Source organism: Anopheles maculipalpis, chromosome 2RL (assembly GCF_943734695.1).
Source record: "Anopheles maculipalpis chromosome 2RL, idAnoMacuDA_375_x, whole genome shotgun sequence".
Taxonomy (NCBI): Eukaryota; Metazoa; Arthropoda; class Insecta; order Diptera; family Culicidae; genus Anopheles; species Anopheles maculipalpis.
This window is the reverse complement of record NC_064871.1, coordinates 68,492,169-69,068,884: the sequence shown is the minus strand read 5'-3', so window position 1 is coordinate 69,068,884 and position 576,716 is coordinate 68,492,169. Positions and strand designations below refer to the sequence as shown.

General features: G+C 42.3%; 23 protein-coding genes and 2 pseudogenes across 29 annotated transcripts; 10 read left to right on the top strand and 15 right to left on the bottom strand.

The window, feature by feature from the left end:
* Positions 1-93,227: 93,227 nt before the first annotated feature.
* Positions 93,228-117,242, top strand: LOC126568769 (proteoglycan 4). The gene is made up of 5 exons (XM_050225380.1): positions 93,228-93,301; positions 111,766-111,987; positions 112,326-114,093; positions 115,307-115,946; positions 116,019-117,242. The coding sequence occupies exons 1-5, from the start codon at positions 93,253-93,255 to the stop codon at positions 117,240-117,242; spliced, it is 3,903 nt and encodes a 1,300-aa protein (XP_050081337.1). The 5' UTR covers positions 93,228-93,252.
* Positions 100,337-186,700, top strand: LOC126556287 (tetraspanin-2A). Its single transcript, XM_050211524.1, has 6 exons — positions 100,337-100,342; positions 129,558-129,659; positions 169,801-169,998; positions 183,895-184,071; positions 186,345-186,530; positions 186,616-186,700. Exons 2-6 carry the CDS (start codon positions 129,561-129,563, stop codon positions 186,688-186,690), a joined length of 735 nt encoding a protein of 244 aa, XP_050067481.1. The 5' UTR covers positions 100,337-100,342; positions 129,558-129,560; the 3' UTR covers positions 186,691-186,700.
* LOC126556291 (clathrin light chain) lies at positions 112,446-471,107 on the bottom strand. 7 transcript variants are annotated; one of them, XM_050211528.1, is made up of 7 exons: positions 470,945-471,107; positions 469,731-469,835; positions 468,969-469,001; positions 468,302-468,491; positions 467,951-467,962; positions 467,307-467,484; positions 112,446-112,496 (listed from the first exon to the last, which is right to left on the bottom strand). In XM_050211528.1, exons 1-7 carry the CDS (start codon positions 471,105-471,107, stop codon positions 112,461-112,463), a joined length of 717 nt encoding a protein of 238 aa, XP_050067485.1. In that variant the 3' UTR covers positions 112,446-112,460. The 7 variants fall into 7 exon arrangements, with proteins under 7 accessions (XP_050067485.1, XP_050067486.1, XP_050067488.1 ...); XM_050211529.1 differs by having other exon boundaries at positions 468,969-468,998; XM_050211531.1 differs by lacking the exon at positions 467,951-467,962.
* On the top strand, positions 244,964-413,416 carry LOC126568795 (protein O-mannosyl-transferase Tmtc3). Its single transcript, XM_050225428.1, has 11 exons — positions 244,964-245,277; positions 305,590-305,726; positions 312,304-312,385; positions 330,006-330,105; positions 347,472-347,587; positions 383,766-383,947; positions 393,609-393,864; positions 411,118-411,870; positions 411,942-412,128; positions 412,206-412,486; positions 412,561-413,416. The coding sequence occupies exons 1-11, from the start codon at positions 245,092-245,094 to the stop codon at positions 413,365-413,367; spliced, it is 3,087 nt and encodes a 1,028-aa protein (XP_050081385.1). The 5' UTR covers positions 244,964-245,091; the 3' UTR covers positions 413,368-413,416.
* LOC126556383 (bombyxin F-1-like) lies at positions 433,218-442,173 on the top strand. The gene is made up of 3 exons (XM_050211649.1): positions 433,218-433,404; positions 441,690-441,900; positions 441,979-442,173. Exons 2-3 carry the CDS (start codon positions 441,690-441,692, stop codon positions 442,161-442,163), a joined length of 396 nt encoding a protein of 131 aa, XP_050067606.1. The 5' UTR covers positions 433,218-433,404; the 3' UTR covers positions 442,164-442,173.
* On the bottom strand, positions 450,293-450,861 carry LOC126556359 (LIRP-like). Its single transcript, XM_050211625.1, has 2 exons — positions 450,690-450,861; positions 450,293-450,603 (listed from the first exon to the last, which is right to left on the bottom strand). Exons 1-2 carry the CDS (start codon positions 450,859-450,861, stop codon positions 450,293-450,295), a joined length of 483 nt encoding a protein of 160 aa, XP_050067582.1.
* On the bottom strand, positions 454,194-454,784 carry LOC126556533 (probable insulin-like peptide 2). The gene is made up of 2 exons (XM_050211795.1): positions 454,600-454,784; positions 454,194-454,528 (listed from the first exon to the last, which is right to left on the bottom strand). Exons 1-2 carry the CDS (start codon positions 454,775-454,777, stop codon positions 454,206-454,208), a joined length of 501 nt encoding a protein of 166 aa, XP_050067752.1. The 5' UTR covers positions 454,778-454,784; the 3' UTR covers positions 454,194-454,205.
* On the bottom strand, positions 455,151-456,085 carry LOC126556361 (probable insulin-like peptide 3). Its single transcript, XM_050211627.1, has 3 exons — positions 456,074-456,085; positions 455,461-455,680; positions 455,151-455,386 (listed from the first exon to the last, which is right to left on the bottom strand). Exons 2-3 carry the CDS (start codon positions 455,678-455,680, stop codon positions 455,151-455,153), a joined length of 456 nt encoding a protein of 151 aa, XP_050067584.1. The 5' UTR covers positions 456,074-456,085.
* On the bottom strand, positions 458,701-459,177 carry LOC126556459 (mitochondrial import inner membrane translocase subunit Tim8). The gene is made up of 3 exons (XM_050211724.1): positions 459,146-459,177; positions 458,967-459,070; positions 458,701-458,885 (listed from the first exon to the last, which is right to left on the bottom strand). Exons 2-3 carry the CDS (start codon positions 459,066-459,068, stop codon positions 458,715-458,717), a joined length of 273 nt encoding a protein of 90 aa, XP_050067681.1. The 5' UTR covers positions 459,069-459,070; positions 459,146-459,177; the 3' UTR covers positions 458,701-458,714.
* Positions 459,681-460,756, top strand: LOC126556279 (protein AMN1 homolog). Its single transcript, XM_050211516.1, has 3 exons — positions 459,681-459,736; positions 459,898-460,550; positions 460,612-460,756. Exons 1-3 carry the CDS (start codon positions 459,693-459,695, stop codon positions 460,671-460,673), a joined length of 759 nt encoding a protein of 252 aa, XP_050067473.1. The 5' UTR covers positions 459,681-459,692; the 3' UTR covers positions 460,674-460,756.
* A 348-nt stretch (positions 471,108-471,455) lies between the features above and the next one.
* Positions 471,456-471,905, bottom strand: LOC126556369 (DPH4 homolog). The gene has a single exon (XM_050211634.1). It carries the CDS (start codon positions 471,903-471,905, stop codon positions 471,456-471,458), a length of 450 nt encoding a protein of 149 aa, XP_050067591.1.
* A 177-nt stretch (positions 471,906-472,082) lies between these two features.
* On the top strand, positions 472,083-474,807 carry LOC126568834 (NHL repeat-containing protein 2). Its single transcript, XM_050225486.1, has 2 exons — positions 472,083-473,653; positions 473,974-474,807. The coding sequence occupies exons 1-2, from the start codon at positions 472,229-472,231 to the stop codon at positions 474,805-474,807; spliced, it is 2,259 nt and encodes a 752-aa protein (XP_050081443.1). The 5' UTR covers positions 472,083-472,228.
* Positions 474,808-480,528: 5,721 nt separating this feature from the next.
* LOC126568785 (macoilin) lies at positions 480,529-487,384 on the bottom strand. Its single transcript, XM_050225413.1, has 8 exons — positions 487,242-487,384; positions 484,584-484,728; positions 484,377-484,503; positions 484,174-484,300; positions 482,316-484,106; positions 481,564-481,855; positions 481,303-481,492; positions 480,529-481,206 (listed from the first exon to the last, which is right to left on the bottom strand). Exons 1-8 carry the CDS (start codon positions 487,316-487,318, stop codon positions 480,614-480,616), a joined length of 3,342 nt encoding a protein of 1,113 aa, XP_050081370.1. The 5' UTR covers positions 487,319-487,384; the 3' UTR covers positions 480,529-480,613.
* Positions 487,385-490,138: 2,754 nt separating this feature from the next.
* On the bottom strand, positions 490,139-491,083 carry LOC126556307 (probable elongation factor 1-beta). The gene is made up of 2 exons (XM_050211551.1): positions 490,910-491,083; positions 490,139-490,827 (listed from the first exon to the last, which is right to left on the bottom strand). The coding sequence occupies exons 1-2, from the start codon at positions 490,987-490,989 to the stop codon at positions 490,239-490,241; spliced, it is 669 nt and encodes a 222-aa protein (XP_050067508.1). The 5' UTR covers positions 490,990-491,083; the 3' UTR covers positions 490,139-490,238.
* A 1,145-nt stretch (positions 491,084-492,228) lies between these two features.
* Positions 492,229-494,133, bottom strand: LOC126567429 (polyserase-2-like; annotated as a pseudogene).
* Positions 494,134-500,456: 6,323 nt separating this feature from the next.
* LOC126555960 (sodium-dependent serotonin transporter) lies at positions 500,457-517,222 on the bottom strand. The gene is made up of 7 exons (XM_050211104.1): positions 516,668-517,222; positions 507,704-508,151; positions 507,237-507,510; positions 506,696-507,169; positions 502,091-502,291; positions 501,849-502,016; positions 500,457-500,594 (listed from the first exon to the last, which is right to left on the bottom strand). The coding sequence occupies exons 1-7, from the start codon at positions 517,215-517,217 to the stop codon at positions 500,514-500,516; spliced, it is 2,196 nt and encodes a 731-aa protein (XP_050067061.1). The 5' UTR covers positions 517,218-517,222; the 3' UTR covers positions 500,457-500,513.
* Positions 517,223-536,971: 19,749 nt separating this feature from the next.
* Positions 536,972-538,208, bottom strand: LOC126556150 (GTPase Era, mitochondrial). The gene is made up of 2 exons (XM_050211371.1): positions 537,960-538,208; positions 536,972-537,889 (listed from the first exon to the last, which is right to left on the bottom strand). The coding sequence occupies exons 1-2, from the start codon at positions 538,206-538,208 to the stop codon at positions 536,972-536,974; spliced, it is 1,167 nt and encodes a 388-aa protein (XP_050067328.1).
* Positions 538,209-539,134: 926 nt separating this feature from the next.
* LOC126556273 (X-box-binding protein 1) lies at positions 539,135-540,216 on the top strand. The gene is made up of 2 exons (XM_050211509.1): positions 539,135-539,388; positions 539,465-540,216. Exons 1-2 carry the CDS (start codon positions 539,135-539,137, stop codon positions 540,123-540,125), a joined length of 915 nt encoding a protein of 304 aa, XP_050067466.1. The 3' UTR covers positions 540,126-540,216.
* Positions 540,217-542,737: 2,521 nt separating this feature from the next.
* LOC126567428 (salivary glue protein Sgs-3-like) lies at positions 542,738-543,268 on the top strand. The gene has a single exon (XM_050223651.1). It carries the CDS (start codon positions 542,738-542,740, stop codon positions 543,266-543,268), a length of 531 nt encoding a protein of 176 aa, XP_050079608.1.
* Positions 543,269-543,672: 404 nt separating this feature from the next.
* On the bottom strand, positions 543,673-545,595 carry LOC126556173 (GTP-binding protein 128up). The gene is made up of 4 exons (XM_050211395.1): positions 545,420-545,595; positions 544,459-545,294; positions 543,867-543,989; positions 543,673-543,784 (listed from the first exon to the last, which is right to left on the bottom strand). The coding sequence occupies exons 1-4, from the start codon at positions 545,459-545,461 to the stop codon at positions 543,682-543,684; spliced, it is 1,104 nt and encodes a 367-aa protein (XP_050067352.1). The 5' UTR covers positions 545,462-545,595; the 3' UTR covers positions 543,673-543,681.
* A 470-nt stretch (positions 545,596-546,065) lies between these two features.
* On the bottom strand, positions 546,066-549,093 carry LOC126555962 (WD repeat-containing protein 48 homolog). The gene is made up of 7 exons (XM_050211106.1): positions 548,817-549,093; positions 548,529-548,741; positions 548,268-548,458; positions 547,247-547,942; positions 546,695-547,162; positions 546,414-546,614; positions 546,066-546,336 (listed from the first exon to the last, which is right to left on the bottom strand). The coding sequence occupies exons 1-7, from the start codon at positions 549,082-549,084 to the stop codon at positions 546,241-546,243; spliced, it is 2,133 nt and encodes a 710-aa protein (XP_050067063.1). The 5' UTR covers positions 549,085-549,093; the 3' UTR covers positions 546,066-546,240.
* Positions 549,094-550,359: 1,266 nt separating this feature from the next.
* LOC126567427 (uncharacterized) lies at positions 550,360-551,436 on the top strand. The gene is made up of 2 exons (XM_050223649.1): positions 550,360-550,375; positions 550,439-551,436. Exons 1-2 carry the CDS (start codon positions 550,360-550,362, stop codon positions 551,434-551,436), a joined length of 1,014 nt encoding a protein of 337 aa, XP_050079606.1.
* Positions 551,437-551,942: 506 nt separating this feature from the next.
* Positions 551,943-553,146, bottom strand: LOC126556532 (uncharacterized). The gene is made up of 3 exons (XM_050211793.1): positions 552,837-553,146; positions 552,123-552,396; positions 551,943-552,056 (listed from the first exon to the last, which is right to left on the bottom strand). Exons 1-3 carry the CDS (start codon positions 553,144-553,146, stop codon positions 551,945-551,947), a joined length of 696 nt encoding a protein of 231 aa, XP_050067750.1. The 3' UTR covers positions 551,943-551,944.
* A 1,794-nt stretch (positions 553,147-554,940) lies between these two features.
* On the top strand, positions 554,941-556,252 carry LOC126567426 (uncharacterized; annotated as a pseudogene).
* Positions 556,253-558,140: 1,888 nt separating this feature from the next.
* LOC126556497 (PAN2-PAN3 deadenylation complex catalytic subunit PAN2) lies at positions 558,141-563,785 on the bottom strand. Its single transcript, XM_050211760.1, has 4 exons — positions 563,684-563,785; positions 561,100-563,611; positions 560,788-561,026; positions 558,141-559,300 (listed from the first exon to the last, which is right to left on the bottom strand). The coding sequence occupies exons 1-4, from the start codon at positions 563,751-563,753 to the stop codon at positions 558,141-558,143; spliced, it is 3,981 nt and encodes a 1,326-aa protein (XP_050067717.1). The 5' UTR covers positions 563,754-563,785.
* Positions 563,786-576,716: the final 12,931 nt, after the last annotated feature.

The window sequence follows — 576,716 nt, the reverse complement described above, 5'->3', positions numbered from 1 at the left end:
AGTCAGCCGGTAGACGGATGACATGCATGTCAACTCATCCACTCTATTGATACGGGGGGGTTTGATGGCGGGGTGAGGCAATGCGGATGGTCGCGACACACACGCGCATGAAATATTTTCCATCGCACTCAATCGATGATGAGCTTCCCGGATAACGTTTCAGCCGATTGTTTGAATGCGCGCAATGGACTCGACCCTGTGGCAGGCGTCGAAAGATGGCACAGAGAAAAACCGTTCCTTTGATTTTCGCTATTCTCCGAATCGTGGACCAAAAGTTCACTGTTCCTGCTGGCATGCCGTTTTGTGTGGCAATGCCATTCGATCTAGCGTTGTCTTTTATCGCTTCCTAGTCCACTGCCCATTTGTCCCGCGTTGGCATTCTGTTCGCGTGCAGTTTGGCAATCGAAAGATCCTGCTCAATATTTGTAATCCTAACATTTACTCTGTCATATTTGATCCGAAGCTCGAGCCGAGTCAAGAGTGAAGCTGACGACCGACCGGCTCCATTCGCCGTGTAATCGTTGGACAGGTTTTCGTTTTCGACGGGCTTTTTCTTTTATTGAACCATCGTTTCCGTTGGAAGGATGTGCTTTATTCTTCGCAACGTGTTGCTCTTATTGCCCGAACGACTTTCGTTCAAGCAACACAAAAGGGTGAACAGCTTAGCAGCAACATTCAGGTTCGGCTTTGAATCAACAAAGAGTGGAGCTAAGCTGCCGGAAGAATGATATTTATAGTTTTCATAATTTCTGTCAAAACGTTTTTTTTAATCATTGATGCGCTTCGTTTAGAATGCTTGCATAAGCTAACTTAAAGTGCAAATCTTCATCTTACGCTGTTTTAATATCATTGTCCACGCTAATTGGACCCACTATCTACAGTCACTCCGATTCCCAATTGACAGCTGTTTCTCCGACCACGTGCTAACCATCCCGTTTCGGTGGCATAATTCGTCGTTCTCGGATGACACCGATACCGATCCGACACTAATTGAGAGCTCAAATAGACGCTAATGTAGTGTATCGGGCGCCTTCGTACCAGAAATCGAAAGGCAGCCGCAAAAACGGACGCCATTTGCCTGAAGAAAACAGAAGATCCATCAGCAGCAGCGTCTGGACGTCAGGTTTTCTCGGGATATCGCGTCACACGGCGTGTATTGACATCGATCGAGCATTGCCGGAAGTTCATTAGTCACGTTTGCGATTTCAGCCAGGCACGAGACACGGGGGCAGAAAATTCCAACGCAAGAGAGGGCAAACGGAAACCAAAAGAAAAGGAAAGTTTCGCTAACAATAGTTGACTGTGAGCATCGATTGAATCTTGACTGTTTTTTTTTTTTTTGGGAGAGTGTCTATTGGATTTGGCATCTGTCAATGAGAGGCGTCTGACGTTGACGGTTGAATACGCTTAGATAACGTAAGGTTTGCTGGAAGTAAATATTAGTAGCCAGAGTGGTTGTTGTTTTGTGGTCAGTGTAAAAGTTGAAAAAGCGAAAGCTATTTTTGAATGCTGTTTGAATATTGGGTAAATACTGGAATTTAATATTTTGCTTTTTTTCTTGTCTATTTACACGTGAGCTTTCAAGGGTGTTTCTATCGTGGCTTGTCGAGTGTGGCATATTGGAAGAGATAAGGCGGCATCATAATCCTTGACTAACTGCACGTTTCTAAGTTCCTGCTTTCAACTGCATTATGAAATATTTCATTTGGAGTTGGATGATTAAAAGCTACAATACTCAAATTCAACAAATCGTTCAATTTTGCATCAAGAGTTGGATTATCAACAGCCGTAGCATTCAAATTAGCCTGTCACTGCGGTTATTGGTAGCATCCTTCCCGTTTTTGCTTTGCGCAAAAATGGTTTTTCTAATAAGAAAAAGAATATTTAAATTGTGTAAAATTTCTTTTAAAAGCTAGGGATATACAAAATATCTTGCTATATAATTTTAATAGTTTTTAATAGATTTTAGATCTCTTAGAGAACCCTTTTTCACTCGCGTTATGCCGCCATTTTCACGTGTTCCATATAATGGTATTTTCACACACCATGTTTAAACCCGGCTTCAAGCGTAGTGAAGCAAACTGAATTTAAACAATTTGAGAAATTTTTGGTTATTTCAACGAACACGGATTGCGATATGTTTTTTTCCCTCTCTCTTAATGAACATTCTATACGGATCGGCAAATCCGACACGGGGTGTGACATCAGCTCGGTATGTATAAACTAGAAATCGGCAAACGCATCCCAACGGCAGGAGTTTACCGGGTCTTGTCTATGCCCCTCTGGATCCTTTTCCACCGGGTAATGTGAACATTTATACATACTTTGTGGATTTTTCTCTCTCTCTCTCTCCCTCTCTCTCGCCAGAATGTTAAGGGAAAACAATCCTGGGGTCGGGGAAATGCATCGAACAGTTTGTGCCAATTATGGCACCACTAAACCCATAACCTAAACACCGAAATGCACAACTGCATTTCGTGTATGTTTGTGCATGTGATCATGTGTGTGAATGTGCCGCGAAAGAATTATAATTAACGCTAGTTTTGCATCACATAGCAATCGCTTATGGTGGGGAATTAAAATTAAGCGTTAATTAATAAATAGTTTAGCACGTGAATCTGTTTCAGCAAAGCGTCGTTTAATTTGCTGAAGTGAAATAAAAATCAATTTAAACTGAAAAGTCAAACCCAAACCGGGTTTATTGCAAATTGGATTAGAGTTTAATCAGTTTATGCTGGCCGATTGACTTGTTTTCCGTTTTCAAATTCACTCAATAATGTACACCAGACATGTGGTTCGAAATGCAGTTCACAATAATTAAGGCATTGGCAGGAGCTTTTGGAGAGTTGTGTAGCTACTGTTGCTGCTTCCTTATCTTTGATCCGAAACTGTCTTCAACTCTGCGGTTCGGCGTGGCTGCAATGCCACTGAACCAGTCAGCATCGCTATCATATGCGACATGTGTCGCCTGGGACCAGGATCAAAAGGACGTGTTGTCAGCGACTTGTCGTGAGCTGCTCTCCCTGTCAACTTCACAAACATCTTACTTCATCGTCCGCATGCACACAAACACACCGCTACCGTGTGCAGATCGATAATTGTTTGGTCAGCTCCGCGGAAGTGAGTAACCACGTCACGGGGAAGGTATGTCCAGGGGCAATGTTCACCACGATTGACATTTTAACTCACATGCCGCCAAAGCCGACGCACTTCTGGCACGCTTTCGCAACGTAATCGTTTGACGTTCCTTTGCGCGGCGGTGACACTTCAATTGACTGGAGTATTAACAGACCGTCTGAACTTCCGCATGAGCCACATATCTGTGCAGATATGTATGTGAAGTGAATTGCTTAATTTCGTGGGAAAGTGTTCTGTGAAATGTTTTTTTGTTCACGCAAAATTTTGGAACAGCAAACAGCATCTCAAAGCCGAATGGGGAACGCCGTACCAAAAAAGGAACTGCACGAATTCGTCACAGTGACCGAGTGGACTAGTGTACAGATTGTGGACCGTTAGGCAGTAGCGTGATTGAATCGTTTCTACTAGTAAGTGGTCCAATTGGTCCCAGACCCGGTAGCGATTGCAACAGCAGCCGGTATTCGTGCGTAGCACAACCCCGTTACCGGTTGCCACGCGTTCAAAACGGTGAGACAATTTGTTAAATTGTTGTCCGAAGCGTGATGCTCATGCCGTATGCAAGCACGCGGTGTGGAATGTGAACAATCTGGTGCAGTGGGAAAATAGAGCATCGTGTTTGGCGGCAACGCAATGTTCACATGCGTCAGTTGCTATAAGTAACAAGCCCGGACATAGCGTTTACTGTTGAAGTTGTATTGTCATAGAGCGAGTTAAATGGTTAAATGTAGTTAAAGTATATATTAATAAAAGAAGATAATTGTATATTTTTTAAAGAATAATATACATAATAATTCAGGGCGTCCTAACCACCATCGAGCGCTCGTGGGAGCTTCTTCTGTGGCTAGTCTAATAAATATTCACCTAATAGCACACGTTTCAACACACTCACTTTATTAAAGTACACAGAATCCCACACAACACCGATTTGATTTGCCCACGTACTTGCACTCAGTGTGCAAAATTGTCATACACACCCTTCGGGGCACGATTTCCATGCAAAATGCCTGCCAAGTGGCCTTAGCATTGAATAGCATTAATTAGTCATGTATTATTTCAGTCCCAGTGAGTGGCGTGCAAAAAAAAAAAAAAAGGCGCAACAGTAACCATCCACCAGTGCGGTATCAAATCATCCATCCGATTCATTTCAAAGGAGGAATCTTTTAACTCTCCTACAGACATTGCTCATACAAGTGTCGCACTAACCTCAATCTGCCCTGTGGGAAGGGTGTGATGGGTTTCTGGGAAGTAAAATAGCAAATATCATAATGTTTATGGCGACTGCTTTTGCACACCGTTCTACTTGTCTGGCCAGAAGGATTCACTTGCCGTCCACAGACATTGCAGGAAGCATAAATTCTCGAACGCGGAGAAGCATTGAGCGACAGTGATTCAATGAATACCGTTGCTAATTTGCTGCAGTCACCATCATTCCACCCCGGTTTGCATGGTTCGCCGGAGAACAGTCAGCAAAGCGTTAGCAGGCGTTAGCAAAAACCCCCACCGAGCACTCACCATTTCCGGTTCCACTTTCGGCCGGTCACGGTCGCATGTCTCGGGTGTCGGGTGGACGCAATAATTCCAGTTCATTACAGCGAGAGATTTGATCCCTGTCGATGGATGACGCGTTAGTCTGGGATGGATGCCAGAAGGGAAGTGGGATTATTAGCAAAAGAAGCTCATAAACAAGAAATCCTCGTTAGTGACAACAAGGCAAGCAGCGGGATGGGAGGCATCACTATTCTCCCGAGTGACGCTGGAAATGCTGACACTGACACGTCTCGGATCGTTCCGATTCCGGCAGTTGGCTCCTTAGCACGTCATTACAGACCTGTCGGAGGAGTCTGGTACGTTGGTGAAGATACGGAGAGAGTGAATCAGCTTTTCCGCCAACCACCACAGATTCCATGGGGGTTATCAGTTAGGGACCCGGAGCCGGAGCAGTCACCCGTTTATGGTCCGATGGATGGATTTATCATTCCATCCTCGGGCAGTGTTGGATCGTTAGGGCGAGCACTAAAAGGATGCGTCAGTTAGTGTCTGAAGGACTGTGTGTGATATCTTATCCTTCGCTGCCACCACCGCTCGACCAGAGTCCTCGAAGCATCCATTCAACGGGGGGTTTCGCCTAACGAAGCCACACGATCCGGACACGGGTTCTTGGGCGTTGCACAGTCAACTTTGCGGGTGCGTCCTGTATACTGTATATTGGGCATGCTATGGTGTGAGGTTGGAAAGCGAATAAAATGCAACTATTTATGGACTCGTCCCAGGTCTAACGACCCAACTGGTTGCGCACTCGGATCCAGCCAGGAGTATATGTTTAGTGCCAGTAGTTTCGCCCGGAAGTAGCACCAGACGTATGAAAGGTACTCTGTACCACCAGGATCCAAGAGTATCCGATTGAAAACTATAGCAATGGGCGTAGATTTAAGTTCGCTATTTGAACTTTAAGGTAAGGCTTTTCTAAGCATCTTTGTTTGTGTCCCTGCAGCAGACGGCAGTTGGCGTTAAATCATAATGCTGTTGCTTATTTTTATGATACAGATAATTGGACGATTCTCTGGGACGTATTGCAATAACCTGCCAATGAAAGGTTGAAGATGCTCTAGGTGAAGATGAGTATATGTTGTAGTGTTCATTTACCTTTAGAATAAATTCCCGCCACAAAAGAATCGAATTAAATTCAAATCTCCAGCGGCGTCAAATCAGTAAGCTCAACGGTCAATGAAATATTTTACTTTTAATGGACCCATTACCATCGGGTTCGTACTTTGTGTGCTAAATCGATTCTGGGTGTACAGCAATTTGAGGGTGAAACGTTAAATCTTCACCGATTCGCAATAAACCATCGTCCATCGAAACGTGAAGCAATAAAGCAAAACTAAAACGACATCATTCAAACGGGGCAGTTCAAGTCATTCCTTTTGTTTTTTGTTTCTTATGGCACTTTCTTTAGCATTTCTGTAATGTGTGTTTTGTTGTTTCTTGAGCTTATAGGTGGAGTTGGAAGTGTCTCACCGCTCGTTGATTTGTTTTTTTTATTTCCTTACTGCACGACAGTGCCCGGTTGCGAAGCAATTTCGCCGTTAAAAGTCTCGCATCCGTTTTGATTTCTTCACGAGGTCCACTGTTTGGGATTGGGTCCATTGTGTCTCCCTGGAGGGGGAGGGAGGAGGGTGTGGATTTGTCCCTTTTGGTCTCCGCTCCTTCCTTCCTGAATGGTCCATTTCGTGCGTGGCTCATCGTGGCCGGATTTACGCACGTTACCAGTATTGGGTGCGTTCTTCTGTTAATGCCCGTACCGTACGGCTGTTTTATTGCAAAACTTCCGCGTTAAAAGAGAGTGAGGCAGCGTGACACACGGTCCGGAACGGCCGTTTCGAGCATAAATTGAATGAGTTTCCCGCATAAATCTCTCGAAGGCACATTAATTTAAGGGCACAGGAACGGGACCTTTTGATTAGCCTGAGGCAGTGGAAAATGTTCTTACTTTGGGGCCCAACCGAAACGATCATGAAACGGTCAGACAGAAGTCGTTTTGAACAATTGCGAGGAGCGTTTTTTTTGTTGTTGTTGCTACTGTTACTTTGCAGAATGGGTGTTGATCATTGCACCTTAATCTTCTTCCCGTTCTGCACGGTTGTATTGAAGTGGCTCAGGTGGCTTATCCGCAGGGTCAAGGCGTCGAGATGAATTTATTGACCAATTTAGACTTGAGAAGTTTGCAACTTCACTCTCACTTTCTCGATGGTGAAAACCCGGAAAGCAAATCTTAATTTGTCCAACGTAGGGAGTGGTAAAAAAACTTTCTGCTTCTGTACTGGGGTGGTACAAGAAAACGAGGGAAAAGAATCATAATGGCCCTCTTTATGTATGAAAAAAGGTTCGAGAATGCTAAGGTTTTTCTTCTTTTTGCAAAGGAAACAGAAAGGGCCTCTAGCTCAAGGATTCTTTTATTCCACTGTGTCTAGTTTTCGAAAACTCTCCACCTCCAAAAGAAACATTGTAACAGCTGAATGGAAGTGATAAAAATAGAGAATATACTGCAAATAGAATTTTCATTCGAGCGTAAATAATATTCCTATGCCTAACACGTGCGTTTCCTAACACGACTCCCAAAAATCGGCCCCTTGTGCGCGAATTTCTTCCCACCGTTGCAGATTAGTGTGTGGGAAAACAAAATCAGTACCCTTCTGCAAATGCTCGGTGCCAGTTGTTGCGTCCAGGGCTGTAGGCACAAGGACAATGCATTGGAGAGCTTTCTTCTGGGGGCCAACTCCAACCTGTAGCAAAAAAAATTCCTACACCTTTGCACGAGCATGGGAATCGGCCAATTTTCCAATTTTCACCAAATTTGCTCCCTTCACCGCTAGACGGGCGGGGGTAGGAAAAATGTTTTAAAAAATCTCTCCTCGTAACAATCGTATGTTTAGCCCCACAGTTGGAATGCTTTGCCTAGGGCATCTTTGGGGTTTTTGGGTGAATCTGGGCATTGGGTATTCAGTTTTTGAACCAAGTTTCAGCTGAGTGCTGGGTTCGCGTGGAACGTTCGCGTGGAATGAATTTTTCAAAAGTAAAAAAGCCCTCAGATCGTCGGCTTATGTGTGCTGGATAGAGGAATAAAAAAGGTGAGCCCAGACAGTGGATCGCATATGCTTTTGCCGATAGCGATGATAACCGACTAGCCAATCGTTTTCAGTGCATCGTAAACATGTGTTATTATGATTATGATTGTATCGAGCTCTTTACACGGTGGAAGATGCTAATGTTTTGGATCGCGTAAATTTTGAATGCCAAATTTGAAAACAAAGTATACTAATGAATACTAAGAAATGGGATTGGATGATTTGAAATGAAATTAGATGATGATTATTTCACGGCGCGGCTTTAAGCTTATTTTTCACGAAAAAGATTTTACAGCAGAGTTCAATTTATTTAAGAATTATCCTTTTCTTTGTAGCTAAGAATTCCTTGAGGGAATTTCACAAAATGAGCATTTATAAAACAATCAACAATTCTTCCTGCCGTTTAATGAAAATTTAATATTTTTGTACTTTACTTTCTCATGTAACTACAGTTGTTTCTAGACGAACTGTCTTTTGATTTATGTAAAATATTATTGGAACGGTCTGGTGGTGAATAAATAAACAAATATACTTGTTTCTAATTGGATATAATATAAATAATCAGTTAACGTATTTCAGTAAATCAGATCAGTTAATATTTTTAAGGTGAATCACAAAACATATTAAACTTTCCCCCTTTTTCTGGACGGCCCGGTGGTACAGGCGATAACGGTGCTGGTCTGCAAACGGCCGGACTGGGGTTCAAATCCCAGCTGGGAACCGTCGCCCGGAGTGAGGACTGACTATCCAACTAGGTGGTTAGATTAGATGTCGTTTAGCCAAGAAGAAGAAGATTTTTTTGCCAAGAAATTTCTAATCATTTTACTCATGAATATTAGTAACATTCTATATAAAAATTGAATAGCTGGAAAAGCTGCGCTGCTCAATTATTCAAGGAATTAATCAGGTGTGAGCACTAGAACTACCGTGGTTTTGGCGCGTGCAACTCTACCGTGGCCGTGGCACAATGACAGGATATTTATGTTATTTTTTATGATCTGACTAACGTTTTCATATTTCTTCAAGTGTTTATATTTATCTAAATGGTGATTCTTATGGTAGTTTCACACATCAGCATTAAAACATTTTTCCTGTTGTGTTGCAACTTTGAAAATTCAAATCATGTACAGAAAAAATGACTAAATTACTGACACAAAAATAACTAAATGACGAGAAAAATGACTGACTGAAAAATGATGATTTTACTGCAGCCTTGATAATACGTAAAATAATAACGTCGCTTGGTTATATATAATCAAATGCTTTGTGAGAATTTCGCATTAAAATACAATGTTCATTCCGTGTTCATAAACTACCAGTTCAAATGACTGGTTAAAGGACAATAGCAAATAACGTAACTTTGTATCAATTTTAAATTAAATTTTTAATTTTAAAATTTATGGAAATGAACATCCTGTTGAAAAATTATTTTACAGTGAAAAATAAATTTAAAATTTGAAATTAATCTGAAAGATATGAAACCAGTAAAAGTAACTGGTCCGGTAGTTCTAGTGTTAAAAATGACTTCTTTTTGTTCTGCTTTTCTTTGGAGCATAACAAAATGCTAGGTAATGCAGGCTATGTATTGGTTTGTTAGACTTATTGATACAATGTGCTCGAATAGTCTGCCTTAGCATAACTACTAAAAAGTAAATCAATTTAAGACAGTTTGGTCAGAGCTTGCTTCAAGAACAACTTAAATCCATCGTGTTATTTTGAAAGAAAGTGTTGAAATAATTTAAAGTTAACATATTCCTTCTGTGCGTTATGTAACCTTGTAGATGAAATGCAAATCTCAAAATTCTTTCGAATCGTCAGCAAAATACCTAAACAGAGATACGTTGATCACCATTATTTCGATAACGCATCAAATGAACTTTCCTAGCAATGATTCGTTTCACAGCAGTTGATGAATATTCACCTCCCAGGCGAAGATTGACTCTTATCATGAGAAAATATATCTTTCCTTCTGGTGAGCAAAACAGAAACGAAAATCCGAATTCATTACCTACCGTTGATTAAGATTCCTTCCATGGCCACCAGCGCCAGGTACGCTGAATGTGTACACGTGCCGAAGAAAGAAACTGGAAAACCGCTACCCAGGGCGAAGATTTTCATCGCGTTGATTACGTCTTATCGGATGGAATGGCAGAAGCGTTGAGCGTCACCAACGCCAAGACAAGACAAGGGACGATGATAATGGAGCAGCTGGTGAAGCATTTCTGTTACGAACGGATACTAACAGGATGCGTCGGATGGGTGACCGTGTTGCTAGTTGTGCTGATGTTTCACCGCTTCGACACTCATTCGACCTGCTGCTGATGGGTGCAGAGGTGTTTCTGTCAGTGGTGGTGGTGGTGGCTGCTAGTCGGATGGATTTGTTATTAGTTGCACAGTGATTTAACCGGCTGCAAGCTAACGGTATTCTCCGTCGTATGGTAAAGTCACTCGCAGCTGGTTCGTGTGGCAGGCAGGCGGTGCAAGGCGCACAAGTTACACCAAAGAAGAGTGAACGAAGCGTGGTGTGTTTTTCTTGCAAGATCATCGTACGGCGAGAAAGGTTACTGGTTGAAAAAACCATCCCCTCCGCAGCCGGAAGGTGCAAGGAAGTGAATATAAAGAAAACACATCCCAACCGACGAAGGCAACGAAGCTGAGCAAACATATTTACATAAAAGGCAATATAGTGGTACAAATAGTGTGTCCCATCCCGTCCCGTACCAGGCACATACACACACACAGACTGGGAGCCGCCAAGGTGGCCAAGCAGGTGATGGCATTTCGGGTGTGTTGGGATAAGTTTCGCAGGGACTGCGAGACCGTGTTTATTCCGACGATGAAGATGAGGTCCGGCGATAAGACACTGTGCGAGAAGCTAGGATCTGACGCGTGGACTGAGATTTATTACGTTATCCATCAAAGGGAACGCGGACGCGCATTTTGCCGCCCTCGGCGAACGCGTGCGTTACGTTGGAGCGATGTTTTGTAACCGCAATGTGATCCCTTCGGGACCTTCGCATTGGAACTAGCGAGAGCTGAGAACAGACACACACACACGCACACACAGAGCGAGATCGGGGACTGTGGGTGTTGGTGGTAATAAAGTCTTACCGTGCCTGTGCCTGTCTACACCGGGCGCTGTCATGTGGAGCTGTGTTCATTAAGCGTGTGTCTGTTAGTTTACGCTTCCGTAAGTCAAAGTCGAAGCCACCCAACGTGCAGAAGAGGATGAATCTGCGCCACCGTGCTGCAGAGGACGGACTGCCTTTTTGGTGCGGGAAACTTTCCCTGTCTCTGCCAAGACGCGCAAAGGCGTCGAAGATGAAGCTGTTGGTGAACGCTCAATTTTACGCACGGGGAAACTTTCGGTCCTTGCCGTGTTCTGGGGTCGGGAGTAATTATTGTCTGAAATGTTTCGCTTTCGGTCGTGCAAAGTGTAGGAATTTTGACAACAAGTACGAGTCGTTCCCTTGGGGGATGCGTCACAACGGAGAACAATATAACGAAAGGAAGGAAATTGGGAAAATTTATTCTTCGTTGCCTTCAGGAACTGCAAATGCATTTGTTTGTGGTTCGTTTGGGAAGGTGTTTAGCAAAAATAGCAAAAACTGTGCAACTTTGGAGGTTGGGAAAGTAAATGTCATGATTCACTCAGTTTACAATGGGTAACAAGCAGATGCAAATGTGTTACAGGGATGTGTACACTGGCATGATACGTTATCAGTTCACAAAATGTGATCGATAGAAATATGTTCCGTTGCACCATACGTTATAGGAGTTTAAATTGTGAACAAGTGATGTGTACAGAACGAAATATTTGTTTCTGTTTTATTTTGATGTATACTGATTAATTATTCTTTTTAAAAATTACTTTTAATACGCTGCTTTCTGAGATTTTGTCTGTCTAAGATTTTCGAAACCTCTAATTATTGCATCTAGTTTTGAACGAATGAAAAAAATGCGAGAGTTGTTTGAGTTCATTTTTTGGTTTATAGAAGCGATATTTTCACTTCTGTCAGATATATGTATAACCCCTGGAGTTCTAATTGCCAAAAAATGTAAAAGAATAAGTAATATTTAATTCATAAGCAAACAACAATGATCGGAAAGGAAGTCGTGTTCAGTTTGATTTGGATGGAAAAATATGCAAAACAAATAGCGGAGGCTGAGGGGCGCCATGTGGCCACTGTATACCGCCTGAAACTTATTTTCCTCGAAGGTTCAACATACCATGACGCTAGGAAATCTTTAAGGGTGAATAAATTCGCGAAAGAAAAACTGAAAGCGAAATCTACTGCGATTCAGTCAAAAATGGGAAAAAATGGCCAATATTTACAAAATTTCAATGTAATGGTCGGTCAAATTCGACTTAAATTCAAAGTCCAGGGCAAGAGTAAAACGCCACTTAATAACGGACCGGATCAAAGCTTTGCGGCTGGAATGATCGAAGATTATGTTGAACATGCTCAATAAGAATCATCCGATCGTCGTGCTCTCGGATGAGAAACTTTTCACAAGCGATCCTGTGTCAAATTCACGCACCGATTGGTTTATTTCGTCACAGAAGCTTGAGGATGTTCCAGAGACGGTAAAGTACTAAATATAACGTTATGGTCATGGTTTTCGGAGCAGTTGCCTCTTTTGGATTGAACATGCCTGCGGTTTTCATCAACGCTGCTGGTTTGAAGGTGAATACGGCTATTTAGTTGGGCATTTATAAGGAGAAGCTTTTTCCTTGAATCAAGGAAAACTTCGATGCGTACCAACTGATTTTTTTTATAACACGACGGAGCACCTTGTCAGACATCTAAAAGAACTCAAGAGTGGTTGAAGGTGGATTTTTGATCAAAATAAATTTGGTCTTCTTAGGGGCGGCCCGGTGGTACAGGCGACAGCGGCACCGGTTTTCAAACGACAGGATCAAGGTTCAAATATCACCCGGACCGTCCCTCCGTAGTGAGGACTGACTAATCAACTACGTGGTATCGGCAGTCTAGTAAGCCATTTCGATGGCCGGCATGACCTTAGAGGTCGTTGAGTCAAGAAGAAAAAGATGTTTGGCCTCCTATCTGCATAGATTTGAACTCTTGTGGCTGCTCCGAACGGGCGAATGCTAAGGTCAGGAAAAGTCTGTGCTGAATCTCACCACAGTCGCCCTGAGAGCTTTCATTACAAAATCATGGAACTCATTGTCTGATTCATACATTCGAAAGGTATGCTCTCGGTTGTGATCACGCCTGAAGAAAGTGATAGAAAACAGTGATGGCCACATCGAATAATTTGAAGTATAAATGTTGAGTAAACATTTCTATAAACTTCATTTTTAATGCTCTTCATTAATCCAACCGAAAATGTGCTTATGAAGTAGTATATAGATTAGTATATAGATGCATTCATTTGTACCAATGATTTTTACTTCTAGCGCCGCTTCTATTTGCAAAGATGGCCAAATAAGAAGTATTTGTTTTGACTATAAAAAATCCTATTCTTTTTCTTATAAGAATAGGATTTTTTAGGATTAATAATAATAATAACTTGATTATTATTAATTTATTTCATCAGGCATACAAGTGTCTTAATATGTCTAACAGAGTGATAACGTAACGAGACGTATTGAACAATGTTGGACGCATACGTAGACGCTCACGAAACGCAGATTGAGACATACCAAATTCATACATTTTGAAATTTACATTAAGTACGGTACACATTGCGTTCACTGGGTCCGATTGACCAAAAGTAGTCCTGAAGCGAACAGCCCGGACTATGTCTCGCTGCATTAGACTCCTTGAGGGCGCAAAAAAGTTAACGGAGCTAAGGAGAGCTGGAGTATCTATTTCGTTGCCTATCAAGTCAGTTACAAAACATACACTGAGCTGTCGAACGACGAACTGCCAGTGGTTGGAGTCCCGAGAGAATACATCGAGTGGGATAGTTTGGGCGTCGATCGTAGGGTCTTCATGGAAAGAGTCTAATGATAAATCGCGTAGCTTTTCGTTGTATTGTTTCTATGCGCTGGCTCCAGATGTGTGCTGCGGGGCACCAAACAACACTTGCGTACTCTAAGCCTGATCGGACAAGGGATTAGAAGAGCGTTTTAATAGTAGTAGGGTCGCGAAACTCCTATGTCGTACGAAATAAAATGCCTAACATCTGATAACCACGGTTAATTATATTTGTCATATGAGGTCTAAAGCTCAGTTGCTTGTCAAGAAGAATCCCTAAGCCTCTAACACATTCAGGACGTTGAGGTAAACTATTGTCAATGTTTTAGTCAAATAGGATAATAGAGCTTCATCTCGAAAAGGACATTACTTGACATTTATTGACGGACAGTGACAATGCATTTCAACGGCACCATAAACTAAAAACATCAATCTTTAACAGATTCAGGTCCAGATTTTCCTATCGAGCGCAGATAAGTCTGTATAAAATCTTCAGTTGTAGCAAATTATGTATGCAAGTGCAGTGTGTGAACCAATTACTAGTTTACATAGTTGTAAATCTGAAATTTTTTACTTCTTACCGTATTTGTCATCTACTCAATTGCGATTTAGATTCTATTACAATGAGCATGAGAAGTGGTCTTTTACAGTAAAACACGTTTCCATCCAACAAATCAGAACGGGTTTTGAACACGCAAATCCGCTCCAGTTTAAATGAATAGCATGAATCACGGCTTTGTGCGTGTTGCACTGGATTCTTATGGACATATACGTTTTATATTCGTACCGTTGTTGCAAACTTACCCATACCGAAAACGAAAATTAATCATCCTAATTTTAGCATAACTCACAACCGCGTCCTGCATACCAACGCCAAAGCAAACTAAAACTGGGTAGCCTCAATGTTGTCCGCGAATGACATCATTCGGCACCGGGCACTGGCAGCTGATGTACGATCATGATGTGCACATTCGCCGTCACTGGGGCAAGGTAATACGTCGCAAGTCGAGCAGTTTAACCGCAAGAAGCAACCCTTGAATACTTGGTATTCCTGGCAGCGCTCCTGACGAAAGCCTCGCATCCACCGGTAAAGACTCGACTGGCGTCGGCAAAAACGCAACCACAACGTAAAACAGCCTTTTCTTAGTCGCTCCAGCTACACCGGCTAGTCCATTTTTTGTAACACCAAAGCCCTTGCTGATGGTTAAAACCGAAAAAGCTCCCGCACATTATCATTCCACTCACGGTGGCCAACGGTTTTCAAGGCAGAAGGAGTAGTAGAAAAAAAAAGGACAAAACCAATGGCTAATCTATACCGGCGGCCTCATCGATTTCGTGCGCGAATGATCGCAGCAAGAGAACGCTTCGAAAGGGAATCTCTACGGGACGGAAAGTGTATTTGGATGTAAATTCAAGTTCCATTACACCACGTGTTTTGGACGCGTATTTACGCAATGCATCTACACGCGCGTCGCATTACGCAACACTGGGAGGAGTTGATGAAGTGGACGGCCCGGGTACTTGCGCTTGACACAAAACGTACAATCGATCGGTTAAGTTGGGGAAGCTGCACGATGATTAGAGCATTCCATCGGGACTGGGATTTCGAATTTTTCTTGCTTAATTTTAGGTTTAAAATTTCGTGATAAAATGATGGAATTGCCGAACTGTGCCGGTAGACTTTAAAGAGGTTCGTTAAAGTTTTACAGTCCACTGCCAATCAATCACCCACAATGACTGATGGGACTTTACATCACGCAGTGACCCAATTAAAACTAGGTTTCATATTATCCGTTTAAAGAGCTGGTTGAAAGATGAGCATGCTAATCCTGTCACTTGGTTTGAAATAATATCAATTTTCCGATGTTTTTATGTACAATTCAAGTAGCAGTAGAATACGACAAAGAGACAGCTTCGGAATTGTTTAAATCGTTCAAGTTGCTTTCTTAAAGCACACCAAACACTCAAGAATCGATCAAAGCATCTTCCTCTTTGTGAATGCGTGAGTAAAAAGGTGGGGAAATCCTTCGCCGTAGTCTTCGTACTGAGCTTCACAGCATTCATAACAAGAACAACATTCAATACTTATTTTTCATTTCAAACACTCCGACGAAGGGCAAAGCCAACACAGCACCAAGAAAACTCTTAATCCCACCCAAACACCTCCGTGGCGGCTGAAGGTTCGGTGGGGACGCTATGTTTTCCTTTCGTTGTACTCGGCCGAGAGTGTCTTGACCTCGCCGGACGTGCTCGTCCTTTAGATTGTGTTTATTCAAACGATTAAACAAGGATTTTGCTACCGTATCTTCTTCGGAACACGGCACCCGATGGGTTTTCGGGGGAGGAGGCAAATGAAGATGGCGAAAAATTTAATTGAATCCAGTCAAACACGTCTCCAACTTAATATCCCTCGTTGATGTGGGCAGCTTATCGTTTTGCTTCTGTGCTGAGTGCTGTGCTATTTTAAGCGCCAGGACAGCCATCGCACGTTCCGATTAGGCTTAGTACGCTTTTAACGAACTTTATAGATGCTGAAGGAATCTCGGTACGAACTAGAGTTAATATTTTTGTGATTTTCTTTTTTTTTTCTTTTGCTTGCAGATTTTCTGATAAGATCAAGGGACTGGTGGGGCTGCTTGAACGAATCTACAAGGTAAGGCAATCGCATCTTTGCGCTTTGAAGGATATCCTTCCCACTCGGGTGATGTGATCTTGAAGATGCGTCAGGAGCAATTAATACAAGATTCACTCGAAAACAATGCCTCCCCCAAGGGCCCAGACAGATGCATCAAGATGAGCATCAACATCTCTCATTTCCAGCGAGGTCACCGCGATAGGTATCCGCCATCTCACGGATCTCAATCTCAATTCGTGTGTGCGTATGGTGGAAAGAAATAAAATCACACCACACGCAAATAAGTGAATCTCACGCGATTTAATCTTGTCAGCGAAATTCCCAAACATCAGTGACGTAGCACGCGCTACGCGATGGAGCCCGTTCGCCATCCAGCCTGTAGTCACTCGGTTCGGGCTTGGTGTGCGATAATTTGCCATAATCTTTTGCACGTAATTAATTGAACGCACGCGAGTTGAGCTTTTTGAGCTTTGGTACTGTTTGGTACGGCACCGCGCTGGCCTTGTGCCATATTTTAGAGGGTTGTAGCAGAGCAACTGCCGGCATGTCAAGCCGCGGCACTGAAGTTGCACTGCAAGCCTAAATTATGGTGCATTTTAGTGGCTGAATTGCGGGAGGTACACTTTGGACGGCGAACTATCACGGAAAGGATAATTGATTTTAACGGCTGTCGAGAGCAATCAATTAGCAAGTCGTTGCGACCTAATCGTTGCAGATCAGCTTCTTTCAAGGAATCGTTTCTAGGAAGAACAGGAACCAATATCACGATCACTGACAGCTTGAAGGTTTTATAAGTAAAGGAGGTTTTAAACATTTCAACAAGCTCACTCGAATAGATTATAAATTAAAGTAAATCGCTTTTTATATAATTTAAAGAAAAAAGTTTCCGTTCTTCAAAGAAGGAAAAAAGGAAAGAAAATAAGAGTTCGAAATGCTTTAATATTGCAAAACAAAACCGTTGAATAGCAATTTTTTCTGATAACCTTTGCCATCATGTTCAACTTTGCCGGAATGGGCTAATATTCTAATACCTCTTCAGCTCTGCATATGCATTGTTTTTGTAAAACTGTAGCCAGCATCACCCGTCTCCCTTTTAAGCCATCGGGAGAAAAGCTTCGAATCGAGCAAAATAATAAAAAAAAAACCAGTTGAAAGACCGGGCAAAGAAAATCCTAACCATATGGCAGCTGTGCAAACAGCGATAAATTGTCAGCTCAAGCTCTTCTTCGGAGAGTTTTCCCAACCTTCGCATGAAACAAACACACACACACACAAGCACACCAAACAAAAACAACGTCTAGTAAAAATAAACAAACTGGTGGTAACAAATAAATACGAAAAAATAGAAAAGTGACGGCTAGCAGCATACGAGTGTGGAAAGAAAATTGTCGTGAAGCGATTGAAAAATCAAACAGTGTGCGTTTTGCTTCGGGTGCAGTTTTTGAAAGTGGCGGGATTTTTCTATGACATTCTGGCGGAAAAGCAGGAGTCAAGGGGTGGTTTTGTTTCTCTCTCTCTTTCTCTGTCCCCTGCTGCAACCATCCATCCGTTGGATGTGTCCATGTTAGGTGAAATGATTTTTCTATCCCCAAAGAATCGGGCACCGAGAATGGCTTCTAAGCTGTTCTGCGTCAACTTTGCCCGGGGAACAAACATACAACATGCTCGAGGTCGGTAGAACGATCGGCAAACAGATAAACCCGCGCGCTAAGTAGGAGCTTGAGCTGTCTTAAATGCATGCTACATTTAATGGCGAGCACGACCGTATACCGTATTCCCGGCCCGGTTGACTTTGATGGCAGTGACATTGATTATCCCGAGACGGTTGGAAACCCGTGGAACGGACTGGTACGGTTGTCCTAGGTCACGGAAGCTCCACGTACAGTGCGCTGCACACGGAATGGACGGACTGTGTGTTGCGTGTGCATGTAAGCGAGTGTGTTTATCTTGCTGCACCGAGAAGTGCATTTGGTATCAGCGAGAGCAAAACTAAGTACTTCCTTCGGCAGGGTGCAGAGTACACAAACAAAAAAAAAGAATAAACTCGCGTAATACGAGTCAAAATCGACCGCGAACGGAGATGGCGGAGAATGAGGTGCGGTTCAAACAGAAAATAAAATTTAAAAAACTCACTCACGATGGTTAGCGCACTGGGAAGAAACAAAATGGCAATGTCAATGTTTGAACAAAATATATGTTTTAATGGATTACCACTCTTGCAGTGAAGTGGAAGACTCCCGGACGATGTGTGATGCTGGGAGGTTCGAGCTAACGGTGCCATTCGTGCTATTTTATTTTTTGGAGAAGCTCCATGCATTCATTCTGAGTGCCGGTTTTGGTATAATTTTGTGTGACGCTTGCCCGAAGGAACGAACCACATCCAACGTTTTTTTTTGTTTGGTTTTTAGTTGTTGTTACACTTCGTAAGCGAATGAATACATGTGTTTTAAAGCTGTCGCCTGTTTTTTGCACACATTTTACCACTTTAGTCCCTCGAACAACATTGGCTCACCGGAGGTAAAAGCATTTTTTTAGCATTATATGAAAATGAAAGGTTTTTTTTAGGTGTATAGCTTGTATTTTATTTTTTTCCCCCTTTTCACAGAGAAGAAGTGAATTTGCAACATCGAACGATGAGTATGCGAAGTGTGTACATTAACCGTGTACGGGAGTGTAGTACTGTTTTTCGGCATCCCGGGGGGTTTTTTTTTGGGTTGCAGTTGTTCTGGCAGTAAGCAAACAGTGCCTGTGCTTGCTAAGTAATCGGACGTTAGACCTCCGGCGAGATTTGATGATCATTCCATGTTTGCTTTCGTGTTCGGCGTTGGCATAATGGAAGATTAAAACACTTTCGGTCGTGCGAAACATTCTCTAGTTTTTCGCGGCTGCATTCTATTGCCCCATATTTAAATGGACGATGGAGTAATGCAAAGATGGCGGATTGCATGGTGTAAATTCAATTGAAAAGCTCAGTTGACACAGATAACACAAAGCGCTGAGCCTCTAGCCGAGCAAAAAGGATTTCGCAAAAGACATGAATGCTGAGAGGATTGCATACTTTTGGGCGTAATTTGTACTGATAGAAGGAGAGATATTTCTTAATCAGATTAACATTTTAGTATCGTAACAATCGCAAAATGCGACACAGCTAGAGTTAACACCCGTGATATCATTTAGATGCCATGCAATGTCACCTGTTTGCCAAATGCATCCAAAGGGACCAGCACAGCCCACGGAAATCGTTCGCGTGACTTTCGCTTTCATGCTATCGTGGTACAGCAGCACTCAACGCGCTTGTCTCTCTGGCACGCCATCGGCTCGGCATATCCTTCTTACCGTCTCATCAATGGTCGTAAACACATCGCCACCACGGTGTCGGCATCGTTGATTTGTCGATGCGCACCGAAACAAAGTAACTGCCAAGCAAGCCTGACCTGTCAAAGACCGTTACGACCGTGCTGTAACCGTATTTCGTCACGCAAATAGGCGTATTCTAGGAGATGGGTAGCTGCGCCGATCAGCGAAAGTGATGCATTAAATCGTGTGATGGTCATACAAGTACAGCCTTCCGCTTCACGAGATTATCGCTAAAGTTTCCGTGTGTGCAGGGCCACTGCCTGCGGTGCGATAAATAAATGATCATCAATTAATTTACATTCATTACGGCGTTGGGCGATGCGCCGTTTGCCGTAAGTCTTTGGTGTGTTCGGTGCGTTGGGTTGGTGACGCATAAGGCGAATGGAGCTTAATGAGCCATTGCTAAATCGTATTCGGAGAATCGTAACTTCCCGGGCGGTCTTAAGGAGTTTAAAACGCATCGCAGGAGGGACAAGAATGAAAGAGAACTTATGTAGCGTGTCTTGGTTGGAATGATGCTGCTGTGCAGTGCGAATTACTAGTACCAGTTGCGTATTGTGAGCTCACTCCAGGAAATGGCACCTCAGTTGCGTCTCTGCTTACAAGATGCCGGACGAGGAAGAAGCTTTTTCTTGTAACATGAAGCCTAGGATTTATAAATGCATTCAGGAAAATAGTTTTAATTGTTGAAGGTTATGATGTGTTTTAACCTCTGGTACCTTAAAGATTCAACTGCAATGACATCTGTCTGGGTGTAAGGAAAAGGAAATAAACGCAAACATTCATGAATGGTGAGCAATCGAACAATTTGTTGCACCATCTTGTTCATGCTGTTTTACGACGTGAAATTCTTAAGCACCGCGAACCTCCCGAATAGTACAGCTAGTACAGATGCCATCGTTGCATCCATTTCTTCCAACAACTCGCCCACACCTTCCCCCATACTTATCTTTGCTAACGCAATAACTTCCGACCGGCGGGTAGGCGCATCTTCAAATGCATCCTGCAGCCAAAAGAGTCGCCAAAGCACCGTACCCGTGCCCCGGACGATGACGACGACGAAATATTTACGACCCGACCTGGCACGGGTGCATATAAATATCGAGTGCCCCGCTTCAAGAGACTCCACGAGCGGTAAATAATAACTCTCAACGTGAGATTACGTGTAATTCGAGAAACGGAACGACACTACAAATGCAAAGACACGGGTTTTGTGCTTCGTGACGGCGTCGGTGTTGGCGACACTGGCCAAGGACGTCCTATGCGCTCATCCCTACATCCCCACTGCCGGGTATGGTTGAGTGGGAGGAATTGGAGTGTGCACAGCTAGTAGCACAGGAATTAAACACTGTCGGCCGCAACCTACCAACCTACCCTACCGGTAGCGAACTCCCGGTGGAAGCGGAACTTCAGACTCCTGGCTCGCAAAATAACAAGCACATTTATCAAACGGAATGCAGAGGTTGACTTGCTAAATGATGCGGCTATGAATTATTGACTCAACGGGGCAGAATGGGCAAGCATGGGATGACTGGAATGATCGGATTTTGGTGGGATCCCGCCCGAACCGGTGTCGGACGTCCGGTGGGTGGGGCGGATAGTCGTGTTTAGAGATTGGAACTAGTGGGATGATTATTGCAGCAAATGGGATTGGGTTGCACTTTGACACCGTACCCGAGATGGGCTAAGCCGCTTGCTTGGTCGACGTCATCGTCGTCACTATCGTACTAGTTAAGGGCGATAGAATTGTGGTCAGGTTTTAAATGGAAAACATGTTTACTGCATAAGGAATGTGGGAGAAAATATTTCTTTCTGGACTGGTACTGTTTGTAGGGATGATGTTTTGATTGTGGTTTGTATTGAGACAGGTTTTGTGACAAGGTTTTACTGTCCATTGAAGAAAAACGAGGCTTAACTAGTTCGAAGTTCGAAGAGTTTATTGGTAAAGTGTATCCTAAGGGCTCTGTGAAGTCTTTAGCATGTAAAAGCTTGGTGTTAGTGATTAATTAATTATTGAATGTCTCCAGAAAGACAGAAATGTAATAGAGGAATCAGCAAAGAGAGTAAAAATACCCATAGCTTGTTAGCAATTAGCAATCATAAATTCATCTCAATTTGCACCATTCTCTCCCACCTCTATCTCAAACGTCTCAAAAAGGTTTTCACCTCAAAAAACCTGTCGCGACGGTCGAAGCAGGGACTTTATCGTACCTTTATAGTCCCAGTACTCACTTACTCCTCTGAGACATGGCGGCCCTGTCGAAAACAGAGGAAACCCTCTTAGCCGCGTTCGTGAGGAAGATGCTCAGAATGATCTTTGGCCCCGTTTGTGTGGAAGGACAATGGAGGAGCCGCTACTACGACGAGCTGTACGAACTGTATGACGTCCTCACCGTCGTGCAACGAATTAGGCTCGCCAGGTTCCGATGAGTAGGCCATGCTATATGCATGGCACCGGACTACAAAGCTCAGAAAGCCCTTTTAGGCCCTCCACAGGGACAGAAGAGGCCCAGATTGAGGTGGGAGGATGGCGTGGAATCATTAGCCATCATGGCCGGGATAACGGATTGACGGTGGACGGCGCGGGACCGTGAGCGGTAACGGACTCTGCTGCGGCAGAACAAGGCCGCAAAGCGGTTGTAGCGCCTGATAAGTAAGTAAGTAAGGTCAAAAAAGTCTGGGTCGTCCGGTGCCATTCTAATGACATTACCGACCTTTCGCATCCTGGCGAGTCTAATTCGTAGCTTAGTTCGATCATAGAGAGAGTTGAGCGTGGCATTGTAGCGGCTTCTCTAGTGTATTTCTAATTATACGGCTCCAACAATTCATCTGAACATTTGGCTCATAAAAGCAGCTAGAAGGATTCCATCTTTTTTCGACAGAGTCCGTATCTCAGGGACATTCTTCTTGTGGAGACACTTCCTCAGGCTGTGGTATGACTGTTTGGCAGTCATTATTCTTGGGCGCATCTCTACATCTATGCAGTTATCGGTGCCAACTTTGGACCAGTCCAGTGACTGGTGAAAAATTATAATAATAACGCTAAAACTTAAACTATGGGGCAGAAATTTTATTTCAAATCGCTATAAAAAAGTGTAGTTTTATTAAAAAAATACTAAGAAACAATCTCCCGAAAGAAGTTCCAAATTTGCGGGTTTTATGCTACAGCTATAGCAGGCTCTTCCTTTACGCTTCGTGGAACCTAACATTACAAATGAAAATGTGGAAATCTGCATTACAAAAAAGCACAAAACCCCAGACAGTGTGTTATCATTACGAGCCAAACAGTAGCTTAAAACAAACTTGATGCTCGTTGGCTGGCACCTTTTGTTGTTCCATGCCTTTTTTTCAACTGTCATAATTGTAGAGTTGAAAGAATTTTTGGGATTTTTTTACGCACAAAGTACAATGAACAGCTTGCATCCATAGAAGCACATAATTTACAGAAAATTACAGAGAATTCATTTGTGTAATTATTAAATCGCATTTGGAAATTATGACCCATCGCTCGTTTGTGGAGAATGACGGGTCACACGTGGTGCGTGAGTTCGATGATATTATCTTTTATGGGTTGACAGATAGCCACCAATTGACCGCCAATTGCAATGCACTTAAAACCCGAATGAATGATTTTTGTAATGCATCCCAAACCCCGTTCCGATTCGTTTGAGGTCGACTGATGTGGTGTGTGTTTTTTTTTGTTGCTATTTTGTATAATTTTTTTGCGGTGATTTTGCGGGACGACATTAAAAAAAGGGTCTGTATGTTATAATTTCGCAGTTGAAGCGTGGTGCGCTGGGGGAAGAAAATAAACCACTAAAAAAACAAAACGTGAGCCTTCATTATTACTTTCCCTGCCGTGATGCTGACGCACTTCCTTCCCGGTTCTCGTTTATACCCTCAGGGGATGTCGCCGTCGCCCGGCGTGTTTCTCTTCTTATGGTTCACGTTGAGGAAGCATCGCGGTGAGAGAAAGTGGTTCAACCGGAGCAGCCCGTCGTACATAATCGCTGTCCGCATGACTTTTACTGGAGCCGACCTGCCGGCTCGGTTCCTCCACGTCATGTACGTGTGTATACGGGTATGTGTGTGTGTGCGTTTGCAAATTGTACCATGTTTCCCGGTACATGTCGCGGGTCAGGAAGTTTCCATTACCAGGCTTTCCAGGGTTGGGTATGAGGCCAGTTTCGTTAGCAATTTTTTTTTTCCTGCATATGCTTTGCTTTGCATATTTAGTGCATAAACGCGACACACCCAATAGCCTTCGTATGCGTGCGTATTTCGATCGAAAGAGAAAGTTTCGCACAGTGCAAAATGGGATCGCGAACAAGAGGTTGGAACCTTTTGAACCAAAATTTTTGGACCTCAAAAAAGTAAAGTTGACATTTTCTAGAGGGTAGCTTGTTTGCAAAAAAAAAAGATAGCGAGTGTGACATTTCGTGAAGACAAGAGGGCAGCAGTTGAATAATCGGGGGAGAAATTAGCACGGAGTGGCTTTCGGGACCGGTTCCGGAGGATGATGAATTGCACAACCCTGAACAGTAACGAGCTGGTACAATATTTGGAAGCCGAAGTACCAGGATCGATATGCATCTGTTGTCCTTGTCGCTACGTGAATGACACATGGAGTTTGTGCCATTGTTTGCTCATTTTTGTCCCAATTTTAATGTCAATATTGCGCAAGATAAGCTTATGCTTTATTTGCTATTATTCAATCAATTGTTGAAGGAAAATTGTTTTGCAGCTTTGCTTAAAAGAAATTGATATTCAATTTATCGATGGACAAAGGTGAGATGCCGGCCATTTGGAAGACGTCATGAGTGATTCCTCTGTATAAAAAGGGCGATAGGCAGCTTGCTACCAGCTAAAGAGGCATCACATCATTGTGCGAGAGTGTCAAAGTAATAGTGGCGTCTCTAGGCCACTTGAAGCAGGAACAGCACGGTTTCATGCCCAAACGTTCCACCTCTACAAAATTTAGTACGATTTGTCACTGAGTGTGAGCACCGCATGGACCAGGGTTTTCAAGTCGATTGCATCATTCAAGTCGATCTGAGAGCCGCCTTCGATAGCATATCGCACGATATACTATTGAATAAACTTCAAAGGTTGGGCCTCTCAGAGTCAATCCTAGCTTGGCTGAACTCCTACCTTCGTAACCAAACGTATCGTGTAAATTTTAGGAATCACACCTCTCGTCCTTTCATAAGCACCTCAGGAGTTCCTCAGGGCAGCAATCTGAACCTGAAAACTGCTATTTGTTTTACGCTGACGATGTCAAACTGTTTATGCCTGTAAAATCGACCAAAGATAGTGCTAATCTACAGCAAGCGTTCTCGGTGTTCAACAACTGGTGCGTCCTCAACTGTTTGTCTCGATGTACCGAAAAGAGTTTCGTTTTGTCGTTTACGAGTGCGGAATCAATGGTTAATTATGATTATTTTATAAACGGCGCATGCGTTTGAAGAACTGCACAAATGCGCGACCTAGGTGTTTTACTTGACCAAAAATTGTCCCTCGGATTTCATTACGACAACATTATCAACCGCGTCAATAGAACTCTAGGATTAATATTCAAACTGACTCGTGACTTTGACGACTCCCAGTGTTTAAAAGCTCTGTATTGCCTGCTGGTTAGATCGCTCCTTGAATACTTCTCACCTGTGTGCTGTTCATACACTAACGAATGGATAAACGGATTTGAGGCTGTCCAAAGAAAATTCACACGTTTCGCGATTGACAGTACTCGGACAATAAGCTAGTGAGCTAGAGCATTTTGTGTGACGCAACTTTTGTGTTTTGAGTAAACATGGACAAGAAGGAATTTCGCGTGTTGATAAAATATTGTTTTTTGAAGGGGAAAAATACAGTTGAAGCCAAAAATTGGCTTGAAAAGGAGTTTTTGGACTCTGCTCCACCAAAATCAACTATAAAATATTGGTATGCTAAAAATAAGCGTGGTGAAATGAGCACTGAAGACGATGAACACAATGGACGCCCAAAAGAAGTTGTTACAGAGGAAAACGTTAATAAAATCTACAAAATTATGGGGTACTGGGTGCCTCACATTTGACCAAAAACAACAACGAGTTGATGATTCGGAGCAGTGTTTGGAACTGTTTGAGCGAAATTCTAGCAAGTTTTTGCGTCGGTATGTTACCCTGGATGAGACTTGGCTTCATCACTAAACTCCAAAGTCAAATAGACAATCATCTGAGTGGACTGGACGCGATGAACCTGCTCCAAAGCGAGGAAAAACGCAACAATCAGTTGACAAGGTTATGGCGTCAGTTTTTTTGGGATTTCGCAAGGAATAATCTTCATCGACTATTTTGAGAAAGGAAAGACCATTAAAAGCGACTACTATATCAAGTTATTGGAGCGTTTAAAGGACGAAATCGCTAAAAAACGGCCACATTTGAAGAAAAAAAAAGTGTTGTTTCATCAAGACAACGCACCGTGCCACAAATTAGTGAAAACAATGGCAAAAATTCGCGAATAAGGCTACGAATTGCTTCCCCACCCACCGTATTCCCCAGATCTGGCCCCCAGCAACTTTTTTCTTTTCTCAAATCTCAAAAGGATGCTCGCTGGGAAGACATTTTCGTCAGATGAAGAGGTGATCGCCGAAACTGAGGCCATTTATGACGAAAAAGAAAAATCCTTTTTTAAAAATGGCATAGAAAAATTGAAAGACCGCTATTATCGGTGTATCACACTTGAAGTGTGATACACCGGTATGGTATGGTATGGTAGGGAGGTATGTTGAATAAAAAAACATTTTTACTATTGTAGGCCAAATAATTATCAGATACGCTAAAATTCATGATACGCCGATTCAACACGCATTCGCACATGTTTGACTTTAATATGCCTCTTTCCACGTTTAAAAATCTGTTACGTATCCGTCTAACTACGAACTGATGATCTGTACGTTATATGCGTTTTAACTTATAAGTCTTGTAAAACTTTAATCCTCCTGCTTCGTTAAGCCGTAAACGGCGGACGATCAATAAACAATAATAATTTTAATATTGAAAATAGATGAACAAAATGTTTTGATAGGAAAACGTTGATGAATCAAAGCGACATTCCTCTTTCCATTTAATTCCTCTTTCCATATCAGATAACTGTGTTATTCAAGATCAAATTGTCTCACATGTAGCATGAAAATGGTTGCGTTTTATAAAATAACTAAGGAAGAAAATAAGTAATATTCAAAGCTTCAAAGATACAAACCATGGAAAGGAATGAAATAGTTTTACAGCAAGGTAAACAAGAACGAACGCTGTAATCAAAGGTGAGCGAAAATTTTCCCGCCCGTGCCGTTGGCCAATACGGGAATGATTTTCATTTCCGTATTGCGTTATTTACTCTGCACTGTAGCATCCCAGTCGTGCAAAAACATGAATGCATTCTGGCATGTAATGTGGCAACATCTTGCCACTTCTACCCGCGTTGTACGAAAATTTGGCCGTTACATTCCACTTTAATCTATCTAACCATGTAACCGGAGACGTGCATCTGCCAACCGCAAGCCTATGGTGGTAGGATAAATGCGCTCGGTAAAGTAAAGGTGAGCACCCTTGAAGCTGTAAGGAGGATTCTTTTAATGGTATAAAATATTGCCACCGAAAGACAACGGAAAACCTCAGGACAAACATTGCGGAAAACGGATTGAAATCGTGGGTTCGTTTGAAGTGCCATTAACCTAGCGTACCACCAGTGCTGAGAATTTGTTCGAGCAACATTTTCTTGCTTGTTTTTTCTTCTCGATATCACCGTTTTTGCCGTTTCCTCTGTATCAACACTATCAACAAGTGCGAAATCGTTCAAGAGTTTCCATTTTCATCGCTGGCAGCATCACGGTGGAGCTCGTCAATATTTGCCATCGTGAAAGGATTGTGCACTCGACCGTTCCAGGGGACGCGTTTCCTCGAGCTGCATCGAAAGTGCAGCAGTAAGCAGCGCGGGAAACGATCGCTTTTACGGCATCCTGACAGCTTGACCAAACAATTAACGAAGCAGATCGCAAGCAGCCGAAGCGGTTTCGCAGGTTTCGGCGGGGGTTCCGTTGGCTCAAATGTCTTACAATTGAGCAAATATGTTCTTCCAGTTAGTGTCGATCCTGTCGCGTATGGTCACGTGTGCTTTATGTGTGCCGGGACACTTCCGCCCGGACACTAAAAGGACAAACGTAAACGTCATCGTTCGCGCGACTATTACCGGGCATCGGTGGCTCGATTAGCCGTAACCTGGACGCGTTTGGTGATAGCAGCGTTCATTATGTTCTGAGCACCTTTTCGATGTGCATGAGCAATGTGAACGTGCTTTAATGGGGACGCTAATAAAACATAATGTTCTATTACAGCGGTCCTATTATTGTGGACAGGGAAGGAACAGGGAATCGACTAGCGAGAGATTTGAGTTTATGTTCATAGCTTTGACGGGTCGTTTAGTATGGGCCATGTGCACTGAGAATTGCATCGTTATGGGAGCTTTCACCCATTCCCGGCATACGGTGGCAAAAGCGACGCACAATGAAGACTTACGGGGAAATCCGTGAGCACAAGGATATACGGCGATTGAGCTTTTGAGTGGGTAAAGTTAATTATTAGGACAATTGTTATCATAAACAGCTATAGAGTTACTAACGTATTTCCTATGCCGCTCTCGAATTCCACAGTAATAAACAAATGACACACACACACACACTGGTCTCAATGAACTGATTTCAAATTAATTCAATCAGCGCATCGTTTGTGGTCGGCAAGGCAAGGCTGTAACCTCTGAAGCTCATTAGCCATTTGCCAAGAAATCCCCTGGGATAATGAACCACTTGCGGCGTGCGGATAGACTCTGTGTAGCGCGCTTAATCCTTGACGTCTGTTTTGCTAAAGCAAACGGATAAGCGATGTCGAATTGATTCGCCTTATGAACAGGATGCTTCATCTCAATGACACTAAGTACGTGATTTATGGGAGGTTAATTATAATTTGCTTAAGCACACTCGAACACACTGAACTACTTCCGCGTATGGGCGCTATTGGTCGTGTAAACCATGTGCCGATGAAAACAAAGCATCAACGGTCACAAGAATGGTGTTTGTGTTTTAACGCACCATTTCGGGGCTGGAAGAAACGTGTTGCACAAGTCACTACTTCCCGGCAAGAATTTTAGAAAATGGTTTGTTGACGATCCGGCCGTATTCGGCGATGCATTTCAATATTAATATTACCCTCAGTTTGACCTCTGCCGGTAGCTGAAAATGACACGATGCACATTTTAAGTTGAACATAGAATCGATTGGATGGAAATTACCCAATAATGACCGCGGACCGACTGCACCGGCGGATGCATGGAATGTAAATGCAGGGTAGCGATGATGGATGAATGGGTCTGTCCATAAGTGATGTGAAAATGAGCAACGAAAAGAAGCAAGTTTGTAACAAGTCTGTCAAGATTGTAAGTGAAGAAAAATAGGAAGGAATTGTGAAGAAATGTAAACTATAAGCACAAGCAGAAGATTAAATGTAAGGACAACATAAAATAGACTAAACTTTAAAAAACAAAATACATGAAATGCTAATAAAGACAAAAAAACCATAGATTACCGTCTTGAAAGAACAACAGTGGGACATGGAGTTAATTATGTTAATGTTCTCAAGGCAAAAAAGGTTTTCCATCATTTAATGATCGTCTGCAAATAACAATGATGAGTTCATTTGCTGATAAAGGATTTGGCAAGAAATAACATCATTTCGTGGATGAATAAGTCACGTTTTGCTGCTCTGCTCCTCTGTTACTTGTGTGAACTCTGGTCAAATTAATGCTGGTTTATATTATTCACGAGTCAACCTTTTTCACTGAGTTATAGCTTTCCTGGAAGTCGTTGCAAGATCGCTCCAAAAGGAAAGGATTCCGAATCCTAACTAAATTAAAAGAAGTAAACTAATAACCGGCTGCTATTGGGGTCAGATCAAATAATCTTCCCAGCACAGTCGTCTCGCACAGAAAAAAATGGAAAAGATAATGAAAGTAAAATTATTAATGTGCTTGCACAACCCGACGAAACGTTTCATGTCCAAACGACGACCCTTCGCCCGGTACGCATTTTGTTTCCATTGCACCGACTAATGTCTCATGCCGAAAACGTTCGGGTGTAGGGTGAGGTTCGCTTGGTATGCTAATAAAAACCCGTAGCTAACTGACGCAAATTGAAACCGCATCACATCGCTTAACTGACAGGTTAACTTAACTGTAAGCTCACGAAAAGATTAACGACGCTACCACCATGTACCATGGGGCAGCAAATTTTCGCTCACCCCCCCGAGACCGAAATGAAGTTCGGGAATCGCGCTGGAAAATAAATAAGACACAGTATCAGACCGTGCTTTTTTATGTCTTCATTAGCTTGCTGTGCATTATTCAGCTAAACGGAGTATGTCTGGTCAGCAGAATTTCTTCTTCCTTTAAGTTTACGGAACACAAATTAATAGCGTACGGTGCTGCTGCAGCTGCTGGGGTTGGACTTAACTTGTTAGGAAAGAAAGACGCAAAAGGGGTTTTATAGGAGCTTGTCTTATCACTGAATTCGGTGCAATTTCTTGCGGATTTGCAGCGTTCGGGGAAGGATTCAATTAACTTCTTGCTGAAAATTGAACGGTCTTATCTTTGAGAACACAGCCACATTGCATTGCGCATTTCGATACGATATATTTGTTGAACGGAATGTTTGTTTTTTCGTTAAAATTTAAACACTTCGAATATTTTAGTATCGAATCTGGCAGATTCTAATAACAAACCATTCTTTCCTTCCGCAAGAAACTCCGTTCAAAAGCCAATGCTTTCCTATTTCGCCCACGTAACCACGAGTAACATTCCGCCTGGCATACATTTCCTTAAAAGGAACCTCCGTGTCTGTGGTCTCGTGCCAGCAGTACCATGCAGCAAGGTTAGACAACTTCGATTTACTGCACACCGTGCACCGTGCCCATGTCCGGCCGGACCCAGGGCGCATGAACTTGATACTGATCGCTCATAAATCTCCCGTTACTCTTTTAACCGGATCGCGCGGAACCGTTCGCGACCGTCGCTGGTTTCTCGAAATGCGAAACGTTCAAGTTCAATGCACCTGAAGCTGGTGGAACCGACGGGAAGGACGCTGGACCGTGCGAGTGAAGACATTCCTTTCAGCTTGAACGGGTTTTTTTTTCTGGCGTGGTGCAGCAACGAAAGTGGTATCGATGTATCGTTCATTTAAGACTGAATAGTTCTTTGAATGAGTTTCTAATATATTTGAGGTAATTGAGATATTGGAATGGTAAAAGGACTGTCATAATAGGTTTTCTTTTAGGTTAAGTGATGTGAAATGTGTATTTTTTAGTAAATTAAAAATCTGAAGGCTTCAATTTTTGGCTAATAATCATTGAGGTAATTGAGATATTGGAATGGTAAAAGGACTGTCATAATAGGTTTTCTTTTAGGTTAAGTGATGTGAAATGTGTATTTTTTAGTAAATTAAAAATCTGAAGGCTTCAATTTTTGGCTAATAATCATGATAATTTTATTCTTGGCATTTTTTTTGTTTTAAATCCTGAAGAAAACCATTTACAAACGAAATTTTGTTTCATTTTATGATAATTTTAGATATTCACAAATTACTACTTTAGAAGATTGGATTATGTTTAACAAACTAATTACAAATTGTCTGAAATGTAGTTAAATAGAACAGGATTGATCACAGCACAATATTTTTTAAATAAGTAACTGATTAATTTTAAATGACTCGTTCAGAAAACATTAAATTAAACAATTAATAAAATAAGTCTGCCTGACTTGAAAATGATCTTTAAAATTGATTTTTATTGTAACTTAAACAAATGTCACACACTGTAGACACTCACCAGGCACCCGCAAACTGGTTTCCAACTGCTCCAAAGCGACTCTAACCAAGGACCATCAACAAACGAGCCGATCAGCACCGAGCACGCTCGCGCACTATTACGTCAAGTTTAAGGTCGATAATTCTGGTTCTGATCCGGTCCACGTCGCATGCACTGTATGGGCGGCATTTGCCACTAGGTCGCACGAGCTTTTCGATAAACGGTGCTATTTTATTTATCTTCAGCCCTCCTTTATTTGGAATGCCACGCGACTCAGCCACGCGAGATGACGTTTGGTGTTTTGGTGCTATGGCGCTTAGTTGCGGGCGGCAGAATTGGGGCAGAAACAGTTGCTTCAGATTCAATTTTAGGTCAGTAAAAGGGCCACAAAACGGATCAACTGGCTTGGAGCGTGAATGTATCACAGTTTCGTTTTTTTTCCCACCTCTGTTTCAAGTGCCCAACCGGCCTGATAGGCTTTTCCAATGGCTGGTTGTATTTGGCGTTTCCTATTCGATTAACTTTGACGGGTATGTTTGATGGTAGAACGTGGTGGATGGGAGTGTGTGTGGGCGGCTCGATAACGCCTGCACAAACGATGAAACGACGTGAAAGGAATTGGAGGATAGAAAACTGAGTTTTGGGACAAAGTCTGAAACCAGATCAACCGCAATGCAGATTGCAATTTTCATTTTGCAAGCGGCTGCTACTATTCACCAAACTGTGTAGGGTAGTGTACTATGTGTGTGTGTGTGTATCAGCGTGGTTGCAGCTGGAACCACAATTGGGAAGCAAAAATGAAAACAAAATTAAAAAAAAACAGCATAAAAAGACTGCTATTGAAGGCAAACAAAAGCGTGAAGCTTGCGTGGTATTTTTTTCTCGTTGCTCCACGTGTGCTTTGCTGACCCATACACACACACGTGCTGGAACATAAAAACATTGTCCAATGTGATCGATTTGATGTATCCGTTTTGAGGGCGTTTTTCATCAGCCAGTTTCAGCCCCTTGCGAACCCCCCAATGTGTTGTGGGGTTGCTCTTTCATCCGGCTTTCTCTGACCACCGTGACCGATATTCCTGGTGTCCTTGCGCAGTGGTAAAGGGCTCTGGAATCGGAACAAAAATGGCTTCGAAAGGCACACGAAATGATTCCCCTGGGTGCTCGGGATGGTGGTTTCTGCTGGCGGTTACGGGAAGGGTTCCCGGCCAAAGTCCACAGGAATGCACTTCAATTCAACGAAACAGTTGCTGACGAATCTGTCGTGCGGTGTGATGCATTTGATGCAGTTCGTCAGCTCGTGCCAGCAGTAAAATGTGACGCCAAATGTGGTTATTTTGATGCACATTTGCTCGGACTGGTCGGATGTTGAGTTTCCGGCAGCGAATATATGGTTATGTTGCCGTTTTCGAGTCCCCGCGGTACACGAACGAATAATGTCATTTTCCGGTTTTCCGATTCGAGGCCACGATAGGTACGGTTGATCCTTTTGTGCCTTTTTGACGCTCGACATCTGGACGCCAGATAGGATGCAAATTATTTTTGCCATCGAAACTCAACGGGGGCAAACAGGGTTGTTCGTTCTGGTTGGGATGGTGTTGACGGGATCCTTGGGGCTGAAAGAATATCCATTATAGATACTCTTATGGATCATTTGTAAAAGATGCTTTTCAAAGCCGTCCATAGACTTTAAAATATATGCATGTATTATATTAATCTTTTCCGAATACATCCGGAGCAACTAATATTGCTGACAGATTGTTTCTAAAGAGCATAAGAACTTCTGCAAGTTTGACCAACGTATTCCAAATTTTTAAGCTTTATAACACTTAGATACTTCATAATGTATTTTAAATAATATAATGTAAACCATTAAAAATTGAAGCTTAGTGAAAAATTCACACACTACGCAATTTGCCTTTGAACAATTTGAAAAATTTGCCTAGCGAATTCAACGTCCTCGTGGCCCCATGAGCTTCACCATTATAATCAACCGTAAATTACAATTAAACGCAAATTGATACAGTAGAAATACGTGGCCAGGAAAAAAAATCCAAAGCGGAAGCACGAAAACAAAGCCCTCATTCCGGTAGAATAAAAATCGAAAAACACGCGCGTGGTAAGCGAGTCTTATTTTATTCATTCTTAACTCACCGATTCTGCTGATGAGCTGACACACTTAAAAAAGAACGAATGGTTAAAGGCGCATTAACGATCGCCGGCGGGGGTTTCGTTTGCTTGTTTGCTTTCCTCGTTTTAATCGAAATCATTCCACCGCTCGGTAATCGACATCGTATTACGGTATGGAGGGTTATTGATGCGTTCGCAGGATCCGTTTGGATGAACCGGAAAATATGCTTCTTGGTTGGATCCCCCCGCGCTTTTTTGTGTCTGCACAAACCAAAGGCGGTTAGCAGTAAACGATCCTCATTGGCATATAAATAAGTTATTACGAGCGGCTTATCGAATTATTGAGCGTAGGCAACTGAACCACGAACCGGGGATGGCAGGTCGCTTGGTTCTTGAGTGTTTTTTTTTTCCACTTCGAGCGTCAGAATTTTGACATAAACGCACACAATTATTTTGAACCCCTCAACGGAAAGGATTCAGAACTTATTAGAGCGGCCCATAGTGTGGACTTACATTAACAACGCCGGGGCTTGAGGATTAAGGCAAACAAATCGGTTCGTTGGAGCCTTATCGAACACTCTGATGCACGAAGGTGAGGTGCGCCAAACGGTAATGCCATTACTTTAAATTAAGAGCCATTTTCATCGCGGTGTCAGGCGGAGGTCAAATGGTGAAGGTCCGAATGGGTTTTAAGCACCTTTTAACGTGAGTTTAATTAAGAGTTGAAGGTTACAGGAAGCATGGTTGAGAACATTTGGCTGGTTGTCAAGGCAGATTGAACGATTGAAGTTTATAGAATTATTTGTGAGATGAAATTTACAAAAGCTTTAAGGCGTTTTAAGCCCTTCTGATATCCAAGTTTCAACGATAATTTTTGTAGAAAATAAGTGTAGAAAGTTCAATTTAAAAGATGTCTTGTTGATGTACTCAGAATTTGACTTTAAAATGATGTTTTTTTTTTATTGAACAGCAAATATTTGAGAGAACATTTAATGTCACTTTTCCAGTATTCACAGCTTGCATATCATTTCAACGAATTCTTCTCTACCGTTCCGCGTGGAGAAACTTCATAAAAAGTTCATGCAAACGCTTTTAACTGACTGACATTCAAAATCAAATCAGTAAATAATTTAAACGATTCGAGTCTATAACGATTTCGTTAACACCGTCACACCTCATCAGATCGCTCGTTTCGGGCCAACATCGGCATCAACATTTGCACAAACACGTTTGCCAAAATCGGGCACCACAGGGGAAACCCAAATCCCCCCCCCCCCCCCCCCCACAACCACCCGAATGCCCCTTGGCCAAGGGCAAAGAAAAGTATGCGCCTGCAGGGTATGCGGGGCGATACTGATGAGATAACGAAATGAACTGGAAAATCCTCATCATTCAGCTCTCGGCCCACCAACATCAACATCATTATCATCGACATCAGCATCCGACGTTATCGCTGGCCTTGTGCGTGTTGGTGGTAATGCCAGTGTACGGCTCGGCCATTTGCGGTTCGGAACAAACAGGCCCTGCTATAGCTTTGCTACCTTTGGCATGTGGTTACATGGTTTGAGGCTTACGGTGGTATCGAGAACGCGCGCACCCGAACATCGTTCATTCTGCACTGACTGACCCTAACCTCACTGGGGCAACACATTAAGGGCCCATGTCGTGTCCATCCATTCATCCGTCTGCCTCCACCCGACAGACACACACACACACACACACACACACACACACACACACACACACACACACACACACACACACACACACACACACACACACACACACACACACACACACACACACACACACACACACACACACACACACTCACACACACACACACACACATAATGCATATAATTATGTAAGCCTTCGCGCTGCTCAGCAAATTAAAGAGCCGCAAGTCGACCTAAAAGGCTTCCACACTCGCTCTTGGACGAACGGTGCCCTCTTGACAGCCGGTGACCAGACCTTCTGCCCGAACGATCGACTGTCCGGTGCGAAGTGAGCAGAAGTTCAATGTTGAAATTAAATCCACACAATTTGCCTTCCCAGTGGACACGTGTGGAGTTTCCCTTACATAGTTACATACAGTAACCAGAGCTTACCGGGAAAGAGCTTAGCGAAGGATACAAATAATGCAGGGAAAAAAGAAGCTTGTGTGTCATTTTCACGCCCGACGTGGGCATCTCGCGTGTCACCGGTGAGTCTAGTGTCGTGAAAAAAGGGACGTGACGAAGCAGTTCGGTGCGTTCGGTGGTGTTCGAAAACAAAAACGCACGCACACGCTAAACGATCGGGCTTCGATCATTATGTGGTGGTAATTATTTTTACTGCCAACCAGTAATGTCTTCATCATTTCGATCATTATCTGCGCCGGTGTGAGTACAGCTTCCGTTGACCGTGGGGCCAGGTTCGGTGTGGGCTTAATTTTCGGTGCACCAAATTACGTGCCGCCTCACAAATTGTGGGGTATCAGTGTTTTAAAAAGCAGCTTTAACTGCTTTATCCTTTAAACGATGATCATTTAGCGATGTTTAAGTTATTCTGCGTGAGGTTGGTAACGCGCTGTGTTTAAACGGGACATGGAAGGGCAGGTTCTTTAAATGAGGGCTCATAATGATGCGTTTATGTTGCTGAGTATGGCATTGAAAACAAATGGCATTTTTTGAGCACGTGAGCGAGGCTTTGAATAATAAATTCAATTGCTTGTACTTGAAGGGTGGTTAAGGACATAATTGCTATGATTTCATGGGAGAACAGTTCTTTTTTTAGATAGCAAGACGATAATCGTAAGAATGTGGAGGCGAAAAGAAAAACTGTCAATATGTGAATTTTCTTGTAAAACATATACGAGAATGAACAGGAGGGATGGGAAGTAATACGATATTTTTTTTGAAAGCTTAGGAATGCAGAGTTTCAAACTGGACTAGTTCATCAAGCAACTCCACCCAATACTTTGTGCGTTTTTTCGATGAAACCTGTCACACTGACGTTACAAAGTTTTTACTTCACGTCCAACTGTCATCGGCATTGACAGGGCCCGTCCTAAGCTATACTACCAAGCCTCCCAGCAAACAGCTTGATAAGGCAATCGTGCGAATTTGATCGGAGAAATCTCAGCCGAAAAAAAACCATGGCTGCAAATTGTGTAGCGCTACCCTGTGTGCCACGGATGTCAATCACGAACGGTGGTATCAAACAGGCGTCCATGGACAAAAATCAATTACCATTGCGTTTGGTTATCCAACATCCAACAACTTCTCGCCTACCCAACCACCGCATCCACCTTTTCCATTGGTCAGCTAGTGAAAAAACGTTGCTGATATTGATGCTGTGGAATTTGTTCGTGAGGGCAGATGCCAGCAAAGCTCCGGTTCGTTTGAATCGATCGCTTTAGACGCGTCAAAACCTGTAGGAGAAATATTCCGAAAAGAAAAGTTTACTTTCGGATCGAACCGCGCCCGACCACTTGGGGTGCGGGCCCGTTCGTTTCACTTTCGTTCGACGGCTGAATTTGGGATCGGGAAGATCGAGTGAAAACGATATGCAAAATTATTCCAGCAGCAGTTGATTATCCGAACGCAAAGTTTGTGGCAGTGACGTACCTGACGGGGACGGGAGAGGGTTGATGGAAAATGAATGAAAATATGGGGGGGATATGGAGAAAAAATCTTAGCTCTCGGTATTGGTCTAAGACGATTTATGGTCCCGTGAACGATTAAAATTCTTTCAGAAGTGACCAAGATTTCATTCTTCTTTGCGTTCATTTCTTTTTAATGGAATCGTGTTAATCGACAACTGACAGACAAAACACAAAGATTGGAAGGCGGCAAATGAAAAATCTTGTTCTTCTGTGCGCTTAAGTGTTGGAAAACTTATGGACAGGATGGAAATCAAGATCCCTACTAGAAGTCTGTGACTTGCGTCAGTTTTAATTTGTTTGGGACTATTATTTTTACGACTTCTACGAAATAGTTGAAGAAAATAAATCAAGTTTATGTTCCTTTCGCATGAAGTATCTTCTTCTTCTACTTCTTGACTTAACACGACCTCTAAGGTTATGCCAACCATCAAAACGGCTTACTAGACTGTCGATATCACGTAGTTGGTTAGCCAGTCTTCATTACGGGAGGGAAGGTCCGGTTGGGATTTGAACCCCGGTCCTGCCGTTTAAAGACCGGCGCCGCTGTCGCCTACACCACCGAGCCGCCCAAATGAAGTAACATTAAAGGGTTAAATAGATCATTGGTGAAATTACAGGGACCTAAGACCGGTTTAAGTATTTTTTTTTAAATTACGCAAATGTTTAATGCACAAATGTGCCATATCATATCAAATGAAAAGCGATTTTGAATTTTTTGAACCTGAAAGAAACATTTGGGAAAACTGTGACGCATTTTCTATTGAAAAGACATAACCTATAACTTCTGCTCGCTTTATTATCAATGCACTGATTAATCGTCACTGATCGTTTCCGGAGGTTTTCATTTATCTGCTTTTACCAGGAGCATCCGAAACAGATTATCTACTACCGATTCGCAACATTATTCACCCGTCTCATTTTGCAACCGCTGGCGAATGGCGAATCATAATCGAAACCCATCCGGCGATAGTGCCCACCCATATACATCCAGCGTGGTGTGGTAAGGTAAAATGTGACCAATGTGGAATTGTATGCCTTTTTTCGTCACTGCCACCATCCTGCCACCACCAGCCGTGCGGTGCACAGCGGCAACATTTCGATCGAGACAGAGCCTGCCAGTGACAGCTAAATTATTCGCTCGAATGCACCCATAACCGCATTAGCACCACCGGACACGCTGGTGAAAAACTCGAGGAAGCTTCAAAATCAATTTTGACTCCATGGGGGCTGCACGGGTTTAAGCATTTGGTCTGTTGTTGCTGTGCGGTGGAGTTGAGGGTGCGAGTGAGCGATTTATGGAGCAAACAATAATTTGTTGTGAAAATATGGTAAGCCAAAACAAATTATGCCGGAAGGGCATAATTTGTGCGAAAGCGCAGAATAAAGCAGGAAAAACCTTTTCCGTCATTATGCGGTACGCAGAAGTCCATTTTTAAATCAGATTAAAGTAAAAGCAATAATCAATGTACAGTTTATCAAATGGTGTTGTGTAGTTGATGACTTAACCACAAAACTATTTACAATCGAAAGCACAAACTTCTACCAATAAAACTACCCACCCAACAAAAGAAACAAATAAAGGCACGATCCCATCTACGAAATACGTCATCCGATAATCGTTGCAACTTATTAAGTTTTATCGAGTTTAAGTTTGTTGCATCAGTTGGCTGCATTTTCTTCGTCTGCACTGTTCAAGACACTCGCCCAACCATTCTGGACGCACGGGGAAAAACTTTTACCCCGCCCCGGTGAAAAAGGATATTATCTCCGCCCTCGCCCGCCCCACGCTTGATGTTAATCACTTTGGAAAACATTCTGACAGGTGCCGAGATGTAAAACCCTTGCGCTCGAACGGCAACTGCTGGCTGGCTTCACTGTGGGTGCTAAGCCCACAGGGAGGGGAAGCGCACCGAACGGGTTTGGTCATTAGTGGGAAAATTTGATCTCAACAGTCTGTGACGCCAGTTGGTGGGTGCATTGCGCTGCCGGTTGGTGCCGATGAAGGATGCATGCTAATTAGTTTTTGATACTGCACTTTCGCTCGCTCGAATCGCTTATCGAATGGGGCAGGGCGGTGCCTGCAGCCATCAAGACGAAGATCAGGGAATCCTTGAAGCCATTGCACGGTGCATTGCGGTTGCATTGCGGAGGCGAAAGTCATCGAGCGGGGCGGGCAGATGCAGCTGGGCGGTTGGCGACAGCTGGGATAAGGCGGTTAAGTTTAAGATAAATAATGTACAAACTCATCGTGCGGTATCGATGGTGTTGTTTGCTTGTGTCGCGCTCACTGCCGTCTCTTGATGGAAGAGGCTTCGCTTTTCGTTTTTCCTTCTAGAGCAGTTTGCCTGTGTGCTAAGTACTGAAGTTTAGTGAGGGTAAAGTAAATACTGCACCCATGTAGGGTGCAGCATCTTCATGGATTTCTCGTGAGAAAATGGCTAGCTAAGCTACGTGCAAGACATGTTGTTTCCTACCAGCCTTCGTTCTTCTGTGCATTCCTTAGCAGCTTCATGAAATTAAGGCCGCAAATAGAAACGACTTTGGCATTCAACTGTCATGTTCGATTATCGCTACAATTTAGTGTCATTCTTAGTCGTTTCTTTTTACGAAAAACGTACGGTACAACGAAACAAAGTATACGTACAAAGCGAGGATGCATATTGGGATGGAAGTGGCGGTGTTAGAAATCGTTTGCCCCTGTTATAAATATACAGTAGAACGTCGGCGAAACGATCGAAGTGGATCGTCATTCTTTACATGAACATTTAGATCGTTGCTAGCCGATTTCAATGACCATTCTCTCCGGTTTTTCTTCTCTCTTTGCAGGTACGTGTACTGTGTAACGGTTCGCAAGATGCATCCAACTAATTTGATCCAATAAACCCTCGTGGAAGGGATCAGAACAGCAGTTACGACAAGACGGTTATTTCATATTCAGGACAAGGTATGCAAATTATGCATTGTTAGTGCTCAATTACAACGAACGTGTGCGCACAGCCGTCGAGACGAATGGCAATAATAGCATGGCGGTACGGTGCCCTTAAAGTACCGTCCGTCTGGCTGCCCGCCGAGCAGCGTTTGAGAAAATTCCAGCAAATCAATTTTAGATCGGTCGATTGGTCAATCGCTACGGAAGGATCTTTACGCTTGATTAGTCGATGCGTTAGCTTCGATGTGTGCGGTTTGTGAAGTGGGAGTTGAAGTTCTTTCTTGCCCACACGGAATATACCTGCTGACTGTTTTGTTATCCTTCATGTTATGCCGTATTGAATACGACTTGCATTCCACGTGAATGATTTGAGGGATTGTAGGAGGAGGGATTAAGTATTTTGACTTGACAGTGAATGAGTCTCTGATGTGGTTTAAATTCTTACAATGACTGGTTAGTGTTTAATTGAGCGATTGATGTCAGTGTGGGATTCGATCGGTGCAGAATGTAACTTGTTGGGAGAGCTCATTCTAGATGATCAGCTTGATTGTTTTTGAACGATTGAAGATTTCAATATACTTCTTTATATGTAGTACAATGTTGTTAGAGAAAGGCATTATGGCTTATCTGACCGGAACAAGTCTACAAATATTTATATTTTAAAGGTTTAATAAAAGCTTGCACTGCGTTCTGTATTTTTAGGTAATTTGAAATCTAGTTTCGTTTCATTAGAATCTTTCTTTTAAAAATTTGACAAATTCGTTTGGTCACCCAAAATATTATAAAATAAAAGAATTATTTGCTAACAATTACGAATATGACGAATTCTTCACGTTCTTGTACCATTATTGCTTTCGTTTTCTTCCAATTTTAATGACGGCTTAAAAAAACCTCAATTGTCTCTCGATTTGAAGATTATCATCATCCATGGACATTTGTAAAGATCCTCTTAAAATCACATATGGTCTAGTTTAATACACTTGAAATAGCAATATGATCATCATTGCCTTCTATTACCCTTTCATCTGCGTTTTGAGTACGCTACATTCTAACTGGGGTGTCCTCAACAGCACCCTCATTATCATTAAACTGTCGCAGGTGGTGCTGAACAAACTTCCGCATTGATTCGAGTGAATGTTTGTCGCGGACCGCTGTGCATTTGCCACCCACCGTGGTGGAAAACACTCATCTCGACAGCTAAAACAAGCATATGTGTGTGTGCGCGCGCGTTTGTGTGTGCAGTACGTTTATGTCCTGTAACTAACAAATCCACCCATGGACTGTCCAATCTATCACGAACGAGCGGCAAGGTCAGTAGCGCTCCGGCGTTTGGCCATAAATCAAACCGTTCGCTATGTCTCCGAGTCCAGTCAACACCGAGGACAAGATACGGCATGTTTAGCGTTCATGAACCGGGAAACAAGGAGTCCCCCCGGGGACCGGAGGGGTTGGTGGGTTTTTTTGTTCAGGGATAGGGGTAACAGTGCGTGTGGTAGGGTTAATCACTGTAATCCATCATCGGTGGCTGGTGGCGCCGACAACAGGGGGTCGACGAGTATGGTTCCTGCTTTCTTTGTGGTATTAACAAGCATGCAGTTATTCCACAGACTTACGCACACAAACACACACGCGTACAAGGATGTCATACTTTGACTTTCTCTCGTTTACATCACTCGATGTTCAGCCGACCCGCGCCAAGGGTACCGGTTGAACCAAGGGGCGACCAAAGTCCCTGCTGCAAAAGAGGAGCACCGGAACGCGTCGAAAGTCCGAGTCACTCCGGCGCCAACCGTGTGTGAACGTGATCCAGCGGATAAGGGCAGTAGGGTTTTTTTCCGGATTCTACACTACCGCCTTCAGGGTAAAGCACACCCCGTTCGGCATTCTGTGTGCGCGCGTGGTAAATGATTTAATTCTGAAAGTTAATTAACTCCACTGCAACCAGGCTTCATTTGCATAATCAAGACGTGTCATTTGCTGGGCCGATAGTGACCGGCCGCCAGACGGGATGGGAAGGTATTGTTGAATGTACACTTTATCCAGCCAGTGTATCACGCAACGTCACACCAAGCGCGGTTAAATGGTGGATAAGCGGTCGGCTAGAATTCTTTTTCAATTGCTGCTTTCATCCAGTGCTGCACGCGGTGATTAACCGCGAGATGTATGATTCTGCAATGCATGGATAAGGAGGAGATGGCTAGGGAGGAGACAGTCAAGAGCAACGCTTCATTGATCAGCAAATGCAATTTAATCGACTGCACTGTAAGCAGTTTTCCACACGAGCACCTTCTCATCAAAGAAGTCTGGGTATACTGTGTCGCACAAAGCATCACTCGGGCACTAAGAGCCAGTGCCCTCTGGTGAGGAAATCAGTGCAACTTCACCATTCCCATGCTACGTGAGTCACTTATCGTCGTGTCAGTAATGTGATAATTTGCATTTCCGCGTATTCAGCACATTTTGTGTCCGCATGTGCATGTGTATTGCTAGAGTGACGAGTAAAAAGAAGGACATTAAAGAGTGAAAGAGATCGGTTTTGGGGGAATGTTTTGAATGACTGGGCAGCTTAGTAGCTTTGGGAACATTGGAAACGGGGCGGTTGTTGCCCGAGGTACGACCACACCCCAAGACCTGGCCAGCGACTGCGACTGTGAACCAACAATTTCCCACCGCCACCTTCTAAAACCGTCGCTTGCTGCTGCACGACAATAAATGACGATTAACTGCAGCCCTGTCCTGGGCTGCGACTGTTGGGCGCGCGTTGAAGTTTTACCGTGGCGCTGTGTCTACGGCAGAATAATTAGATTGCTGTTTGCGTGTTATTTGGATAATTGAATTATGGTAATTTTTGTCAATCATACGCACTCGAATTGACAGTAATTACGCATGAACACGCACGCCACACGCCCCTTTTTCGTGAATGGGCAGGCTTGCGTGAGAAGTAACGTGAAATAGTGCGTTTTAAGCAATTCATATGGGTTTTGATGCCAGTGAGTTGCAGTTAGGAGCTCCTATTGAGCTCTGCCATTGAACCGTTGCATTTGATTATTGTTTAAAATGCATCTTCTATTAGGAAAGCAAGCACAAAAGATCTTTTACTTTACAGCATAACAATAATCGCCATTAAATGTGTTCTTTTATAGCAGCTTTGCTGTTAATCATTGGTAAAAGGAATTAATAAAATATTGTGTTGGAATTTTGTAGGTGGTTTTTTGAGCCATCCTGTGACAGTGATCTCACTAAGTAACTTGTTGATCCAAGTCCATAATCATGATTTTAGATTATTTTAAACAATTGAGAAGTTTTAATGATCATAACAAACGCTTTTCAAGAAGAGGTGTTTTTTACAATAATTACTCCTACAATAAATTCAAACGCTATCTCTAAGCAGCTGTCTTTCGTAGCCTTTCGAATCAAGCCCATCTATCATATTGGTGTAACTAACCAACGCTACCAGTCTCACTTTCACCTGCATTCATTTGACAGCGTGTCACCGTGCTTATCGAGCGACAGGTAACGTCAGATCAGCGGTGCTCCAGAAAACAAATATCCCCAAACCCAGTGTGGGAATAGCTTCTACTGCCGTTCGCTGTGCCATATTTCCCATCGGCCACAACCAGTGTCGTTGTGAAGCGGTGATAATTATCACGGATCGCGTTTCCACGCGCATTGCTCGTGACGTTGACGAGGGTTGTTGCTTCATGGGGAGGCGAGCTTCTAACCTTGTCCTAACCGGGCAAACTTATCGCCAACGCTACTGTAAACTTGTGGAGATCTGGTAGATCGCACGTTTCCCTACCATTTGGTTGGTTATTCGCGCGCAGGCCTAAACCGTGCCTCGCTACGTTCGTGACAGTTAGAAAGACACCCCACAGACATGCCACTCCCTGGACAGTTGAACTTCCGAACTGTTGCAAGTTGCAGCTAGGAAAGATTTTAACTGGATCGCTCATTCGTTCGTGGCCGCCCGTTTTCAAAGTAAATAGCTGTAACTGTGGATGTCCAAAATGTATCCCAACTGCATTTGTTGCCACGCACACGAACGGTCGCTGAGGACATTTTTGTTTACGTTGGATGGAACGTTTGAGGGATTTTATTTCCTGCAAACAAAAACCACCCTCCACAGTGGGTTCATTTCACAGCCTGCAAAACGGATCGTAGCGTAAAAGTATCCAACCCGAAATTGGTACCAACTCGAACGCATCACGTACGCACAAATTGTAACGAATCAATCTTATCGAGATGTATCGAGCAGTTTTTCCTTCCTGCCGAAAAACCGCACAAATGAAATGAGGCTTCGCTTTTCCTTTTTTTTTGCGCGCACTACCTGCACACAGAAAGGCACTTCGGCATGAGTGCACACACACATTCGTGCAGATCCAGGACATTCGTTTTGGTCGTGATGGTATGCAGCAATCCGCTCCTGCCACAGTTGCACGATCCCATCGCATTTGATTGATAGATTTATGGCGGTGATGATTGGATTTATGGTTACGAATCGCCAAGTGTCAATCGATCAGCATGGGAATCGAAAGCTCCATCTGACAGCTGGAGAGTCCGGTCTTAGGAGTGTGCGGGGCTCGCTGCTGAACGCGTGTTACCGTGGTCGTTAGATTTTTGTGGGATTACTTAAATACGATATGAGTAAATCAGGCAATTGTGTACAACGTGGCATTATAAAAACTTAAATTTGTAAGTAAGGGCTGACGTTAAAGTTCTAAGATTGCAGCAAATAATTGGGATATTAATATAGATATTTCAGCTTTGCCAAGATATGCTTGTAAGATGTGTATTTTGATTTTTATACGAATATTCTACATTCTGAAGCGCGTTTTTTAAAATTCAAGAGAGTCTTTATGAAATTTTCGATTCAAAAACCTTTAATATTGCTCTTCAATGCACGATCCATTTGGTGATTCGGTTCTTTATTAAAATTATGCATCGCGAACAGTCCAAAGCTTGACGACTTGTCACGTATGAATGCTCTGTTTTTCACCAATAGCGGGAGCAAAACAAAGTTCGGCACCTACAATCAGATCGATATGTGGAAACGCCGAACATCGGGTAGCAAACGTCGGCTAGCAATTTTTGCAAGATCGCATCGTCAAATTATTGTGCATGGCTGAACTTTTCTAACTGCTTCCCCGTACCTTCGAGTCACCTTCACCAGCGAACGCCTGGAAGCGAAAGTACCATTTTGAATGGGGCTTGCCTGCCAGAATTCTAGTGACCCAGAACGAGTTCTAGTGAAAGGATTAAAATAGAAGCATGGCATCGGTGGAATGAAAACACACATTTTATTTCACTTTACAATACCTGCTTTAATTGAACGGTGCCGGGGAGGGAAAATTTTCGACATGCATCTAACAAGAGCTCGTGTCCTTGAGCTGCGCACATAGAGCGGGAGAGAGTGAGTTCCGTCGTTCTATTTTATTCTTGCTTCCTATCTTAATCTAGAAACTCACGGGGAACCGGGTGCATGACTTTTGTATTAACCGTTCCTTTCCGTTTTCCGATTGCACGGGTGTTGCCTTGCGAGCCTTTTGTTCCACTGACCCGGGAGGGAAACGAGAAAAATGTGTTAGGCGTGCCATCGTACTCGAGAACGGCGTTGTAATTAAGCAACAAGGGTAGACTTTTGTTCGGGTCGAGAATTAAAGACCCAGAATGAGGGAAGGCGCGAAAAGGGGGGTGCACAAAATCACAGCCGCACTAGGCAACGGAGGAACTTGGCTAAAATCACCCACAGCATTAAGTGCGGCTGTGTGGTAAAGTTCATGCCGGTACCTTACCACTCAAACCGGGGACTCGGAGTTCAGACCGGTGTCAGCACAACTTCACGAGGGTCTCCTGCTGCGTTCGGTGGCAGTTGCATGTGTTGCTTTTGCGACAAATTACACCATCCACAGGGCGTACTGCCGCACCCAGTGATCTCCCAAACTTGGCCCAAGCGGGATCCAACAACGGAACCGTGTCGTGCAGCATGAAAACCGTGCGCGATGAAAAGGTACTGCTCTTTTTTCTTCTCACGGATAAACAGGCAGGCTGGATCATAAATTTAAAGCTAGCAAAGGAAAACATTGTGCTTAAGGCACGGCGGGACGGTTTTGTTATCTGACTTTTACTCTAGCGAGTAGCACAGGATGGCGTTCGCCAGTTCAATTGCATCGTTTTCTGCTTGAACACGCTCCGACGAAAGATTGGAAGGAATTGGTTTACTGTTGTGTGTGTGTTAGATCGAACCCAAAAATGACGCTCGTAATAATAAACCCGGAAAAATCGCGAAAATAAGCGAAAGGAAAGGAATGAAGCAATCTTGATTGTAAAATTATTCTCAATCAACGGCAGAATGGATCGCTTCACATCCGGCATGCTATGTGGCTTGATAGCTCAGAGCTCACACTATTTTATGCATGCTGAAGAAGCCGCTAGTGATTAACGCTCTCTTCAAACTAATCCGAAAACTGATCGTCTTTCGATTGGTAGCAGCACGAGGTTAGACTTTACGATGAGATTCGCATACGATCTGCATTGGCCTGAATCAGTTATCGAAAAAAATGTTGAGGGCAATATTTCAGCGTTCTTCTAGGATGACTTTAAACATTTTGAAGCTTTCACATTTGGTGTAAGACAGACAAAAAATCCAAAGAGATGAAACGAGCACATTTCATGCTGTAATGAAATTACGGAACACTGAATTGATAGAAAGGTTTTTGAAGAAATTTTATGCTGCCGTGAGTGAAGTAATAAATTTAGCTGGCTCAGAATATATTATTTTCCAGCAGAAGCAGAATTATTTAAAAGCAGAAGAAAAAATACAGAATAGTTTTCTCCAAGCGTTTGTGAATAAGACCTTTAACGCTTATTGTAGATGTAAAACTAATTGTTTAAAATTTTAGTTTTGAATTTAAACCACTATAGTTAGTTTGACAATGTTTCTTATGAATAAGAATTTCTTACAACGTGTGTTGTGTTTGGTGTTATGCTTTTCAACATTAAACATGTAGTTTTGCATTCTCTCGGTGATGCGCCAGAGTAAACTATGCTAAATGTAGAAGATCTGCCTTAAAAATCCTCCTGACTAACTTACTAACCCAACTCCTAAGTTGGTTAGTTAGCTAGTTAATGATTGTTTATTGCTTGAGTTTTCGAATACATGTTAGAAATTTCATTGATACTATTTTCTTATCTTCACAAGCGGTGTTGACAATACGGCACTGGACCGTCATAAATAATTAAAAATAAAAGTAATATTTTCTTATCTTAATCTTAACAAAATATTTATGAACTTAATATATTGTGGACATTACTTTCATTCTTCCTAAAGCAAATTTATGAAGTATACCGTAAGGAAAAATATACAATAAAAATCTCTGGAATATGTTTTGCGTAACTATTTTATTTCATTTCATTTCGTGTATCTGATCTGTATGTAATATCTTATTTTAAACTAATCTAAACCTAAAACTGTACGCTGAATAAGTTGCAGCATTAGTAATAAAAAAGAAGAGAACAAAACAGAAAATAGGGAAGTGAAGGAAAGATTAGGATGTGGATAACAACCGGGAACTGTAAGAAGGCAGGGATTTGTTAAAATAAAGTGATGAGACGAGGAATTAAACATTTTTATGGCATTAAGGAGGCCGCAGTGCGACGTAAGGCAACAAAAATTGGGGGAATATTTCCAAGGGCGCGAGAGGGAACATACAGGGCGTTCGATAATTTTGACATTCACCTACGGAGAAAGAAAAAAAAAGTAAGGCAAAATTCATCATCGGGGAATTTTTGTTTTGTTTGAGAAATAGTAGCTTACCATGTATTTTATTCATTTTATTCAAAATATCCGCCCTCGGCTTCTATTACGGCCCTCACCCGTCTCAGGAACCAGGAACAAGCCCTGGCGACAGTTTCGCAGGGTAGGGCTGCGAAAACGGACCTAAAATCCGCCTTGGTGTTGATGGAGGTTCTGTTTGTGTCCCGTTCCACCGCGCCCCACACGAAATAATCCATTGAATTAAGATCCGGGGAGCTGGGAGGCCACACATTCGGCGCGGTGAAGTCGTTGAAATTGGTCGCCAACCACTTTATCGTTTTGGAGGCTGTATGGCACGGAGCGGAATCCTGCTGGAACACGTACGGTCTGCCGTTGGCCACTCTCGTGATCCAAGGATTTACGACGGTGTCCAGCATGGAAATGTACCCGTACGCGTTCAGCCTCAGCCCCTGCTCGAAAAAGTAGGGCGGCATCACCGTTTGGGCGAACTTGGTTTGCGGCATCCGTGGCACGTCCCGCCGGGCAGTAAGCCAGCATCCGGTTGTTCTGGGTGTTAACCGTGTCGGCGGTTGTCGCGTCCGGCGCGGATCATCATGATGCTTGTGATCCGCTTCCACAATGTACTCTTTTTTGGCATTTTTTTTTATCACGGGATGTTTTCGCTGCTTGTTCCGTACACTTTTAGCTGTCAAATGACGTATTGCTTGTTTTCCTATGCCAACTCCATCACGAGTTATAAACAAAAATGGAAGTGTCAAAATTATCCCGAAGGCTGTATATAGGGATTTGCATGAGCAAAGCTGGGGCATCGATGCAATCAAGGAGAAGTCCGGCAACAAATGAGGATTGGGAAATAGACCGGCGATCTTCAAGCGACGTACCATCTGTCCTCGTAACAGGGCAGAGCAGAGGATCGAACGTCAAGAATTTTCCGGAGAGCAAACCTGGTGAAGGACCTCTGCACCCGCTCTATTCGATCAATGTGGATTTTTGCCGACGGAAACCAGATAAAGACCAGATTCAGTGTTATGTATTTATTCCTATCTAATGCGAATCTTATCCAATTTAATCGTATTTTTAGTTTGCTGCCTAATCCTTATCCTCACATAAGTTTACCAAGTTTATTTATATGTTTCGTTTGTGTTCAAAGAGTCTTTTTACTACATTAACTGGACTTAGAGGTCTATTTCCACATTTTCTTTTTTTTTCTTTATATTTTTGAAGAGTGTTTGATAGCATTAGTTAAATTTTTGGTAACTTTGTTATTTCGTGTACATTTTTTGTGCTGTGCCATGGAGGGAAGTTCAGAATTTGTTTGATGTACTTATAGTGAAGCGGCCCAGTGGTGTAGGCGACAGTGGCGCCGGTCTTCAAACGGCAGTGCCAGGGTTCAAATCCCACCCGGACCGTCCCTCCGTAGTGAAGCCTGATTACCCAACTACGTGGTATCGCGGCAGTCTAGAAAGCTATTTCGATGGCCGGCATGACCTTAGAGGTCGTCAAGCCAATAAGAAGAAGAAGAAAGCTTATTTTGAAATAAATGTAATAGTTAAATGCTCAAGTGATACATACATATAATTACGTTGTGAACGATAACTAATAATAATAATTATTATAAAACACTACAGCAGCGATTCTGGCAACACGGCCAGAATCTTTCACAGCCTTCGAGGTCGACAGAACGGGCGAGCTCGCTCTCTTTGCTCTCAACTCTCGTGCGGTACACTTCGTGAGGAATATTTTGCATTAATTAGGTTTCTTTTAGGTTAGGTTTAGGTTAGTTTAGATGTAAAACAATTTAGTTAATAAATAAATTGTAATTGGCGCTGTAGACAGTTGAGGAAGTGCTTAAATACAGTGGAAAAGATTTGGATTAATAATCCATTCTTAAGTGGTTCCCGCATTTTGCACCGGCAGCTAAAGGATTACATCCGTTGTTTGGTTCGAGGACCCCCCGGCACAACCTTAAACTATTACCACACGTAAGTAAAACTTTTTTTATATTAAGTTTTACGTTCGCTAAATTGACACTACCAGATAGGCCGATTTTAGCAAAAGTGCGTAGCAGTGTTTTTACTTTCACTGAGAGCACGTGGTGTGAGACCTTGTATCGAGTCACGCATCACACATACATCCAATCAACACTACCAGATAGGTTGATAGGACGTTGATACTGTTATCAAATTTGAGAGTTACTGCCAAGCGAGAGTGTAAAAGAGAAAGAGAATTTGGATCAACGCAGCACCTAGCGTTCGAATACAACTTTTTCATACAGATTCGGCTTCGGAGAGTTTAGTAAACGCAGATACAATGGAATCGCAAATTTTGGATCAACTCAAACAGTTAAGCACTGGTTTGTTGGCCATAAACGAAAGATTAAATGTGCAAGAACAAGCAATTAAGTTTACACAAGAACAAATAATTGTTCAAAGTGACATCAAAGAAAACGTGGAATCTAAGACGGGTATCAAGGTAGAAGATTTATTTAAGATACCCGACCCGATAAAATCGCTACCAAAATACGATGGTAATAAAAAACAATTATCAGCGTGGCTTGAAACAGCTGATAGTACTTTGAACCTATTTAAAGGGAGAGTAGACAGAGAACTTTACGATGTATACGTAACCGCAGTTTTAAACAAAATAGAAGGAAAGGCCAAGGACGTTCTTTGTGTTGCTGGCAATCCAAAAACTTTTGATGAAGTAAAGGAAATTTTGATCGACGCCATAGGCGATAGAAGAGAACTTTCCACCTTTAAATGCCAATTGTGGCAAAATACAATGACGGAAGGTATGACCATACATAAATATTATAAAAAATCTAAGGAAATAATTCAAAATATAAAATCTATTGCAAAACAAGATCAGGATTACAGGGATAGTTGGACAGCAATCAGTAAGTTTATAGATGAGGATGGATTAGCCGCTTTTATAGCTGGTTTGAAAAAACCATATTTCGGTTATGTGCAAGCAGCACGGCCAAAAGATATTGAGGATGCTTATAATTTCCTATGCAAAATTAAAGCACAAGAGTTTAATTCACATAAAATGAATGGTCAACCACCTATTAATCATAACCCATCTTATAGTAAAAATGAACAGAGTAAAACAAATTTTGGAAACTCCTCACGAATACGTAATACGAATGTGGATAAATCTGATAAACAATATCCTACGCCGATGGAAGTTGATTCTTCACAAAGAAGTAAATTCACTTCAAATAACAGAACTATCAATAACACCGAAATCACTGCATGTAAAGAGAACAATACAAATTTTCGTCTGGGCAATTCAACCGAAAACCCGACATGATCAATTCGTTAGACTTCTTGCCATACTTAATCGTGTATGATAGCTCCAAAGACAAATCAATACGTTTGTTGATTGACAGTGGAGCAAATAAAAACATACTTAAGCCAGGCATTATTTCAAATAACGAAATGTGTTGTAATGCGAACATTGAAAATATTTTTGGTAAACAAACAACTAATAAAAAAATTAAATGTAACCTATTAGGACCTACATTTAAGGAGCAAGTTTATTACATTTTTGATTTCCATAACTTTTTCGACGGCCTTATAGGATCAAAATTTATGGCTGAAACCGACACCATTATAAATTATGCTGCTAATACTATCACTATTCAGGGTGTTGAAACACAATTCCACAAATACTACACTGGAAAATATTTTTGTCATACTGTCACAGTTATAACTGATCGTTGTGGAGATTGGTTTGTCCCAACCTACCAGCGCCTAAGTAATGATACGCTAATTGAACCAGGTGTTTACTCATCACAAAATAATAGATCAGCTATAAACGTATTAACAACAAGTAAAATTACTCCTAAAATCCCCAAATTAAATATAATTGTCAATAATTTTGAAATTCTGGCACCAATTCCAGCTGATTCTAATACTGTGCCAAACAAAGAATTAATTCAACAACTTATACGAACTGAGCATTTATCAGCTTATGAAAAGGAAAAATTAATTGAAACTCTTATTGACCATCATAACGTACTACTGAAGAACAACGAAAAACTTACTAGCACAACAATTATAAAACACAGAATTAACACAAAAGATAATGAGCCAGTATTTACTAAGAGCTATAGATATCCACACATCTTCAAACAAGACGTCGAAGATCAAATAAAAGAAATGCTGGAAGCAAATATTATAAAACCATCAAAAAGCCCTTACGCTTCTCCAATTTGGGTAGTGCCAAAACGAAAAGATGCATCTGGCTTACAAAAGGTTAGAGTAGTTATTGATTTCCGTAAATTGAACGAGAAAACGGTAGGTGATAAATATCCCATACCAGAAATTGAAGACATTTTGGATAGCCTCGGAAAATCAAGTTATTTCACTACGTTGGATCTGAAATCTGGATTCCACCAGATCGAAATGCATCCGGAAGATCAGGAAAAAACTGCATTTTCAACTAATCAAGGCCACTTTGAATTCACAAGAATGCCATTCGGGCTCAAAAATGCACCGGCCACTTTCCAACGGGCTATGAACAATATCTTATCAGAATACATCGGCAATATCTGTTACGTTTATCTTGATGATATCATAATTGTTGGGAATAATCTCGAAAATCATTTAGATAATCTTTCCAAAATACTGAAACGACTTTCTGACTTTAACCTGAAAATACAAGTAGATAAATGTGAATTTCTAAAACGCGAAACGGAATTTTTAGGACACGTAATTTCTCCTGAAGGTATAAAACCAAATCCAGACAAAGTTAAAAAGATTTTGGATTGGAAATTACCAGAAAACGAAAAACAAATAAGACAATTCCTAGGACTATCTGGCTATTACCGTCGTTTCATTAGAGATTATTCAAGAATCACTAAACCTTTCACAAAATATCTGAAAAAAGGACAAAAAGTAAACCCAAACGACGCAGAGTATGTTGAAGCATTTTCTAAATTGAAACAGATTATAGCATCTGATCAAGTATTAGCTTACCCTGACTTTACTATCCCCTTCATATTAACAACCGATGCTAGCGACTATGCAATCGGAGCGGTTCTCTCGCAAATCCAAAATAATGTAGAGCGTCCTATTGCGTTTGGAAGCAGAACACTCAACAAAGCAGAGGAAAATTATTCTACCATTGAAAAGGAGGCACTAGCAATCATTTGGGCTATCAGAAAATACAAGCCATATTTATTTGGTAGAGAATTTAAGCTTTATACTGATCATAAACCTCTCACGTTTATTAAAACATCTCTCAAAAATAATAGAATATTACATTGGAGATTAGAACTCGAAAACTTTCAATACACAGTAGATTACAAACAAGGCAAGGCAAATGTAGTAGCAGATGCGCTAAGTCGAAAAACTAATGATACGGCTGACATTAACATCCACGACACCACAAACTTAGAAACAACACACTCAGCAGACACTTCAGATAGCTTCTATATCAAATCAACCGAAAGACCTATAAATTATTATAAAAACCAAATTATTTTCCGAGTGTCACAATCAGAAAACGATATCGAAGAATTGCCGTTTAAAAACTATAAAAGAACAGTAGTCACTAGGCAATATTATAACGAAAAAATAATAGAACATACAATCAGAAAATATCACAATGGAAAACAGACAGCTATTTTAGCCCCAGAAGAAATATTAGGTTTGATACAAGAATCTTACAGAAAGTATTTCACTAGTAGCGGATATTTCATAATTACACACTTACAAGTAAAAGATGTACCGAGCGAGGAACAGCAAGACTCATTGATTACGAAAGAACACGAAAGAGCTCATAGAGGCGTGGCCGAAGTAGAAAATCAACTAAAAAGGGCATATTTCTTCCCGAAAATGTACAACAAGATCGCAGCAGCAGTTAGAACTTGCACAATTTGCAACACTCACAAGTACGATCGCAAACCCTACAATATCAAAATATCTCCTAGACCTGTAACAGATCGACCAATGGAACGCGTCCACATGGATATTTTCTCCATAAACTCGAATAGTTTTCTGTCATTAGTGGATGCATTTTCAAAATTCGCACAAATGGTCCCAATAGAATCCAAAAGCCTCATTGACGTCAAAAATGCGTTAGCGAAATATTTTAGTAATTTCGGAACACCGACAGAAATAATTACCGATCATGAAACTACGTTCCGATCTATTCAACTGAAACAATTCCTAAGCAACTTAGGCACGTCGCTTAAATACGCATCGTCTTCCGAGAGCAACGGACAAGTGGAAAAGACACATTCTACTGTAATAGAAATGTATAACACGAATAAGCACAAATTTCCCGATACGAACACGGTTAATATGATACCAATATGCATCGCGTTATACAACAATACGGTACATTCCTCGACAGGCTATACGCCAAATGAGATCGTGTTTAACCAATGCAATATAACGAATCCGGAAGAGATAAATAGGCAAGCACAGGACATTTTCAACAACGTCAAAGTAAATCTGAACAGATCACTTCAAGCACAGACCAGAAGTAATCATAAGAAAGAGGATCCTCCAATAATAAATGATGGGGAAGAGGTTTACGTTAAACCCAATATTCGAAAGAAGTTGGACCCACGTGCTATCAGAACAACTGCTCATAACATAAAAGACAGAACATTCGAAAACACACGAAAAGTCAAACGTCACAAAAATAAGATCAACAGAAGGAGAATTTCGTAAACTGTATAGACAAACTCGAAAACAATCATACGGCCGGGGACGACCTTCCTTTACCCCCGGGAGGAATTACGTTGTGAACGATAACTAATAATAATAATTATTATAAAACACTACAGCAGCGATTCTGGCAACACGGCCAGAATCTTTCACAGCCTTCGAGGTCGACAGAACGGGCGAGCTCGCTCTCTTTGCTCTCAACTCTCGTGCGGTACACTTCGTGAGGAATATTTTGCATTAATTAGGTTTCTTTTAGGTTAGGTTTAGGTTAGTTTAGATGTAAAACAATTTAGTTAATAAATAAATTGTAATTATATATAAGAAAAATAATCCTTGAAAAATCAAGTTTACTTACTGCTTAGCAATCAGATCTTGCGAAATACGCAAAACAAATCCTTGCTCAATTGATCTGATCGAATCTGGGATAATTGAAGGGACGAAACAAATGTAAACGATTAAAAACCCTTTTGCAGGACTGCAACAGTATCTAAAACAGTCACAAACTGTACATCAATGCACAGTGTGAAAGGACACAGTGCATAAACTACGGAGCGTGCTAAGAAGCACGGGATTAACGCACACAAAACTGTCAGAAATAACTCGACTAACTGGAGTTAATGAAACTCTTTCCCATGGAAATGTGTGTTAATGAAGATCGTTAAAACTGCGGAGACTACTCGCTTGCCGTCGTCGTTACACACCGCTGACAGGCTCATAAAACGCTTGTTCTTATCGTTCTGCATGTGCAATCTCACCCAGTGACTCATTTGCTGGCAAACATGCTTTTTAAGTGTGAAATATAACCATCGTATAAGCCTATTTTGAGTCGACGATTCTAATTGCATTTCACACGAGCAATTAACTGTTTTGAAGATTATAATTAAACGGATACAGGAACGCACCCACGGAGCATCAAGACGCTCGGTGCCGGTTGACGGTAATAGGACGTCTTCTTTACACGCAGATAAGTTGCGCCGTTTTGCGGCGACGACTATAACATAATGAAGTTCCTGTTACGCCTGAATGCAGCCACATTTCTGCGTTTTCTGGCAGGATGGAAAAGTGGCAAACTACTTGCTAACGTTTAATTAGTTGCTCGCGTTGATATGTGTGTTTGCGAGTGTAGCCTGGGTGTGTGCAGTAAGAGTGTCCTTGCGAGTGTTACTATGTTCGCTTGAGGAAGCGTTCTGCTAGATGGAGTCTATTTAATGAAGTGGTAAAAATTATCCATACGTGATAAGTGGCTTCAGACCCAGCGCAAGTCATAAGCAAGTCGTTTGTACAGAGAAAACTGTGTTTAATTGAAGCATTAATCAGCTCAATGTCATGTCAGCTTGTTGAAAAGCAATATGGCAAATATATTTCTAGGTCCTTTTAAGTATAAAAGATATAAACAAAAAAGATCTCCAAATTAAGACATTTCGTATAATGTATGTGGTAACAAGTTGCCCTCAATTTATCATTTTCAATCGTTTTAAATCAATCATTGACACGAAGGATAAAAAAGCCCTTCGAATCTACCACACCCAATCATCCCGTTCTTCTGGGAACTCGGTTTGATTTCTGACCCACAACTAAGGTCGACATGTGAGGGAACTGTTAATGAATTTTTGATGAGCAGTTCAAGATGTATTGAAGGTTCACGGTCCTTTTTCTGCGTCTGCAAAAGAAATATGGAACAAGATATTGAAATCGCTGGAAGGGAGAATGTGTGAGTGATTTTGACTATGATTCATAAGTTCCTTTTCCATCCGAATCCGGATGGCTTTCTTTCAATTTCATCCCAATAACGATTTTGTGTGAACAAGAAATAAAACACAAACCCCAGCGCAAAAAATCATTTTTAGAGTGCTTTTGCCCAATTTTTGTTCTCCCCCTCTAAACGACCCACAAAACAAACGGAATGAGAAGCCAGAGTCGAGGCGAACGTCCCTTTGGCAGATTGAACTCCCGCCCATTGCGAGCTGGTATGTGATGAAACTGTCCGGAAAGCAAATCAATCTCTTTTTCCAAACCCCCTGGAGTGTTTCCGTTGTTCCGTTGCGAGTGAAAAATCGTTCGAGCACGTTGTTGATAGTTTTATGATGTAAACCCCTTGATAACATGGTTCACCGGGAGTACGCCGAGTCCGCTGGCGCTGCGTGATGGATAAATCTTCCCGCAATAACCATTCCGCTCGAACCGACTCGCGATTTCTGAGTCGACTCACGTACACACGTACGCCGATAGTGTAATAAAACAATTACCCAACCAAATCCAAACGGCAAGCAGACATCACGGAAAATCATACGCTCAGCGTGTGGACTGTGGAATCAGCGTGGCGTTTGGTGAAGGGATTTCTCCCATAATCCGGACTCAGAAGAGGCCTGCTGGTGGTGGTGCAACATAAAGAAACAAATTCATCCATAAATGCATGGTAATGCACATAAATTTCCCAACCACACTCACTGGCAGCGGCTGAGCGGCAGAACGAAGATTGACAATTCAGCAGAGCAGTTATTGACTGTAATTGACTCACGTTTGACGACTTACGTCCTTCGCCATTGGTTTGCCCCTTCAGACCCCCATCGGAACGGCATATAGACACCTGTCATCAGGCTTTCCGCACAGGTAAAAGTGAGCGAGGAAAACAGTAGTTTTCCTCTTGATGGACGAGACCGTAGGCCTTCTGCAAAAGGTTTGGTTATAATGTTGCCACTGAAGCGAGCCAGGAAAACAGAGGCTGCTAATTGTTCGGGGCTGCAAAGAGAATGGGTGAATGTGTGTAAAGCAACATTTATGGCTTTAAGTAGGTATGGATTGCTTAGAATGGCTTTTTTCCCCCTTCCATTAGCATACTCGTGCAGCGTCTAGCAACGTGTCCTGATAGCGGGCACCACAAGCAACACTCACTAACCGTACTCGTGTTTCCCTTTCGGATGGGTAGCTGTCGTGCATAATTGCACGGCGAAGACGAGCCCCGATACAGGTGGTTCAGGCAGGCTGAAGTGATGGATTTCTAAAGACATTTTTCACCCCATGCAGTCGATGGTTTCATTCGAAATCATGTGGCTTACGGCTTGTACGACCGTCGAAGCAACGGTCTATAGTTGCAAGCCTCCCACGGTAAAAGGATTAGCCGGGGCTGGCACCATTGCTGAATGATGACTTTGAACGGATTGACAACACGGAAAGGATGATTTGTACCGTTCACTTCCCAGGTGAGCATAGGACACACTCCTGTACATACCCACGATTGCCGACGACTGATGGATGGTGTCAATCGGTTGATGAGTTGATCAGGGGGTGATTTGTTCTGCTGCTCGTACCAACTGAGGGATGGCTCTTTTTCCACCGGGTGTCGAGCGATAATTATTCTGGTGAAGAAGAGCATCGTTATTGTGCTTTTTTGAATGTGAGATTTTTTTTTCTTTCACATTGCTGGGAAGCGTCAAAATGACGCTTGTTAGTAGAGACGTACCGTGTCACGATGATGATGTTTCGCTTCACTTTGGCATGGTGTAATGAAGTTGATGTCGTTGATGATGGCTAATGATTATGGTTCTGCTGCATGAAATGGGAACTACTGTGATGTAATGGGACGGAGCGTATTTAAATGAACTAATGAGAAAAATCTGCTTAATCGAATGACTGCCAAAGAATGGTTCATTGTAGATTTTTGGTAATTATTTAGAACGATTGACAATTGACCAAAAAATATTTCGGATGACTGAATGAATTAAATTTTACATTTGCAATATAAATAACTGGTAGTTTGACGTGTTCTATTTTGGAACGACAGTTTTCTCGAGAGTCATCAGCTCTTCATTCTAAGTCTGATTGTCTTCTCTTCATTTTATCTAGTATCTTCATGGATATTTGGAAGGATGCTGATATCTCTTGAATTCAAAGCATAAAATGTTACAGTTGGCAAAGGCTCTGGATTTTTTTTTTATATCAAGTTCTACCAAGTTTTAAAATTCAGGTTCCATCCAAGTGTATTGGATAGACCTTTATCCTTATTGCACGTTCTCGTTTTACATCCACTAGTGAGAAATTGTCGTTAGAGCCCAATCGGAGATTAACGCAAAAGTTCCATTTCTTCGTGCGACGATTATGCTACGATATCGAACGGGACACTGTTCAACAGCAGTTTCTAAATTGTTATTTCACTTAAAACTCATCAACAAACAACGTCAAGATAGATGATTCGACGGTTCGTTAGGACACAGGATACTAATAAAACTCTTGGACCGAAGCAAAAAAGCTCAAATTTGTCGATCGTTTAGTGAACTACCTTTGCTAGCACGGGTCAAATGTGTCGGCCCCGTGATGGGCAATCCAACGTCAAGCGTCTTCAACGCTTGCATACACCTTTTTCACTTGCACTCGGTATGCAGTTGCGGTATGGAGAATGAAGCAGCCCTGAGGCAACAAAACGGTAATACGGCACTATCTTGTCATTTCTTCGTGTCTGCTAGAAAACCGGTAGTGCATCGCAAAATCCTGTTCAACCTAACCTTCGATCGGGGTAAACTGTCTGTGGCATGTCGCATATCAAATGGTGACACGATGCTCTCTGTCTTCGTAACCATCTGCCGCACGTAGTTGTTGGATGTAGGTAGGTGGTGTTGGGTTGCTTAGTTTTGCTCCATTCTTGGTCATCAATTTTTTGCTGTTTTAAAGGCAGGAGTTTCATGACTGACAACTTTAGATTTTGAGAAATTCATTTTATGTATTTTATGTAACGAAAATAATGAATGAGGATTTTAAGAAAAATCTGTTGCAAAAAATCTTGTGGCCGTTGTTTTTTAAATATCATGGGTCTAACCTCGCAAATCGCAAAGCTTTGTTCTGCTAGTCACTTACGTCTCTGAGAGAACTTCAATCTGGCACGACCAGCTAATAAAACTACTGATAGAAATAAAGAAAAGTCTAGCTTGATTGTACCACAATGTATCTAACAACCACTCCATGTGTTCTGAAGATGAATGACGTCGGGACCACTTTCACTCACTGAGACAAAATGTCAATGAATCGTGAAATTGTTGCTCTGGCTCTGATATGTCGCCGTCGTGGGCACACATATCCTCGCAGTGCTTACCACGACCCACTCTCACGAGCGAGTAAAATGACGTTTGAATAGGACAAACCCGTATCCCAAAATCGAATCGAACAGATTCGGTCGGAAAAACGACCACAAGCACGCCAAATTCTAAGGAAACCATTTACGTTTCGCGAGGAGATTTTGCTGGAAATGAGCCTAATTTGTCATGCGAAAGACATTTGCTCGATGGGAATGTCAACGTTTTGCTTTCCGTATCGGTTGGATGTGTAGGTAAATAAATAATCAATTTCACAAATTTTGATACGTACGATTGGCGCAAGTGTCAGGGGTAAAAATGATGTGTTTATTGTTTATGTGTTCTCTCGGTCTCGTTCACAGATTGTCTGTATCGTTTGTGAGGAAATAAACGACAATCGGTAAGTGCAAATATTAATACTGCTATTGTCTTAAGTCCGCCTTCAAAAAGATGCATTCAATGAATCACCGTCATGGAAAAAAGTCTTTAGCACAAGGTCATTGTGATTTAAGAAATGCATGAGACGTCATATAAATTGAGTCATGCTGTGACGTTCAAGAGTCACACAACCACCAACCTTCCAAAGCGGAACTTGATGAGAATTCCCAGCAGCTCGGGGATGATTCTTTCCTATGGCACTCTACTTAAGTTGGACTTCTACCCAATCTGTGATCAGTATCGTTTTGTTGTTCGATTTCTTAACATCGTTTTTGTATTTTAGCTGTCGATCGTTCGTGAAGAAGCGTTGGATTTAAGTTTTTAAAAGGTTTTATATGTTACGATAAGCTTCTATTTTGAGAATGTTCCTTAAGTTATTTAAAAACTAGTGAATATGTGAAAACGGCAGTACAGCTTAAATATTTGCGTGTATGTTTATCTAAAGATTTATTACCACTTCAATGGAATGGAATCGTGTCTTTGATGGGTTTCTTGACAAAGAAGCTGAAACATTTAATTATTCGCCCAGAAGCTATCCAAACGGTAGCTTCATCACCAACCATACAGAAGCATCTTAAATATGATACCCTTCGTAACTATCGGTTTAACGTTTCTGATAAAGAAACACGCCCCGGAACCGGTGAATAGGAAGAAAGTGAGCTAAATTTACAATTGTAATTCACCACAAGGAAATACTCCCCTCCCTAAGCAGGCCCTCGCTGTCACTGCGGACAGGTTGTTACCGAGGATTTGTGTCGGATTTGTCGGATGTTGTTTACGCTTGTATTCGGCACGCACGGGAACCATCGATAACGCCCAAATTAATGCTGATGGATGCTGTTCCCGTAAGCCATAATTGATGGTAAACATTTTATATTCCACCACTTCCACACGCGCAATGGCATCGCCCCGTCTTGGGTATTTAATGAATGTACATGGGAAGATTTACGATATGATTGATATATTTCCCGAAGAAAGATGGTACTGGCAAGGTGATTGCTATGGGCATAATTAAGCACACATTGATTGTCGTGAAAAGTGCGTGAATTGTATTCCATGCTGGCATTCTGTTTGTTCCTCATTCAGATCAACGATTGGTCCGAGTTTTGAAGCTTTTCAAACAGTTTTTCTAGAGGATGGTTTAAGAGTTTTTCTTTTTCAAAACATTTTGTTACTGGAAAGTGAAATGTATTTATGATTATTTTGTACAACTTTAAGTAAATTTGATCTTAAAAATTGAGATCTCTTTATTTTGAAATTGACTATTTGAAAGCGTTAATCGAGGGCGGCCAGGTGGTGCAGGCGACAGCGTCGCCGGGCTTCAAACGACAGGACCGCGGTTCAAATCCTATCCGGACCGTCGTCCTTCCTTAGTGAAAGCTGAATAACCAACTTACGTGGGTAGTTAAGCCAAAGCCATTCGATGGACGGCATGAATTTTAGAGGTCGTTAAACCAACAAAAAGAGGAAAGTAAAGCGTTGATCGAGGGAAATCAGATTGAATGTTTTAACCTCAAAGATAGCCTGTCTAAAACGTATTACGCATTACTGTCTCGGTACATTTTTTTGTAATTTAATCTGTTTCAATTATTTCTACCAGTAATAAAAAACACTGATTCTCGTGGCTTCTCATCAACCCAGCGAAATTTTGGTCAGAAAAATCAAATGGTTAAACGGTGTCGCGCGATCTTTATGCCACATCAAATTCTCCCCGGGATTCTCGGACTAAGTTAAGCTAAAGATTCAAATAATTGGATTCCAGCTAGTAGAAGAGGGCAAGACCAAGATACGGGTAAGCTTTATACGGCGTAAAAAGGTTTAATTGGAATTTTCTTCCTCTTCCGCAGCACCTACCCTCTTTTGCGAGGGGGGGACGTGCACTATAAACGGTTTAGCAGATATTCGCATTAATGCGCCGCTCTTAGTGAGCGAAGTGAGAAGATGCCCTCCGACTTATCCAGCTCACCCTTGCGCTTGGGAGTTGTATGTGTGTGTGTGTGTACGCTACTAGCCGCTCGGAGGACAAACCAAACCCTTCGCAATTTATGACTGACTTTAACGAAGAAACACGTGTGCACGTACACATGCTCAGGTGCTAATGACGAAGGCAGGTCGGGTAGAATCCTTCAGGAGCTCCCAAGCCGTAAGGGTGAATTGGCCCGGCGAAGCATCTTTTAATCCTACCCCGAGGCTTAGTGCACACTTTATGAGTTTTAATTTAATTTTTGCTTTCCATGTGCTTTTAGTGTGGGTGGTTTTTCGGGGATGGGTTCGAGCGAACGATACTGGCAGTGGGTGTGGGTGGTCGATGGATCGTATTTTTGCGAGGGTAGTTGGAAAGGGGTGGCCGAGAAAGCTAACTTACGGGCTTACTGGGTTAGAAAGGTTGAAGTTTCTCCACTTGAAAATGGTTGTTTGGAAATCGGTGAAGACTGTATTGTGTTTAGAAGGGATGCAACAGAGGCCCGCAAAAACACACTTAGTGCATTAATTTTGATCTCTTATTAGACCAAGGAGTGCAAAGTGAGTGGTGAGTTTTTACTTATTCATATTAATAGCGGCCCCAAATGCTGTTTTTAAGCAGGATCCTGTCGTAACGACGGCCAAGAAAGATGGTTAAGGTACTAAACTTGTGCTTATAATGGTGTAGATTATGGGAAATATGTATGCACATAATTAAGTTCCCTTCCCGGGTGTTTAGGTGGTGGGACTGTTTAAGAACTTCTGGAACTTAAAGTAAAAAAAGGATAATGTTTAATTCGGTTCGTGTTGACTTTTGCGATGAAGAAAGTGTTTTGGAAGGTTTGATGTTTATGAGCATAATTTATTAAGTGCTATAAGATGCGCGAAAAGGGTTATTGTCCGAAAATTCGTTAAAACAGGAAAAAAAGGTTGAATGAACAATCTGTTGATCAACACTTTTTAATCGCTTTATTCTACCGAGTTACATTTTGCAGGCAATTTACTTTTTTCATGATTAGAAAATGAAATGATTTAGTGAAATTAATTCATTTTGTTAGTTGATTGTCAATTGAAGTTTTATTTATTTATTTATTTATAATTAATTATTACACTCCAGTGCCTTATTGTCATCAATAAGGCCGCTTTTGTTGAACAAATTTTATAATCATGTTGATAAGGCATTTCCTCTGCATTCTTTGCCTTTTCCCGGGCATACTCGGTTGCAATTTAAGTATTATGTTTAGTGCTTTTTTAAACAAAACGTCAATCAAAAAGTTTGAAAAACTAGAACGAACCCACTTTGTTAACGTTTAACAAATTCAATTTCTATGAAAAGAGATGTTTGAAGCACACAAAGCGCCCTTAGAATAGGCTGTCACGTTTTGCTGCGTACAATGTTTGGGTAGTTTGATGTGTGCACATTCAATAGAAATGCAAAATACCCAGTTGGAAAGAAGATAGGATGGTAACGGCGCAAAAAATCCATCAACGCATGCGTATATTTGCATTTTAAAAAAACTTAATCAAATTGTTGGAATTGATTTCTATCCTGAATGTTTTTATCGATACCATCTAATTAGAACCTTCCTTTTTTCTATTGGAATTTGAGAGTTAGAAGAGTTGTTTTCATTTTTGTTTGAGTTGCTTCTGCCTTCTATTTGCTTTGTATCTATTCGATAAAAAAAATGTTTATACAAAAACACACGGAATAAAATTAACTCCTCACTAACGTACTCGTAGCAACGCTACTCATTCACTGTTCTATCCGGACTCGATGAATTGCAATAGCGCTTTAAGGGGGAAAAAAAACTAATCCATTTGCCCATGGAACCAATAACTAGCAGTGTCTGGTAATAAAAAACTCATCATCGGCATTGACGGCACAATTTATGGCGCCGTATGTCACCGTCAAGTGTGTCCTCGTAACGGAAGGATGCTTTCTTTTTTCCGATATTATTCCTACAAGCAAGCGTGATGGATGCATTCTTGAGTGAATGATAGGAAAATAAGCGAAGAGACGTGAATGGGGAGGGTTTTCCATCCATCTGCCCCATCTAGAACGGATGAGACTGGACCGAGGATAATCCATCGTTGTAAAATGATCTCATTTCCGAAACTGCCTGCATGAGCTCATGCACGAGATAGTGCCGAAGAAAGAGAGATTTTTAGCTTACTTTATGAACAACTCAGTTTCTTTTGTTAGTAAACCGTGTCATTGTAGAAAATATAATACTATTTTTACATAGTATAGAAATCATTAATGAATGAAAAGGTTAAGTGACGGAGCTTCTAATTCATATCAAATTTTAGGGCCTAGCAACTACCTTGATATGTTCCTATACTTAGGAGCTTCTAACAGACGATCTTCGTATCCAATTCATGTTTGACACTATTCCTGACATTAACTGTAAAGTATTCAACAAAAAATCAAATAAATATATTCATTAATCCATGCATAAAAAAGGAGAATTTGCACAGATAAATATGATGGTACTGCAGATAACAATAACTAAGCGCAAAATGACTTTGAACGGAGTTCAAAATTTGTCTTCAAGACTCTTTAGATTTTTGCTATGGCTGTGCTTGGTGCTTGGGAGAGCTCTTTGCCCCATCTTAGATTCCTTCTTTAGCGCCATTCAGCCGACAAAGATTTGTAGAAGCGTTTTCCACCGAAATAGCGCTGTCATTAATGCATGAGTCATCTCAGAAATTCCTACACAGCAAACTTCTATTGCTTTGCCCTTTTTGCGGCACCAACAGTTTGTCGAGGTGCTGAAGATAGACGGACGCACTTTGCACGGGAAAAAAACAATAAGGATCGCCTTCTAAAACCACCATCGAGCGCATGTGCCTGTCGCTGTGCTGTTGAGATTGTAATAACACACTTCCCCTGACTGGTTGCAAGGTTGCAGACGCACGATCCAATCATACTGCGACCCAGTTTACGCTGTATCCCCCTTCGATCCGTTGTCGGTGTGTGGCTTTGATTGTCGAATTGGTTGTTGCTGTGGCTCGTCGTCTCCCACATGCCGAGTGCCACTCGACGCAGGCATAGCGCACGTGCGGATGTTCCAATTATTATCGATGGCCACCGAAATCGAAATCGCATCGCCACAAACGGCACCTGGCGGGTACGGGTGCGCACAAATGGCAACCGCACTGGGATCAATTTACTTTCGCCCACCGACACCGAGATGCTGCACCGTGAGATGCAGTGGCACCGGTATTTACCTTGGCATTGCTCAGGTCTGAGTACACTTTGCCGTACTGGCCGCGAGTTTCTATGCCGAGGTCTTGTGCGCGTGTTGTTGCTTTTCTAATGAAGTGTCGATCAGCCGGCGGATGGCGGATGGGTCCGAAGCGGGTTTGGTTGGAGGTTTTCCGAGTAACCGAGTACCGCGCACTTGATATTTGTACTGAAAACTGAACCCACCGGTGGTGGTGGTTTCGTAGTGTTTCTCCATATCCGTACAAAGAAAAATATAAAGCCTTGCTTTAGTGACATGGTTCTTCATTTCTAAAAGCTGCAATGTGCAAATTGAGGTGATTTTGCCATGGAAAAGTTAAAAATCGAATTTTTAATTGAACCCATACAAGGCGTATTAAAGGTTTTATTTTTCGTTTTGTTGAGTAAAGTTTACATCGTGTGGTAATTATGATTTCTTTTGCTTTATCTTTATCGTATAAAATGCATACCTTTTACTTAAACGTTATAATATTAGCCATATTGAATGAATTCAAAATTTGGTTGATTAACTATGATATTTAAAGTTTACTACAAATAAATTTAAGCAATAGTGTTTCCTAATTTTTTTTAACAATAGCTAAGCTACAAATACAACAGTTTGTTTTTAGGCTTAAGCCTTTTTGTATACAGTAGAGAGGCGAACGTACTTTAGGAAAGTCCAAAGCCTTTACTAGCAGATTGAAAAAACAATTAATTTATTTATTGATGTTTTTTATTTTTCTGAGTATTTTTGATAATTATTGTAATGTAGAATAGTTCAAACAACAAGAAAAAAGTTCATAAATTTATTTTTTATTATTTTATATCAAGCTTTAATATGAAAGGTTTATGTAACCAAAATTCGATTCGAATGCAAGATAATTTTCTATTTTTATTTAGCAACAAAGAAGCTTTCGAAAACTTTCGATATTTAATAAGTGTGTTTAATGAACATCAAATTCATAAAGTTAGCTACTGATTCCTTCTTTTATAACTTAAAAACCTGAATTGAGTCAACGTCTTGAGGTATAAACATGTTTGTGCTCTAAAAAGTACATAACAAAACGATTCTTTTACTCTAAAAATGTAAACAGACAATTTGCATTGAAATTTGACTAAATTTTAAACAGTTTCCTTGCTTTGTGTCAGTCTTATTGTGAAACTGTCTTTTCATCTTTTTACTGAAGTCACTACAAGCCCAAACGGTTGTTTGAGATTTTGCAATGAAAGCTTAATCGATAAATTTATTTTACCAGATTGACATTTATTGTTTGATTTACATAATTTAGAAATGCTTCAATTTGCGACTCAAATCTCTTGAGCTGGCGGTGAATGATTTGCGTAGAGCACTTCGTTCGATAGCATCGCTTCAGTCAGCAAGAATGTTCAACTCCTTGACATCTGTTTGCCAGCCCCTCTCCCACAGCGCAATACGTATGTACGGTTGGTTGCACATTTAACCGAGATTAGACAGCTTCACCGTCTAGAAGTGTCTGCCACAAGATGCAATCATGCGACGACCGCCATCCGTTCGACGGTAAAGCTCCAAAAAGCTCGTACCGTGAGTGACAAACGAGATGATGATTTACGTGATTCGAATCATATCGCACAATTCGGAAAGCCGGCTGCAGACTGACGCTCCGCACTCAAGTGTTTGGAATAAATCCCGGAAACTGCTACTACCCCGGCTGTTTGTGCTTTCTCGGTACCGGTTCGGGCTGCACGGGGTTACAAACGCAAAGAGCAAACAAAACCCGCTGCCCCGTTTGCGATTGCACGCAAACGCATCCCCGCAAACATCCAAACACACGCTGCCGGTGTACATTAGCGGAAGCGAAGGACGGCTAGATGACAGGAGACATGGCAAAGTGTGCCGCCACATTCCCGCGGTTTGGTGCTGAAATTGCTCAACGTGATAGTCTGCGTTGGTTGGGAATGTGGCACACTCGGTGGGTATGAAGGCCAGGCGTGGCGTGTTTGCATTCCTGGTGGCATTCGTCGCCTGGTCGTTCTCCTGCACGCAGCCATCCAAGGGAGCACGGGTGCCCGGGCGCGGTAGTAATATCATTTGCATATTGATTGAAATCGAAATTCGAAATTCAATCAATTTCCGCATGATATGAATTTTTAGTCGATTTCATTACACATTATACAATTTGTCTCGGGCAAGAATATTTTATTGTGCGCGTAGAAAATGCACCCGGAGGGATGATGAATGGGCAAGGTTCAGACATGGTAAATTTTTTCCTGCTCAAAGAATGTTTTCACACAGGAAGAAATAAAAAATCCATCGCTACCGAACGAGATATTTGAAATAGTTTCCATTTGTTTGAGAATAGAGTCATTTGTTTGGAACAGTAAGATTTAACTGTTCAAAACAACTCTGTTATGTAAAAAATGCACATATGTTCTACGTTCTACACTGGAAAAGTAGTTAACAACATGTTTGTTTTTATAATGAATACTTCGCGGGAAGGCCCGATGGTACAGGTGAAAGTGGCGCCTGTCTTCAAACGGCAGGACCTGGATTCAAGTCCCATCCGGACCGTCCCCCCGTAGTGAGGACTGACTAACCAACTACGTGGTATCGTCAGTCTAGTAAGCCAATGCGATGGCCGGTGTGACCTATAAGATTGTTGTGTCAAGAAAAAGAATACTTCGAGGGTAAAGCAATATTTTTTTTTAAAAAAATAACAGGAGTTTCTGGTGGTGGTTCAATATTTACTTTGTTAGACTTGCTTATGTCGAATAAAATCATAAATTTATGGTGAAATTATGGAAGAGAACTTTCAGAATTATTTTTATAAAATCTGATAGTGTTTTATAAAGAAATGTAATTTTTAATCATGAAGATTCACTTCCCGTTTATAAACTTAAATTAGCGCCAGAATATCTCTTTAGGAAAAAATATCTCAATAAATTGTGCTCAACTTCTAGTTGAAAACGTTAAATAATGAATTTTTTCCCCAAGATATAACAAAAATACTGACACATAAAGCAAATTATGATTTTCATGGAAATGTTGACTTCTCAATATCATCATAAGTCATTCGAAAAAAGCTTCTTTTAAAACCCTTTTATTAATGATCTCCGTGGGCGAAAGCCACCTGGCGTCTCCATCGACATGTGACACGTAAGCATTCTCTTTATCTCTACACTCTTCCTTCATTAAAAAAGCATCATTTAACGATGCCAACCCAATATCAAGTGAAAAACTGAAAAGAATGTGATAATTAACGATCTCTTGAAATTCGCTTTCAAAATAAAGAGGAAAAAAAAACAAAAACATCCAAATGTGGGAAACATAAGCAACTCCTTTTTCATGAAGCATTTTGTTGGCCTCCACGCTTTTTTGATGGAAAGGATTGCACAAGAGATGGTTCATTAAATGGCAAACGGTAGCCATATGCTCCTGCTAATTGGTGATTAATTAAAATCAAATCCCACGCGAAAGGAAGATGAGCTATGGGCGTAGTACCTTATACCGCAAGAAAGGTATGTTTGGAAAAACCATACGAAGAACCTTTTGTTTAAAGGTTTTTAAATTTGGTTTCAATTTCTTATTCATCAAACGATGCGAAACAAATGCGTCTATTGGAACAGGATTTGACTTCCGACGTATCACTAAATGGTAATGTTTACCTTACAAATGCAAGCGACTATGGGGCGGATTGTTGAGTTTCATTTCTTTGCCTACCGAGAAAGTGAAATTAATTATACGAAACTGGGGGAATGGTTAATTACCGCTTCGTTGGTTAATTAATGCCCTCCAAAATGACTCCACACACCCACCTTTCACCGTCTTATTGAATTTTAATTTACAAATGTTTTCAAATAGACAGCACCAGACAAAGCGCAGCTTCGTTCACATTCTGTTAATGATGTAAAATTTATATTTCACTCAAAATAGGGAACTCGGCTCTTCCGTTCGCTCTTGTCAAACTGAAGATTGATCGCTTCAAGCGAAATCAATTTATTATTTATCACGGTGATGTGTTTTATGTAATTTTCCTCTTCAACCGAAGAAACCAACCTACCCAGAAAAGAATCGTTTGTGACAGATTTATGTATTTTCCAAGTGGAAGTGGAACGTATTCCGGTTGCACAGTTTCCCCCCCTGCAAACGCTTTTCTTGACGTCTAACGGTGGCAGTGGAGCTTGGGCAGTGGATGTGCGCAAAACGTTCTCATGTCGGGACAAATTACTTTACCCAAACAATGATTTCGCCGGGTGCGCCATGTAGCAGAACCAATTGTGTGTTCACCGAGCGGGCAAAATTGCTAGCTCACAGTAACGCGCCATAGTCGGACGAGCTGCAAAACCATTGTGCTGGCAGTTGGACGATGATTGGACCGTGGTGAGTGTGGAGCGGGTTCCGGGCAGGAACGATTCCCGTCTGTCGTAAGGATAGTCGAGCTTTCTTCACGTTTTTGCTGCCCGCTGGAGAAAACAATTGTTCCGATGTGAGACGTTCACGGTTCCCTGGCAGACGAGAACTGTCAAGCATTGCCAGCTCACGGGGGCTGACATGTTTCCGGTGTGGTGGGTGCGCTTGCGAGTCTGATTTCATGCGACACAACAACTACTACTGCTGCGCTACTACTGTTGCCGTTCTTACTGCCTTGGTCGTTATTTTTGCCGGATTTTTTCTCCAGTTGCTCTCTAAAACACAAAACGATTCTTGAATAAAAAAAAGTTACCTTTCATACCCGCGACACAAGTACGGCAATGAGATTTTTGTGACAGAAAGAAGCTACTCTTCCCTGTGTTTCTGCTCGTTTCTCAGCTTCTTTGGCTGCTAACCGCAGTACCACATTTTTTGTAACTTGGGTGAAAAAAAAAAAGCAGACTGATGAGCAAGATTGAATTCCATTTTCGGTGTACTTCTTGCACACGTGTTTCAGGCCGCTTGGGAATGATCGTAACAGAAACACGAATGTATCGTCCAATGTATGGCCTACGAAAACCAAGAGGAAAGCTGTCTTAAAATAAGGCAAACAAAGCTAGACGCCTCTCTCTTTCTTGGCCTCGCACACACACATGCTTTGCTGTAGCGTTCCACAGGCAACCGATAAGAACACAACAATGTAGGAAAATAATGTCATTGCCAGCGGTAGAATGTGGGAAATGTGTGGCGGTTTGCTTCCGGGCGTACCCGGCAGACCGGAAGACATCATCATCATCATCATCTTCTTCTTCGGGAAAACGGTTTCGGACCACCACCACGGAATGGGGTGAGGGATCTTGAAGGGAACAAAAACTGCGTCGTAGACACTTGTAAAAGGAAACCGTTTCTTACCAACGCTGGCCGGAACGCAACCGCGCTTGGCCGCAATTGTCCGCACGACTGTTGTCGTCCACCATAGCATATTTGGTTGGGGCAAGATCTTTTTATTAGTGAAATTCCAATGATCGTTAGCGTTTTTTATCATTTATTTGCTTCAGAGTGTACTGAAAGTATGTGTCACTTCCTGGAACGTTCAATGATGGCGTACGTAATCAGGTGAATATTAGAGCAAAAGACGACATTGTTTGTCTGGTTCACATCCTGTAGACAATTGATAAATCAATTTAGCATAATTTAGAGCTAGTTGTTTTCAAAATAATGCTTAAAATAAAGGTAGAAAAATATCAATTAATATTTAAGTGTTTGTAAAACACCAGGAAGCTTAAATTATGTGAAATACATTGCAAACACAACCCATACCCATGGGATATTTTTATTTCTCGCTATGAAGCGATAGATAATCCTGAATGTTTGTATATTCTTTGAGGAAAATTTCAACCGTGATAGCCATGGCATATAAACCTGAAACGTTATTTATTTTTGCCATAGCTTAGAATTCTTGTAGATGGATTCGACTTCGATGTGAAGGATTTAATCAATTAAAAAAAGTAGAAAAAACCCAGAAGTTTTGTATTACAACTCAACATTGTTCATTACAATCATTGCAATACATTACATTCATAATTTTTGTGACCATTTCTGCTGAAAGTGAGCAATTTCGAGCATCATTGTGGCTAGATTACAAGGAAATGCAATTGGTAGCGTGCGGTGGACCAACTTTAGCGAATATCGCAAGCGCTTAATCCTCGAACACTGATATAAAATACCCCAAAACTTTAGCGAATCAGCAATAAATAGGCACAAAATCCTACCAAATAGATATGGAAGTCGTTGCGATTGATATGTAAAATGTATGTTAGCCGGTTGAAGAGTTGAAAATGTAAACAAACTTTTTACATTGCTATTTTATGAAATTACTTAGTTTCTGCGCGAGAAAACCAAATGAAAATTATATTTTTATAGTGGTTGAACATAAATTACTTGGTTTTTACCATCAAACAAAAAAAAATACCATCAAAAATAAAAAATCGTATCCCAAAAACATATCTAAATTTGAATTCAAGATTTGAGTCGGTACGTATATACAAATGCGTTCAAACATCGTTCTGTCATGTTAGGTTAAATCCGTTTGCGCTTGCGATATTCGCTAAAGTTGGTCCGCCGGATGCTATCATTTGCATTTCCTTGTTACTTACATTTAACGTGTGTGTAATATGATTTATCCTAAAAAGCTTTCACAAGCAAATATTTATATTTTGATGGCCTAGTAAACAATCATACGTCATGAATTCTTCAGCGGATCGTTCAACCAAGTAGAGACATCTAAAGGATGAAGTTAATTTATGAAATGATTTTTTTTGTTTCTCAAAACTTCGTAGCAATTTAACAGATTCAAAAAAGTGACTTTATTATAAATAACGGGTTTGGGGAACAAACTCATACACGCTTTTAGATTGATATGTACTGTTTATCGAAGTTATTTAAAAAAATTGCATTTTCTTGCCTGTGTCAATACAAAATCAATTACATTGTCGTCTTAGTTTTTCATGCGCAACAGTGTTGTTTATCAGCATGTTGACAATGTTTGTTATTTGCGTTTCTTTCGACACACACACACCCCTCTACCCGGGCTCTTATGGCTCACGCTCGGTAATGAGGGCTAATGAGCTGCATGTAGTTTGTAGTACGTCAGAAAGCATCAGATGTGGCAAGCGACAAAACAACGCCCGCTTCCTGGAGCATTGCTGTGGCAAAAGGGAAGCATAAAATTTCCAAAAATATCGCTTCAAGCGAAGGACAATAAACTGTCCTTTATCGTTGGCTGTTTCCGGCCAGGTTTGGACCGGATGCTTCCTTACTGGTTTAGAGGGTGGGTAGCATTGATGAGAAGGGACGTGAAAATGTGCTTTGGTGCGTTTGGGTTCCGAACCATCCTTCCCGAGAAATAATCACATCACACGCTCGTGCTCGTGGGTCGCACGCAAGACCGGAAGCGGTAAACATTTTATCGAAGACGTCCTTTACGTCTCGTGTGTGTATGTGTGTTTTTTTTTTGCTTTCGTCTAGCTTTGCTACACTCAAGATAGAACGACTGACCAGTGGTTTTCCCGAGGAAGCCCAGCAAAGACACGAACCGGAAGCAAAGTCGAAGAATGCTAATTAAAGACTGGTACACCACAGCGTAATGTCCGGTCGGACATTTGAGGGAGGGTTTGTAATTCACCCTTAGAGGTGTGTCCTAAAGCAAGTTAGTGCTGTAGATGATTGTTGAGGGAAACAAATTGAAGAAACGCAAAAGAAGCATCCCTCTGCTGTAGGTTTCGTTTTTACAAAAAAAAGGCCCCAGCCAGTTGCTTTGGCAGGGACCGATGTGTGTTTGTGTGTCATTAAGATCATGAATATTTGTGTGGGGTCCTGTGGTGTTTTCACCCGAAGGGAAACAAATTAAATAAGCAAAAGGCAAGAAAAAAAAAAACTTCATGTTCAGAATAATGTCTCCGGTACGGGCTTTATCGTCGTACATTGGCAAACGCCTCCGATAGGTGGCATTCGTTTTCCATGCTAATAAAGTTTTCCTATCTTTACTGTTATCGTTTCAGGTTGAGTTAATCGCTAGAGAGCATACATTTTCGCGGGTAAGTACGATTGTGCGTTGTTGCGTGTCTGACGTTGTGTGCGGATATTAGATGTATCAGAAATAAATACTTGAAATTGTTTCTATAGGGCAGATTTCGAAGTACGATACAATTTGCTTAATATTCATCATCTAAATACAGTATGTTTATGAGGCTTCATCAACCACGTTACTGACAGGCGATAGCGCGATCTGATTTGTGTTTCTATTTCATGGAAAATGAAATCAGCTATTAAATTTAACTGGTTTTTGAGAAAACATTTATCCTATTTTAAGGGTAGACATTTCCTTCTCCCTCAATTCAAGTGCACCTTATCCCGGGTGAGCTCGGTTGTGTTTGTAGTATGGCACTAAAGCTGTCCTCTCTATGTCTGCTAGGGGGTTTGCGCCTTTTTGGAGCATCGTCCCGTGGAGACTAACAATTGCTCTCTAAAAAAAACAACCGTTTGTTGTGGGTACTTCTTGATGTTCGCCACACCATATCGTTGCCAACATTTGGATGTTATGGCCGGCGGCCCCACCATCGGCAGAACGCATTAGTCCGAAAGCCACTACAACTTTGTGAGGCTACAGTATCATCCAACTCACGCATTCCGCCAACAGTAAAGCCGCCAGTCACAGCTACACGATGTCCAAACCGAATTCAATTGATTCAGTGATCCAAAGATGTCGCTGGCGATCCTGACGCTTGCAGAGCGCATGGAGCCGACAGCCACAATAACCTGGCAAGGTTACTGCAACATCCGATCCAGACATTCCACCAACGACAAGGTCGCCATTTACGACCTTAGATCTCCTAAACCAATTTTTATTGACACTGGGGTCGAAATAGCAACAGGCGCATGTCGTGGTATCCGTTGCTACAGCTACAAACCTTGGAGTCGGCGCTACCTATACGTTGAAGATGTGCAGTCATCGCATAACGGTTCGACATAAGTCTCGACATGATCCAGGGAGGCAGGGAAACTTGTGGTGAGATGGAGTGCTGGAACCTCCCGAGTTCGACCTCATCCCCCATGCTCTGCCAGGGGGCCATGCACAGCTCTTGTGGGGTGCGCATAAACTCGCGAGGAGGAATCCTCGAGACCTCGATGAGCAGACAGCCATATAAGCGATATTCGGAATGCTTTATTGAACAAAGTGTTTAGAATATGCAGTATTTTTTGTATTGTCAGAGCTGTTTAATGCCTCGACGGATTTCAGTGCTTTGACAGAGCTGAGCCTATCAGTATATAAAAAAAAAACTAGTTCGGGGGATTCGTGCTTATAATGAGCAGTGCGTAAAAAATAGCAGCCAGCTCAGCTACATATGTATGTAGATCATTGCTGTCTAAGCTAGTGGAAAGCTTCGATGCGTGTGTGAAATACACCGAAGCCCGTGCCGGCCTCCGAAGAGAATCCGTCTGAATAGTACCTATTCATTTGTAGTACTTACCCACAAAAATGCTGGGAACTGTCCTCCAACGAAGATCGTTTGTAATGTTCTTCGTGTCCTCTCGCATGGAGGTGTCGACTACCAAAAGGGAATTGTAGGACTCTGGTAAAGTCTCTTGGTTTATTGCTCTAGTCGTACTAGAGACCTTTCTTGATATTTGACATTGAAATTTGTTAGTTAGAACGTATGAAAATCTAATACTCCTTCTAGTCCATTTTCAAAAAAATCTCAAAAAATCCATGTAAAATTGCACAAAGAACATCTCGGTATTATGACCGAGAACACCAGTATTTTAACGTATTACAAAATTTTACTTTCAATGCTTCGCAACAACACAAACAGTCGAGCTTGATAATATGGGTTATTGTGTTTAAATGTTTGCTCGTATTATTTGCTACTTTAGACATTAAAATTACTCAATGTCACCACTTTTCATCGATAACCTGGCTCGTGCAACAATTTTCAATCAACCAACAAATCAACCTCCAAATTACCCATTCACAATCAATATTGTATCGAACGTTTCCTAGCTTCAACAGCAGCAACCAATAAATTCGACACTTTACTTTACGTCCCAAGCATGTTTCGATCGAACGGGTAGCGTAGTTGCTGTCAACAGCCTCTCTAGCGATCGTCCACTGCTCATCGTGTGAGATGTGCAATCCGCAATGACAACCGGCACCGTACCGATGGAACCATCTTCTTGACGCTTGGTTTATGTTTATGGTGAGCGGTTGCATAAGTGACCTTAATTGCTTGGCTTAGCCGGTGCAAACATTCAAACAGTACATGCTTCTTTTTCGCTTTTTGGCGTAACGCATCTTTATCAAGCAATCAGTTGCGAACGATCTGAGCAAAACTCCTACACACCGGTCTGCCTCATGAATAACCGTCTTCCGTTATAGCACAAGCATATTCGTCGATTTTCCTCAAGGAGTAAAGATTAATGATTGCGCTGCGTTCGCCGCTGTGTAGGAGTGTGTCGGTGTGATGGGTACCTGTTTGATTGCTTGCGGTTTATTTTCGGTAAATATCTCATAAATAAAACATGTCCCTATCACTTCACTTAGCCCCACTGGCTCAGCTACTGGCAGAAAAAAAAAATGGGAAAGGAAGGTAAGCGCTCGGAAGTCCCTCAATCTTTCTCATAGTGGTTGATTTTTCTCTGCTCGCGAAAAGCACGTCCTTCATGTTATCGAGGGGGCTTTTTCCCGGAATGCTAGACTAGGCAGTTTTGTGGTCTGTCGGGCGAGTAGTTTGAACGACGCCACAAGTGGAATAAACATCAATCTCAAGTGCTTTAGCACATCCTTCAGCTGTCTCCTTAGCTTGCAATGAAGCTAAAAGCTCTCGTGATCAAGGCTTTGGGCCACTGCAGCCGCCAACAGCGTCGTTGAAATTCATTGAACTTTACCGATGAGTTCATCCACCCGATAGGAAAACGGTTCCACAAGGTTTCGTTCTGAAGGCCGCATAATAATTCATCCCATTTCGACTGCTCGGGCTGGCAGCTGAACCTGATGATGCCTTGAAAAAGCGAACCACAAGAGCGACTTCTTCTGTGTGGGTGTTGGAGTGGAAAATGTAAAACAAACAGCTGCAAACTCACCTCCACCGACATATCCTTGGGAGCGACCAGGTTCTGCGAAGCGGGCTGTTTAATTGACGCTTATTAGTGTAGCTGTCATCTGCGCCACGCGCTGCTAATACGCTTGGTTTCGGGTAAAAGTTTGTTGGAAATGTCAAACCGTGTGTTAGCTGAAGAGGAAATTTATTAGCAATCCAATGCGAAGTACATCTGCTAATTATTTCGCCCGAAGTTATGGATTGATGTATTGCTGTACGGAGTGCCGGAGATGTTTATGAACATGATGTACATAAATTGATTTTGACATTAAATTCGCCCTGGTTCAGGATCAACGGTTTGGATGTTTGTGGTTGACGTGATGGATTGAATTCATAATTGATTTTCAAGAATTTCAACAATGAAACGAATCAGTCAATTTACGATTTGAAATAAATTAATTAACTTTTGAAATGGATCATATATTTCACATAAAATGTAATTATATCGAACCCTTAAAGATAAACATCGCCAACACATAATGAAATAGGCTGCTTACGAAACCCCACGCACCAAACAAAGTAATCGCGACGTTTGGTTTGTTTTTGCCGTGAAAAGGTTCTCCCCGGGCGATATGTCAAATCTGCCTGTCAAGCAGCAAACAGACGCTGTTGGTTGGTTTACTTTCGCTTTAACGCAGCAAAGAAACAAAGCTAGCGCAAACATCTCCAGCTTAATGCTTGAAAACTCATTTTATTCCCCGGAGTTCGGGGATAATCTGTAGGTCTTAAAGTTTGCGCGAAAAACACAAACAAACACAAATGGCTTTTCCGTCGATTGCTCGCCATCAGCTCAGGTTATCCACCACCGCCAGTGTACATCGTTGGTTACTGGCTGTTGGCAAATGAAATGGGACACCATAGCGACCGAGATGGGCTGACTAGCTGCGTCCAGCAAGTGTATCACTTACACTTAACGGGAGCGAGAGAGACACACACAAAATAAACGCAAAAAGGCTAGATGAACTTCCCCAATGGCACATCGCAACAGCTGGTGGGAAATCTGGTAAAATTTGCGGCCTCTATAGAAACAAGAGTCGGATGCGATGTTTTGTTTGGTTTTTTTTTTATATATTTTTGTTTCAAAAACAAAATACGCGAAGAAGCTTGCCGTTTGTTTTTATTCCGGGCGCGGATTGCGTTCGGATTTTATTTTCCTTCAACTGCTCGAACAATTTTGGCATTAAACTCCTAATCAGATAATTGACTGTTGTTTACGATCTTGGTAGGAGCTGCTGCTGTTGTGGCTTAAAATGAGTTTGAGCGAGCTTTTTGTAGCCTGTCATCGGATTGGTGGTGTTTAGGAAATTTATTGAACTCGACATCCCTTATGCGCGGGGGACTGAGGAACTCATGCATCGGTCAATAAATTACAGATTAGCGCTTCGTGTTAATGTGATTACGACGTGGTTTTGTGTGGCTGTATGTACCACATGTGTGAGCCAGGGAAATTGCAAAGTAGGAAAACGGGTTCGAGTGTGTTTTGGTATTGATGATGGTGTAAATTTTCACATTTAGTACGATTGGGGTGTTTGAAAGGATTATTTTCGAGCCATTAGTGTTGACCAGGGAGGTGGTGCAGATCAAAATGGATGGTTATTTTTTCATCGTATCGGTATTATTGTACTATTTCTCATGATTCATGTCAATAGTTGGTTCATAGAGTTCGAAAACTGCTTTAAGTGCCAAACGATTTTATGCATGCGACTTAATATAACGAAAAGGAAATATTATCCGTGTGCAGATTGTATACTTTTAGGCGTATGAATTAATAACAGAAGAAATTCAATTCTATCTACACCACAAATTAAAATAAAAAACGATTCTAAAATTATTCATTTAATAAAATATGTAGCTGATTCAATATGCCATCTAAAACTTTGCTTAAATCTACCTATTGTTAACCTCCTACCTGCTGCTAGTTTTGCTTTTTAATATATCTAACATTCATTGTCTTCCCGCAAGTGGTTATTAACGGGGCTGCATGCAGTTTACTGTAAACAATTTTCAATTTAAAACTTTACTCATAACAAATGGCTAGAACAGCACGGAAAGCTTTCGCAAAAAAAAAAAAACAAAATAAAACAAAAAAAAAAAAAAGCTGCATCAAAAGCACAAAACCACTCGTTCATACATCGTGCTGGAAAGTAATCACAATTTAGCTGCTGTTGCAGGACCGTGTGCCCTGCTTGCCCGAGTGCAAGGAAACGCGTCGAGTTTGAGCGTGGAAAAGGCGCACTTGTACTCTCACCCTAGACGACGCAAACGCGACGCCATCATGACGCGCGATGGTGCTTCTGACGTGCGTTTTTCACCCGAGCGGTTTTGCTCGAGTGGATGACAAAGTTGTCACGGAGAATTAGGCGCGCTCGTATACAGTTTACAAAACAACAGTTTGGTGGTTTCTCCTGGTGTTTGTGTGTGTGTGTTTTTATGTGTTCCTATGCACTATCATCTACCCACGGTTATCTCTTTTGCGTGTTCGTTTGGGCCTGTTGTGAGCGCATGGAAAGGAGCCAACCATCCTTTACGATCTAACGAAGCATCCAAAATACCAAACCTGGGAAAATAGGATGCACTGTTTGTGATAAGTTATCTCAACAGCAGTAGCGGAGGCAGGCGACGGTGGCTCGACTCAACTCGACGCAAATGCAATCAGTGACTCTTTCTCCTTCAAACTACTACAGATCTCTACTCGATGATGATGATGATGATGCACTTGCTGGCGGCACACTTTACCACTTTGCCTTGCAACCCACCGACTACAACCCTAGGACGCATTTCTGAGCACGTTCCCTTTCTACTTTCCCTCCCAACATGCATGGTGATGCATTTTTCTGCATACATATCTAAGCTCTCCGTCTCCTTTCGAAGCCACGTTCAGCACTCACGGCATCATTTCGCTAAACGGTGGACCACACGAAGACGGTGTGCGTAACATTTGTCTTATGTCTGCACCGGCTGGCACGCTTTAGCCGGTTGGCTGTGGCTTTTAACGGACGGTAGACGGCCCCCATCGTCTAATATTTTGTAGTGATTTTTAACCACCACTACCATTCTCATCCCCATCGCACAATTGAGGGAACCATCCCGATAAAACTCTTGCGATGATTTACGATGACATAATGTCCACTTATTGCAACAAAACTGCAGATGAGCCAATGGACCGGAGCGGTGGTGGAACGAATGTGTATGCATTTTGTGCCACTGATGGACATCCCCGCTTACTCTCATCGTGTCTGGCTGTGCAAAGTCTTCTTCGCCTTTCTAAACGACGTTGCATCGTGTTGCAGTTGGGTTATGCTCCCTTTGGGGAACACGATCGAGGCAAGCGATTAGGTTGATGGACTTTCAACAGAACTAGCTACTTGGTGATTTTGGGGAGATGGCGTCGGTTTTGCAGAGGATGGTACGACAAGCCGAGAGCCTTAACACCCGGAAATGCAAATGCGTTTTGCATACAATGGATGATGGTTTATCACATTACTTGCATCTGAGGCGTGTTGTGCAGGAAAAGTGCTTTCGAACGTCTCAGAATGTGTGCTCTTGGATGGATTATGCTGTCAGGAGGTTACTTCTATTTAAGGGAAGATATTGATGCTGACTAAGTTTATTTTTAGTTTTTTTATACGGCTCTCTTTTCTTGCTTCTTGTGTGATTTCTAATACTAAATTGTATTCTGAGTACTTTTTTTTTAGGATAAGGGACGGCAAGGCCGTATTGCTTACAATAACTTAAAAGTAAGATACTCCTTTCATCTTTGTTGGGAGACATTTCCTTCTCCGAGCCTTGAGAGGGTCATATCCCGGGTGGGCTCGGTTGTTCCGTTGCGTATATTCCGTCATCCAAATCCTGTTCGTGTTCATAGCGAGAGTCTTATCGTGTGAGGGCACCTTATTCCGGGGTGTGTTTGGTCGTTTCCATGCTCGTAGTTCCCGTCACTTGTTTTTCCATCCATAGCATCGGTCGAAGCAACTTTTCCATATGGTACCCAACCCTTCACGCATACATTGATTCATTCACTCATCCATTCATCTATCATTTTTGAGTACATTATTAACTGTCCCAAAAAACTTAGTACGATGAAAAAATGGTTGATGAACTCAGTCTACTACTAAGTCTGCTAAATTTGAATCCTTCTCTGCAAATATGCTCTGGGCAAGGCTCACATTAAGACTAAAATTACATTTACACATGTACTATTACACTGCAGTATTATGATTTCAGGATTTTTGTATTACAAACAATCATATTCTTAAACATCTTCTCATCCAGCAAAGCATACTGTCTCACTCAGGATCGCTTGTCCGTATTGTTATTAATACGCATTCTGCTATTTATATTTCTGGTCTAATAATGAAAATGCAAATATTTATCATAAAAAAAGTTTATTTCCTTTTTCAAAGTGTTCTCCACACATATTTTTCTTAATCTACGCGAATAAAAAGAAGTCATTGTGTGCCAAGTCAGGGCTATAGGGCAGGATGACCCATCAATTCGATGTTTTGGCCAGTCAAATAAGCGATGTTTTGAGCAGAAGAATGAACCGTCTGGTGTTGTTCGTTTTTCGAATTTCTCCGAAGACTTCACCTTTTTTAACGGCCAGGTGTTTGTGCAAAATAGTGTTTTTTGCTGGTGGAAGAAATGCCCAAAGATGCCTCTATTTCGCAGTATGTCACTTGACGATCTTGTGCAATTAGATCACGAACGGCAGCAATGTTCTCAAGCACAACGGCCGTTTTTTGGACGACCTTCTCGAAATTCTTCATTGAGCTAGCGTCGGCCACGATTGAATTCATTACACCATTTTTTTGGACAGTGTTATAGGATAGTGCTTCATCGCCATACAAAGATTTGAGTTATTCAAAGCAGTCTTGTCTTGATAGTCCACGTCGGAAGTTGTGAAAAATGTTCCCGGGTCAATTCCAATTTTTTTGGCAAAACTGATTTATAAAAGGCAATGTAAACATCACAAATGATTGTCGTACGTCAAAACGTTGTGAGTGTGATTATGCCCAGAAATGTCAAACTTCCGATTAAATATATCAGATTTCATCTGGCCACACTTCTTGTGGCCTAGGCCAGAAATATATGTAGCAGCCTACGTACGTATTATTCGTAAAAAATATAGGGAATTGTATTCGTTTCATATTTTTTATTGGACTAACATTGCGTAAAGCTTCATTTAAATCGTATAATAATTGATCCCACTGCAGGCATTGCAACCCTCTCGAAGTGTATTCCATCATCACAGTTTTTTTTTTTTACTGCTAGTTTAATGCATCAGCGTATAGCGTATCCTTATGATTAAAATCTCATCCCATCTCATGGTTCGCGAGTCAAACACAACGCGTTACCCACATCATTCCCAACCGTAACTACGAACATCCTGGATACGCGGATCTATTGGCTGTACTGCGTCACTCGCTCGGCGAGCGGAAGAAGCACATTATCAAATGAGATTTTTTAATTTCATTAAAAGCATTTCCCATTACTGAGAAACTGGCTTGGAAAACGCGGCGTGCTGGGGCAGCCAGTATGCGGACAGTAACATTTTTCCAGGATGTTTATTCATGTTCTGCATGTTTGGGTTCGCTGCAATGTGTGTTCTGGGCGCTAGACACACGTGATGATAGTTGTATCCCATTTATGATGAGTTCCGTGCTGTTCTGGTGTGTCGTATATGGGTGGCAATATGCACCACACGACAGCTGGGAGCGTTTGTATGGCGAAACTGCATGTTAGCCGATCACATCAGTCTTGAGTATAACATACGGTGTGGTAACCAGGTATCACCTGGTGGGTTGTAATGTGATGTGATTAAATGTAAAATTTTAAGAAGAAATACCAAAATGGCATTCGGAAGATCACTTAGGTCACTTAGGTCCTAGGCCGCACAGCGAAAGGAATGGCTTATTGAACTCATCGATACCATGCAGTTGGATAGTTTGTTCTCACTAAGGAACCCCGATCTTTCATTGTGACCAGTGTCACTGTCGCCCTTAAAGGTTTTAGTTCATTACTTACTTTGCCATTTTAACCTATCGAATGTTTACTGAAACGAAAACATTAAATTTTGATTGAAAAAAGCCCCAAACATACTAAATAATCTCTTAACAAATTTGGATACTTTTGAAAATGAATCAACATTGCCGCTATCATCAGCACGTAAAATGCAATTCATCACACAACTCTTTCGCACTCTTCCTGTGTTTGGATGGATGCTTAATTCACCGCTAATCTGACAATCATTGCCCTCTAATTTGCGCTGTAATTAATTTCACCAACTCTTGCACTTCTCCACTCTGGGGTTCCTGGGGCAGAACGATCGTGCCAGTGCGTTTGTGCGCGGCAGGTTTGACTTCGGTAGACATTTTTTTTTGGTTTTCCTCTCGGAGATTCCCTTTCCCCGTGAAATCGCCACACTCCTCCACTAAGCAGATCAACCGTAAATCCCCAGTCCCAAATCCCATTCCTAGCCGGTAAAAGACAATTACAATTTCCCATAAAACCTAATTAACCTCTTTTGTTAACTTTGGCGTTGCGGCTCGAGCTTACTTGTGGCCACATTCGCTTTCTTGGAATAAATCTAATGGCAAGTGATTTGCTCTGGCTCTTCGTCGGGATTGGTTTTGTTGCGAGTATGGCGATTCCCGTGCGATTTGCCGGATGATTCAGGAAAAGAACGACTGAGAGTCATTTTTCAAGCACAACTTTGCACATCAAAAGTTGCTCTGTGTATAGGTTTGTTGATGCATTGGTGTTCGGATTTTTGGATAAGAGTTCATTACGCAACGAAAACTGCTGTGTTTTATCAAAAAAGAAACATTTTTTAAACACATAAACCTGCCAATGATAAAATAGATCCAAACTTAGAAAAAGCTTCACTTCAGCACAGAATAAGCCTGTGCAGAAATTCCCTCACCGGTGCACGCTACTTGAAACAGCAAAGGCGTAAGCAAACAGGCTTTCCTTGAACTGCATCGACCAGAATCAAATTAAAAGTAATCTTGAAGGGAAAACTTTTTAATTTCTTTTTAATTATATCAATATCAACAGCGAAACGGTGCAAAAAAAGGTAAAGCAACGCACGTGGCATGAAATTCCCCGAGGTGGCTTCTCTTCGGCCGAAACAGTGAGCTGAGGGCGGCAGCAGCAGAAGAAACAAAACTTTTCCCTCCAATTGCCGGACCGGATTGGTGCTTGGGTTTGAGAATCGGGTTGAGAGGACCAATAAAGTAGCAGTAAAGAAAGTGTACAAAAGCGTAGAAAGGTGTAGCAAATATCTCGTGGTGCGTTTTTGCAAGTAAAGGCCCCATGCCTCATTCGGACCTTTTCAGGCAGACATTTGACTTAGGCCACTTTCTGCGAAGGTGGCCTATCCGGCACGATTTTCTTCACGCAAACTTTCGGACAGCGCACCAACGTCGACAGGGCTACTGACATTTAATTTCCGCCGGGAGAATGAGGTTTTCCACCAGCTCTGTAACGATTCATTTGCTCAGGCAGGCGTAAGGGCGTGCCAAAAATGGTGTGGAAAGTTTTATGATTACCGGCGTGGAAAAATGGTTGGCGAGATGCCAGTCCGTTTGAAACCAATACTCCACGGTACATACGCATAATGCACCGGCTTAAGGTTGATTCGATCTTTCTGCAGTACGAATCCTGGTGGTGAAGTAAATGGTAAAGAAATTTCGTTTTTCAGAGAGTCAGTAAAGCTTGTTCTTTTGCATTTGATGAACAAAAACACCACTCTAAGATAAACTCAAATGGTTTACCATGAAGTAAACAATTTTTTTGCACCACCTTTTGAGTGTATTTACTTGCATTTATTGCATAGAAAAGTTATTTTCACATGCTATTTGATGCTGCAGTTAGGAAAATTTGGACTTGCTTTCATTTGCGGTGAAAAATGCAAGTAAATTAATTTTCAATTCCAAATAACATTTTGTCCCAAAACTTAAAACGAATAGACACCAACGAAGCAGTATTCATTTCGCTGCAAGAACCTTGCCTTTCCAAAGCCATTTTCCATTCGTGCCAAACGCTGCCCCCGAAGTGAGCTGCAATTAGAAGCTGGCAAAGTTTCAAATCCGGCCGCGGATTACCCAAAACACCATCGAGTATTTTGATTTGTTTGTGTTTTTGCTTCGTAAAATCCCACGGTGCACTTGCTAATGCGTTCAGCACAAACTTTGCTCGGGCGAACGAGTGTGCGTGTGTTTTTATTTTTCAAAAGCATAAGATAAAAAAGTTTAATGATGAAGGAAAATAGAAAAGATTGGGAGTACCGTTGGATTAAGAAGTAAAAATTTCTCGTGGTGCTTTATTCCATGGCTAGAGGGATTCGCTAATGAAAACACAAGCCATGTAAACATGTCCTGGGGAGATTTTACAAGTGGGTTTCGTATTAGGGTAATTTGTATTTTTGTGACCTTTTAAAGCGAAACACTCATTACAAATGTATCTTTCTTAATTATGTTTTTGAAATAAATTATTGATGCACAGGTTTGCTAAATTAATTTTGAATAAAACACGGTTGCAAGAATTATTTTGAAAATAATAAAATTGGCATCAATCTCTATCCGGTAGTCTCCTTCGTAATTAATACTGATTTTCCAACTAGAGGTAAATAAAGGCAAAAAATATGAAGTTATGTTGATTTAAAATGCAAAGAAGGAGTCGATGATGAAGATCCAAAGAGGCGGAACACGTTGCATCGCGTAAGGCTACAATTTGCACTAGGCAATTCTGTCAACGATCAAATCTGCTTGTCTTCGGCACTGATCGGCAATATCGATGATCAGTGCCGAAGTTCATACGAGTAGAGGCGAACGAAAACTATTTGTATTGTTATGTCCTGGTCTTTCAGTTCTATTCTTTTCAGACTTTAGCCACTCTCAGAATATTTCTATCGCCATACAGTTTAACCAGTGTCACCACTGTCCTCCGTCAGGATACTTCAGAACTTGTGTCTGTGAAGGACTTATGAGCGTACACGGTGTCTCTCCACGGTGTCTCTCTAGGTACGATTTGGCTGAACAATGCGCCTCCTGATTTCGCTGCTGACGGTTTAATCCGAAGTAGCGATGATCCAGAGGAACTTTTCTACTACCTCGCGGTGTTCTATGTCAACTGACGTTCTCATTCTCAGTTGGACACTATCACCATTCTTCTTGGCTTAAGGATCTACTAGTTCACAGGCATTCATCACTTTGCAGAAATTGCCCTGATAGGATTCGAACGCCGGTGTCGCTGTCACTTCACCTCCGATCCACTAACCAAAAGAACCAACATATCACATTTCATTAAGATGCACATGCCTGTCAGATGATAGCAATGGCATCCGCGCATCCAAGAAATTTTGGAATTCGAATGATCGACACCTGAATCAACTTTCTAGGGAAGCCATACTGCTTCATGATTTTCTATCATTTGCTTCGATCTATGATGTCCAAATATATGTTTTAATGTAATATGAAAGTTGTCTTTCTCTAAATTATCACTAAATATGTCAGTATTAGTATTGAAGTATAATAATTTCAGTTTAGCAACATTAGCAGGTGGTAGGATGAGCGTTCCGGTAGCATCTACGATAGCGACGCCGATCTTTACACGCCAAAACCGAGATTCAAATTCCAATCTACTTACTTACTTACTTATCAGGCGCTACAACCGTTTTGTGGTCTTGGCCTGTCGCAGCAGAATCCGGAACCGCTCACGGTCCCGCGCCGTCGTCCGACAATCCGTTATCCCGGCCTAGATGGCGGATGATTCCACGCCATTCTTCCACCTCAATCTGGGCCTACCACGGCTCCTCTGTCCGTGTGGACGGCTTAAAAGGACCCGCTGAGGTGGGTCTTCCGGTACCATGCGTATAACATGGCCAAGCCTTCGGAGCCTGGCGAACCTAATTTGCTGCACGACGGTGCACGAGGTTGTCATGTAGTTCGTACAGCTCGTCGTTGTAGCGGCTCCTCCATTGTCCTTCCACACATAAGGGGCCAACGTTCCTTCTGAGCTTCTTCCTCACGAACGCGGCTAAGAGGGCTTCGTCTGTTTTGGACAGGGCTGCCATGTCTCTGAGGTGAGGTACTCACATCTGGAACTATAAAGGTACGATACAGTCCCAGCTTGTCTATATCATTAGCGTATGCCAGGATCTAGGTTGACTTGTAGAAGATGGTTCCTGAAGTCTCCACCACCGAGTGTCGGATGGCCCTCTCTAGAGCCAAGTTGAATAGGAAACAGGCGAGCCCAACTCCCTGACGCAGGCTTTTGTTGGTAGAAAAGGACCCTGAGAGTTTTCCATCCACCTTCACCTGGCATGCGACGTTGGTCATGGTCATTCTAACAAGACTGATCAGGTTATAAGCTCGTAGAGTTTTACCCTGGCTATGCTATCATGTGCGGCCTTGAAATCTATGAAGAGATGGTACGTGTTTAACTGCTGTTCAGCCATCTTCTCCAAGATTTGCCGAGAATTAGAGAGAATATTTTGTAGGCGGTATTCAGCACCGTAATACCCCTTTAGTTGCAGTCCAACATATCTTCCTTTTAGCCGAGATTCCAATCACCAGGCAATGATGCGCTATCCCATACCTCAGTAACAAGTTGATGAACCTCATTTTCTAGTGAGGCACTCCCGGTTTTGACCAGTTCGGCTACGATTCCGCCGGTTCCGGGTTCCTTATTGTTCTTTAAACGACGGATAGCTTTTCGTGTGTCCTCGATGTCAGGTAGCTACGGTACATAGAGACCGTCTGCTAGTGGAGCCTTTAACTGTTCGTTGAACTGGTCATAAAGTAGTTAATCAAAATACTGAGCCCATCGCGAAAGGACCTCTTGCTGGTTACTGACCATCTTTGTTGCGACAGCAGGCCGCCTCAGGTATGAAGTTGTTTTGGCGGCCTGCTATCGCTTGATAAAACTTTCGAGTGGGACCGTACGTCTCTCTGATCTGTTCGAGTTCTCGCAATCCCTGCTCTTCCCAGGCATGTCTTTTGGTGCGGTGAATTCGTTTTTCTACCCGTCTGAGCCGTTTGTATTCCTTTGCGCATGCCCGCGTTCGGTGCCGTTCAAATTCCTATCGGAATCCCTTTAATCCATATTTCCGAAACGACCTAATAGATCACTGGGCCAAGAAAAAGATGAAAAAGAAGAAATGGGAGAATGGTTTGGTTTTCCATCAATCCTGTTTGCTTATTATTATTCTCTTGCTTAATGTTTAAATGATTGACAAAAAGCGTAACAAAAAAACAATCGTCTATAATTACTTTCATCAATGCGACCCTATCATTACATGCCACTTACGAAAAACTGCATTTTTCGTTAATTAAATTAACAACTTTTCTTATACACAGCTGTTCGAAACGTGTAAAACCACGCTGCCACGCCTAGACATACGCACTAGGAGCGCCACAATGGCTTAATTGTCACGGTTGTAGCAATTAGAGCCGTGCACGGAATGACGATCGCCAAACGGGTGCGAATATTAATAATCCATTTTATAATTCCAACGCATCCCCCCCTGCAAAACGGGTGGGCTGCCCACTTAAAGCAATTAAGGCTAAACATGGGTTTACCATGTCGAACTATGGAAGCGAAGAATGTGTGAATGGAGCCCCACTGAAAACTGCCCCGAAAGAAATAGGACACGATCGAAAAAGGGAGCATGAAATCGATTGTTTTACGCTTTTTTTCACACCCATTTGCTCCACCTTTTTTGCACTTGCACCGATGGGAAGGGCAACCGGGTGGTTCTGGGGGCTGTCACGGTAACATGATCTCTTACTTCATTCATAACTTGATATGGAGCTGTCATGTAGGGCGTTGTTCGTTCGCCTATCATGTGCGATCTTTTCTTTTCCACACGCACACATACCGGCTGTTGATGTGATCGATGGGTGGCAAATCATTCCTATGGGGAATGGGTTTAGGTTTTTTTTCCCCCACGCCGCTTACATGGGATGGAGCGTGAATGATGAATTGATACATTTCACGCCAATGCTGCCGTTTATGCAATGGAGTGCGAACTATGTGCTACAGCTCTGCTATGTTGTGACCGTTCGATACGATTGCATACGCCGCATAAAACCGCCGGCACGGAACACAAATCGAATGACCACACATCATCATTCGGGAACTAATTGAGCTCAACTAACTCACTCGTATCCTTTAGTTCGCCTGCAAGTTGAACCCATGTACCAATTTTCTGAAAAAAAAAGGATTAACTCGCACAGAACTTCCGGAAACCATCCTCGGTACCATAAAATCATAACTTATGCGCTGCACATCCACACAAACACAACGCGCCGGGCTTTCCAGACAGTTTATTATCCAATTACTGGTCGAAGTGTGTGGCGCTGAAAAGTTGCACACTTACTAGTAGTAGCTTTAGCTCGATCGGATGCTCGAATGGAATTTCCTTTTTTCTCGCTTTTTTGCGTACCAAAGGGAAAGTGAGACCAATTTAGTAGAATCGAGTGCACAACTGACCCACTGAGTCTGTGGGTAGTTTTTTGTTGTTGTAGAGTTAGTCTCGTACCCAATACTCGAACCATCCTTGCGCGTTCGCCTTGCCACCAGCACAAGCGGTCTCTGGTCTTATGAATTATTATTACGTAAGCTTTGGTAAGGCCACTATTAAATTTTCATCTCATTCCAATTTTTGTTTTCTCCACCCGTTCTGTTCGGAGCTTCGTTGTGCATATTTGCTTACCTGAAGCTCGGCACACGCTCTAAACGCGTCTGTAACTCTGTTGTTCGTACGAAAAAAAAAGGGTACGAGCGTACGAAATCATAAAACTAAAGTAATTAAAACTATTTACCCACACCGGTCGATTTGCTGTGCCGGTGCTAAACGCTCCTGTTCGGTCCTTTGTTTCGCAGGTGTTGGTGGTTAAAATATATGGCACATAACACAGTTTGCCGTTTCGTTTTATCTACTTCAAATCGTTCCCCTACATTTACTGCGTGCGGCAGATGCGATTTGCTGTAGCATCGAACGGAGGGCGTAGTTCGATTATGGATGTGAAAATTACTTCAATAAATTAGACGCTGAATTGTGTGGGAATGACTTCTCGGAGTTGAAGTTTTGCTTCATCATATCAGTTCGCAAGCGTACATCTGTTTGGAGAATAAACAGGGGAAAAGTTTGTGTAACTGATACTGACGTATGAAACAACGTGGTATTCATTTAAAACTTTTAAAAAGATTGTTAATCTTGGTTTGATTTCAGAGCAAATCACAAATGAATATGTCAACGTAGATAAGTTAACATATAGTTCAGTATTTTTAGTTTTGGTTTTTGTATACAGTTATTGTACCGAGTTTTGTTTCTTAAATTTGAATGTTTTGAAAATATTTTTTAGTTATTTTTCTGTAAGACAAGCGAAAAGGCCTGATATAAATGCCATGAACAACATAGATACAAAATTGTGCATATTGAAATAATGCTCTAATGTATTTTTTCAATGCTATAAGTATTGATTGAAATGTTTTATAATTTATCTCTTGCGTACATCATTACCTAAAATGTAATAACACAAAAAATTATAATAAAAACAATAAAGTCATGTCACTACACGTATTTATAATACATTTATAATACATGTATTTAGTATTTGAAAGGATAAATTGATCAAAAACACATACATAATTGCAAAAATCAGTTAAAACATAACATAAGAACCCAAAAAAACAACATGTTAATAACAAAAAAAAAAATCAAAAACAATATTGAAAAACATAAATTGATCAAAACCTGATACATAATTGCAAAAATCAATTAATACACAACATAAAAACCTAAACATACGACAAAAAGAAAAAGAAAAGAAAATGCATTTTTACAACTACATTCTTAATATAATCAGCACACATTTGTCTGCTGCATGAGCCGGCATGCGGCTGTTCTGTTGTATTCCATTGAAGTAAAGTGAATTTCTAGATGAAGCCTTTCTGTCAAATTATTTGGGAGCATTCCGTATACATTTTTCGTAAACAAAAAACATGGTCGTGTAAGTTTTTCGTCACTTTAGTACATTTGTTGCGTCCAGTAACAGAGCCTCTCCTGGTACGCGTTTCGAATATTATAGTTTTTGATAATAATTTGATAAAGTAATGCGTTGATAACTATTCAAAACCTATGTTCAAATTTTACTGTAGAGTTATACGGTGCGTGATGAAGAAGGGCTAAATCATCGCACGTACCTTACTTTCATCCGCTAACGCTGCGATCGATAGCCCTACAACACCAACACGATCTCGTGCGACAGCGTATTTTTCGCTGTTTTTTTTTTTTGCATTCGCCCTGATTTTGCCTTACTGTTGGTTTCGACTAATCCGATCCGACGATGTGGACCGTTTCGTACGCGACAATACCCTACATGGCAATAGCTAAAGTAATGACTCCCCAAGATTACACACAGACCTCAGTTTTGCAGTATTTGCATGCCGCGCAAAAATGGCTCTGATGCTTCTAAGTATGAGGGGTGATCAACGATAGTTTCATCCTACGTAATAAATTTAGCTTAAACTGCTGATAATTTTACATTTATTGGATATTTTTAATGATGTATACTATGTAACAGGTGGGCTGATTATTGTTTGGCCTACAATAGTAAATTTTTTTTTTTTGCAAAAATTTTTTTTTCAATATACCTCCCTTGAAGCGTGATACACCGATAATAGCGGTCTTTCAATTTTTCTATGCCATTTTTGAAAAAGGATTTTTCCTTTTCGTCATAAATGGCCTCAGTTTCGGCGATCACCTCTTCATCAGACGAAAATTTTTTTCCCAGCGAGCATCCTTTTGAGATCTGAGAAGAGAAAAAAGTTGCTGGGGGCTAGATCTGGGGAATACGGTGGGTGGGGAAGCAATTCGTAGCCTAATTTGCGAATTTTTGCCATTGTTTTCATTGATTTGTGGCACGTTGCGTTGTCTTGATGAAACAACACTTTTTTCTTCTTCAAATGTGGCCGGTTTTTAGCGATTTCGTCCTTTAAACGCTCCAATAACTTGATATAGTAGTCGCTGTTAATGGTCTTTCCTTTCTCAAAATAGTCGATGAAGATTATTCCTTGCAAATCCCAAAAAACTGACGCCATAACCTTGCCAGCTGATTGTTGCGTTTTTCCTCGCTTTGGAGCAGGTTCATCGCGTCCAGTCCACTCAGATGATTGTCTATTTGACTTTGAAGTGTAGTGATGAAGCCAAGTCTCATCCATGGTAACATACCGACGCAAAAACTCGCTAGAATTTCGCTCAAACAGCTCCAAACACTGCTCCGAATCATCAACTCGTTGTTGTTTTTGGTCAAATGTGAGGCAACCATTTTGCACAGAGCTTTCTCATACCCAAAAATTCAAGAACGATATGTCCAACACGTTCCTTAGATATCTTTATTGTGTCAGCTATCTCGATCAACTTTATGGTTCGGTTGCTTTTGATAATTTTGTGGATTTTTTTAACGTTTTCCTTTGTAACAACTTCTTTTGGGCGTCCATTGTGTTCATCGTCTTCAGTGCTCATTTCACCACGATTAAATTTAGCATACCAATATTTTATAGTTGATAATGGTGGATCAGAGTCCAAAAACTCCTTATCAAGCCAATTTTTGGCTTCAACTGTATTTTTCCCCTTCAAAAAACAATATTTTATCAACACGCGAAATTCCTTCTTGTCCATGTTTACTCAAAACACAAAAGTTGCGACACACAAAATGCTCTAGCTCACTAGGTTATTGTCCGAGTGCTGTCAAATTTTGACAGAACTCGTTTCAAAGTTAATACAAACAAAACAAAATATGGATTTTAATTTACAAGCGCCCTCTATGTGTCAGGCCAGACAATTATCAGCCGACCTGTTATTTGTCTATGTGTGTTTGGATTTTTTTTTTCTACAAACACTCCTAGGTTTTTTCTTTCTGTTGTAATTTGTATAGTTTCATGATCAATGCTGGCATCAGATTCGAGTTTTAAGTTACGACTACAAGGCTTCGTTTTATTTTCCCACTGGTTAAAAAAAATGCAATAAAAACGAGTCAAAATAGTTATAGTTTTGTGTTCAGTGGCTGATACTCAGGTTCTGATATTTGTCATTGAATGCTTTTAGTTTGATCCTTTGTTGTTCAGGCGTAAACTTACCCCAGAACAGAAGAATATATCTGATTTTGTGTAGAGTTATTTTAAATGGCATCTGTGTTTCATCCCAATCATTCTTACAAACTACTTAGAAAGGGAATTGATAACCAAAATACTCTTCAGAACCAACCCATTCGGACTGTCTCCCCGTAGTGAGGACTGACTATCCAACCAAGTAGTATCAGTAAGCCTGGTAAGCCATTCGATGGCTGGTATGACCTAATAAGCCAGTAGTCGAGCCAAGAAATGAAATGCATCTATGATGGATGATGATGTGAAAGATATTCTCTTGATCTCATTAGATGTAACGAAGTGTGTACGAAAACTTAATTATTTTTCTTTATTTTTTACGTTCTACGGCTCGGCCATTCTTAGGTTATAAAAATAATACTGATTAAAAACATTCAACTTCTCTAATAATGTAGTATTTTATTTATATTTTATTTTTCTTGCCTTTTCGTTTCAGAAACTCTCTTGAACCATCCTTAGCTTGATTGCACAAATAATGCAAACACCAAAATCTTAACTTCCACTGCACGAATCACACATCTTGAAGGACTTTTACCTTTTCTCAACTTACTTAAAAGAACACAACAAGGCTTCCAGTAACAGTAAAGGGTTACTACAATGGGAAGCTTGCCAACATTGCTGCTACTGTGCCTTTGCCTAGCAAAAGGTAAGTGAACAACCCATTTTTCACATCTTATTTTTCATTGTAAGCGTTTTTACCTTCAAAAAATAGGTCACACGATACGTTTAAAGGGTCGTTTAAGTGGGTATTTTTGTTACACTGGTTCAATTTTGTTTTCACCCCGATTCAATCAATACAATCCCGGGTCGTGAGTGTGAACTGACCTGTGAAAAGCCGCCCCGTAAATTAAGCTTCCACTCAGCAGCAGAGGCTCACGCAGAATCACTTTTGTTTTCGTCACGCCATTAAATACCGCAAATTAACGCCCTAATCAGTGATTAATTATTGTCAAACTCATGAAGCACGAAGCAGCACAGGCTGCGGTAGTCATTTGTAAATGCCACCAAATTCAAACTACCCTTGCGTGAACAGGGGGGCTTTTACTGTACAGTTTGTGAGAATCGTGATGTTTTTGGTGCTTGCGTGACACATTCCGTGAATAAACTTCACCGTTGGGTTGGAAGTTTTTCCTGCCCGAACGCCAACGGTAGACTTTTCCTTCGCGAACGGTGCAGCGACACACATTGTTGGTTGTGTCGCGCTAGTCAACTTTGTGTCCCCGAGGAAGGGACGACCGACCAACAGCAACAACAGCAAAAAGTCTTCTTTTAAATGGTCGAACAATTACAGGCACGCAAATATTTCGGAGGCATAAAGTAAGGCAATGCTTGTCACGCCACCGGCAAACTGCATCAAGATGGTCGTGATCGTTCACTTTGCTTCCCGTGCTCGTGAGTGGGGTTGTGTGTGTGTGTTTGTTGTGCTACACACATACACAAAACATGTCTCAATGGTTTGCATTTTCTCTCCCATTTTTCATGCCTACCGTATGGCAGGAGCCGGTCAGGATGGGAAGGCACAAGCGTGCTGTAAAAGTTGTTTTAGGTCAGCGTTGGGCCTGCTGCTTGAGCTGCCCAAGAAATGGTTATGTTTATGCAAATGTCATTACACCACCGGAAGCCGCCTGAGCAAGTGGAGTGGCAGGGATGGCACGGGTGGCAAAGGAAACAGGAAAACCCATGCTGGAAAAGTGTGGAAGGAGGAAAACTTTAATGAAAAGTGCCATCTAACCTACAAAATAATTTTCTTCGCTTCACTTTGCGGTTTGCTTTGGGCATATTTCTTTGTCCTTTTGGTAAGGAAACTGGCGAGTCTTCTTCTTAGGACGCTCTCTCTCTACATCAAGAAAGCCAAACTATGCATGCAAGACATCGTGGAGGAAATGGGCATGGGCATCGATGAGGAGGAGCTGGACCCCAAGAGTGGTAACTTTATGACCTCCAGAGGTTAACAGCGCTATAAGTGGCATTCGATTCGAGTAGTGCAGCACACTATCTGAGGGAAAACAGACAAAAACTGGTCGTCAAGAGGCGTCCGAGGCAGGGGTGGGGTGATTTGGGGCAATTTACCACCACAATAAACGCAACCAGCGTCGAAAATGAACGACATACTGCATTCGCTCGTATGCGTCGAGACCGAGGGAGTTATGTATGGGCTAGCCGTTGAGTAAATAATCACTCCACAGTACGATGGCGGTATGGCCGACCTCGCCCTCGAGGTTAGCGTTACAAGGGAAAAGGCAAAGGGAAGCGTATAAAATAATGTCACGGACGTGCTGTGCTGGAGATAACGGAATAGTTGAGTAGTCTTAAGGGAAGTTCGAAAGATTAATGCATTTCTTTGCGATCGTTTTGCTTCTTTTTTGTACCTGTTTTATGAAACGCTTTTTATTGAAACATTTGTTGAAGCCACGCTTGACGTGTCTTTGTACATTCATCGATGAAAAAGGATGTTATATTTTACTATTGTACTTTAAATTGCCCAAAATAACTCTCTTCGCTTTGATTGGTTTCCTACCGAACGGAAGAGTGAATTCTCGAAGGTCGTAGAAATTTTTACGATCCTCTTAGAAGCAATCCACTTTGTGTGACGTTGTTTGTCTACCAGAATGACCTGGGAGAAGGAGCATTGAGGCTGAACGTTGGCTCGATAATAGGATAGTAATGGTTGGACCGGTATCCGGTAGCAGGTGTATCTACTTTGTAGCCAATTTCCGATAACAGCATTAGAGCTTCGGGTTACAATCCAATCCTACTCTAGTCGACGTTCGATCGATGGGAGATACCTCGGTACCCTCTTGTTGTGACAAAGGCTTGCAAGTAAGGTTTGATTTTTTTTTTTTGCTGCTACTGGCTGAACACTTCCGTCACCAAGGGAAATACTGACATACACGCATCCAACACACCGGAAACTAGGGTGTGTTTGTAGTTGTCTTGTATTTTCTTTTTTTTTTGTTGCATACTTTATCCACATCTCATGGTGTAGTGCGCCTTACCTTAAGGGTGCAACTCAGGAAAAGGGATGGTTCCATTCGCACCCCGAAACCGACGTCCGGTAATAAAATACCTGTGTATGTTCCATTGATAGAAATTTACATAAATTCCCATTTTCCAAACGGCACGCCTACCGTATGCTACCGGTATTCAGGTGAACGTGGTGGTGGTATCAATGGTAAGATCGGTTGGGCTTGCGGTTGTTGATTATACTGGGCATCAGGAGTGCTCCTTCCTTTCAGATTTTCAGCTGCAGCGTGGAACGAGTGTCGAGACGGAGGATTCACAGTCGAAGAAGACACACTCTACGAAGCCTGCACGTATGTGCCCTTAGACGAAGTACCGTCAATTATCGACTTTTGCCAGCTTTGTCTGTCGGTCGGAAGCGAAAAGTCTCACCCGGGGAATGCTTTTCCCGGTAAGGAAAAGTTTTGTTTACCATCATTCGTTTCTAGCTTTTGGTTTTTGTTACTTTTTCTACTCCTTCCTTGTCTGTTTTGGACTGCACAGAACAGTAGCTGGAGGTTGTTTTGCTCGAACGGTTTTTTTTGTTGTTGTTGCTGCTTTCGTACCAAAATTTGATCATTCTTATCTTGCCTGTTACACTGTGTTTTTCCAGCCCCGAACAGAACCAGCGCGACAACGGGTCGTGTAAGCCCGTGGGGAAGTAATTTCGCATGAATGTCGGCAAACGACGATCTGTGCGAGGCAGCCGTGTGTATATACACGGCTGCCGATCATTACCGTGCCAAGCGGGTTGCCTACAATTAGGGGCCATCTCGTCCGGTGGTCGGTATCGATTTCCTCGAACACTTTCTACGGCGTGGTCGGTCGTTCGAGTGTGATGCGTTTTCTTTTCTCCCACCGGAACTGGACCGGAACCCGGAACTGAAACGGATATGGGTTGCTCCGGCTCCCGCTGGGCGTTGGTACTGTCGGAGAGGCTTCTTTGTTCATGTGCTCAGCTCAGTCCATGTGGTGCTGCTTCTGCTAGCGGGCGTTCATTATTCTGTCTTATGGGGAAAGGTTCCGCAAAAAGGGGGTCATTATCTTGATTAGTTAAAAGGAAACCATGGGTACATCACCATTTGTTATTTAATGTTAGTAAGAAAATCAAATTTGTTTACTTTGGCAACATTTTGGTTCAAATCTTCGTTTAAACGTAATTATGCAGAGTTTTACTCTGCATATCCCTTAGGTTATGCATTGAGAAAAGGCAACTTAAATGCAGCGATTGCATAGTTTACGTTTAAACAAACCAAAACACAAACTTAAACACCTTTCATCTTCACTATTCTGAGCTTCTCGACCAACTAGATGACACAGAATAGGGAAGGAAAAAAAACAGTTACGGTTAATTTGCAGTTAGTCAAAGTTTCTCCATTTCCTCGTTCCACACCTCGAATGACCAATTTGCCCGGCCACCCCGGTTATCAGTTCAGTCCGGCCATTGCCAGGTGCTCGAACCACACACTACACGTAACACCTTCGGGACACGAAAGCTTATTGCCACTAATAGGTGGAAGTTGTGCGAAAAATGGACCCAATGAGCCAGCAGAACAAAACTTTCGCAACAGAATGCGGAAAATACAACCTGTCCCGGTGTGGCCGAGGCAACCTGTGGGGGGCTGTGGAACCGGCACGAGATGGATACAGTCCAATTAAATGCAAATTAAGTTGGAGAAAAGTCTAATTAAAGTTAAATTTCAAACCATTTGCTATTTGTGCCCAGTGTCGGTAGGCGGCACCAGAACATTGGGATGTTGTTTCAAAGAAGTGGGGCTGGTCATGCCACTTTCGATCATGTTCCTTATCCGGAACCGGGTACGGTGCTGGCGTGAATCCCGAAGGTATGTACCAACTATTGTGCCACTGTATCATTCCGTTTTTCACACGTTCCGGTGGAATTGTTGGCGGGAGGGTGGAAGCAAAACATCACCGCCTCCAATGACAATGGCAGTGTGAAGTTCATTTTTCTTCATTTCACTATCGTGAAGCATCCTGAACAGGAGAAACACGGGACACGGATTTGACCGTTCAGACCTGCTCCATCCCTGCCAGTTTGCTGTTTGGTTCGCTTGAATCGACACTCGAACGTCGAACGAGTGCATCAGGAAAGGTACGAGGTACGCTTACCATTCACGATTGTGTGGCGAGCTGGCATTCCAGTTCAGTGTGTTTTAAGTTTTCCCATTAGTTCTTCATTTCGACGCCACAATTAAAGCTCCATTTTGCAGCAACCCCACACGTGCGTGGCGGAGATAGGATCGAGCATTAGACCAGCATGTACGATGCGAAATTGAGTGTTGCTGCTATAAACCTACGCACTGGAGAGCTGCTGCTTTTTAGTGGAAATATGAAATTGATATGCTCACTTGTGGCCAAACAAGATTCTGCTCAAGAAAATCAACAAAAGTTTGCCGAAGGGAATTATTATTAGTTGCAGGGAAAGTTTTCTTCGGCTAGTTGTCTTACCAGCTTTTCATTTGAAATTTTGCCTTTGTTGGATTTAGTATTCATTCTTCAGAACATAAATATTGCAATATGAATTTTAATTAATTGTTGATTGAATTTTATGATATTTCAATGTATATGAGTTTTGTCTCCTAACATAAAAATTGTTTTTTAAAAGTTGATTGTTTTCTGAAGTTCACACCAAACAGGAACATCTTGTGAAAAAGATGCAAACGTTTGCTCTATTTTTTCTCCGATATCAGTATTTAATATTGTGTTTGCCTTCATTTTTCAGTGTTTTATCAATCTGTTAGAAGAACAATAACTAAAAAGGAAAACAAAACTCCTGCTTGGTTTGGTTTTAATTTTTAATAAATTCTCCGATCCCTCCTCTACGACATTCTTCGTGAATTAACAGCAGCAGTCCGGAAGAGCCTAGTGTTTTTATTGTTTTTTTGTGGTCTCACCTTATGTTGCTTTAAAATCTTTAAACATAGGTAGTTAAGGCAACATCGCAAGCTTGATTGGGGTCTGTCACAGTATCACGGAAAGTGTATTCACGTCTGCGTGGAAGTTTCAGCTGCCTCATCTTTCTTTCCGGAGTATCCTTTCGATTAGAGATGTGATTTAGCCTATGCCCAATGTTTGGACTCTGCAGATCGATGCACTTTAACAGGGCGTCGGAAGCTAATATTCCAGCTTGTGTCTGTGTCTGAAAAGTAAGATGACATTGAATGTCAAATTTCGCGCGCCAAAAAAAGCCCCTTGTTTTTATTTATCGTTTGTCAATCTGTATGTTTTTGACAGTTCTGCTACGTTTCAAGTCACTGTGCCAAGTGCTTTTGTCCATACTGATCATGTCCAATGTTTGTCCATGTTTGTGGAGCAACGCGCATGTATCACATTTTGTTTGCGCAATAAAATAAACGCTGCGGAAACATTGCGGATGTAACTAGAAGCCTTCGGGTAAGACCCAGAAAAACGGACCAGCCCAGCAAGGACCGTTCCCCGAACGAGCCGAGGCCCAATAAGTCGCCCTAAAGACGGTCCAAAATCAAGGTGATGCTGACGGTATTCTTTGATTACCGAGGAGTGGCTCACAAGAAATATCTTCCGAAGGGCCAACGGTGAACAAAGAGTACTATCTAAGCGTAATGCGGTCCCCAAACAGCGAAAGTGACCAAATTTGTGGAAAAACAAGAGCTGGTTTTTGCACCACGATATGTCCTTTCTTATCCGGCACCACAATGACTTGGTTGCCTAGGCCCATGGCAAAATTCTCCTATAAAACTCACTGTCAAGCGCCATTGTCTATCATCTAGCATCATCTATCTAATATCCGGGTCTTTCTTTCCATCCATATGGAAAAGCCTGTAAAACGACTCTAAATTTCAATTGATTCCCAACGATGTCAGTGTTCTTCAAGGGTGCAATTTTAACGCCCCGTTCTCAAAAAGCTATATCAAAGCGAGAAAACTTCCCCAACACTCATGGCCAGAGCAAGAATGGCCTATAAACTTATAAATCATATATTTATAAGAAATCAGTACAAGATCTTCAATTAAAAAATATTTTTAAACATGTGACAATACGGTGGAGAGCCGTAATGCCTAAATAAAAATAAAAAACTACCTTTCACTACCTTTCAAAGGGTGTAATGCTCATAATCCACCGGATGTTATTCTATTCAGGGTAATGCAGTGCCTTGATTTTTCTTTGTCATAATAGGCCAAAGCCATGTTTATTGTACAACTACTTAAGAATGATTGGAAAATTATTCCTCACTACAGGAGAACAGTCAAAATGGGATTTGAAACCCCGACGTACCGTGTGAAGACTGGCACCGTTGCTACCTCTTCCACCAGCTGTTCTTTCCACTTGACAGCCTTTGTACTGAAACATATTTATCATCTGATATTTCTTTCGTTTCACACAAGGCGATACTTTTCAAGCATATTAAACTCATCTTTTTCAAACCCAAACACATCTAAACGTCACAATTTTAATGAGCTATTTCCTCTTTACATACTCCGGATACGCCAAGTGTGGCTCGAGCACAAAAGATGCTCCGTAGTATTGTTTACTGGCACATAAGAAAAATCACAGCTGTAGGTTATGGGCGTCAAAAACCAACAACAGGAAACTCACTAAAAGTTCCCTTCAACACAACAACATTTTATTTTGAATTTGCTACGAAAAACTTCTCCCACACCGTGTGCTGTAAAAGGATTGAACCGAACGAGAAAAACGGGACACCCAAATTCGAGGGAACAGATTTTATCTTGTTAGGTTGGTCCTTCCCGGAATGTCAAATTTGAAGCATGATAAGAAATAAACCGCGTCAACATTTTAAACAGCAAACGGTGCAAAAACATTCAATTTCCATTGAAAATTTACACTCCAAGTAGGGGGAGGAAGACAGTGAGAATCGAAACGCGACCACCGTTTTGTTAAGGAAAATGACAAACGCGCAGTGAAAGTGGTGGCCCAGTGAAGCAAAATTACCTTGAAAAAAGAAAACGAACTTGCCAACACACCTGCAGCTCGGTTCATCCATTTTACATTTTTCATTCTTCGTCTCGCTTCTGTCAATGATTTTCATGTTTGTGGATCTTGCATACTCTTGTCACATGGGCTCGCAGAAAAAAAGGAAAAAAGCACCAACACTAGAGATAGGCCATTTAGAGACGGCTGCCTTGGGGACGATCGTCCATTAAATTTATGTCAAGGCATAAAAGTGAAACGCTCTCCACTTGCCTTGCGGGAAAACGAGCGACATTCGACACATGACGGAATGCAAAAATAAAATAAAAAACGAGCCACCAAAACGTTCTACAAGAACGCTGTTTCCGTCTGGTCTGGATCCAGCTGCAAAAGACAATAATGCTCCGTTCCGGGAAAATCCTTTTCATATTTTAGCAAAACAGAGAGAGAGAGAGAAAAAAACAACCAAACGGAAAATGGAAAAGCGCAATGACTCGTGGGAAAAATCAAGCCCACACTAACATCGTGTAATACGTCGGCGCTCGGTGTGCTTGGTGGGATGCAATCAAACATGAATGAAACTGGGATTTAGGGTGGAAAGTATAGCTGGGTTTCGTAGGCCAAGAAAATGACACAATTTGCTCGCCTTCCTTTTGTTTATCCGTTTGTTTTGCATTTGCTTGGATGAATCCTTAGAATTTCTTAATCTTTGCTTGAGGAAGAAAAAATCCAAAAACACAAGAGCTGCACACATATACACAGGCACCGCATGTAACGTCGTACGTGTGGTTGTATCTCATCAAATGAAGCACGGTGAAATGGCGTGGAAAATGTATGCTTCTGGAATGTTGCACGTGGAGCACAATTTTCAGCACCTATTTAGATCCCACCTAAGCAAAGGCACAGCCGTGAAGAAGTGTAGTAGAACGCGTAGAAATCATTTTTGGAGCATCACTTTCATCCCGTTTCAAGTAAGGAAAAACAAGCATCCACACGGATACTTTTTTTTTGGGTTGAACATAAAAAAATTACATAAAAAAGCAACATCATCCTGAAATAAAACTGTCACCAAGCGGTAGAGTTTGCGAATGTACGAGAGACAGGATAAACATTTCACTACGCTAATAAAAAACCACTCTCGGTGAAGCATTCGCCTAATTGAGATGTTTACATGCGTGGCTTTAGAAGTTAGAAGCGAGTAGGGAAAAGCCGTTGGCGATTCGCGCGAGATGGAGCTACCTGGTGGCCAAAAATAAGGACAGAATGGTGCACCCAGGCCGCCCTGCCAGCGTTCGCCGCATCGTGTGCCTTTGATCTTCCGCTGAAAGGTTACGACGAACGCACACAAAATCTGTGAGCATTAGACGAAAAATATATCACGCAAGAGCACTGACACCGGCGACATCATGGGCCCATCGTACGTCTAGGGCAACACATCGTTCGAAGACTGAAATTCCCATTTATATTCGCATGTCTTTGTGTGTCGGTTTTTTATTTATATTTTGTATTCTTTTTTTCCTATGTTGACGTTTCATTGCTTTTTTTTATTTGGTAAATGTTTTGATATTCTTTTTTCCATACTTTGTAATGAATCCATGGAAGGTAGACGGCTCTTCGCGTCTTGAAAACGAAGTCTTTGATGATTTGTTCTTGTTCGTTTATCAAACGCTCGGTAGAACATTTTATCATTTTGCAAAGGTGATTAGAGAAGATTAAAGTTGTGGTATGGCTTATGAGATTTTATTAAATAGGTTGGTTTATGCTAAATGCAGACACTGGGATGACATAATCGCGCTTCAGCCATTTTCATCAATTAAAGCATGGTGGATGGATTGGAAAAATTATGAAACATGAATCGAATTAAACTACATTTATCAGGTGAAAAAAAATCGTCAAACCAGCTTCACTTATCAGCATGATTGAAATAATTAACGATGGGGCAGCCCGGTGGTATAGGCGACAGTGACGCCGATCTTCAAATGGCAGGACCGGGGTTCAAATCCCATTTGGACCGTCATCCTGCCCAAAACATCCTCTGGTTGGTCCTAAAAAGTTTATAAAGTTTCACTTGACTACAAAGTAGATTTAACTACTATGAATAACTTGAAAACATCTGGATTACTCAAGATAAACCATAAAATTTTTATTTTTCCTAAAATTCCTTCATATTTTTGGATGAATACTGCAACGCCTTAGTTCATGGTTCAGATTGAACATTTAGGCATACCTTTTTTTTCGTTTATTTATAGAGGACTTGAGTCTCTGAGACTACATTCGCTTCTTTATTATGAGCAAAATGTGATGAATGTATGGCTTTTCTGTTGTTTAAAACTATTGTAATAATAGCTAGTATAAATTAAAACTATTACTCTAATTTCTCTTTTTTAATTCTGATGCATAAAAATCTAATACAGTGGTTCTGATGAAGTTTGTCGGGTGATAGAATCGATGTCTAGTTGACAGGTGGCTCGATGTGTCGTGTATCCATTGCAATCGGTGAGGATGTGGCGGACGGTGATGTCAATGCCTCAGAAACTGCAGAGTGTAGGACTGGATTTGTAGAGGATGTAGCAGAGTGTCAGGCGTGAATGTCCTATTCGAAGGTGGGATAAGACTCGCTGGTGGTGCCTGGATTCGGTATCTTCTCATGAAGTGGTGTTATGCTTGCTGAGGTGGAGTTTGTTGCTGAGGTCTACGTTGTGCCATGTGGAGTTCCAGTGTTGGGAGATGATGGTGTTGATGAAGCGGATGGCATCTCGGCAGAGAAGGTCGTGATATCCCTCTGTCGGACAAAGAGGACCTGTGTTGTCCAGATGATCGGAATTTTTTTCTGTTGATTCCGGAATGACCCGGAATTCAGAAGAAAACGATCGTCGAAGACGCAGGTATGGAGTCAAGGAGCTGAATGTGGAGGTTTTTGGAGCTGCTGTGTTCCAGTGCGGCCAGAACACTGGCACTGTCGGTGATGTGATTAGGAAGTTTGTATTCCCAGGGCAGGATCATCCTGCCATTTTCTGATCCTTCTTTTCATTCCTTTTCTTCTCGGCGCCTACTAACTGACAGGGCGTTGGGAACCTTATAAAGTTTCCAACAATTATGAGTCAGGACATTTTATGAAAGGATAAAAGAGAAATTGATATTATCATCATCATCGCTGTGCTCCCCGACGCCTCGTGCCGAACTGGGGGTCGCTGACGAATACCTTCTTGGCGAGGCATGAGTCCGGCACCCATATGAAATGCCCCAGCCATCGTATCCTTTCGGTCTTTGCCACCGTCAGGATGTCCGGTATTCCGTATAGCTCAGCAAACTCGTGGTTCATCCTTCTCCTCAACACTCCATACTCGAACACTCCACCAAAGATGATCTGGAGGATGCGCCGCTCAAACACGACAAGTGCGTTTGCAACCTCCGCTCGGTTCATCCTTGACTTGTGGCCATAGAGGACCACCGGGCGAATCAGTGTGCGATATATCTCACATTTCGTGCGGTCTCGAAGCCTTCTTGATCTTAGCAGACGATGAAGGCCGCATTGTCTAGCCCGCGCTTCGTATGACACCTTCCAAGGCTATATAGAACAGTAGACAGGAGAGTCCTTCTCTCCTTCGGTTACAGTTTGGTAGCTTCCGACGAAATCTGTACCAACGGGGACTAGTCTACAGAACAAGATCTGGGACAGGGTCTTATAGTCGGCATTGAGATCGCCCTTTTCGTAGACTGGGTGAATGACGTCCAGTTTCCACTCCTCCGGCAATTTTTCCTATTCCCAAATTCTAGTGATCTCGTCTTGAAGAGCTCGGCCGCTAGTCCATCACTACCAGCAGCCTTGTTGCTTTTAAGCTGCTAAGTAATTGATATCTGCTAAGGAATCGATTCATGTAAAACGTTTTCGTTAAGTCTGCTTCTGATTTATTTTATAATAATAATAATAATGATGAAGCTACGCGGTCCGTGGTTGTCCTCATTACAGGGTTAAGACGTTTCTGTGTAGAATAATTCCATTGGTTGGCCTTTTTTTAACGCCTTACTCTGGATCTACTTGAATTGGTAAAATTTGTTTTATCCTTTATAAGGATAAAGAGTGTGGATCGTCAACTTCTTCATTTCTATTTAAGTTGATTCTTTTATTTCCTTTTGAGTTGTTATGTAAAATCAATTTTTCCACACCTAGTGATCATTCTTATCTTGCTGTACTCTTAAAGTATTTCGTAAATAATTGCCACTCTCCTTATCACACCATTAATTTTCAAACGTGTAAATTACATCAGCCTTTTTCAATTTCTTTCATTCCCGCACAAATCGTTCAATCAAGTCTACGCGTGGCACACTGTTGCAAATGGATCGTATTAATACCATTCTTCACGTGCTGCATCAGTTACATCGTTGAATGGGGTAGGTGAAATACAGACTTTCTTTTTGACCCTCTGCACGAGAAGATCAAAAGCGAAAATGGAGGCAAGGAACGTCGTTTCGTCGAGCTAATCGTTAGGTATGCAAATCGTGGCCGGTTACTTATCGTTTGATCTAGACCACTTTGTTACCGTTGCCGATGGGACGGTGAAGAATGCCGGAAGGAGGGCGAGCTTGATATATTGTTAAAGTTAGCCAGCAGGCGAAACACTTGCATTGGTTTTCTCGGAAGTTCGGCAATGAAGCGAAAGAACAGGATGATAGCAAGGGAGCAGCATCTACCGATGTCCCAAATGTCAACTAGAAAAGTGCCAAACGTGAGAAAATTGTAGCTCCTTTCCCATTCACTCACTTCTATTAAGAAGCGTGCAGAGTGTGTCTTGTACTAAACGTGGAGGCCTTACCTCTCTACCGGCCGCCTTCCTGTTGTCGGTGGCTAGAATCTTCAGGTTTAGAATAGTGAAAGAATTTAATATGTGTGCTGGCATGTAAATGGTAGGTAAAAGTTGGTAAAAGCTCGTTAACAATCGCAGCTTTCCACTCTCTTTTTTTTTTTTAGTTGCCTTCGATGTGACTGCTAGTCAAAGGACATGCGGCATACATTCGCGTTCACGTGTTACGCGGCCAAATGGTCCATGTTGTACCTTTTGGGAGTGAAACTTTCTGCACATGTACTGCTTTTTTCCTCTACCGACGGCGACGCAAGGGACAGTAACGACATAACACAGCCACACAATCCTTTCGCAAGCGAGTCCTTGAGCGAGCGCGTGGAGGCAAGCAGATGGAAAAGCGATCGCTATACCTTCTAGTTACATTTCGTTCGGACGATTGCTTTTTCGTTCCGTTTCGGTTCCTACACCCTCGGGGAAATCGGTCCAACCTTCCGGCGGTTGGAAATCGCGAACAGAACAAGTTTGTCCCCCAAAAGGTTGAAGAGTTTTGCGTTAGAGGGCGTCCTTTTTTTCACATTCAAATGCATAAGTTTTGTACTTTTTGTTCCTGTTTCTTGTTCGTCTCGTACGATGCTATCACATGACCACGGGAGAGCACGTGCGTATATGTGTGTTTGTGCGTTACGAATTTGGGTTTTCACCATTTTAAACTTTACCACCAGCAACCAGCCTTTGAATCATGATGAAATCTGAACGCATGCTTCAATCAGTTTACTTCACATGTTTCTCGACTGCTCCGTGTTATGTACGCCGTTTTACCAGAGTAAATCGTTTGGAGAAAAACTTCCACCGTGCAGTACATGGAAGCAGACAGTCCCGAAGACGAAGCCAAAAAAAAAAAAACTGTTGGAAAACTCTCGATCTAACTACCTCAACTTTACTGCTTTCGTTGGCTAGTTTCTACCTCCAATCATCAAACCTTCACGGCACACCATTATCGTCGTCTCACTTCCCTTGTGCTGGTCGAGTTTCCTAACTGCTATTCAACTTAGTTGCAAACATCAGCAATACAGACATACAAACACACGCACGCACACACACACACACACACACACACACACACACACACACACACACGTGAAGAGTTACATGCAGGCGGGAACCGAAACGCACGGTAAAAACTTTTCCCAACAGCTGAATTCAATATTTGCCTCCGTAAGGAGTCCCTATCTGGTATGCCCCAGGCGAAGAAGTTGTCCTCCCCCTTGCTGAACCTCCACCTTCACTTACTGTCCGCTTCCGGCCCGAGGAAATGTCTACCAAGTACCACCCGGTAAAAGCAAAAAAAAAAAGTGCATCATATGGGCCCGCTGGTGCATTCGCTCGCAGTGCAAACATTTGCCTCATGCTCGTACGAATAATTCTATTTAAAATTGGCTCGTCACGCAAAGTGGTAATTTGCAAATATCCTTTCGAGTGCTTGGTGTGAGTGATTGTTTTCTTTTTCTTCTTTCTCCACATGTCCTGCTCTGTACTCACGGTCACTTTTCCTCACACCGTTCCTCCAAAAATTCTGCCCTGATTAATCGTGCCTGAAAAGGATCCATTTGGATCCCGCACTGCTGCAACAAACGCCATGTTACATGGCATAAATTTTCAACTTTTTCAACCTCCACCCATAATGACCATGGGGTCCGTACCGAGTTACTCCATCCACCCAGAGGGGCGAGCTATTTTGAAGAGTGATTACTTTCTCCGCAAGCATAAAGCAAAAAGGGGAGCATAACACACACTGTACGGCCCCCATCGCAGTCGTTCAGGCCGTAAGCTTCATTACGTTTTTCGGATAATTTGCTGTCGTTTCAATTTTACTTCTCTTCGTACACAGCCCCTGTACTACTGCTGCAGTAGTAGAAGGCTTTTGAGGGTTCCCGCTTGGGAAACCTTAGCATTAAACAGAGCACCGAACGATTTATTGGATTCGATTTGGTTTTTGTGCAGCAGGACCATGCTCATTGCTTGCTGACCATCCGAGGCACAATTGCACCGCGTCACAAACAGTTCTTAAACACGCGCCTTTATCCTTCATTTGAGGAGCATAGAAAAAGAAATGGCTTAGACTCGTCTAGACTGCGTTGATCGATTTCGGAAGCGTCGAGGGATGGAATAAATTTGAATCTTTCTCTCCCTGCCGTTGCTTACCTTTGCATGTGGACTGAAATCCGTCTTCCAGACCAGAGTACCTGGAAAATTTATTCATTCCCATTCAGCAGTCGGATTGATGGGGAAATATTACACACCGGGCATCGGCAGGGGGGAGCGGTGACGAAGAAAAAGCTCATTTTAATCCTACAACAAGAAAACTGCTTTGGCGTAGAATAATTTTGCAGCGGGGAAAACCTCTAGAGGAAATCTTTTTTTTTCGATTTTGCTTCTTATTCTGAGGTTCTATTTTAAAATCACCTCAACACCGTTTGAAGGTAGTGAATTTCAAATTTGGTAAGTCAAGCAATAATGAAAGGCAATGCTTGCATTGTGAAGAGATTGATTTTTCCACCAAAGTGCATATCGCTTTTCAATTGGGAACGTTTTCTGTTCAAGTAGATGATGGGAATATTAAAAATATTTTCATTCAAACGTGTAATGATCTACCAATTCCTTGATTACGAAGCGGCTCTAGACCTGTTGAACTTTAGTAGTATTGCAATGAATATAGATACCAAGAAAAATAATCGAGCCACATTGAAACCCAACTCCAGCTTTTGGAACTCCAAAAAGTTTAATGATGAATCCGAAATTAAATTGCTTTTATTTTTCCATTACTCGGTTTATTTTATGAAAAGAGTCTTTTGTGTCGCTGTAGAACTGCCAACCGACTGATAATATTTATCAATTGTGTTGATTCTTTGATCTGTTCGATCCTTTCAACCACGCACAATGTCTATTTGGGCGCAAAAAGCTCAGAATTAAATATTTGCTTCGTTTTTATTTCCACATGCAGTGTTTCAGATACAGAAATAAAATAAGACTCAAGATCAAGCAATGTGAAGAGTGTTTTAATTACGAACGATAACGATTTTCTCCGCACCAGCATGGCTTTATGCCTAAACGTTCTACTTCGACAAAACTTATGTGTTTTGTGTGTGTTATTATGCTCAACATTGTCTGTAAACGTCAAGTAGACACTATATATACTGATTTCAAAGCAGCTTTTGATAGTTTGCCACATGACCTAATGCTTGCAAAATTGAAGAAACTTGGGTTTGGAGGACCAATCTTTTCCTGGATCGGGTCCTTTCTTTCGAATCGATGTTATTCAGGTAGATTGGAACACTCGTTTTCATTGTCATTTGTGGGCTTGTCTGGCGTGCCTCAGGGAAGTGCACTTAGTTCTATCCTATTTTTACACTATTCATCAATGACTGCATCAATGTTCTTCCAATTGATGGACACCTTCTTTTTGTCTTCGTCTTCCGACTGTCGATCTCTTCAAGGCTCTCTTAGTGACTTTTCTGTTTGGTGTTTGAACAATGGGTTGGTGCCCTACCCCCTCTAAATGTTGTGTCGTCTCTTTTGGGAGGCCTTCTGCTGGTCGACAGTTATGGGACTACTCCTTATGTGGCACTCAAATAAGTAGAGTTACCACCGTGAAAGATCTTGGGGTCTGTTTGGACGAGGGACTCTCGTTCGATGAACACATTAACCATGTAGTTGATAAATCTAATAGAGCACTAGGCCTAATTTTCCGCATGGCTTCTGAGATCAGAGATCCTTTATGCTTAAAGGCACTGTACTGTTGCTGGGTTCGCTCCGTTCTGGATTATGCAAGCGTAGTGTTGACCCCAGCCGGAGAAATCGCTATGCAGAGAATAGAAAGGGTTCAGAGGAAGTGTACGCGCATCGCTGTCCGTAGATTTCTACACGGTTACACCGTTCCTGTGGCCTTATATTCTCTCCCCTGCCGTATGTTGGGTTTAATAGATATTAGTCCTACTTCATAGCATGTATCCTTTCCTCTGAACTCGAAGTTCCTTCACTTTTATCTTCTATTCCCCTGTATGTCCTTCTCGTCGACTTTGTTATAGACCATCCATATTTATCCCTTCCCGCCGTTCGGTTTTTGGCCAGAATGATCCTTGATTAAGATGTTGCATCTCTATCAACAGAGATCACGAGCTGTTCGACTTCAACTTTCCTATTTCCCACCTCCGAGCCCGCCTTCTAGAGTCCACCACCTTTACTCCATAAAAATCCTTTACCTCTAATGACTCCTTATCACAATTACCCCCCCCCCCCCCCCCCTACCCTAGTTTAAGCATATACATTGTGTAGCTCGCAGAGGCAGATCATTTGAATTTAATAAATAAATAAAAAAATAAATAAAGAAATGGCTAAAGAGTAATAAAGGCCCTCAAGTTGTAAGGGATTCACATCATGCAAGCTTGTGTGAAAAATCACGGTAGATAGTGACCATTATGCGTAGGACATAAAAATATTATTTAAATAAATCATTTTTAAAATAATGAAAGTAATTTGAAATTTTTGATAAATTTCGCAAAAGCTAGCTTATGTATAAGACTAATTTATAAAAAAAAACATTTTACTAACTTATTATTTAAACGAGACACTTCATACTGTAATTGAAATAATTCTTCAGTGAGTCATATTTTTTAATTTAAATGGTTTAATATATGGAAAAAATCATATTTTAACATGATTTGAGTAGAAAGTTGATTGAATTACAAAAATTAAACTAGTTAAAATCAGATTTTTTTTTTGATTTTATAAACCAATAGTTTAAATATTGGGTTTAAATATTACTCTTTAGCCCCGATACCACGTAGTTGGTTAGTAAGGCCTCTCTACGGAGGGAAGTTCCGGATGGGTTTTGAACCCCGGTCCTGTTGTTTGAAGACCGGCGCCGCTGTCGCAAATACCACCGGGCTACCCCTAGTTGTAGTTGAACATATCAGATTGTTTAAATAAGTCAAGAAACACCATACAATGGCAAAAGATATTTCCGTTTGATGACAATAAATATGTAAAGCTTTTGCTTAGCAACAAAAATGAATTGGGCAAAGTTTTGTTATTTACGTCTAAATAATTTAAACGTATTTTATTATAATTGTTATGATAATCTTCCAATTCTTGAATTCGCGTTCGCCAAGGAAATTTCGGATTACAAGGGTTTTATGATCTTATTTCAACCACGAGAAAGATTATGACTCGTTTATTCATTTATTGTGCGTAGTGCGTTATTCATTTTTGTTCACCGTATTGTCTGACACATACTGAACGAACAAGAAAACAATTTAAATAGATAGAAAGTGTTATCAGAAGAGCCATCATATACTTTGGTGAAATTGGTTCTAATATGCGTTGTGCTTGTAATATGCGTTGTGCTTCTAAAAAGTGTTTTTAACAGTTGCTTAGGTATTAAAATTACGCCTGGAGCCTTGGCATGCCAACCTTTTATATGTGCAGAGATAAAAAAATTAGTTTTGCAGCAGTTTTGCAAGTTTCTATTTAATTTTTATCGCTTCTTTCTTTCCCAAGATGGTTGATAAGTGTGGTCATGAGCGGATATTTTAATATTCATTTATTAGTTACAGCAAGCTCACCTTCCATTCCTTGAAACGGTTAAGTGGTTCTGTTCTCTATCAATTTCGACATCAGCATCAAAATGATCTTGTCTAGCTTGTAACTCTCTGTTTGATATGAGCTAGCACCATGTAAGCAGGCTTAAGATATTACACCGAGAGATATTGTCATAATTTCACTCTCAAAGAAACTTCATAAAATTTGAATTATTTATTTCATCCACCCCAAGGCGTTACCTCTCTGTTTCTACGGATCACGGATACAGCAGGTTACAAAATTTTAATAAAACCTCCCACGAAAACCGAACGAAGCGTTTCGGAGGATGTCGCAACCTTTAGGCACCGCTCTGATGAATCGATCGGTTGACTGTTTGTTTATTGTTAGTAAAGCGGCAAAACTTCTCGGAGGAAAGCTGCAAACAACCCGTCCCCGGCTACCCACCAGCTCCGGCTGTTGAGCTGATGAGAAACGTCGAAAATTCCCAGCGTCAATATTTGAGCAAATTATTACGCCAAACTCAGCGCGCTGTCGGTTGTCGGTTGGACGCCAATTTATAATAAACGATCGTACATGCCACGCGCTACGCTATCGATATGCCTCCAATCGTTAGAGGACGAACCCGGTGAGCGCTTGCTGGAAAATTAGTGGCATTATTTAAGTTTCCCATTTTATCTTCCCCCGCCCGTCTATCCGTACCGTCACGATTACAACGATTGATAATTTGAACAACTATGCTCACTGCTCGTTTTACATTTTTCTCCTACTTTTTCAGCAGCACACGGTGCCGTTTATTCACCCGGAGGTGGTGGCGTTTACGGAGGCGACTCGTCACCGAAAGATGCCGGCGGGGATCCAGTGTTTGCTGTGCTGCCGAGCCAGGACGTCAATCCGGACTACTATACGACCCAGACGGTGTATGGATTTCTCGATTTTACCACCACCATCGGCAACACGGTGATGATCTTTTCACCACAAAGTGCCGCACCGGTTGTGACAGGTAATCACGGGAGCTGAATCTGAAAAGTCGCATTCGGAACGTTGCAAGATTTCTACTCTTGGTTTACTCGGCTGATTGATTGAGCAGACAGTTTTGTCGTTCAATTAGCTGATTGCCTATGGCAGAAAATGTATGGATAAAAGTTTAGAATTATTTACCATTTACAAAAACTTTCCTGAAAGTAGTTTAATTTAGACATTCGTACAAAATGTTATATTTTCCTGTTGGGCGTTTAAATCTATCAAAAATACCTTCTAGTCAGCGTTTATTTGTTGTTTTATACTAACCGTCCGTGTATTGCATATGTTTCACCCAAAACAAACACCATTTTCTGTTAGAACCACCTAAAACGACGGCTCCACCTCCACCGGTCATCGAAACGACTCCCACCACCACCACTACCACGGAAGAAGTGGTCAGGGAGATTAGGCCAAGCAAAACGGTCGTACTACCGGTACAGCCCAAAGAGAAGGTCAGCATCGTGCAGGTACTGCCGGAAACTCCAAAACCTCCAACAACGAAGCCAATCGGTCCACTGAAGTTCGTCCCCAAAGCCGTACCGAAGGTAGCCATCAAACCGATCCTTAAGCCGAAACCAAAAATCGTCGAGGTGGCTCCAGTCAAGGTGGAACCCGTACCACAGCAGGAACAACCTCAGCAGGATCGTTTCATCGTCAAGCCAGTGCCGAAATCGGTTATTATTAAGCCAGTGGCACCGGTTGTGAAGGTAGTGGCAACGAAGGTTGAACCAACGACAACGACGACCGAATCAGCTCCGGAAATTGAATCAGAGGAAGAACAGGAGGAGGAAATCGAGCCAGAACAGGAACAACAGGAGGCAGAGCAACAGGAGGAGCACGATCAAGAGGAGGTAGATGATGAAGAAGAAGAAGAGGAGGAAATTGAACCAAAGGAACAACCACAGCACGAAGAAACCTCGAGCGAGAAGGAAGAAGGAAATGATGAAACGGTTGAACCGGTTCAGGTGACAGAGAAATCGAAGATGCTCGTTGTGGAGGCAGTCAAACCGGTGACTACTACCACAACGACAGAAGAGCCTGAAGCAGTGGTAGCTACTTCTGAGGATCAGCACGAAGAACACTCGCCGATAATGTTCTCCAACATTTCGGAAGATGAAGTGAAACCTGCTGCTGAAGTGAAGGAAGGCCAGAGTCAGAGTGCTTCCGTTGACGGAGCTGCGGAACAGCAGCAGAACGCAGAAACTCCAGAAGAGGAAACTAACGCAGAAGAGGACGAAGACGATGAGGAAGAGGAGGACGATGAACCAGTACCGGTGCTGCAGATTGGCAACAACATCGGTGAGCCAGAGTACGACTTTCTTTCACGCCAACCGTCCGAGTTCGTGGAGGAAACGTTCCGCGTCGTCAATCTGCGACCGACGGCAGCCGCATCACAGCCGGCAGCCGCTACTGTCCCTGCGTCAGCACCGCGCGAGAAGGCGGCCAAACCGAAGCGAGGTAATAAGGGCAGAACCCATCCGACCGGCCTGGTGACGACGCTCGGTGGCACCGTGGTTAAGGAGGGCGTTACCACCGTCCACGAGACCAGCGTGATCGGCACCTACATTTCAGGAAAGTATGCGCAGGTCCTACAAAGCACATCTCATGTCATTCAAGGTAACCAAGGAGGAGCGGCAGCGAACGGCAACGGTGCAGCGGGGGCCAGCCCGGCCACCGATGGCCGACGGCCCAAGCTAAACCCGAGCTCAACGCTACGCATCCTGAAGACGGCAGCACCGGCACTCAACAAGACGCCACGGTACAGCCCGGAGGCGGCCTCGATCATTACGCCGTCGCCAGCAACGCACGCACTCGAGGACACTGGGCTGCCGCTGGAGAACCTGTTCGCCAGCCAGCCCAGCTCGAGTCTGGTGCGACCGTCGCGTCGTCTGCCCGGTAGCGCTAGCGGTAACTTCAAGAACCGTCTGAAGAACCGCATCAGCAAGGACGAGAATGATCTGCAGGAGCAGGCCGTTGAGAGCGAACTCGTCACACCGCAATCCACCGTGACGCCACAGCCGACCTACGGCAAGAAGCCGGGCAACCGGTACCGCAACACGCAAATCGTTAAGCCCGTCGGCAAGAAGTAAGTAGTAGCGTTGGTTACGGGAGTCTTAACCTGGACCCCGGCCACAGCGTATGTATTGCTTGCAAGGACTTTGCCCGATGCGAAGCGTGCACGACCTGTGTGTGGGTCCACAGTTTTCGCATCGGAAGTCAAAATTTAAAGCGAACACTAACGTCCGACACTGCCGAGTCGGTTGGACAATTCATTTCGTTTCATTTCGTTCTCATATAGCCTGTGTAAGTGAATGTTATGCATGAGTGTGACAGTTGAATATTGATTACTTTTTCGTTTTGATTTACCTCTTGAGTGATGTTAAATTTATCAATGATTTTTCAATAATGTCTTTTATTCAGTGTCTTCAATCAATTGTTTAAACTTTTCAAACGCGGGCCGAAAGTTTTCTCTTTTATTTTTTTTCTTTTTACTATATTTTTCTTTCTGTTATTTTTATTTACACAATTTTTTGGACTTCTGTAGCGCGTTTGGAAAAAATAAACAAAAAATGTAAATCTGTAAAATTTTCCAAATTTACATGTCTGGTTTTGTACATTAAATTCATAAAAATTTGTAAAAAAATCAATCTCATTAATTTGCTGTGTGCGTGCGTGTGAAGTTGTGTGTAAAAGCTGTATGATTGTGCTTTGAATTTGTTTCGTTTTCATACATTCATCGTCCTCATCATCATTTTCATTTTCTCATCATCAACATTTATCTTATACTGATTTTCGTTTCCATCAAACTCAAAAAACCATCATTACTTTTACACCAGTTTGAATGTGTGTGTTTGTGTGTGAGAGTTTTTTCATCAGCATGTGTGTTTTATCGGTTTTTTGGTTTTATTATTTTTGTTTAATTGTTTTGTTTGATTATGCACGTTTGATTTGTTCTTTTGTTATTTCCTTTTTTAATTTTCTTATTTTTATTTTATTTTTATGCATGAGAGCACATCAAGATTACTCAACACATTTCACATCTCATTACACATTTGTTTCAATACGACACAATCACTCGCCCATCATACAACATCACGATATCACTACTAAAGTCACCCACCATCACCGAGCGTTACGTTTTGGGTTTTGTTTTCTTCTGGGGCAAAGTGCTGCATGCAAACAAACGGCCAAAGAAAAACACACATACACACAATGTGTACATACTTGGTACAAAGACACCCTCCCGGTGATTGTAAACACATCCCTTCCTTTCTCTTCCGCTAACCGTGTTTTTGCAGTACAAGATATAACCGTTATTCTACATCTAGCGTGGAGGTGGCCACAGTATCCGTTTATAGCGAGCCGAATCCGACGCCCGGCTCGGGCTATCAGAACCGGCGCAATAAATCCTCACGTAACGGTTTTAAACCAACATCATCCCACAGTGTGTCGACCGTACAGCAGCAGCAACCAGACTCGGCGACCAGGCGATCGTTCAAACCGAAACCACAGCCGTCCGGTCTGCAGGATCAGGAACCGGGCCAGACCACCAGTCTGTACAAGTTTAAGCTGAACCGGTCGCCGGGCCGCTGGCAGTACAAGTCGCCCGCCAAGCCGACGGTCGCGATCCGGAAGCAGAGTGCGGTTAAGCCCAAGGATCAGGTACTGGAAAATCTCACGACCGCACCGATTTCCGACACATCCGTACAGTCTAATGATATTGCGCAGTCACCCGAACATGCGGAAAAGGTGGACACTGATGCGGACCTGGACCAGTCCGGCTCGGTACATGGGAATGTGCTGAATGACGCGGAGAACGACAACCAGATCGAGCGCCGCTACCCGATCGAGACGCTGAAGGTGGAGATATCGACGCCAGCCGATTTCCGGGACACGTACTACGAGATTGCGACCATCAAGTCACCCTACACCTTCCAGGTAAGTAGACCAGAATCTGTTCACATGTGGAGATGCTCATTCAAAAATGCTCATGATATTACTCTCTTCCAGGTGGGAACAGTGAAGAACACACGCTACATCACAGTCACCTCGACTATTGAGAAGGTACTGGAGCAGGAGACAGCTACCATTACACCATCGCTGACGGAACCACTGACCGAGAACATTTTGGCCACAACGACTCACATCGACAAGGAGAGCAATCTGCTCGACTCGAGCATTGCCACGCTGCCACCAATTTCGCTCGGCTTAGACACGGAAACGCCTCCGCTTGAGACGCTTACGGAAACGTTCAGCACCACCCAGGCTATGCTCAAGACGCACATTCTGCCTGTGATCCGAGACGGTGACACTACGAGCTACACACTCATTCAGACGTACCATGTGACGCGCTTGGTAACCGCCACCAAGACACTGCCGCCGATGGAGTTGTACCACTTCGTACCTTCACGTACACTGAACGAGTTCAACAGCCGATTGGATGAGGCAGGATCGGAGCTGCATCTGGAGCTCGAGTTCGGAGACGACAACGAAAACGATGATGAAGATAAGCCTAAGCGCGAACGACTACCCTCGGATCTGGATCTGTCGAGCATTGGATCCGACTTTGATCTGTCCGAGGTGGACAAGACTAACATCCCGGAGAACATTCGCCCGAAGAAGAAGATCACGGGAAGCAACAAGGACAACCGTGTTACCACTGAAGCACCGGTAACTACGCCAGCTCTTACGCCCGAACAGCTACAGCAGCTTGCGCTTCTTCGTCTGCTCAATCCGGCTGCGGCTGCCCAGATTCCATCGGTAATTACCTCCTCCAAGCCAGTGATCAAGCTTGAAACGGTGTACGAATCGCACGTACTTCCCATCATCAATGGAGCAAACACGATCCTCAGCACGATTTCTCGCCCCATCGGCACAATCACCAAGACTAGCTACGAGGTGGTCACGACCACACTGCCCACCCTTCCGATTCCACCAATTCCACAGCTTAACCCACTGCTGCTCCAACAGCAGCAACAGCAGCAGCAGCAACAGCAGCTTCAGATTCAATCGACCCCTGTCGTCACGCAGACCATCGTCACCGAGACGAACAGTAAGGTGTTGAAGCTAACGTTCGGTGCCAAGACAGCCTACACTACGCTCTACTCGACGACAGTTGTCCCGACGGTGTTGACAACCTACCTTACACAGTCGGTATCCGTGCAGCCAACGGCGGCCGCCGCATTCCCGGGATTTTTCCCGAATCCTTACGCACCGTTCCCGTTCGTCGGCTAAGACGAGATGCTAGCGTCCATGCTTGCCTAGTTGGTAGTTTAGGATAACGAATTGACAGAGCGATGGAGTGGATGGCGTGAGTGAGAAGAGGTAAGTACAAAAAGTTGTCTTGAATCGAGGTTTGTTGTGCTACTTCAGCTGCTTACTTGTTTTAGCAAGTTCCATTCAGAGCTGTTGATTGCAAAAATTACCCTTCCAAAGTACTGCAACTTGGAAATCATTTTTCAACTGCACTTGCTTAAACCCTAGCAATTCATTTTCTCGCATTTCACTCCAGCCAATTACCCAGCAGAGCAGGCGTAAACAAAGTAAACAGAATGCCTGATTTAATTTCCTCGCGCAAAACTAATCGAATGGACAGATTGTCGTACTTCCGAAAACTTTCATCGCCTATTTGGGTCGCTGCTTTGCACGCAATTATCGTGCCAAACATCCGGGCTTGTTTTCCCGCTCAACGGCAGGGTGATGCTTAAGTTTTACCGAAATTTTGTTTTCTTTCGCTCCTTCACGTCCAACAACACAAAAGGAACACAGCGCATTGCGTTGCGATGGTGGGCGAGGTCTTTTCGTGCCTGCATCGCGTTCAAGAACAGCGTAAGATTAAACTTTTCACCAGACAAGATCGAAATGTTTTCCTTTGGATCTGGTTGCTGTTTGTGCAGCCGATGCAACAAGTTTGTACTTCAGTTTAGAAGCAAGTTATACGTTGTTTGTGGACGCAACAATAGTGTTAATTAGATTGAAGCGATGGTAACGTTTTTTTTTCTCCAATTTTTATTACAATTCCCAGATAACGAAAACCTTATATTTAAACTATCTGTTAATATTACAAACTACACTACACTTACTCGACAAAGGCAAAACAAAAAGCAAGCAAACAAAATCCATTGTTTTGTCAGTATATTTTCAGCTGATTTGGTTTGTACAAAAAAAAATTGCAAAAGTGCACCAACTCCTATCATCGAAGCGTAATCATTCAATGGGCCCTCGCTCCACGGTGGACAAAATTCTCCTAGACAATGACTTCAGTTCGGCTGATTGAAATCCACACAATTCCACCTTTCTTCCACTTGTCCGAGGGAAAAGGACACAACCAATCTCAGACATCACAGCAGATGTCTTCCTGAAGGGCAAGAGAAGAAGCAGAAGAAAAACCCGTGGACAGAAAACCTGCTAATAACAGTCCATCCCATTGCGAATGTACTACCGATTGGTTTCATGAGCTAGTTTGGCAAGGGGTTTGAGTAAAAGAGGGCAGCAAGAAAAATAGTCGGAAAAAAGTCATCTTAATTCTCTTGTTGAATGGAAGTTTATTTCGCTTCGCAAACTTTCACTCCGTCCAGGCTTACAATGCACCGCGAGAATGGGGCAACTTTACTCGTCAAAAGGGAAGGGATGTAAGGACGATTTTTCCTCATTTACTATTTGTCCTGCTAGTTTTGCGGACGGCAATGACAACGGCGACGGGTGACTCTGTCTATTCGCCAGCATCATCAACATCACCATCATCATCATCCTGATCATTAAAACCCGTAAAGCCAAACCGAACGTCCGGCTGGCGACGTACGTACAGTGCGACTTTGTCATTGTCCTGGAAGGATTGTTCCTGTTAGTCCAGCGCAAGAGTTCGTTGGAGGGATTTTGAGGCTGATGAGCACAGGGAAAGTTTTGCACTTCTATCCCCTTTCCTGGATAGGGATTTTTTTCATCCCCCCATTACCCATTTTCTAGATGCGCGTGAAATCCGTCGAAGATCAACTTCCGCCAGCCGGTGGTATGTGTGTGTGTGTACAATAAGGCAAGCGCAAAGTATGGCAGCCATGGCTCATTTCGCTTTTATTTTACGACTTTTGTCGTCAGTTCAGTCGGACGCACTGTAGGTTCTTTTTTGTTCGCGTCCAGAGTGTGTGTGTGTGTTGATACATTTTTCCGTTTACATTATACCTTCTTTTAGCGTAAGACTCCCTCTATTCGAACTTATTTTATTACTTCACTTCGGTTTAGTTGTTGAAGCAGTTTTACTTAGGGCTTTTGGAAGCCCTGAATCTTGTCCATTGCGTACTAGCTACGCTCAATTGTTCCGTTGTCATTGTTACATCCTTTCCCGATTCAGATTGTTTTTTTCTTAAGATCGCACGTTACTGTATTTTACATGAATATATGGCGATTTCATACTTAAAGGATTTCTTTTTTTATGCTTAGGAAAACGAGAGCATGCTTTGTACGCTTATTTCACTTCTACAACTGTTACCAAAACACGGGTTGAATAAAGCCGCCTGTAAGACTTACAACCCAATCCGGTACAAACCGAACCTACCCAATGGGACTCTTGTATTCCGGTTATTTTTATTGCACCCGTTTGGGTTGTTTCAAAGCGGAGTGGTTTTTTGAAAATCCTTAAACGGATTAGTCTTTTTTTTTACTCAGATGGTCTAGCGCTTCCTTGCCGCCTCGATGTATCCCACGGGATGGAACAAAAAAGGATGTGGATGCCTTTTATGGTACAGAAAAAGAAGACGAAAAATTGAGTTGATGTGTACAGGAAACGATCGGGCCGATTGATTGGATTAGAAATGGCGTCCTTTCGGGTTCAGACGAGGCTTGTGCAAGCAAATAAACAAAGACAGCAAGCTCATAACATTTAGAGACCCAAGCCTAGTACAGCTTCTGACCGATTATTCTCTTTCAACTCCGCTCACACAAACACACGCAGGGGTATGAAGTGAGAATCGAAGCTTTAAGCTCGGGTCGTTTGAATAAGAGGTAGAGTAGTTCCACGCAGGCCACATAATGTATAGTAGTGCCATCAACTGTAGTGTTGTTGAAATGATGCTCACAGATCGAGATGCGACATAAAATGGGTAACGGTCCGTGTCCTGCTAGCCAATTGGTGTTTCAATCAGTTTCCGATTCAATAAAGTGGTAGGCAATTTCAAAAGGACAGCATCAATATTTGATTCAAGGGAAAGAATACTCCTTAGGGATTTTCAGTGGTAGGGAATATGTTTGAGGAGAAATAGGAGCAGGGGAAAAATTCAGTCGAAGCTAGTTCTAGTGAAATATCAAAAAATAGTCTTTGTCTGTTACCATGTAGAATCCTGAGTACCTCCGTTACCGACATGTTGAAGTGGTGAAATCAATACTTCCGTTATAATTAATTCACCACTCAAACGGGTACACGACAAGATCATTGGTTAGAAATCGCTTGTACACAAACTATTCTCCGGGCCTGATAAATGATTTAATAAGGATTTTAAGAACTATTTTAATGTTCTTATAAATGTTGTTCTTTGAAACAATTTTTTTTTCTACATTTTACACTTGATTCAGCTCAATTCTCATCCGAGGTACTTGTAACTAAATGGTTGTACAAGAGAAGAGAATAAATGTTCTGCATTACAGTGTAAATAAACAGAAATTCATGAAAAATCTTTTTTAAAAGATTATATATTTTTTCCATCAATTCGGCCTGCAAGTCCTTTTAGTGTCCAGAAAAAAGCATCTTTTCATTATTTGAGGTGTTTTTTTTAGAAGTAATATTAACAGTAATTATTTTTCAATACCGTTTGGGCATAACATACGTTTTTATTTAATCCTTAACTTGATCTAAGTCCAGGCGCTAAGTTCTAAATTTTCCGATTCGCTCAACCCCTGCATCGTCCGGTGCTAGATGTAGCTCCAACGGTGCTGCATGTGGTTCTGGCGTGTCTACGCATTGCCGATATCGTCTTTTGTTTGCCCTTAGCCAAAGCGTTTGCGAATGTTACTAGATGGAGCGGTGTTCTAATTGAACATTTACTACTGTGTCTGAAAAGTAAGATGACATTGAATGTCAAATTCCCAACGCGCCAAAAGAAGCCCCTTGTTTTTATTCATCGTTTGTCAATATCTGTGTTTTTGACAGTTCTGCCAAGTTTCAAGTCACAATATCAACCCGGCTAGGATTGACGATCTGTTTCGGAGCTGCGCCAAGTGATTTCATCCATATTGGCCATGTCCAAGTTTGTGGAGCAGCGCGCATGTATCAAATTTTGTTCGCGCAATGAAATAAACGCTGCGGAAAAATTGCGGATCTTACAAAAAGCCTTCGGGGAAGAATCTATGTCGAAATAAATGTGTACAAATGGTACAGTGATTTCAAGAATGTCCGTGAAAAGGTCGAAGACGAGGACCGTCCGTTGAGATTATCCAACTCGACCGACGACGTCCACGTCGTCCAAATCGAGGATTTGATGGTCAACAATTGTCATTTGACGATACGAGACCTTTCGGAAAATGATGGAAAAACAACAGCTGGTTTTTGCACCACAATAATGCAAGCTCCTATACGGCCATCATTTTGAGGGAGTTCTTCGCAACAACTGTGGCACCCATATTGTTCCGCAACCGCCGTATTCGCCAGATTTGGCACCAGCCGACTTCTAGCTGTTCTACAAGCTAAAACGGCCGCTTCGGGGACACCGTTCTGACACTATCGAGGAGATAGAAGCCGCAGCAACGGCGGGACTAAAGGACATCCCAGCATTCGCGTTTTCCACCTGCTTCGAGGAATGGGAGAAGAGATGGAAGAGACGCATTGCATCGGAAGGGGATTACTTCGAAGGTGGCTTAATAAAAATAACCATTGAAGAAAAAAACTCAAAGTCACTTTATTTTTCGGGCATACTAGTAAATCAAACGTTTGCTGTTGAAAAATCGCTTGAAGCAAACATTTTTGTATGCTACATTAAGTTATGATAATATTATCAGGACACAGTTGAAGATCGAACTGTGAGGAAGTCTCAGTGTAACATCGGTGTTGCGTCCAGAAACAGAGCCTCTTCTGAGCGTGTTGGATATCTCGGTTTTTGATAATACAGAATGTAACGCGTTGGTAACACTTCAACGCAGTATTCAAAGTTTACTGCCGTTATCCGCTGCGTGGTAAAGAAGGGCTAAATCATCGTACGCGCCTTCTTTTTGCCCGTTAATGCCGTGGTCAATAACCCATCGAAATCCAACACGATCTCGACCGACAGCGTATCCTCTGGTTTACATCGTTTCGCCCTGATTTCGCCCTGTTGTCGACTCCGACTAACCCACTCCAACTGGCTGTCAGATGACGTGGACCGTTTCGTACACAACACTCTGTGTTTATTAGAGAATTAACTGGGCTCTAACGCTCTGGGTTTCTTTAACGATGAAAGCTTTTAAATATTTCTTAATTGGTCCACGCATCTTAATGTTTTTAAAAAATTTAAGCCAAATTGCTTTTTCACCTTAAGGGAACAATGGACTTTAAAATCTTCTGAGACGTGTCTAGAGTTTTTCATCGAAACCACATCAAACGTTCGACAGTATGGTTTGGGTTGCTTTTTGCTTGACACGCAAAAAAAAAAAACGAGTGCTAAAGAAGTACATGGTTCGCTAGCATAGGCTGTTAACGCACTGTCACCCAACAAACCACCGCATAGGGAGCTAAAGTGACACTAATTAGTGTGAAAATATTTCACCACAACGGGTATGGAACAGGTACGCCAGAGCAGATATCCAGGATGTCTGGATCACCCTGGTAACGAACTGATCGTGTCGTACATTAGGGACATTTTCCTTTTCCGGTGTTGTTGCTGGAACTGGGTCCAATATTAGAACGGTAAAAACCACAACACAATGTGGTGTGAATTGTTGCGTGAATTTGTTGAAGCTTTCGTACAACCGGTACAGTCCCAGGCCAGCTGGCAGGAAGTGTTTGTGCTTCTTTCCGTAACCTTGTGAACCACAACAAACGCTTCTGCACTCGGGTTGCATTCGGGCGTATTGAAAGATGCACTTGGTTGGAACTCTTGCACAGGGAGAGAGAGAGAGAGAGAGAGAGAGAGAGAGAGAGAGAAAGAGAGCAAAATTTGGTAGGACGATCCGGTAGCTCAAATGTACGAGTCTTCTATAAATAGTGTGTTTGTCTCCTTTATGCTGACTTTTTAACCACACCGAGGAGTTTCCTTTCCAATTGTGAGCAGCTATTAAGAGTCTCGCCAGTATGTGACCCAACACCTTCTGTGAGTAATATGCAATTTATCCTCGAGCTGTGGCATGCTCATTTTGACCACTTCACAGCAAAACCACCAAAGCAAACAATTGCAGGGAAGAGAGCAAAAAACCCAGCAAAATAAACCAAAGTCTTCTCACTTTTATATTCCCTTTAACCTCGAAAAAGAAATCCATCGTGCACGGCTGTTGGAAAGATGGTGCTGAAAACGCTTTTGAAGTTTTTCGTGTGCCCGTTAAGATGATGGTTCTTTGATTTACGGTCGAATCTAAAGTTGCAGCACTCAAACCAAAAAAAAAAAATGCCAAGAAACTGGCAGACAACACCCCGACCGACCGACTTGACGGTCAGGAGATTTATGTGTTCTGGTTGGGTTCGTCGCTGCGGCTTCGTTGCGTGGCTCGAAAGTTTGTTCGACCTTTTCCCGTTGTTCCGATTTTGCGATGCAAAATTCTTTTCCAACGGGTTGGAAAATTTGCAAACTTACCCATATCCGGGTTGTCCGGGATGCCGGGCTACAATGGGCACCGGGAAGTAGGGTTTAAATGAGGGAATAAATTGGACCAAGAATTTGGAGGACTCTTGGCATAGTTTGGGTAGCATTACTTTCGGGGCAAAAGGGGACTCTTCAGGCTGCTCCATTCTCCACTCTCGGCACAATGTTTTAATGAATGCAATTTTATGCACCTTTTAAACGTGCATCAAAGGACTAAGAAGGAAAGAGACATGCGTAAAAAGTACTTATTGTGAGTTATGGTAGAATTCCGATTCGATTTAATATTTGCACGAGCATTCAGATTCTTTGAAATTTTGTAGAAAAAAATGCATTTGTGTTAGAAAAGTATTTTATCCCTTTTCACAACCCTACAATCGCTTAATTCGACCAGTTTTACTTCGCCTCTTTTTAGCTTATCTATTGTTTTGTTTCGCCCAAACACACGGATCCTTAATCCTTTTCTTTTTGCATTGATTTATAGACGATCGTGAGAAGGGAAAAACACTGATGCCCACATCGGAACGTGAACACAACGCCTGTCACTCCCCATCCCCCCCCCCCCTCCCAGGTCAAGAAGTAAAGCAAGCCGCGCGACCCGGATAAGCTTCTTCACCATGATAAATTCCAAACGATACCTAAACCCTTCCCGGACCGTGGAAAGGAAATTATTCACCGGTGTAACGAAGCTAGAGAAGATAGAGATAAAAGCCGTCGAGAAGGATGTGAAAGGTTAAATGTCCGTGCACAGGAATCTTGCCACAGCCACAGCGAGACGTGACCTCACCCCCACCCCACGCACCGAACCGTCGAAAGCTGTGTCTCTCATGGCGGAAACGATGTTTTAGTGTTATTTGCATGTTTGGTTTTTCTTGCCGGACGATCCAACGGATCCAACGAACCAACTGACTGACGAACCCGAAACCGCGTGGCCGGACATAAAATATTCCATTCCGTTTAGTGGACGATACAAACGTTTCAATGATTTTTTTTTTTTACTTTCCGTTTTCCTTGCGATGCTCTACCGTTGTCCTCAACCGCTTACCGCGCGTGTAAGCGACTGGAAGAAACATTTGCGTTAAGAATAGCATTAAATTTAATTCAAACTAGAGCTCCATAATACGGTGAAAATGTTGTTGAAGAGAAAACGAGCGAGAGAGTGGAAAAGAAAATGCGCACGAAGGGACTGAAAGTGGGACTGATTTTTGAGAGGGTAAGTAAAGGGGGTAAAAAGGGGTTCTTTGTCGCCCAAGGAAAGATCTTCGAGAGAGAGAGAGAGAGAGAGAGAGAGAGAGAGAGAGAGAGAGAAACGAAGAAAGGATACAAGGAGGTTTTATTTTATGCTGCGAAGGATAAAACGGTTTATGACGAAACAAGTGCGCCTCAGTGCCCGAACGAACGCTGCAAACGCGACGAGAAAAATATTCAAGTGAAAAGTGCAATCGTTAAAGTTGAAAAGAAAAGTTGAAAAGTTGGATTAGGGAGAAACGAGCGCCCGAAAGCGCGTACCCGTTAGCCTCACTTGGCGGGCAACTGTTAGCCGAGCCGCGCCGTATTCATAAACGGATGATTTTGTAAATATTTTATACGATTATCGAACCCATCGCCAATTCACGCGCTGCTCCTGTCTGGGGAGAACTTTGTCTACAATCCTCTCGCCTAGGAGGAAAATGTGCTGCTGTTCGCTCACCTGCAGTATTTAGCGTACCAAAACGCTTTGCCCCTTAACGTTTAATCATGCAAAGTGGTTTCGGTTTTGTTTGGTATTCTATTGTAAATAGTAATCTTTTTTTCATGTTCAACTTGCAGTATGAATTTTAAGAACTTTCCTTGAATACTGCAATGCTCCGTTTTTGGTTAACTTGCCTTTACAGGCGAACATCAATCATTCTGGTGCAAAAAAAGGAGAATTTCTGCCACTTAAATGTTTTACAACCTCAACTCTTGATGCGTATTTTACAGCTTACCTCCCTCCCGGGCAATCGGGTCAGAAATAATAGCATAAACAGAGATCGCCCTTCATGGCCACTGCAATTTTGCTCCACATAAAATTAGAACTGCGTAAACTATTAAGCAATGAAAAATACTCAACCCCATGCATCGTGACGGCGCGGTACGTTAGGTTTAATGTTTATTGATATTACTTTTTAAACTGGCTTTACGCGCACTGACAAACGTTCTTTCTTGCTGTTCTTAATTGTTTCATTAGTTATTGTGTTTTATTTCTATCTATTGTAAATAAGTTATATCTTTCCTTGCCTTCATTATTTTACGTGCATACTGTCAATCTCACGATTGATTTTCTAGATAATCAAGACGAATTGTATTGATCGAAACAATTTTTAATAAAATACACTTATTGATAGTTGAAGGTTTTATATCTGATATCCGATTAATTTGTGTTGTGAAGATTATGAAAAAAGGTACGTTTTAACAGCTTATGTTTTGTCTGGTTTTATCGTCGAGATGATGATGGTAAGTTGATTCATTCTTCACTACCTCCAACTTCCAATAAATTTGTATTTTTTGTTAATTTTTCGGTTGACTCTGGTGAAGTAATTTTTGTTTATTTTAAAATAAATCGCTTCATGAAAAAACATAATACCTTAATCCCTTAATCTGCACGTATACAATTTACGACACTGCCCTTGTCCGCAAAACTGAGCTGAGTCAGAGATCTAGAAGTGCTCCTTAACAATAAGTTGAGCTTCCATGACCGGCTAGAGCACATCGTCGCTAAGGGTAATCAACTAGTTGGCATTCTGAAGAAGCTTGCGCGCGATCTTACCGACCCGATTGCCGTTAAGATGCTGTACTGCTCCTTAGTTCGGTCTGTGGTGGAATATTCATCCGTGGTGTGATGACGTGGTGTGTGTCACGCTCGTTGGCTCGCCTGGAATCCATCCTGGAGTGTCCAGGTGGACTACAATGGACATTGCACGTAACTTGGCCTGAAGTCGCTGAAACAGCGGAATTGTAACGCGCAGAGTCTTTTTGTCGCAGGTCTACTTGACAATCGCATCGACTCGCTGGCGCTTCTCTCTGCTATCAACATTTACGCCCCGGCAAGATCGCTCGTCAAGTCAAGTAAGGCCTCGTCAAGTGCCGCGAATTCAGCGCCGTGTGTGATCGTTTCGAACTGGACCTGTCGCGTGCGGTGCGGTCAATTACTTGTTGAATGTAAATGTTAACTATAAATGTAAAATGTAAAAAAAAGACTTCAAGGGGGTCATATTTGGTCCGTTGAATTCAACACATAAAACAACAAATAAAAAACAAAATTATTCTCCTTGTAAAGCTCTGTTTGACTTAAGTAATGGTATCCATTTATTTGGTAGATAAAATAGGATCATTAGAACCTCACACACAAACATCTCCTGAAGAAGTATACCCATCATACTAATTAGCCTCTCATGTATGAAGATCACAGTACAGCATCTTCAAATCGAGGATAAAAGCATGCCTCAACTGATTTTGGGATTTGGAGCTTATTATGGTTTGGTAAAAATGTCGGCTCTGTTCAATCTGATCACTCAAATAGCTGAGAGCATGGAGATTCTCGTAAGATCGACATTAAATAAAGCATTAATAGAGTTACTGTTTCGATACAAGTCTTTTTTTCCTTTTACAGCAATGTTGAAAACTTTGTTGTAGAATTCGTCGTAGAAAAGGAAAAACATTGTACACTTTAATCACTTTATAACTTGATTTCACAACTAAATTGAGCGAACAGAAAATTATCTGTCAAGTTGACAGCATGACAATACAAAAGAGAGTCGTCATACTGAAATAAAAATAGTTCATTCACCATGATTAGAAAGAAAAGGGTCCTCTGATCGTAGTTTGTCTAAAACCCGTATTAATCCAGCTTTACTGACTTTTTACATCAATAACGTACTGATTTTGAGAATGAATCTGCAGAGAGGACCTTTCTGATGTGCCCTATTAGTCTCTGATGTTCATTTTTTCATCTTCTTCTTGACTTAACGAACTTCTTGGTGACGCCGGCCATCGAATGGCTTACTAGACTTGCAGATACTACGTTATAATAAGCCATTCGATGACCGGCGTGATCAGTCAGTCCTCACTATGGGGGGATTCAGATGGGATTCAAACTCTGGTCTTGCCGTGCAAAGACCCGAGCTGCTGTTGCCCATACCACTGAGCCGCCACTTATAACCAACATATTTTCCATCATAACCAATATATTTTCCATTATAAAGACAGTTTGTTCAGGGGAACCGTGGGAACCTACTACGGACTCCACAAACTCCTGCGATCCAGAAGACTCCAACAACACACGAAATGTACGATATATCGCTCCTTGAAACTTCCAGTAGTCCTTTACGGGAGGGAGTTCTGGACTAAACTGACGGAGGACGCCAATGCACTCACCATTTTCGAACTGCGGGTGCTAAAGACTATCTTTGGCGGTGTGTGCGAGCAGGGCGTGTGGCCAAGGAGAATGAACCACGAGCTAGCTGAGCTGTTTGGTGGTGCTATTATCGTGACAGCAGCCAAAGTCGGAAGGATACGTTGTCTGAGATACGTGATGAGGATGCCACGAGGATTTCACGCGGCGTAGAGGAGCACAGCGAGTTCGTTGGCTGAATCAAGTGGAGTCAAACCAGTCGGAAATCGGATGCAGCCGTCAGTGGAGAAATGCAACCTTAGATCGAGGTTTCTGGAAACGGATCGGCAACCTGGCCATGCCTTCGCAACGAGCTCAACCCTGAGCAGAGAAAGAAAAAGAAAAAGAAGACAGATATAGTAATGTCAAAGCTCACAGTGGGGAACAAGGTACTGTGGTTCTTGGAATTTCAGACCAGCTGATGGTGCATTTTATTGTCTTGGGTAAGAATAAGAATAATATTTTGCAGGTAGATTTGCTAATTGTTCAAAAAAGTATCAAAAGATAATAATATTTTTAAATTATTACAAAAAAATACATTTTAAAATATAAATCATGTTACATCCTATGATACGTAAATTAAGAGAACCACTGTTCTGAGTTGATTTGGAATGCTTTGCAAAGATATTTCTTTTATGTAATAAAATAAAGCTATAAATCGTTGTTGCATAAATAAATGGACTTCTCATATATTAAAACAACGATTTGCATCAACGAACATGTGAATGATTTGATGCACAGCTCTTGTGACATTTGTGTAGGTTGAAAACAAATATATTTTTTACATATACAAAGCCTGGGCTATATTGCTTTTAAGGTAACAAATTACAGTTGACATAATTTTTTAAATCGAGATTTAATACCGAAATTAATTCGAAAAGAAAACATCGCATACTAAAACATCGCCCCGAAGCTTCCATCGTTCCAGGCTAGCCATCAGCTCAACCCTGTTTAGCAATCGAAACAATCGTTCCTGTCCACCGTTAAATCTCTACTCAATGCATGTGCTTTTTTTCCCGGGCACCAACACACCCAACAGCATGTATGTTTTACAACAGTTCGCATGAACAAACATACATAAAAAAGCTGACCCCCATATCGACCCGTACTCATTGGGGTGTTCCGTCTTTATCATCTTATCTTATCTCGATGTTGCTAAGAATTGGCCCGAAACCGAGCGTAACTTAGCCCTTCGCTTCGAGGACAGGTGCCATTACAGTCGCAAACGCGGTGTGGACAATTTTCATCAGTCATTTTTACGCGGTTCCACAATCTACAAGTGAAATAGTGTAAAGTTCTTTCCGTTTTCGAACATTTGTGCTGTGAGTAAAGTTTGTGTCGTTTGAAAACGTTTCGTTGGTTGAACGTTATTTGAAGCGATAAAACAAAATGGCACGCGGTGAAGGCAAAGGTGAAAGTGTGGCCAGATTGTCGAACCAAATCGCCTGCATCAAGTACACGCTGTTCTGCTTCAACATAGTAGCATGGGTAAGTGAGCATAAAATGCAATGTTATCTGACCGCAATGAGATGTTGAAAGAAGTGCTAAGAATCCGATGAAGATGGTGCATTCCCGTGTGTTCAGATGTCGTGACACGGTGAGATCATTGGAATTTGTGGAAACGGAAACATGCCAAGCAAAAGAATTCGCCCAGTTTATCGAGTGAATCACGCTTTGCAACGGCAACATATCAATTCACGTCATGTGTGAGTGTGAGTGATAGTGGTGCTAGTGGTGAGGTTAGTGTTAGTGTACCAAGTCGTTATCAGCATGCGTGGTTATCGCAATGAGTGAGTCTTCCGTGATAAGCGCGATGGCGAAATGGAGACACCTCCCAAGGGTTGCGTTTGTGGGATATGAACGACAACTTTAAATGAATGGATCAATTGACTGCGTTTATTTGGATTTCGATGTTGTTTCATGTGGTTGAGCAACATTTTTATGATAGACAGCAGCTGCAGTTCTCTTGTTGGCAGGATTTAAGCGAGCTTTAATAAGCTGAACACAACTTTAAAAATTATCGTTTGAATCTACAGACCAACTCGCCTTCCGAAGCGTTCCAATCATGTCCAGATCTTGTTGTACACCTGTTAAAATCAATCGCTATGCAATGCTCTCATTCTGATGTGTTTTACTTCAATCAAGTGCACTTCAATTTGCTGCAGTAGAATAGTTTTTGCTCGTTACCTTCGTTACTCAGCCAACCATACGCTCTGTCTGAGTTTTACGATGAAAATCGATCTCCGCACTGTACCCAGCACATACTTCATGAATCACCTTTTCTCTTAAGTTACCGGCGCCAATCTTTACCATCGTGATTGCATTGGGACTGTGATGGTCCATCAAGCAGGGCTGAAGTTTGTTTAGCATTTTGGAATTTTTTTTTCTCATTGTGCTTCAAATATTCAGGCTCCCCCCTTTTGTTTCTATCGAAACTATGACGAAGAAAGAGCAGTGTAAAGATAATACTGGCTAAATGTAAGCCTTCAGCTCGGTTCAATACGAACTGAAGGGTGTAATTGAGCAGCCAGTACCCACGAATGTTCCTTATGGCGTTGTGGCGCTCGACTCGAGGGAAATGCTCGACCAAAATGATTTCCTCGTGCAGGAAAGATTCGTGCACATAGGGTCTTTTCTGTTCTGATTTTATGTGGAATGATTTGCATGCTATTTTGGTGCAGTTTATTGCCAAAGGAAGGTAATAACGCCTGAGAAGGGAAGAAAAATGTCATATTTTACATGAAAATGATATCACAATGGTTTACAGTGTTTGTTTCTTGTAAACTCAACAGAAAACTGTATCCATTTACAACGTGCTTCATTAATTTTCAATTTCTGCAAACTTTCTGTTTTGATTTATGAACTTTTCCTCCAAATGATACAAATTCTTTAACTCATTATTACTCAATATAATACAATGATGAAAATATGAATTAGAAATGGCAATCCGATCGTGCCAGATTTTACAAATTTATTGACATTTAAGCCATTCGAATGTAGATCCCTTTATTGAACTTCAACTCCCAAAAAAATAGCTCTCAACTTTTAAGCATATGGTTGAATGCTTAAGAGTACCTCAAAGAAATGCAAAACAATGAAAATCCCTTGTGCAGTAGCCAAAAACCTTCCCGAACGATTCCCGAATGTCGAAGGCTTCCTAAACGTCAGTTCACCAAACCACCGCCTCATTCTTATAACCTTCTCCAGGCTCACTTTGAGAGGATTAAAAAACCAGCAACTCACAGCACCGGATATAAAATTGCCGAATTTATGATGAAAACCATAAAAATGCTTTCCTTTTTCTTTGCGTATCCAAACATGAACGCAAAGAAACACACACGCAATTTCCCACAGTAAAACGGGGATATAAATATTTTTTTCCACCCTCTTCCGGGGAGGGTTGGGTGCGGTGGGGGTTCTCCTCGAAATGATGGGAAGCTAACCAATGGCAACAGAAAACAGGAGGATAATTCATCCATTTCACCAGACTCACCATGGCCCGGGCATTCGGCATGGGCGCATGGGTGCTTGCCGGAGTCGTTGGTAAATTTCGACAATCCGCAGAAAAGACAGACAAATCGTTCAACAACAACTCAACCGTTGAGGCAAAGGACGCTCGAGAGGATGGTTCGTGCGGGGTAAGGATTTTTTGGAATCCCAAATATGTTGGTTCAAAATGATGGAGTGTGGCACTTGAAGCGTACGGGGTGGGTGGGGAGGTTTGGAGGTTTGGAGCGTTGGAAGTCTCGATTTTATTGCGTGTCGGAAGCAGAGCAGTAAACATAAAATTTACCATACCTTCATGCCTCAGCTTCTTGGTGGTGGTGTGTTTTTGTGTGAAGATTGTATACTATTACGCGTGTGGTTCACGGAACGATCCTTAGTTTTGAAAGAAAAAGAAAATTCATTAGTTAATTGTCTTCTTGGGAATGTTATGGCTGCCCGTTTTTGGTGTAAAATTCCAAATAGTGTTTTTATAATGTATAACTAATTATGTTAAGAGATGACTGCTGTGAGGATTCAATCATGATTTTTGCAGTTCCACGTCTCTGAATACATCATCGTTTTGAATCCTTCAAAAGAATTAAAGACACGTTATGCTTCCCAATTTTTGCTACTTACAGGCTACGTACCGAACCGTTTTCAATGTGATTGGCAAGAAGTCTGTGTCTTTCTTCTTCAATTTCCCTCTTTGCTCAGCGTATCGATTTCGCATTTACAATTCCTTTCTCCCTAGCAGTAGTTAGGTTGCTTTCAGCATAATTAAAGAACAAAATCTGCATCTAGAACCGGGGGGGACAAAGGCAGGATCTCTGAAGAAGCTGGACGTTTCCGGACAAATTGATTTCTCTTTGTGCTCCGGAGGTCAACGATTGCTGGCCAGCGTTCCAATCCGTTCCGTTTGCTTTCGAGTGATGATGGTAATGAGCAAAGTGTAGAAAGAACCAGCAACCAACGCTCTTTGCCAACATACCACCGCTTGCCATCGCTTTGTTTGCCGGCGATCGGTGATGATTTTCATTTCAAACGAATCGAAAGAAAACCGAAACCCTGCTCCGGTACATTACCAGCAAGGGTGGCCAACATAGGGCCACCGCCAACCAGAACAGAAGTAAAGTTAAGTGAACGATGCAATAACTCGAAGCCACCAAAGAGCGGGGAGAAAAGAATTTTGCAAAAGAAAACTTTAACTCCACTTGTGTCCGGCCGAAGCCAACGTGAATTCCTGCCCGGGTTCTGGCACAAAGAGAGAACAAATTAATATTAATTAGAGTGAACAAGTGAAGTGACAGTACTGGCGGGATGGTGTCCCCGATGGTGTGCGGGTTTCTCGAACGGAAACGGATGGGTTTGGTTCCGAGGAAACTTTCGCCTTCTTTCATCTTCCCTAAGCACGCCGCTGCCATAAATTACAAAGGCATGCAAGGCAGTTGGGTGATAGGATAATTTTCGTTCATTAAACGAAGAGTTGAGCGAGATTTCAAGTACTGTCTGTCTGTTGTTTTTTTTTTCTTTTAATTGCAAGCAATGTAACCACCAGTAGCAAGCAATTATTCGAGGAATAAATTAATCTTGAAGCTAATGTTTGATCAAACGTATGCAAAACGGGAAGCTGGGATGCAGGGAATTCTTTTGTTTTCAGAAGCTAATTATTTACAATTTTTTCAAATGTTTTACCGTTCTTTGTCCATAATTTTATCATTGAAATCGGTATGAGCTTTTATAATTATTTATTATTTTTGACTTTCTCTTTATTGTGTGACATTTATAGATTCCAAATCAGTTTTCATTTAATTCACACTTTTCTGTAATTGATGTTTGAAAAATTATTTTTTAAAGGAATCAGTTAGTTTATTTTGCATTATACAGAATGCTTGTTTTCGGAATTTGAAAATAATTGGAAGAATAAATTTCTATTCTTTTGCTTGTTAATAATACATCAACATATTAGGTGCGCATATAAATAACGGCCGATTTTTCATAAGTTTATTTTTCGTCATTGCATTTTTATTTGTGAAAATAAGGTGAATCAAAGTATTGGCCATTATTATTTATTACTTTCTTCCACCTTTCGGGGAAATTGCGGATTCCTTTTGAGGAAAAAATATACGTTTTTTGACGCAATCCAGGTATTCAACCAATTCTGGATCTATCCGTAAGAGGGAAACTGCTGGTTAGCCAATCCACCATCCCTGGATCGGAACAGGTGGAAATCCGATGGTGTCAGATCCTGTGAATGCGGCCGATGCGGTAAAACATCCCATTTGAGGGCATCAACGTAGTTTTCCAACATGTGGCCGAGCATGTTTCTCCCGATTTCAGAAGTTCGTAGTATATGACGTCGAGCTGGTCCCACCAAATACTCAGCATAACTTTCGAGTTGATTGTGTTGGGGTATGACCGGGGGATCCGCATGTTATTTTGCGCTTAGGATTGCTGAACGAAATCCACTCCTCGTCTCGCGTCACGATTCTATGCAGGAACCCCTTTCTGTTGTGCCGCTGGACCAGCAATGAAGAGTCTGCGTTCAATATCCCGCGGCTTCAACTCGTGTGGTATCCATTTGCCCTCCTTCTGTATCATGCCTAACGCGTTCAGCCGTGATGATATGGCCCGACGAGTTACACCAAGCACGGCTGCAAGCTTTTCTTGCGTTTGGCAGTGATTTTCTTCCAGTAAAGCCGTCGATTCTACGTCGGCGAACGTTTTGGGCCTTCCTTCACGTTGAGCATCTTCCACGGCGTAATCACCGCTTCGGAAGCGTCGAAACCAATCCCGACACCTTGTTTCGCTTAGAGCAGCATCGCCGTAAACACTCGAAAGCTCTCGATTGCGCTTCGGCTGCCGTTTTCTTCGCTCGAAACAAAAACAGCAACACCTCCCGCTATGGCCCTTAACCTGTTCAAAATCAGACATTATCAAAAACTAGGAACTTTTACTCGCACGAAATAATCACTCATCTGTTTACACAGTTTGATTATGGCATTCCCGAACTTGATCTAAGATGTTTCTTCTTCTTCTTGGCTTAATGACCTATAAGGTCATGCTGGCCATCGAAATGGCTTACTGGAGTGTCGATACCACGTAGTTGGTTAGTCAGTCCTCACTACGGGGGGATGGTCCGGATGGGATTTGAACCCCGGCCCTGCCCTTTGAAGACTGGTGCCGCTGTCGTCTACATCACCGGGACGCCCCAATAACGTAAACGTCAAATTCGCGCCACATTCGAAACAGCTGTTATTTATTTGCGCACCTAATAGTATTGATCCATTTTGAGAACACAATTACTCTTTTATAAAAGAAAATATAATGTAATAATTAACAGTAGACTCCTCTTCTTAAACACATGTGAAAATTAATAAAAATTTTGTTAAAAATTTATAGTAAGAAACTCCCTTCTTTTAGAAAGATTCATTTTTAATCATATTACATTTTTAATTATTGTTATTCATTTCCTCGAAGCTTTTATCATAATAAATAAAATACTGCTTTGTATCAATTCGATTGATCATTCGATTTAGAAATTTTAGAGACCAACAATAAACTCCATATGATTAATTCCATATGAACAATTAATCCATATGATAAAGAACGTAATAGCTCTCAATTATTACAATACTGTAATAGCAGAAGATTAACGAAAAAATTTCTATAATTGAAAACGCTTGGTGTCGAGATGTGTCCATTTGTTTTTGTTGTGTGAACAAGATTTATACCTTTTTATATGAGTATGACGGCTCTCAGTCGTATTATCAGTTGTAAGCAAGATGTTTCTCAAAATATAATACAACAATTTAAGTTTTAAACAAAAATTACCTTAAGGATATTTCTCCCATTTATCCGGCCATTTAACCAATTTTACAGACACTTGCCAAGTAAAACATTACTTCAAGCGAAAGTGTGAAAATGATCTACTGAGGAAAGTGTCACGTGCTAAAAAGTGTAGAAATTCACACACCAACAAAAAATTACTCCATTCCGATTGAAACATTAAGATCATCTTCACGGATGATCGAATCGTTACGCTTTGGCTCATCACAGCACCAAACTGGCAATGGGTTTCAGGCATTTTTTTTTCGTTTCGTTTCGTTTCATCATCAGTCCAGTTGCCAACTCGAATGGACTTCCTTGAACAATTCGCAACAACACACGGGTATGGTTTCGCTGACACAGGCCCGCTCCACCGCCCCGCTTTGCTAGCGCTTCATTCACGCAAACATAAGCCGAGGGCCGAGGTCAGACAACAGAAACAAAGAGCGTAGTGGTTTCGTGTTTCCATGCCACCGAACGCCGGTCAATCCAACCCGGTTGCTGCTTGTTTCGTGTTTTTATCTGTCTATTTTACGACCCGTACAACTGTGTGTTCCCTGTTCGGGCGAGGGCACGAGGTTTCGAAATAAAGTGCAAAGTGTACAGCCGATTTTTCCACCACCGTCCCGGTTGGTGGTGGGAAGATGATGCGAAAAGAAATAAAAATGGAGGCTGGAGCAAAGACAAAAAAAAAAGGAAGCGCGAGAAAAACACCACTACAAAAGTTCTGGCAAAGTTTCTGCTACAAGCCGGGAAAGCTTGAATGTGTGTGTCCGTGTGTAAAGTCAAGGAAAGGAAGGAAAAACCGAAACAGAAACTAGCATGAACTGAAATCACAACTCAGGCAGGCAAGTGCAAACTGAAGCAAGTAACTTATCCTTCCTCGTTTTTTTTTTTTTGTTGTGGTTTCTCTGTTTTTCCATTGTTCCGCCGTTTCTTTCGTCCTATTTCGCTCACTAAATTTAGCTGTGCTCAATTTTGGACCTGGTTTTTGTTATATTACATTTATAGCTTCATGTTCTTTCGCTGGCCCCTGTTTTCATACACTTCTCGCTCATACACTCTTCCGCTGCTGAAGTCTTGGCCAAAGTTGAGGTTATCTTTTTTTTTCTTCGCTTGCTAGCTACCATCTTCCCTACCATGGGGCTCGATTTCAGAATCGGAAAGTTTTTGATTTTTTCACACCTCCACCTCGCGTCTCATGACCCAGTTTTCCCCGCAAAGGAGTCTGGTCCTTCTGGTACGTTCCGATGTACAGACCGATCTCCGAGAGACCGACAGTTTATATGGTGTGAAAATTTATCATTTCTACGTGATCTTCGCCCGTTTTTCGAATGGTGGTTTGAAGGATTTTTTGTTGTGTTGTGTCTATATTTGCCATGCTAGGCGGCCTAGGTGCAGTTAACAGTTTGCGCGCCCCCAAACTTGAAACACGGAAATGAAGCAAAACTGATGCTCCCGTGCAGCATAGTGCACTTGGGCGGTCGCGGTGTGGTGTTTATTTTATATCTTTGCCGGTGTTCCTCAACCCGGGACTTGACTCGTGGCAGCCAAAGGGCAATCGGTAATGGAGCGCTCGCTACATAAACTTGTGGCCGTCACGGTTTCGGTGTTATGTTTCCTAGCGGTGGCTGGTGAAGTTTTAATTCAATAAACTTTAAAGTCAATCTTTTTTTGCCCACCATGCACCGTGTTGTGTTTTTGTTTCTGCCAGAATAAACCGTAAGGCATGGAAAGAAGTTGCGCTGCAAAGATGGCGCTCATGTCAGAAATAATCCGATACGATAGACACATTTTGCGCGTGCGGAATAGTAGAAAAGGGCCGTTTGAAACCGTCGCAGCGCAAAAAGAAAGATAATATACTCCTTTTAGTTTGCCATTTTTCATTTTAAATACTTTTCCCCTAACTCGTAAACAGGCTATTTTTCATCATTCTTCTAGCCGATATATCTTAGCCCAGCTTAGCCAAGTTTGCTGGTGGGAAAGGAAAATCCAATTACAACCAGTCGAAAGCAATTAATTTGAAGCAAAGCTCCCGAGTAAAGCGTGCTGTAACTGCACCAAGAGACAAAGCTCATCATTCAGCCAGTCAGCGTAGGAATCCCTGCACGCTTGTGTGAAAACGTTTGTGTGGATGGATGGGGTGAGTGTGCGAGAAGGGCTGACATATTAACGAAAACTCGACACAAATATGAATATTTGTGTGAGAAAATTTGTCAAAAGCATCCCATTCCTTCGCTCTTTCGCAAACGGTCGTGCCAAAAGGGGGGAGAGTTAAAATATTTAATAAATGTCTCCCAAGCGTCCCGGGGAATGATGACGTCCCTGCTGCTGTCGGTTGGTTCATTCCTGTCGTATTAACATGGAAGTAAACTAAATTGTGAAAGCTGTAGGGTTATTTCCACACTGGGGCAGTAGAAGGAAATGTGAAATGTCCCTTGCTGTGGCTGACCGTTCACCAGTTTTGGTATGTGTGATTACTCGCAGCATACATTCTCCTGTTCGCTGGGACAGGGATCCTTATTGCCGATCTCAAATGGTAAAGTCTCGAGTAAATCGTGAGTAGGACAAATTGATTTTGAGACTTTTTTTCGCGACTAATCCAGCTAACACAGTGACAATTTCTATTGCTTTTTCAATGGTTAAAATGTTAATAAAAGTCATTGTTCAACAGTCAGTTTAATTGAAGTTGTACATAATAAGATAATTTAAATACCAAGTTGGTTAGTATTCTTCTTTGAACAACACAAACTCGAAAGGTGTCGGTACAAATACTCAATTTTGCGTTTGGAGAGACGGTTCTGACGGAATTCTACTAAAAATCCTTTTTGCTCCTAGCGAATTGAATCAGGGATAGCAATCAGAACAGCATTATTAAAATTGCTGCGGCCCGCAAAAAACACAAAATATAATCTAAATTTATATATTTTGTGAAATTATTATTGAATCACCGTCTTGATCTTTTTGAAAAAGACCTGTAATTATTTTTGAAGATAAAGGTAAATAAACAAATACAGGCCGGCGTGACCTTAGAGGTCGTTAAGTCAATAAGAAACTACAGGAAGAGAGAATGCTAGCTGTTGCAAAAAGGTTCATCGTTCTGTCTAATAAGGTGTTGAAATCTAGGATAAACAATACTTGAAATTTCTGGGAAGTTTCGGTAAATATGAATACCCACATCCCGGATAATCTGGATGGATATTTTTTCAGTGACGATCCTTGACTAGTACTGTGCGATTAAAAGACCACATTGGAATTGTCATAAGTTGAAAATGGAGTTTAAGCCAATAATTTTTCGACGATTTTTCTCTAACATTCAGGTTTGACAATAGGTCCCATGGTTAGCGTGTTCCTGGTATAGTCGCTTTTTTTCTCTCCGGGAAGGATTGAAAATATTTCATAAGGCAGAAATTCCTTTCTTGTACCATTTTCCTTCGGTGAATGAAGACAAATAGCATTTAAAATAGATTTCACCAGAAAGCGGTATGCGTTTTTATGAAAACTGCCACTCAAAACATTACATCCAGAAGAGTCTAAATGTTGAGCGGTAAGCTTCAAATTAGGAATTAATATTCTTTGACGAGTTCGACGGTTCTATTTTAAGAATCTAGTTGATGTATGAGCTCAACATTCCAACTGCTTTACGACCGGTTGTTTCTCACAAAGCTGCTTAAAATGTAACCTTTAACAAGTTGTTCACTGTCAATTCGATACTGCCTGCCAGTGGGATATTCTATTTTTACTACCACGTCACCTCACCCCCATCAGAAGGTTTCGGTTCCAAGGCAGTAAAATACCGACACACATACACACACAAGTCAGTCACACAGAACGCGTAACGGCAACATCGGTATCCCACCGAAAACCCTCTCCCTTAGCGACAGTGGATGGAAAAGGGATACTAATGAGATTATTCCATTAGTAAGTTGCTGAAATTGTGCGCCCGTTGACGTTGAAGGGAATTTAATGAGTGAACGAGCGCGGAGCGCATTTTTACTAACCATTATCCGGCAGAAGAAGAAGAAGAAGAAGAAGAAGAAGAAGAAGAAGAAGAAGAAGAAGAAGAAGAAGAAGAAGAGGGGAAAAACCTTCCAGAGCGTTGGGGATTTAAGGAAAGATCAGACGTGGGGAGGTTTGCTTTTCGTTTAACAGTCTTTCGGGTGGGAACCGTGGGAGATTTTGTGGTAGTCATTTTCTACCATCGCCCAGCTGCCGACGCCGGAACACCAAACGGCGACCGGAGAAAGTGTGAGAGTTTGAAAGAATTTTAATTTCCCATCAAGTCGCGTACGCCGGGCAGGGAAAACGCGGGCTCGCAAATCGTTGCGTGCCCGCCATTTGCTTATCGGTTTCGTCGGCAGTGTGACAGTTTCAACAATCAAGCCTTAAAAGCTCTGCCAGCCGGAAGAGTGTGTGTGTGTGTTCTGTATGCGGCTCACGTCGCAAACATGTGTCTCGTGCTGTATGTAGCACACACACACACGATCGTTGTTGGTGGGTAGAAGCGGCCGAGAACAGGGCAGGACGTATTTATGATTTATAATTCATACGCAAATGAGTGTCCCCGGCGTGTCCTGATTTGTCCTCCACTTCACCTTCGTTCAAGCACCATTTGTTGCTTCGTTACTTCGTAGTTTGGTGGCGCTGTTAAATGGTGCCCCACGAAGTGGATCGTGTGAACATTCGCCCACGACGGCATCAGGCCGTCGGTTCCGGCGGGATTGAATTAACAGCGCTTAAAACGAGACTCATGTCGTAACGGTCGAGCAAACCCGAAAAAGAAAAAAAAACAACAGTAGTTCTTGCTGCTTGGCGAGACAACTTTTTCTGCTTTCCCTCAGCATTGTCACTCAGCTCTTGACCGCAGTGTTAGACCAAGTGTTGGCAGATTTTCACATGCTTGGGGTTTGCTTTTATTTTCCCATTTACGACACCTCCTCCGCTCGGGGTCGGCGAAAGGAGGCGGTCATTTCAATAGCAATGGAAAAAAGAAGAATGAAAAAGGTACGTTACGTAAATCCAGTCATTCTAAAAAGCTTCATTGTGTGGCCGATTTAAAGAGAATATTTTCGCTTAACTTAACCGATGGGAAGCTTGCGACAAACGGCATGAAGGCGGCCGGGAATGCTACAGAGTAATTGAAAGCCATTCTATATAGTTTCGATGGGCAAATTAGGAAAACTTTGGGACTGGTGTTTCGATTGGAAGGAAAGCAAAATTTTGGGAGAGTTTATGGTGCACTTAGGCAGATTAAACCGCAATCGGATTGCCTGGTACCATCGTATTTGATGGCAAAAGGAATTGCTCAAAAATGAGCTTTTTAGATGATATTGATCGATTTTCTAAGTAGTTTTGGAGCTGTTAAGCAAGCCTTATTTGAACTTATCTAATCAAAATCTAAACAAATATCGACCGAATCTCCTCTATACCACAAACTAAATGAAACTGTTGACATCAGCAAGAAAACTCAATTCAATTAAAAGCGCTGTTTGCACAATACTAATTTGACAGGGTCAGGAGAACGATCGTTTCGTTAAGTTGTCAAATGTGAGTGCCAGGGGCACTCAAGCGAAAAGGCTCTAAATACATGTAAAAAACATTGATTAAACTCTCTCTGCTACAAAACGCTTCACCAAAAGGTAACAATTTCGATCGTCTACAAACCGAAAGAAAACCATCCAAAATCCGCGAGTCTGTTTAAGCCCTTTCTTTTTGCATAACTTAGCATACGTTACGCAATTAAGTTCCCGTTGTACTAAAGTAACACAAAAGCAACTGTGAATGATTGTGAATGAATTTTCCCCATAAGAACCAGCACATACCGTACCCAGACAAATTACCGGGAAACAGAAACTAATTCCGTTCCTTACATCATTAACATTCGAAGGCTTCATTCGCGTAACGCATTCAATAGTTTGAATGTACTGGGAATTGGTTCCTTTCACTGTAGAAGAATAGGATGCTTGATAAATACACTCGAGCTTGATAGAAAATTCATTGAAACTCACACACACACATAGTGTATCAATTTAGCGATAAGGATGCTGACGGTGCTTTTGGAGTTGAGCAAACGTAATAATGGTGGTGGTGCATTTTGCGATGTTGGCATTATGAGGCTTCAATTTTCCAACGAACATATATTGTTCCTACTCGAAAGCTCATTGAATGATTCGTGGAGTTCAGCATTCTTACAGCGTTACCGGAATTGATTCATTATTAGTTAGCAATCGGCCACTGGAGAACAAACAATTTTTGAGAAAATATGTTTGGCATAAAATTAGATAATTACGGTTTTAGTTAATAGAATAAATTGTATTTTTTTACTTGAATTCTTACGAAAAACTCTCCTACCGAACAGAGAATAGCTGCAGCTCCAGTTATCTGGGTAATGTACTGTAAGATAAATACACTGTTACTTACTGTAGCTCATGATACAGATACATTACATTAAATTACATTCTTATTATACATTAATAAGAATCCAGGAGATAAGTCTTAGTGCGGTTTTGTACAAAACGCATAAAAATTCTATCGCTTTATATGTTAACTTCAAAAAAAATTTGCTTCACATTAAAACATTTGAGGCGGTTTTGATGGCTGATAGTCATTACATGGTAGGACCGTACGTAAAATCCCGCTCGGACCGTTCCCCGTAGTGAGGACAGGTTACTTGGCATCGATAAGTCTAGTAAACAATTCGATGGCCGGCGTGACTTGGTAGGCTGTAGAGCCATGGACAAGAAAAATATGTAAAGAAAGAAATTATGAGACTTTAGGTGTTGCTGACGGGATCAAAACCGGATGCGAAGCATCCGCTGTTGGGTGGACCGATCACGCAAAGGACTGACCGAATTCGAAACTCTCGCACAGTTTCTTGGCGTTATCAGATTTACTTGGATCAGACAGATTCCTGGGTCGACCAGGCCAGTTCCTACCAGTGGATGCGCGTATCTGCTGGTAACGCGTTAGGACAACGGGAGTCACTGGCTTTCCTAAGGCGAAGCTGGCTAGCCTGTTTTTCTGGACTTGCAACGAGAAGTATCTTACCGTGTCACCAAGCTCGGCTAGCGACGATTTCCCAGATCTCAGGCCGTATCGGCGACACTAGCTCTGCCAAGACTTGCCAGGAGAAGTTTTTAAACGCGAACGAAGGCACAGCCGATGATATCTTCTACTAATTCTTCCGACGGAGTGGGGAGGCATTACTGGAGTGTGGAACCCACATCCGGAGGGAAGGCAAAGGGGAAACTTACTCGAACCTGAAAATATCTCCCAAAGACCTACAAGTTCTGTGGATTGAGTTTTCAGAAAATAAGTCTCTAATACTAATTTCGATCCCTTGATCGATTCTACAAGCGAGAAGGCAAGATTTATCTTCCTTCTTTCTTTCGCAGCGCTCTAGCGATCGCGCATCGCTTTCTTTAGATTCGTCGGGAATTCTTTCGATTAGCTACGTATAAGCGATCACATATAACATTGTTTCTTTTCACCAATATTGATGAGGTCGCGCCTTACGCTGCGGTGACGTTATGCTATAATTTAAACATTAGCCGCAGGAGCGATCGCGCATCGCTTATACTGGAGCGTATTAGTTCGTCTGATTGTTCCCGTTCTTGTTCATGTTTGTCGTCGCGCCGATCGGCGAGTGAAGAGCTAGAATGTTATAAATCAGATTTGTCGATGCGGCACTTAAGCGGTATGATTCCTTTCGTTTCCCGTTGTATTACGCTCTTCTATGATGTAAACGGATTCGTTGTGCCTACCTTTCTATGAAGGGCCTTTCTTTATATCCCATACAATGTAGGCGAGTTTGTTGCAACTGCATTTATGTTCATTTTCTGTTACACTTATTTCAATTTTTCTATAAAATCGTTCTTTTTTTTTTATTTATTTTAAAATGTGGTTTTTAAGGTCCAAGGATATTCAGTTAGTTTAAATGCAGTGGTAAATTCGGATAGTTAAATAGACTTTATACTTTAAGCTAGGAATTTCATTTCATTTTAGGTATTTCATATGTTTTCCCTTGGCTATATACAAGCAGCATTGGAAAAAAAGAAAACAGAAAATAGGGAAGCGGAGGAAAGATTGTGAAGTGGATAACAACAGGGAACGGAAAGCAGGAAGGGATATGTTGAAATCAAAGTGATGGGACGAGGAATTTTGGACGAGGAAACATTTTGATGGCATTAAGGAGGCGATCTTTACGGCCCCCCGCAGAGCGACGTAAGGCAACAAAAATTGGGGGATGATTAAGAAAGGCGCAGGAGGGAACATATAGAGGGATTTTCATGAGCAAAGCTGGGGCATCGATGCAATCAAGGAGAAGTGCGACAATAAATGAAGATTGGGAAATAGACCGGCGATCTTCAAGCTACGTAGCATCTGTCCTCGTAACAGGGCAGAGGAGAGTATCGATCGTCAAGAATTTTCCGGAGAGCAAACCTGGTAAAGGACCTCTGCACCCGCTCTATTCGATCAATGTGGATTCTTGCCGTCGGGGACCAGATAACCGAGCCATACTCCAGAATTGATCTGACCAGTGAACAAAACAAAGTCTTCAAACAACAAGCATCGGAGAAATCACGGGCCACACGTTTAAGTACACCAAGAGTCCTCCTGTTGTGTTGTCCTGTTTATGTCTTGTGCTTTTGGTGTAAATATTGCAGCGATGGAAGTAGAATGCTGCTGTGTTTCCTATTGCAGCTTGAAAGCCACTTTGCATCTCTCAAGGCGTTGAACTGTAACAAAGAAAAACATTGTTACGACAACACAAACAACTATTTGACTGCGTACAGAATTCCCCAAACACTCCTACAGTGACAGTTCAAGCTGTACCTGGTCAAAATCGGGTCCAAGAATGATCGGCAAGTTCTCAAGTTCGACATTGAACGCGCCAAACACCCTCGAACCTAACTCCAACGCAGCCGAACAAATTGTGTCAAGGCTGGACTGATTTGGAGAACACTTTGATTAATTGTGGAAATCGCCTGCCTCTCTTTTAAGGCAGTGTTGAAATTACCCCCGAATGCTGCTGTCCTGTTACATGATCATCCGTGACACTACAAAAATAAACACTTAAGATGTAGACAACACAACAAATAACAAAAAAGGAATGGTGTAAAAAAAGGATTGGAAGGATTTAGTGTTTTTAGGTCTCAGAACAACTGTAGGAACCAATTGGTATTTTGAATTTTGTTTTTATTCGTATGGGGTTTGAATTGCTGAGGAAGTATAAGTTCAGAAATTTTTTAAATTTGTTAATTATATGGACTATCTGACACTGCTGTTGTCATTCCCAGAGAACCTCATTAAACTGTGCTCTTACACAGCGTATTAGGAAAGATATTGGGATTCCTTTTTAATCCTATCGGAATATCGACACGTATCACGGGAGTTTGATATGCTAGCGAGAAAAGCAAAATGGAAGACGCACACAGCAACAAAAATGTCAGCTGTTATTTTCTCAACCCTTTTCTTTCCTCCGACCCGGCACGGAGAGAAAAAAGGAAGAAAACTTGAAAAAAAAAATGGAGCTAGGGATTTTTCTATTTCACTTCCAGCGCAGCTCACTTTTACGACCGACGACGACTATTAATGCTAAACCGAGAAACCAACGCACCTTGAGGAAAAAAACAGCAAGAAAATGTGAGGGGAGACGAATGCTCCTCCAGTTTCGCAACCCGGGCAGCTGTTGAACGCATCTTCCCGGTCGGCAGACGAATTGCCTGATGGTTGAGATCCATCAAGTCGATTGGTGCCTCGCAACAAGTCGCATAAATGGTCGATCGAAGAATATTTTCAAGGATAAAATGTGCGAAACACCCCCGGTCCGGACTACGCTCGATCCGACGTCCTGATGATTGGCAGGGGACGCTTCCGGGCGGCACGCGGCATGTAACGACGCAAGCAGAACAAAAAAAAGAAAATCAACCACCGGACGGATCGCATTCCGTTTTTGGAAGGCATTTTTCTTAAGAGCCTTTTTGGGACCGAAAAATTTTACGACCAAAAACGGCCCACATCTCGGGGTGTATTTTTTTTTTTTGGGAGTCATGCAGCAGTACGGGGAGAGCCTTTCGGTTCGGAACCCCATTGAGTCAAGTAGATGTGTAAACAGAGGAATGTTTTACGGGTAAAACTGTGCAAAAAGATAGTCGATGGTTGTTTTCTTCCCGTTCGTGTTACGCCTGGTTGATGCTTTATTTTTCCCAGATGGTCGTTGATGTCGTCCTTTTTTTTTTATTATTTTACGTTAAAAGCTGGACCATGCCCTTTTGTGTCGATGCAATGCAATGCGGAGGGGAGGGTTCCAGGGTATGGAGAGGACGAGCAGAAAAATTCAATTAGTGTAAAAGCCGTCAAAAGGATTGAAAAGTTTGCCCAAAAACTTTATCCACTTGCTCTGCTGGTAGGGGTTTGCATAAGCGGGCCGGTGAGCATTTATGATGATGCCGATGATGGACGCTGTCCTTACTGGCACAAACCTTTTGACGCCGGTTTTCATTTTGTTTTCCCCAGAGTGGTTGAATGGTAAAGTCTACAATAACATACAATATAAATTTAAGGTTTAAATGTCATAGAAATGTATGTCCGAGCCATTGGCTCCTGTGCACTTAATTTAGTTAGTGTTTACAGTGTAGTAATCATTGTGTAAATAATTGCTTGTTCACTGTTTGTTGCATAACTTTACGTTATATCTGGAAGGAAAGAGACAAAGTTGATTAAAAGCAGGATTAATTAAGCGCTAAGTAACGTAATGTCTCCAACTCTCCACCGATAACAAAGAACCCGTTAAGACTCTTGAATGACTATTGCCGAGAAAATATGTCTTATCATTGCATCGGGTGTAGCACGAAACGGACAATACTGTGCAACTCAAATAAAATAAATACAGCAAAAAAAAAAAACTTCACCAACGCTTCCATGTGACAGCTGCAGCAGTCACCGATCTCTTTGAACTGAACTGTCCCCAACAAACGCGAGCGCCTTCGTTCCGAACGAGGGCTGTGCTTTGTTGGTCGACCGAAGGTTTAGCAAACAAAATTAGCGAAAAAGTTTCGCCTGAATGCTGACACAAACCCACAGAGTGTTGGTTGAGGCGCTTTTTTCCTTTGCTCCTTCGCATTTTCTTTACTTCACAGTTAGTCGATGACCAGACTCAGTTTTCTTCTGTTTTACTGCTTGGTACTCCGGTGGCCGGTGACAGCGGGAAAGTATTGTGGGAGGTCCAACAATAGCATCCGAAGTAAAAAAAAGCATTGGAAAAAATTATCTGTAAAAAGTGAACTGGAAAGCTTCGTCTTCAGCACCCATCCAAGGGGACAGTACTTGATGGTAGTTTTGTCTGGATTGTGGTCGCTTTTTTTTTTGTCGTTGCCTATTGTATTTTAGCTACGAACTGTGCACAGTCCTCACAGTCTAACCACAGTCTTAGTTTCGCCAATAGTGCTTCCGTTGTTTCAAGTTACCACTCGAGGCCACACTAACTGCACAAAACAATAATTTGATTTGGTTTGGCATGGTGTCCTTTTCCCAGATCCGTCGTGTTCCTAGTGTTCCGTTTTATGGTTGTGGTTTTACTTTGGAAAAGATTTTTTGCTCTCGCTTTCTTTTACACGAGTGCATTTCACTTGCTCTTCAACACGGATGATTGCTGGTTCAGTTTGAAGTTTTGTTTTTGCCTACGATCTCGAAGATAGCTTGCTGTTCTTATTTCGTAAACTTGTGGGACTGTAGTCAGATTTTACTTTTTAGAAACACCATAACTGCTTTGCAATTGGTTTGAGGTACAAAAAAAAAAAGATAAAGATATTCAATTTGTGTAAAAACTATGAGCCATTAGTTGGGAACGTTCAAATATATTTCAAACCAACCATCCTAAAATATAACTTAAAAAAATAGGACTTTCATCGTTCAATTAGGGAATGATTGAGGTCTTAATATTGCATATTGTTGTATCTCGTAAATTTTCTATAGTCAGTCCGATAAAAACTATTTGACTTCATGTTTCACTTTTTAAATAGTGATTGGTAAATGTTCATTTTTTCCAAAGTCTGATTAATCCAACGTCGAGGCATACTGGAGTTTACTCCAGAATTACTCCGGAGTAATTAATCCCGATCATTCCGAAGTAACTCCGGATTAATTCGGAATTAAATACGCATCAATCCGAAGAAAAAGCCGATAATAACTTCGGATTCAACTCCGGTATGCACTGCGAAATCATTTGCAAAGATTTGATTTTTTCGTTTATTTATAGAGGCATTGAGTCGTAGAGACTACATTCGCCTCTCTACTGTATATAAAGATGGTTTAATCTAATACAAAACTATCGTATACGTGGCTTAAATATTATAGAAAACTAATGCGATTTTGGCATATGGTATCGGATAAGTTTGAACTATGGCTTAAATTTATTTGTATAAATGACTGATGCGTAAAAATCTAATGAGGCGGTTCTGCTGGAGTTTGTCGGGTGATAGGATTGTCGTTAAATCAGTTTCTAGTTAGCAGGTGGCTCGGTGTGTCGTGTATCCATGACAATCGGTGAGGATGATCGGTGAAGCTGAGAATGACGTTTGCTCCAAACGTTCAGTGGAAGAAAACCCATTGATTTGGTGGAAAAGTAAAATATAAATGTACCCTTTATTTGGATTGTAAACCCAAAAATGTATAAATTGACCAGGTACCTGCGTCTCATGCGGAATGTTGTTTTTAAATATACGAAACGGATTTATTAACAATAAATAAACAAATTAGTGATACGAAACAAATACTCTTTAACACAGCAGTGCACGCCGGAGTTGAATCCGTAGTTAATATTGGAGATTTCTTACGAATTCTCCGGAGCTAAATCCTTATTACTCAGGGGTAAACTCTGCATTACTCCAGAGTAAATTGGGAATCATTCGGGAGTTATTACTCCGGAGCATCTTCGAAGTTACTTCGGAGTATACTCCGGTTTTTATACGTCGGAATCGGAGTCGGAGTTCCCATCACTACTCTAAAGGTCTTCGAAATGAAGCTCTTCGTTATGATAAATATTCCGGAAACTGACTCAGTGATACCTTAACCTAAATCGCAAAGCGTAATTAATTCCATTAAAATCATATCAACCATTCTCGTCTGCCCTGATCATAATAGAACATGCCATAATGACACGGCTAGCTCACCAAACCGTATGCTGTCAGGTGCAAAATTTCAAATGAATATTACGAATGCGTTCTTTTTCCACTAAAATAACTTTATTTAGGCAAATCTACTACTTCATATTCCATCCAGCTTTCGCTACTATCAGTGCATCGCATTTGACGATGACGCATTTGACTGAAAACATCTGCTCAATAGCAAAAATGCTAGGATCAAACGGATTGTTTTCTCTGGTATGTAAGCACGATAAGAAACACAATTTCCGGTGCCTGAACAAACAGAGACTGGTCGTTTCCGTACTACTGCTGCTACCAACGGAAGCAACAGCAGCACAGTGGGCGTAAGAAAGCGAAACGTTTGTACGCTGTACATACTACTGCTGGAACCACATCGGCATTTGTCTGCATGAATAGAAACCAATAAAATGAAATTAATCGTAAAACACGTCGTTTCTTTTATTGCAAACTGCGGTACGCTCGGGATCTCATTTGTCTGTTTATGACATTTTTTTTTCTTCGTCCGCAAACAAACGTCTCGGTCGCCATCAGTCATCAGCCGAGTCAAGGCCCAAAGTCTAACGGCAATGTTCGTTTGGTTCATGATCGATGGGATGATGAACTTTAAAAGATTTGTACACTAAAGCTTTCCTGAAATTTGCCATTAAAGGCGGAATTGATTGCCTAATCGATTTGTAACATAAATTGTTACAAATAGCTTGAACGTGTCTTGAAAATCGATTCGTTGGTATTGGAGCAAATTTAAAGGCTTCAAATTGTACACAAATAAATCTTTTTCTGATCCGACTTTTCCTTTTTTTTATAAATTTCGAACGCAGGAATTGAGAAATCCTCAACCACCTTACTGTGGCTACTATTGTGAAGAATGTTTACCATGCTTTTATCAGTCAAATCAGTAAAATGTTACATTCATTACACAATCCAAAGAATTGCATTCCATTGTACCGCAGCCTGCAATGTTTATGTTTGGAATGCATTTTGCCTGGAAGGAACGATTTTGACGGCAGTATCCCAATATCCTGTCTCATCGTCTGCATTTCCATTTCCCAACAACTGGTAGACACGAACCTTGCACAATCGTACACTAGTTGAACAAAAGCTCACCATTAACTTCGAATTTCCCAACGCCAGTCGGCCGGCAGTAGCTTGTGACACTGACAAGTGGAACTCAAATTGACGCTTTAAATGGAAATTCCGCGTGGTTTTAGTCGCTGCTCCGGATACTACCGTCACATCACGATAGGCGCCCATTTGTTACACGAAAGCCTACCTATCTGGTGGCAATTTCTGCGCTCTGTATCACCAGCTCTTGCGAATTAACTAGTATCAGTCCGCTCGAAAGGGTCGTTTATCTCCTTGAGAAGGTTTGCTTCCATGCGGACGCGTGTGTACGCGGGTACGGGTTGTAAATGGTGTCGCTACGCGACGGCAATAATTTTTGGACACCGGCTTCGTACTCACCGGTTGCCTCGAGAGATTGACTCAGTTGTCAAAGATATAAGTTGACCACGAAAACCCGGGGGCGAGGGTGCGGGATGCATTAATCTTAGTTCATTTCCTTCGTTCGGTGGTTAGTTGCTATCGCGATGGTATCATCCTGCACGCAATTTCCGTGAATTGGCATGGCAATATCAAGCCGGAGAAACTAATGCGAGTTCGGAGTAGAAACGACTGTATCTGTTTTCGGTGATGTATCATGTAGAATGGGTTCTGAATAATTTACTGATAACCCAAGCTATTTTTAGTGTAAGTGATGTAAAGAATAACGCATAGGCTAGGTAAAGAGGCAGTATTCTGAGGATTCTTCTTGTTTGGAGCAAAATGCATTAGGCAATCGAAGGGAGGAGTGTAAAATATGAACAATAAAATAATATCCAAGAAACGATTTACAGATTGGATCGAATATCAATTACGATACCAATTAACAGAGCTGTCCTTAAATTATTTGACAAGTCTCCATCTAGATTATTTTGGGTGCAGTACTAAGACAATTAAATTAAATTGCAAAGTGTACTTCCAGTATGATCAAAGCTTCGTTCGAATATTTTTCAAGAGTTTCTTCTTCTTTATGGCTTCACGACCGTAAAGGTCATGCTGGGCACCGAATGGGTTTCTAGACTTGCCGATACCACGTAGTTGGATAGCCAAGTCCTCAGTACGGGGGAACGGACCGAATGGAATTTGAATCCCGGGGATTTGAACTCCTGCCGTTTGAAGTCCGGCGCTGATGTCGCCTACACCGCTGAACCGCTTCCAGAGAATGAGTAGAAACATCTTGTTGTTAACACGATTTTTTATTCAATTTTTAGCCTTATCTTCTTAAATTCGGTAAATCTTTAACCACACTCAAAACACACTGGTGACATGTGCTGCGTATTGCATACATTTAAGCGTTTTTAGCAAGGAAACGAACAAATTTTGTTCTCTCTCTCTCTCTCTCTCTCTCTCTCTCTATCTCTCTTCTTCTCCCTCTAAGTGTCTCCATTTCTCTCTGTTTTCTTCATCTCTCTCGTTCTATTATTCGTGTACTTTGAACAAAAGTTGATTACACATTTGGTTGTTTCTTCTTCTGACCTACAAAATTTCATCAACCATAAGACAATCCATTTTAACAAACTAATTACAACAGTAGCACCATTAAAAATCTAAAAATGCTCATCGCACTCTTAAGCAAAAACCTGCAACAGAATCAACGCTTTTCGAAGACATTCAAAGAAATCTCCTTGGAAAACGTTAATTAATGTCACCAAAGACGGACGTTCACGAGCGCTTGCTTCACATTTCATTCGCTCGTTGGAAAAGTAGCCACTTTCTGTTCCGTTCATTTCTTCATTTCCTGCACGCACCCGTGTACAAAAGCATTGTCTCATGTTGCAGAAATCGGGAACTTAATTTCTCTTTAACAATCACCGAGAGAGTGCGCGTTTAGCAGGAGCGAATGATAAGGATAAAATTTTCATTCAATTGCAGAAGAAAAATCAAGTCATTTTACTTCTGGGAAAATGGCCACGGACGCAGCGGACGTCCGTGTTCAGCCAAGCACTTAAATGGTAACGGTTTGCGGTATGTTGTTCCACCGGTTAACTTTTCTGTAGCTCCCATTTGGTGGCGGTAGTGGACACAACAGACAGTAAAAGAAAAAACCGAAAACCCCCTTTCCAAACACTGCAACGCCGACTTTAAACGGGCTTGCGTTAGAATCTTCCACTTTTTACAATGTTCATCAACGGCTATCTTGCTCGCAGAAACTCTTAAGCCATTATTGGTCAGCTAAAATGCTGAGTGTGCTTCTACGGGAAAATCTACTCGTAAATGGAGTGGACAAGAAAACCTCAGCTCAAACAAACCCCCGCACCAAAGGTCCAAAGCACAGATTGAATCTCCCTGAAAGGGGTTCCAAATTCCCTGAAAAAATAATCCCTTTCCATACCAAACTTCATTTGCTTCCGATTTGCAAGGTGACCAAATACAATAGCAGAAAGAAAATGGCTCCCCAAAGCAGTGCTTTTCCGCGATCGTTATTGTCTGTCTATCGAGGTGGAAAAATAAACGCGACAAAGGAGAAGAAACGCACCCTCTAACGCTGGACACCAATTATAAAGTCTCGTTAAATTTTACAACTGCGTCAAGTCCATTAGTATGGATTTGGAGCTTGCTTTTAATGATAGTTTTCCCTCGCTGTTTAAGCAGCTGAAAAGTAGATTCTTCCGAATAAACGATTTACATTCTGTAAAGACAATTATGGTTGAATCATTTGGCGTAGAATAGTTTTTTTTTTAGCTTAAACAGTAAGACTAAGCTAACCTTGTTTAAACTCTTTTTTTTTTGCAATATCAGAAACAAGATTTTATATACAACAAAGTTTTATTGCGATTACGGCAGTGGCCTTTGAGATTTTAAAGAAAACGCGTCTAACAGCTTCTATGATTCAACGAATTCTTAACTCAACAAAAGCTGATTCGCAAACATTCGATAAATTCAATCTCGATCGGTTTGCGTGGAGAAGATGATGTTTAATAGCATACAAGAAATACATTGTCAGCCGCTTGATCCATTGTTGATTTATTGCTGTCTTCGTGATGTGCAATGTAAGCAACATTTTTAACGTTTTCTACGAATTGAATATTCATTCGTCTAGCAATCTGTCTAGCTAAAAAACATATTCCTATAAATCATTCCAAGCAAATTCGAAACGGCAATAACAATTGCAAAATATGCTGACAATGCGCAATAAAAGGAATTACTGAAGGAATAAGCATGCAGTGAAGTTAACACCGCACATGTGCTCGCAAGGTTTTTATTTGTTATCGAATTCCCCTTGACAAAATAATAAAGGCATGGTTATTGTTGTCTTTCCCATTAAACACGTCTACTGATGTACTGCAACAACGTTTTTAACTTATGGGTATTTGTAAGGCCATTTGATATTGCCATTTGTTTTTAAAAACAAAAACACTTTGATGCTTCTTTCTATCTTTTTTTAACGTTTTGACCGACATGCTAGAATTGAACTATAAAATTAATGTATTTCTTACGAAACCACAGAAAAAAAAGTTGATAATTACAACAGCCTTTTATCCACATGCGACCCTCGTTTTAATCATGGTCTATTTTAAATCTTTAAAACAAAAAAAAAAACATTTTAAAGTAAAATTTATGAATTTCTTATATTCATTAATTTCCATGGCTATGAATTGATGCAGAAAATGAGCAGATTTATCTTCGACTGAATGAATCTTCAATTAGTTGTTGAAATTATTCTCAAATAGCCTTTTACTGGGTTTTTTTTATGTATTTACAACCACAAGAAAGTAAAACACACTTACACGCTTCATTCCACTCCTAACGGTTATTATTGTTTTGAAGACAATAGTACCTCGTTCCTCAATATCTCTAAGTCGATAGCATTATTTTTGTTTCTAAATATATTTATGCCACAGTTTTCAAATAATTTTAAGCAATTTAGTCCACTTATCTGGTACCGTTTAACTCAGGAAGACGAAAACATGCTTAGACAAATTCTGTCCTGCAAATTTTTATTTTGAGTGTCCCTGAAACAGCTACTATGCTGCGGCTTCTCTCGGTTAATCAACTTATTTATGCTCGATTCTCGCTTTAGCTGAGCAGCTTGGGCAATTAGAATTGAGTTTCATTCTTTCTAACGATTCCCGAGTGCCAATCGTTGTTATGAGCTGAGTTTTGAATTATGTAAATAATTCAATTTTTTCTAGTTTTTTACGTTTGATTATATTACAAATTTTGCCTTTGGTAATCATTTTAGCTATTTAATAGCTACAGGGTGAGAGAGCGGTAATGATGTGATCACGGGTGGGTTGTTGGCATGCTGACTATAAGAGGAACTAACTTTCAGCTGATGTTGCTCCATCAAATATCTGTTTGCCAGCAGAGCATGGATTCTTGTGGATGGTGCATGTAAATTTAGCCCACCTCTTTATATAGATAATTGTTCAGGACTGTACGTCTATAAACATGAGAATAATTCATTATACAGCCCAATTTAGTAAGAAAAAGCCAAGACAAGAAAGTATTTTTCAAATAATTAAATGAACGGGATCGATCTCGTCTTTCCCCGTTATTGTTAAATTATTTTTAACCTTGTCGATTTTGAACGATAAATTTACCGATCTGTTTCTGGCGTTGAAAATACTTCGTGGGGAAAAAATTATTTGCAAAAACCCAGATGAATAAACACATTATAATTATATAAATCTATGCTTAATCTAGTTTATATCCTAGTTTTTCCGTATTTATCTTAGCTTACTCTATTTTTATTCTTACTTTTTTAAGAATAAAATTGTTAAAGTAAGTTGTTAATTGCATTATGTACTGTTCGATGGTATTTATGTTACACCTTCTGTGTACTGAGTATGTCCTGTACCATGGAGGAACATTTAATATAGTTTTCAGATATTTGTACTGACAGATTTGAAGCTTATTTTTGTGTGTTTTAGCGTACATTACCCAAACAGGAGGGGCGTATGTTATTGGTCTGATGAAAGCAGTATAGAGCAATAATTTGTTTGTAAACCTAAGCTGTGATCTTCTGTTTAGAGAGGAGAACAGTGCACGAAAGATTTTTTCACATTTTATAATTGTGTTTTCTGTATGATTTCTAAACGTTAAACTTTTGTCTAGTAATAAGCAAAGATACATGACATTTTCCTTCCAGTTACCGCATCTGGTGAATGACTTTATTCTTTTTAATTAATTTAATTCTTTTTAGTTATTACTGATACTACAACCACGTTGTTGCGTCCTTTAGCCGTTTTTCTTTCGATCACTTTCACGAATAGCTCTTCTCAACGAGCCACACACCATACATTTTATCACATTTGTTACAGATTTACGGTCGCGTTAACACATGAGTAAACAAATACATGCCAGTTGAACAAACACTGAATCGTAACGACAAAGCGTTACAGGAAAAATACGTTACAGCCCTATTGAAAATAAATCCTTAATAACCACGACTAAGGTTCTTTTCAATACAAATTTCCCATAGTAGTCCCTTAGTCGGGGGATTTATATCGATTTTGTCAATAGGGAAAAGAATAATTTTAAAATGTTATCTTAAAATTATTTCGGAGATTAATAAGCAACCTTGATTCGAATTAAGGGGGTTGTTACGAAGATAGCAGAAAAAGGGGCAATTAACGTTAGGAAGCGGGGATTGATCCTCGGCAGAGTAAACGAAAATGATAGAAGGAGCGTGCCAGAAGCGAACTTGTACTTTTTAATACCAAGACCAAGAATTGTTCACGTGTCATAGATTTCTGCGCAAGTGTTAAACGTCTAAATAAAGTGGACAATTTTGAACCAGAGTTGTGCAAAACAGTGTTCGATCGCTTGTTTGTTTTTTTTTCAATGTAATCGTTGAAAAAAAAACCATTTAAAAAACCATTCTTTATTTCAACAAAGTTGTTTACCTGTCTCCCTCCCCCAGGTATTTCCACACGGGCTTTCCCTATGGGGGGTTGTTCCCACGCTGCATGGTTTTTCACCAAAGAACTAATTAAACTAACTAAGTATAAATAATTAAAAACCAAGTGTAATTGCGACACCGCCAGTTGTCTTTCGATGCATACATCGCTTCTGTTATCTTCGTCCTTCACTGACGCCTGCAAGTGATGTGCTCTAAAAGCGAGGCTTCTTCCGCTGGGGTAAGCGACCGCCTCATCTCGGTATTAGCTTGAGAAAACTCGCGGACTCTGTGAGTTTCTCCAACTCTCCGACTGCTCCTGCTCCCTCGAGCATTAGCCCTACGATTCTTTCTGGACCGAATCAAATCCGCCGCTGATGGAGGCTCTCAACGGCGGCGTCTTCTTCCGGGAGGAACAGGTGGTAGTGTTCCCTCCCTGACCCTAGCTTTCCATACCCTCCGCATGTGTTCGCCTACAGCTACGTCTGGGAATGGGAGGTGGAGCTGTTCCTGCACGCTATGCCTCCGCTGCTGCCCGCAGAATATCATCTTCCCTGGCCGTCGATGCTGCTGCGACATCAGCTGCTAGCCTTTGCCGTGCACGTTCCTTCGCCCTGGTCCGTCCACGTCTGCTGCGAGCTGACAGTTGCCGTGCTGCTCGTGCCTCGTAGACCCGTCTTGTGATGTCTAGCAAGACCTCCTCTTCGCGATCGCTTATTGATCGTCGTCGAGGAGCCGATGAAATTGCGTTGGCAACAATATTTATACACATAAGTCATAATAATTTTTACGTTCGTTTCTTTATTCACCATGATCCTTCGCGTATTAAAAATACGTACATCCTCTTTCCTAACTTGTGATTGGATCTGGTCGATATCCCTCTTTCCTTAAGCTTTCGTGCATTTTTCTCGATTTCTAAATGGTACCAAGCGACGACAGTCTCTTGAACCGTTCTTAACACACGCTTAAAGTTGACTTCCTTTATTGGTTTTTATATAAGTGAGTTAGCCCGTTACAAATTAATTACAATTACAATTCTATTTTAAAAACTTTGAAACTCCTGTCAAAATCCTCAAAAGACTTACAAAATTCAATCTGCAAAACCTTCCCAAACCAATGTTTTTAATTTAATTGATTATCTCGTTACTTCGTATTTTAATTTAAATGAACACGTTCCCCAAATGCCCTGTTATTTTAAAGCTCATACCTAAACACAAACAAATCATCACGCATGGCAGAACATCATAGCCACAACCCGGCCACCCTTAAAAAGCACCGGCAAAACCACACAATCAAGTGCGATATTTAATGGCTTCATTTTGCCTTCGTGCGACACTTTCAAGTAGAACTCATGGGTATGTTTTTATTATCATCGTGACATGGTAAACTAAAAAGCACATAAAAAATCCTTCCCTGTCACCGAATGGACGGGGGAAACGTGTTTTTTGCCCTGCCGCAATGTGGCTATGATATTCACTAATTTAGAACCACCCTTCCGAGGGACAAGCGATCCTTTCCGTATTGGCAAGCACACGTACATATAGCACAGCCACGTTGAAAAAAATAAAACACCCTCACCAAGCTCACACAGTACAACGAAATGCTAGCCTTGTTTTGCTCGGTCATCGTTAGGCATAATATTTCCAGCATTTTAATCATCTGCCAGCGTTTACTTTACGATTCTTTTGGCGGACAAGTGAGCCTTCCCTCTCATCGCCCACCAACACACCACATTACCGGGGCTGACTTGCTGGTGTAAATGAAATTAGCAAAACATTCGCTCTATGTGTGACTTTCGTTGCCCCAGAGCCGGAGGAAAAACAGTCCGGATCCGGATGCTCGAGGGCAAACCGTAACTTGTTGAGTTTTACAGGTTGCTTCCTGAATATTTCATCACCGTCGCTACAGTGTGTCCTCCTTTTTTTTTGGGTTTTCCAGTGGGTTCGGCGGAGGCTTTCGACAAGCAGCAAGGCGGGCTAAAGTTCATGGCTGGCTGGTGTTGTGGTTGATGTATGATTGCAAATATTTTTTGTTGGTTTTTGATGTCATATAATTGACTGCAATGAAATAGCCACAGGATGTGAAACCGGAATCGACACTGTTTTAGAATAATTGATTTCATACCCCCGCCGGTGTTAGGAAAGCGTGTTGGCTTGTGGGAGGATTTTTTAACTGTGGTTTGAGTTGTGTGATGGTGAGATTTTTATTGCATCCATAATGCTTCTGAGGTGGAGTTTGCCTATAATTTTGGATTGGTTTAGACAAACGAATGAACCATTTAAATCTAGTCTGATTCACAATTAGCTAGTCCCATGTCAGGAAAGTGCGGTGGTAGAGAGGACAAGGACGTCGGTTTTCACACGGTAGTACCGGGGTTCAAATTTCATCTGGACCGTTTCTTCGTAGTAAGGACTGGCGAACCAACAACGATTCGATGAGCTGCATGAGCAAATCGCAAATTATATAGGAAGCAGCAAATAAATCCTTCGCACTGTTAAAAGTACTAAAGCATATTTTGCTTCTTCATAAGCCTGTGTCTGCATAAGCGTCCCTGCCAGTTAATCACAGCACCAATAAAAAGAACCATTAGCTGCTTCGAACAAACACCATTAATCTTAAGTAAAAGTGGAGCGAGAGGAAAACACAACACTCGTTGTAAAGTTTAGGATAGGACAAACCATTTTCTGTCGACAGTTTTTTAGCATTGGTTTATGTCCGATTTAAATAATATTTGGAGTTTGTTTTCTGCATCTGATTGCAGGATTGACTGAGAGAAGAATTTTTGTGTTATTTATATTTGAAGGTTTCTCTTTCATTAAAGCCTACAATTAAATTTCCAATTAATACCTATACTTTATCTTAACTTATAAACATAAAAAATATGTGTTCTCAGTACCGAAAGAATTATTGATTAGATAGAGAGTAGACGCTCCTTTCAAAAAAAATTGTATAAAATTTAGATTAAAAATACATCCACACATTGGTTGAATCTTGAACAAATATCTTGCAAAACTAACTTTTCGAGCTGTTAGTTCACAAATTTATTGATGTATTATTTGTGTATAGTTTTTATTATTTATTTATTATTTATTTATTATGCATTTATCATTTGACAAAACGGCGCAAGCCGTCATACTTAAAATAAATAAAATAAAAATTTATTTATTTTTACAATGAATCATTAAGCATTTTTTTGGCTTGCAAAACTATCTTAATTTAACGTAATTGACAAGAAGAACATTAACGAAACGAAAAAACATATTCCAAAATACTTTTACAGAGAACAATAAAAACCATAAATGAAAGACAGAAAAACAAGGATTCAATTTGAACAGGAGTTGGTTACGAAACTGAAATTGAAGCCGTTGATTTCGTGTTAAATTACGCTTATGTTTTTATGTTAACATTTATCTTATGTTGGAAACTATCCGACTCTAGAATGTCAACTGTATGGTATGAGATTTGAATAACAACTGTTCGGGTTGAGCCGCTAATTCCCTTTTTATACACCTTTTTGCATATATTTTGTTGGGTGAAAAGAGACCGCAATGCAAGGAATCTTTGCGCCTACAACGATGCGTAAACAGCCTAATACTTGCGAATTGTTTGCGATCGGCACCGGTACGCTTTTATCTTCCTTACATCCGGTTACATCTTTCTACAAGTGGTTTGTTATGTACATTATGTGTTATGGAAATGTCCAGCACGTACGGGAAAAATAAGATATAAAAGGGAAATAGAGTGGAAGTGGAACCTAGGCTATGTTTGGGACAGTGTGACATAGCTTAGGCCTAAACAGCCTAGTGTTGCGATCAGGCTAATGCTAGTGTTGAGGTCAACTGCGTTAGATAGAGTAAGGTATGAAGTTATAATATTTGATAGAGGATCGTTTGAACCGAATTTGGTCAATCTACATACGGAGCTCAATAGTGGCCGTGGTCCCTGAATTCTACTAGGAACCGCTGATGAGCATATGAAAAAAAACGCACTGTGCCATCATTCGCCTATGTTGAACGGATTTCACACATACACCTGAGCCTGTATCCTGAAACACCTAAAGTGTTGTATTTTACGATAGAGTATTTGAAGCCAAATCATCTACATCTTAAATTGTTCCAGAAGCGTTGAAGTCAATCCTTCAAAGAAGAAACGAAACGTAAACTTGGCCTCAACTGAACCATCAATAATTTATGCTGTCGCGGCTTCTAGTCCATTTTTTTTGCGATAGGAAAGACAGCCGATCGTATTAGATCAAGAAAGCACAATTTTACATAATATTGTATGGTAGTTCCGGAGGTTCAGGCACCAGCGCCGGGCTTTTAGGTGCAAGTTCGTGGTTCAAATCTCTTCCAGACTGTTTCCCCGTAGTGAGGATTGACTATCCATCTACGAGGTATCGGGACAAGTCTAGTAAGCCCTTCATTGACCGGCGTGACCTTTGAGTTCGTAGAGCTAAGTAGTAGAAGAAGAAGAAGAAGACAAAAGAGTGTAAGCTATTTTGCGGAAGGGAAGACAATCGTTTTTTGTCAGACCACGAAAAACATCAACGCATAACGTCTTTAAGGCAAGACGCGTGCTAAATAAACTATAAAATGTATTACTATTTATGAGCTAGAACGGGAGCACTTCAAAAATAAAGGATTATGCAATTAAAGTAATGCAAACCTGTGATCCTTTATTGAAAAACCTTTTCTGTTTCACATTTTCCATAATTTAGTTGTTACCTGATCCAACGAATCACCTGAACCCTCATCGCCTTCCTGTGCACGATCGCACTAATGGCCGATGAGTTCGAAAAGTTCTTCTTCATTCGCTCCATTATAAAGCACCAGAAGGCGTGTTCTGCAGAGCAATGAACCTTGGCCACGTGTATGATACGTATTTTATTTCATGATTCAAAACCCATCTCTTCTCAAGGGATCGCGCACTCTCTCCCAAAAGTAAAAAAAAAAAAGCGAACGTTACGTCCAGTTTTGCACACGGTACGATGAATGATTTATAGGCGTTATTGCAAAAAGTAAACCCCATCAAGCATTTATCAAGCATACGCGCGCACAGCTACTGGTAGAAGCGGGTTCACTTGGGTAGAGGATAAATTCGGGATCAATAATTTTCATCTCACCATTGACGGACGGTTCTGGGTTGACCCGAAACCCCACCATATCATGGTCCTGTGCGCTGCGAGTCAAACATTTTCTCAATCATTTTCGAGCGTTATTCGATTCTGAAGGGTTTTCTCGTTTTTCATGATGCGCTGCTACTTGTACGGTGGTTCAGTTTTGGGGAGAGCAAAGAAATGGTTTATGCGATGGTAGAATATTTTCAATACTTGCAAACGAGTGGAATGTAAACGATAGGCAAACAATTTTACCCAAAAGCACACGCACGCACAGAACGTTCTCAACGATACGGTGTGGACGAGTGTTTCGTCGTGGGGTATTCATACTAGAAAATCTACCGAGTTTGAAGGAAGCAATTTCATTTTTCACCGATCGAATATTGGTAGTTTCCGCTTGTGGAAAAAATGATATTTTTGTTGGGGTTTTCATCGCGTTTTTTTACACGCCGTTGAGCTGTACGTTAACGCTTCAAGTGTTTGATTTCGGCTACCATATTTGGTGGTCATTTTGGCTGGCCGTCTGTAGGTCAGTTCGCATGCTCATCGCCCGATTGCATCCGCTGCAAACCGATGCATTCGTGGCATTTAGTAATGGATTCAGCGCTGGTCGGTTGGTGTGCCAGAAATGGCAAAAAAAACATGAGAAAAGAATTACATCCAACCAGAACAAAACTGTCAACCGCTCGCGCGAAAACCGGCAAACACACAAACACATACACCAAAAAATGTTATTTATGAGCTACAATATGACATCGGAAACCGAGCGCAGTAAAACATGCAGCGCGAGCCGAAACCTGCTACCCCCTACTCGGTAGGTCACAAAATCAAACCATTTGCCACTGTGCTATGGGCCTCGGCAGGATGCTGCTGATGGTGGATATTCTGCCGTTTTTTTCCCCCCTATTTTCTGATGTAAAAAAGAAACAAGCTAGCTGAAAGGGATGCGCCGCCTGGTATGTGGTGACGCGTTTGGTGAGGTTGGTGAGAAAAAAGAATGTGAATCTCTTCCGGCTCACAGTTACCGCCATCACACGTTTGCTTCCCGGTACCATTGGATGATTGGAAAAGTAATAAAATTTTAATCGAATTTCATTGTTCCGGCATCGGAGCCTGGGAAGTTGTGCGAGCACAGAGCAACAAAAAAAAAAGTAAAAACGGCTAGGCGGTTGCAGCGTTATCACTATTGACCACTAAGTGACACTAAAACGGTTGGGTTGCTTCAGTGACCGATGTTGTCTGTGGTTTTGCACGATGGTATGCAGAATTTTGTAGCGGCAGGCAGGCGCACCAGAGAGACAGAAAAAAACGGTACAGCTAGAGATATGATTTAATTTGTCATGCCGATTTAATGTTGCCGCATAGTGGAGTGTACCGAAAAGTTCTACCAACTGATGGGTGATCGGCGTGTAAAAATGGTTTGATTTATGACGGAAGGAAAAATGTGATACTGCGAATTGGAGAATTTTAATAACAAATACGACAATTCTAACATTAAAATGCAGATAAGCAATACAACTTGACAACTATTTATTAAAAGTTAATTACAAAAAATAATCGTTAGAAAACAATGATCGAGAAGACGAGAAAGTTGATAAATGGAGCATGGATTGGAGGGAAAAAAAGCCAATATAGTTAGTAAAAGATGGACGAATGATGGAAAAACAGAAGAGGTCTGGCGTGAATACGATCTTTAGAAGGATGAGTGATAAGCGTGAAAGATAGAACATCAATATCATTTAAGAGGAGGTCTGTGATACAACGTGCTCAGATGTGATAATTTCTTAATACCTTTTTTTGCTGAGTGTCTTCATTCAACGTTCTCCGTTTGCGTTTCGTGTGCACGGGCTAAGAGGTCCCTCGTTTGGGAGGATAACAATCTCAAGCGGCTGAAAAGAACGAAATCCGCGATGCTCCGCATTCATCGATGTGCAAGAACGACCCATCTTCTTCTTCTTGGCCTGATCAAGATTGAGCACGTCGCGTCGACATGGCCAGGTCTCCAATTAGTTTTCAGGAAACTCGGTCTAGGGCTGACGCCAGTTCTATTCACGGCTGCATCCGATCTCCGACAGGTTAGACTCCACTTGATCCAGCCAACGAGCTCGCTGTGCTCCTCTACGCCTTGTGCCGAACGGGTCGCTGACGAGCACCTTCTTGGTGGGACATGAGTCCGGCATCCTCATCACGTGCTCCAGCCAACGTAACCTTCCGCCTTTGACTACCGTCAGGATATCAGCACCGCCAAACAGCTCAGCTAGCTCGTGTTTCATTATCCTCAGGACTCAGGACAGAATTACAACCAGCCGACCCTAACATGGAGAACAGACGTTAGTTAATGCTCAGTGTATGTTTTGTAGCTGACTTGATCGGCAACGAAATAGATGCTCCAGCTCTCCTTAGCTCCGTTAACTATTTTGCGCCCTCTAGGAGTCTAATGCAGCGAGACATAGTCCGGGCTGTTCGCTTCAGGACTACTTTTGGTCAATCGGACCCAGTGAACGCAATGTGTATCGTACTTAATGTAAACTTCAACATGTTTGAATTTGACATGTCTTAATCTGCGTTTCGTGAGCGTCTACGTATGCGCCCAACATTGTTCAATTCGTCTCTTTAGATTATCACTCTGTTAGTTAAAAAGACACTTTTCATAAAGACACTTGTATGTCCGATGAAATCAATAAATAATAATAATATTAATAATTAATTCAATGGACTCTAATCGAAGAAGGTAACTGTAACGAACGAGTTGTTGACGAATACCTTTCTGATCTGATCTGACCACAGCTATCTCCTGGTTCTCAACTAGCAGCGTACTTTTACCTGCGTTCCGTGTGTTGCTTAAGTCTTCTGTACAAAAATACCGGATTTCGCTTTCTACGTTGTTGTTCAAAATTACGATCGAACCGAGTTACTCCTTGCGAGTCTCCTTGCAGTGAATTCACAGCCTCATGCAAGCAGGTATTTTGTCTTTAAGACCTCAATTATCCATTAAATTCTATAAGCCTCGTGTTTCAATCGGCTTTAAGTTCACTGCAGATGACAGTCCAACGACAGTGAGAATAGACGTACAACGTTCCTCTCTGCTCTGGAGGTTCAATTATTCAATTAATGGGTTCCCGATGAGCCGTGTCTCTCAAGAACCTGACGTAGGAGTGACACTTGACACTTTGCGAGCTTGGTCAATTCGGCTTATCGGACACTTGGACTTATCCGAAAACTATCCTCGGTGTTCTCCGACCCTCAATGCTTAAGAACGCTATTTTGTGGCCTTGTTCGACCTAGACTTGATTATGCGACTGTTGCATTGCATGCATTCCTTTAAGTACTTTCACGACCGCCTGATTTGAGAGGATGTAAAAACTTCTGACTCGCGTTGCGATTAGGATCATTTTTAGTCGATCTCTCGTTGAACTACCACCCTACTCAACTCGGTGTCAGATTTTGGACCATCCCTAATTGAAATCGAAGAGTTTCCAGGCCCAAGCTGGATTTATTGCTGAATGATTCTTGGAGTGCGTCATCTCTCATTTCTGTGTCCCATCACAGTCTCTTCGTTCTCGTCCACCATTAATGATTCCTGCGCGCCGCATAGTATTTGGCTAAAACGATCCACAGTTTTGTTGTTTACATCATTTCAAAGATTTTGCTGACCATTTTTACTTTGGCTTCGCTCTGTTTTCTTTCCGTTCTAGATTTTCTTCCTCTTTTAGTTCTTCATGTCCCTCCTATTCTAATTCTTTACTCTTTTCATCGATCCTGGCTCAGTTCTTACTCTGGCTGCTTTAGTTTACCATCGTTTTTAATTTTAAAATTAGCTTAAATTTATGATGGTATAGCCCGGTAGACAAACAGTTTTATTTATAAAACAGTAGCAATGACATTAAGGACAGAGCAAGGATTGGCCAAGTTCTCACAACATCACATTAAAACATAAAGCTTGTTTGAATAGAGCAATTGTGATTAGCGGATGTATGAGGAAGCAACATTTTGAGACCTTCTGGAAAAAGCAGAACACATTACGAAACCTTAAATTAGCTTTTTTTCACTAGTAATACATGCATCAAAACAGCGTTTGGCGTTCAGTAGAGCAAGAGGTAATTCCGTCAAAGGCAACGTTAATATCTGTTACATTTTGAAATGGTTGTCACAATTTTCGGAAAACATATTTCACTCAATTTTTAAAACATACTCAATCACCGAGCTGTAACCAACAAACTCCACTCAAACATTCACCCATTACGAGAAACCATAACTAAGCACATTTATTTCACCACAACCGAATCGTACGTACGATCCATTCATCTTTTAAAATATGCTAATGATTGCATAAATTCGACACAATCTTCATATCTGCCAGATCTGTCCAATCATAATCATTTCGCTTCCCGCATTTCTCTTCGGCTATTCTGGAGTTCCGGCATTGGAAAGGTCTACCGAGGGACAGCAAATGAATGCTACGGCTCAGTAACTCGACTGAAATACGTTTTACGGGGATCCAAATCTCCGTAAAGAAAAGGGGAAGCCAATGTTAATAATTCACCAGTCCAAAAATGGGGCCAATATAGTGGCTTCCTTCAAAAACTTAACAACCCTTCCCACGCTGATGGTAGCTCGTTCGTCTGACAGATTGTGAACATGAAACTAACCGGACGCTGGCAGGATTTGTAGATTTGCGTTGACGGATAAAGGCAACAGTGAGGACCGCAATGGAATGGAGCGAGAGAGGGTGCAATTTCTCTATTACTGTTCACCATTCCAAGGCCATTTCTGAGGGTGAAATGGAATGGTTTGAAATAAATCTCATTTCGTGATTTTAGAGACAATCGCATGAATAATAGAAGGACAGCCCCAATTGTGCCCCACTCTACGTTTTGCATGTTTCGATCGACCGATACAGAGGTCACACCGGGTAGCATGAGGTCGGATAGTGTTTGGGGGCCCTCTTTCTCCCTTTTCACTCTTTCCATCCACGAAAAAGTCAATTCCCGGGGAAGGCATTATCCTTTCCATCAACCGGCATTATACATCACCACTCCAGCTAGGGATGTCCTTTTCCTTTGCGAATCCCTTTTCTGCCCTCTCAATACCTCACACAAACCACACACTCAATTCGTAACTAGAACCTAGGTTTGTGAATAAGTTGAGAAGTATGTGGCGAAATTGCCTTTGCCGTTAAGCTTTAGATATCTTATCCCATTCATCGCTTCGCATGCCTACCGGAAAAAGCAGAGAAGCTCATTTCCATTTCTGGTTTTTGGAAGTGAAAATATTCTCCTAATGTTGATTACGTTCACCCCCTTCGGGTAGGGTTGATTGTAATGTGAAGAGTTTCTCATTTCACTTTTTCCACCCGAAGGCTTCCATCCTAGTGTTTCAATCAATGGTCGGCAAATTGCAAAGAATAAAAAAATGTGACTAACACAATATGGCTCGCTTTTTACCAGCTTATCCAAAGGAGTTGCTGCCAAGGGATAGTATTTGCTGTGAACAACCACCGAATCGAAAGCCAATCTTTTGCGAGTGATGAGTGGGAACGCTTTCTGATTTTATTTACACTACTCCTTCTATTTTCTGCATTATTCAAGATGACCTACCAATAGAGTAGTTTTCCCTGGAGGGCTTAATATTGCGTCCGATTCGTCAAGTGTCCGCCCAGCATGGCTTCGGACACGCGACAAGCAGCAAGATGAGTACGGGATGTAGATGAGTTCCGTCGCACTACAGGCCTTTTTTCCGGGCAAAAGCAAAAGATGCCTTTCATTTATCAGCCGCCCCACGCATGCAGCGCTTAATGGTCAAAGCCTTGAAGCCGTTCATTCGGTCGTAGGAAGAGGGTTGAACTATAATACACGCCACCGAAATACGAGTATGTGAATCGTTTTTGGCGATGGCGATGTGACCGGAATGTATTAAGCCGCGTGAGCACGACCCTCACGTTTCGAAGGGAAATTTTTAGTCGGGCACACCCAACCCACGGTGTACGTAAGGGTCGGTTCTATTAAATAAAATAACTTTTCACCATTTCCTCACCCAACACCCGGAAGGTTTCGCTCGAGAAGTCACGTCCATCGTCGAGGTCATCGGGATGGTGTTGGGCCCTACCAAACTCCCTTGAGGGAATCGGGCCTGATCTGTGCTGTTCCTTTTTTTCTTTCGATGGTGTTATGTGAAAATTATATTTTCCACATTGCACTCACTCTCTCGCTCATTCGCATTGCTTGTCGAAAAACAGAAAATGACCAAAGGATCGTACGGGTGGCTCGAAGGGATGGCATGGACACGCACCGCATTCATGTTCGGGTGACTCGAGGGCTTGTCTTGAGAGTAAACCGAATCCCCAAAGGGGTTTCATGGGCATAGGAGTATATCTACATTAGAAAGGCAATTTTTTTACGCAAAAAAATCAATGGTCGAAGATAATTTGACGAGTAACTGTGTTCTCGAAAGATTGTTATGCTTATCGATGGAACGATTTTTCTCAGCAGGATTGAAATGAGCAAAACAAACCATTCCTCTGCCAACTCGAACAATAACACGTGTAAACCGAGCTAAAATCATTCGAATAACCGTGTGTGTTTTTATATGGACAGGTTAATGTGCTTGGAGGGTATAATAAATGTACCAGTGATCCATACGGACAAGTATGTGTGATGAATGTAGATGAGCTGTTCCTGTTTTAATGTCAGTTGGGACTTCAGGGAGTTTTCCATCAGCAGATTTGGAACGGGACTCTAGGCTGAATTGTCCAATGGCGTGGAATTGACTGATTTTCTGTGGTAGTAAAAACATCGAAGCACCAGAATGATGCTCTTTCACGAAGCTGCTATAGCTGAATTCAGAAAACAAGGTGCATTCAGGCATCTTCCATATTTTCATTATGGCTTTTGTCCGTTAGAATGATAATTTGAAAGTTGATTAAACATTCGACATAACTTTCCATTTTAATGCATATGAAATTAGGCACAATAGACGCGAGTTTTTTTTATTTTCTGGACCCTGATCTATGCCGTACCTGACCAAATGTGTGAATAAAACTAAGAGTGAGAGAGAGAGAGAGCGAGTGATATAGAGAGACGGTGCTAGCTACCGTGCTAAAACACACCTCTGATTGTCGTCTGCTGATAAGGAAACCCCGACGGAATGTATTGTCTGCGGGGCCATAGTTTGCCGTATGTAGCTGAGATAAAATCAGTAGAAATTGGTCGCCTTTAGTTTGCTACGTTTTATGCGACTAGGAAGGTGTTTGCAAATCGTTCGCATTTGAATTTCATCAACGGTTTGTGAGTTCACGCTGTTTAGTTAAAGGATTCTTTTCACGAACTGTGTTTGTTGGAAGCTCTGGGAGGTATGATTTTGAACTAGGTACTTGGCTCTTTCGAAGTTAATTTAAATTCAAACTATTCTAATTGAAACCATTCGCGTTGATTAAATACGCTTCAACAATTTTGGAGAAACAATGAAAGTATTTTAAAACTATTGAAACCAAAACTGACTGGTGCTTGAATGTTTAAATTGATATTATACCTGATTTCATGATCCATAGTCCAAAAGCACATGATAAAACAATTTAAGACTTTAAATTGACATAACTGGAACAAACCACGACTGTTTTAAACTGAACGTAAAAACATTTTTTGAGTGTTTACCAAATGACTTGAATTTATTCTATAGAAAAAATATATTTTTCGAAACATCAGAGATTAGTTTTAATCATCGAATAATCAAACTAATTTTTAACTATAGATGATAATCAACAAAACATAATTCAAACACAAAAAAAAAAACGAAACATGGCGTGCCATAGTGCTACAAACCCTCAAACATTCCCAAACACGTTCTAATAATAATAAAATCCAATGTAAAATTAAACGTACAACTGTAACGAAATGCTTTCTGAATACACATTTTTCCATTGTCACTAGCAAATAGTGGTTTCTTTGCATTGCACAACATAAGCATAATCGTTCAACCAAGGCACGTAAACAAAAGTAAAAAAGAACATTACTTCTTGGTGTCGGTTCCGAGCATGAAAATGTAAATCGCAACCCCCGTAAGGAATCGATGACCATAGCAGAACAAAAAAAAAAGCAATCATCCATGCATAAAACCAGAGCGCCCCTGAGGGTGTACGGGCTGGGCAAAGGAAACCCAAACACCAAACGGATAAGAGATGCACAACGTGCACACCGACTATTCCCACACGACTTATTGGCAGAACCACCCAGGCTGGACACCAACCGTTGCTTTCTATTTCCACTCGCAGCTAATGGAAACTATCATTTGTTTAAGAGGCAGCTCGAAAATGTTCACTTCATGCTGATTTACATATTGTTTTTCCCCCGTATCACACGCGCTGTGAGGTGTACTGTTCAATCGTATTTACACCAGTAGGAGCACAAAGCAAAGGAAAGGAGATAGCAAAAGCAGAAAACCCCAAACACCAACACTTTCTCTACTGCAATGGCTTATTGCAGCAAACGTTCACTTCCGTGCTGGTTTGACAGTGGAACAGAGATAAATTGTATCGTTGTTTAACGCTTGCCTGCTTGTGGTTGCTGGCACGGGGTGCGTCAACGGATGGAGACGCCTGGTACCTCATGGAAACGGTTGATCATGGAGACGCCTGGTACTCCACGGTCGATCGAGCTGGAGCCACAAAACGAATGCCGGGTAGAGTTTGTCTTTTTTTTGCCTTTGCTCCCGCACTCGTCTTTCTTTGCCGGAGGAATGCCGATCGAGGATGGCAATAGTAGTCACAGTGCGCAGTTGTAAAATATATCCTCCTAAGAATGGACGAAAGACGACCATATAGAAAGCACAAAAAAGGAGCTCGTTGCTGAACTGAAACCCAGGAAACAGACGTCGAGAGTAAGCACAGAGAAATGCAAATTATTTCCTGTTTTCCACTACACATTCCTATTCGTATGCTTTCCGTTCGGCTTTGGCATGGTATTTTTATCAGCCTGGACCACCAGAAGTGGTCAGTTTTAGCTTATCTCCATCGAAATCATGTTCGTAAAGTTGTAAGTTCGGTATTCTTCACTGTAGACATGCTCTAATCGTATGCTTTCTTTCGGTTGGTTTGTATTTCAGATCGTTGGTGCAGGACTCTTTGCATTTACCATCTTTATTCGAGCTGAGCCTGGGTTCGACGAGTGGATCGCCATATTGGAGGTGTATGAGTACTACATCGGAGTTTACATTTTGATTGCTGCTGGAGCATTGGTTATGATATTCTCATTCCTTGGCTGCTGTTCAGCACTGATGGAACATTCATCTGCACTGTATCTGGTAAGTATAACTAAAGCAAAGCTTATATTTCCTACTCTATATTGTATGAAGAGACCTGTCACGTTCATTATTGCGCTGTTAAGCTAATTTATCATCTATGAAACGGATTCAATGAACACCTTTAGATATATCATTGTAATTCAACAACCTACCCCCTTTGTGACTGCATCCCCCCCAACACTAAGGTCTGATATTCTGAACGTTCACGCCATGACGTCTTCACGACAAAGGCACTCCAATGATGGGGCAAAAACATTACCCGGCATAATGCGGATTGGCGACAGGACTTTGTCCTGTTACTGACAGCTCTAATGAAACTTGGCCAGCGCTGGATGCGCTCAATCATCCCACGCCTGTCTTCGATTCCTGTGAATAATGGATACCCGCGAACGACTGCACGCCATCGGTCCGGGACTGTCACACTGGATTGTCCAGAGTTCCAGCTGCTTTTCTTTTCCTGTCGGTTAGATCGTTCGTTCCCAAGTTTCCTTCCCCGATTATTTGCGGTCAATGTAAGCGTCCTCGTGATTTCTCGGGAAACTTTGATCGAGGTTTTGGTTTGTATGTGTGTCCCTTCGACGAAGGGACAAACAACTAATCCGGCTCGGACGGTCAACAAAACGTGACCGTGACATGTGCTGGAACTCGGATCGGTTTGTCAGTTGCAGGTGAAATGCGGGGAAAAGAAAGCGATTGAAAGTTTCATGCCACGCAACCGTACAAGATTTCTCGAGACCTCTGCCTTCTTGCAAAGGGGTTTACCACAAATCCTCAGTGCAGGGAAATTATAACTTACACAACATGACACTTCGGTGTCAATTAAAGCATGAATAATGTAGCGCCATTCAAACTGGCGTCAACTTCTTCGTTCATGAATACTGCAAAAACCCGTCGTGACTTTTCTACTGGAACAAAGAAAACCTATCCCCGCTCCATTTCAGGTCTTGTTTCCCAGGAAGGCACGCTTGCAGCTGACAGTTTTCGGGCAGCGTTCCTGCCGGACCGGTTCACGGGGCAAAACCAATTTCAATAATCATCCAACCGAACTAACCGGCGATGGCGATGCGTCTCTATAGAGTGTTGCGTTCACCAGAATTTTCTTGGCACCCTGTGTTTTGTTATGACAATGGACACTCCTTCTCCTCTTCCTCCTCCCTCCGGCAAACCTCCCGTTTCCCCTCCATGCCTTCGATTGTTGGTTCGTAAGCGTTCCGTTTTTATTTTCGTCCCTTTCCTGTATTATTAAAACCTTTTGCCGTATTTCTAGTAGAACCAAACTCCCAATCCAGTAAAGATTACAATCTCAACTGCAGCGAAATCGGACGCGGCCAAACGTATAACTTTAATTGCTTTCAGTAGTGCGCACTTGCTATCTCGGGTGTAGCGTACTGGCCGGGCACCGGAAGTGCAGAACTATAATGAACCTCACTGACAGTGGTAATGGGCGTGTTTGTACGTGCGTGCAGATGTCATTTCCGGTCATTGTTTTATTTAAGTTGGCGTGCGTTTTTTTTTTTTGTTCCTTCTTATCTATACAGCTCCTTGTATCCCATCGTTATCCTTGGCGTCAGTTCAAACAAACTGTGACGCAATTGTCGTTAGAGTAAAGAGCTCTTGACTTTATGATTGTTCTGTCATGATTGCATTTTTCTTTGGAAGTATTCGTTCCGATTGTCTTGCAGATGTAAAACTGGTCCATTGTCATTACATTGTATGTGAATCGATTTACATATTCTTTGATTCTTTGATGTGTGGATGAAGACAACAAGTGGAACAGCGATTAATAGTCCGTTTCACTAAAATGCTTGCATGTTATCATCTGGATGATGACTATAATCGATCCATTTCGATGTTCAGATTGACAAAATCGTTCGTTTTTTTTCGTCTGTGAAACGCCCAAACAAACCTTCTATTGAACTTGCACTCCTTCAGTTGAATCCATCTACTAATTAAATTAAGCTCCATTCTCCTCAGTCTCAACCACAACCTTTCCTGAACTTTGGTGCTCAAATTAATTTAACCACATCTAGTGTCAATCAACCTTGATATGCCCGAACACGCTATGGCTCTTAATCAATTATCATTAATTAAATGACTCCAGGAAACGGCTCGCGCATCGTTGCTACTGTGCAACGCATGTGCCTTCGAGTTTTATTTACATAAATCGTAAATTGTATTCCGGTAATTTTCTAACAACAGTTTGAAGGGTTTTTACTTTTTGTTTTGAACACACATTGGCACCGAACTTTGTCTGATCAAAACAGCAAAGCACAACACATCCATTCTACGATGGTATCGATCGAATCGAAGGTAAAATAGTTGATAAAATCGACCAAATTTGTCATCCGGATATGCTTTCGATGCATTTACATTGTCTGTACTGTATTTGCATTGGTATTTAATCAAAGATGCATGTTGGAATAATGCAAGGAGCAACCGATCCAATTCCTTTTTCCCAGATCCCTACAATAATCCTTGCGCTGGAAGTGCTTCTTCGCTCCTGCTTACGTTTTGCAAATGTGCTTTTGTTTTCAATTCCAATCCTGGCAGACAATCCGCAGACAAAAAACACCCACAAAACAGAGTTGTTGCCATTGCACGTTGTCAGTATTCGTTTCCCGAAATCGTTTCATTTCGAACAGGGATTTTGTGTTTGTCGTTTCGTTGACATCGCTTCCTTCGTCCTGCGCTCAGTGAATCGGATTTGTGTGTGTGTATTGCTTTTGGGGAGCTCCTTTTGAAGGAACGTTTCCTCCAACATGGAATTTGTCTCTCAAAGCTTTTGCTTTCATTTTTTCCTACCCACACGTGCCTGCCCGCATCGACAGATTTTGTGTGAGATTTGAGGCAAAATTTTGGTATGCAAAATGTTTTGTCTCGGCAAAAACTTTTACCAACCGATTTCGGAGTTACATTCAGCGTTTGATGTGATAGAAGCCACAGAACAAGCAGTATTAGAGATGAAGTGTTTTAAATTTATGTTCGTGTGTTGTTGGTTTATGAGTGTGTGTGAGAGAGATTGAAGCTGCTTGGGTTTGGAGTTAACCTGAGCCTATTGTAATTCTAATGTAAAAGTTCATCTACCAGCCTTATGTATATCTGCTTTGTGTGGTGTAGCGTGATGACCTCCCCCCCCCCCCACCCCCCCTTTAGTTCGGCCATCCCGTTCTGTTATATTATTTTTTCGAGCAAGTAAGCAGCTTCAATGTTTATCAATATCTCTTCCACTTGAGGGATGTTTTGCTTGGCTGCAACCAAACCCCAAAATGTAATGGGTTTGTCGATTAAACAGTTCAAGCTCAAGTGAAAGGATTTTATGCATGCATTTTGCATATCTGCAATGCATAACATTCATTCCATCAATGTAATGCAAACTTTCTCATTTGAATGGCCGCACCACAAGTGTGTAAAACATATTGTAGAGAAATTTAAGGACGTGCACAATTCAAAGAGAAACTTTAAAAGTCTTCAATAATAAACAACTACCGAAAATTTCAAGTTAACTTTAACATAAGTACTTCAATAGAGAATTCAAAAAAAAAATCTTTAAGATCGATTTTTTTTTTCAGATGATCCCTTTCAATTAAAAATATAATTTCTGAAGCCAAAAATTACGAAGTCCTCACGTTAAATGGATTAGGTTCAAGTCTAAACATCTACTTTAATAACGTCCCTTTAAATTTAACCACCTCTCCTTCTTGATGTGTTCGCTTAATGAGGAATAGAAACCCTTTGAACGGCTTCCTGCTGCAGCTGCATGTTGCGCCCAAACCCAAACCTGTCATTCGTTGGGTGTCATCTGTGCAAACACACGCAAACATTACCCGCACGCAATAGATGTAGAACGCCCCACTCTAAAACAAGAAGTATCGTCTGACCGGACGAAGCATCGGTTTTGAAGAAAATAAACACTACATGCCCTTTCACCTTCGCCAACGCTTCAACCCTAATCTTAACCACAGCGGGAAGTTTTCGACCAAAGAAAGTCAAACTTGCTTTCCCGCAGCCAGATAGAATGTAAGCCAAAGGACCATTGGTTGTTGCGTCTGCAAAAAGGATAAACAAGCTGATTATATCATAAACTCCAACTGCGTCTCCCCTACCATGCCCGAACTGTCAACTCTGTGCCCGAATGCCCCCTGAGTTAGCCTGTGGTTTCCACAATTTACACCGGCCGACCATCGGTCAACCATTGTTCGGCTGTTTGTCGGTTGGTTCATTTGTTTGTTTGCCTTGTTATTTGATTATTTGCCATTGGGGAAATATTTCGCAGGCACCGCAAACGTCAAAGTTGAACTGACTTTTCCCTGTGCAACACGGTTCGTGGTATCGTTTTGTCCGGTGATGTTAAGATTTTTCCTCAATTGTGCTTCTTCCAAGGGAAAGCCTGCGGGAAAGATCATGGAAACTGAACATAGCTTTAAGCTTTTGTCGTCTTTAAAGGAATTCAAATGCAATGGACAATTTTTGACAAACAATTTATTGGGTTCTACCTTTCCATTTCAAATATGAGCACTCGAAAACTGTTATATGAGTTTAAAAAGTAATATATAAGTTTGTAAAATCTTCACATAGCTAGTGAAAGTTGCCATATATCAAATGCTAGATGAATATTTGAAAACGTCCCGGTTCGCACGGCACATCGATGCAAGAAACCAACATTCGACTACGCTCTGTCCTCATAAAACGTCTTCCACGAAAAACGAACAAAACATAACCCAACAATCGGATTGCAAATCGCTTCAGTGATTCCCTTCGATAGCGGTGTAGTTCAAGTGCTTCTTTCCAATTCGATGCATGAATTTACAATTGATTGCAAAGATCAAATGGATGTTTGTTTGGACAGTCTTCCAGCACGTACCAGATGCTATAATATTTCGAGAAACCAACAAAATAAGAACGAAAGACATGCTAGCACTCCACCCCAAAACTTCACTTTCTCAGATGAATAAAAGTTTTCTGTTTAGCCAAGCTTCCTAGACCTCGGGCAGCATAGGAGAACATAAGATTGCGCAAGTATGCTATTTTTTGAAGCTCACCAGACATTACATTGACTTCATTGTATAAATAAATTTTCATATTCAATTTTCTTTGCTCTCGCCAAGAATGGTGCGCAATTGTCGCATCAAACTCTTTTTATCAGTAAATAGGGCAATGCTTTTAAATGATGAAGGCTTTTTAAAAGGCAAAGAGACAGTTATGTAAGCATTCTATAAAAAAAATGCAACGACGCAATATGAACCGAATCAAATTCCGAAATTTGCCTCGAAATAAGATTTTTTTTCTTTGCATGCTGACGGAACTCTTTTTAATTTTTTTTCATTTATACTTACTTTTTCTAACAATAAATAAAAAAATAAATAAACTAAAGGTAAAATTGTTAAAGGTAGTGATTAAAATCTTCCTACTCAATAAAATTTGACAGTGAAACTTTGGCGGGTAATTTTTTCTTGGCTTAACGACCTCTTAGGCCACGCCGGCCATCGAAAAAAAAGTAAAAAGTTGGCAGGTAACAATATTGTTATATTTGATTTGATGAATCATCAATAAAGATCATCAAAATATTATTTTTATTAAATTAACAAAATCTAATATTTTCCTAAAATATCCTCAAAACGACATTAAAATTAGTGCTTTAATATTGAAGCTAATGACGCACATACGAAGATTTACCTCCTTTGCAAGTACTATTCATCATATCCAAATTCCAACACAAATGTTCCTCACGAGTACGCAAAAACACAATTCCAACAAATACGAGAGTTCCTTCACCTTTCTTTGCATACGTTCCCGGTCTGGTCGCATTTAGTTCCGGAAACATGAAAACACATGGACCTCTGGCACTTTTCGACTGCCTTTGAACAATACATACGGGCGATTGATACTGAAATGCATCCGGCACTGCACATGGCGATGATTAATTAATTAAGTTTTCCAAATGGATTTATGAATAATGAGCAGTTGTCAGTCGAGCTATCTCTGCTGGCAGAATCCGAATGCAGGATGCAGAATCGTATAGCTAGCCTTTAAGGGAACATTTTGCTCAATGATCTTACAGGTTGAAACGATGGGAAGCAAACGAGTGCAGGCAGACGATCGGTCTCCTCTTTTACCAGCGTCCAGAGATATTCTTGGCATTTTGTACGTCGCTTTCTTCTTTACACTCAATCAATTTTCACAGGATTAAAGCAACGAAAAAAAAAAACACCACCAATCCAACGTGTTTCCTGTGAAACATATAGAAGCGAATAGTCTGGACCAACAGCTTCCCAATCCCACACTAAATGTGAACGTTAAAGGGCTGGATGATTGGTAAAAAAAGCTCACCCTTCCCGCATGGTTAAAAAAAAAAGTCCACCGGATAAGAGTGCGATGCTGGACCGGTCGAAAATGGGAAAGGCAAAGAAACCTGTTGTCGGTGGGCTGCAGATGATGAAAAATGACAAAAATTTCCAATCACATCACGGAAATTGGTTTTCATAACATCCGGTTCGTGTACGCGCGACTGGACCGAGCCGTTTGGGCGAGAGGCAAAAATCAAGTGGCAGCAAATCAGGACACACTCCTTCCTTGGTGCCTTGCGCTTCCTTGACCGCTTCACTCTTGGTTTTTGAGTTGAAATGATCACTTTCCTGTCTGCAGCTTTTGCCACAATCGTTGTGGAGCAAGGAGCAGAAAGCAAAACAAAAAAAAACCTCAGAACACAAGAATGCCTTCCGTCAGATACGGGGCTGAGAGTTGGCTACATGGAACGTTCATAGAACAAGAGAAAAAAAAAGTCCAACTCCAGATAAAAACAATACAAAACATCCCACAGGCAAGTACGCGCAAGAGAAACGAGCAGACGGAAAGCATTTTTTTATCATTCTTTGGTGGTTCCAGTCGGCGTTTTCTTCCTCAAGCAGGAGTCTTTAGAGCCTGCGGTCGTGCGGTAGTGTGGTTTTTTGTTCTTCTCTTCCGGCCTCTTCCAGCAAAAAAAAAACCTATCAAATGCTGCATCGAAGCGTCGCATAGCCTTCGGCTATTGAGGTTTCTTTTCCGTGATGGGTGGCTGACGGTTTTCTTTCCACCCGGCTATGTCACACGGTAGACTGAAAAATGGACGACAATACCCAGTAGTCTGTGGGTCTACTTTATGTTGGGCCTTTCCTAATCATTCGTCAAATCTGATGGCAAAGAAAAAGCAACAGTAAAATTAGCCAAATCAATAACAAAAGTTGAAAAATCAAAAGATTTGAAATTTGGTGCCCTTGCAATTAAAGAAAGCTTTCAAAACAGAGCATTACAATCTTTAAGTCCTGTAGGAAGTAAACGACATGAACAAAAAATCCGTGAAAATTTGTAATCCGCAATATTTGTTTGACAAAATAAAAACACTACTAACTTACTTATCAGGCTCTGCAACCGCTTTGGGATCTTGGCCTGCCGCAGCCGAATCCGGAACCGCTCACGGTCCCGCGCCTTCATCCGCGAATCCGTTATCCCGACCTTGATGGCGGATGATTCCACGCCACCCTCCCACCTCAATTTGGGCCTAAAACGCCTCCTCTGTCCCTGTGGACGGCCTAAAAGGACTTTCTGAGCTGGGTCGTCCGGTGCCATGCGTATAACATCGGAGCCTGGCGAGCCTAATTCGCTGCACCTTCTGAGCATCTTCCTCTCGCGGCTAAGAGGCTAAGAGGGCTTCGCCTACTTTGGACAGGGCCATCATGTCTCAGAGGCGTATGTGAGTACTGGGACTATAAAGGTACGATAAAGTCCCAGCTTCGAAGTCAGCATGCTAGCGCGCAACTCCTTCTCTCTGCTGTTTGCGATGCTGACTTTTGACCCGAGACAGGTGAAGTTTTAAACGACTTCAAATTTGCGATAACCTCTCCGTACATCACCCCCACGTAGTTCCGGATTTCTTAGTAGGGCCGCTGATGGTAGGCCTCTGTCACCTGGGAGAGCCGCAGACCAATGACGTCTATATCATCAGCGTATGCCAGGATCTGGGTTGACTTCTTGAAGATGGTTCCCGAAGTCTCCACCTCCGACTCTCGGATGGCCCTTTCTAGCGCCAAGTTGAATAAGAAATAGGCGAGCCCGTCTCCATGACGCAGGCCTTTGGTGGTAGCAAAGGACGCTGAGAGTTTTACATCAACCTTCACCTGGCATGTGACGTTGGTCATAGTCATTCTAACAAGCCCGAAAAGTTTGTCCGGAATTCCAAAAGAGCTCATGGCCTCGTAGAGTTTTACCTTGGCTATGCTATCATTTGCGGCCTTGCAATCTATGAAGAGATGGTACGTGTTCAACTGCTGTTCAGCCATCTTCTCCAAGATGTTCTGCATGGTTAAGATCTGTTCAGTGGTAGATTTAACAAGGTAACAATCAGTGAACATACACAATTAAGAAACACAATATATCGTCCTAACTGATAATTATAGTTGATTTGACAAAATCATCTAATCTTATGAGCAAGGAAACAATATTTTCATCAAAACAATCAACATACATGCCAAAGCAGTGTTGTGTACTTACCCCGAACACATACTTAAGTACACATTGCTGTCTTAAACTGCTTGAGAAGTCTTCGAAGTCGCTCACGATCCAACGTAACAGACGTTCACTTAATCTATAGATTAGGGTTTCAGATGAACGCATCAACACTATAACTCCATCTACGTTTTCGCCTTCAACGCCTCCGCTGTCCAAGTGGACGGTTTAAAATGACTTTACAGGATGAGCCGTCCGGCGCCATTCACAGGACATGAGCCTGCCCTCTGAAGCTTATCGATTCTAGTTCGGTGTATTTAAGTGAAATCTTCATAATTCTTTTGGGCCCTGTTCGCGTCCAAAGTAAAGGTTTTGGTGAACACTTTGATTAGGCTAGGCGCATCTGGACAGTATTTTATTGGACATAAAATTTCTCAACTCCACTTATGTTTGAGCGGTTTGCTGGACTGTTTAGGCTCAAAGGTGTTCTGATACAAAAGGGCTTTTAATGTTCCTTACAGTCCTAGCATCACCCTTAGTGACAGGTATTACGGGTTGGAGAGTTTCCTTAAGTAGCAGTACTATTGGCTAGAAGTCTGCCTTTACGGTTTAGTCTCGTTATCTGTTCCGAAATTTTGTACCACCAGTAGTATGATCGTTTAGTTGTTTAGTTTTGCCACAAAGGAAAGCCGAAAATAAAACAGAATAGATAATTTCCATGTGGTCAGAATAAAGCTTCATCTGGTTTGATTTCCATCTTCGAGACTCCTCTCTTCCTGATACAGATAGGTGGTAGCAATAGACCCTGAGAGTTTCCATTCATGTGACGTTGGTCATTGTCATTCTTACAAACCTGGTAAGCTGGATCGGGACTCCATGCGAGTATGTACTTATCTGCTGCTCCATCATCTTCCCTAAGATTTGCCCTAAGAATATAAACAACTGGTTATTTGTTGGGCCTTCAGTTTCAGGAATCTCCCTGACAGTTTCCATCTATTCGTAAATTTTAACATTACCAAAATGTTCAGCCCATAAAAAATATAGAAATCGAATGTTCGAAAGTATAATTACTACGTTAAAAGTTGATACAATTTCGCTCCACGAAACACCCTCAAATACTTATCGAATTAGAAGAGCTTCTACCGAAGAATTGTAAGAGATAATGTTGTTTACTACATTTTGTTTTCTAGTCTTCAACTAAGTTTGTCATACCCAAGCAAATTTGAAGAGTTAGTTAAAGTGATTTATAATTTGCTACCAAAATCATACATGGTGAAGTTATTGCCTTTTACATTTAACACGTTCGGTACCAAGGAATATTCTGTCGATTCTTTCTCACGAAACGTAAACGTGACAGTGAATAAAATTCGCGCAATAGAGGTTTCTATGGCCATGTAAAAGAGAGCAATTATTCATATGAAAGAAACTCTCTACAGGTGAGAGTGTCACCTAAATTTGGGTGACATGGTATGGAGCGTATTAGAAACACGTTTTAAGTGAAATACCTTATATCAAAACATAATAAAGCACTAATGCATTGATATTAGCTCCATTCAGCTGATTGTGTACTGTATTATGGCACTAGTTTTCAATTTTGACTACCTTATCCTTATCTAGATGACACCATAATCACGTTCTTCGCCATATTGTGCCAATCATGCACACTATCTTGCACAACACTATCTTCCGCACACAATGTATTCAACATGTGCTATGGAAGTAAATTTCCCATTCTGTTTCTCATCCTCTGCTTCTTTCAATCACCTTACCACACCATTTACTTATTGTTACCCGGATCGTAAATGCACTTTCATCTCGCTTGTTACACGTTATCCATTATTTAAACCGAACGAAAGGACACCGATAAGACGCCACGACCACGTCACAAGCCCCGAAGGCTTTTTCCCAAATGGAACGACAGCCCTGATGGCCATTGACATCGGTATGAATTTTCTACCTAGATCACTACAAGATTGGAAAATGATCATAAGGTTCTTTGGCGCTAGGCTTGGGGAAAGCATATTTACTCATTGCTCAAGAAAATATTCTTTCATTCCTTTTGATAGTCCTACGTTTCTCGTCCTGCCGATCTGCGCCATCTAGCTGGGATGGAGGAAGGTTCAATCCACTAGCCTTATGTCAAACTTCATAACAGAAGAGTTCCATAACCTGCCCTGTACTGAAGTGTCCTCTGGTGGGTTTGCGTTCCGAAGGCTTTTTTTCAATATGCATGATCCTGCCAACCTGCCTGGTGGCAGGTTCCGTGAACGGACCACCGAGCTTGCTAGAGGCTTCCAGTTTGTCTTCGTTTCGTAACCGATGGCTTGTGTAACGATGAACTAGCAATAAAAGAAAACCCACCTTCCCATCCATTTCACAACGCAAGCACACACCGGAGCGCATGAAAGGAATACCCTCGCACCACACCTTCAGCACACCCTCACACCTGGCCCACTGTAACAAGCCTCCAAGAGGGCGTACACTTTGATGTTGTAACATAATTTGTAAGAATAATATTCCTTTCCGCCGGTTCGTTGGAACTTCATTTCTGGAACTTCCCGAAGTCTCGAGTAGTTGGTCCGCTTAATTCACTCGTTTGTCGTTCCGGTTGACATGGTTGCACAAGGTAGCGAAGGCAGGAGATGTAGTCTTGAAGGTGGGAAAATATTGGAAACCCATTCGGTTTGCATGATGATGATGATGAAGTCAAACCCACACTTGTGCCCATTAATCGATTGAAACGTGGTGCGAGTCAAGCGTGTTTTGTCACGTGCAAGATGTGAAACACTTTCCAGGTAACAGGCCTTATTCAGAATTCAAATGACTCAATCTAAAGGGTGTACGATTAAAAATTGAGAGCAAGAAAATTACTTCCCTGAAAAGAATATGTCGCTCTGCGATAAGGAGCGTGAAGGTTTTGCAAAAAATACATTGTAGCTTGTAGCTGTAAATGTGAATCAATATAATTCTTATGATAAGTTTCATGAACCTCAATGAATAATTGTAATAAACTTTGAAATGTTGATCAACCTTGATCAACATTTGAAAAACACTTTAAACCATTGGAAGGTATGTCCTGAAAAAACTTTCCTGTAGTAAGGCATTCATTTCAATCCTCTTTTCAAACATCGTCAAATGGATTCATAGTGGTAACGAAATAATCATTTTCAATAGAATATTCTTTCATTCCCTTCTGCAATTTGCAGTTGGAACGAGTTCAGGTACCTATTGCCGATATTAAATTTATTTACTAACCCCTCTTATTCATTCAACAAGGTGGCTGAATTGCTAGCCCATCGCAACCATGGTCAGCGTTGAGTTCGCGATACTCTCCACTCGTCACACTCACAGCCACTCGACCACCGATCTGCTGTAAGGGCAAACATAGAATGGCCATAGTTGATTGAATTTTTCATTGAGACTTCGTTCGATGGATAGCCATTGCAAAGGGTGCTTGAACGGGTGCACCTGCGTGAAGATCGTGTAATATTATTGAATTCCTTCCCATCAGCTACACGCAGCCCATTCAATTATGGCGAGCGATGGTTGGTAAGTTTAAAAGCTGCTTGGCTCGCTCGAGCACAATTGGGTCCGTGGCTGGTGCTCATTTCGTTCGCAAGGAAGGACTGTACACAAAGCACCCTTCATGATCCGTTTTGCCCTGGCACATCGTTAGCCAATCATCAACGAATCCGGACTGATTTATTCATGGTGTAACATTATTATTCGCACGCAGCAGACCAGAGAGCAATAAGGGTGCGGTAGAAATTTCACATTTTAAAAAGAGTTTTTGAAATCGGATTTTTGAAACCGGAAAAAGAAATATTGAACACATTTTCAAACCGGGAAATGAAACTATTACGAGGTACTAAGAAACAAAACATTTAATCGTCAAGCAGATATTCGTTTTCGTCACAAAATGTGGCGTAAAATCCATTACCGCGACGAATATTTGCCCATTGAAACGATCATTATCAATAATTTGTCAACATTATACGATTCAATTATGACACATTTACTCAACAAAGCAAACGAAACGAGCTGCCGCCAGGATTGTGTGCTGGACGCTTTCGTTTACCGATTTCACCGTCCCATTATCCAATAGCCGATTCCGTTAATAATGTTTTCACAGTAATTTATTCCCAATCTCTTTCGGAAGCCTCTTGCCAGACTCACAATCCATCGTAATCGAGGGCAGAACGGGCAAATGCTTCAACCACTCCACCACACTCATTCACTCTCTTCCCCCAAGCGGCGGAAGAAGCCTACGATATCTGGACGATTGTACTTCCAAAGGGAAGGGGAGGGGGGGGGGGGAGAGATATTTGACGGGCGGCAGGATAATCGGTCCCGGTTACATGGCTTAATCATGTTCGTAATTGTGCAATTTTCATCGCATCGATTTTCACGTCAATCGGTTGACTTCGGAGCGGCAGTTGGGACGCGGCATGGGTTTACGTGTTTTTCGGTGATTGGAAGTGATTTTCCCGGCGGGCTAGCGGGATGTTTAATTTTTCCTTCCCTTCCCTATTTTCGTTTCGCTGATCGAAGGCTTGAAATTGATAAGCTGTTGCTAATTAATTTTCGGCAGCAATACATTTGCTTTGTCAAGGCGTGAGTGATGCTGGGAGTTTGTGCAATCAGTCGTGAAATGACGGGCTAATCTAATGCGAAAAGCTGCATCGTAATAATGGGGAAGAAAATATGACATTCTTTATGATAAGAAAGCTTGTATTATAATTAACTTGTTTACGGAAAATGTTCCACGGAACTCGCAAAAAATCACAGTTTTAAAATTGAAATCGAAATTCGAATAATAGCTGTCCAAATAACCTTTTTTCGATCATCACCACACACGTGATGATGTTTATAACTATTATTTTTCTTCTTGGCTTAACGACCTGCTAAGTCAAGCCACCGTCAATCGAATGGCTCTCTGGACTTTTTAATACCACGTAGCTGGATAATCAATCCTAACCACGGATGAACGATCCGGATGGGATTTGAACCCCGGTCTTGCCTTTTGAAAACTGGCGCTGCTGTTGTCTCTTGTACCGGACCATTCAAAGTCATTTGCATTGGGAACTTTACACTTTTTGATCATGTATTTATCGAAATGAGTTCGAACGCCCACTAGTGCTGCATACTAACAACAGTTTTCTCTTCAATCATTTGCACCCTTGATGAGTAGCCGATCAAGCCCTTTGAAGTCCTCAAAGTAAATGAATGTTGAACGAATGAGGCCAGATCATAAGAGTCGGGGATGATATATCTGCCTTCGATAGAGCATATAATTTCCACTTTCCAGGAAAATTGAGAGGCTTCCTCTCAACTATGTCCAGATAAGATCCACCTATGGAGGGGTCCTTGTAAAAATTTATTGTAAGTTTTCTCACTCTTCCTCTTATTTCGTTACAGTTCATTGGAACGCAAGTGTTCCTGTTCCTGCTTACCGTCATCGGATCAGCCATCCTGCTCGATTATTCGACGATGAACTCAAGCATTCAGCCGCTAATTCGTCAGACGATGCTACGCTTTATCGTCACTTCCGAACATCCGCACTCCTCAGCCGCTCTGAAACTGATCCAAGAAAGTGTAAGTATTGCGCTGCTTTTTCATAGACCATATCAAGCCACAATCATTAAAGCATCGGCTGATGGCACACAATTTACGAATGAATGGCCATATTGCCGAAACGGTACCAATTTGCACTGCAATGGAAAAAAAAACGTTGAGGAAGGAGAGTTTTCCAACGTCTCGCATCTTGTGCTGGCACAGTTCATTAATCCATTATTGAAATCAAACACCATCTGCCCACTATGTCCCCGTTTGGGACAGTCGATCTTCGGCCTCTTTTCGGTGTCCTCTTTGTGTGTTTCGTACTATCCGATGGAGGACCCCAACCATCTCCAGAGGATTCATTGTAATTAATACTGAAATACGAGTCTTTAATGGATATTTGTTTAGCTCACCCAAAACACTCTTCCCAATCCGCGTTGCCAGGGCAAACTCATTCACTCATTGATGCTACTGGATGCGCCTGTTCTCTTGGTCTCGATAGATCGATAGTTGATAGTTCGATTTCTTGCGTGTTGATAACTAAAACATGGAATGTAAATGATCCGTTTGCTTTGCGTTGACTTAAATAGAGATTAAATGTTAAAGAGGAGTGCCATATGAGCTTGCCATGTGGTCATACAAGTTATAATATTATACTAAATAAAAATAACTTCTTTGACATTGAAAAATCAACAAGACTGGAATAGACTGGCAACCGAGCTCTTGAAGATGAGACCGGAGAGGCTTACCGTCAAAATGCACAAGCTGGTCACGAGAATCTGGGAACAGGAAGAATTATCAGAGGAGTGGAAACTGGGCGTTATTCACCCAGTCTACAAAAAGGGCGACCGACTGGAATGCTGGAACTGTCGTGCCATTTCGGTCCTTAATACCGCCTATAAGACCCTGTCCCAGATCTTGTTCTGCAGACTTGCCCCCCTTGCTACTGATTTCATCGGCAGTTATCAAGCTCGATTTTTTGGATGTAAATCCACTACGAGTGGGAAGCAGCGTGTTAGTCGACGGCGATAACCTCGAGGTAGTAGAGGAGTTCTGCTATCTTGGGACTGTCGTAACTTCGGATGTGCAGGGGAATCGTGTCTACTACGGATTCCACCATCTGCTGAGATCCAGAAGACTTTGAGACCGCACTAAATGTGAGATATGTCGCACACTGATTCGGTTGGTGGTCCTATATGGCCACGAGTCTTGGACCATCCAAGCGGAGGATTCAAACGCTCTTGGCGTGTTTGAGCGGCGCATCCTCCAGATCATCTTTGACGGTGTGTTCGAGCATGGAGTGTGGAGGAGAAGGATGAACCACGAATACAGAGAACCGGACATCCTGACGGCAGCAAAGACCGGCAGGATACGATGGCTGGGGCATGTTATGAGGATGCCGGACTCATGCCCCACCAAGAAAGTATTCGTCAGCGACCTCCACTTCGGCACGAGGCGTCGGAGAGCACAGCAAGTTCGTTGGCTGGATCAGGTAAAGGAAGACCTGTCGGAGATCGGGTGCTTGCACGGATGGGAAGCTGCAGCCAGGGATCGATTATCCTGGAGATCTATTGCTGACCGAGCCATATCACGACGACGTGCTCTTAAAAAGAGCAGACCAACATGATGATGATGACATTGAAAAATGCCTTCAGAAAACAATTCGGACATGCAATATTCAGTTCAAATTGATTTGAAAAACTAATTAAAAAACTTTCTGTTCGGCAGTAGTGCAATGTTGTAACAGATCTTGCTAAAGGACACTGTAATTTCCATCGTCTCAAATTAATCACTTTCTCACCGGACTTTACAGTTAATCATTCATTCGTCGATTTTGCGCGACCAGTATTTCGATTACACTCCCTCTGTATCTTCTATGATACACAGGTATCCTGTTTTAATGAGTAGGTGTATCGTCCTTTTTTTTCTTCGTAACGTCAATCTCTGTAAGAATCTCATTTCTTCCTTATTGCTTCTCGTTTTCAGCAAACTTTTTTCCATTTCTCTCTCTCCAATTCCTCACGCGATACATAATTAAACGCCTGCAAGACCATTACAGTGTTCACACCGTCGTCCTATCAGGATTGGCACTTTGCTTCGATGCTATGAATTGACACCATTTCCCTATCGATTTTACTAATGAAACCTAGCCGAGAAACGGATCGAATCTGTACTCTGTAAAAAAAATCAGTCTCCATTGCTACATTTCGGCAGCAATCTGTTTGGTGTTCTTTTTTTTTTTTGCAATTACCGAATACCTAAATAATTCTTCACCATCCTCCATTTTGCTTTCTCTTCGATCGGTACAGATTGGGTGCTGTGGTGCGGACGGACCGAACGACTACATGGTGATGCGTCAACCGTTGCCGCTCGAGTGTCGCGATACCGTAACCGGTAATGCATTCTTCAACGGGTGCGTCAACGAGCTGACATGGTTCCTGGAGGACAAATCCATCTGGGCCGCCATCATGGCAATGATACTGGCTGCCGTTCATGTAAGCTTCCCTCACCACACGGGCTCGATAAATGCTGGTCCACTCACTGCGCACTCCTTTTTTTCTTTCCTTCTCTAAAATACAGACATGCAATGCCGTCCTCGGCATTGTGCTCGTCCAGGCTCTTCGTCGTGAGGAAGAAGCCATGAACCGGCGTTAAGCAGAACAGCCTATGCATCGCATAATGACAGCATGCACAAAAAGATGTCATAAACAAACATCCCAAATCCCAGTCCTAGGAGCATAGAGCTATGACAAGCTAGCAGCGGATTGTTTTATTTTTCTAGTATTCGAAGGCCAGAGCTATCTTTTCAACGTTTTACACTTACTTTACATCGTCTGTACGGACACCTAGTGGTTAATAGAAACAATGTCAGCAATGTCACGCTAACTAAGCATGTTTGGTGTATCGATAATAAATAAAGGATAGGCTTAGATAAAAACAGATGTTTGTTTGTTTTTTTTTTTCAATTGACTTGAACCGATTCTTCCCAAACGCTTCCACCTTCATTCAGTCCCGCGATCCAGACATTAATTTTCAAGCTCAATTTATGCAGCTTGTTATTCCTTGCTTTCCATACATTAGCATTTTGTCGAGGGATAACACTGATAAACAAAGGAATAAAACATTGCATCCGTAAATAGCTTTCTTTAGCAAGTCTTCAACCCATGCCACAAATCTTGTAGGACAAAAAATTCAACAACAAAGCAGAGCAAAAAAAATCACTCACCTCTCAGAAGAAAAGTTAAACAACTACATGGAGCAGCATGCAACAACATGAACAAAAACAACGAAAAACGCAAACCTATTGTTGTTCCTACGGTGAAACACTTGTAGGAGGAAAAAAATTAAAATAAACCTTACCTTCTAATGCGATTCGTTTGCCGGGGTCCGGGAATCGAGTGTAAATCCTTTACACCGAAGAGACCTTTCCGAGCGAGACCTTTCCCCGTGTCTGGTGAAACGAAAGCTAATATTGTAGGTAATAATTTGCATAATTTTTCCCTACACACAATCGGTTCGCACCACCTTTCGGCTGTGGCTTTTTTTTTTATCCAACCGCTGTTTGGTGCCAGATGTTACCCGTTTGTTGAAGTTGCCTCTCTCTTATTTGCATCTCTTGAGACTGTGAGCGGTGAAGTAGATTTTCTTTCACTGCACGAGCGATATGCCTGCCGTCCTTATGTTCGAACGCAAACTTTCGCTCCTCAAGCTGCTGCGTTCGTTCGAAGGTCACACAATCACATGGCGACAACTTAAAACCTTGTTTCTTTGTTTTTTTTTGTTGTGGTAAATAGAAGCAAGTCCTTAACGTGGGCTTCTTGGGGTGCAGAAGATGGTTCGATTCCCAGGCACATTGTTCGCATAATACTGAAGGTGGAAGTATATGGTGTACAAACGTTTTAAAGCTCATTTTTCTTCATTTCCTTGTATCCTTTAATATAACTCAAAGAAACCCTTATCAATATTCATCCACGCAGTGGATTTACGGTATCAATTGTATTGTTGAAATTTAATATGAACCAAACCCGACATGGAAATATGGTTTTGAAATTAAATGTTTGAATTTGAGAGGAAAGGGAATTGCAATCTTCAGTTTTCATATTTCAATAAACACCTTCAAGCAAAAATATTTCATTAAACCTCATGTGATCAAACACAACATAGAAATTCATATAAAGACTGTAGAGGTAAAAAACGTCGTTGAAGTGCAGATAAAACAAGCGTGCAGACTCCTTACATAAAACTACAAACTAAACGTTTGACACGATAATTAACTTTCAGTCGAAATTCTTCTCCAATGACACCCTAAACTTCTGTGACCCGAACACAAACAACGAGACGAGAGAAGTATGCTAGACGGACCCGTTCGTTGCCATCGGTTGTGCTATTAAAACCACCATCACCAGACATAGTTATTAACTTCTATTCATGTAACAGCCCCAACCTCTCCACAAAAGACGATCGACTTATCGTCCTGTTTGTGTGTGCGGTGTGTATTCCCGAGAAGGATGAGACGTTTTAACAATCTTCTATTTATTGCCCCCGCATTCATTTTCACCATACCTCGCATGTTCGAATAGAAGAAAGGTGAAGAACCTCATTAAAAGCTTGTACTTTCCACGCGCTATTCAGCACCATCGTCAGACGGCGCCGTGTACGGTTGCTTTCCATTCGGTTTCTATACGAAAGTGAATGGAAGTGAAAATTCTTCACATGCGAAGCGTCTTACACGACGCTTCGTGTTCTCACTCCACAAATCAGTCCCCATCAGTCCCCACCCGCCACCTCGCCGGACTGACCTACTTCAAACGTGCAAGTCTTGGACGATGAACGTCATTCAAAAAGCTGGCGTCGATAAAAGTGGAGTGCTCGGTGGCCCGGGATGCCCAGGATCTGGCGGGCTGATAAAAGAAAATATCACACGAAATGATCCTTTTTCCCAGCATTTGGGTTCGGTGTACCCTTCGGTGCACATACACGGGTCGTATCGGCTATGAATATCAGGGGACGATGTAAACAGCGATTTCATTTCGCTTGGTAAGTATCGCCATAACTACCACTATAAGAAACACTATGGGAACTTGAAGAAATGCGATAGTTCCATAAGGGCAACGATGCTTATAATAAAATTAAATTATGCTATAAAAGGCCAAGCTCGTGTACTTTTCACTATTTATGTGAAAACTTTGCCTAAAAAACTAAATTGATGGAATTTTGGAATGATGCTTAAAGCAGAATGATTAAAATTATAAACATTAAACCATCAGTACAGGAGTTAAAGTGAAGCCAAATTTACTGAGAATTTTATTTTCTGTAACAGAATTATCTTAGTGTTCAATCAAGAACGCGAATCAACAAAACAATTTCTTAACTGACTCTACAAACTGACCGTCAGTTTTGACTGAAATCGCTCATAATCTGCATATTCACTCCTACATCTAGAGATGTAGTCCCGAATTAGCAACTGGTGCCGCTGCTAGCTATAATACCGGCAACCCCCAGTATCAAAAACCACTTGGTAAAAATATTTGAGGAAACTGTGACTATCATGCTTAAGATGAAATTCTTGGCTAAGATTTATAAAAGTATGGATATTATTGTTTCTGTTATAATCGGTAATTGAGAACGCTTTTTTAAGAGACGAAAGACTTCCTTAGATTACAAAGTCTCCATTAGCCCTATAAACAAACATGGTGAATACTTTTTAAAATTTGTTCTTAAAATGCAATATTGCAACTCGAAGCCACAATGTCATTAAATGAAGAGATATTCATGGTTTTGCTCTATTACGGTAAAGCTTAGAAAAATCTTTCTCTATCATAACTGGCTTAATGCCTTGATCTGTTCCAGTTTTGAGTATTATTTTAACACGTTTGATACACTTTTCTTCTTCTTAACGACCTTCTAGGGCCACGCCCAATACCACGTAGTTGGTTAGTCAAAAAGTCACTACGAGGGGACGGTCCGAGTGAAATTTGAACTCCGGTCCTGCTGTTTGAACATCGGCTCCGCTGTCAACTACACCATAGGGTCGCCCGTCAATTATCATCTAAATCTACGGTAATAATCAAGAAATGGCAGCCAGTAATAGAAGGTTGAAACTCCTCTTGTCGCTGTATCACTATTTTAAATTTTTTAATTTTTCCAAAAACTGATGAAAATGACAGCCATAATACTATCGATGCAGTAAAGCAGCAATTCATGTATATCTTTTAAAAAGAATACCTTTCTATCAAACAACTATGAAAATTTTGGACGAAATACTTAAGAACAGTAATTTACAAGATTTTCCCATAGTGCGAATGTGTCCCGCAAGACTTATTTTTGATATTGTCAACTGACGATTAAATGTTTGAATGGTTTTCGCCTCAGCACCAACGTTTGTTGTAAACGTTTCCAACACCTTACTGTATTATTTAGTTACGTTGCATGACGTTTTGCTTTGGTTTAACATCGCAGGATTTATGTACGAGTTTGGTATTTTACGCTTAAAATATTTTTTTAGTAATTATGGTATAAATTATTCTGTAAACATTGAGTTAAATAGTATTTTTAAAGCTCCAGCTACTCTAAAATAGTTTATCCGAAGTATTTTTCTGGTGAACAATCCAGCCACCATCATAACTTCAATGACTGCAATGAAAGAAAATGAGCACAACAAATTAACGCAGCGTCTATCTTTCGTTGTGCTTCACATAACAATACAACTACCTAAACAAATTAACATTTTCCTCACCATCCATTGATGACGCTACTGTTGTTGTTGCTTCTTGATGTTTTCATGATTTTACGATCCTTCAGGAACTAGATTAGATCACCCTCTTTGAATAGCATCCACCAGCGTCGAGGTTTTTCTACCGGAATATCACAAAATTATACATTCAACGCTGGTGACACGATTTAGTACACGCTGCCTAACCGCACCACTCAAGAATAAAAGCATCAGCCTCATCAACCGCCCGTCCACGAACCATCCGGTTGACGTGAGTTAAAATGCGCAGCCTGGCGACACAAACTTTTACGATTGAAATAATGTGTAATTTTTAACCACCGCTCCGAAGGCGTACAAAATAATGCACTTTGGCGGTTGCAATAAAATGTTATCCTTTGTGTTATCCTGCCAGCATCACTTTTTATCCGTTGTTTTGCTTTATCATGCTGCTGCAGTGGAAGCGGAAAAATGTTCATCAACAGCGAGTGCAAGAACGAGCGGAGTTTTTCCTCGCTCAATGGAGTCAAATGTTTCCTGTGCGTCTCCTTCGTTCTGTGATCATACCGTGGGCCTTGACGTGTTGCCTTACTTTTGCAGATACCATGGACACCAACGCACAGGAAAATGTGAAACGAAAATATGGCACGATAGAAAGAATAAATGAGATTCGTCAAGATTTTCACGCAAAGGCACGTTGTTTTTCCCAGCAGTTGATGACTTGGGTGGCCGCATTATAACACCACAAAAATATAAATAAATAAACGCACATGGGAACGTGTACATTGTGCAGCAAACACACCCAGCACTTCCAACTCACACTCAAAGGACTAAGAGCAAATGAAATAAAGGTTCCAGGATAAAAAAATGATATGTGGCGATAAAATTATTATGCTCGGTTGTAAAGTCACTCGTCACGCTTCCATATCCCCACAAATCCTTACGATGGGAGGATTACGTTTTGAAGATTTGATAATCCTACCAGACACTGAGTCGCCGAAAAACGATGTTACATCCGCCGCTCGTACCGACAAGTGTATGAGATGGCGATGGATGTCTTACTCAACGGATAGACTTCCTGTTTTTTTTTTTACATTTAAAACGGAACACGAATCCATATAGGCTAGTCATGCAGATGACGACATGCGGATGGTTGATGGGAATGTTACACAACGCCCTATTGGCGGTCAAATCTTTTCATTGTTGATGTCTTTATACGGAAAATGGGACATTGAACAATCGACCTGGTCTCTTAAATATTCAATTTTACAGAAAACTGAACATGGTTTTGCAATTCGCGTTGGACACAGCGGTGTCGTTGAGGAAGAATAACTTCATTGAAAGCAGATTCATTTGAATCGATCATTCAGATGAGCTGGTCATGTTTGAGTTAACAGTTCACCTGGTTCACCGAAATGAAAATTTAAATTGTTTTTAGTGGCTTTTTAGGAATTTGCAGCAGATTATGAGGAATTTTTAATAATTACATATTCGTCGCAAAAGAGAACTCGTTTGGAATAATTCAGGACAAAACATTAGCAGGTTACAATTGATTCAAGGATGATCGTACAAAATTTACAGCGTGAGAATGATTTGACGTTCGGATGAACGTTAGGTAAACCGTTAATAATTGATTATGAACTTTTTAAGCCACAAATGAATATGTATCAAAGGAGATGAAGGCAGATTAATAATGACTGTTGATGCAAAGGCTTCAAACGAGAGAAGTGAGATAGCGTGAGAAGTAAGCTGGCAATAGTGAGGAGGCCGTGAGTGCCATTGACGTGAGTAACACTAAGGGAAAGGTAGTAAAAGGGCAAGCACAGAAAATAAATCCTTCTTGCATCTTCAAAACTAAATACGACGACTACAATCAACAATATAATGCAGCGAAGTGCAATCCGAAACTTCCGCGAATGAACATTTACATACATTTTGAACCTTTTAAATTACTAAAAAATTATTATGTTGTTAATGAGCTTGGAAAAGGGTTAACCATAAATCTGATTCAATGAAGTCGTAGTTTTATGACAGAGTAGAAATTATTTTCAACAAATCTAGGTTCTACAGTCTATGATATCGAACGTAAATTTTGTGAGGCTTTAACGCATTTTCACATCTTTTTATTTCGTCACATCGTTTTCAAGCACACCTTTTTATTTCGTCTTTGTCTTCTTCTGTTTTAATGTCAACCTCAGAAGGACATGTCATTTCTGGCTTGCATTGACTCACTTTCACCAGTATCTGTTTAGTCATTCCTACGTTCATACAGGCGGTCTGGACAATATTCAATACTCGATCTTGTCCTGTGAAAATGGGTAAAGCTGCCGACTCGGCAATCGAACCGAAATTTTCTTTATCTTTTTCTTTGCCTCAGTTTAATTTTAGATAATTTTAATTATTTCCGAAAATATCACAAATGACGTACGGCTGTAGGTTATCTCTATCTATCGAAAACGAATTATTGCAACATTTCACAACTTAACACACACATCATCTTTACAACATGATTGTAGTTATTATTGTTGATCCTCTACTATCAGTCTATGATCATAAAATGAATTTTTATGAAAAAAATAAACTCCTCCTGCCCCAGCTGACGATCTCAATTTGCTGACGATATTCCAGGTGGTGTCGATGACTGCAATTGTGTGCTTGAATTATGTTCTTAGAGATGACGCCAACTACCTTCTGTAAAGAAATTATTATAATTACTTGTACAGATGAAGAACTTTCTACGAATCTATTGCATCAACCAATGGCATCCGCTCGCTGATCGGCCAACATCTGATCACACCTTGATTCATCTCATCTTTGAACAGGAACGCTGTACCTTGAACATAATTTTTACCGCCACTTTGGAAGATCATGCTTAAGGCTAGAGACGGAATTCCCGAAATAAGAGAAATTTTTGAAGTCCAACCGCACGCAACAATCACTCCTCTATAAGATACCTAGTACCCATTAACGAAGTAACAGTCACATATGAACTGACTCTTAACTTTCCACTGGGAGGTATAGGGGCTTCAGGGGCGTTCCGTTATTCATGTCCAGCTCACCTTCTGAAGACCTTAATTACTCTTAATCCGCGAGCACCTACCTCGTCCAAAATGTTTTTGAGGGCACTGGGTTCTACGTCCTGTGAGGGATCTGCAGTTCAATTTCTGCAGTTTAATATAATCGTCTTTGTTTTGTAACGTGGATTCATCCGATAAACTATTTGTACGATTTCAAATATATTGGAGTTCCCAACCGAACAAAGGGTTTGTGTATTCCCCCGTGCACTCAAAATGTAGATTGCAGATATGTAAGAAGATTTGTTACCGTTCTGTATGCCATAGACGTATTTATAGGCTATGTATAGACCTCTCTTTATAGGCGTTCTGAGTAGAACTAGACAAGTGCGAGGCATTTCTAGACAACGCTCAAGATGAACTGGACAGCGGGTAGGTTGAACTGGACACCGTCGCTCCCGTCCGTCTAGACAGCGGTTAAGTTGAACTGGACAAACGCTAGTTTGAAGTGGACAATCGTCAAGTAGAACTGGACAGTCATATTTGAAATGGTTGGTGATACAGTTTGAAGCGTCACAAATCTACCAACAAGAAGATTTACTGCATTGTATCTGTTCTTTCGTCGCATCGTGGGTCAAACCAAAAAAAAACAATAATGTTGTGGGGAAGAGGAACGACGAGAAGGGAACAACGTTATTGCTAGCTGTGCGAGTCAATAACTTTACTTTCTTTGACTGTCCAGCAAGTGGATTAGATCTTCTTAAGGGACTGGATGAGAATTTTTCCTTCCTGGAATTTACAAGACATCGAAGCCTTACCTTGGGAAGGAGGACTCTCGATGCTCATCGGCGGAGCAAGTCGGCCAGGCAACTATGGATATTCAGAAGGAATATCCCTTACAGGCATGTTGGAGGCTTGAGGCCTTACTTTGAGTAAGGGGACACTCAAACCTCTAGAAAGAATTGAACGCAAGGTTTAGCTTGCTGAACCATAGACCGCTTTATTTGTACGCATTTCTTACAACAGTTTTACAACAGGTGGTCGATTCTCGATTTGACTGCGATCGAGAAAATCGATTGCTTTTGTTGTTTTGCTGACCACTGTTTGGACTCGCGCATCTGTCGATGTTTGTCTCGTCAGTGTTTGAATGTTCATGTTTTAGCATGCGCTTGATAAAAATAGATGAATGTGCATTTCTTGCGTTCTTGGCTATTGCAGGTTATTTGCTTGATTAGTGAACTTCTGCTCACCGTATAATGCTACGTAACGCTTGTTGTATGCGAGTTAATGTATTTCCTACTGAGATGTTTAGCAGATAATGCTACTGTTTATTCTCGTAGGTTTTGGAGTGCAAGAGGTTTTAATTATTTGCCCTATTTATAATTTTCTGAGTGTCACTCACGCCAGTGACACTCATGCACTTCTCACTGTAGTGAAATAACTATTCACTTGACGAATATCTCTTCGTCAAATTTCTGTGTCACCGTTGTGCGTGAACCGCTACAATTAAATGTGCTTCCATGAAATGTATGCATCAAATAATTCCGTTTTTCATAGTATCGTTTAGTTGAGATTTTCATCTCAGTGGAAGATCAACGGTTTACTACAGTAATTTCGAGAAATTCTTCATAGGTCATGTTTTGCAATACTTTTCTACCTTTTCTACCTTTTACTTTTCGACCAGGAATCCTGCTTGATTGTTATCTATTCGTCTAATCGTCTAATTGTCATAATCAATTATATATAAAAACTCTAAATTGAGTTTATTCTGTAAACTGTATAACACTTCTTAAGTCGTCAGATTCATTACATTAAAAGTGTAGTCTGCTATAGTGAATATCCGTCTTTTTATTTTCATAGTTTTTAAAATATTATTATACCCATAAATAAAACACTGCAAACAAAACAAAGTCTCATTGCTCACCTGCAATGGTAAGTAACATTTATCGCGTTACATTCGAAAAAGCTAGTCACCCGCCAGTGCAAGTTTGCCTATCGAAGGAAGATAATCTAATTTTAAACCCAAAAGCACCGGCACGGTATCGGCGGGGCACAGGCGTATTTTACAAACAGATAACATTTTCCCATGGAAACGGGTGTAAAATGCAAATAAATCTTAATGAGGCTCCCCTCGCACCACTGTCCTAGTCACCACCGACCGGCATCGTACAGTTGACATGCTGTGGGGCTATTTAGCGAAATTGACACAACGCAGGCTTCGATTCCACAGCCAGAAGGAATGAAGTTGTTTAAATGATTTTCCAAACCGACAAACGAGCCAACGTGGTGGAATCGGTCCAACCACCTGCAGGGAAAACGTGCGTTGGGCTGCCGGTGCCAATGCCTGAGTCTGGTTATTTATTATATCGTTAGTTTCTGCCGGATTTCTGCCTAATTACGGTCCTGCTTCACGTCGTCGCTCTCTGTCGCCATGGTTGTCATGCGAATGCGAGCGCCCGTTACCGTCGTGCTGTGTGCCACAGTGTCTAATTCAAAACCGCAAAAGGAACCGCTCACCGCAAAACTCTAAGTGCAACGTCATCGCTTCCCCTGCCTGGCTGACGCTTCCAGCGACCGACCGGAAGTTATCCGTGAAAGATCGGGAAATTTATACAGCAATAACAAAACGATAAGTTCCACCTGTGCGAGCGTGAGTACAAACCGGCAGCGGGTGTGCCTTTTTAGCATATTTTCCCAATTAGCGCTTTGCTGATTTTCCACCACAACGGTAACGCTACGAGCAGATCGGGTTCGAAAATTAAGCTCTACCGTGTGTGCGTATATGTGTGAGTAAGGGTGTTCCATGAATACTGGGGAAAAGACCATAATCGGAATTTGCTGTTTCAGATAAGTTTCACCTGATCGGATGTCCGGTTTTTTCGCCTTTTCCAATTACCACAAACCATAACGATGTCGTGCAACTTTGCCCCTTGATAGAGATATTGCGGTGTGGCAAGGTAAAGACAAGTGATGAAAAGCAGATGGTCAAGGTGGCGAAAGAACTGTGCAAGATCAACCGCAGATGAAGCACCCTTTTCAAGACCTCATCGTAACGCGCACTTGCGGTTGCGGTATTCAAAGAGTTCAGCTTTCCGAAATACACAGGAACTTTCCCCGTACACCGGAAGGAAGGTAGTGCCGGCAACGATGAGCCGGCCAAGAATCTTCCCACTTTTTAGCGACTTTTTGATTTATGCTTCAATCGTTTCAGCTGAATTTTTAAGCACAGCCCAACCGCTGAAGAATCCTCGAGCAGAAACCTTGAGGAGGAGAAGTTTCTTCCTGCTCAAACGGCTAGTTTCGCCTTTCAGCGACCAACGGCATTCAAGATTAATGAGGATTGTTTTTATCCTATCGTGCCGCCGTTTCCACTTTCGCCCGTTGAGAAACAAGACATCGATGTTGGAAGGTGAAATCGAGCCGGTCTTGTCGGCTGCTTAAGCTGTCAAGAACCACGGATACGAAAAAAGCCGGAAAGCGAAACTACGCTGCTGCTTCACTCATTTGTTATTCATAAGAGGCCGTTGTTTGCAAATTAATTATTATTATCTTGGTTATTCGCTGCGGGATGAAAATCGGTCCAATTGTGGATGCTAGGAATTTCGGTTCGGTTCCGTGATGTCGGTGCAATGGAAATTCAAATAACATCCTCATTTTTTTAACTCCGTCGTAACGTCTGAGCGTTTATTATCTTATCGATGGGGAAAGTTTTATTTGATTTGATAAAGCGTTAACTGAATGAAAGTTTGGTAAATACATATTTGGCATGTGTCTTAATGTAGTAACAATTTATGAAATCATATCAATATGTCAAATGAAAGGAACTTTAAAAATTGGTACTAGAAACTCCAAAATCTATTATTTTCATTTTCCATCTGTTGGGGCGGCAAGGGTGGGTAAGCGACAGCGGCGCCGGTATTCAAACGGCAGGACCGGGTTTCAAATCCCATTCGGACCTCTTCGATCGTTCTTACTCGCTACGGATAGGCGACTTTCTTTCGAGAGCCATCTCTTGGCGTGTCGCAAGGATACAACCTCAGGCCACTGATGTTCAACATCTACAACATAGACATCTCAATGATTCTACCAGCTAACAACCATATGTTTTACTCTGACGATGCAAAGCTTCGTTTTGTACGCTGTTCGTTGTTCTGCAAATCACGCTCTTCTCCAGGATTTACTCGTGCAGTTTAATTCCTAATGCAAACGGAACGCGTTAGTTCTCTGTGAGGCGAAGTGCAGCGTTGTTACGTTCAGCCGATCGCGCGATCCGTCGATTTACATCTATAAAGTTGACAACCATGCTCTTGCAAGCACAAAATGCGTTAAGGATCTCCAGGTCTGCAGGTTATCCTTCAAGGACCACATCGAACACGTTGTCTCCAAGGGTAATCGTCTTGTTGGTTTGATCATTAATCTGACTCGCGAGATCCGTGACTCATTCTGCGCGAAGACGTTGTATCGTTCCCTTGTTCGTTCGGTGCTTGAGTACGTTAACGTCGTTTGGTGGCCTTCTACCTCTCAGCCTCTTGCACGGCTTGAGTACAGGCTGCCGATTGGGCTCCAGCCCCTTCGAGAAAAGGAAGCTGAACACCAGGCGATTGTTCGTGGCGGGGCTGCTAAATGGCCACGTTGAATGTTCCGTGCTACTCTCGGTTGTGGATCTCTACGCGCCTTTTTGTGTTTTACGAGCGCGAGCTAACAATCAGCATTTTCCAGTGTAGTTAGCCGACGCCAGCAACGACCCCAGCAACAGCAACAGTAAACAGCGTCGATCAGCAAACAGTATGAATCTATTGATCTAGCCACCGATTGCAAAACAACCAATAGCCGAATCAGCATTAGCGGGACAAACAACAATCCGCAATAACCGAATACCTTTCCTTTCCTCGTCCAATTCCTATCACACGATTGTTAATGAATAATGAATAAAACGTTACTTCGATTTTGACCGCAGCAAGAACACGACTCGTTACTTCGGCAGTGTCCAAACTCTTTAGTTTTTTATTAACTCAATTATGAAATTATGATCCAGATTTGATAAGATACATTTTCCTGCTGCGTTTAACTAGCGTGAGTACAATGCAATACTGTCGCCAATAATAATAATAATAACAGGTTGGCTGATAAGTCCCCGGTCTGACACATAGATAGCGCCGCTAGTATTAAATGCATATTATTTTTATATAACACCAACCTTCAAATGATTCGGGTCAAAATTTGACGTCTGTATGTCAATTAGTTTGAGAGACAGAGCGTCTTTTGTCAACCAACTTTTGGTTGCTTGACGAACGAAAAAAAAACGAAGAAGAAAAAAGTGTTGTTCCATCAAGACAACGCACCGTGCCACAAGTCATTGAGAACGATGGCAAAAATTCATGAATTGGGCTTCGAATTGCTTCCCCACCCACCGTATTCTCCAGATCTGGCCCCCAGCGACTTTTTCTTGTTCTCAGACCTCAAAAGGATGCTCGCAGGGAAAAAAATTGGCTGCAATGAAGAGGTGGTCGCCGAAACTGAGGCCTATTTTGAGGCAAAACCGAAGGAGTACTACCAAAATGGTATCAAAAAATTGGAAGGTCGTTATAATCGTTGTATCGTTCTTGAAGGGAACTATGTTGAATAATAAAAACGAATTTACAGTTGACTCTTGACTGCTGCAGCGAGCAGACGTGTTTTTTTCAAGTAGCAAGAGTACTTTATCATCTCATAACCAGAGTTTTCGAATTGTCATGGAGACAATCAAACCAAGGCCCATTAGGGCAAACACTTTAAAAATAGTGTACGAAGGGATTCCGAGACGCCCTTCCCGTTCAGAGGTGATCGACTTTATTGTCGATACGCTTGAAGCCGGAGAGGTCGTCACGAGGATCCAAATGTGCACCTCGACGGCAATCGTTTACGTTGAGACGGAAACGATGCAACAAGCAGAGCAGATCGTATCGAAACACCAGGGGAAGCATTTCCTGACCATCGACGGAGCATCATATCTGCTGCCGATTATGCTAGAGGATGGTGCAACGGAAATGCGGCTGCACGAGCTTCCGCCGTATGTCACGGCAGCAGAAATCGAGGCAGCGATGTCTTGCTTCGGCAAAATCATCTCTATCACGGAGACTGAGTACGGTCCGGATAGTAAAGTGCCGGGGAAAAAAACTGGGATCATCGCGGTGAAGATCATCCTCAAATCACCGACACTCCAAATCGGACCGACGATTACCATCGGGGAAGAGCGCACCACCATCACATATAATGGGCAAAATCCGTACTGCCGTTACTGCTTGATGCCCGAACACACTGGCATGGGATGCATGCAGAGCAAGCGTAGCTTGGCTAAGCAAGGCACATCATATGCTGGAGTGACAAAAACAGCAGCAACAGCAACAGCACCCAAAAACACTGCACCACCGAAAGCTCCGGCAAAAACGCTAAAAGTAGCGGGTGCACCGCTCACTAGCAAAGCCGTAGCACCGAAGGCTCCGACAGCGACACCGAAGGCTCCGACTGAAGCACCAAAGTCTCTGAGCGTGACACCGAAGGCTCCGACCGTAGCGCCGAAGGCTCCGACAGTGGCACCGACGGAACCGACCGTAGCACCGAAGGCTCTGACGGTGGCACCGATGAAACCGAGCAGCGCAGCGGCAGCTTCGACATCAACAGCACAGCAGAAGGAACTCGAGTGCGGTACGGCGATAGCTGTACCTGTGTTCAAAGCTCCTCGGGATCCTACCCCCACACCTCCTACCACAAATCCTGACGCTGAAACAAAAGGTAAGCGTAAAAACCAAGACGAGACGGACAGTGACGCGTCTAACGCATCGATCGGAGAATCAGTCAGGCGTAAGCCTGGCAGACCACCGAAAAATGCTAAGACACTCACGGCGACTAACACACACACTGAGGGGTAAAAAATTATTTGAAATTCGCTAGTTTTACATTAGTTTCAATTAATTTAAATACCATCTCAAACCCGACTAAAATAAATACTCTGCGTTCATTTGTTCGATCAATTGACGCAGATATTATTTTCCTACAAGAAGTGTATGATGGCAACATTGCGCTTCCTGGGTACAAAGTGCTCTCGAACGTGAATGTTGATAAACGTGGAACAGCGATCGCTATACGGGAACACCTGAAATATTCTCACGTCGAACGCAGTTTAGACTCACGTATAATCTGTCTTCGTCTTGAGAATCTTACCACACTCTGTAACGTTTACGCTCCCTCTGGAAGCCAACGTTGGTCAGAGCGGGAGGAGTTTTTCAATCGCACCATAGCGTACTACCTGCGAAATGCATCTCAGCATGTCATTCTCGCAGGGGATTTCAACTGCGTGTTGAATCAAAAGGACGCAACGGGCGAGAGAAATATTAGCCCTGCTCTGAGGAATGTTGTCAACGTTATGGGTATGTGTGATAGCTGGGAGGCCCTCAAAGGCGACTTTGTAGAGTTTACCCATATCACACGTAGTTCGGGTTCACGTATCGATCGATGTTACGTATCATCGACACTCAAGACACACTTACGGACGACTTGCTTACACGTACTGGCCTTTTCTGATCATAAAGCTCTGACGGTTCGAGTTTGCCTGCCAGTTAACATTTGCCAAAGATCGCGTAGCAATGGATACTGGCAGTTAAGGCCTCATATATTAACACAGGAAAATATGCAGGAATTCAGATGCAAGTGGAACGTATGGACAAGACAAAGAAGGAACTTCAGTTCCTGGATGGATTGGTGGATTCAATTCGCCAAACCAAAAATCAAATCGTTTTTCCGCTGGAAGACGAATCAAAAATACTCCGCGTTTAGCTTGCGTATGGACATCCTGCATAGAGTTCTAAAAAACTCTTACAATAACTACCTGACAAACCCTGACGAGCTTAGTAATATAAACCGAGTCAAGGGTAAAATCTTATCTCTTCAGAGACGCTTCTCTGAAGAGTACACACGCATCAACGAAACTCGTGTTGCTGGTGAGAGTGTGTCCACGTTTCAACTTGAGGAACGCAGGCGAACTCGAACCGTAATTGACAAACTTTTGTCTGAAGATGGCAGAGTGATTGATCAAGAAGAAGATATCAGACAACACATTCACACATATTACAAACAACTGTACTCTGACGAAGACTTGCCTACGGACGACACGTTTACCTGTATCCAAATCATTCCAGAGGATTGTGATACCAATAATAATTGCATGGTTGAGATCACACCTGATGAAATCCTCGATGCAATTAAAAAATCTGCGTCGCGAAAGTCTCCTGGCCCTGATGGGATTCCTAAGGAATTTTATCTTCGTACATACGAGATAATCCAAAGGGAACTACATCTCATTTTGAATGAGGCTCTTGAAGGAAAGTTTCCGCGAGACTTTGTTGACGGTGTCATAGTTCTAGTGAAAAAGAAAGGAGGTACGGGCTCCATTTCTTGTTTTCGACCCATATCCCTGCTTAACACAGATTACAAGCTACTGTCGAGAATTATTAAACTACGTCTTGATTCTATAATCAGGAAGTGGGGAATATTATCGACAGCGCAAAAATGTAGCAACAAACCTTGCAACATTTTTCAAGCGGTGCTCTCTGTTAAGGAGAGGGTGGTTGATCTCAAGAATCAGCGAAAGCGTGGTAAGCTCGTTTCCTTTGATCTATCACAGGCCTTTGACAGAGTTAATAGAAGTTTTTTGTGGCAAACTATGTCTTCTCTGGGCTTCAATCCAGGACTTGTGCGATTTTTGCGAACAGTTGGTGAACGATCCTCCTCCCGTATCCTTGTAAATGGAAACCTTTCCCCGTCGTTTCCCATACGCTGCTCTGTCAGACAGGGTGATCCTTTATCCATGCACCTGTTTGTCCTTTACCTTAATCCGCTCATCTCCAGATTAGAAAGTATTTGTTGCGATCAGGATGACCTGATCAACGCATATGCTGACGACATCTCGGTGGTGACAACCTCCCTTCCCAAACTCGAGGAGGTTAAAACAACAATCGAAGCGTTTGGCAGAACCGCTGGGGCGAAGCTGAACGTGGAAAAAACAACGGCACTGGACATAGGACATATCACACCAACAACCACCCCGATGCATGTTCCGTGGCTGCGGGAAGTAGAAAGATTGCGCCTGCTTGGCATATTGTTCACGAACAATATACGGGAGGCCATGGGGCATAACTGGGAAAACGTGATCCAACAGTTCCGTCATTTGGTCAGATTGCATCGTGTTAGAGACCTCAATTTGGCGCAAAAGGTGGTGCTTTTGAACACTTTCCTTCTGCCCAAGCTTTGGTTTGTTGCATCGGTGTGTGGCGCACGATCGATGGACATCGATTTGGCCTCCAAGACGGTGCGGTCTTACCTGTGGGACGGATCTGGGGGTTTTCGGATCCCATTAACCCATTTGGCCCTTCCACGCAACCGAGGTGGACTCAATCTTCACATTCCCGCCATTACCACAACAGCGTTGCTGGTGAATCGGTACGTTGCAGAGCAGGGTTGCCTGAAAATCGGGGCTCAGCACATAGATTGTGCTGGGAATCCCCCGAATATAGGCTCCATTGCCACAACTTATCCGTGCCTTCGGATGGTAATCCAGCAGCTCGCATACCATCCGGTACCTACAGTGACAACCAAAAGTTTGCGGCAAATGATGGTCGACAGACTTCCAGACTCCAAAGTGGCTATGGAGTCACCTTCCACGGATTGGCGATGGATCTGGAAAAATGTCACCAGCTACAAACTTTCATCCGAACAACGCTCGATGCTGTACTTGCTGGTGCACAACAAGGTTCCACACGGACTGCTGCTCGACAGGATGAATCGGGCTCCTTCAGCCTGTTCATACTGCTCCCGGACAGAGACTCTGGAGCACAAGTTTGCCCTGTGCTCCAGGGTGTCTAGTGCTTGGAGCACACTGATGCAGACTATGGAAGCCATTGTCCCAAACCACAACCTCAACTTCCCTTCCCTCCTCTTACCTATTTTAAGTCACATTAGCATAAGTAAGAGGATTCCTATCCTACGTTTGTTTGCAAACTACATCATCCACATTGTTGGAAACAACAATGCTGTGATTGATGAAAATATCCTTAAGTGTTCTTTGTAAAACCTGTACGTCGTCCCTACATGTACCCCACTATTCTTTTGTTAGCTAGTTTTTAAGTTGTTTTAAATAAACAATGTTTTAAAAAAAAAAAAAAAATCGTTGTATCGCTCTTGAAGGGAACTATGTTGAATAATAAAAACGAATTTTGACAAAAAAATGTGTTTTTCTTTGTTAGACCGGGGACTTATCAGCCAACCTGTTAATATCATTTTGAAGTTTTTGCTGAGAATGGATCTTTTTTTTACAATTCTTTAGCATTGTGAACCAAAGAATCCCAACGAAAATCACGACTCAATTGCATTACCACACCAGGCACGGTAACTATGGCCTCCGGACAGATGAGTATTTAGAAACCACCTGCAAGTAAGTAAAGAAGAGATTGAAGGGGGTATATGAGTATGCTCCAGGAAAGTAGGACTTTCAGAATTGGTAAGCAAATAATCTGCGGATAGTCACTAAGAAGTTATTGCACACATGAATCCTGAGGTCACGGAGAATATCATAGCTTATTACATGTTCAAAATAAGAAAATGGCGAGTTTTTTGTACAATAACTCATGTTATTGTACTATCCATCAAATGTAATCACAACCAAATAGCTCAAAATTTCAGGTGCTTCCTTAAATTTTGTAAGGAAACTTCTTTTTTGAATTTTGATGCATAAATCATTCAATTGCGCCATAAAATGTCTCCTATCACAATTATTTGAAAATCTTCATTAAGTTCACACGCTCTCATTTCCGAAAAAGTTACTAATGCTTCCTTCTTGCATCACCTTCTAATGATATTTAAATATCCATCAAACTTCAAACAGATGAATAATGATTGACCATCAGTGCTTCCGCCGGATGTAATCAAGCGAAGCTGTACATCGAAGAATGAGTAGTGGCCGTTTCAAGTGGCGGTGTGCTTCACTGAAGAAAGAAAACTAGAGTGCTTCATGCCTACGTCTATATGTGTATGTGTGTGCTCAATATTGAAGCAGTGCTTTGGTATGCTAATTTTTCTATAAATTTTCATTGCTTCAGAAGTTTCTCCAGACCTCAGCCAGAAATGTGTATCCGTAGCACGAGCTAGAAAGGAAGAGGGACAGCGTCAGTGTGCTTTTTTCTCCAGCAGAGCCAAACCGATGTGAAGTAAAATCGTTGCTCAGCATTTCTCCTAGCAGATACTTTCATCAAAGTGGGCATCATCATTATTCTTCGTCCGCTCGCGCGTCTGCTGCAATCGAAGTCGGATGTAAAATTCCTTCGATGCTGCACAAACACCATCCCGCAGCAAAGACACGAGCCCCGTACCTACTTCTAGCGTTTGACCTTTAGGCCGCATGTAAAAACCACACCACGCCACGCTCGATGAAGCGGAAAGCGGAAAGTCTCCTCCCGGGGTTTTGCGAAGTATCGCTTAAAGGCCCTGCAAATGCTTCGACTTGGCGCATGAATGATATCGTCAACAGAGTAAGCTTCGCTTCGGTAGCTTTCCTTTCCCTACATCAAACAGGGCCGCATCGGCAACGTCCGACGGTAGGCCGACATCTTCCGACGGAGCGGAACTCGCCTTCAGCGGCAAAGACATCCGACGGCACCCCGGGCATAGACAAGTATCATCGACGGCCAAATAAATTAAATTATACTTTCTCCATCGCTATTCACCGATGCGAAAGTTTCTCCGTTTTTCCGTGTTCCCTACCGCACGTGCACGTTACCGCGCTGCAAGAGATTCCTCATTCGCCGGGGAACACGCAGGGATGTGTACCGTAGTGAACGTGGTCGAATTTCAGCCTCGGGTATGCGGCACGAACTGAAAAGCAAAGTGTCATGCCGGGCGTATGTAGTGTTGATGCGGTGTGCAAGAAAGCGGAAGAAATTGTCTCAAGAAGCTGAAATGGCAACGGCTCGGCAAAGAGTTGAAGCAGGGCCCGGCCCAAATTGAAAATGGAACCCCGGGCGGAAGATTAGGCGGCTACGTGACGCATATGTGAAAGTGACTCGTTAAAAGCTTCTGAGGATATGTTTCAATTACCGAGATGAGGCAAGCGGTGGTCTGCGTTCTGATGTCTGGTACCGTTCTGTTTGTCCTCTTCGTTTTTCCATCGATGACTCGGACACGTTAAACGAAGGCTATTACATCAGTATGGGCATCTACATCAATGATGCCGCCATAGGCTTAAGGTGTGAAATTTATTCATGAAGAAAGAAAACTTGGTCTCCGATACATAGATTCAAATATAAAAATGTAGTCGGTACAGGTTTTCTATCACTTCCTTGGAGTGTTGGCCAATCGTTTTGACGATATTTAGAACTCTAAGGATATGCCTGACCTGTTAGAGGGAAGTATTAAAAAGTTCCTTACCCACTAAGATGTATTGAAAAAAGGTGAATTGATAAAAATCAATCAATATCTTATTATCTAAATAGACTTAAACAGCATTACTTCAAATTTCTACGTTTCAATTTCATTTGCTTCATTCTTCTATTGGAATTCTTGACGGTCTGACTTGATTCAGTACAATCCACAAAATTATTTATCTTGAAATATGTCTAATATGTTGGTTGCAAGCAAAAATAAAACCTTGTGAAATAGAGCTATAAAACATTAAAAATTCATCATTTACAAGATTATTTTCGACAACGATGATCATTATCAAGGATATGTCAGGAATATGCCAAAACTTCATCTTAACAGGTTCCTTTCAAAAAGCTAGCGACGAAATCAAGTCAAAGAATGGCAACCAGAATCAATTGAAGAAACAATTGAGGTATAGTCTGAATAATAGCCACTGTTTTACCAAGTACAATTAATGATATTCGTGTATCAATTCGTGCTATAACTTGTATAACCATTCTAAGGCGCTTAAGAGATTGTTATTTGTTACAACAGCACCGGACTATGATAGGAATCATTCGGACTTTAACTGATATGGATGCTTAAATAGGTCGAACCTTCACGATGTACCCAAATATCTTAAGTGTATCTTAACTCTAATACAAAAACTGATAAGTTACGAATGATGGTACCGGAGACGCTCTGATACACAGCTCCAATCATCGATCACAACATTTAGCTCACAATAAATAAGAAGTAAACTCAGTGGAGAGCAGAAGTTAAGACAATTTAAATGAATATGTATGTAGGACAAAAACTTTGTACAGCTTCCAACCGATTGATGATTGATCTGAAAGATGGCCCCAAACAACTCAAATGTACTCTGATATGCAGTAATCTGTTTTTAGGCACTTAGAGACCTTAAACTCGATGCATGCTTTCAACATATGCCCTAATACTTGGGTTTCGTTCGAGATGACTCTTTCAATATGCTCGCGAAAAGTAAGTCTATCCTGGATTCCTAATTGGATTCCTCGATCGCGAACACAGCATGGTCGTACGAACATATAGTTACTCAGGAGAGGGTTTCGTGCTCTGCTGAGAATTAATGCTTAACAATTGTCAGAACTCAACTGGTGGCAACCACGGCTGCACCATTTGCCAAGTATAGAGAGCATATTATGCAGACGCTGACAATCATTCCGATCAATCATTGACCGTAGTGAAGATTTGTTCGTCGTCTGCTTAAAACAGGGAAGACCCAATTAGTGTAACAGTTGAAACATCGTCTTTTTAAGTCAGGAATAGCAGGGGCCTTAAAATGATATTGTAAAAATATTGTTAAAGCCTGACCAAAGACATTAATTTCTTGGGAATGTTACTAATTTAATCATTTTTTTAATTAAACAATACTCTAAGAATATAATCCATCAACGCACAAACTGTAAAAATGAGTTGATACATTTGATACATTTTTTTAATATATTTTAAACATTCATCCACATCAAGAACAAATAATACACCTTCAAAATGCTTTCGAAATCGAAATTTCCCAATGTAGATCAGCATTCCTCCTAATCTCTCGATTCAAACGGTAAATACCTTGTTGTTCACCATCATTTTCTAAAGCGCAACCTGTTCAAGTGACTCCATCTCGTCCTCGGAAGTCTCCAGAAAGCTTTTCTATAATCTTTCTCTACCATGTACAGCAACATCGAGGAATGTCGATATGCTAAGCCACTCACTCCGAAAGCCTCCGATCCATTATCCAATCGATTCCGCCGTTCGCGGATTGACGAACCAAACCGTTGTTTCTACCACAATTCCTATTAACTTCCTTAATCCGTGCCGAACTTGCGCCGAATAGTGGCGGCAAGCTTTGCGATTTGCTTTTTCATCACACTTTAATCCACTGATTAATAGCAAAATCGAGGTGAACACGCGAACACGAAATAGCTCAGTGTTGTTTTTTTTCCTTTGTATGCCATTTTCGGAACGTAGCTAAAGTTCTTGGAATCGATTTAGGAGGAAGCATTCGGTATTTTCTTTTCTTTTTTATTCTCTAGTAGACTAAACAAAGTAGAATTTGGTGGAGATACACAAAAAGAACACGATTTGCCATTTGATCGCATTCCAGTGGAACAGTAAGAAGGCAACGAATAATGCCAAAAGAAGGTGGGATTCTCGTGGCTCATCCTAGCCCACCTCCGTCCAACCTCTTGAAGACATTGTTGAGCGAGAAGAAGAGGATGTCCTCTAATCGGAAAAACTGTCATGCCTCGTTGTTCACTTTAAACCATGGGTAATTTGTTCGCCTCCTTATCCTTTCGGAATCCCGGGAGAGCAGCTTCCCAGGGAGTGGGCGAAGGATGCCAGAAGACATCCGCCCAAGGACAACCACGATGGCCAACGATAGTCCCCGTTAGGCGCGAGACGGATGTTTTCTCTCATGCCGAGCTATTTCGTGCAACGAAAACTTTCCTCCAGCCGTCGAATTTGGCACGCAAGCAGGCACGCTGACTAGGTGGAATGGAGGCGGAAGTCGTGAAGGGGGTGTCAAAAAAGCAAACCGGAAACACGAAATAGCGACTTGGAGCAGTAGCGTCTCGGGCAAACGGTTGCGAGCGACAAGGACGAACGGAGCCTTTCCCATCGAAAGATTAGTCTTGCTCGATGAAAGATAACTTTCGTGACGGCCAAATCTCGTTATTTCGTTTCGGGAAGATTCCACCACACCGGAGCGTTGGAAAACTGTGGCCCTCTTCCTACACGACGCGACCAGAGCGACAGACGCTAAGGCAGACAAGAGATGAATGAAGAGATTCGTTGGTTCGACGCTTTTTCCACTTTTCTGTTTTCGCCCATTCCTTTCTCCCTCAGTAATTCCTCCCCGCGCTGTCTGTTCAAATGTCACTATCGGTAGGATGGATGGCTTCCTTCACTGGTGAGAATTTTCGTTTTTTCAAAAATTATCACCAAACGGCGACGTGTGCTAGTAAGTTCAGCAAAGAGCAAAAATCGTTTAAATCAAGCCGAACCATTTCGCGATACGAGTATGAAAAATTGTTCTCATCCGGGGACGAGTCGCGTACGCCGTACTGGTGGCTGGTTACGCTAAGCTGTCTATGGCGAAACCGCAACGGCACTGAGCTATCTGTGTTGGCCACGAACGGTTAAGCACGAAATCCCGTGACAAATTAGAAAGAAACGCGAAACAAGCATCCCGAGGACGACTGTTTTTGTTATCGTTTTGCACTGAGAAGACGTTACTTGGTAACGCCTGGGAATATTATTGGGCAAGCTTTTGCTACCACTGCTGCCATTGCCAAATGCATCATACAAGAGATATTTTGTAAGTGTGTCGTGAGCGTCTTTCTCGGTGGTACAAATTAATGACAAAACGTTATCGAAGGATATTTTTCATTTTTAAACGTCATATCATTTGATTCGTGAATTCTTATACAGTCTGACGTACAAAGAAATTTTAAAACTTTTTTCGATTTAGAAGACAGAATAATAGATTGCTGAATAACTGCTTGAGCATTAGCTAATTGTCTGAAGCAGCAAGTTCTTCTATACCGTCGTTTTATTGAACTCGTTTACTGACAGTAGCAAACAGAATAGCATGATTTTAACCAAGGTTGGAACAGGCATCAATCAAGAACTATTTTTATTTAATCATTTTATCAGTGATGATCAGTCACACAAGTGCTAATTGGATGAATTATAAACCTGCAGCATAACTCATATGGCAGGGGGATTTCTATGATTCTAACATCCTCTTGTCTTCTTCTTCTTCTTTTTGGCTTAATGACGTCTAAGGTCATGCTGGCCATCGAAATGGCTTACTGGACTGCCGCAATACCACGTAGTTGGTTAGTCAGTCCTCACTACGAGGGGACGGTCCCGGATGGGATTTGAACACCAATCCTGCCGTTTGAAAACCGACGCCGTTGTCGCCTACACCACCGGGCCGCTCTGTGTCATACGTAGTTATAACTCCGCCATGTTCGCCTTCAAGCCGCTCTAGGCACGTTCCAGTCCTGGTGCTCTAAAAATGGTCTTGAGTTGTGCGTTGAGAAGTGTGTTGTCGTTACGTTTGTGAGAAAGAGATGCCCTTTAGTATACGATTATGCGTAAAATAGTGCTGCTATTGTGCGCAAAAGTTGTGTCAGAGAAGGCGCGAAGGATTCTTAAAGAAAAATTTATCTCTCACGGCCAGCTAGAGTAATATGCCACTAAGAGCAACCAACTGATTGGCTTACTAAAACAATTAGCTCGCAACTTCGCTGATCTGGTGTTCATCAGAATGCTTTACTGCTCTTTGATGCGGTCGGTTTTGGAATACACTTTAGCTATGTATGGTGGCCATTTGATCCTCGTGCGCTAGACGATGTGCGCTTCTAGGCATCGAGTCGCGTAACCAGCGAAACTGCAACACCTAAAGGCTGTTTGTAGCAGGCCTCCTAGACAACCGAACCGACTCGTCAGGTGTACTATTTGGCCTTAGCGTCTCGCCGTGATCGCTCCGCGCATGATAGACGCCGGACGTAGAGAAATTCCGTGTCCGATTTGGCGCCTCTGATCCATTTCTATGTAGATGTTGTGAATCTAACGTTGTTTGTGACCGGGCATGGCGCTCACCTCGTTTTTCAACTGCAATTGTGGTGTGCGACCCCACAGATACACGTTAATGTATCTTGCCCGCTTTCAAATTCATGTTTTAAGCACTTATATTTTTGTTATCCTACTTCAAGAGAGCCTAACGCGGTAACGCCGTTGAATTCAATAAAACAATGTAATTATAATGTTATAACGTATCTTTAAATTCCAGGAGAATAAATGACGTTAAGGTTTGCAATTTAACTTATCCGTAAGTTCCTTTTTTCAGGATACATCAAGCAAACAACACTGAAATTTTATAGGTTTCATGGTATCATTTAATTAGAAATCTCTTTCAAAACATTGTATTAAGTTCCAAGGGCAGCATCATCAGACACGTAGCACCGAATAAAACGACCTCACCTTAAAGCCAACAGGCACAGACAAGCGAACCGGAAAATGAACGTTTTTCCGGTTGATTATACGTCTCCCCCGCCGCTTCGTACTTCGCACTCATTCCCCCTCCGATCCGCTAGCCAACTGTTGCCAATTAGGAGCACTCTCATTAAATCCGTGCCATCCTACCATCGACCGAGTGAATATTCAATTGCCTTGAAAGTCATATCGTATTTCTTTCCAAAGTACTACCATCCCCCACCAACACCCATTCTCTCTCTCACACACACACAGCCTTTGTCAGCATTCGTGCAGCACGTCAATCACTCCATCGCTATGCTAGTAGGAGTAGAAGTTGGAACATCAAACGCTAACGCCCACTAAACGTGCCAGAGAACGGTCGGGGAAGCGAGTGCAAAATAGCATTAAATGTATTATCGGTATCATATTACCACTCTGGTCGACTGCTAGTCGCTTCGGTCGAGTGGGTCAACCGGGAGCCAGTAAGCCGGGGTGACCCACGGTGAAAGATAACCCTTGGATCATATTATTAGTGGCACTGTCGAGAGTGAAGAAAGTGGGGAAAAAAATGCAACGCAAAACACCCGCTGTATTGAGGTCAGGCAAAGGTTATCCAGCACAGGAGGAGGTCAACCGCTAACAGCACAATGGAACGTTAGGTTAAAATTGTTACAATTCCCGTTTCATGTTTCACCGTGTTTCCGCCACGTGGCTCGTGCAAGAACACGGAAAAACTTCACCCCGGCCATCCTAGCGAACGGAAATTGCAGTTCAAATGTCAGCTTTATCGTACCGTGTACGGCGTACAATTCCATTCGAGTGACAACTTAATGGTATGGTCTCGGTACGTTAGTGCTAAGCGAGGTTCACTAGACTTTCGCCCAAGAGAAAGCGCCGGCGCGCTCCTCTTATTAGCTCCGACACGGCAACTGGTAATTAGTGTACGAGCCTTTCATTAAAAGAATAAATGATGGTGATGATGATGACGTTGGGCTTCAGTAAGCGAATCTTCTTCGTGTTTGGGTTGAAAAGCGTGAGGTTTTATTTGTCTAAGGCACTTGTTTTGTACGCATTGCTAAGAGTCAACGAGTGACATAATTAAATTGCATCCTCAGTGTTGTTCTGATGGTAAAACAATCGTTCTGGCGCACACCATGATTTCTTAATTAGGATCTTCAATAAGCCAGAAACCTATTATTTGTAAATTACATAAAAATTACATCTTTCGTTCTTAAATTTCTTTAACAGAGTAAAGAATACATTCAAAAGATTATCTTAATCATTGACATTAAAAATCAATCTTTAATAAATATAACGCCAAAAGATTAAGTTTTACTCTTAAAAATTGTCTTTGTAACTACTAAGAATTCAATACGCAAGGACTCAACTTGCGATTTGACTTATTAGTTTTGCATATTTATAAACTTCGCCCACGAAATTCGCCCACTTAAAACAATTATCGCGATGGAAGAAGCTGGGACTGTATAGAATATTTAAAGTTCTCGTTCTCACTTACACCTCTGAGACAAAGAATTATTCCAAAACTGACGAATTAGGAATATTTTGGATCATGAAACCCTTTGTGTAGGGAAGTATAATGTACAATGACCTTACTTATTTGACCACGTACCACCCGTACAGTTTACTTGCGTTATCCACGTGGACAAAGAGAGATGAGTTAGAGGGAAAGCATTGATACGGCGCACGATCATTATTAGCTTCAAGCATTCTTGCAGCAGACCGAGATCGTGACGCAAATGTGCGCTTAACAAGCAAAATAGCAAGATCTGTGTGCAAAATGGGGAATTATTGTTGTTTATAGAAACATTAGATGCAGGGGATGAGCCAGCAGTTCTATTCAGACGTTATCGTTCATATTTTGGGCGAATGCTTTCACTACTTGTTGACCAAATGGAACGTCAACGACGATCGATTGACAGCTGCCGCTCGAAGTATTCGATCAAATGAGGCCAAAAACGATGATCGGACAGTGATGGCGATGTCCGACGAGTCAACAGCAGCAAACGAAAGGACGAAAGAAAAAGTTGCATTTTTGATCCGTAATGTAAACTCTCCTCTGGTCGGCGAGGGCCACTCCGGTCGGGGAGGGTCCTCTGAGAAATATTGAATGTAAAAGTCAATACTATCACTATGCCGTCGAATATTAACATTAACGCACCCGAAACGATTGGGATTGGAGGAAAATTGGGTCGATGGCGATAGTATCTTATCAGGTTAGTGTTAGTTGTAGTTACCAAGGAAAACTGGGTTGGAGTATTCTTTTAGGTTATTGGTGAAAACTAACAGCTTTAATTTATCTCGGTTACAGATTTTACACCATAATCGTTTGTTGCTTTAATTTTGCAGTAAAAATTGAGAAATATAACTGTTGAATTATTTATAATTATTGCAAGCTTGGAACATTATAAACATTAGCTTGGAACATATCTTAATTAACTCGCATAGCGTATTGTTGCTGCCCCGACTCTCAATCAACAATTGGGACACTACTGTGCAATAGAGACCCTAACAATGAAGTGTTTTTATGCAAATGTTTCCATTCACTTTAAAATGCTCACAATGTTGCTCGTTTATCGGAATCTGGTATTACAACTGCCCCATCCGGCAACACCAGCATCCATAATAACACGCTACAACCATTATCCTGAACGATATCGTCACCATTCGTCCAGTCACCTGACGAATTCCATCCCAACTTCTATCATAGCAAACAGAACATCCTTTCGGTTTTCAGTCACATTACACATCGTCCAGCATGAGAAACTGTCGCTCGTAGTTTATCCGTTGGCCGCGCGATTCGATCTGCGTCTTTGACGCATCTCGATAGCTTGATCGTAATCTGCCTGTGGTGGGTGGGGGTTTGTGCCGGACGAAGTAAGGTAAATATTGTCCGGCAATAAATTTCCTTCCTCTCCACTGCCGGGAAAGCATGGCTTGCAGCGTGACCATTGCAAATGGCTGATGAACGAACGTTACACTCCTTCGAAACTGTCGTTTTGGAGGAGTTTTCGAAGCCAGTGGCGTTAGTGAAGCGAAAGCACGTTTGGGCACGTGTTAGTTTTTCCAAGACTTTGAAAATAAAGCTCCTTTGGCCATTCCTCTCCACTAGCAACCGCATCGTGGACGTATAATGTCCTTTGCCCATGCTCCAGATCAAGCATCAGGAATGGCTTATTTCCGCAACCGGTCGCAATTTGCCGACTGCAAAGGTGTAACCTGCTGCTATACTGTTGAACCCTTTGCCATTTCTCCTCGCAAGTTTCTCGTCTTTCTTTCGCTGCCACCATTGCACGTCACGACAAACAGGTGCTCAGGGTGGCCGGTGCCATTAAATTATACAAATAAAACAACATGCGCTATTTGCATTTTACATTTAGTCCTTGAACGAAAGGTTCAGATCGTCTGTGTCGGCATACCGGAATGAGCACTAATGTCACCGGGTTGCCAGCCCCCTGATCACCAGCCAGCCCACCAATCTCGACTGCGAGCACCTGCACGATGTGATGATTCGCTTCTGTGCTGGAAATTTATCCACCAGCAAGCGCACGGTGCAGGTGAGATGATTTCGTTCCGGTTTAGGACTTCCGTGCTTGGACTACGGTGATAAAATAAAATAGAGTGGAAATTGCTTTTATATTAAATATATTCATCTTCTCCCAGCTTCTACAGTCGCTTGATTGTGCTTTTCTTCAGTGTAGGACAAACCATTCGCTTCGGTTGTTCTTTTCCCGGCCTGATCGAATGCAACTGTCGGCGACATATAAGGCAGCTTGGTGACATACGTACAGTGCGCTAGTGATTATGTTGGTAATTTTCAAAACGTCCCTGCAAACAAGTTCCCAGTAATCAATCGAAAGTATTGTAGATTGCTGTGGGTTCATTGGATGTGTACACAAATTCGCATTTGGATAAGAAAACAAATGTGATTAATGTTTTTATTTCTTTACAGATATTTTAAAGGAATATAAAATTTTACAATACTACTTCAATAGTTTAGTTTTGATCAAAAATGATTTCCATGCAATTCTAAAATGAAAACGAAATCTTTCATTTTATCTCAAAGATGGAGGCGCCTGGTTGTTTGTACAATGCTGTTTTACGCCACCTAATCCGTTTACATCCTGCCTTGCAGTACAATAATTTGCAAGATTCACACTAATAATCATGTGTTCTGAATTATTACTTCCAAAACAAATTTATTAGTTCGTGTTCGCGGTACGATGAACACCCAGACCATGGGCGCCAAACGTTTATTGTACACATTTTGAAACACTGTCAATATTCTGCGCTTTCCGCTCCTTCCCTCCCTTCGCACTAGCGTCCCAAAGCACAACAATTAATGCACTTTTAATTACAGCTCACTTGCCTTCCACCAACGGCGGTACCTTCGTGCCAAAATGCTTCCCATACTTTGTCTTTCGATCTCCCGTTCAGGCGCATTGGTTACTGGCGAGGATAGATTTTGTTTCATATTGAACACGTTCTCTCTCTCTCTCTCTCTCTCTCTCTCTCTCTCTCTCTCTCTCTCTCTCGCTCTCTCTCTCTTTGTCTCTCTTTTATTCTTTCAGAACAAGTATTATTTTTTCTTCCTTCTCCCACTCATCCCTATGCTACAGGATAGCCGAACCGTGGAACGCTTCATTAAAAATCAAATTACTTTTAATGCTATTGCTCGTAATTATTTTGATGGTTTTAATGCTTCCATGAGCACAACTCCCGTGCGTCTGATCGTGTCGTAGGAAAAGGACATGAAGAATATTATTGATTGAAGGTTCGACACATTTTTTTTTCGGTTGTATTCTCGGCAACAAATCAATGTATAAGCAAAACATACAACCTTCTATATGGTGGATTGAAAAGATGTGACGCCGTTAGACAGTTTTCTTCAAGTTATAGGTGATGTAAATTGATCTTAGTTGTTTTGTTTTTTGTTTGCCAATGAAAAAAGTGTTAGAAATGTTTTTCCTATACTCAATAAATCAATGTAAACGATACAATTTTATCATTTTTTTCTGCATTCTACAAAAGTATTATGAGTATTATGAACTAAAGAATCAACATGATAAAAAATACAACTGAAAAATCATTTGCTCCAAAAAATCAAAGCATCACAAAATAGCACATGTCTGTTTTTTTTAGCAATGTCAATGTTTTTTTAGCAAATTGAGATGTCTTGTTTTTGATACAAAAACTACAAACAACACAAAGAAATGTAAATCATTGTGTAACAAATACTACAAATGTTTTGTGCTGGACCCCAGTGAACCGTGATGTTATTAACCATCCAAAACTAATGGTACGCATCGAAAAGGGATTTGACATACGATTGATTCACTCACAAATGGAACCGCTTCTCTTGTTGTAATTCTGCGGAACGATCGATTAAATCCTCCATTTACTGCGCCGACTGTTCACATTCATACACCCGTGCGTGCACTCTAATCCGCTTTAGGGAAAAACGACTCCCCGCACAAACACGTCCCGCCAACACTTCCAGCTTCACTTTGCCGCTTGTGGAAAAATCCGACCGAATTCTAATCCAGCTTAGAGCACGTGAAACGGTGAACCTGGGGCCGCGTGACTTATCGGTAAAGCAACGCTAACGCAGCATATTGATTACGATCACCTCAAAGCGCGATTCGAGTGACGACCGTGCTCGAAAACTTTCCAAACCCTGATTGACTGTTGGTGGCCGGTGGCAAGTGTTTATTACGTGACACACCTGTCGGCGACCAGCTAACCTGGCAGTGTTAGTACGTAACTCTACCGGCACACGACCACCCATCAGCGCGCCCGAACTCATTGAAAGTCTAGGCGTCGGTCGGTAATGATATGCCACGAAAATCAATTTCAGCTTTTCAGGAAACTGACGAATGCGCTCGATGATGAACTGCATTATTATGCAGCCCATTTACTGCACACGAACCCGCGGTGCAGTCGATAATCGAAGGGCTTCACCGAAAGGTAACCTTAGCACTGGGACCCACAGCAAAGGCACGATCAAATGACGGTTCTTGTGGTGCTTTTGAATGATGGCTTAACGCGTCGTTTAGATGCACCATTGCAGCACGCTGAAGTGCTACCGGTGTGGATATAAGCGTTCGCCAAGTGGATTGAAGCGAATTTACCTCCTGCCATGGCCAAATTGCGCTTTTGACAGTGGAAACCCTTCAATTGTCCAAATTTATGTTGGAACGCAGGACATGGCGGTGATTGACACGAAAGGTAAATTCGCTTTTCTCATTTTCTTGTCTGGTTTTCGTGATATTTGCACTTGTTTATTGGCATTACAGCTTCAAATAGTCTACAAACTATACATTTCAACAGTTGATTCCGTTGGCCCACCTTCTGTATTAACTTACTTTTCTTTTAATATTTGTAATTCAAGCTTTGTGCAATTTTACAAGTTCATTTTAATGCTTTACCTCTCAGTCAGGAATAATAAGAAACATCTCTATCAAGAACCTCGGTTTGCTTCTTAACGTCGTATTACGTCATATTGAATCGCCTAGTAGTTGTTACATGTTGCTAGCTTTTTACAAAGTCTAAAGATGGCTGTATCAATGCGATCAAACTGGATCCTTTGCAGGCCCTAAGGACGGCTTTATATACGCTCTTGAGTGCCGTAACATTGTGATTTCGACAACCACATCAATTGAACGTCCAATAAAGTCGTTGTTTGAATGACTAATAAAATTTAGTAAGAGACCCACCACATTAATAAATTCTAGTGAAATACTCTCCTTAAAATACCCACATAATAAGCTCGGTTTTAAAATGTCTTTTTACACGAAGTTTATTTCGGGGTTTACTCGGGCAGCGTTTTTGTCTTAGATCGGACTTTTTATTCTCAGCGTAAACCTTAACTTATCCTTAATTTTTCCTCACTCTTTAGCGCTAAAATTCTTTATTCCTACTCCTGATTGGTTAATCCTAATTATCGTTTGTTTTACTGTTTCCTACTTCCTCTCTTATGCTATTCTATTCAATCCTACGTGCAACATTAAATTTAGCTGTGTGTGCTTATGTGTATAAATATATGTGTACTAGCTTGCTTTAATGACTTGTACGCGTGTTGCCTATCTTGCAGGCGCAACAAAAATTTTCTGGATTGTAAAAAAATCTACATATAATTATATATGTATTGAATTTGAAGTATAAGTATAAATATAAGTAACGAAATACCAGTGAGAGTTTGAATTTATGGTAAAGACTACACTTCATTGAGGGATCAAGCCATAAAATGATCATTTATTTCGAAACCTAATGCTCCTAATGTCTGTAATACTCAGAATAATTTTCAGAATCTGATGTGCAATAAAATTTTTTTTTTAAATTTCACTCTAATTTTAATTCTTCCAAATGGAGAATAAAATAACCGAAACACTTTACACTTATCGTCAGCGCTCACTCACTCATATTGGCTTGCTCTTTTAAAGAGCACCTCGTCGTGACATGACCCGGTCAACAATAAATTTCAAGGAAACTCGATCCCAAAGTGCATCTTCCCATCCATCCATGTAGACACCCGATCTCCGACAGGTCACCCTTCACCTGATCCAGCCAACGAACTCACTGTGCTCCCCGACGCCTCGCGCCGAACTGGGGGTCGCTGACGAATACCTTCTTGGCGGGGCATGAGTCCGGCATCCTCATAACATGCCCCAGCCATCGTATCCTGGCGGTCCGGAGGATGCGCCGCTCAAACACGCGAAGAGCGTTTTCGAGCGGAGGACCTCTCGGATGGTCTAAGACTCGTGGCCATATAGGACCACCGGGCGAATCAGTGTGCGATATATCTCACATTTCTTGCGGTCTCGAAGTCTTCTGGATCTCAACAGACGGTGAATGACTTAGTAGGCACGATTCCCCTGAACAATGCGTCTCCGAATTTCGCTGCTGACATCGTTATCCGAAGTTAGGACATTCCAAAGATAGCAGAACTCCTCTACTACCTCGAGGTTGTCGCCGTCGACTAACACGCTGCTTCCCACTCGGGTTCTATCACGATCAGAGCGTGCGACAAACAGGTATTTCGTCTTCGTCGCAATGATCATCAATCCAATTCTTGCTGCTTGAAAAGACCGGTAGAGAATCGGTCCACGGATGTCGTTGTCTATCCCCGCGCTTCGTATGACACCTTCCAAGGCTATATTGAACAGTAGCAGTGCTATTGCTTATCATCGCTAAACTAGCATTTGTCCCCGTTTCGATATTACGAATTCGCGTTCCGGGCAGTATTCTTCACATCGACTCTATGATTGCTAGTTATGCATTTGTTTGTTTATCGAACAGTAATTTATGACTTCTCCGGTATTAAGCTGGTTCAACGTTTTTGCTAACTGTCGATAGTATTACCACAAACGCATGCTGCGAAAATGATGTATTAACTGTAGTCAACAAATATTATATTGAAACATTATATTTAACATTTAAAAATACCTACAACCGTTACAAAATTATCATCAACCGTTAAAACGCTATCATTTTAAATTCACTTTGTATATGATTTGGAAACAGGCTTCACTTTTAATGCACCTTTATGAAGTTGTTACTGTAAAAAAAAAAAAACCCCCATCTGTATCCATTACCGTTGCATTAGATCGTTAACTTACGAAATGCTACGTCCCAAAAACCCATCTGGACCGACTCCGCCGTTGGTTTGCTACATTCAATTATGCTTTCGTTTTTGTACGCTACCCAGCACAAATACAACCACCAAACCTCAACCTGAAATTCGTGGAATGTTCAATTAAATATCCTCTACTTGCACGAGCATCAGCGAGCAAGTCTATCTCCACCCGGGACGATGAAACCCGTACTCATGGCTCTACAGGGAGTGCTAAACAAAAAATCCCACCACCGCAATTAACGCCGCCTCCGTACGCTCTTCCCCACCACTCCATTTTATCCTCACCCGGGAGGGAAAGCGGCATCGACCTGAGTGTCGATATTCAGTGTTGAAAAAAAACGCACACACACACACACACACACACACACACACACACACACACACACACACACACACACACACACACACACACACACACACACACACACACACACACACACACACACACACACACACACACACACACACACACACACACACACACACACACACACACACACACACACACACACACACACACACACACACACACACACACACACACACACACACACACACACACACACACACACACACACACACACACACACATACACGTAAACTGTAGAAACACCTCATCCTTATCAGACAGCAAAAGTTTCCACCCTGATGCGAAAAAGCTCCAGGATGAGCGTCGAGAGATTTATCTTCGTCCAACTTTGCTGCAGGGTTCGGTTTGATTTGATGGGTTGAAAGGATAAAAGAAGCGGAGGCGTAAAGCATGCTAACAATTCAATCCGATGCACCCAATTACCTAAAAACGAGTTAGAAAACGCACGCGCACACACGCTCACACAATCGCTACAATGTGCTGAACGGTGATGAACTTATCACCTGAAGGTGAATGAACGGATGTGATGCGATAAATAAGATTTTGTGTGTAAAAAAAAAAAAAAAACACGTCCCCTCAAATGGCGTCCCACCGGGCGTGTGTGTGCATGCACCGGATAGGATAACAGGGCTGTTGAGTAACCGAAAAGGTATTGCGAAACGTTTACCCAAGGACAAGGACACACGAGAAGAGCGTAGACACGAGCCTGAGCGTCCTTGTCGGCTGGCATCGTCCCATTCCGAGATGCTTTGAAGCTGCTCCTCGAGACAGAACAGATCAAAAAGGACGCTAAAACGGATGGATGTGAAAATGCCGACCAAAAAAAAAACAATCCCATAAACGATGCATGAGACGAAGGACACCGCAGTGGTTTCAGACGCAAAATTGGAGCAGAAGCGAGCTTTTCGCACGAAGCGCCAGACAGGCGCGCAAGATCCTTGACTCGATTTGTGTGCCCCGACGGTACTAATTGGCGACGGTTCACCATGGTGGGCATACACCGGTGCGCGTCCCGTCATGATGTCATGGAAGATGGTGGTTGGAAAGATTAGATTGTGCACGGTGGTACGAACGAAGATGCAGAAATGTCACACGGGATAGCATTGGAGCACACACGGATTAGCAAACCCTGAACGCTGGGAGAACGTGTCGAGTAGAACAATTTCACACAAGCACATGCAAGGAGAAAGGAACAGAAAACTCCTGGAAGGAGCAAAGTTTGACCACTAAGATGGAGTACGTTTCGATTGTGAATGGTACCTTGCGCAAGGAATCTTGTAGGCAGGGGTAAGAGGGTACGAGAACAACGGTCAAATCCCACCGTGTTCCTTTCCCACCCGGCAAACGACCAAAGATGATCTGAAAACAACGAAGCGAAATAATCGCACACAAATGCGGCAGACGTGGTATTGTGCTTTGTTTTGGTTTAGTTTTTAGTCTGGTCTGAAGTTTTCCCTTTTCTAAGGTTCAAAAAGGTGCTTGATGCGTATTTGCTTCTGCAGTGCTTCTCGAGAGTTTGTCTGGCTTTGGTGCGAGGTCAATGTAACGAAGGATTCTTGGCTCCTTCTGGGTATGGAAATTTGCGTACTCCGAGCTCCCCTTTTCTCCTTATCTTCCTTCAGTTTGAGACGAAATTTGACCTTTTCGTTTGGTTGTGTTTGGTAGATATTGATAAAAATATTTAAAAAAAAGGGGACTGTACAGAAGCATCACGATACGTTCTGTGGATAGCTAAATTAACGGGCGAACGTTCACCCGAAAAGCGAATTGGAAAAAAAGGAATCCAAGCGAAACCGCACATCCTGCATCCGTGGAATCAGAGTTGTGGGGAATTGGATTTGCCAGCGGTGGCAAACTTTTACGTCAAATGATTTATTTCACCAACCGTACCGTCCGACTTTAGACGGTGGCCAGAGCCAGCACGGCAATCTTACGGTTCAATGAATCCCTGATTCCGTAGCGAAGATTGCCACAGGACGTGGATGTGAACTTTGAAGTGGTGTGGATGCTGCGTTTTTTTTCTTTCTTCAGTTCTCTCTCCCTTTTGCTTTTCCACCTAACGCGCACGGGAAAGGTGTTAGCATGTGGCGTTGATAAATTTATGTCCTTTGATTATGATTTCTCAATCCTTCCATACATTTGTTCTTTTTTTTTTTTTTTTGCTTTCCAATTGCCATTGCGGTTGTTCAATTTTTTTAGACTTAGCCACATGGGAACGGATCGGAAAACTTGCATTCCGATGATGCATAGAGAAGGATTTAAAGTTGTCACTATTTGCTGAGCTGCTGAGGGATGATAAATCGTCAAGAATAAGTTCCAGTTCAGTTCCAGCTTTACTTTCTATTTGGTTGGTTCGGGGTTCGCCGGGAAGCGCTTCTCAAGATTGGTTGTTGCCAACGAATTTGGAAGAAAATAGAATAGCTTCTATTCGCTTTTCTCACCCGTAAAACATGGTAGCCAACACTTCTTACTTTAAGCAGTAACAGTGTTGGGAAAACTTTTACCCACGAACCTATCCCGATCGTACTCTTACTGCAGGAACTACAGGGAGTGGAAACTCATGTCGAGATTCAGAACTCTCATTAGGGTAGAATCCCGGTTCCCGGTTTACACCCTCGCCCCGTAGCTACTCTATTGAGTGAGGGTTAAAACTTTTCCACCGAAAACTATCAAACCAATTTTTCATCTTTCGCTTCCCATTCGTACGTTATGTTTCTGCTCAGTAACGAGTTAATTAATATCATCCTGCTTCATAGTCGTGGCAGTTGCTGATGACTTGTTCGCTAGAATTCGAAAGGTAAAGAGGAACCCTCCGATCGATCCGAATTTCACTTTTCCCATTTGAAACACCACGCGACGCTGATTCCCTAGACGGGCCGAGCACCCTAGAAACCCGCACACGCAAAACCCGCAGCAACGCAACCCCTCCTGAAGTGTCATTGTACTTTTCGGGAGGGTCGGTCGGCTTGTTGCGCTCGCCTGTCGGCACGGTTCTGCAGCATCGGTTTCACTTTTTGATAATGATGCGTTTTTGCTTTTATTGGGTGCAGTGAACAGGGGTTGCGCTTGCTATCTCCCGTTGCTGGTTACCATTTTTGTTCTACCCTTTCTCCTCATGTCTGTGATTCCTTCGGGTGACCCCGGTTGACGAACGGCAAGGACAATGACGACTTCGACGGTAGCTGGTTGAATGAGAATGACCTATGTTCGGGTATTCGGGTTCCGTTTTCCTTGGGGAATTTTCCCGACACGATGTTGACGGAAACGCATGCGTGTTGTGAGCGTTGTTTGCGGGGAAATTTAAGGACGCAGGAGAAGAATGCTGTCAGTTTTTCACTTTGGAATGTGTGATTTGTAACTTTTGTTGGTCAAATATGTACATTGACTTACAACTTTGTTATCAACTGTTGCAAAATGTTATTTTGTAACTTCGTTAATTGTGATATTTAGTTTACTGACCAAGCAAGCATCTCACTACTTCATGAGGTCTCTGTAAGATAAAAAATGTCTATTTTTATTATAAGAAAATGATTTCGATTCTGATATTTGAAACCTCTAACGAATGCAATAGTTCATTCAATTAAAGTAACATAGATAAACCGGGAACCGGGATTCTACCCTAATGAGAGTTCTGAATCTCGACATGAGTTTCCACTCCCTGTAGTTCCTGCAGTAAGAGTTGGCAGGACCTTCAAACGGCAGGACCGGGGTTCAAATCTCATCTGGACGATCCCCCCGTGGTGAGGTCTGACGAACCATTTACATGGTATCGGCAGTCTAGTAAGCCATTTCGATGGCCGGAATGACCTTAGAAGTCGTTAATCCAAGAAGAAGAAGAAGAAACTGGAGGGATTTATTTGTAAAATTATAGAGGCATTGACCCTCACCTGCGGAACAAAATTTGACTCTCAAGTTGAGGGGTCTTAACCAATCATTATAGAATCTCGAATAACTTAATCCATGGTAAATCTTTCCGTGTGAAGACCAGTGCAGCTATCGAAAACATCACCAGCATTCCCTTTCAATCCATGTAAGTCAAGTATCAAATTAATAAGATTCAAATGATAGCAAAAATAGGACAGTAGTTGAACCTACATCATCTCAGTAAATCTCCGCACCTAAAACCCTTAACGTGCAACCACGATTACAACTGACAGCTTTTGCTTTAATTCAAAACACTCGAATGTTTCCCCTATCCTTACGGTTTCTTACCAAAGCGCACACTCGTCCCGAAACGGATGTACGGTTTCGTCGGGCCCCCGAATCCGAAGTGCACCCGCTTGCACCATGCGGAACACAAAAGGCTCGATCATGTGATACCGAACGCTTCAGTCTGTCGGTCACTTTACTCGCGAACGGAAGTGTCTCAGTTTACGCCTACGGTTCGAATTTGTTTCCAAAGTGGTCTGCCCCTAGCAGTCCAACGCACACAGGTTTTTTCGGTGCGTCAAATTTTTCAACGGTCGATTTGAACGATACGTCACGCGCATCAGACGTTTCGCGAGAGCAACTGTCGGCCGAACGGTAGAAAGAGAGCGAGCGCGCAGAGCTACGAAACGAGCGAGAGAACAAAGTTGACTGCAAGGTCAAGCGTCTGCGTCGGACGTTACCCAAACTGACAGATAAAATTCGATGAAGAAGTTTCGCATTTCGGTCAGCAGGCTGTGCAGGGAGCGTTCTTGCAAGAAAACAGGTGAAACAGGTGAACGGACTGAGCTGATTTAGCCGGAAATGTGTGGTGTAATTGAATTACCATCGCTGGACCGTAAAAAGCAAGTGACAAACACGTTTGTCCGGTTGTTATTCGTGTCGTTCTCACCCGTTTTGAAAAGTGTGTGTGTGTGATGGGATGTTTCTGCTGCGTCTGGTGCCGTTTAGCTGATGCGGGACGTGCACAATTAGTGAAAAGTTGTATCTACTGGTAGGAACTTGACGGGATCGAAGGAAAATGGTCCAATTCCAGTCACGGCTTGTGAGGAAAGCTCCGATGGACACGGTTTATTCGCATTTTTCGGCTACCGAAACAAGTGGTTAATGGGAGTGCCGTGTGTGGGAAACGTCAAAACAAGATTTGTTTAGAGCGAGATAGCGCGTTCTGTAAGCAATTCCCGGATGCAAATTCGATCACGAAAATGGTGTTGAATAGCAATCATGGCTTGTGAAATGATCGACGATTCATGTTAATAAGATAGAAACTTTGGATTTTTGCTTGCGTTGCTCTTTAACTCCTTTTAATCATAGTTTAACTCCACCATCTCTACGCACTGATGTGTCGCTATTTTGGAATACAGACTATCTCACTCGCCCTTTCGCTCGTTCTCTCTCATCCACTTCATGCTCAAGTTTTGCCCAGAACTTCCCATCAAGAAAGAACTATGCTACATTTCGCAACTCAATTTTACAACGCGAAAACATGTATTTAAACAAGTATTTTAATTATTCATCAAAATTAATAACGTGTGGTTAAATTTTTTCTTTGAACCTTACAACAGGTACAATGTCTAGTTTTCGTTGTCGCCAAATTGTTGTTTTAAATCGCGTGTGTGTTTAGAGTTTAGAGAGCAGAATTTTAGGAGGAAAGTTAAAAGAAGTGGGTAGCGAAATTCCATTGGCTGTGGCCGAAGCAGCAAATCGTGGTTCCGGTCGCTGCGTGTCTGTAAAGTTCATTTGCAGCATATTTTCCCTGTGAAGTAGTATGGTTCTCCCGAGAAGCACAAGTGTCCGTACAACGTGTGTATAAAGTTTGCCTAACAGTGTAGTGTATGTGTTTCTCGATGTGTGTCGTATAGTCGATGTGCTTGTAATTGTAAAAAAAGGTGTGTTAATCGTAATTAAGAAAGGGATGAAGTGTGTGCATTTCCCTATTTCCTTTCCTTCCTAACCCATCATCGTTCCCTGTGCATAAAAGTGTTACTGGCCATTTATCGTCCCTTTTTCCCTTGATCCTTTAACGGTGCAGTGTTTTTTTTCGATGCGAATGAATGAGGGTGTTGGCAAAAATATCGGTTGCCTGTGAAAGTGTGTGAAGAAAAGAAGCTTTAAATCAGAATTTGTGATGCGTTTGAAATCAATCAGCAAGTTACTATAATTTTCGCATACAGTAAATCTGCTCGCTCGTAGCAGAGAGCAAGAGAGCAAGCGAGAGCGAGAGGCAGATCATCAAGAAAGCGGATAAACAAGGAAGCAGAGCGCAAAGGAGAGATTGTGGTTTTGTAAGTAGCGCCCCAGAGTTGAGTACGAATTATGCATCCATTTTAACCGAATTGATATTTTTTGTTGCGGAAAACTGAAAACTGAGTGAACTGAAAGCAGCCTTAGTAAAATGGAGCTTTTTTGGGTCCGTGCGAGAGAACCAGCTTTTGTCCAGGAAGTATGTTAGAAGTGCAACTGTGCCAAGGTGGAAGAGAAAAGTAGGCTAGTGGTGCATTAAACATCCTCGCTTTCCTTCCTCAACGCACCAACACACAGCTTACTTTGTGTACGTGTTTGCGTGTATAATTTGAAGGGTGCGAAATTCAATCCGTGTGACTGTGTGTGTGTGTGCGTGTGTTCAGAGTTTTCCACGATTTTCCTATTCTCAATTTTTAGAGGACAACGGTTGAAAACCAACGGACTGAGCACCATATGGTGTTTTCCCTCCCGTAGTGCCTCATGTCCTTTGAGTGTCCTTTGCGAGTGGAACTCAAACAGACTCAAGCAGAGTCTGCTTGATGCATTTTCATCACCCTTAGTGCGGGTATGACATTCCACTTGGACAATCCGTTCTGCTTTGCCGAGGAATTGGGGACGAGTTTTCTCCCTCCCGAGGGCAACAACTGCATTGATTTTCACTCGACCAAGGGTTAAGATTTTCTGTGGTGAAATCGGCAAGTGCAAATAGGCTGTTGAATGAATCAGCACGCATCACCGGAAGAGTGAGACCCCATCATGGGTCCGAACGGTCAGGAGCCGTGGTCATCTCGTGCAGGCTTGGTTGGGTTTCGGGTGTCGATGGAATAATTAATCGAATTCATTCGATATCCGACCGAGGAAACACGCAGGGCTGGGGAGGGGATAGGAAAGACGACACCGACAACCAGTATGGATCGAAGAAGGACTGATTTACGACGGCTGATAGGACTTATTACTGTAATAAATATTTCACCAATCCTGTCCCACTCTGGTGCCCATCGTCATCCACCACCCGTGTGGACTCCCGTGTGGCGGCGGACGGTATCTTTCATCACGTTTCCACCGGACGGGGCATCACCACCCACACACCCGTTTTGCGGTTTTCCACTGGACCAAGAGTGTGTCTTAATTAGATCGGATTTATCGAGACCATTAGCAGCAAAACGAACCGTTGACGGGGGAAGGGGTTTGCGGTGTGTGTGTGTGTGCGATGTGGGATAGAATTTCAGTGTGCCTCCTAGTTTCGGTTTCGGGCATGTGGGCAAATGTTGCGTGGCCATTAGTGGCCGTCCAATATGTGCAGAGGGGAGGGGGGGGGGGGGGGGGGGTAATTTTATTGATTCAGCTGACCCCATCAAGATGATTTGCTTCACGTGTGCTTGGGCAGAGTTCGGTCACAGGTGTACGCTGAAAGTAAAAGGTGGCGAATGTGTAACTCTATGTTACATTTTATTATATTTCAATATCAATTATTATTGTTGTAAGTGATAAATATGTTGTGTTATCCTTTTCACATAACGATATACACATACGGGTTTGCTTGAGCAACTCCGGATTGATTCGGTGTCGTGCCTCAGGGTATTATTACTGATCAAAATCTGATATGCAACTCGTCTGATAAGCTCATGCTTGTTTTACTGGTTGTTGCTTTTATTCGGTTCAGCAGTGTGCATTTGCCACTGGCAAAAATATGCGTCAAAAACACATGCCCCGAGAAGGCTCCCACAGGCACGTGAAATCGTATTTGAACAAATGATTTCCATCTTCCACTGCCTTATCTCGATTAGGCCCTATCTCATGGTATGTAGAATGAATCGAAAAAGTAGGGAAATTTATTTTTAACTTTATGCTCAATATTGTAGAGCGAAAGAATTCGCTTCAGATCGCCGAAGTTGCTTTTCGTCCCATCCCCCCCCCCCCCACCCTGGTTGGGTGGTTTATGTTTATGGGATTGTTTGACACGGCACAGCCAACTCGACTAAAAGTTGTCGGCTAAAATGAGTTTGCAGTGAATTAGAAGGGTTTTTCTTAGCGTCAGGTTTTACGAGCCCCGTACCACTTCGCTGTACCAATCGTAATGCAGTCGACAATAAAATGGTAAAACGTAGTAAGCTTGCCGTAGGGGTTTCCTCTCAATTTTCCTCAGTTTTCGATTGTAGCGCCCTTGACAGGCTGCAAACGGTTCGTTGGTTTCAGCAGTTTCTCTGTGTTTTTTTTTAATACTTTAAAGCAATTTCATGCCCTGAATGTATTCAATTCCAAGCCGGTGGAAAACTTAAAAAAAGAGCAGAATAAAGCCTACCGAGAGCCGTACACCGGATGTCAGGATTCAGGCACAGGAAAATGGAGCGATTTCCGGTTGTGCCATACTTTCGGGACTGATTTTCAGCCACACAAGCCTGGTGCTTTTCCTTATCTGTACCTTTTACTTATTTGCTTCGATTTTATGAAAATGCTAACGTCTTTAAGAGTAAAATCGTCATCTTCAGACTAGGCGCACTTGTTAAAATAAGCATAAAGAGCAAAACAAAAAACATTCCCCCAAGGGAGTAGCTAAAAAAGATGAAAGGGAAACCTCAACTTGTAAAATGTGCCCGTGCTCCACAATTCCTCGTGAACTGTAGTTAAATCAAAGCAGATTTTGCGAAATGCTTCCGGTAGGTTCTGTGCGTATTATTTCAATTTTCGTCACGAAAGTGTATGGAACGTGTGCATGGTTGGCTATCAATGAACAGTAATATCTTGGGGGAATAAATTTATCTGCTATCTGGTTGTTGGGGCCTGCTTTTCTTAAGCAGTAATGGATTGAAAAGGAAAGGTTTTTAATGGTGCTTAAGCAAGAAGAGATTCCATAAGTACCAGTGTTTGGTTTATTATAAACATTATTGTATAATACGATGATGCAATAATGGCTGTTTACAATGCATTTCTTTAATAATTAATTGTAAGTAGATAAATTTTTTTTGGCAAGAGATTATTTGAAGTCTTCATTGAATCGAGATCGGGAGGGCTCACTTGTCCCTCGATAGGAATGAACATTGAACATTAATCTATTAAATGTCTTTGGTAAATACTACTTCAGATGTATAATCTGCTTTGGTTATACTTCCTGGGCCAGGATAGCAACTTCCTTGTCTTAAACTACCCGTAGCTGGTGCTTCTTCCATTATGATACCGAGATGCTTCTTTGCTCCCCGATTCAATCAACTTTATGTTTTCATCAAGCTTTCATCATTTAAAACAATTTTAAGACCAACTATTTTATATGCCTCTCCACAGCAGTTCGCTCACTGCGTGGCAATTAATGTTAAGAAAGTATAGGTATTTCAAGATAAATTCTGAACTGAACTGCACAAGTGATCAAAGCATAAAGTTATCAAAAATTGAACTAATTCTTTCAAACACAATCCAAAAAATTGCAAAGAAAAATGTGTTAGAAATCCAGTAAATGTACTAAAAAGACTCATTGAACACATACGAAATACATAAATGACCTTGGTAAACTTATGTCAGGAATAAAATTAGGTAGCAAACTAAAAATAGGACAAGGTAGGACAAGGTTGGCATCAGGTAGGAATAAGGATAACACAATTTACACAAAAATAATTTCTTATGTTTGTCAATTTTTCCATAAGTTATGCTGCATTGATTCCCTTTAGAAAGTATTTAAATAATATAAATACAATAAATTAAACTTGTTTACATTGTGCAAGAAACCAGTACCAATAAAATGTATAATATTCAAAAACGCAATAAGAAAACAAATTTTTAACTAACTAACTAAATTATGGGTAGCTCAAAATGTAGATGTGTGAATGTAATAGAAACGATATCATCTTCGCTCTATTCATCGATGTGTTGAGCACATTCAACATTTCTTATGCCTCTTCTTCATTGGTACTACAATGTTGGTAGTTTTTGAACTCCGTCCTTATTAGTTAAATCTACCAGGACTGATGCGGTAGTAATTAGGACAGTCCTGGTTGGAAAGCGACGTTTTAGATGGGATTGGATGATTTCAGTCCTTCAATGTCTGGCAGCCATGCCGCTACCGCAGTGCCTATCGATCGTCCAAATACATTTTTCTTTTTATGATGTAATAAGATACACAATCCTTTAATAATTATTGTATTGCATTGTTTATTAAGAATAGTTCACCTTTGATGTAACAATGTTCTATGTTTTTAAAACTATATGTAGGGGTTGGAGGTAGATAGGGAAGAGAAACACTTATGAGGAAGCTGGAAAACGGAAGTATGAACGGAAAGATGTTAAGGAAAGGCTTAAATTGAACAAATTGTAATTATTGTTGAAACAACGAATGACACGCAAGAACGGATCACGGGCACCTATTGCCATACGGCAATAATTTCGAAAGACATCCGAAGCCGTCATTGGGGTCCAAATGATAGACGCATATTCTAGGATCGACCTAACCATTGAACAGTAAAGTGCTTTTAAGCAACCCGGATCAGAGAATTCGGAACAGATAGGAGCAAGTTGTTTGACAGACGCCACATGTCAAAGTTGTCAACATGGGATTTTAGGGGCAAACAGTCACAATAAGAATATACGGGAGAACAATTTTACAACGTCAGCATAACAAAGAAACAAATATTGAGGTAGGACCTCGCGTAAATCGTAAATAAATAAAATAAATAGACATGGACTTAACACACTTCCTTGGGGTACGCCAGAGCGATACATAAAGCATGACGAAAACGTATGGTCAAGTTTGACTTGATATACACGGTTTGGAAAATCAGAATAAAGCCACGAGAGAATGTCGTCCGAGAGTTCAAGTTTTTTCAATTTTGTGAAGAGAATGTCGTTAGAGAAACAGTCAAATACCGCTTTAAAGTCAGTGTAAATTATATCAATTTGGCAACCTGAGTCAAGTGATTTGGATAGAAAGGACAGGAAACAAATGGTTTGTTGTTATGGATCGGTCGGACAAAAAACTATGTTGTTGTGGCATGAGTATGTTTGTGGTTAAAGCTAACAGAGTTGCCTTAACTACAGCTTCGCCTTAACAACTAATAAGCTTCTCATTATTAACGTGATGATATCGTTGCGTGGGCTGATATTTTTATTCGAAAGTTTGACATTTTGATTATGTTTACATTTACTTGAACAAATAAGTTTCGCCAAAAAAAAAATAATAATTTACCCTTGAATATTTTTCACAGCTTTCGACTTGGACTATCAAGAAAGACTGCTTTTATGAACTCAAATCTTTGTACGGCGATAGCCCCGTGTAAAAACTAGTAAAATGAATGTAATCGTTGGCGACGCTCGTTTACTGACGATTTTCCAGAAGGTCGTCCAAAAAACGGCCGTTGTCCCTGAGAACATTGATGACGTTAAAGATCTTATTGCACAAGATCGTCATGTGACATACTGTGAGATAGAGGCATGTTTGGGCATTTCTTTCATCAGGATTTCACTATTTTGCACTAACCACATAGCCGTAAAAGTTGTTGTCGTTGGATCCCGCACAAGTTGTCAATTTGCTCAAAAAAAGGTCGAGTCGATTGGTGCATGGAAACGTTGAAAAGTTACGATCATGGTGCTTTAAAAGATGTTTATAAGATCGTCACAGATGACGAACCATGGATCTACGCGTATGAGCCCGAAACAAAACAACAATCGACCGTGTGGGTCTTCAACGACGAGCCAAATCCAACAAAAATTATCCGTGGAAGAAGCACTTCGAAGCAAATGGTCGCCTGTTTCTTCGGCAAAACTGGTCATGTGGTCCGCTTGAGCAACGTAGGACGAGCAATACTGAATGCACAATTGGTTTGCCAGATGTCTTCGGAGAAAGTCGAAAAACGAACAACAGAAGACAAATCATGCTCAAAACATCGCTTATTTGACCGGCCAAAACATCCAATTGATGGGTCATCCGCCCTATAGGCCTGACTTGACACACAGTGACTTCTTTTTATTCGCGCAAATCAAGAAAAAAATGCGTGTTCAACGATTTTTGTACCCAGAAGATGCTGTTGAAGCGTTCGAAAATCACGTTTTGGAGGTATCTCAATCAGAGTAGAAAAAGTGCTTCGACAATTGGTTTGAGCGCATGCAAAAGTGTATAAATCATGCTGGAGAACACTTTCAAAAAGAAACTTAACATTTGTTGATGATAAATATTTGCAATTTCATTTGCAGTTAGATTTGCGCTCAGTTGGTATTCGATACCTAATTCTGTAATTCGGTAGGAAAATGTGACATTACTGTTTTGTCAAATGAAAGAATTTTAGAAAGCCACTGCCTGTATAACAGAAGGAAGAAAACAAAAAGAAATTTCACTATCATTGTTACACTCTTTCGTAGAAATGCATCTTCAAGATACTTGCATTTGCCTTTAGCTTTACAAGCTGCCGTTTCATGGTGTAACTAAAATTAGGCGTAATTTTCCTTTTCGCCCTAATTTGGACTTCATTAGAGTGGTACGTTCGCCAAAAAGGGAAATTCTGTTATGATTGAAAGATAAAAGTTCGTCTTTTCGTTCCAAATCATTCCCGTGCATATTTCAGGAATCAGTTTTATCTTTTTCGCAACGAAGCTTAATAAGTTGAAACACGCGACTTGTGGGACAGCACCATTGTTCTGCTTCGAAGTTACATTTTCTAGCCTAGCTGCAATCGACATTTGTTCACTCTTCAAGCAAAACCAACGTTTTTGCTTGCATTTATTCGTCGATTTTCAATCTCCGAACACGAAAAATGTTGTTCTTTCGTATCGGCACCCGTGTCTCGCCGTCGCTGAGAAAACAGTTTGCAAACTCACCTTCTCGATGCGCTTGTCCCAGTTCCTCGTGTTCTTGGGTCTTAATGTTTCAAAGTTAGCAACCGAGAGCTCTTGATATCGAATAAGGTTTTTTCTATGCTTTTTTTTTTCTCTTGTACAAAATGAAACGATCCGACACTGCTGCACGCGCCAAGCCAAGTCGTGTATGTCCTGCGCCCTACCGAATCGCGGTTTTCGGTTGCTGTTGGTGTTGAGTTCATTTCTTCGGGACAACATTTTCGAAACAACCTCATACAGACGAAACATAAGTAAAAGTATGTTTTCTTGCTGTATTCTCCTGTACGTGTGTATGTGTTATTCTGTGCGGGGAAACAGTTTCACAACACAAACCAATAGCCCGAAGCAATTGGCGAAGAAAGTTAAGGCCTTTTCCGAAAAGTGGAAATGCTGCTTCGACGTCAGTGTTGGTGTATTGGAGGAAAATGGCAACGATTCTGATGAATATCAGAAAGCAACACTGTGCGGTTGGGAACGAATCGACGAGAAAAGGGAAAAAAAGCATTATGAGAGTGTAAAGTTAGGTTTTTCGTTGTTACTGAGATGAACTGCGGCCGGTACCATCAGGGGAGGGAAAGGACTCCGAGGGAGAGTGTAAGAGTGAGAAAATTTAATATAACTTTCGTGTAACTGAAAAATAACAATGAAATTCTGATGGGATTCTGGCACGGCACAGTCGAACTCTGACCATCTGATAACTTGCTCGCCATTTCTGAGTGCAAGCTGAGTTTGAACCTATTCATAAAGCGGTTGGACTTTCAGCTGATGATGGACGGTTAAAAAATGGGAGTTGGACTTGGCCAGTCGTGGTAATGAAATGATAGTTAATTTTATTTTGACATCCAACAACGGCTGTGAACCAGCAGGCGTACATTGCATTAAATACAGATCGTTTTCTCTCAAGTCAAGTTACTCAAGGTTGGTGAGTGAGGGTATACAAAATTAAACACACATCTGATAAGCCCCTCTTTAAAAAAGGCTGTATTTCTCCCATTCACTCCGGTACTGATTTGTTTGTTTCATTTTCGAGGTCAACTTGTTTCATTTTTGGTTTATAGTCGTCTGATAATGAAGACCGTAAGCAGCAGAAGCAGCAGCAGCCACGGAGGCAGTTGTTTAATTACAAGTAAATTTTTGGTAATGTTTGCCGCAATGGTGCAATCGTGTGGAATAATTGAAAGTATTTAGTGTACAAATTGTGTGTATATGTGCGTGTAGATTTGTGCTTGGCGTGGTGCATTCTGTCGGTTACTCTCAATTGCGTCTGGTGTGTGGGTTTGTATCACGAACCGTTGCACATGATTGGCTTTTAATTAGATTCCGTCGTCCCGATTTATGCTAGTAATTGCATTTTGGTGTGTTAAAACAGCAGGATGGTGAATTAGCTTAAAACGCGTTTTTTTGTTCTGGGTAGATCTATAGTTAACATATTCATTCATCATTATGTGTAATGGATCGCAAGCTGTTACTTAGGAATTATTAAATTGTGTTGAGTTCTGCTATTAGCAGTCATTATTGTCGGGGTATTTTACTTGAAAACGTGAATTACTTACAATTCGAGTGTAGGCACACATTACAACTAGTTCGTTTCTAAGAAAATTTTCGAAAATATGTACAAGATATCGATCGTCTCCCTTTCCACAAAACTAACTGGCTACGGGGTAATTCAAGTCCAAGTATTAGGTGCGCAAATAAATAACAGCCGTTTTTTCATAAGGTAATTTTTACTTTTTTTTAGAAATTGGGTCAATCAAAGTATTGGCCATTTTTATTTATTACTTTCTTGCACCTTTTGGGTAAATAAATGATATGTTTTTCGACGCAATCCAGGTATCCAATCAATTCTGGATCTATCCATAAGAAGGAAACTGCTGGTCAGCCAATCCATGTGCCATGGATCGAAACAGATGGAAATCCGATGGTGTCAGATTCGGTGCAAACGGCGGGAGCGGTAAAACATCCCATTCGAGGGTATTCGTATGGGATTCGTATCCCATTCGAGGGTAAGGTAGTCTTTCACAGGTTAAACTCATCAATTGTTTCCGGTAGCGTTCACCAGTGATTGTTTCTCCCGGTTACAGAAGTTCGTAGTAGATGACGCCGAGCTGGTCCCACCAAATACTCAGAATAACTTTCGACCTATGGATGTTCGGCCGAGCTGATGATGTTGCGGTATGATCAAGGGATCCCCATGATTTTTTGCGCTTAGGATTGCTGAACAAAATCCACTCCTCGTTTCTCGTCACGATTCTGTGCAGGAACTCTTTTCTGTTGTGCCGCTGGACCAGCGGCATGAGAGTCTGCGAATCTGAAGAGTCTGCGAATCTGAAGAGTCTGCGTTCAATATCCCGCGGCTTCAACTCGTGTAGTATCCATTTGCCCTCCTTCTGTATTATGCCTAACGCGTTCAGCCGTGATGATATGGCCCGACAAGTTACACCAAGCACGGCTGCAAGCTTTTCTAGCGTTTGGCAGTGATTTTCTTCCAGTAAAGCCGTCAATTTTTCGTCGGCAAACGTTTTCAGTTATAGTTATTTGTTCAGCGTTGAGCATCTTACACAGCGAAATCTCCGCTTCAAAAGCGTCGAAACCAATCCCGACACCTTGTTTCACCTAGAGCAGCATCGCCGTAAACACCCGAAAGCTGTCGATGCGCTTCAGCATCAGCAACATCTCCCGCATAAAGCGCTTATCCGGCTCAAAATCAGACATTATCAAGAACTACGAACTTTTACTCGCACGAAATAATCACTTATCGGGTTGCACAGTTTGATTATGTCATTTCCGCACTTGATTTATGACGTTTGTAAACAAACAGGCCGCAGTGGTTCCATCGATTTCTAAACGGTCGGTATTTATTTGCGAGCCTAATAATTGCATACTTCTCTTTCTCGAGGCTATAGAGTCGAAAGACAAGAAGAAGATTCATAAAATGCTATGTTTAATTTTAATCCATTATATTTTCCATTAATTTTAAACAAGTAACTAATTTCAACAGCAATACGGCCTGGCCGTCCCTTATGAATAAAAAAAAAAAAACTAATTTCAACAACTGACGTAGAAATTCTAAATAAAAATTGGGGCGAAAAGCACCTGCTCATGCAGATGTAAATTTTCAAAACGTATACCCGCGTTCGCAAAGCATCAGGTGAAATGTATTAATCAACTGGATTCATTTGGAATTCGTGACTGAAATCAATTTATCATGCTGCCCAATACCCAATTTCAGTTTGCTAAACTTGGTGTGATGGATCGAGTTTTTTTTACGATAAGGATTCGATTAACGATATTGGTTGCACAACTGAAATGACTAAAAGGTACAGACCTTTGTAGCGTGTACCATGAAAGCAATTTGGAAGCTTTAGTTCTTGCGTTATATAAATGGCAGTATTGGTCGGATGAAATTATACATCACTAGTTTTTGTCCTGCTGTGTTTTAAGCAACTTAATCTAAACATAAATAGATCAAAAAATTAGGGGCGATCTAGTGGTATATATGACAGCGGCGCTGGTCTTCAAACGGAAGGACCAGAGTTCAAATCCCATCCGGTTCGTCTCCACGTAGTGAAAACTGACTATCCAACTACGTGATATCGGCAGTGGCCGGCGTGATTTTAGAAGGTCGTTAAGCCAAAATGAAGAACTCAAGAAATTGGCGATTCTACAGGACGTAAATTAATTAATATAAAACGAATGTCGAATTCACAGTAAGTTCCGATGTATTAAAGTCTTCTTAGATCGTCACCGGTCCGATAATTGCGCACAAGGCTTCTTGATATTATTATGGGGGATCAGTTTGCGTCTGCGAGATTCGATACCTTATAAAACTGTATGAACGGCCGGTATCGCAACTGTTTCTGGCATCTGGACAGCCCGGGGGGCTGCTTATATTACATCAATAAATTATGATTATTAATGCCAAAAACTTCTCATTAAAGCGTATTAAAACGCTTTGACCATCTTTCTTGCCACTTTGCTGCTGCGTTTGAAAGTTTTCATTTGCTTCTCCTTTCCAAACATTCCACAATTCTCTGGACGGATTCCAACCATCCCCACGGGAGCATAAATATCATTCGGTAGCCCCAATCATGAATGATTATTAGTGCGCGGAATTTCTTGTGGGCCCCGGGAATTTGCGTAATGTAATGGCGCGGTTTTTTTTTGTTGATGCAGTGGCAAAATCTTTCACCTTTATCGATTTTCCATCACGCCATAATCCTCCCCCCCTTCCCCCCATCCGCCGCGGCCTTGTGAGTTTTCCCCGAATAAGAAGGTCCATTCGTAACTCCTTGCGGTTCGGTCTGAGCTCACATTTTCCTGCGCTTTCTTGCTGGGAAAGGAGCAACTTTTAGGGCCCGTACTGCACGGGACGTGGTGGGAATAAAGAAGATAAAAAGGAAACTTGCGCCATTTCAATCCCCATTGGACCATCATCGGCGCGTGTGTGAGAAAGACGCAAGGTAGTAGGGAAAAGTCATGCTGTGGAAGAAGTTTTCCGTTCCTTCTAGGTGGCAGCGATGCGAGTCCCAGAAGACAGACACTTCGCCGCAGCCAAACTAATGAGCCGGGCCGTAACCATTTTCCAACCCAGGTTTCCTCCGGTGCTTCAAGGTTTTACCATCGATGCTTACCTTTTTTTTTGTCTTACTTTGAGCATAGGTGAATAAAAGTCACATCATCTTTCGTGCCTGGGCTGGCCATTGACGTGACGTTGAACGGTTGTTTGGCAAAGAAGCGGATCCAGTTTAGCACGGAGCACAACCGGAGCTGACTGACCCAGTAAGGAAGCTAGCTTTCATCTGTCCTATCGACCTAAACCTTGTGTCCCGCGAACCATGCATCGTTACGTTGTGTCCTTGTTTATGTGCGCGTTCCTTTACGGGCGTGGGAAATGCTGTGTGATTATGCTTAGGATGCGAGCTAATAAGTCGCTAAGTTCGCGCTACGATGTGTGAGAAAATTAATTCAATTCCTTTAGATGTGCATGTGTGTGTGTGTGTGCTCCAGAAGGACGGAATATATTACAGGCAAACTTAAAGCGCTGTCACTCCCTGTCCATCTCTTTCTCTACTTCCTCTTATAGTGGCCTTAACGACGGCATTCTTGCACATCCCTAGCGCGGTTCTTGAAAGTTGCTTCTCGTCCTTTGCTTTCATTTTTCGTCGCTTTTTATTTTTGTTTTAAAATTTATTTCCTTCTATGATCCGGTGGTTGGCTCACGCTCTGCCAACTGCGCTCACCGGAAAGTGCATTATACAATGGATTATTCATAATTTTCCCAGCCTTCGTTCGGGGGCTTTGAGACTGCCGATGATGAGCTTCTTCGCCCCGGCACGGTTCGTGACCGCTGCTGCCGGGCTGGATTATGCATGCGAAGGTTATTTTAATCATGATATGGTTATGCCTTTCAGTCGACTTTGGCTTTCATCGGAGTCGTTGAATATAGGTTGTCTGAAGCCACTATTGGTGTGTCGCCTTTTGTCGTTATAAAGCTGTTTTATTTTTCCAACGGGCTTGTTTGAATTTGAAAATCCAGCACATAAAACAGCTACACGGTCTATTGGTAATTTATTCTATCGTAATTCCATGGTTTATGATGATTAGTTTGGTTGTTAAAATTAAACAAATTAAATCAGAAGGCGTATACGATAAGAAACATTTTTTTCTCAGTATTCGAAATGACATTTGTTTGGAATGTAAACCTATAAAATGATTTAAATATCCTTTGTTGAATTTCAAAAACTCTTAATTTATCATAAAACTCGCTACTTAGCTATTTCATAAAACGCTTTTTATCCTGAAATACTTTAAAAGGGGCGAATGAGACCCAAAGCCTCTGTAAACAAACGGCCAAATCTTAACTCACTCACTCACTCACTCATGTTGGCCTGCTCTTTTAAAGAGCACGTCGTCGTGACATGACCCGGACAACAATATATCTCCAGGACACTCGATCCCTGGCTGCAGCTTCCCATCCATGTAGGCACCCGATCTCCAACAGGTCACCCTTCACCTGATCCACCCAACGAACTCACTGTGCTCCACGACGCCTCGCGCCGAACTGGGGGTCGCTCACGAATACCTTCTTGGCAGGGCATGAGTCCGGCATCCTCATAACATGCCCCAGCCATCGTATCCTGCCGGTCTTTGCTACCGTCTGGATGTCCGGTTCTCCGTATAGCTCAACAAGCTCGTGGTTCATCCTTCTTCTCCACACTCCAAGCTCGAACACACCGTCAAAGATGATCTGGAGGATGCGCCGCTCAAACACGCCAAGAGCGTTTGCATCCTCCTCTCGGATGGTCCAAGACTCGTGGTAATATAGGACCACCGAGCGAATCAGTGTGCGATATATCTCACATTTCGTGCGGTCTCGAAGTCTTCTGGATCTAAGCAGACGGTGAAGGCCGTAGTAGGCACGATTCCCCTGGACAATGCGTCTCCGAATTTCGCTGCTGACATCGTTATCCGAAGTTAGGACAGTCCCAAGATAGCAGAACTCCTCTACTACCTCGAGGTTGTCGCCGTCGACTAACACGCTGCTTCCCACTCGGGCTCTATCAATGCTTGCATGGCTTGCCAACAACATCAATGTCATCCGCGAAGCCAAGAAATTGAAGAAATCGATAGAGAATCGGTCCACGAATGTCGTTGTCTAGCCCCGCGCTTCGTATGACACTTTCCAAGGCTATATTGGACAGTAGACAGTAGAGTCCGTTCCCTTGCCTCAGAAGATTCCGACAACATGCTTGATACTCTCACTCTGCACTGCACTCCAGTCTAGCCTTTAACAGCCGGATCAGCTTTCCGAGGAAGTGGTGTCGCTGCATTATGTTCCATAACTCATTTCGATCTATGGTATCGAAGGCCGACTTGAAGTCGATAATCTTAAAATATTTACTCAGATCACTAATTGAAAATGAAACAAGTTGTCATATTTACAATAAATTAATAAAATAATTAAGTTCAGCAAAGGTTCGAATATCGCTAGTCGAAATCCTCTGTTGAAAATAATTATAAAAATAATACAAAACAAATCTGGAAACTTTTTCCGTGTTTTGTCTAGCGTCCATTTTTCCCAAACGATCCAAACAACTGTAGTTTAGATTTTTGTTTTTAATTTAACCTTGCGCTATGCAAAAGGTTCAAATAACTGGTCCGAGAAGGGCGCGCGTCTGGGCAGCATCGTTTGAAAAACATGCTACTTCACAGGTTTGCGAGAAGAAGGATCCTGTCGACCGGTATTGTCCCGTTTCGTTGCTCTCTCCTATTTCAAAAGCTTTCGTCTTGTGGTACTGTTTGTTCTTTTCGCCCCGGCAGTGGTTTCCTGTGGTTCTTTTTACCGACGGGGTAAGCATGTGCATTTAAGTGGGCGATATAAAACGAGCCGTACGGTTTGTGTCGACGCAAAAGGGCAAACCCGGTTTTGGCCAAGTGTCCAACTGTACACTATAAACCATTTGTTCGTGGTGGTAAATCCTAGCGTTGTTTTTTTTTTTTTTGTTACGCTTCAAAGAAGGGTGGAAATCGTCAATTCGGACGGTAATTTTAGCCTTGCAGAAGGCAAATTTTTCTCTTCCATGGCACGGTTGGATTCTACAGCTCTTAGTGTGTTGAGAGTCTATATAGACTTGAGCTTTAAGGTCTCTGTAGTTTGTTTTTTTTTTTTTGTTGGGACTTGTACCTAGTTGTTTTGGAATTCTAGAATAGCGTTTGAAGTGGAGCCTTAGTTTTTGTTGCTTTGACCAGCTACTTTGGAGTGATTTTCCATGTGAGTGCCGTCACTTTCCTTTTCCTTATAGGACCAATATCCGTGTCAAATCACATGATCCTAAATTCTTGTCGAGTTTTACGATGGCGTTCTACGCTATGATTTAATAATACTTTATCAACATTTTTCAAGCGTACACACAGCCAACAGCAGCATTGGAAAAGTAAAAATTAGGCGCTGGGACAGGGAATGCTGTGGCAGTGAAGCGAGACGATAATTGGCCATGAGTCGCAGATCTGCGCTGGTGGAATATTTCTTGCGAAGCGTAAAAATTCGGTCCGATTTGTTCATCTGCCTTGCAGCCGTTTCCTTTATGTGCTTGTCCAGTTGCTGATTTTTGTTGTTTTTTTGTCGTTCTGCCATTTTTTTTTTGTACTCTCAAAGTCGCCAAACCTAGCCAGCAAGTCTCAAACAAGGACGACCATAGTGCAAATTTCTGCGTACGGCGTTTTTTTGTTTTGTTTGCTGCCACTTTACGCGCGCTCTCTGCACAAGCAATTGAGGGCGACCAGACTTTTCGACTCCATTCGGTGACGTAAGGTTTTTCTTCGTCTCCCAAAAAAAAAACCCCAAAAAGAGTCTTTTTGTTCCAGTTTTCCGATACGGAAGCGCGACTGAAGCAGGCGGCCTGTTGCTGCTTGTTTCTACTACTGTACGCTGGTTAGTGTGCTGGGTTTTCACCTATTTTTTTGTGTTAGCCCAGGAACAAAACGTCCAACTTTCCGCCGATGGACGATGGACGATACGCACAGGAGTGGCACTTAAAATTCAGCACGACATCGTGGTGCTAAATTTCATCTTTGCTTTCCCAGTGCCATTCATTTTAAATGCCGCTGGCAGTTGGCGATGTGGCCTTTCGCTTCTTTTTTTTTTTTTGCTTTTCACTGCACGTCCATGCTATTCGTGGTCTTTTTGGAGGTGTTTGGTTTTTTGTTGCCTTCCATTTCGCGGAGGAGGCCTTTTTGGAGTCTTTCGCACGTTCGTGTTTCTTCTCGACGCCAAGCTGGTGCTGCTGGTGGGCCATGCATGATAACACTACCGATAGTATCGAAAATGACGGCCAAGTAACCAGCTTTCTTGTAGCTGTGGAGGGAATAAAAGTATAAAAAATTGTAACAAAAAAAAAAACGGAACACGCACACAAAGCCAAAGCCCCCGGTTGCAGGAAAGGTGCCAGAATCGTGCACTGGACCGGCACAGCTGTCGTCTTCCGTTTATGTCGTCCAAGCGTTTAACGGTATGACCTTGGTTTTTGGCAACCATTTTCGCCAGCTACCACTCACTGGTAAATGCGACATTTTATCAGAAGCAACGTGTTCCTTGCAATGCTTTGCAAAAAGGACATTTCAATTTAATTTGTATTATTGTAAACGTATGCTGTGCTGCTGATCCAACCGATTGAAGTATAAATAAAAATGAATTCATGAACCATTTTCGACCAAAACTGTAAATATCGCAAGATTCTATCTTGCTTGGCTTCTTTATCAAGAAGCACTTTGATGTCGATTAACTATCAGAAACCGAGAAATATGTGGGTTTAGGCATATTCGGCACGAAAAAATACCCGTCCGAAGTACTGCTTTTATTTTCCAGTTGCTCGTTTGGTTCAGTAAAACGATACAAGAGAAGAAAAACGATTTTATAATTGTCTTGGAATTGTTTTTTATCTATAAAATAGGTTTTTCGTGTTACAAGCCCCTTTAATTTTACTGACTGTTATCGCTAAAAATAAAACTGTTAGGGCATTCTGGTTCTTTTCTAAATTGTGGTGTTAGAATTGTGATGGTAAAATTTGCCCATTCGGTTTTAGCTATCTCCGTACCGCCGAAACGTTCATCCGCTGCTGGACTAAAGTTTATCATCCGCCCTTTACTCTTCGGCCTTTTGCCTAAACTATTGCCTACGAACAAGCTTTATCCATCCATCCAAGACACTCACAAGAAAGCTAGAATTTAGCTTGCCTCAGGAAAAATGGACCACCTCCGCTACCTCCTCACGATATTGTGTGTGTGTGTTGCCTACCGTTCAACGATCGGCGCGACTAACGTTAGAACCAGCTGGGGGCAGGGCAGAAATTGTTCTACAGGGTTTTCACGTTCCGGTCGCTCCAGCGAGGATTTCGCGTGGGTTTTGGTGGAATTTGTACAACTTCATCCACCGTACGATAGCGCAGTGAACGGGAAGTTCGCCGGAAGTGCTGTCGCTTGTCAACGGTACGCACCTTCCGGACGGTAGCTGCCGAACGTTGTGCTGCCGTTGTTCTGCAAGCTGGCCTCTTGCAAGGCGTGTCGGAGGTTTTCGCGGGAAGAATTCATAACTTTAATCGGCTCACGTTACGGAACGTGGATTTTTGCGCGATGATAAGTGGCGGATGTGTTGAATGTGCGTGCGATTTAATAATAAAACTCTAAGCCAGCCAGCTCCTTGCCCGAGTTGTTTCGGTGCGGTACGATTCATCTTGAAATGAAAGTTTGGAAAAGTCGCTAGTTAGATGGTTGATGTTTCTTAGTGGAGCGAACAGACAGTGGAGAAACCAGCTGCTGGTATATGATGCTGTTTCTGTGGATAAATTGTGGCATAAATGTTGTTCCGTGTTGCCGTGCTCCGGATGTAGCAGGTGCGGGGGAAGCGTGACAGATTGTAATTGGCTTTAGAATTAATGAGCAGGAAGTATGCGCCCAACGACACGTTCAATCATTTAATGATCGAAATGATTGTGTTATGATTTGATGTTGAGTAGTTGTAACAGAAACTGTAAGTTGTTAAGTAAGATTTTGCACTTTATACCATATGTTCAACAATTGTAAGAAGCTTATCTGATGAACCTCTCGGAGATCAATACGTGTTGTTTATGGCCCAGTGTAAATATTTAATATCTACCTTCACATACTTTGCAATTCACAGTTCCTTTATGGTTTTGTTTCAATCTGTGGTTCTGTTTTTCTCAACAAAAAAACATGAATGCGTCCACCAACTATGGTCGTGTAATACACACTACTTGGGAAGGCGCATAGAAAATATACTCAATGCAGACAAGACTTACCGGTAGCGTCAAAAAGGCTCTCCCTTGACTAGTTTTCCCGCAAGTAAAGGTTGCTCTGTTTGCGGTAGATGCAGCTTGATGACGTACCAGGACCCTCACATTCTCGCCGGTGCCGATTTTCTTATTAAGAAAAGGTTCGTCTTCGGGGTTGTCTTGAGTTTAGTTTACCTTTTCCGGATGAGGTTTAATCGTAGCGGCAAATTTTAAACAAGGATGAGACGGTGTCGAACTTTGCTTGTTTTGCTCTCCACCCGTGTAAACCGATCCTTTTCTACTGAGCCACATAAGGAAGCAATGTGTGGTGTGCCGGTGCAGTGCTAGTGTTGGAAAAGGTCTGCCTGAAACGCTGCACGTGGGAAAATGACTTTACCGACGGTAGTTTTGGGAGCTGTGCAGAGATTGTGCTGCAGAAATTACGCACTCTCCTGTCCTATCGTTGGTGGTAAGAGTGGCTAAAACTTCGGCAAGCAAGGAAGAAGTTTTAACCCAAAGTCGGTGGTTTGTTGAATTGGCCCAGTAGGCAGTGGCCGGGAGGAAGATTGGTGACTAAGAAGCAGGTATTGCCATATTTTAGATGGAAACCATTCTTTTTTTTGTCGTTCTTGGAGATTCTCTGGGGTAAGAAACAAAGTTTGTTGGACTTTAAATGGCTGCAGAAGCAAAAAAAAAAAAAAAACAGCTCAATCTCATGAACCTACTTTTATCGGGTAAAGAAAACCTAAAGAACTGGAAAGACGTTGCCATGTTGTCAAATTTTAATCTGGATAATATTTTCCACGGCAAAAAGTTGCTTCACGCGATGGTCGAACGAAACTCGACGAAACGAACAAAAAAAAAATGGTACAATCTCGCTAATCTCATAAAATTCTCTCTCGTTTTTCCCTCGTTGCAGGCTTTTGAAACTGTGGTGCGACCGAAAGAGAGCGATTATCGCGCCCCATATTTGTACGTGCGGAAAAGTGTCCTTCGGTGGTGAAATTCTCGATTCCTCCCACCGCTGATGCGTTCATCAAACCGGTGATCCGGACTGCTGGTCATCATACGTCCTGCTAGACGTCCGGAGCAAGATGGCGACCCATCATCTGTACGGGGCGCTCATTGCGCTGGTGTGCGTACTGTGCTACCACAACAGTCTCAACTGTGGCTTCGTATTCGACGACATCAGTGCGATCAAGGAGAATCGTGACCTGCGACCTCACTCGTCGATCAAGAACGTGTTTCTCAACGATTTCTGGGGTACTCCGATGCACAAGGTAAGTGTACCCGTAGGCAAGTTTGTGTGAAAGGTCGATCGATTGAAAAACCATTTTTGCTTCCGGGTTTTATACATCGTCTCAAGTATAAGTCATGTCCCAGTTTTTTTTTTTCATCCCCAAGTGAAAAGGTGTACTTAACCTTCGTGAGCGACCAGTTTTATGCGAGAAAGCTATCCTTCGAGGCACCCAAAAACCGGCCCAAGGATTAGGTTACAGGCCCACCTTAATTTACGCAACGATTGCGCACTAAATTATTGGGGTCATTAAATTGGAAATTCATACTGTACCTTTCCTGGGACGCGCCGGCCACAAACACACACACACACACACACACACACACACACACACACACACACAAACCTATAAACTGGCAGCTAGAGGTCTGCTGCTGGTGTTTGGAAAAGTGTAAATAGGATTTGGTGTTGGTCTAGTTATCGATCGTTTGCGGGAATTGCCCCAAAAAGGACTCTCCTGTCCTGGCGAATGATTTCGGCAGATTTCCTTTGGGGATTTTCAGGGTGCGAGTCATTTTATGTGCACATTGTATGGTGTTGTTGTTTTTACTGGGCTTTCGACGAAAGTTGTGAAATCACCAGTGGGGGCTTCTAGTTTTAGGAAGGATTGTCCATGTTTTACGGTTCAACAATAAGATGAAGCGTATCGTAGATAGTTGTGATGATGAATTTGTGACGAATACGTTTTGGATGTGAGTTTAAATTTAGTCATTATTACTTTGCAAACTGCAACACACATGTACATAAAAATTTCTTCTACTTTAATCCTCAATTACTAATCAAATGCCCACACAATTAGACCACCAAATGCGATCTAAAAATATCATCTTAAAGCCTCTAATGATGGCCAAACACTCCACGTTTTAAGCCCTTTTTGTTTTTGTGTGCCACACCGTTTTTTTTTCGCTAAATCCGTGCCAAACGGGGTAACCAATTTTCAGTCCCCCAGAACGGCGACAGCAGTTGTCATCGAAATACGAACCTTCGGCAAATAAAATAAGCCTTCCTCTCACGGGGTACAAAACCAACCAACTCTGCAGGGCACAGTTCCCAGGAGAAAACCGACCGAAAACGAACGAACCATTTACGGCCGGACGGCTCGCCCCGGACTCGCCGGTGTTAAATATTCTGCACGGGTTCCCGGAGGCCCTCTGATCCTGTCCCGGAGCCGTGGACGACGCCGTGGAACTCGGGTATGCTCGGGTGTATTGAGAGAGGTTTTTTTTTCTGTATAATAAAGCCCACGGCTACGGTAGTCCCGTTTCGGTTCGGAAAGCTACTCGATACACAGGAGCCCGGCCAGGGTTTGCATTATTCATAACGCTTATTTTGGACGGGTTGCGGGAATGAAATCGAGCCAGTGCCCGAGCTCGGTGGTGGGGCAGAATATCTCTGTATGGCTGCTCCACCCTCAAAAAGGGACAATTTAATGTGCAGACTTTATTTTTCTCACGCGCAGGATATTTTTGGCCGCAGCGCAACGTTTGCACGTTTTGAATCGGTAGGGTATGAAATCGAAATCGAAACTGTTCGATATACGGCCGAAAAGTGGACACGGCAAATCAGTTCTAATGCTATTTTATTAATTAAATAAAAGTAAAGCTCGGCTTATGTTATCGGTCACATGTGTGCGAGCTGGTTTTTCGTTGAGTTGAGGTGAAAAAAGAAGAACTTCAGACAGTCAACTGGTGCCATGGCGGTTATATTTTGGAAAGATGTTTTCTTCTTTTCAGTTTAGCGAAGGGTGCTTCCTGTTCACATTTTCGAAGCATTCGTTATTCATTATCATCGATTGCTTCCAATTAATTAGAATTGTGTCGGAAAGTTCAAAGCACAACACGTTGGTTTCGCTGTTTCAACTGGCGCTAAAACGGGAATAAAATAAACACGCTACAGGGCTTTTTTGTTGTATTCAACCAGGAGTGGTGGTTGGAAAGCTGGTTTTTTCATCCCTGGACCAGGATAAATCCTCAGGTTGATTGCTGTCAAATCGATTGGTATTGTGCGGTAAGAACGGTGCGTGCCGTTTGAGCGACTTTTATGATTTTATTTATTTCCACTTTCGACGAGTGCCGGAAAGTTTTGTCGACGAATTGTCGTCGCGTGGGACGAACGTTCGTTGGTATGAATAAAATTGATTGATCTCGATCGGCTGGATAGTCGTAAATCGTAATGGCATAGAAAGGATGATTGTATTCCTGTGTGGCTGTGCTTTATTGTGATTTAAAGTTGTTAATCTTTCGTTAAAACAATGTTCGAATTAAGCGTTTGATTCATGAGCTTTTATTAACACAACTTTATCGTTTCACAGCAGAAACGTCTCAAAATTTCCTAATTAATTAGGTCGGAAAAATCTTCGTGTTAACCTTCAGTCTCCACCTACCAACCAAGCCGTCTTGATGCGTAATCATGTCGAATTATTTGATAATTGCGTCAGAAGCGTACCCGAACGCACAAAGCATGCAAAGAGTGACAAATCACTCTCCATTACCACGAACACCAACCTGGCACAAGCAGACAGACACGGGAGACATTTAAAGTCTTACCTTCAGTGATTATTTTCGTATTTTGTTGTTCGACTTACGGTGAAAGAAAACAAAGAACCAAATTAACCAACACACACTCACAGCCAAGCGAGGAAAAAAGAAAACATCAACACTCCGAAACGAGCAACATTGGGAAATAGGACATTCGGCACACACACACACACACACACACACACCGGGCACACGCTGTGTAAGCTGCATGCATAAGTAAAACATAAATGACAGAGAAATATTGCTTCACACGCTCGAGAGAACGCATGCTTTGCCCCCCTCCTGAGAGGGAGTTGTATTTGTCACATGCAAAAGTAGCGGATCAAGGGGGCACCCCGGAAGGGGGAGGTGGGTTGAAGCGCCACAGCTTTAATGTGTCGCTTCCGTTCCATTTTCTTACGCTTTTATCACATTAAATTCCCAGGCACACACCGTGCCGTCGTCGTTTTCTCCCGCAGGAGAAAACTCCCTGCCTGGTTTGGCTGTATTCTCGAGCGATTTTACCAGGTACGCGTTTTTCCGAGTGAAACAGCGCCTTAAGTGACACATGGTTTTGACATGCGTTCCCGCCTTTTGCGCTGCTGGTCGAGATTGGGTTCGTGAGGATTGTTTCCGCGTGAGCCTCCATCCAGAAGAAAGCTGCTCACGTGTTTCCTCCTGCTTCCTGGGAGGTGTAAGAAGCTCACGAACCAATTTCTAGGGTAAATAGACTCAAAGAAACACACACATACATACGTACACTCTGAAAGGAAGCAAGGAAGCGTGGTTAAACGGGGAGAACTCAAACCAGAAAAGAAATCGTCGCACAAAGACTTACACGATAGTATATTAAAAGATGTGTCCTTCTGCCACGTGTGTCTTGTGGGCAATGGGCTGTTGAGGAAAGGGAATATGTTTCCTCTGTTCCACGGCATTGAATTACTTTAGGAATTCTTTCTTTCGTCTCTTTTTGGGAGGCGAGAAAATGTCACCATCTCCTCTCGATACAGAAAATACCAGTCAACCGAGAAACATAATCATTCCACCATGAATGTCGTAGGTCTCCATTTTCTTTTTTTTTTTGTTTGTTGCGTTATACGCCTTTGCAACGCCTTTCCGTGGCACCTTTTGGCAAGCAATACGAAACAATGTATTTTGTTCGGAAAAAAGTTAGGTGCTGCCGGGCCGTTCCATGTATGGTTTTTGTACCAGGTAAAGCGAGGGTGGTTGCTTTTACGCGAAAAGTACAAGTTCGAAGTTCGATTACTTCGCTGAATGTAGGTGACCTTCTTATTAAATGTAATGCTTACTGTTTTGTGTGCAGTTCGCGTTCTTCTCTCTCTTGCTTTTGCTCTCTACTTGAGTACAAAATGTACCTTGTTAGTTCGCTTGTTATACAAACATCCGATCTTATGTTTTCTTCTCTTTTATCTTTTTCATTCAACCTGCAAAAAAATATGTTCTTGAAGGTAAAGCTGCTTGCTTCTTGCCAAAATTACAAAACTTGCGTTTCATGCTCTGTTTCCAGCCCGTGCGTCTTTCAACGGCGGATGTTGACATTGCTTGTTGCGATGGCGGAAGTTCATTCATTCCGGCGGAATGCGTGCGATACGGGAAGAAGATGGCAACGACGTTAGATTGATGGCGTTGCATGGTTAAGTGGGGTAGCTTGAAGTAGCTTTGACTGTATCTGATATGGTTTTGCGAGATAGAAAACGTTGCTCGTCTGTTTGGTGATTATTTTCACCATTTTTAGTACTGTTTTGAATGTGAATCTATGCATTATTCTTCGAGGAATTGATTATTAATCCCAAGAAATGTTGAGTGAATATCTTAATTTCGAACCGAAATGCTTGATCTTGAGCATCCCATTAGACCGCCATCTACGATTTACGCAAGAATTTACAGTACATTAACCTTTGCCACACGGGTTTATAAATAAAACAGCATCGTTGCTAATAACTTCCAAATCGTTATGAATTTACAATTTCTTTTCCACGCTAATGACATTCATGTTATCTCTTGATGCGGTGAGGGAAAATTTGTACACGTCACTTGTAGGAAAAATAAATCATTTGTACTTCCTTTCACCACAAAACCATCGTGACATGATCGCTTTCATTTCCTCGGCAGAGTGCGGCCAAAAATATGGCTAAAAGAAAGAATAAATTGTAACGCATACATTTACGCACGTACGCCGCCCCATCATGCTGATGGGTACGCGCGTACGCTTTCCATTTTATACGCCGGAAACGTGAAAAGCTTTGGATCTTTCGTTTTCGCTTCGTCAAACCCCGGCAAACCCATCAAACGGGGAGGAATGGCAAAAATTTGTGCAAAAGCCGAGTGACTCTCAAGATTCTGCCCCAAAGAAGGCTGCCGCTGCTGAGCTGATCGTCAAACGGCTGACAGCACGGCACACGTATGTTGACAGCTTTGTGCCGAGGGTATTGCCGTCAACGGGAAAGCGGAACACACCGGGCCGGGTAGGGCGAAAATTGACGGAATCAATTTCGTCATCGATGCGAAAAGCCGATGCAGCCAGCGAATGATGAAGATTTAATCAGGCGGTTCCGCACACTCACGTCCTGTGTGATGGATCGCGACCGAAAATCTCGTTTCGGCTTATGGGCAAATGAGTGATGTTGATGGGATGGCGAAACGTGCAGGGAACAGAATCTTGTCTGCCTTCCGTGCCCTGTCGCTTCAGGTAGCCTTTGATTCGATTAGGGATATTCGATACTGTGCTCTTCCCGCGCTACAATGATTACTACAAAATGTCTTTCAATTTAGAGTATACCAGAATATGTCCATGGGTCTCCAGGAGAGAAAGTGAATTGGTACAAGTGAGCGATGGTTTAAAATTGTTGCTTTGATAAGTTGGAAAACCACAACCCAAGAAGATTTCACGTAGATGCAATATTAATGTTTAGGGTTCTTCTTCTTGCACTTTAATCTAGTTTTACGTGTACGATTGTAGTTTATGTTTAATAACTTTTTCGTTTTCTTGGAAAGGGTCATTAAGACCATTCTTAGTTATGCCGGTCGTCTAATGGCCCACAAGACTTGCTGATACAGCATGGTGCCGAATCTTGTTGCCACAGATACGGCTTATCATTGGACACTTTGGTTATCCAGGGCTTTACGACTGTGTCCAGCAACTACACATAGCCGTCCGCGTTCAGCCTCAGGCCCTCCTCGAAGAAATGTATTTTTGTAATAAGATTTAATAATGTGACCTTGTCGTCCGGTAACAAAGACAATGGCGACACCGGAATCATAGCTGCTGTTAACGTGAAGGTCGTTAAAGCCAATTACAAGAAAAACTGCGGGTGACCAACGTGTCTATTTTCCTCTAACTTAGCGTTAGAAAGAACCATACGAAATTTGGAGACAACTAATGTTATTACCATTTTTAAGTTGAGTCAGAGCCGATCAGCATATAATCACAATCATCATATGAAGAACAATAAGGCACCTGGAACCGACGGAATCGTAGCCAAACTGGTAAAAAACGGAGGTGCCTTACTAGAAAAGGAGGTTCATCAACTTGCTACTGAGGTATGGCTTAGGGTATCGATGCCTTGTGATTGGAATCTAGGCAAGTAGTGAGATATGTTGGACTGCAACAACTAAAGGGGTATTACGGTGTTGAATACCGCCTACAAAATATTCTCCCTTATCCTTCAGGATAATCTTGTCCCATTCGTTGAACGGATAGTTGGAAACTATCAAAGAGGATTCCGAAACGGGAAATCTACCACTGACCAGATCTTCACCATGCGACAAATCTTGGAAAAGATGACTGAACAGCAGTTGAACCCTCAAAAAACCTGTTGCGACGGCCGAAGCTGGGACTGTATCGTACCTTTATAGTCCAAGTACTCACATATGCCTCTTAGACATGGCGGCCCTGTCCAAAACAGACGAAACCCTCTTATCGGCGTTCGAGAGGAAGATGCTCAGAAGGTGCAGCGATTAGGTTCGCCAGGCTCCGATGGGCTGGCCATGTTATACGCATGGCACCGGACGACCCAGCTCAGAAAGTCCTTTTAGGCCCTCCACAGGGACAGAGGAGGCGTGGTAGGCCCAGATTGAGGTGGAAAGATGGCCTGCAATCATCCGCCATCGATGCCGAGACAACGGATTGGCAGACGACGGCGCGGGACCGTGAGCGGTTCCGGATTCGGCTGCGGCAGGCCAAGACCGCAAAGCGGTTGTAGTGCCTGATAAGAAAGAAAGTCAGAGCCTATCATACGCTTATGACTTGAGACGCCATTGGGTTGAGGATCTCACTGAAAGTACTCATATACAGACAGGGATTAAAAATTCGTGCTATGATACCCCGGCCAAGGACCAAATCTTCAAGTGCCTCAAGGCAAAACTCAGCACCTTCAGCAATTAAATGATGAGATACGTGCAAGAGTACCGGATGCTAATCGGCCATTACTACAGCAAGAAATTGAAAATTTGAAAGAATTTTCTCCATTCGAAGCTCCTCTACGACATGGACTCTGTCTTAACGAAATTTTCTCATTTTTTTGTGAGAGAAAGATGATCAGAAGTACAATCGAGGAGTCACTACTTTGAATATCTTAGTGAGTTAACAATTGTGTAGCGAATTACATTCGCCAGGCTCTTGCGGACTGAACATTATTATAGGTATTCCACATGGTCAATCTAGGTATTGACATTGAAACAGAATGAAGGCGAATGGTGGCGAAATGGCGCTAGACTGTGATCAGTTTTCATCATCACTTCTAGCTGGACAAGACTGCGTTCAGACCAATCGTTTTACGTAATGTGTTGATAACCTTTAAACTGGGGAAAAGTTCATTTCTTTTTATTTCCCCTATTTATTTTATAAGGCCTATTTTTTGCTTTTCCTACCTTAATGACGATGAGACGAAGCAGCGTTAATTTTAATACTTTTGGTTCTTTTCATCTTTCAGCGGGCTATCATGCAAGTTGCTCGTTATTGAAGAGTGGGAAAAGTTTGCCCATGATACTTTTGGCCCAAAAATGCGAGAAATCTGTTTAAAAAAATCTTCCCCTCACTCACTCGAGATCCGCACGAACGCGAACAGAAGATGGGCAAAAGACAAGTTTGTTTCTTTCTCCGATCGTTTTACCGTTTTGGTGAGCTAAATTTAAACGACAACTTTGACCTGCTGGGTTGGTTTGTGGCAAGTGGTTCATTAGCAACACCGGTACGTACATCATGGCATCCGCATAAGCCGTGGCTACGCAGAAACGCTCAGTATGTATGTATCTTTATGCCGCTGTGTGCGTTGTTGTGCCACGCGGAACGAAATGAAGGTGGCAAAACATTAACCATTCATGGGCATAAAATGGCGGAGAGCTCGAATGAACGGTCAACGGACGCGCCTTGATGGTGTGACGTTAACCGGGCGTATTTTGGGAAACTGGCGAAGGTTTTTCCGAGTCAGGCTAGTGATGCTTCAGGCTGAGGTTTGCTTTCACTGCCTTTCAAAGGAAATCCTTCCACAAAAGTAACTATAAAAATAAATTGGTTTATAGGTTCGCGGAATCGTTTCAGTGCCGCCATTCGAGCCACGGAACTCTGCGGTTCAAGTTTTATGCTCGCGTAGCAAAAAAAAAGAAAATCTTAAAATGGTGGTGGCCTTAAAATTAAATGCATAAAAAAAAAACGGAATCCTATTAAATTTTACCATCCCGCTGCAAAGCGAAACGGTAACAAAAAAAAGGATATCTCGTTTACGGTTGTTCTACCAGTTTCTTTCCTCGGGGTAGTAAATTGTGCAAATATTTCAAAGCTTATCATGGTGAAAGTTGATAAGCACACCTTTGGTGTTTGAATGAATGAAGATAAACGGTAGCCAAGTATTGCTGGTCAGAGTTTCCTGTGGAAATGCTAGTAATTATTCTTAACCGCAGGGTAGTTGGTGTGTAAGTGTGTATTTCCAGTGAGAAAACGCAGCCGGGTTCACATGAAAGGCTGCCTCACTTGAGTACTACACTTTGAAATGTGCCCTTAAGGGGGCAGTGCACACACACCACACACAATGTTAAACTCTTTGGCACTAATCTGGGCGCGTGTCAAACGTAGCTCACGCGACTTGCTGGACTAGTCTGACCTTTTGGGAAGTCACAACAATGCAGTAAATGCTCTGCAGTCTTGACGAAAAGCTCGACCAACGTATAGGAAAGTATTCATTTTTATGTAAAGAAGCTAATGGTTAGCGACCGTTGAAACATGAAAGTAGACCCGCTGATGGATGATTGATGGTCAAATTTACTGGAATAATATTACTCAACTTTCAATGGTTCATTGTTATTTGCTCACTCTGTGAGCACGGATAGACGGTTCGGTGCATTCGTGTGTAGAAGTCTCATGGTAATAATTTGACTTTTGATTGTTATGAAAATTGAGGAGCAGCGATAACTGACCAAAGTAATCTTAAGGAATAGAAAATCATAAACCTTCAATTTCCATTGAAGAACCTGTTTATTGATTGATCCTCATCACATGCCCCAGACAACCTATCCTACCGGCTTTGATTACCGCGTCAGGATATCAGCACCGCCAAACAGCTCAGCTAACTCGGGGTTAATTCTCTTTCGCCACTCGCCCTGCTCGCACACACCGCCAAAGATAGTCCTTAGCACCCGCCGTTCGAAAATGGCGAGTGCATTGGCGTCAGCGCAGTCCAAGACTCGTACCTTTAGAGGACTACCGGACGTATTAAGGTGCGGTAGTCCTCGTACATTTCGTGTGTTTTTGGCGTCTTCTGGATCGCAGGAGTTTGTGGAGTCCGTAGTAGGCACGATTCCCCTGAACAATGCGTCTTAGGATTTCGCTGCTTACGTTGTTGTCCGAAGATACGATCGTACCAAGGTAGCAAAACTCCTCTACCACCTCGAGATCGTCGCCGTCAACTGATAACCTGCTTCCGAGTCGGGCTCTATCACGGTCAGAGCCTCCGGCAAGCAGGTATTTTGTCTTCGTTGCATTGATGCTCAATTAAATTCTATTGGCCTCGCACCCCGCCGCAGTTGTGCGTCCGATGATGTCGATGTCATCCGCGAAGCCAAGGAATTGGAGAGCTCGGGAGAAAATCGTACCCCAGACGTCGAAGCCCGCGCCTCAGACCCCGGTGAGATTCGAACGATTCCGGCAGCATGCTCGAAGCTCTCACCTTGCACTGCACCCCGTCCATTGTGGCCTTGCCAGATTCCCAGGGAATCCGTACTGCTGTATGGTGTTCCATAGTTCTTGAACCCTGGTTCTGACGTGTAAAGAACGGCGCCGATGTAGCCCATACCATCGAACCGCCCACAAAGCATATATAATAAATTTTATTTCGATAGGTAGTTAGTAATGATTATTTTTCACATTTTATCGGACGAAATATTTGATATTCAATACTTTTGGACATAAATAGCTCAATTTTAGACTTTAAAGATTTGAGTGAAATAGTAATTAACATATTGGTTAACCTGCCATTGATTAAAAACACACTATAATCCAAGTTTTAGTTGTTTGTTTCCTTTCGTTAAAAGCCTTTTCCGTTTTATGAAGATTGTTCTATTAAAGTGAAGTGTCATTGTTGGGCTTCAAATTTAGAACTACTACAGCACATTGTAACATGAATCTCGTCTCGTCATACTGTCCGCTTTCGATGCTCTTACGCAGCTGTTCAGTTTTTACTGATTTTCTGTACCTCATTAGCCGTGCTTTCGGTTTCGTTTAATTGGATTACATTTTCGCATCGTTTACGGTTCGCGCGAGCGCTTTGTCGCTTACAAGCTAAAACGAGGCACACTGGGAAGTATGCAAGTATGTTTTTTGTGTGTTTTTGCTCGTTTATGGTACTTCGCTAAAGAAACAGCATTTGTTTTTTCGCATCATACCACCCGCCAACTAAAACCTAGGACATTGAAATGTCTTACTTTTTCGCTGCGGCATTACTTCTAATTAGAGCCGGAGTCGCTCGGGAAACCGGGCGTCCCCATTATGCCTAATGAGACATGTGATAATCAAAAACCCATCATTCGCCCCCGGGACGCTTTTCGTGTTGCAAAAAAAAAAAAAAAAAAAAAAAAAACGGGCCCGGTTCTCTGCAGAAGGAAACGCATCTCTCAAATTAAGCAGCGGCTAGAAGCGAACGCAAATCGGGTTGGGCGGGTTGGGAGGTTGGCAGAGGCGTAAAATGCTGTTTGCGGAGGACGGTTCATCCGAATGGCACAACTCATTTCCACACCGCACCTAATTGGACAATATCTTTCGAAGGATAAGGTACGGCGGGTAGGTCGTGATGGGAAGGGATCGTAGTTTGCTCTCAATAGCCGGTGGTAGGCGAGACATGCTTCGTACATTTCTTCATCAGGGTCTGTGATGGCGCCTGTCCCCATTTCCAGCGTTTGTAGATTCATCTAATGAACGCTTTCATGTCACACATCCCATCGCAATGAGTGAGGCCTGTGTAGATTTTTTTTTGGTTTTGTTTGTGTGCCGTTTGTATATACTTTTATTTCTTGCTTTCCAACTTTTTGCCAACATTGACACATTCTTTGCAACGTGGTCCAGCAAAGCCAACGATTTTGTAGGTACCAGTACGCAAGGTTAGTTATTTGATTTAAACTGTTTAATTAAGTAATCAAAAAAGCTTATTTGTTATTGTGCTACTTTTTTGAAAATTATGTGTGTTAGTTCAAAAAGTGTATTGTTGAAAATATAATAGCTTTAACAACATCAAACCAATGGAGACGCCTGGTGTTTTACTCTATTGCATAATTTGTTTGGATTATCGTTTCCCTACGAGAGCAGCTAATGAGCATTCCGAATATGTTGGTTCACTGGTGAGATTTGGTTGATGCTGATTCAAAATCATCGTTTTTTTTTGTTCTTGCTGTCATTACATAAATTTTTCATGCGTTTTAAAATCGGCATACCTAATAAGCACTGATTGTTTGATTTGGAGTAAATTAGCAAATAACGAAGCGATAAATTTATAATGTAAACATAAACACATTAATATAGACTGTGGTAGAGCGAGCGACGGTGTCTCTGCAAATATGCAGTGCCATAAAAGTTGAAAGTTATTCGCCCAACCGCACCAAGAGTGGCCCCTAATTCCGTACTTACACACGCAAGCTCCCAACCCACTGCAGTTGGATGAAAACAGGACGGAGGCTACATTTTATATGCTTAAAGTTAATGTGCCTGGGTGTGGGACGATGCGCATAGAATGTTTAAACGTTGGGCTAGCGTTGTTTGTGTCGGAACAGGAGCGCGTTGGGTACATTTTGTTTAGAGCCGTTTTTATGCGTTTGGCTCTCTCCAATGTTTCAATATTTGCATTCCACCAGCAGGACGTGGCTTTCATTTCATTTGGCAGGTAATCGGGTGGCAGGTATGGAGAATTCAGGTGGAGTTGGTAGTCGAGTCCTATGTCGATTTCCAAACACCTGTTACGTTTATGCTTCTTGGATATGAACTTTTATTCCGCAGTGCCTGAGCAGAAGGATCTTTACACATAAATTACACATCGAACATTAAATAAAGTAGTTTTTATTCGTCTTGGTTTTTTATGCATGTTTAATTTAATCATAATTTTTGTTTTACACAATTATTATAACAAGAACACGATAATCAATCACATTAAGGTGCTTAGAGCTTTCATCGTCATGAAATCTAGTACTTCAAATTATTGTTTACCATTTTCCAAAAAGTTAAACTTTGTCATGAACCCCTTGCCGTTAAAGCAGCGCAAAATTCTGATGGTTGAGTTTCCTAGAAGGAAAGATTAAGTTAATTTTGGTTCCAATCGTCTGCCGTCACGATTAGAAAAGTTGTTTGTATGGAAATTTGCCTCCTTCACTCCCATCCGCTAGCGCAATAAACGTTGGTTCTTCCAAAGGCAAACAAACCACATTTCTTGAAAAATACTTACCCATTCAAAATCACTTCCGTGGCTGCATGAAGCGCGAACAAGACTTGCCTATTTCGATGTGTTACGCTCGGCTCGAGGTCGTCTCGATTATCTGTCCCAAACGAAACGGTAATCGGGTGGTCCGCGTGTCAAGAGTGAGGTGAAAATTACTATGTACAACGATTTCGGCACTCGTTAAAACAACACCACGCCATTCGCAGCATAATTATGTTACTGACAGCTGGGATTTCTTTGCGATAAGTGGCAACGACGCCATCGACTTGGACACCGAAAAATAGGAGCTTGAGCGGTTGAAGGTAAAGCGGTGCGATTGGGTTGCTTTGTCTGGAAAAACTTGGACGTCAATTTGGGCGAAATGGTTGTGTACCTAGGCATAATTATCGTCCATTTAAATAGATGGAGTAAAGTTTTATGCCTATCTTTCGGTAGTCGGAGAGGGAGAGTCCGTAAAACAAAGAAAATGCATATTGTTGTACCTTGTGTTGGTATCCTTAACGTCAAATTCAAATATTATCTCAACACAGAAAGGATCCAGTCACGGTTTTGATTTAATGATTTAATCTATAATTTTGTAGATCATCAACTTTGGTTTGAATTACAGGCAGATGGTTTTTTGCCTTGCGTGAAGGCTGTGATTTTAGGAAACTAATTGTGACGTAAGCATGTTTTGTGTATTGTATTGAATTTATCTTTAAATTTGAGTTATTATAACGTCAGTTAAGAGGACTGCGGTAGTAATACTGGGCCCAAAAAATTAAGTATCTTTGCGTTTTTTTTTTCTTAAATGATTTTTTTTATTAGGCCAAATGAAGGTCATCATCTTCGAAGTAATCCTCTTCCGATGCAATGCACCTCTTCTCCCGCTCCTCGAAGCAGGTGGAAAACTCGCATGCATGAATGTCCTTTAGTTTCGCCGTTGCTGCGGCTTCTATCTCCTCGATAGTGTCCAAACGGTGTCTCCGAAGCGGCCGTTTTAGCTTTTTGAACAGCTAGAAGTCGGCTGTAGCCAAAACTGGAGCTTACGACGGTTGCGGAACAATATGGGTGCCAGTTGTTGCGAACAACTCCCTCAAAATGATAGCCGTATGGGAGGGCGCATTATCGTGGTGCAAAAACCATCTGTTGTTTTTCCGTAAATCCGGCCGCTTTCGCCGGATGGAGGTCCCGAAAGGTCTTTTATCGTCAACAGACGATAGTTGATCACCAAACCCTTGATTTGGGCGACTTAGGCGTCGTCGCTTGAGGTGGATGGTCTCCCCGGACGGTCCTCGTCTTCGACCTTCTGACGGCCATTCTTGAAATCACTGTACCATTTGTACGCATTTTTCTTCGACATAGATTCTTGCTCAAAAGCTTTTGTAACATCCACAATGTTTCCGCAGCGTTTATTTCATTGCGCAAACAAAATTCGATACATGCGCGCTGCTCCACAAACTTGGACATGGCCAATATAGACAAAAACACTTGGCACAGCTCCGAAAACAAATTGACACTCCTAGCCGGGTTGATGTTGTGACTTGTGAAACGTGGCACGTGGCAGAACTGTCAAAAACATACATATTGACAAACGAAAAATAAAAAACAGGGGGCACTTCTTTTGGCGCGCAGAATTTGACATCCAATGTCACCTTACTTTTCGGATACAGTAGTATATTTGTTGATATTTTACAAGTTAGTAAAGGTTGGTCGACTCGAACGAAGAGTCGTCTTTCCAAGCTACGAACAAAATTAAGCTATAGAATTGTTGCTGAAATCCTTGGCGACAATCTTAGGCAGATGCCGACGAAGAAGTAGGAAAGGTTAATTGTTGATGCTGCACCTCCGTAGCCGTAATAGCTAGTATATTATTTTAAAAACACCCTGGTAAAAAACATAATGTTGAACCTTCGCAGTGGTGCACGCGTCAACTTTTAATTAATGTCACCATATCTTCACCCACGGTCCCATTTTTAAGCGTCACTTCACGAAGACGATCCTAGGGTACGAACACATCACAAAAGTCCTTAAAAATTCCAACTGTTTACCGTACCGGGATGCACTTTCTGAAGCTGTAGAACCGCTCGCTGCAAAATAAATTATTTTCCTCGAAACGTCTCCCAAGCGTCTCGAGCACGTCCGTTCCCATTTGCTGTCCGTCACGTTTCGCTACCCCAAAACGAACACTTCCGGTTTCCGAGCAGTGTCCGTCTGTGTGCTTTTGAAACGTGTCGTTCAATTCCCGGTGCTATTCCCGGTTCCATTTGCAGTATCCAGAGCCACCTATCCTTTGTTTTTTTTTTTTTTGCTCTGCTGCCTCTATACCCTCACTGCTCATCCACTTCTGCACATCCATCACCTGCGGGTGGCGGTTGGCAGTGGTGAGATCAGGCACCGGAAATCCTTTCCAATCTTTCCACAATCATAAGTGATGTGGCGTATCTGATGCATTCTCCAAAAACTCATAAGATGAATAATTCATACTGGTATATATGTGTGTGCAGGACTCGTCTTCACTTCCTTACGGGTTTTTTGCGATTCTGAAAAAGGGAGGTTTCATGCAGAGATCTAATGTCCTTATGGTTGCATCTTTTTTTTCCCCCCTCTTTAAATCCCAAATCCTAACGTTCTCCTTTGTTCGTCCAAGCTTCCCAATATTTATTTCCCCTTTTTTCATTCGCCACCTTTCACTCTCGCACAGAAATTGCTAGCTGTTTGTGTGCGGTTCCGAACACCGAACACTGATCGGATTAAAGTTTGCTTTTGGATGTGTACTTATGATCACTATGCGCGGCTGTGTGTGTGCTAGTATTTGACGGTATCTCTAGGACACAGCGTATACCTCAGACGAAATCTCGGACAAACCTCACTTAAAGGGAAGCAAAAATCGACAATTCCTGCCAACTTCGGTTGCATCTCGTACCTTCACCTGCACGTCATGTGTGTGTGTGCTCTTTTTCTATCAAAAAAGGTTGCAACATGAAACAGAAAGCGAAAGAGCCCCGAGTTTTCGGTTTGAGCCACCGAAAGGATGTGTTTTCTTTGTACCGCAAGTTACCCACTTTTTTGCTGCTGCTCCTCTCCCATTGGCAGTATGTGATTGGTTTGTTTTGCATCCGTTATGATGCTGCGGGTTGTGGTTGATCCTTGTGCACTTTTCTCACGGTGTGTGATATGAATCTCGAAATCTGTCTGCCAGACGCTTAGGCATAATGCACAGATAACAGAATTCCTCCGAACGAAGGGCATAAGACAAAAAGAGTTCATATGCGCCAGGATGCACCACCTTATGCTGCTGGATTCTCGGAGGCAGGATGTTCATGACGACTGTCGGAAATTCGGGTTTATCCGGTTCTTAGGTTGTAGATGTGAGTGGTTTGAACTGTAGCTCTGTACTTTATGCGAAGGTTTTGGTAATTTCTGGGCTTTTTTCCTCCAAACCAATACCATAAATGAACGTTTTTAATTCACTAGAATTTTAAGAGTTCATGAGGCATTAGTGTTCTTTAAGCTGACCTGTCCCTGCATTGAAAAGCGCTCTAACGAATGCTTCAAATGTACTCTAGAAGCAAAACATTAAAATACTAGTATTTCACTCTGTTATCGTTAAAGCGGAGTGATTTCCCATGCCAGTATCCTTATGATTTCTCGTTATAAAAATGTTTCATCAAGAAAATTTTCCCCAAACGCACGAAACTCTCTATTCAACCATCTGGTTTCGGTGGAAAACAATCCGCATTCATGCTTAAATTTTCGATTCTCCGTCTAACGTGACGCTGCGTGTTTGTACCTATTGTCGAGAAGTATTGGTGTTGGAAATTTGGCCACGTACTGTTCCGGTTTCCCGGATTCGTTGATCATAACGCATAACGGTGTCGCAAAACAGGCACATACAGAACCACAAAAAAAAGCTCTCATAATAATAACACCAGCAACAACAACAACAATGGATAAAAGAAAATGGTATCACAACGAGGTAGCAAATGAAACAAACAAAAAAGTCGGAAGTACAGGTTCATAGCTTTCGCACCTCGGCGCGGTGAACACTTTTACACATACTAGTGGTGTTCGAGTTGAAACAAGCAGCATCATATTTTCACACCAAAAACATCGACGTACATACACAGAAACACACGCACATAGCAGTGCAAGTTGGACGAGTTGTGTACAATCAGCGAGAAAACGAGCGGGACGCGTTGATGTTGATTCAACCAGCCGGACTAAAACAGGGAGGCTTGCAATGATAGAGGCGATATGTGTGTATGTGTGTGTGTGTGTTTATTCTAGTATTTGATTATTTTCGTCCAGCAGAAAATGTTCAGTACCCCACCCAACTCGACGTTTTGGGAACCGGCGTCCGGTAGGTTTGTTTTTTCCGCACGGATGCACACTTATCCCGTGTGGCGATCCCTCCCGAGAGTCCTTCCCGTGCCAGCTTATGTGAGTGCTGGTGGAAGTTTGCGTTTTTTTTTCTTCAATCCTATTTTGTTCATCCGATACGCTGTCCCCGTTCGGGCGGGCACTGTTTTCGTTTCATTCGCGTCTACCACCATCTGGGGCCGTTTGTTGATGGGGCTTAAACAAATGGCGTTCGTTACGGTCGACTTTTCCGCCAGTGCGGCGCTGAGCTGGTGGTGTGCTGCCACGTTTCATTCGGCGTAAGAGAAAAATCCTCCAAAATCGATACAGGTGCATCCGATGCATCAAAGCTTTTCCCGGGGGCACTTGCAGTGGGCGCAGGTGGACGAGAGGCGCGAGTTGTTTTTGCATCGCGTCCAAAAAATCAGTGGTATCAAATAATACGCGAATTGTGCACCAAATTATCTCAATCAGCACCGGATGATGAAACATGTTTAAACGAGTCTGCTCGAATTCGAATTTGTTTGCCTAGGCAAGTGTGAAAAGTGGTGCAAGTTTTGTATAAATACTTTGCGTATACAAAAATGGCGCCGAATCTGTTAGGCTGTAGGAATCAAATATTGCTCAAACTTCTCTTTTCTAAACCGTGGTGCGAGTTGTAATTGCATGTCAACCTCATTATCAAAATAAAAGCATGTCCCACGAAATAGATCTCATCACGATAATGACTCGTTAGACGTGTTCCAATTGCCTTACGGTCTATCAAACCTTCGGGTCCTCTGACCTTTAAAAGACCTTTTGACAAGCAACCTCTTTATCGAGTTAGCGCGCAAGTGACAGAGAAAGCGAATGCGTCCTTGAACTTTAGCCAAGTCCGGAATGATTATGTTTCACCCAACCGTGAAGCCGTTTCGGGGACGGTGATCTTCGATCCAATTAGCATTCGTTCGCATTTCCAAGAATTACACTCGTTAGCATTGGATTCCGTGCGTTTTTTTTTGTGTGATTGCTTGTGTGTGTGTGTGTGAGTGGTGAAGTTTTTCTTGGTGTGGCGCTTTCACCATTCAAATCAGCCTCCCAGCCTTGAAAGCTTCCTCTGCGCATAGATTCATCGAGCTCTGGAGATGTGAATTTTCATTTTTTTCCCCTACGATTCTCCGTTTTCTCTTTCATTGCTAGAGCGACAAAATGGTCTCTGCTTCATGTCTTCCAAAAGACGATGCTTTAAATATGCTGGTAGAATACTAAAAAAAAAAGGGATAAGAAAGTTTCCCCTAGCTCGTCAATTATGTGTTGCAGAAGTATTGTGCCGTAGTTGTGTGAGTTACTACGGCTGCACGAACTTTGTTGCTGGTTGTGTGTGTTCGCTGGATTATTTTTACCGTAAAATGAAGAGCATACAACAAAAAAGTGGGACACTCAACGGTAATGACGCAGTGTTACTCAATGTCCCCGGGAAAATGTTCGTGGAGAGCGGCAGATTGGCGTCTGTGTCCTTTCCACAGCCTACAATAATCTGCAAAACACTGGCTTCAAAAAGCAACCAAACAATATGTTTGTATTCACCTCGATCGTAACAGCGTGGATGTGTCTTTGGCTGGTTTTTGTCTCGTTGCTCTAAAATTTATGTCCCTGCCAGACGGTACTAATTGTCATTCTCATCATCAAAGACGCTTAAGCACGGGCGGTGGTTCCACAGTGTCGGTGGCCACAAAAAGAAAGCCAACGCGTCTCGACTTATCTTCCGCATTAAGCTTTTCACCAGCTCGCTCTCACGAGCGTTAGTGTGAGTGGTGAAAATTTTACCCCCTTTTGCTTCCTACCATGCCAACTCCTGGGTGCTGTTTTTTTCTTCGGTTCTCCCGTTTCTGTCGTCACGTCACGCATCAGCGTGATCACGCACCACTTTCACTATCCTCGTTTGGAGGCTAATGATCAATTTAGTATTCAAATCAGCCAATTTATAAGCTAATTCCAAGCGCTGGTACTGGTGGTCCCTGTCGAGAGTTTCCACCAAACGCCCAACTGTAATGTGTGTGTTTGTGTGCTGCTTTTCCCGGCACCGAAGGAGTTGTAGTAACATGGTTGTTGGTTGCTTCCGTCATGGATCAACTCTACTTGCGATGTTTGTAAGACACTTGCGTATTACTCTGCTTGCCGTCCCGTTTTGCGCCCGGGTTGCCTCGAGTTCATCGAGATTTTGGCTCTAGCAATTACTTTTCACCCAGCCAAAAAACGAAATCAAATAAAGAATCTAAATGGGAAATCGCTCGCGGCAAGCCTCGCGGGAAATGTAAACTTCTTTCAGATAAAATGGAGCAAAAATTTTCCAGATAAGAGGAAGGATAAATCTGACGAGCGATTGTACACAGGGGTGGGCGGATAGAAACGAAATTGAACGGAAAAAAATAGAAACAACCGAAATTAAACAGGACGACAAACATAACTCTCATCGCTTTATCTCGATGCTGAGGATGGAGGAAAAAAAAAATTTCGGAATTGGGGAAAAAGGACACTAATTTCCCGTTCGCTACCAACCCGTTCGCACGTGTAGTGTCGGCGGAAACCCCTTTTTCGGTGTCTGCTCCGCCGGACGGCCCAAGTTTTGCCATAAATCTGTACGAACTCCCGAGAACCCCGACACTTTCCCACCAGCTAGAATTCGTCGTATCCGTTTCCGGCACTTTGGCGAAACACTCCAGAGCAGGAGGTGTATTGGGGTGTAAACGTGGAAGGGCTAGGAACATTCCAGAACAAAGCAAGGAAAAATAGAAACCGAGGCCTTTGGCCTTTTCGGTACGGCTCGAAACGATGGGACAAAAACGTTCGAAGGAAAGAGAGAGAAAAAAACACACCAAAAACAACTTCTCAGCGGTCAAAAGCAGTTGCGAGTAGTGGAAGTTACTCTACGTGGAACAGAACAGGGGAAAAAAATCCAAACGAAAACGCTAACACAACACCAAGCTTCCATTTCGTGCCCAATCCCCAAAAGGAGTGTAAATTTTGCGATTACACTCCCGGGCGCCTTTCCGTTGCCGTCAGTTAGATAGCATCTGGAATGGTTCCCAGTTTTTTTCCTCTGGCGTTTTTCGTGTTTTCTGGAGCGGTCGCTTTTTCTGGTTGTCTTTTTCTTTCTGCACCAATCTTCACTTCCGGTGATTTTGAATGCTTGTTGCCCGGGAGGATGAAGAAGCGAAGTTTGCGAGCGCTTTTTTTTTTTCGACCCATTTCTTGAGCAACACTTCTGTGGACTTAAACCTCGTATCTGTTGCTGCGGGATGTGCCTGCCGGTCCCAGAAGGTTGACATTTCCGGTGCGCCATTACGATTGCGTTGGGGGCCAGTGTCGTGTTTGGTCAAGCTCAGCAGAGAATTTGCTTTTTGGCGTTTGGTTGGGGCTTTGGGACAAAGATTTGTGGTGTCCTGTTCCACAGTTTATAGTGGAATGTTTTGTTGTGTTTTATGTGAATTGTTTTGCGGTGCGTGCTGCATTTGTCACCATCAAGATCGAAAATAGTTAATTTGGTAGTAGAGTACAAGTTAAAAAAATAATTGTAGAACAGAACAAACATTAATGCATTGGTTGTGTAGCATTTTTCTTTGACTGTATCATTGCTGAGTGATATCGCCATGCGAATCCGAAACAGATCGAGTTCTAAAAGAATTCATATCGAGTCCCAATCGCTTCTCAAATAAATCTGATTCATATCGTAGCCCAGTACAATCAAGATCGAATTCGATCCGATTGAATTCGTCACTCAGGATCTAATCCTAGTTGTTCGGATGACAGATGTCACCCGGACTGAATATGTTAGTTGGGTAGGCGCATAGTTTGGGAGCGAAAAGAGAGAGAGAGAGAGAGAGAGAGACGAAAGAGAGGGAAAGAAGCCGGGTCAGTCGAGCTAGCGCCGTGGACGAGTTCGGACCCATTTTTAAGCTTTTTCGTGAATTTCTTTGCTAAAATAGTTAAAATAAAAACGAAACAACTGTAAAAAACCGACCAACTCCATTTGGACCGTAACAATTCTTAAAAATGGCCAAAGTTTAATGCGCTAAGGACTCAGAATATAGGACCAAGAGACTATACAAAGTGTCGCCGTGTGCGTTGCGCGTCTTGTAGTAGCGCACAACGTGTTTTACCAGCACGTCGATAAGTATAGTGCGTCCGTGTGTGAGATCGTGTGATCCTTGGAAAAGACAGGTTTGAGCGGGAACTGTACAAAGTGTCGTCGTGTGCGTTGTGCGTCTTGTAGTAGGGTACAACGTGTTTTACCAGCACGTCGAAAAGTATAGTGTGTCCGTGTGTGAGATCGTGTGATCCTTGGAAAAGACACGTTTGAGCGGGAACTGTACAAAGTGTCGTCGTGTACGTTGTGCGTCTCGTAGGAGTGTACAGCGTTGTTACCAGCACGTCGAAAAGTATAGTGTGTCCGTGTGTGAGATCGTGTGATCCTTGGAAAAGACACGTTTGAGCGGGAACTGTACAAAGTGTCGTCGTGTGCGTTGCGCGTCTTGTAGTAGCGCACAACGTGTTTTACCAGCACGTCGATAAGTATAGTGCGTCCGTGTGTGAGATCGTGTGATCCTTGGAAAAGACATGTTTGAGCGGGAACTGAACAAAGTGTCGTCGTGTGCGTTGCGCGTCTTGTAGTAGCGCACAACGTGTTTTACCAGCACGTCGATAAGTATAGTGCGTCCGTGTGTGAGATCGTGTGATCCTTGGAAAAGACACGTTTGAGCGGGAACTGTACAAATTGTCGTCGTGTGCGTTGCGCGTCTTGTAGTAGCGCACAACGTGTTTTACCAGCACGTCGATAAGTATAGTGCGTCCGTGTGTGAGATCGTGTGATCCTTGGAAAAGACATGTTTGAGCGGGAACTGTACAAAGTGTCGTCGTGTGCGTTGCGCGTCTTGTAGTAGCGCACAACGTGTTTTACCAGCACGTCGATAAGTATAGTGCGTCCGTGTGTGAGATCGTGTGATCCTTCGAAAAGACATGTTTGAGCGGGAACTGTACAAAGTGTCGTCGTGTGCATTGCGCGTCTTGTAGTAGCGCACAACGTGTTTTACCAGCACGTCGATAAGTATAGTGCGTCCGTGTGTGAGATCGTGTGATCCTTGGAAAAGACATGTTTGAGCGGGAACTGTACAAAGTGTCGTCGTGTGCGTTGCGCGTCTTGTAGTAGCGCACAACGTGTTTTACCAGCACGTCGATAAGTATAGTGCGTCCGTGTGTGAGATCGTGTGATCCTTGGAAGAGACACGTTTGAGCGGGAACTGTACAAAGTGTCGCCGTGTGCGTTGCGCGTCTTGTAGTAGCGCACAACGTGTTTTACCAGCACGTCGATAAGTATAGTGCGTCCGTGTGTGATTTCGTGTGATCCTCGGAAGAGAAACGTAAGAAAAGGAATCGTACATGGTGGTCGCGTAGTTTCGCGTTGCTGTGCAACTTGAAAGTGTATAGCTTTTACCAACACGCCAAAGATAGTACTGTGCGTACGGGTGTGAGTTCGTTCTGTTCTCGGAAGAGTCGCGTCGGAACAGGAACCACGGTGGTGTGTGCTGTGCAGCTTGAAAGTTTGTAGCGTTTTGCCAACACGCCGAAGTATTGTTGTGTGATTGTGTGTGTTCGATAACTCTGCCGAAATTCGGGTAAACGTTACGATTGTGTACATAGACTGCGAAGCGTAGTGAATTTCCAGAAATACTTTACTGATCGTTGAGTTTGAACAATGCCGAAAACACGAAAATCAACAGGGAAGGCGCAAAAAATGAATGCTCAAATTGCAGCTGCAGAAGTAGCAGATGCGCAAGAGACCGATTCTTCAGCAGCTAATGTTTCTTTAGAATCCCTCGATAACGGAAATAGCGAACGAGATGTGACAGTTTTCGAGCAACTGATTGAAGATGAGAAAGCGAAACACGCTACTGAAATGGCATTGCGGAAGGAGCTGATCGAGTTGAAAAGGCAACATCAAAAGGAACTTCGGGAGTTGGTGGAATCTTTGAACGCTGAAGTGGAAGCAAAACCAAAGGCGATAAAACAGGCTTCAGAGTGCATAACAAAGGAACAAATGTCGACTCGGAACACCATTTGTATGACTCTTCCGAAGTTTTGCGGAGAACCTGATATGTGGCCATTGTTCATAAGCAGTTTTAGAGCAACAACTGAGGCTTGTGGGCTTTCCAATATTGAGAATATGAAGCGTTTGATGGACAGTCTGGGAGGAGATGCACTGGAGGCAGTGAAAGGCAGGCTAATCTACCCTGATTCAGTACCGAGTGTTATAAAAGAGCTGGAAAATCTTTTTGGAAGACCAAGAAAGTTATTGAAATCTTTACTGCAGAAAATCCATGAAACACCGTCACCAACAGAAAATCGATTGGAGAGTTTCATCACTTTCGGTATTAGAGTGAAGCAAATGTGTGACCACCTGGTAGCTAGCGATATGAAAGACCACCTGAACAATCCATTGCTAGTAGAAGAGCTTGTTGAAAAGCTTCCCCCGAGATTCCAGGTTGAGTGGGTTCGCTTCAAACGAGATAAGACCGACAGCATTCTGACAAGGTTTGGAAACTATATTCAAACCGTAATGGACGATGTTTCTGAAGTAGCTGATTACACACCAGTGAGCAGCCAAAAACCAGGAAGATGGGATACTCCAAGACAACGCCCGAAGCCGATGAAATCGAATACAGCCCAAATTCGTAACCATATGCATGACTTGCGGGACAAAGGAGCCAGCTTGACCAAAATGACCTGTTGGATATGTAACGCACCGGGTCATACCTTCAAGGAATGTGGACAGTTTAAAGCAATGACTCTCACCGATCGTCTAGCAACGCTGGAGAAGCTTAAACTATGTAAGTTGTGTCTGACCCGTTTCTGTCGCGGTAACTGTAAAACTATTTACAAATGTCGGGTAGAAGGGTGTTATGGTAGACATCATACATTACTCCACTGTGCAGAAGAGAGTCTACAGGTCCACTCAGAAACAGAAGGCACAGGTACTATCATTTACCGAACGATGCCGATCACTTTGTATGCCGAACAAAACAGTGTTGATGTCATCGCTTTCATAGACGAAGGTTCTTCGGGAACATTGTTGGATGCCGAAGTTTCTAAGAGGTTGAAGGTTACTGGACCAACTGAGCCGCTGATTATTTCGTGGACGAAGAACATCAGGCGCGAAGAAGATAAATCCATGAGGCTTTCGTTGAAGGCTTCAGCCCAAGGTTCGTCAGAGAAGTGGAATCTATTAAACGTTAGAACAGTATCTGAGCTTATGCTGCCAAAGCCGAAAATGTCAGTAGCTGAGGTGATTAAGAGATACAAACATCTATCTGACGTTCCAATAGTAGATCAACCAAACGAAGCGCCATCTATGATTATCGGACTGGATAACATAGAATTGTTTGCAGCTTTAGAGACTCGAATCGGCAACCGTGGTGAACCGATAGCTGTAAGGTCCAAGCTTGGATGGACCGTGTACGGTATCGATGGAAATCGTAAAAAGTATAATGTTCCCGTAAATATACACCAAATCCAGTCTTGGGACAACAGACAGCTGCATGATATGATGAAACAACAGTACCAGCTGGAAGAGCTTCGAAGCGATAACTATAAACCGCCTATAGCAAACGATGACCAACGAGCCAGAGAGATACTTGAGAAAACCACATGTCGAGTAGGAAATCGTTTCGAAACTGGCTTGCTGTGGCGTGACGATGTTCGAAAACTTCCCGATAGCTACCCTATGGCGGAGAAAAGAATGATGCAGTTGTCAAGAAAGCTCGGTAAGAAACCAGACCTGAACAATGCGGTATGTCGGATGATACAAGAGTATCAGGACAAAGAATACGCTCATGAGCTCGGGGATGCGGAGCTAACCGAGAGTTCCAGTGATCCAGTGTGGTATTTACCATTGAATGTGGTACAGCATGCGAAGAAGCCAGACAAGATACGGCTTGTGTGGGATGCAGCAGCATCTGTAGACGGGGTATCTTTAAACTCTCTGCTGCTTAAAGGACCGGATCTGTTGGTTCCGCTACCTAAGATCATCTGTAAGTTCCGTGAGAAACCTATAGCGTTTGGAGGAGACATCAAGGAGATGTTTCATCAGCTCCGGATATGCGAGAAAGATAAAAATGCCCAGCGATTTTTGTTCGGAAGAAAGTTCAGCGGAGAACCTCGCGTGTACATCATGGACGTTGCCACCTTTGGGGCTACCTGCTCTCCATGCTCGGCACAGTACGTGAAGAACTTGAACGCAGGGGAGTTCTCCGAACAATTTCCCAAGGCAGTGTCAGCGATCATCGAGAATCACTACGTCGATGATTATTACGACAGTACAAACAGCGTTGGTGAAGCAATCGATTTGGCAAGAGATGTCAGGTACGTACACTCGCGTGGAGGATTTCACATACGAAATTGGGTTTCCAATAGTGTGAAATTCCTGGAAGCTATGAAAGAACAGAAGTCGACGTCGACCCTCCGGTTTACGGATAATAAAGAATCAACAATCGATCGTGTACTGGGAATATGCTGGAGATCTGAAGAGGATGTCTTCTGCTTTGAAACCACATCTGAGCCACAAATGAGCAAATACATCACCGGAATCATCCATCCTTCAAAACGTGTCGTATTGAGTGTAGTTATGGCTCAATTCGATCCTATGGGCTTCATTACACCAGTAACAATACGAGGAAAAATGCTCATACAAGATTTGTGGCGATCGGGATGTGATTGGGATACAATCATAGACGCCGAATCATATAGGAAGTGGATGTTGTGGTTGAAGTTATTAATGAGTCTAAAATCGTTACAGATACCTCGATGTTATTTCGGAGATTCAAGATCTACAGACGTATCAGACATCCAGCTTCATATCTTCACAGATGCTAGCGGAACAGCCTTTGGATGTGTGGCTTACCTAAGAGCAATTGTGCATGGCGAAATATGCTGTTCGTTGGTGATGAGTCGGTCGAAAGTTGCACCACTTAAACCGATGTCGGTGCCGCGTTTAGAGCTTCAGGCGGCAGTACTGGGAATACGACTGGCTAGAACCATTGTTGAGTCCCATAATCTGGTAATAACGAGTAAATTTTTCTGGACAGACTCCAAAGTAGTGTTGTCCTGGATCAGATCCGACGTTCGACGATACAAACAATTCGTAGGACTCAGAGTGGGAGAGATTCTCAGCCATAGCAGCGTAGAGGACTGGCGTTGGGTGCCTTCGAGTGAAAACGTAGCAGACGTGATCACTAAATGGGGAAAGTCCAACAGCCCTATAAATGAAAGTGTTTGGATCTATGGACCTTCTTTTATGAGAGAGAAGGAAAGCGAATGGCCACCTCAACAGAAACCGGAGCTTAATACCGCAGAGGAGATGCGAGTACATTTGCTGATACACGATGTGGTTGTTCATGAAACACTTATAGATGCCAGTCGAATATCCAAGTGGACAGTACTGGTTCGAACATTGGCATGCGTACTACGATTTTCTCCAACTGTCGCAGAAAAGCGAAAGGAGAACCTCTTGAAACGCTGCGAGCGAAGGAGAATCATTGGCGACTGCACCTAAAGACGAAAGTGGATACAAAATGGACTCCTTTTCTACAGCACGAGTACGAAAAGTCTGAGAAGTTATTGTTGAAGATGGCACAGCGTGATTGCTTTTTGGATGAGATAAAGGTGTTGACTAAAAATATAGGTCGCCCCACAAGTCAATGGATGACTATCGACAAAGGTAGTCCACTCTACAAGCTATCTCCATTAATAGATGAGGACGGACTTATCCGCATGGAAGGGCGAACTGAACGAGCCGAGTTCCTTCCATTTAGTCTACGTTTCCCAGTAATCCTACCAGACAAGCATCCGATTACTGAGTCCATCGTACGTCATTACCACGAGAGAAACGGACACGGGTACCGCGATGCAGTAAAGAACGAGCTCCGTCGTACGTACTACATAATACATCTGGACAGTACAGTTCGAAGAGTGTCGTCAGCCTGTGTGTGGTGCAAGGTGCACCGGAACCGACCGATGGTGCCTAGGATGGCGCCTTTACCTGTTCAACGTCTAACTCCTTTTTTAAGACCTTTCAGTTTTACTGGAGTGGATTATCTTGGACCCTTTACCGTGACCGTTGGAAGACGTGTGGAGAAACGCTGGGTCGTGCTTTTTACCTGCCTGGTAGTGCGAGCAGTTCATCTCGAAGTGGCCAGTGAGCTGACTACGCAGTCCTGCATGATGGCGATTCGGCGTTTTGTCTGTCGTAGAGGCTGGCCAATGGAATTTCTGTCGGATAATGGCACCAATTTTCAAGGTGCCAGCGAGCAGATAGCCAGCGCGATTGACGAGGATTGTGCGGATCAGATGACGAGCGCGAGGACCAAATGGACGTTTAATCCTCCTGCAGCACCCCATATGGGAGGGGTGTGGGAACGTCTCGTACGATCAGTGAAGGACATTCTCAAGGCCGTCGACGATGGGCGGCGTCTTACGGACGAGATTCTGCACACCAGTATTCTTGAAGCAGAAGATATCATCAATTCCAGACCACTAGTAACGGTGTCACAACACGGTAGTGACGAAGAAACACTAACACCTAATAATTTTTTGCGCGTAATGTATGGTAGAGATGAGCGAGTTAGTCCCCCTACTAACCCTAAAATAGCAATGCGCGATACATACGCGAGATCCCAGCAACTTGCAGATTTGATGTGGGAAAAATGGGTAAAGGAGTATGCGCCCACACTGAATCAAAGAAAAAAGTGGTTCTGGGATAGTCGATCATTGGAAGTAGGCGACTTAGTTTATGTGGTAGATGGAAAATGTAGGAAACAATGGGTGCGTGGAATTGTTGAACAGGTTATAAAGGCAGGAGACGGACGGGTACGTCAAGCATGGGTGCGTACACAGAACGGAAGGTTCAAGCGAGCAGTACATCATCTTGCTGTACTAGAAGTACAGTAGAAAGTAACGCCAGCAAGGGTATACTGGGTTACGGTCGGGGGGATGTTCGGATGACAGATGTCACCCGGACTGAATATGTTAGTTGGGTAGGCGCATAGTTTGGGAGCGAAAAGAGAGAGAGAGAGAGAGAGAGAGACGAAAGAGAGGGAAAGAAGCCGGGTCAGTCGAGCTAGCGCCGTGGACGAGTTCGGACCCATTTTTAAGCTTTTTCGTGAATTTCTTTGCTAAAATAGTTAAAATAAAAACGAAACAACTGTAAAAAACCGACCAACTCCATTTGGACCGTAACACTAGTCAAAACTGTTAGGGAATTGAATTTCAAATCTTCTAAATCCACTATTCCAATTATTCGTCCTTCAGACCAACCAGACTGAATTGCGGAATTGACTATCGTTACTTCCTCACTTACATACTTTTGCGTTACAGTCGCTCCGACTTTCTTGTTCAAATATGATACCAGATCTTCCAGACGGACACGTCGCTATCGATGTGTAGCTCACCGAGTCAGGGTTGACCTACCATGTCATATCTGTCCTTGTTACCAGTGCATAACGATTCTACGGGATAGATCGATTGGTGACATTCTCGTGACATGACACACCCGTCGGACCATAGTGATTCTAATTCGCTGTGTGGTGGTGAAGAAGAAGACATTTGACGGGTCACGGTCGCCATGTGATGGAGAATAAGAAGATCGTGATTGCTAGCTGTGGAAAACAATAGGCCTGATTATCTCTTGCAAATGGAAAAGTCTCAAGACAAGCTTTCCGGTCCAGTCCGGTCCAAACGGAAAAAAATGCATTTTGAATCCGTTCTTGTGACAGACAAGTTTCGTTAAGCATTTCGTTAAGCAAGTTTCGTTAAATCTTCTAAATCAATCTGTGAAATTGATGAAACTAACAAAAACAAAACCAAAAGTGTAAACAACTGTTCTTGTTGAGAATATATTTGGTGTTGTAGCTGATATTTATGATATCAAAATGTTTTGTTTTTCTTCAAATCATGTGAGCGATGATAGCAGCAGTGATGATGAAAGAACGGAAGATCTTACTAAACAACGTCGGCTGCTTTGTGATGTATTCGATCCTTTGGAACTTGCTAATCAAGCATGAGTTTAACCTGTGAAACTTTTGTGTAAAACCTTTTTGATAGGTTCTCGAGGTTGTTCTTTTCAGATTTACATTACAAGGACTCACGCCAAAAGAAATGTTGTTACGCTGCGGTTTTTTTGTGGACGGGAGTTACCAAAATGGAACCGGGAAAGATTTCAATATAGCAATTGCTCAGCCAACTTTCTCCGTGGCATTTACCAATTTTGCATTTCCAGTTAACGAAAATCGGTTTTGCACGAAATATAGCTCTCTTGCGCTTTGACACTCGAAACAACAGCTCGTATTTTTGGTTATTATGAGCAGCAAACAAGCATCCGAAATCCGTAGGATTGAACATACTTTTTTTCCCATCCTTTTTTTCTAGAAGATCCTTTCTGAAGTAAAATATATGTACTAACATTTTGGTTAGAACTGCTTAAAAAAAACGAACGGGAAACACACCGAATCGAGTGATTTTGGCGCCTTTCCGTTTCGGATAGGTGAGGGAAAACAGTTTGACAAATACGAGTCTCTGTTTGTGTCAGAGAATACAAATTCTTGGCAGTGTACATGTAAAATTTGACTTTCGTTAAGTTTATCTTCCAACAGACAACACAAACGACTGTCATAATTCGAATCTTGCGTGTTTGACAACTTTTCTTGACAATTTGTGATTAGCGGGCCTAATATCTTTCTTTTGTTTGACTGTCCAGTCATTAAAAAGATTATCGATGAAAATCTTCCTTACTCGAACGTTGGAGACATCGAGGCCTTCTTACCTTTGGTAGGGGGACTCTCAATGCTCATCGGCAAAGCAAGTCGGCTAGGCGACTTTGGATATTCAGAAGGAATATCCCTTTCAGGCATGTTGGAGGTTTGAGGCCTTAACTTTAGGTACGGGGACACTCTAACCTCTAGAAAGTACTGAACGCAAGGTTTAGCTTGTTGAACCTTCTCTTCAGACAGCTCCCCAGTGACTGAGAAGACAACTTTATTTATACCCATTTCTTGCAATATGTTTTTCTCGTTTTTTGTAACCAAAAATAGTTCCTTCGTGGTTTTTCATTTTGTACAAAAATGTTTATTTACGCCTATAAGGTGTCGCGGTGCGATCGATTTCTGAGCCTGCCTTAAATGCAGGAAGTTATTTATTGTTGTGTTGCTGATCACTGTCTTTGTCCATGTTTCAGCGTGTGCTTGATAAAAATAGCAAATGCAGATGAATTTCTGCTCACCGTTTAATACTGCGTGAGATATTTAGCTGTTATGATATAGCTAGTCAACAGTGAGCTACATTTTTCCTGTAAACGAGGTCAAAAGACGTTTAAAAAATCTTTCTTCCGGGAATTATTATTATTTTTCAATAACTTCATATTGAAAATAAACACAGATCATATTTATTTAATCTAAAATATCTTTTTATGAATTAACAATTATATATTTGAATTATTTTTGAACCAGTTTTGAGGAGTCTTCCATTTAGACAGGTGTATCGACTCATTATTTGTAATTTTCTCAAACAAATTCGCTCCCTCGTCCGCTCGACAAACGAGTGCAATTCAATATCCCTTTTTCGCACATCACATCTGACATAATCCAACCGCTTGCAGCAGCAACACTCTGATCCGATTGTTCTTTTGCACAAAATGCAGCATGTGCAACAGTGGCAATGGTTTAAAAAAACGGCAAATAAAGGGAAGCACAATTATGAACCGCCCGGAAACCTGACAGCGGCAAACACATCGATGAGCATTATAATGCAATTATCAATTGCAAACGATCACGATAATGTTGCGCATTGCCAAAGGATTTGCTGTTATTAATCGTTTTGGGGTCAATTTAAAAGCTGTACCAATTTTGTAACCTTTCCCTGTGTTGCGCGTTTGAAATTTGTACTCTGCCTGTTGGGGTGTTCTTGTTTCATGTTTTGTACCTTTATTTCGATTACCCTGGAGCTGTTTTGTTTGTGATTGTGTTGTGTGATTGTGATTGTGTTTTGTTTGGATTTTTAACAAACAATTGTGATAATTGCTCTTTAGGTATGAGAATTTCTTAGTATAACAGTGAACAATGCGTATAACAGTGGGCATTCAGCACTACAATACAACTGCATATTGCACATAAGCGGGGCTGAGTTTCGCGAGATCACCTTTCATGCATACATTGTCTCGCACAACAGTGCAAACAGCAGAAATGAAAAATGTTGAATGATAAACAAACGCATGTTACTGTTCTGTACCCAATATGTTATCGAACGAGAATAGTACATCACGAAAAACAGCAACAAGAAGAGAACGAAAATCTCATTAGTGTGAACAAGGCCTTCGAACATTGTCATGTGGCAAGTTCAATTAATCATTTTCTGCACAGCGTTTTTGCGCACCAAGGCCAAGAGATGATTTTTCACCGAGCAAACACAGAAGTATTAAACCCGATTAATGGTCATCGCGTGCGTACTTTTGTGTTTTCCGTTTTTGTGTGTTTTCTGCTTGCTGCAGGGACGCCATTTTATGTCACATGCAAGCGTGTTTCCAGGCTTGCCTGTTCCCTTTAAAGCCGGACGTTCAAAAGTTTTGACAGTGTAGCAAACGGCGTGTTCAATTAATGGCCCGTGGGTCGCTTATGTTAATCACTTCTTTGGCAGCAACCGGCCATTCGATTACCTCAGGCTTGGAAGATCCATCCCGCTGGATTAAGAGAAAAGGATATTAATGCAGTTGACTCACAAAGGGAAGGATGTACAAAATTGAAAATACTTCGAACCTGCGTTTTCCTCTTTTTTTTATCCCTTTATCCAGTTGGTTCCTTTCATGTTGCATACAGTTTATAGCACATGCGTCACTGTGTGAACTTTTCATGAAAATCGATTGTGAAAAAGTCAAACCTTCCGTACCCAAAACCACCAACTTCAACCCGCATCCCTGCCCATCCACAATCGACCGTAAATGAGCAAAAGTTATTAAATTTTTCTCATTACTCCAGTGCGGCAATGTTGTTTTCTGTTATTTTCCAGTACGCTTCCGAACCGCAAGCAGCTTTGACACAATCACGCTGGAAGTACGCTGGATGAAATATGTCTGAATACGTACTTTTGGGTGACCTTTGGGGCGGGTGCATACTGCCGCCATACAAATGACGAGCGATCATCACTTGCCGTTGGTGGTTGCTTTACTATTTTAAATCAACCAATCATATTTCGGATCGGATACAGTGCTGGGAGGACTCGAGGCTTTGTACGATGCAGTGTTGTTGACTTTTTTCATATGCATTCATTAATGATGAAATGAATTTTCTATCCGTCAGCCAACGTCAGGGTCACGCGGGAATGGTGGCGGAGAGCTTTAGTGGGTATGTGGTTGTGGTTGATGTTGGTCTGCTTTTGTGATTGAAATTTTAATCTAGCAAAATGGTAATTGAGTAATTTTACTTACTGCTTCGCGTTATGCTACATCAAGCTTGTGTGTGTGCGCACCTCACTTTACGCACAATTTTTCCTATGCTTATTTGTTCGTTTCAAAACTTTCCGAATCATGTGATCATTAGTTTGAGTGTGGGCTGATTGCCACAGGAAACCTTTTCATGTGAATGTATTTTGCGGTAATGTCAAGTGCTGTTTAATTGGCTGGGGTTTGGTTAAAATATATTTTCTGTATTTTTTTAAACAATAATAATTTGTTTATTATAGCTGCTCGCAACAGACGTGCGTTGAGAGGGCGTTGATTTGGAAAATCAATTCAGATACAACAACGACCAACCATCACGTATTGACGAGGGAGGTACACAAAATCATGCGTTAGCATGCAGGTTGCAACGATGCAAGAGTGCGATGTAGAAGCACTTAAATTATTAAAGTTGATTGCTCGGATGGTCATGTTTGTGCAAACACACTTTGCATTTTGTGCAGCAAGTTTATCGATTGCGATGCATTGCGTTCGGCATCCATTGATGTGTTGTACATTTTTAATACATTTTATTAACGTATGAGGTTTGTATGAACAGCTCATAATATTGTAGATTTGTATTGAAGCAAATATGATTTGTTTATGTGTAGTTTCAAGTTACAGCACAAGATTGCAGCTTGAACCTCAGAGTTGTCACTTTATAAGGCACAACTGTCAGCTCAAAACAATCGGTAATAATAAACAGGAAATTACTTCTAGTCCGCGACTGCCTATTCCGGACTGTCCATGACTGACTTCTGTTTGTGACTAACTGACTACCTTTCCATGACTGAACTTCCTTTTCTGATTGACTGCTAGCATGGTCGTTGAAAGTTTTGGGGACAAACCGTGAGAATAATTTGGATGGAAAGTTCCATCAACTAAAATTCCTAAACTTTATCGGCGTGTACATTTTTGTTTTTCTAAATTCTGATTGGTTCTGAAGTGTGTAAAATTCCTGTATTTCGTGGTATTGTGGGCTGTGCTACAACCGGGGACCGGGTTTCAAATCCCTTCCGGACCGTCCTCCCGTAGTGGGAATTGACTATTTAACTATGTCGTATCAGCACGTCTAGTAAACCATTTGATGTTCGGCGTTAAGTAGGTCATTAATGTTAAAAAGAAGAAAGTGATTCTCTAGGCTTAGCTTATTATGCGGTACAAAGGGACGCATGATCAAAACCCTGCCACTGAAACACATGTCAGAAAAGGTAAAACATCTGTATTTGCAAATAAAAAAAATCGAAAGCCAATGTCTAAAAACTCAGTGTGGCGGCGATCTTCACATCGCAGGTCCGGAAATCGAATCACGTCACATGCCAGGTGAAGTTGGATGGAAAACTCTCAGGGTCCTTTGCTACCACCAAAGGCCTGCGTCAGGTAGATGGGCCCGCCTGTCTCCTATTCAACTTGGGGCTAGAGAGGACCTTCCGTGTCTCGGAGGTGGAGACTTCGGGACCAATTATATTGACATCATTGGTATGCGGCTCTCCCAGGTAGCAGAGGCCTACCAAAGAATCGAGCAGGCTTCAGAAAACCTTGGGTTGCAGATTAACGAGGCAAAGATCAAATGGATGGTGGCACCATCAGCGGCCCTACTAAAAAATCCGGAACTACGTGTGGGTGATGTACGGATAGGTGACCGCAAATTTGAAGTCGTCCAAAAATTCACCTATCTCGAGTCAATAGTCAGCACCGAAAAAACGGCATAGAGACCGGTCATTCTACAGTCTGAGGAAACATATCACCTCAAAAAACTTGTCGCGACGGTCGAAACTGGGACTGTATCGAACCTTTATAGTCCCAGTACTCACATACGCCTCTGAGACATGGCGGCCCTGTCCAAAACAAAAGAAGCCCTCTTAGCCGCGTTCGAGAGGAAGATGCTCAGAAGGATCGTTAGCCCCATACGTGTGGCAGGACAATGAAGGCCCTCATTGGAGCCTCAAAAACAACGAGCTGTACGATCTGTATGACGACCTCGCCATCGTCCAGCGAATTAGGTTCGCCAGGCTCCGATGGACTGGCCATGTGATACGCATGGCACCGGACGACCCAGCTCAGAAAGTCCTTTGAGACCGTCCACACGGACAGAGGAGGCGTGGTAGGCCCAGATTGAGGTGGGAGGATGGCGTGGAATCATCCGCCATCGAGGCCGAGACAACGGATTCGCGGACGACGGTGCGGGACCGTGAGCGGTTCCGGATACTGCTGCGGCAGGCCAAGATCGCAAAGCGGTTGTAGCGCGTGATAAGCAAGGAAGCAAACCATTTTATGGTTTCTCAAATACTGGGATCTTTGATGACCCAAACCAGTTTTCTATTATATACTTTATTATGGACCCGATGGTAGGCCGACGACGGTGACTTTCTTCACTAGACAGGACCAGGGTTCCAATCCCATCTGGCTCGTTTTTGTGTAGTAAGGACTTATAGCCAATTACGTTGTATCAAGTCTCAGTAAGATATAAGCCATGAAGCCATGAGGAAGCTGATAGAGATACGCATTAAAGTGCAATAGTTCTTCCAACAACGGTTCGGGCAACCATTTGGTTAGATTAACATTCCTAATGTCAAACGTTTCTGGGTGAGCAGTTTTTTTTTTTACTATTTCCTTATTTTATTACGGCCTGGCCTTATTGCTATTATTATAGAATTTTCTTGTAAGGAATGTAAAGACTTGGTTTATTTAGTGGTAAAATTATTAATGTTACAAAGCATGCAAACATCTTTTTACGTATGTAAACCAGAAAAATAATGTTTCATAGCCAACGTGTACCATTATGGTTCTCGTTAACAGAAGCACTCACGCAAAAAAAAACCCTCGGTCGGCATATGCAAAATTGCTTCCAGTAACATGACTGCATTCAATCTTAACAACTCCAGGCACGAATGAATGAAGCAACACAAAATTACTTTTGTGTCTTCATGGTTACAGCAGTGCAGCCGCCTCTTACCTTGCGGCATTTCCCAGAGGGTGGTTTTGCGCAGGCAGTATCCTTCGATTGCCTTGACCGCTCACTGCAGTGACAGTGAGCAGCAGTGGCAGGGGGGGGCAGGGACTGCTTTGCCAAACCTCTTTGATCTCGTTCTGTTTCGCTTGAGTAATAGGTCTGCCGATGAAGTAACATGGTGCCACTTCGGTGCACTTTACTGCTTCTAGTGCTTGCACATATTTGTCGCATCCTCCGGTGTATCAGATTCTTTACCAAGAACGTACAAAAAAAGGTCAGCTGCAGTTGCAAACCGAACCGGAGCTATCTATTCCCGAGAGGTTGAGCTTGTTTTCGTTACTTTTTTTTCAGCAGTTGTTTTTTTTTTCTTCTGTCTTGCTCTTGCATAGATAGAATAAAAATAGAAGTACAGTTCTCCCCCAGAACCAGATATCGTGCGAAGGGCAGTCCTTCGAGCTCGGCTGTAAGTGTGTATCGATTTTTACTCCCCAACAACACTGCTGGTTTGCGATGAATCGAAACGTTTCCACACGAAGATGGGATTACTCTTTTGTGGCTGCTGTGAGGCTTCCGGCAGGGCAGGGTTTCGTTTTTATGCACCGCTTGTATCAATTCCGTGCCAACCGTGAGAAAGCATGAAGCATGGCCAGAATATCCATCCACCGGGATCGGTGGGAACGAAACTAATACAAAAAAAAATCGAAAGAAATTCACGTAAGAACACTAACCTTAAAAATATACCAAACCTCACGACTGATGCCAGCAGGGGAATTCGAAAGGACTAGTGCTGGTGCTCGAATGAGCTGGCGTCAGCTGGCGTCATCCTGATGGCGTCATGCAGGCATCCGAAGTCAACAGTGTACGATCGAACGATTGTATTTTTTGTATGTGTGTTTTGTTTGCACTCATCCTCAACTTCTCTAGCGTCCCGTTGCGAAAAGCTGATAGTTTACGGGCTTGGGTGTGTCAAAGCTGTTGTGTTAAATGTTTTTGCCTATGGAGACCCAATGGTTTGATAACTTTAAGAGTCAAGTTCCTGCTGAGAATCAATGTCCAGCTCCTTGGTCGTCGTTGAGAACGGCAGCCCTATAAACAAAGTCAAAGAAAACTCCACTCAAGGGATAGTAAGGGTGCGAGGGTTTTGATAAAAATAGTAAAAAATTGTATATTTTTCGCTAGCTTTTGACAGTGGTTTTTGCAGCCGTGTGATTTTCAGTGACTTTTATGCAGTTTATCTAGAGCAACAACACTATTTTTGTGACGACGTGTGTATTTTCTTTTTTAAACAAAGTTATATTTTAACTTCTTCATATATGCTCATGTAGTATATTCAAAATGGCTTTCCACAATCTGAATAAATGTTTGAAAAGAGATAATATCTCTTATGTTTTGGCTGCCGACTTTTAGGCAATTCCGGATCGTGTGAAAATTCAGCGTATGAAATTTGAAATTCATAAATGTAGGTCACCATGGGAATGAAAATGTTCTTTCTTATTGAATTGAATTTTCTTTTTTGGCTTTGCTTTCCTTTCACCACCGTGAAGCAACCTATTCATGTGGATGAAAACAAATGCTGTGGAAAGCTCTCCACGCCTGGTGGCTCGGTTTTCTGCCGGAAAGGGTAGAAATATAACAGGATTAAGAATCATACCATGGAGGATTGTGCCAAAAGGAAGGTTATGTGTGTGTACGGGTACATCCTTTAGAGCAAGCACTACACTTTTCGGTGGCTTTCTCCGCATTCGCATTAAGTGAAAAACACACTGACCAAAGCTTAATGTCATCTTTTTGAAAGGCCGTAGGACACAAAGCACCAAACAGCGCATATAATGCGGTGAATGTAGCTGGCGGGAGAAAAGAATTTCTTTTAGTGTTTCCTTTTTTTATCCTTTCGGATTATAAGCGGTTAGGGAGCGGCATGGTGTTCGGAAGCATGTCTATGTTCGAACGCCAAAGGTATGTCTTTTGTAGCTAGCTAAAACAGTGCCCTTCAACAACCATAACAACCTGCCTGGTTGAATGGAAGGCGAGAAAATAATACGTCGCCTTTCGAAAAGTAAAACATTCCCTTCAAAGATTAATGGCAGCTCGGGAAATAGGCATATTCTTCAAAGCACTAGTTGCTAGGACACATTCACTGATGAAACTGTAAGTTGTTGTAGCCTGTGCTCATTGAACTTCACCACCAGCTTGCACGTACGTTGGTGGAAGGATAGTCAAATGTGGAAACAACTAAATCCTTCAAAATGATCCGATCGACTATGACTTCCTTTGAAGTTTTGTGACAAACATCCGGTAATGATGACTATGGGACCTGTCTTGCACAGAATTATCAAAGTCGGGTTTGAGGTTTATATTAATTTCTTATTAACGAAAACAAATGCTTTCCAAAAACAAGCTCAAAATAAGAGCGTTAAGTTTTGATGTTCGGCACAGAATTATCCTCTGATTAAATTTACGACTTTCCTGATCAAGTCGCTTATTGAAACGCCTTGGACCAACTGAGCGCTCTTACGACGAGGAGATTCTACGCTACTACTACTTGGTCCGCAAAAGCCCTCGCTTTCACTCAAGTTAGAACACCTTCATCTGCCAATCCAACATTTTGGATGGATGCATCAACACAGTCTCTCATCAAGGCATCACTGATCCGACCAAAAGATTTTACGAGCTGAGGTCCCAGCTCACCGAAGCTTCGCGTGTCTAATATTCTGCTCAGTACTAAGATCACCATGCAGCTTCATCATAGCGGCTGCTGTACTGAGCTTCACTTCTTTCTCTCGCACTGGACTATGAAAAAATCGACATTTTTTAACAGAGTCCATGTTTCAGAGGAGTATAAAAGTTCTTAGACTATGAATGTCCTATGACGCCCTAGCTCTATTCTGCCCATAGTGACGAGCCATACTCAAGCAGTTCACTGTTTTACTACATTTTCAAATTCACTCGTTATCCTGCGTGCAGTTCACTTGACTTCATAGAGAACCGGAAAAAAATAAAATCACAGGCCCATTCGTTGCTTTTGTCCACATCAAAATGTGGGGGGTGAAAAACCTCAACCATACTGCTTTGGAAAACGCTCGATAGAAGCTTCAGTGGAACAGACACGGTAAAGAAGTACGAAACACATCTTCACTGCACAAGCAAAAGCAGTACGAGCGATGCAAAAGAAAGTAGTTGCATTTTGGACGAACACATCGTACGTATGTACATAAGCAGGATCCAATCTTGTGGTGAAGGTGGCGTATGCTCCACACGCTTTCCCATCCGTGCTTAGAAGCGCAGCAGTGTTTGTTAAATTCATCCCGGTAACGGGCGCCACGGATTAGGAAGTTTCAGGTGATCCTTTCAGGCGATGGTGCTGCGAGCTCCCACTTGAGCCGTGGTACACTTTTGTGTTGAATGGTGATTATGGGAAGCAGACGTGTAGCAAGTACGTACGGCAAGACCGGCTCAAAGCTGTGGAAATGATGTTGATGATGATGCTGATATGGTGTGAAATTTTTCTTTCCCTCTCTGCAATCTCGTGCCAGGGCTCTGCTCGCGTGCGAGAAAGAGTTTCCTTATCCATTATCCATGCGGGTACGATTGTTCTTCCCTTTTTTCCCCCCTTCAGAGGCAGAGGCTGTTCCTAGTGATGTTGCTGCTACCTTTGCACGTGAAAATGGCGGCCGTCTGTTTTCGGCCGTGTGGCAAGTGAGGTTGATCATGAAATATGGAACCGTTGGAACGTTATGGAGCGCATTGAATTTATTTATGTTCCTATTTTGGCACATGTCACTGAAAGTGGATCGTGTGTTTTGAGTTGTCTTTTTTTGTCGTTCCTGTCGAGTGAAGAAAGAAACGAACTCTCGCAGCAAACGGAGCGCGCTTCCGGTTACGATGAAACCGATGCGACATCCCGACGCTGACTGTTTCCTCTGGCTGGCTCTGGGATTCTTCTTGGCCGCGTGTGGACGAGTTGTCAAGCGCAACAATGAAACGATGGATCGGTTAGCAATGGATGCGTATTGCCCACGGTATGGGGTTGTCATTCTTCAGACGCATGAATATTTGCAGGCGCCACCTAAACAAGTTTGTACGACAGAAAAAAAAGGAAAAATCTGTACCTTTACCGCCTAACTGTTGGCAGTACATGTATGACAAACCAGTTACCCTAGGTGTCCGCAAAGGGTAGAGAAGTTTTATCCATCTTTCTTACTTCGTGTCATATTCACACTAATCATGCGATTGCGTATGAATTATATTTCAACGCATAGGAGAAGATTTTCCAGCAAAGCTCTTTAGTAGGATTCATTTTGCGGTGGTAGTTTTCGCTCCTTTCAGCTCACTCACACAACAACAATCCACCACAATGCCATAATCCACCATAACACCATTCTTTAGCCGATGAAATGTACAACGATCACCACTTTCGGGGGTGATTAAGGATGGAAAAATATGACAATGGGTACTTGATTTTGCTTCCCTTCCACCCCCGTTTTTGGGATGGCAGATTTTCCCCCGCGCTCCGGTTCCCCATCATCAACAAGTCAACTGCAAATTGACGTCAGTCGAGTGTTGATGGGTTTGTTCGATGAAGATGGTATTTTTCGGTTGTTTGCCGTGCGGCAACGTATTACGGTGTGTTACACCTTACGCCACACCTTGCCGTGCATTGTTATTGGGAAATTATGGTATCGTAAGGTGTGCAAATGGCAATATCTCGAGGGCATTACGCTGTGTGCCATTTATTATTTGACAATTGGGCCTTCAGCACGATAAATGGATCGTTATATGGGCCCGGTAGGGCATGGATGCGTGTGTTCACACTTCCCGTGAATGAGTGAAATGGATATGTGTTAATGGATAGGTCAATGTCACATACGTGCCCAGCATGGTCATGTAACGAGGACTGTTGTTCCTTTTTGACATTTACTAGGGAGTTGCTAGTGATTCCTAAAATCGATTTTATTTATTTTTTGCGTCACTTACGGAAAGGTTTTTTTAAGACATAAAATATCGTCCTTTAAAACCTATCAAACTGAGTAGAGCAACTCGGTATTATAGTTAGTATCGGCGACATTTGCGAACACCTGATATTAAATGCGTCCAGCAGATACACGGTATTGAGGATCCGGATATCGTTTTTGCTTTTGAAAAACTCTTTAATTTCATCGATTACGTTCCAAACTAATTAACAATACATCAATAACATGAAAGTTTGAATCAAACTTTGCTTTATAGTTTTAAAACACCTTGAGATATATTAGTTGTCTCTGCGGACTATACTGACTCACCTAACTTATTACCCTTCATTTAATCAGTACAAACATCTTTCTAGCTGAAACTGACCTACCTATCTGCCTGTCGTTAGTCTTCGCCGAATTCTGGTCTGTCTCGCTAGACTTGCTGATACCAATTTGATAGTCAGTCATAGAACCCCGATGGCATCACCATCATACTGGCAAGGTTCGTTGTTTGCACAGGGTGGCATCGTAGAAGTGATACACTTATTCGAGTGCCCCTTTATTGTGTCTTCTGTAACTGTCTGTCAAACACATGAGTATATTTTGACAGATAAGATTGTCTTCTATTTATGTGCAAAACATACACTTAGTGATCAGTTCAGGTTTTTTGTAATCTACAATTGATTCAAACCGCAAACAACTAAAAATTGCATTGGCATTTGCAAAGTTTTTCAAACATTCAGATTAGGCAGAAATTGTCTCCATTTCAATTTAAATCCATTATTCGTCCACCGTACAATCAGGAGCTGCGAGCAGACAGGCACGGTTGTTCCAAAGAAGAAAACGACTTAAAAAACGTAGTGTCCGGACTCCAGTTGTGATAATAGCGGTAAAGGAATCTCGCTTGCTGCTGAAGACGCTCGCAGGTCACAACATCATCGTTTTGGACAAAAAAATGTTCACTCTGGAGGTATCCTTGCAGAATGATCGATGTTGCAGAATGAATGATGGTAAGCAGAATGATCGTCGTTATGGAGCATTTATTCGAGATGTACCAACTGATAAAAGAGCAGTGGAGTGGTATCAAAATGCGTCAGCGGTGATGGTATGGGGAGCTATCACGATCAAAGGAAAGTTGCCGTGATTATTTATCGACAAATGCGTGAATTTCAACAAGGAGTACTATTTAGAACACGTTCTGCAAGAACTAGAAACCATACGCTGTAAATCGTTTTGGAAACGATAGCATTTGCTTTCAACAGGATTCAACTCTAGCCCATAAGGCTTCATTCGTACAGGAGTGGTGCAAGGAGCATTTGCCATGTTTCATCAGCGCATCGGAATGGCCTGTTTCGTCTCCAGATTTAAATCCGTTGGTCTTCAGCATATGGGGACACATGCTTGGAAGCTTGGGTGACGTCAAATGTTTGAATTTGGACGGATTCAAGAGTCTTGATTAAGATAAGGGAAGAAATGGCAGATGAAGTTGAGCGTGCGGTCTGAAACAATTTCCTAAAGGGTCTAAGATTCGGAAAATTTGAAATAAATTAAGTGAAATGTAAGTTCATTCCTAACAAATGTAATTTTAATCGATTCCGAAAAGAAGTGAAACCTGGTTTCGATTTTATTACATAAACATAACGTATCACTTCTATGTTGCCACCTTGTAAAGTATGTGTAAATTAAAGTATGTTTCTCAATCTCTTCACCTTTAACAGACATCCGCAGTTCTTTAAAACTAGGAGCAGAATATGAGAAGGTATTCTGCTGGGCATTTTGGAAGTCTCGCCGTAAATGTTTTAATTAACCATGCCGAGATTGCGCAATGGGAAATTCAATCTAAGTGAAATGAAGAATGTGGTTAGTTGAGTGGTCCAGGAAGGCTGAAATGATTTTGGCTTGAGATTGTACCATCAAAGAAAAAGAAGAAAGAGAAAAAACTGACAAAGAACAGATTCGCCAAATTTGTAGCATAAAATGCGACAGACGTATTACAAGGCGTTTCCTGAAGCTTTATTTTGTGTTTAGTACCATTTCTTTTCTATAACGTTTATTGGTTATAACAATTAGAAACATACACACGCAAAACGGTTAAATGACTTCACTGTTGCATGCCTCAATTGTAATGTGCAAAGAAAAACCATTCACAGAAAACCAACAAGCGTGTTGATTAACTCCAATGTCTGGGATTTGTGTGAATACTTTCATCAGCAACTGCTTTGTCATTGTTGGGAAGTCTCCTCACCTCGGAGTGGCAAAAATCACACCCTGATTGATTCTCGCACGCGCTCTGCCGACGCGCAGACATCAATAAATCATTCCTGCTTAATCGTCTAGTACGGTTGGGTTGTAATCTCCTTTCGAACTAAAATGGTGTCTCATCACTTGATTAGCTGCCCCTCGGCTCTCGCGTTCCATCTCTATATGTTTTTTTTTTTGTACAATTGCAAACAAAAGTTGTGCTAATGAGTTAATCTGTTACTCTTACTTTTTCTTTCTCTCTTGCAGGTAATGCATAAGGATTATTGTCAGTTCACAAAGGAAGGGCGATACAGTCGGTTGGTAAGCCACAGCAAACGGTTGGTTTGAAGTTCTATCCCTTCTATTGCTAATTTGCATTTCAAACCACACCACATTATAAGCCTATCGCTGATCCATGTTCATCGGTTCCGAGAATTAAGTGTGAATTGTTTCGAGAGTATGAATCGCAATACTATTTCGAAGAATATCCTATCCTTTGTTTAGATGCTTACATCCAATGAAACGTCATTTTGGAAAGGTCGTTTTGAATGAAACCTACCGCAAGGGTATAAAATCATCAATACAACACTCCATCATGTTCAACACGATAAAGAGAAGATATTATCTTTTCACTTCCTGGTCGTTCGGGGTTAGGATTCAGGTTGCACTCGCGGTCGGTCGTTTCTCGGGAGCCATTCTGTTTGGCTCGTTATCGTACGTTTCGTTTCATGATCATCATTTCAGACAAACATGTTACCTTCTCGTCAGTGTACTGGGCGTTTTGGAAGTGATGCCCAGAAAAATATCTTCACAAATATGGTGCTGTTCCATCATGCTTTTAGCAGTGTGTTCCGATTTTACAGCGAGCAAAAATCGTTCACTTGATATTTCTGCCAACAGCAGACACATCAGTAGCACAAGAGTATTGGACGTTGAAAGCTTTAAGTTGATACGAATGTTAAAAGTATATTTACTTTACATTGTGATTGCTACAATATGGCTAAAACCATTTACCACCGTTGTCGGTATGTATATGGCACTAGTGTAACCATTCGCGATAAGATAAATATGTAGCGATGTGCGTCTTCCGATTTGCGCTCTTCCACCACTTCCTTGCCGCAGCCAACTCAGCCAACAATGTCCACAATCTTCTCAGGCTTGTTTGATCATATCGATCCAAATATAGTTATCATTCGCCGTTTCTTTCGCCCATTCGTGCCATCTTGACAACGTGACTGGTGCATGAAACGCACGCTCACTAGCGTGGAAAATTTTCTCCCGGAAGCGGAAGTTTTCCACCTATCGAATCCTGATGATGTTAAACTTTTCGGTGCTGGCGATGTAGATCTAAGCATGATACCGTGTTGAGTAACGAAAGCATCCCGTGTGCACACTACAAAAAGGCGAAATAAAAAGCAACGTCAAAGTATGATGGTTTCGAAAAATGGGAAGCCATTCACCGTAAGGTTAATGGAGCCAATCGTTACGGATGGTGGAAATGTTCGATTTTCAGCGTAATGGGAGAAGCAATGATAGACATTTGATACATGTCCGGTTTGATAAACATCCGCTGAAGTTTCATGTTTATTATATGCCGGTTTGCTCACGATAAATAAGTCATCACACACATTATAATGTGATGATTCGCTACCCATTTATGGGTTGATTGGGTCAATAAAACCGTCATGGCACCGAACGATGGTCTTGCTGCCTGCCGATGCATCGATGTTTTAATTTTCCCGCTCTCTCACGTGAATGTTTCCGTCTTCATTCATACCTGGTGGTAAGTGGCCGATGGTACGATGTACAGTTGCGAGAAAAAGCGACTGCATTAGATATATTCCATTCCCAATCTCGAGACAAACCCATTCGATCATAAACTTTCCACACCGATTGGCTTCCGAGTACCACACCGGCAAGCAAAAAGGTAAGCAGTTTGAGACGTGAGATGTTTGTTCAATTTCCATAAATTAAATTTGTTATTTATTATGCACCGAAAGACCTCACCTGTTCCCAGGCTGGTGTCCGTTGCCCTCTCAGGTATCTTGCTTTTTTGTTGGTTTATACGTTTTTCACATTTCGTCGTTGTTTGTGCCCGATGATATGCTAGCAAAATGTGTATCAGGGATGCAGGTTCGAACTGTGAACCACTGCCAACAATGCAGTTCACTCTACATGTGTGTTTCGGTATGACTAAATTGGAAATACTAAAAATGGCAACCCGGCGTCGTCGTCGTCGTCGTCGTACCCGCATAAATAATCGTTCGTTACGGTTCGTTATGTTGGCGTTTGTTTTACTGGCCAACAACGTCACCCCTGTATGCATCGTTTGCATCGATTTTTGGCCCAGTTCTCGGAGTTTTGTATCGACCGTGTGTCTTAAAATTGAAAGGATTGGTCAATTATCTCACCCCGCGCGCCCCGATGTGTTCATCTGCCCGCTGCCGGTTTCGTTTGCGCTACACTCGGTTCGCTTGTTTTGAATGCGATCAAGAAGCTGCGATAAAATGTAGTTGCTTTGTGCTGCTATGTTTCGAACGTCTGTGCCGATCGATCGATGGAAATAAACAGTTGGAAAGGATGTGGATGCCGTTTGTCAGATGCAGTGTCGAAAAAGAAAATTGGATGCACCAACATGTTTTTCCGTAGCGCTTTTACTTCTTCTACATCAGTTCTAAAAAATACACATAGGGAGAAACTCTTTAGCCACCAACCCCGAAACGGCAGGCAGAAAGTTGAAGTGAAATCAAAGTCTCCCTCTGTAGCAAATGGCGAATACGGCTTCTTTTTCCCCCAAACACAGCGCGGTGTTCGCGCTGCCGGCGCCGTTGTTCGGTGTCGTCTCAACAACAACAAGCGTCCTGGTGTGGAGAATTGAATTGCAGCCAAAATTCAAGACCAATCGGAACCGAGCACTCCCGACGGGTAGCCTTATCCAGCTCTCCCGGGCACCTACCATTCGATATCGAAAAACCCAATACTGTTCTGCTCACTTGCCAGCCGAGAGTAATGGGCTTCTTGGTGCCATTTGCCCGTAGCTTCCGGTCAATCCCAGACTATCCTCGGAGGTCACTAGAGCAGTTGTGGTGTTTGTGTACTGTGTGTATATGTGTTTTTGTGTCCACCATGCTCTAAACCACTTCATGCCAACGATGCTCTTCGCCAGTTGCACGAAAACTCCTAACCCACGTGAAAGACACCGTCGTAGTGAAAGAGTTGTACCAAGGACATTTTTATCATTCCTGTCGGGAGGGAAAGGAGAGAGGGCCAGAATGAAGGGTTGAATTTTTTGACTCTAGTAGTTTAAAATACCACGAGGCGAAGCGAATGAAGGGCGCATGTGCCCGGTGAAGCGTAGGGCAAGCTGTGCACGATATAGTGAGTGGACTTGCCTTAAGTGACAGGGCCTTTAGAGTGGTGCTTCCACTTGCTCAGGGTGTTGCTGAGCAGTGTGTTTTAATTAAATTGTTTAGCCAACTCTATTCGGTTGCAGAAATATTTGAGGTCTGTTTCGATAAGCGTAGCATCTTTTGGGTTGCCCTAAATTGGAGCAGGATGTTGACGTAGCAGAATTTAGCAGCTCTCGGTTCTCGGTTTCTGTTTTAAGTGGGAATGTATATTATCATCTGGAAGTTTCTAAATAGCAATCGGATGTAGAATGGTCTTCGTATAATTGTCCGGTACACGGCTATACATTTCATTTAGTTTTAATTGCTAAGACTGACATTTACTTTAAACTGGTTGCTGTTAGGTATTGCCAATGACAAGAGAAATAATGTAAGATTGCTTACTTGGCGTACACACTTCTTTAGGCTCACATAACAAAAAAAACTTTATCCCTTGTAAATTAGAATGTTTTGGAATGCCACCATTTCTACCTGTTGTCTTAAATTTCAAACATCCGTTCACCTTAGCTTAACGAAAGATTTAACGAGTAAGTCACCTAATGGCTTAAGACATTTATTGGTTCTACGTAATTGAATAGCGAGTCCTCACTAAAGGGGAACGGTTCGGATGTGAGTGAAGGCTGGCACTGCTATTGCATCTACCACCGCCACTGTACTAATCATATGACAATTTTTTTAAATTAATTTTTTATTCAGTGTTTCTCACGCCAGTTGGGATAGATTTCTCTACTGATGGGATGATGGAGAACTGATTTGGAATGCTTTTCACTCATAGTTAGACAAATTTAAGGTTATTCGAATGATCCTTAATAATTTCCGGATCATGGAAATTATTCAGATTTGACTGAAGTATGATTTTACACCACCGAATTGTCGTATATTAAGATTTATGTAGTTCATTCTATACTGCAAACATTGGTATTCTAATAATTATTAAGAATACTCAATTTTCAATGAAATTGCTTGCTCCACGCAATATTTTACGTCATTTCACTACGTCACTATAACCTGAAATTGAATCCACAAAAATTTAATTTTTTTTTCAAACTGAAGTCACTTACTTGGGTCACAAAATCACAGACAAGGGAATATACCCGGACGAATCTAAGTTCGAAGCAATAAAAAAACTACCCTAAACCGTGTAACGCAGACGAAGTTAGAAGATTTGTTGCAATTTGTAATTAATATCGCAAATTTATTCGTAACTTTGCGCAAATTACGAAACCGTTAAACGAATTATTAAAGAAAGGAAATACATTTAGCTGGTCATATGAATGCCAAAACGCTTTCGATACTTGCGTAATAATCTGTTATCACCTATTATTCTAAAATACCCTGACTTTTCAAAAGAATTTATCATCACTACTGATGCATCCGACGCAGCATGTGGAGCAATACTTTCTCAAATGTACGACAGAAATGGCCATCCTGACGCTTTTGCCTGTAAGCCTGTATCATTGAAAAAGAGTTGACAGCTTTACATTGGGCTATCAATTATTTCAAACCATATTGTCACGGTCTAAAATTTAAGATTCGTACTGACAAAAACTACTCGTATTCTTGTTCAATATGAAAAACCCAACCTCCAAACTAACAAGAATGAGATTGGACCTAGAGGAATTCGAATTTGAAGTGGAATTCGTAGCCGGTAAAACTAATGTTGGTGCTAACGCTCTTTCTCGAATTATAACTACCTCTGATCATCTGAAATCATTACAAAAACGAACTAATGAACCTAACAACAATCAAGCATTAGTGGTGAAGACTAGGGCAATGGCTAGATCTAACAAAGAAGAGACAACACCAGTGACACTGAACGACAGAAGCAAGAACATAACCACACCGTCATTTTGGAAAACCGAGGATCCTTCAGAAGTCAATAAGCTATTAAAAATACAAACGAAAGTAATTAAAGACTCAATTAAAATGTCACTTTTCAATAATAACTATAACAAGAAACTAGATAGTGCAATAATCAGCCTTAAACAGAATGGAAGTCAGGTATTCGAATCTGCTCTTCTTAGATTATGTGCCTTCGCGAAAAAACTTAGCAGATACAAACTAGCTATCTCTATGGAAGATGAAATCTTTATCCAATACTCGCCTCAAACCATTAAGGAAATCGCAAACAGAGTCATTTCCGGTTGCGAGATTATCCCGTTCACACCACCCAAGTGGATTACGAGAAGAGACGAAATATAAGAAATACTGAACAATCATCACATGTTACCTTCGGGATCGCCTTTACTTAAAAATAAGAGATAAGTACAAGTGGAAAAACATGAAGGAAGAAATTAAAAAATTCGTGAAAAATTGTGAAATATGCAAAATAAATAAGGCAACAAGGCACACAAAAGAGGAGTCTGTGATAACAACGACCCCAGTAAGACCATTCGAAAGTATCTCTATAGACACAGTAAGCGCTCTACCAAAAACACCCAAAAATAACAGGTACGCTGTTATCATACAATGCGACCTTACAAAATACGTAGTTTTAATACCAACACAAAATAAAGAGGCTAACACAGTAGCGAAGGCTCTTGTAGTGAACTTCATATTAACGTATGGAAGATTTGCAGAAATACGATCGAACCAAGGACTATAATATAACAACGAGGTGTTAAAACAAGTGGCAGAGTTACTAAAAGATAAACAAACGTTTGCGACCGCTTACCACCCACAAACCATAGGCGCTTTAGAACGGAATCACAGAACCCTAAACGAATACTTAAGGACATTTACCAACGAGCATGGAGATGATTGGAATGACTGGGTGAAATTTTATGAATTTACATATAATACTACACCACATACAGACACTGGCTACACGCCATTTGAGTTGTTGTTTGGAAGAAAATCTTCCACAGGATGTAATAACACGCAAAATAGAACCGGTATACAATTACGAACTTTATTAAAATGAATTAAAGTACAAACTACAAAAATAGAACGAAATAGCGCGAAAAAAAATTATTGAGCAAAAAGAGAAGAGACAGGCGGCTGCAGCATCAACCCGCTTATAATTAAACCAGGAGATGAAGTGTATCTGAGGAACGAAAATAGAAGAAAACTAGATCCTTTATATTTAGGTCCGTATATGTACAGTATCCAAACTTTAAACCCCAAATTGTACAATCATTAACAAATACAGCAAGAAGGAAAGTACTGTACATAAAAATAGATTAGTCAAACGATGAAAATATATGTCATACGATTTTCATTTTTAAAAAGGGGGATGGTGTGGCGCCTGCACATAGGCAACCCCATCTTAGATATATTATAGCAATAGTTATAGCAATAGATGTAGCATAATAGTGATTATAGAATTATAGTAAGATATTATGTGATAGTCAAATTGTGATTGGTAGAAGATTGTTAGTATAGGTTAGAACAGGATAGATACTACTTAAAGATAAGAATAGCATAGGTAACATTGGAAATGAGGCATAAAGAAGAATTCAGGATACATAGTAAGTAAATATTTTAAGTTAGGATTAGATTTATATTTATTAGTATAAATAGCGGAATAGAATTTAGGATGTCACAGATTAATTTGAACAAGATAAGGGGAAACTCTGGCCAACTGTAATAAAAGTCCGCGAGTGTAAAAATTCTGCCAAGAAGGTACCACGCTGTGTGCTTCCGATTTGTGTAATAAATAGTGGAATACCACAATTGGATCGAATGTTTCAGAGTAAAATCACTCCAAATTTGAAGGAGCGATACAAATTCTATAGTCATAGACACTCAACCAAAATACTTTGCACTTGCTCCATGTGAGGTACGAAATGTTCCAATTTCACTCTACAATATCACTTCCCAACTGACACAGCTGTATTGTTTGTACCACTCAACTTTCACGTTTACTTTCAAACCCGCAAACGTGACCATAAGTGTATCGATAAGTTGCTAACTTTCTTGCTATAAAAAATCTCTACATCTTAATCCAATCTGAGTGACCAATTCCACAGAAAACAGCCTTCATAACATCCTGTGCGAAAATAATGAGGAAAACAAGTTTTTTTTTCCTACCAAAACAAAATAGATTTTCGGGGTCTGTTTAGAGTCTATCGAAAGGAAGAGTCTGTCTGTTGGTGGCTGCAACTTGCAAAAGTGTTTAAACTATTTCGACTCCAACACCTACGAAAAGGAAGATCCAGCTGTAAGCTAGAAACAGTGAAACTTATTCTGCCGCGAAAATTCTGCAGATGTTGTTCCTCTATTACATCTCTTCCGCTGACTGTTCCACTTCATCTGAACTTCTTGCACAGTCCACTGAACCAAGTCAGGAAACTTCGACAGTTCCCAGATGTGTGAAGGAAAGGTCCAAAACAACGGCATGCCGCAGGTGAAATTGAGGATATATACCCAAAAAGAAAAGAAGTCTAACAATGGCACGAAATAGCTTACATCAAGTGGATCCATACCTGGGGTGGTTTGTTGGGCAGATAGTCGCTTACGGTAGGCTAAATTATTTTCTATGCTCGACTTTCTTCACGGGAGCCTGGTCCGTTGGTGTGGATGTTTTGTTTTTTCTTCTTCTATTTTGTTTCCGTCTGACAACGCCGATCGTAATTCGAAAACCGAAACAAGTAATCGGAAACTCTCAGACTTCCCCCATCGACACGGAACGTACACGTGCAGAGCCAACGATAAGGTAGAAAAAAATTCCAGCCAGCCAACACGTAGCATCGCGACGACCCTAACGAGGCCCTCGTGTGCTTTTTCTCAGCATTTAGCCAAAGACGCGGGGCAAAAATTGAAAGCTTTCATACGGAACAAAAGGACACACACACACTCATTGCCTGTTGTTGTCTAGTGTTTTCTTCTCTGCCTTGCTTTCCACTGTTTTCCCCGCTCACCATTGTTCCGCTTTTGTTCGGTCCTCGACAAAATGGTCGGCAGCGATTACGGAGCACTTCCTGTGCGTCGCGCCACCCTTCAACACGCTGAATGCCGTTGAGGCGGCGTGCTCAAGGATGCGTCTATGAATATCGAAGGAATTTCACGCTACAATGATGCGCCAGGTAAGCGAACTGAATGGTGCAGAACAATTACGCAGATCGGGAAGGGCGGCCGGGTGCCTCCAAAAACATTCTTCTGCGGTTCGGTTATTTTCAATTTCAGCTTCCAGGCGCCGCTGCTTCGGTCTAGGGTTGAACGCCGGTGGGTGGAGGCGGTACGGAAAAGTCGAATAAAAGTTTCAATAATCGATTTGTGTGCCTTCTGGAGCAAATAAAGAGTACAGTACGCAGTGGCCGCTTGCTGCAAATGGAGAAAATGCTTTGATCGAGCCGAGAACGTAACGTGCACACGCACGAACGTGGTTGTTTAACTTTGCGAGTCATTTTGGGGAGAGGATTTTTTGAGCCCGTTTTTTATTTTCGGATGCTTCTGGTTCTTTGAAGCGAGGATAACATGTTCATCGCCATAAAGTCGCACTATATGTTTACTTTGTATGTGATTGGAAATGTTATGTATCCCGTTCGCAGAAATATTGTTCGATGTTTGAAAGTCTGACGTACTTCGGGCGCGCTGATATTTGCTCTAAATCTTCTCTCAAGATAAGCATGATGAATGGTTTCAATAATTTTAATAAAAAATTTCGACGCAAAGTTATCATATTTTATCTTTTAGTGACTCCGAATTGAAGAACTCATCGTTTGAGAATTTTATTATAAGGCTCTCTTATTAAACTGTTCCAGCATACTTCAAACCACTCTTTGAATATTGCAATAATGCGCCAACTCTGCATAGAGTTGGTGAAGTTTCAAATAATTCCATCTTGACAACACACTTTTTCGTGCCGTGGTTCGCGGTACAGCTGTATTCCATCATGCTCGGCGCGAAATGGAGACGCATGATTGCTCATCAATTTATTGTTCCTACTTTCTTCGACTTTCTTTATCATCCTTATTTCTCTCTCGCACACACGGATTCGAAAAGCTAAATGTCAGACTATACCAAACGCTACAAGATGAGCGTCACCGGCGAGCTGTACATGGCGCCGAAAAAGCAAACCGAAGAAAACTGTCGTGACGTTTCGGGTGGAAATGATTTGTGTTATTCTTTTCCGCACGCTTCACGTCGCATCTTCTCGCTGGAAACTGGCTAGTTTCTGCTACGCTTAAAATTTGCGATTCTGAAGGGAAACTCCCCCATCCGGCCAAGCAGCAATACTCGTGCATTACGCCGAAAGGGGATTTTATTGTGGTGGCTTTAACCACGAACCGTAAGGAAACGGTGGGAGCCATTTTACCAGACCATTTCCATCATCGTCGCCCGCTGACGATTCGACGTTCGACGCAAAAACGTAAAGCAGCTGGTTTAACATTTCGGTTGAGCTTTCATTTCAATTCGGGTTCTGCTGAATTTTTTTGTTGCTCCTTTTCGTCGCGGCTAGTTGTTCCATTTTAATTGAGTTATAAATTACCGTCATATATTTTTGCCCTGCACAACGACCTGAAGCCACCATGATCCTGTCTGTCCACGTGGTTAGTGTTTCTGTTGGATGTGGAGCAGCCGACGCAGCCGGCAAAGGGGCTGACTTATTCAGTTAACTGTACGTTTGGCTGGGTGCTCTAGCGTGGTTTGTCTTTCTAACCGCGGCTGGTGTCTAGGGTTCTTAGAGACTTTGAGTGTGTCTTTGCAATATTATTCGCACCGTCTCGAGGCGGCATTAAACACGCTTGAAGTGATTCTAACAAGCTCTAGCTAGAATCTTTATTGTAGCGTGAATGATTGCGCGCTCGTCAAAGAAAAGGTCATGATATAAATGGCACGAACATTTTTTGTTTAAATGGACTTTTGGAACAATTTAGGCGTTTCAATTTATTTTGTGTTACGTTTTATATCGCGCTTTTTTTTAAAGATAAATTTATTTAGTTATTTTATTTGCGCAATACGGCCTGGCCTGGCCGTTCTACAGAAATAAAAAATATATAATTTAATGTTTTTTTTTTTCAATTTGGTGGCTCGTTCCTGTTTGCTCATATATTTCATTTATTTGTGCATTCACCAACTTATTATACAATTAAAGTGTTACAATTAAGCTTTCCATTGTGATAAATAATATTCCTTAAGGTTATGAGTCCAACAGCAAGACATACAGCGTTACATAAAAGTATAGATTGAATGTTTCAGTAAATAGATAAACAGTAAAATAGAACACATAAGAATTGTCGGAAAACTAACTTTCACAGATTCTGAGATAGTTAATTGTTTCTGTTTTTTTTTTTTTTACTCCTGTAGAAAAGTCAGGGCGTATTGCTTTCAATTAACTTATAAGTAAGATACTCCTTTCACCTTAGCTGGGAGACATTTCCTTCTCCGAGCCGTGAAAAGGCACCGTAGCCCGAGTGTGCTCGGTTGTTCCGTTGCTATGTTCGGTTATCCATCCATTTGGAAGAGTTCCAGATTGTGTCCGAATCTCCAGTTTAAAGTTTTGTTAGTGGCCTCCTTCTCGCTTTCGATGGTTTGTCCGTCCATGGTATCGGTAGGAGCAACTTCTTCTGTGTGGTACCCGACCCTTCTCACTCATCGTACTCTTTCATACATTATTTTATACATCCATTCATGCAAGCAAGATACAACATACATATATAAGACAGACAAACAGTGAGAGTAGAGCGGGGAAGAGGATCACACTAATAATCTGTTCGCTCGGCAAAAAATCGAAGATAGGTCTCATCGCAGTCTCCCAGTAGGCCCCGAATCGGAATGTTTGGCAACTAGCAAGGTGGGTCGAGCAGCCTCGTATTCCACACAATACCATAGAAGTTGATCTATGTCGTGGTATTCGAGGCCACAGCCACATATTTTGGAGTCGACTTGTCCTATACGCTGGAGATGCGCGCCCAAAGCGAAATGATTAGATCTAAACTCAGACATCATTCGAATGAACGATCACCTGTGATACCGTGGAACCAAGGCTTCAAGGACACTATCGGAGAGATGGAATAAAGAAACCTCCCGAGCTCATCGGTGTTCCACAAACTCTGCCAACAAGCAGTGCAGATGTCCTTTGGGGCACGCATGTACTCGTGAAGCAGGATAAGCTTGTCGAAAAAGGACCCTTCCGAAGCACCCTTTTGGAGCAATTTGTCTGCCTTTTAATTGCCGGCAATACTGCAATGTGCAGGCAATCAAACAAGAGATATACGGAATGATTTCTCAAACAATGACTTCTTCTTGACATGACAATCTTCTTCTTGGCTTAACGATCTCTAAGGTCATGCCGGCGATCGAAATACCTTACTAGACTGCCGATACCACGTAGTTGGTTAGTCAATCCTCACTACGGGGGGACGGTCCGGATGAGATTTGAACCCCGGTCCCGCCGTTTGAAGACCGGTGCCGCTGTCGCATAGACTGTCGCCGACCATCAGCTAAAGACCTTTAATATTTCTTTTACGAAGTAGCCCAGGCGCTTGTAGGAACAAGGAGTGACAGGAATAAGAAATAAGAAAAGCGATGGATAGAGATATGCAGCAAGATGTGAACTCAAAAATAAATCGGAGTTGAGTTAGAACTGTGAACCTAAACACATGAAACATCGTCGTACGTCTTATTGCAATGATCCGAAAAGCGAGTTCCTTCCCCCCGATCACTATTTCGCTTAATAGCCTTCATAGGTTTTAATGTTTCGACAGCGCTTTAACTGTCGGAGAATATAACATATTTTTCTGAAGGACAAAAACTTATAATCAATAAGGCGAAAAAATTTGCGGCGAGCTCCGTTACATATATCGATCATGGCTGGTGGAGCGTGGCGTAGTTGAGAATATGGTTCGGATACAATGTTATATACGCCAAAACCGATGCCCTGCTTGGATGAGTATCTGTCAGTATAAAAATGGTTGCTGGTCGAATGGCCATACTTTTCCACAAAAATTCTAGAAATTGCCGTCCTGCGAAGACTATCGGGGATAGACTTAGTTTGCTCTCTCAACGAGGTGTCTACTCTAAACCGGGAACTGCAGGACCCTGGTAGGCTGGCACGATTTAAATTTGCTTGAGTGCTAGGGTGTACCTGTTAGGAGAAAAAATCATGAAAAGGTTTCATGATTTTACATTTAGAACCTATCTGATGCAGTGTTCGAAAGTTCTCGATTATCAATGGATTTGATACTGTGAAGTGTCCCAAAATGCGAAGCGAGCTCAAAACGGAGTGGAAGCGGCATCACTCCACACATCACTTCGAGCGACATCGTGTGGGTTGATTTCATACAACTCAATGCGATTCTAAGACAACGGTACTGGATAAGTTCAAGACGGATCAGATGCGACTTTGATGTTGATTGTTATGTGGAAAAAAGCAAGGCTATTGGATTGTAAATGTTATTTTTCGTACCACTTTTAACGCTGATTTACGACTACCTTCACTACGGGTGAACGATCCTGATTGGATTTGAACACTGGTTCTTCCGTGTGAAGACCCCAGCGTTTTTATTTTTGTGTGCGTTCGTATATTGCGAAACAAAATAAAATCACACCTTCCCGCAACTGTTGTAGATCGGAAGGATTAATTATTTTACCTTCATTATTCCACACCGACACTTCTTTTCTACGCGGCTACACGCAACCAAACACTCTCCAAAGACGTCAGGAAATTCATTATTCGTTCGGTTCCCCGTAAATTGATTGGTCCATTTCACAAACCTCCCACTTTTCCCAACGGGATCGACTTTCGGTTAATCTTGCATGGTAAAAATACTCGAAAAGCATTACCCATTCCGGCGAAACCTTCTGTGCAAGGTACTCAAGCTTCCCATGCTCCCCAGGGATAAAGCGAGAGCCAGAAAACCGGGGGGAGGTGGGATCGCTTATTTGCTGTAAATACATTCACAGCTCTCCTGTTGGTACGGATGTGCGTCTTATTTTACTTCCCTCTGTTTACTTTCTCCTCTTTTTGGTGTTTTTGTTGCCTGTTCGACGTACAATGCGGCGCCGATTATCGACCGATGATGGATTGCGTATGAATAAATGGGCAGCTTTCCCGCGGCATAATGTGCGCACCCGAGAGCGATTTGTTAGCGCGTAAGAAGCCATTAATTATCATCAACGCCGAGAGTGAAGCGAGAAAAGTTTTGGCCTTGCCCGCGGTGCGTGATTGGAGATTTTCTTCCCCTGAAATCGATGGAGTGTGGGACGGGGGAAACTTTTGCAACAACCACGGAAAAAAGCGCCCCTGTACCGAAGGGCTTGTTGATATGCGTACGGCATAATGAGATGAATGATTATGAATGATAGACTTTTGAGGGTCCTAGCACGCGGCAGCACACTGAAAAGAAACGCACAAATCATGCACCCGAATAATATTGCAGATGGGAGCTGCATTTTGCCGGAAAAGAAGGTAACCTTTTTTTTTTTTCTTCTTCGAATGCCGATCGCATTACAATAATGTTGTTTTTTTTAAGAATGATCCGCTGTTTGGAGTACCAAAGGGACGGTTATGTGAGAGTAAATGTTTACAAGCAGGAAAAACATATTTACTCTACCAACCAGCTGACGCTCCTGACGAGGCAAATTTCTTTGTTACGAGGTCATGATGCTTTGAATAACGATTCGTTGGGATTTGGTGTAGTGTGATAAAGGATTTTTTGGAATACCGTGAAAGGAGTGTGTTGATAGAACGTGTCAAAGTTATAATAGTTTTTGGATTGACTCAAGGCTTGTCATGCGATTTGTGCTTTTGTTTTCGTTCATTCCCTAGCTGTCAAAGTAATGATTTCAGTAAAAAGCTTTATAAAAATTCTTGACAAAAGCAATTGCAACCCTAACTGCTCTAATTTCTTTCAAGGCTCCATCTGAGGCTTATTGCATCGCTTCAGGTCCTCGAATTTTTTAAGGGAATTTTTGGATAATAAGCAATATAAAAAAGACTTCGCGGTAGATTGAACTTACTAACAGCATATGTAGGGATTCCAGTACGGTAGTGCGCTACTCTGAAGACGTAGCCAATAGTAGAGATAATAAGTCTTAATATGGTTCTGGGTTCGTGTGCTTACAATTTCTAACTGTTTATTCTTCGGCGCTACATCCGCTTTAAGGTTTAGGTCTGCCGCAGCAGAATCCGGAACCGCTCACGGTCCCGCGCCGTCGTCCGCCAATCCGTTATCCCGGCCTTGATGGCGGATGATTCCACGCCATTCTTCCACCTCAATCTGGGCCTACCATGCCTCCTCTGTCCGTGTGAACGGCCTAAAAGGACTTTCTGAGCTGGGTCGTCCAGTGCCATGCGTATAACATGGCCAGTCCATCGGAGCCTGGCGAACCTAATTCGCTGGACGATGGTGAGGTCGTCATACAGATCGTACAGCTCGTTGTTTTTGAGGCTCCTTCATTGTCCTGCCACACGTATGAGGCTAACGATCCTTCTGAGCATCTTCCTCTCGAACGCCGATAAGAGGGTTTCGTCTGTTTTGGACAGGGCCGCCATGTCTCAGAGGCGTATGTGAGTACTGGGACTGTAAAGGTACGATACAGTCCCAGCTTCGACCGTCGTGACTGGTTTTTTGAGGTGAGATGTTGCCTCAGACTGTAGAATGACCGGTCTTTATGCCGTTTTCGGTGCTGACTTTTGACTCGAGATAGGTGAAGTTTTGGACGACTTCAAATTTGCGGTCACCTGTCCGTACATCACCCCCACGTAGTTCCGGATTTCTTGGTAGGGCCGCTGATGGTGCCACCATCAATTTGGTCTTTGCCTCGTTAATCTGCAACCCGAGTTTATCTGAAGCCTGTTGGATCCTTTGATAGGCATCTGCTACCTGGGAAAGCCGCAGACCAATGGTGTCTATATCATCAGCGTATGCCAGGATCTAGGTTGACTTATAGAAGATGGTTCCTGAAGTCTCCACCACCGAGTGTCGGATGGCCCTCTCAAGCGCCAAGTTGAATAGGAGACAGGCTAACCCATCTCCCTGACTCAGGCTTTTGGTGGTAGCAAAGGACGCGGAGAGTTTTCCATCCACCTTCACCTGGCATGTGACGTTGGTCATGGTCATTCTAACAAGACAAGGTAGAGTTTTACCTTGGCTATGCTATCATTTGCGGCCTTGAAATCTATGGAGATTTCAAGGCCGCACGTGTTCATCTGCTGTTCAGATATCTTCTCCAAGAGTTGCCGCATGTTGAAGATCTGTTCAGTGGTAGATTTTCCGTTTCGGAATCCTCTTTGATAATTTCCAACTATCCGTTCAACGATTGTGACAAACTTATCCTGAAGGCTTAGCGAGAATATTTTGTAGTCGGTATTCAACACCGTAATACCCCTGTAGTTGTTGCAGCCCAACATAGCTCCCTTGTATATGGGATAGATGATGTCGAGATTCTAGAAAAACAGTTAGGAAGAAGAAATATTACGATGAAGGCGTACAGGAATGTTTGTTTTGTTTATTGAAGTTTTGGCATCTTCTTCTTTTTCGTGGCTCAACGACCCTAAGGTCATATCGGCCATCTACTGACTTACTTGACTTGCTGATACCACGTAGTTGAATAGCTAGTCCTCACTACGTAGGGACCTTTCAACCCCGGTCCTGCCGTTTGAAAACTGGCGCCGATATCCCCTGTACTGCCGGGCCTTCCCTTATCTTGGTAGATGAAGTCTTGTTTTTATGTTTATAATATCATGCTTCAATATAAATGTTTTTGTCGTGAATTGGTAAAAGTAAAAATAAAATGACCATCACCTCAAAACGCCCGGAACGGAACGAGTCAAACAATCAGACCCATCACTTGTACTGGGATAGTATGTGAAGCAATGTACACGTTAGGAAGGGAAGATTGATTGAGATTGAGAAGGGTTATTGAATCATAAACACGCAAGATAGTCAAAATTTATTTCATCAAGGACTATATTCAAACTATCGCATGAGATTTGCTCCAATTTATCAACTGACGTCGCTATTTTGCGAGGCCCTCCGATTTCGATTATTTCTAAATATCTCCAAAGTTTCCTTTAAATTTCGTTTTAAAAACTTTAAAGTTAGATAGTGGCCATTGGACCGAGAAGAAGAATAAGAAAGTAAGACTAAAGAGGGTTAATATAATATAGAAATCATAGGGATATGACAAAATAGCCTTCATAAGCACTACTAAGGGTTTTTCCAATACAAATTTGCCTTACTTGTGCCTTAGTTGGTTGATTTACAAAGATTTTGTCAATAGCGATTCATAAAATCCCTATTTATGCCCAAAACAACATTTTGTACGACTTTGTTAGTATAATTAACGCTCAAAACTGTAACATACTGCAGCAAGGAACTGAGTGTTGTGAAGTTCACACCCTTCCTTTGTTACGCTCAGTTCTGTGTATAATTAGTTCACCATTCCTTCGAAACACTTACAAACTAGCAGATACACGACGAAACCTCCAAGAAAGCAAATAAAGAAAATGTATATTGGTGCTAGCCCTAAGGCTAGCCTCAATTGTAGTTCACTTTCCCCCTATCATTCGAGGACAATCTAATTTCTCCTCACGATAACAGTACTGAGTTCACATCCGACCGTAGTTCGGTAAAACTCACCCACAGGGATTATCCTTCAACGCATGACCCATGGAAATGTGAGCAAAGTTATAATCTGTCCTCCCGTATCGACGTTGGGAAACGTTCCTGGGCTGGATAATACCAATCCAGGTTTAATGTAATAAAAGCCAAACATACCTCTCCCGTGTGGTTGATTATTACTTGCGGCGGACGGGAGTAATTTTTTCCGATTCCATCGCGATCATCATCCTCGGCTGATGTAGATAAAAAGCGGAGCTCCTGCCCATAAACTGTAACTAGAAGGGTTTTTTTGTGTATGTGAATGTGGGTGTGCCACACAAAAAAGGTTGAAGAGCAAAGCCGAGGTTACTATGTGCAGGATAAACTCCGTAGGAAAACTAGTTTTGAAGGAAACGGTCAATCGACGGGTCATGGCTTTACTAACGTGCCGTAGTGGCAATAGTCGTCGCGTGGAAAGTGAATGATTTCTTTTTATTTCATGCTTGGCATAACCACCTTCCTTGAGACCCGGTGTGGTGGTTTTATTCTTGGTCGCTCTATTTATTTTCCCACTATCGGTCACCACCGGACCAGGATCGCCACCAGGCCACCGAAGCTCTATGGGAGCGGCACCTTTAGCGCTCCCACAGGATGGTAAATCCACCATAAATTATTCTTGTGCGATTTATTAATTCCAGGATATTCTTCCGCTGCTTATATATATAATATCCCTTGGCCGGGTCGGTTCGGGCTTCTGTTCGTGAGATCCGTTTGCCTTCTGCCTGAAGACTTGAGCCTGTTAAAGCCTTAATAGAAGCAGCGCTTGTCCCGGATCATAACTTTCATATATACATTCTTGTATGTTTTCCACCATGTATCGGTGTGTGAAGCATTTTTTTCTTCTTCTCTTTTCCCACCTATCAACTAACGCTTCGTTTTTCTTCTTCCCCTCCCGCAGGAACAGAGTCATAAATCATATCGACCGCTGTGTGTCCTAACGTTCCGGTGGAACTATCTGCTGCACGGTCTCGAACCGGCCGGCTATCATCTGGTCAACGTGCTGCTGCACACGATCGTTTCGCTGATGTACTTCCGGTAAGTTTTTGAAACCAGCAAACCCATCCTGCCCCTGGCGTCTTGCCCCTTACACTTCCACAATCCTTTTTGAACGCGTAGTCCAAAAGTGCTTTCACGTAGCTCGTGGCTGTCCGAAGCCCGAAAATGTAACGCAATGTTACAGCAAACTGAATCTGATAGGTCTTCCTGGGGCTCGCTTTCGGCGTGCGGATGCGCTGCACCAGAAGGTACGGTTTCGGATTAGAACTGAAAGATTTCGGCAAGAAACTGGCAGCACTGCTGCTCGCTACACGCTAAAAGATGGTTGAATGAAAAGGTATTTCCCGGGAAAGGATCAGTACGGTAGCATGAAATCATCTTTTTCTACAAGATTTATTAGTCCCGGGTGTTTGTTAAATGTATCAACGAGTCAGCCAATGGTATATAGAGCGAGTGAATCGTTGGACATATTTGCAAACTAATTTCTGGCGGACAACCTTCACGCTAAACTAACAACGGAAATCGCCACTCACATTCTTCTAGCAGCTGCTGCCTTTATTGATGGAAGATTTCCTCCTAAAGCACGCAGATAGCAGATGCTCCACTTTTAGGATATCTTCTTCCGAGCCACAACAAAACGAATCACTCACCGATAAACAGTTCTTCTAGAGTGCTGTGGCATCACCAAATGCTTCGGATTCCAACCCACCCCACCCACTTATCCGTCTCCGGCTGAAGTTTGTTTTGATTTCTTCATTCAATTTCCGGTTTCCGGCTCAGCTCGGCTTCGTCTTGAGTCAAACCGATCCAGCCATCTAGTAGGTGGCGGATGTTCGTTCGAATTGGTTCAAGCAGCACACAAATAAGCTCTCATTGAGCAAGGATGTACTGTTCGGAGCGCACACATAAACTAAAGCAGCAAGTCTAACTGTGTCACCCAATACGGTGATAGTTCCGTCGCACGTAGCGGTGCTTGGTTTGAATGGAGCGTGATGATATGTTTTCCTCATGCAACGAAAGCAGCATCACTCCATACGCATACTATTTGCCAACGTCGCTTACAGTTTTCATTGCAAAGAAAACACACCTATTCTTTCTTATTTGTTAGCATGAAAGCCTCTTTTTTATAGTGAGAAAATGGAAAAGTCTTGTAAACAATAATCATCCATCGAAGCTAGGAAAAGGCAGAATGAGTGATATATTTATATCAATGCTGTAAGGTAGCCTTGAAAATCCGTAGTTTCTTTTATGTGTACGAATTTTTATATGTGAAACAAACAAATACAGAGCTAGGGCATAAATAGCTTGTACTTTAGTTTCATATTTGACTTTTATTTCTTGAAGAATTTTTGAAATAAAAGTAACACATGGTGTATCTATGGTATAAAGAAAACTTTATGCAGCAATTGAATTATAAATATTTTCTCAATCAACAGCGATGCGTTACTTGCACTCAAACGAACGACGGATTCACTTGTGCATTAGAGACAAAGTTACGGTTTCGCTGTACCGTAAACTTATTCCAAAGAAATTAAGTTCGCTCGTTCCATAATGCAGGCGGCGAAAAGCTGGAGGAAAATAAAAAGAAAAACAAATTAAAACACCAACTTGCTGCACGTCGAAGATGGATCCTTTTCAGCGTTGCGCAACGGGTTGGCCTTTTGGGAATTCACCCTCATTTCCCTCGCAACGATTTTCCTCCTTTGTTGTGTTTGTGAAAGATTCATCCCTTTTGTTTTTTGCAAGCTCTGCAGCTGATGCTGGTGGGTAGCGCTTGTTTCATTAGAGTCGAAACGTTCATTGTAGAAATGATTCAGCCGGTGCACCAGCTTTTGTGCGCACGAAAACGAAACCCGGGCGCAACGAAACCGACCGGGGCAAACTTTTCACCCCCAAAGCAGTTTTCCTTCCCAACAGCGACAAAGGTCGTCAGGGATAGGAAGGGGGGGGGGGGGGGGGTTCGAGGGCAGTGTAATAGTGGCGGGAAAAATAAAAACAGGATTTACTGCAAACTAAGGAATGCAATTGCCAAAGAAGTCCATTCGCGCTACCATCTCTTCGGTGCATTGGACGAGCAGATATCAATCTGTGTGCCAGCGCGTGGCGGTGTAGATGAACTTTGTGACGCAAGGTTTGTTGTAGAATGAATGCAATTAGTTGCACCCGAAGCTGTACCCGAACGGAACCGAGAGGGAAAACGATGCGCGAAGTTTGCAATTTGCATAGCGCAAAGCTGCTTGAAGCTGCTTGAACTAATTGAAACAACTCTACTAGAGAAAACTAGAGAGAAACTGTAATCTCCCACCAGTGGAATTGTTGATCCGTTGTAATAAAAATATTCTCAAAAATTATTATTGTTTGACCAAAGCGAAACACTTGAGGATCAATTGAACGACAACCACGACTCCCGATCCGTCCATCGTTTTTTTATTTTTATTTATTTATTTTTTTTTTGTCGGATCAAAACTCCTGCCATTAAGCGAACCGACTATTTAACGAAATTTGGCATAAAGTTAAATTGCATCACCCGGCGTAGTTGGGCGAACGTTTTAATTCCTTCTTTTACATCCATCCTTTATCGTCCCCCTCAACATCACCATCCCAATTGACATCGATCGGTAACGCAAGCGCCCCGACGCCAGTAGTTGTGTGTTGGAATATTTTTCCATTAAAACTTGTATGTCCAAAATGTTCATCTACCACCACCACCATTCGGTACCGTCCATACCAAGAACAGCGCCAGTCGTTTTTTGTCCCTATCATCTCCATAACTTGGGCACCAATTTTTCCTTCTGCACATGAATGCAAAATTCAATTTAGTTATGCAATTTAACCAACCGGAATCACTCGTGGACACACTAACGCACATGGCCACATTTACTACATCACTGGGAAGTGCCGGTGGAAAATGGAAAATCATGACATGGTGGTCATGCAGAGTGCATCGAGTAGAATATTTCGTCCTATCCCAGAACACTAGCCTGCCAACCAGCGCTGGACAGAAAAGGAAAGGTGAGCTGAGAGGTGAAAAAAAAGCCCTGCACACACCATATTAGAAACCCCAGCAGCTGCACTCGCACTACAATCCGTAGCCAATTTTCCAAATGTGCTGCCCTTTGCGAAGCCCTTGCGCGGGGATGTGTGCGGCAGGGAGAAAAGAGAATTGCTGCTGCATCCGATTCGTTTTAAGTCTGCCGAACAAATCGGGTGCCAATCGGTCCCCCCCTCCCCCCCCCGTGCGTGATGATTGTAATGTGTTTTTGTGCAAATTTTAGTGTTTCATGTGAAATCATTGGTACGCAAATCGGACCAACGGTGACGGGCCGGTCCAGAATTGCCATCGGTAAACTCGAAACGGCGCGCTCCGCAACGGTGGGAAGGACACATTATTGGGTGCGCCAAACGAACGAGCTATGAAAATTGAAACCGATTCCCGAACACATTTCACGGCGTGCTATGGCTTCCGAAATGGGTCGCTCATGGAGCGCCCTAAAGTAGATTATATTTTATCCAATTCATGGTTCGGTGAAACAATAATTTCCCTAACATCATTATCACAGCGAGTGGCTACCCCTACCCCGCGTGCACCGAAGCTCGTTAAGGTGTGGGAAGGGATGGGCAGTGGCGATGTGTTCCAGATCCGTTGTGCAGTGTGTGTGTTTGTGTGTGTGTCTGGTAAGTAGATAAAGGTGTGGGGATCGGCTGGGTACTCTTCCTACCTTTGCTCAGGAGTCCCCATTTGCCGAACCGATGGTGACTTCGAACTTCCACCGAAATGGATTGTAATTGGACTTCACTTCGGAAATCGGATGGCGTGAATCGGTCCTCGTTGACGTTTGTCTGCCGGTCGAGCCGGGTTGGTTGGATGCCGTGCCAGCTGCTGCTTGTACGGCATGCGACCAGACGGATAGCTGTCACCCAATTATGCTGTACGATGACGTAAAATATGTTGCCTGTCATTCGTGATAATGACGGGCGTTTGTGTTGTTTATCCTTGGAGTATGGAAATAGGCACTTGTGTTCTTTTTGTGCACGCGTTTGTGTCGCTCTTTATGCTGACCGCAGCCATAAATGGTCATGTTTGATGTTTGTCACAGCTGAAAATAATGCTCGTTGGTGGTTGGGCTAGGAATGCCAAACAACATGGATAAAATTCAACGATCGAATTTATGACCTTTGGCAGAGCTCTTTGACGGCACATGCGGCTTAATGGAAGATCTAAGCAAAACACCATTGATTCTTTGAGTTGATTGATACTAATTGATGGGTGTCCAATTAAGGGCTGGAAATTGTACCTTACCATTTGGAAATTATCTCTTTCTGAAGATAATGACAAGCATAACTAGTAGAGCGTTCTCTCTGTCAACCAAAATGGACACCTACAACCACGTGCTTGGTAGTCTTTTCAAATGAATGGCGAACAGTCATGCACGATTTGGTGGAGATTGCTACGATTTACAGCTTCCAAGTTTATATTTCTCTACACTCACATCATTTGCGAACATTTGTTGTTTTCTCGACGTCCACTCTTCCCTGTTACCATTATCAACCGATAAATAACTTCATTTGACTACCATTATGTCAATACTACCTGCTGCGCAATGTTAAAGGTCTCCCAATGCAAAACACGTCCTACATTGCTAACAAACAGTGTTGCGTCGCTATCGAGATCTTGTTTGGTGCAGGGCCATAAAAAGCATCGTCCTGCATAAGTGCCATCGACCCACAACACAAGCCTGACAAATCATGGTCCTGCCGAATGGCATTGTAACGATAGTACAAATGCACACAAACTGCCCGTCGACAAGAAAGTGTCGCAATGGATGCAATGAGGGGTTTTTTTAACAATACGCTCTGTTCGATGTTGCACAAAAAGAAGTCCTTCATCGTCCATACCGCCTAACACTTCCCTGCTGTTGGGTAAAGCAATGGCAAGGGCAACAGCTGAAACTCTCCAGTTTCCCAGTTTCCATTTGGGTATGGGTTTGCTCCCGTTTGGGGCGTAACCATGCTCGGAGCACGTTTCGAACAATTGCATCCGTCGTCACCAGTAAGTAGGTCGAGCACGGAATACGGTTTGCAATGTTTGTGCAGGAAACGATACTCTCCCTTTTTTGCAAATACAGCTCGGTTGCCCAGTAAACATACAACAGCAATGTAACGTGAAGATAGTTAAAAAATCACATCAACTGCATCTGCGATATGCTTGAAGGCATTTTATTTACTATATTTGTTCAGATAGTAAATTAAGTGTGATTTATTATATAATTTCTAGGTAACATATTGATAGAAACATGCTTTCTGATATTGGAACAATGAATAATTCACTTATGGGTCTATTTAAAGCATTCTTCTATTATTTCTTAAATTAATTTCTTCGCAAATTGATTATATGCGTCCCTCACAAGGTTCAGGTATAACGAGTATAATGATACCATCCACCGGTTGTTGCCGATGGTCTTGGCACTAGACCGTCTTGAAAGAATAAGAGAATCCTGCATAAACAAGCCACTCTAATGAGAGCAATGGAGCGTATGGTAAACATTCCTAGAATCAGCACTTCATTACCGAGCGTTAATGCATCCATCACTGGAACGAACCAGTTGACCAACTTTCCCATCACTCCCCAACCCGTGATGATAAAATGAGGGAAAAACAACCGCGTCAATGAAGACAAAAAAAAACGGTACACATTGCTTAAGGCGGGGGCGAGTACTAGCAAATGAGCGGAAAAGCTACAAATAGAAACGCAAACAGTACGGGCTACTTCTACTGGTTCAACAAAAAGAGCCCTTTTTCGCTGTTGGCTTTCTGCAACAACAACAAAAAAAGGAAGAATTTTCTTCTCTTATTTCATCCCGTGGGAAGATCATACTTCGCTGCTAGTTTTCTGACGATCATTGACCGCGTCTGTACGGTTTTGCTCAGTTTCTTATGAATTTGCGCGACGCGGCCTTATGCGTCCTTCAGCTAGCGAGCCTCCAAGGCCTAGGCGTTCTCCCGAAACAGCACCGTAAAGTCAATTGGCCATACAGCTTCCACAAATGAACATTGGAAAATAATCCCCAGAAACTGGAAGGACGAAACGAAGATTTGTTGTGGTATGAAAGGGCACAGCAAAGGGCAACCAAACGCCGCGTTTGTGCGCAGTCCTAAGTCCCAAAGGCCAGCGGCTCTAATTAAATTAATGCCATAGGTAGTGCAGGATCATGAACCTTTGTTTTCCCGGTACTTCACCGCTCCTCCTGTAGTCCCATGGGAAACGAAACGTGACCGGAAGGGCGTAGCGCAAAAGAAGAATAATGAAACTGGGCTGGAAAAAAAATTTTATGAAAAAGGACGAAATGAACTGGCGGGCGAGCGTCATTGCAAAGGATGGCCAATGCAGTAGGTCAAGATAAAATGGCCGTCATTGTTCACCCGCTAATGGAGCTCCGCCGCTACTGGTGTGCCACCGGGCACGATCGGGCATGGCGTCGGCAGTGGTCAGAAAGCCGAATGAAATTTACTGCCCCACAATGTTAGCCACTTTTTCACATGTGCCTCCATGTTCCTCACATCTTACACACTGTTTTATTCTGCCACGTACTTATTGCTTCACTGTCTTCCCTTGCAGAATGTGCGCCATGCTGCTTTCGGAGTCGGCCAGCTTTGCGGCTGCCCTACTTTTTGCCGTGCATCCTATCCACACCGAGGCGGTAAGTTTTCCTTTTGAACTTTTATCTTTACACTGAATTATTTATTTAGTTATTAACATAGATTGTAATCCTCTGTTAAATGTTAGTCTAGCGTAGAAAGTTTTTATTTCCATTTTATTAAACGCAATTACGCCAGATAACTCCATAACTCTTGTAATATTCATCAACAATTTTTTTCATTTTATAAGTTAATGTACAAATAAGGTGTCAATTTCATTTTTGTGACGTTTAAAATCTTGTTTATGTGGTGACTTGAATGGATCTATGAGAGAGCGGCCCGGTGGTGCAGGCGATAACGCCGCCGATCTTCAAACGGCAGGACCGGGTTCAAATCCCATCCGGACCCGTCCCCTCGTAGTGAGGACTTGACTATCTAAGGCCGGGCGTGTCCTTTAGAGGTAAGCGGTAGTACACGCCAAGAAGAAGAAGATAATATTATTCAGGATTAGTAAATTACCTGAGGAATAACAGCCAAAAACTATGAAATTACAACCGAAATCATCATGGCGCCTCAACGATGGGATTCCTTCTTTTGAACAAATTCGATTGAGCTCACGACATTCAATTGACTCGGAATGTCTTTAATTGCAGCATTCGTAAGAGTGTTGCAGGTTAAAGATTCAATATTTGAACATGTGTTTCATTTATGTACATGAACAAATATTGTTCTCTAAAGCATAATCTAAAAACTATCACTTTATTTATCATAAGAAGCCTGTGAGTTTGTTTGAATCAAACGACTGATATGTATTACTTGATCTCATTGATTTACCTATCGAATATGTGTTTAGTTTGCGATAACTCCTCTCATAATCCACTATCGAGTGTTTTTCGATAACACATTCGAAAAACAAAACTAATTGCAAACTTCGTACTGCTCATCGATTGGTGCTTTAAATCCATGCCTCAATCCTGGTCGCAAAGTATACCAGATGTTATGGTGTAAAGATCTTCCAGAATGGATCCAATAAAGCGGACCAAAATTTGCTATATTTAAGGATCAGACTAGAGAAACCATCAGTATGCTAATACAGCCGCAGATTCTGACCGAAAGCCATCGACCGAGCCAAAGAACTTGCAGCGAAGGAAAGTAAAATAAACGAATGAACGGTCCCCAAGGCGAAGCCAGACGCTAGCTAGCGGGAGCAAGTTTAAAATTCGTTCCAATTTAAAACTTTCCCAGCCGCCCGGGGCGCACACACCCGGTGGATCGAACCTACGGGCTCCACATGCTCTCGCTCAGCTGGCCACCCTGATAAGCTGCTTTTTGTTTCGGTGCATATATATATTTTTTTAATGTTTAGTGTGGGTTTTATTTTGCCACCCGTTTCGCTCGGGTGAAAATCCACCCCCTAACAAAGCTGGACCATCGTCGTCCTGGGCTGTCGCATCGAGTTCGGAATCGGCGATGATGGTAGGAAAGTTTTGCCCATAATCAGCCCCCGTTTGCCTCTTATTTTCAACGGCTTATCCGGTGAAAAGCTGCAGCATAGTGTGAAATCCTTGGGGAGCAGTGGAAGGCGGGAAAAAGCTAGCTACCAGGCCACAGCATCGGCCCCACAATCGCTTATCGCTTTGCATGTGTACGCCTGGCCCTGTGTGGTGTTAGCGGCTCTTTGGCACTCGGCATAAGGTAATCGGTGGCGAAGGAAAATTGTTCCCATTTCTTCGACGGCCAGTTTCATCGTCCAATCATCGTTTCATTCTTTCACCAACGCCACTCGGCTGAAGCAGCTGCTCTGACTACGGCAGCGTATCATGGTGCGCGGACACCGAAGACGCGGTGACGTTGTTGCGAGAGTATTTGCAGCTGTTTGCTTGTTCGTGTACGGTCGAATTTGTGGTTTGATTGTGTGTGGAGTTTTCTTTCCCCCCGCTATTTGTACCGTCTTTGCTTTCTTTGTCAATTTGAAGATGGGAAGATACTACCGGCACTATGGTGGCCGGGAGGTCGATTTTCGTGCGATATTTTCTGACATTAGGCGGAACTGTTCATTCGCTTTATTCCTCGTTGGCCTTTGGACGGGCTCAACCTCTGCTCAAGTCGACCGTAATTGAGTCAACTGTTCTGTTGACCGAGAGTCCACTTCGTGCCAGGGAGTTTAGGTTTGCCGAACCCAGTGATAATGTGGCGGAACGCAAAGGAAAAATCGAATTTTCACCCGTTCGCTCGTTTGCGATGCCGGTCATAAAGCGATTAAATGGAATGAATAAGTTATGCAGGATGAAATCGGAAACCTTTGTTGCCTGACGGAAGGACAGGCAGATCAGACAAAGTTCGCCCAACCGTCTATATTGATACAGTTAAACGTGTTATTATGCATTTTGGTGGCAGAAAAGTGTGTTATCATTATGGATTGTATGACTTTTTAGGATCGAATTCATTTGTTTACTTTCTTCGAAGATTTTTAAATGTTTTTGACAATCATTGATTTTTGGTTTGTACCAATAAATACTGATTTTGTGCCACCTTGTGCATTTGAATAGAAATAATTGAAAGAAAATAAAGTTAGTGTTTATTTCATTCTGTCAACATTATTCAAGCCGTTGTCAATTATTTTGTGATAAGTCTACCTGTTTTACCTCATTTTGTACATTTGCTCAAATGTTTGTCAAAAGCGAATGTTACCGATATGGGGTGCAAATGCGCTATCGTACAGGGTGTTCAATATAATTATGTAGTTGGTCACTAGTTCACAATAAAAAAATATTTTTTATTTATTACAAATGGCACCACTCGGTCCCACTTCCTATCTATGACAAAACTAGAAATGAAAATGAGGCCCTGAGCTCTATGTTCCCTGTTCTTTTATACCTATCGCGAAGGGACAAATTATAATCAGGCATTCTTATCGTGGGGAACGGGCTGCTGAACGATCACCAATCTGCAGATGGGAGCTGGCTTCCGTTGAACTGTTGAAGGAGAATCGAACTCTCAGGAATGCATCTGTTTCCGTAGGGGAGAAGATTGTCCGTTGACCGATGACTAACGCGATCGTTCCATTGGGGCTGGATTCTGGCGCACGGATGATACTTGTTGAGGCGTCCAACTTCCGTAGTGAAGAATTTGTTTCCGTTGATCGAAGCGAACGAACGTGGGTCAACGTTGACTACGCGTGTAACTTAATAGCATATTTAGTGGCAGCACTCACCCTCCCCCCCCCCCTCTCCTTGTTTTTACTATATCACGAGCTTGAGACGTTTCTCGAACGATTCGCACGCGGCACGCACATGTTCCATCGGCATTTCGTCCTAGATCTTGGACATAACGTTCTTGAATTGGTCGACTGTGTCCACTTTAAACTCGCTTTGCTTGGCCAGCATGTATGATCATACATAGTAATCAAGGGATTTGAGATCCAAGGAACTGGGTGATCATGACATCTTATCTAGAAATCTCGTCAAATTCTGCTGACACCACGCTTGGACGATATTCGCCATGTGGGCCCAAGCGCCGTCTTGTTGGAAAATGTAAGGATCCTTCCCGTAGAGATCCTGAAGTGCAGGAGCCACAATCTTCTCCAGAACCTCGGTTTTGTAGTGCACGGCGTTAATTTTGACGTTTTTCTCAATAAAAACCAATGGGAGCTTCCCACTGGTCCCAGGAATTCTGGAACCATGGCATGTTTATTTGGGACTGGGGAATGCTGCCTACGTCGTCGACGCCCACAGTCGATCATTTTTAACATTGTGCGGCTGTTCCAAAACGAAGAGTTTCTCGTTGGAAAATACGAACTCCTGACCTGCGTGCCGCAAAAGTAGCAATTTGCATCTGTCCAGCCTCTTCTTCTTTGCCTCCGTTAGTCCAAAAACTTTACGTTTCTTGTACGGCTTGTACCCTAGGTCCTTCGTCATAATTCGTGTGAGTCGTCCCGATTCCCACTTTCAGGACAGCAGCGGTCTTCCGGATCGAGCGCCGGATTTACTTCTCCCATAAACAATTCTACTATACTCGCGGCACTCTTTAATCGTGCACAGTGTTTACAAACTAATTGACAGTTAGTCGACACCACATGCAACGGTTCTAGAATCGGCCTATACATCATACTAAAGCTGACACCAATACTATTACACAGAATACACAGCGCACTACTACAAATTGATGAATAGTTGTATTCGAACTTATTGAACACCCTGCACATCTGATCTCAGAAACTGATGTCACTTTAACGGAATTTACAACTCTACGAAATGGGGTGGCCTTTAAACGGCAGGACCGGGGTTCAAATCCCATCCGGACGTCCTCCCGTGGTGAGGACTGACTATAAAATTTTGTGATTTGCTTAGCACAGTCATTAGTGTGATATTTGTCTGCTTAAAATTTTTGTTTTCGTTTTTTTGTTTTCGTACTCATAACAGGTTCTTCAGCTGTTCTGAGCATTACATTTGAGCTGTTGTCCAACGTTTCAGGATCTTCATTCAGCCTTATAGTTGCAATTTCTGTAATATTTTGGAACACAGCAACTATTGCACCATTAGCACAAAAAATCACAACCAAGAGCTTTTTCGCCTTTTTATATGTAATTTGTTTATCATAGAGTGAATTGGACCAAGAACTATACCGTAAGCCATTTACTAGCATAGTTAATAGCGGGTCGTTAAGCTTAGAAGAAAAAGTTATCTGAATTTTTCCAAGAGAAGCATTAGGTTTTAGGAGGTAGTATCTAATACAATGCAATTTATCGGAGAATTAGAGGAATAACAAATAACACCAGTTGTTTTTCCCTCCATTTATCTTCACAGTGATCTGTTTTGCATTCATATAATACCTTTCTATTCAGAGCACAAACTACAACAAGGGAAATCAGGTTGCATGTGCAGTGTTGGTCGAACAGGAAAAAATCGAACAAAATAGGTTGCACATTACAACGAGCAAAACATGTGCAACAAAACTGGCAAAATGTACAAAAAGTTCTTTGCTCCATGTGGGTGTAGGTTTTGCTTCGACCTAACGCGCATTCCATTCGTCCTACGCGAAAGAGTGTGAAAGAGGATGTTTTATGGTATTAATAAATGAAATTTAATAACACTAAACGACGTCCGACGTCCGAGACTGTTTTCCTGAAGCGAAACGGCCGCTGAATGTGCCACCCGCCATACACACACACACGCACACTCTGTGCTGCAAATTGCAGACCACGGGTGTGCAAGCAAATAGCCCCGTCGGTTGGATGGAGAGAGGAAAGAGGTTTTTTTTCCACCCAGCAACGGGTTACAGTGGCATGGAAGTTTTTAAATAAAAACCAACGATCAGCCCTCGGTTAAGTCCATACGATTGTGTGCAAAGGAAGGCGTAAGCGTAACAGAGATAGAAAGGTTTATGTGGCTTTGTTTTTCTGTGCGTATGTGTGTATGCACTGTGCATTGCGTTACAATGTCCTGCAGGGGAATCCATTTTCATTCCGCAACCCCCTTTTTTTGTACACTTTTCTGCATGCCCTTTATCCTGTGTTTTTTTCTCTACATTCTCACCATTTCCCTAACACTTCACGTTGCATTTTGGTTTGCACACTTTCGCTTCTTGCTGTTAGGCGCAAATTGATGCTTGCAACAGTTTTAAGCCAACAAGCGATGCTTCTAGCGAATTGTGCAACAAATTGAACACACACACACACACACACTCACACATATAAGGTTGAATCTAGAGCCAAAGCCCTCTGAAATGCACTCAAAACATACTCCGACGTATAACACACAAGAACGCTGCCGAAGCTCTATATTTTTACTACAGTCATGCCTTTTTATTACATTACTTTCCTTCGCGGTCCAAAGCAAAAAGTTACTGAACGGAAGTTGATAGCGGAAGGCTCACACGGTACACGCACACTGTTTGCTTATTTTTCATTTTTCCGCTTCGGTTTCGTTGCGCTCGTTTGGAAAACAACCACTTTTCTACAGTTTGCAGCTTTATTTGAGTCCCGTGGGAGGAACATTTCTGTCGAAATGTTAACAAAAAAGCATTTTCTACTATGCAAGTACACAACGCTGTCTACTACCTGTGTACTTGCCTTTTTGGTGTAGTTAACGTCGTTGGTGGCTTAGGTTACGAAATCCGTGCTTCCTGTAAAAAATAAACTATGTCAAATCGGATAACGGTGTAGGTTTTATTTTTAACTCAAATCATCATCGTTATCATGAAGATAAATCGTTTTTGCCTACTATTTGTTCAACCCAACTGAGTCTAGCTTAAGATTTTAACTAGAGTTTTTTTTTTATTCATAAAGGACGGCCAGGCCATATTGCTTTAGTTAACTTAAAAGTAAGATACTCCTTTCATCTTAGCTGGGAGACATTTCCTTCTCCGAGTCGTGAAAGGGCCATATTCCAGGTGTGCTCGGTTGTTCCGTTGCGTGTATTCCGGCCTCCAAAGCCAAAGTCGTGTTCATAACGAGGGTCTTATCGTGTGAGGGCACCTTATCCCAGGGTGTGTGGGCGTTACCATGCTCGTAGTCCTGATGGTAGCGAGGGTCTTGATCGTTTTCCATTTCAAAGGTTCCTTGATTGTGTTCTTCTTCTCCCTTTCGATGGTTTGTCCGTCCATAGCATCGGTCGGTGCAACTTCTTTTGTGTGATACCCGACCCTTCTCACTCATCGTACTTATTTCATAGAACTCCCAGTCTCCCGGTAGGTCCCGCAGGTCCCGGAATGTTTGGCAACTTTCCAATGCCTTGGACTGCGTCTAACAAGCCGGGTCGAACAGCCTCGTATTTCATTCAAGACCATGGAAGATGATCTATGTCGTGGTATTCGAGGCCACAGCCACATATTTTAAAGTCGACTTGTCCTATACGCTGGAGATGCGCGCCCAAAGCGAAATTATTAGATCTAAACTCAGACATCATTCGAATGAACGCACGATCACCTGTGATACCGTGGAACCAAGGCTTCAAGGACACTAGCGGAGTGATCGAATATAGAAACCTCCCGAGCTCATCGGTGTTCCACAAACTTTGCCACCAAGCCGTGCAGAGGGCCTTTGGGGAACGCATGTACTCGTGAAGCAGGATAAGCTTGTCGAAAAAGGACCCTTCCAAAGCACCCTTTTGGGGCAATTAGTCCGCCTTTTGTGCAATGTGCAGGCACTCAAACAAGAGATATACGGAATGATTTCTCCAACAATGAGCTTAATACCGATGAAATTTCCTTTACGAAGTAGTCTAGGTGCTTAAGAGCCTTCAGTTTTAAATTTTTTGACAGCCCTTAAACTGTCGGAGAATATAAAATATTCGTCTGAAGGACAAGCACATCAACTAGACGGAAAAGATTGCAGCGAGCTCCGCTACATATATGGCTGGCGTAGTTTGCATAGAATGGCAAACCGATACCCTGCTATGAGTATCCGTCAGTATGTAAATGGTTGCTGGTCGAATGGCCATACTATTCCACAAAAATGCTTGGAATTGCCGTCCTGCGAAGACTATCGGACATAGACTTAGTTTGCTCTCTCGTTGAGGTGTCTGACTTTTAATAAAACTATAATTAGGAGAACAATTTTAGTATCATTGACTACCCAATTCGAGGTTATGTACTGCTGCAAAAGTTCACTAATACACTCATGATCCTAAGCCATCCATATCCATGTCTTTCTGACAGACACGCCAAAACAATCTTCAACCTCAGTGTATATCTGACCTCTTCTCTTCACCTCTTCTATCCAAGTGACATCCAAAAAAATTTACAAAACTTTCGATCGCTCGATGCCATTCTCAAAACATGATCAAGACACAAGTGCCTGACAGGTCGAATTCTTTGCGTAATAATGAGGACTTCTAACAGCCCATAGAGTATGAAAAATGGTCGTTTTAGCTTCCACTTATACGGCGCTTAAGATCCTTAAGAAGAGATTGGTCGAAATTGTCAGAGATAACCGGAACTGAGCCGCATACGACACCATAGCTAGGATGAACATAGCCAATGAATGACCAGCATGAGAGCAAGTGAAGGTTGACAAATAATTAATGATTTTCAAAGTTTTTTTTACGATATAGATTTTACAGTCAACAACAACATGATCAGGGATTGAGATCCCTGCGAAAAGGATTGCTAGCAAGCTATCCAGTACAGCCTATTGACCTATTGATAAAGTCTTTGTAAATCAATCAACTAAGGCAAAAATTTGTATTAAACAAACCCTTGCCTAGTGTTTATTAAGGCCGTTTTGTCAATAGGGTTCTTACGAACTCAATTGAAACAATTCGAATTTCCGCGATCTCGGGTGCCTGCGCGCTCTTTACTGCTCGTTGGTGAGCTCGACTGGCTGGAGTATTATGCCTCAGTAATATCGTCGTCTACTACCCTCACTATTGCGTCTCAAGTTTGGAGGGTCTAGAGGAACTTCACGCGGTTTGCTATGCGCTCAGCTCTGCCTTCGTATCCGTCATGTTGTCGGCTGCAGGGTCCTTTTTTAGATATCCGCCGCACTCATGCCCAGGTCAGCTTTATCGCCTCCCTTCTTCTCTCCTCCGTCGATGACGCTTTTTTGCTATCCTTTATCAATTTTTATGTTCCTGTCTGTCGTCTGCGCCCTCGTCTTCTCCTGGCTGTCTTAAAACGGCCCACAGCGGGCCGTGTTGCCGTTAATTCTTCCTCAGACCTATTTGATTTTTATCTCTCCCCAGCCTCTTTCCGTGCTCGTCTTCACTCCTCGTTTTTTAGCCTACTTAACTACCCTTGAACTCTTTTCCCTTAAGTTTAGTGATTATGTTGGTTTGTTAATAAATTTGTGTTGCCTTAGGCAAACAAAATGAGTTAAATCTGTGAAATAAATAAATAAATAAATAACAAAAACCAAGAAATATGAAGAATTAAAATCTAACACAAAGTTTGTGTTATTTTTGTGCTATTATTATATTTTCAAGAAAGGTTATATACTTTTGTGGTTGTCTGAGAGGTAACTCTGCTTTTTATTATTCTTTTTCTTGGCTTAACGACCAGTAAGGTCACGCCGGCCGTCTAATGGCTTACTAGACTGGCCGTAGTTAGATAGTCAATCCTCACTACGAGCGAACGTTTCGAATGGAATTTTCGGCCTGGTGGCCTACAGCACCGGGAGGAAGCAGAGATAATTCAGATTTAGTTGACCCATTCAAAATTTCAACGCACATTTTTAGGATCGTCCTATATCGTAGAAGAACTAATGGAACTGTAGTCCATTTTTCTGTTCATTCTTCAGTTACACGATATTAATTAAACCGTATCAAGCCCCAACTCCATAGCTGCCACTGCACAAATACGCGCAATCTCATTTGTGTACTGAAAATTGAATTGGAATATTTTGATTTGGGTTAACAATTTGCTTTCACTTGAAACAATTCCCCTTCAAAGCGCCTGAAACTCGCTTCACTGACAGTCATAAAGCCCAATCTTATGCTGTTTACCTTGGGTTCATGGCGTATCGACCAGCAAACACTCAATTACTTCCACCAGGATTCACCTGAACAAGGTCCGGCGGAACACAAGACGGCGAAACAATTATCCCAACGTTGGCCGGGCCTCGGCACATTTTGTAATCAATGCCCTTTTCGAGCACCGTGCTTCCTCCCATACCGATCTGTTGCTATCTCCACAATTAAGGATTCGCCCTCGCCACGCAAATCGAATTCGCCGATCACATTTCCACTCCACTTGGGCGCCAACCTTGGCCCGGGTAAAGGGTAAACAATAACTTGACCAGCTGAAATTGGCTGAAAATGCACCGATTGTCGTGTTATTATCTTACTGCACTTAATTAGCTGCAGTATGCAGCGCCGCTTGTTGTTCCATCTGCCTTTAACGGGTGGCAAGAGGTATTGGCACAAATTGGTTCCCGACTCGAAAGCGACCCCAACCGTCGACTCTCGTAACTTGCCAATTAAATTTTAACTCGATTGCCTACGCCATTGACGTGTCCGGAGTCTCGACAAACGGTTGGAACTTCGACGTTCCATCGATTCCGTTGTGTTTGGACCTTGGCGTTTAGCTCGGTGCAATCGTGCGTATAATGTATGTGTGTGTGGCTCTAAATCGAAGTGCGAAGCACAGTGACAAGGATAAAAACAATCAAATCAAAATCCAAAACCACCACCGTTGCCCAGAAGGAAGAAATAAGGGGACAAATGGATATTGAAGACAAAGATAACGGATACCGATGGAGAGTTGGTATGGCTCGCTCGATACGATGGTATTATGGCAATAATTGAATTTGAAATTGAACAAACCACGAACTCAATAGATGAGCTGGCCGCAAATGCTCTTCCCTGCTTCTGGATTCGAGGTTTTCCCGTTCGCCCGCGCAAGCATGTGTGTCACATTCATCCGAAATGAGAAAATTGTGTAGGAAAAACCGGATTTTATACTCCACTCATTCTCAGTTGAATCGCAAATCCGTGAATGCGAAGCAATAAGACATCCGGTACGTAAGAATGGGCTGGAGGCAGAGTGTGAAGGGAAATCTAAAACAGAAAGCTCTGATCCCTTGTTGAATCCATTCACCTTCCCTTCCGTGCAGGTGGTACTTCATCTACCGAACTACATGGAGGAAGGGCAAACCTGATTCCAATTTCGGATAAATCTTTCTCTGCCTTTGCTCCACGTTGGCAGTGGGAAGACAAGGGAAAATCTCACCGAACGTACTTTAAGCTTCGCTGTTCTTGTGAACGAAAGCTTGCCACCAGTGCGCGAATGTTCCCTTCTTCAAAATGGACGCTGTTCTCCATGGTCCCGTGCGGCGTGCGGAAGAAAAGGTGTTGATTGAGTTTTTAATTGCTTGCAGTACGCGCGCGTTTCTCTGCAGCACCACCGATTTCGGTGAAAAGAAGAGCTTAAAAACCTAGTTAGATAGTGGGAAGGTGTGGCTTGCGGTGAAGGTCTATTCATTCGAATGCGGATTTCGTGGTAGATTAAATGGTGGTTTCATGCGAAGAAGTGTTCTTACGAGCTAATCGTGTGGTCAATCGTGTGGTAGCATTAAATTCGAAAAGCTTGGTTGAAAATCTGACCTATTGCGCTTAATAAATTTAAGTCTTTCTCAATCGAACGAACTTGTACAAGGTTTGAGAACACAAGTATCAATAGTTCAAATTATCTGTGTAAAATTCTGCCAAACCTCAGCGATGTAACCAAAGGTTATGTTTTCAGAAAGCAACCAAATCAATCGATAAGCTTCCAGCAACTGGCGTACTGATGTCTAAATCAATCCATTTACTCGTGTCTTAGCTTTTTGACTCTTATTAGATCAACTAGCATTATCTCGTCAATTTCGTGCTCGGTTCGCATTCATCCGCATGGTTTGGAATTTTACTCTCTAACATTATCCATTATCTGCACCATCAGCACTATTCGACTCGGGAAAGGGAGAGCGAATCGTAGCTTTTAGAATGTTGCTGCAGCTGTACAAATACCAAACAGTTTCCCGTTACGAGCGACGCGATGCACGGTATGCTCTTCCATCAAGACCAACCATCACCAAGTGTTTCCATGTGGTACTGCAAAAAAAAAAGCAGCGAACACACACTGCCGGCCAGATGCGATTGGCGCTGCTGGAGTTTTCATTCTCTAACCTCCGTTCTTCGCACCGGGCGGTCTCTCTTGCTTATGGTTTGCCGTTTTGAAATAATAGCAACGTAAATAGGTAATAAATCTTGATTAATGATATTGGATTATGTTCACCAAGCGCCACCGAATCCTCCAGCTGCCGGGCGACTGGTCGGCCAGCGGCTGGTTGATGGGTAGCTATTTCTGATTACACCGCTGCTGTGTCGGTGGAAGTATTTGAGAAATCAACAACCACCCTTGTTTTGGGTTGAGGATAGCATGAGAATAAGCACCGGGAAAGCGAGTGGAGATATGAGGAAAAACTGCCAGTCAAGAATGTCCTTTAATCTAGCTTTCTTTTTTATTTGCTCGATGGCTGGAACTAAGGGTTTTCAACCTCCCAGGGTGAATCAACTTTGGGTGCAAGCTGGATAGCTAAAATCAACTCGGACCTTCTCGGTTGTCCTTGTGAACGGTTAAATAGAAGCTCCAGAACGAATAGATTAATATGCGGTGAGTACCATTGGTGCAGTGAGATGGCATCAGATGGCTTTTGGACGGGTTTTAAGGAAAAGCCTGGTATAAAATCGAAATCAAACAATGTAGCATTGTAATCCGACGTTTTATGATGAATATAGAGAGGAGCATTCATTTGATTGATTGAATGAAATTGTGTATGTAACATTCAATAGTTAAGGAACTTCTTCAAATTCTGTTCAATGTATTACCTGCACAAACAGACTCTGTTACAGAATATCTATCAAAATTTACATTTGCTCCTTCTTTAGCGTCCTTGAACTTTTCTCACGTATCTTTCCATCGATCCAAAGCTCTCTTTGTATGTATATGTGGGAACTGCAAAGTTTTCTCCATCGTTCCATCGCTCCCGGAGGTCCCATGAATCAACCACTAACGATCGCTTCCGCCGCAGGCTTAATGCAAACGTCGCTTCACTGTCCTGTCCTGCGTGATAATCACACAGTTGCCTTGTGAGCGCTCCAACCTGCAAGTGCTATTCCATCGCCGCGGTGGACGCATACGCTGCCAAGTATGTCATCCATTCGAATGTCAACGTCGCACGAAGCGTGATGTCCCGCGAGTCTCCCCATGACCGGTAAGCTACATACGATGAATTGTGCGGTCGGAACTGTTCGAGCCTGCAGAGGATTGCACTCCAAGAGCTGCAAACCAACGTCCGGGCGGTCCGGCAGCAACACACAGATAGCCTCGGGGCGCTAAAACAAAGCTTCGTCCGTGCGATGGATTAGATTTTTCATTCCATCTGCCGAATGTTGGTAGGTACCGTGGTTTTAATTTCTTTCTTCCGTGCTACCACTAACAGTGCTCTATCGCAAAAACACAGTTCGACGAACGCACGGTACACACGTACACACCCGCACTAATCACACCATGAATTATGTGAACCCGGCATGCGGATCAGCCGTAACTGATGGTGTGGAAACATTGATGCCGGCAGATGAATGCCCCACCCCGGACACGGAGGTGATCCGGGGAGAGTGAAAAGCAGAGCGATACAATTTATCGTCCCCAAGAATTCATTTGTCAGTACGCTCATGAGGTTTAGAATGGGCACCGATAAAATTCTAATACTGCGAGAATCGTTATCAGTTCGGAGAGTTAGAGTCTGAAAATTACAATACATCAAGCTGTTGCTGACGCTTTGGTTTCTGGGGTCAATAAAAGCCTATGAATGTAAATATATTATCTTCATTTAGATACGAAAAATGTATGTAACGTATCATTCTTCACTTTACATTCTTCAACAGTTCGGCTCTCGGTCAACTGATTTACGTGTGCATTAAAAAGCGGGAAAATGTTTCGATTCTTCATGCAATAATGGTTTCATCTGGGGGTAGGTCTATCGGTTAGTGGTCAATGAATGCTAGTTGACATTATGTCAAAATTTGATAGCTTCATCAGGTTGTTTTCGGTAGCTAAGACGAGCGCTATAGCTTGTTCATATCGCCTGATAAATCGGGACCTTAATAAGCGCGAACCATTGTGTCACAGCTCTTGTCGGACAAATGTCAATCAGATTCTTGCACTAATGGAGATGGGAAAATCTTTGGATTGACAGACTGGATCTACCTTTGCGACTTTTTTATGCCACCGAAACATTCAACAGAAACGGTGGTTGACAATCAGTAATGTAACGTTCCTTCGTCTTTTTCTTCAGAACTGGCCGTGACCTGTGCGATTTATAATTCTTCTACTTTATGCACTTGGGATACATCTCTCTATGGCAGTTTTACAACATGCTCATATTCAGAGACCTACCAATCCTATTTGTGACTCTCGAGTGTCATAAACGCTTAATGGTTTTCTGTTTTTGATTGCTATTTGATAGTTGTTCTTCTTCTTGGCCTGTTCAGGATTAAGCACGTCGCGTCGACTTGGTCAGGTCTCCAATCAGTTTCCAGGAAACTCGATCTAAGGCTGCAGTCCTCCATCTACGGCTGCATCCGATCTGCGACAGTTTGAACTCTCAACTAGCGCACACGCCGCCGAAGAGAATCCTTAGCACCCGCCGTTCGAAAATGGCGAGTGCATTGGCGTCCTCCGTCAGCATAGTCTAAGACTCGTACCCGTAGAGGACTACCGGACGTATCAAGGTGCGGTAAATCGTACATTTCTTGTATTGTTAGAGTTTTCAGGAGTTTGTGGAGTCCGTAGTAGGCACGATTCCCCTTCGGATTTCGCTGCTTACGATTTTTCGTTGGATTTCGTCCAACGAATTTCTTTTTGTCACCTATGGCTAAAGTCCTGCCAACTGCCAAAAATTTAAAATTGCTTAAAGAAACAACTGCAATTTCATTTGTCACAGTGTGCAACAGACCCGAATATGGTGGAATGTTAAGTGTGACGCGTTAAAAACAGAGGTCGCTACGACTTCATCAATCATCAATGATAAAAATGATAAGATGATAAGATATTGATCCAAAATCTTAAAATGACATATTATCAAATGTCAATACAAACTACACCTCACGACTTTTTGACAGTAGTTACTCAAATTTATGACAGTTAAAGGCCAGACTCCGTTCGCCTGCAGTGAATTTAGAGTACTACAACACTATATATAAATTTTAAGATGACGTTAACTGATGATTTTAATTTGAAAATAAAGATACAATATACACGGCGGGCACGATAAATTTGACAGTTCCTGTGGAAATATTTTTTTTTTTTGTTTTAATGAAGCAAATAAGAAAAAAATGTTTTTCTACGAAGTTTAGCTTACCATGTTGGATGAACAAAATACTCAAAGTAACTACCCCCGGCGTCGATGACCGTCTGTATCCGCCACCTGTTAATTTTTGGCGTTCAGCTTATGATCCATCTTTTTTTCATCCAGAAAAGATCTTTTCTGGAAGAAGAAATTACACCGGTTATGAAGAGGAAAAAAATCGTGATATTTTGGGAGGGACCAAAGGATACGTCTGAACCGGTTGGCTTACGCTTTTATAATGTTTATTCAACCGTCAATTATTCCCATAGTTTCTTACCGTTGCTGCTAATCCTAGCGTCCTGTTTATACTATTAGCTGCTAGCGTTGTCAAGTGTTGGAATTCAATTATTATTATTCCATGCAAGTTTAATTTGTGGTGTTTATACCAACAAATTAATCAACCTTAAGTCGCTACGTTTTTGTGGTCGTCACTGTGCCTCATCATTCTAAATCGCGACGTTAGGCTAGCGTCCGTTAGGTAGCGCATTAGTACCACAAGATAGGGATAGAAGATAGGACATAGGACATATTACTACGACTAACAAAGCGCTATATTGGAACAACGAGAGATCGCAGCGAGCGATCATCCTCTTACGATTCCGATCGCCGAGGCGAACAGTACGCAATCTGAACAAAGTTAGCAACTTTTTTGCGTGTGCCAAACGCTTCTTAAGGCCTTTTTATGTTAAAAGCTGACCCCTGTGGCGTTTGTACGACGCATAGCGAATTCTGCTGCACTCGCCCCTGCAATTCATGCAAGAACTCGTTGTTCCGTTAGCAATACGACCGCCTGGTATGGTCCTTCCGTTGTACAACAGCCTCAAAATCTCTGTCGCAGGTTTCAACCTGCTTGCGAACATCCTTCACCGTGTTTAATGCACACTGCGCCGCCGTCTTGATGTCCCGGTTTGTGTGTCCGGCACGGTGATCCGTGATCATGATACACGTAATTCACTGCCGTTTCGGTGGGTTCCATTTATTAAGCTCACTCGACATTTTTTTCACTGTTTCCAAGCACTTGTGGCTTTTGAATGACGTATAATTTATTTTGATACGATTACTCAATCACGAACTATAAACGAAATGGCGATGTGTCAAATTTATCGTGCACATCGTGTAAATGTTAGTCGTATTTTGTCAAACAATTTCTAGACCATAAACTCGTTCTATTTGTTCAAAAGAGGACACTTTCGATAGATCTTTCAAGTGTGTTAATATTTAATAGATTGATCAACCATTTATCTACAAGATCTATAGAAAATATAGCTAGATTGTAAAAGTATTATAAGGTTAGATGCTCATAATGGTTTTCTCTAGAAAACCAACATGTGCTCGACATGAACATGTCTTTTATGCTTAGTTTAGTTTTCAATTAAGATTCCCTTCTTTTGGCGAGATTAAACTCAACAACAATGCGAACCTCTTACGGTAATGTTTCCATGCTTTACAACGACGCTTCTCAAAGGTCTCCCTTTTCTTACCGTTTCCTCAAATTTCACCCAGCGATGAAGGATTTGGTTACACGATCGCAATCCCTTGCGGAAAAAGGATATATCCTATTGAAACGTACTACCAATCTTTGCACACCGAAATGAAGCAGTTTCACACGTCGCCTCGATATGATGCCGGTGAAATTGCGTTTCCCGTGTGGTACAACCACCCGCAACCCCTCCACCTCCTTAGCATGGTAAGCGGATAATTCCATCTTAATTGCATCTTCCGTACGACATTCACTACCCCACTGCGCCTGGGAACGGAACATTACGACGGACGTTGTTTTTGGCGGCGACAGTATATACCCACATCCTTCCGGATGTCCCGGGAAGGAAATCCGACATAGTTCTCAAAACCAGCACAGGAGGAAGTGCAACCAGTTCAGTTCACGATCTTTCTGCTCGTAAAGTGCATCCATTGCCATGCATGTCGCATGCCCTTAATCGAGATAACACGATGTCATGTAATCTTATTATCAGGGGGTTGTTTTCTTTTTTTTTTTGCATAAAAATGAACTTTGTATTGACACAGAATGAATATACTATGTGGGAACTCTCTACGGATAAACGAGACGTTGCGGGTATTGTACAGTAAATTGCATGCGAAAACCTTGAATGGTTTTGTATTTCTAATTGTATTGCTGTGTTCTGGAAGATTATGGTATAGGTGGAGTTGATTGCTTTTTAATGAGTTTTTATTCTTTTTACCTTATTGGTTGAAGTATTTGTTTCATGTACTTTCAGCTAAATATTCTGTTGTACTTTTATAAACACTGAAATTCCAAGAAGCAAAATGAGTCTTTTATCATCTTTTAATTGATTTATTTTCTTTATTATATCAACAGATAATTGTTCAAAATTAACCTAACTTACTGTCCTATCGAAATTAAAATAAATCCCTTCAACCACATCCTACAACTTTGCCAACATCACTTCGACAAATTATCGCGTGCCCTTGCGTCAACACGAAGACATTTGCTTCCGCCAACTGACGTTGTGACTTTTTGGGAAGCACCCATAACCTTGCTCAATGTTTTACCGAGATTTCTCACGATTCCATGGTCAACCGGTACGAACCCAATTCCCAGCGACCAACCGACTCGATTGCATTAATTGGCTCGTTTCCCTTCCGGTCCAGGGGACGGCTAACATTGATTTTCCTGAGTTCCAACTCCGCTGCGCAGTCCGTTCGTTTGAAGCCCGAGGGGGCCACTCCCCGGGACACACCGGATGGAATCATTCTCACCGGTCCCAAATGGCCGACGCTACCCTGTTCCGTTCACATTTCAGTAAAAATAATTTTCCACCATTATCGTGTGCCGTTGCTAACTTTGTGTTTTTTTTTTCCTTTTGCTCTTTCTGCAGGTGACCGGTGTCGTCGGACGGGCGGAAACACTCTCGTCGGTGTTTTTCCTGGCAGCGTTCATTTTCTATACCAAGGCGACCAGGCGGAAAAAATCCACAGGTACGTATCGCATCGGAGCTTGTCGCGAGTGACAGGACCTTTTTTTTTTTTTCTTCGTGCTCACCGTTTCTCCGTCCCTCTCTGTTCCGTTTTCTTTGTCGTGGTAAAAAAAATGGGTGTAATGTTGCACAAACAGGTGTAATCACCTTCGAGGATAACAAGCGTGATAGAAATAAGAGAAGAAATTGTACCAAATAACCAGCAAAACAGTTCGGATTGTGCAACCCAGCGTTGCGTTGGGAGAGAATTGTTTTTGCTTGTCGCATCAAATAACAAAACGAATGTGCCACTGATGAATGGTTGGTGCTTTGCGAGTTGTGAAAACACAGAGAGATCACAATGCAAAACGAAGGAAAAAATAAAACAAACAACTTAACACTATTGTGAACCGAGTGATAACATAAAAACGTGACGAAATAATGTTTGTATTTATTTGTTAACGTGTACATGACATCGTTTTGGTTTGCGATGTTTGTACGACAAAAAGTGCTGGAAAAATAGTTTGACTTCGGAATTTAACAAAAGTTTTGATGTAAATGTTTAGATCGATTTTTAAAAATTCAGCAGTTAGTTCGATTCGAATCGATCAAATTCCACAAATTAAGGATGGACAGGCGTGTATTAATCTAGTTGTATAACATGACGTAATGTGCTGGAAGCATGTGTGCTTTAATGAAATATTTTTTCTGGCAAGCTTCAACCACAGCCTCAACTATAACATACGCCCGTGCGGTGAAAAGGCATGTAAAAAAACTCGAATAATCTAATAATCCCTGTTTATAAATAGACCCTTGATGACGAATTATGGAAAACCCAACAGTTCCCGGCAGCCCGTTTATCCTATGCTTCCAATTAGTGAATATAACATGCAGCTGCCAAAATTAAATCACTAGATAGCTTTTTATGTGTTCCGCCCAGCCATATTTGTCACACAAGATCCAAACCCGGTGCCCCTTCGATGCACTAATGCAATTCGCAAACCCGTCCGCTCAGAATGGGACGTCTCACCCATGTTTCAGGGATCCACTCAAAATGGCACCTTATACGTGAAATCAATCAATTTAGAATTTGCCCTGTTCTGCTGTCGGTGCCGTACGTTGCCCGCGCAGCGCTATTCACACTTGATTCAATTCTGAACCCGTGTCAGCGCACGTACCATCCGATTGGAGGATTCATGCTGTGCGTTGGGCACAACATTCAACGGGCACATTATGCAACTGTCCGCTTACCACCGATTCGAGCAATTTGCTGATTTTACAAGAGCGCACACACACACAGCACAAAATGTGATTAATTATTGAAAATCCGCTCCCTAAGGATTTGCTATTCATCGGCGAAAGTTCGCAGTGTACGCGCTGTTCGATAGATACGGGTGTTTAGTTTGTTCGGTTCGGATTGTGCACCTGTTTGACTTTTGGCGGTTCGATGACGTGTGGGGGAAAAAGAAACGCTAAACCATCGTTCGATGTGACTAATGTTTCAAAGTTGCGATAGCGTTGGGTTGAAGTACAGGCTGGTCGTGGTTTAGTTGGGAAGTGTATTTAAGGCTTATTTTCTTTCATCGTAATCATCTATAATCTTTAGTTTAAAATATGTAAAGGTATTTGCTAATCACACTTTAGTTATTTCTAACATCCTATGCTAATTTCGTATATACTATGGGTACAGTATGTACGAAAGCCTACGGAGAAAGAAAACAAATTTTATGGCAAAATTAATCATCGGGGAATTTGTTTGTTTTAGAAATAGTAGCTTATCATGTATTTTATTCATTTTATTCAAAATATCCGCCCTCGGCTTCTATTACGGCCTCCACCCGTCTCCGGAACCGAGAACAAGCCCTGGCGACAGTTTCGCGGGGTAGGGCCGCGAAAACGGACCTGAGCTCCGCCTTGGTGTTGCTGGGGGTTCTGTTTGTGTCCCGTTCCACCGCGCCCCACACGAAATAATCCATTGAATTAAGATCCGGGGAGCTGGGAGGCCACACATTCGGCGCGGTGAAGTCGTTGAAATTGGTCGCCAACCACTTTATCGTTTTGGAGGCTGTATGGCACGGAGCGGAATCCTGCTGGAACACGTACGGTATGCCGTTGGCCACTCTCGTGATCCAAGGATTTACGACGGTGTCCAGCATGGAAATGTACCCGTCCGCGTTCAGCCTCAGCCCCTGCTCGAAAAAGTAGGGCGGCATCACGCCCCCTTTCGATGACACGCAGGAAAACACCATCACCGTCTGGGGGAACTTGGTTTGCGGCACCCGTGGCACGTCCGCCGGGCAGTAAGCCAGCCACCGGTTGTTCTGGGTGTTAACCGTGTCGGCGGTTGTCGCGTCCGGCGCGGATCATCATGATGCATGTGATCCGCTTCCACAATGTACTCTTTTTTGGCATTTTTTTTATCACGGGATGTTTTTGCTGCTTGTTTCGTACACTTTTAGCTGTCGAATGACGTATTGTTTGTTTTCCTATGCCAACTCCATCACGAGTTATAAACAAAAATGTAATTGTCAAAATTATCTCAGCCCAGTATCACACGATAGAACCGGTGTTCAAATCTCATCTGGACCTTCACCCGTAGTAAGGATTAACCATTCAGCTACATGATATCATTAAGTCTAGTAAGACTGTTCAGTCGCGAATGTTTCGGATCGACTTTTTCGGTGTAACGTTTTGTTGTTTCGCTGGTGTTGATATTTACCGGTTTGTACAAGGAAGAGCAATGCCCAGTTGGCGCAGAACGGATTTCACCAATTCAAGGAATTCAATAATTACAGTGGTCGTTGCTCGCTTTTCAAAATCTAGATTGCAATTTTTATGTTTATAAATTTTCTCTTGGGATGAAAGCCCCTGTTCGTATCCCGAGTGTTTCCTTGCGAGAGCAGAAGCGACTTTTTTAACATTTTACGTTTACAGTTAACATTTACATATGTACATTAAACAAGTAATGGACCACACTGTACGTATACAATGAAGGAAAGCAAAGCGTGACAGGTTTGGTTCAAAACGATCACATACGGCGTTGAATTCGCGGGACATGTCGAGGAACGGATTAGAGGCACCAAAACGAGTACGATGTTCCCCTACGCCAAGAAGTGATCTAGCACGGAGCGATCTTGCCGGGGCGTAAATGTTGATAGCAGAGAGAAGCGCCAGAGATTCGATGCAATTGTCAAGAAGGCCTGCGACAAAAAGTCTCTGCGCGTTACAAATCCCCTGTTTCAGCGACTTACTTGGCCAGGCAGAGCCAGGCCAAGTAACGTGCAATGTCCATTGTAGTCCACCTGGACACTCCAGGATGGATTCCAGGCGAGCCAACTAGCGTGCCGAAATGGGAAACCTAACCACGGATGAATATTCCACCACAGACCGAACTAAGGAGCAGTACAACAACTTAACGGCAATCAGGTCGGTAAGCTCGCGTGCAAGCATCTTCAGAATGCCAACTAGTTGATTACCCTTAGCAACGATGTGCTCTAGCTGGTCATGGAAGCTTAACTTACCGTCAAGGAGTACTCCTAGATATCTGACGCAGCTTTTACGGACAAGGGTAGTGTCGTTAATGGTATACTACTGTGTCCGAAAAGTAAGGTGACGTCGGATGTCAAATTTCGCGCGCCTTGTTTTTATTTTTCGTTTTTCCAATATGTATGTTTTTGACAGTTCTGCCACGTTTCAAGTCACAACATCAACCTGGCTAGGAGTGTTATTTTGTTTACGGAGCTGCGCCAAGTGTTTTTGTCCATATTGACCATGTCCATGACCATGACCATGTTCAAGAATATCACGAAGAGAAGTGGACCAAGGTTGCGTTGATGCGTCGAGAGGTTTGGTCTCCCATCTTCACACGATACGAACGGTCGGTGAGGAGGGACCGCATCCAGTTCAGCATTTGTCCCGGAAGACCAAGAACCTGAAGCTTGGCTGTCAAAAGCTGCCTTGAGTCCGTATAAATCGCATCGATTTGAAGGCCTGCATCGATGGTCCCGTAGCAGGTACTGACCATCTCAACCAGATTGGAGGAAGTCGAACGCTTGGGGACAAACGCGTGCTGAGCGGTGTTTAAGTAGTTCGAGACAGTAGCAAGTGCAGCTCGAAAATTAGTTAGAAGCGTTTGTTTTGTCGCCTTTTTTGTGTGCTGGAATTTTCCAAGAGGTTTTCTAACTGGCTCGATTAACACCCAATCTCAAAGATTGCCGAAAGACTGAGACTAATATGGGGGCAACTGCCGTGGCCCAGCGTTTCAGTATGGATTAATTGCCCTGATGACCGATGACGTTTCGCAAATTAGGAACCATGGCATCTAGGGGAAATTAAGAAAAGAGAAGCCCCAAAATTGGCATGCAAAGAGTTCATGGTTGAGGTCCAAAGCCAAATAAGAAAAAATCATGAATGGCATGGAATTTCGACTAGGCCCCACACAGTCTCGGAAGCGTCGCATTCCTTGTACATTTTAATTTTAAAGCACTGAATTTCACTAGCGCAATTCACTACTTCGCAATAGCTTTCTTCGCAATTCACTACAGCTTCTACAGAATTTCTTCAAGTTTATAGCCGTAATCTGGAGCAACAAATTTTAAGATTATTGCTGCAGTTTCTTTGAGATTACAAGTGTTGTAACCTCTCGAAATAAATAAAAGAGGCACGAGTTTTTTTTTTTTTTGAAGATAGTTTGACAAACACTTTAAAGTACGTATCCTTTATTCCGCCAGTATCGAAAAGAGCCAGAGAGCCACAGAGCCAGAGAGAGAGCCAGAGAGAGAGAAAATAGAGACCTATTTTCTCTATTTTTCTATTTTATCTCTCGTCTCTATTTTCACCGTATGATCGTTTTCCGATTCCGACGAAACCCGACCAAAGTGTGTCCATGCAGCAGAGCGCTTACGGACGTTACACACGTTTCTATCAACAAGCTTTTCAATGTCCTTTTTCATATAATTCTGGCATACTTAAGGAGCACAGTTCTGAACAAAGCTCCTTAAATTAACACTAACAATATCAGGACGAAAGTTCAGCTTAAAATAGTTTAAGCATCTTATGATCCGTGGGTTCAATGATTAAAGTTTAGGTAATTGACAGAGTTTTGAGTTAATTCTAGATTAATTTTCGCTTTTCAGACTTGTGCCTAGAAAAAAACGTTCTTTTCTTTTTTGAATCTAGGGCTTTTTACTACTAGCCAATAATTGACTACAATTTTTCACAGTCGAAACATTGTGTCATTGTTTACTGCTGCTTTTGCATGGTAGATCTCGTTTTTTAATGCGATAGGTCAAACAAGCTTTGTCCAGCGAAAACAGAAAGTAAAGCATAGCTGGGCTTACAATGCGATTAAAATGTAAAACTGTTCATCAATCGCCTTCTCGGCAAGCAGCGCTGTACATTCTCGTCGTCGCAAAAAAAAATGTACCTCGGATCAAAACTCGCCTTTTTTTCCCATTGCGATAAAAATGACCGTCATTTGCAATTTGGGAAGTAGAAAGCGAACCCCTTTTTCGAAAATGTATGTCGCCTCGGGCACAAAAACAGGGATCGCCGCATACCCTGTAAGGCTGTGAAGTAAGGCTTCGTGAGTGCTTCCAATCCCTTTGAAGCCCGAGAGCCGCACAATGGATTCGATTTATTTTCAAAATTACGGCGGGAAAAACTAACTACCTGCCAGTCGCCAGGCCATACTGCTTCTCTGCACTGTGAGCATTTCGGGTTACTCGTGCACTCGTGCTCGTGTTTGGTGGGTAAATGTTAAAATTCCTTTCACACCGATGAAATTACAACATTTATCAAGTAAATTACTTGCCGTTTTTTCGGGAAACCGCTTCGGTCTCGCACGGTGGTGGTTTTGGCTTGAAGCTTTGAGCTTTGCGGTATCAGTCAAGCGCGGGGATCAGTTGCAGGGACCATTACCAATCCCGAAATAAGGTACCTGCTACTTGGGAGCGAAATACAGAGCCAGGGGTGTTACAACAACTGCACAAGAAAAGAATTGTACGGTTTGGCACCGATTGCAATAATAAGGGGGACCAAAAAGTTTAGCATCAAAATTGAAAGAGCATTTGGCACGCTTTTTTTTTCTTTCTTGAGAGAATGGTTTGTAGGTTTCTAGCACTAGCTTCGCAGCCGTTGCGTTCCAAACTGCGGAAATAGTTCGAAAAAGTGCATCCGCCTCCAATGCACACACACCACCCTCCACAGATGGGTGCAGTAAACTTTTACCTTTTTGGAACAATGTAGCGTTGAGGGTGCAAGAGCAAGTGTACGTGCCTTGCTGTGTGCGGAGAATAAATCATGACCGAGTTTGCTAGCGGTATGAAAGGGATGAATTTATGTGGGAATAAGTTACAAACTTGGGCTTCAACGGTTTGCCGTAAACGTTCGAAGATTTTTTTCTGCTAGTCATTGTAGTAAAATTTTAAGCAAAATTACATTCACTTGACGTAAGTTAACGGCTTTAGTTGATTGCATTGCTGCTAGCTTTCTGCTAGGTAAAATAAATGTCAATTTCATGCTTTGTTAATAAAAAAAAATCATAAAAAAGTACGCAAAACAAACATGGAAAATGCGCTTCTTGAACCGACAAACAAACTCGAACTATTTACACTAAAATTAACCTTCCGCATGCTAATCGCAAACAATTTCTTCGTCGCTGAAGTGCATATCTCCGCATCGTTTCTACTCTTTCCGTCCTTTTAACGATTGGTCTGCAGTATGCTCGTTCGCCCCATGCTTTTATGCTGCTTTTCGTATGCATCCGTGGCACTGGCACATAAACACGGTCCTCGAAAGCAAACCACTCACGATTTAAGAGGTGGAAATAGTATGGAAATTGAAAGGTTTCGAGAATTCCATCTGTACGATTAGCAGGAACCACTCGAGAAACAAGTTTAAACGATTCGATTCTACTCATGCAACCGAGATTTAGTGCTGGTTCGAACCGAGTCAAATCTCTGCTTGCGGCAACCGGATAGCGCAATAACTTCCTTTCGGTTGGGTTCATTCGCATGCCGAAAGTAATCTGATCGAATTCGAAGAAAACACATGCAAATTGCAAATAAATAGCTCCGTACCTCTCGATGTGGTGAATTTGAATTCCTTTAAATAAAAATAAAACACCCTCTTCACCATATTATTATCAAATGTCTGATTTTCCAATAAATTCTTGATGGGTATGCCTAACGAACTAAAGCAGTCTGCCTTGTTCCCGGTGGGATGCACATTCATTTGTAGTATAAACTGCTGAAAAATAATCTTGCCAAGGGTGCTCGAAGAAAGCTTTACATAAAACGGGAAGTACTTCACGAAAACGCATCAGCAAAAACTGATGCAGTTGACTCTTCTCTTCTCCGTTTGCTGAAGGCTCCTACTGCATCCGGTTGCATCATTAAGAGCTGCAGCAATGCAAAACTGCTCAGTTCCTGTTTCCGGCTGTTGGTGGTTGGAGTTTTCTTCTTCTGTGTTCCACATCCAACAATCGGAAGGTTCAAAACTTTTGCGGCCAAGAAAGCTCTCATTACAACGTCGACGTCGAAGCAGCAAACGAACAGTACACAACACCACACAGTGCGAGGTGTTGGCCCGCAATGGCGCTGGGTGGATAAAACATTAAAGCTTGAGCTGATTGTTGCAAGAATCCCGGTGCAACTGAGTTGTACTAGTACGTGGACGACAACACAAACAAAAAAATAGCCGACAAGCTTCAGCGAGCGCCAAAAGAAACACTTCAACACGGAGTGAAACTTGCACCATCGATGCTAGTGAAGAATGCTCGGGAAGGAAAAGCAAAGTGGGCAAAGAGGAAACACCGGCACGTCGCAATGTATCGGATCCGCAAGCGATTGCTAAGCGTACGCGTTTCTCGGCAAAGGTTTTTGGCACGCTTGCTTGTCTTGATGATTTGCATGCACCTCTTTAAGCTTCCTCTCGACGAGTAACCCAAAGGGAAGTGCCAGCGGGCGTGATTTATTTACGACAAGCTTTCGGAATAGTAAATTCCTTCGGCAGAATAGCATGCTGGCTGTGCTCTACCGTGGATGATGGGATAGGAAGTAACCGTGGGTGATACTTATGGATGAGTAATTGAATATTCGCTTTTGCCAACATCATGCAGGAAATGAAAAAAGCATCCTTGGAGCGTTGAATAGATGGGTGAATACTAATATGGCAAGAGAAAAGATTTTGTTCAATTTTTTTTAAATCAAATTGACACACAGTCATTGAAGGTATGCAATAGACAGTAAGTGGCAAGCATTGGGCAAATGGATCACGTGGAACATCTCTGCTTCTTCATTATTCTTCTCTTGGCTGCAGAACCTACCAGAATCGGCCATCGAATGGTTTAACTAAACTTTCTGACACCACTTAGTTGGTTAGTCAATCCTCACTACGGGAACGGCCCGGATGGGATTTGAGCCCCGATCCTGTAGTGCGAAGACCGGCGCCGTTGTAGCATACCGCCAGGCCGCCCAGCCTCGCATAACTTACGACGTAAATTTAGTATCTCTACGACAAGAGACATTGGGAGAAATTTGTCGCAAAAATTGCTTGCTTATGACCTAATGATCAATTCATATAGAATTTAAGAGCACTGAACATCTTTAAATATTCGTGTTGTAACAGGTGTAACAGGACCGGCCCGGTGGTGCAGGCGACAGCGGTACCGGTCATTAAACGGCAGGACCGGAGTTCAAATCCCATCCGGACCGTCCATCCGTAGTGAGGACTGACTAACCAACTATGTGGTATCGGCAATTCTAGTAAGCCATTTCGCTGACCGGCATGACCTTATCAGAGGCGGTTAAGCCAAGAAGAAGAAGAATAACAAGCGCAAAGTTGATAAATATTCAATTCTTGTATTCTTGTGAAAATGGTGATCAGGTGGTTCCAGCTGATTTGTATTAGTGTTTAGTTGACGGGTACTAATCTATCAATAATGGTGTCTTAGTTGTAATGCATATAAGCGTAAAACTATGTTTGGATTTTAGTAAATAATTGAGAAGTTATCTGTTTAGTATATTAACGCTACAATAGAATATTTGACATTTGAAAACCTTCAGTTACGTGCATTTTTCTGTCAATTATTCCAATGGAAGACTAAACATGATAATACGTAAGATGTCTTAAAGTACAGGATTAAAAAAAAGCGTTTGAAGAGTGTAAAGAGATTTCACGAAGAGGTAACGTAGCCATGTTCGAACTATTCCTGAACTTTATTCAATATGCAGTGGAACATTTGCAGATAAAAACTGGAATCGGTTGCACTTTGTAGAACCCTTTAACAACTTTCTGGGGTCTTTTCAGGCGTGAGGTTAGTCTTCCTCAGTCGCAATTCTAAAACTTCAGTGTTTTCAATCCACTGTGTTCATCCTGTTTTTCCTGTAAAATTGAAAAATGGCATTGCGAATAAATTCATATTAGTTGAATGTTCCTCTTTCATACTGTTACATCTTGTAAAGATAAGTTTTTGGTTTCATTATTTGTACTTCCTTGTCGGTCCATCGCAAATTACAGTATTATTTTTTGATGATAAATATGTTACACTCATGAAGATGCCTAAAACTCTTGTATCGCTTTGCCCTTAAATTGGTGTTATGACGTGTTTGTAATATTGACAATATTGTGTCGTGTTTGTAAAATTGGCTTTGACAATCAAAAAGATTTTCAAAATGGAATAATGTTAGCTGTTCTGCATGGAAACGATTGCAGTGCATTAAATATCTAAACGATGCACCTCAACTGTGGAATGCTTCCTGGTAACGTTTGTGCGATTGAACAATGTTTGCATCTATTGCATGATACCGTGCTCTTACCACACTCAAAATCAATTCCAGCGACGATGGATTCGATGGTGGATGGAAGTAAAAAAAAATCTTTCATAAGATGATAAAAGCCTCCCTGCATATTGCATACTCCCGAAAGTCTTGCGAACCATTGCGACAGATACTACCGAAGCGGCAGCTTCCTGATCGGTTGCAGATTGCGTTGGTTGCCAATCGTTTACATCGTCCCGTCGGCAGCACGGTACAACAAGCCGGAAAGCATCGGATGACACTGCATCATTCAGCTTGTCCCTGGATCGTTCTCCCTGGAACGCACAAACACTCTCTCTTTCTCGCTCGCGCTCCCTCCTTACGATGGGTGTGCAGAAAAGTGCACTAAGTGGATGCACTTAAGACCGTTGCGGATATCTATCCGCCCAGTGCGGACTGGAGAGAGCGAACTGCAACGAATTTGCGTCATCGGTTGCGTCCAGTTGCCAAGGACGAAACGGTTGAAGTTGTTATTTTTTTTCTTCTTGCCACAGTGATGGACACCGCAGTTAAAAGCAGTTACTAATGGGTGTCTTTGTCGATTTGATCCATATGGCACAGTGTGTAAAGTGTATTGCCAGATTCCGTGAAATAATCAATATTATGGGAAAGTATAAGAAAATTAGTAACTTGCATAAGCGAAGGAAGATGTGTAGATATTTATTCAAACAACAATAACGCTCTGCTAGACATAACAAGCTGCAATCCATCGTTTGAAGAGTCTTCTCCACAACATCGTTATTCCGTCGTTCTATATTATTCATGTTCCAACAATTCGGATCATTTTGAAAATCAGGTCACGTGATTGCTACTCTGTATTTGGTCGCCGTTGACCTAAAGTACCATCAACACATCGTAATTGTCACATTTGTCTCCTAGTTTGTTGGTGTGTTTTGGATATTTTATTTCTGCTGTTTTTTTTTTTGCGCCTCTCGGCATTATTGCAGCAAATTTGATCCTTTTTCCATCGCCGCTGACCCATGACGTTCGCGCTGAAACTGAAAAACTTTTGCAGTTGCATTCGCTCTCTCTGTACTTTTTACTATTTTTGTGTCATTTCTTTTCTACGCTCGTTTTATCTCGACACGGTTGCCATTCAAGAGCTGCACTGGGCACGGTGAAAAATGTTTTCTTTTTTCCACAATATCCGTTTCTGTTTCGATGGTCAAATTTTTCTCAACTTGTGTTAGCTTTCAGGAGAGGTCATTTTATCCGTCGTTGCTAGATCATCAGTTTTTATTTCTCTTGCTCGTGCTGTGGTCTACTGTTTCACTGTCTCTGTTTTTCTTAAACATGCATAATCGTGCTCCTCACTTTTGCTCCCAAGGCTAGGCGCTCGTCAAGTCGTAACAATGGACGATGGTTTACAATCGTTTGCCTCGTTATGTCGAGCTCTTTTCTTTCAAGATGAATATGCTTTTCTTTTGCTGTGTATATTTACTAGCTTAAAAAGGACTTGCACGGAATATTTTATCCAGTTAAAACTTGTCAATATTTTTACATACTCCTATTGTAAAAAAGAAATCCTCAGAGCTGGATACTGTCAAAGGTTTCTTCTGTTCGCCTGCATTGACTTACCCATAGAAAATTGTGGATTTTTGTTGATTGACATGGTGCGCTTGTAATGGTGAAACAATTTTTCATCATCTACGCTCGTCTTTGTGCTCCCACAGTCAAACACTGACAGACGGCAACGGATTGGAGTCGATCGATTCATGGATATTTCCTTACTCCTTGCTACTTGCCTCCTCCATGGTGGTTCGTCCGCTTGGCAACAAGAAAGCTTCACATTTCAACATTCAACTCCCCGTTCTAATAGATGACGATTTTTCTCTTCATGGCGTAGAGTTGAATAACATTCTTTCTATCTTATTCGTATTCCACCCAGTTCCCGCTCCTTTCTCAAGTGGTGTTATTGCTCTTACAGCACTTGAAAAAAGATAGAAACGCATCAATCTGATGATTTGATGACGTGGAGAAGAATCACACATTGTCACCATTCGTTTGTGTGTTTTTTGCTAGGTTTAAGAAGGTTAACTTTAACCTTTTATAAAAAAACATCCATAGACATGTTTAAACATTGTTTAAGGCTTCAATTTGCTGGCCTATTACAAGTTAAACCCATTTTATGTCATAATAACTGACTTCGGTTTAACTACTTTGTATCATTACTCATGTTCAAATGCAATTAAATCTTCTTTAGTAACCGAATAAAGGAGTTCAAACACGTACCTTACCAAACAAAACAGCAACAAAAAAAACAAGCATCCGTTTGCCAGCCTAATGTTGCCCGAGTGAATGAAGGGAATATTACTATTAATTACATGCAAATGCCGGACGGATCAAATTACTGACCACCGATTCTCGTCGCAGCACAATTTAACCCGTTGCTTCATTTTTGTAATTAGCAGCATTATAATTGGGTCATTATATTTGTACCGTACTTTAATTAGTGCTCATCAAACAGACGCGAATAATCACATAGCGCGTGGGGTGCGTGGAAAAACAAGAAAAACGACAGTGCGTTTGCAGCAACGCGGGTAAAAACACTCTCAAAAGGGATTTTTTTCCCCCATCTTCCTATTTATGTCCTTTGGAAAGTAGAAAAGGGTTCATTCTTTGTTCGGGAGCTTAAAATTTTCTGCTTTTGTTTACTTTCTTTCTTTGTTTGATTATGTCATGGTTTTTTTTTTTGCCTTTCGAGGGAAAAAAACCTATCAATTCAGTTTCAAATGAGTGTTCTAACTGTTGACAATCGCGTGGAAAGCCGGGTGTAAAATTATAAAGTGTTAAGTGCAATTCAATGCAATGTTAAGAAGCTTATAAAAATATTCGCTTTATAATGTATTTTATGTTTCAATTGAAAATCCTTTTTAATGCTTACAGTGTAAAACACCAGGCGCCTCCATTAAAACCACATCGAGTTATCATTAAAATTACGAACACAATTCGATTTATCTCACCTATCTGTTTTATAAGACAACTACGAAATGAATCTTTTTGTCTTAAAATATATTTTACTTAGCAATTCGTCATCACGTTTCATACTCCACTGAAAATAGAAACACCAGGCGCCTCCATTGCAACTCCTCTAATCAATCCAACTGCTTAAACCAATCGTATACCAAGTAAATTAAGGCAATGTCTCAGTTAAGGCATTTTTCATCGATTAATACAATTGTATGGCAGCTATTTTGAGCATTTTGTTCGCAGTGAATTGCACATCACATTATGTTACTGTTTCGAACAAACTCGACGAAAACTTTCACACCGTTTATTGTAGATACTTGTAAGAAAGCTTTTGTGTAACAAGAGTCAGTCAAAGATTGCTACAAGAGCAGAAACGATAACGAAGCATAAATAAATGCACAAATAAACAATTCAACCTTTCCCTGCGTTGCTGTGTTCCTACAGGGCTCATGACACGTTCGTTATTCTGCAGCGCTTAATCCTTTCGCTATGCTTTAACCCGTAGCTCACTGTAAGGCTGAATGTGCTTCGTTTTGAAGCGTTTAAATCATACTCTCGGTGTCATGTAGTCCCGAAGGTTGGTCTGTTTTGCCCTAAGCAAAACAAATGGGTCCTTACATATGTAACGGTATCGTGGCACATTTATCATGAAAACGGTACGGCGGCAGACAAGTTGTTAGGGTCGAAGGGAAGTGTCCACAAAAAGGATTGATAATTCAAAGCTAAAGCTGTCCTGTAAACTGAAACTGGAGCAGCTTGAGGAGCGAGAAGTAAGAATAGACGGATGATATTTAGCTTTGGGATTGGAATCGAGCCGGAAAACAGTTGACACAGTTTTGCAAGCGCTAAAGGGCGTTCAACTTTTTTTTATCAAACACGTACAAAATATGTACAAAAATTGATCATATCTGGTAGCGAAAAAAGGCTCACAACTATTAACCAATCGTTGTTTATTATTTTGAGTCTTGGTCAATTTTCAGTACACCGTAAGGCACAACACATTCAACAGTGTTCAATCACAACTCACGCTCGAAGTGCACCGTTGTTATTACACTCAAACACACAACTGTTCATCCATCCAGCACAGCAATACATTGAATCGCTTGCGTGGAGGCAACACGCGCCACATGAATCAGTTTATTTATTTTCCCGCACAGTGAATATTCCACGAAACACTCTGACAATTACCATCGATTCGGGTATGTTTATTATGCTATGTAAATTGCTGAAGTTTTTGTCCATTGCATACTGTGCAAAGAAAAACGCTCTCGTTTGCTGTGTGAAGCAATATTGCAACGGCATCCATATGCACCACGATGTCGCCGTTCGCTTTCCACACAAACACGCCGGCAGACGGTTTTGTTTACGCTCGTTACATTCGATTATTGTGTTAGTGGGGGGAGGGTTGGAAATTTTGGACCATGATTATTTATCAAAACCATCCGTGACGTTGGCTGATGCTGCTACCGGGCGGGCAAAATTGTGTTTCTGGGGCTTTTAATAACGGGCAACACGGTGTACTTAGTGGCAGCTGCGGAAATGAATTATTCAATCTCAATTTGTTCATAATGTGTGATGAAATATTTCCTACCAACCGGTAAGCGATCGGTACGCGGATAAGCTTTGACGGGTGGGCGTAAAATTGTGTTTTCCATCGCAGATTGTAAAATGGAAACTAATAAATGATTGATTCGTGCGCCCGGTGAAGCTTTCCGGACCGTGGACGTCAAGCTCGCTCTGAGAAGCGTAATTTGAAATTGTAAATTTAATAGTTTGTTCATCAGTGTGAATTAGAAAGAGATGGAATGATGCGATTTAACCGTCAGGATGGTATGCTTACTTGTTACTAGTCTTTCGATGCCTCTAGTTACAAACCAGAACCCGCTTAATTGGAAGAATAAACACATTTACACTGTGAACACAGACCAAAAACAAAACCATATGCAGATGGTGACGCAAGAAAACAGACACAAGATTAATGTGCAAACATGCTGTCATGCTTTGCGTAGCTCGAGATGAAAAATGGGTGGATGGATATTTCATTTAATTAAATACCTGCCAGGCACCACTACCGTCAACGCAACCATAGTCGAGACGGTTGTCTATCAGAAATCGCTTCACTGTGTGCCTTGGTCGCTCTTTCCTGGACAAGTGCTGGAAGGGCGCGTGTATGTGTTTGCTGGAAAATGTTACACCACTATTGTCGTGCCGGAAAACTCCTTCTCGCTCAGGAAGTTTTGGGTACTGAAACAACGAGCTTGTAGCCAGAAGGTAGATAAGCTTTGTGCTGGCGAAACAGATCGAAAGCCTGCTCATCCAAATCCCGGTGTCTATTCGTTGATTCTGTGCTGTCATCCGAAAAGGAAGGCGTTTCCTTTCGTCTCTGTACGACAATGCTGGTATTTGCAAACAAAGCTTGATCGTTGCTACTGTTTTTGGAGGCTAGGGCGGATTGTTCTTGCTGCCGGAATAAGAAATACTAAAATTCATTCCAACCACAGTTCATAAAATCGACCGATCTAGCAAAACTCTTCACCTCAAAGTAAACCGTGTTAATTGATTGTTAATGAACCGGTAAAGCACGCTATGGCGCAATGTTACGAGATACGAAACGTAGGTGGAAGACAAATTAAAAAAAATATATAATAATGTCATTTTATTAAAAAAATTGTGCAAAATCCCAACAATTCTAAACATACTGAAAAACGTCCCGGTTGTAATGCTAATCATTTAGCAGTTGTATTTATAGATAGTTCACAGTTCACAGATTTCCGTGCTCTTATGCTGTTATATCTTGCACAAGCATCCTACCAATATTTATTTGTTTTGTAATGAATGACTTGAACTTTGGATATTTTTTTTTCGTAAGAACGACCAGGCTGTATTGCTTGAACATTGGAATTTAGGTGTCTGCCATTTGTTTGTTTTGGTTTTTTCTAAGCTAAGCTGTCAAAACCAGGATTTTCATTGGACTTCATATGAAAGAATTCGTCATGTCAGTCCTTTCCAATGTGAAGATCGCCAGTACTTCTTTATCCGGAAGACTCTGGTATGGTTTGAGTCTTTGGTATTTTTTTTCTGTAAGCCAATCACGGCTGTTCGACTTTTCAATTTGAAGATCACTAGTCAATTGGTCCGGTTACAGGGCTACGCAGCATAACTCTGGCTACAAAACAAAACTCCGGGGCATATCTTAAAATCAGAGTGAACACTTTTTCAGGATGCTTAAAATCATATTCAAATTTGATCGGCTAATAATTTAGGATCTTAGGCATTTCGGGGAAGTGGCAAGCATTTTTGTTGGAGTCGTTTAGCGAATATACTGATCGCTGGAACGAAAACATCTAAAATGCTCAACATTGCGCAACCGTTAATTATGATCTGGTTCCTCTGTAGTGTATCGATCTCGATGGTTTGATCTCGAAAGATCGTCCACGTACATGTGCCAAAGGCGGCAAGGATTCTGAGGCATTCCTTCACAAAGAATGAGAGCGAACAGTTGAGGACACCCGAATGCAGCTGCGAGGACATCCGAAATGAAACAGCTTCCTGGTGTGCACGATCCCACTCGATATCGTCTTGCAAAAGTCCGGCTGCAGTGGCTGCCTGTTAAAAGAAAGCACAAATGATATCTTCCATGTACTGTCCGTAGATCCAAAATGACGTTGGACCCTTTCGAAAGTTATCAAACCGAAGAACATTAATCGAAGCAGCAGCAGCAACCATGCAGCCGACCACGATATCGGTTAGATGAAGGCGCGAAATCCACTGTTTCCCAGGACCGTTGTACAACAGCAGTCGTCGGGTTGGCTTTGCAAAACGATAATGTGCCGGAACTTCTTGGTACGTTAATGTGCGTGCGGCTACATCTACAAACGTTAGCATAATGTGATGCAGTGGCGGATTAACCTATGCGTGGAGGAGTGGGCCGCCATTTGTCTCGCCGAGCAGGGGATTCTCTCCTCGCTGACATAGGAGATTCATCGATCAGGGACCCTCACTCTTTCGGCAGGCGTCTCCGCAATTGGGGCCGCTGCATCTTGATCACCCATAACCGTTTGTTGCTCTCGACGCTGTTCAATATTTTATCACAGTAATAATCGCCACCTTAAATTATTTAACATTTTGCAATCATAAAAACCAACGCCCACTTGACAATTATTTTTCATCATTATTATGACCATTTCATAATTATTCTGAAAGACTTATCATATTGGTGTGTGATTTCGGATAAACATATAGATATCATGAATACGGAGAAACGTCACATCTAAGGGGCAAAAATTACGCTTCGCCCATTGCAAAATTTGTATAGCGATCTGGTCCTTACTAGCCGTATTTAGAAGAGCTGTTATTTAGAATCCTAAACATGGTTAATTTGGCTTCCGCGGTATCTTATCCTTCTTGTTTAAAAGCCTTGTATTGTGACCGTTTGAATATGTCAATTTTACTTCGAATCGCAATCCTCTGGTATATTAGTACAGGGTTAAATAATATACTAGTGCAGTAAAATAACATTTAGTTTGAAGTAAAATTGTAAATAGTTAAAAAGTGTACAAATTTTATTAACATGTTCTCTTCTTCTCTATTTTATCTTCAGGCTGGCGCTTCCTATGCCTTTCCATGCTGTTCGTCGCGACGGCTATGCTGTGCAAGGAGCAGGGCATCACCATAACAGGCGTGTGTGCAATCTACGAAATCTTCGTTGCCCAGAAGGTATGTATGAGTTTGACCAAAGGTCGCATATGGTTTGAAAATTTCGCTCCCCCTTGGGCAACCACTGGCTAAACTGGCAAAACTAAATGGCTAAACTCTGTGCTCTCTAACACGGTCCAGAAATAGTTTCTTAACCACATTCTGGCCTCGAATATCTTTGATAATACTCGTAGAGCTTCTTTGATATTAAAGCAATGGCTGCTGGAATTAACTACAAAAAACTTTCAACAAATGTGTCAAGAATTGTAACACAAATAATAAGCAATACGGCCAGGCCGTCCCTTATGAATAAAAAAAAAAAAAAACACAAATAAAGGGTAGCTGGATCTTGGATTTGAATCATCTTTTTTCGGTTCGTTTCGGTTGGTTGTGGTTATACATCGGCAAACAATTTCGGACTTTTCCCAGTTGCCAATTCTCGCTCACTCCCGACTTCGTAACATCATCCGCGAAATTATTAGACAATGATTTACGTACGATCATCATATTCGCTTCATTCCTTCCGTTCACATTCTTCTGACCAGGGTATGCGCCCAACAGAATCACAACAATTTCAACAATTTGGGTCAATTCTCCGCGTACACAATCTTGTTGCCACTATGATGCGAAGGTACTGACCGAATTGCTGACCGCGTGGCACAAAACCAAACATAAAAAAATGCGGCCAAACATTTTCATTTCCCACTCCCTGTGATATTTCACTCCAAAAAGGCCTTCAAAACTGGTACAAAATGGTGATGTTATTTTTCGGTCAGTGATATGTTAAACCTAGCCATTGGTTTAGCTTCCTTTCATTTCCGAAGCACACGCGCAGCTATCAGAGCAGACGGATACCGTAATAAATGATAGAATTTTAGCAGCACAACTTTTCAAATTTTTTACCTCAATTACAAAGAGAGAAAACAATAACAGGCAGAAATAATGCTTTGAAATGGGTGTGTTCAGAACCTCCCGAAAATATAAAAATATTTAAAATTCCTTTAGAGACATGGAATACCTATTGGATAACACGATTTAAATAAACATTGAAACCATGGAATGGGCGAAAATGTAAAGGGCATTTTTTGACAATGTTTCACATTTTTTATTCGATGAACTCTTGCAGCTGTCCTGTGTAACTCACACCAGCGTGTAGATTTCTGATCAAAACACCCAATATTCAGTTTCAGGTTCAATCTCGTTTTAAAAGCATTTCCAGCAGCCACCGAATCCACTTTGAATTCGTCGACGAAAGCGAAGTGCATTATCCGTACACCGCGTCGTCAGCAACACGAGAAAGGGAGAGAGAGAGAGAGCGCGGGAGCAGTAGTAAAAGCACTGGCTTTCAAACGCTTCTCAACCGACCGGGCCATATTCAGCACCTTTTCAAAAGGTTTATCCCGTAGCCAAGCGTTCAGCGGTTCAGCTGTGCAAATCTCTAGGTAGATTATTTCCTGCTACCGTCAAGTGCATCCTTTCATCGTGGGTAGTATGCTTTGGCTTTTTCTTTTTTGAGCGAAACGCTGTCATGATCTGCAGCGCTTGTTTCTCCAGTCTCCAGCGCGGCAATGCGCGCTGCTAAGTTTGCTGAAGCAATTCGACGGAAGGATGATCTCTAACGCAGGCAGGGTAAACATTATGTTGCTGCCACGAATGAACATCATGCTGCATCATTTGTAGTGCTCGCGTAATGGAAAACACCGAACAGCGGCGTGTCCTACTTTGGACCACAGCACAGTGCGGGAAGGCTACCACTGGGCGTATGTAGATGCCTTTGCAGATGCCCTTTCGGCCAGATATGCGATTTTCTTTTTTGAAATCCATTTCACACTCCAACAAAATTGGCTTGCGGGAACACGCGGTGCTGTTTTGATGGGAATGTGTGTGTATGTTTGTCGTTCGCATAACATGAAAGGCTGTTTTCGTACCTCGAAAACACAGCTGGAAAGATTTCTTACCAAGCTGATTTTTTTTCCTTTGCGCGGTTGCAGCAACTAACGTTCTTACCTAAAATGACGCGATCGATGTCTGGAATGTCCTGGATAAAATTAATCTGAAGTTTGCAGATGCTCTCTCTGTTGAAATGTAACCATTCTTTTATTATTTTATTCCAAAAAACATACCACACTTCGTCTGACACAGCACAAGACTTCAAATGATTGGATCAACAAATGCAAATGAAGTTGTAAAGCGGCAACGTATCAAATATTATTACAGATGTTTCAATTCACCGGATATGTCCAAACAACAGGAGTCAAATCAATTGCGGTTCAATATTGAAATTTGCAACTGCAATCACATAACAAGTCTGTTCGCCGAATTGCGTCATTCGTGTGACAAACAACATAAACCAATTCCGAAATTTATGTGTTCTTCTTGGTCCTATTACTCACACTTATCCTAGGAACGCTCCAAAACAAAAATCATATCATCAAACTGGTATCGGTTCGTACCAAGAAGACGGTCAATTTGTGTTACGCTCTAAGTTTTCCTGTACGTCCCAGACGGATATTTATCCGAGTAACATAGATTAATTCATCTCAATAAAAAAAAAACCAGCTTAAACAAACAGCAGCATGATGCAAAGCTTTGTAGTTAGCATTCCATTAACATGCAACGTTGAAAAGTCAAACGAAATGCTTTATCTGATTTGTCGTGCACGAGAAAACACGTAAAGTTCATTATTTCATTTTTGCCAGTGGAGCCGGAAGACGGAAAGCACTCAGCCATATCGTCTAAGGGAAGGGTTTGAGATTATGTGCTGGTAGTTCTGGTAGTGCAAATCATGTCGGCTACCATTCCAAACACGATCAAATAAATGGGATGCATTTTTTCCAACGTTCAGCATCCGACCCGACCCAGCAACCGGTCGCCGTTTTCGTTCATGTGTTGGAAGAAATGAGTATTGTCTCGTGTTAAAATTCTACGTACGCCTTCCACAATATGACAGACGACGAGGTGCCGGCCGTCAGCCGTAACAAAACCGAACAGCAAAGCTTCGATCGTAATGAAATATCGATGTATTCATAATTCAATTCATCTTCCTTTTACGCAATGCAACGACACAGCACGAAACAAGAATGGCACTCGAGTTTTATTGGCTTAATGTGGCAAGCAAAAACGGAAGGAATCCTCTGTGTCACAAAGGATCTTCAGCTCGGATCGAAGAGGGCACATCCACTTCCGAGGAGGACTTATCCTCCCCAGACGCTCGTGAAGCTGGAAACCATGTTCCGTCCTGAGGTGAGATGGTGTTCCTACTAATGCAAAAGGACACTGGCTGTGATTTATTCCATCCGTGGCTGTTCGCTTGCACATTGTCTGACGTTTGCTTAATCTACGACAGTCGATGTACTCGTTGTGCGTCGGTCATTGGATTTGGTAGGGTCGAAAATTAAATGAAGACGAGCAATGAAGTCCGTGCAAGCGTCCGTCCCCTCGCAAACGGTACAAGTGTGTCCATTGTTCGGCTGATAAATCACTGCTGAACTCTCGTGCGCTCGAGTTGCATCGAAATAAGACACAGCAGCACCGCACCGACCCGGCAACGTCCTTATGATGCTGCGAAGACATTGACGAGGAGAAACCTCAACAAGACTTATCACTATCATTCCGACTATTTCGTCCCATTTTTTTTCACCCCCTGTTTTTCCAGTCATACCTTTGGCCCAGTGTACAGCCAGCAAGCTAGAGGAAGTTTTCGGGTTGTATTTCAAATTTTTCTTTCTCCTGTCTTACTCTCGAGAATCCAAACTACAACTCTCTCTCTCTCTCGATCTCCCTCCCGGTCGGTGCATCCTTCAGGTGCACATCGAGCGGAAGTGTTAGTCAACTGTCAACACGGGTCGACAGGACGTGACGACACGGACGACAAAAAAGCTGACGACATGTGCAAAGTTCTTCCATCATTTCGATACTACATCCCCGTGCCCGGGGCGAAGGGGGTTGGTCGATGGCGCACTGTACCGTCCCGGGGCAGGTGAAACCGGTTCTCATCGTCTTGTCAGACGAGCTTTCAGCTTAGACGATTGTTGCAAGCTCTTACTTTTTTACCCGCAGCATTGTAAAGCTTGAGCAAAGGAAGAAATATGTCTGACATGATGGGAAGGTTTCTTTTTTGCTGTTGCCGCTTTTCTTCAGTGCAGTCGCCGTCGGCGTTGAGTCGTTGGTTCAACTCGTTGCAATACATTACAGGATGTGTGGGTGTGTGTATGTGTGGGAAGTGGAAACAAAAACCAAAACAATGCTCTAGACGGTTCAAACCACTTGACAACAGGATTTTACAAGCATTCGCTTCTTTGGATGAAATTTTTATTTTAAATTCCCCATTCTATCGGCTTGGTTTTATTTTAACGCTACGTAGGATTTATGGCAAAATGTTAAATGTCCAGTCTAATTTTTTTTCTTGTAACTTTGAAATAATGATATCATTATCAAATAAAAACAATAATAAATGAGATTTTAACGCCTCATAAATTGATTCTAACATTCAGTATATACACGAACATATTTGTATGTGTCTGTTTGATATTTTCGAATTCATGTTTATGTGTGCTTGTAAACAGTGTTTTAGTTATGTTTATTGAAATCTGATACGATAGCTTCAATATTTCAAGCAATATTGTTCAATAGTGAGCAATACTCCTGTGTCCGAAAAGTAAGGTGACGTTGGATGTCAAATTTCGCGCGCCAGAAGAAGCCCCTTTTGTTTTTATTTTTCGTTTGTCAATATGTGTGTTTTTGACAGTTCTGCCACGTTTCAAGTCACTACATCAACCCGGCTAGGAGTGAGACTTTGTATTCGGAGCAGCGCCAAGTGTTTTTGTCCATATTGGCCAAGTCCAAGTTTGTGGAGCAGCGCGCATGTATCAAATTTGGTTTGCGCAACGAAATAAACTCTGCGGAAACATTGTGGATGTTACAAAAAAGCCTTCGGGGAAGAATCTATGTCGAAGAAAAATGCATACAAATGGTAAAGTGATTTCAAGAATGGCCGTGAGAAAGTCGAAAACGAGGACCGTCCGGGGAGACCATCCATCTCGACCGACGACGCCCACGTCACCCAAATTAGGGGTTTGGTGGTCAACAATCGTCGGTTGACGATACGAGGCCTTTCGCAAAGTGTTGGGATTTCCAAAGCCTCGGTCAGCACCATCCTGAAAGATGTTTTGGGGATGAAATGGGTGAAGTCTCGCCTGGTGCTGTCATTTTGAGGGAGTTTTTCGATAGGGGTTTATTGTTTCGCAACCGCCACATTCACCAAATTTGGCACTAGACGACTTGCTAGACTTGCTGGCTGTTCAACAAGCTAAAACAGCCGCTTCGGGGACACCGTTTGGACACTATCGAGGAGATAAAAGCCGCAGCAACGGCGGAACTAAAGGACATCCCAGCATCCGCATTTTTCACCTGCTTCGAGGAGTGGGAGAAGAGGTGGAAGAGGTGCATTGCATCGGAAGAGGATCACTTCGAAGATGATGACCTTCATTTGACCTAATAAAAAAAACATTTAAGAAAAAAGCGCGGTCACTTTATTTTTCGGGCACAGTAGTATGTTCATATTGCGAAAGATAAATAAGATTTTTCGTTAAAATAAGTCATAATTATCAGTTTTAGCGTATATCAGGCATTAGCGCATCCATACTTAGTGGGCATTTAACTAAATGAATTATAGAAGTCTTTCATATTCTTCTGAATTTTTGGTAGCCAAGAATGCTTCTGTTTTCTAGCAGATTGTTAAAATTTTGAATATTTCGTTTTACGCCAACTCTATGCAACATTACTTCTGAATTGATCATCTCCCTGGTGAGGATATAGTAGCGTAATAGAGACCAAACTTCGGTTGGTGATGGATAGAAAACGATCTCACCTCTGTGTTCTGGCCATTTTATTTATTTCTTCTAATGATTCCAATGGTGCTGGAGTTGTGGAAGAAAAGGCAAAATTTCACTTTTAAGCAACGAGAACTGATAAACAGCGTCTAGCCTGAGTGGACAATTGCCTTCCATATGATTGACTTGCCAGTCAGTCCAAAGACTTCAGATGAGAATATTCCTTACAAGAATGTTGGAGACATTGAGGCCTTAAGTAGGAAGCCTCTAAAATCTATTGAAATCATTGAACGAGAGGCTTAGCTATTGCATGTCTTAGCCGTCTACTCTTTTCTCTGTGACCTTGCGCTTGAGTGACTGAAAAGATAACTTTATATTTTTTTATTTTATTTTATTATTGATGAATTGCGGATTGATTCAGTTTAAACAATTATCGTCTGAAATTATGGTATGGAAAATCGTTGGCGCCTGTAAGAAATGTCTGACGTAGGAAATGTGTCTTTTTATAAAATATTGTGACGATGTATGCGATAGAGTCATTTCAAATATATTTCTTGTACGTTAAAATTTCACAGCGTCATATTTTATTAGTATTCATTCGCTACAAATCAACAAATTGTGACAGTGATAAAAAGGAGAACCTAATTTCCAGTAAAAGCACAATACACTCCAAAACTTCATCCCATGTACTTCATTTTCATTCCAAATCACACGTGCACGCCCAACTGGATCGTTTTTAGCCAGTGATCATTTCCCAGGATTGTAATAACTGGCTAGCAAACACGTCCATGCCACTAGTCACGCGCCCAACCCAAGTTTGCCACCGGTCCGTGAAGCGGTAAAAAACTTCGAGTTTTCCATTCGCCCTAAATCAACCCGTACCACCGAACCAGTGGTACACTCCGTGTCCCATCCAACTGTCACATACCAATTACGAACAATGCGCTGCGATGATGAATTGAAGTGACACAAAACCATTCCGGAAAACGGAAACGTCGGTAAGCGTGGATACATTCGCACCGTGTTGTGGGAAAGTTGGGAAAAAAACACCAATTTTATTTTCGCACCACCAGCCTGCGTTAGTGTATGAATCCTTGCCACCGGACACATGCGTCGATAAAGAGTGCGTGAGTTAAAAAAATCGAACATCAGAATGTTTCACTCTTAGAAGAGATTACAGAGAGAGATAGGGAGGAAATAGTAACATAAATCAATTCAAAACCAGCTCGTCTATCGTGTTACGTTCAAGGCGTAGAATTGTTCCCAAAACGCAACTCCCGAATGGGAAACTTTGTGGTCATCTCAAAGGCGTACATCCGGCATCCGGGTGTTGCTATCAAATCGGCAAAAGGCACTTTTACACGTGCGCACATACATTAAACCATCGCACCGGAAGCGGCTTTGTTATGTGACAAATTTCAATTAAACTACACTCAAAGCAAGCATGCACGGAATGTGTCGTTGGCCAGGTTGTCTGCCCGGCAAACGGAACCCCGAAGCATCAAACCCCCCCCCCCCCCCACCCTCCAACCAAAGCGAAACTCTTGCAAAGGGCAAAAAGCTTTTCCTCAAACTGTTCAAACTTTCCTTGCAGGGCCAACAGTGTGCCATCGTAGTGATTCTGACTGATGGGTGGTTCATCCATTTTGTTCCAGACGTAGGTCATAGTGAATGTGCGTAAAAGACCGCCGGTGGTGTGGCTTGAAATATCGCTTTCAAACAATATTATAAATCGCTCCCAAACGCCAACCTCTTTTTGCACATCGAAAGTGGAACACGTTCGAAGGATGTTCCTCCAGCGTTCGAGTGTCGTTTTCCCGGACATTTCCGTATGCACGGGCGCGTGTGTGTGTTTGTGTGTGTTTGGTTTATTTTGTGACCCTGGCGCGTGTGTTTTTCCTAGCCCAGCCCAGTCGTATCCGTCGTCGGTCGGCTACTGTGCTGTGTTTGCTCAGTTTGAAAGGTCTTTTGCCTCCACCGCCAGAAACTTCCACATTCCAAATTCCGTTGGATAGCGTCGCAGCACATTTCAACGCACTGCCCGTGCCCGAAAAGAGTGAAAGCAAACTTCGTTCGGCATGTTTGGTGGAAGCTGCGTTGCGAAATTCAAGAGCATTTCATCTTTCACCCCTTTGCTGCAGCAGGCGGAAGACATTGGAAGGGCCGAGTGTGTAAAGAAAGTGTACGGGCACTTCCGGATGGGTGGTAACGGGCGAACCCGAATGCCACGGAGTAAGCGCAATGATTGAGTGACAAACGGAAAAGCAAACATCGGCACATCGTTCGATAAGGGTGCAAGGGTAAGAGGGCTGTAGACGTGGCAGAAACAGACGGAATTTATGGTAATGGGTTTAAGAGAAGCCGGAGAAGGGAGGGTGTGGGTAGAGTTCGTGACGCGCAAACGAACTCGGTGCCGGTTGTCGAGTGGATGTTTTTGCTTGTACCTTGTCGCCTTTGTCGTAACGAACGAACGAACGGCAGGCGGTCATTATTAGGAGTGAAAATGTATTCCCAGCAGTGTGCCCGTGTGTCGATGACTCGCACAGCTCCCGGGAGGGTTTATTTTTATTGTTGAACTAACTGACGAAAATTCCTAGCCGTAAAAGTCTGTGTTTCCATACTCTTGTTGAATATGGCGGATCGATGAAGCTCATTTCGGAATACTTTAAGAAGATATTGCCTATTTCAAGCAATTCGTTCGATCCTACTGTTTGTTAATCAACTTCAACACATTAAACCACAGCATTAGCTTCCTTGCTCGAAGTTGTAACTACCAATTTGATGCTAGCTCACCAAACCATCACACAACCGTACATATTTACTTGATGTATCGTGCTCATAAATAATCATGCACCGATATTAATCACATTAATTCCTGATTAATTCGTCACCGGGCTACAAATATGCAGAACGGTTGTAGTTTCTGGGTAGAAATAAATCTTAATCCATCTGCATTTTCCTGTACACCGGGAAGCATGCTACTAGCGCACCACTTTCGATGGGGGCATTTGCATGAAACTTTCATGAAAGTTCATGTACGCTTTCGGGGGCCATTTGTCGTTGGTGTACGCGTGTGGAATTTTACTACTTACTCGCTCTACGCCCATGTTCAAACCCATGCTCTCTAGCACCATTCCCTGGAAATACAGCTATTTTCAGCCGATTACGATATCGATCACCGGAAATGGTGATGTTATGCCGAATGCATACAGTTTTTTTATGGACCCCAAGCATTCGATTAATTCCCCCTTCGAGAGTGGATTTAATGGCCGAACTGGGTGGGCTTTTTGTTCCTAGTAAAACTTCGTTACAGATTCATGTTCGAATGAATTCTAAGTGTTAGGAACGCGAAGTACGCTCTTTGTGGGTCAGACATGAATTCTAGGCAAACGTAACCGCAAAAAAAAATGACTACAGTTCTCCTCAAGCTTTTAAAAGCACACGTTTTTGGACCTTTCATATGAGGGTTTATTTTTGTACAACACCCGGATTCTGATGTAATACAGAGTTTAACGTCTTAGTTTGGACTGAGCTGCCCACATTTTTTGACTTGCAGCATTCGGTTTTTAACTTGCCACATTGGGTTTTTGACTGGCTGCGTATATTTTTGAATGCAAGCATCATATTTTTAATTGTGAGCATTGATTTTCATCCGATCGACTTACGACAGCTTGTAAGGCCACTTGTTTAGAACCCCCTCTATGAATGATTAGTTTGGACTGTGAATTGTTGTTTATATGCAAAAATGTTTGCTTTTCCAGTTACTAGAAGCGTTTATTTTGTTGTATAATGCTTTTCAAATTCTATCCTTATTTATTGAACATGCATTGGGTGTTTTTTGTTTTGTATAATACAAAAATCATGTGAATTAAATGTACGTACCAGATTTTTTTAAATGTGTAGTAGTGAATCCATGAAGATAAACCTTTCCCTGAGGGATTGATACTCGGATAAACATGGGGTAAGTGTTCCAAATATGGACGAGTTTGTACAGCGTTTTCGCAAAAACAACGATTGTGACAAAACTGTTAAACTTAAATTAAACAAACAAAGGTTTATTTCGTAGACACATATTTTCTACGTATTTTCCCGTTCACATTTTGTAATTTGAGCAAGTATCACGAAAGTTATAGCCATTTTCCTAAACCCCTCCGATGTACCTGTAATTGTTGTGCTAGTCAAATATCACATTTAGAATCACTTTCTCTCAAAACATTGAACTTAAAACAAAAGAATAATTCTTTTTAGGAATTATCATATGCTAATATCAACCAAAAATAATAAAAAAACACATTCTTCACCGATTTTAAAATCATGGTTTTGAGCGACAAATTTTGGTTCGATTTGATACAAAACGACAGTAATTTGTGCAGTCAGTTAAGAATGCTGGCAATGTGCTGTTTTTTTTTTTTCAAATTGTCAGTTGGTGTTTTATTCAGTCAGTCATCGAAGGTGTAAGTTATTTTAAAATAAAATATGCAATTTTCATGTACATTATAAATAAATAATTATTGATTAATTTAAGTGCATAACATATACTAAATTAAAATCTTTTGACAGCTCAAAAAAAAATAAATGACAGCTCAAGCTGCCAGCATGAGCATAGCACAACAATTGGTGCTATCGGTTTCCCATGCACCAATTGTTGTGCTATTTTTAAAATCGATTAAAAAAATAGTTATCATCGTATAATTATCGAAAACGGTGTTGTTTGAGTTTGAATGAATGATAAATGAATTTTTTGCGCTCTAGTTTTAATATAAATTGAAACAAAAAAAAAGTCATTTCTTAACAAACCGGTAAGGAATGGATGACTTTTTGACAGCAAGAAAGAAAATCGTTATTTTTCGTAATTTAGGCTTCCAAAATTCATGAAACTAATGGAAATATTAGCAAACATGATAGATTATGTTAATAAATTAATTTGGGACAGCAAATCGCTAAGAATTTGATATATTTTCCATTTTTTCGATAATAGCACAACAATTGGTACACCCCTTCCGGTATTACCCTTCGGCCTTACAAGCTGTACTCGGGCGGATGAAAATTAATTCTCCTAATCAAAAATCCGATGCTTGCAATCAAAAATATTCGCAGTCTTTCAAAAACCGAAGGCGGCAAGTAAAAAAATGTGTTAGTCTAAACTAAGACTTAAAACAATGTATGTTACTTTTAATTGGATGGTATCTACAGTGGAGCAGCTTTCTGCTTCCTATGGGTTAAAGTTAGTCTTAAACATAAATTCTTTAGTTTCTTATTTATCAATTGTGAATCAAGCGAATGTTCGTTAAAATTAGGCTACAAAGATTCCTGAACAACATAGAAGAATTAAATATGATTGCTTCGTACATTTGTAAATATCCTACCGAAGGCCCAAACCGATCTGTGCTCTATTCTCCATGCTGATTTTGACCAAAAATCTGTTAAGGTTGGTTTCGTATGGTTTCCGGCTCAAGCTCGAGCTTAATTTATTTTCTTTGCGTGACATTTTCATATTTGTTACACTATAAAAAAACGATTGCCTAAATTGAACGCAAAAAGAACCACATTCTACTGAACGATAATAAATTTACTGTGCAGCAGTTCTCATAATATTCACATTGCTCACAATCATAGTAGAACGTTCACAAGAAAAGTCATTTCACTTTGTCTTTATAACTACAAACATATGTTCCCATCGGCCAAAACCCGTGTTACCATCACGCAAGCACGCAAGTAAGTGTTCATTAATTAATTGACAAATAGATTAAAAATTTCATAACCCTCCGTAACGACGGCCGCATTCGTTATGGTAGTAAAAGCGCCGAAGATGCAACCATCTTCAACATTTCATAATGTCTCATCAGCGTACAGCACGTACGCGCATACACCTTCCCAACGAGCAGTGTCATCGGAAAGTAGTTTCCCTTGGTAACTGACGGGGAAAAAGCTCTTTCGCTACCCGGCCATGTGTTGATAATTTGCAATCAAGAACACGCCTTCTGCATCGGTTGCAGCTCGCTGACGATGTAGCTAAGCGAAAAATAGCCGCCAGTATTCATACCCTTCCTGGATTCCCGGTTTACTGCTAATGCTTGAACGAAACGACCTATTCAATTCATATGAAACGAGCCAACCTGTACGGTGGTTCTTATGTGGTTGTATTTTGAGATTAAGTGTTGGTACGGAAAACACCAGTAACTATATGCAACAACACGTTATTGGTGGTACTTGTTTGTTTTTTTAGAGATTTATTAATTTTATGAGGACTGGTCGGGAATGTTCGTTTGATTTTGTTGTGAAAATTTCCCATCGACTGTATGTGACGCTTACATTTTCTGTAACATTCGTAAAACTCACAGCAAACTTTGCTTTTAACAGTTTTTAATTACAAATTCTTCAACTACAACATCGGTGTGGGATGTGTCGGTCACAGTTTCTTACCTTTTCCAGACGAGCATGTTCGATGTATGTGCATGTCTCAACAGTAACACATGTTTTAGTGGTTCACTTAACTGCTCCTCTTCCCGCTCTCCGTCATTCCATTTCTTTAAATCTCGCCCCACGCCATACAGTGCTTCTCGCGTGTAATTTTCGTACTGTGTTAATAAATTTATAATGACATTCGAGAGAGGCAAACTTCGATTCACTCTCTCTCTCTCTCCCAGACTGCGCTCCCCGAAGCTGATGCGAAAACGTCAGGTGAAATGTTGTTTTGGGGAGGATATTTTTAACCGCTCGTTACCGTCCGATCCTTACCGTTCGGTTGGAGAAAGCGTTGGAGATGCCACAAGCTTCACGAAGGTGTTGTGCGGTAGCGTAAAAAGCACCACCGAAAACGTTACTTTTCCATGGGAAGTGGGTACCGCACATGAGCTGCTCATACGTTACACATTAGCGTTTATGTTACCGGTGCGAGATGATGTTATTAGCGGTGGCGATGGTTTCGAATGGGAAGGGAAACAGAGAGTGTGAATGATATGGTTGGAGATTGCAGGAAGAGTACACAGATAGGTGGGAAAAAGGTTTTGCCCATTTGTCCCACAACGCATCCCAGTAACGGAGCACCATCAGCATCAGAGGCACGATAACGGTGTCCCGAATGGAGCATGTTGTGCCGAAATGATGATGGTGGAACGACATTTTAAGCGACGTTGTCCTAATGGCGTACGAGCGTCAAGGGAACAGGTTTGATTCTTTGGCCACTTCGAAGTACCACGCGGAGTTGCGGTGCTATTCTCATTATTTTGTACCAAACCTTCATTCTTTGTAATTTTAATTTTTGTTACTTCTGTTTGTACTTTCAGGTCAGTTCTCAAGAGCAAATGATGCTATAAATTTACGTGTCTGTGATTCTTAGATTCCTAGAAGTTATTATATTTTATACTCTTTAACTATAACCAAAAACTTGTTGGTGGCTGTACAAGTTCTTCGAAACTTTTGAATGTTATTTTCCCAAATATTACGCTCGTTAACTACATCGTAACTCAATGCACTCTAAATTAAGCAATAATGAAGGCAGCGGTCTAACTCGCCCATAATCCAGCAGCTCGCAGTAATCGTATCAAAAGATTCATTTCACCGAATTATGATCGTTTACAGCAGACTGCAACCCAGCTCGGGAAAGCAAGCATGGTTCCTCACTGTTCCAAAATTCCGAGGTCCAGTCGTGGGTCACCCCAGCGTACCGATCGATACTCATTCGGGAAGATGAGACTGGAAACTAATTACATCAGACATTACATCCCTAACGTCCAGCGAATTTTCTTACGTATCCTGCAAAGAAGCGGACGAGTACGTCCGGATACGTCGATTCTTGGAAAAAGGGTGCTGGTCTTTTCGGAAAGCAAATTCAGTTATGAACCAACGCTCCATACCGAGCCAGGAACCCAATTATGCGCTAAACATAGATCCTTAATACCATCTCCCGGCTCTTCCTGCTTTCTGTTTCTTCATCGTTCGACTCAACCTCAGTAACAAGTTGGCTCCACGAAAGTGCTTTCCCCGGGATGATGCAATCTTGGTGTGGGCGTTTGAGCTACCAGCAAATCTAGTATCAACGGGCTTGACGGTCTAGATGTGGCAAACGCTTAAACTTGCAGGTGTGGAGATAGTTCGGTTGGTGTTAGTGTGGTTGCATCTGTCAAAAGTGCATGGATGCAATTCCCTTGCAGCCCAGCCCATCGCCCGGAGCACATTGCACGTTCTTCGGTATCGTTTGGGTTGCCCTATCTGTCGGGCAGCTCATTTTTCATTTCATTTTCAACCTCCAGCCGATGGCCCGGCAAAAACTGGGTTGTAGTAACCGTTCGCCCGTCCGATAGATACTAGTTTCACGTTTCGTAATGCCGTGTAAGGGGTGTCTGGGGCTCTTTAAAGCTATCTACCCCGCATGAGAGTGCATCGAAGTACGATGGATGGGTTTGTGTCAGGCGCATCAGCGTGCTAGGGAATGGTACGCTTCCGCTGTAGCTATTTCTAGGTCGAAGCATCTCGACTTTGTTGCATCATTGCTTCTTCGCTTCCCAAAGTAACTGCTCACTAATTTACCGAGCTGATGGTACAAGCGAGCAAATAAACTCGAACCCCAGCGTCAGCGGCACGGGGGCACTAAAGCAAGTTAAAATGCTCCCCCTCCAGAAGCTCCAGGTAGCTCGAATCACGCGCCCTTCGCTGGCAAAGTTGCAACGAAGGCAAATGTTTGCACAACAATTACCGAAAACAGTTGAAATATTTAGCCTCGCTCGTAGACGACTACCTTTAGCTAAAGCGAGCTTGAACCCACTTTGAAGGCGTGCAATTCGCAGTACCATATGTTTGCCTTCAGGGCGCGTAACGAACCGGCATGTAGCTTTTGAGGAAAACTTGTGTAAACGCTGCTGCAGGTAAAAGTCAAACACGGTGCGCAGTATTGATTTGTTTATAGTCACTAAAGTGGTTTAAAAACAATACTCCTGTATAAAAATGAACAACATTGTCGTTTGTCTAAGCTCGTCAAGCGTAGCACACTGTTCCGATTTAAACAATTATACTACGGAAAAAGTCACTTAATTAATATATTATGCACCTTAACATGGTAACAGCGAAAACTAACGATGGAGAACATGCGTCCCAATGAAGGACTGGTTGTCTGGGTAGAATAGTTGAAAAGAAGTGCATACAGCGCTACATAGCACCATGCAGTAGTTGTATCATAAATTCCAAAACCAACTCACAGGATGCCTGTACGGAAGGATTTCCGGAGAAGCAATCTACTCTCACACACACACACACCCACATCTCTCTGCATTGGACGAAGTCCAGGAGAGTGGGCGCATGAGTGTTTCCCGTTTCTTCACAACACCATTGAAATGGGCACCAGAAGCACCTTTTTTTTTTGGAGTTCGCCTCCCGAGGAAGTCTTTTATCTCTACGGTGAAGTTTATGACTTAGGGGAACACCGGATTGTGCATCCGAGTTTTATTGCACATTTATCCTCGTTTTTTTCACTCTCTCTCTCTCTCTCTCTCTCTCGCTCTCGCTACTCAAGAGCACCTTTGTTGCCGTAGCATAGACATAGAGGTACGGGTTGGTAAAGAAATTACCGAAAAATTAAATCGAGAGTGAAACTACTTTCAGCTGCATCCCAACGGTATGGACGGTGCTTTTGTTGCACCCGTTGCATACATGCGCCCGTACGGTCATCACCATTTTACGGATGCTTCTGGGACGAAAAGTAACTCGACGGACCCGTAACATCCTTCCCTTGCAGAAATAATCAAGTTCCGGGAAGAAGTCCATTCGACGGGAACTAATTTTTATTACGCAATTAAATTGCGATGCTGCGTTTATGGGGTAGATTGATGAGACTAAAGTGTGGGCTTTAGTGTTATTGGTCTTTTAAAACGCAGATAGAAAGAGAACTACTCTCGAACCCCCATTTGTTTGCGGGCAAATACTAGTAATGTCACATGCGCTTTTCTAGCGCCTTCAATATTTTCTGACCAAGCGCTACCCCTTCTCGGGTCCACTGCGATACCATGGAAAAGGATGAACATTTTGCATTACTTCCCCGAATCATTCTTGCATCCATTAAAAGCGGACAGTACGAAGGGTGATGATATCATGCGGAGGATGGCATAGCCATTAGCAGCACCAAATTACAATGAATGTTTCGGGTGCGCGTTTGTCGTCCGTCCGTTTGGCCGACCGGGCTACAAAGTCTTGCTTTCGTTCCAAGGGTGTTCGCGTGCGAGAGGGGATAAGATTCATCGTAATGGGAGATTTTTATCACCCAACTCTAACTCTCATCCTCCTGCCACCACGGTGCGCTGAATCACATCACATTGAACTGTAATCAAAAATTAAGACGCACTTTAGCCCGCTTGAGATAACGCCGAAACGATCCTTGGCTGTTGGCATTGCTCGTGGACGTTCGCATTTACTTGAAAGTGTGAGCCATGAGAAGTGGGTGGGTGAATGGATTTAAAATGAAATCGTCATTAGTTCGTAGTACACTTCGGTTTGAGAAGCTTTTAAGCTGCTTTAGAGCTGTTAGTTAGTGGAAAGTATCGCGCCCTGGCGTCGTTATTCCGTGGTTCATTAAAATCGCTCGTTCGGAATCGTCGTCTGTGTGGAGACGATGCGTTTCGGTTTGAGCAACTGAGCTGGTGGAGGTTTGGACGAACTGCAAAATTATCTGATTTTAAAAATGTAAGAATATCAACAAGTTGTGTACATTTTCTGTACGCGAAGCGTCCAACACTTCATTACTTTTCATGTATGTTGTAAAGGTAGTTGAATGATAAACCAGAAAAGGAAAATTGTTTGTAGTTGTAATTTTATTTATTGTTACCGATTGTGCCTTATCCCAGGCATGTTCGATTATTACTGAGTTGTAATAGCCGTTCTATTGTTGATGTTGTAGGAGCTTTGGTTGATGTTTTTGGTCAGGTGCTAACAGGTGGGCTGATAATTGTTTGACCTAGAATAGTATAAATCTTTTTTTTTTTGCTATTTTTTTTTATTCAATATACCTCCCTTGAAGGGTGATACACCGATAAAAGCGATCTTTCAATTTTTCTATACCATTTTTGAAAAAGTATTTTTCTTTTTCATCAAAAAAGGCCTCCGTTTCGGTGATCACCTCTTCATCTGACGAAAATGTCTTCCCAGTGAGCATCCTTTTGAGATCTGAGAAAAGAAAAAAGTCGCTGGGGGGCAGATCTGAGGAATACGGTGGGTGGGGAAGTAATTCGTAGCCTAATTCGCGAATTTTCGCCATTGTTTTCACTGATTTGTGGCACGGTGCGTTGTCTTGATGAAACAAAACTTTTTTTTTTCTTCAAATGTGGCCGTTTTTTTTAGCGATTTCGTCCTTTAAACGCTCCAATAACTTGATATAGTAGTCGCTGTTAATGGTCTTTCCTTTCTCAAAATAGTCGATGAAGACTATTCCTTGCAAATCCCAAAAAACTAACGCCATAACCTTGCCAGCTGATTGTTGCGTTTTTCCTCGCTTTGGAGCAGGTTCATCGTGTCCAGTCCACTCAGATGATTGTCTATTTGACTTTGGAGTGTAGTGATGAAGCCAAGTCTCATCCAGGGTAACATACCGACGCAAAAACTTGCTAGAATTTCGCTCAAACAGCTCCAAACACTGCTCCGAATCATCAACTCGTTGTTGTTTTTGGTCAAATGTGAGGCAACCATTTTGCACAGAGCTTTCTCATACCCAAAAATTCGTGAACGATATGTCCAACACGTTCCTTGGATATCTTTATTGTGTCAGCTCTCTCGATCAACTTTATGGTTCGGTTGCTTTTGATAATTTTGTGGATTTTTTTAACGTTTTCCTCTGTTAAAAAAATTCCGGAGATGAAAATTAAATTTTCCTCTCCTTATTTGGGCGTCCATTGTGTTCACCGTCTTCATTGCTCATTTCACCACGTTTAAATTTAGCATACCAATATTTTATAGTTGATTTTGGTGGAGAAGAGTCCAAAAACTCCATTTCAAGCCAATTTTTGGCTTCAACTGTATTTTTCCCCTTCAAAAAACAATATTTTATCAACACGTGAAATTTCTTCTTGTCCATGTTTACTCAAAACACAAAAGCTGCGTCACACAAAATTCTCTAGCTCACTAGCTTATTGTCCAAGTGCTGTCAAATTTTGACTGAACTCGTTTCAAAGTTAATGCTCTATGTGTCTGGCCAGACAATTATCAGCCGACCTGTTGGTTGGTTGGTTGCATCCGAATTCCAGCCATTTTAGTGTTGTGGCCGTTCTAATGTTGACCTTTATGCTACGGTCTGGACTGCAACAAAACAAAAACATTGTTATGACAGCACAAACAATTATTTTCCTGCGTACAATGTAACCTGAACAGTCCAGTAGTGACAGTTCCAGTTCTACCTTGCCAGAATCAGATCCAACAATTATCGGCAATTTTTATGCCGCAGCAGCAAAAGCGGCTTCACTACTCTCGAGACTAAATCCGTCAAACACTATCGAACCCAATGCCAACACTGCCAAACTCGTTGTGTCAAAGCTGGACTGGATTAGAAAACACTGTAATGTAGGATACACCTGCCTCGCTTTAGCAGCAGTGTAGAAATTGCCCCCGAATGCAATTATCCCGTCTTCGGATCAACCGTGGCACCACAAAAAACACCAAATACATGAACAACACAGCATGGAACAGAAAAGAAATGGTGGAAAATGAATAAAGATTGGAAGGATACAACGTTTCTCAGTTCACAAAACAGGTGTATCCAAATAAATCGTGATTTCGGGGGAACGAATAATCCGAATAAGCTAACAGGTTGGCTGATAAGTCCCCGGTCTGACACATAGATGGCGCCGCTAGTATTAAATACATATTATTTTTATACAGCCAACCAACCTTCAAATGATTCGTGTCAAAATTTGACGTCTGTATGTCAATTAGTTTGTGAGACAGAGCGTCTTTTGTCAAGCAACTTTCGGTTGCTTGACGAACGAAAAAAGAACGAAGAAGAAAAAAGTGTTGTTCCACCAAGACAACGCACCGTGCCACAAGTCATTGAGAACGATGGCAAAAATTCATGAATTGGGCTTCGAATTGCTTCCCCACCCACCGTATTCTCCAGATCTGGCCCCCAGCGACTTTTTCTTGTTCTCAGACCTCAAAAGGATGCTCGCAGGGAAAAAATGTGGCTGCAATGAAGAGGTGGTCGCCGAAACTGAGGCCTATTTTGAGGCAAAACCGAAGGAGTACTACCAAAATGGTATCAAAAAATTGGAAGGTCGTTATAATCGTTGTATCGCTCTTGAAGGGAACTATGTTGAATAATAAAAACGAATTTTGACAAAAAAATGTGTTTTTCTTTGTTAGACCGGGGACTTATCAGCCAACCTGTTACGTTATATTATTGTTTAATCTACAATCACCCACTGTTCCAAGAAACACTGTAATGGCGACGTGGAATCATAGGACAAGACCGTTGACTCTGGCGAATCAGTGGATGAGCCTCATGTATGTGAGGTCCCTGGTAGCCAACACTTCTCTTATTTCTGTACCCTTTGGTCTGTCGGTCGGGGGGTCTTGCAGTTTCAAATTCCACGCAGGACCACAGAAAGTGATACACATCGTGGAATCAGCCAGACTTATACGCTGAAGATGAGCATTCAATGCGAAAAGATTCGACATCAGTCGAGACATCATTCGTATGAATGCCCGGCCTTCAGAGATCCCATCGAACCAAGTGGTTGTAGTTGTATTTCGAATAAAAATTCTTTAAATAGAATATCCATCAGACAATACGGCGTAGAGCCGTTAAACTATAATAAATAGAAAGTTTTACCTTCCATGAAGGCTTCTAACTCGTTGAAGGCAATTTGGTGGCAGTGGAGTCATTTTTCTAACGGCAAGACTAACTCTAAAAATCCAGTAAAGGAAGACAAAAACTTCTTCAGTTTGTAATAAACGATCACTTAAAATCTGCTGACTAAATCCCAAAATATCTCACAATGTAAGACGCAAAATAAAACACCGAAAAAAAAACTATCTCATCTCAAAACTGCTAAGACTGTAAATATTTATCCTTGCTTCCGGTTATATTGAGCAAAACAAGGTAGCATTTAAAACAGTTCTTCAATATATATGTAACACGTTAAGCGTCAAATTAGGTGAAAACAATTGAATGGGGAAAGCAAGCTTCACAATACCTTTTTTAAATAATTCACTCAGACCAGCGCTTCCGTAAAAAGATCAATCCATAATTACTGGCATAATTTAGTTGATTAATTGCTCAGTCTGCGTCAATGTTAGTACCTATAATCGCAACAAACAAAGAACCGAAAGGGATTCTCCTTCTACGCTGCTTCTTATTTCCTTTTGTGCAAACTTTCTTTCTCTTCGCCTTCTTTCTACAAGACAAAAACCGCAACCATGTGAAAATTAATCTTTCCGTCCATTTTTGGGACAAGTTTTCGGAACCGCACCACACTTTTAACGGCAGCAACAAAAAAAAACTAGAAACACAAGAGCTGAGCGTAATGTATTTTTGAAATACTTTTCACTTTGCTTTCGGGTAATATGGGTGCACCTTGTAGCATTAGGTGAAAGAAATTGGACAGAAAAAGGGTCCTGAAATGAAATTTTGTACTCTTCACGTCACAGCCCAAAATTTGAACATTCATTTGAGTTAGGATAGGTATAAGGAACACATAGCCGCGTATAGACTGAAAAAATCACTAGTGAAACATTTTTAAGCATAACATTTACAACTTTACGGCTAAAAGTACCGAAAAATTCTGTCGTTCTCCCATCTCTTCGCCAAACCTAACCACGGTAAAAATCGGCAGCAGGAATCCTTTCGCGTCCCTTTTCCTGTGACGCGCACTGTCACTGAATGGGTTTACCGCCGGAAAATCCATTATTATCCTTCATTCTTAACCCACAATTCGTTTCTTCAATCCGCGCTGCGTTGGCGTGTTGCTGAAGGATGCCCTTTTTCCCCCTTTTTTCTTTCGCGTTCCTTTTGTCAACATCTTTTTTTTTCTTTTCTCAGAAGCGAATCCGTTTTGTTTCCTTTCACCGTTCGTCCGCTTCACGCGACGGGAAAATCGCTGTGAGGTAGAAACTTTTCTTCCTTTATGGTGAAAAATCAATTAATTTTAAAATAGAAAAACCCGCACCGTACCGCCCACCCCGCTGCTGCTCGCGTTCCTTCTCGGATGGAAAGATTTATTCCTGACAGCTGTGGTCATTAACATTGGCAAAGCCGCTCTAGACGATTTTTGGGATCGAACGAGTAATTAGTGAGACTTGCGTTGCTCGTTTTCGCTTCGAAACCCGCGACGGAACTCTGTTTGCACAAGATGAAGGTGAAGGTGTGAAAAATTAAACGCCTGCGAGGGAAATTGATTGTTTTCAGCTTGACCGTTTCGGATGTTTCGGGCCGTGCAGTTAGTTGAAAAGTTTTGATAAACACCTCAACTTGCAATGCATTCATAAACGTTAATACAAGAAGGTGTTTGGGCAAAGGTTAAACATACTGAAGGATGAAACATAACACCAATCCACGGAAATGGGTTTTATGCCTTGGGTATTCCAGCGTTGCTTTGTATCGCACTGAAAAACAGATATTTCTTGAAAACTCCTTTTGTTCGTTGCCAGTTCGGGTTCTATCTCTTTCCATCATCTTGAGCCAATACACAGTTTTTTTTTGTTTTCGCTTAAGTGCTCCTTCAATAGTCAATAAATGTGCACCCCATGAGTTTCGTGGATTGCTTCAAGAAGTTCCCAGTATGGGATAAGGTCCAAAAGCTCCGGATTGAAATGGTCCCTGCGCTGCTCGGAAAACTGATTCCAACCAATGCGCCCCCACGGCTGACTGTCCCAGCAGGAGATTTTACATAGATTTCGTTTCCATCTCTACACTTTCAGTCTGAATCTTTGCAAGGAAGCGTTTTCTTAGTTCCCTTTCTCCACTATATCGATTGTTGCTATCCCCTTGGTTCGAGGATTGAAGAATACCTCGAATCGATTAACTGTAACTCACATGCTGTGCAAAAGGGAAATGTGTGTTGCCCCATACGAAGCAAACTGCGCCACAGCACGAACCGCTCAACCAGAGGCGAATAATAAATGAATATTATCCGTTGTACGAACGCGACTTTCCTCCCGCGGACTTAACGGACTTGTAGCCAAGCTAACGAGCCTTAGGGGAAATGTTAGCTTTGCTAGAAGCCACAAAAAAAAACTCCTTTGTTCCATTGCATGAACCCCAGCAATCCAATCAGTTTTTTTTGTTTGGTCCAGATGAAAAAATAAAACGTAAACCAAACCATAAGGACAAAAAAGGATTCGTGGGACCATCGAGCCGAAGCGGATTTTGTTTTCGCTGAAGATGGATTTTCGGGAATATTTGTTGCACACCATCCTCCTCCTTAGAAACGGTCCCGGTTTTTGGTATGGAAAGCTTTTGCTTTGCCAAAGGCACCCTTTTTACCCGCTGGGAAGAATAGGGGATTAGTTCAGGAAAATATCGGCAGTGGGAAAATGGTCGATCCCTTTACTGCGACAATGATGAATGGATCGAACCGTTCGCGGAGCAAAGAGGCTTTGTAAAGGGTTGCACTAGAAAAATGTCATCCTTATGTCTGCTTTTAGTCAAACAGTAATTCGTCTTCTAGATATTCACACACAGTTAATGATTTCGGGACATGTTTACGGAATGAAATTTCCACAAAACACTGGGCGTCTCCATTAGATATTTTATTTCATAAAGGAACATTTTTATCGTGTTTTAAAAATTTCAATTTTGAACAAGAAGGTGGTTAAAAAAAATGGCTAAAATTTTATTATTTATGTTGCAAATCTATCTCTCAATCATGACCTCTTCTAAGAAGGCATTACTTTAAAAAAAAACGGTGAAAAAATACGATATTTTGCTGCGTCATCATCGCTACAATTCCCATATCGATAAAAATCCATTCATTCACATCTGCCCATCCACTGACTTTATGTTATCCTACTTTCGAACCTGGCAATATGGTCGACGGATACAGAATTACTTCAACTACTCACTTTCATTCTCCCCATGTTCACGGTACGCGATTCGATTAGCTTTGTTGCTTCGCGTTGTCGAAGCTTAGCTAAGCACTGCATTCGTTTCGCATCATTCTTGGAGCGTGGGAAACGTATTACCGTGAAGCGTGTACGGATGGCTTTGCTCGTGCAGCTCCCTTTGGTGCAAGCAAACCGATAAAGACGTCAATCGATGCTTCAAGTGCAGCTATAAATAATATCAGATTTATCACTGTCAGTTCAAGTATTCGATTGCATCACGGTATGGGTTTCGGAACAGTCCTTCTACAATCGGTAAGGTTTCAGGCGAACTGGGTTGATGGATATAATCTTTTACAGTGATGAAATAAAACTATAAATGGAACATTGGCCGCGCAGTTTGTGGAAAAGCAAAAACTATTCGCTGAAAGCGAAATGAAACTTTGACAATACCAAAATGACTAGCGTTCGATAAGTATTCCTTTGTTCATACAAAGCTTTTTGTCGTTTTCAATAAAAATGTATCACCAGTTGAATGGACAAAATATTCAACGCGTTGAAATTTTCATTGAATTTTTAAATCAACTTTTCTTCGCCACAAATCATCGTTAGAATTTTGCGTCACATTTCGTATCTCATAATTATTATTATATTAAAAAGTTCATTTTACTACATTATTTCTTTCTATATTTCTTTTGATAAATCATTCCAAAAATAGTTACTTAATTTAACTTGAACATCTCGTAGATCTCATGTAACTTTACTTTCGGTTTTTCCCTTCGCAACAATCTTCGTGGTCACGATGATTGTTCTAGGTCTTTTTCTACTTTTTGTCTATTTTTCGACACTACCAAGAAACTGAGCTTCCTTTCACTAGCCTTTGTTCTTCCGTACTGTGCTTGTGATTGATAATACCCCAAAGGATAACTTACTTCCGGTTGAAGAAATATCGCATGTGGATATCTGTATGTGTTGAATATTTTTCTCTCCTTCTCGCATCCAAATAGCTCTATTGCGCCTTGGCTAGCGCTGCAACACGATGCCCAAACTGTCATTGTTCAAACAGTAACCAGGACATGGAGGCGCCTGGTTGCTGTTGTTTTTGGAACTGTCAACAATTACATCACATGTACCCGCATCTTCATCCTCGCCGCTCTTCTACATCATACTGATCGGTAGTTTATCAGTTCAAAGTTCAGACAAATGTACCACCATTCGAAACAGCATATGTACCGCCATTCGCTCGCTCTGTCTAGTGCCAACTCCTTCACCAGCCATTGGAAAAGTTAAACCATTCGACGAATTCATCTTCCCGTCATTGACAAAAGGAGTAAAACCGGTGAAAAGTGGCAAACGAGACATCGCCTGGTTAAGCGTATTTATGCGACCGATCTCCCACACCGAACAAAGGAAACCCCAAAAAAGATTTTCCACCTCTTGCCATTCGTGCGCCTCGTGCTGATCGTAAGATGGTGCTGGAAATGTGAGATTAGTTTTCTTACGATGCAAACACGTTCGAGCGTAAGAGGCCCTTCGGTAACATTTCGCAAGACGAAGTCTCCGACAGCAACATTGACGATGACAACGAACGCATATTTCATTCTAATGAAAGAACAACGAAACAACTGCAGGAACGGCACACAATCTAGCGCTAACTACAGTGGCAGTAGCATGTAGGGATAGCATGCGAATCGTGGCACATGGAGCATAATGTTGTGTACATTTCCGTTCGAGCATCACAACACCCTTCCGATGTCGTCGACGCTGGCACAACTCTTCGTCCGGTGTTTGCTAGCTTGCGAAAACAATACCATTCTCCACTGTGTCTCCAAATTTCGTACCGCAATTGTAGTAGTGTAGGCGGCAGAGTGGCATCCAGTAGAATTTCGGTTCTGTTTACTTTAGTCCGACGCATCCGACGCTCGCTGCTTGGGCCGGATATTATAAAACATATTTTCTTTTCGCTTCGATCTTCATGTCGATTTTCAGAGCAACCGTTTTTCCGATACGAAGCGGTGCAGAATGGTTCAGTTTTCTTAGTGCTATGCTCGAGCGATTCAGCATGACTTTCAGCAACATGATGAAACAAATCATAAGAATAACGAGAAAAGTTTTTTTTTTCGGGGTCTCAGAAAAAAAAGGATTGCGTACAACAGAAATGCTCAAGCGAAGGTAAAGTCCAAATGGCTATTTGTTGCGTAAAGCACTCCATTCGTACAACACGAAAAAGTACTTCAATTATTCCGATCATAAAACATACAGTCCACAAAAAATGACTCCACACAAATACATTGCCCAATGCTCGAAAGGCAACGACAAATAGGCAAGCGATAAATCAACGCAACGGTAGGTTGCGAAATCGCGATAAACCAATTTCGTGTTCCGAGCGTCTCAATCTATCCTAGCCTTACACCAGTTTCCATTTACTCGGCTGATAAACTATTTCGCTGCTTGTTCGCTTTCTTGCGGTGAAGGATTTTATCACAACTTCGTCAGGCAACATGCTAGCCGAGCGGTTACTGCCGAACTTTCGGTACCCCGTGGCAGAGAGAATCCTTACCCGTAACGCTCAAACGCATACACGAACGTGAAGTGTGATAAAATAAGGCCTGTGTGAGACGCAAAAAGCTACAAAAAGCGTGCCCAAAATCCTCGCAAGAAGCGAAAAAAAAAAGTTTGTCCATAAATTATACGTAACCGATTTTACTACGCTATTTTTAGTGTGGGTCTCCCTGCGCACTCGAAGGGCAACGACCAAACCTTCTCTATTTCCCCTTTTTTTTTTTGCCTGCCCATTCCCTCGAGCAAAGTTCAAACGAACCGTGATCACGGAGGTCACCCAGCATCAACCAGACCAGACTCGCATAAAGTGGGTTTTCTGAACGACCAAACCCAAGCGCACGAACCTCCTAGCCCGTGCAAAGAGTTCGATAACAAGCGCTTCCTTTTGCCTCTGACTCTCTGACACCATCGAAATTGGTGTCGATGAACATATTAAAGCCACACCAGCGAGCGCACATGCGAAAGAAGCAGGGGCCATCGCTATTGCCATTCGCCACGGGAGGTTATAAATCTGGCCCTCCGGTACCATTCCAGGCCCGAGTGCATGATATACTCTGCGACTTGCTGCTCGTCGGTTCCCGTAGGTGAGCCACGCATGTCCTTGATATCATGCATAATAAATCCTTTCCGTGGATCCAAAGCCTGGGTAAAGTGTGATATTGAAAAGGGAAGACAACGAATCCCTCGAATGGACGAACACGGCGTAGCTTCGGGTTTCCTTTGCCTCACGGGGGCACGGGTTTTGTGCCACTTTGTGCTGCACGGATCTTGGTCACTGGGAAATGAAATGTTGGAAAACTTTTTCTACCAAAGTGCCTTTTTTGCAGGGCAAGTCTGTAGTCGAGCGGGGAACGGGGTATTCATGTGCCAGCCGTTGATAGGGATTGGGTTCCATCACAATGTGAGTGGGTCGCGAGTTTTGCTTCCATTTTTTCTTCTTCAGATGACTTTAGTCAAAAGGGTTGCACAGAGGGGTCAAAAGGGTTGCAACAAGCTCGAAGCAGGGCGTACATGTAACGGGGCCGCTTGGGGTTGCTGACGCGAAAAGTTACTATCTGATAAAGTGTATGCAAGTCTCGTATCATCGTCATCTTCTTCTTATTTTTTGTTACTGTGAATTGTGTTCAAAGGAAACACAACGGTGGTAACTGCGACATTCGCTTGGTCTGTGCGGAGCATGCTCCGTTACTAACCTTTGTCCATTTTGCTTTTGCTCCCACTAAGGCTACACACCACATCTGGTGTCTCCCATCGCCGTACCATCAAAGTATGGTACAGAGAGCAAGTTTCACTGAAAATAAGAACCAAAAATTATCTATAAAACTTTATTCCAGATGGAATCTCCCTATCCTTTTTTTTGTATGTGTGTGAAGCTTCACCAAACTTTGACGCACCCCTCAGAACACATTTATTTTCACTAGAACCACCAACCACGTAATGTGGAAAACCCTCAGCTGCGAGCTTTTGCTTCACCGAAAAAGAAAAGTAAAATGCACAACGAACCACCACCACCCAAACGACACAGGCGAGTTGTGCTAATGCAACCCTTTCAGTTGCAAAAATAAGAAACGGACTCTTCTTGGCTTACCTGGAACCTCGTGCGAGACTTATGATAAAAGGGAAGATGGGGGATTGGTGAAAGTTGCGTCCGTCGGGAGACATTGTAAGCTAACTTTTCTGCCATATGTCATCCTTTCGTGCCGGGCGTACCCTCACGGGGAATAAGGATGGCAAGATGGATAGTGCTACAATCCAATCGTGCTTTCAAACCTTTCACGTAACTGTTTGTCTGTTGTTTCGGTGGATGTAAGAGCACAATAACAACAGTGGTGGATTTTATCCTGCTGTTTTGATGGATAAAACTTTTCTCACCTAGTTTGTCGTGCAGAAGGATAATTCTGATTCGGATTTTGCTAGCCATCTTGCACCTGGTGATGGTTCAAAATTTTACAATGTAATTACAGAATCGCTCATTTAATACAGAGTACACTGGTAATATTTGTTCGTTGGCATTCCCTCCTGGTTATTTATTTATTTTTGCATGCCGACTCTACGCCATATTGTCAATTTCCTCCCGGTTATTTGCCTCTGATTCGCGGCTATGCTAATCGCTCCATCGCTAATCGATCTACCACTGATGAATTCAACTAATCAACAGTAAAATTGTTGCACAAAACTACGAAACATAAGTCTTATAGGTTAATTACGAGCAAATGACCTAATGCATTCTCGTCATTACTTGTTCATTGTTAGGACGACTTGAACATTCATAGTTTAAAATTAACCTTTTTTTCTGTCTGTTTATTACCTTCTTCTTTGACTCTACAATTTCGAGAGGTCTTGACCTTTTATTTCTGGTTACGTTGGCTTAAATTTGACTTGGTTTGATAATCTTAAGCTCTCATCTTAACCTCTTTGCCTTAAAGTGCACCATTGGATATTTATATGGAGAGTAGACAGATCATTTTCAAATCATTGATTGAAAAAAAGAACTCCATGTATCAGGCTGAATAAATGTTTTGTTTTTTTTTAATAAAAATTGTTTATTAAAAAACAACTTAAAAACTAGTTTACAAAATAAAAGTAATACATGTAAGGACGACGTACAGGTTTAATAAAGAATATTTAAAGATATTTGGGAATCCAAATATCTTCAACTATAAAGGAATCCCCTTACTTATGCTAATGTGACTTAAAATAGGCAAGAGGAGGGAAAGGAAGTTAAGGTTGTGGTTTGGGACGAAGGCTTCCATAGCCTGTACGCTCCAAGCACTAGATACCCCAGCACACACGGCAAACTTGTGCTCCAGAGTCTCTATCTGGGAGCAGACTGCGCAGGCTGAAGGAGTTCGATTCATCCTGTCGAGCAGCAGTCCGTGTGGCATCTTGTAGTTCACCAGCAAGTATAGCGTCGAGCATTGGTCTGACGAAAGTCTGTAGCTGGTGTCGTTTTTTTCCAGATCCATCGCCATTCCGTGGAAGGTGAGCAGTCACAGCCATTTTATAGTCTGGAAGTCTGTCGACCATCATTTAGCGCAAACTTTTAGTTAAGACTGTAGGTAGCGGATGGCGTGCGAGCTGCTGGATTACCGTCCGAAGGCACGGATACGTTGTGACAATGAAGCCTATATTCGGAAAATTCCCAGCACAATCAATATGTTGAGTTCTAATTTTTAGGCATCCCTGCTCAGGAAGTAGTGGCTCATAGTATTGGCGGGAATGTGAAGATTGATTCCAACTCGATTGCGTGGAAAGGACAATTGGGTCAATGGCATTTGAAAATTCCCAGATCCCATAGGTAAGGCCGTACTTTATTAAGTTTTCTTATGATTAAAAATCATTTTCATTGTAAAATTAGAAATTGGAGTTGCGCTGACTTCTTTGTTATTCCTGGAGGATTCCAGACCATAAACAATATTCTGTACTTTGAAATGCAAAAACCAGATATTTTTACACACAAATATGCCGCAGTAATTCGGATTTCAACAGTTGTTTAACCGCAGCAATACAGCCAGGCCAACGAAACAAAAATTAAAAAAAGGTGTTTTATCGCATCAAATTAGAACAATGATTCCCTACATTCAACGTCGATGTAGTTCCTTCTGAAAATCATCCCTCTTTCTTCATTTACTAATAATACTCCGTTCACCAAAAGTGCTCAGTCACACTTCCCAGAAACTGGTTCCCACTTTCATTGTAAAATGTTCATCATTTGCTACCGATTCATTTTGTTCGGTTGCGATCACTCACCAAACCGGACGTAATTACGCACAGTGAAACCGCGGAACCGATTTGCAGAATACCAATGCATCATTTCATTGTGTCTGTCCGTACACTTCGTTCTGTACAATATGCACGGCAATGCATGCACGAAATGCACGGATTCGTGGAAAACAATGAATGTACGAGCTGCAAAGTCCAAGCTGCAAAGTATTTGCTCGAGTGAACAGTAAGTACGGCCAACAAGCCGATTCGTGGCATTTGTTTTTCGTATTTCTTTTTCGGTGCGTGAGTATAAGTTGAACTACCTGAGTGTCTGGTTTTTCCAATGGCAGGCTGGACGTTTCAAGCGAAGTTAAGTTGTGCTGTTTTGTCTCTATTCACATTAATGTAAAGTTATGTTTTTGTTTGGTTTTTCGACTATGGGTTCTTAGCGATGACCGTTTTCGAGTGCATGTCCTGAGCTAAGCGTACATTTTATATGTAACATTAATTGGAAAAAATCGGTAAAAGTGTAAACGAGGCAAGTAAATGAATAGTCCCCTTCCTATTGAATGTCAGCATCTTAATATTTGGGATTTTCTAAACCCTTTTCAAACATCCTGAACGAAACACGTTTGCCAAATTACATCTTTCAAACTTATTTTAGCACGTGGCGTCATCAGCCCAACTCCGATAATAAAGATGCGAATCGCATCTCAGCAACTGAAAAATTGTCTGTCTCGTCCTCTGTCACAAATGCCGCCAGAGCATCTGGCTCGTACTCTTTCAAAGACTGCCACGCCATGCGGACAAAAGTTTCGCGTCGCGGTAAGCATAAATCAAAATGTAATGAATTTTTAACAAACTTTCCACACCGAACATGAAAAACGTTTTGCAAATAGAAGACAAGACTGCAGAGGCTCGCTGGTAAGGGGAGCCCCTTAAACCGATGTGGTTGAGATGAACAGAAATCCTCCAACATTCAACACGCTCTCGCTCTCATCCACACCTCCGACGCGTGCCCATTCACTATGAACCGATAATTACATATGTTTTCCTGCTGCCTTATTTCCAACGCCGAACTTTTAACAACACGCACACTCACACCCACACACACACACGTACCCGTGGATAGCAGGCACAATTTTTGGCATACAATTATCTCTCAACGCCTCTGACGAACTGCCACGGTCGCAGAGTTGTGTATTACGCACGCATAAAGCATCCGACCGACAGCTGCCAGGGCGGGCAGGTTCCGGTTGATGAAGTTTTACAATCGCTACCTCAAAAAGCCATGCCGCATAAATTATGCATCAACCGAGGGCGCAGGCAACAAGCACCCGTACCGCCCTACGCGTCATGTCAAACGGCATCTACCACCGCCATTCAAACTCGCTTCAAAAGTTACGCTCACACGGTGCGGTCGGGAAATACGCCACACATACTGTGCGTTACAATCGTTGCAGCACGCTGTAATTGAAACTAATGAACGGCTGATAGTGAAGTTTTTCCGGCACGCCGAAACCGGGCACAACGCGAGACGATTGGCGGGAACTCATTTTAAACTATGATAAATGAAACGAAGGTAAAATTAATTTCTGTACCAAGCAACAATCGGTGCATATGATTAATGGTACACAACGTGCAGTCTCTGTTGTCAAGTTGTGTTTTGTTGTTGTTGTTGTCTACATCCCTTTTCGTTTATTCCTCCTCCTATCACACGCCTTTGTCTCGTCTCGTCCCAGTAGATTGCGCCGTGTATCTATTTGTGTCAATTAAAGGGAAGATTTACTTTTTTAATTTTTTTTTAAGCTGTCTGGCCTTTTTTTTCAAATTTATCGTTTCATCTTTCTGCTCTGTACAAGCTGCTGAATGATTGATAGTGCAACGAACAAGGCTTTTTTTACTGTTTCTTTTTGTCTGCCTGCAGCATTGTTATGAGTGTATTTCTCTCTTCACGCGTCGTAAATATTTAATTCAATGAAAGTAGCTGTTTGTTATGCTCGTTGTTACCTGTTATAGCAATTTATTTTTATGCTCGTTGTGCATATTATTAGAGAATTCTCACATTTTACTGTCCGCCACGCTGACATACTCGTCAATCAAGCTTGCTGTGCACAGAATCAATCACAATAAAATATTATTCTGCTTTATATTGCAACTCTCTTTCCCTCTCTCTCTCTCTCTCTTTTCCTATAAACCATTCCACATGCACATTCCCTGTTTATGTGCATATAAATTCGATATCACTTCAGAGCATAACTTCGAATCACGATATCAAACATGTGTATGTGTTTGTGTGTTCCATCGCTTCTCCCCAGTTCGATTCAAAGATGATCTCGAAGGAGAAATAGACACAAAGCAACCTATTCCTGGAAAAGATGTAAAAGTAAAACGATTGTCAATGAAGAAACACAAACTGGAGGACATTTGAACGAAATGAATTCTCTTCTACGGCATCCCGCTGCTGAACCCTTTGGCTTTTGGGATGTTCAAAGTCAATCGTCCATAAACAGCATTATTATTGCATTGCCATAAAGGTGTAACATGCTGGAAAAACGGAGCAAAAGCAAGGGAAGTGTTCTCTTTCGCACCAACAATTCCAACAATAGCTAAGCCGCCACAAAGAAGACAAAAAGTTGACTAAAAGAAGCATAAATTTGCAACGTTTTTAGCTTTGATTGCATCTTATATGTGCTGAACTCATATTTTTATCCCATTTACAGTAACAAACGATATTGTTACCCCTTCTAGGTATACGGCTAACGTTTTGTTGCATGTATTTGTCTATTGTACTTGTTGTACCCTGCTCCTGCATGGTTTTGTGCATGATGAATCGACGTACGATACCAGTTTATTTGGAATTGTTCTTGCTTTATGCATATTTCAAATATTTATCGTGCTGCAATGACAAAGAGCACGAACGAAGGGCAATCGGGCACGAGCTTGCGGGCTGCACGAACTCAACGATAAGAAAGGTTTCTTTGATGCAAGTAAACCATGCCAAAGGGAAAACCTGCCATGCACCCACCCAGGACGGTTTGGCTGCGAAATACCGGTGTCCTTTATTACACCTCAACTGGAAAAGCAATTGTTGCGCCGCTCAATAGTGAACGTGTGCGACAAAGAATGGGACGCAATTTCAACCGACAATACGCCTTCGAGAGGTGCCAAGATGGATTGGATGGGTTGTGTGATAGTGCGGAAAGGGAAGCTAAGCGAAAGCATCCTAAAGTATTATTCTGCTTGGCAAGATAAAATCAATAATACAAGTTTGATTTGAAGTTGTTGTAAAAGTGTGATCTGTTAAAGCAAATTCTCCTATAGTCTTTCATTTAACATTCATTTAAGCAGATAATGCAGGATTTTATTTAACGTTTTTATTTTTACATTATTTTGCCCTTCTTTCAAATTTTAATTTAATGTCTGAAATAGTGTTTTATTTTAACACGGATACGCTGGTCAAATTCAAAGCCAAAATGTTGCATTTTTATGACGCAGCTAGGAATCATTGTGTCAAAATGTTGTCAGCGTTCTGCATTGCATCGAGATGTGTTTAAAAATTTCAACTTTAAAACCTAAAACTTGTTTTAGAGTCATTATCTCCCCAAACAAGTTCGCGGTCTTTGGCTAAAATTTCAGTTTTTCAAAATGTTTCCAACTCCATATGCCTATACAAGAAAGGAGTCTTCACATTCTGTGGATAATGAAGTTTATCTGACTGCAGGTACACTGGAGATGGTTGTCAAAAATCTAAATTGAATTGTAATTTTCAAATGGAACGCTACAAAACGAAAATTCACATCCGCAAATTCACATCTTTTGAAAACGAACCACAAACCCCGATGTACTGTTAAAACTAAATAATATTTCAATCGAAAGCTTACAGTGAAGTGTCAATATTTGTAATACCCATAAGCTTCTCGAAAGAACGCCTTTCTGCGTCAAATGACACGACAAACAGCTTAGTCCCCGGTTGGACGGCTACAATTTATTTTACAATCTCTGCTCTCCCGAGCGCGCAAGTAGCGGTGCGGAAAATTAAACACTAATGATTGGAGGGAATCGTATATCGCTTCACGGTGTACCAAGTGTGAAGTAGGAAAGCCCCATTTCACCGATCCGTGGCATCGTGGTAACGAATGATTATATTTCCGCCCCATGTATGACAGCAACTGCACGTAAAAGGAGCATAAGCGGATGCATAAAGTACCGTTTTTGCATTTAGGAAACATGGGAATGTTTAATTTTTCCAGTGCACCTGATACTTGCCATCCTACTCTATGAGACCATTATTACACGGGAGCTGGTTAGGACGTGATTTTACGTTAGTTTATGCTGCCGATGATAGTGCTGTGTCGGGGGTTGTGATGTATGTGGGTGTGTGCGCTCGAAAAACCTCGATCGTAACGAAACAATTGCTAAAATTCAGAGCACCTGCGTTGTTTGGAAATAAGCAAAGCTACATCCGACACATCTATCGATCAGCCTAGCCCTGTGCTCTGCAGCGCGGTTGGGCTGTATTTGCTTTATCGAATGTTACGGGTACCGTTCTACCGTTCCAGTTTGCAATGGTAAAACTTTTCACGAAAACAATCCGAAACCCGTGCTTCGTTGCCTTCGAGCTCTCCAGTACGATCTCGGCACGGGCATAAATCCTTCCGCAAAAGTATAGGCAGAATGGTGAGCATTATTTCTCTTCCACAGCAAACTATTTATGCTCATGTTGGAAAATTTCGCACCACCCCACACACGCCTCCTGTGTTGCAATTTGGTGAGCATAATCATCAGCAATCACCACAAGCACACCACCGAGAGGTGGCTCTCCATTTTCCTTGGCCATCCGGTCCATAATCGACACCATCGTACCCTCCTTCTGGGTTTGATGGTGAGCGCTTTTGGGTGTGGGAAAAAAGAAAAGTCTACCCATCGAAAGCCACCGGCCGTTTATTCAGAGTGCCAAGCCGCACTACACTAACGTTTACCAGGCGAGGCTTAAAATTTCGAAACAAACCTCAACCGAACAGCAAACCAAGCGATAGCAACAAAAAGAAGTAAAGCCGCGATTCAGATCGCACAACCTCGATGGAGAAAAGACTAGCGGCTTTGTGGCTTTTTGGGGGAGAGAGACAGAGAGAGAGAGAGAGAGAGAGAGAGAGAGAGAGAGATTCTTTTCTGTTGTTTCGGTGGTATCCACTCGGACCGAATGATGTTTGCTTTTGTGATCATAATTTATACCGAGCGAACGAGCGGACATTTAAAAAGCAGACGGTGTTGAAAATGTGCAATGATATGATGATGCAGGTCCTGTTTAGTGGGTGGAATTATTGAACATCCTGTTCGGTAAATAAATATTCACCGTAAGGCAACGTTAGCACAATTTGTGCTGAAACTGTATTTAATGCTTGCCGCTAGTAAATGGAGACCAATTTATTAAACTAAACCTGCATACGCTTGCACACACACACACACTTTCACGCTGGTTATCGCTCGTCTTCCTAAAAGTCTTCGCATGGTAGCGATAAATCGTTACGTTTTCGTTTCTAATGACTGCACGCGTCGCTGCTTAGTCAACATCACTCCCACAACACGGGAAGAAAAAAGTCAAACGTACCCACCCATTCATCAGGATCCCGGTAAACAACCGCAACGGGTCCATTTGCAAAGCATAAACAGATAGTTTACGAGCCTTAAGTGAGCTCGTTTGCCGCTGATGATAATGATGTCGGGGCGCGTGTAACATCCCTTCCGTTGGGAGCTGCCAGCTAATGTGTGCTTAAGCGGGAAGGGACTTAAAAAGAAAAACTTATATGAAGCAAAAACAATGACTCGGATTACACCCGAAGAGGGGGAAGTTCGACATTCCGGGCAGTGCTTTAACGCGTCGAGAGCGCATTAAATAGTCTGGTAAGATTATCGTACGCTGATGCGTGCGTGTATGTGCGTAGGTTTTGCAAGACAAATGCGCCCCAATTCATTCACATCATCCAGAGAACCCCATGAAGGCCGCTGTGCGTCGCTGTTCCACGCACATGTACGTGTCAGTTTAAGAGCGTATGTGATTTAGTGCTCCGTTGGCACGTTTTATAGCATTTTTACCTCGGCTTTTGCACCTTGTTCGGTGTGCCATAGATGATGCAAAGGGTTCACGCAACCCGTGGCGGTTATGTTCCGGTGTCCATTTGTCTCCTGTGTGAGATGCAGGAGAAATTCCTACCTTCTCTTCGCCCGGAAGAACACTTTATGGCGAAATGATGCAATGTTAGACGGGAAGAATAGTTCACGAGAAAGAAGTGGAGCAGCAGAACACACTTGCAGAACGAGCGGTTGCCCTCAGCATCGTTGTCTGCTGTGTCGGGTACCACGCTTAAGGGTGTTATTGCAAAAGACAAAAAAAAAGTAAAAACAAAAGAGTCGTCGTCGTCGTCGAAAAAAAAGCCTTCACTTCCTATGGACATATTCTATTTACCCGGATGTAACTCAACGATCTTTACGGAACCCGTATCACACAATTCCATTAGTCGAATGAGTCACTGCTAATAGAGTTATTCTCTTAACATCCCGAACACAGCTGCTAGATGTTCGTATAATACCCTTGGCTTTCTACACCTTCCAAAATATCGCTCCCTGGTACCCGTAAGGGAAACACCTTCGCATATACATTTCTTCCCCAAGGGGGAAAAAGTAACTTCAACTCTTCGACATTCTCACGACTCCGTATAATACAGCTTGGCTCGAGGTTCCATTATTTCATCATCAAGGTTGGTTATCGTCGAGCCATTGTGTTCCCGCTCGCAACGCTACTCGGACATTGTGTCCACGCCTTCTTCAAACTCCAGTACACCAAATAGTCCTACCGCCCGGGTAATAATTGATGTCTGTTTGTGATGCAAAAACAACACAACGACTTCAAGTCAAAGGTTGCTCCAGTTTTCCAGCAAGCCATTAGCAAGCCGACGAACCCTTGCAGACTTTGTCCCCACAACGGCCGACAGTACGGCAGCGGAATAATTCAATCATCGGCACTCATCCCCTTATTCCAACCTTTTTTCTTTCTTTCTCCTTTCCGGTTCACTGGTGGCGTCGTACAGATTCGACTCGGTGACATCTACCATCTGGCACGTTCGATGATGAGCGGGAAAACGTTCGCCCTACCGACGGGCTGGTGGCCGCACGAAGCCTCCCGCCGACTGGCCGTCCTGTGCGTTACCACCGTGGCGCTCCTGTTTGCTCGGCTACAGATCATGGGCTCCCAGCTGCCCGTTTTTACCAGGTGAGTACATTCGTGCTATCAATCTCGTGGTCCGGTTCGCCAGACACTGTCTGTCAGCCCTAAAGGTATGCAAACGCCGAAAAATTGATTACGAACGAATGCTAAAACGAGAGCGAAAGAGTTATATCGGTCGATCGAGCGAACAACCAATCGGTCATCGGATATTGGTTGCGTGACAGTGAGGACACGTCTAGTGAAGGAAATTCTGTACGGTGCGACTGTTGTACAGCGTCCAGTCCAGAGAACGATGCGGACCGATTCGATTAATTTGTCTGCTAATGCACACCGATGCTCGGGTTGGCCGGCTTATAATCCGCCGGACCCTGGGTGCAAAACGATTCGCCACGGTAACGTCCATCCGGAGAGACACAGTCAGTCAATCGGTGGTAATTATTTATCGTACTTTATGGCGCCAATTAAATACGCTACCCTTCCGCTCTGCCGTTCCATTTCTCCAAAAATGCTGACCAAATTTTGCCAATCTTGATAAAGGTACGGTACGAATTGCCCTTGCGTTGGTATCGCAGTGCATTAACGAGCATAGTAAAGCCCGGTGGTATGAAGCGAACCGATCGAAAGTTCATTCGAATGCATCTTTTAATAGGTAAATGAGCTTGATCTGTCTGCTATTTATGTTTGGAGTAGTTTTAGCCGTGGCAAAGCATTACTCTTTTGCTACCACACATCGATGATGCAGGTGTATTGGATTGCATTGGATTGTGTGATACAGCGTTGCTAGAGATTAGAATGGGTTGTGGTCAATAAAATGAATTCATGGAATGTAAGCTAATATTAGCACGCCGGTCATCAGTACAAGCTTGTTGCGCCTTAAGATATGCAATGGAATTTTGCAATCATTTCGATTACATACAAATGTGTATCCCTCTGGTGTACCTTTTAACGAATGGAGCTAGTTTAAGTCCTCAGTACGCACTGTACACACAATTCCTATCGTGCAACAATGCATAAGTTCATTAGAAGTTGGTTGTATGATCCTGTGTTTAATTAAAAGCACACGAATATCGGTGGTTCTCAGCAAAAGGTTTGCTGTCAATGACCACCCACCATGTGCACCAGAAGCTTACCCAAATTGGGCAACCAGAAAATCTCCTCATTAAAACAACCGTGCAGTGTTTCCTTCCAGCCCAGTTAATACGGTATACAGTTAAAAAAAAAAGCTTCGTCCGCTTACGTTCCATTTGCCACTGGCTGCTCGTAGGTCCACCGACTGGCTCGTACGATAAATCATCCATGAATGTAATTTCCGCCCACTGCGTTAGGCAAAAGCGTTGTAAAATCAAACTACTTGTCCTGCCGTAGGCTAAACCTCACGTCACGGTACACTACGCACCTGCCCAATGTGTGATTTTCCGGGGGATTTACTACGACTATGTCGACCCGTAAACTATGCGCACCACTGCAGTCACAAGCTGGCCGACCTAACCATGAACCGTGCACGGCACAAGCTGCATTAACAGGCTGCGACAGAACCGGCTACTTCATGGGCCTGGGAGACGATAAGGTGTAAAGGCACGGAACGGGATGAACCGAGGGATGCAGGGGCTGGTTTAACATGGTCCACCGTATAAACAACAATGCTCATCGGCTATCGATTGGATGACACGGCGCCGGGCGGAAGCTGCGGGGCGCGGTAATGTTGCGAAAGCTGGGCAACTGTGAACATGATGCCCATGGTCGTATATCAAACTTCAAAATCAGACGCACGCCGGGCAAACCGGAGGTAGCGACGGTACCGACCGACATGGCTTCAAGCCCGCCTCTGCGATGTGAGAGATACGAGAGAATTTAATTAGGATTACGGTCGTTTTGTGCTGCGAAGAAACTGCTAACCAGTGACACCGTACCATACCTTCCTGATACACACACACGCACAGCCTCTGTCATCGCCAGCTGGACATAGGACACGCTGCTCTGTCCCACTATCGATCTGCTAACATGTGATATCGGCCACCGTGCCCTTGTCGTTTGTCCCCGACGTTCTTCGGGCTACAATCGACCAAAGTTCTGACCGAAATGCAAGCAATGGCAGTCTCGTTTCAACCTTAACTACCATAGTTTCTTGTACCGGGTTTGTATTTGTACGAAATAACCAGCACAACCCCCCTCATACACAAAGTGTTCGGCAATACGAGAAAGCGTTAAGCTTTTGAGCGTCCCACCTACCTTGACCCCGTCACGAAAAGTTGACCATGCACCCTAGTGCACTCACTACGGTTGGGTAGCTTTTGTTCGACAAGTTTTTCTATCTACAAACAGATTTTCATCGGTTAAAACCATCCATTAGTTACAGTGTGGTGCATCGAACGAAACAGCAGCAAAGTCAATTTAACACTGTTTAATACGTTCACCGTTGCGATGTAATACATGCAGCGGGGGAAGTGAGTAGGGGGGGTTGTCGTCTATTTTATGAAGCTACAAGCATTTGATTCGAGGGATTTTGTAATATTTTGCTCTAATACATGGTGTATAATACTGAAAATCGTTTGTGTGTTGACTACAGAAGTCCAATCGTGCCAAAGAGTACATTTACATTGCATGCACCTTAAATAAGCACTGTCAAATATTTTTATTCAGATCGGTTTGTATCGATCGATTTGTTTCCAGTAAAGTTTTAAGCTGGATATCGTGCAGCTTTCGTGTTTCAGTAATTATTAAAATATTCGATTCAACAAAAATCAAATATTAGTTAAAGTATCTGATCTTCAGATACGTTAAAAATTTCGTCTGTTCACCATTTCGTTCCTTTATAACCTCTCCTTCGTGTTCTTCCCTATGTTCATTTCCCACCGTAACTGCAGTACACGCTTGTAAAATCAACCGCTAAAAAAATCCTTGCCAATTCAAGCGTCTAGGTTTTTTCGTTGCATTAACATTGGATATATGCAGCCCCTAAATGAAGTCCCGAAATTGTTTGGACTACATATGACTATTTAAAAATCGACTTAGCTATCCCTCTTTGATATAAAATAGTATTATCAGAATCTAAAACATTGGTATGGCTTACTGATTTGATTAAAATTATTCAGTATACACCATTTCCAAGGATCATATACCCGAATAACCATCCTGTCTGTATATCTACACTGATCGTTTCCACTTCCGATAGGAAAATCGATCGATCCGATCGGGATAATTCACCGTATCCCATCACCCCAAAAACCGCCAAACTTTTGGAGCTGGGAGATGACCGAACAGCGAAAGGCTTCATTAAACATTAATTAATCCCCAGCAGCGGATGATTAAATTTCCATTAAGTGCATCCGAACCGAAGGGTCGCTCGAACACAACGACGCAGACCATCATCATCATCATCCGCTCCTGGACCGAAATCAATGGCATGTAACAATAAGCTTCCCCTGAACCGGATAGAACGATTTGGTGGAAATTCTTGCAAAAAAAAAAAACAGAAGAAGGTTTACCAAAACATCCATCCACGAAAGCGCACCACGCACCGCACCGTGTGCACGCGCCATTTCCCCTCGTGCACGACAACAACGGAGGGGTTTGGTCACAAAAATTGTTCGACGTGTCGTAAAAAATGTGATACCGCCACTTCCCTCCGAGATGGTATGCATCGCACCGAAACGATCCGCCATGTGCGACGGGTAAATGAAAGTAAACTGATTTAACGCCTGCACGGTAGAATTATTTCATGGCAAATAAATAAATAAAAACTTCCACGCACACCGTAATCCTCGTACTAGCGATGCGGCACCAGGCGCCTCCATGTATCATTGAGGTTCGGGAAGCCATGCAAAATCGGCTTATCGCAAGCCGAACCTTTCCGATTGACCAGTGAAGCAGATTCCGATGCCTTCCGTTGAACTGATGAACCAAAATCGGATAAAATTCCTGCACGAAATTCAAATTCAGATCAGTCGGCTCGGCTCGTGCGAGGACTACATTTGCTTGCGCACACACTCTATAGCTCTTTTTTTAGGCTGTGACTCTGCGCCAATGGAACAAAAACAACCCTCGATCCCATACGTGACGCATGGTTTCGTCACCCGATGCGTCCCACTTTGCACCTCGTTGTTACGGGCGCCCAAAGTGCAAAGTCCATCTCCTCCCCATCAGCGAACCAAGAAATGAGAATGAGGTCAAGACACTTTCACTACGAGACAATGGAAGCAAAAAACGGGAACGTAAAGCTCTGTATGTTAAGGGGTAATATTGTGTGAGAAAAATAAAAAAAAACCTGCTAGCCCCTCCGTTAAAAAGGGACGCAATTTTTGGGCGAGACTGGAAGATGATGCTTGCTGGTTCATAAATTATGTTTCATGTTTTGACGAGGGTCCAAACGACACACACGCACGTTCGCTCAGGTTCAAAGCATTCGGGTAGAGGGGGTGATCGGGATGGGTCCGGTGCACGAAATAAAATAAGCAAAATATATTCCACCCGCTGCTACCCGTCGCCTAAAGAGTGATACGGCGTGATCCGTTTTTATGCGAAAAAGGCATAAAAGGGAGATCATAGGTCACAGTTTCCATCGGATCCGCTTCCAGGAAGGGATGAACCAGGTTCGATGTGGTGTTACAGTGGAGCTGATGGGAAACATGTCAGTGCGTAGAGCCTACTCATCATTCCTGTCTTGCGCTCTACTGATTCACTCCCGTGCACCGTATTATGTCTACTTTTTTCTTTTTTTCGCTCCAGTATCAACCTCGGCAAACGTTGTCTACGCTTGATATTCCCACGTACGACTTTATGCCAAGTGTATCAACACAACATTCCATTCAGAAACCTTCAACTTTCGATAGGTTTTTAATTTGATTTATGATAACAGCAATATCTCCTTTTCGGGCCGCTTCCCTCTTCCTTGGAATTGTATTTGCGTGTCAGATAAAATGAACAAACATTTAATAATGCCTGAATTCATGCCTAAATTCATGTCGTTGTTTGGTAAGCGCATTCGATTAAAATTATCTGCTTCATAAATAATGTAGCAAACAAAAATGTTTTTATTGCATTAATTCATGTTGCTGAGTCGTTTTTTTTTCCTCTTCCTCTTGGCTTTACGGCCGGATTGGTTATGTCAGTCATTTAATGCTTAACTAGGCTTATTTACTTACGTTGATCAAAAAATCTGGGAGGGATTCGACATCCAATCCTGCCGTGTGAATGATCGGTGCCACTTCTACACTAATACCGGCCAGGATGATGCCTTTTTTAGCAATATTCTTTACAGAATTTCGGAATTGAAATGAACTAGTAACGGGGTGCATGACCCAGAAAATAAATCTGATATATTTATTCAGTTTCTGTGAAACATCCGAGCAACTAGGCACAAATTAAAAGCTTGGTTGCTTGGTTGGTGGCTCAAATTGGCAACATTGTTCGATATATTTGCAAAAAAATCAATGTGTTTCAACCAGAAATACATGTAGAAATACGTGTACAAATACATGTAGAACAAGTAACTAAAAAGGAATGGTGAAAAAAGAAAAATGATTAGAAGGATACAATGTTTATCAGTTCATAGAACAGGTGACTCCATACATGAATGATTTCTTCAAAATATTTTGTTTACCAACCTACCTAGAACATCCGTCACATAGGCTTACCTTGACCAACCTTGGTCCGAAAAATAACCAAAACAATGAATGAATGATCGAATCATCATTTAGGATGTCGTAAAACATTTTCAGGAAGAACTTGAACTGTTTAAATTTTTTTTGAAGCCTTTGGTATTGAATACTTTCTTGATAAAAACATGGTTGTCCTGCCAATGTTGAAGCAACAGTAATTTGAAAAATGGCAGTCTTCAAATGTCTTTCACGCAAAGATTGAAAAGAAAGTGAACTTTGCTAAATCATCTCGTAAATTCCATATTTTTTTGCTTCGATTTAAACAGCTCAATTGAATAACCAAAATATTAAAAACTATTTTAAATATAATAACCTTCTTAAGGTTTCTTTGAGCTATCAACCTCAGTTGTGACATACTCAGTAGTATTCTGGTACCGAGGAAACATGAATGGTTGTTCTATTTCAATACGATGTTTAATTCCTCGCTAGCGGAACAACAGGATTATTCCACCAATTTCCATGAAAAGCTGGCCTTTTCAAATTTAGCGTTATGCCATTTTACACGTGTGAGTAAATTTACCTCAATTTCATCATAGTTTCAACGAAACTTCCACACCAACATAGCCGTTCCCAGTAGTGTCTTCAGGCTGACAAAGGAACTTCTGTTAAGACAAGCGTACATTCATCTCACACTATCGCACATTCACAAACCATTGTGTTGTTCGTACAATATTCGCATACCATTTGATGAGCACATTTTCCCAACGCACTTGGCGAACGTTCTTGCGGCAGATTAATTTCGTTGCTCTGCCATTTTCCCGAGGAAAGTCATCTTATTTCGCAGTACCGCCTGTACGCCGCAGTACACACACAGCACAAAAGCAGCTCACCTTTTCAATTGACAGCTCATTTGGTGGCAAGCTCGCCGAGGATGCTGCTGCTTTTTCGATGGAAAACTAAAATGAATATTTCCTTATTTTGCATTTCGCTTACCCCCGGTAAACCGATCTCACCGCACCTCAGCCTGAGTGGCAAATTTGCCGAACAGCACACCTTCCGTACAGGGGGATGCTCAATAAATCTAGCTTCTAATCGCGATGGTCCGACCGTTTCATCCGTAGTTTATTTTCCACGACGGCAAACATGATACGAAGCCAAATGGCGGATGCCGGGATGTCCTCTTTTCATGCTAAATTTGTGCGAAAAACGCTGCACCACTCGTTTCACGCTGACACTAACGACGCTTCAGAAGCTGCTCCGGCGACCGGTACGACGACACCGACAGGTGAGAGGTACAGCCGACACATTAAACTATTCGACGCTATAATAGGAAATTGATTGGAAACGTTATTTTGCTGGAATGATTTGATTTCCTGGCGTCGCCGGCTCACCACCTCCATATCGCCCACTGAACCGAAACAAAACAACCCCTAACCTAGAAAAGTTTTCCAGCGACAGAGCGAGACAGAGAGAGAGAGAACAAAAAAACTAACATAAAACGGAGGAAATAAACGATCGACAAGCACAAACGCACAGGAAACCTGCTGCTACTAGTCGAGTGGATGAACCGAAAGTTATTGCACTCTCAGCCCTTATGTTTTACTACGGCTCTCAACATACTTCACAAGGGGTTCAGCACTGCAGCTCCCAGGATCCTGTTGCTATTTTCCCTCCCCCCTGAAATTCTATCCATACTTCCTACCAACGGCACACGTACACACATAGTTCGCATCCGTGACCATTTACCGGCATGTGCGGGTGACGTTGCAAAAGCCAAAGGTGCTTCAATTCGGCAATGGAGCATTTTTATCGTGCTGAAGGGCAACCTTCACTTGTGGTGCTAGTGACCTCGGGTGGTGGTGGTGAAATGGTGCATACCAAACCTTGCTTGTTAGACAGCCGAGTACATGCAAAAAGCAGTAACAAGCTGAAAGGGCAAAATTAGCACCTTTGTGTCAAATAGTTTTACGGGTTTTTTTCCTCCAAATTTTACACACGTTAAATGGGAAGAATAAAACACGAATTTTAGTATTTTAATATGATAAGAAATACTTAAATTATCAGTGGACGGAGCGAAATCAGATGATTGAAAACAGTGAAGTAATCAAACGATGAATTGACGAAAAAAGTCTGAAAATTGACACCTCAATAGGCGTGTTCCGTTATACGATTTGTACGCAATTCATAAATTATCGTTTAATATAGGTGTTAGCAAACTTTCTTAGGGTTCCCAAATTTCTGCCAGGAAGGAGGCAGATAGGAACATAATTAGAAGAGTAAAAAAAGGATGTTTCCGATCATTCTTCAGGGCAGAATGCGCCTGCCACGTGTTCAACGAGGAAGCGAGCGTTCGGTCGACAATTTAGTTAAGAACAATAAACGGTAAATTACATACCAAGAGCGGACTGTTTTTATGGTTTACTCCATTTACTTGAGCGAATTAAAAAATATTAAGTATTGAAATAATTCCGTGTTGTCTAAAAATGGAAACTGTAACAGGATGCAAATTGTTAACAGTAATATCTATTTATCAAGGTAGATTCATTGATTTAGCTAGATTAATTATAATGGTTGTTAAATAAATTGAATTTCTGAAATTTTTAACTTACTCGAAAATTGAATATGTAATCTTTTTTTTTGCATAGTTAAAAACATCAATTTTGTTACAAAATTAGCCAACAAAATCTATTCATCTGCTGCTTATTTTCTGCACTCGGCTGTGTGACCTCGCCCGGCAGCAACCGTTACGCTTACTCAAGTAGCGCGCGTAAGCAAACATGACAGCAGAAATGGTCCTGTCACACTTCGCAACCGTCCGCCCACGGTAACATGTCCGTCGTCCACCACCTGTGCATGGCAAGTCGATGCGAAGCGTGACGCGGAGTACACGGTGAAGAAAAATTATTAACCTTTATGGTAGTTTTATGACGTGAAATCGTGCAATAGCAAAAACGTTGATGACTTCGTTTCTCTAGGTTATGCTCAGGTCTCGGGTCCCCGTGCACCGTTTCCAGAACCGTTCAAGGACCGTCAAGGATAACTGTTTGCAGAGTCTGCTCCATTCCACGCCTTACCGTCCCTGTCTTTCGCGACAGATTTGCCGCACAAGCCAAAGTTCGCACCGGTGACAGCAAGCCAGCTCTTTCTCCCATCCCAGCGAAACAACCTGTGCGTGCGTTGAATGTTTGGCTTTTTTTTCCTTTTATTACGCTGACAGAGGTGCTTTGTGGAAGTACCGCTGCTTGGTGATGGCACAACAGCAACAAATCCGTCCCGTTGAGGTTGTGACTGTGACGCTGACGAGTTTGGCTCGCGGAAATGTTACTTTGTAGCGCGTCTACCGAGTTGATGGGGGGCCGTCTTAGCCGTACTGGGACGATGTGGAATATGCAGAAAAATGATTTCACTCAGCGAGGAAATGGTGAGATTTTCCCTACCCTTGCTATACCACCGGTTCGCCGATTACCACCGCCCTCGTATGCTACTTATCCTTCATCCACCTCAAAACCTCGATGTCACATGTCACCAACGATTACTACGCTCGATGGTACCGACGGTACTCGGTGCAGAAGACCTTATATTGTCGCCAACGATACTGTGCCTGCCAAGGGATCACAGCATACCTTTCCGCGTGAAAGGGAAGGCCAATTTGACCGTACCAGCTCTTGCCAACCCAAGGCCAATAAAATATCTAATTTCATTCTCGTAAAAATATGGAGCTTTTACTATCGATCATATTATTTTGCGACTGCTACCATTTTTCGATAGCTCGGATCGGAAGGATGGTTTTGCGTTGGTTGCGATTTTCCGTTATGGGCCCGGTCACGCCTTTGGTACGTGGCATTAAGTATCGTTGATCAACTAATCAACCAACATTAGTTTATGGCGTACCGCAATGAATGGGACCTACTTTGAAGTTCCTATACTTCGATTGAAAAAAAAAGATAAAGCTACTGAGAAAGAACTCAAAACTATATATTATTTTTGTCGGAAAGAAACAGCTCTGCGCCTATGAGTAGGCAATCCGCGTGCCACATATCCTAAATATTTAGCAAACAAGCTCAAAACACAAAAAATAAACCTTATTATCCCCTTTGCTTCTGTTTCAGATTCGACAATCCGGCCTCCGTTGCAGTAACCCCAGCCCGGCAATTGTCGTACAACTATCTTGTGTCGGTTAACCTGTGGCTGTTACTGTTTCCTTGCGATCTGTGCTGCGACTGGACGATGGGAACCGTCCCATTGGTCGAATCATTTACGGACCCACGCAATCTAGCCACACTCGGCGCGTACGGCATGATTGCCGTGTTGGCCTGGGTTGCCTTCATCGAAAACCATCGCCAAAAGTCTGCCGTGGTTGTAATGGTGAGTAAAAATTTCGATATTATTCATTTAAATTAGGAAAAATGAGGCTTATTTATAAAAGACAAACAGAATGTCTACGAAAAAACATTGTTGTTCTCAAATTCGCTTGCTTTGCCGCGAATAATAAGGCAAGCCTTCGCATATGTACTGCTCTCGACAACGCTACATCGAGCCAGAATCACGCATGGGAAATCCTATCCCTGTGCTGCTCGAGCTGACTTTAACGTAGCTGAACGAAACGGTTTATCATCATTATCTGGCAAACATAGCTTACACATTCTCAAGTTTGCTGTTGATTTCAATTTTCGTGCCATGCATCGACAAAACCCGGCCCATTACTTTCCCATTCTTTCTCCCCGAGGACTTCCCTCAACCCGGCGGCCCTAGTTGAAGGCCGGGAAATGGCTATGAAATACGCTCACTCCACACCACATCAACGGCATCTCAAGTCTTGGGGCACGGGAGGCACGGGCAGGCGAATGTGGTAGGGGCCAGTGTGTGACAACTTTGAGATGCGTCAAAATCCGTTTGGAAATGATTTTTGTTTCATTTTTTGCCATCATTCTCTAGGAACACATTTACTTCACTTTCTAACGATTGCCTTTCTGTTGTAGAACATTCTACGCATTCCGGTTGTCTATTCCAAATCATTCGATTTGAGGCAAACACGTTAAAGCAGCAGTAACACACACACACACAGCCATACTCACATTTCCACCCAAAGCCAATCTTCTCCAGAACGGGCGAACAACCGAATCCTCAAGCACGTTCCGATCGCTCGCTCATGCGAACAGAATAGGATACACGTTAGGATCCCACCATGCTTGCCGGATGTCCTTTTCTTTATCGATTTTCTTGGTCAGTGTGTTCTGCTCATTTTCTTTCTCCCCTTTTCGAGACGAACAAGAACAATAAGCACGGAATGGTTAACCATCGATCGAGCGGCGAAACGTGGGACCAATTTCCCTTCCCAGCCCCACCCCAACGGTCGATCGATTTTCCACCGAATGACCCTAACCGCATAGTATTTTCATTTGTTCGAGTGAAAATACGCATCCACACCTAAGGCGAAACCGTTTCTTACTTCGTTGATGATGATGTAGGGAAGCCGATTCTGGTCGACGAACCGTCGTACGAACGTTCCCGATGCCCTTGTTGCTTCCGTCAGCTAGATTCGATATTTCCTGCACCATATCGCACCATAACATCATCGCCCGCTGCCCATTATGACGACTGCGTATCCTTCGGCTCACGGTTTGCCGTCTTCTTTTTCAATCTATCGCATTTTCGATAGCATCGAGCATCGGGCCGGTACGGTTGGAGGAAGTGATCGTTTGTGGCGGTGGTTGGCACTATAGCAGCTTATAACTGGCAATGTAAATCTGTCTATCGAAGCTTCGGATCTCGACCGGGTTCTTAACAGCGAAGTATCCGGAAAGGTTTGTCTATGACTGCGTGGTTAATTTAAAAAAAATGGAAATACAATTTTTATGTGAAAATATAGATTTTTCTTCTACGTTCGGGATTAAAACTTGGAAAATAGACCATTCTCGACACGAAAGTAGTTCACGTTGTACAACCTTTGTGACATCTATGATTGTCACTTAACCTTTTTGAAAATAAATCTTCAATAATTACAAAACATTGAGAAATCTCCTGTCCCACAGACATGTTCAATTTTTTTATGTTTTTTTTTTTTTGACGACTTCCTTATGAACCGCCAGTCATCAAATGGCTTACTAGACTTTCCGACATCTCGTAGGTTGGCATTAGTCTTTCGTTATTACGTGGGAACCATCCAGATGGGATTTAAACCTCGATCCTGTCGTTTGAAGCCGCGCCAATTAAAATAATGACTTTCAAAAATATTGTACATAATCACTGATATCAGAAATTTTTAACTTTAAGCGTTAGTATGCAAACGTAGGATCACAACACAAGCTTAGCAATATTCCCAGAGTAGTTCTTCGGCAGTTTGCTTGGACTTTTCCAATGGCTGTCATACAGAATCATCCGAGATATGTTTTCGCAAAACAATCTATTGGTCAATCTGGTCATATCCGTTAGAAATGCCTTCCAAAATGCGCGCATATCACCGATCATTCTTACCGTCATAAAAATTTTTTTATGCATAATCGTTCTTAGTCAACATCTATCTTGCCCAGTATATTCTCTTCTTGGCTTAATGGCCCATCTAGGTAACGCCGGTCTTCGGTTGGCTAACTAGACTTGCTGATACCACGTATTTGAATAGTCAGTCCTCACTACGGGGGAACGGTTCGATAGGAAATGAAATGTGATCCTGTCGTGTCTCGCTATCTGTCCGGCGTATCTGTCGCCTCACTACCGGACTGCCCAAGATATTCTTCACTGTTAAAACGGATACCCTGGAGATACACTTTGGAACGCAGGACACTTCTGGACACATATATCTAAGTTTCATAGTGATGAAGCAGCATAAGACGACTTTCGCGTTTTGAACTTGAAATGAATATGAAAATTTGATCGAATAGTGGCCGCGATTGATTGTGATGCTTTACAGTATCTTGACGATAGGCTGTTGCCGGATGAGCTCGCGCTCGTCCCGATGTTAGATTATTCTCCGTTACTATTAGATATTAGAGTATTCCGTTGACTCTACACGATCCTGTCCTATCGATGCTGTTCACTATCGGTCGTTGCATCACCAACGGTGTGTAAGCAATCAGCAGGGCATCACGGCTCCGCTACATTTTGCGATCATATAACACTTTTTACTGGAAGTGAGAAGATTTTGTAAATCTCCAAGCAATTGTAACCGGTCGTCTGAACGTTGTGCCTTGCAACTTTTAACATCGTTGCTTAAGCATCGCACTTAGCGACGTAGAAACATCGCTCGGACACAGAGACATCAAATGAAAAATCATTAAAATTAAATGCAAGTGATTTGAATCGCGTTTGCAATGGTTGAACGGTTGAACAAATTAAACAACTGTTCAAAAAACTAAAGATAGTTTTTTTAGAGTTAATGCCAGAGGTATTGTAATCCACTCTATTACATACAGTTTTGTTTGTGAAATTGGCAACCAAAAAGGGAAAATTTTATAGTTCAAACATCTACTTAATACCCCGTATGTAATAAACTACATAGCTCCATAAATTCATATTGCACGTTTCATTCCGTCATCCTTGTAAGTGAGCAACAAAGACAACATTCAAATTGCATTCCCAAACCAAACTGCAATCACTTTCCCAGCCTTACCACTTTCTGAGAAATCGTATTTCGAGTCAATCTTAAAATTGCAGTTTTGATGACAGCCATAAAGTTCCTTCTGAGGAAATACTGCCTGTGCTGCAAGCTCTCGAACCCATCCCCAACTGTTCGCATCGATGGCATGAAAAGCCACTAGCGATTGATATTACAGTCGGTTGCTTGCTGAGGGTGAAATTTGTTTGCCTCATCCAAAACATTCACCGATTCGCTCGACCAATCCAACCGAGCGAAGTGGAAGTTGAACAATTTTGCATTCTTAGCAGCAGCAGCGGTAGGAAGCTTAAGCCCCTCTTCTAAAAGAGGAAGCTTTCTGTGCATTCGATTTGCTACTGCGCTTTAAATTGTTTCGCCGGCGTTTTGCTTTTTTTCTACGGGGATTCATTTTGTACCATTCCGTTTGAATTTCTGGCCGGTGGATTTACATATAAAACGAAAACGGTTTCAAGTGATGGAAAGAAAACCTCCAGCCCCGCTCGTGAGCAGGGCTCACTTCCTTACCGTTTGCGTAGCAGTAATCTTTATCGAACGTTTGGAACACACACACACACACAAACACTGCGCGATGTAAAGTCGCGCCATCCATGCGTGAAAGAAGCAACCGGATGCTGGTTCCAGTGCGCGAAAGAACTACACCGGAGTCGGTGCCATATCCGTAATCCTCTCGAGTGTGCACGAACTCGGAAAGACAAGTCGAGCATTCGATGGCTCCTAAACATATCGTTGGGTACCCGGTGAATTACAATATCGACGGCATTCGCTTTCATTTTTTTTCACGCTTATGCTCTATTTCATCTTCTCTCTCTCACACTCTTTGTTCATCTTACATATTTGTCGAATGATGGTATAACTTCATGAAGCCCTCAAAGACTTCCGGGCACGGCAACACCGGACGACATTCCGGTTCCGGTTGAAGTAATAACCCAGTTGCTTGGAATCCTCTTCATAATCCTTTCTGCCTCGTTTAAACGTGTCCTTTCGCCATTTGTTAACCGAGCAACGGTTTAAAGTGTGTCCTTTCTTATTTTTGGTACACCCTTGGAAGGATTTGCAACACTCAGTCCTCAAGCGAAAAAAAAATCGATACATCCCTTCGCCGTCTTCGGGAGGCCCAATTTATGTTGCGATTGTGGTTTTAACCAAAATGAAATAATAAATATAGTTAGGACACTCTCAAGCATTTCCATTGTTCACTTTTTCTTTTTTTTATTTCATGGAACAAGTTCGGAGAAATTTTTATTTCTGGTTGTAAAAAGCTTGCAGTGTACAGTGTTTGTTCAATTGCTTTGCAACTGAATTTTATTTAACATTTTTTAACGATTTAACAATATATTTATCTTTTTATTTCTCAATTCGTTCTTGGTATGTGAAGACATTTTTCTATTTCGTATCCTTTTTTACGATATTTTTTTTCACACTTTTGCTATAACATAATATGGCTTATAACTTGATGGGTTTAATTTAAAATAAGCCTGCCCTCTTACAGTATAACCTTCTTCTTGGCTTAACGGCCTTCTAGGTCACGCCGGCCAGCGAATGGATTACTAGATTTGCTGATATCATGTTGTTCGATAATCAGTCCTCACTACGCGAGAACGGCCCCGATAGGATTTGAATCCGGGTCCTGGCGCGTCCGGCGGCCGGTGCTGCTGTCGCCTCTACCACCGGGACGCCCCTCTAGTTTAATATTTATTTTCAATCACTTAATTTAATCCGGATATCAACCCGTTCTACAAATTTGAGGTGCTTTCTAGGGTGGAATCAAAAACAACGTTCATTTCACAATGTTATTAGGTGCGCAAATAAATAACGTCCGTTTTTTCATAAATTCATTTTTACTCGTGGCATTTTTATTTGTAGAATTTGGGTAAATCAAAGTATTGGCCATTATTATTCCATCTTTCGGGTAAATTGCGGATTCCTTTTCGGAAAAAAAATACGTTTTTCGACGCAATCCAGCTATCCAACCAATTCTGGATCTGTTCATAAGAGGGGAACAGCTGGTCAGCCAATCCATGTGCCATGGATCGGAACAGATAGAAATCCTATGGTGCCAGACCTGGTGAATACGGTGGGTGTGGTAAAACATCCCATTTGAGAGTATTAAGGTAGTTTTTCACATAATTTTGACGTGGTGTGATGAGTATTCTGACCGTTTTTCACGCAGTGCTCGGCTAATCAATTGTTTCCAGTAGTGCTCACCAGTGATTGTTTCTCCCAGTTTGAGAAGTTCGTGGTAGATGACACCGAGCTGGTCCCACCAAATACTCAGTATAACTTTCGAGCTATAACTTTCGGCCGAACATCCGAGCTCATGATGTTGGGGTATGAGCGGGGGACTCCCATGATTTTTTGCGCTTATAATTGCTGAACAAAATCCACTTCTCGTCTCCCGTCACGATTCTGTGCAGGAATCCCTTTCTGTTGTGCCGCTGAACCAGCAATTCACACATGAAGAGTCTGTGTTCAATGTCCCGCGGCTTCAACTTGTGTGGTATCTGTTTGCCCTCCTTCTGCATGTCTAACGCGTTCAGCTGTGAGGATATGGCTTGACGAGTTACATCAAGCACGACTGCAAACTCTTCTTGCGTTTGGCAGTGATTTTCCTCCAGTAAATTCATCAATTCTTCTTGGGGGAACGTTTTGGGTCTTCCTTCACGAAAAAACGACCTTCGAAAGCGTCGAAACCAATCCCGACACCTTAGAGCAGCATCGCTGAAAACACTCGAAAGCTCTCGATTGCGCTTCGGCTGCCGTTTTCTTCGTTCGAAACAAAAACAGCAACACCTCCCGCATATGGCCCTTATCCGGCTCAAAATAAGACATTTTCAAGGAGCAGGAACTTTTACTCGCACGAAATAATCACTAATCTGTTTACACAGTTTGATTATGTCATTCCCGAACTTGATTTATGACGTTTGTAAACGCCACAGTCCACAGTGGACCCATCGATTTAAAAAAGGCCGTTGTTTATTTGCGAACCTAATATAAAAATCTATCTCACCTATCGCAAAATGTTGAAATATTGAAACCACGCTAGTGACCTTGATTCCTAAGAAAGCAACGTGCAAATTGCCTCTTTAAAAAAAAGTAAAATAAAAGTCTGCCTTTACTCTACTCCACGCTTCCTTTTTCATATCTCTTCGATCGTTTTCCCTCATTGTTCTCACATTTGCTTCGCGCCACTAATCCTAGACTCTTCGCTTAATGTGTAGCCGCATCCTTCGAATGTTGCACCATTTATTTAGATTTATGAGTCAACGATAACTCAACGTGAAATCTTTTAGGTTTTTTTTTTGGCAAATCATTGCCCTGCGTCGCTCCAATTTGTGGTACCCAATTCCGGCTACTTCGCCATTGGCTTGTTTTGGGATATTTGTTTGTATATGTATTCGTCAGTGTGGTTTTTTTTCTTTTCTTTAGCTCTTTTTTTTCTCACTTTTCCATCCCACTGCTCAATTACTGTATTACTGCAGCGAAGCCTTCCGGGCTTCATATACGCCCCATGGGCCCCCAGAAGCCTTCCATTAGTGTAGAACTGCCTATGTCAGTGGAAACGAAGCAAACAGAAAACAGAAAAGATCGTATTCTTGCACTGCGCGAGAAGATTGATTACAGCTAAGGGCAAAATCTTCTCTCCATTTAAGCTTTCGCGCAAGGTTTCGGCCATTTTTTAACCTCTGTCCGTGCCAACCGTTTTACTACCCTCTTGCAACAATTTTACGTTTCCCTGCCGGGCGTGCAAGCTGCCATTTCGTTGAGCATTTGGTATTTTTGTTTCTTTCGCATGCTTGCAATTTCTATAAGTGATAAGCCGTCCGACTGTGTTCGTGTTCGGGAGGGTAGGATTTGCTGGTGGTATAGCCGTACTGTAGACCGTCAAATAAGAAAACTCATCAATTTCATGTCACTCTACTCGCTGCTGGCAGTTGGTAAATGCACGGGCCAGGTCATTCCCAATCCGCAACGGTATATGGAGCAAAGAAAGAAGAAAAGATGTAAAGCAATTCCTTGATTTGTTGTTCACTCTTGGGACACTTTTTTTCTGTTTGAAGTTTTTAAGTTAATTAGCGCGTAGTGTTGTTTGACGAAACGAGTCAAGAAGTAAACTACTTTATTGTGCGCCTTATTTTAGTAAGATTGCCATACTTTTTTTTACTACAATTTGGAAACATCTCAAAGAAATTACACCAACTGTGCTTTAAAAATAGCTGTTCATTCCGGTGCCAAAACGCCCAAAGGTATGCAATCGGATAACATTAATGCAGCAACATATGCTAGGATGAGTATGAGTCATCAATTTTTTTTTCAAAGCATCGTTTATGTTCTTGGACATTTTAAGTCCAAGATTTAAGGTTGATTTTACGCTCATTGATTGGCAATAACATAAGTCAAGAACAAACACTAATTGGCAAAACACTGCTTTACCAAAACTATGATGCTTTAGAGTGCCTAATATTAAGAAATGTTGTGGTTCTACTCTTGCATCTAATAAAAGCCCTAGGATTCATGTCGCAATCTCAGATTTCATTTAATAGAAAACAAAATTGGAATTAGAATATGACGCTTCTCTCGACCCTATTCTTCGCTCACCCCAAATTACTCAATGCCCGCCACCGTGTTGTGTTGGCCACCGTTTCAGGTCATCCCACCAGTCATAAATTATCCTCTGTCGCGTTCCGTGTACTTAAATTCGCACACTGAAACGCTTTCCCCCATTTCACCGTGTTCGGGTTTTTTTTTTTTTTCTTATGTGCGCTTTACTGTTCTTCTACCGATGACGCCATCCGTTTGGCTGGAAACTGCTCGGGGGATTAAAGTGACATAAATTCTAAAACTAAATTAAATTTTGCAAGTATGTGTGTTGCTGCACGGCTTCCGTTTGCCCAGCTCCAGCTGCCGAACCACTGTCTAGACGGTCGTCAGTGATTATCTCTTCGGGTGATGCTGTGAAGGTTCCACAACACATATGCGCCTCCCGGATGCTCGCCCGAGGATCCACGCGGCAATCATACACCGAGGGTCGGCAGGAAGTGTTAGTGGTACAAAAATAAGCAAATGCATTTAAGTTTTCCTTTTTTTCTCTCTCTCTCTCTCCCTCTCGCTTTGGTCTATTCGAGCCTGCATTATTATTATGCGAATGGTAATGGCGGCTATGTTGAGGTTAGTCCCAACGGGTGTCGAGATTATTCAGCGCTCGGGTGTAGTTTCCTTTTCGGAGTATGTTTGTGCAGCCTTTTTTTTGTTGCATTGCTTCTTATTCCACTGGCTACGGACAGAGTAGATCGCTGTCACCAGTATCCCCTACTGGAAGTGCAGGTACGGAGCTGCATGACCAGTGTATACAAGTGGCACGAGATGCATGTTTCCATTGCAATTCATATTTTCAACTGCACGGAGAGTGTTGAGCTTTTTGCACGTTTCCTGCTGCTTTTTTTTTGCTCTCTTTTCGTACATTGCAATGAGATGCATCATGCAGAGGGATTGTGATACGAGAATAATAATACCCTCGGGCATACTGTGACACATCTCACATGGGTAACTAATGCTACCGGTGGGTACCGTACCGGGCAGAGTTCCACTTGGGAGACATTTTGATTGCTTTAGACAATCATGTTTTCAAGATGAGAAAAAATGATTTTATACTTCTGCGCTCGTTGGCAAGCACACGGCAACACGGAAATGGAGGGTTACAATGGCAAAAGCTTGAACGGTACACCGGCGTCTATCAAGACGTGTATGGTTAGTTGCACCAAAGAATTAGTTAGGATTAGGGACGCCTTAACGCTGATGGATAGCAAAGCTTTACCGTCAGTGAATGTATAAATTTATTTGTAAAAGAAACAAAAAACAATTATCTTTGTTTGTAAATTTATACTCAAATTTTCTTTCCCGGAAGTGAGCAAGTGAACTGGAATTATTTTTTTTTAAATTCAAAGGCATTTTTCCCTTTCTGCAAATGACTTTTTCGACATCCAATTTTTAAATTTCAGAGATTTTTTAAATAAAATCATAATTAAATTTGAAAGAATCTACCAATTCTCGTTTCGTTGGTTGTCGTCCACAGCATAGAGTTTTCACTGTTTCATCGTTCTATTGTCTGATGAACCCTTGTACACTTTTCTTCCAGCTTAGCCCGCATTAAAAGCTCTCTTCCGAAAAAAGAAGCATTTCTCTCGAACTGCCAACTACATCTCAACTACCTGATGAAGTTGCCTCATCATGTAGACCTCTTCTACCGCCTTCACAGAATCCAGTCTACCTCAAACGGTTTTTCACGCCTGTGACGTTCATGTTCACGTTCACCGTGACTGTCAACCTACCGCAAACGCCTGAACAGGTTCATATTGGCACGTATCCATCTCTCTTAGCTATTCTCTTCCCGAAATCCTTCCTCTGTCTCTGTTGAAGCTGGTTTGGCGAGCAATAAATGGCGAGTCCATGGATTCATGGACTCATCCTCCCGCTACAGCTGTTACAGCAGCAGCTACAGCAGAGAACATGATGCACCTGGCAGTCTCTATACTACGCGATCGCTGCAAGATCTACAAGAGCTTCGGTATCGATGTTGTCAACATGCAACAGCTGCCTGGTACCGTAACCCAGCAACTCCAAGCACTGGGCACTCGAATAAGAGGTGGGCCACTGATTCAACCCAGGTGTCCAGGTACGCTCCGGATACGTAGTGAAGCAGTAAACATGCAAATACTCACAGAAAAATCATTATGTCATTCTGTGAGGCCACCTAATGTATATGTTACCCCAATCCCAAGATTGTTTTCACTCTTGCAGCGTTGTAGCACGTTCCTCCCGATGAAAACATTCCTTCGATTGATACCCGTGGCTACTAGTAGCCTCTGATGACATCTTTTGTGCTCGCTGACAAGCAGGTGAAACGGGATCAATCCGTCAAGTACCACCGTCGTGAAAGGGGTAAGAGGGGCTTTTCCAGTCGCGCCCGCTCCTGAACTTCCTCCTGCAGTACTGCAACTTTGTGGTCAGTGTCCATATGGGTTCTGCATATTGAATCACAGATTCCGTTACTCCAGCCGGCAGCTGGCGCTTCGCCTGTTGGGGAATTTAGAATTGGAATATTTTTTCCATGGCTATGAATTTCACTTCGGAGACGCTCTATTTCAACACATTGGTCTACTATTTTAACAGCTCTATCGTTTATTCACACTTCCGAGAGGTTTGAAGTAATTTTGAACACAGTTACCGGCTAAAGAGTAATATAGGCCCACAAGTTGCACGCAGCAAACTCACAAGCTCCACAGTCGTTTGTGAACATGGCTGAGTAGGACATATTAAAAATATTAAAACTATTGGTTTATAAAATCAAAAAAAAATCTGATTTTAACTAGTTTTAATAGTTTTAGTTATTCAATCAACTTTCTATTCAAATCATGTTCAAATATTTTTTTTCCGTATATTGAGCCATTTAAATTAAAAAATATGGCTCACTATAGAATTAGTTCAATTACAGTATGAACTGTCTCGTTTAAATGATGAAATAAGTTAGTGAAATGTTTTTTTTTATAAATTAGTCTTATACATAAGCTAGCTTTTGCGACACTGTAATTACTGAAATTATCATTTAAATTTCAATAATGAATCTCGTTTTTATAATGATTTATTTAAATAATATTTTTATGTCCTACGCTTAATGGTCACAATCTACCGTGATTTTTCAGACAAGCTTGCATGACATTACTCTTTAGCCCAATTACCAGGTATGGATACGGATTATACTTCTTCCTAAATTCACCATACAACATGTTTGTCAAGAATCTGATACGGATGCAATAGAATACGGCCACAAGGAGCGAAAAAGGATAAAAATATCTCCTATTAACCGATCCCTCATCCGACCATCCACTTGAGAGTAGACTATTCCTTTACATAAATGACAACTACTGTTACAATTTAAAAGCTAAGCCTAAAATCTCTACATAGCCGCCTGCGTTAATAAAGAAAATAGACAATTATCTATGAATCGCACAAATACAACAGAAAACAAAAACAGAATTTTCGCTTATTCGATTTTGTAATGCCATGTCATCATGATGCTCAAACGATCAGTTAAGAAACAGGACCCATTTAAATCAATAAGCACTTTCATTCCACGGTGCAGCGTTTTCCCCCCCCCCCCCCCCCCCCCGGGCCGAATGCGTATCAGATCGATGCCGAAAAAAGAAACCGACAGTACAAGACAAATTGATGAGGTTTGAAAAGAAGGGAGCTCTGCCACTCTGAAAGCCGAGCCTGAATGTAATAACGACCGAAGAAAATGTGTATTAAATAACAAACGCTTGTTACGAGAGCAACAGCAGCAGGTCTATCGATCTAAGCGATATCTTCTTTTCATCAAATAAACACACAAGCATCCCGAACAAGCGACAAAAGCGAGCGCATAAAAATATGCCATGGCAAACGGAAAACCCAGAAAAAGCAAGAGACTCTGGCGAAATGGAGAGCAAAACTGATGTAACGTTTCGCTCGGCCCGGCAAAGCCCGTGCGAAACGGAAAGCGCTGAAGGTAAATAATTATTTATCGATTATCGACATCTTTGTGCCGCCAGCTTGCCTACGCGACGTTCGACCCTCATGTACCCGTCTCAAGACGGTTTCGGTTGGAAACAAAACGACAAACGTCTTCGCTGTTGTCGCGTGTGTACATCATCCTCATCCTGGCAACATCCGTTCGTGTGGCACCACCGGCCAGCACTAAAACCAGAGATCCCAAGATTCTGGCAAAAGAAAAAAGCCGATTTCAATGGTATCCTCATTATCGTCGACCATTTTCAAGATTTACCGAAAGTGTGCCAGCATCCGGCCGCAGGCATCACTTTCACCGTTGGTAAAGTCTTGCAGGAAAACTGTCATCACCGTGGGAGCGACCGACGAAAGACCACCCCAACCACCGTCATCATCATCATCATCGATATCATCCGACGGTTTCGTCTCTTCTTCAGTCAAGTGCGCTAGATTTCACATGCCAGCTGTTCTTGGGCAGTAGATTTATCTGATCAGTTTTTAATCGAAAGCTCGCCCTTACCGGCCGTAGATAATCGAACGACTTGCCGTCGTCGGAAGCGGTATGAACACAGGACGGCAGGTCGTGTAACACAAATCGAACGTCCCCGACGCAGTGCCTTCCGCCATGTTCGTCCATTGTCTCGTTGGACGTTAGGATAATTGTAGCAAAAACTTGACACGTCCGGAAGAACACGGTTTCGCTTTGTTTTGTTTGATGCTGCTCGATGCCCGATAACGAAAGCGCATAAGCGAATCGAATATTCATTTGTGCTGTCCCGAGTCCTATTTCCGGGTGCGGCCATACCCAATGCGCACACATTCTTATCACGCAAGGATTTCCGTGTTTGTTGGGGCGCACGAAAGAAGGTTGGAAGAGGAAGGAATTTAATTAAAGCAATCGTTCACTTTGATTGAACCACCGGCGGCGGGGGGGGGGGTTGATGACTTGGGTGACTTTCCGTTTCGGTTTACTTCAGTTTTTACCTTCACCACGCGCGCTATACACCTTGACAGCTAGGGGATTCTGCTTTCTTCCCTTTTTGATGCCGTTTCATATTAAATCTAAGTCCTTCATATTTTGACGAGGGCGACAAGGCAGGGAAACAAAGGGCCGCACTGTAAAGATCTGGTCCGATTCTAAGAACATTTTTGTACCAAAACAGAAATAGTGTACCCACGTATTGCTGTATCTAGATGTCATACTTGGGTAATAATCTATCCCGAAAGCTTGCCCGCTTCGAGCAGTCAGACAGAATGGGCATGACACGGCTACATCCTTGCACAGCAACGTGTAGCAAGTGTCATGGTTCGGAACGGAGTAGCCTGAAATTGACATGATTCACCTTTCCGAGCGCACACTGACAGACAGGCCGGAGATGCTATTTAAGCTCGTGACGTATCGTGGCATAACGGTTTGGCATTTCGTGGGTGGAATTTTCTCGGTACCCCTCGTTAGGGCAGTTCCATCTCGCTGTGCTGCATAATTAAACGAAGTAAATGGACTACGGCTTCTCGCTTGTCTTTAGCTGTCGATTAGCGAGCGATTTCTTAGAGCTTTTAAATTTTTAATATTTTAATCTAAATTTTGCTACTCGCAGTGTGATTGGGCTTTAGTTATCGATCAGTAGCAGTGCACGGGATACCAAGATGGGGGGATGACGTTGTTCTGGTTGAATTAAAAATGTACTTCAAAAGAAGGAATAAAATGGAACAAATTTTCTTTTTCATCAATGACGTCAGCACCGGGGCAGCTATTTGAAAAGCTGTAAAACATCATATATTCTACCCTACACTATTTATTTGACTGATTTAGAGATCACCTACACTGACGTTCTTCAGTAATCAAATAAAAAATCAGTAAATCTTCTTCTTCCTTATTTTCAAAATTTGTCGTATTTTGGAGCATTTTCTACTTCTGAATCCCTTCAAATGACCATTAACTGATCGTAGTCGTAAAGGTATAAGAAGTGCTGTTTTACATTAAATCAAATGTTCAATAATACAGTCCCAGACCCCTCTTCAGGAATCATTTATTGATTCCAAGAGAATGGCCGAAATTTACCTCATCACTGTCTTAATATTAAAAACGTGGAAACTAGTCGGTTGGTGCCAGTCAAACAATGCATTCTTACTTACTTATCAGGCGCTACAACCGCTTTGCGGTCTTGGCCTGCCACAGCAGAATCCGGAACCGCTCACGGTCCCGCGCCGTCGTCCGCGAATCCGTTGTCTCGGTCTCGATGGCGGATGATTCCACGCCATCTTCCCACCTCAATCTGAGCCTACCACGCCTCCTCTGTCCGTGTGGACGGCCTAAAAGGACTTTCTGAGCTGGGTCGTCCGGTGCCATGCGTATAACATGGCCAGCCCATCGGAGCCTGGCGAACCTAATTCGCTGCAACTTCTGAGCATCTTTCTCTCGAACGCGGCTAAGAGGGCTTCGTCCGTTTTGGACAGGGCCGCCATGTCTCAGAGGCGTATGTGAGTACTGGAACTATAAAGGTACGATACAGTCCTAGCTTCGACCGCCGCGACAGGTTTTTTGAGGTGAGATGTTTCCTCAGGCTGTAGAATGACCGGCTGGCCGCCACCATCGCGTTCCTTATTGAAACTGTTACAGTAAATCTCTTTTTATATATCAATGCTCTTACAACAAATACGCGTATTGAATTGAAAAGGAGAATCGATTTCATCCTTCCAATAGCATTCAATCGCTGCCTTTAGCGACCTACTTCTTGCAATAGAAGAAGACTTTCAAATCAATGTCTTATATACATTGAGCGCTTTCATCATTTGTTAATATTATTTCGTGGTCCACTCGGCAGCCACATATTAAAGTATTGCAGGACATCGGCGTTTACAAGTTTAGTAAAAGAATTTCAGGGTGGCAGGCACTCAACCGGGAATCAACCGGGAATTCGTTTAAACCGGGAAAACCTGGAAAATATTAGGAATTTCTCCAAAAAAACTGGGAAAATTATATTCTGTGTAATATCATTTTTAAAGTCGCTGTGTAACATTTCCAAAGCACTTTTATTCTCCATGAACTTTAGTTTTTTGTTCGGGTATGGTGTGCGGGTTTTCTTATTCCTGTCTACTTACGTTCCCCTTCGCTTCTGTATTTACGCTCTGTATGAGTCTGGCGGTCTGTCACGTTATAGTGTAACATAGGTACTTTCATTTTCCCAAGAAACCTTGTACGAAAGTTTGCGAACGCTATTTTTACTCAGGTTTTTTAAAGCTTTATTAAAATCTCGTATTAATATGTTGCAGGCCTCTTAACTTGCAGAGTAAGATGGTTGTAAATGGATTTTTCCACCCAGGTAGTCACAAGCCTGGAATGGAATTAAAATGTTATGTGCTAAAATACTTTGATATTGTTTGAAAGCCGGAAAAAATGGGGAAAAACCGGGAAAACCCGGGAGTTTGTATTCATGCTAAAGATTTCTGGCCTTTTTCTATTGAAAAGCCTTTAAATTGACCAATTTGTTGCTAGTACCAATGCTTAGGAGTCTTAATGTCGTTAAGACAATACATTTCTGACTATTTTTAGCAATATTCCAACATAAAAATACGTAATTTACATTGAAAATGTTTCACTGTTCAATTTAGCCAGCTGCTTAACGTTTCATTTCGCGAGAAAATATTTTTGACGAATACTATTCAAATTGCCAGAACTTTATTAAATAAGAAAACTCGTCAAATATCAAATAGTAATTGCTTTAGTTCACAACTAACAATTGAAAAGAATTAATGATTATCAATGGGGCAGCCTGGTAGTTATGCTAGAGCGGTGCCGGTCTTCATACGGCAGGACCCATCCATCCATCATTCAAATCCCATCCGGACCGCCTCCCGAATGACCATCCAACTACGTGGTATCGGCAAGTTTTGAAAGTCATTCGATGATCGCCGTGACCTTAGAAGGTCGTTAAGCCAATGAAATAGAAGAAAATTACCAAAAACAAATTAAATCTCATGCATCTCTCTTGGATCATTACAATATAAAAGGGAAACATTTTTGTTTAACAAAAGTTACTTTTCCCAAACACTCGGCAAATCACAGTATTGCATTTCATAAAACAAATGACAAAGTAAATTTTCTAATGGGATGTTTACGTCTGTCCATCAGCCATCTTATTTAATTTGATTACTCTTTACATAAAGTAGCGCAAAGCTCGCTGGCCAAGGTCAATCTTTAACCATTGCTAGCGCTCCTTCGCCGACCATTCCATTTGCTCCTTCGTGTCATAACATTTTCCGACGGTTATTATCATTTATTATCATCGCTCTAGGGATTGCACTTTGGATTTGCTTATCCGCGTCATTGCCTCGGCGACAAATCCGTTGGCAGACAGTTGGTGCAGCTGGTTTCTGCACCTCTCAACCCGGCCACACTTCCTCTGGCGCACGATGAAATAAAACTTGCATAGTTGACACAGAGCCGTGCTTTAGATGTGGTACCGAACAGGCGGCGAAAGGAGTTTAATCAAATTGTTTGCCAACGAGGCCAACCATTTGCTATGGTGCTGTTGGTAACACGAACCAGAAGGGTGTGAAAAACAACAACGGTTTGAAATAAAGCAACAATCGCTAATGCAGTTTGTTTTACGGTGAAGGGAATACACACTAACTACCGTTGCGTTGTAAAACTGCATTCATTTCTCGTTTTCCATATCTTCCTGATGCTTCGCTGATAATAATAAAAAATCTTGTTTTTTAATTGTTAAAATATTTCAAAACAAAAGAATTTCTGAAATATGAACAACCAGGCGTCTCCATTATTATGTTCATTAGCAAAGGACGATTTTAACATTTTTTTTTTTTTTTGACTGTGCGCACATTAGTGCAACAATGAGTTTTTAATTATTTGCTACTCTTTTACTTCTGCGTCTTTTTTTTTCTTCTCATTTACTTTATGCATCAGTTAACGGGAAGCTTATCCATGTCCGGAAAACATTAAAAAGGCTCCTTCCACACACACACACACCCATGCAAGAAAACCGAAGAACCTGAGGTTGAAAATGTAAAACAAAATGTCCCGCTGGTCGTCCGAAAGCACTCTCGGATGGCGGATGCTTCTAATTATCCACAGCAAATCACATTTGGTACTGCGAACAATAGCGCCGAGCATAATAAACACACAGCAGATAGAAATGCATATTTTAATTTCGCATGCAAAAAAAAAGACAAAAAAAAGCTCGCGTTGCGCCGTAATGAGCCGTAATGAATGCATGGATAAAAGCAAAAAAACATTCCACCGCTGGTATGGAAGCGACTTGCAATTTGGGTTATGTTTTCTTGCTCGTACTAGGTTTCCGTAGGAAGCTCCACCTGTCCATCATGCGGACACGACTATTTCAATTAAAACTATCACGTGCTGTAATTTGTACGCAATTTAATAAACATTTCTTGTCATTCGGCATGTAATAACACAATTACGACCCTCTTTTCTTTTCTTCCAGGGACTGGCATTCATGATACTTCCCTTTCTACCCGCCTCGAACCTCTTCTTCCCTGTGGGGTTCGTAATTGCCGAGCGTGTCCTCTACATGCCCTCGATGGGTTTCTGCATTCTCGTTGGATACGGGTTCCATCTGCTTTCCGAGCGTTGGTCACGCAAAATGACTTGGTGCTGTCTGGGCGTGCTGCTGCTCACGCACTCCATCAAGACGTACAATCGGAACGCGGACTGGGAATCGGAGTACTCGATCTTTATGTCCGGGCTGAAGGTGAACCAGCGCAACGCGAAACTGTTCAACAACGTCGGCCATGCGCTCGAGAGTGAGGGTCGGTTTGAGGAAGCGCTTCAGTTCTTCCACAAGGCGGTCAGCGTACAGGAAGATGATGTCGGTGCGCACATTAATGTCGGTCGGACGTACAACCATCTGAAGATGTTTAAGGAGGCCGAACAGGCCTACCTGAAGGCGAAGTCATTGCTACCGAAAGCGAAGCCGGGCGAATCGTACCAGGCTCGTATCGCGCCGAACCATTTGAACGTGTTTCTGAATCTCGCGAACCTCATCTCGAAGAATGCCACACGGCTGGAAGAGGCAGACCTGCTCTATCGGCAGGCGATCAGTATGCGTTCGGATTATACGCAGGCGTACATCAATCGTGGTGATATTCTGATAAAACTGAACCGCACTAAGGAGGCGCAGGAGGTGTACGAACGGGCGCTTCTGTACGATAGCACTAATCCGGACATTTACTACAACGTAAGGCATCCATGAACTTCCGCTACGTGTTTCGTCGACAATTAACTAATATTTCTTTTGAAATTCTTCAGCTTGGAGTCGTATTTTTGGAGCAAGGAAAGGCGTCACAAGCACTGGCGTATCTAGACAAAGCGCTTGAGTTTGATCCCGAGCACGAGCAAGCACTTCTTAATTCGGCCATTCTCCTCCAGGAGTTGGGTCGTCCGGAACTGCGTAAAATTGCTCGTGAACGTTTGCTGAAGCTGCTAGCTAAAGATGGTATGTTTAATGAATTTCTACGGATTTAATTACTGGGAACGATTCTCAACCTTTGCTCCCTTCTTTGCCTCTCATAGAATCCAACGAACGGGTCCATTTCAATCTGGGCATGCTAGCAATGGACGATCGCAACACGGACGAAGCGGAAAATTGGTTCCGACGTGCAGTACACCTTAAGCAGGACTTCCGAAGTGCGTTGTTCAATCTGGCACTGTTGCTAGCCGACGATCATCGACCTCTGGAGGCGGCTCCCTTTCTCAATCAACTCGTCAAATATCATCCGGATCACATCAAAGGATTGATTCTGCTCGGTGACATCTACATCAACAACATCAAGGATCTGGATGCGGCCGAAAATGTAAGATTTCGCCTCAAATCGCCATTAAATGTATTCAACTAATTGTTTTTTTTTTTTTTTCGTTCCGATTTCAGTGCTACAAACGCATACTACAGCTCGATCCAATCAACATCCAGGGTTTGCACAATCTGTGCGTCGTTTACGTTGAGCGGGGCAAGCTGCTACAAGCACAGGATTGCCTTTCGCACGCACACGAACTAGCGCCCGGTGAGGAGTACATCGGACGCCATCTTCAAATTGTGCAAACGCGCATTAATCGGCTGCGTCAAACGCCGGACGGTAGCCGTGAGAAGGAAATCGCTTTCGCCGACTATGACCCGCAAGAGTTTGGTGGTACCGCTGGTGCAGCACTAACGGGCAGTGGCAATGTTGAGCTATCGCTTAGTAAAAACCTTGTAAATAGTAATAGCGAGTTGACGGGCAGCAGTAGTAGTAGTAGTAGTCGTAGTGGTGGTCAGCAGCCCGACTTGCTGCGAGAAGACATCGTCGATGTTCCGTACGGCAACGATAATAAACAGAAAACAGTATTACCTCACCAGCCGCTGGAGCAACCGCAGCAGCAGCAGCAGGCTGGCCCGATTCCAGCGGATGGCGATCCGGTTTTTCTCGAATCGTCGGAAAGCACAAACAATCTACAAAGTTATGGTGCAGCTCCAACAATCGATAGCATAGCGCACAAAGCGAAGTATCGGGCCGAGGATGGTAGCAGCAGCAAGCCGCTTGCCGCTAATGTCTATCGGGATGAGGTGGGATCGGTGTCGAGAGACGTCAACCATCCGTCCGATGGTTCCCTTAATCATGCATCGCCCCCACATCTTCATCGACCGGAGGCGGACAGGATTGGACAGGATCTGGACGATCCGTCTTCCGGGATGTCATAGCACCACATACTGGACTACAAGCTAGACTGTTTCAAAATCAACTAGGAATGCTTCACCTTCCTTCGACCAGAGACAGTGGTCACATCTTCCCCTGTAAATAGGTAGACGGACAACGTACGACGCGCGAGGCTAAACAAAATGAAAGCAGCAGATGTAAAGTGTATGTGTTCCTAGCGGAAATGGACTGCAAGAAGATTAACCTTTTGACTGATTTGTTAAAACCAGAACTAACTGCTACTAAGAAGCACAAACAGACACACACACAGCATTACAGATCTCGCAAAGATCCTAGATAAATCGCGGCAGACGAAATAGTGCATCCAATGCACTTGTACTTATCGTTAAAGAGAGAAAGAACACACCCTCTTCTTGGGTTTTTTTGTTTTATGTCGCATTTCCAGAGATAGCGAATTGTTAGTGCCGGATCGTAAGCATGTGGTTTTGAAGAGTGTGGAAGAGAGTGTGCATGTGTGTACGTAATTTGTTAGGAATGTACGATGATATAAAAAAAAAACAAATGGGATATTTTCTATATATACAACCTGCAAAAAAATGTGAATGAAGAAAATGAAGGTGAAATGTAGTTGTTTGAAGGGGGATTCCCCTCCCGGAGAGGATTGTTAGCCGCTACAGAAGCGAAAAGGCAGGCAGAACGGACAGTAGTTATCGAATGGTGCAATGTGTTGGCCTTGTGGTACGATGTTCGTGTTGAGGATAATTGCAAATTACAAGAAATTAATTCCCTGCCACCTTACACGTGGGACTGTATAAAATGGTGAACTGATGAGAAATTAAGTTTTCTATCGATTTACACAACAAGCAACCAACACACACACACACAATAAGAAGGATTTTCAAATGGAAGTCGTCTGGAGGAAGGAAGGCTTTCTTTGGCTGATAGTTGAACGAAATAAGGAACCCAACTACCACTTCCGTGGAACATGATGATACAACCGACGTCGATTCGCTAACTACCTAAACCGAGGAAGTAAGAAAAAGTTAAAAAAAAGTTTACAAAGCAAACCACCTCCCCCAAAACAAAACGCATAGCAGAAATTTTAAATTTAGCAAAACGCATTACGTTTTTACACGGTTTACCAGCTCGTAAGACAAGCATTAGAATAGCTTGAACAATTCGGGATTCAAGATGCACAACATCTTCCGACTCAAACACACATTATTAGTTCAGCTTCACTGTCAGATTTTATCACCTTCATCTATATACCTTGTTCAAAGGCCCTGGGCTTGGAATTCGGAATGGTTCGGGAGCTCCGTATTTAGCATTTAAGATGAATTTCTCAAGGAGTTTGGATTGTTAATTTATTTAAACATATTTTGTAGAGGCTTTGGGTCTTCAAGACCTCATTTGCCTGATTCTGGCGTATGATTGCATGTAGCCCTACACATTATTGCAGATATTACTTAATTTTAAACTATCACTATTTGCTGAGATGCGAAAAAAGCGGTTGAGTTTGTTCTACTATTGCTTGTCGCGTGATAAAATGGTCGCAAAGTCTGTGTCCGGTTGGCAGGTGGCTCGATGTGTAGTCTCTGCAGAATCCTGCGGAAGCAATATAAAAAATCCAATCCAAAAACTCACCTTAGTATGGAAAGCATAGCCATCGTCAAGGTATAGTAAGAGGGCCGAATCTGACGAATTTCTAAAATAATCTGAAATTGTGTTATCAATCAAAACAGCGTAGCTAAAATGTTGTAATAGATGATTGTGTATCCCGAATGACGCTTTGTTTGTACTGTTCTAATGCCTATTCTATGGGCTGATAAACTCTGTATTTACAAAATCAACACACACTCACACACTACACAGAGGCTAAACAGGGAGGCCAACGTAATACGCAAAACTCTCTCCTGTAGGCTCACACACTCAAGAACCCATTCCATGCACTCCTGTGGTAGTGTGTTGTGTATTACAGGGAAACGTAAATAATAGGGTGCGGCGAGCTCACATAAGAGAAAGCATGAGAATAGGAATTTCTCGACCATTGATATAGTAACACACGTATACATTAACTAATCAGCAGTAATAGATATAGAAACGCGTGCAATTGATATGGAATATCAGAATAAACAGGCGGTTTGAATAGACTGGGTAGATGTTAGTCGGTTGGAGAGTTGAAGTATGTAAACAATATGAACAAAAACATGAAATTTAATTTTCCATGCCAACTACACGCGCTTCTATATCTTTTTTTCTCTGATTCGCTAATGTCAATAATCAATAACGCTATTCCCTAAGGAAGGTTCTCCGCATCCTATCATTTACATATCCCTGTTAGTTTTCTGTACTGGCCATCAGCATCAACAATCGGCAGACAACCAAAAAAAGAAGAAACTAACGAACCACAGACGAAAAAAGGCAGCCACTCTTGTTTGAAATATTGTTTAACTCCGGTTCCGGCTTAAAATTGATATTAAACGTCTGAGAGATTTATGATGCGTGTGAGTGTATATGCAAGGCCGGTGTACTTAAGGTGAAAAAGGGGGATAATGTTACTGTAATGCGCGCGTGTGTTTGTGTGTGTGTGTGCCTGGACTGAACGAAAAAAACAGAAGCTGGAAGAGCAAAAGTTTAGCAAAAATGGCAGCGGGGAAGCTGCAAAATTCTTATTCAATGGTGTAAAAAAAAGGAAGCGAAAGGAAAGCGAAGGAAAAGCGAGAGAATGACGGGTGAGTAGTAGTCAAATGCGTATATTAGTACTAGAGAAGTTCCGGGAAGTAGGCCGGTGTAAGAGTGTATAAAACCGTTCTGAGAAGGAGAGGAAGCTATGAAGGAGAAAAGGAAAGAGAGAGAGAGAGAGAGAGAGAGAGAGAGAGAGAGAGAGATAGAGGGGAAAGGACAATGTGATTATATAGAAACTACAACATAAAAACAAACACAGAACTGGTGATGGGATAGTACTTAACTTTATGCCACAATGTCCATTCGTTTTCGTTCACTAAGGTGGAACTTAATTGAATTAGTGTAATTCGTTTACATTTGTAAGCAAACATTCCATTTGCATTTACTTTCATTAACTCCTCGACAAAACATCTTATACTGCTCCCAATCATTGCGTTAGTTGGTACAATTGTTCTAAGTAGAGGTTTTTTTGTTCACTGAAACAGATACTCTATTACTTTCCGAATTTCCCAACAACCCCAAACAACCGGCAACCGGTGCGGATTTGTTCGGTCGGTTTGCTGTCGCGACACATTTAAACACATCCGTTGAACGTGTGCCCGCGCTCGTGGTAGTTTTATGAAGAAGTATTTGTCCTGAATAAAGACTCACTAAAACCGAAGTGAAAATTATCGCTTTACATACACTCGACGGGATTTCTTTCTATTGAGAATTGTTCTCCCTCCCTGAAGGAGCAGTAATAACGAGTACGTCTTTGATCCACCTAGGGCATCGTTGGTAGAAGGCATCGTAGAAGACCCCCGGTGGCACGATGAAGATCTACAGGTGTTAAGTTTGTCCCTTTCCTCACCCTCCGCATCGCTCCGATAGGACCAAAAATGCACGAGTTATCGCCGATTTTCGACGGGCTAAAGATGTTTCAACAACTCCTGAAAAAAAACGGCAGCAGCATTCCTCTACAAAATCATCAAAAATTAATCGCCTCGCCAGAGCTGTGTAAACCTCGTGTATGAAGATCTACTCGGGGCTCGGTTCAGTTTGTTAATGATACTCATCCCGTCCACCAATAAGCAAACAAAAAAAAACATGAAAGAAATGCCTTAAGAAATATATATACACAATCAGCGGAAGAGGGGATGGACACGTGGCGGCGAGTCATAACACTTAATTTAATTTGGTGATTAACCAAATTCTAGTATCATCGTCTATGATAATTAAATAAAGAGAAAGAAAAACCACATTCCAAATTGAATTTATTCTAATTTCCTTTCGTTTGACAGTAAAATCCTACCGAAGAGAAAAATATTCTGATCTTGTTTGCATCGGAAAGCGCTGTGCAAATTTTGCACCAAAATTCACTTTCGAGTAACAGGAGAACATACCAGTCAAGAGGTAGCATTTTGCCGCAAAAACATCGAATTTTGCTCAGCTGGAAGAAAAAACATCGCCAAATGATCTACGCTTTGCATACTTCGCGGCGCTTAAAATGCTTAGAAATTATAGCTCAGCTAAAGCTCGAAATCGAAAATCGAATTCGAAAATTAAATTTGAATTTTAAATTTTAAATTTGGAATTCAAATTTTAAACGTGAATTTGAAACTTTTAACCACATCACCAGTAACCTCCTCGAATGCATGCTCTCCTGTTACTACCAGTAGCTCCTAGTAGAAAATTGGCTCAAAACGAGACAACTATTTTTGTTTGTTCCTTTAAACATCTTTTAAAAAGACCCCCACAATGTGTTTTTTCATATTAAAGAAAACTAAACGACATTTCCCAAAAAATCCGTGAAAATTCTGCCAGCAGCATTCCCGTGGAAAATCCACGTTAAGCCCAGTTATTTCACGAAAAAGGGAATTTCTGCCTAAAATCTGCAATTCTGCAAGCGAGTTGCTCATTTTTACTCTAATTAAAACGTGCAGCACATTTTTGAATGCGCCTTTGGGAGGTAACGGGGAAAAGTTGGTTTTCCGCAATAGTTTGGTCGGAACACGGAATGTTGTTGGCGGAATTTTTCGGGAGTTTTCAATCATTCGCTTCATTTAAGAACTGGAACATGCATAACGCCAACGAGTGGCTTAAGCGACTGCCTTCCGAAGCAGGGCAAGCTATTTGTGAATTTTTTGTGACTTCCCCGATTGTGCGCATACAGTCCTCTAGAGAGGACCTTCGCTGCAAAACCTCGGATTGGGGACATACCACGAGATCTGAAATCCAGAAATCGATGAGTAACAGGTTTGTTGTACACTTATCAAACAACTTTTTCATACTACAATTATTTTAATAACGTTACAATTTTATGTGTAAATTACATTGAAAATAATGATCAAAATTTCTATTCGTTTACACTCACTGTGCGTTTTAACGGCTCAATTCAAATGAAGCGCATGACCGTTCAAGAAACCATTGTGATCACGCGCGTACTTTTCTGCTCATGTGGTCAGTGGTGTCAAACTCTTCGCTACTTCATCAAAAGGTTAACAAAATAACAGTTTTTTTACGAACATTTTGGTTTTAAATATAATTTCTGTTGTGTTAAAACACGTGTTTCGTAATTGTAAAAAATCAAAACGTATCAAAAGTCAATAAGTCAATCAATAAAAAAATCTGAACCAGTATAATGCTCTATAACTATCTCTAGAACCAATGCTCTATAACTATCTCTAGAAACTACAAAATTGATACGAAGACGCAAAACCTGTCATGTTGGTTCGCGTGGACAAATATTAAAGAATGTTGTCGTCAAGCTGCCCAGCGCCCCAGTCAAGTGTTGTCGTCTGCTTAGTGTTTCCTGAGGGACGTATAATCGCCATCAATCTAACTTGATGTAGATCGATCACAGTCCTTCCGTGCATGTGGATGGCTCAAAAGAAATTTACTGGCTAGGTGGTCCGGTGCCATCCTTGAGACATAATAATACAAATAATACCAATAATAAATAATATAAAAACTGGAGAAATTTGGGGTAATGAATCGGGTAAAGGTGTTCCAGAAAAAGATGCGCCACCCACAAAGCACATCAAACGGTATGCCGCACGCCCCAATCGAACCAAAAATCAGAGAGTTATTGCCTGAGTTATTTTTCACTGGCTAATCGAGATCCCAAAAACTCCCGGAAAATTTCACCAGCAGCATTCCCGTGGAACGTTGGCGCAAGACACCCGACAATGGTGTTAAAAAACACGTGGTGCAGATCTTTGTAAAAGATTATTAAAGAAGGAAATAAAAATGAGTACAAATTTTTAAAAAATTACAGACACAAGTAATTGAAGCTAAATTATTTTTTTTGTTTCCTTTTTATTCTTATATTTGCTACCTCCTCGCCTAGGATGTTCTCCTGTTAAACGAGACCAAATTTTGGTCCAAAATTCGTTTGCACTTTGTAAATGGAATGAGATTATTATTTGATGGCAAAACGAAATGCAAATTAGAATGAAAAAATATCTTTCTTTATTGATAGTATTTAGATAGGATTTGGTTAATCACTGTATCATGAATTGATCCACCCTCCGTCCAGATTTTGCGTGAAAAAGGACTTTCCGCAATAACTGGGCGGATGGTGGAGCCTCGTTTCATAACTGTTCTGGCGGGGAGGGAGAAAGGTCTACCATTCTAAGACTAAAGCGTCGCATTCTAAGACTAAAGTTGGCTAAAGAGTAATAAAGGCCCTCAAGTTGTACAGGATTCATCTCATGCAAGCTTGTGTGAAAAATCGCGGTAGATTGTGACCATTATGCGTATGACATAAAAATATTATTTTAATAAATCATTATTAAAATGAGGAAAATTACTTGAAATTATTGTTTAGTGTCGCAAAAGCTAGCTTATGTATTAGACTTATTTATAAAAACATTTCACTAACTTATTTCATCATTTAAACGAGACAGTTCATACTGTAATTGAACATATTCTATAGTGAGTCATATTTTTTTAATTTAAATGGCTTAATTTATGGAAAAAATCATATTTCAACATGATTTGAGTAGAAATTTGAATGAATTACTAAAATTTTATTTAAACTAGTTAAAATAAAATTTTTTAGATTTCATAAACCAATAGTTTTATTATTTTTAATAAGTCCTACTCACCCATGTTCACAAACGACTGTAGAGCTTGTATGTGAGTTTGCTGCTTGCAACTTGATGGCCTATATTACTCTTTAGCCCTAAAGTTCTACAGCGGGCGAAGCTTCTCTGTCCGGCGAGGCCGCTGGTGGCCACCAACTCCGCCACTATCGCCTTGCACATCCTTTAACTCACCGGCAGTAGCGGATCAAAGATTTTGGAGACCCTAGGCGGCTTGGATGTTAGGGGCACATATCATATCCATATCGAAAGATCTAACCGAAGAGAACGGGTCTGATTTTTCCTTTTGAGAAGGCCCCTAGCACATACGAGGTCCATATTTCTGTATGCAGGGTGCCAAATTACTAATTAGCTTACTACGAAGCTACTTCTGCAAAGCTGCGTGCTGCATACGCGGGGCCCCTTTTACTAGACCCTTTGTACCAGGCCATAGGCGACTGCCTACTTCTTCCATCGTTAGATCCACTATTGTATACCAGAATCTGACATGAGTTACATATAACAGAGTGTTTCAGGAAGTTTCCATCTTCAAACCTCGGCTAATTCTCTTTATTATCAAATTGTAAAGAAGACCATCATTCTGGTGCAAAAACATACAGTGACCGTCAAAATAATGCGTAGACTATTTACTTTTTTATATTTATCACATATTTGTCGTTTATAAATTATGACAACGTTCTATAATATATTTTATACCTTTATATAATAGTTTATATGCCTTTATCTCAGTTCCAATTGCTTTGGCATTATTTCTACTAGACTTTTTAGGTCTTTTTCATTTTATGCGTCCAATACCTCTAGGCAATACTTTGATTTATCCGTAACACCCGTTTAGTAAATCATTGTGTCGACAACAGCCTACAAATTATGAGATTTGGGCTTTGTAGAGACCATTAGAGTAGAGGTTTACTCAGATTTTTTGTTTTTTGTTCATCTATGGAGACTTTGAGTCTCTGAGACAACATTCGCCTCTCAATTTACTCAGCAAACAGCGGAATATAAGCTTGTTTTTGTTAGTTATATGCTTCGAGTTTGTATTCTGTCGAAGTGCGAATTTTTCTTCGAGGCCCGTCGTCTTCAGAATATTCTATCAGGATTTCACGCAGAATCTTAAGTCATAATTACGTCGATTTTCACTAAATTCCACCCCACGATTCATTCCACCCTACGAAAAATTGCAACCTTCTACATGCAGCACTCTTTCTTTATGTGCAAGCTGCTAACCCGACCAGCACTGCAAACGATCTGTTCCAGCAATGTTGTTTGTAATGGCTGTCCATGAACTGTAATGAACTGCATCATTAAACTACCTGTGGAAATGCATGAAGTTAAACACTTTAAATCCATGGAAATATGCCATGGAATAAAGATCAAAAACGTCCAAATATGGCTGGTTAAAACGATCCATAAGATCGATTTTCAATATGGGTACTTTTTTAACATTAATAAAATTACTAATTTTACAGACTTCCCGTGACTATCTGGCTGTTTCGCTGCGCTTTCGTCAAACGAACTTGAGTACTGTTGAATTATTTATTATTACAAATCGCAGGACTGACTATCCTGCTACGGGGTCTATTCAAGAGAGATCAGTAATAGCAGGTTTTAGATGTCCCAAGGTTTTATTACCTTAAGATAGCTATTTCTGATGAAAGCTATTAATTAATGATCTTTTTCCTATTTTTGTTTTCATGCTTACTTCTACGATGCAACCGACAAAACCAAAGATCGATCTTTTCGATACGATCCAGAGGGAGTGAGAGAGAGAGGGGGGAACAGAGCAGGTACGCACCCACACCTAACAGCGTCCGGAACTAGAGCCAAATCAGCGGTTGCGATGAGTTGTTTACGTCTTGAACGCTTCCCATCCATACTCTCATGATGGATTTCATCAGCAACAACTGATAAGCCGCGGTTCCCGTAGTAAGCAAATACCGGCCGACCAGTCAGTGCGGCTGATTGGAAGCAGGGTCAATATTTACTATGCCGAGCGGGAAAAAAAAATCAGGTCCCAGTGAGTGCATTCGCCAGTTGGTAACACTCTCTTGGCGTTGGTAGATTAGCCGCACACCCGGCACACCGACCGACGGTGGCTAATCTTTGTTCATCTGGTATCGCTCGCCCAAACGACCCTAAGTATACTGGGTTCGAATCCCGGAGGTTCAGAGCAGAGCTTCCCGCCAGTTGGCAACGATGTAGCGGCAAACAATCACACCGTCGTCCAGTGATGCTGGTGAGTCAACAGATCATACTTACAATTTGTTCCTGGTGGAAGTATAAATTTGGAACAACCTGACCTTACAGTTCAAACGGTCAGATTTGGTACATTGTAAATGGTATATGAGTATCAGCTCTTTCATGCGGAAACTCTATATCAAAATATTAAATTTAAAAAAAAAGTTGCTTTAAAGTATTGTATAAAAATAGCACCAAAAATACAGCCAATAACATGAGGCGAAAATTCCATTACTTGACGTAATCGACAATTGCCGATCGTCGACCGACCGCCAACCGGCGTAATAAGTCATCTAGCCTAATCAAGGCGCCACCAGCATAAACCAGCCATCGCTGAACAGTACCGCTAATCAGTCAGCTATTAATATGCGCTTTTTTCAATTCTACTCAAACGCAAATCAAGCTGACCTTCAAACATACGCCAAAAAATCTCTTCCCTTTCTTTTCTTACAACCAGTTTAGACAAGGTCGAGGCCAAGAACAACAGACCCCCATGGAGTGGAATTCCTTCGAAGCAGTAAACATGCGTGTTACAAACAAATGAATTTAAATTTCCATAAACACCATCGTGTCTGTTTATTTTTGGTGCGCTGATAACATTGTTGATTGTAATTGCGCAAAAATGTGCAAATAAAATCACACACAGAGAAGAAGAACTTTTATGTTGAAAAAATTGGTAATTTTTTTGGTTCTTATCTAGCAAATTAATTGTTTAACACGTTGTGCCAGTAATCATCTAATGGGCGTAGACGGAAAAAGTCTAGTTTGATCAATAATCACTTAAGCTAACAGGTTGGCTGATAAGTCCCCGGTCTGACACATAGATGGCGCCGCTAGTATTAAATGCATATGATTTTTATATAGCACCAACCTTCAAATGATTCGTGTCAAAATTTGACGTCTGTATGTCAATTAGTTTGTGAGACAGAGCGTCTTTTGTCAAGCAACTTTTGGTTGCTTGACGAACGAAAAAAGAACGAAGAAGAAAAAAGTGTTGTTCCACCAAGACAACGCACCGTGCCACAAGTCATTGGGAACGATGGCAAAAATTCATGAATTGGGCTTCGAATTGCTTCCCCACCCACCGTATACTCCAGATCTGGCCCCCAGCGACTTTTTCTTGTTTTCAGACCTCAAAAGGATGCTCGCAGGGAAAAAATTTGGCTGCAATGAAGAGGTAGTCGCCGAAACTGAGGCCTATTTTGAGGCAAAACCGAAGGAGTACCACCAAAATGGTATCAAAAAATTGGAAGGTCGTTATAATCGTTGTATCGTTCTTGAAGGGAACTATGTTGAATAATAAAAAAACGAATTTTGACAAAAAAATGTGTTTTTCTTTGTTAGACCGGGGACTTATCAGCCAACCTGTTTGTTGTTTCGAGAAGGATTAGAATTGAAGAATGTATTCTTCTGTTGTTAATTAAAGCAATTATATTCGATGTATCTAACAATTATTTTAAAAAAAGTGAAAGTAAAACCTGTGCCGAGTTTGTCCTTATATTATTACTTGTTGAATCGAATCCATCGAAAAGGAGCAACTTTCGTCCGACGGTGAGCTCATTTTCTATAGAAGAATTCAAGCATTAAGCAGTATTCAGTAGAATTATGATTTTATCGCTAACACAGAGGAGAGTCCATACAAGTTGCGTTACTAACAACTGGAATTGTTGAAGCGCAAGTTGAAACTAAACATAAGCTGTTTTACTGAACACAAGCTGGCAACATATGCTGTCAAGTTATAGACAAGAACACGCCTATTAAGTGCATATGAATGTGACTAGATACTGAACGCCTGACCCATTCCTACATCTTCAACAAATCCAGACTTCTACTCTGCAGCTTCTGCGGCGTTTGCATTACCGTCCGCCACATCCTAACCTATTGCCATGGACACACAACACACTGAACTATCTGTCTACTTAGATTCCGTCTTTTTATTTTTACGCAGCAGCAATTCAATTTGCATTAAAAAAAAATGGACCAAAATTGTCGAATTTTTATGGGTTTACCTTCAACCGCACCGATGGAACAAAATATGCAGCAAAAAGCATCTTAGACTATGAGTCAGCGGACAAAATTTGACAGTATGACATCTGCAACATCTTGGCTCTATTGGACTACAATCAGACCATCGTAAGATAGCCCGGTTTCAGATGGCAACCGACCCTGAGTGACAAGAAAAGGAAAATCGGGGGAAAAAGGGGTAACATCGTTGAGTGCACTTTGCAGGGAGGTCTGTGCAACCGGCCAAACAGTGAAATGGTACCTGACGAAAATGAACTCAACTGTCAGGAAGCGGAAGTCACGACCCTTGCGGATGATTATGATGATAAATACAATTTTCCCGGCAAAATGCGATGAGATGTTCGAGATGGATAACGAGACCTATTTCACCCTGGGTGGCTTATGATTTTCAGAGCAGCTTCGTATTTTAATTCCCCCGAGAAGGGAGGGAGCTAGGAGGTGAAGTTCACTTGACACACCAAGTTCTCTAAAAAGTGGCTGATGTGGCTGACTAACAGCGAGAAAGGAAAGTCAAAGCTGCACTTCTTTCGCTCCGAATTGACCATGAACGGGGAATTTTTTGGGGAACCAAATGCCTGCCAAAGTTCTGGTCGTTCGTCAAGCAACATCATGAGCGTGAAGACACGGTGTTTTGGCCAGACCTGGGGTCGGTCATCTACTCAAATTCATCTTTGGAAGAGATGGCGGTTGAAGATCGATGTGTGAAACCTAAGTCAGTTTACCCACCCAACATCCCAGAGCTGCGTTCGATCGAGAATTTCTTTGCCAATTTGAAGCGTACGATCTAATCCATCAATTTAGTCGCGAAAACAGAGGAGGAATTCAAAACTAATACGAAAAAGGACAAAAAAATATGCCTACATGCACTTTTTTTCAAACATTTGACTGAAGAATTCATTCAATTCGTCTCTTGTTATCAATTCGAACAATTGGTAATAATGTCTCCTTTTTTGCTCCAAAAATTTAATTCGCCTAACCTGGGACACTATTTTTGAAAACATTCCTAAAGGCAGGGCCAGACGGAGCATACTTGTAGCCAGGGATTTTTGACAGCTACGCGGACCTATTGCTCTCTCGTTGCCAGCTCGTATCCCGAGGTATGCGATACCAGGATACCAGCCGGCGACGCAGGTGACGGATCGGGGTTGCGATAGTTTAGAACCGGTGATTGGGGAGTTGAACTGCTAAAGCAGGGCGTTCGGGATAATTTTGATAGTTACATTTTTGTTTATAACTCGTGATGGAGTTGGCATAGGAAAACAAGCAATACGTCATTCGACACCTAAAAGTGTACGGAACAAGCAGCGAAAACATCCCGTGAAAAAATGCCAAAAAAGAGTACATTGTGGAAGCGGATCACATGCATCATGATGATCCGCGCCGGACGCGACAACCGCCGACACGGTTAACACCCAGAACAACCGGTGGCTGGCTTACTGCCCGGCGGACGTGCCACGGGTGCCGCAAACCAAGTTCGCCCAGACGGTGATGCCGCCCCACTTTTTCGAGCAGGGGCTGAGGCTGAACGCGGACGGGTTCCATGCACATTTTCATGCTGGACACCGTCGTGAAGCCTTGGATCACGAGAGTGGCCAACGGCAGACCGTACGTGTTCCAGCAGGATTCCGCTCCGTGCCATACAGTCTCCAAAACGATAAAGTGGTTGGCGACCAATTTCAACGACTTCACCGCGCCGAACGTGTGGCCTCCCAGCTCCCCGGATCTTAATCCAATGGATTATTTCGTGTGGGGCGCGGTGGAACGGAACACCAACAGAACCTCCAGCAACACCAAGGCGGAGCTCAGGTCCGTTTTCGCGGAGCTACCCCGCGAAACTGTCGCCAGGGCTTGTTCCCGGTTCCGGAGATGGGTGGAGGCCGTAATAGAAGCCGAGAGCGGATATTTTGAATAAAATGAATAAAATACATGGTGAGCTACTATTTCTAAAACAAAAAAGAAATTCCCCGATGATTAATTTTGCCATAAAAAAAATCTTTCTTTCTCCGTAGGTGACTGTCAAAATTATCCCGAACGCCCTGAATCTATCAGAAAATCTAGTTTAAGAAGTCGTATTTGATGGCGGATCTCTAAAACCATGTACTGCACATTTACTCCATTTAACTATTTCAACAACTTTTGAATATTTTCAAGACATCCTCAAAGAAAAGACCTCCTTCATCATTGTCTCCATCGATGACCTTCTTTTTATGCCAGTGAACCACAAAATTGAACGATTAACACGCGCAAAATGAATTGACGATGCACATCAGCTCTTCACTAGCTGCGAGAACTGAGATTTTATGGTTTTGTTTACCACAAAAGTTATGCTTGCATTCTTGCAATGCTCTCATGCCATCAACACACCGAACGGAGCAGACAGACGACTTTTATGCGTTTGTTGTTGTTGTTGCCGTTTTTTTCCTTCTCTCCTCCTTCTCTCTGATATTCTCGTTCCACACGGCCCTTGTTGCAATTTGTTTTGCATATTTCTTTCCCGTTCGGTTTTACCTCGCTTTGTTCATGCGGCGAGGCCTCAAGAAGTTGGTTCGGATTCCGCCTAACGTTCATTTTGAACGGATTAACCTATGCGCCCTAACACACGGTGTTAAGATGTTGCTCCGTACTCATGTTTCGCCCTTTTTCGACCACCCTTCCCTACACGGGACGGACCCAATTGTAACAGGTCATACGGGAACTTGCCCGTGGTCCATACAAGTGATCGTGAGCTATTTTTAGTTTCCCTGTCAAACCATTATTTACGGTCCAGATCGGGTCCGAGGAGGACTCGACAGCACCGAGAAAGACCCACTCACCACAGATCATCATTGTGCCTGTCTATAAATAATACGAAGGTGCCATAAACGTGGGCAGTGGTGGCAGCAGAAGCATCAACAGTAATAACAAAAAAAACCCTTCTTACACACATTCCGAAAAGTGTAAAACGGCTTCGCAACCCTTTTGCCACCCCCAGCTTACGGTACACGGCGAGTTTCGCAATTATGAGTTGCCATTTTTACGCTCATTAGTTACGGAAACCCACGCCGAAATTGGCACCAAAGCCGATCGTCGAAAGTCTTGTCGATGGTTTTGTCGATGTCGAGGATCGGAAGGTGCCAGCAAAACGAAGTAGCGCCTTTGAACTTACGATGGCGACGCTAAAAGAGCAGTGCTGGGAGCAAGGAAAGGTGGCACTAAACATAAACCGAAGTAATAAGGAAGAATTTACCCCTTCAACCTGGCAGCTGCCGCTTTTTTTTTTTTTTTTTTTTTTTGGCCTGTCGAACCGTTACGTGATGGAGCGGGTTAAGCGTATGATTGGAAATGAAGTTTTTTTTGGGCTCGTTTCGATCGAACAGGATTTAGCAACATAAAACCCACGATAATGTAGAGGTCTGCTTTCTCTGCGTTTTCTCATTAAACTTGCCGATCTTTGGAGTAATAAATTATTAGTTGTCGATTTACTGCAAACTGAAATGGCAACATTTTCTGAAAATTCTAAGAAAAGGGGTTGATACTAGATTTTACTGATGGTATGGAATGTGTCATACATGAAAGGAGAATGGTAGTATAAGCATCAAATAGTGTTCCCTTTTCTATAATCTCTAGACTTCAGCAGCATATAGACAGCCACAATGTCTACAATTTCTACCTCTTAATACACAGTGATTTAGTCCCAAATAACAACTGGGCTGATAATTGTTTGGCCTATGATCCCGTCAAGGACGATACACTAATTATAGTGGTCTTTCAATTTTTTAAAGCATTTTTGTAATAGTATTTATCCTTTGCCCTAAAATAAGCCTCAGTTTCGGCGATCACCTATTCATCCAGACGAAATTTTCTTTCCAGCGAGCATCCTTTTGAGACCTGTATAGCTGGGAGTTCCAGATCTGGGGAATACGGTGAGTGGGCTAGGAATTCGTAGCCCAATTCAAGAATTTTTGCCATTTTTTTCACTCATTTGTGGCACAGAGCGTTGTCTTGATGGAACGATTTATAGACTTTTTCAAATGTGGCCGTTTTTCGGCGATTTCGTCTTTCAAACGGTCCAATAACTTGATATAGTAGTCACTGTTAGTGTTCTTTCGTTTGTCAAGAGTCTAGTCGCTAGCCGTTGAAAATTATTCCTTGCGAATTCCAAAAAACTGAGGCCATAACCTTGCCAGCTGTGAGTTTTGCATTTTACCCCGCTTTGAAATAGGTTCATCGTGTACATTCCACTAGGATGACTGACAATTGAACTTCGGATTGTAGTGGTCAAGCCAGGTCTCATCCATGGTAACATACGGACACACAAACTCGAATTTGTTTCGCTCATACAGCTAAAAAATCTGCTCCTGGGTCAGCTCGCGCGGCACCTATCTTGAAGAGAGTTTTGGAGTTTTAGAGAGATCCAAATACTCATACCATATGTCGATATATCCAACACGTTCCTTAGATATCTTTAGAGTGTCTCAGCTATTTTGTTCAACGTTCATATTAGGATTGATTTTAAAATAATATTTGTGGATATCTTTTATGTTTTTGTCGGTAACCACCTGTCGTCCACTGTGTTCTCAGCGCTCATTTTACCACATTTAAATTAAGAATAGCAATGCTTGATGCTTGATGATGTAAAAGCATTGTCCAAAAACTCTTCATCAAGCCAAGGTTTGGTTTCGACTGTATTTCTTCTCTTCAGAAAGCGAAGTTCCATTTTTTTTTCAAGATAAATCAAAACACAAAAGATGCGTCACCAAAAATGCTATATCTCACTAGGTCCAAGTGCTGTCAAATTCAATTGTCAGCCGATCTGTTAACAGAGAACGTGTATATCAAGAGAGAGTTGAAGTAGAATTGATAAATGATTGATACTTGTATGAAACAACTACTGAATTTTTTTCCAAGAGAGTTTTTAAAAATTAGTACTTCAGAGCTTACAGATGGCAGATAAATTCTGCTCCTCTTCAAACGCTCGTTCTGAGGATATTAGATTGCTAGATTATAGATAAAGGAACCGAAACTGACCGTACCAGTAAATAAAACATATAATATCAGCAAAATCGACTATATCTAGGGACAGAAAATGATGAAGATCAAGGGAATAAATAGAAAATAGAAGCTCGGATACAAAGATTAGGCTTAATGAGAGCGATTGCCGATCAGCTAAATGAAGCCGTTGTCTGGTTTGTTTGCAGAAAATAAAAATAATTTATGAGTTTGTAATAGGCCAAGCCTCTACATTAAAAATCCGTTTGTGATGAAAATCGTAACTGAAAAATTATAATTTTAAACTATTTATTTGCTTTATAATTCGTGGTGAACGTTATACACGCCCTTTCCGATAGTGGCAGCATGAACGTTATTGATTCGCATCTAACTGCAATGAATTGCCGTATCACTCTACTACACGCTCGCACAAACTTATTCCGTAACGCACGTCCAAGAAGCCATTACACAATCACATACGATCCTGGCGAAATCTTCGAAAAAGAAAATGAAAAGAGGTCGACCATTCTAGTGCTCCGTTCGGTGTTGCAGTGCGCGAATTGGTGCACGGGGGTGCCGTCTAGTTAACCTACATTATGGCAGCGATCATAACATTGGCCACAGTTTGCCACCGTTCTGATTATCCACGAGTACCGAGGCCGAGGACGTCTTCCTTGGGTCGCTGTTTCGTATCAGTGTGGTACGAGGAAACGTCAAGAATTCGCGATCGCCAGTAACATCCCTCATATCACCGCACTTTGTGATAGATTGGCTTGGTGTTGCGGGCGCCAACTGATTGAGCGACAACCGATTCCATGCGGAGCCCTTTTTCTTAGACCGGGGTCGTGAGAAGTGGTAACAGTTAGAGTGTCCAGAAATGGGATCGTCGTGGCGCCAAAGCAGCAGCAGCAGCAGTCGCTTCTTTCAACACTGGTTCAAATCAGCGAATAACAGGACAACATCAACAACGACGCATGCTAACAACAAGTGATCAATGATCAACCAAAACCGCTTGGTAATCTGTAATTTGTGGCAAACTAAAACTGTCCTAAATTGATCTAAATATCGATCACGCCCCATCAATATCCTTCAGCGGAGTGAACTGTGGTGAAAGCTTTATCCATGACGTCAGTCGTCAGTCTGTTGACGTCAATGCTTACGCGATTTGATGTCCATAATAGCACCTTAACCCTGCAATTAATCCACCCGCGTTCTGCAGTCCTGCCAAAACGAAGGTCTGTCCTGCATCCGTGCTCTGAAATTTTTCCTTAAGGAGATCGATTATCCGTGCGAACCTATAATTGTCAAAGCATAGTCTGATTTGAGCCGAGTTGACTTTCGTGACATTATGCAGTCACTAAGATTTTTATCACTTTAGCAAAACGGCCGGGCCTTCCTAGCGAAAAAAGGAGATCTTTAGCATGCATTGTTATACGGCTAGAAAGGATCGTAAATTATAAACTAAATATTATGTATCATAGACAATGTTTTTAGCGTTGATTACAGCATGTTTTGCTGTTCTTTATGTAAAAAAACATTTTATTTTTAAAAACAAACTACGTAGTGGTATTATACTAAATCAATTGCTAAAAGAAAGCGAAAGCATGCTTCTAAAAAAGAGCAAGTTAAAACAATCAATCCGCTTCTTGCACATCAATTATCTCCCAATAGTCGAGAGAGTGAGTGAAATCTTGAAAAACTGATAATAAGATTGCAGGGGTCGTCAGGTCCTTCTATTTTCATCTTTTCATAATATAGTTTTCTAAATTTATGCTATGGTAAGATTGATTTGAGTCGGTCCCGGTGGCTGAGGTAGTCGATCCTGCGAAGCCAGGATCGACTACCTGTAGCTGGAAGTCAAAGAAAAGTGGCAGGCCAAAACCTGTTGAAGTGGTAGCAAATAAAAGGATGGCTAATTCACGAAATTATGTATATCCAATATTATAACTAAATACTCCAAAATATGCATGGGAAGTCAAGATGTAGACAAAGATAGTCCTTCAGTTACACTCAATATTTACAGCTATAAATTCGATAAGAGTAAAATATTCAATAAGAGTACAATATTCCCAAATAAGCCTTCGTCAGAAGACTATAACCATAATTATGGCTGTGTTGAATATTAATACGGTCAGTTATTACTCCATCCTTGGTAGGAATTTTGTTTTTCAACCGATAACGCTTTATTATACAAAAGACGATAAAAAGAAGTAGTTCAATAGAACATAGGTTCAACGAATGAAAAATCTTGAAAATCGGTAAGAATCAAAGATATTCTTATCAAACACGACTTTGAAAGAAAAACTCCCAGTTGGATAGCTATTAAATCTTCACTACGAGCGATGATGAGGCGATAGCTATGGCTGAAATATTTTGTATTTGTGGCAAGGAATATTTCACTGTCACAGTCTTATAGTTACTGTTGTAACCAAATAAATAAATATTGTGTTAAGACTACATTTATCGATCCCACAACGGTCTTATATTGCATTTTTGGGAAATGGGAAAAGAACTCGACGAATCGTAGCTATCCTGGTCCAAATAAGCTGGTCCATCTTATTTATTTATCTTTTTAATAAATTAAGCTGAAAACACTTATTTAACATTAATTTTAGGTTAATCTAAAATCCCCTGCAAATAATCGTCGAAAATAAAGAAAAACACACCTCACCTCTCTCTCTCTCGAGAGAGAGAGAGAGAGCAGACGAACGAAATGATCAATCGACACCGATCACGTTTACAGCGTATGGTTGAGCGTTCCGCTCAGATTCGGATGCTGGAAGCGCGCGCAACTCGCTGTACCAAAGAGAGAGCATAATCTACAGGATGGTTTGAAAACAGGAGAGCATAAGATGCGAGTGAGAAGAATCTATTACACATTCCGGAGAGTTGAAGAGAGACAGCAAGCAATCGATCGGACCTGGTGATTCCGGAGCGAGGCGGGATTTAAAGCGATACCACTCGTCCGGGGAGCCCGAATTGCAATTGTGATGTCGACGTGATAGCAGGCAGCGAGCGACAAATCCCATCCCATCTCCCGGGGGAACACGAGCTTTGGAGTCGAAACGTGCGCGTGTAGGTGTTTGTGTGTGCGTGTGTGGGTGTATGTATGTTCAGTTTTTGTATGTGCGTGCGTAATTCCATGCGTGCGTCCGTTCTGTTCAGCGTGTGTGCGATCGCGATCGTTTCCGTGCGTTGACAGTGAGCCTATTTGGGTGTACGAGTGAGTGACCTTTGACCTGTCCTCAAGGGAACAAACATACCCGCAGCAAAGAAACGGCAACGGTGAAGGTGCAATCATTGTAGTTAACTGTGCCTTCGCAGCCAACGCTTTCGCGCTGAAACCATCGCTTTCGTACCGTTCCGTTCCGAGATCGCCCCGTAGGATCATCGTTCCCTATCCAGCATCCGTCACTCACGTTGCCAACGGCTAGCAGGCTCTTCAATACAGCTTCGTTCGATGTGAAGATTGTTGTCGTTCCGACCGCGCTGATTGAATTCGTTTGCGTTGCGTGATTTTTATCGGCAAACCCTACTCTAATCGTCCTCTCGCACCCCGAAACAAACTATTTCCACAAGCTAATCAGCAAGCAAAGCTAAACAGAGAAAGAACCGAACCGAGTGCACAGTAACGTCAAACGGAATATTAGTGAAACGAGTGTACTGAATAATGGTGAAATGCCAACTCCTCTAATCGATCGTTGTTAAAGATTATTGGGAGACAGAGAGCACCATGCTTTGAAGCTTTAAAAAATCAACATTCTAAACAGTGTCGTGCTTTCGTCAGATTTTACTTCCAACCACAAACACGCTTCAGCTCCACAAGTGACTGCATCTTAAGTGACAGCTGTCAAAAAAAAACACTCAACACTCTAGTACGAAACAGTAAGAGGAACCGTGCCCGTTCCGAGTGACTTTCGGTTTGAATGTGTACCACCGAACGGATTGGATGCTGGGTTGATTTTATTTTCATTTTCAACAAAAACTGCTCGAAGAGCGGTGATCCGTATCGTCGGAGCCATCGAAGGATTTCGGTTTCTTGCGTCGAGTTCGAGCCACTGTTAAACGTTTCGCTGCGTAAAGGTAAGATCGATGATCAACATTTTGTGACTATTTGATTTGAAGTATTCAGTATTTGGAGACATGCATTAATCAAGTTAGTTGAACGGTCAAATCATACTATGCGAGGATTTGTTCGACAAAATCTTATCTGTTCTCATCCAGAATTCCGTAAACTAATGAAGAAAATTTGGCACTCTTCAAAATTGAACCTCCAACACCTCAAAGTGCATAACAAAGAGCATTGCAAATGACAGTATTCAGTTAGTTTTAGAGAATAGCTCGAAATCCTCGATATAGAAACATCCAATACATCAGCGAATCAGCATAAAAGACACATAATCACCAAAAATAGTTATGAAAGCGCGTGCAATTGATATAGAAAATGCAATTTGACAGGTGGTTTTTGTTCATTCGTCCTTCATGTTTGCTGATTCGCTTAGGTATTGCTTATTGCTTTATCGATGGTCGAGTATTTCATATCCAGTTACGGTTATACTTTAAATGCGTTTTGCCGCACCCTATCATTTCCCTGTAAAACTCTAACTATCTTGACCATAAAAACGACTACTGCACACACTAATCACGATCGAAATTTAAAGCAAACAAACAAACATGGCGGCTGTGCGATGAAACGATGAAGTAACAACACCCACCGAGCATTAATCGCTGATGTCTCGCTAGCCCTTAACGTTTCCAACGAACCTACTTTATGCTGCTAGGGGTCGTGTTTATGATTTATTCTTGCCTTCTCGCCCTCGGGTCGGAAAAAAAACCAGGCAGCAGGACAGGGGTAGGGGCTTTAGTCTATCTGCTTCCTCCCTGCGGGTTTGGGTTCAACGAGGCCACGGTCTACCTACGTCGACGGCACTATCAGTGAGCGAAAGGTTCTTTCATGGCCCCGGGCCAATGCATGGACCGAACGTTCTAAAAATAGCCAGCCACAAGCAAAAGGGCTGACAGGGGTCCACCGAAACAGCTGGTCCCCGGGGGTTTCCGAGCCAACCATCGTCACAGGTCACAGGGCAACGCCGATCATCCGCCATGATCCCGCTGGGCACTGGGTGTTCGAGTACGATACGTATAGGGTATACCGTCCCACGGGGGGTGGTTTCGAGTTTTTGTCTGGATTGTTTTTGTGCTTTCCTTCTTCCAGTGCGCTTCATCGTGTCCGTATGCACAGCATCCCCGTCCGCTTGCCAGACACAACCAGCATATCAAGCGCTCAACCATCTGTTTGGCGTCCCGAACCCAAAACCCAAGATATGGTTGCGAGTCGACCGAAGGGAAACGTGTGGAAACAAGAAAACAAATGAAATGATCGTACACCATCGTCCATCGTGGTGCCGGTCGGCAGGGCAGGGCAGGTTGTAGCAGAATATCCGGACAAAAACAAAAAATAAAGCAAAACAAACCCGCGCCGAGCGTGGTACCCTCAGCGGGCGCACCATGTATGTAGGTCATGTGTTGGGCGCTCCGAACCGAGCGGAGATGATGAAGCGCGATCAGTTTCATCTGAGGGCGCAATTGGATGGTGCGGGCTGGTGTTGGTGGTGATGGTGATAGAGTCTGGTGTTGGTGGTGGAAATCATGTAAACACATGATCGTGAGCATCATGGTAGCGAGCCAGTAGATGTGGAAGACGCACCGATCCTTAGCGTAGATGAATATTTATCACTTTTTAACTTTCAATTAAGCCTGGCTGAAACGAATTGACAGATGCATGGATCACTTGGAAGATGACTGATTCGATGCATTTTCTATGCATTTAATGATCATTAAGGCGTCATTTTCAAGCTCCCAAATGTGGATCTTTTAGAGTGGGGAAGGGAGAAGGTTGGGTTGGGAATGTGTGTACCGGTAGAAGAAAGTTGTCACAGACTGCATGCGATAATTGAGACCATAATTAAATCGATCATTGCCCTCATGCGGGCAATATGTTTGCAACAATGTTGAGGGCACCAACCAACCACCAGCGGGATGCCGTTGAAATGAAGAGAAAAAAAGTCCAGTAATCCAACTAACGAACCAGTAACATTGACTGCATCGCTTCCTAAATCTTCGCTGCGTCAAGCAGCATGGTACCGCCGGTCGAGGGTACTCCATGTGTTCCAAAATGGCTACCACAAATGTACCTTTGATGAGCGCAAACAACAGCAACACAACAGTACGGTAGCTCCGGTAGCGTGGCCGTACGCTCGGCAAAGATGTAAACAAGCGGTCAAGCGCCCAACAAGTCGATGCAACCATCGCGCCTCGATTGGGGCAATGTGCACGCGCTCACCGTATGATTGAGTCGTTTTCGCTACGATCGTCCTAAAAGACTTCCCCTTCTTGTCCCCTCTTGTATTGTTGCGCTCTCTCGTCCGGCTAGTGGTGAGTGTGCAGGCTGGCAGCATAAATATGCTTCTCCACACACCTCCCGACCACCGCCAACAACTGCCAAACTTCCGCAGACCCTATGCTATCAACAAGCGGCGATGGTGACTTACCTTCGACATTCGCTTCTCGTTATTTCTCGTTCTTTTGCAACGATGCAGACAGGACCCCGACATCGCCGCTGCTTGCCAACTCGCGTGCGGGAGAAGAATAGGTCTTGGGGGCAGATTTCTTTTGCTTTCAATATTGGCCATTATATTGCGGCTTCCTTCGCCCGGCGCTGTTCGCCCAGCGACACTACGTGTCGGAATGTGTCTGGATTGCATCGTTTGCGTACAGTTCGCAAACAAACAACAAAACGCGACGCGATGCGCTTCCGACCCATGATTACACCGGCCAAACCCTTTCCATTATTCCGGATGGACAACACCATGCTTCCAGCAAATCGCAAGGCTCAAGCCCAAATTAAAAGGAACATGGGCTCGGTTTGGAATTACGTCTCGAAAACGGCCGATTGAAGTGTGCCGAGAGAAGCGATCGTCAAGACAGATTAATGATGATAAGGAATGTTTGCTTTGCCGGGGTTGGGTAGTTGACCCGAAAAAGGATTTTACTGCCTAAGGGACATTAATGAGCGTTGTGATGGTTTTAACGTTTTTGCTTATGAATTATAGTGTGTGAGATTCAAATTTTATTTAATATTTTCACACGTGATATGAAGGGTCGTGATAGGGTAAGCTCTCTTTAATGGCACAAATTATGGCAAATGTTAGAGACTGTCGTTGAGATAATAATGTTTGCTTCAGGAGAAATTTCATTCGCTAGCATTATCCTAATGATGTTGAGCTATAGACTAAAGGTTGAGGAATAAATTGTAGTTTAAGTTGTAATTCCATACATTAAATTGCATCAATTTATTTTTGAAGTCTCACAGCATCCTAATGAGAGGTCAGTGTTGTGAGACTACACAGCATAGGATGGTGATGAGTTCTGTCAATTTATTTACTACGCTTCCTTTAGGTCTTCCTCATCTGAATTTGTACCACAAGCGCTTTCCATTATCGTCATAATACCATCTTAATTTAAGCCTTCCACGTATCCTCTGATCCTTTTGACCACTGAAAATGTCTTATCAAATTAGATTGTCTGGTGTTATGTTTATGACATGACCGCCCCCTTAAGCCTGTTGAGACTAAAATACTGCCTAATAGCGACATTACACGGTTTCCAATACATTTCATCAGTCTTGCTGTGTATTTTCATTTATGAGGTAGTAATTCCCATCCCATCCGAATGCAATTTCATTTCTTTAATACGAATTTTGTGACTCGAAAATCTCAAGATTGAGCACGTTGCATCGACATGGCCAGGTCTCCAATCAGTTTACTAGAAACTCGATCTAGAGCTGCAGTCCTCCATCCACGGGTGCATCCGATCTCCGACAGGTTAGACTCCACTTGATCCAGCCAACGAGCTCGCTGTGCTCCTCTACGCCTCGTGCCGAACGGGTCGCTGACGAGCACCTTCTTGGTGGGGCATGAGTCCGGCATATTTATCACGTACCCCAGCTAACGTATCTTTCCGGCTTTGAATACCGTCAGGATATCAGCATCGCCAAACAGCTCAGCTAGCTCGTGGTTCATTTTTCTTCACCACACCGCCAAAGATAGTCCTTAGCAGCCGCCGTTCGAAAATGGCGAGTGCATTGGCGTCCTCCGTCAGCATAGTCCAAGACTCGTACCCGTGGAGGACTACCGGACGTAAGGTGCGGTAAATCGTACATTTCGTGTGTTGTTGGAGTCTTCTGGATCGCAGAAGTTTGTGGAGTCCGTAGTAGGCACGATTCCCCTGAACAATGCGCCTTCGAATTTCGCTCCTTACGTTGTTATCCGAAGTTACGATCGTACCACGGTAGCAGAACTCCTCTGCCACTGCGAAGCCAAGGAATTGGAGAGATCGGATGAAAATCGTGTCCCGGATGTCGAAGCCCGCGCTTCACATGACACCCTCCAGAGCGATGTTGAACAACAAGAGAGTCCGTCCCCTTGCCTCAGACCCCGGTGAGATTCGAACGATTCATTCGAACGAGTCCATAGTCGTGCGAAGCAGCCGTACCAGCTTCCCAGGGAAGCCGTACTGCTGCATGGTGTTCCATAGTTCGGTAGGCCATCCATAGGTATCGTAGGCCACCTTGAAGTCAATGAACAGGTGTGCGTAGGGATCTGGTGCTCCCGGCATTTTTGGAGAATCTGCCGTAGAGTGAAGATTTGCTCGGTTGTCGATTTGCCTCCAACAAATCCAGCTTGGTAGCTTCCGACGAAGCTGCCACACATATGAAGACAATTATTGCTATATGACTTTATGGAACTGGAACTGCAAAAATATTTTAGAGTCCCTAATTATCTTTTTGGCGGAAAAAAGACGTTTTCATCAGCCAGAGTCAGTGTCTCAGAGGCGTGATTAATGGGTCTTTAAATATTTTATCCATTACTAGTACTTGGCCTGTCCTCTTGGATATTTTTAGACATTTTTAATAATGTGATTCTCTAAAATTCCTAGCTTCTCTTAACTCTTTAGACAACACAAACTGTTCAATATTAATTAACCGCTTTTGAAGCTGAATACAAATCGCCTTGCCAGAACAACAACTACTGTAACAGTACTCCCTAACCACTACTATAACAGTTGTTAATTCCATCTAAAAATCCAACTCCCCTTTAGTCCACCACTCAGCGATCAAAGTTCAATCCTGAAGCGCCTTCAAAATTGAAAATTGCATCGCTTCAATCCGTACCTCACCTCACTGTGGTGGGCGAAAGAGCAATCAGCATAAATGTAAGCCCTTTACCGCTAACCCCCTAGTCGCTCCAAGCGTGCTGCCCAGCTTGTATGCCCGGGGTATCGTTATGTTAATACAAAAATTTAATCCTGCTCAATCTGTCGGATTCTCCGGACCTCAACAAATGCGCCCACAAATCACACACCGGTCTGTCCTAACTCCGCTAGATCGGTCTAGGAACTATAAACATTAGCTTGTCCCAGAATCTCGAAGACCCGTGGAAAACCCGGACAGAATCCAGCACGATTGTTTTAATGAAATCATTTGTTTTCATTTGTCCGCGTGTCGGTGCCTGTAGCAACTTCATGGACCACGCTGCTCCGATAACGGCCCCTGGTTGCAGCAAAGTCGAACACATGTAGCGTCTCGTTGCGGCGTACATTCGTCTGAATTTAGACCGAACGCGCGTCTCGGGACCTCGGGTATCTGGAGGTCTTATCGCAACCAGACTCTGTATCTATTTCGAGCATCACCCAACCCAAGTCCAAGCGACGCCCACTAGTGTGGCAGTGGCCAATTTACCATTCGCCCTGTGTCGGTAGTAGGGCGCGATCTTCGATGCTTTTTTTTTTGTAGCTAATGATCACACTTTACTGCCTTGGTGCAGTTGAACTCTAGCCCACACGAGACCGAATCGATTCCAGCACCCAGCCAAACCGGCGACAATAGACCAGCAGCGGGACCGTGACCCCCGCACGCTACACTCGTCAAACGGTCCCCTTTTAGCGAATCGCAGCGATTCCATCAATCAAACGCTTCAACACACGCCAAGCACAGGCAGTGACACAAAAAAAAACAACATGAGGTCAGTACGGGATCCCGATCCTGTGCTGTAAAGTGTCAAACTTTCTATGGCCAGGAGACGCTAAAAGTCACGACCTCACGAGATGCGAATGTGCGCCGGTGCGCCGGTTGTGAGCAGTAGTTTGGCGGTGTTTTTTTTTTCAGGAAGAGCAATCTGTCGCCGACCCGACTGTGCTCTCAATTGACCTGTGCGAGTGGATCCCATTAGTAAGCGGCACAGGACTACAACGCTGCCACATCGAGGGAACACGCGGTTGAATTCAATTTATTCCATTTTTATTCATTGACGCAAGCTACGGTGCTCGCTCACCGCCCAGCAGGAGCACCGGTGCGCGATTTCATAATGGAGCGACCGTCGACCGTTCCCTTGGCCAAAAAGGTCCCGCTTTGTGTAAATTGAGTTTTCCATACTAGGAGGTATGATTTTTTTTTCACCAAGCGGGAGTCATCTGTGCGTATAACCCGGAAATTTCGCGAATTTTCGTCACTATCATTGCTTCTTTTATTTTATTAGATCAATTGTGGGACTCGGATTTTATGGCCTATCGTGTGATGGTAACTGTAGGAGCGATCAGTCGGTTTTTTTGACATCAACGAAGCAAATTGAGTATATTTGGAATTTTGATGAACGCTTACGAGGTTCAATGCACCTTTGGTATAGGCACCCATTCTAATAGTTTTACGATACTCTCATGCATGGTGCCAATCTACACAAGTAGTAAGTGCAATTCTTATTCTTGATTCTTCAACAACGCATCTTCTTTAAAAGTAAGTGGCAGCCACACCATGTCCACTGCATCATGTGGCTCTCGCGATTATGTCGATGTATCGTTGATTGGTTTATTGTTGCTCGTTTTTTTCCCAGTCCCTTCCTAATGGAACGCGTCCAATAATAAAACAAAACCGAACGTCACTCAACTATGGACCAGCGACCGTGGGATTCGCTCCAAAATCCAAGGACTCCTGACTGATCACCGTGGCCTTCAACCGTGCGTCTCCCTGAGGGCGATTATGTCTTTCAATGAACCCCAATTGATCGTTCGTTGCGTGTCGCCTTTAAAGACGCAGACATCATTTATGGGACTGGACCCCCGGCATTGGATTCTCCCGTTGGTTGTACCAAAAAAACCAACCCCACGTAGCATAATTACCATTCACGGAGACAATTAAGAGAAAAATCTAAGAAAATTTTAAAACGCTCTCTAGAGCCTGGACAGCCTAGGAACTATCACTCCGAACGATCAAACTGATCGAGAGCGACTGCCCTCGCGCTGTCAATCTTGACAGTAACGCCTCATCACAAACAAACTGTGGAGTTGCGGATCCCACTGCCCACCAGCCCAACACATGGCACGGGTGTTATTCCTCAAAACGGACACTTCGCTCCCGTTTTCTCATCCTCCTTTGACTTGTCGGTCCTAATGGCCTTTATAAACCGGCGGCCTGATAACCGAAGCCGACCCGGTCTGGGAATGCTAATTTTAACACACCTTCCCAGTATTGGGTTCGAAATGTAAGATCGGTCTGGGAACAGGAACAGGTTGCAAAAGCCGCAAAACAGCCGGAAACAACTCTGACCCGGTGTGTATGTGATGTTGTTTGCTGCCTCTAATCTGAGTCCAAGGTGCGAACTGTGCCTATATGGTCCATGACCAGAATCTCGATCCATTTGTACTTGTTTTCTTGGTTAGTTGCACTCAGCACAAAAAAAAACGCATTCGCCATTACTGATTCACACCAAAGTCAGACTGCGAGTGTTTTGTTTATCACCATTAAACACTTGCTACTAATTAGGGAGGGGGGGAGATTTGTGAGCTAAGAGCATAACATTATCACGCTCCCGATTGTGTGTACTTACTGTTTTTGTGTGGCTGATTTCAACACATGAAAACTGAATGTCAATCAGATAAGGACCGTTCCTCAAAACATGTCCTTATCAATTACAGCTACCGGGCGGCACATGTCAATAAACTTTTGCCACTTGAACTGTTCCGGGAAAACCCGTCCACTAAAGCCTATGTACTACGTATTGTTTGTTGGGTTTTTAGTTGAGTAGGTTTGACACATTGAATTAAGATATACCAGCTTTTATTGCAAATATACCTACTGTGATCTATGCTCATATCTATGCCATGCTAAGACTACTACGATTCGATTGAAAAGGCAAAATTTGACAGATTGACAGGCCAGATGACAGATCAAATGTGATCTGTCACTTCCAACTACCTCATGCCTTACTAGACTTACAATACTAATGCGATACATTTCCAAACTCTTTTCCTTCCAGATGCGATCCACCTGTGTCGGTATGAATTCCGTCCTAATCGTCGCGGTGGTTGTGCTGTTGCTGCTGAACGAAAGTAAAGCGACCTCCACACCGAACAGCGATGCGTTGATCAGCCAACTGACTCGCTCACGCTACTGCGGCCGTCGCCTTACGGAGACGCTTGCCTTCCTCTGCCAGGGACGATATCCGATGTTAACCCACTACCGAACCGGTACGTCGAGTACGCTTCCTCTTACGGTGAAGGCACTGCCAAACTAACCGGTGATCATATCTTCCCATCGTTCTGCAGATTACGTCCACGATCAGCAGCGGGTAAAGGTGGAGGTAGCCACACTGCCTGATACACTGCCGCCCGGCTTCCCATATCCTGGGGCCGGCGTGCATCGACGCAGTCGGCGCAGTTCCGGCGGTATCTACGATGAGTGCTGCAAGAAGAGCTGCTCCTACGTCGAGCTGCGAGCGTACTGTGATTGAGCGGCATCCCAGCGGCACCAGCCATCAACCCATCAAACCGCTTGTACATGCCGGGACGCCATTTCGTAATTCGGGATTACAAATCGGAACACTAGATCAAAAAGATGTAAAGAATGGTTCTGCAACAGCCGGACGGGGTCTGTTGGTAGTAAAAGCAACTGCTTGCGTATTATTCTATCCAGTTTAACTTTTTGTTTATTTTACAAATTTTACTCGCACTTTCCAACCCATTACGCCAAGGTAGATCAATTACAATTACAACGGTGTTTTTTTATATAGGATATTACAATTAACTACAATTCTTTTCTGTACTGCATTTCTCCCTGATAAGATTCTAATTGAGGAGAAACTGGAGACCGTTTGGGCATCTCAAGCGTCTCGTCCCTTTTTTTTAGTTTGTCCATTATTACTATAGTTTACGTACCTTCCACATGCTTTCTGTCTTGCTGTACAGTTTCAAACCATTCGAACGGTCGGTCGGTGAGTTGAAACGATCGTATCCTCAACGTTTTATACACTCAAATATACCACAATCATTCTAGCTTGGTTACTTTGCTATGGAAGGAGTTCCAGTTTTATTTTTTAACTTCTCAATATACACATGTATACCCATTACGAGTAACGATAATATAGCGCTTCTGTGTTACGAACGGAACGTGTGCAACGGAATCTCGGTATTCAAAGCGATCCTCCGAGTCCTTTCTGTGTGGACTTTTTTTTTTTTTCAAGCAATGTTCAACCGATACTGACTACTCACTGGTGCCGAGTTCCGTTCCGCTACCATTCGATTCGATAGTATATATACATATATATTTAGTACACGGTCAAGGGTGTGAGATGATGAAGCAGGTGTACAGGAGGTCGTGTTTTCTCTGAGTGTTTTTTTTTATAGCACGTGTGGTAACTTATTCGCTAGCATTCGCTGGTGGCCGGTTCGCTGGCGACAGTAAGGAAACAGTACGAAGATGCGTTTTGGTGTTTGTCTGCGGGTCTGCTCGCACCACGCTCTTCTGTGCGTATTTATTATTTGAACCGCCCGAGAGGAAAGATGACAACACAAGAGATAAAATGCATTCAAAACATAGTAAATCGATGTAATGATGAATTATATACCATGGAGGACTTATCGTGGTTGCGTGAGGGTGAGAAAGAGCAGTAATAGCTACTAGACGTTAAAGTACTCGGGAAACAGTTAGGCAATCCAGATCGATTGGAAAACGGCAGCAGCAGTCAGCTTAGCCATGCAGTGACGGCGAAAGATTTAAAAAAGGGAAAATAACACCCTTACGTACACCTTCGCTCCAACACTCTCCCACCCGCCCACTTGTGTCCCTGTGTCCTCTGAACGAATGTGATCGTATATGCCTGTGCAGGCTCTCCTCTGTCTATCAATAGGGTAAGCCGCGTACGTGGTTAGTAGATTTAATTAAAGTCAACTTCAGCCATTAATGAACGACAGTTACGACAGTGTGTGCCTTTTCTATCATTACGCTTCCGAAAATCGTGCTTTGGAAAAAAAAGATTGCTGCGGGTCCGGGCACACGTCTTTCCACTAGGTTTCAGAACATTCGACCCAACTGTCGACACACTGTCGCCGCAGTCAATTGACCATTTGCCCGACGAAAACCCGGACGGAACGGGTACCGTCTTCGGACAGTGGGACGACGGGGTCCCATATCGATCGAGTGCGCTGATACCGTGCTGACCGTCCCCTCATCAATCGATGGATCACATTTCCGATGCGTGACTAGCGTCCGGGCTAGTCGACGGGCGAGAGAAACAAAAATAAAAATAAAAATTCACCCTCATTGAAAGATGCATCTTGCCTCCGGGCCAGCCTTGTTATGACTTACGTGTTATGAAATGGACCACTCCACGTCGAATGGCCGGACCCCAGCAGCTGACCTTCAATCGTGTACAGTTCAGTTGATTGAGTTGCATTTCCCATACCGCGCCGCGCCGATCTTTATGCCGTGTGTCTGGTTGATGTTCATCGGCCTGTTTTTTCGCTCTTTTTTCACTGTTGCACTGTCGTTTTCCTGCAACCACCCCCAGCAGCATTGTGTCGTTGGGTTTCTGTTGTTTTTTGTTTTTGCTGCTGTTTGTTTGCCTTTTTCCTCACATCGCGATGGCATGTAAACCTCGATTCCGCTCCGGTCAAACTGGTACGAGCTGGTATGTGGTGCGTCCCTGCAGCGACAACCATGTTGCGATGATTAATCGGTGACTGAGATGCTGGCCCTTATCTGCATTCGCTTTTTACTCTGTCGTTTCTTCCTTCGCTTCTCTTGTAGAAAGTATGTTAAAATAGTGTATTGCACTGAAAAGGTGCATTTATTTTTTCAAGCAGCAAGAGTTTTATTAAAAGGTAATAGGGAGCCACAAAAAACGATGCATAGCTTCTAAATACAGCATTTTTGTATTTTTGGTCTAAAAGCTCAGAGTTGAGAACGTCGTGTCGACATGGCCAGGTCGCCTATCTGTTTCCGAAAACTCGGTCCAGGGCTGTATTCCTTCATCCACTGCTGCATTCGATTTCTTCCAGGTTCTATTTCTTGTCAACTCCAGTCGACGGGCTCGCTGTGTTCGTCTTCGCTTCGTGCCGAATGTATCGTTGACGTATACCTTCCTGGTGGGGCATCAGTTTGCATCCACATCATGTGCCTCAACCATCGTATCCATCCAGACGATGACATAGACAGTCCTTAGTACACGTCGTTCGAAAATGGCGAGTGCATTGTCGTCCTCCATCCAGTCCAGTCCGTAGAGAACTACCGACTATATCAGTGTGGTGTGTTTGGTATATTTCTTGTGTTGCTTAAGTCTTGTATTGTTGAGGAGGTTATGGAGCTCGTAGCAGGCACGATTTCCCTGAGACATGCACCTTCAGATTTCGACGCTTATGTTGAACTTCTCTACCACCACGAGATCGTCGCCTTCAACTGATACTCTGTTTCCTAACCAAGCTCTATTACGGGCCGATCCTTTGGCAAGCAAGTAAGTATGTCGTCTTCGTCGCATTGATCCCCAATTCAATACTATTGCCACGCGTTTCAGTCGGGTTTACGGCTAACTTCTTCTTCTTCTTCTTCTTCTCTTCTTCTTTGGCCTGCTCAAGATTGAGCACGTCGTGTCGACATGGCCAAGTCTCCAATCAGTTTCCTAGAAACTCGGTCTAGGGCTGCAGTCCTCCATCCACGGCTGCATCCGATCTCCGACAGGTTAGACTCCAGCCAACGAGCTCGCTGTGCTCCTCTACGCCTCGTGCCGAACGGGTCGCTGACGAGCACCTTCTTGGTGGGGCATGAGTCCGGCATCCTCATCACGTACCCCAGCCAACGTATCCTTCCGGCTTTGACTACCGTCAGGATATCAGCACCGCCAAACAGCTAAGTTAGCTCGTGGTTCATTCTCCTTCGCCACACGCCCTGCTAGCACACACCGCCAAAGATAGTCCTTAGAGAGTGCATTGGCGTCCTCCGTCAGTATAGTCCTTGGACTCGTACCCGTAGAGGACTACCGGACGTATCAAGGTGCGGTAACGGACGGACGTATTGTTGTCCGAAGTTACGATCGTACCAAGGTAGCAGAACTCCTCCAACACCTCGTGATCGTCGCCGTCAACTGATACTCTGCTTTCGAGTCGGGCTCTATCACGGTCAGGTAGCAGGTATTTTGTCTTCGTCGCATTGATGCTCAATCCAATTCTATTGGCCTCGCGTTTCAGTCGGGTGTACGCCTCGCACACCGCCGCAGTTGTCCGTCCGATGATGTCGATGTCATCCGCGAAGTCAAGGAATTGGAGAGATCGGATGAAAATCGTGCCCCGGATGTCGAAGCCCGCGCTTCGCATGACACCCTCCAGAGCAATGTTGAACAACAAACAGGAGAGTCCGTCTCCTTGCCTCAGACCCCGGTGAGATTCGAACGATTCCGACAGCATGCTCGAAACTCTCACCTAGTGCAAGGTGAGCACCCCGTCCATATTGGCCTTAAGCAGCCGTACCAGCTTCCCAGGGAACCGGTACTGCTGCATGGTGTTCCATAATTCGGTACGATCTATGGTATCGTAGGCCGCCTTGAAGTCAATGAACAGGGTGTACATAGGGATCTGGTGCTCCCGACATTTTTGGAGGATGTCTAGGGCAGAATGAAGATTTGGTCGGTTGTCGATTTGCCTCCAACAAATCCAGCTTGGTAGCTTCCGACGAAATCTGTAGCAAGGGGCTCCAGTCTGCAGAAGAGTACTCGGGACAGGATCTTATAGGCAGCATTCAGAACTGTGATGCCCCGGAAGGTAGCACAGTCCATCCTGTCGCCCTTTTTGTACACCGGGTGTATGACACCCAGTTTCCATTCGGCCGGTAGTTCTTCCTGATCCCAAATCTTAACAATCAGCCGATGCATGATGGCGAAAAACCTCTCTGGACCCATCTTGAACAGTTCGGCAACCAGCCCATCGCTGCCAGCTGATTTGTTGCATTTCAGCTGCTTGATGGCACTGATGACTTCGTCCAGGGATGGCGGGGGTACCTCGTCATCGTCATGCTGGCTGTCGTAGTTCTGCACTCCTCTGCTTCCTGCGCCTAGTTCGGTGCCTCCTGCATCTGCTCCGTTAAGGTGTCTGGCGAAGTAGCACTTCCACCTGTTGATCACCTCCCGCTCGTCCGACAGGATATCTCCTTCCTCGCTGCGGCACATAGCGATCATGGGAGTAAAACCGCCCCGTGCCGCATTCAACATCCTGTAGAACTTGCGAGTTTCCCCCGACTGGGATAATTGCTGCATCAGTTGCTCGTCCGACTCTTCGAAACTCCGCTTCTTATCCTGGAAGAGCCGAATCTGCTACCGCCTCAGTCGTCTGTAGTGTTCCACGTTCTGCCGGGTCTCGCGCTGGAGCATGCGGGTACGCATGCTCCAGCGCGTATGCGTTCTTCTCGGATAGTGCTCGCCTGCACTCATCATCAAACCATTCCTTCCTCTGGTTACGTGTCACGCGGCCAATTGTTCGCTCGGCTGTCTTGTTGATGGCTTGCTCCACCATACTCCAGTGGTCATTGAGGGACGAAGTCCCTTGCCACACCAGCTTACCTCAGCCGATCTATGTTGAGCCTTGGGGTAGGCTGAAAGCGCGGCTTTTTGGCGACGCAGAGTACGGCTAGCACACCGCCGATAATGTCCATCCGACGATGTCAATGTCTTCGGCGAAGCCAAGGAATAGGAGAGCTCGTGTCTACCCTTTACTTCGCATGACACCTTTCAAAGCGATGTTGAACATCAAACCGGAAAGCCGTCCGTTAAGACGGTAGGATTTAAGCGATTCCGTGAGGTTCCATAATACGGCTCGAACTATGGTCGCCTTAAAGCCATTGAATAGGTGATGTCTAGAGATTGGATGCTCTCGGATGCTCTGAAGGATCTGCCGATCGGCAAGGGTAGATCCTTAATTTAATCTTATACTCATTTCATTACTTAGGCGATACTTCTTTTGCTAGATCTCTAAATAAGATATATAGTTTGAACGATTCTTCAGCATTGCATGCATTACAACAGGTAAAGCATAAGGAGATATTAAAAATATCGCCAAAATTGCCAAAATAATTTATCCATCTTTCACGGATATTATCGCAAAATTTTAATCGATGACGCTTCTTGGGTACGGGGACAACGATCCTTCTGAGCATCTTCCTCTTGAACGCGGCCAAGAGGGCTTCGTCTGTTTTGGACAGGGCCGCCATGTCTCAGAGGCGTATGTGAGTACAGGGACTATAAAGGTACGATACAGTCCCAGCTTCGACCATCGCGACAGGTTTTTTGAGGAGAGATGTTTCCTCATGCTATAGAATGACCGGCTGGCCGCCAGCATCCTGGCGCGTAACTCAGTCTCTATGCTGTTTTCGGTGCTAGCTTTTGACCCGTGATAAGTGATGTTTTGGACGACTTCAAATTTTCGATCAATCTATCCGTACATCACCCCCACGTAGTTCCGGATGTCTTAGTAGGGACGCTGATGGTGCCACCATAAATTTGGTCTTTGCCTCGTTAATTTGCAACCCGAAGTTTTCTGCCACCTGCTCGATCCTTTGGTAGGTCCCTGCTGCCTGGGAGAGCCGCAGACCAATGATGTCTTTATCATCAACGTATGCCAGGATTCTTCGCAGGCGATCCTAAAATTGAAGAGACATTGCAAAATAGTAAGTAGTTAATTATCATCCGAAGCTTTCCGTATACCCGAGCTTGGACGATAAAACACACCTAAACGCTCAATAGGTCAAAAAGTGTCTTATCTGTTGGGATTAGCGTGTCTTATTAGGGATTAGGATTAGGAGTAGCGTCAAACGGATACCATATATTGATCTGGTCGGGCAATTTTGTAGTGCGTCATATCTGGGTTTTGGAAGTGTTAACGTAATAAGTAGCTAAGTAGAACTAGTTGTTGGAGCCGGTGCGTAGCCACAAAACGCAATCTAAATTCATCGACAATTACTCGCGTGATCGCATTAGCTTCGGCTTCCGAATAGCTCTCGCCTCCTTACATGATAATGGACAGTGGAGACAGGATTCTGTTCTGAACCGTCGAGATTAATGGACGTACCTTGACCTGAATCGAGATTTGTGCCGTGTAGTTGTATTTATTGAGCTTCTAGGTTCGATGGGGCAAGTGCCTATCAGGAAACACAGAATGATCATCTCATCAATCTCAGTAGGCATTTGTAAAAAAGTTGTATAAAAGCTGGATACGGTGGGATTGCAGAGTCAGTAAGTTAAATACAGCTTCGGAAGACCATATCTGTTCAACAGTATCTAGGTCAAGAACGGTGAACAAATAAATCCTGTGTCAAGGTCAAGAACGGTGATCAAATCAACCGTGTTAATTTCAAGTCATCGAGTCAGGACGTAAAACTAGTAGTGGAAGACAGTTAGAAGAATAGATTCGAAGGATAGACGAAACTATCAGTCACATACTTGATGCTCGACCACTAATATTAATGGACGTCAAGGAAGTAAGGAAGTCCTTTGGATTTGTGGCAAATTAGGCATCTAAAGCGATTACCCGAAGTTATTACGTCGGTCTAGAAGTAGCATGCGAAGCAGAAGTCGTTTTTGGACCTTTTCTCATTAATTTTATAAATCTCCATAAGAACTGGTACGGATAGACAATTTCTGTTGTAGCAATGATCGCTTATTCAACCTGGCAGTTGATAAGTAAATAACAGATTGGCTGATAAGTCCCCGGTCTCACACATAGAATGCGCTGCTAGTATTAAAAGCATATTATTTTTATATAGCACCAACCTTCAAATGATTCGTGTCAAAATTTGACGTCGGTATGTCAATTAGTTTGTGAGACAGAGCGTCTTTTGTCAAGCAACTTTTGGTTGATTGACGAACGAAAAAAGAACGAAGAAGAAAAAAGTGTTGTTCCACCAAGACAACGCACCGTGCCACAAGTCATTGAGAACGATGGCAAAAATTCATGAATTGGGCTTCGAATTGCTTCCCCACCCACCGTATTCTCCAGATCTGGCCCCCAGCGACTTTTTCTTGTTCTCAGACCTCAAAAGGATGCTCGCAGGGAAAAAATTTGGCTGCAATGCAGAGGTAGTCGCCGAAACTGAGGCCTATTTTGAGGCAAAACCGAAGGAGTACTACCAAAATGGTATCAAAAAATTGGAAGGTCGTTATAATCGTTGTATCGCTCTTGAAGGGAACTATGTTGAATAATAAAAACGAATTTTGACAAAAAAATGTGTTTTTCTTTGTTAGACCGGGGACTTATCAGACAACCTGTAACACAAAATAATATTTTATAAATATTTCTCAAATTTTGAGTATTGATCACTAGTCAAACAGCTGTAGTTAAGTATAATCATTTATATTAAGACGATTTATTTGAAGCCTACCAACTTTGTCTATTCACTTTCACACCTGGCCCAGCCATGAAACTTTCTATTTTACAACATTCTAGCAACTCACAACACCTTTCCTTACTACAATTCGCAACAACTACTAAGTGCATGTTAAAGGTCTTATGCGACTACTTGCTCACAAGTCCCTCTAAATAAAGTAAATGTGCATTCCCCCCTCACTAAACTAGCTCGTTTTGGTGCAAATGTTACAGTGCTAATCTAATCGGTCGGTATTCCCGGCGCTACCACCTTACAGTAGGACATTAGTTGGTTCATGGTACACTCCTCCCGGCAGCATTCGTTCGCTACATTCCGCCGGACCCGTGTCGCAATGTGCGGTACGATGAACCGATGGTATGGCTTCGTCTTAAACCATTGTCCTGTCAGCTCGTCATCGACCCCTCCCAACGCGTTGTTGTCTTCTGGGACCACGTTAAAGTTTCTTTTAAATTCGTTCTCATTGAAGTTCTCCCCGGACCAGTCGGGCAGGGATGCAAATTGGCTCGTAGACATCTGCGGGTATAGTGAAACTGAAAAGAAAATATCGTCACACAACATTAGACAAAAGGTGTATCAGAAAAATCAGTTTATTGTGTGCTGTTACTGATTCTCATACCTGTATTCCTTCTGAGATCATCCAGCGTGTAGTATTCCACACATAACATCGACAACGCTCTTGTTAGCTGTTCGCCGCAGTAACGTTTCGCCGTGACTGTTGGGAAACTCCCAACAGCTACCAGCACGATCAAACAGGCTACGTTAACGCATGTGTGTCGTGGAAAATTCATCTTCAATCCTGTGCTGCAAGCCACTGGCTTGCTTTCGAGTTTAGAATATCTTTAAAATTATTTAATTTAAAAAAAACCTTCACTGGAATCTATTGCTCGATGCACCAAAGCTTTACCATTTGCCATCCGCGTTACCTTTTTAAGTTGGAGTGTACCTATGGTTAGGAGACTGCGTGCAGAATCCCGAACGGAATGAACTACCTGCAATAATGGCACGGTTTATATAGTGCACTTTTCAGGGATACTTTATTTTTAAACCATGGCAACAACATGTGTAAGCTCAGTAGAAAGCCAGAAAAACAACCCCGATTCCAATCTACACTTGAGGGTGTATAAGTAGATGGATTAAGCGGAACTTTATTAATAACCATTCAACACAACTTTTGGATTGAAATGACCGCAAAGAGGCTCCATTTGCGTAGCACCCTTATTACCTTAAATTAGTTTTATACTTAATAACATTGTTCGCACTGTAAAGCCTTGTATAAGAGAAGAGTACCATCCACAACATGCATGATGCCCTCTGTACCCACTTATTATGCAGCGAGACAGGTGACACATTCTACTTGTCAAACACTATTAATGCATCTGTAGTGCACTTAAAGTTAGACAAATTCCTGGGATAGATAATGCATGTCTGCTACCAATTTACAATGTAGTAAGAAGAACACTAGGACACACACGCACTGGTACGATTTTTGTGGTTTTACATTACTCTACTAAAGCAATTATTATTGCTTTTTACTTGTTTTCGTTTCGACCCAGTTTGAACTACGGTTTCGTAGAATTGATTACCATCCAGTTGAAGGAAGTCGCAGAAATATTTCTAAAAAATTCATTGGAAATTGAGCGCTTAGGGCATACATTGAGTAGTTGACTGTTTAGCAATCGTAATTTATTCTGCCCGAAAACAAATAACTAAGCAAATGGATTTCGTTTGAACTGTTTGTTAAATCTCCTATAGAAGTAGATTAGATCGTTGCCTAATCACATGCTAGAATTGGTGTAGCTAATCTTCGTGCATTGCTTGAGTTTTGTTATTGAGCCAATAGCAACGCCTGTCTTCACAAGGAAGACCCGGAACTCAAATCCCATCCGGACCGTTGCCCCGTAGTGAGGACTGATCATCCAACTATCTGGTATGAATGAGTCGTAGTAAGCAATCTGATGATCGGTGTGACCAAGTCGGCCGTTGAAACAAGAAGAAAAAAAAACTTCACCTTAGTAGTTAAAATTGTTTTCTGTGTACTAAGTTTACAATATTTGACTTTGATTAATGAAATAATATTTCTATCAAAAAAAAAAACAATGTCGGCATTTATTCATTATTTAAATACCTTCCAAGAATATTACAACATTTTTGTATAGTAATAGAATGAAATGAAAAAATGAACGCGTTACAGGAATTTACTTAGTTTTTATTTTGTTTTATTTTATCAAATAATGTTTTGTTGCTAGAGGAATGTTTTTGGTCCGCCATTTTTGTCTTTCTTGACAGTGCTGCTGACACCGGGACGTTCCAAAATTTTAAGACAATATACTAAGACTAGGCGGCCCGGTGGTGTAAGTGACAGCGGGGCCGGTCTTCAAACGACAGGACCAGGTTTCCAATCCCATCCTGACCGTCCCCCCGTAGTGAGGCCTGACTAACCAACTACGTGGTATCGGCAGTCTAGAAAGCCATTTCGTTGGCCGGCATGGCCTTACAGGTCGTTAAGCCAAGAAGAAGAAGACACTAAGACTATCAAATTGTGTAAAGGCGTACAAGTTAGGTTATGAACTAGATCAGTTAGGAAAAAGATATTCAACGAGATGACTTTTTTTAGGAAGATCATCATTTTTAGTTGAGCATCTTTGTGCAACTTCATTGTATGTTGCATGAATACAAAACAATCTATTAAAATGTAGGCGATCTGCGACTTATTTATTTACCTAAAATCGTTTTGCGGCAGTATCGAAAGCAGTAGTTTCAAAGTTCTGATATCAAGGTGGTATTACAGCAGTGTCCATCACTGGATGTCCTTAAAAGTATTCAGCCCAGGGGAAAGCATAGTGAAGGGGACGAGTAATTTTCGACATACTTAACTTTTCTCAAACCAAATCATAGTTCAATAAGCAAGTTTTCTTATATTTAAAACCTATACGAGCGTGTGGATCAATTGGGTCATTGGTGAATCAACTATTTATTCAGTTTTTATTTATAGAACGTTCTTTTTTGCTGTGACTTCTTTTTCCGCACTACTAAGCTGTTTACAACGAGCCGGATTTAATTCAAAGATTAAAAAAAATTAGTTCGGTTAGGATTAGCGGCAGGTGACATGTGAATTTAATGTCCGAAGTAGCTAATGTAGCATTTATCGCAAAGAGAACTATAGAGACTATTTTTTTAAGTACCGAGTTTAGGTGTAGCAACAACGGAACCTTTCCTCACACACCCATCCGGATCGCTCCTCCGTAGTGAGGACTGACTATTCAATTACCTGACATCAGCAAGTCTAGTAAGCCAGTAGATGGCCGCCGTGACTTAGAAGGTCATTAAGTGATGAAGAAATTCACATAACGATTAGCCAAAATTTATCAACAATATCAAACTATAAAATTGCAAAATAAGGACCTTTCCTGCTATGTCATGACTGGATTACAAGATAAAGATCAACGGTATGGTTCCTCCACTTGATCTTGCAATTGATGTGTAATAAATACGTGAAAGACTTAGTCAATAGTTTAATCCTTGACTCAACCAGATTTCTCTCTTTCGAAGAGAAACGATCAACCCCCACCAAATTTCTTTCCACACACACACAAGAAGAGTCAACCAAACAGTGTAGGAATAAGTTCGTCCCATCCGTCCGTAGAAATTTTTGTTTGTGCTTTTTTTTTCAATGTTTGCAAATGGCCAATAAGTGATAGGTTCGCTTTATTGTATAGTTTCATTTTGTCCAATAACAACCGTACCGGCAACACGGTACAGCCTAAGGTTAAGAAGGATTCACGTAGCTAAATAGGCATCCTTTACATCTGCCGATCTGACCTGCTCAACCGCAATATCGTCGTGCAACAAACGTGTAGCAACATCGTAAAATATAAAGCGAGATCTACTAACAGCGAGAGCTTGTGAGAGCTTAAAAGCTAAGGTAGTTTAGGTAAGTGTTGCGAAGTGCAATACGTTGCATGCGATTTTGTAACTTTTTTTTTGTACGATTTTGTACGCGCCATTCCATGATTCCGCGACACCTGTCCGGTGGTACCGTTCGTACCCATGCCGCCGACAAACGTTTCATTCAATAATGGAGATTAAACGATCAACACTTATGTATGGGGTTACGGGTTGCGATTCGAGTGACTTAGAACGCGCTAACTTTTTTGCAGTACTGCAGCAGCTGGCTCATACCGCACGGTCGCAAACAGCACTCCTCTACGATTCCTCCGCGACTCTTGCGGAATCGTGCCGGTATCAGGTCGTTGTGTCCTGCTCCATGGCGGTACATATAGTTCGATGGGTAAACCATGGTCATCCAGGCCGGTACGGTGGCACGATCGTCCATCATGCCGACCGATTGCAGCTGCTGGTCCAGTATCATCTGCTGCTGCTGCTGCTGTTGCTGTGTGGCATCGTCCGTGTTCATCCACTCGTCGTTGTTCATGTCCGACTTCATGAAGGTATCGACTGTTGCCAGAGAAAGAAAACCAAGTTATTGAACAAAATTCCTAAATCTGTAAGGATTTAGCGTCACTTACCGGCCTTCTTGCTCGAGGTATGTAGATCAGGGAACTCGTCACACAGGAAGGAGAGAACCTTCACCAGCTCCGCACCACAGTATCGCTTATTGGCCGACACTACCGTTATCGTCCAAAGAAGCACCAACGCTTGCAGCATGTAGATCGTTCCATTACCAACTCCGTTCGTGGACGACATGATGACAGTGGTGCTAGTTTTGTTTGCTGTTCACCGGAACTCTGATCACAACTTCGACTCGTTTGCAGTACACACTGTAAGTAAATTGATTCCAAGAACAAAAAGAGCTAGAATTAGAATCCTTTCACTGCGAATCCTATTATAAATAGCAGCATGCTAGGAACTCCCAAAGATCTATCATAATAAAACATTCGACCAATTCTTCCTGAGAGGGGGAAGCTATAGCGTGTAAGCGTGCTCTAGTGTGCGTTTATTGCGCCCGAAGAGGTTACACTACAGTGGTATGAAAGGAAAGGCGAAGATTCTAATGCTTTGCGAGTGGCAGCGGACAGTGTAGCAGCAGATCCAGCATCACATCGGGTTCCAGTCTTCTTTATTCGGCACAGTAGCTTTTCAGCGTGTCGATCGTGCAGCTCTGGTAGCAACATTCGGCCACCACCTGGCGCCGTACACGCCGGAAGTTGTGCTCATGAGAGTTGAGATGTTGCAGCGTCATCAGTGCCTGTTGGATCATGTTGGACGAATGATCATGCAGCATTTGCAGCTGTTCCACATCATCCTGGACATCGTTAAGCAGTTGGGTCTCACTGTAAGGCATCAAGAAATTGCCTACAAAAATACAAGACGCGTTACGTGAAGAAATGAGGCAGGAAGCACTCAGCATGCTGCCACCGAACACATACCAGATTTCTTGCGGAGTCCATTGAATCGGTTGCATAGTTTGGCCAATGTATCGCTCAAATTAGCTCCACAGTAGTGTGCCTTCCGTTGCGAGGATGTTTCCATGTACTGCAGTGATCCATGCACTCCCGATAAGATGGAGTTCAGTGCGAGGAGCAGTAGTAGCATAGTCCCGCAGCAACCCACCACTGGGCGGTGTGTCACTTTTGCCTTCGATGGCATCTGCAATGGAATGTTGAAAGCTCAACCTTAGAGTACATGGATGGTGGTTGATTGTCGCTACTATTAACGGATCATATCCATCGATCCAAACATGTCCAGTGAGAGGATGTTATTTCTTACATGGCACTCAAACAAGCACTAGCACATACGCACACTTTTACCCGGCTCAGTAACTGCAAAATTGCCCCAAAATTTGGTTTTAGTAAATAGGTCCGAAACGAATTTTGTGGTGAAACGGTTCACCACATCTACCTTGCACGTAAACCAAAACTTACCACTCTTTTTTTTATTCTTAACCAACACACTAAATCACTCTTTATTACACTTCTTTTTTTTAAATATCGACATTAATTTCCAACGAAACCCAAAGTCGTAACCTTTAGCGACAATTACCTTGCTCGTTACCTGGCCGGAACTGAAGCTGTACTGAGGATAGCAGATTTTGCTATTCAAACTAGTACACCACTATTCCACTATGCGAAGGACTGCACTAAACTGCACTGTCGGAAATCCGTTGGACCACTGAATGTTGGCTGTCTGTTCTTGGCCGCTTTTATACAACTGTCGACAGTGGTCGGAATTTTTCCACGCACGCACGTGAAGCTGTGCGATTTCGATGACTTATTTCCCGGTACTCCCCAATCCTGGCAGACGTGTAGCACATGTGGAAGAGTTCAAGGATATACGTGTGAGGCGCTAAGACGGCCACGCTACCTGTCGCGCTATTTGCATAATCAGCTCCTAAGATTCGCCGCGCTGCTATTGCGACGTGAGAAAACATGATGGCGCCAACCGTCTGCCAAACGATTTCGATGCCCAATCGAGTGTGAAACGTGCACGGAAAGTGAAAACGGTCACACATTGGAAAAAAAGGGAAAACTAGTCTAAAAAGTTTTTCATGTGCCCTGATTAATTAATAACGCTGGATAATTATTATATCTTATCAAAGGTTATAAATCCTTATCGATCGTATATAATCCTTACTGATCCTGATTACAAGCATCAATCGACGAGACCGACCCATCAATGGGCTATGTTGAATGTAACAATCAATTGTCCGCTAGAAATCAATAAAGTGGCGGAAGCTACACCTTTCCGAGAAGTTGTTTTGATGCTGTGTGCCCATAGATTATTTACAGGCAGCAGCCACTAAGTTACTTCGTGAACATATTGAAGTGCTCTTGAAAATGCTGATGCTGTGGAGTCAATAAAGCGTGCATAACAAATGCGGGATTACAAAACAAGCACAGTCTTTCAATGTAATTTATTGACCTGTTTTGCCAACAGTTAATAAGCGCCATTTACTATAATACGAAAACAAGTCATAGAAGATAGAAACGGCAGTTCGATTTCTTTTATCAATCCATTTATTGTGGTTAGATAGAGGCAACCAGGTCAACATTTCGGTTCCTGAAAACTTTGTCCCGTGCTACATCCGATTCAGCAAAGGAGCGTGTCCCAATCATTGTATCTTTTCAGCTTTGGATACTATCGTGATACCTGCACCAACACACAGCTCAACTAGCTCATGGTTCGTTTTCCTGCTCCACATGCCGCCATGCATGCCATCTTGTCTCAGCTCTCGCCGTTCAAAAATGTGCGAATCCATTGACGCCCTTCGTCAGCCTAGTTCGGGAGTGCGATATGGTGCATTTCGTGTGTTGTTAGAGTCTTCTGGATCACAGGAGCTTATATAGTTCGTATTAGGTACGATTCTCCTGAAAAATGCGCCTTTGGATTTCGCTGTTTATGTTGTTGTTCGAAGTTACGATCGTACGAAGGTAACAGAACTCTTCTACCACCTCAAGATCGTCGTCGTTAACTGATACTCGGTTTCCAGGTCCGGCTCTACCACGGTCAGAGCTTCCGGAAGGCAAGTATTTTGTCTTTGTCGGATTGATCCTCAATCCAATCCTGAATCGAGTGAAAATCCCGCATGCACTTCGCATGACTCCTTCTGGAGCGATGGCAAACAGGAGAGTCCGTCCACTTGTCTCAGAACACGGTGAGACAAAAATGATTCCCCCAGCATGTTCCACAAACTCACCTTGCACTACACCCCATCCATAGTGGTCCCCCACAGCCGTATTAGCCTTTCAGGAAATCCGAATTGATGCAAGGTGTTACATAGTTTTTAAGGGAATAACTAATGTTTCGGAAGATCGTTCTATGATGATGCTTGAACTCCGATTGGTCCTCACTACGTGAGAACGGTTCTGATAGCATTTGCAGCCCGTTATCATGCTGACGAAATCCTTAGCAAGTCTTCAGAACATTATTCAAGGCAGGAAGATCGACATGGATCGAGAGTTAGCGCAGTCCAGCCAGTCGTGGGATTTTGTACATGGGATAAGTTCTTGCTAGATCCAAGTCCTTGCTACCAACGGTCGCGGGGAGCCCTAAGCTCCCATATTTCTACAAATTTCTTAGATTGGGTATACGGACAACGTCTTGTTTTTATGATTTTGGCAATCATTCATTTCCAGTTAGCCAAACAAGATTATTTTCAGTATCTCTAAATATCTTGAAATCGAAATCATAACGACTATGATCAAAATTATTACTTTTTAATTTGAGGAATTTTTATTTTGAAACTGGTCCTTCAAGCTCGGCCTCCCTTCTTGGCTAAAACGACCCACTACGTCACGGCCATCGGATGATACAACTTAATTGGCTAGTAAGTCATTACTTTGGAGGAACAGCTCCGGATAGGATTAGAACCCCGGTATTGCTGTGTGTAGACCGGCGCCGCTGTCGTATTATCACCGGGTCAGCTAGCTCTTTAGTTATGTGTTAAGAATGATCACAATCGATGTTTAACAATACCACAAGGAAGTTTTATTTACTTTCGGAGCAATAAAGATCCCACGAGCCGTTCCAGAATTGTTTAGAGGTATTTTCGCGTGTCGCCATGCCACATATATTTAACAGAACACAAATTATGCTTAGGGCCGAAACTAAGAACTACTTCCCAAAATGCTTTCCCCCACACTCACAAGGTCCTAGAAGTCCAGAACAGTGCCCAGTAAGTTCCTTACATTCCCTGACTCTTTTGCAAGCTTTGCGCAAAGCGCTGCGTTATCAGGAGCGACGTATCGACGAAACGGTTCACACAGTTTGCCAAACATGTCTCAGTCCGGCTGTCCAATTTGTTGCTCGGTTTCTCGACACACTTGTCCCAGCAAATGTCGGTAAACTCGTGAATCTGCAAAAGGCAATAAGATGAACGAACGGATGAAACCGATTCGATCCCGTAGGTTTTTTTTCCCTATGGTCGGTGCCTTACCTGAGCACTGAGCCGGGCACGTTCGTTTTCCGCCATCAGGAAGTCCTGTAACTCAGGATCCACGTTGGGTTTCTGTGTTTCGCTACTTCCAAAGCTGGCCATAGCTGTAAAAGTGTGAGGTTTTTAGGAATCACGTCTCAAATTAAACGAAACAAGGCAAATAATGTAATTTTACAAACCTGATGATGAAATTATTTACCGTCCGGTTGAGAAAATGACACTCTTTTTGACAACCTCGTGTTGTTACGCAATTCACTAAGGGTAGCACACATGTGCCAATCGGTCAAAAAAAATTACCCAAATTATAATTCATAAGGGAATTAACTTAAAAACTGGCGCATTAAAAAATATAAACTTTAGTAGAAATTCAATACAACGCTGTACAAGTGTAAAACTCAATATATTCTCATTTTGGTGATATTTTCCGTATCCGATGGTTTGCCGAGCCGCGGCCAAGCCACCGCACAGGGTGACCCAAACTGACAGTCCGCTTGGTTGCTTTGTTTATAAACATTTATGTACGTTTGTTGCTACGTCGTGTTTCTCTGTGCGGCCGTGAATAATTGTTGTAAATAGTATTTCCGTTTGTGTTAAGTTGGTGATTGCACACTTCAAGTGTGCCCTTTCAATTATATCCCAAGTGCCCCCAGAATTCCTACCAACTGCGGCATTTCTACCGCCCTACAACTCACTCCAAGCAACCAGCACCGAAAAGCATCAACAACAATGAGTGTTAAGGCTGGCCCACAGCCAGAGACGCTGTTTCATACGTACGTATAATGCATCAGGTCACACCATATGGTAGATCTTTGGGCGTCCCCACGCCCATTTCACCCCGATTTTGAGCTCACCCACGCAAAAACCACACGCTTTGGTTGGTGTTTCATACTGCCTCCTTCTCTTCTTCCACCTCCTCCTCCTCCACCATCAGGTGCATCCGATTTGTGGCAAAAAATCTACAACTGTACAAAAACATCGAATATCTGGAGCTGCTGCCAGCACTGGTAAAGAATGCCATCTTCCTAAACGTTGTGCGCGTTCACAAAGGCTTCCACGACGAGGAACTTCCCCGGCTGCTGCTTAACTCGTCCCTCACGCGAATAAACCTATCCACATCGACGATCACGGACGGTATACTGACGCTGTTGGCCGAAAAGTGTCCTCACCTGCGTAGCCTTACCCTAACCGAGGGCAACTATCGGTTTACCCGTACCGGCCTGAACGTCATGATACAGCGGCTGGGCAAATTGCAGCATTTGTACGTGAAAAACTGTCCACTGATTGACGATGAGTTCGTACGGCTGGTGGCGGGTAGCTGTCCCCAGCTGGACACGCTCGACCTAGAGTCGTGCATGAACGTCGGAGATGAATCGGCCGACTGTTTGTCGGGAATGCCGCTGGTACGGCTGAACGTTTCGCACACGAGCATTACGGACAAATTTCTAAAGGCGATCGCGAACGAACGGTGCGGAAAGACGCTAGAAGATCTGAACGTGGGACACTGTCCGATTACGAGCGAGGGACTGTCGGCGCTGTCCTGGAACACGATCAAGTACATTGGCTTCGAGGGATGCAGTATTGAAGGTGGGAAAGTGAGGATTAATTGCGATTTCAAACATTTAATTATTCCAATGGAACATTTTAGATCTTGAAATTGTTGGCTTTGGCAAGCATCTGAAGTACATCTGCTGGACCATCTCTAACTGATACAGCGGTGGCCGCTGGAATTACTCATACCCTACCGCTTCGCAAACAACGTGAAAAGGTAGTTATATCTGCACAGACAAATATTTACTGCTAGCACATTCATCTTTTAAACGATACAACGGACACGCTCCTCTCAGCGGAGAAATGTTTTTGAACGCATTTTTTCATTTAATTTTAAAAAAGGCAATATAAAATCACCATTCTGGTGGCAATATAATCCAGTGATAGCAAACAGTTAGGCAATTTGCGTATGCGAGTAAGCACAAAAGGAAGGCTATTATTATAACGTGGACCAACAAAAGCTAACAAAACGTACGAAAAGGAATCCTGCTAGGCTCCTAAAAGGAGGGCAAAAGGGTAGCAGTGAGCATTACTACACATAGAGGCATAGATGAACGGCTATATTTTAAAGGATGCACGTATGTAGCATCGCTACTATTACTACTACTACTACTACTACTATTACTACTACTACTAATTGATGAACTACTTACACATTCTATTTAGCACCCAACAAACACATACATATTAGCTACTAGTTACTGATAACATATACCTGAAAGCCAGGAAAATATTTCAAACTACTACCATGCATAGCAAAAACACTAGCAAACAGAGAAGCAATCAATTGTAATACTAAGGTGTAAGTGAACCACATCACGTAACTGTTGCGAACTGCAGACGTACGCCATAGTGTGTACGTGCCAATAACAGTAGCAGTTACAAAAAAAAAAAAGATCTCCATTACCTATAGCATCACATTTTCCTATATAAGTCACGTTTTATTTTAAAAAAAATGCCACTTTTACAGGATTTTGGCGAATTTTCTTGACACATTTTAGAATCATTCGAAGCATATTATTGACATCGCATTTGATACATTTCTCAACTGTTTCTCTTGGATAAAAAACTCTTAATAACAACACTCTAAACAGCTAGTAAAATGCAATTTTCGACACAGTCAATAGTAAAATTCGAATACTGTAGCGAACGAATGAGCCAAAAAAATCATATTTTTAATGCAAAATATAAATACTTTTGGGAATCTATAGATCGTATTGAAATCCGCGATGAACGTACAAACAGCACTGTGAATTTGATAACTCGCTGAATGTGTCAATAAAATCCGTTAAAACCCTGTAATGGTTAAATCCACTCCCGACCCTAGACGCTAGCGTTACCGGACAGCTGTAGCAATGCAAACAGGATTTTCTAATGGACCATTACACATAGTATTGATAGGTAATTGATTGATATGGCCAGCCCAACCCAGTCCCTAGAACTAGCCTTCGCTAGCATCGTAGCGAGAGAACTATTTTAACGAATTAGCAGCACGTACAGTGATATATTGTTGTACCGACAACAAAGTACAAGGACTAGCCGATAGTAGAGTAAGCAGTAAAAATCAAATATTTATACCGCATCGATAGAAAACGGTATGGACGGTCGCTAACACGGCTGTCCTAACGGGTCGCGCTATACGCTCTTATTTCTAGTATTTTTCACTAATTTTGAATTGAAAGTGTAACACACACAGCAACACAAAAAATGCCTCGAATTGATTCACACCCGGAATCTGATTTGTTGTCAACCAATATACACCAAGAACGATCTCATACTATTATAGCGCTCCGGACATATACAGCATAGACAAATTGCGTTAATTTGGAAAATGTATCTAATTTTTTATATCGTTTATTTTAACGTTTGCTAGAGGAGCATCATTTACATTACTCCAAAAGTATGTTTTTACACAGGGCTTACCATATAACCATGATAGCTTGATCAATGCAAAATTCAAGATGCACAACATTTTCCGACTTGACCACACATTACAACAGTTTAGCTACGCTGTTTCAAATCGATAAATTAACTTGCAATTGGTTCAGAAAGCCGTCCGATTCGGCACCTTTTTTCATACTTTGATTATGATCCTCGGCTTGGATTCGGAAAGATTCGAGTGTTCCGTTTAGCATTTTTCAAGATGCTTGAATTGTTAACCACTCAATATAAACAATCCAACCCAAGAACTCACCTTTGTATGATCCCAAACCCATCGTCAAGATATAGAAATTGTTCTAAAATAATCGGAAATTGTGTTATCTATTGAAACATCGTAGCTAAAATAATGTAACGATGTGTGTTCAAGTCAGAAAATGTTGTGTATCGCGAATTCTGCTTTGTTTGTACTATTCTAACGCCTGTTCTATGGGCTGTTAAACCCTGCAAGTCTCCAGGAGAGGCAGTTCCTATGTCCCACAAAGCGGTCACGATCCTTCCGCGTATTTGTCGTACGACACAAAATGTCCATTTCTAATGCACCAACAATGATGTACCACGCTAAGGTTTAATCGTTTGATAATAATGATAATAGTAATTACCTAGAAACGAATGCTAGGCGCACAAGTTAAAGCAATGAATTTTAAATCGAGCAACAATGGTTAAACAATAACTCATGTCTAATTATGTCGCGTTGAAAAGGCCGCGTTCGTACTAGCAATTAATAATCCCTACTCGATAACAATAACGATGATCTGCAAACCATGATGTTACTAATAAGCCGGACCAAGCATAAGGGGCAGCAAGTATTATATGGGTGGAAAAGTGGACAAGTGACCGGATAGCGTAGTTAGCGATAGTTTTCCAGTATACTAGCACAAATAGTCTGCATGTTGATGGTAGGCAGAGAATGCAAATCCAATACTAATGCTACGGAGTAACAGCTTTAAACATCGAACCAAGGAAGCAATAGCATTTTCTCTGCTGGACAGGTGATGTGTGTTTGCGTGCAAAGAATACGAAACAAAAACAAACGTAAAGGCAATACAATTAAACTCTTCTTGATAATTATATACCCTTCGAAAGTGTAAACCCAAAAATTCAAATACTTATCCATACCGTTCGCGCGAAAATTCAAATTCTATTCTCATTTATACAAGTATTAAAGTAACTCACTTAAAGGAAAGATATAGCATGTGCGAGAAACAGAAGCAAAAGGATAAGGAAAACACAGGCACACACGCATACGAAGTAAATAATAGGCACACAATTTGGTAAGGCACAGAAAACACTGTACGACGGAAGGATTATTGCTGCTAACTGATTAACTAATGTTGGGAAGAGCGCTACAGCCCGTCTAGAAACATTGCTAGACAAATGATGTTTTTAAATCAAAATTTTATAATCGAACAATTCAGAGAGGAGAGGAGGGAGCAATGAATCTCGAACAAAAAAGGAATAATATTGAAAATGCATACAACTAATAATACAACACAAAAGCAAACTACTATATACATATACTTACGTAAATACTTATATTGAATTATATAAATGCAAAATTATCGTAATCGAAAACACCACTATTGCTAGAGACAAGCATTGTTAGTTGTTGTAATATGTAAGTGCATCGTAAGTCCCGTTTTTTCCTTCCCCCCCCCCACAACATTAGTGCTAATGCTAAAATACACCGTCAGTCTCACTTGCGTGCACTATATTAAAATAACGAATGTTTGTTACATGATTGAAATGAATGAACAACAACAAAAACACACACTCACCACCCCACTTACTAACCTAAGAAGCGTTTTGGAGAAGAGTATTTTTATAGCGTAACGTTCAGTAAACGCCCTTATAACATTGCTAGTGATTAAGCGCCGAGTTTTAGAGCGTGTTGGAAACAGTTTAGATAATTATAGCAACAACTAGTTTTAGAGCGTGTGTGTGTGTGTGTATCGCGTGCAGCACCCGTGGTTTATTTAGAACCAATAATCTCCACATGCTTGTTTTGAAGAGGCTATTTTTAAAAGAAAGATATACTTTTGTCACATTTATTTACACTCTCTAATGTTAAGTTGCTGATGCCATAATTGAATCAAAAATTCTTCTCACATTTAGCAAAAGCAATAAGCAAGTAAAGCATAAGTAAACTGTACCATTTCGTTCTGGTGCTGGCAATAACTTTAATCATCATTAACAGTCCAAAATGATGTCTCGAAATTGCGATGCAAAAGACCAAACATGAATGCAGTACTTTCATGACCAAAAAAGACATTAAAATCAAATTCACAAATGATAATAAGACACGGAAGTAAGCAAGCACGGCATATTTTTTTTTATCACTGCACCAACCCACTCACCTATATTCAAATACTTTGTACTACTACCACAGGGCGTGGAACTTAAAAAAACGCACTTGAATCGTTGTTACGGTACAGGAACCACTTTCGGTGGTCGCGCAATGTTTGATAAAGGATAATAAATCGAAACGTCTTGTTTATTTACTTTACTACCCCCAAACTGTACGGCTTTTGACGTTTACTGGGATGATTTTTTGTCCTAACGAAAGAATTCAATACCATCCGAATGAATTTTTTGCTTAATCTTTATCGCAAAAAGACATCATCCAACTTTAGAATGACAAAACTTGATAGTTATTCATGTTAAAAGCGACATATTTAGTTCATTTTCCTATAGCAAAATTAGGATTCTCGAGCTTTCAAACTATGAAAAATACCTGGAACCTTAGCGTAGAATAGGAAAACGAATACATACTTTTGAAATCCTTAAAGATGCTCCAAGGCCCTTTATAATGGCACTGTGATTGAGAGCCAAACTCCTTAAGCCTAAACCAGAGCCTAAGTATTAGATTGTCCAAGATAACTAATTTTGGGTCGCAGGAAATTAATCCTTAAACGAGAGAAGAGTTCTTTTCGCTTGGTTATGTTTGTATAAACTTCTATCATCAATTAAACAAAAATAATCAGGACGAAAGCAGTGTACGTACTTGCAAGAAAGAGTAAGAAGTTTTCCAAACTTCAGACGTTCATTCAACCACTCCTTCACTGCACCACTCCTTACCATAAAACTTAAACCAACTGAACAGAAAGTTCAGCAAAAATATGATGTACCATCGGTACTGATATCCGTTACAAATGTGACCAAAAATGCAACGATCCAGTTTTCCGTGTGGCTTGTGAGCTCTTTAAAACGATTTCTTTTACTATTTTGCTTTTCGGCCACTTAGTAGCTTTCTAATGACCCGAGAATATGCGTAAGGAGATTTGCATAAAAATATCTGAATCAAACATCCCTACAGCGTAAAATTTGCCTAATAATTGCGGTTGGGGACATGATCTTTAAGTGATCCCGTTGTCTTCTGTTATCTCCGCTATTTAATATACCTGCAAGCAAAACAGTTTTTAGTAATTAGTACCTAAGTAATACAAGGAGCGGCCTGATGGTGAAGCGGCTACGGCGCAGATCTTATCACGCCAGTACCGGGGTTCAAATACCATCCGGATCATTCTCCCGTAGTGAGGACTGACTATCCAACTACGTGGAGTCGGCAAGTAGCGATTGAATGGCCGGCGTGACCTTGTTGGTCGTTAGGCCAAGAAGAAGAGGTAAGCTCCATTTTATTACCTTTCCGTGGCCGAAGACCATAATAGGAAATATTATGGTTTTCGGCCCCTTTCTCCCCCCAATTGGATTGGATTGGGAAATTTGACCTTAGATACGCGTTGGAAATTATGTCCTTCCGAGACGTCGAATCATCCGGATCTCATCCGAAATTTTACATTTAGTGTTCAGGAAACTATTTTCGTTGGTCTGAAGTTTTGGCTATCAGCAGCCCTGAGCGTTTCTGCTTCGGTACAGTTGTTGGTTGGTTTATTTGCAATCATAGATTGCATTGATTTTTCCCACATTATATCCTCATGATTCAGGTGACGCACGAGGCTTGACTAAGAATCTAAAAGCAAAAGAAAAAAAGCTTCCATCCATCATTTCCATCCATTTGGCATTGGTTAAAAGGTTTACCATGTCATAAGACAAGCATTAGAATAGCTTGAATCAATTGAATCATCAGATCATTTCCATTCCATTTACTCTAGCTAGGGGATGTTAGTAATGCAGCTGCTGTTCCGCCGTCTTCTGTTCCATAGTTCTTCTTTCATTCAGGTATCCTCTCCGATGAACAAATCGATCATGTAGAATCTCTTCTTGAAATAGATGATGGCTGATGATTATGCTTGTGTACGGGAAAGATACACTACGCCAAACATTTCAATCACTATAAATAAGCAAAGTCAACCCGAGTTTGCATTTACAGTAGTTTTTCATTCGTTTATTTTCAATCCGTGTTTTTTGTTTACGTCTAACTGCTTTCCCGCACATGAATGTTACGTGTTTGTCTACGGTGAGAGGAATTCGGTTTTTAGCTTTAACCAGTTATACTTATACAGTGTATAATATATGTATACTATTTTATATACTTTTTTCACGAATCACTACAGCATTACCACGAGTAGCATCGATATTGTTTTGTTTTTTTCTGCCTTACCAATATCGGTGACGCTATTTGCTTTTAATTTATATTTATCATATTAACTCAATAATTGCATTACTGTAATATTTATGCATATTAGGTGCATTTGTTACTCCTTGTGACTTTCCTACACACTCGTCCGTTTTTGTTTTTTTTTTTCTCAATATTTCTTTTTGCAACATTAGAGTTTCCTTTTTCTCCTAACAAGAATGTCTAAATAACAGTTTTCTGCTTTGCCACAAAGCGAAAACGAAGAAGCAATGCGGGGAACGATCGTCACACAGGCACGCAAACAAAGCCATTTAAACCTTCTTGGTCGCCTGGATCGGGTTTTGCTTCAGCTGCAAAATGATGGAACGCATGCGAGAGATGTCTTTGCTTGATTTGTTCGTCTTCGGGTTGAAATCGCACAGCTTGGCGATCCGTTCCCATTCGGTGCCCGGCTCAATCTCATCCGTTTCCGCCACGAACTGTTTTTCGGCGTTCCTGAAATCGTAACAGACAAGGGAAGGATGCAAATTATCCGATTGATGATTGAGTCAAACGCTTTACGTGGTAACAAACGTGGCTAATGGATAAAACAAATGGACAAAAATAATGGGGAATGTAAACATGTCACATGCCAATCATCATGAATATTACAATACATGTCGTTCATCCGATGCAAACCGTTAGTAACAGGGGTTTAATGTTCTAGGCTAATAGTATTAATAAATCCTTTCGCCAAATCGTATTAGTATACTTCATTCACAAACTGTTTGTTTTTTTATTCAAACTGTCTTAATGTAACACACATACTCATCCAACTAATCAATCTAAATAGCAAATCAAATATTAATTAACAGAAAAACCAAACGAAAAGAAAGGAAATTATAACGCAAGCCAAACCAAAACTGTGGTAACACAACAACGCTTGTTTGTTTTGTGGGTTTTATTTTTTTGTTTTACTTACTTGGCCGATTCCCTGTGTTTTTGGCGCATTTTTAACAAACAAAATGGCGCAAAAGTTGATTGGGTTAGTACGTTACGTTTTTGTTTGTTTTTTTTTTTTTGTTTAGCAAAAGAGAAAAGAACGTTTCAGGTGGGTTAGAATATAAAACCAAAACTATCAACATATGTAATTGCTGTGTATGTGTTGGATGTGTATTTTTTTTAAATCTTGTTGATTTCCGGGCTGTATACGTTATAAGAACGCATCTATCCACCGATCTACACCCCCCCACAAACACATACTTATCAGCCTCCAGTGGAGGTGATAGTTCGGTGTTTCATTACAGCACTTTCGACCGCTCGATCCACTTACCTATTGGCGGCTTTCGTCTTCGAGATGGTTTCCTCGTGATGTTTGTACCAATCTTCCAGCTCCTTGCGGGCCTGCTCACGCAGTTCCTCCTTTTTGCGCTCTTCCTCGCGATCCTTCTCCTCGAGCCGTGCCTTTTGGTCTTCGCGCCATTTGCGAATCTTTTCCGGTTCCTCCGTCACCTGCTTTGGAACTGTGTAGGGGAGGGGAGTAAAGGATGATAAAAAAAAATCACGAAAAAAGATAGATAAGCAATCATTGATAGAAAATTTATTTTTAATTGTTTCATATTGAAGGAAAAGAAAATACTGATTGGAAGAGAATACTTCTATATTCCGGTACTAAAACTTATCAGAGTTCAGAGTTTAAAATGATCTGCGAATTAGATACTTTTAAATAGTTCCTCATCTGCGCCAGGACGCTTAATACCTTTTTTTTTGTTTAGTGTGTTTTTTATGTTTGCCAATACAGAAAAAAAACTATAGAAGCTATTAAACAAAGTAATTGCGACAACTACTGCTAAGAAAAACGATTATAAAATTAAGTACAAAGAGATTCCACATATACACAGGCGCATATTAAGGACAAATAAATGACGGGTTGGCGCAAATCAATAAGAGAAATAGTAAACGCAAAACGAGACTGTTATATCAGTATTCCCGACACTTACCTGTGAAGCCTGCAAAATCATCATTATCATCTTCTAAGAAATCGAGAAAAAGAAACACATTTGTACAGAACATTATTAGACTAAAATGAACGAAACAAATAAATGACAATTATATGCAAACTTAAACAATACTTAATACATTAAACGAAGCACTAACACACGCTATACGACGACGTGCTCCGTTCGGGCTCCTTTTAACGTCAGCTTATCATGTGTGTGTGCGTGAGTGTGTATTTTTCGGTTTTAATTTGTTAAGAAATCATGCCCATAGATGCAAATAACGTAAACTCCTCCATTACGAGGGGCCGTCATCATCATGCCGTGTGATTTGTATACGAGTAAGAATTGTACTAATTCTGCTACTATTGCGTATTACCACGCCAAGCATGAGAGAATGTTGTGAACATTTTTGCTTTCATTTTTAACTTTTTGTATCCGAATGCGCAATCCAAAAGATTCATATTTTTAACAAGAATTAGTGTAAATTTATAGAAATAATGTGTGAGTTTATTATTCAGCTACACAAGGCAAATTCGCTAACTAGGGAAAAGAAGGAATAGAGGAAGCAACCACAACAGTACGAACAAAACGGTAATCTAAGCAGGCATCGTCTGCCTACGTGTGCTAGGGAAACGATCAAGGAAGGAAAAACTGCCATTCCTGGTAGTACCTGCTTACAACCCGATAGATGGTAGTAGCTCTTTAGTGTTTTGTGGGTGTTTTTTTTTTATGTGTAACCAGTTTTGTTAGTTATTTATTTACCTGTGTACTGATTATTATCGGCAGTAGTGGGCGGATCGGCTTGCGCATCGGCATTACTGATCATTTCAAAGCTTCCGTTTAGCTCATTTTCGAGTCCTGTCGATTCTGTGCTTTCGTGTAGTTTGTGTGTTCGTGTTTGTATGTTTTTTCCCCCAGTTTTGTAAAGGAAAAAAAATGTAGTGTTGTATTACCGGTTAATTATTTTTTCAAAAATTTTAAACCAAACATTAGTAAAAACGAAATATATCCATATCGTTAACAAGCGACGAAACGAAGGAAGAGTAAGCCAAACAAATAGGTTTGATCAAAGTGGGCCGGGCACAGTAAAGGCGTGAAGAGAGGGTTTGTGTTGATATGTATCCGGGAGGTGGGAAAAAAGAAAGAATAAAAGAAAACATGAAACGAACAAAAATTTGATTAGAAAATTGCATGCTTTTTGCTGCAGCAACGGGTAGTATTATAAGACAATTTTTTGCATAAATGGTCATAGATACCGTATGAATTGATATTATTAACAACATTGAACTAATGTTGGACGTACACAAATGATTATTTAAAATGATGATTGAACCAACAAAAAATGTACGATTTCTTTTGGAAGGCAACAGCAAGCACACGCTCCATACGGACAGAGAACACATGTTTTTGGTTCCTAATAGCATATGGGGATGCATCAGAAAACAAAACGAACAGCAAAGCAATCGGAGGAGGCTGTGCAAAAAATGCAGATAAGCGTTTGCATACAACAACGGAGTGTTCGTGTGAGTGTCCCAGGGGACGATAAGCACAATTATGACAGCGAAGCATTACTAGTGTATTGGCGGAAAACTTGTTTTATCGCTATTAACTGGGATCTTCATGTTGGCTTCTAGAGCACACGGCAACACTTTTTGACGGCGTACACCCGTTAATTCGATTAACGAAGCAGTCTACAACGCCTCGAAAGTGATGCTTGGGCTAGATAAAGTATGCGTGTGAAGCATTTTGGTGGATGCTTTCAAAGGTATTCCCTTGCACATACACACGAAAAAAGGGGATGTTGATCGATCCCTGCGTGTCCCACGTCCGGATGGATGACTAATGTTTCGAGTATTCCTACCATCCCTAGCATTACGATGGATGGGTGGACACAACCCTGGGCATGATGAATGTATAATAGTAAAGGGACGCGCATATGTTGACTAAAAAATGTTTCACCGTGTCAACCCACGAACCTGCTTTCGGTACGGGATCACCATTGACCGAACCGTTCGTGGCCGTCGTTGCAGCCACGGGTACATCATCTTCCAGTCCAGCAAGGGCGTTCTGTTCACGGGCCAAAAACTCTGCCGCCGGATCCACTTCCGGCTCATCAAATACAGCAGAAAACGCACTCATGATGATGAAGCACCAAGTTATCTTTTTCCCTTCAAAACACACGCAATGAGTTTTTCACCGCGAAAATAAGGAAACAAGAGCTGTTTTTACTTTTCTGCTGGAGCACGAAAAACTTTTTCGATCCTATTTTTTTTAATGACGCGACGGAATAGTTGACGTTTCGGTTGACGCGACGTTAAGGTATATACATGCACCGTGTATGAAACGATCAGTTTGCGCTAGGTAAATACATGCAATAAGGCAACAAAACGATAAGTTTCTCTCACATTTCGTAATTACGAAATATTAATATTTTACTTAAATGTTATCATTTTATTTACAAAACATACACGAACCACAATTCTAGTGTTATTTCCCCAAATTGACTTGTATCACTAGGGAACATTCATCACACGAAACGTAGATCGACTCGCCGGCTACGCTTTCCTCCGGCAATATGTAACATCCACCACAGCGGCACGTGTGAAAGAAAAAGCTGTCCTCCTCGTCTCGTTCAAAGTCAGCTTCGGTGAGAATTTCGTTCACAAAGTATTCCTCCTTCGTCTGCTGCATGAGTTCCGCATCATAGATCCTACGCAATCGATCGTCCCGCAATACTTTCCACGCCTGGTCGATACGGATAAATTTGTCTGATTCGTCTGTACCAGACGACGCGCTACATTTCCTTTTATCCGGATGGTACTGCAGCGCTAATTCTTGATAGGATTTTCGTATTTCTTCTAGAGTTGCGGTCCGTGGAACTTCAAGCACATCGTAGTACGATATTATGCACTCTTTGTTTGTGTTTGCTAGTGACATCGTCAAAGAATACGATTTTGTAAAATGTTGTGCAACTAGAACTAGAAACTTGAGTACTTTTACATTATCAGAAGCCAATTCTTGTACTCCGTTCACTACCAAGGAAACAGCCACCAAACGCACGCACACACATGGCTCTGTTTGTTGTTTTGGGACGATTCTCGCGTATTGCTTCTAGCTGTCAAACCGCTGCATTCCGATGCAAAACGTCACCGATCAAAACAATAGCTGCCGCTAGTGAAAACTCTCGCCAGTATCATCACATCATCATCGCCCCGTGCGTTCCTAACTTTCGTCGCAACGTCGTCAAAATAGGTTCCAGAATGAGCACATCGCCCGAAGGTCAGGACATGATGGAGGTCTTGGCCTGCAATAGCAACCAGCTGGCGGACGACCTACTATCGGCCGGCACCAATGCAGGAAAGCGGCAAAAACTCGTCCTGGACTATCTGAAGGTAGCCGATCGGGACGGGAAAAGTGTAACGGCCGAGTTTCCGGATGGGCTGGATTGGTTCAACGTGACGGAATCGCTAACGATGCAAGGTTCGCTGCGGGGAAAGGTGGTTGTGTTGGATTTTTTCACCTACTGTTGCATCAACTGCATGCACATCCTGCCGAATCTGAAGCGGCTGGAGCAGCTGTACCCGATCGAGGAAGGACTGGCGGTGATCGGTGTACACAGCGCGAAGTTTAAGAACGAGAAAGACTCCAACAATATCCGGGCAGCGGTGGAACGGTACGAAATTTCGCATCCCGTCGTCAACGACAACGTATCGGCAATGTGGCGCAAGCTACGGGTACAGTGTTGGCCCACACTGATGATATTGGGACCACGTGCGAACCCACTGTTTGTGATAATGGGCGAAGGCAACTTTGAGGATCTGAAGCTGTACGTTGGCAGTGCGATTCGATTCTACAAGGAAAAGGGTGAAATTCAGCGCCATTCGTTGCCTCTCAATCTGTCCGGTCCGGGTACGATCGCATCGAATATGAAATATCCTGCCAAGATTGCATGCTCGGTACCAACTGCCGGTGGTGTCGATAGCAACGAAGAGCCACTGTTCGCTATTTCCGATTCGGGTAACCATCGGATATTGATCATCGACTCGGTCGGTACAGTGTTGCACAAAATTGGTGGCAAACAAAGCGGATTTTTAGATGGCAACTTCACGAAGGCACGCTTCAACGCTCCTCAGGGCGTAACGTTCCAAGGGTCCGACGTCCTGTTTGTAGCAGACAACGAAAATCATGCCATCAGAAGAATAGATTTGAAATCCCGCTTGGTGAGTACCGTAGCAGGAAACGGCACCCAAGGAAATGATCGTACCGGTGGCAGAACCGGACGGGATCAGCTACTATCCTCACCGTGGGACGTGGCGGTGTATTCGACACGTGATCTCGATATGTCGTTTCATGCGGATGAAGCGGTCGTCCCTTCCAAGGATGTACTTTTGATCGCGATGGCAGGAATTCATCAGATTTGGGCCATCTTCCTGGACGATACAATCTGGTGGAAGTTCAAGAAATACAGTGCCGGTACGTGCTGTGCCATTGCGGGCAGTGGCCACGAGCAGAACCGTAACACGTCTTACCCACATAGTGCCGCATTTGCACAACCATCCGGATTGGCCATTAACCGTGTAGCGAAGGAAGTTTATCTGGCGGACAGTGAGAGTTCCGCTATTCGGAAAATTTCGCTCACAGACGGTAAAGTGATGGCCGTGGCTGGTGGCGATCGTAATCCATTGGTACGTCGTAGAGATAAGTAAATAGAAATGGGTTCTCTGGAACGCACTGATCCAAGGCAATGGAATCGACGGTTTCAAAGATTCCGGACGATTCTAACGGTTTCAATGGTTCCGATGATTCTGACGGGTTCGATGGTTCCGAACGGTTCCGACAGTTACGGACGGTTCCGGTTCCTACCTGCCGGAACTGATTCCGATGTTTTGTGGAATCGTTCAGAAACACCTCGACCTTTTTGCTATTTTTTCCACATCTCTATAAGAAACCCATTCCACAACACCGGGTTATCCATCTAATCAAACTTCTCTTTCCATTTCTGTAGGATCTGTTCGCCTTCGGTGATGTAGATGGAAAGCAATATGCGGCAAAGTTTCAGCATCCTCTCGGTGTCGCGTACAATCCGAAGGACAGCTACATCTACTTCGCCGACACGTACAATCACAAGATAAAGAAAATTGACATCACGACAAACTGCGCGACGACCTGCGAGTTCCGCGAGGCAAATGGTTCGATTCGGCGCTTCAACGAACCGGCCGGCCTGTGCCTCGATCGTACCGGCCAGCTGCTGTACATTGCGGACACAAATAACCACGAGCTGCTGGTGGCTAACCTTGCCGATGGCAGTATCCGTCCGTTAAAGTTAAACTTCCGCGTACCGGAAGAATTGGATAGCGTGGGTGAAAATCGTCGATCGGCCATTACTACTCTGAAACCAACCCGTCCAATCAAGATGCATCCGGATGCGGGTCAGAGCTCGCTACGCTTGACGTTTAATATGACTTTCCCTGGGCAGGCAACCAAACTAACTGACGGTGCACCACAGCAATGGTCGCTCGAGTTGCCTACTACGGAGTGGAGTTGCGACTGCACCAAAGGTACTATCGATACCGGTTCCGGTCAATCGCTTCGGCTGCTGATCGTACCACCAGTAAACGATGCACTGCAACTGAACGGAAACGACCCCTCACCGATTGCGGTTAACTTCAAGCTTAATCTCTGTGAAGGAGACATTTGCTTTCCGAAGGAATTGACGGTGCTGCTAGAGGTACAATACTCAACTAGCGAAGTTGGCCACTCAAAGGTCGAACGATACGACGCACAAGAAACGTACGAATTGCAGCTCTCGCGTGCAAACGTTTCCCTTCACCAACAGTAGTGAGAAACTATTGCGCACAGCGAACAAATCGCATTTTTGAAATTTTTATTACTTTTTAAGTCCTTTTGTTAGTCGGTGGAAATGTCGCCATTTTTTTTTTCTTGTTTCAGGTGTAGTACACACGAGCTTAGCATTGAGTTTTATGCAGATTATTTTTTTAATTTATATCCATTGTGGGTCTTTATGTACCAGCTGAACAAGCACGAAAAAACAGAGAAGAAAGGAAAGATCTTTTCTAAGATGTTAATAACAATCCGATCAATGCCAGTTACAATTCTGAATTCGTATTCAGACACAGGTACGCTTTACGCCACACTGCTGATTATCGCACTGCGGATCATTAGGACTTCCATCAACAACGAAATAAATCTAACGATGTAGCAATGTAGCATTTAACTGACGGGAAATTCTCCTCACAATAAATTTGTTTTTAAAGTGGAAAAGCAACAAATAACTTACCGGAAAAATTCACTTCACCTTCGACACATGTAAGCCACAGTCATTGCTTCGGCACATTCAGTACATTTCCTCACAGCATTCGCGAGAACTAGTGAGGATGCTCTTACTCATAAATGTATCTTAGATTCTAAGGATGTTCGAGCTTCCTTAACTTTTCATTATGACATGCAGCATAACATTCAGGACGGTCTGGTGTTATAGTCGTAGCAATGCTGCTATTTCACAAAAAAAAGAGCTGAGAGCAATACATAAGATCCTCCTTATAATAGTATGTCGTCTCGATTAGGACCCATTTATCCTCGCTTTTCATAATGATTTTCAGAGGCGGATTTAGCCCTTCTGCCCTTCTTCCCCAACGCGAAAATGGTGTGTAGGCCCATTCATGGAGGGCCCTGGAATTCAACATCCTGTCACCGTAAGGGCAAAGGCGAATTGAAGGCGGGGCCCATGAGAATCTATCAGAATCGAAAGCATTGAGCCCGGGGATGTGGGGGAGTGTAATTGACGAGCAGCACCGAGGCCCCTGTATATCCTCATCGACCGGGGAGGGGGATTGTCTGTCGATGCAGCAATCGTAGCACCATCTGTCAGAGCCGCCAGTATTTACAACAACCAATTCGTTTTGGGGTTCAGGGTACGTTTTGGGGGTAGGAAGATACGCCTCTGATGAGTTTGTTGTACCTCGTCGGAAGTTCAACGAAATTCGCTAAGCCACGCTGCCGCAACACAGCGTGGCTTCGGCAAAGGTTCTTCAAAAGTTACTGCAAGGGACTCTGGTCCATCACAACTTTGCCCTGGTATGTTTCAACTATTCGATATCCTTCACGACTGGGACCAGTTGAGACCAATCACAGAGTCCAAAATCTCCTACTTCCTTTTCGTTATAGGTAACAAGTAGGATTCATTTGGATCCTCCGCATCGTACAGATGGCGAGTCTTCATCATGCAGAGTCAAGACAATCTTTTGCATCTCAATTGGATTCGCCACTCATAGTATAACGTAGCCTCTTCATACAATATTCGTACTAAGCGGTTCAGTTTGTAGTCCAATTTTTCTGATTTTTTTGTTTACAGTGGAATCCATTCGATTGAAGATATAATCTAAGTTTTCGCCCTTTAGACGAAGACTTGTGGATTACTTGTTGAAGGATCGGACCGGATATATTATCGGAACAAATAGTTACTAGAAAAGATGGCATAACACTTCAGTAACCAGACTATCGTCCCTAAAACTTACAAAGTTATGCCATCCTCAGTCTAATGGAGTTAACCATTTTAATTCTATTTATGTGTATGTGTAATGCGTAATAATAGAGACCATGCGAAGCATCCGTTCTTGGAACGAAACTGTACTTCTTTCCGAAACTATTGACTTGTCTCGTTGTTACATTTCGTCAGTTTCGACAAAAGGATATTCAGTCATGCTCTACAACAATACCACAAACAATTTTAAAACACCTTTAGTTATTCGGATCAGGAAACGTTTCCACAGGGCATTTAGTGAACCATCACTATTGAAGTATTCGGCGTCTTTTACATTTGCATTATCACTTTCGGTTTTTATTTTCTTTAGTGTGATTACACCATAGATTTTTTTTCAGCTTCTGTCCATTTTTAGGTTCTTAATGTTGCTTTGCTTGTTTTATCCATAGATCGATCTCGATATTTCTTGCAGTATTTTGTTTGTTGTTTGCTTTTCGTGTAAGTGTAAGTATCTCCTTATCGTTTACTAATTGTCTGTCTCTCCCATAGTGTGCTGCTTCTCTGGTTCCTACTTTTCTTCTCCATGCGGACTATAATACATGTTTGTTTTTTTTTTCTTCATTGCGCGAGTGTTTTTCCCCCTTCTTCTGAAACAGTTCTAATCCAATTGTAATCGTATCGTATTGTTAGTGCATTTGTGTTTCGTGGTTTCGGGTTTGTTGTTCTTGACGTAGCCGCACATGGCGCACGGCTTACGAATGATTTTCTACACGATAATTTATACGTTTTCTCTTTAGCTTGTTTTTTTTTCCTCTAGCTGTTCTAGCTTCTCGTTCATTAGGAGGATTGTGGATAGGATGTTGTTACAATTTAGCCACAGCTTTGGGGCGTCCAAGTTCGGCGTAGCATCGGTGCTTATGACCACCACGATGATGTTCGCACACGAGAACTGCGTTCGGTTACGGAGATGCAATCGATTTGTTGTGATTTAAAAGCAATTTAAAAGTGCAAAATAGCGACAAAACCAAATCAAATTCAAACTGAAACGTTCTATAATAAATTGCATTCAGTGACGACGCCACGAACATAACTGAACCTAAACGATTTAAAGAAATGAAATTTAACTAAAACTATTTGAACGTTTGACTTTGCACAGACGGTTCTAGGTGTCAAGGTTTCTTAAGCTCTTTCGTCGAAGAAGCTTTGAAGCCAATCGGCCGCAGTACGTAATTGCCAAAGAAGTTGGACAAATTAGATTGTTTCTTTTGACTTCACTGACTTTTTTGCATCTTAACATATCACACTCAAAAATTAATCGAAAATATCAAAAACAAAGCAATTACTACAAACGATATCTCCCTAAAAGTGTGTGGTTCGATTAGCGCCAACAATTGTGCTGACACCAAATCGTATTAGAGTGTGGGTATGTGTTTGGGTGTTTATGTGTGTGTGTCCATGATAAATAATCTACATTTACGATTAATTGTAAAAGTACATACATGTAAGAATATATATATATATTGTACGTGTGTGTATGTATATATATATATTTAAGTAATATGAATATCACAACATTATGTCTGCATTTTCCTCCTTCCCAACAAGATAATTTTAGTTTGCAAGTACGGGTTGCAGCAACTTACAAACCCGGTTGGCTAAGCATTGTGGCGTTTAAATTAGTGCGAACCCAGCGGGGGAATGGAAACGCAGTTGAACACGTGCGCCAACAACTTCAACGAGCAATCTAAGGGGGAGGGGGGGGTTGGTTTTTGCCTTTCATCTCCGTCTCCAAGTCTCCAAGTAAAAATGAATTTTAAGAATAAGAAATTAAACCGTAAACATACACTAAGAATAGTGAAAGGAACTAGAAGCTTCTGATATTTGTTTTCTTCCTCTTCTGAGAACAAACTGCCCATGCAGACTTTATGTAGACATTGCAAAATGTTTGTTTAAACTGTTTAAAATTCTATTAAGTACGGCACCGATTGGACAGAACTATCTCCGCTTTTACAGCGATGACATGCCTAAGGGGTTAGTACACAACTTCGGTGCATTCTTAATCAAAAGTTTATGAAAAATTATGTTTTAAAAGACCGCGGGCCACAACATATTTCAAAATCCAAATTCCAGGTTTTCATGAGTGTTCGTGAAAGGTTCCCGCTTTGAGATTTTGGCGCATACACAGTCTAACTTCACGAGGAAACGGAGAAAAAGCTTAAATCGCAATTTTGAGATTTTGTGACAGTTTCCCATTGATTTCAAAAGTTTCCCGTAGCCCGCGGCCTTATTCTTACAATTGAAAAAGTGAAATAATGACGGCGCATTTTAAGGCTGAACTTCAAACACCATACGCCATACAGAACCAGTTAGTTAGTCTTCGGTGATGATACTTTTGTTTTTCAATCATAATAACAAAATTTAGAACCTTACAAGTTACCTAAAAAAGCTCAAGATATTTGTTTACACACTTGCTAAACGACAGTACACATACATGTATTCCGCATCTGTTATCATGCATTCATCGTTCAAAAAAAGGTCTTTTCAAAAATCTACAAAACTACCTATTTTTTCATCAGCACTTTTCGCAGTGTACTAACCCCACCAAGGATGACCACAACCACTAAATCATAATAATAATACTTTGCGAAATCGCAAGCACAGAGTCATGAGGTTCAGAATAGTGAAGCACTTTCTTGTATTCACTGGAGATTATTTTTAAAGTCAAATTAGGAACTTAGTAGAAAGTGAAAGAGATAGAGAGAGTGTGCAAACACTACTTAAAAAAAAGTCTTACAAAACAGGGTGTCAGATCGAGGTTTGCGTTTGAAACGTTTAGGTCACCTGTATGCAGCGCGTTTGTTGTTCACCAGTATGTGTGTGTGTGTGTGTGTTTGTGATAAAGACAAGCTCGTCGTGGGGAGATTAATTCATATGAGATCAATATCGCGTTTGTTTCGACAGCGAAGTGGCATTTACAGGATTTCTAAGACTAGCTCAACAGCGCAACACGAACTGTCAATAGTGTAAAACGATTCTCCGATATCGTAGAAGCAAATCGAACCCGGTAACCCTTTTCAACATGGGAATATACGATCTCGAACCCGTAAAATCCCAAGGCGAGGTGGTAATCGTTCGGCACAAGCCAAACTCCATTTGCGGAGATGGATATTTTTTTAGTTCGGGACTTTTAGTATCTACGAATATTCTTTTTTTTTTGCACGCGAAATATTTGTAATTGGTTTTTGCGAGGCAACTTTTGCAATGTGTATCGACACGAACGTATTCAACATTAGCATTTCAAATTGACGACTGCCAATCTGAAAACGCATACGTCGGTGCGGAAAAATCAAACTTTCGTGATTTTTTCGCTGCGATCAGACTGCGTCGGTCAAAATCCATACCTTTTTAGAAAACGCAACTCACAACGCCTTACCGGCGCCTTTGACTTGAATCTACGATTTCGGAGAATCGTTGAGCTGAAGTTTGAAAACATTGTTGAGCTGGCCTATGGTCCCCCTGTTCATTAAACAGCGCGCTTACAAGAAAGTTCAGAGCTTTCTTTGTTTCCCTTTTTTCCAAATGTTGAAAGCGCTGCAGTAATAGAAAGAATGGCTTTTAACGATTAATCTAAAATAGTAAACAAGAAAGTAGTAAATTATTAGCTTAAGAGAAGAAAAGAATAAATAATTCCGGGTTGTAAAAGTGATGGGCCTTAAGCGAACGGATCATTTGACTGAAGTTGGCGATGCTGTTGATGAGATGGGGGTTTCGGTTGATGATACTGTTGCTGCTGCTGCTGCTGCTGCTGCTGCTGCGGCTGTTGCTGTTGAAGATGATGGTGATGATGAGGAAGATGAACGGAATGATGAGTGTGCGGCGATAATAGCAAAGAAGGAGAATTTGAAACGCCTGACGGATGTTGAGCCTGGTGTGCGTTCAATTGTTGCGCCAGATTGGCCACACTAGCGCTGATTAGGTTGTGGCTGCTGCTGTTGCTGCTGCTCGTCGTGGCGTTCGTGGTGGTGGTGGATGTGGTGTTAGAGCTGGTGCCGTTACCGGGCAGGCTTACAAAGAGCGATAGAGATGGTGGAGTTCGCGTTGAGTAAGAAACGTTGCTGGGTGGAAAAAACGATCGCTCACGTGGTCAGGCCTCAGTGCCACCGACCATGCCGCCGTTGTTTTTCGGCGTGTAAATTGTCGCGTTCGGATCGAGTCCGGACGGACAGTTGCCGGCGCTTGAGCCTCCGTTGTTCGAGTTTTGCATTTGTACTATTTGTCCCGCATTGGTACCGCTGCCGTTACCGACCGTGTTCGGACCGGATAGCACCGATGACGAGGGCAGTGTCGTCATCGTGGACGTAAGCACCCCGAGGCTGCCTAATTGACTGCAGAACGATGGTCCGTTCTGCACCAGGTGCGACATAGGACTTGGTTGCTGTTGGCTGCTTTGCTGCATTACGCTTCCTCCCGTACCTGTACTGCTGCCTCCACCTGCTACTCCTCCTCCTACACCACTACCACCACTGCCGGGTCCAATCCCATTCAGATGCCCGCTCGTCATGGATTGTGGCAAAAGTTGCGGTGCATCGGCCAACCGCATCATCGATGCTCCACCGTCCGATCCCGCGCCACCACCGTGGCTAGTCAAGCAAAGGTTCTCGGTAGGCATAACCGCCAACAGCTGTACGATTTTTGCATTTAGGTCAAGTATTTCCTCTTCCTTCGCACGCAACGAACCTGTTGAAAAAACAAAAAGCACGTGGCATATTTACTTCCAATTTTCTCGTCCGGGATTTGCCGGGAAAGTCTGCGCACAGCGCACACAACACATACAGGTGAGAATTTCAACCTCTCGCCTAGTGCCACCAAGGGCGGAGAATAAGTCCAGCTTAAATCTCGTTTCGGCCGAAAGGCTCTTCTCGAGCGTCGCGTTCTTATCCTGCATTGCGGCCAGTGCACTCATCAGCACTTCAGTGTTTTGCTGTGCATCACGGTTTCGTAACTGTAACTCCATCTTTCGCAGCTGTAAAAGCGTGGTGGTAAAAAAGGCTATTTACTACCGTTAAATTTAAATCATAATCGTTAATAAATTACCTCCTGCTCATAGTTACGAGCTTGCTTTTCGGCCATCAGTTTCGCTTCCTCCATATTATGCAGTTCGTTCTGCATCTTATCGATTTCCATTTCTATCTGCTGCTTCTTCATCTTGCATGCCTCGCTACACTCGGCACGGGCGGCTTTTTCCTCTGCCTGCTTGCGGTACTTGCGCTCATTGTTTAATTGTGCCTCGAGCGATTGTCGGTGTCGTCGTTCTTCACCCAGCCGTCTCTCGACGGTTTGCAAATTCTGACGTTCCTGTTGCCGTTGGTTGCAATGTTCCTGGTATCTGAGATAGAGGAAAAAATGAATGAGCTTTCAATCCCATTTTTCGGTAAAGCTGCTTATTTTGATGATGATGATGATGATGATGACAAGTCCCGCCACATACCCCATCATAGGTGTGAGGATATAAAGTATCGTTATTGATATTTTAAACTCTAATCTTTCAAGCAGTAGTCTTACAGGGTATTGCTGAGAATCAATTGACGGTACGGTTTTGCAACCGTTGTAATCTTACTAATTGACCTCTACTACTCTAAGAATCACTCAAAGAATCAATCCAATTTCTTGCAAAAACAGCAACTCCTCCTGTGTGACGTGAATGTGACAAACGCGGCACGACCCTCTAATCTTTTACATAAAACTGTTGAAAAGTATTTTCTTCAGTTACATGAGCATCAGTGACTAAGACCAACTCGGTTGAACTTTCTCCGCTGTCTCCCAAAACAAAGCATAGCTCCTCTTACCTGTTTTGCAGTTCATCGTAATCCTTCTGTTTAGCCTGCAAACACGCCTTCAGATTGTTCGCGTTCGAATCATACTTCTGCCGCAGCTCATTCTCCGTCTGCCGGTGTGCTGACAGCTCGGCGCGCAATTTCTTCAAGTCTCCTTCGAGCCGTGGGCAGGACTCACACACCTTCTGGACAATCACTGTGGCGGCCGGTGGAGCAGACTCGGTAGATGAAGCTTGACAGGACGATCCGGTCGTCGTTTGTGTCGCTTTTAATGTCCCATTCACCGACGAGACACTACAGTCCTGCTTACCTTCTGCGATCGCACTACTACAACTACTACCCTTGGAAGCGTTCGAAAGATCCTTCCCCTGTTCGCCATTTTGTTGGAGATTGTCTTTAACCGGCGCGGATGGACCACTGCCAGAAGCGGTGGTGTACGAAGACGGCGTAACGGTTGTTCCTTTATCGGTTCCGCCGGATGTCGTCGTTGCCGCTGTCGTTGTCGTAAGCGTCGTCACCGACGAGGCCAGTGCAAGGGTCGCACAAAGCTTAGCGATTGCGGACAGCTGCGCCTGCTGCTCGGCAGCTTTCTTTAGACGGTTTTTACGCCCTGAACGACCACTGCCACCTTTCGATTCGGTATTGGGCGTTGGTGCTTCCGTGGCCGTCGCTTGCTGTATCAGCTCGGGTTGATGGTATTGCGCAACGTGACCGTTCTGCTTACCTGCATTGGGTTTAGTTCCTCCTAAAGTACCGCCATTACTGCTATATGGTGGAGTACTTTCGTTTGGACTTTTGGAACGATTGGATTGGATGTGTTTTGCAGAGCTAGACGTAGACAAACTGGTCGAAGCTGCCGCATTACCACCGTTACTTGTCTCCCTGTCGCAGTCTTTACGAGCAGTTTGTCCTTGTTGCAGGGTACTCTCTTTGACATCTTTCGCAATAGAGCTTCCATTGCAGTGAATGCTGCCATTATGATCGTTCGCACGATTTACCGTGATCGAACTTTCTTTTGTACTGATTGTGGTACTGCCGACGTTACTACTGCTACTATTGCTACTGGTGCTACTGCTGGAGGAGGTGGAACTATTGTGACCACTTTGCTGGAATGTGGCAGTCTGGTGGAAATAGTAGGATCCACCGCTACCACCACTACCACCGTTCATCTTACTGCCGGCATTAAACGTACTGGATGAGTTGGAGGACGTAGAACTGCTGCTCGCGCTGCTATCCTTGTCCAAACTTTTCCGATGCTTGGAAGAGCCTTGCTGTTGATGCGATGAGTGACTGAGGCTTCCGTTCATCGCACTACTTGACGATGACGGTGAGCTACCACCACTACCGACATGCCCATTTACATGCGTCGTCGAGACGGTACTACTGCTACTCGGCGATTTGTAACTTTGGGTACTTTTACTATGGCTCGCATGGTGCTGCTGCTGATGATTATGGTGGTGATGATTGTGATTATGATGATTGTGGTGGTGATTATGCTGTCCTGTGTCACCTCTGTTACTTGTCGCTGTACTACTACTACTACTATTCAGACTATTATGGTTATTCGACATCGCGGCCACCGGTACGAGATCCTTCGGCATTGTCGGATGCTCCGCACCGCCTCCGCTAATTCCATCGGACAACGGCTCTAACGCTTTCGACTCTTCCTTCGGCAGTGCTTCCTGAAGCAACTGCATGTAGAAGTCATTATCCTTCGCAACTTCGCGTTGCTTGCGTTGCCGTATGCGGTAACCAACGTAGCTCTTGAAACCGAATCCAAGCGTCACCACCGGGTATCCGATACTGAAATTGATTCAAGAAAACAGTATACCCCAAAGCAAACGAACCATTTGTCTTGCTGGATACCTACCAATGGGCGGCAAATGGCCGGCAGAGATTGAGATGTGGTATATTTCGACTGTCCTTCCATCGTATGGCAGCCTCCAGATATACGAACAATATCCACAGTATTATCGTCGGCAAACAGATACCTTTATCTGTAATGCAGGTAAAAAATTTGTATCAAAATTTCGAAAAAAAAAACAATCGTATCGGTGATTAAGCAACATTTACCTGTATGCCAAACATACTGCACCCAAACGTACGTACTGGCGGCAAAAAATAACCACTGAACGGGGATGAAAAACAGACAGACCAGATCGGATGTGACCGCTATGCAGACAAATAGTACGGAAAATGCCTAAAATTATATAAACAATAATTTAATACATTAAGCAACAGCTCCGCCAGGCGGCCTTTACTTTGTCAGATTCAACTTACCAATCCTTTATACTTGTAGGAATCATATATTGAACGGAGCAGCAACCAAAATGGCCATAGAAATTCGAAACGAAACTCGAGCAAAAAGTCTGCTGTAATTACGGACGCCCATAGGAGAAGAAATTTTATGTAGAGCAGGGTGTTGCTGGAAGAAGACAGATTATGAACATAATCATTAGCACTGTTTTTCTTTTTTTTTTTGGGAATTTATGCCCCGATTTTTAGAGGATGTTTAAAGAATAACGTTTATTTTTGATTAAAGTATTGAAATAAAATGTAGATAATGTTTTGAACGATAGAACGAAGTTTGAACGATAAATGATTCGTCGTGTTTCAAATAATTTATCCAACTGCAAACCATTTGCAACCGAATCCGTTGATAAATGATAATTGAGCATTGCAAACTGGCGATCAAACTACATTCAACTGCAACCATTATATTCGGTGAGCAATTCGATCGACAATTGGATGCACGAAAGACAGCTGATGGCTGCCAGCTGAACCAGCTGACTCTACAAACAAACAGCACACAATGCAGAAAAAAGGAAAACAGAAAAATTTCAAGGGAGAACACAAGACGCATCCCTTTTATGTAGCAGATGTTTTTTTCCAGTGGTAGTTATTTCGTATAGAAAAGCAAACATGGGTAAATAACGGTGGGAATAGCAGGAAAATAAGTAGACAAGATCTGACATCTTGATCATTCATATCATGAATGCGATACGACAGTTAGGTATCATCGGTTAACCAACATTTTACAAAGACCTTTCCCTATGGACAAAATTTGCTTAATAACCACTGAAAAGGTTTTTTTTTTGGAAGAACGGCCTGGCAGTATTACTTGAATTATCAATACCATGTAGTGAGGTCCATAAGGCCGTGGAGTCCTAACTACGGCGGGACGGTCCGGATGGGATTTGAACCCCGGTCCTGCCGTTTCAAGATCGGCGCATTTAGTACATAAAATCGTAACTTTTCATTCTTCTACGATCGATGCAAACTATATCTTAGGAACGAGCTGGAGAATCTTCGTATCATCCACCCTAGTAAGAAGAGACATAAAACAGGCAGTCTAATATTCAATATCAGACGGATGGAGTCGGAGACGGAGTGATAACGTTGATGTGCCTATCAGAAAGACACTAGACGATAGTACAGGACTGAGAGCAAGTACCGAGGACTTATGCAGCAGGTAAGAGTAGCGCCTGATGAGTACATAACGACAAAAAGCAATAAATTACATGTTTAGCCCAGCATTTGTTTGCGACGTTGAAATTCCCAATTTTTTAAACTAAACACTGTAAAAAACAACTCTTGAAATTTTATTTACAATTGAATATGACGGTCCAGTGCCGTATTGTCACAACTCTTGAAATCCAGGGATAAAATTCACAATCAAATACTTCATCAAACATCGTTGTTGAACACATGATGGTTGTTGTTCACAAACATAGGACTTTTGCAAGAAAGGCCTAGTTTACTGGACTTGCTGATACCACGTAGTTGGATAGTTGAAGTTGAAGTCCTCACTACGGAAGAATAGTCCAAATGGGATTTAAATCCTGGTCCTGCGCCATATGAAGATCGGAAACCGTTGTCGCCTCAACCATCGAACTGCTCTCTCCAGGAAACAATCAATTATGAACTCAAAATTCATGCATTTCATAGCATTCTTCAAGAAGTATTATAACATAAAAGAGGTGATGCCGTTATAAAAAGTCTAAGCCTCTTGAAGTAAATGAACATTTAGGACAAGTGTTCCCCATCCACGTACGTACATTTACGAACAAGTGTTCCCCATATAGCCAGATCGATTAATGTAGCGTTATCGATTTTACACGCAGCCTCCGACATCATCTGTCACGACCATGTTACTGACATTCCGGGAGGGGGACATGTGGGCACTAACCAAAGGACTACTCTGATACCAGCAATCTCACAGCACGCGCGATACCGTCCCTCAGGGACGGTGTACCACGGAGGCCCATTGACGGTGATATTGGAAGAGGTCTCGCGGGAATTATTGCCGGTAGCTTTCGCGATACAGGATAAGGATAGTGTGAGTGTGTCCGTGTGTTTTAGTCAACAGGCAATAAAATGCCGACGCATGTGCCCTTCTTCCCTCGCTATTCGACGACGAAGGCAGCTACCAAAAAAAGATGTTCTTATTTGTTTACAACGCGCGCGCAGCGTTGCCCAGCACACATCCTGTTGCCTTCTCAACGATAGAGCTAGCGCCTCATATTAAAAACGGAATGCCATTCCGTTTAGCCTTTGTTTGCGTTGGCGTTCTTCGCGAGAGCTCATGAAGCTTGAAGACACGTCACAAATGATGACAAATATTATCAGCTGAAGAAATTTTGCAGTACAAGTCAAGCACGAGGTCAATTTTGTCCACCAACCAGAGATAGGATGTTGAGAATTCTGGTTGCTTCTGTTATTCTGGCAACTTCTAAATCCTCCAGTGGCATGATGTGGCCGAGAGCATCCTAAGCATCCCTCTAGTTGGAGAGCATCCTTCGTGTGACTTTGCGAGAACGTGATTGCCGTAATTGACACATGGCAAAATGCAAGACGCTCCTCCTCGCGTACCAACAACAAACGATAATTTAATAAATCATACGGCCAAGCAAAAAAAAACCTTCCGGTCATACGTACCTCCCGATCTGTTCTGCAATTTTGTTCTTCTTAATGGGCCGTCGTATTTTGCCACAATCGGCATTGCGCCTCTTCATTATAGCGCACCGCTTGATGGTGATATCGGTCCGGCCAGCTCCGTGGTAGCGAATCCGTTTCACGCCGAAATTGCTGCTCCGCTTCCGGATGCCTCCCAGCAAATGATGGTGAAGCAGTCGGTGTATCCGGCGGATATGCTGCTGATGCGTCGGGCTTAGGCCGACTTCCGTTTGCTGCCAGAGCGATTCAACACAAACCCCGCGACAGAACTATTGCCTGTGTCCCAATTGCGTGTTTGCGTGTGTTTGTGTTGGTTGCCAACACACCGCGCGGACTCCGGATCACCGACACCAACCAAAACACCGCTTTCGAGGACGACTATGACGATTGTGGCAGCAACCACAACAACGACAACACAATTGCTGGCACGAAACAGGAAAAGCTAACCCGCCACAAACACTGTGCTATGTCCACTTTCGATAAATATAGAATTTTCGATCTCTCCTTGCGTTGTTGCTTTTTTCCTTCCCCTTTCTCGGAGACTGATGCACCTTCCACACCAGCAGCACACGAACGGTAAACACACGCGTCACACTTACAATACAGTGCTCTTACACCGTGCTGAGGCCTACCATCACAAAATATCACCCAGAGAAAAAAGCGGTGGCAATAGATTAGAAAATGCACGTAGATGGCTGTGATAACAGGACGTGCGGTTAGATTTTCCGAACCACACCACACACACACGCGGCACACACTGATGCACTGATATTGCTGCGTGGAAATTTTGGAGCAAAATTCACAGCTATTCAAAAAACTTTACAAACTTACTCCTACCACTACACGCGATGGATGATCGAGATGCAATCGGACCAAACGATACCACGGTGCACACGAACTCTGGCAATGCATGTGCGATTTTTCCTGCAAAAACACAGTAAAATTATACTTTTGGTGGTCAAGTTTCGGCTAACTTTTCACATTACAACGTCACAAGCACCGTCACCTCTAATGTTGATGTGTCTACTACCTACAATGAAAAATAATTCTGCCCATTTTCCTCTCTAATTCGAACCCTAATGCGTACGTTTGTCTGTGTGTAAATGACTGTGAATGTTGGAAACGGAAACGCCGATAGCCTTCTTCGTTCGGAAGACATTTCCGGAACGGAATTTTCTTCAATTCCGAAAACAATTTTTTCACTAAATCATACCGTTACCAGTTTCTAGTACACTCTTGCACTATCTCTTTGCTTCCTCTCTTAACGTTTTGACTTACTCGTAGCATATAAGCAGCTTCCCCCTCAACAATCTGAGCGCATAACCAAAAGTGCAAAATCTGTCATCGGATGCATATTGTGCTCCCACGCATCATCGGAGGAAGCTGCATCACCCCGCAGCAGCAGATCGAAGAACTCTTCACGGTGGTGGCACTGTGGACAACTGTCACTTGCATGGGATGTTTTCCTTCGGTTAAAATTATAATAGTTACCCGTCGGTGCCGTTCCGGGTTTTGCGAACGCTCGTGGAACCAGCTTCCGTTTCGAAATATATCACGCATAAGCTTTTCTGCGCGCGCTCTCTCTCTCTCTCGCCATCGTCCACCGATTTTGCCGTCGACGTCTTCACTGTTGGGTTCTTGCACTCTCTCGCTTTGTCTTGTTCGTACTATTTTTCTTCTTCTCTCAACTAGCATTATCCCATCGCGTGCTCGGATGAACCACAACCTGCGATAGGATAAATCTGAATTTTATATCTTTACGTACGTCAAAACATCCTAGGCATGTATATGAAAGAATCTGCTACCAACGTTCTAACTTCGCCGACGAATTTATCCACAAAAAATGATACTCCACCACCACCACACCAACCCTGACTGACACGCGCGACACAGACTCCCGTTTTTTCACCGTTCCAGCTGTTTTGTGAATGGTTTATGAGGAAACCATTTTCCCACCGCACACACACACACGTACACACAAACGGGACTTGCGAGAATCAATCGAAAATCAAACCCCTGAGCTATTTTCCAATGCTTTGCACAGTCACATATTATACCGAATGCGGTGCCTTTTCTCACCAGCATGGAACAGAATTTTTCACCGGAATAAGCCGTCCAATGATCTGCAACCGAACCGGAGCAAAATCGATTTCCCGGACCTCGCTCTCTTTGCTTGACGATACGATGGGTAAGCTGGTGTGTATTTCTTCTTCTTTCACTTCACCACGGCTGCTTCAACCGTTGATCCATCTCGCGCACAGAATCCGCGTCCTGCTAAACATTTAACCGTATCGCTCGTTACACACCTTAATGATCCAACTTCGCTATTCGCAAATGGACGTACGCGTGTGCTTCCAGCCCAATTCTTCACGTTTTATGTTGGGAAGCTAAAATTTGTTTCACTTTATCCGTACGTTTTTCTCACGACTCTGTTTGTGTATGTCGCAGCTGTCAAAGGACATCGCGAGAGGCGGTTTATATCATGCGCTTTACTGATCGTAGCTGTGAGCCAAATTGCATGACGATTTTGTTTGAGCCGGTTCAACATTTGTTAGGCTTTGCTGTGTACACGCGTGTAATCAGAACGTTACAAAAGCTATTGCATTTGGTTTCCATCCAGCATTACGAGAAAAATTATCAAATAATTTTAACTTTTTGCTGTGCTGGAAACATATGAATTGGAATTATTTTCTTTTTCTTACTAACTTCTCAAAATTATGGTTGCCAAATAGATATTCTATTTCTGATTCATGACCCAACCATTCTTAATGTATATCAACATTCCTTTCCGTCTTCGGAAGACCTCGACCGTGCATTTCGCATTTGTAATCCCTCCCAAAACTTTTCGGGCCATACATGTCATGGGTAAACTTTACTACTTCAAAAAGGGTTCACATTTATTTGACCGTTATCGCCATTACAACACCAGCCGGACGAAACTTAAGAAACAATCGCACACCAAACAATGCATTCACACATTCAGATCTTGTTGAATGCAGCAATGTCAACCGACTGTACGTAATCTTCTAACTCCTGAATCGTCTCAGTCAACAAATCGACGGAAACTTTGTCATCCTCGATAACGCAGCAAATCTGCAGTTTATGGATGCCGTATCCGACCGGTGTGAGCTTAGCTGCGCCCCACAAAAGTCCGTCCATCTCGATTTTGCGGACGTTCTTCTCCATTTCCTTCATGTCGGTTTCATCGTCCCATGGTTTCACATCCAGCAGGATGGAACTCTTGGCGATTAGGGCAGGTTTCTTCGACTTCTTTGCGTTGTACGCGGCTAGACGTTCCTCCTTCAGCTTGGCCGCCTCGGCACTCTCCTCCTCGTCTTCCGAACCGAACAGGTCCACATCATCGTCGTCGTCACCACCGGCCGGCGCCGCTGCAGCTGTCGGCTTACCACCGGCAACTTGCGGCAGTGCTTGACCGCCCCATTCCGAGCGCTCCTTGGCGTTGTACGATGCGATGTTGTTGTACCAGCGCAGCGCATGCACGTAGGTAGTGGCAGGAGCCTTGCCCAAGGCATCGAACACCGAAAGATCAGCCTTTGACGGGGTGTATCTGTAAAACCCGGACGGGGAGGAACAGCAGGTACGATCGTAAGCATAACCTCAACATGGTAAATCCGTTGTATTTCGCTTACCCTTCGACGTAACTGTGGTCAGCAAGGAATTTATCCAATTCCTTCAGTCCGTTGGCGGTTTTAACATCTCCGAATGCCATTTTTGAGCAGATTTCCTTCAATAACTCGGAACAGTGCGATCGGGCACGACGTGGACGCGACGAAGTTGTGACGGAAAGAACTTTCTTTATGTTTTTTTTCTTTTTCAATTGAGAGTGACAAACAATCAAACTCTTCGATCCCGCTATAAACCAAACTGACGCCCAAAGACACTGAAAACTGTTCGAAATCGAACAAAACGTTTTTCGAAACTGCAAATTTGATCTAAAAATGTAAAACAAATTTTAAAATGTGCGCCAATGCGCGTACGTGGGTGAGACATAAATCACTATTGAGTTGTTACTTTTGCATAAAATAAGAGTATCCACGCATAATGTATTCCAATATTCATTAATTTCTTTCAATATTAATTTTTTTCTATTATTTTTAACAATTACAATGGATTACCTTATACTACATGAAAGATTAACATTTATAATGCTGGTTCCTACAGTATTAGAGGCAGACCTAGACATTTAGAAGCCGCACCTTTGGACTATCTTTTTAGACACATCGAGAGACTAACAGGGATTTAAATTCATTTCATTGTACTCTAATTCTTTGATTGATAATGTATGGGCGAATGTATGAGAATATGAATGAGTGCAACATGCGAAGAGTTTGGAACGGAATACATGAAGTTGAAACGACAGAAACTATTGACTGACAAGACATTGAAAAGGCAGAAGAAAGTCACGAACGAGCACAACATTAAACTACAAGATCAAACGTTGTCGAGCTCACTAGAAATGGAAAATGACGAAGGCGATCACAACTACGCACATGGTTTATGTAATACTTGGTAACAAATACAGTCGGAATAAGGGACCCTCTCTATGGATGACGGAATATAACGCAAGGAAATAACCGAGCAAACCCTCGACAATGTGCCCTTTAACGGTTTGGAGGAAGATATGTCTCTATACTAAGGTGAAAGGTATATTAATGTTCTTCTTAAACTTTTAAAATTTAGGTCGGGCTGGCTATGCAAGATGCTTCTTTTTCTTTGTCGCCAAAGTTTTCAATTTATTCAGGTGTATCATTCTCATCGTTCTTCTTCAGGTTTAACAGGTCTCGATTTCATCCTGAGGATTTGAAGTAGTTCTGTGCATTATATATTTTTTGTCTTCCAGAATCTGTCCACATTATTTAGATCTAACTTACATTTAATCTTGCATAAGTTTCATAAAAAAATACAAAACGCTCGTTTTCTTGTGTTCATCCCAGAAATTTTGGCACGTTCAGCGACGAATGTTATCCAAAAGCCATAGCAAATATTTACTGATATTGATGTACCGTTCCGGAAGATCACAATAGCCTGTAACGGTCTGTAATCCATATAATAGATACCGATTTGACGCTTTATCTAATATTTGTATAGCCGATCCCGATCCGTTAAATCACTAGATTCTGGGTAGCATGAACCGTTCTGGATGTTTCGGGCACAAATTATTTTCTCATCTGTTATCCGCTTTGCTGCAGCTCTATCACGATTGCTAGCCCGAATTTCAGCCGCACACTTACTCGATGCTACAGTACTAAGCATAATACGCTGCAAAACTTTCGGATTCTTACTAACTTCCTGCCAGCCCGTCAGAATGTAACGATCGTACAGACGACTCCGCTGCTCTGGAGTGACTGGAAGGCAAATTGCTTCGATGTAATCCTTCACACCGATATCAGCTGGAGCGGTTAGACGTGCGAGCACAAGTTCGTCTTTGCGAAGTATTTGACCCACAGGTATAGTCTGTACCGTACCCACATAAGCGGGCAATTGATCATCATCATTTATCATAAAATAATCAACCGTTTGTGAAATGTCGTAATCACCAAGAGTAGCGCTGATTTCGTCTCTAGAGTGGTAAAAAAATATGAATAATTAGCTGTGAAAATGGAAATTGTACTTATACTCACAGTGAAGCGTCAAACACACAACTAGTTGCAAGAACGTAGTTTCGATTGATCAACACTCCGTTACAGGGGACATAGTTGAAAGCACCGAAACGGTGGCGTAATGCTGCCATCCAAGGATATTGTTTGAAGACAGGCTTACGCTCCTCATCGGACAGGTGAGCAAACAAATTCCGTCCACAAGATCCTTGATTTATTAGCCGAATGTTGGGATGCCCCAGTATCGGATCATCTATTCTGCTGTTGGGTGTATTTTCATACAACCAATCAATGTACTTCGAAGCATCGATAAACCCGATATATTTTTTTAAATCGCACACCCACTTCCCCGAAGACATGATTGATTTGCTAAAAGAAACCACTCCCCTTAAATACCAACGATTTTTAACTTGGAAAAACATTCCTCCACCACTGTCTCCATTGCAGGAACCCGTTCCTAGAGGGAAACGAAAGCAAATCTATAAAAGTCTGACAGCACTGAAACGATCGAACCTACCATTTTTATACCCGGCACAGATTGTATTCGAGTTCAGCAATCGTCCGAAAAAGTCACGATCATTTGCCAGACACTGCAACTCACTAACCACCGGCATGCGGGCTTCATTGAGGACCGTTGCTGGTTTATTTTCGTCCGTAAGACCCCAGCCCACGACCGTACCCAGTTCATCGTAAATACTGGGCAAGATAATACCATCGTCGCGCTTCCACAAGCAAACAGGTTGTATAAACTCGTTATAGATTATAGGAATTTTCACCCGCAAGATGGCGATATCGTTCTCGAACGTTGTTGGATGATATCCCGCGTGCACAATCGTTTCGCTCACTTCAAACACCTCGGAATGTTCCTCCGCCTCGTTCGAAAGATTAAAGTGTCCCAACTTTAGTAGCAAATTTTCGGTCGGTAATTTGAGCCGGCTAGCAGCGAACGTTACACAGTGAGCAGCCGTTAGAATCAAGTATCGATGCACAATGGAACCGCCACAAGCATACTCGAACTCGCCACTGTTCGAGTGAATGCCACGCTGATAAAGTGCCACATGCCACGGCCATTCTCCAGGACGCGTAGTGTATCCACCTTTTATAAGACTCTCGTGTTGGACCAACCGTTTTCCACACTCGTTGTCGTTATAATCGACTGTCTGTAAATCGTTCAGCACAACATTGGAACAAACACTGTGATATAACAGAATCACTAACAGGCAAACCGGCTGCCAACGAACCATCGTGTGAAGCATCTTCTCCGATTAGCGGTTTAATTCGTACTGCTCATCTAAGTTACTGCTTGGTTATCGATGACATCGAAAAGACGACTCAAGGATCGTCCTTAGATTACGTGACGAACACCTACAGTAAGGGGCACTTTAAAATCGAATCAAATTGCGCGACTTTGAAGACGATTTTTATATTCTAAGGCGTGACGAACGGTCATGATTCTTTTTAGACTCACTTTTTTGTATACCTTTCGTCTTCGTGTATACGTAAGAGAGTCTTCTTTTTCTGAATTTCTTTTTGAGTCACGGCATTTCGGTTGAGAGCTTTGCTGTGATATGTCCAAAATACAAAGCTCTTTCTTTAACAAAGTCCACAAATTCAAAAAGTACTTCTCAATTTTAGCGTAACGGAATTTATGAATTTTCCCATATGCCATTTTTTCAGGGCCTGTAAAAAAGTAAGCAATTTCTTAATTATTGTAAAAGAAATGTAAATATGTAAATGTTGCCCAAACTCATATTCTACGGGATTGATAATTTGTGGTGATTATAAAGATGAGATGAGTTTATAATACATGAAAGCAGCAAATAATGAGATGTAACTTTGCGTGTAACCCTGTCGTGTTCTGCGCGTCAAGTCTTAAGCACAATATATTCCAAAAAAAAACGCCGACCTTGGACGTTGAGGGGAAACCGCTATCGTTTATTTATTCAAATTCCAAGCCATGAAAACTATCATCGTTTGCTCGGGATTGCTTAATATTACTGATACAGTGCGTAACAGAACAACTAGAACAGTCACTAGTTTTTGGAGAATAATTGGAAAAGTTGAAGAGATAGGTAAATGTGATGTTGGGCAAAGTTGTACAGAAATAATAAATACGTCTGCTTATATTTTTACGCAGCAAAAGATGAGGAGAAGGAGGGCGGATTGCGCAACTGTCGCAGGCCGTAGGAAAAATAATAAAATGGCTCATCATCAAAAAGGCCTATTTCTGACTACTTTTAATTAGCTCCTGCACGTGTTATGGGCACATACAGAAAAACTAAAAATCAAAACAAACGTAATTTTGCACAAAAACTAATAAAACTGCTAGAAGATTGTTTAAAATTTGTTTTTTCATTACATGGGAGCCTCTTTTGCTGCCTGTATTTTTATTGAGTTTTAAACGATAATTTACTTAAATAATAATGGATTTACGAAAGTGGCTTTCCAGTTATGGTACCTCAAGCAGTTTTCATCCCTCATCCTGTGAAAAATTATATAAAAGTGTGCGTGAAAATTTGAAAAATAATAAACAGACGTATTTATTAATTATCTATAACTTTGTGCTTCAACAGTTTTACTTATCTCGTCAACTTTTTCAGTTATTCTCAATAAACTAATGGGTTTATTGTTTTGTTATGCACTGGGCAGTGACAACCATCTAAAGCAGAACGTCTGAAATTTTTAATCTTCCCGAACTTGGCATTCTTACCTGTTTCCTGTTTTGATTCCCTGAGGCCTGTTTTGATTGGTAAAAAGCTAGGAATATTTCAGAACGTGTTTTTTATCAGCTCATTACATATTTTGTGTATGAAATTTTAGTAAAGTTTATGGTGCAGGTCATACTACGCTCGTCTCGATCGTAGTGGTTATTTCATGCTAATTTTTCTCGAATTTTCTCTGCAGAAGTGTAACCGATTGGCTGCGAATACCCTGCGATTTTTTGAGTAAAAAAACATGTTATCGTTCAAACTTGTTTCTCGGTTTTGGTTTACGCTTTACGAAAGCCAAAAAGCACTAAGGTTTGTTAAGAAATCGCTACGATTTGCTGATTTATTAGCACACATACTATCTTTAGCGTTTCAGTATCTTCAAATCTTCCATACGACAATGGTCTATCGTTCGCACGCTTGAAAGAGATATTCCTTCTCCTGTCATGACCATTGTTGAACGCGGAAACCTGATAGAATAGAGAATACTGTGAATATGTTGAGTGTTTTTTTGTAACGCAATTAATTTATTTCAATTAAGCCACGGGAACCCCAATCCTACGGTTAGATGAACAATTGTATTCATATTTTTTAAATTATTTCAAAGCCGGTGATGACCGTCTTCCCAACGTGTTCTCAGCAGATAAGCACAACTCACTATTAGCATCTAATCCTGATCAATTCAGGAAAAATCTGTCCGTCTGATTTAAGTAGGTCTGACAACGTAACAGGGTTCTGTGCGTAACAGCCCGTTATTCACTATCAAATTTCTTGATAATTAAAATTATAAAAGCGCTTCTAGACCCAAGTCGGCGGGCAAAATCTTGGCCATCTTTGAAAAATTTATTACCCCAGAAGTGCATTCTACCACTTTACCGGCATTAAACCGTGTCATTTATACTAAATTAGCTAGTATTAGACTGATGGACCATCCTATGAGGAGAACGCAAGCTTCGCTGTTTTTAGCTAGTTTTTAAATAGAGAAACCGTTTAAATTTATTTTCTAACCTCAGTTTTAACGCACTATTCATAAAAGCACTAAGATCTCAAATCAATAGAGCGACTGACTTCTAATTGTGGAATTCTCGGCAATGAGAAGGACAACTTACTGGTCAAACAGGCGTCAAAGTGAGCCTGACCGACAAATTTTGGTCCCTTCGTTTTCCACATTAACTCGACCGTATTCTTTTCTCGATCTAACCGCAAGTGTTCCTGCGGTCTTGGTTGGATGAGTTTTCTGTTAAACGAGCGTAACTACCAATGATATCTCGACTGTTTTCGAATAATTTTGCATTGAATGCTCATGTACAGCATTTAACTCTGACTCAGACCTGTGTGACTGCAGTGACGGATTCCACGAAGTAAATTACTGTGTTTTTTGCGTGAAATTTGAAACCCCTAGACCTTCTTTGATAAACGCAATCGTGCGCATAGGTAGAAGAACAGGTACTAAATTTAGAGAAGTATTAGCTGCCAGAGACCTTAACTACTTCAGGCTCATCTGCCGGATTTGCCAGCGACAATAGCCTTGTTTTATGATTCCGTATCGCTCTTATCTTCTTTCTCTTCTTCTTGGCTTAACGACCTGTAAGGTCATGCCGGCCATCGAAATGGCTTACTAGACTGCCGATACCACGTAGTTGGGTAGTCGGGCCTCTTTACGGGGGGACGGTCCGGAAGGGATTTGAACCCCGGTCCTGCCATTTGAAGGAAGGCGCCGCTGTCGCCTACACCAACTGGCCGCCCAACCTTTGATTTCGCACTTATCCTTCCAATCTTTTTCTTCTTCTTGGCATGCTCAGGATGAGCACGTGTTGATGACATGGCCAGGTCACCAATTCTAGGAAACTCGGTGCAATGCTGCAGTCCTCCATAAACGGCTGCATCCGATCTCAGAAAGGTTCGAATTTACTAGTTCCAGTCAACGAGCTCGCTGTGCTCCTCAACGCCTCGTGCCGAATGTATCGTTGACGAGCAACCTTCCAGCATACTCATCACAAGCACCAACCATCTTATGCTTCCAGCCTTGACTACCGTGATATCAGCACCACCAAACAGCTCAGCTAGCTCGTGGTTCATTCTCCTTTGCCACACGCCCAGCTCGTACACACCGCCTAAGATAGCCCTTGCGCGTCCTGCGTCAACATTGTTTAGGACTCGTGTCGTAGGAAGTCGTATTCGTACTGGTGTATGTATGAGTCTTTTGCTTCGCTGCTTCAGTTTTTTTTAAAACTATATCGTACCAAGGCAGCATAACAGCCGGCCAGTACCTCAAGACGGAAGCGATCGCATTTACTATGGTGGAGAAAAAAACTTGAAAAGTGGATTAAAAGACTAAAAGTAACAGGTTGGCTGATAAGTTGATAGAATACGCCGCTAGTATTAAATGCTTATCATTTTTATATAGCACCAACCTTCAAATGATTCGTGTCAAAATTTGACGTCTGTATGTCAATTAGTTTGTGAGACAGAGCGTCTTTTGTCAAGCAACTTTTGATTGCTTGACGAACGAAAAAAGAACGAAGAAGAAAAAAGTGTTATTCCACCAAGACAACGCACCGTGCCACAAGTAATTGAGAACGATGGCAAAAATTCATGAATTGGGCTTCGAATTGCTTCCCCACCCACCGTATTCTCAGGATCTGGCCCCCAGCGACTTTTTCTTGTTCTCAGACCTCAAAAGGATGCTCGCAGGGAAAAAATTTGGCTGCAATGAAGAGGTGGTCGCCGAAACTGAGGCCTATTTTGAGGCAAAACCGAAGGAGTACTACCAAAATGGTATCAAAAAATTGGAAGGTCATTATAATCGTTGCATCGCTCTTGAAGGGAACTATGTTGAATAATAAAAACGAATTTTGACAAAAAAATGTGTTTTTCTTTGTTAGACCGGGGACTTATCAGCCAACCTGTTATATGCTTCAGCCAAATTTGAGTTATTGAAGAATTTGAAGCTATTGTTCGAATGGAATTAAATTTTTTTACCGATGCCGCGATATGTGGCCGGCCATCGCATGTGTGTTCTTAATTGAAAGCTAATCTCTTTGTGGCAAGAAATAAGATACTTAATCGTAAACTCAAATTCATTCCCATACGTTCCATTTTTTCGGATAAATTGTGTGCACAAACTTTAACTTCACCCAGGTTTTTCTTAAACTTATCAAAGCAAAACAAAAACATCAAATAACTTTATTGTCCATGTTACTATTTGCTGATCAAAATACGAGATTTATAAAGAGCCTTCGCATCCTGTGTCAACATGTGTCAACAAACCGCAAAACAAAACACTCTTCTTGCCACGTTCGAGAAATCCCCGTTCAATTTCCTTTCGAATGTATCTTCCAATAAACCGAACAGCAAATGGCTGTGTTGCTGCTCGATTTATATTGTCCTACCAGTCCTACTAGTCGGGTTCCTTTTTCTGATGTTCTCCACCACATTTTTGGGGGTTGGAAGTGGGTGTAAAACACTACGTACACTGGCGTAGAGTAAAAGGCAGGAAATAAGTGTTAAAATAGCTTTCCAACATATGGCGTCGAACATGTTCGATGATCGTCATCGATGATCGTGATACCTCAAGTTTGCGTTGTACAGGTTTTGTAAAGGATCCGTGGTCGTTGCTTGTGATGGCTATTTGGCTTCCATCTGACACACGGTGGTGTGCCGCGTACCTAACATACTTAGCGCTACGGTTAGATTCCATAAAAATAGTTCTACTATGCAACATTCAGCAGCTTGTTCTGTCTCTGCACACGGTATATTAACCCTAACACTGTATATATATAAATTCTAGTATATGGAGATATAAATATCCGTTTAAATACTTTCTTCCGATTAGTCTATTAAATGCATCGATCGCTAGAAATATGTAAAACTTTATAAAAGCATCTAACAACTTGCAATATGTCCGGTAGCCGTACATGATTTTTCCTATGAAGTTTTTCTGTAGTGTAAGAGGTTTTGTTTCTACATTTTATAGGGTTCTATTTCAAACAATTTTATCTACTTAACGATCATACTTTCACTGGTTGTTTCCATCTAATCTGGTACTGCAACATTCGACATCAACGTTGTAGTACAACATTGCAAGGTAAGGGATAAATCAATATGGAAATCCTGAGTTCAAAGAAATCTCACAACAAGCTCAATAGGTTTTGTTACTACACCTAAATATAATTCCTTCCAATTTACTATCTATCCGCCGAATGGGTGATCGTAGATCTTTCGGCAGAATTCATGCAATATCATTTAGCACACAAAAGAATGCAGCAGAGCTCTTCCGAAGATGGCTGTAACTACGGACGGCTGCTACTTCTTTTGATGTCCTTTATGATTCTCATGCTTTGATCGTATCCTACCCTCTTTATCTGTCCAACTCTCTGATGTGAATAGATCTACACCAACCATTCGGTGGCCAACGGAAATGTCAACTTTCCTCGAAATGTGTTCGTCGCGGCATAGCACGGAATGGTCTGGGATAGCTTCAGACCGAAAGGATAGCAACCGGTAGGGGTTGACCGCGTATCCTCCAGCAGCAGCACGGCCGACGCAACCGGGATCGCTCCATAGAGCGAGCTGGTTTCATCTCCCCGAACACGCATACTATCATATGGACCAATGCCTTCGGGAACGCAGGCGCATCGACCTTTTCTACCAAGAGTACATCTATTACTACCAACATGGTGGCTACAACTACTGCTGTTGCTGCTGCTAGTGCAGCTGCTGTTGCTACTACAGTTGCTGTTGCTTCGCCTACAGCCTCTACTACGTTCGCGGTTACAACGGTGAGCACTACTACTTCTACTGCTACGACAACGACGATCATGGTTAGCGACGGTAATGGTGACGTTTGGGGAACAGCAGGAGTTCGTTGGTGAATCGAGGCGCACAAAGATGCCCCGGCGCATGCAGCTTTCTTCCGCGCAATCATGTCAGACGGCGGTGCCGGTGTACAGCTGGCCGGGGATAGCCGTCGGTATTAACGGTTCCGGTTTGAACGTGCGTCTCAAGCGCTAGAGGGAGCATACAAATAATGCAATATAATATTATTTTATTGATTTTTCTTCCAAATGTCTGCCTTAAAGGCTTAACTTACTAACTAAGATTAAGGGAATGATAAGGAAGCACATTCTGGCCGTAACGCGTGAGGGCTAGTTGAGATATGAAAAGGGGGTCCAACACGCTGATGACGGGAAGGTGCATAAAGGGAAACACAGGAACGAAGGAAACGAGCAGCAATGTCCTAGGACAAAAGTCCAGCAACGAAGGAAAGGAGCAGCGATGTCCTAGGACAAAAGTCCAGCAACGAAGGAAGCTTGAGAATGAAAATGGCGGGTCTGGAGGGTATCGAGGCCTAACAAGCGACAGCGGTGATGGTAGGAGGAAATTGTCGCATTGTGGAAACTCAAAAAGAAACCGACAAGTGGCAAATCGCATGAACTTGCGCTGTACCCTTTCTATTCTAGCAATCTCCGTCACTCCAGCAGGTGTCGTCCAAACGACACCAGCATATTCGAGGATCGATCGCACCCAACAACAGTGCAAGGCCTTCAAATTTAAAGGATTACGGGTATTTGATGAAAATCCGCGTAATGTGACCCACAAAGTCAGCTAGTATATAAAGTTACATGACCTAGCCCTCTTTTAGTGAGAATAAAAAAGATATAGGGCAACAATCTCACTGAGGATTATTGTCACAAAGAATTATTGTCACACAACTGAGTTGTGTTTTTAATGTTTTCACAATTAACTAGCAATTTTTACAGGTCTCTGGCGATGTCAGCAAGAAGTAAAATATGTTAATTTTTTATCTTTTTTAATTGAAATAATGCAGTTCTATCATCAGGAAAGAACACAAACTTATAATATGTTAGGTCCAAAATGACTTTAAAAAATTCTGCATATATTTCTTACAGAATCCAATATCTTTAAATTATTCCAGTTGTAACTGAAAGTGTTCCAAAAAATTTAATTTGTAGAAAAGAAATATGCTTTTTTTTAATTCTTGTAGAACGGCCACACCGTATTGTTAGTAAATATGATCTTATTATTGATAAAATTAGACAACTTATCTCGAAGGATCATCGTCAAACGCAATGAAATTTAAAAAAAAAAACATGGATTGCATACTATTACTTAACATCTGACCTGTGGAATCCTATGAAGTTATGGTTAATATTCAAAACACATTTAAATCGCTAACAAAAGTTTGCTCTAATTCTGACTTAATCGATATGGTAAAGGATTACTAAAACATTCATACTTACATCTTTACAGTTGCCGGGACTTTTCAAAAACTTATAGATCACATACGTTGGAATGCACAGGACCGATGACAGTGTCAATGCCCAACCGGCAGCCACACTCCACTCCGGATACTCGTACTCCTCGCCCAGCATTTCCTCGTATCCGAGCAGTGAAAATATCAGTATGCACTGGAAGTGAGAGTATTTTTTGTTGAATAAATGCGATGAAAAAAAATGGTGAGATATGACACTTTAATACGTACGAATAAAAACGTCGGACTGATGTACTTCCAGCAAATGCGCCAAAAGAGTGACGGTTTCTTGCCCAACATTTGCTCGATGTCGGCGGAGAAGTTCTCCACACCGTAGAACCAGAACACACCGGCAGCCTCAACAAACACGACGAACAGTATCGCCAAACCTGGCCCGTACACGTTCAGGAAGTTTACCAAATATACGCCACCCTGAAGGAGTTTGAAGGAGAGTAAGTGGTTTGCAAAATAAAAATAAAAATTGACATAATTTCACATAAGATGCATTTGTTGTACCCTGGTGACCCGAAGCGATTCGAAAGCTCATAAATTGTGTTGCTAATTCGTTCCCAGTCTTGCTATGCTCGCACATTTGGTTGATTGTAGGATTAAATGTATCTAACCGAATGGCACATGCAAGAAAGATACATATCCAGTGCAATGACATGGAAAAGGTTATCCTTCCGCTTTGACGCTACGATCTAGGGCACAAACACACCTACCAAATAGAGGAAGTGTAGGATAGATGAGAGAAGAAGCTGTTGCGAGATAAATCGTGGCCATCCAACACAAACGCTGCACGAGCTACACACACACACACACACAGGAAAACCTTCCTGTGTGTAGCTAAACGGTTCTCCATTGGCTCATGCATAAAAACATGACCACCTTCCGCCTTTCCTTTGGCACGTATCGTAAGTGATTGAATTAACTCTGGAACATTATTTATCACTTCCCGACCATTGGTGTTCCAAATGGCCGGTTGTGGAAGACCAGGTTTACTTATCAATTCAAATGTTGTGAGAATGCCTGGCGTACCGTGGTCTGGCACTTCCTTTATCATCTACTACGATTGAAACAGTTCTAGGAATCTGGGCCAGGAAAGAATGGTAAGAATGGTACAACTGGGCCATTAAATAGACGTTTGTTTGTTTTTCCTATTCTTTTATCGGTGGGTCATTATCTGTTCAACCACCTGCGGGAAAAGGCGAGAAGATACTTCCATCAATGCCAACTCATCCACTTACTCACTGGGCTCGATGTGGCATCTTTCACTTTACGAGGTCCTTCGAGAGGCTTTTCATTCCTTGCCGCAACTTGCTGTTCAATTGAACTTTGAATGCGAATAGTACCTCTTTACTTGCGCTCTTATTGCGTCAGTGTTTCTAGAAACGGTTGAAAGTTTTCTCTCGTTCTCGTTCTAACCTTGACTGACGGCAATCAACATTTGATGTTGACTACAAAAGCTTGCTTTTACCATCTTGTTGATTTTTCGGTTCTCAGCAGTCAGTCGGAAAGGCGAGTACAAAAGATATTCTTTTCGCTTCCTTTCGAGTTTGTTTATCAACCTTGTACATTCCATGGCCCTTTGTTTATTGACACTGTGTGGAATGTTAATTGATTAAAGAGCGAGTGAATTCAAAAGTTATTGGAAAGAAAAGTTACATCAAACAATTGATCAAACCATTCTGAAAAGCGGTTTCTGTAGGCGAGGAGACTTAAATGAAAGACACAGCTGAAACCGAAAGTCCTAATAAACTATTTTTATATTTTCATCATTAGAGGGCCAGAAGCATTTTCCATGGTGGCGTTCTAATATCCTTGCAAAGTACAACTTACTTACTTACTTATCAGGCGCTACAATCGCTTCGTGGTCTTGGACTGCTGCAGAAATACTCTAAACCGCTCGCGGTCCAGCGCACTCGACTGCCAGTCCAAAATTCTGGCCTTTCTGGCGGAGGCATCAACGCCATCACACCTCTATTCGGTCCTACAACGCATCTCCTGTCCATGTGGACGACCTAAGAAGGCTAGGTCGTCCGGCGTCATTCTAATGACATGACGAGCCCACCGGAGCCTGGCGAGTCTGATGCGCTGTACGATAGTGAGTTCAGGTCATAGAACTCATCATTGTAGCGGTACCTCCATTGTCCTTTCACGCATGCAGGACCAAAAATCTTTCTGTGTATCTGCCTCTCGCATGCGGTTAAGATGGTTTCGTCAGTTTTAGTTTTTTGAAAGTTAAAGTTTAATATTATTATTCAAGGTTTTTCAAACACATTTGAATTTTTCGCAAGATTCAGCATGCGTGCTTTACAAGGAATTCGTATTTGTTGATCGAATTGAACATATTTACTGTTGTTTTGACGTTTAGAAAAAGTCTAGTGGTCAAAATGTAATTTGGAAAATATAAGATTATGCTTGCGTGACTAATTAAACACTATCCATCGACAACTTAACCTGCGAGTGTAGTGATCACAGTTCGCGAGCGTCCGCAGCATCTTGTTAACCATTAGCGGCCACCAGTAGATTGCGGTGATGAATACTAGCTGGAAGTATTGTTTGCTTAAGGATTCCCTCTTTATTTGTGAAGGAAAGCCTGAACCTCCGACAAATCAATGGGTACAGACTCTTAAGAAGAGTCTGTCCCAAACACGCTCTGTCTTGTGTTCGGTGTCCGTGGAAGAGTATCTTGTCCGTGGAAGAGGATCTTACGATTCAACATGAGACCCATATACTATACCCTCTCTGTCCATGGTATCAGCGAATCATTGACCATCAAATTACTCTGTGGCGTCGGTATCAGGGATCGCCTGAGGCAATGTGGCATGTTACTCGCGGCGATAGCAATGTCATCAGCGTACAAGAACATCCGACAGTAACAAAGCAGTGCTGGGATATTCGTAGTACAGTGCTGGGATATATGTACAAAATGTACAAGAGCGGACTCAGCAAACTACCCTGAGGTACACCGGCTGGAACCGGATGAGAACAAGAACCAGCAACCCGCACAATGCCACCCTAAAGTTTTCCGCTGAAGATAGCTCGGAATTCACCAGGTACAAAGGGATCCCAAATGTAAATAGTTAGTGAACAAAGCCACTGTGCCACACATCATCGAACGCCTTTTCGACTTCCAACATGGCAACCGCAGTGGACCTGGACACCTAAATTTTTTTATGATTTGTTGCTTCAACCTGAGTAAGTGGTGAATCGTGGATCTTGGATCCTGCTCCAAGAGGATAAGCTCAAGCATTTCTACAGTTTTCTGTAGTAGGCCAAAAAACCACCCTCTCGAAAAGCTTGCCCAGCGATGAAAGCAATTCCACACTTTCGGGAAGTAACCTAACCCAAGACACCTTTGAAAAATATTTGTAATCAGGCAGATGGCCTTCGCCTAGAGTTTCTTTAGCAAAATGTTAAAGATTCCATCGAATCCCTTCACATTCTCGAGCCGCCTCAATGCTGATCGAACCCGATTCGTCGATACCCCACCATCCGCAGGAACCGTGGGTTTCGCTTCATTGATCATGGACAAGGTAGCATTAACTTTGGCTTCAAAGGACCTAGGCATGTCAGCACCCAGTAAATGTGCACTGGCGAAGTGCTGTGCTAGAGCATCAGCCTTTTCTATGGGTGTAACCAAAGTAGTCCGATCAGATGGACGAACCGAAGGAGGATTCAGTTTTAGTTAGAATCCATATCTCAGAGGAGTATGTGAATACTGGGATTATAAAAGTCCTATATAGCTTCGATCGTCGCAAGTAGGCGTTTTGAATCAAAAAGTTTCCTCAGACAGTGGAAAAACTGGTTGGCAGTCAGCACCCTAGCGCGTATCTCAACAATAGTGCTGTTGTCGGTGCTGACTTTTGACCCAAGATAAGTGACACAAAAAGGATAAAGTACACCTATGCCTATGTTTGGTGGCTAACCGTTTTTCCTCTTGGTGTGCTCATAACTCTCTCACCCTTTGTCCTGTGAAGTGTCAAATCATTTCGTTTACTCGTTCCCGCACTCCTTTCCTCTGTCCTTATGTGCTTGATCAGGTCCTAGTCAACCGGGTTTCGCTGGTCAAGGACTTAGGCATATGGCTCGATAGTGGCCTTACCCTAACGTCCCACATCGACTCTATGGTTGCTAGAGCCTGGAAAACACTGGGTATCCTGAAGCGTATTGCTCGTGACTTCTCTAATCTTCTGTGTTTGAAAACGCTGTACTGTTCGCTGGTCAGGTCATTGCTGGAGTATTGCTCAGTAATCTGGTCACCAACGGCTCGGATCCATATCGATCGAATCGAGCGGGTGCAGAGGTCTTTTACTAGGTTTGCGGTTCGCAAATTCCTTGGAAGATCCACCTCCAACCTGCCCGGTTACGAGTCAAGGTGTCAGTTGCTGAGTCTTGACTCTCTCGAAGACCGTTGATAACGTTCCCAAACACTTTTTGTCGCTTCCCTCTTGTTGAATTGTATAGATGCTCCTTCTCTGCTTGGTTCCATCTCGTTCTATGTCCCTAACCGTTCCCTTCATATTCGTCCCCCTGCCGGTCGCAACGATCCTTTTTTGAGGGCACTGCGTTCGTTTAACTCCTCGTCTCTTGTGTTCGATTTCCATCTCTCCCTTCCATCCTTACGCTCCAGTATGCGGTCTTCCCTTTAGCACTTAACTCCCTCCCCATTTCTCTAAGTTTAGAGTTAAATAATTTTAAGTAGAGTGTAAGAGTGAAGTGTAGCCTATTGGCAGACAACACGTTAATAAATAATAATAATAATAATAACTCGCGCGGATATTCTGTACAACAATTTTGTCAAATTTAGCATTTAAAGTGTGTAATACTCACGTATGTCATGGTGGGTAGCGCGCAGATGTAGATCAATCCAAGCAGGATCAACACAAACAGCTCCCGACGGCGACCGATCGTGCGCGGATACTCATCGCAGAGTGCTGTAATCATGGCTTCCAGCCCACCGAACGTCGAATCGAGGCCGAGTGTGATCAGCATCAGGAAGAAGATGATCGACCAAAACACCGAACCCTTCATCATGGCGATCGCTTCCGGATAGACGATAAATACCAAGCCCGGCCCCTCCAGCCCAACTTCCTCGATCGATTTGTTCTGTACCTGTGCCATGTAGCCGAGCACGGAAAATATGACAAACCCGGCCAAAAAGCTGGTAAGACAGTTAATGCTGCTCGTTAGCAATGCGTCCCGATAGCAGTTGTTGTTGAACTTGTTGTAGCTCGAGAGTGCTAGAAGTGTTCCGAAACCGGGCCCGAGGGAGAAGAAGATCTGTGATGCAGCATCGATCCATACCTGGGAATAGAGGTTGGAAGATGGAACGCAACATCGCAAAGGAAGCTGGAGTATCGCATTTACTTACACGAGAATTGTTAAGCTTATCCCACTGTGGGGTTAGATAGTAGCGAATGCCTTCGGCAGCACCAGGCAGTGTAACTCCACGAGCCAGCAGGATCAGCAGTACGACGTACGGGGCGAGAGCCGTCACCCAGACCACCTTACCAGCACTACGGACCCCTTTCCAGAGCGAGAAGTACACCAGCACGAATACACCGAAGACGCACAGAGCGAGCGAAGGTTTGACCGGTCCCATAAAGTCCAGCCCATTCGATTTGTACTGCTCCAATACCTGGCGTCTGGAAGAAAAATTTATCGAAACATGACAACGAGACTACTTTTATGGCTACTTCATTTGCTGGATGAGACAGATGGCTCATCAGTTGCCTCATTTTACGATTCGTACAACCGGACACGAGACTACATCTCAGTCATGCATTTTATGACGATTTTCAATCATCAATTGCTTGTTTTAGTTCCGTTGTTACTTACTCGAAAAATTCTCTCGCTGGACTAGCAAGGGCAGGACCTTCGCTGACAACTTCTGCCACGGTTGCCACAGTGCTCGTGGTCAGATTGGACAGCATCGATGGCAGTGTGCTGGAAAGCAGGTGTCGCTCGTTGTGGTAGTAGTGCGGGTGCATGGTGGCCATTGTCGAGTTGCCCAGTGCCGATGCAACCAGTGTCACACCGGCTGACGCTGCATCCGTGGCCATCGATGACATGAGCGTCGCTGCAGTCGTAGTAGTGGAGGTGAGCGTCGTTGTATTGATCCTGCCCGTGACCGGGGAACAGTTTTCCGTGTTCCACGGATTACCACACTTCGTCCAGGGCAGCTCGTAGCTGAACGAAGCGAACAGATAGTAAACGGCCCATCCGATGATGGTGTTGTAGTACATGCCCATGTAGATATCGATCAGGCAGATAGCGTACCCGACACCTGTAGCGGTGGAAAGGGTGAGAAAACGAATTCCATCGATTAAGTGCGGCACATGAAGGAACAACCGGTACCGAACCGAATCGTAAACTAGCATCCCCGCGCGCAAGGATGAGATTTTAAAATATATTACTACAACCGATTGAGTTATTGGTCAGTGACGCATAAAATCGGATAGCGTCCGTGCTCGGTGGCAGGTGATTTACGATGGTAAGCGTTCGTCCCATTTTATTGTCACCCTTGTCGGCCACGTGGCTAGTGCCACGTTGTACAGACGGGCACTGCATCGAAATCGACGAAAATGTGTTACCGTGCCATTAAAGTTTGGTTACCCACAACGGCTAGGCTGCACGGTGCTGCAAGCGCTTGCTGGGGTGTACAGAGACTCAATCACGTCGCTCCCTGAGGAGTCGTTTTGGGGGAAGCGTATTATTTCCCAATCAGACGTGCACGATACGTAAGGTAGCCCAGATTTTATGTCCAACTGTAAAGCACACTTTACAGATTTGGGTCATTGCAGGCCTTTGGTTTGTAATCAATAATGTCCAATTTCGTTAAAGCATCCATAAACACCAATTCATTGGCACATAAAAATATGAGCGCGAGCTAAACGTCAATTCACACTTAATCCTTTGCAGTAGCATTTGTAAAAAAGGAGTGGAAAGTTCAGTTTAAAGCTTGTAATTTAAAAATCCCCATTTAAAACCGATGTCCACAGGTATACATCCTAACACCCTTTTAAGTCTTATTGTACCGGTCCGGCTGTAAAGTCCCATCGAAAACGCCACTAACCCACGGAAAAGAAGTGAAACGAAAACACAAAATTCAATCCGGATGGCTCCCATTTTTTCCGTCTCCCGAACACCGGATTGTACCGTGTATTGTGTGCGGGCACAGCAATCATGAGTTTGCACAATGGATTTAATTCTCTTACCAACTCCACACACACATACACCCAACTATCTCTGTCGCACTCTAACACTCTGTCCGCTTTTCTTTCCACAATTCGTTTGCGGTTCTTGGGAATGTTCTAGTTCTCGTATAGTGTGTTCTTAGCCAACGGTAAACACTTGCGAGCTTTCGAGTGTCGTTCGTCCTCTTTTCTATGGCAAAGTAAACTCCCGCCCCACCCCCTGCGCCCCTTTCGGGGGGCACAAACTTTTTCCTCCGTGACTCGAACGTTTCTAAACCACTGACTTTGAGCCCAAGTGGGATTTATTCTGGCGTTGCAATGTTACGGGCTGAGGTTTCTTTATCTTTTAGGCACTTGTTGCTCGTGGCCGGGTAGGTTTCTCCAGTGGAAAACGAATGAAAATGCAACGATTCAACAAGTTACCCGGTCATGGTTCTTTTAGTTCGATTGTTTGAGACGAGCCTACCGGGAGCAGGGCGTAGATCTGGTGAAGTAACAATGAATTCCGGTAACCGCTCAAATCAAAGTCATCGTCCGATACTGTACGTTAGCCAGTACGCTATTCGTTGGCAAAATGGTAATGGACCGGAAAGGAAAGCTTCTGTTATTGTTTATGTATTCGATGCTAATCATTAAAATGGACTGACCTGCCCTTTTCCACCTAGCGTTCTCTGGAGACCTCGAGTAGTGCAATCCATGCGATGATTCTACGCTCCACCCTCATTCGATCAATACTACTAGTCTCTGACAATTAATCAGAGCCGAGGAAAGACACAGGTTTTTATGGACCAACTTTCGAGCCTGCTACGGCTGCTACTACGAAGCTGATGGGTGAATTAATTGCTCGTAACAACTCGTAAAAGAAACGCCCCACTTTAAGCTGGATGACGAAGGCAAACACGGCTCCGGTCTAGAATACATTGGCTCGCACGAAGAAAAAAAGAAGAACAGCGTGTACAAATTCACGGACACACCCTCGCCGGTAGTAATAATCCTTCGAAGCTTCCGAGTTGTACGTCCGGAGGACGGTGGTCCATGGTGGAAATTAATTTACAAACTCACAACCCGCATGAACATTAGCCATGTTCGCTCTCTGCCCGGTTTTGTCATCTCACAGTGTGCACAGTTCATAATTTATGAAAGTCTGATTTCAACAAATCCCACAACTTCCCAACGCTAAAGCTTAACCATCATCGTCTTGGCGGGGCACGGACAAACCGAGCATACTAGGAAGCACGCCTTCCGGTTCCCTTTCGAAGCCGATGAAATAGGCATTGTTTGTGACGTTATCACTGGAACCGTTCGTTTTCGACGACGTTTTTATGCACGGTCATAGGGGCACTTTTTAGGGCAGACCGTTTCTACCGAGCGAGTAAATTGTCACTTGTTGTCTTGATACCTTCTCCTGGAACCATCTCCTTACATGAGCAGTTCATGGCTTAGTGGACGCATTTTTGTATCCCTTTTCTCCTTCATCGCCATCTTAAAGATGTTGGAAATTAATTTTTATCACATCAAGGCCTTCATACCGACGATCTGTTCATACTGTACGGGTTTTTGAGTCCTTTTCCTTCGTCTTGAACACGGATGACGGATATCTTTCCCGACAAGAAGCCGATTGTGCGGCCCGGTCGTTTAGAAACACTCGTCATCGGACGTTGATTTTCGAGTAGCTGCTCATCTCACCCGATGAGGATGTCTAAATTTCACACATCCGGTCCTGCAGCAGCATGAAAACGCACGAAAGGGTGGCAAAATTTAATCTAATTCCAGCGCCAACTCTCAATCTCTGCAATCAATACCTTGCTGCCGTGGCAAGTGGAACACAAGGGCACAAGCAGGGCAGAACGGTGTAGAACGGATTTCGTCCGAAGATGTTGCCCGACCCCTAAACTTTACTGGTTGGGCTTGGTTTGCAGGATAAATGGATGCTAAATTGTCTATTCAAAAACAATTTTAAATTATTATTCATTTTAAGGCTTCACTAATACACCATCGTCTTCTAAAGAGCGGTATCATCATAGAGCAAGATCGTGGGTTGCAACCGATGTTAAAGCAGTGGTGAACCAAGCATAAAGTTCGTCTGCACTTGAACTTATTTCGCGGTTTTGTTCAAGAAAGTTGCTACCAATGTTTTAGTTTGGAAGAAAAGCCTTTACCAAAATACTCAAGAAGAATCAGAAATCAGTTCTTCAACTACGTTAAACGTATAAGTAGTGAAGCTTGCTTTTATAAATAAAGTATCTGGTCTATATTTATCAAAATTAACCAGGAATTCTTGTTTAAAATCATCAATCGATCAAAATCAATACTATCACAAAAGGATTCATAAAAAAGGAAGGAAAAGGATTCGGATAAAGGGTAAGGATCAATGTTTAGCGTCTGTGTTTATCAGACTAATAACTGATGGCTCTTTCTTTGGAAACAATCAAATGTTATTTCTCATAAACAGATCGAAAGAAAATTCTCAAAGATGCGCTGGATATATGTAAATCACCATCTTTGAATATCACATGAGTCAGAATCTTACGGTATATTTTAGGAAAACAATTGAAATCATTAGAAGCTTTCTAGGGACCTCATGAATTTATTACATTCCGCAATTATTTATTAAGTAGCCATTTTTAGTAGTTGGTTTTCTGGTAGACACACACCACGACAAGGCTACGAAGATACCTGGACGGTAGCTAGTTCTGGGTTACCTTTGCCACCGAGGGCCTTAATGCTACCTTACGAAGTGCTTTAGAATGAACAGATCTAGGGGCATATTTAGCCCTTCTGAGGAATTCAGTCGAAATGGTTTTTTGGGCCCTGTAATTCAACATACTTTGACCGGGGGGCGGGGGGGGGGGGGGCAAAGGCGAAAAAAAGGCGTTAAGTGGAATCGATAATGTGGATGGGGAAGGGGGTTCCTTTGGTGTTCCTGTCGCCGTTCCTGGGTATCGAAAAGAGATAGGAGCGAAAGAAGGGGTGCAAATGTCTCTGTATGTTCCATCCTTCCGTCGGTATTTATAACAAACAATTCGTTTTGGGCTTCAGCTCGGGGCTCCTTTGGGAGTCAGGGGTCCCATGCGGGCGCTCACTCATTTATAGGAAGATCCGCTTCTGAACAGATCTCTTGATTAACTAGACCTCTGATGGCCATTCGTGGAAACCGTTAAGGAGTGGTCGGTGTTTATAGTGAAGTGATAACAAAATAGTAGTCTTTTATATTAGCTTAAACTGAACCATTCTGAGGTCTCAAGACAGCTTCCAGCGAGAAAAGTACGAAAGAAACTGAAGAGAACACATACGAAAAATTAACAAGTCGGGGCTAAAGAATAATAAAGGCCCTGAAGTTGTACGGGATTCATTTCATGCAAGCTTGTGTGAAAAATCACGGTAGATTGTGACCATTATGCGTAGGACATAAAAATATTGTTTTAATAAATCATTTTTAAAATGAGGAAAGTTATTTGAAATTATTGTTATATGTCGCAAAAGCTAGCTTATGTCTTTTTAAGACTAATTCATAAAAACATTTCACTAACTTATTTCATCAATTAAATGAGACAGTTCATACTGTAATTGAAATAATTCTATATTGAGTCATATTGTTTAATTTAAATGGCTCAATATACGGAAAAAAAATATTTAAACATGATTTGAGAAGAAAGTTGATTGAATTACTTAAATTTTATCAAAACTAGTTAAAGAAAGTTTTTTTAGATTTTATAAACCAATAGTTTTAATATTTTCAATATGTCCTACTCAGCCATGTTCACAAACGACTGTGGAGCTTGCATGTGAGTTTGCTGCGTGCAACTTGAGGGCCTATATTACTCTTTAACCAAAGTCGGTCATACAGTGACAAACAATAATATAAGTCCAATTCGCTTTTCAAAAATCTGATTTCGATATTTCTACTGGGTAAAACTTTATCAAATTTTGGAAGAATGATCATTAGCAACTGAAATATCAATAGCATCTTTGAGTTTGTCCAACAATGTATCAATGATTGTGAATCCTAGAGTTAAAAATGCAAAGAAATGCAAGATTTTTAAATTAATTTTTCTTCTTCTTCTTCTTCTTCTTCTTCTTGGCTTAACGACTTTCTTGGCTTAACGACCGACGTGACGGTCAAATAAAGGCTTACTAGACTATGCGATACCCCACGTATTTGGGTAATCAGTTCTCACTAAGGGAGGACGGTCCGGATGGGATTTGAACCCCGGTTTTAATATAATTATTTCATGGTCTTATGTATTTTTTTACAATATTTTCATCAGAATCGAAACAAACGACTAAAAATCGATTTCATGATGCACCTAACGGCTGGAACGTGTTTCCAAAAATTTTAACTAAATATTACAAAAAAAAAAATTAAGAAGATTCGTACAAAATTGACTTCACAATCTAATTTTTGCCTAAAGTGGAATATCAGGTGGTCTTATATTATTTATTTATTTATTTATTTATTTACTTATTTATTTATTTATTTATTTATTTATTTATTTATTTATTTATTTATTTATTTATTTATTTATTTATTTATTTATTTATTTATTTATTTATTTATTTATTTCAAACGAAATATCTGCCGCTAGGGCTACATATAAGTGACTTAATTGCTAAATGATTTAAAAATTAAACTAAAATTATTGTCCGTCACTGTACATGTCCTATTTAAAAAAAATGGAAAAAGGTTTTCGTATCGCTGTCCACGTTAATGCCTCGGAAAACAACTTGTAGCTTTACGATCTAAGTCGTCTGGTGTCATTTTCATCACATCTTATCCGTTACTCGACATTCGTTGCTCAACGATTCTTATTCATTACTCAATATGGACGATCTGCTAGTCACGTAATTAAATATTTACGTGTAAATCTGTTAAGGCCTCAAATTATGGCTCTTATTCCGCTGTAGTAAGGGATCAGCGCATTATATTTTCAGTAACTTGCTGTTGTTGTTTTATGCTACTACTAAGAATTTTTGTGCTGCTCCTTAAACTCTTAATATACATCCTAATATCTTAAGATAACCACTTCCACGTTCAATCTGACTGCTACCAAACCACTGCAATAAAAATCAATTGTCCAAGAAGCAAGAACTCCTCCACAGCAGGTAGAAAAACCCCGTTACTGATAAAACGAAAGCTACCGTCGTTTCACTGTTAAAACAATTCACAACTCCAGCCACCGCTGTTAAGCTTTCCAATCCAATTCCTCCAATCGGACGCACCTCGGCAGCATCCCAGCAAAAGCAAAAAAAACAACTGCTTAAGTCCACCAACCGAGAGACCAACGGAAGGAGAAGCACAAGAAGTGACAAATAAAAAACTTGAACCAATAATCGTTAGCACTTGTCAAGTTGTTGTACCGTGCGTTTGCCACCGGTTATTCGTTATGGTTTTTTTTCTTTTTCTACCTTTTCGAAATTACTTCCAGCGAATGTTTATAGACGTGTTTTATTGCCTAGCTACCACCGTGACGGTGTACGTTTTTCGCTTCCGGATGTTCTTCGCTTACATTTGCAAGCTTGCGTTTGCAGTAAATTGTAAGCACTTTCTGCACCGTTTTCCTATCTGCGGAAGGCAAACGGTGCATGTTCAAGTGTGGGATTAAGCAAAAAAATATGTATGTGCTCACGCCAAGCATGAACGGAGAATACTATCTACTATTTTCCATTGCACTAGTTCTAGTAACTCTTTGCCTATCGATGAAGAAATCAATGACCATGCTGTGCTGATACTAGCAATTTGTCCAATAACACGTTTTACAGTTTTTAACAGAAAATATTCAATTTATAAGAAGTTTTGTTCAGCAAATTGCCTACTTTTAGGCGACTAAACTGTTTTTTTTTAAATAATTTGTATTAAAAAAACCAATTAAAGACATTTTGTGCCTACTTCTTTACTACTTTTGGGTGAGTAAAATATATTTTAGACAATTTTTTTAAAAACACACACCGATGCAGGACGTTTTTCGCATTCCAATTCTCTTTGCACACGATTTTTCCCATCTACTTACAACGAGAACGATTTTTTGCGTCCGATAAACCTTTGCGTAAATCAGAGATGATCCGCTATCATCGCCAATGCTTTCTTTTGCCCTCGAAGGATCATCCCTCTGAATCAGCATCATTCGCATACATAAAAGCGTATGTGTAAAACGATATCCGTCGTCTGGTACGAGCAGCCATTCACCGCTGGAAAGGCAAATGTTCATCAAAACGCGATCTCTAAATAGATGTCTAAGGTTGATGAGCGACGTGCAATTGATTTGTTGATTTATTACGGCCCCGTAACAGAGGTGCAGTAATCGTCAACAACAACGCAAGCAGCAGTAAAAAAAAAGCCCTTTCATTTCTGTACCATTGATTCACACTGCTATAGGACTGCTATATCGTAGAGGAAGCGATAACCAAAAGATTCCCAAAGGAAAACGTAACTGGAGGACTCGAAGAATTGAAGTCTCGATAGACCCGGACGCGGACAAAGCGAGGGAAATCATCTAAATGATGGAATGCTTCTTATCTTTGTGCCGCATTTCTCCTGATTGTGTTTTTTGTGTGTCAAACGTACTGCCTGCCGAGAGGCAGCAAGTGGAAATTTTCTTGATTTTACCCCCATTTTGCTACTCGCTATCCTTCCTTCCGTTCTACAATCCTGCCCGGTGCAAGTGGAAGAGCAATTGTAACCATTATACCGTAGGCACGTGCGTTTGTGTCTGCGTGCCATCGAACATGCGTCGTGTGTTAATGTTCACCTATTTACTGGCTTCGGTAAGGTAGCGGATGGGGTGGTGCTTCGATCCACTTCCTACAACAAATCAACTCAACTTTCCTGATTTGTCTACGGTGCTTGATTGCTCGCATCATATCCGATACCGATCTTTCTATCTATAACATCACCCTCTTTTCCAACACTGGTGGGGGGAATCCAGTCCTCCAAACTTGCTACGGCTGTGAACCAGTGGTCGGAGACGGGGTCGACCGATCGATCCAGTTGAATGATGAAATGTCACGTACCATTTTTCGCGGATGGCAAGTTATTGCTGTTACGCTGTCATATCTACCTCAACGGTCAGCCGTACTGCTTCAATGGAAAAAATTAACATCTACCTTTGCCACAAGAAAAGGACATCGTGTTACCACGTTGACAAAACATCTTTTCTTTTGTATCATTTCTAGTCTTTAATCCTCTTCCCAGAAGGATCGCGCGAAAGAGGGGCAGACTGTGGAGTCATTTTTCAGAACATTTCACACAAAAGTCTGTAAAACAAACCTTCCCTTTCAATCGGATTGGGTTAATTAGAGAAATGGTAAAATCATTAATGTTGAATGTCTTTTCGATAAACTTTTGGTTGTGTTGCTCATTAGAACTTTTTGTAGCAGAGATGGAGCAGACGACCGAATTCTCCCTAAATAAAATCACAAACGATGTCCAATGACTCCAAAGACTTTATAAACCAACGCAACCGCTTTTAAACGAAATTGTTTGGCAAATTGCATACCTTTAGGCGAATATTTTGAAAGTAATCTTACCAACAGAAGAAGAATAGATCACTCTCACCTCATCCTTTTTATCTGATTCTTGAATGTAACAACATACAACTAACTCACTCACCTTTCAACGCTGGACAGATGCGCTTCCAGATGGACAGACAACCGCAGCGATGAAACTGTCCCAGGGCAAGCTCCATGTAGAACAGTGGCAGCCCCCCAAACAACAGCATAATACAGTACGGGATAAGAAACGCGCCACCTCCGTTCTGATAGCAGATGTACGGAAAGCGCCAAACATTACCCAAATCCACCGCAAAACCGATCACGGCCAGCAAAAACTCCGCCTTTTGGCTCCAGGTTTCCCGTCGCCGTTCGCCCGTTAGCGCCACCACCAGGTTCCGCTCCTTGCCGCTCTGCAGAATCTGTGCCGTCTCGGTGGTGGCCGGATGCGTTGCTTTGGTCGTGGCCGAACTTCCGTTCGAGGCTGCCTCCTTTGTGCTGCTGGCAAGTGCTGCCGTATCGGATGAGTCAGGTGGCTCGTCGCGTCCACCGCCATCGCCGGACGTTCCATTCGTTCCGGGTGCCGTGTGCCAAGAGTCACGCTTTTTGGCTCCCCGCGAACCAGAACCACCCGAACCGGAGGAATTGGTCGTCCCCGGCTCGGTTCCCATGGTGGTAGCGGTGGTGGTGGGTTTTAGTTGGTTCGTTACTTCGTTGCTGAACGTTTGATGAGTGCCCGCAGGTAGACTGTCGTGATGATGACTTCAAATCGGATCTTCTTATTGGGTCGCTCCAAACCGGTATCCCAGCCGGCAGTATCTGTTGGCGGGGTATTTCTTGACAAATCAATTTGTAAGACTTCTCAAAAAATGCTAGAACGCCGTGGCAAACGAGCCCATAACCGCTTCCGTCTCAGATCGATTAAATCGCCAACTTATCATCTTCGCTTCTGAGAAGGTGCGGGATGATTGTGGTCGAGCTTTTGAGAGGATCCCTTTTTTTCGGTCGCGGAATGCTTACAAAAAGACGTAAACAAAGACCCTCCTCTGGCGAAGGGGGGGGGGGGGGATTTGGTTTCGCTAATTATTACTTCCAACGGTGGACATTATGCTGCGGTCGCTGTCGCTCAGGCTATAAAAAGAAAGAAAAGATGAAGAGAGTGAAAAACGATGAGCACAATACTGACAGGAAGGGCTTTTAAACATGCTAACTATTAAAAAAAAGCGTACTCATACACATAACAGTAGGTTCAAAAACATTTGTGAAGTTCTTATGATTGTTAGGAAATGTTTTTTTTTCTTCTCTCTCCTTTCTTGCTTCGACTTTTCACGTTTCAAAGCCCACTTTTATCAACCGCAAAAGCCGGTACAGACTCGGAGCATGACGCTTAAAATGGACTACGGAAGCATAATAAAAAATGAGCATTTACCACAGCCGAGTTGGATACAAAACGGTAACATTTCCGGTTACGATAAGCTTTTTGACTGTTGCAAGGAAAGGTCAAGAAAAGCGAGAGAAAGAGAGCGAAAGCGTGTACGGCTAAAGTTACAATGACGTGGAAAAAGAGCATTCATTTAGCTGGAAAATTGCTTCAAGGTGTCGTTTTTCCAAACAGTCCGATGTACTCTTTTTAATTTTACTTTCTTTCATTTTCATGGTCTGCAATACTTTGGTTTTTATTTATTTTTAGAGACTTTCTTAAAATACAGTCACACATTCTGCGGCTGATTGTGATGAGAATTAAATTCGAAACGGCGTTATTATTTCAATAAACACAAAAAAATAATTAAAAATGTTAACGCATCAAATGAAATCAAACTCGAAACCGTCTGCAAAATATTAATTCAATCAACCAGTACAATCTCAAATTATACTTTTGATTACTTATTGGCAAAATAAAACATTGATTTGCACGAAACGTTTCGTAAAAGGAACTTTTCCCTCATGGAGACGCCTGGTGTTTCACAGATAAACATCGTTTCCCATACAATAATAGACACAAAAAAAGTACACCGCAGCATGAACTGTTCCAGCATCTCACTTGATACGTCCCAAAGAATCAACAGCAATCTAACCTTTACCTTTGCGGAAAAGTTTTCTAAACAACGATAAGAATCGTTCCGCGTAATGGAAACATTTAGTAATTCTTGGTAATAACTTCAGTCCGATTTCGGTAGCGGTACCACCGACGGAAAATCAAACAACCTCGACCCCATCCCGAGCCATTCCAAACCAATCGGTTTCCATTACGAATCGGTTGCTAGCGGTATCATTATCGCGTAACCGAGAGTGAGCTGGTCACCCGTGAAAACTCTACCTTCCCAGCATTAAATCAAGCCGCAATCAACAGCAACCAGGTTTGGGGGAAAACAGCTCGTTTTCCCAGGTTCATTTTTTGCGCCAGGTGAAAAAAAAAACCATCGGACCCAACGAGAACCAACCACGACAAATATGACGAACCTCGTTTACACACAGCATGCAAACATGAGCGTCGGCTTCAAAGCGAAAGTTTTTGGCTCCGAATGAATCCCATCGCCAGCTGCACACGCAGTCGGTGGGAAACCTCTGGTTCAGGTACAAAAAGAGAGCAAAATGGGTAAGCGAAACACGGAACCATTGAGTGGTAGATTATGGTGCGTACAAAAGTCAACAAGCGGGCGAGCTGGAGTGAAGAGTGCGAACGAGTGAGGAGGATAAAATTAAACACAACAAACCAGTTAACAGAATCGTACGGCAGATCACCGGTTACGACCGTCGGATCGGAAACCTGTTCACTCCGTTTGGGAATGCAGCAGAGGAAAAACAAATTTTCCATTTCACCTGTGCTTTCCGGTGGGTTTTGGTTATCTTGCGTGTTGTTAGCGATTACCTTATCTGTAAACAAAATAAGGTAGCTCTATCTTACTGAGCTCTTTTTCTTCTTTAGTTCCTTCTTTTATACACACACACACACACGCGTGCTCTTTCTAATGCTATCTTATTATTTCTTTCGTTTGTTGAATTCCATTGCGGTGGCGTAAGGAAAGCTCCGCTTCTTCGTTCCCAAATGGTTGCCTAGTGAACCGTGGGAAAGTCGAACTGGTTTTTCGAAGGCTTTTCCAAAAAAAAAAAAGAGGATGAGATTATTTTAGCAAACTCATTTTTAGTATTTCCTTTTCTTTTCACAGCACATTAAAGAAAGAAACTTAGAGCAACTTGTATGTGGCTTGTTGTGCGTTTCGATGATTATGCCATTATTCAACGACGCTTCTAAGGTAAATGGTTAGATGTTAATAAATGAAGGGTTTTCCTTTTCATTTTAATCGAGCAAAATGAAGAGCCTAAACATAATGAGCATTTAACGGAAGCCGTACAAAATGTAGCGATAAGGTGAAAGGTAGGGCACCGATGTAGTTGTTACTGTTAAATGGCATCCTATTACCTATAGTGGAATTATTTCCGTTGACGCTCAACATTTGCTGTCTATTTTTATTGAATTTATCGTTTAGCATTCCTTTTATGATTGATCTTTAGGCCGTTTTTTGACAGAACTTGTCGAAAAACGCTGCACCATTTAATACTAGAACCGCCGATGGGACTTGATTGTCCCATCACACTCGAAAAAGGTGTGTTATCCCGCTTGCCGTCGTGACAACCCATTTAAATTTTCTGACTGTTATTAATTTTTAACTATCGAATACGCCCATACAAAATTGTGTATCCCATATGATCATATTACTCATAGTCATATTACTTAAAAAATCATTTCTAACCTAGAACCGCCATATGGGACATTTTTGTCTCATAGGCGAAATACTGTATTTCGAACGAGTGTCGGATGTGCATCTGCAAGTCTGGTAACACTGCTGTGTACGCGTTTTCGTGACAATGCATGTCAATACGAATAGAACAATAAAAGTGCACGAATTTGTTCGGAATCATCAATCGGCTAGTCTATATAAGTACAATTTTTGCACACTCTACCGTTAATCCTAGTTATCACTTGATTGTTTAAATAATTTATAGCTCTAAGCTTAGATTTACTGTCGATCAATCCTCTAAGGAATAATTATAAGCGTTTATCTCATCAAAAGTCCTACAATTTCAAATTAGTGTAAATAACACTGGCCTTGATATCCTTGGTTGGGCAGTTGATATGATCAAACTATTACCTTAATTTGATTTTATTATTATAGATTGAGTTGCTAACAAATCTTTATTATACCTAATTATGATGTTTATGAAATATTCTACCACACCCTTAAACCCTTAAATGTGAAATGTAAAAATTAAAACATATAATAAACATGTAAAAATATGTATACATAACGCATGGGACAAAATTGTCCCATGTGGCGGTTCTAGTAAAATTGAAAAGCCCGACGGTTCTAGTGTTAAATTTAAATAATTACATTTCTTTGCGCCTAAATTTATACAATCTGTACGGCACACACCGAATGTTGCATTAGATTTGTATTTCAAGTGAAGATTTGTTTGCTATGCATATGCAACAAAATACACTGATTTTTTCAAATCTTTAGATTAAGATAACTTAATTTATTTATATGTTCACCACACATAGGTTTGGATGTCAAAGAAGAGGAAAGATTGAAGCGATTGGTAGGTTAGGAAAGGGATAATATTATTTTGAAGTAGTGGCTTGAGTTCTTGTTCGAATTAATTTCGCCAAACAACAAGATACAAGGGCATCGGCATAATGTTTGGAACGCATAGCTCGATACCACAGCGTAACACACGAATTCATTGGACATTTCACTCAATTCTGATCTACACAGGACTAGGTCTACACAGACCACATGTTTAGCTAGGTTTAAGGGTGTCTTCTGTCAGTTACACATCATCGGAAGCCTTTACAAGAGGCAATGGAGAAGCTGCTGCAACGACATCTGGTGAAGTAGAGGATTCCGAGCGATCCAGTCCGTAAATTATTTTTATAGACTATCGACGCAGACAGGTAGGAAACGCAGACGGTCCTAATTGCAGCTGAAGTGATAACGTTGATGTGACTGCCGTAAAGGTTGCTATATTGATTTGGCAGATGAAGAGGTTGTTGTGCCTGATAAGCTTAGTGTCTAAGCTCTTTATCAAGAGGTCTTTATCTGAATACACCAGCTATCAACACTACACCTTATCAAACTGCTCATCAATGAAATGTGTAGCAGTCGTTATGCTGGTCATTATTTTCTGTTCAAAATTCTCTAAATACAACTTTATCCGTCCTCTACTTTCCCTTACCTGAAGATAATCATCTATTCTCCAGAGCTAAACTTTAGAAAGTATTTAACCAAACATCTTTGGGAACGTGCTATTTTCATGCTATGAAACGCATTTCGTTATGTCCTGTTTGTTTTGTCATTGCGAAGATAAAAAATTGTAAATATAATCTATCACATTACTCACTTGAAACACAAAATAAGAGAAATAAATGTATCGAACGGTACCCATAATTGCCTGCGTACAAAATGATCATGCAGTAAAAGTACCCAAATTTGAGTCAAATTTCCCCCCATCAAAAGCATTCCTTTCACCTCCTTGCATAACAGCTGCAGCAATGCTTCGGCCAGCCTTGAGCGATGACTAACGCCGAACGCACTCAAAGTACCGATTATTATTTTGTTTTGAATAATCATCGATAAACACTTATCGCTGTGACCAGTGTGACGAGCAAACAGTGTCTTTCGCACCTAAACGCACAGGGTACCGCAGGCCATCAGGTTCGACTTTGACCTGTAGCGGCCATATTTACATATATGTAGCTCGTGACAAACTTCTCAACGACGGTAGATTACGAAAAGCCAAAAAAAAATGCTACATCATTTAGGAGGACTGTGGCGTGTGACTCACGGCACGGTATATCTCGCACCTATTCATACCGCGGTTGAGCCTTCGAGCGTGTAATAACAGGGGACAGTGATTTTGTTCGCCAAGTCATTGTTAAATATGGCATATTTCTTACCTACCGCAAGCCCAAAGCGGTGGGTGTGTTTTACAGCTTGAGCATTTTTGAATTGTCCAAAAAAAAAGGTACAATATTTGATCGAGTTTAGCTCATCGACTTTGTACTGGGCTTTATCTAGCGCAACAGACGGCTAGGCACCTAGCTGAGTAGGTTTTTTGTTCCCATTTATAATTATTTGCAGACAAAATGGACAGGCCATCAGTATCAATCGTAATGTTCGTCGATTTGTTTCTCTAAGTGTAACGATTGATAGCTCTTGTTACGATAGGAGCCCAACAATTTTCAATCGTTTAAAAAAAAATGCTTATCTCTTTCGTCTAGAAATCAAAGTTGTAATGTTTATCGTACTCAACAACCATAAACAAACAACGAATGATGATGATTCAATTCTTCTACGATTTGGAAGTATGAAGAATAATACATGTATTATTTATGAATTGCTGTATCAATGTAATATCGAGGTGAACGATTGTATTTGATTGAAAGCGTGCCATGACTAAGCTCATTTGACTTAAATAAAAAACTCATTGCTTCTATTTCTTCTTGGCTTAACGACTACTAGGCCACGCCGGCCAACGAATGACCTACTAGACTTTCAAACACCTCATAGTTGGATAGTAAGTCCTCACTACGAGGTAACAGTCCGGATGGGATTTGAATCCCTGACCACTTGATCGCAACACAGCAATGAATAAACTACGGACTGCACCGCAGAACATCTTCAATGTTGAGTGAACTATTATCAAAATACTCAAATAACAAGCTATTCAAATGATCCAGAAAATTTGATCAGTACACTTAACATAAAAATCTTTCACAGCAATATTGTTAGTAACCTGACATAGTGACTTTCAAATTAACGTGTTAATGTCAATGGGTCTTGGGACTCATTTCTCGAGTATGATGCGTTCACGAGTACAATGTGTAAAATGTACGGTATTTCCAAGATAACGCCTTCCCCTCTCCCTACCCACAGTCTGCCCACACGAAATTCATTCATAATTGAACTCGTCCAGTTACCCAGAACTGGTGGTGCTGCCGCTGCTGATGATGAAATCAATCCGCCTGTAAACCTCTAAGCGACTAATTAACTTCGATTCGCACCCTTGGACATTCAGCAACAACCGATTAAAACGCGCTTACTTCATCCCTCGACGACCTGGGTTTGATTATTCGCTTTTTTGTTTACCAAACAGCAAGTACCGCTGTTCCTTCTGGGCGGTGATGTATGCCTGTGCCCTGTGGTGCGGCTAGTTGAATGTCCGAAATGGTTCAATTTTGCCAAAAGCGTTAGAACGTTCCCTCCACACGGAAACTCCTCTCCAGAGGAGTTAATTAAATTGGGCCGCCCATAGGCGAATGCTTACGTTGGCTGTTTCACACCCAAAAATATCCATGTCAGTGGGCATCCGTCAATGTGCAAGTCGCGAATGAGTTGAGAGACAATGGTTGAAAATCCACAATTAACCCTTGAATATTAATGCCCGTTGAGTCCTTTTCGGCTCGGTAGAATTCGTTGCCTTTTTGAGGCATGAAATGTAACACAGTTTCAGGGTAATTTGTTAAATAAAATTAAATTCTAGACAACCCTACTGCTTCTCACTAATTTTGAAGTTCGATCACTTTTGACTAAAACAATTTCACCAATTTTTTGTAAATCCTTGCTAACCGAAGGGATGATCCTGATTTTCAAATTTTAAAATCCTTTACAAAGGATCATAAAACACTTTTGAATTGTTCTCGTTGCCTGTCTTGCGCAAAAAAAAATGGTCTAAACCCATCCAAACTCATCAACAGTCGTCATAATTGACACGCCAAGCGAATGATGCGAATTTGTCGCGGTACAGAAACAGAACGAGACAACCATTTCCGCTCCGGAGGTTTTTTGTTTATATTTTAACTTGTTTTTATATTCCTCCTCATATTCAGACAATTGATTCTTTGCAATATATGTGGTTGAAATGGGATATATAATCACTCATTCTTGGCAGCACCACAAATCATTTCAACAAGCGACAGATGAGAACATTTTTATTATTTTTTATGAGAGTGCAATGAAAACTGACCGCCAGCTTTTCATAAACTGATTTGGCTTTCAAGAGTCCTGAATAGGACTTTTAAAAAAATGGTTGTTCCTATATATTTTGTTTAAAGCTACACTTTATTAGTATTCAAAAAGATTTATTTTACCACACTGTGCATTTTTAATCAACTCAAAGCACAACCTTCCTCGATAAAAAGAAATGTGTCTTCCGCTTCGCTTCTCTTATCAAGCATGTCTGATTCATCTAAACCAAAAATCGCTGATATAGTACCTTCAAACCCTTTATTGTGGTTTATGATGTTTCTTGGTGTCCTTTTGAATGTTATACTTGTGTTTGTTTGGTGTTGTTTTTTTTTCGCTCTTTATTCCTCCTCGTTCAATCTGTAACAACGGCACCGAACGACTTAGTTCCTCGTTCGACCAAAAGTAGGCTTTCGGTGCCCTAATCCGATTTTCTGCACCATCTACAAATGATGATTTCCTTTTCCACAACCTCAAAGTCGGGTTGGGTTTGAGCAAAGAAGGTAGGTGCAGTGATTCCGTCGCTGTTTGCATTCTATTTGTTTATTTTAATATGTTTCACATTTTGTCAATTTGTGTCCTTCCTTACCCGATATCCTTCAGAGAGAATATTTGTTTATTTTATTTTTTTTATTTGAAATATAGAATCGTTGCTCTGATTGCATCGGCTTCTCAAACATTATGGGTTGAAATGGCGCAGGTTCTCGCTTTAGCTGCTCGAAGCATCATTGCGGCACCATTTTTCTGTCCGTCACGATAAGAAAACTGTAAAAACATGGCCGTTGAGTTCCTCTTATTCATAGCCTTCGTTTACTTTACGAAAAAAAGGAAGTAAAAAATAATTGCACAAACCAAGAATAACCTCGATCGAGCTGGTTCCGTGGTTGGTTTGGGTTGGTTCGAAACGCCAAACCAAAAATTCCAACCTCATAGCCTTATCAATTTGAATTGGCGTAAATGGTATGATTTGGTACACAAATGAACTAATAACAATTACATTTATAGCTCTGCTCGTGCTTGTTTGCGGGGGTCGTGTGATTCGAGAGTGTTTGTTTGGGTTTGGATGCCACTTTTCGGCGTGTCAAAGAGCACCGAAGCTTGTCAGTTTGACCAAATTCCACTCTGGTTACTGATTGCAAATCCATCGGTAACCGGAACACGCCAATGTTTCGCAGGAAAATTACCAAAACAAATAACTGTGGCAGGTTTAACGGTTAGCGGATTGAGCTGCCGAGGAGGGTGACCCCTAGCGGGTAAATCCCCAGATCCACGTAGAATGTTCCTGCCGCTCAGCAGATTCAATATGATAGGGGTCCAGTAGCTCGAAATCATTTTCGGGACCGCAAATGTTCGTGTTGGGGCCCTGCTAAAGGAGGAATGTTTGGGATATTGTTTCTTCGGCAGATTCAAAAGATTTATCCTCACAGGAAGCTTACACTGTTGCATTAGATCTATTTAATCTTTTTTCTAAATATTTGCTCCATTTGTAGCAACTAGAGTATTAACAGACATATCATCTGTATGTTGGTCTGCGCAGCAGGATGCGCGTAGATGATCAAGATCGCCAAGAAGATACTAATTGGAGGGTCCCACATATTTAGCAGTACATTTTAACGATAGAGTGTAGTTTTTAGAAGGTTTATACAGGTTTATATTGTAAATGCCAAAAATCCTTTCACTTAGAATTGTACAGACTATTGACAAGCTAATTCAACAGAGATAGAATTCAATGTTGAGGCCAATTTTGTGTGTTTATAGATCATACAACATACAGAGGATGATTCAGAGGGGCAAATGTAGTCTGAGAGACACAAAGCCGAAAAAACTGTTCATAAACGAGGATGAAAACTAAGAATAGTTCTTCCGCAAATTGTCTTTAGTGTTCTCTTCTTAAAATTGCGCGTTCAGATTTCGAGGAAACGAGCAGAGAAGCATTCGATTTAAAGGTTGGAATCAGACGAATCTCATTTTTATCAAGGCATAAAATTAATGTTTTGGTGTTAGTAAGTACAAGAACGAGAGCGGAGAGCGTACTACTAGTTAGTGTAGTGTAAGTGTACTATGTACTCGGTTAGTGCATGTGGTCGTATCAGGAGGTTGGCACTGAGTTTAACAGTAGTAGACGAAAAGGATGCCACGTATCTATCTTTTACCGCGTTAACTTGCTCAGAACCCGAGTGGACCCTTTCGGATGTATTTAAGCTCTTGAATATACTCTTTTCAGCGCAAGTGTTTTTCGTAAACTGTGTCGTGGGTATAAGGACACGTATATTTTACTCTTCAATTGATGTTAACACGCCAACGGTTAGCACGATTCTGTCATCCTTAGTTCTCGTCGCCAGGCTCGTGAACACGGTTTATCTAATCTTTATGCCCAAACCAAATATGGTCATGAGTTTCCCTGTCCTAGATCCCGACAACTTCCTGAATCTCATATATCTCGAGAAACTATTCTTCGTGTAGTGTCTTCGTGTCCTAATACGACCGCAACGCACGATCACCCGCGCACAGCGTCATCTGTCGGGAAGTAGCTACTAAAGTCTCTAGCGACAGCACTACGTCCCCTAACTAACATTTTTAGTCGAACCCGTCGAATATTGTTGACACCATCATTGCAGATTCTTCTTCTTCTTGGCTTAACGACCTTAAGGTCACGCTAGCCATCGAATGGCTTACTGTGGGATTGGAACCCCATAGGTCCGGATGCGATTTGAAACCCTATCCTGCCGTTTTAAGACCACCGGGCCGTCCCTCATCATTGCAGGTTATATCAGTGAAATAATGGCATTCTAGCCTTATTCAAACCATGAATCCGGTTAAGGCAATCATTGCTATTAGAAGAACTGTGAGGCTTGAGTTCTTTGGGGTATAAATCCAAGACATAATTTTAAATCAGCAAACTTTCCAGCGATCTTTTAAAGAAGTTTTAATATATACTATGTCATCAATCCAAATCCATCTATTATTTTCTACATTTTTTTTATATTTATCTAAGAATCTTTTTGCTGTACTATTTGAATCCTTTTATGCGCTCCATCCATGGGTTCAATTTGAGCGTTCCCCGCATAATTTCCCATGTCTTATTTACTCCACCCTCCGCTACTTTTACTTCTTAGACAGCTTTGACTGCTATCTTCGTTCGTTTTACGAATAACTCGTTTTCTTTGGGATAGCATTTCTAAGCTAAAGCAAGACCCCTTGAAAGCTGGAAAGTGAGATTTCAAATTAAACCCAGATCGTAAACTTACGACACCCGCTTATTACATCCTTTTGAGCTTACACTTCTTTTCTCGCTTCTTCAAACGTTGGATGCATTTTAAAGAGGTGTGTAATGCTAGATGCTAGCACGAATGGTAAATCTGGAAGAAAGCAATCTACCGGCAAGGACACTAAAGAGGTCTGTTGGTGTTGTAGAATTTATACAGCATTTAAATAGTTTCGAATTGGAGTTTCAAATGAGCGGCTGTAAATCAATCCCAGTATCGTTAATGAACGTTAGGAAAACTTGTACATCTTTAACATTCAAGTGTTAGTATATCCGCATCGAAAGGTATCCCATCGGCCAATGATTAAGCGGCGTATAAATTACTTCAAAGCATCCCCATTAGATCCCATCCCACGAGATATTCAAACATCCGGCCCGTACAAACCTTTAGGAATCCATCGAGCGAACGCACACTTTTGTTGCACATTAGAATAAAAGTCATTTGCGTTTTGTCGGAACCGGAACCAAGTAATGGTTTATTGCCGTCTGCCCACGAACACCCAACGCACCTTCCGCAGACACGGCCCTTCTTCGACGAGGGGCACATTAGGGGTGGAAAAGCGATTGTGTCCTTGCTGGGTGCTGTTGCAAGTACAAACATTTGGGACACTCGTCTCGATCGGTGTCGGTAATTTGCGGGCAATTGCAGGTGCGACGAAGACTACGGAACACTACAACCAAGATGGCCTACCATAATTGGGTTACGGCAATGGCAATGGAACTGGAAAATGAATTACATGAAATCGATAAACTATACCATTTGGGAAGCAATCGACTGCTGGCGTGGCAAGCCCGGCATCCGGGCGGGTCCGTCCAGGCTGGAGGGAAGGTCAGAGACTTAACCTAGGTTCTTTTGCTTTACATTGTGTAGTCTTTCCAGCGGGTACAACGTACAACGGCGGAGCTGGTTGGCGTCTTTGGTGATTGTAAAGATCTACCACACGCTATTCTCGGGAGGGTTAGGTTGGAACAGATAAGATGGAACCTTCAGCGTGGTTTCGTTCGAGGGGAGAGGAGAATCGACTTCCGTCATCACTGTGTCGTTTGCAAACGGGAAGGAGTTTGTTGCCTATCGAGACCGAGGCCGGAACAAAAGTTTTGAAGGTGATTAACTATCGAATGCAATTTTCCATCCTGCCAGCAACCATGATACGATCGAAATGGCGTGCAGGAAGTTGCAGGTGTCCTTGGCATTAGGGCGAAGGTATGAAGAAGTTCCGATCTTGTCAGATGGCGCTGCGCAAATTGTCGGTTCCGGTGTTAGCATTCCGGGATCAATTTTACGATTCAATTTGAAGCACGAGAAACATCTTTTATGTTTCTTAAGTAACTTTATTAATTACAAATATTGTTTCACAATCGATTTCGTATGAAAAAAGGTGGTTAAAATATTTGATTTTGACATCCAGCTGAAAGGCGTGTTACAAAAGCAAAATATCAAATAGTTTAATAAATCCAACTGTTGCCAATTCATTACAATAAATCAATTAGAGTCGTCCGGCTATTTGCAAGTCTGTCGCTATGTCGGGGTTTTTTTTTGTTGCAAAATTTGGTCCATTCTGTCCAGGGCAACCTTCAGACGCGTGTCTCTTAATTGATGATACAGATGGGCAAATTTTGACGAACATGCATGCACATCCCGGCCAGCCGTCTACTCCATCGGACAAGTGTCGACAGAAAGGTTATAACCTTGTCAAATTGTTTTGGTGACAGCTCGTTTTGCGGCGTGTTTAGATGAGCTCTAATCAAAGTGAGGGAATTGTCTCGGATATTAAATCACTTAGTGAGAAATCAGTTTCACCCAGAAATTGACGCCTAGAATGTGATTGACAGTTATTGATGTGTACACAATTGAATTACTTTGCAGTTTTATATGACTTGCATCATTGAATATTTTAACTGTTTAGCTACTACGAGTGATGTGAGAATGAGAGAGTGAACTAATTAACAAAAGCCAGTTTAAACAAATATTGACGTAAGTAAAATTGGTATTACAAAGAAATTCAACCTAGAAATTTGTTTAGTCTGAAATTTTTTAATGAAAATATCTGTTTATGACTCGATGTTGGAATAATGATTTATTTTCCACAAAAAAAAACAAATAAGTAGATTAAGAAAAGTGTATTGAAAAAAACTATCTGTAAGCTTCTTTTAGCACTTTTTATGTAAAAAAATAGCTGAATTTTTTAAATTTACTTTTCCAAATGACGAACATGGAAGAAAAATCGGACTTTTACCTATTTATCACTATAAAAAAATTACATTGGTCATAAACAAGAATATTGGATGATTGATAGAGAAATTGATCAATTTTCTGCAGTTCAGTTAAGTAGCTGAAAAGTTGGTCGGCTGAGTTGCACAACCAAATCAACGTCAACAATCAATTATTATTACCACCTTCGCAGAGTAATGAAGAAATGAGATCTTTTAAAGAAAATTTATAGTTAGAATATGAAAAATTTCATTGAGATTGTGCGCACAGCATGGTGAATGTTGATTGCAACATAATGATTAAGCAATTTGATTTTTATTTAACCATTATCATATAGAAATTAAAAGAACGTGGCGGAAGTTGGAGCAACTGTAACATAGGGACAAAAGTGCCAGCTATAATTTTTTCCAGTAAAAGTTTAATTAGATGACCAAATAAGTATAGTATTTTATTTTTTTATTTTTATATAGTTTTTTATTTTTTATTAATTTTGACGGTCCAGTGCCGCATGGTCAACACCGCTTGTGTTGAATAAATTTTATAATCATATTGATAAGGCATTTCCTCCTTATTCTTTACCTTATCCCGGGCATACTCGGTTAAGTATACTGTATTAATCAAATTAAAATTTTTTTTTATTTTATAGTTACTACAAAATAGACTATAGTTTATCAAATTTCATGAGTAATCGTTAATTTTTGATAAACTAATTTAAACTCTCAAATCGCATAAAAACAACAAATAAAAAAAACTTTGAATTACTTGAATTGAGACATAAAGACGTAGAATCTTGAAGATTGCTCTAAGGATTTTCTAAGGGAAAAATACAAAAATAAAAATAAATTAATTTTGGGACAAGACTGCCACTATTTTTTGTAAAGATTTTATTGAGAGTTGAGATCTCAATCCCAAACAACCTGGAAATTTCAATTCTGATTTGGAATTGGCCTCCCGATCGATCCGACTAGCAACTAGCAGGATACTGATCCGGATTTTTTAAATTACTAGCTCACAGAGAAACCGGATGGTGTGTACTTATAAGCAGGTAAGATCCCATAAAAGGTGATCAGTGGCTAGTATGGAACCTGCATTAAGATCCGTGACCTAAAGGTGCACTTTACGAGCTAGAAGCGTTTAAGAACACAAAGGTTCAAATGCAAAAACTAGAATTCTAAGGCCAGCAAGGAGTTAGGTTGTGGTCGTTATGATACTATAACGCACAAAAAAGGAGGAATTGATGAACCACATTTAGCCCTAGCATACTCATACTAAAGAAAAACCTAATCTTTGATGATTTCATTTATCACAAATTTCTTTAGGTGGCTGTCTTGCCCCGTACGGGTATTACTCTTGCCCCAATACATAGAAAATCATCAATTTTTTTATTCTTGAATCACTTAAACATTTGCCCTAATTTCCGCTATTCTTTACTTTAATTTTTGCACATTGAACCAACTGCTCCACAATATTCAAAATTGGTTGCATTAAAGGTTAAACATGATTTTTCACTTTATTTGACCCTTTTTAATTCCAATAGAACGCCCTGGCCGCATTGCTACGAAAAACTATTTTAATATTTAAACATCAAATAGTTTGACCACGAGAACGTTTTTAAAATGATTTATATCGATCATTTAGAATGGCCTTTATAGATCCTAGCTTATAGAGATTGACTTTTTAATGATATTTATTATCTACAACCTCATAGCTAGTGAGGGTAAAGTAGAGACGTTCATGTAGATCTTACTTCAACTTACTTACTTACTTCAACCGATAATGTAAGGCTTTGTAGTGTCTATTGTAGTGCATTAGTAATCAGACTAGTCTTTTTGCCTACACAAGAATGTCATGAGCCACCCCAAAAATGAATTTTTCAATGTATTTTTCAAAAAACCAAATAAAACAAGCGTTAGTATTTGCTTTGCTATTTTGGAATTTGATTTGTTCTAGCTTAATATAGTTTTATACAGGGAAAAAATTAATGAGGTTTTTAATTCTAATTGTAATTTTATTTAAACTAAGGTTCGATCGTTCCGCTGAAGGAAAGGAACGAACCTAACCACTCATCACTATAGGGAATGTGTTAATTGTATTATTGTGCTAACTAAAATTAATACGATAATAATGCTTTTTAGTATTAAAAAATATAAGTTTTGAAAACTTAGTTATCAACGTATTTCTCAAACACTTTCACTCTCATTTCTTAAAAGTACTCTTGTACTATTAAGAAATGTTATTACTTATTGCTGAAAATCTTATCCACTTAGAATCGTTTCAAATTAATGTTCTCTCTCCTTATTTTTCTTATCTCTATATCTATCTTTCACTTATTTTTCTCGCCACGAATCAATTCATTCCATTTAAGAAAAGCAAAACCACTACAGAAAAAAGACAGATCTCACCACCGCCGAAGCAAGCGTTTATTACACTGCAGTATATTAATTAAACGAAACGCAATCTTTGACACGCGTCGACCCCTACCCGACGGCAAACTAATTTCGACCAAAAAATTAATCCTTTTTAAGTGACAATAATTGCGTGCGGTTTAAATGCAACACTGTTTGTCCACGCTGAAAATCGCGCCTGTGGTGCTCAGGAATTGGGAAAGAGTTTTGTTTAGCAAGCAATTAGAATTGTTTGCAAAATAAATATTAAAAAAAAAAATGCTACAAACATAGAAGAGGCATGTTAAGTAAATGTAAATGGTTTTAATTATTGTCAATACAATACAGTAATTGTTGCCAGAACCCATATGATGCAAGAGCAGTAAAGCGAATGTTGAAATTCTAATTATCAAAGTACAAACATACCATTAATTGGACATTGATGTGAAGCCGCGGCGCGTCTGTTGTCCAAACTCGTTCGTCCAAAATGCTCCCAAACCGTCGACCAGAAGCACCCTCTCCGTCCGTAGGTCTGATCCGTCGATCAAGTTACCTTACCCACAAAAATGTTCCCACCTTGCCTTACCACAAAAGGATTCTTCACGCTACCCTCTCCCACAGACACCGCACACACACACACACACCCCACACAACCCTCAGAAGGTTATTTTTGCAACTTGCGTCAACAAATTAATCACCACTTAATCACTCTATTTACACTAATTTTTACGCCAGCGACCCAGCGCACAACAGCGACGACCGACAACGCGAAAACGCCAAACCCATTTCGTCCACTACCAACGCAGGGTCCTCCTGGAAATCCTGCCCATCACCGGCACTATGAACTACACGATCTACTGCTGCAATCGCTCATTTGTGCACCGGTCTGTGTTCATACTCTACTGGGGTTGTAGAACCAGCCAAGACAAGAAACCGAAAACAGATCGACAATTAAGGATATGGGAATGGCTCCAAAATCGGACCACCACGAAAATCGATCGTTTTTGGTCTTTTGGAACACTTGTAGAAGTTTGTTTGAAGTTGCCCAAACGGTGTTTACCAATCGTTTGGCGGAGACACGTTTTGTAGGGGAGTCTTTCGCTTCCAGAAAGGAACTAAAATTGGTGCTCACTTGGCTGTCTTTCCACTAGCTGTGGTTATTTTGTGCGTTCATAAATATCAGTAAATGTTCTTAAAATCAATTCAATATAGTAACCACGTGTGAGACGAAAGATAATTTTAAAAACATAAAAATAGTTTGATACTTAAATGATTTTACTACACTGAACGTAACTGATTGTTCTATGAAATTTTCTGTTTTTAGTTCTTTCTTAAGATATTCAAACCATGTTCGGTAATATGTTTTTTACATAATTTTTTCCATTAACATTAAGCTACAAGCACCGACGGCAATTTGAAGGACTTATTCGTCGATGTAAATTTGATACCAATTTTTAATATCTTTTGTTTAGCAGTGTAACACGGAGAGTATGTAAAATTAAAATTGAAAAACAGTAACAGAATATATCTTTTTTATATGAATGTAGAAAATTATTCGTCAAAACAAAATCAAAATAAGTTAGTAAATATCATACGAAAATTAAAAAATAATATAATGAGCTGAATCATTTAACTAAACATTTGTATAATCATTCAAAAGTTAACGAAAAAAAATGTATAGCAAAAATACATTAGCTTGATCATCGTAGGAAGCTTAAAGAGAGTTATTTTAAGGAATGTTAAAGTGACTTTATTAAATAAAGAATTAAATAAAATTTTAAATTATAAAAATGATACATTTCCAGAAAGAGCAACATAATTTAAACTTAAAAATAGAGTTCCTCAAGTGTTTTATGTTCCTTTTATTCCTTCCCTCACAAATCACAAACATTTTCACCAACATTACACTACAAGTTCAACACACAGCACAAGATCACTCTAGCAACCTGCTTAGTTGAAGCACAGGACAGAACTAAGTGGAAGAATGTTTTCTTCAGCAAGGTTCTGGCCCTTCAGTAAGGCCCACTACAAAGGACAAAGCGTCGTACCTCGGTGCAACTGTTGCTGGTTGCGTGATTTGCTGCTTACTGCTCGAAACGCAGCGAAACGACTGAGGCATCGCTGGACCCGAACGGACTCTTAAAAGCAGAACCACCCCATTGAGCCACTCACCCACTACTGCCACTGCCGTACCCGAACTCTGTGCCGCAATCAACAAGCATGAGACGGACGAGCAACATCATCAGCAGCAGCAGCAGCTTCAATATCATCATCGGCGTCGTCGTTTAACGTTCGGAGACTTCACACGCCCGATGCGTACGTTCGGGAAAGGCGCGAACGCACACGTTGCCTGTTGCGCTTGTACCAAAAGCCACATGGTCAATCGGATTGATGAGCGGGTTGAATTTGATTGTTTGACGGGAGCCGTTTTTTTTTTTGTTATTTAAAGTTTCGATTATGTCCAACCATGACATGGGAATCAAGGTAAAACTTTTCGTCTGCCAAATGGAACGGACGCATGCCGTAAGTAAGAAAATGCACAAAAAGGGTCACCAGAACATGCCGACATTTTGCTGCTAAGGACGGCCCGGACGACCGTTTTTGTTTCAACTTCAATGCGCTTTAACGTCCGGCCGATTTCCCCCTTGGTTAAGCTTTTGCTGGATTCTATATTGGATTTATTCGAGCCCGAGGAAGGAAAAGGATATGGATCACAACAGTTTAAAGCAAATGTTGCCTTAACATCCAGGAAACACGGTGGACACACCTCCAAAACCGGCCAACCGACAGCCGATTCTTTCCAGTTCTCACGGCACTAAAGCTTTACTTTGGTGTTGTACGCTTGGGGCTCTCTCTTACTGTCGTTCCATGTGTGTAAGTAATTTCGGACACTATTGAACCGCATTGGCGCCGGGCCGGATTTAACATCCTTTGCCGGGTGTAGCACAAAGTGGTTCATTTTTCCACTTTAAAGGTTTTTGGGTTCGAAATGATGCATGGGGATGAGCAGGTTCCATTGGCTCTCGAAGCAAAAACCCTCGAATCTCGTTGGGTAAATGCATACGCCACTATAGTGGTGTCCCGCCAGCTGTAGCACGACGCGTTTGGAGTATTTTCCTGTTTGCGTAATTTTTACGCATGAGTGTTTGCGAGTTCTCTTTTTTTTTTTGTTTTTTGCTTTTGTAACCGAGGTACAAAGTGAAGAGGGAAAAAACTTCAAACCCACATCGCTCTGTCGCCCGATATTGCGTAAACAGTTTATCCTGCGATTTGGTACGTGCACAAGTACGGGATCAACAGGACTTATTCTCTTTAATACGTTAAATGGGACGCTCGAGACTTTTGTGATGTATTTCTAATAGTGTTGGCAGATTCGGGACACGAAAGATTCGAAGATTCAATTCCTAGGAAGATTCGAATTGAAAGATTCGATCCGATTGGGATTCGACTGGGATCCAATCTGATGGGATTGAAACGATTGAAAGCGATTAGATCCGTTCCGATCCGACTAGGATTCCTTCCCATTGGGATTCGATTGTGATTATTCTTCTTCTTCTTCTTGGCCTGCTCAGGATTGAGCACGTTGTGTCGACAAGGCCAGGTCGCCAATCAGTTTCAGGGTCGCCAATCAGGGTCGCTGACGAGCACCTTCTTGGTGGGGCATGAGTCCAGCATCCTCATCACGAGCCCCAGCCAACGTAACCTACCGGCTGTGATTCTTAAGGCATTCGATAAAGACAACTGGGTTAGAATAGTCATGTTTTTTTATTAGATTTTTGTTATCTTTCAACTGCGATATTTAATCACGAATGCTGAACCGTTGGAAGCTTTTTTTTTATACGCCGTTGACCAGGAAGTATTTATTATCAAATTTCACTTCCAGAATAGATCTATTAGTAATTATCTAATTAAATTGCTGTTTTTGCCTATTCTAGGAATCTAAAATTAAATATTGTATGAGTATGTAGTAAGATTGAAAACAGTTTTCTCTCCTCAACGTCAGGCCGATGACGAAACATGATTTCGGATTCTGATATTCGTATTCTTGTGAAGATTGTGATTCGAAGATTCGATTTCCCATTTGGATTTGCTTTTCCCAATAATAGTTTCTAAGCGTGACACGAGTAGATTCAATAGATTTATAAGTTTATCAAATTTGAACAAAAACAACGTTATACTATTTCTCATTTAATCGACTAATTAAAACACTTTAGATTTATTTATTTTTTAGATTTAGTTAGATTTATTTAATCTTTGTTCATCGTTCCTGGACTGGAGCGACTTTCGATGACAACATTTTTTACTTCAATAATAATTACTAATGCCAGAATTTTCAGTGGATCTTTCATATGGAAAACATACCGAAACAATGTCATATTCTTTTTTCCGTTCAATGATGGTCTCATTTAGAAGGATTTTAAACTTTCATTTTATCGTATCCGTCCATCCTCACCGACAAAACTTTTTCACCCCATTTCGAAAAACTTTTTGCCCAGTCAAACCAAACCGCAAAACGAAGCAAAACCACATTATAAACGGTTTATGACTTCGCTTCTTTGCTGCGCACCCTCGTCGTTATTGTGAGTAGCACGGGCATCCCAAATGTTTCGATCAAATCCGACGTTACCTGCTCATTGATTTGGCGCAGCTTTCCGTTAGACTCGCCACACACCAACCGTGCTATCCGATCGTTCGGACAGGTTACGATGGCGCTGGTTAGTACCTTCCCTCCTACCACCTCATAGTACTCCAGCTCTGTCTGCAACAGGTACGGTATCTCTTGGGGCATGAAATCGAGCAACCGTGCGCGAACGCTCTGCACGATCAGCTGTTCGGGTGTTTGATCCGTATGTTCTTCTGGTAAATGTTCCCACGGTTGCTGCTTCGAGTTGGCGTGTATAAATGACATCACCTCACGCAACCCATCGCCCGTCATAGCGGAAACCATAAATATTTCAGTAAAATTTGGCCACCCTTCCGCGGGTGTGGCTGTTGCCTCCTTAGTCTTGACCACAGCGTGCGATGCTTTTTCCTTGGGTGCCTCCTTACTCTTCCTTCGCCTCACCAGTGGACCATAATTTCGAATGCTTTCGAGTCGATTGCATGTCAGGTTTCGTATGATGTCTAGCAGGATGCGCTTTGATTTTAACGTATCGATTTTGTTCAGTATTAAGAAGCTCGGTATGTGAGCGTACTCTTCTAGCACGCGTAACAGCACCGGATTGAGTGCATGGCGTGTCCACGAATTCGAAACATCATGCACGACACCGATCAGGCTCGAGTGCTGGATGGCATGCCGGCAAGCGGACACAAAGTGTGTGTCGAGCTGATGTTTCTTTATCTCTCGGCTACCTACCAGCCCCGGCGTGTCGAAAAGAATCGCCTGTGAGTTTGATTTGCTATGGATAGCTTTCGATGCCTTGCGTGTCGTATGAACTTTGGCCGAAACTGGACAAACCTGTTAATGAAGAAAGTTCCACATTAAACACGTGGTAGCCTATACGAAATGAGCACACTTGATCACTTACTCGGTGATCTATGAGACGATTGATGAGGGTACTTTTGCCGGCATTTGGCATTCCTATGACGGCCACTTTCACTACTCGTTCCGTAACACTGCTGCTGGCCGTATTCGTTTGTTCCGTTCCATTATCGTTGCTCACGTTTTCCGACAACCGAGCACTAAAACACCGTTGGCAATGTTGCAGACCAAGGAAAGGGGTCGATGTAATGCGGAACCTTCGCAAAAGGATTAAACCCATCCCTATATCTTGCATTATAAGGTAAAGAAGGTAAATTGCAATCTAATCGTTAGCCGATTCAACTGGGACTGTGTTTTGTTTTGGTTTTTCTCGCGTTCGATTATGTCACATGCAGCAGCTATCAAATTGGACAAGAAGGGTTGCCAGATGTGCTATCTGTTAAGTTTTTCTGGAAGAAGTGTTGCCAGCATTAGTGTAATTTGAACTTGATTTTAAAATTTAATTGATATGAGCAATTTTAATCAACTTTTAATGCACTAAAATGTGCTGTGTGATAATAAAACCATTTTTGTTGCTGATAAATACATTCCCGTCTTTATGCTCCTCAAAAATTAGATTTTAAAAATTGCAAAAATCTAACGACATTTTCTTTCTGCAAATCTGGCAACCATTTCCCATCCACCAATCAGAAGCGACCACACACGCGTCCCACATTATGCGCAGTAGACGGGGAGGATTTTCCCTTGGAAGGTATTGATAGTTCCTCATTCACAGTAGCGCAACAATTGCATGGTTGTTTCGTCAGAAAATTCCTACTCCTTTGCGCCCTTCGAGGGTTGTTCGAGCGAGTGAAAGGTTTTAAAAGAAAAGCAACAGCATGGTGTGCGGTTTCTTGCACATTCATTCAGTCACGCCAACGAACAGGAAGTGAAAAATACGCACTCGGGTCATTCAAGTAGTTTTTTGCGTTTGCGATTGTACAAACAAAGCAAAGTGAAACGATTGTGTTGGAAGCATAGGATAAAAGTAGAAATCATTCAAGTGGAAGCTGAGTATTTACCATCGTTTACAGGATGGTATTGTAATAAGGGTTGCATCTGCACGGTTTAAAGTGTCCCACTTTCCGTGATTTTCATTCGTTCCCATTCGCATCATACGCCAGCGTGGCACACACACCCACCCCCCTAGAGAATCTTCTAGAACGTCATCACCCAACCATCATGAGTATCCCGATCTGTATCACGATACCGACCACGAAGTACATTCCAATTAACGTGGCACCGGCGGTCGTAGCTAAACCGTCGCCCAACGCCACCACAACGGCGGTGAAGCCGTTGGCTAAGAGGCCAGCAGCAATGGTTGTACCTTCGTTGGTGGTTTCGGATGACGAATCTTCCTCGATGGATGAGTTTATCGTACGCGGCAAAAAACGCCGCCTGGACCATTTGACATGGGAGGAAAAGATTCAGCGAAAGTAAGTGTAACGTTCATCGAGTTTCAATTCCAAATCAGAAATTGATTAATGCTATTTTTTCTCTCCCGTACTACAGGAAGTTGAAAAACCGAGTCGCCGCTCAAACATCACGCGACCGCAAGAAGGCCAAAATGGAAGAAATGGAAAAGACGATCCAGGAGCAGTCGGAACAGATTGTGCAACTTCAGAACCGGTGCAGCGCACTGGACACCGAGAAGTGTGCCATCTACGACAAGTATTTGGACCTTGAGCGACGGTTCGATGACCTGCAGCAGCGGCTGCTGGTACAGGAACACAAAGTAAAGGAGGAGCCGAAGGAAGACGACGTTGTCGTTGGTGGCAGTGTGGGTTGCGTAACTGCCGGGCGCCAAACGGGATCAGCAGCATCCCCACGATGCCCTCAGCAGCAGGGACTGTACAAGAGCGGTCCGGCGGAAACGCAAACGACACTGCCCCCGACAGCGAACGATCCGCGGCTAGCAGCCCTGTGGAAGATCATTGCGATCTGCCTGCTCTACAAGACATGTTCGAAAATTTCGACGTCTCCCAGCTCGAAGAACTTGCCGAAACACTACTCGCAGGTGTCGGCGCAGACCTGGAAGACATTGATCGCCCAGGCTGCCCGGCTGATGCCGAAGGCGAGTGCCCCGGCCAGCGCCTGTCTGGATCAGTGGTGGGGCCCACAGCAGAACTCGTGGAATCCGGTCGACCGGAGACCCTTGTGGGAACTCGTCTAATTCTTACCACGCACAACTACAGCAAGTCGCCATTTTACGAGCTAGCTGAGCAAACGACCGAACCGAAAAAGGAACAGGAACGACACGACGCGTGTCCCGCCATTCCTTCGGACCCCATGCAGAACCAACAACAACCTGCCGCGATACTACCGAATAGTGATACAATCTACGGCACTTACGACAACGAAACGAACTGCATAACGATCGTACTGGCGGACGATGAGGAGGAAGTCAGCGAAACTACAGTCACATGCATGGAAACCAGTGAGGATGCCGAGGGACCAAGCGAAGAGACAATACTGCTCGAACAGATGGAACACCCGGCTCCATCTACTTCATCGGAACTGTTCTCGCCGCCACTCGCTCCCATCACGATAAGGCCACCGTCCCCACTGCAGGATCTCCTGTCGCCGATTGCGCACCAACCGCTCAAGAGCCCCGGAGGATTGTCTAGCGTTTCCGATGCCGGATACGAATCGCTCGGATCGCCTGCCCCGTCCACGATTGCGAACGATCTAATGCCAACCGATCCCAGCATGATGTCTCTCGATTATGCGCTGAGCGATGATTTCACCGAGTTTTGGAATTTGGACCCTCTATTCCCTATCCTGGAGTAGATAACTTTTGCTCGTAGAAACGTTCTACGCACACAAAACATGACCACCATCATATAGTTTGTTGGCGCAAAGCCACGTTTCGTTGTACAAAGTATTGAGTTTAGTTAGGCTGTACGATCGTTAAGTTTTAGTAGTTACGTTGTACGTTTTGTTATTTGCTTGCTTCGATGCTTATTTATACAACCAAACCTTAACATCCGTGTACATATAAGCATAGCGTCTACAGTGAGTCGTAGATTTTGTATCATTATTTTAATTAGGATCTCTATAGCAGTAACATTTTCTACACATGGGGGTTTCTCTTCAGTCGATGGCTAATATTTGCAAATTTGTAACTAGTAGCACTTAGTTCATAATTTGTGCATTTTGCTTATAGTTATCTCACAAAAATGAGCGACTTCTGAGATGTTGGCTAACCATTTAAGCACGTCACACATATGAATGTGTAAAAAAAGGCAAAGGAAAATGAAATAAAAACAAATTTCCTTCACACAACCACAACCGTTTGTAGTGCGCAAAATTGATGGTTAAAATGACGAAAGAAAAGCAGTTGAATTTTGTAACATTATCGATCAGATATCGCCCTTGCATGTAAGCTGGTATTCTAGACCCTTCTTAAAAGGTACAGTGTGTCAAAAAATAGTCCGTTCAGCAAGGACAGGGTTGCAAAATAAATGAAGAAACATATTCAATCAACCAAAACAAATGTTATATTTGTTCCAAAAAGTAGTACATTGTATCAGTCGAAACATCAGTTTTGGAATTTTAGCCGGGATTTTGATGTGTGAAACGGCCATTTTTCTGGGGAAAACACACACAAAAAATAACTTTGCAAGGCAGGTAATCACACCGTTCGTATTTGTTTTTGATTAAAACATTTAGCATGTTCTATAAGTGTCACTTTTGCCACGTATGGCCAAACCCACCTAAAAAATATTATTTTCACAACAAAAATATTAAAAAAACGGATGGACAATTTTTTGGCACAGATTTGATGACTTTGAAAAGTAAATTGCTTTTGTTTAAATATTGGATAAGCTGTATATAAACTTTAAACTCAAATCATATTTATCTTTTATATCAACTTACAAAAAGGACCAATTTTTACACGGAATGCATGAAATTTCGAAACAATGTTAAATAGCTCCGAACTGTTTTCAAAGAATTCTATTTATTGGCCTACACAGTAGGGATAATTTTTTGCCATACTGTAGCCAGATGTGGCTCGTGGAAAATCAAACATATGACGAAAAACTAAAAGGATCGAGAACCGGGCATAAAATATTCGTCATTTGCTCCTTTGTATTGATCATTCTTCCATTTGCGCTTGCTGGAAAGAGAAGCATGCATAGAAGGAACAAATGAATTCCAAGCAAATTAAATTATTTGTTTTATTTCCATTAACTTAAAGAAACGCAAATGGAAGACGATCAGAAAATTAAAATCTTTCTTTTAATTGCATCGATCCCAACAAAATAAAACGATTGCAGAAACACATACAACCGATGCAGTAACGATGTTGCCGGAAATGTACACGACAGTCAGTACATCGGTACCAGCATGGTCCATCCACCATCGTAAGACAAATGTTAATCTTCCATCACTCATATCTCGCAATCGCAATTCTCTTGCCTATTTCCCATCGCGCCCAATGGAGTTCCTTTGGGTTGGGATGATGATAAAAATTTATGCCTTCTGATGGTGGGGCTCTTAGGGTAAACATGTTTCACGTGCATCGTGGTCTGTATCTTCTTCGCGGCGGCCTTGAACCTCTCACTCGCCAATTTTCCTGCTGGCCTCGAGCAGCAGTGTGAAAACAGGAATCCTCTCCTTCCACAGCGTTCCACCAACAGCAGAACCTGTTTCCCAGTGTCCAGTGGGAAAAAATGGTCGATCGTGCGATGCCGATGTGTACTCGCAAGTCCAGGCAAAACTCATATTTAATGGTACGCAAGATGGCACACACGAGCCATTCGTGTGCTCGCCGAAATCGAAATGCAGCGGTCGCTTCGGTTACTTGCCCTGCTGGTGGTGGGCTTTGTGGCAACGTACCACTGTGACGATGTGGTTCCAGTGACCAGTACGGAGGAGGCTGCTATCGAAACCGTCACAGCGGAACCGGTGACCGGTGATAATAAGTGTATCGAACTGTCCAGTGATGGTCTAGAGGAAATCCGTTGTGAAAAGTGCTGTGCGGAGGAACAATTTACAACCGTGTCGATGGAATCCGAAGAAAGTACCACCCAAGAGGGTGAATTTATAGTGAGCAGTGCCGTCACAACTACTCTTGATAGTACCACCACAACCACCACTACCAAACCATCCGTAAGGACTCACAGTCGAATGGTTCGCTTCGGAGCCAAACGAAGGATGTCGCGACCAACCACGGTCGAACCAACGCAACGCAAACCAACGGCTAATTCGCGAACGTTGCTTAACCGGCGTGGCCTGTTCAATCCCGAACTACGCAATCGTTATCTAGGACGATTCCGTAGTACTACCACCACTACTGAGCCAACCAATTAGTTACGTACAGTGACCGCCAATAAAATAAGACCAATTGCAACTCAGGTTAAAATACGATTGTGAAGCCAAGTTTCAACGAATTTAGTTAGATTTTTTGGGTCAAAAAATGTTCAAACTTATTACAGCTTTTTGAAAAGTGGACAAGCAAATGGTCTTATCTTATTGGCGATCACTGTATACGCAAGCTACTTATCCGAGTTTAGACCGAAATATACAGGAATACCTGAAAATTACCTTGTTTGTGCGGGTTTTTTTTTCGGTTCACATATCTAACGGTTCAGAAAACAGCGAGTTGTTTTGAGAATTAAAGCGGTCAGTTTTTTTCATAATTATTTGCGCACTTTTTTAACCCGATCGACGGACGCAACAAAATTGGACAGTTTTCTCTGTTTCCACATCGAACGATCATCATTTTAAACTTTCTTCACAATTTGCACCACATCCTCATCGTTCAACACGTGATCGATACCGACCTTTTGCGGTTGATGCTTTACAGACGATCCCCACACGAGAGCACTGTTTTCAAGAAAGAAGAAATGGAAAATTAAGAACCACCAACATTAGACTGTGGGGAAAACGGATTTTCTTTGGCACTTACTATTTAAATTCCTTTGCGATGGTTCGATGCAACTTGTTACAGAAACTTTCCACCGACGTATGCTCGTGATGCAGCACGATCGGTGAGCTGTAATCGGGCAGCTGTCCTTTCGGTTTGGTATAGCTACAAGTAGAACAAATATTACTTTAAGCACCTCATCCTGGGTAAATCCTCACTTTTTCCTGAAATCAAATGAATCCGATTCCGAGGCATTCCGAAGTTCACTCCGGAGCAACCTTTAGAGAATGGGTACACAGGCGGCACAGGAATTACTCCGGAGTTAAGTTTTAAATCCGAAGATAAATCCCCAGTATACTTCGGAGTAATCCGCAGCAATCCGGAGTAACCTTCAGGTGATTCCACAGAGCAATCCGGAGTTTATATCGGAGATTACTCCTGAGTCAACTCCAAATTACTCCGAAATAAACTACGGATTACTTCGGAGTAAGCTCCGGATTACTCCGGAATAAACACCGATTTACTCCGAGGAACTCCGGATTTTTTTCCGGAGTTGAACCAGAGTTTTTGCACGTCAGAGTCGGAGTGGATTCCGGAGTTCTCACCACTATTTTACACGCTAGGAAGCACTTACATTCGCACCAGCTTCAAATATTGCCACATCATTTCAAGCAAATCGTCAAAGTTCCAGTGATGGTGAGCAGAAATCGGTACACAGTGAGGAATTTTATAGATCACATCCAGCTCCTCGATCGAGATTTGATCGATTTTGTTCAGCAGATAGATGCAAGGGATGTAGATGCGGTTGCCTTCGATCACATCAATCAAATCGTCCGCCGTGGCATCGTACTTGAGCGTAATGTCCGCGTTGTGTATCTTGTATTCACCCAATATCGTTTTCACCGTGTCCAGGTCCAGCTCCGACTGGGCAACGGTTGCGTTCAAATTTACGCCTCCCTTGTCCTTCTTCCGGAACGAAATGTTCGGTGGCTGCTTGTTCAACCGCAATCCGAACCCTTCCAATTCGTGCTCGAGCAGTTTCTTGTGTGTCAGCGGTTTCAGTACGTCCAGCACCATAAAGATAAGGTTACAGGTACGGGCCACCGCAATCACCTGCCGACCACGACCCTTACCATCCTTCGCACCCTCGATAATACCGGGCAGATCGAGCAGCTGTATCTTGGCGCCCTTATACTTGATACAGCCCGGTACGGTCGTAAGCGTGGTGAACTCGTACGCCGCCACCTCCGAGTAAACACCGGCCAAATTGGATAGGAGCGTTGATTTACCGACCGAAGGAAACCCGACGAAACCGACCCGTGCGTCACCGGTTTTGGAAACTTCGAAACCCTGTTCCGACGCACCGCCACCTCCCTTGGGGGTGATGAGTTCTCGCCGTAGCTTGGCCAATCGTGCCTTCAGCAAACCCAAATGTCCAGCCGTTGCCTTGTTACGCTGGGTTCGAGCCATCTACCCATTTCAGTGGTTGATAGAGCACCGAGAAGAAAAAAAACACAACAAATCATCATAACCTCGTACGCGTGCACAGGAATGTTGGCACAGGTTTCGGGGTGAGTTATGCGACATAGCCTTACCTCCGACTCGATTTGAGCAATCTTTTCCAGTATCGTACTCATCTTGCAAGCCGCACTAGTGCTCTAGAGTTAGTTAAAATAAAGGAACCGACAGGTAAATCATAGAAAAAGTGGCACGAAGCACCAAAGTTCTTTTCTAACTTTCCGGCGAAATGTCGTGGTGTGTGCGATCGTGTAACGTTGACAATTTGCCGGCGTATATAGCTGCGGGTTGAAAACTCCCATGTGTACATGTGTCGTTTCGCTCCGCACGTGATGCAGGTTGAAAATCAAAACAATTTGACACGCCTGAAGTTAGGCAAAAATCTTAGGACTGTAATCTATGGGAGTCCAGGAACAACACTGTAGAGCGAATTTCTTGACTTTTCGCTGGTTGGACACCAGTTGCGTCGTAGGCTACCACACTACGGAAGCATACTCTACGACTGATAGGACTAGCGAGAAATAGAGAATTTTTACCCAAGTCGCATCACCTAGATCTTGCGCCAGATGCTTCAACAGTCCAATAAACTGGTTAACTATATGCTCCAATTAGTCATAGAATTCACGTGAACTTAGGTGAATTTAAGATAGATTGAAAGAGAACAAAAAATAAGTAAAAAAAGGTCATTTCTGGAGACAACTAAAGTAACAACAATCTTGAGCAGATTGTGTGGAAAAGCCATTTATTTTTCTGACTATTGCATACTGTAGCTTTACTATCTCTTTTTTTTACAATCTTCCATCACATGGCGCGAAAGATCTACAAAACAATACATGTTGTTGCTTATCGTGTCACATAACATCCATGATGTTGGTAAGCGGTACATGCGTGCCACCTTTTAGTTGAATTTCGTTCGATAGTGGAAAGTTAAATCTGACGATTGCTTCCAAATGAAATGCCTCACCGTACGAAGGTCCATATTGGGATCACAGAGCTAGCAGGAGAAAGAGATTTGAGACACTTTTAAGTAAACGATCACAGAAACTAACCATTAGTATCGATTTTACTTACCACCTCGTTACACAGCAACTCTATCCTTTCCTCGGCCGGTATCTGACTGCTTTCGGAATTACCATCACTTTGGCTGTTGTTTTGCGACGAGTTTGAATTACCAGTGCTTCCTGCCGTTGGCAAATCGGACCCCAACACCTTATCCAGCACATGCTCACACACCTTCCGACATTGAATGAACTCGTTCGCTATCAATCGTTCCTATGGAGGATAAGGATAAGCATAACAAAGGTCAGTAACAATGCTTCAATTGGCAAGTACATGCAAAAATTTCAACGCACCTTCTTGTTGCGATCCTGTTTCAACATTGACGGATGTGCCAGCAGATAGAAGGGAAGCTTAATGAACTTGGGCAGCGTTCTATCGATAACCACATTTGTTACCCACGACGGGACAGTATCATTAAGCAGTGCGCTTTCCGTTTCGCCGGCCGCATCTTTCACCAGCAACCGGCACACATTTCTTCCACCAACTTCGCTAAAGATAATTGGCGTATGTTTCGGCACGCTAAAATACTCATTGCCACGAATATCGCCATCGCATCCATTTTCCAACTCCACCGGACCACCCTGCAGGTGATGGTGCGGTGGTGCAGGCCTCCAATGCTCGAGTAATGCTTGCAGTAATAAGCTGCCATAGTTCACCTTGGGATCCGAACCTGGTTCCGCGTGTTCGGGAAGACCAGCCTCCGCCGACACCCAAGCCGCAAAACAATCGATCTCATCCTGTCCTAGTACTATCATTGGCATCTTTTAAAAGGGGAAAAAAACGAAAAAAGTTATTACACAAAAGAATTAAGTAAAGCTGGGCTAACTGCTAATTGGACTACTTACACCAGTTTTTAAATCCACCATGAACCAATTCGGCACATAAATTCGTTGACTACGTTTTTTGATTTCCTCCTCAAAGTCCACCTTCCCAAGGTCTTCGACCTTTTTTATCTTCAACACATCGTAGATTGCCACATTCTCATCCGTATCGCGTGTGAGCATAAATCGCTTGTCGTTCAGCACGTGGTATCGCTTAATGGCGGCTCCTCCTTTAATGCACGCCACCTCGTATCCTTTTCCCGCGTTAGCAGTGACACTTCCCGCCGGTACACCAGACGTCGCCGGTCTACTATTAGACGCTGGTGTTGCAGCAGCCGAAGCGGATGCAATATCTCCACTACCATTGTTAATGCTACTGCAACTGTTTGAATAGCTATAGTTGCACAGCTTATCCGTCTTGTGGAGCTTCCAGCAACGTATGTCCGAGTTCCAGGTAGTGGCCCACACACCGGTCTGATCGATGTTGTAGCACATGCTTAATACGGGCGCTTGTTCCTCGCAGATCAGCACACTGTTGGCCGGATTGCGCAATTCCGTCATGATAATTTTACGATCCCGACTGCCGGAGATGACGTGCGAAAAGCCGTCCGTCATCAGCAAACACCAGACACCTTCGGAATGCACGCTTATCGTTTGAATGCAACGTTGCTGCCCAATGCTCCACAGCTTTATCTTCCCATCCGAGCTGCCAGACACGACCTGCGTGTAGAGATGGGGGAAAAATAGTAAAATGGCGGAACTGGTTCCGGACGATTCCACAAAACATCCGGAACCAGTTCTGGCAGGTATGTGCCATCAATGCTTCCGAAACCGTCCGTTATCGTCGGAACTGTTGGAATCGTCCAGAACCGTTGAAACGGTGACAAATCGTCTGAATCGTTTCACTTTTTTTCCTATTCCAGACGATTCCCGACGATTTTAACGGTTCCGGATGGAACCGTCGAATCCATTTCCTTGGAACTTGAATTACATATGCCGAAACCGAATCGGAACCGTAGATGCATTCAAGAGAACCCATAACTACCTGCGTGCCATCTTCCGACACAATCAGTGCCTTCACGTTTTCTGTGTGCCCTTTTAGCTTCGCTATCTTGTTGCACGTCCGGGGGTCCCAAATTCGGAGCGTATTTTCCGTCGATCCGCTCACAATGATCGTGCCGGATGGGTTCATTGCTAAGCTGTAGATTGAATCTTTCGATCCCGATATACTGGACGCTGAAAGGGGGAACATTTTGGGTAAATATTGATTGCAGCTCTTTAACAAAATGATCCAGACTCTTCTTACTTGTTACTGTGTTGTTGGAGGCAGTTAATGCTGTTAGTGTGTTGACGTCCCACAGGAAAATGGCCTTATCCAATCCAGCACTGGCCACCTGCTCGCGATCCTTGGCGTATGCTAGCGCCTGTACGTAATCCCTGTGCGTACGCAGTGTCGACATGCAGAAACCTTTGTGTGCATTCCAAACCTTCACTGTGGTATCACAACTCGCACTTATCACTTTGAAAAATAGAAAACGAAATTAGGAATCCAAGTAAGCACAACTCACGACTTCTTCTCGGTTCCCATACGTACAGTTACGACCGCCGCAGCACAGGACGATATCATTCACCCAATCATTATGGTGCTCCATGCTTTGAATATACGGCTCGGAGGAGGTAGTTTGCGTCGAGTTCCACAAGCGAATGATAGCGTCCCTGCCAGCCGAATAGAGCCGTCCATTGATAGTGTCCAGTTGTAGCGCATTCACTCCATTCCGGTGTCGCTTTTCTTCCGCATCCCGTATAACAAATGCAACTTGCATTTTCTTTCGTCCACCTTGATTGTTTTTGTGTGTTAGCATTTTGGGGCTGTTGTTACTGATTCTCGAATCTCGAAAGAATCTCAAAAATGCAGCAAATTATAGCTTGATCGGCACACTATTATCTATACAGCTCTTGCACAATTGGCCAATCGTAAGCCTAAGCCGCCTAAATAAACAAAGATTAAATAGAGATTGTGGAAAATAATCACTTGCGTTGCACATTTTATTTGATCGTAACGTTTTGCCTGATGGTACTTACAGTGGATCGTTTCTATTAATCCATATCTTTCATTGTGTAATTTATTCTCATTTTCTTCCCTTAGCTATAGTAATGATTAGGATTAAGCTAGTTCTGTTCACATGTTCACGTACCGCAAACGATCGATAGCTAGCAATTGAACTTTCTTTATCAACTGGTGCATGGAATGTAAGCTTAACTACTTGATAAACGTACAATACTTTGTTGAACTAAGGTAAAAGGTGTACAATTTTCTATAATTTTGTCGACTTCTTTAGGTCCGTACGCCTTTTGCTATATTGAAAAATGTTGTGTTTTCGTTTTGCTGGATGTATGTGTTGGTACGTTGACAGCTGGTAAAGGTTTGGTTTATGTGCGTAGGTTCAGCAGTTGGTTAGTATTAGAGGTGGGCAAATCGATTCATTTGAATGAACTGAAAAAATCAGCTCAAAAACCTCGAAGAATTAATCATGAACACGGTTCTTCCGTTCACGTCACAATACTTAATTACAGTTTTTTTTACAGTAGAAAACCCTTGCTATAGGAAATTTAGTAAGCGTTTTTACATACATGGCAGGCAGGATGTATATCTATTAAATTTCATTTGAACGTGCGGAGTGCGTGAAAGAAAAAGAAAATCAAGCGACAAACGAAAACATAGAACAGGGTGAAAAAGGTCGATTAGGTTTAACGAAGAATCATATAACGCCAGCTCACTCACTAACTAAAGTCGACTGAGTGACTGAGACGGTTCTCGTTCGTTATTTTATTAATCGCGTTATTTTATTAATAATATTTTTTATGCCTGCAGTGTTTTAGAAAGTATTTTCAGCATTTTTCATCTCTTCATTTCTTATATCACACCAATTCCTTCCACTTTTCTTTTGTTATTAATTATATTAAATAATTATCCGAAGTGCATTTAAAACTTTTAGTACAAACAATGTCATTTTCCCTTTTTAGTACAATTTTTAAACAATGCCCATCACTGGAGCTGGGAAGATAACCGTTGGGTGTAAAAATGTGCTTTTACACATCGTAGCAATCCTGTTTATTGTAAAACGTATAAATGAGTAATGTCTTATTGGAAAAGTAAGTGCTGCTGTAACTAAAATAGTTTGGATCATTACAAGTTCGTGTTTTATCCCATTTCAGCTACAATGTACAACCAGCGATCATGTCCTCAAACTCCGGCACCTCCTAAAAATGGACCACGATTTCCCATGTCAGCAGCAATACTCGAAACTCCTTCCATTATGAGCTCGCTTCGAGAGCCGGAAGAGAAGAACCGCCCTCCAAACATGGTTGAACCACCTCCCCCCAAGCAGTTCGTCATGTCGTACCCATCGAACGTTTCTTTTCGTTCGCCCAATGATAGCATGGCGTTCGCTGACCATCAAGGCTCATCTTCTAGACAGAACATTAACACAACACAATCGTTAAATAGTTCATTTTTGGATTGTAGCTTCAGTTCAAGCATCAGCACACCATCATCTTCCATGAAACGGAAAGTTCCACTGGCAAACTCTACTATCAGTAATACGAACAGTAGTAGAAAATCCGTGAGCTTCTCCTCGAAAATGTCAGTAACATCAGGATTAAAAAGCTTTCACCGTTCCGGAGTTCCTGCTAGTTTGAATGACTCGCTTCACCTACACACCAGCGGCACTACAGCACACGAAAAACAAAAGCTTCCTACAGAACGTGGGGGTGTTACGAAGTACATCAAACTTACATCGGCTAACATCCCCTCCGACGTTCCTGCCAGTGTACAGGACTCGAAGACCTCGCTTCGCATCGTTTCCGGCACGATCGAACACCTGCAAAAGACGATCCGTGAACAAGGTAGGCTTCCGTTGCTGCTAGAAACCGTTGCGAACGTGGTAAGCATTAAGCCTGGTACGAGAATGAAGGAGAAGGTTATACTTTTACGCCATCGAAATCAAGGACCAGTTATGCAAGGTGTATACTATGAGATTGATCTCGATTTGCCCCATTTAGTGGCGGGTGATCTGGTGCGTTGTGTCGGACGACTTCAATCAGTAGGAAGTCGGTTGCAGATACTGAAAATCGCTCGAACAACGGAACAGTACAATCGGGCAATCTTACGGTTGCAAACGGTCAGTGCCTTCACTACTAAGGTGAGACGCTAGCGTCATCTGCGCGTTACTTAATACTTGTACTTTTAATTAATTGATTTATTTAATTCGAGCACAAATGGAAACATATTTTGGCGATGGAAAAACAAATAAGATATGATTATTTGTACTAATGCGATACATGATTGTAAAAAAATAACTAGAAAAAAACTCTAGCACATTTGTAAATGAAATGGTTAAAAACAAATGAATTCATGCTCCACTATTCTACACACCCGATTCACTTTTTTCCACCAATACTCGTTTCTGTTCATATCGTTCGATGTTGGAACGATAACGAAAGCGTGACTGTTTAGTATATTACATTAAATTATTCTAAAATAAATACAAAATTATGCTGCCCTGCTTTGTGCTAAAAAGCTCATGTAAAAACCGGTCAAAAACGAAACAAGAATTGTAAGCCGGAATGCGAAAGCCGTGTACAACTAGCCCTCTTTCTATAAATCCACGTTTCTAGGCACTTTTCGGAAGCGTGTTGAGTCAACCCGTGGATCCGTGGCACTTATTCATTGATGAAAAGGACAAGCAAAAATCCAACCACACCGCTCAACAGGGCCATTATGTAGGGTAGGTGGAAGCGGCGTTCTTTGCTGGAGGATGGTCCACCACGATAGCTGCAATTTTTTGAAAACGATTATTAATTGAATTTCCGTTACGTGTGCGATTTAAAAGATTCATACCGTTTCTTGGATGCGGAAAAGGGAGTCGGAGGATTCACCCCTGGAATGCTGCTGTCCAGATAGATAATGTACCAGGTAAAGGAGGAAAGCAACAGTCCAAAAGCGATTGCATACAGTGTGTGGGATGCGGTTGCGATTTGCTGCCGAATAGTTTCCATTTTCCACGAGTTCCAAGAAAACGTTGGTGGCCTCAGTCGGGTACAGCGGTCTAAGAAGTCTTGCCACACATTCTCGGCCACTACGGCAACTCTCGATCCAACCGATCGATACGATGCTATGGATGCAACGAATATAAGGGAAGAAATTTTAAATTGATTTTCTGTTTTTAGGGAACGAACGAGGGTGATACAATCGATTTATCCAACCGAAAACAAGCGTGCAATAAACGTCTGTTCCGTGAGGTTATTTATAAAGCCATGATTTGATGAGTACGACGTGCTACTGGGGTGTTGGTCGTTCGGAGGGGGGAAGCTGATGATTTCATCAAAAACCCTCTCGACAGAACCAACGAAACAGCCACGCATTTGCACAATGCAAACAAACAAATCTCGCGCTACTGAACGCGTCAAGGGAAGGTGTGCACGCAACATGGCAAGGGACGGACATCTCGTGAGTAAATAGTTTCTCAATCCCACTCCCCAAAAACCACACGTCCCAACAGCGAAAGGGAACTGCTACAGAAACCCCCATTTGCATCCGCACCCATATACCCACCTAACTCGAAGGGCGGAAGTAGATATTTGATGGAAACCGCAAGCGTTGTGGCGACAGCCAACAGTACTAGCGTTTGTTTCGTATCGATGGCATTTTTTTCCTCTTCCGACAGTGCTCTCTGCTCCCCATTGGAATCGCTCTTCAAGTCGGAAAGCTCCATATCGGATCCGTTGAAGGAAAGCCTTCGGGGACGCTGCAGGTCTGTGCCATTATTCTTTCCGTTGCCATACCAATTTGCTGCTGCTGCGGCTGGTATGCCGGCTATTCCGTTGTCGTCCATTGGGTTCTTTTCATGTATGGAAGAAGCCATGGTTTTGGGTTGCACTTGCCACAAAAACAGAACTACCACGAACTGGGTCACGAACGGGAGCACTGGATCGAACGAATTTCGTGACACACACCAACACACACAGTGCGATGCGACCCGTGGTTGTAAATGCGCTTGCGTGGGTGAGCCGTGTTTATGTTGTTGTGGTGCATTAGCCGAATGAAAATGCACCTACACACTCTGCTCACTGGACAGATGATGGCGTGGAATGACCATCCGTTAACTTTACCGCTTTTTTTCGCCAATGCTTTTACAACGGGATCGATGCAGTTACATAGGCGAAGGAGATCAATAAAAATCGTTACAACACTTCTGGTGACCTTCTCGAACGATGACGCAGCTGCGATAATCGGGGATTATCGCACACAGCCACGAACTACGTGAGTCTGTTTCTTTTAGACACGATAAATATGCAAAAGCACACAAACGCGAGCGGTGCGCGTTCAAAGTGCGGCTGCAAGGAAAAAAACAACGCGATGCGCCAGGTAAATAAAGCCCTTTACTTCCCCCATCTTTTTCCTATTACTATCCTTTTTTTTCAAAACCCGATTGAAACAGTTTATAAGCGATGGTTGAATACTATACTTGCACAGTGGCGCGGAATGGGTCAGAATTTTTAAAGTATTCCATATTATACATTATATCCCAGTAATACGACCACCGTCCCTGTCTGTCCATGTGTATAATCATGCGTATAAATTTATGCTAATTTTACAAGGATAATAAAAGAGCACCGGCTGCATTGTTGGGTGCAGTGGATACAAATATGCTGTAGACTCATAGTTTTGATTTCTAACAGCGTGTATCGGCTTACCCTTTACCCCAAAGCGGGTAAAGAGACTAGATGGGCTCATAGCTTTGACGCCTTGGCCATATTGAATGGGAGTTTGACAGGAGTGGATTCGTTATGCACATTTTCGCTCAACACAACCGCACACTCCATACGATTGCACACTCGATGCATACATTGACAAACGATCGACCCCACACCTGGTCTCTTTACCCACTTTGCCAAACCCTATGCCCGCTCTCGTTCAAAGCGGCGGCGTATTCCTGGTGTGTTTCGTTCGATTTTGGCCATTTTTGGATGGCCAATTTTGTGTTCTAGTCATGCGATCTTCGGCGCTTTGTTTACCATCAGGAGCATTATTGCATTTTGGTTAAACGATATTTCAAGCCAAGCCGGTTGGTTAAACATATAACGAATAATTTACGTTTTTAGAAAAGAGGTGGCCCAGTAGGTAGGCGACAGCAGTGCTGGTCTTCACACTGTAGGTTCCGGGGTTCAAATCCCATCCGTATCGTTCATGAAATTTTCTGGTTTTGAGAGCGCATACACAAACTACCTGCACCAGGCATGTAGGTAAGGACAATTAAATTTATGACCACCGTTATTCCATAGTGGAAGCACCGTTGCACGGTGACGTTTGCAATTTGGCGGGATTTTCGCATTGTTTGCCAAAACATGTGTTTCGCCTGTGTATCGATCGTAAGTTTTCTCTCAAACAAAATTACAATACGAGTTGCTTGCTTTAGAAAATGGAGAATAAATAAAAAGCTTTTACTTTTTATTGTTTCTTCTAGTATCGAAATTAGATACGCGCCTCCCAAGGATGGCTCTGTCCCAAAAATGAAAAGCTATTTAAAATAAACCGTCGATAGAATATTTTGCGCATGCCCGCGACGCTGCTATTCCTGTCCCATATGCCATCGACAATATCCCACCGTACACATACATATACCTGATGGGGAAAACATTTTCCGAAGGGGAAAAGCATGTTGCGCTCGTCCACAAACAAAACAGGTTCCTTGACGGAGCAAACAGCAAAGCAGCAGCCGCTGACCAATAGTGGTGCAACCACCTGTATGTGCGACGCGTCGATAGGCTGGTTGAAAAAAAAAACAACAAAAAGCACTAACCCTCTCGAGACAGAGGCATAGGCGACCTTCCCTGAAGGCCGAAGCAGCAACAGAAGTAACAATCGTTCTCTTATCAGTAGCGAACCTCGATATCGATTTTTAGCGCAAACGTGGGATCGATTGTAGCGTTGGACCTTTTTTCCCCATTACTGTCCCGCAAACCCTCGATGGAGCTAGCAGAATGTCGACCGCGTACAAACACTTGTACTCGTGTGTAACGTTTTTGATTTTTATTTTTGTGCTTAATTTCTACAAAAATCGTGTCCATGTGAACCGCGACCGGGAGGCATCGTTGCGCGGTGCTAGCAAGTTAAAGCGTGCTGGAGCTCTCAACCACAGACCCCATCATACAATGTACGAAGGAATTGGGGATGAGTTTTTCTTCGAGCTTTCCTATCCCGAGTTGGACGGCGACAGTGAGAAAGTTTGGCCCCGGGATCGCTCCAAGCAATACCCGGGAAGGTGTCTCGATGTGGAGGTGTTCTTTGTTTTTCCTCCGAAGCGAAACGCACAACGGCGAACATTTGATGGACCCGAAGGACTTCACTACAGGAGCACAGTGTTAGGTGAACGGGACAAGAAAAAGGATCCCGAGCAGCTGGACAGAGATACCGGGGCAAATTCATCTGTATACGTGTTTCTTTCGGTACTACTTGTGCTGGTACTAGCGGCAGGTGTCGACATTGCCAAGCATCTTACCGGGACCGGCCACAATCCCCAGGCAGATGCCCAACGTCGCCTATCGTTGCAAAACTATCAAGCATTGATAAGGGAAAAGCAAAAGCAGTTCCGAATGATGAAGCAACACTACTCGCAACCGTCGATGAGCATTCAGCGTTCGATCGATGAGTCAGCCGTCCCATCATTTGCGGGAACGTTTGGGCGTTGCACGGAGCAAAATGCCACTCCAGGAGCGGCGATGGCACTATCGGGAAGATCTGTACCAGGACCCTTGCTAAGAAGACAGTCAGTGCCAACGCTGATGCGTGGTCAGATAGTGTCTCCTGCAAGTGGTGGCACGTTTCCTGCTGCGGTACCAAACGTAGCACCGTTCGGACGTCGAACATCAGTTGATTCGTTTTGGGACGTGGATTCGGTTGGACCGTCGTCCGGCAATGGATCTCCACCGGAAGTGCGAAGACGTGTCCGGATGCTACATCGTCATTAGGAAATAACATTAATTTTGAATTTTTTAGGTGTCTTTAGTGTAGTGTGTAAGTAACGAAAAGTGGACGAATATTATTAATGAACTACTGCTGTTCGATGTGATCTCTTGTGTGAAGATTTTGGAGCTTAACACACGTACACCTGTACACCTGTTGACTGTATTCTTGTCGAAAACTTATAAAAAATTAGACTTTAATAGCTACACTGCTGGTACAATCGAGATAAGATAGATGTATGCAAACAAGGAAACAAAAAAGAATCTATTTTCAATCTTTACGACGCGCGATATGGAAAGATGGAGTCATTTTTCATATTTTTAGACAAAAAAGCTATCATACTTAGAAGATATCATCTTAAACCAAATGAAAGGAATTTATGAATCCAAAGACACAAACCGCACTGTTACATGAGAATGAGATTTACAATGAAACAAACATATGTATGTATGTGTTAGTGTAAAAAGAACTGCAAAAGTATTAGATAAGGTAGAACGGGGAGGACATCTTTTCCGCTGGGGCACGTACACTACATTCGATAAGCCAAATTTCATTTCTTTCCATAAGGCCGCTGGTCAAGGGAAACTTCAAACTGTTGACATCGATGTGAAAATGTAAAAAAATCTTAAATTTACGATTTCAGCGTTTCCTCCTTTGCCAACGGACGACGGATGACTTCAAATTCAAAATTTTAGGTTCTTATGGGTGTTTGTCTCGCTTTATAGCCGCTTTTTGAGAACATTTGAATATTTTTTTATATTTTTTTACAGTTCAACAACGATTTCAACAGTTTGAAACTACCCTCGGCCTTGAGCCTACATGTTAAGTTAGGCGTTGAATATTATTTCCCAGGAACCACAAAGGGGAATCGTGAAATTAGGAACTTCAAGAAACTCGCGGGGGGCTTATGGTAGTACGACTCTTTTTACGGATCGACCCGAAGTCAGGTTCGGTTCTATAGGAATCGACTTCGAATTGTGAGTGCAACGAGTTCGGATCAACCAGTGCGTGCAGCAAAACATATAATCATCCAGCTCCGGAAACTTTCTCTGCATCCTGCATATACAACACTGCATCCACAGGTCGACACGAACTCATTGGAATTGGGAATACGACCTGAAACACTCCGGGTCGATTACAGATGGCTCCGACCCGATAGGTTCGGATCAACCCACCAATTACTAGCTTATGGGTCTTGCCACTGCAGCGTTCATTTTTGTCAACTAGTTATCAAAGTCAATTGCTCCCTGGTGAGAACAAAGGCAAGTGGAATGCTTGAATGATTAATAACGGTGATACCACACCCGTGCTGCAGCCATGAAGATAATTTTCAACGAAAAAGGCTTAACTGAATGATATCCTTTTTTGTATCCTACTCTTTAAACGATACGTTTTTGCTATTTTCACCCTATCGTGTTAAATTCTATCAAATGTAGGTGCCGTCCTATTAAGAATAAAACTCGTTGAGAAGCACAACAGATGCGAAATGCCCATAAAAACGTAACAACGATTCCACACGAAATCTTGATTAAAACGTGAAAAAGAAACATTTTAAACTCGGTAATAGAATAAGAAATGAGGAAAGACGAATTAATTGTAACCGTACACCATCCTCGCACGAAAATAGTAGAGCCGTGTATAGTACGCGCTATTATTCTAAAAAAAAGTGTGTTGTATTGTTTGCATATTTTACAAGAGTTATTTTAAACTTTTCTCATTACACAAAACAACGGGTTTCATCACAATCTCAACAAATAATCCCGCGGCCACACACAGCAGACACACAAACATTCTGGAATGTAAAAAAAAAAGATAAATCTTGTAAGTGTGAATAAAACCCGAATGAGATATTTTCCGCGGGAAATCTTCTTGTGCGTCTTCTTACCTTCTCTCTTAGTCCGGCACCTTCCACTGCAACTTTTTGCCCGTTTCGTACAGCGTTGAAAGTGCGTGCGAAAGTTCGTCCTTTTCCATCAGCCGCAGATAGTGTTTGTACAGATGCAGTGCCGTCCGTGCGTCCTCGATCGAATCGTGCGTTTCCGACTGTATTTTAATGCCAAGAAACTGCCAGGCCAAAAAGCGCAGCGATACCATCCGATGGTGGGGCAGATGGAACAGATGCACCGTATCGACCACCTGTGCCGGCGGTACGATGATGTTGATGACGCGAAAATCGTTCCTCAGTCCGTGCCCAACAAACTTTACCCCACTGTCGACGAGAAAGCGCAACTTCTGGTACGAATTCTTAAGCGTCGTTAACCGTTTGTTGCTAAAGTTCGCATCCAGATCGCCCGGTTGGATGCCGGAAAATTTGGTCAAATAGTCTACGACCTGCTCCTGGGTGGAGATGTAATCGTCCATAAACGGTACACCTTCATACTCGCCCTGTCCACGAATGCACGTGATGCGGGCAACGCTCATATGGCTCGGTTTGACGGTAGACATTTTTCCATCCGAACGTATCTCACTTTCCTCCGGATTGAGCGTAACGAATTCGGCATCCATTGCGACCAGATCGCCGGGCTGGAAATGTTCGTTGCGTCCGAGAGGTTTAAACAGGATGCTCGGTTCCGTATCGTTGCCGTCCGGGTGATGGTGATGTTCGCTAGGTTCGTCCCCTTTACCGATCGCATCGGTGCCAACGTCTTCCGGCGTACGGCCACTACCATCATCTGCACCTTCCTCTTCGTACAGATCAGTCGTGAAGGGATTAACGTAGTGTGTGAGAGGTTCGTTACTTAAATCCAACCCTAAACGACACTGCTCTTCGGCCAAAGCGCTGCTGGTGTAGAATAGAACGCATGGGACTTTCCAGTCTAGGGTGAACCACACCGCTTCCTGTACCGGTACCGGAGAAATGCTAAAATCATTGAAAATGTACCAACCACCCATTGGGTTGGAATCGCCTGGTTGTTTTAGTTCCTGGTAGCATGCCGGGACGTGGATCAGTGATACAAGATTGTGCTGCGAACCATCATTGATGTAGCAAACCACGGCCGATAGGTTGTAGGTTTTGCTGATTTTTTGCCCCGATGCCGAATCTTCTGGATGGTCTGGAAGAGAATGATGGTAGAATCGGTAGAAACCATAAGTAAAGTATCGTTATTTCCAACAAATTCTGAACGCTGAAGAAACACGTCGCGATTACTGCGGTCGGGCTTCCACTTGTCGAGCTCTTGGGTGTCGAACTCTGTTTATTTTCCGCAACTGGTGGAAAACTAAACTATCAAACTTCGAGCTTTTGGTTGCACAATATAAATAATAAATTTTATATTGCAAAACGTAACCAACGAAAAGAAAAAACAGAATTCGACAACCCGGAATGTTTGGTACCCACTAAGGGAGCTCAATAAATGGAATCGCAACCTGTAAGTCATTCGGCGAGTCCGAATCATGGGAGATCCTGATGCTCAAAAATATAATTTGATTTGAAAGGATTTTAACATTCACATTACCCTACGTCCTTACGATCTATATTCTTTTGTATTAGGTCTCATGTATAGAAATAAAAGTCTAGGAACTAGTGTTGACAGAACCGTTATTCCGAAGATTCTTAGATTCAATTCCTAGGAAGATTCGAATTGGATTAGATACTGATCCTGAAAGAATTCGATTGAGATTCGAGCCTATTCCGTTTAGATTTGGCATCTATCGGCACTCGTTATGATTAGGATGCTCTATCTTCCATGATAGAAATGATTCAAAAGGGATTCAAAGAGTATTCCATATAGATTCTATAGGGATTCGATTGGGATTCTATAGGGATTTGATTAGGACGACTGGGCTAGAGTACCCTATTGAGGAAATTTTCTTAATAACCACTATTAAGGAGTTTTCAATACAAATTTGTCTTAAAGAGCAGATTTTGTACTTGATTTACAGAATTGGTACGACATCTAATTTAATGAAATTAATTTGGATAGTTGATTTTGACTGTTGTAAGAATCTGATTGCAAATGAAATGTTTAAATTGACGGAAAATATGTTATGGAAGTATGAGGTATGATTGAGAATAATTTCTCGTTCCAAATCTACCGTTTGAAAATACGGCGTTATACTTAGTAATAAATAAATCTATCAGTTGCTTACAGGTAAATGCAAATGTGCGGTGCGGCGAGCCAACTTTGGAGAAAAGCGCAAACGAATGTGAAAATCTCGACCATTGATATAGAAACATCCAATACGTTAGAGAATCACCAAACATAGATATAGAATCACCAAACATAGTTATGGAAGCGCGTGCAATTGATATGGAAAAAACCGCTTATTAAATTTAATTTTACATATTTATTGCACGCGCTTCCATTACCATTTTTGGTGCTTCGCTGATGTATTGAGTGTTTCTATATCAATGGTCGAGGATTTCATATTCGTTTGGGCTATTTTCTAAAGCCTCGTCTCACCCTAATCATTTGCATTTCCCTATACATTCTTCAGTTTTTTCTAAGTTTTACAAAGTGTTAAGTAACTTTAAGTAAAACACAAATGTGTCACTATTTGGCGTCTATTCTAGTACTCTACCATGGTTTTGAAAGCATACCATTCGTGGGATTTTCCTCCTTGACTTCTGATTCCAGCGTCGTTCCCGGTTCAGTGGCGGCGTTCGGAAATACAGGCTCTCCATTTGAGGCGGTACGTAACGAGCTAATGTCGAGGTTCTGCTGCTCGTCGAGTGACATCTGGAAGCTTAGCGGAAACCAAGACTTTTGCATACCGTGCGTTGCGGCAGCCGAGGTAGATGTGGACGATGCAGCCGATATGACGCAAGGCGACGATTTCCTAAAAAATGAATCCATAAAACCAAATTATACATCTCAAAAAGCGTGAACATTGCGAGCTACCGCTGACGTACCTTGGATGAGCAAAATGACAATCGACCCGCGAACAGTTCGTACCATACCGGCACATCTTGGTGCCCGTACCGGATCCGTTAAATGTAGCCGTTGACTGATCGGTGGCTGCGCCGGACACGGTCGCCGTACTCGGCCCGGATGGACTGGGCGAAGATTGTGCACCGGTCGTACGTGACATTTGACGCTTTAGGTATTCCAGTTCCTTCTCCTTGTACAGCCCACAGTTGATGGAAAGTATCGCCGGCAGATCGGTGACGCGTGACTTTTGATTCGTCGGTGTAAACTTGTTACACGTTTCGCACCAGGCCGGGGTTGTTTTTTCCACCCCGAGAGAGTGTTTTAAAATTGTACCAAATGTGCCTTCCACGTTGTTGGTCGTGGCGGTCGGATAGAGTAAGGTGCACACGAGCAGTACACTGTCCTTGACGCGGGTTGTGTTGCATTTGTTGCATCGGTGTGTCGTTTGCTGCTGCGTGCCAAACAGTCGGCCAATTTCCGAATCTTCCTGCACCGCACTTCCGGTCGCTGTTGGGGGATTAGTTGAGGCCGTTGATTTCCCGCTGCCAAGGTTGAAAATTTGAAACTTTTGGACACTGTCCTGCTCGAGCGTGATGCCGTGATGTTGCGGTTGCTGGCCGTGCTCGTAAAAATGCATCGTTTCATTTTTCTTCATCGCATCAACCAGCTCGTAGTGGATCTGGTGCAGTACGAATCGATTCCAGTTTTGAATGAGGCTGATCAAATTCACATTCGCACTGTTGGATGATAGAATTAGCCCCAGGGCGGCAGCTTCCGGGACGGTACGGAAGGAGCGCAGGAAGTTGCTTGCCTGGCAGGGTGAGCTGGAACTGCCAACGTTGAGCATGTGGAACAGAAAGCCTAGTTCGCAGGAAAGGCAAAACTCTTTCGTGCAACAGTGCGCCCGGATAGCTTTGTGCAGTGGAATGATGAAGTACAGCACTTGTAGCATCGCGTTACAATACGCATTGGGCAGGTTTGCTTCGAGCCCAACAAAACCCGTCTGATTGTAATGCTCAAAGTCAAAATCTTGAGTGCCGAGCTTGGTGTACTTGACCTCCACCTTACGATAGCGGCGTGGGACCAGTTTGATGCCTTGCTGTTCCGAACCGTTACCACCCTTGGTGGACGAGGTACCGTGTGCGGCCGATCCAGCCACTGATCCAGCTGCCAATGTTCCATTCGAGCCATCCAACAGGTAGGGGATTTGATTTCGCAGACCCATCCTTGGGTTGGGTGCGTACCCTATAGGTCCCTGCATCTTCATCGTACCGATAACGACCGGATCGATCGGCTTCGCTCGCCAATGTTCGTACGTATTCATCCACGGTGGCCAATCGCTTAACCATCGCTCACCGGTAGTTAGGTGGGGCAATAGTACCGAGGACAGTGGAAAGTTTGTGTCCGTAATCGGTACGAAGGGTGTCGCCGGTTCGATCGTGTCCGCAAACTCGGTGTCCCGCGAGTACGGATTAAACTGCAGCGTTGGCGTGTTGATTTTGGCTCCCGATATCAGATTTATGTGACCGGATTGATCACCGAACGCCATCGCCTGGCTGGTGGAGCTGATATCAAACGAAAGGCACTGAGAACCGCTGGTATTGATCTGGAACATGCACACCCGTGGTTCGCTCAGCTCGACCGTATCCACAAGCTGTAGTTGTCCGTGCGGCGAGACCACAGCTAGCCGGGAATAGTGCGACGGAAGGAAACGCATTAACTGCGGTTCGACGAGCACCTGTATCGGAGATACCAATCGCAGCATGCGCATATCGTACACCATCAAAAAGCGATCCATCGTAAGGTTGCCCTGGCGACCGCTTAGCCCGCACGAAATCAGATAGTTGCCTTGGACGTCAAAATCTGATAAACTGCCGGAATGGGTTGGAAGTTCGTGCTCGATCGACAGGGTGTTTGGATCGAGTAGGGTCACCTTGCCGTAAGCATCGCCAGCGCACAGATACCGGGAATGGCGCCGCAAGATAGCACACCCGTTCACTCCGGCGACAACGCTTGTCAGCTCAGTAAACGTCCCAAGATCCAGTTCGATCAGATCACTCTGATGGCCGCCCATCAGTAGACGGGCCGGTGCATGCTCAATCATACACACCATGTCGACCATCCGTTCCGAGCGAAACGTAAACTTCGGTATACCGCGCCGGATCTGGTGTCTTAGGCAGGTTGGCGTGAGCGCCAGTATGCCCGCATCAATCGTCAATATCTGCCGGACGACTTCGTTCGACACCTGAAAGGAGGTGTACTTTTGCATTGCACTACCGAAGTAGGACGTGACGTGACCACCCTGGTTGCCCATCCAAATCAGCTCCTCCTGCGTGTCGAAACAGACGGTCGACACACCGAACCGTTCACCACCATCGGCCAAAATCATACCGTGCTCGATATATTCTGCCTCCGAGGAACCGATGTTAAACGCACCGTACTCGGCCGCTTCTGCAAACTCCTGCACTGCACCGGCCGGGTCATTCTCGTACACTGAATGGATGAAAAAAAAAAAGGAATAAGAGTACGTAAACATTTGGGGCGGAGAAAGAATTCGATATCTACTTGTTAGCGTAATGATGTCTTCGGCGCGCGGATTACCGGGATCACCACCGGCCATATAGACGTAGTCCATTTTCCGGGTGTTCTGCACACTTTCTCACACTGGTCACAAGCTACATTCAGCGTTGCGTCTTTCTTTGCAATCCGCGTACGTGTAACACCAGCGGCAGCATCGAGCAACCCACTTTCTTCTTCGGCAACGGGGACACACCGGATGATGACAGCCCCAAACACTAACAATGCCAACTGTTGCTTCCCTCCAGCTGGCACCCACACACTCGCCCTTCCTTCCTTTCCAGCTGTTGGGTAAGGGGGGTGGTTGTGTACAACAAACACTTGTGCAATGGCCTCGTTCTGGCGGGGAACAATAAGACGCGGTCGCGACGATGCGCGGATTAACGGTACACTGTTGCGTTCTTCTTCGTTTTACTCCTAGCGGCAGAGTGGCTGGTAGTTTCACAGTCGTTTTGCCGTTGGGTTTATGACTGTGTCTATTACCGCGTTCCAAAGGTATACCGATTTTGTTTTGTGTTTGCGAAAATGTAAACAACACCAATACGAACTCAGAGGGTGACGAAGCGATTGTTTTGACAGACGGTGAAAATGCCAACAATCTTTCTTTTCCTAAAAGCTTGTTAGTATTTCCAGTTTTCGCCAGTAACTTCCTGTTGTAGTGATAAACAATATCAATCTATTACACTCGCGCTAACCTTGTCCGCTTTCCGATAGCAATTGTTGTCAACACAAATGAGAAGATGTACTAAAATATGTTCTAAAACCAGTTGCGAGCGAAAACACAGTGACCCAGGTGACAAATTACACAGAGATGCTATGCTAAACCCAGCTGACATTTATCACGCATTTTATGTACGCCATGCGCGACGAACAATCAAGCAAGTCGAACAAACAAGACAATGTTCGACAGGTGTCCAATCAACTTAATGGTTATTTTGAACAACCATAAGAAGAGAAACGGTACAAACTGTAAAGACCGCGGGGCACAAGAGATTTCAAAATTAAAATTTCAGGTTCATTTTCAAGGTTCTCATGAGTGTTTTTCAACTTTTCTCGCTTTGAAATCGCTTTTGGAGAACTTGGCGCATACACTGGCCTACCTACACGACGGGTCAATTTTGTAATTTTGATTTTAAAAAATTCTGTGGTCCGCGGCCTTTAGAATGCAATTGACAAACTGAAAGCAGGTCTACTATATTAACGGGACATTTAGTCAACGGACATTTGGTGCCGGGCATAGATGTTTTTTGTCGATTTTACGGATCTACGGTACAATAGTTATAAAAAGTCCTTGTCCGCTTCAAACAATCCTTTAAGAACGAAATATTGCAAATTAATCATTATATTAAAAGAAACAAAAAATATTATAAAATATTATTTTCATAAAACTGGATACTATTTATATGTTACCCTACCACCAGTTTTGTATTTTGAGGACAACAAACGACTGATATGTCAGTGCAGAAAAATATTGCCAAATTTTTTACCACTCGCTCATTTAAGGCGGGACAGTTCGTTCGTGTAACACATGTTCCTTTGGTGCATTCCGGATACAAACATTCGTTTGAAATCTGTAAACTAGGAATTTACCTACAGCAAATCCAACTCAGTAGCTTCCGACGAAATCTGTACCTAGGGGCAGCAGTCTGCAGAAGCATATCCGGGACAGGATCTTATTCGCAGCAATCACGCGTGAGGCATCAGAAATTAGCTTTAGTTTGTTCAGCCTGTCTGCGCCTTAGGTTTAAGGATTTAAGAAGAAGCACTTCGTTATGGTGGCTGCCTTAGTGCCCGTCTGAAAGAATTCGGGTACTGCCTGAACGAAGACGATTGTTTCCTTACGTTGCAATGTAATTGGCGTCTGTCCCAAACAATTGTTTGGAAGTAAATTTCTAAGTTATTTAAAGTCTCGTAGGATGTTAGATTCGGACATCAATCTACACACTGCAGGACAGTGAATCATATCCTATCCAGACCGTTCCTAAGTATTAAGGAAGAACTATTCAATTACGTGGCATGAGCAAGTCATTGAATGGCCTCCATGTCCTAGTACATCGTTAAGCAAGTTAACCTCAATGGTATGGTATGGAATGGTAGGTCCGGCCCGCTGGTGTAGGTGACAGCGGCGCCGGTCTTTAAACGACAGGCCCGGGGTTCAAATCCCATTCGAATTCGATGGTATGGAGAGCCTCAGTGAGGCTTCTTGTAAGTCCGTTTCCTTGCAATCTTTTGGAATCACAAACATAGCATAGGATATAGCGGATTCCGATTAATGAATGGCATAATACTTCCTTTGATTCAGTGAATGACGCGAACCTAGTAGTCAAAAGTTCTTTTAACGGTCATTTGTATGCTTGCGTGTTTGTCTGATATACGATTCATGTACTGTTGCATCTGCTTTCATACAACCAAATGCTAATGAGCCAATGCAACTGATTGCTAACCATTAATACGTCGCAGGACACACCATTGCCCACCGTTGACGAGAACGATCAATCATAAGTTGAGCTTAATTTTTCCTTAGAGCAAGATAAATTCTAAAATGGACAAATAGACTACGATTTGTCACGATTAAACCCAGCGAGCCTTCTCTAAATTAACCTGATCGTTGCCTACGGATGACGATGACGTGACAAAGCACGATTTAATCCTAATCGTAAGCAAATATTTGGTTTTTAGTATGCAGATGGACATGCATATGGCAGGGTACGTACAGTGTATTGTTGCAATAAGATTCAATAGAACCATTAATTAGGAAGCCAAAGCCGGGCTTGGATGCTGGTTAAACAGACCATTCCATCCGTGCATTTCCTGCTGAAGGATCACCAACGGTCAACCTTGGGTCGTGCTGGAACCCTTTCGCTTACCATACACCAAAGGCCCAAAACAATGCAACCCGAAGCCAAAAGTCATTCCCAGACAGCGAAACGAGTGGTAGAATGATTAATTGTTCGGAAAATGTTTCAATTGCAGCTATACGGTCTATACTGTCACTGTGACGCAACTACTGCAGAACCGGTGGTCACCATCGTCTGCATGGGAAATGTAGTTACGGTAGAAGGATTTACTCATACATTTGGTTTATGTCCTGATTTTCTTAAGGCTGGATAAAACAAAACAAAAAAATTGTAGTTGCATGCAGCCAGGTCAAAAGTTGACTGTCCCAACTGTTATCCTTTGCTTTTCACCATCCGGTGCAGTAAACAAACCGGTCAGAAATCTACCAAGAACCCTCTCGAGAGGACCTCTTTGTCCGTTGTTCAGTCAAGCAAAAAAAAAAAAAAACGGGTTAACTGATCAGATTACATAATGTTGTCCCGAATCCTGCTTGAACATACATACTGTCCACCATGCTGACCGAGAGTGTTGTCCCTTTTGTCACTTCTTTCAGAACCTAGTCTACCGACAGCTTGGCATGAAACAACAGCCATCGTCAGGCAACAGGGTGGCGTTAATTTATTTGTTTTAAATACGATACATCCTTCTTCCACAGCGCCCTACATAGAGTTATCCTTCCGGGCAGCCATGGCATCCTTTTAGGCTGGTCTACCCGTTCATGCCCTCATAGCGTTCCTTGGCAGCTGATTTTTTTTTTTTTCCTGTAAGCTTTGTTGTATCCTTTCGAGTACAGTGCCGCCTAGGAGAGGCTCGATCGGATCTAAAACATTCAGGAAGTTTAATTTGACGAAAGTCATAAAATAAAACAAACATAAACATTGGTACACGGAAGTGGACGGTGAAGGGAATGGTGCCGCGAGTATGCTGGCAATGTAGGAAAGGGGGAAAATCAACGCAAGGACACACTTTCTTCCCCTTTCTTATCAAGAATTTTGGTAGATTGATTTAATGTTAAAAACGTTTCCCGGTGGTTGATCTTTGCATTGCTACGTCTCTTATTGATACATTCTTTCCCTCTCTCGTTGGTCTATTCGCTTCATTTCGCCTTTTCCTTCATCTATCCGTTCGTTCAGTGTTGCGCTTCTTGCTTCGCGATCCTCACATGTCCTTCATGTGTCCTCATGTCAACGCGCAAACGTCATAAAAAGGCAAAATTATAGCATTCACTCGTACTTTCCATGTGATCTTCGAGTGTTTCCTTTTCATTTCTGTATCCCTTTGATTGGCTTTCTTTCTGCTCTTGATTATTTATTTTGATTGCCTACCAGAAACACGTCCGGAAACCCTCCTCCTGGACAGATTTCGAATACATTTGGGTTGGCTTCTGCCGGCATTCGGATGTGAAGCTATTCTCCGTTTCCTTTACCCATTTGTAAATGCAAACCATATCTACACCGGGTCAACAACTCGTTCAATCCTTGGGGTGGTATGAGCGACCGAGAGAGAGAGAGAGAAAAGAAAAACCCCTAAACGTATCCCTACTGCAAAACCAAACCTTTACCTCACTTTCCAAACGCTGTACGGTCGGGAATGGTCGGGAAAAAGATTACATTAACACTTATGACAATTGTGTCATAAATTTTATGACTTTCACGATCGAGGAAAACAAAAAATGCCCGATGCAATTGGAAGCTCGCGGTACTTGACGGTTGTTTAGATTTTATTCCACCCCGTTGCTGTGTTGGGTGTTTTCCTACTCTATTCGTAGCTTTTTCGAGTGGCAAAGTACGTGTGCATGTAAGGTTTGTTTCCATTGTTGCAGTTTGTTTATGTTTTGGTGCATCGTTGGTTGTTTTTTTGCTCGAAAACTCGAAACCATCGCTGTTGGTTTAATCCGTTGGATTTTCAGTTAAAGTACGGTGTTGATGGGCCTGGAGCATGGGAAAACATAGCGCTGTTGGTATTTGTATCGGGGCTCGTAAATTAGATAATTTTATTATTTGACGATTGATTTTTTGCTTGTTGTGAAAGCAAAAAATAATTAGCGAAATAAATATCCCTTTTTTTTTGGGGAATTTTTATTCGCCAGCTTTGCTTGGTTCATTGTGCACTGAAAAGATTGAGTATAGTTTTACATTGTTTGATTTTTACATTATCAAGTATAAAGAAAATTGTTTATTATCAATTTATCAATTTTGTTCTTGATAAATGTTTGGTAATTATTGACTCTGTTTCAATTTGTTTTCAGGAACATCAACTTCTTTCTATCGTTATGACTATTTTGTGTTTTTGTAAACAATTTACAACCTTTTTGAATCGGATTGCATAAGCGGCGAATGTAGTCTCTAAGACTCAAAGCTTCTATAAATAAACGAAAAAAAATTAGGATTGCATAAACTTTTGTTATCTTTATAATAATGTGGTGAAAGTTTCAAAGAATAAAAAGCATTTCATAAGTAGCAATACGCTTTATGTATTTATTTCAAAACAAATAACGTACCTTTACCTATCTCTGCGTCTTTCATATGTCAATTGTTCGAGTTACCTGGGACCACTACTACATAAAATTCCATCGGACCGCGGGAAACTGTTCAAACTGTTGAAATCGATGCGAAAAAAATCTCAAAATTGTAATTTTAACTTATTCTCCTTTGCCCCATGTAGGTTGGTTATCTATGCGTCAGGTTCTCAAAAAGCTTTCAAATTTCAAAGCGAGAAAATTTCACAAACATTCATTAGAACCTAAAATTTTGATTTTGAAATGTCTCGTGGCACGCGGCCTTAAAATGCGACGTTTTTATGTACATTTTTTTTGTGATTATAGATCTCCCTCCCCCAGGTTTTTCCGCACGTACTTTCCCTATGGGGGGTTGTTCCCACCAAAGAACTAAACACCGCTAGTTTTCATTCGATGCATACACTGCTTCTGATATCTTCGTCCTTCACTGACGCCTGCACGCTTAGCGTCCTGAAGTGATGTCCTCTAAAAGTGAGGCTTCTTCCACTGGGGTAAGCGACCCGAGAGGAGGCGGTTAGCTTGAGAAAACTCGCGGACTCTGTGAGTTTCTCCAACTCTCCGACTTCTCCTGCTCCCTCGAGCATTAGCCCTACGATTCCTTCTGGACCGAATCAAATCCGCCGCTGATGGAGGCTCTCGACGGCGGCGTCTTCTTCCGGGAGGAACAGGTAGTTTTCCCTCCCAGACCCTAGCTCTCCATACCCTCTGCATGTAGCTCTGCATGTAGCTGTAGCTGCATGCTCATGCCGAAGTCGCAACGTTTCTGGGGAAGGTCTTCGCCCACGGCTACGTCTGGGAATGGGAGGTGGAGCTGTTCGCAGAATATCATTTTCCCTGGCCGTCGATGCTGCTTCGACATCAGCTGCTAGCCTTTGCCGTGCACGTTCCTCCGCCCTGGCCTGTCCACGTCTGCTGCGAGCTGACCGTTGCCGTGCTGCTCGTGCCTCGTTGACCCGTCGTGTGATGTCTAGCAAGACCTCCTCTTCGATCTCCTCGGCAAAGAGAGCAGCCACACTGTCCAGCCCAACTTCGTCGTTCTCTGTTAAGGCAGCATGCGTCCTCCCGCTTACTATCGCTTCCTCGCCTCGCCATAGCTGCTGAAGCACCGTGGTGATCGACTTTGCCGCGCGTTGTATGCGATCTCACCACTCTAGACTCTCAAGCAATTTCATTGATAACTTTTTATGTACATGGTAAAATTGAACGATAACGATATCATCATCTTGCGGTATTTTGCCAGCACTTAAGCCATGAGTGTCAAAACATAATTTGTTGATCTTTTTTCTGTTGAAACAACATCTATTTTATCAATTCATCCCTGACTTTGATCATCCAATTATTTGGATGGATTTGTCACTTCAAATTGATCTTGAAAATTTTGATCGCATGTTAATGGGTTAGCACACTTAGGTTGGCCACTTGGGATACCCCAGAATCTTTTTAAATTAATAACACCACTTCGACATTCTTGAGGCCTTTTTTTATACATATGGCAATTATAAGGAGGCTGCGTGTACTATGAATCACATTGGTCAATGCCATTTCCGGAAAAATGAAACGTGATGTAACGTCCATTTCAGTGATTGTGAGCCGCGCTTCTGTTGAGTGTTCCAGGGGCTTAAAATGGTTGGATGCCCAGATCTAGGCTCCCAATCTATAAACTTTCCCGTCTCCAGAAAGGCCAGAATCTGATAGATATTTGCCCGATCGTTTCTGACCGACAGAAAATGTGACAAAACGGCCGACTTTTATTCGGGTCCTGAGCCCGGAGGAGACGGTACGAACTAAATACGAACAGTAACTTTTACTGTTCTCGTCCTAGCTACTGTAAATTAAGAGAAAAAGCTCTCAAATTTTGACAGTATATAGTCAACTAGTATACGAGGGCTGACAATAAAGTAAGGTCTCCAATTTTTTTTTCATAGAAAATGACATTTATTTACAAAAAGCGATACACCGTTGGAAAGGCCAAGGTTTTGGCTACTTTTCTACTTAATCGCCATTTTTTTCCAACACCTTGCGCATCCGTACGATGGACTTGTCTATGCCGGCAGAATACCACTCACCGTCCGCCTCGCGCAGCCAGGTGTAGACCTCTTTCTGAACCTCCGCGTCACTTTCAAACTTCTTCCCTCCGAGATGTTTTTTCAGGGCGAGGAACATGTGGTAGTCACTTGGGGCCACGTCGGGACTATAGGGAGGGTGATCGATGATGTCCCAGCCAAATTTCTTAAGCAGGTCAAGGGTAACGTTGGCTGTGTGCGGGCGCGCGTTGTCGTGGTGAAATTTCACTCCTTTCCGACGGTCGGCCACTTCTCTCCTCGTCGTGAACATTAGTGCGCCCTGAATTGAACTCGCGGCTCCACTTACGCACGTTTTTTTATGTCCATACACTTTTCCCCGTAAACTTCAACTAGTTGACGATGGATTTCAATAGGTGTCACCTTTTTCGCACTCAAAAAACGTATTACAGAACGCAATTCGCACTTGGACGCTGACGCGAGGGGTACCTCCATCGTTGACGGCTGCTCAGCCAAGACTGAGCGGCCGGGGGAGCCTCACCCAGCAGCAAAGTGGTAGTGGGGGAACCAAGGAACACGGCTTTGTTGCCAGATTTCGCCTATCGCGTGATCCGGCGAAGTTGCAGCGTTGGAGACCTTACTTTATTGTCAGCCCTCGTACATTAACCACCGACCAGTGGACCGACCATCAGGTGACAGTACAAGCGCATGAAAAATCGGAACATTATTGCTTTATATGCTTGCGTTATACTGGAATGTGAACTAAGTCTCCTCCTCGAACTCCTCGATAGTACTCCACCAACAAACCGCGCACAGATTGATAAGCAATGAACCTGAAGAGTTTTCCATCCTCTCTCAACTGGGACAACGTAATGTAGAATCAATTCAGCCTAAGATCATTTGTACACTGTCTTCATACTCAAATCCCATCCGAACCGTCCCTCGTAGTGTTGATATAACTACGTGGTATCGACGATTCTAGTAAGCCATTCGATGGTCGGCGTGACCTTAGACCTTGGTCGTTAAACCAAGAAGAATAAGAAAATCTACTTGTAGCATATCTGCTAAACATCTCACTACGCATACATTATTTCGCATACAACAAGCCTTACGTAGCATTATACGTTGAGCAGAAATTCACCAATTTAACAAATAACCTGCATTAGCCAAGAACGTAAGAAATGTACATTCAGCTATTTTGACCACACGCACGCCTTAACATGAACATTCAAACACTGACCAGCGAACCCGGCTAGCGAGCGACGCAATGCAATATGATATCAGTTCAAAACAACCAGCGAGTCTAGACAGTGGTCAGCAACACAAAACAACAAAACACAAACAAGTAACTTCATGCATAGCAAGCATATAGATCCAACGACGAATGATATCCGACACATTGCTTGCAAGTGCAGCAATCGATCGCACCGCGACACATTTTATGCTTACGTAAATATTTTTGTACTAAATGCAATAGCAAAAAGAACAACCACTAAGAAACAATCTTGGTTACAAAAACGAGCAAAAACTATTGTAAGCATTGGGTATAAATAAAGCGGTCTAGAAAGCCTTCGGCCCACAGACAGACAGATGGAGAGAGAAGGTACAACAAGCTAAACCTTGCGTTCAATTCTTCCTAGAGGTTTGAGTGTCCCCATACCTAAAGTTAAGGCCTCAAACCTCCAACATGCCAGTAAGGGATATTCCTTCTGAACATCCAAAGTCGCCTGGCCGACTTGCTCCGCCGATGAGCATCGAGAGTTCCCCTACCAAAGGTAAGGCCTCGATGTCTCCAACTTTCCTGTAAGGAAGATTCTCATCTGGTATCTTCAGACTGCCTGGACAGTCAGATAAAAGAAAGATATTGGTCCGCACAGTTAGCAATCACGTTGTTCCGTTCTCGTCGCGATTATAAGTCCGAGTTTTTTCTTCTCCACTCCATGGCGACCGTGAATTTCTTCTTCCCACCACATACTGTATTATAAAGACTGTTAAAGTAACTGTAAAGTATACAGTAAAATTATAATATGTACTCTAATAATTATAGCACAATTCTAGCTAATCTGTGCCTAGTTCAACATAGCCTAAATTTGGTAATCATCTCATAAATGTGTTTAATACTTGTCCTGGCTAGTTGTCGAACAACTCTATTACCAACATGGAGTTCGTTGAAAGTTGACGATTCATACAAAAGCACAGAGCACCTGTTTAACACATGGAACAGCTTTACAGCTTATTTGTTATTTCCATTCAAATCTTCACAAAACACTTCCACGAACCTTGGTTCCTTTCATCTGGCTAAAAGCTTTTAGACACGTGTTTCGAAGTAACTACCTTTCCTGTCGTCACAATTATCCTTCGTGTACTTGTAACGCCTTTTGAAGCGACTGGTTTTTTTCTATTCTTGTTCTGTGTGCAGAACCACTGCAGAACAGAACAGTACAGAAGAAGATGTGTAGAAGGCGGTCAGCTGTCTCGCCAGACAATAGCAACATGAAACCGAAACCGAACGACACGTGCCTAGGACGAAACCTTTATACACGGTCGGTAGCCGTTACATTGAAGGGAAAGTATGATTGCCCATTACTGTTACCGCTGTAAGTGTGTAACCAAACTTCCCTGCGCAAATGGATCTGGTCGGACCTTCGTATGCGTCGGAGGCAATGGAAGAATCGAAAAGAAATCTGTTTTCTATTTCTGGTTCCGTTCTGTCACCTTTCCTCTCTATTCTGCTCCAATGAAATACTGAATGTCCTTTGCAAGGCTTTGTAGTGGCAAGTCACATACGGTGGCCCATATTTTCGTTCATATTTGGTTAAATCACACTGTTGGTTTGTTTGTCGCTGCCCAAAATGTGTTTATCTGTCTCACTGCTTGCCGCTGGCTCATCTGCCACTCATCGTGATATGCAGACAACTGGTACGTACGATATGCGGCAAAACAAAACTGACAGAGGGATGCATCCGGGCTCTGGAAACGGTTGCTGCCAGCATAAATGCACATATTACAGTTCCCCAAAATGTTAGATGGGGTGAAACCTTGTATCGAATTTTTCTGTTTGAGTTTTACAGTGATGTACAAAAATTAAGTTAATCTCTGTGATATCTTCTTTAAACGGGTTGACTCCAAACGACGCAGATCTACTTCAAGAAGGAGTGAATAATACTGCAGTTAAATATCAGTATTCAATTTGGGATCCTGAAATTACCAGTTATTCGATTGAAGAATCCAAGATTTCTGATTGAATTTCGGTCTGACTCCGTCAAGTATCGTTTCAACGCCCCGAATGGAAGACATTTTTAAAAGTGAATACCTGAATGAAATAGGATTAAACGAATGAGAGAAGTAAATGTTCGATCCTTTAAACAGAAATAGATAACAAATTTGGAAGTATACTAAACAGAAAAGCAATTATGAGAAGTCTGAAGTAGAGAACGATCGGCAAGATAGATAAATATATAACACGGAAAACTTAAACGTCGTCTGCATACAGCACATAACCTTAAGAGAGATAGTAAACTACATACATAATTTAAAAAAAAATAATAATGAGCTTGGTACTCTACCTTTTGGAACACCAGAGGAACAAAAGTAATTCCTGTGAGCATTTTTCATTTGGTTGTAGAGGATATAACTGTCTGTGATCTACTAACAATCTAAGTTTTGTTGGCGTCAAATAATGTACAATATTACTCAACGCATCTATACAAAACTATTTGTTGTACACAGTTTGAAAATAATTTGTAAATATTAAATAGAAAATAATCATTTCCCAAAATCCCAAAGGGAATGTTATTTTGTTACGCACTGTGTGATGATCGCATTGCAATGAGCCGTTCATTCTGGCCTGCTGTTGTTTGCGAGGGATGATGGCTCATAGCCTACCACACACCGAGAGAACAACATTACAAAGGGTCGATTACCAGCAAAACGGTAAGGGCAACGGCTGACGCATCAGCAAGGGTCGCTTGTTTTGCAGCCATATGGAAAAGAAGCAGAGATCAGATCGCGCAGTAGCAAACATAAGCAGGAGCAGAAGCAGCAACAGCAGGAACGGCAAACAGTTGTCCCCTCGTGGTGCGATCGTTCCAGCGGGGGTTACAGGCTATTTTTATCATCCACAAATCTACGCCAACGCACTGCCAGCAACAGCACGAGCCACAGTGCAGTATGGCCAAATTAAATTACTTGCTTCGGTACTTTGTCTTCTTTCTCCCTCGAATGCCTCGACCTCGACCATGCCATCCATTTCGTTTGGCTCGTGCTCCGTGCTTATCGAAGATCACCGATGCATTTACGGTCGATGCGTCATCTGCATTTGAGGATACAAGCCTACCTCGAACAGTGTTTGATAACAAACTAAGGGGCTTATCGATGGTTTTGGTGGTGAGTCAAACCAAACGCAAACAGGATTTGAAGATAGAAAACTGGCCGTAAAACTGGCGTTCCAATTGAAGAGTTTAAACAAACACGTGACATACTCGAAACCTTCCCTTTTCCGAGAGCCATCCGGAGTGATCCTGCTAAAGCTATAAAAATTCTCCTTTGCGGGAGGGTCGTAAAAAAGCGAACTGACAGCGTTTTTCATTAATTAGCCATAAAGAAAACAAAACTGCTCTTCACCACAGGTATGGCAACGGCGATCAGTTGGCGCTACCTTTTGTTACGACGTGTGTTTAAGATGTCATACTCCATGTTTAGGCAAGATAGTGCCCCGGATTAATGTATGTTCGTGCCATTTTTGCGTGATTTATGGTTGATGGACTTTCAATGGATCGATGTGCGTGGCTGGATCCATTCGGCCGGTCAGTGTCTATCAAGATGTTTAGCCATTGGAACTGATGACGAACAATGAGATTAAATTAAAGACGGTTAATTTACTTTCAAAAGGTATCACGGTGGTTTTGGACGATGAGTTTGTGTTTTAATGAATGCCGATTTTCGTCAACTCATTCGTATTTGGCCTAATGGAATTTTGATTGGTATTGATGTTTTGGAGAAGATTAGATGTTGTAATGAAATTAGCTCAAAGAATATTGAAAACAGGGCGTGTTTGCCAATGCTTCGCTGTTGAAAAGTTGATTTATTATTCTTTTAGTTTTGGCACTAAAATTGCGAGACGTTTTAACGATCAATGTTACAGTGACACATTTGCAGTGTGTCGTAAATTTTAAACCTTTTTTAAAATTTTGTTAATATGATTTTTGTTGTCACATTTACATGTTAAATTTGACATAAAACATTGAAGTAAATGTACTACTTAACTTATAGGCAACTACTAAGACTCATGTATAAAATGATGAGAGATTTTAACGATCCAACTTTCATCAGGACTCAAGCAAATAATCTAATGTGGTTTAACTTTAGGATACTTAAGGTTGACATAATTGGCGATTATCTTTTTCTATGGGTTCTTCTTCTTCACGGCTTGGTGAGGTTGTAGGTCACGCAGGTCATCGAATGGTTTACTAGACCTTCTGATTCCACTTAGTTGGTATTCACTACTTTCTGGGGATTAAATTGTTTCAATACTTCTTCTTGGCTTAGCGACCTTCTAAGGTCACGCCGGCCATCGAATGGCATACTAGACTTGCCGATAAGATTATACTCATGGCCCAGATTTGCAATCTTTGCATGCGTCGTA

Bases quoted from the DNA above. Each gene is read 5' to 3' on its own strand.
- LOC126556361 (XM_050211627.1), bottom strand. From the start codon at position 455,680: ATGCCATCGAAGGCAAAAGTGACACACCGCCCAGTGGTGGGTTGCTGC. The intron at 455,387-455,460 runs GTATGTGTTCGG...GTATTTTTGTAG, and splicing joins TGGACTCCGCAAGAAATCTG to GCAATTTCTTGATGCCTTAC.
- LOC126556150 (XM_050211371.1), bottom strand. From the start codon at position 538,208: ATGCAAGATATAGGGATGGGTTTAATCCTTTTGCGAAGGTTCCGCATT. The intron at 537,890-537,959 runs GTAAGTGATCAA...CTTCATTAACAG, and splicing joins ATCGTCTCATAGATCACCGA to GTTTGTCCAGTTTCGGCCAA.
- LOC126567428 (XM_050223651.1), top strand. From the start codon at position 542,738: ATGCAGCGGTCGCTTCGGTTACTTGCCCTGCTGGTGGTGGGCTTTGTG.
- LOC126555962 (XM_050211106.1), bottom strand. From the start codon at position 549,084: ATGCTAACACACAAAAACAATCAAGGTGGACGAAAGAAAATGCAAGTT. The intron at 546,615-546,694 runs GTGCGTTGAAAT...TATCCTCCATAG, and splicing joins AACAGGATCGCAACAAGAAG to GAACGATTGATAGCGAACGA. The intron at 546,337-546,413 runs GTAAGTAAAATC...TTCTCCTGCTAG, and splicing joins AGTTGCTGTGTAACGAGGTG to CTCTGTGATCCCAATATGGA.
- LOC126556279 (XM_050211516.1), top strand. From the start codon at position 459,693: ATGAGTGTTAAGGCTGGCCCACAGCCAGAGACGCTGTTTCATAC. The intron at 459,737-459,897 runs GTACGTATAATG...CTCCACCATCAG, and splicing joins CCAGAGACGCTGTTTCATAC to GTGCATCCGATTTGTGGCAA. The intron at 460,551-460,611 runs GTGGGAAAGTGA...GGAACATTTTAG, and splicing joins CGAGGGATGCAGTATTGAAG to ATCTTGAAATTGTTGGCTTT.
- LOC126556273 (XM_050211509.1), top strand. From the start codon at position 539,135: ATGAGTATCCCGATCTGTATCACGATACCGACCACGAAGTACATTCCA. The intron at 539,389-539,464 runs GTAAGTGTAACG...CCCGTACTACAG, and splicing joins GAGGAAAAGATTCAGCGAAA to GAAGTTGAAAAACCGAGTCG.
- LOC126568769 (XM_050225380.1), top strand. From the start codon at position 93,253: ATGGGAAGCTTGCCAACATTGCTGCTACTGTGCCTTTGCCTAGCAAAA. The intron at 93,302-111,765 runs GTAAGTGAACAA...CTTTTTCAGCAG, and splicing joins GTGCCTTTGCCTAGCAAAAG to CACACGGTGCCGTTTATTCA. The intron at 115,947-116,018 runs GTAAGTAGACCA...ACTCTCTTCCAG, and splicing joins AGTCACCCTACACCTTCCAG to GTGGGAACAGTGAAGAACAC.
- LOC126556287 (XM_050211524.1), top strand. From the start codon at position 129,561: ATGGCACGCGGTGAAGGCAAAGGTGAAAGTGTGGCCAGATTGTCGAAC. The intron at 184,072-186,344 runs GTAAGTATTGCG...CGATCGGTACAG, and splicing joins TGAAACTGATCCAAGAAAGT to ATTGGGTGCTGTGGTGCGGA. The intron at 186,531-186,615 runs GTAAGCTTCCCT...TCTAAAATACAG, and splicing joins TGATACTGGCTGCCGTTCAT to ACATGCAATGCCGTCCTCGG.
- LOC126568785 (XM_050225413.1), bottom strand. From the start codon at position 487,318: ATGAAGAGGCGCAATGCCGATTGTGGCAAAATACGACGGCCCATTAAG. The intron at 484,504-484,583 runs GTAAGTTGAATC...ATATAATTTTAG, and splicing joins CCTACAAGTATAAAGGATTG to GCATTTTCCGTACTATTTGT. The intron at 481,856-482,315 runs GTAAGAGGAGCT...CCTCTATCTCAG, and splicing joins TACGATGAACTGCAAAACAG to ATACCAGGAACATTGCAACC.
- LOC126556369 (XM_050211634.1), bottom strand. From the start codon at position 471,905: ATGTCACTAGCAAACACAAACAAAGAGTGCATAATATCGTACTACGAT.
- LOC126556383 (XM_050211649.1), top strand. From the start codon at position 441,690: ATGCGATCCACCTGTGTCGGTATGAATTCCGTCCTAATCGTCGCGGTG. The intron at 441,901-441,978 runs GTACGTCGAGTA...ATCGTTCTGCAG, and splicing joins GTTAACCCACTACCGAACCG to ATTACGTCCACGATCAGCAG.
- LOC126556307 (XM_050211551.1), bottom strand. From the start codon at position 490,989: ATGGCATTCGGAGATGTTAAAACCGCCAACGGACTGAAGGAATTGGAT. The intron at 490,828-490,909 runs GTAAGCGAAATA...CGGGTTTTACAG, and splicing joins GACCACAGTTACGTCGAAGG to ATACACCCCGTCAAAGGCTG.
- LOC126556497 (XM_050211760.1), bottom strand. From the start codon at position 563,753: ATGGACTACGTCTATATGGCCGGTGGTGATCCCGGTAATCCGCGCGCC. The intron at 563,612-563,683 runs GTAGATATCGAA...TCATCCATTCAG, and splicing joins AGACATCATTACGCTAACAA to TGTACGAGAATGACCCGGCC. The intron at 561,027-561,099 runs GTACGTCAGCGG...TTCATTTTTTAG, and splicing joins TGTCATTTTGCTCATCCAAG to GAAATCGTCGCCTTGCGTCA.
- LOC126556173 (XM_050211395.1), bottom strand. From the start codon at position 545,461: ATGAGTACGATACTGGAAAAGATTGCTCAAATCGAGTCGGAG. The intron at 545,295-545,419 runs GTAAGGCTATGT...TGAAATGGGTAG, and splicing joins TTGCTCAAATCGAGTCGGAG to ATGGCTCGAACCCAGCGTAA. The intron at 543,785-543,866 runs GTAAGTGCCAAA...TCTTGAAAACAG, and splicing joins ATCGCAAAGGAATTTAAATA to TGCTCTCGTGTGGGGATCGT.
- LOC126555960 (XM_050211104.1), bottom strand. From the start codon at position 517,217: ATGGGAACCGAGCCGGGGACGACCAATTCCTCCGGTTCGGGTGGTTCT. The intron at 507,170-507,236 runs GTAAGTAAATGC...CTCTATTCCCAG, and splicing joins ATAAGCTTAACAATTCTCGT to GTATGGATCGATGCTGCATC. The intron at 500,595-501,848 runs GTAAGTATGAAT...TGCTCCCTCTAG, and splicing joins GTCCCGGCAACTGTAAAGAT to CGCTTGAGACGCACGTTCAA.
- LOC126556291 (XM_050211528.1), bottom strand. From the start codon at position 471,107: ATGAGTGCGTTTTCTGCTGTATTTGATGAGCCGGAAGTGGATCCGGCG. The intron at 469,836-470,944 runs GTTCGTGGGTTG...ACGAAAGCACAG, and splicing joins TGATCCCGTACCGAAAGCAG to AATCGACAGGACTCGAAAAT. The intron at 112,497-467,306 runs GTTTAAATGGCT...TCGTTGTTGGAG, and splicing joins CGATCCAGGCGACCAAGAAG to GTTTTGGAGTTTCCGGCAGT.
- LOC126556533 (XM_050211795.1), bottom strand. From the start codon at position 454,777: ATGTCGTCCACGAACGGAGTTGGTAATGGAACGATCTACATGCTGCAA. The intron at 454,529-454,599 runs GTAAGTGACGCT...CTCTGGCAACAG, and splicing joins TACCTCGAGCAAGAAGGCCG to TCGATACCTTCATGAAGTCG.
- LOC126556359 (XM_050211625.1), bottom strand. From the start codon at position 450,861: ATGAATTTTCCACGACACACATGCGTTAACGTAGCCTGTTTGATCGTG. The intron at 450,604-450,689 runs GTATGAGAATCA...TTTTCTTTTCAG, and splicing joins TGATCTCAGAAGGAATACAG to TTTCACTATACCCGCAGATG.
- LOC126556532 (XM_050211793.1), bottom strand. From the start codon at position 553,146: ATGGCTTCTTCCATACATGAAAAGAACCCAATGGACGACAACGGAATA. The intron at 552,397-552,836 runs GTGGGTATATGG...TTGCATCCATAG, and splicing joins ACTTCCGCCCTTCGAGTTAG to CATCGTATCGATCGGTTGGA. The intron at 552,057-552,122 runs GTATGAATCTTT...AAAAAATTGCAG, and splicing joins TTTTCCGCATCCAAGAAACG to CTATCGTGGTGGACCATCCT.
- LOC126568834 (XM_050225486.1), top strand. From the start codon at position 472,229: ATGAGCACATCGCCCGAAGGTCAGGACATGATGGAGGTCTTGGCCTGC. The intron at 473,654-473,973 runs GTACGTCGTAGA...CCATTTCTGTAG, and splicing joins GTGGCGATCGTAATCCATTG to GATCTGTTCGCCTTCGGTGA.
- LOC126556459 (XM_050211724.1), bottom strand. From the start codon at position 459,068: ATGGCCAGCTTTGGAAGTAGCGAAACACAGAAACCCAACGTGGATCCT. The intron at 458,886-458,966 runs GTAAGGCACCGA...TGCCTTTTGCAG, and splicing joins GTGCCCGGCTCAGTGCTCAG to ATTCACGAGTTTACCGACAT.
- LOC126568795 (XM_050225428.1), top strand. From the start codon at position 245,092: ATGGCGACCCATCATCTGTACGGGGCGCTCATTGCGCTGGTGTGCGTA. The intron at 393,865-411,117 runs GTGAGTAAAAAT...CTTTTCTTCCAG, and splicing joins AGTCTGCCGTGGTTGTAATG to GGACTGGCATTCATGATACT. The intron at 412,129-412,205 runs GTATGTTTAATG...TGCCTCTCATAG, and splicing joins GAAGCTGCTAGCTAAAGATG to AATCCAACGAACGGGTCCAT.